Source organism: Plasmodium yoelii (genome assembly GCF_900002385.2).
Source record: "Plasmodium yoelii strain 17X genome assembly, chromosome: 8".
Classification (NCBI taxonomy): Eukaryota; Apicomplexa; class Aconoidasida; order Haemosporida; family Plasmodiidae; genus Plasmodium; species Plasmodium yoelii.
This window is the reverse complement of record NC_036180.2, coordinates 217,681-691,868: the sequence shown is the minus strand read 5'-3', so window position 1 is coordinate 691,868 and position 474,188 is coordinate 217,681. Positions and strand designations below refer to the sequence as shown.

Sequence of the window (474,188 nt, the reverse complement as noted above, 5' to 3'; positions counted from 1 at the left end):
ATGATATGTGTTTGAAATATTTAAAATATATTAATTAAAATTCTCAGTTATTCTTTACCTATTATTTTATTATCCTGTGGTATTTAAACATATATATAATTCAAACAAGTAGCTTGCGTTTTGTAGATTAAAAAAATATTTTTTTTTTATTTTTTTTATTTTTTTACCCCGAATAAAAATTCAACTTCTTTAATTGTATTTAAATAATTTTTTTAAATCAAAAAATGACATGTTTTAAGAAGAGAAAAGAACCTAGAAACATTAACTACATCATATATAATTTTAATTATGTTTGAATTATTTAAGTATCAAAATATGCTTATTAAATAATGTGTTTGTAATTACAATTTTATATGCATGAATATAGATAATTCCTAGTAATATTTTTGTTTCACTTTTGAGTATATTGGCTGTAATTGACATGAACAAAATATATAACAAAATATGGGAGAAGAAAAAGAATATATAGATTGTTCTAATCTTATTTACAGTAATGTAGAAGGTATGTTTTTCTCTTGACACTAAAGTGAACATATTGAGAGGAAAATAAAACAAAATGAGAAATTGTACATCGTTTTTGTGTATATATGCGAACAATTTTACGCATATATAAGCACTCATACATATATGTATATATAATAGTGGCATCTAATAAAATGTGCTATTTTTGTTCTTTCATATTTAGGCTTGGAAGAAAATGAAGAAATTAAAGTAGAAAATTTTTTATATGAAAAGCATATGTGCTCTCGAGAAATAGGAAATGAAAAATTAGATGTAGGAGTAAACCCTGAAAAAAGAATAACGATAGAAGAATGCGAAAAAAGAGGGTATTTAACAAACAAATTAGAGTTAAATCATATTATAATAATCATGGATTCTTTATTATTACAACAAATAAAGTTGCTTGAGGGAAGCCACCCTTTTTTATCGATCTTAAATTGCTACTATTTACACAACTCAAATATAATCCCTTGTAATAATGATCCCTATTTTTTTGAAAACTTTTTTTGGGAATGGATTAAGAATTTTTGTGCTGATAAAATATATACTGATATTTTTAAAACTGCAAACAATGATTTTATAATGTTTGTGGAGAATGGAAGAAAATCACCAATGGCACCAAAGGATGGTGAAGGAAATAAAGATGAAATTGATAATAAAAATAAGATATGTTATAATGGAAATAATGATGAAAAGGATATTAAAAATGGTAATGAAAGTTGGGGAAATGAAAAATATAAATCAATATGTAATGAAAATTATATAAAGGATAATATATTTATTTTTTTTCAACTTTTTTTAATTTGTTACTCCTCTAGTACTGAAATAATTGATAAAATTTTAGCAGACAATGAATTAATACATAGAGATGATTATAAAATTGGGTTATTTAAAATACGTGAGACATTAATATATATGTGCCGAAAAAAACGTTCATATATTTTGAAAAATATAGTTCTTATAAAACGATGCTTTAACAATTTTTTGATAAAATTTGATGAAACAAAAAATATGAAATTTTCTAAAAAAGGAAAAAGCTCAAAGAAAGGAAATGTCTCGATAGATGAAAATGATAAATTAATTTATATGATTTTAAAAAGAATTAAATTTATTATATATTTTGTTTCTATACTAAGCAAAATAGCATTTGAAACATCTGACACAAATTTTGAAACAGTAAAAGATGATTGCACCCAAATTTTAAAATGTATAAATGATATAAATAAAGACGCAAATTTTTTAAATGACATTTTTGCTGATAATCAAAATATTATTTACAAATATTTTAATAATTTTTTTTTAATGCATAAATTAAATAATATCTCAAAAAATGATACAAATATCTCTGTGAAAAGGGTTTATCCCTTTTATGAGCATATAACTATAGATATAGAATATATAGTAAAAAATTTCGAGTACATAAATTCTAAGTCGATTTTTTTAGATATTGTTAATATTATTCATTATATAAAATATTATTCGAACAGCAATAATATTTTAACAAAATCAATAGCAAGAATTGTTTTATATCAAATTATGGACATGTCAAAGACACGTTTTGATGGGGTGGAATATAAGTTATTAATGCACCAAATAAATAAAGGTGGAAATACTCAAGAAATGAATCAATTAATTGGAAATATGAACAAGGAAGAAAATCGAAATGAATGTAAGAATGATGATATTTTTGAAAAGAGAGAAGTTAATGACGAGATGGAATTAACTGAAGGGGTTTCGTCATATGGAGAGTGGAATAAAATAATGAAAGATGAAGGGAAAAAAGATGAAGTGAAAAAAGATGAAGTGAAAAAAGATGAAGGGAAAAAAGATGAAGGGAAAAAAGATGAAGTGAAAAAAGATGAAGGGAGAAAAGATGAAGGAATTATTAAGAATGATGTAGTCGACTTATCAAATGCTCCCTCTGGAAATCACACAGAACCATGTGTAGAAAAAGAACAAGATGAAAAAGTAGAGAATGAAGAAGGAGAAAACGAGAAAATGTTTGATATTCATGATCCTGAAGTTATTGAGAATTATTATAGGATGCTTTTAAATAAATATATAAAAGAAGAAAATAAATATCCATATTATAAAAATATGAATAAAGAATTAGAAAATAATATGAAAGATAATATATTTGTTAATTTTTTTCTAAATTTATATTTTAGTGATACATACGCAATATTAGAAACAATAGAGGAAACGAATTATTCAAAAAAGATAAACAATTCAAATTTTTATGTAAAAAATATAATTTTTAATGATTTACAATTTTTCGGATTTTCACCATCATTGATAATTCTATTTACAAATTTTGTTCATATCCATGAAATATTTTTTGTTAAAATTGGAGAAATTCTAAAAATAGACAAAATGTTGAATTATAAAGATTGTGATAAATATAATAATTTTTTAAAAGAAGTATTTAATGCTAAATGGTTAAAAATGTTTGAACTTAAATTGCGATATTATTTTCCTTATTTAATAAATTACATGGAAAAAGATATATCCTCTATAGAGTTACTAATTTTACTCGACGATTTTATTGATAATCTTGAAATGGGCCCATCAGAAAATTCATATGAGATAAATGAAAATAAGAACGATGTTAAAGTTGATAATTTGAATAAAGACAATACAATTACAATTAATGATAATACATATGATAAGGGTGTAGATATGAAAAGTGTAACAAAAAAACGACTAAAAATTTTGATAATGTGCAAAATATTTAATTTATTTTTTGATTATGCTCAAATAATTGTATCAAAAATATTAAATTATTCCTTTTTATTAGGATCTAGAGAGCATTCAAAATTAATTAACTTTCATAAAGATATACATATATTATATACCTTAATGAGAATAATAATTTGTTATTTTACGTTACATAATATGAAAAAGGAAGTGAGCAGTATAGAAAATTATTTTAATTCACTTGTTAATAATATATTAATTGATTATAATTGTTTAAGTATTTATATAAATTTACATTCAGATCAAGAATATGCTTTTGCATATTATGCTTTATCTATGTGTTACAAAGAATTATTAAATACCTTACAAAAACATAATATTTCAAAAAATAATTCTGAACAGATTAGTAAAATATCTGCTTATTCATTATATTATTATATATTATATTTATATTCTGATTTTTTGATGATATATTTTATTTACATTTCTTACACTAATAAAAATGTGGAACATATTGAACGTAATTCATATGATATGAAATATAAAAATTGGAATTTTTGCTGTCCAGATGTTTGCAAAATTGATTTTAATAATTTTCAAAAAAATAAATATCTACTTATTAATTCTATATTAAAAAAAGAATTAAATATTGAATACACCGATAAGAATGAAATTATTATAGGGGCTAAAAAAGGATTGAAGAATATTGAACAAGTCAAAAAAAATTACAGTCTTTCTGAAGAACTTATTAAAAAATATACAGAATTAATAAATATTAATAATCGTTTTATAAATTTTAAATTTAATATATTTAACACAAAATGTAAAGACATAGATATAACTGCATATTTTAAGCAATTTATTAATAACATAAATAAATGTATAAAGGAATATCTTTATAATCACAATAATAATAAATATAACTATATTAATATGTATTTAAATTCCTATTCTTCAAATATGAAGAAATCTTACAAAAATATCCCTTCCTTTTGTATCGAAAATATTTCTTCTTTTTTAAACCCCCAATACGAAGTGGTGAGCAATCATCCTTATTTTTTAAGTGTTCGTCAAAAAATTAAAAAATAAAAATGAGTGAAAAGGATACAATATAAAATTTTACTATTTTATAAATACGTGGATATTTGTGATTATATTTGAATAAATCTGTTTATTTCTCATTGTTGCAATTTATATACACAATTTGTTTGTCTTATTCATAATTTTTTATCATATTTTTATTTGCTCACATTAGTTTATGTAACCCAATTATATAGCTTTTTAATTTTTTCTCAATTTTTTTTCGTTTTACTGCTATCATCAATATAACGAAATTATTATGTATGGCTTTAAAGTATATTTATCACTTTATTATTATCGCTTTATTATTATCACTTTATTATTATCACTATTTTGTTCTTCATCAAATTAGAGGACTTTACCATGGAATTTCCCCCATGGTATGTCAAATTGCTTATTCTAGCCTTATATGCATAAGGTAAACAAATATATATACATATGAATAAATAAATGTAGAAATATATATTAACTTTTGTTTTTTTGTAATAAACCCACTATATACAAAACGATAAAATATAGTACACAAAAGAGTTACAGTTCATTAGCTATGTAACTATTCAAATAGTGAATATCACAAAAAAAGGTAAAAATGAAATATCTATGTATATGTATATGTATATGTATATGCATATAATTTGATGCGAATTTAAATTTCTTTTATGTTATACATATAAAATAAAACAGTTGAATACAAAATAGACACTTGGTGAAATTGCATAGAATAAAATGTAGCCAAATAACAAACATTCATAAATATGTATGCATATATATATTCATGTATTTTGCAACACTAAAGTAAAAAATATATCTTTTTTTATCTTTATTTTTGAGAAGAAAAAAAATATTATAAGACATATTACACAAATTAATTTTAATTTGGTTATAGTGTGAAATGCATATAAAATGAAAAGAATGAGAATAAAATGTTTGGGATCAAAATTTCCATAAATAATTAATAATATCATTATTTTTTTTTTCTAAATTAATTTCAAAAGAATAATAATTACTTAATGAAATGATTCCATTAATTATTCGTTTTCGAATTGGCTAGATTGGGATTGATTACTATCATCTTCTTTTAGATTAAGATATTCATGTTTTAATTGGTTCATTATTTTAGAAAGTTCTTTAAATTCTTTGTATAGTAAATGTATATTTTTTTTAATATTTTTTAAAATGACATTATTATCTTGATTATTTATTGGTGACTCATTATAATGAGGAATTTTTTTATATTTTTCTAACTTTTTATTTAACATTTTAAGTTTTTTCATTTCACGTTTTTTTGATAATAACTTATACAGTTTGAATAAGTAAAAATAAGATGGTAAATTTCGGAAATATTTTATCTTCAGTTCTATAAGTATGAAATAAAACGTGGATAAATGAATTCGGCTTTTTAATAAGTCATCGCTAAAAAAAGAAAACAATTTTTTCCGTTCCTCAGTTGAAACTGCATAAAAAAAAGAAAAATGTGTACATTAAGGGTTACTGAATGAAACATAAAATTTGTGATAGTCTTATGAAATAATAAAATAAAACAAAACATGAAAATGTAAAGATTTAAAAAAAAACAAAAATTGATGAAGTTATTTGTTTTTTTTTCTACAGAGTCCTCCATTCTGTTATGTTCATATTACTGTATAATTTTTTAGGTTCATCTTTTGCCTTTTTTTTTTTTTTTATAATTTGCTCTTTTTCAATATCTTCGCAAGAAAATGGGAATGAACAATCTGACAAATACGTTTCGCAATTAACTATATCACAATTAGACGGTGAATTTTTTATAAAATACATTTTATTTTTTTTTATTTGTTCAGTTTGATAATAATTGTCTTTTCGTTCAAGTGACCATTGGGTTATATTATTAATATCGATTTCTTGATTTAATGATTCAAATATTTTATCGTTTTTGTCTAGTTTATCAATAAATTTCCAAATATTAACTGAAATTTTAAAAATAAACTCAAAAAGGGTATCCGGAATATATGTAAAAGTTACATGCTTTAAAAATATGTCTAACAATTCTTTGTATATTTCTATTGCAAACATTCTATGTTCATTCTTTATTTTTCCGTAAATTGAAAGATTAGTATTTTTTAGTAAAAAGTTGGATAAATCTGTCTTTTGGTTTCTAAACATCATTTCATTGTAACAATTGTTATAGTTTTCTTCTTCTATATTTTCATAATTTCGCAACTTTACCATTTTTTTCTTTTCTTTATCTTCAGATTCATATGTGCACAGTGTTTGATTTTCGAATTTATTTAATTCAGAATACTGTAAAGAATTACTTCTTATAAATTTCTTGAAAAAATTTTGAACTATCGCATAAATATTTATTCGATTCCTTTCCATTGAAGCCTTATCTGGAAGTACGACGGCTAATTGACGTGAACATTTATCATAAAAAACTCGAGGTTCTTGTTTTTTTTTTGCTTCTGCAATCTGAATTAGCATTTGAACGCATGAATTAATAAAGGGAACTTTGCTAAGATGGAATGTTGCCCTAATATTACTAATACATTCATAAAATAAACAGATTAGTAATTTTATAAAAAAAATAGTATGAAGAAGAATTATGAAAAAAAAAACCACAAAATTAATAAATTCATTTAAATTCACATGCATTAAAACTGAAATAATCATAATAGTTGATACCCAAATATATAAACTAAAATTTTCTAGTTTGTTTAATATAAAAAAATTCCTTTTATCAAAAGGTTGAAAAATAAAATGTATACACAAAGAAAAAATCGCAACAAAAGTTATAATTAATAACTTATATATTTTTTCTTTATCCGAAGGGAAAACAATAACAGTAGTTACAAAAAGAATAGTTATTTTACGAATAAAAACAACAAATTCCCAATACCATCTATTAGGTAAATATCCATTATGTAAAAATCCATATTTTATGCGAATATTTTCATAAAATAAATTATGTCTATTATTATATAATACAAAAAAGGCCAAAAATGGTATGCCTAAAGCCCATAAAACAGTTCCAGATATACCTAATATAAAGAATTTTAAATAACCATTGGTTTTAAGATTACACTGAACGCTACTACTGTTATTTAGTATATACTTTGAAAATTTTTTTGTATATCGGATATAACTACAATCAAACAATTGAAGCATTCGCAAAGATGTTTTTGCATGAATTATAAATAAAAATGTAGCATAAATTGGTATCATATCCTCAAAAAACGTTAATATACGATCCGATATTGTGCTATCAGGAAGCTTTATATATCGTAGTATCATGATAAATCTTTCTTTTTTGTAATTTTCTTCCAAAGAATTAACCAAAAAACTAATATTTTCCTTTTTTGCCATTCCTAATAAATTTAATTTATTATTTATGCCCTCTTTTTGAATAATGGTATATATTTTTAATATCACAAATAATATGACAGTCAAGGTTAACATTAAAAATATAGGCATTAGAAAAAAAAATAGACTTGTATAAAAAAAGGAATCATTATATGTCAAATTAAAATAATATCTTAATAGGCAATCTATACTTATTATTTTTTTTTTTTGGTTTCCGCTAGTTAGTATATTGATCATTTTATTATATACATCATAAGCGTATGATGGCAACTTCAAATATGTGTCTTCTAAAATATTCACAATTAACATACTAGAAACATAGTTAACTGCAATCTTTATAATAATAGAATGAATAGATCTTCTGTAAAATCCAGAGGAAATATTTAAGTAGGAAATAATTATAATAATAAAGCAAAAAATTATATATATAAGAAGTAATAATATGATATTTGCAATATTGTTGGGGCATCTTATACATTTTGACTTTTTGAAACTATTGGTATAACCTTTTTTACATTCAATACATAAATAATTATCCATAGTATTATGACATTTATTTTTCCCTAAGCATGCACCACTTATTGGGCATTTTATAAATCTCCATTCACTTACATCTATAACATTTATCATACTTTCATCTAAATAATATCCTTCTTTAGATTCTGGTTTTACATGGTCATCTGGTCCTATTGTATTTACATTTTCTATATCTAATTTTATTTTTTTCATTGCATTTGGATATAATCCTCCATTGCATGTAGCACCTTCTAAACATTCTAAACACATATCTTTACTATAAAAAAAACCTGTTTTGCAAAAACAATGATTAGGATATATTGAGCCTTTAATACTCGTCGACTTAGGAGGACATGCAATACATTTTTTAACATCCCCATCATAATTTTTAAATGTACCTTCTGGGCATGGATTACATATTTTTATATTTTTTAAAACATTTTTATTTTCTAAATAATAACCTTTTTTACATTTACAATCATCAAAATTTTGAGATGAATCAACCCCTAATGGAATTACTGTATTCCGTTGGCAATTTATTAATATCTGATGTTTTATATATATTATGTTTTCCGAGTTTTTGTAAAAAAGGTTAGATAGTATGTTTGTATCGGCATCATTGTTTGGGTTTCCTTCACTTGATGGTGTCAATTTGGAATTAATATTCGCAATAATTTTGTTTCCTATACTTTTAGCTAATTCAATTTTTTTTATTTGTTTGTTCATTTTTGGCGTTTTCAATTTTATGTCTTTAGTTATTATATTCCTTAAACGATTGTAAATATTAAATGCATGTATTTTACTATCAGTTTTTTCTTTTCTTATGCTTTGAATATTGTTTCCAAAATGTTTGCTGCTCTGTTCCATCATACTAATATGATGAATTTCTGAAATCAGACCTTTATTAATATATTCATTAATAACTGTATTTATAAAACTTTTTTTGGTGGATATCTCACTTAAAAATCCGATAGATTTTTGAATAAGATTAATAATTTCATCGTAAATAACCGTTTCTATTTGATATATTTTTTCCCCTCCACAATATAATTTATTAAACCAACAAGGTTTACATTCTTTTTTATCTGTATAATATCCCATAGTACATAAGCAAAAAAATATATCAGAATTGTTGAAGTCTTTTAATGTTTTCGAGTTTTTGGGACATTCATGACATTGTTCATTTGATATTTGCGATTTGTAACTTGATTGGGGGCATTTAACGCACATTGAAGTTCTATTTTTTGTTTGAAGTTTTATTTTGTTTTTTGCACTATTGTGAGATTCTATGATGCCTGCAATGATGAAGAAAAAGTTATTTGTACACAAGATATTTTATATGAAGCATGAAGGGCAGGATGAAATGACATTTTTTAAACTCTAATTATGTAAATTTATATACTACATGATTTATTTCTCTTTCTCTCTATATATTATTTATTTGGTAGAACGCTTCACATTTGTTGATTCCTACCATTCGCACTGGAATGATCCACTATTACAGTTTTCACAGTATAGCCTGATTCGCACACGCAATGAGATATATTGTATGAACCCTTATAAATTGTGGTATAGTTTTGGGGGCATTTTATTGGGGGAGCTAATTTTTCTGTCATATCCTTTTCAGAGCAATAATACCCATGTGGGCATTCTACGCATGAATATGATATTGTATCATAAAAAAAACCCTTATCACATATACAGTTATATATTGAGGTTGCTCCAGTATGTAATGTTATACTATTAGGAGGGCAAGGAATAGCTAAATCATTTGATATTGTATCTTTATAAAAATTTAAAGGAGCTTTTTTACAATGATTATTTATATTATAAAAGTCTTGAAAATTTTTTTCATATCCTTCTATACATAAACAGTTTTTAAATGAAATGCTATTTTCATATGGTTGCAAGGTTACAGAATAATTTGGGCAAATAATTGCATCGCCAGCATATTTCGATATATTATTTTTATCATTTTTTTGTGATTTACCAACACAAAAATGATTTGGTAAGCATTTAGAGCAAACTTTATTTTTTTTTTTGTAATAACCTTTATAACACGAATTGCAATCTTGTATAGATATAGAACCAAATGTTGTAGTTGTTGATCTTCCTGGGCATTTAGTGCATTTATCAGAAGAGATATTATTTTTATAAAATCCTAAATTACATTCCATACATATATTATTGTTATTAACTATGTTTAATAAATCTGGATATTTTGTTATAAAAATATTATAATAATGATAATCTCTCGATTTGATATCTTTTATTTTTTTCATATTAATCGGTTCGTATCCTTCTTCACATAAACAGCTATTTATAGTCTCGAAATCAGTTCTGTTACGTTCTACTGTTTTATTATGTATTGGACACTTTTTATAATAATTGTCATTCTTAGGGCAATAATGATTACTTATGCATTTTATGCATATTTTATCATTATTGTTATCATAACGTAAATAATACCCCCCGTTACAAAAACATTGACTTGGCTGGATACCATTTTTATCTAATATAAAATATGAGGCATTTTCTGTGCATGCATTTCCTTTACACAGTTCATTTGAAATAATATCTTTGTATTCTCCATAAGAGCATGGTGAACATATAAATTGACGTGGGTTATTAGGATCTTTTATATATTCATATCCTAAGTTACATAAACAATTTTTTTCAAACTTTTCCCTTTTACCTAAAGTAGTTTTATTCTTCCCACAAGGTATGCACTTTTTATATTTTTCATTATTTTTTTTTATCTCATTTAAATTGTTGTAATATCCTTTTCCACAGGGATGACATTTATTACGTTTATGATAATGACCATCTTCACATGCAATACTAAACTCTATCTCAGTTCTATAAATATGAAATAGTCCATGCATAACAACTTCTATATTAACGATGTCTATTTTCGTATTAAGATTTTCATTACCATCTTCACTAAGAATGATTTCGATGATACCAGTTGTTTTATCAATAAACAATGCATCTTTCCTCGATTTATTTTGTTTATAGTGTATGCTAAAATATTTGATTTGAATTTTATCACCTTCAATCATGGGTATCATTGTTATTTTTTCATTGTAAATATACCAGGGTTTGTAATTATATTTAATTTTTGTAATAATTAAATTTTCATGAGCAAAAGAAGTTATTGCACTTGTTATATCTGTTGATTTAGTTATATGTGAATTAATAAAGGTTGTATCTTGAAAATTATAAGTAGATAAGGATATAATATTATAATTATATATATATTCATTTTTTATATATTTATAATAACTAATATTTTTTTTGTAACTATCTGTAAAATATATGTGCATTTTATTGGATTCTTTATTAGAAATATAAATGACATAATCGTTTGATTTTCCGGCAATAACCATATCGTTAGAAATATCAGATAATATTTCTGTGTTTTTTTCATAATATTTATATATATATTTTACTTCAATATTGTAGATTGTGCTTTTAATTTGATCTTCATTTTCATCATTTTCAAGAAAATTGCTTGCTCCTGTTCCTTGTTTATGTGTATCCTTTAAACTGGTTAAAATTGGATTAATTATATTGTTGCTTTCTTTTTTTATTATAGTTTGAGTCTTTTCTACTAAATTTTTAAAACTAAATAAAATATCAACCCAAAGAATTTTATGATATTTATATAAAATAAAACATGTCAATTTGTTATCACCTTGATCACATTTTATTTTAATAGGTTTTTTGGGGATGTATATATATAAATTTCTTTCAGAGATATGTACATTATCTAAATTGCTATTTAATATAGAGATACAATTATTTTTAAACAATAATAAAAAAAATGGTTCATTATTAAAGGTAAATGTAACCATATCAGATATATAAGCAATCCCTGGATAACGTATGCTTTTTACCATATCAAGGGTGAACAAATCCATTGTTTCATATTTATTAATCATTAGGGCATCTTCGCTGAATATATATAGACTTGCCAAGCTATTTATCTTTTTTTTTATTTGTGCGATATTTACGGTCTTTGAAATGGATGGAGAATCTATATTACCAAAAGTGGCAGCAGTCTTAAAATCACTAGTAGACGCATCCTTTTGATTTTTTAGATATATGAAAGAATATTTTGGAGAATATATACTATATTTAGTCAAAAAAAATGGCGTCAAACTTTGCGAGGAAATCAACCATAATGATACAAAATTGTCGTTTTTGTGAGACCATAAAGATAGTATTTTAGTTTTATGGCTTATAAAATCGATATTTTTTAAATCAAAATAACGATTCAGAATATCGAAATCTTTATCATTTTGTATATAGTTATTGTGAATGCTTGCTGGAATAGTATATATATAAAAGGGGTGTGCAAATTCTATATAATAAACCAAATGAAAAGAGGAATATACAAATAGACAATTCGGAATAAATTTTTCAATATGATTAACTTTTTGACATAAATAATTGACTGAATCCTTTTTTTTATTTAACGTGTTTTTAAGTGTAAAAAAAGAAAAATCTTTTTTTTTTTCAAAAAAATATATTAATATATGTTTATTATATTTGTAATAGATGTAATAAAAAGGGCGATTAATCATATTTTTAAATCTAGTATAGTACTGTTCGATGGTTAATTGGAGATCTTTTGCATTATTAAAATGTTCCTTGAATTGCGAGCAGGGTTCTGGGCTGATTGAAAATAAATCATTATGAATAGAGTAAAAAGAATTGTTGATGTATATTATATTTTCATATATGGAATTATCATTGCTATTACTATTTTTATTTCTTAAAATATATTTATCTCTTGAATTATATATACCAGTATATATTATTTTTCCTATATAGGAAAAATATTCCTGCTGATTATCATTATGCTTAATGCACATTATATTACTACCCTTTTGTAAATTTCTAATCTGCTGAATAGTTATGTCTTTAAGCATCTCATTTATTTTTACGTTAGCATTTTCATCATTATTTTCAATGCGTGTATTCATGAGTATGTTATATTTTTTAATTCCGTCTATAATATATTCTGGTTTGAATTTTTTCTCATTAAAATTAGTTATCCAACTTTTTAAATCATAAAATATATTACTATATTCGTAAATATACGAATTATTTTTGCCAGGATCTAAAGGGGGATTAATTTTTTGGGCCATATGATTTATACTTATATTTAATATATTTTCCGAAAGCACATCTATTTTGTTTTCTAAACATGATAGCCTATCACATTGATATGAATAATCTGCATTAATGATATATAACTCTTTATTTTGTATCCCATTCTTAAATATATCAATAAATACTGGGTTATTTTCATTTATGTATAAAATATTAGAGTATGTATTAGTAATTTTGTTCGTAAAATTTAATATTCCAATTTGTTTATAATATTTGTTATCATCACAGATTGAGATTTCTGGTTTATAATAATCATTAGAACATGCACAAATATATAAAATACCATTTTGTAAATGATTCATTACTCGGTAATATGGTTTTAGAAACACAATTGTCAAAGCTATTTCGTTATCAATTTCATGATATTTATAAATTTCATAGTTCTTTTCAGCATAAAAATTTAATCTATTATTATTACTTAATAGATTATTGCAATTATCATTAGAAAATCGTATATGAAAATCAGAAACATTTTTCATTGTTACATCAAAAAAAAAATTGTTCTGTTGTGAATATGTAATATTGTTATTAGTTAATATATTTTCTTTAACTTTACAAAATTCTCTGTAAATAAAATCTTTAAAACGAACAAAACAGTATATGGTTTCTTTTTTTTCAAAATTTCGACAAAAATTATGTTTTATATCTCTTCGTCCATTTATTTGTATTAAATTTATCGTTTTCCACGGCAAGCAAGTTTTTCCAGAAATAGAACGATTCTGACAACCTACATAGTCTGCACCATTGGAACTAATGTGTTCATTACATCTATTATGTATTGTATCGTCAAAATTTTCTTTATTAATGATTTTAAAATCTTCTATAAAAGATAAGTAGATATCTTTTATAAATCCGTTGCAACTTATTACAGTTCCAATATCACTTATACAATATTTGCCAATTATATCCATATCTATAGTATAATTTGGCATACAATAATATGTAGATTTATTAATTCTGAACATTTGATTTTTACCACACAAATTATTTAATTTTCTTTGAATACTTGAAACAACACAAGTTATTATTCTATTATTTAATATATAATCTTTAGGTATTTGTTTATGAGATTCTAATTTCAAAGGGCTTTTGCATGGTATAAAATTTCCACAATTGTCTAGGCATGTATAATTACTAATATTAATAAACATTTTCGAATCATTATAGCACCAACATGTTCCTGATTTACTATTACATCTAGCTATTTGTGGATAACAGTATTTTTTCAGTGAAATGTGTAATGAGGTATATAACTCTAAATTATTTGTATATGCTAAGAAATTCAACTTTTCTGCAAATTTAAACATAGTGATAGGATATTTAGCTTTCTTCGTATCCTTATGAATACTTCCATTTTTTATAGTAATTTTTTTTCCATGATTTATTTTTCTAGGATAATTTAACGTTTTTTTACTTTCATATTTATTTTCAATAAATTGGTTATTCTTAATCAAATCAGCTAATACCCTTTTTGAAAAGCATTTATATTGTTCATTTTTTGCATATGTTTTTTTAAATAGATTCTCCAATTTGATTATTTCATATTTTTTCCTGAAAGTAAATGCATCAAATAGCCAACTTATTATAATGATACTGGCATATTTCACCAGCATATTTTTTATATATTTTACTATTATATATATACAGTTATAAAAAAGGAAAATAAATTAATATCTTATAAAAATGCATACGTATGTATAATATACATTATTTTTTGTTTGTAGATGAAATATTTTCGATAAGAATGATAAGAGAAGGGAGAAATATATCAGATAAAAATTAATGATATTTATTATTTCATACATTTTTGGTATAATATTATTACTTAACCATGCTAGGTGTAACCATATGTTTAAGAAATAATACGAAAGAAATGAAAACTGTCTATATACCAAATATATGTACACAATATATATATGTGCATGTGTGCATTTAAAGGGCACAGTGAAATAATGATCAACAACTTTTGGTTTATTATATTAACATTATGTAAATAGAGGACCAAGCTATCATAATATTTTTTTATGATTGTAACATTCCTTTAATATATGCTTATATGTAGCGTTAAAAGTAGACCATTTGCTTAAATTTGTTCTATCTGCTAGTGCCTTTTAAAATATGTTTTTTTTTCGCATTTATTTTCTTTTTTTCAATAACATTTTATTCATAAAATAAACGTTATAGCATATCTACATTTATATTTCTAGATGATTATACGTATACACTCTAAGAAATGTGTATCGTCTTTTATTTTAGCATTTTTGTTATTAATAATGTTGATGGAATTATTGATAATTTTTTGTGAAAAATAAAAATGGAAAAATAAAAAAAATATTTAATATGTAACTGTTTATTATTTGTAACGCATGTTACAAATAAATATTATTGGCAAAGAATAAAGCAAATTATATTATATGTTATTTTTTCATATAAAATTAATGAAAATTAAAAAAAAACGGAAAGACAATAATAAGAATAAAAGCATTTTTGTTTGTCTTAATATTGGGAGTACTAATCATAATTATTATAATCGTCAATTTGGCACGTTACAATTTTTTATTTTATCTTTAAATTGTATGTATTAATAATTTTTATTTTTAATCTTTTTATGTATTTATCACAAATTGGTATTCTTAATTTATGAAGCTCTCGTTATTAAATTCATTCGTGTTTAAATCTTTGATTTCGTTATGTTCTACATTTTGTTTTTCACAATCATTATTGTTATTTTTATTTTCATTTTCTTCTTTACACACACTTAGTAAATTATTAATAAAATTTTCCGAAAGAGAAGAATAACTTTCTGGCTTTTGGAAAATAAGCTCATTATTATTTTTTGTAATTACAATATTTTGACTACATATATTATATATTTTTTGAATGTTTTCATTTTGTTTGTCCAATACATTAAATATATTTTGAACATACTCATATGCCTTATTTTCTTCATAAATAACTTTATTAAGCATTTGAATATATTTTTCTATTTCTTTTATATGCTCTTTAATATAATTTAATGTTTCAATTAAAATTACATTTGGCTTCCCAGATCTAAGGTGTACAATATCTTTTATTTTTTGTAATCTGCTATTTATATTAGTACATAATTCTTCACACCTTGATGAGCAATTAAGACTTATGTTTTTACTAGGACTTTCACTTTCCTTTTCATGTTTTTTTTCACTTTCGAATGTTTCATTGCATAATGTTTTTATATTTTCGTTTATAAATTTATGGCATATTTTTTCTGTCATATTTTTTAATATTTTTATTAATAATGTTCATAAATATAAAACATTTCTGTTCTGAAAAGGAGGTTTTTTGTTTTTTGGTATTCTTTTACGGATTGTTTGCTTGATATTTTTACTTTTTATTTTGTTTATTTCTTACAGCTTATCTTGTCCTTAAAAACATGATACATTCTATATTGTATGTATTTTACTTTTTTAAAGACCAAACATTAAGTGTTGGTATTTTTGTTTATATCATGTAACTTTGTATTATATTATTTACACACACATTCAAAACTAAATTAATATTATACCACTATTTAACTTAAGTGGTCACGCATATCAGCTTTATATATATTTTTTATTTATTTTATTTTTATTTATTTGGCTAGCGTTTAAACAAAAAATTGTGTCAAAAAATAAAACGCTAGAAATAATATAACAAATTAAAATGATAGTATAAATGTATAGCTATGCATGTTGAATAAAATTGTATTTTTAATTTTAGTTCAAAATTTTTTAATCATATTTGTATTCAAAATGCACAAATATGTGTATACACTTTTCGTTATATGTATATTATTTGATATCAATGTAAGGTATATATTTTTCTAAATTTCAAACAGCAAAATACGCTTGATAATTCGCCAAGTCAATTTTTTTTAAGTTAAATTGATAGCACATTAAATTAAAATGAAAAAAAAAAACAATTCTTTAATATATATATATTATATTTTTAACATTTAATATAACAGAAGTAAGCTTGTGTGAATTGCCGATTTTCATAAAAGGGGGAAATGCGCATCCTTCTGTATATTTATTTATTATTTTAGTTAATGCTTCGTAAAAAGCGGAATAAATTGTAGGATAGTAAAATATCATATAGTTTGATTGCATTTAATATATTCATGAAAATTGGTGATATTTAAAAATACCGATGCAAAGAACCGCTATAAAAATGAAGCAATGGTTTGGGTTTAAAAAAAGTAATGATAAAGACATGGTAACATTAGGTAGGGTTATGTCGACAAACAAATGAATATGCTAAAAGCACAGACACTTTTATGGTATTCCATTTTAAACCTGCTAAACATTTTTTTGATTCATTTTTTTCACAAGCTATATATTCTGATTCATTCTAAATATTGAATACTTTTTATTAACTCAACAAATTATCACAGGGAGAATTATCATAAAGTGTATATGTTAATTAATTTTACATAAAATGAATTAAATTGAAAAATGGCACATTTATTCAACATAATAAAAATGAATATCAAAAATCAAGCTAACTAATAAAATGGAATAATAAGGCCATAAAAAATCGTAAAGCTTTGAATGAGTTGAAATTTACATTAGATACAAAAAAATTCATCATAATACTATGCATATCTACAAAACATATACATTTATATATATAAATATGCATATGTACACCTCTTTGAAGTCTTGACAAACACACTTTATAATACAACAATAAAAAATATTGTTTCAAAAAAATTTATTTTTTATGAATATAGCATTATAATTCAAAAACGGAAAAGTATACAAAACAAAATAAAATATAAACGAAATAAATAAATTGAGAAATGAGGTTTTTTTTCCTACATATCTTACTTATTTTAAAATTAATTTAAAATTAACACATGAGTAAATGCGTTGGAAACGTATTTGAATTTGATAGTAAAAACAAATTAATTGTAACTAAAAATAGGAGAAACAAAAATAAATATTAATTTCTTATTTGAATTTTATGAAGGTTGTAAATATTATACTATGCCTTCGGGTTTGTTCTATATATGGCCTATTTTTACTCTATGCTCATATAGGAAAAAAGAGACAGAAAATTCAATTTTTATAGTTTCGTGAAACTATGCTTAAATAACATCATTGTTTTCATAACCATTATAACTTACTAAGCTTATAGAGTCTATTAATTTTGTATATTTATTTTTAAGGTATTTTTTAATTTGGTCGTCTAGCCATTGATAGAATTCTGGATTTGTGACTCGAATTTCTGAATACATAATGTGATGATTTTTACAAGCCTTGACAATATTTGCATACATATTTTTTACAATTTTTTTTATGAAAAAGGTAACCATTTTAATTGGGATATATTTATATTCATTTTCACAATGCACAAATAATTCAAGAATTGTAGATTTTCCATTGTTTAATGGGTATATTAAAAAGCACAAATCTGCAGATTTTTGTCTTTCTGATTTAGGAAATGGTTGTGGTAATTTAAAGGAAAAAAATGTTACTTCTTTTTTATTTTTTCTGAATTTGACAGGAATTTCTTTAACACTTAATATTTCACCATTGTTATTTATATTTAATTTCTTGCATAAATCGTCATAAAACGAAATTTCTGCGTCTAATTCTGGGGGAGTTTTAGAGCATAATATTATGCATCCGAGTTCTTCCAAGGAATTGGCTCCTAAAAAAAAATGATATTATGGATATGGGTATATATACTTATATGAATTTTATGTATAAGTATTTTTGGGGAATGCTCTTACCTAAATAATACGTTAAAGAATGTTTTTTTCCTATTACAGGATATTCGTATGTCTGTGAAATAATAGCACTAGAATTTGAAAGGGAGTGAATTTTTTTTGCTGATGTTAAAAAAGGAGCCCAATTAGTACTTAGTTCCATTTCATTCAATATGGACAATATTGTGGTAACGTCATATGGTAGTTTTCCCCTAATGTGGACCGATATATTATTTTCACTATCAATTCTATGCCATAAATCTAAATATTTATCGTTGTCTTTTATCCATCCTTCTTTATTTTGTTTAACTTTTTTAAAATTTTTAAATTTTCGTGAATATTTTTGTATTAGATTAACCATATTTCGACTGCTCTTTTTATTACGTATTTCCTTTTCATAAGCTGAATCATGTTTATTTATTGAAAATTTTCTACTATTCATCATACTTGTTGCATTATAAAATTGGTGATAATGTGTATCTAAAATAACACTGCTATTTTTTTTATTATCGTGGTTATCCTGTATTTTGCTACTATTCAAGCTGAATGGATTATTACTACAAGCATTATTATAAATAGAATCATATTCATTTCCCTCATTAATTTGACCCAATTTTGCATTAACAATATTATTTTGACTATTTTCATCATTTAAATAATTCACGTTTTTTAGAATCTCATTTACGGTTTTATCTTTATTACTACCTGAAAAATTAACGTTAGATGCTTGGTCACAGTTTTCATTTCCATGAACATTTATGGACAAATCGCATACTAAACCATCAAAGTCTGAGTTAACAAGAGATTGTATAGATTGTCTTGTAGCAGTCGAAATTATGTTATTATCAGAAATATCCATATTAAGATTTCCATTATTACTATTTGCTATACAACCAGTAGACAAATTGTATATAGGATCAACCGAAAAATAATAAGAATAATCATTTAATGCTGTATGAATTTCATTTAAACGGAAAAATTTAAAAAAATGATAAAGGATATTAACTTTTAACTTGTTGATATTATATTTAGTATTTTTATCCGTACAATTTTGATCATAATATTCTGTTAGTTTTGTAACCATATTTTCATCGTTAATTTTTTTAAAATAGTTGATATAATATTCTACATATTTTTTTATATGATCAATTAATTTCTGTGCTCTAAAAATTTTTTCATCAAAAATATCTTCATCAATTTTTTTAGAAAAATGTTCAAGTTGTAAAAGTACTATATCTTTATCAATTGGAATAATATTACCTTGTTCCATTGTTCCTTTATTTAAGCAATTTAAAGATTGAGAAATGTCTAAAGCTAAAAGGTTATTTTTTTTGAAGCCTGCTCCCTCAATTTCGTTCATGTTATTTTGATTAAAATTATCATCACATGTTTTGTTATTTGCACACACATTTTTTTCTGTCATAGACAATTGTTTTTCGCTTATATTATTATTTGTTTCAATGCGCGAAATGGATATAGATTTGGAAATTTCACTAGATTTTTCATAACATTTAATCGCATTATCATAAAAACTAGTTATATTCATAAAACCTGATAAATATTTATTACAATTTCCATTATTTGTTTCTTCGTTTAAAGTACTATCTTGTACTTCGCTATAAGTGTTGTGGTCCTCCTTTTTATCATTAATATTTTCCCATGAGCAAATACTATCATTTCCGTAGCTGTGACTTGATTTAGTAAATCCATCATTATTGTATTCATCAGATGTTGAGGTCATTTTCGAACAAAGTTGATTATTGTCAAATTTGCAAAAATAGCATGGATCAACAACAAGTTCGGAATTTTCGACGCCATCAGATTTTAAGTTATATGGTATTTGGGAACAATTAAAGTAATCACAAAAGTTTGAACATTTTTGATTCCCATTACAAAGCATTTTTTTATTTTCAATCATCGTGGAACTGGAAAGTAGGCTCTGTATATTCATTTTCTCGATTTGATTATCATCCCCCTCATTATTTACCAAATTGCCATTTTTATTATACTCACTATAACTCATATCCATTTTTTCTGAAAAAATGCTACATATTTTTAGTGTTTAATTTGCACTAATTCTAGTACAATGATATTTTATAATTTTTCTCTTTTTTATTTTTTTTTTTTTACTTTGTTTATTTACGTACGTTTTTATTTTTTTACAAATATATACACCCCTTTTTTTCATAAAAAAAATTATTACTAACATTTATTTTTCCTTTTTTTACAACCATTTTACGGTTTCAGTTTTTTTCAAAAAAATAATTATTTATAGCAATAACACACTGAAGTCTTAAGTTCAGATTTGTTCTATGCTATGATGTTGCATATTATTTACTTTAATTCCGATTTTATACATATATATATATTTTTTAAATAATTAATTAAGCATCACCTATTATTAAAAGAAACTAAGAATGACATAATTTGGAAAATTTCCAACATAATAATTTTTAATTTATTTTGATAATTTTAAGATCGGTTCATTAATTTTTTTTTTTTTATTAACAACCCTGATTTTATTAAGAAACACATTCACTATTTTTTAATCCGATAAAAATACTTTTATATATTTTTTTAACACAATTTTATGTTGTTTCTCGTTCTATGTGCTTATTTATGTAATGTGCAATTATATATATGGATACTTGTGTGAATATTTATAAGTTTAATTTTTCGCAGCTTCATGTTGGCATTTTTTTTAACGTATAATACATTACAACCCTTATTTAACACATGTGTTCACATTTTTCATAAAAGTTATATAAAAATATATTGTTAATCGTTGCATTGTAATTTTGGTTAATATTTTCTACCGTTATTAATTAATAAAAATAAGCAAAATATTATATTTTTTTGAAAACACAATTTATTTTATATATTATAAGGAAACGAAAGAAATTATTTTGTAATTTTTTTTTTACATGTTTTCTATTTTTTTATTACTTTTTTCCGATTCTCCTAAAAAATAAATATGAAAAATATTGATTAATAACAATTTTATTTATAATAGCAATTCGAATATTATATATAAACTTATAACTCTATGTTCGAAAGAACATTTACTTGCACACACCCCATGCACACACACATAAATATATATAATAAATAGTTATACTATTTTGTATTTATTGTGTTTCTCAAAATATAATTATATACGTATATAATATTTCTCATTTTTATCTTCTATAACTCTCATGAAGTTACTAAAAATTTCACCCTACATAAAAATGTTTTTTATATGTTTTTATATGAAGGTTTTGACACCACATTTTAGGTAGATCGATGTTGTGTATAGGTTTATATATATTACTATAGTGTAACCAAAAAATGAATGAAATTATAATAATTTATAAACATTAAATACTATAATTTTTTTTAAAGGATGCGCAATTATTACGAAAATTCTAATAAAATAACATATATGTATATAAAATGGCATTAAAACTAAAAAAAAAGAAAGAAAAAATATAAATCAATAATAACTGCGTTTACATAGAGAGGGAAACATTTAGTTAATTATTAGCTATTCTTAACATATTAATTTTTTGGTTGGATGAAGTGCAATTTTCTTTTTTGATTCAATGTGAAATGGTTTTCAGAATGAAAATTATAAGTATATTTTTACATATACACCATTTATATAACATGTACATAAATACACACATATGTATTCCTTTCCTTAATTTTTAATACATATAGACACTTTACACTAATGTATATCGAAAAGCTGAACGTTGCTTATCTTTTTCTGTTGCATTATTTTATATTAAAGCAATAGAACATTCCCTATCATAATGATCCTAAATATTTACGTTTTTACAAGCACATTTAAAAATTAAAAATAAATTACAAAGAAAGTTTTATTAAATAATAATTCAAATAAAAAATAATAAGAGATTTAAATTATACACGTTTAATATTTGTAACAATTTTCATAGTTTTACGCAATCGGAAAATGTGGATCAAGTTAAAAAAAAATAAAATGATAAAGAACATAAAAAACAAATATCGGAAAATTTAATATAACATTTTAATTATTATTAATCTGTGTTCTTTTGCACAAAAGGAGCACCAGATATATCCCAGGGTCCTTCTAATACCCTAAAAAATATCAATCCATAAAAAGTGTTAAAACAAAACGGCAAAATAATAATAATAATAATAATAATAATAATAATAATAATAAACATGTACATACAAATATATTCATGGATTTATGTATAAAATTAACTGAAGTTATTTCAACTGATGTTAACTTGTATTTTTTCTTTTTGTCTTTCGTTTTTCTTACGTTTTTGAATTATGCTTATTTACAAAAAGAGCAGGGATAACAAATAGGATGAAAGCGTGCCTAAAGAGAAAAAATAAATTGGATATTATTATTATTAAAACATGTTTGAAACTTATGATATATTTTGGAGTTGGAATATGAAAAGGGTGTAGACACCATACTATTTACATATAAAAAGTATTTATATATACTAGTGTGTGTGCTGAAAGTTACAGTTCATTATATTTGATCATATAAAGATGTGTAATATATATGTATTTAAATAAATGAACGAATGATCAATAAAATAAAGCCATAATACTATGTGAATAAAACACCTATAAAATTAAATTATTTAAAGGTATTAACATATTGTATATAAAGCTTACCCAAATAAATTAACATAGAATAAGGGAATTGATATACTTCTTATACATATGGATAGAATTATAAAAATAATTGGGAATAAGACATAGTTATAATAATTAATATTCTTTAACTGTTTAAAGGAGTGGAAAATATAAAAGCATAAATGTAATTTGGTTTCGTATTTATAATTTATGTTTTTTCTTACTATAATTCTATTATTTAATTTATTTTTTAAATTTTTATTCTTTTCAATTACTCACAACTATTGTCTGAACTATGAATGGGGTATAGAAAAAAAGTCTGAATATACAGAATTTAAAACAAAATATAATCTTTAATTTTTCTATATATTTTTTAAAATTTTGTCATAATCCATACAATATATATATAGTGTGTATCATTAGCTTAATGTATTTGGGGGTAAATTTACATTGATGAGCAAAATAGAAAGGAAAAAACCTGAATTAAAAATTCAAAAAATACAATATTCTATTAATGAAATAATATAATGCGTAAAAATGAAATAGTGATATATATAATATGAAAACTGTACCTGGATTATTGAGGGTAAACGAGATCCTAAAATTACACTTTCGACAACCACACAACTTAATGAAGTTGAATCAAATATATCTATATTTTCATTTTTTCTATGTTTTGGAATAAAAAAGGAAAAATATTTAAATAAGTAATAAAAATATGTATATATACACTTAAATAAGAACGCCTTATAATATTTCTTAAAAATTATATAGTCAGTTAAGATATGTAATATCACAAAATGCTTACTCATATATGAAGCCATAATTATGAAACATAAAGTGGATTGGTAGGAGTACTAACAAATTTACATAAAAAAATATATATATGGACGCGAATTTGGATATATTTTATATGTCTATCATATTAATCATTTAAAAAAAAAGTACAATATTGATTGGAATAATATAATGATTTTTACTGCATAAAGATACAAGGTAAACAGTGTCATCGCTGTGAGTTTGGGTTAAACTAATCATAACTGGAGACAATATCTTTTAAAACAATAAGGATATAATATATAAAATATGAGTTTATGTGCAGATGCATATTAATATTTACACAATATTAATATATAAAGCATAAATATAATAATGTAGGTACTGTAAAAATATTATATATATATATATATATATATATTCACCCATATAATTCCAATAATAATTATGGTGTCTAATATATTTTTAAAGGAATCTATAAAAATAATGGAATATATATTTATTTTTTAGCAAATAAATAATTAAGGTTCGTGATATTATTGTGTTGTGGTTGCGGTGTTTTCCCTTTTTTATGGGTACCATTGAGAGATTTATGGATATCATAAACTAACACTTCTTTTAATATTATAATAATTATATTAATTGTGTATAGAAATCTATTATGTAAAAAGAATAAAAAGTTTCATTATTATATTGTATCGTTTTATTTTCTATATGCACGAAATTTGTTTGAAAAAATTATACCTATGTGATATAATGTTATTACTTATGGAATAATATGCTAGTAGGTGAAAAAGTACAATCATAATTTGATGATTTATGCATAACATTCTATGTACAATATTTGAATATTTGTATTCTGTTCGAACTAATAAAATAACGATAAAAAAGTGACAATCTAAATAAGGGATTATTAATACGATATATAAACCTCACAATTCAAAATGCGTTATTCATTATTATTTTCATTGTTCTTTTATTTTTTAGTGTCTTATTTACAATTTGTTAGAAGATGACTTAGGAAATCCTTATCTACATAATTGTCTTCATATTCCTGGTCTTCATATAATATTTTTCTCCATCTTTTTTTCTTCCCAAAAAATAAAAAAATATTCACACACATATATAAATTATATACATATACTAAATGGATAAGCATGAGGATATTAACTGGAGAGAATAATATGTTTTACTATTAATTTATTATGTTCTTTTAAATGGTTTGCCCTACTTTTTCTTTTTTATTTGGTTTATTTAAACGAGAAGAGTTATTTACATCCTCTGTTTTAGAACTTTCATTCATTTTATGTTTTATTCATAAATTACATAAACCAGTTTTATATAATAATAGCTATATTTCATATAATTAGTAATATACTAATGTACGTATATTGAATATCAAATTTTGAATTTTTGAAAGTGTTAAAACCCTAGCGGAAAATTAATATGAGATTAACATTTAACTAAGTTGGATAATAAATATTTAGTGAGGAAAAAAGGTAAATAAAATAACACTTTTTAATTTCACGTAAATATGCATGAACAGAAATATTGTGTGATTTATTTGTTTTTATTATGTACACTTGAAAATGGAAAAAAAATATTATTATATATATGCTATATTCGTATATTCCAATTATTACGTTTGTTACATATTGTTATTGAATTTTTATTATGTATATAATTGTGTTAGTACTCTTGGACTGAATTTTACACAATTTTATCCTTTGTGTGTGTTAAAAATTATATAAAATTTAAAACAATAAATATGAAGGGAATATTAATGAAGAGTGGCAATCATTTGGAAATAGTTTATTCATACTAAGAGATAAGCATACATGAGATTAATAATTCTAGGCTATTATCCCATTCGCTTTTTGTTTAATATTGTGCAGATTTATTGTATAAGTATATAGATACAAGTGTGTATACGTACTTATGTTATATATTTGATTATACATTCATAAATATAAAAAAATATACTACGAAAAAACTCGTGACAATAATTTTGGGTGCTTCTTTAATTTTTTTTCGTCCTTTTTTCCATTTGTAATGATATATATCACAATTGTTTTGAAACAATAGTATGTATTTTATTCTTTAATTGGAATAAAATCAAAAAAAAACGCAAGCCACTTAAAAAATTGTTTTATAAATATAATAATGGTATAAGCACACACATATATATATATTATATTGATTTTATGATATATATATTTTTTTTTTTGTTTACAACTTATTTTAAATAATCCGTATTCTCAAAACGTTTCAATAATAAAATATTATTAGGCCTTTATAGACATTTAAAAAAAAAATTTGAATTTTTATGATATATTATAAAATCATGGACGTAAAATAAAAATAATGAAAAGGTTAATAAAATACATAAATACTCTCTTATTTGTATTTTCCAATATTTTCTCTTTTCACTTTTAAAACATTATATTTCTTTTCTTATCATTTTTGAAGATAAACTTAAATTATATAGAGCTATCATTTTATATTAAAGATGTATATAAAGAACGTATTCCTGCTTATGAGAAAGACCTGACAGGAATGCTTAAAAACTGTTATACATTTTTAAAGGTAAATTCCAAATTTAATTATGAGTGATATGAAAAAAACACCTTTAATTATAAATATTATATATTAATACATAGCTAAATATCAATATGCGTGTGTGAAAAAATAACACATTTATTTATAATTTTTCTTTTAATATTACAATAAAAAACGCGCGAAAGAGAAACAAAAAAGAATATTATAATTATTCGGAGCATAACATTTTGCAATAACTTCTTTTTATTCTCATGTTTTAGATATAAGTTATAAATTTTTTTGTTTGGATAAAAAATGTTAATTATATGAAAATTTTATTAAAATAAATAAACTTTTTCTAATTTTTCAATTTTATGTTATAAATATACTATAAGAAGTGCTAAAACCATCAAAATGTGTAGCAAGCATATCGTATATTTTTTCTTTTTTTGAATTAGATAGATGCTCGATTATTTTTAATTTAAAACATTACTCTTTTAATACTTTAAAGGATGAAGCATAGAAATATTCCTTTAAAAAATCATTACAATAATAGCATATATCAAATTTTGTAAAATAGATACACATATAAATACATATCCATGTGTGTATGTGAAAATTTAGCTTTAAAGTATCACTTGATGTATTAACCGTAAGTATATTTAAAATATCAAAGACTATCCGAAGGGGAAAATACAGTATAAAGAACATTACAAAATTCGAAAAATACAAAATGATAATACGAAAACGATCAATAAATGGCTCGATAGCCAACAAGGAAAAACTAAACGAAAAGAAACTCCAAAATATTACAATTAAAAATTATGAAATAAATGAAGATAAGAAGAAAACATTTTTTGATTATTATTCTTGTATATATCCTTTTAATATGCCTATAAGTTTATATAAATATCCTCCTATATTTGGTCATTGCAGTTTAAGCAATTTTCAAGAAATAGGAGCAAAACGGCTAGCTCTCTTGCAATTTTTCGATACGTATACAATTGGAGAAGAGAAAGATCACCATGATAGTAATAATATTAGTGGTGACGGTTATAAAAAAATAGATAAAAATAATTCTATGGAGAATAAAAATAAACAAATTAGACAAAAAATATATGAATATAAATTTGGTATTCAATCTATGAAAAACTATAGTAAAGAAGAAATGGAAAATATTATAATGACAGATTTATTATCTCATTATATATTAAGAATAGCATTTTCAAAAGATAAAGAAAAACAGAAATGGTTTTTAAAACAAGAATTAAAATTGTTTACATTTAGATTAAATGAACTAAAAAATATAAACGTTCTTAATCAAGACAATTTAGGTGAAAGCGAAAGAGGACTAATATATTTATTAAAACGGGAAAATTTAAATTATGATTTTATTTCAAAGCCTTCAGCGTCTTATATCAGTAGTGCTACTACAGACAGCAGTAATAATGATAAATGGAATAAATATACATCGTTTATTCAAAATAGAGATACTATAGAAAAATTATTTAAAGTTCCATTTTTTCCAGATGCATATTTTTTAGTTAAAGATCATAAAGTATGTGTTGAAAAAGGGATTGCATATGTCCCAGATATATACTTAGATGCAATATTAATTACTCAATTTAAAATAAATATTCAAGAATCTTTTAAATATTTAGAACAAAATGAAAAACTACTTTTAGATGTACAAAATGATAGTAGAATATCGTCCTTTTTGGCAGCATTACCAAAAGCTTATGTAGCAAAAGATTTTAGACAAAATTATGAACATACAGAAGATACAAGATTGATGCCACAAAATTTGTATAACATATATAAACAATCTTTTCCTCCATGTATGCGAAGAATATTTGTTAATTATATAAAAGACAAACATTTAAAACATTGGGGAAGACAACAGTTATGGTTATTTCTTAAAGGAGCAGGAATGACACTTGACGAAAATATTCAAACTAATAGATCAATATGGATGCAACCCGATAAATTTGATAAAGAGCATAGATATACTATACGTTATATGTATGGTAAAGAAGGGAAAAAAACAGATTTTACTCCATATAACTGCTCAAAAATAATTAATAATTTTCCTATTCCATCCAGTGGGGACACACATGGTTGCCCTTTTAAAAATTTTGATGAGCCTCATTTAAAAAGTCTCCTTTTTTTCTTTGGATTAAATGATGATCAAATTAAAGCTATAATGCCATTTAAAAAAAATAACGAATATCAATTAGCTTGTGTTAAATTTTTTACGGAAACTCACCCAAACTCTCCTGGAGATGGGGTAGGAAATCACCCAAATTCATTCTATGTCGAAAGCAGAAAGTAAGAAAAAAAAGAAAAAATATGTCAAAATTTAATATTTGTTTTAATTTAAATCTTTAGCCATTTATTTATATATATGGACAGTGGGTCATATCTTTTTATTTTTCCACGTATATACATTCCAATTTTTCTATTATCATTATCATAAACCTCTATTATTAATATTCATTTCATCCTTTTTTTAGGTATTACAAATCAAAAATGACACAAGTACCCCCAAAATAAAATTACCCATATGTTTTACTTGTGGGAGTTGGAATATGCTAAGTTTCACAAATCGAGATATATTCGAAATTTCAAGTACAAAAATAATAATTACATTATAAGAGCATTATGCGTGAGCTTGTGCACACACATGATGACATGTATGAGCCATCCAAAGCTCTATTTTTTTTTCATGTCTCAATATATTAAAAAATGGTTTATAATTAAAACTTTTTTGTACAAAAAAAATACTATAAAGTGGCATTTTTTTATAAACAATATACTAAATTAATATAATTAGCATTATTTTTCAAAATATAATGCGATTTAAAAAAAAAAGTAAATTTAAATTAAAAAAAAATAACGAAAACGAATATAGTATAATAAAATATAATGTAATATCTCATGTTATAGCATAACGTGTTTATATTCCACTTATTTTTCATCAACGATTGAAACAATATCACTTATAATTTTTTCGAGTACTTGAACTTTGGATAGATTTTCATTTTCTGTCATTATATTTTGTATTTCGTCCAATTGATTATTCTCACTTTTTTCATGAGCCAAATTATTTTTGTCATTTTGGTCAATATTATTAATAACAGTTTGATCGGTAATCAGTTGTTGATCTTCAATATGGTCAATTTGATTTGAATATTTTGTGTATAATTTTTGAGCTAAAAATTTGCATATTGAGAAAATCTCTTTAGATGAAGTACTATTTTTATTTATGTCACAACATCCTACTCCTTGTTGGCAAGCATCAATGAGATTTTGATCAAAAGTAACTTTTCCAGCATAATCTACATTCATATCAGAGCACATATTTTGAACAGTATAATTTGATACGAATATTGATTGAAACATATTTTCAATAACACCTAATATAGGAATATTCGTTTTTTTACAAAATTCTATTTCTTTTTTAACATCATATATTGACAAAATATGAGGTGTTGTAACAATTAAACATCCATCTAAATTATCCTTCAAATATGAACATATAGTTAAATGTTCATCGCTTGTTCCAGGTGGTGTATCAATAATTAAAAAGTCTAAATTTTTCCAATATACATCACATAAAAATTGTTTAATTAATCCATTTTTTTTGGGGCCTCTCCATATTACGGGATCATCAAAATTCGGTAATAAATATCCAACAGACATAATAGATAAATTATTTTTGTAAATTGGTATCCAGCCATTTATACTATAATTTACATCGTTGTCAATTGTTTTTGTTAGAACGGGTATAGATGGCCCACATATGTCAATATCTAATAAACCAACATCATAATTTAAATGTGATAATGCAAAAGCTAATTGGGATGCAATTGTTGATTTACCTACACCACCTTTCCCCGATAAAATAAGTATTTTATATTTAACATTTTTTAAATTTTCTTGAATTTCATTAAAAATTTGATTTTTTTCATTTTCTTTTTGTTTTTTTAACTCTGGGTCATTGCAAATTTTTCTATTTGGACAACCATCACATGCTTTGGACTTTCCAGCATTTTCACTATCTATACCTGGGCAATCGTTGGGAATATTATCATCTTCAGATTGTTTTCTCTTGTAATATTTTTTAAATTTTGATAATATTTTATCGGCATGTTGTTTTATAAATTCATCTACAGTTTCTCTATTATAAATATAATAATTTACTCCAAAACTTGCTAATGTCCCAATCAAAAAGGGAATAATAAGACTGTTGTTTTTATTACGTGAACTCATTTATGAATGTATATGCAATCTTACATATTTAATGACATATTATTTTATTTTAATGCTAGTTTTATATAAAAAAAGTACATAAATACGTTTTTTTAGCAGGGGATGGTTATTTTATTCTTAAACAAAATAATATCTATGAATATTTACTCATAAATTGATAAGAAAAGATAATGAACTTATGAAAAAATTAAATAAATTAAATTTAATTACATTAATAATAAATAGTAAAAAAAACAAAACAATAATTCATACAAATATATCACATACTTTCATCTTATTATATTTGTTTCAAAATATTAAAATTACCAAGAGTAAATACTCAAAAAGAATTAAGCATTTTAACACCAATTTTTACTCAAACCATATTATTAAAAAATATTATTATCAATAAATTAATTGACGTCTTTACTATGATAGTAGGCATTCGTTTTTTTCAAAAAAAAAATTGCAATGAAAAAAATACCACAAATCATCGCCCCCGAAAATGAACACCATTTCCTATATAGCCATTTAGTAATTACCAGTATATATATATAATAAAGAAATTGTGTATAAACAATAACGCATTCGCTTATAAACGTTTTATTTGGAATTATCTTTACATTAATAATTTATTTATAAAAATGGATAACTATAAAATTTAATATAAGCATTTGTAAGAATATTTTATGGATTTTCGAAAATAAAACTCATAGTTACATACCTTTGTATGAATATGCAAAATAGTGGCAATACAAAATTCTAGTTTAATTCAATTGCATTTACTTCTTATATGAAAAAAAAAAAAAAAATTAATACAATAACTTTCCTTGTAAACTCAATTTTTCGAGGATACTTTCCCCATATTCCTCGTAATCTTGTTTACTTATATTATATTTATAATAATCAAAAAATTCTAAAAAATAGTGCGATCCAACATATATGGAATATTTTTGTAAAAGTTTTCTTTTCAAAGCATGAACATTAATTACAGTTTTATTGTAAAATTCTTTACTATTAATAAATTCGTACAACTCATTTTCTAGTCTTTGTCTAAATCCGGGTATAATACTCGAACCACCTGTAAGATAAATATTATTAAATAATTCCTTTCTGAAATCTATAGGACATTTTTGTATTGTATTATAAATAGCTAAAGGTAAAGTTGTTTGTGTAAGAATTGGATTAAAATTAATGTCATATTTATGCAAATTATTATATGAGTCCGTTTTTAAATAATTATCTAAATAATATTGTGAAAAAAAAATTTCTGTTGAATTTACAGCGGATGCAAATATTTTGTTAAAATATAATTCATATGAATTTATAAAATAAGTTTTTGGATTTTTATTATAAAGTATAGATAAATATTCAGATTCATCTTTATTTTGGGGAGTAAATACTCTTTTTTCTTTTGCAATTTTTGCTATATTCATTGAAATTTCTTTTTGATGCATTTCATTTTTTTTCATTTCATCATAAATTTGATTATCTATATCATATCCTCCTATGTAATATATGCTAGTTAAGTCAGGTAATGGGATTCCATTAATAATAGGTGTGCATGTTGTTTTTGTACTTCCAATATTTACAAGAAGAGATGTAAAATTAAAAATATCTAATTCTCGCAGTTTTATCAAAGATTCATTTGGATGCTTTTCTTTTCCATTATTTTTTATGTCGTCTTTTTGACCATTTTTTTTATTTTGTTCATTAGACATTTGTTTTAGTTTCTTATTATTCTGATTTTCAGCGGAATCTAAATTGCATGAACTATTTTCAATCTGACTTGCCTCTTCTTCGTTATCTATGTTATCCTTGTTGAATAATTGATCATATTGATTTTCGTCATATACATCATGATTGTTACTATTATCGTTATAACATATAAATTCACATTCTTTATTTGTTTCTTCTCTATAAATTTGTATTCCTGATTTTTGTTTTTTTAATTCTTCTAATATAATTAAAGAGGATACAAATGAGGGTTCTTTAAATGCAAGATTTTTCACCTGAAATGAATTAAATAAAATATCACCAATAGCAGAAAAATCCTTCATATTATTTTTACTAGAAAGAGGAATAAATAAATCTTGATCTTTTAAATCCATTTTATATATATTACTAAAACAATGATAAATACATTCTTCTAATATATCATAATTTTTATATGGGGGATACATATATCCTAATTCTCTCCATGTTTCGATTATTTCCATTTGAGGTAATCTTAAACTTTGTAATGTATAATCATATTTATTTACTAACCCCACTTTAAAGGAATAATTGTTCAATGATAATAATAATATATTGTTTTTTACATCTAAATAATTATTTAGCTTTAATATATCACTACAAGTAGTATTTGAAAAACTACTAAAACTTATTCTACGATTTAATTTTTTCTTTTTTTCACTAGAAGGTAAAGAATTCTCTAAATATATATATGGCTCTATAGGGTTATTTAATTTTCCATACAAGTTTTTTTCTATTGGGCTATATAATGTGGGTATTTCATCCTTTTTATTCACACTCATTTTGTTTTACATTTATTATACTGCCTTTTTGGAGGGTTCATATATAAAGTGTCTAATAGGATATTCAGGATTAACACATATTCATATACATAAATATATCACGAATAAAACGACTTGGAGTTCTTTTCTTTCTTTGATAAGATTACTTTGTTATTATATGATCCTGAATATATACATTATTTTTTTTATATATGATTATGTATAATTCATTTCGTAGGTATTTTTTTTTATAAATTATTTCTATATTTTACTAAGTTCAGCACTTTTCGTGCCTTTATTTTAAGCTATGGTACCTTTAATACATTATCTATTTTGATGTCTTTTTATTTCTTTTATATTTTTTATATTTTTTTTATTGAGAAGTATATGGTTTAAAATAATAATTCATCCATTATATATACATTAAAAAAATGTTATAACAAAAAAGTAGTAATGAAAACGGAAATAGTGATATATAATATGCACATTATTATTTCTACTTCAAATATTATAATTAATGTAAGCGCTATTTTTAATTAAAATTTTAAAAAATTGAATAAAAACCTAATTGTGCGATAAAAAAAAATAAAATAAAAATAAAAAAAATAAGAATACATAATCGAATTATATTAATAAAAATCAAGTATGATAAGGGAAATATCACATAAACTGACAGCATTGTTTCCTTTTAAGTTTTTTGCTTTGTTTGAATAATTGTTTTGTTGTACCTATCAAAAAATAAATAAAATGAGAATAAAACATGATAGAAAAGCATAGACACATAGTTATAAAAGTAAAACAATTAAATGGTATACTATATATTGTATACATTCATTCATTAAAATGAACACAAACTAATCGTTTATAAACATTTGCATAAATTATTAAATTCATGTAAAGTAGAAATACTCGAAAGATCCTTGCTCTTGTCAACAAGCACGTCTAAATTTTCTCTATTCCTAATAAGGGCATCCATAGTTACTCTTACTTTTCCCTTTAATAATTAAAAAAAATAGTGATAAATAAAAATACAAAATTTGTAATATATCCAATCTTAATAATAAAAATTATAAAGAAAATTTATTTTTCACGTTTCTCTTTTATATATGTATCTACATGTCTGCTATACATTTTGTAACTATTAATATATTTTTTTTAAACTTACAACATTCTCGCTTATTTTCATATTTGTTTGAGTGATGGCATCGCATGCTAAAGGATCCTAAAAAAATGCAAAATATTTGAAAAATTAATAAATTCATATTTGCACACAACAATAATACAAAAATATAGACACCATTTAACACCAATACTTCTTCGTTAAGAAGATGTGCATATTTTCTAGAAATTATTCTCACTCTCAAAAAATACATACTTTATATTTTGATAAATAATGATTTAAATTAAATGATATTTTATTGTCTTCTTTTACTTCACTCCATACGTTTTTAGGTATTGTGCGTATGAAGTCCATGTATATTTCGTTAATCATATAAAATGCTATTCTAATTTTAGTAAAGAGAAATAAAAAATAAAAAATAAGTAAATAAATGCATAACATGCAATAAAATAAAAAGAGAAGCATGATCATTTTTTTATAAAAAATTAAAAAATACCTTTCAGGATAATCATCAGTTGCTATTACTACTGGGCAAATGTTATCGGAGTATTTAAATGCAAAAACAATATTGTTTTCATGAGTTATAATTTCCTTTACGTCATATTCGATCTGATTATGTTAAAAAATATAATAGAATACATAAGATATATGTATGCGCATATTATATACATTAAATTAAGATATGAATTAATTATAGTAGTAATAAATAAGTTTATATTTACTAACCCTTGGAGGAACTGTTCTAGCAACAAAAAATGCAGCTTCTTTAAATGCCTTTTTTTTAATAAAAGAATAGCTAAAAAGGGGAAATTAAATTAATATGTACACTCATATATATACACATCAATACATATTTCAGAGCCCAAGCATACGTGTATGTGTGCTGTGTTCTTTCATATACGAAATAAATTTAAACACTTATACATAAATTGCAAAGAAGTGCATGAATTATACGTTTCAATGATGATTAACTAAAAAAACGATAAAAATACAATATTATTATAGAAGTATAAATATTATTATTATTTTTACTTATTTAAATCTGTTGCTGTACAAAGGAATGTAGTATCATCTCCGTGTCTGGTTAAAATAATTGCTAATAAATTCATCTTTATTTCATAAAATATAAAAAATTAACAAACTCCGAAAAAATTAATTTTTATAAAAAAAATATTATGATATTTTTATGTATTTCAATTTTGGTGTATAAGTATGGAATTGAATATTAACGAATTTGATGGATGTCGTGTATATGCAGAAAACCAAGTGAGGGAAGTGAGAAATATAGAAACGTGCCCCACACAATTGTAATATTTATTTCAAGCTTAAATTAATGATTGATATGTGACTATATATATAAAATTAATAAATCAACATGAGCATAGTATTATAATAGCATTAACGGAACACTAAAATTCCATAGAACAAAAACAAAAATAAAATTAATGTAACTATTGAAAATTAAAAATGTGTATATATATATATGCATATATTGTATATGTGAGCAAATCGGAAAAACAAAATAAAATAGGGAATATACTGAAATATATTATTTGATATAGTGCAATTTAAGATAAAGACAGAATCTTATATTTATTTTTAATTTTCTATAAGGAAGAAAAACGAAAAAAAAATGCCGCCATGCTTTACCAATAGATTAAATAAATGGAAATTATATTAAAAACATATTGTGTATATGCATAATCACAAACATATATATTGCACTTGAAAAAATGCAACAATAATAATAATAATAGTTGTAGAAATTGTGGAAACGATAACTCTGTGTAGTATAACAAAACGAATATGCTTGATCGACTTCAAAAATAGAAAATTCATGAAACAATTTTTAAAAATATATTTAGAAAATATCAGAGTAAATGTACATTCGCTGTGAATCCTTTATTTATGATATTTATTTTATTATTATTATTTTTTATTATGTATAATATATAATTAATCATTTTGTTTCTTTTAATAATTATATTTTTTCAACGATATCATTTTATGTTAAATAATATAATTTAATATTGCAGAGTTTTTATTTTATACAAATTTTATTTATTTTTTTTTAATATATATGTGTACGCGTAGGTAACGTCCGAAGAAACGCAGAAAAATGAAATATACTCATATGGTAATCATATAAAATATTTTTATCAAATAAATATTATTTTTAAAAAATTTTTGTTAATTTTTTTTCCTATATACTTCCTTATCATATTTACCCATTTTAGTATACTTGGAAACGTTTTAAAATTTTAATTTTTTAATTTGAAAATAATTTATTTTATTATTTATTTTTTATGTATAGTATGGTGTATGGATATTTTGTTATGCTATCCAATAAATATTTATCTTATATTTTTTTTTAATAAAAAGAAAAAATATATTGATGATTTACTATATTTGTTCATTTATTCTGTCCAAATACTCGGAAAACATCATTGTATTTTCGCATATATATAAAAATAAAGGAATATATATATAGTATTGATCAAATTATGTCTGAATTATTGTTTCGTCTTTTTTCTCTATTTACGTATTTATTCGTATTTGAGATTTATAGTTTTTTTTTTTTGCTCTTCTCTTTATTTTGTTCATTATTTTTATTCGTAACTAACTTTTTTATCCCAATATTTTGGGTTACAGTTCATTTTTCGCATTTCTTCATTCTGGGTATATACTAATATATTACTTTCTATTTGTTCATGTTGATAAATATTTCAACAGTTATCACCTAAGATAGATTAAATTATTTGAGGTCAAGTTTTGTTAAATGATAAGTGGGAAAAATAAAATATTTCTATATATTATCACAAAAGTGTAATTCAAAAATAAAAGATAATTGTTAAAACAATATAAAATATATTTTTTTCTATGGCGTTAAAATCTTATACCAGATAACCAATGTTAAACAAATGTGTTATATATATGTATATTATTCATATGTGACGAAAAATGAGAGCATGTATTTCTTATAATAAATATATATATCTAATTTTATACAAATAATTTTTCATATTAATATACACATAAACAGATTTTTACATTTTATATTATTTTTCTTCTTCGAATTAATCTTTCTATTAATATATTACCCAAATTATTACTATTTAATAATAAAAGGTACGTGATATACTTATATGAGAAAGTAGTGAAAATTAAAAAAAAAAAAATTGTGTGCCTATATAAGCAATTTCACGAAAAAAACATAGCATATTGTCATATTTTATTCTACATGAATTTGATGTATCTTTCTATACATATGACGGTATCGAAATGCATTGAAAAAAAACGTGTTAAAAAGTAGTTATAAATAAAATTAAAACAAAATAAAAAGGTGTTTTAACTATTTATGTATTTTCCCATTTTCTTAAAACATGCTCTTAAAAAAATATTTAATTTTGTTCATTTTTTGAGATTTTGAATTTATTTTTACATTCTGGAATTTAGTATTAAATTTTTCCAATATATATTTTCCGACAATTGACATTTATTTATTTTGGAAGCATGTTAAAAAAAATAAAACCTAAAATAATAATAAATAATAGATATTAATTGAAGAAAATTTAGTCGAAATAATTCATACATAGTAATAGTATACCAAAGCAAAATTAATAATTTAACTAGAATATACACAATGTGGATATGTAAAAAAATAGATCCAGTTGTTGATATTGTTATAATTGGATTTGGGGTTCGGAGTAAAAGGTTTATCGAAATTTTTTTAGAAAGTAAGGAATTAAAAGGCGTAAATATAATATTAATTTCGAAGGATAGTTTTATATTTTTAAACAAGGATGTCCAAAATATAAATGCATGTAAAGAAAGTTATGTTGATTTATATAAATATTGCAAAGAAAGAAATATATTATTTATTAACGAAAAGATTGATCATATAGATTCAATAAATAAAACTATTCATTTTTATTCTGATCGAAATAATTTAAACTATGATTATTTATTATGTGATTTTGATTATAAAAGTTCGTATTTATTAAATAAGGATTTGTCTAATATGAATATATATCCTTATAAAAATATAAATTTATTTTTTTACTATATACACATTATATATTTGTCCTTAATTCAAGCATCGAAAGCAAATAATAACAATTTTATAAATAACTATTATAAATGGAAATCATATTTTACTGAGCATATAACAATTAAAAAATTTTACAATTTTTTCTCATATAATGATAAATATGTAGAAGATATTTTTTTAATGTATGATAAGGTTGTTTCTGGATTTAATTTTGATATCGAAAATGGGGATGTGACTCCTATTGACAATACTAGTAATGTTGGACAAGGAATAGTATTATCATCTGAAATAAAAAATATGCAAACAAATCAAAAAAACGAAAATGATAATTGTATTTCACTTTTGTTATTAAGCGATAATAATGATTTAGGGAAAATGATATATCTATCAATTATTGAAAATATAAAAGAAATAGCATCATATGTAAAAATAAAATATATTTACATAGAATCAGATACACATATAAATGATAAAAAAACAAAAATTGATTTTTGTGAAAATTATGAAATTATACGTTCTGTTGAAAGCATCAATAAAATTGACAATAATTATGTAATAAAATGTGTTTGTAATAAAAACGAAATAGTATTGTATAATTATAATGAATGTATAAATGTAACAAACATAAAATATCCATCTTATTTTTATAATTCAAAATATAATATATTAAATAGTGATACTATTAACACGTTTTGCCAATATAAAAACGACAATAATATATATTTTTTAAATCAAATAAATAATTATAATGATTATACAGTTTGTCGAACTATATATTTAAACATTTATAATAGTGTGTTTAAAAATGAGTACATTAGTATAGAAGAAGTAAAAAGGCAAGAAAACGAGAAAAATGAAAATATAAAAAGAGAGAATCCATCTTGTGATAACCAAATGAGTTCAACTTCCAATATTCTCGATACATGTGAAGCAAAAGATAAAAATAATTGTAGTGATATAAATAAAAATTTGAAGACCAAAACGAACAATGATTTGCCTGAATATATTTACGATTTTTATAAAAAAGAATATGAAAAAAGATTAATAGTAAGGAAAAATACGACCTATCAAATTTCAAACAAGGTAGAAGAGGATCCAAATGAAAATAATACCCCTAAAGGTAAATCTGGTAAATGGACAATAATTGTAAAAAACTCCAAAATTGAAAATAAACAAATAACTAATATAGAAAAAAGTGAAAAAATTGATTTATACATAAAAGAAAGTATAGATAAAATAATAAATAGGAATACATGTGGAGGATGTGGATCAAAAGTGCCATCAAATGTTTTATCAAACTCTTTAAAATCATTAAATATATATACATCACCTAATGTATATTTGGGTGTAGAAGGATGTGATGATTGCTGTATATTTGTTCATAGCAAATCAAAAAGAAGTGAAGAAAGTCCTGCACTTGTTCAGACAATAGATTTTTTTAAATCATTTATTGATGATGAATATATATTAGGAGAAGTAATTGCTATTCATTGTTTATCTGATATTTATAGCATGGGGGGAACAGGTATATGTGCTTTATGTGTATTAATAATAAAAGATAATATTGAAAAAAAATTACAACAAAGATTAGAAAATATATTAACTGGCTGTTGTCAAAAATTAAAAGAAGAAAAATGTGTCTTAAGTGGTGGGCATACTTGTGCAGGGACTGAAAATTATGTTGGTTTGGCTGTAACAGGGAAGATAAAAAAAAAAAAAAATAATAATAAAGATAAAGAAGAAATTAGGAAATCACAGAATAACGAGAGTGTATTAGATAAGACAAACCAAGTTGGGAACAATTCTATTAATAAAGTGAATGAATTAAATGAAGCATATCATTTTTTGCCCAAAGGGAGTATAGAGGTAAAACCGGGGGATGTAATAATTACAACAAAAGTCTTTGGATTTGGATTCATTATGGCTGCACATATATCTAAAAAAGCAAAAGCTAGATGGATTTATAATTGCCTTGATGAAATGCTAATATCAAATAGAAAAGGTGGATTATATTTTTTAAAAAATAATGCAAAGGCATGTACAGATGTTACCGGTTTTGGAATATTAGGACATTTAAATGAAATGATTAAATGTTCAAGAAGAGAATATTATATAAAATGTGTAAGTAATAATATTTCAAATAACGAAATAAATCAAAAAGGTAATGATAATAAATGTAATGAATTAGATAATATAAATTTTATTGGGGCAAAGATTAATCTGAATAAAATTAATATTGCAGAGGGAGTACAAGAATGCATACAAAATAATATATATTCATCTATGTATAAAAAAAATCATTATTTATGTAATAATATTATAAATTTAGATGAAGCTATATTAAATGATAAGTATGGAATCTTATTTGATCCTCAAACAAGTGGAGGATTAATGGCAATTGTAGAAAGAGAACATGCCAATACTATTTTATCAGATTTAAAAAATATGGGATATCAAAATTCATCAATTATTGGAGAAATAATAAATTTGCAATATGATAAGTATCAAAATGTATCCATAGACCAAATAACATTAAGCGATTATATTAATACTGAAAATTCTATATACATAGAATGTTGAGCAATTTTTTAATTTTACATTTTTCTTATATGTATATATGCATGTGCACATATATATACTTTTGTGATTTATTAAGTTTTTAAATCATTTATTTTATGTGTATAAGTTAGTGAATTAATATATGAAAAAAACATTTTGTAAAAAAATAATATCAAAACAATATAACATAAAAATGTAATAATAAATACGCACACACATATTATGCAATGCATAAATGTTCTTTTGTTTTATTATATATAACTGAAATTACGAATAATTAAATAGTGTTAACAATATGAATTGACTAAATATATACAGTAGAATGATATGTAACTAAAATAGCGCCACGATAATAACGGGGGAATGACGTAATAACAAAAAAACATGAATTAAATAAAGCTTCGATATGATTATCTTATCATATATTAGGAGAAGAAAAAAATGGCACATAAAATTTGAAATTCAAAGTAAGAGATATTTTTCTCCTAATAAATTGAAAATAGTATTAAAAAAAAGAAAGACATCGAGTTCAAGTTCATACACAACAAAAATAATATACATATGTGTATATAGGGGTTGTTAGTCCTTGAAAACGTTGTCTTATTCATCATATAATTTGATAAAAAATATATGACTGGTATTCGGACACTTAAGCTCATGTAGCTTATAAATTGTATTCATCGTAAAATGAATGCATACAAATAAATAGTTATGCGGATTTATGTCTTGTTTTTTTTTTTCGGAAGAAGAAAACTATGGATATTCGTACTGATTCAAATTTAATTCCTTTTGAAGCCTATCTTCAATTTCATCTTTTCTGTTTAATAATTTTAATTTTTGCATTTTTACCTTAAGGTTGTTAATTTTTAAGATGGCACATAAATAGGTTAGTGAAAAAATGAGTGGTATAAACACAATGATAAAAATAATTAAAAATATTATAATAATAGAATCTGTTAAGTTAATATAAAAATGTACATTTACGAGTTCTATTCCTTCAAAATCATTTTCGTCAGAATATAAACAAATTGCATAATTATCATTAATTTGTAAATCATTGTCTTTAATATATGGTATATAATAATTAATCAGTTTATTATCATTTGTAAAAAAGTATTGTATATGATTTTCTGTTATTACAGAATGTGGTTCTCTTTTTAATTTATTTATTGGGCCTGCACCTAATATAGCATAATTCCAAAACGGTGCACATTTTTTATCTTTATCTTTATTAAAATCATGAGGTATTTTAAAAAATGCTATTCTATTATATATCGTTAAATATTCTGCTTGAATAAAAATTGAATAATCCCAATTTGACGTTAAAAATGATTTAGTATAAATAGTATTATATTCATCAAGCTCATTTTTTATGCCTTTTGGATAAGAATTAAATATAACTTTTCCTAAAATGGAAACTGGCTCATCATTAGATTTATAACATACAAATAAATCTAGAATTGGTTTTTCATCCTTTACATTATTATTGTTAGTATAATTAACTTGTGTATTATCTATATTAACTATTACTGGTATATTAAATAATGAAAATAATTTTTTAAAATAACCCTGAGATAGTTCAAAATATAAAAATAAACTTTTTATAGAATAGTTATTTTCTTTATAACATACTTTATAAGAATCATTTGATGTAAAATCTGAGTCTGTACATAATTGTTGTTTATTTAGTTTTGTACCTTTTCTTTGTACAAATGCCAAACATATCATATTATATTTATGCTTTGGATATTTACTCCAATCTCCTACTATTTTTATATAACTTTTTTTTTTTGGTAAACTTATTACATCATGAGATAGATCATTTTTATCGATTTTTACGGTTACAATTAAATCTTGAAATAATGATTTTGCTACATGTTTATATAAATAACCCTTATCAATATGCTTAGGAGAATCATAATATTTTATTTTTGTCAAATCTTGATTATACTCAATTCTTTCAAATTCATCACTTAAATAAAAGTCAATTAAGTTAAAAAACCCAAACAGTGCAATCAAAAACCCGAAAGGAGAGACAAACATACTCAATAAAAGTTATGGTTTCATTAGATTTTACATTAATATATATCATGCAAAATAGGACTAATCCCCAAATATAAAGAATTGCAAAAAAAAATAAAATAAAACTAAACAAACTATATGTTTGAAATATATACACATATAATGAGGCTATAATGAGGGTATAATTACGGAAATTACTTTTCGTATTCTTGAAATATACAATTTAGCATCACAACCCCAGAAAGTTTAAAAAAAGGGCCAATTTGTTCGAAATGTATGTATATATGTAATATATAGTATTCGAATTTTCATATGTATACATTGCATGAATGAACTTACATAAATGGACTTACATAAATGTGCTTAAATGCACGCCCAAGTACTTATGAATGAATTAAAAATAAAAGCAACAACTCGATATAAAAGAAATTCATTATTTTTTAAAATATTTTAACAAATTAAAAAAATATAAATATAGCTTTACAAATATTTTACAATGAGTTAAAAACAATGACATCACTGGATTTTAATAAATAATCAATTTTATAATTACTTTTTTGTCGATTTTTATATTTTGTGTTTTCTATTTTTTAACCGTTGTATTATTTTCCGAAATATCACATGAAATAAAAATGTATAATGAAAAAGATTATACCATATCTGCTTATTTGAATATTATAAGTATGTTATTATATATGGATACTTAGTTAATGGATATTATAATTCCATTAGTCATTTTTCCATTTTGTATCTTATTTATTTTCACTGCATACAAAAGGAAATTACGCATTTACTTTTAAATACTAATTTATTTCGCCTATAGATTTTTATAAATAAGGCACATATTCTTTATTAAATATTTTATCATGACGTTTAAATTTTTCCTTTTTATTTTTTTAAAGTTTTTTATTACATGAAAAAAACAGTAAAACCCATATTTTTTAAAAATAAATTTCAAAAATGAAAAAAATATTATGATAATGCATACATGTATAATTATCTTCAAATTTATTACGTATGCATAGTAAAAATATATACCACGAAAAATTAGTCATATAACTTAAAAAATAAAAACAATATATAGAATAAAACAATTATGTATATCACCGGAGTATACATATATGAATTTCGTAATGTGAAAATTTTTTGGAAGCTTTTTTTGCTCACTATAAAATTACATATAACGTTTTTATACCATTTGTATACATACAAATACTATATGCATATCGATAAGTATGAAATATTGAGACAAAACACAAAAAAAATGAAGAATGAAATATATATAAAGGATTATTTAATGGAATAAAAAATGTCTTGGCAAATCGTTCACAAATAATTGGTGTATATAATTTATATTTTATTTTGTATATTTTTTTTTTTAATTTAAAGTTACATTGTATTTCATGACAATTTTTGGTATCATTATATGCACATATATAATAGCCTTATAATGTTAATATGCAGGGAACATATCTATTGGTTTTTTTTTTTCTCTCTACGTCTCCAGTATTTATGTATATAATATTTCAATATCATTCATTTAATTGGATGTTGATTAAGGCTTATATCTGATATTAAATGTTTTTTTATTATATGATTATGATTTGGTAATTATTTCAAATAATTTGCTACGCTCAATTTTAGTTCTTTCTCATACGTTTTAATTTGCAATATATAGCTTTCTATCTATATATAATTCATGCTATTTTTTATCAGCATATTTACATGTATGTTTTATATTATAGTTGTTACATGAGACATTCATTTTTCTATAATACCATTGAACTGTAGTATAACAGTATATAATTCCCAGGTCGCACAGGCGTAATAAATAATAATAACGATAATAGAGGCAATGATGGAAATTTGCATATATCTACATCGTTTTATTTTTATTATGACACAAATAAAACGTTACAAGGCAATTTTGTTTTCCTCTAAAAAGGACATAAAAATGCATTTTTGCTCATCTTTTGAATGCCTCAATATATATAAAATATTTTTATCATCCATAATATTTACATCGGGCATAAAAAGTTGAAACTCATGTAAAAACTCTCTTTCATGTGTTGTTAATCCAATGGATAAACAATCACATGTCTTACTTTGCATTTCTTTTTGTAATTTATATTCTTCAAGCTCCAATATACCATAGGAATTTTTATAATTTACTTTGTAATTACCAATAGCACTTATTTCATTTAATAAGAATTTATGATGTAATACTTCAGACAACAATTTGAAATCATCTTTGGTTAATTTTTTGTTTTTTTTTATTTTGGTTTTTATTATCTCTATTTTATCTTTTTTTGATTGGTCTAACATTTTATATTTTACATTATCTTCAATATCACAATAATCATGTGCATACTGATTATTTTCATTTACCATATCTTTTATAAATATATTTTTTCCGTTTATGTTTTTAAATATATTATTATCATTATTGAGTATATTTTTAATATCCAATTCTATATTCATATTTTCATGATTTATTGTATTGTTTTGATTAGCATCATTATGGTTATTATTATAACATATATTGTCATTACCTTTGAAATTTCCATTTTCAGTATTATTATTATTATAATTTTGTATATTTTTTATATCATTATTTTCTTCATTTTTATAATTCATTAAGCTAGCTTCATTTCTGTAGTTATTTAATTCATTCGTTTTTTCAAATTTATCCAAATTGTGTGCATATTCATTATTATAATCTTTATTTTCATTATTCATATTGCTATTTTCAGAATATTCAAGTTCATTTTCAGCTTTAATTTTTAAATCGTTCATCGTTTTATTTTGATTTTCTTGAAAATTATTTACAAATTCTTCCATTTTTCTTTTGTCTTTTTCTAAATTATCAATATTTATATCTATACTATTTTTAAATTCATCATTTTCTTCTTTTCTTTCTGTAATATTATCTTCTTTTTTAAATAGAATATTATTTCTATCAAATAATGATATATTTTGTTTGTTGATATCACTTTTCATTGTGTCTTCAATAACATTTTTTTGATCAATTATGTTTATACTGTATTTATCACAATCAGTATTATTTTCAGTTTTCAAAGCATGTTCTTGCTCAGTACTATTTTTTTTAGTTTGATCGCTATCATTAATTTTGTTATATGCTTCTATATTATCCATTTCTTCTATTATTGTTTTATTTTCTTCCTCTTCTTCGTCCTCTTCTTCATATTCTTCGTCTTCATCATCTTCTTCTTCATCATCATCATCGTCGTCATCATCAACTCCTTCATCCTCAAAAAGCATATAATTTGTTTCATTTTTGGTTATACCATATAAATTTGGTTGTATAGATAAATCTTTTAATTTATTTTTTTCAATTTCTATGTTATCTTCATTTAGTTCCCTTTTATATTCTCTAATATCTTCTATTTCATCTATTTCGTCTATTTCATCGATCTCATCTATTTCTCCTATTTTTGCATTTATATTTATTTTTTCTTCTAAAGAAAAATTATTTTCCTGATAATTTTCTTCATCTTTTTTTTTTTCTTTACTAGTTTGAACCATTTCAAATTCGTTTGCTTCTCCAAAATTTTGCACTATTGTTTCTTGATCCAATATATTTTTTTTTTCATCACCATAATTATTATTTTCTACCTTTTCTCCTTCGACATCGTCCCTATTTCGATCTATTTGAATTTTCTGTGTATCTTTAATTTCGACACAACCTACCTCATTTGTTTCGATTTGTTTATTTTGTTCAATATATATTTTATATTCGTCGAAGAAAGCTTGATCATTTTCATTTCGAGGCGTTTTCTTTTTTTCGTCTTCTTCTGTTTCTTTTTTATCCACTTCACAATTATCCTTCTTTTTATTTTCTTTATTTTTATTATCTTTGTTTTTATTATCTTTGTTAAATTTATAAAATTTTTCTATTATTAATCCTAATTGATAATTAAAATATTCTGATTTATTTTTACTATTATTGTTTTCATTTGTCTCGCGTTTATTTTCCATTTCTTCTTTTTTTTTTTCTTGATTAGCATTATTATTTTCTATGCCACAGTTTGCATCATTCTCGTCTCGTTTCTCTTCATCTTCATTTTTATCCAGCATTTCTGAGAAATCGACACTTGGATTTTTTGTATCCTCAGAACATGTATTTGATGGAAATGTACTAAAACTTTTTTCATTCAATTTATTGTTAACAAAAGTGTTGTAGTTATCTTCGAATATTTTGTCCGAATGCTGAAAAACGGGGGTCTTTTCCTCGCCATAAACTTGATTAATGTTCATATTTTTGTTTTCAGAATTATCATTATGAATTTCACTGTTATTATCCAATTTGGCACTCACACGAGAACTTTCTTTATTATTCTTTCGACCCTTATTTTTATTTTTAAATACTTGTACAAAATAAACATTTTTAGTATTTTTCTCAACAAAAAATTTTTGTATAAATTCTTTATTTTCAGGCGAATGCATTTTTTCATCTAGAAAATAATTTACACACATTTTTGTATTATAAATATTATAATTAGATTTATCTGAATATAATTCATAAATGCTTGGATTAATTTTATTTTTCAACTCTGTTTTGCTATCTATCTTATATTCAGTTTTATTTTCCTTTCGTAATGTGTCTATAATACAGTTAATTGTATATTTTCTTCTTTCCAATTCTAGTATATTATTAATTAAATTTTCGTTTTTATCTTCTAAATTTATTGTGCCAGCAAGGATATTATCAATTTTAATTCGATCAAATTCAATATTATTATATAACTCACTTTCATCATCATCATATGGTTCATTCAAACAATTGTTAGGATCATTATTTTTTTTTGATCTCATCTTTCTAGATATTATATTTTCAATTTGAGATATTTTTTCCAACTCATTTTTATTGCAAAGAGAACTATTATTATACTCATCGTCTTCATTGTCATCTGTATTATAATAATCATCATAATATTTATTATTATTTTCAACATTGTTATCTTCGTTATTATTATTCTCATTATTATTCCCAATACTAGCAATTTTATCGTCATTTTCTGAAATTTGTTTTATATTGTTGCCATTATATTCATCTTTAATATTGCAATTATAATTATTTGCTACTGGAAAACTATTTTTTTTTCGTCCCTTATTTTTATTTAAATTATATGTATTGTACATATAATATTGATTATTTTCTTCATGCATTTCTTCTAATTTATTTTTATTAAAATGGTGAACTAAATCCGAATGTATAATTCTCCTTTTTGGCAATACAAATGTTCTGTTGAACATATTGTGGTCTTGAAAATGTTCATTTTTATTTCTCTTTCTCATTCCTCCAATATAACTATCGTCAATATCATTTTCATATTCATTTTGCTCATCTTCTTCATTGCTTAAATCATAATTATAAAAATATTTTTCATTTCTTAGATTTGATATTAATTTCTCTTTCGACTCCAAATTATCTATTTTATTTTCATTCATAATATATCCATCAGGATGATTGTATCGATTTATTTCTGCTGGCATATTAAGTTCGTGCTTATTGAAAGCATTTTTATTAAAATTTTCGAGCATCATTTTATGTTTATCACACACATATTCTGGTCTTTTAAAATTAGCAATAAAATTAAAATATTTATCGCTATTTATTTTATTTATATTTTTTTTTAAATTAATGAATTGACTTTCGCCATTATTATCGTCACTACTAATGTTTTTGATATTATTTCGTCTATTATCGAGTGTATTCCTTTTATTTTCACATATATTTTTGTTTATGTGATTTCCAATACTATTATAATTATTATTAATAATATTATTATTGTTATTATTATTTATATTTAATAAATTTTGTTCTTTTAATTTTTTATTTTCATTTAATTTATTTAAATTAAACAACTTTAGATGATGCAAACAAAAATTATTATTTTTTTGCAAAAATGAATTGTTAAAATATTCAAAGTATTTATTTGGGACAATATTTGATAAATTGTGAATAACTTTTCGGTCGTTATTATTTTCATTTTTTTTGACAATTTCAATTTTTTTGCTTACACTTAATTTTTGTCTGTTTATCCAGCCATTCGGTAATGATAATGCAACCCCGGAAGGTAAGGACTCAAATGCCCTTGCTTTAGCGATTTCGTTCGAATAATTACGATTTTCAAGAGTATTTTTAAATTTTTTTTTTTCGGTATCTGAATTATTCATATAATAATCGTATACTTCCTCGTTTTTTTTATTTCTAATATTGTATATATTATTAATTGGCATCGAAATTAATTGATTTTCAATGCCCCTATTTGTTTTTTTTTCTTCTAATATTAATTGTAATTTTTTGTCAATATAATTATCCTTTGAGTGTGCGCCCAAATAATTTTTTATTAAATTATTTTCACCTCCCTCACTAGGATAATTATCCTCAAAATTATTGCTGCTAATATTATCATCACTATCATCTTCAATATTAATGCCATTGTTTTTTAAAATGTGCATACCCATATTTTGTAAAATGTTATTTTCATTTTTTTTTTTTTTTTGTTCAGAACTTTGTTCATCGTTTGAAAAGTTTGAACTTATATTATTATTGTCACTATAATTCGGATATATGTTATCACTGTTTTGATTGATTATATTATAACGGTGATGTTTGTGTGTATTATTCAAATTATGAAGGTTGGGGATTCTAATGGGTTTATTCCCCATGATTTTATTATTCATATTTTCATATTTTAAAAAAGGAAATGCCATGCTTTCGCTATTCATATGTGGTACTTTTCTATTAAGCATATTACTATTATGTAAATATTTATTATACCTACTTGAAATATGCATATTATTGTAATGGTCAATATCATTTTCATGTTCTTCGTCCATTTCATCCTCGCCTTGTTGAGGTTCGTCATCCTCTTCCTCCCATATTTTATATAGGGTGTTTTGGTTTTTTTTGATAATATTATCATCATCATCTCTACAGTATGAATACACATTTTCATTCGATTCATTATAATGTTTCATATTTATATCATAATTATGAGTTTTACTGTAATTTTTCAAAATATCATAGTGAGCGTCACAAATTTGACTGCTATTTGTTATATTTGTGTTGGGTGTTTGTATTTCGTGGTGTGGGTAATTGTCGGTATTATTTTGCCCATTTTTATTACGTATATGTGTTCTTAGAAAATAATTACTACTGATTTTATTATTAAGATTATTATTCACATTATTTTCGATAGCATTATCAATGTTACTATCTTTGATTGCACTGTTTATATCGGTATCAGAATTAACATTGTTAGAACTATTTCCAAACATGTAGTTGTAAAAATTCTCTGGTTGATTATTAATTATATTACGAGAATTATTATCACGATCTAATTTGTTATAAAACGAATTTATTTGTATATTTTTTGGAAAATTATTATCAATATCATTATTATCTTTTGTTATAAATTTATCGTTAATTGAACAATTTTCTGTGTCTATATTATTTTTTTTTGTTTTTAAAAGATAATAATTATTGCTATTATCATCACTATCTGATGTATACTGATTTTTATTTTTTGAAATATGCTGCATCATTGAATAATAATTTTCGACATTTTCTTTATTCCCAATTATTTCATTACTATTTGTTCTTATACTTAAACAATGATTATTATTACAAAAATTATTTATATCATTTGAATTGATATGTTTGTCACATATATAGCTATTTAACATTTTTTCATGTTTATTATAACAATTTTCTCCGTTTAAAATGTCTTCATTACTCATATTATTATTCAAATCATCGTTACTAGTATTATTTGTGTTTGTTCGGGTTTTAGAAATAGAAGTAGCACTACTTGGAGCGTGTACATAATTGGCTTTTTTAATATCATTGACATCATAATCAACACAAATGTCATCATTTATTTTATCAAAAGATTTCTTATACTCATAATAATTTTTAATATTAGTATATTCATTTTTATTATCATCTGAAAATTTTTGGGAATTATCCATTGGGTTTTTCGATGCACTATTGCAATCATCATTGTAGTTAGTGTAGTTATTATAATTGTCACGGATATTATTTTCATTATTACTACTATTACTATCTCCATTATTTTCTTCTTTGATAACATAGTAATTTTTGTTATATCTAGAATTACGGTTACCTACATTTTGTTTATAACTATTTTCAAAATCCTGTAAAGAGTTCAAATTTTTGTGAGAAGGGAATGCTTCTGAAATTTTTTCATTATTGTTATTTATGTTTTTTGAAGAAATAAAATTTGTTATGTCGTCATCATTTTCTTCATATACTTCTTCATGCTTATTATTCGATACAATTTTTGATATATTGGAAAATATATTATTTATTAAATATTTTTTATAGTAATAATTTTTATCGTTATATTCCAAATCATCATTGTCTTCGTTATATATATAATTTCCCCTTGTATCTTCTAATATACTTTTTTTTTTCGCAATAATTTCGTCATCTATAAATTTAGATTCATTACTATTGGGATTTTTCCAGCTTTCTTCAGCTATTTGATCATCTATAAAATCTTCATTTTTTCTACTTTTTGATTTATTTGGCTTTGTATTTTTTCTTCTCCTTCCTCTTTTTGTTTTTTTCGCTCTCTCTAATTCTTCATAATCTTCCTCTGTATAAATTTCTTCATTTTTCTCATTTTCAAATAAATTGATTTTTTTTAAAGGTGCTTGTGTTTTATTAATACCAAATAAGTCAAAACTACCATAGTCATTTCGATATTCTGCATCATTAAAAGATTTCAAAAAATTAGAAGAATTAATTAAATTATTATATTTAAGCATATCATCATCGTTTGTATTATTTTTATTAAGATTCTTCAAATAATCATTTTCCATGTAATCGTTATTTGTGATGGGTGTATTTTCATATCCTTTTTTCTTTTTTATTCCACTTTTTTCCTCACCATTTTCCATTGGGTCATTTAGACATTCCTTTAAATATTGCTTAAAATCCGGGATAGCCTTTTTTCCAATATTACTTATATATTCTTCGACTGGGAAGTTATCATAATTATCACCATTGTATTCATTTTTATTCAAAAATCCGAAATAACTATTTTCTATATTTTCTGCATTTTCTATACCTTCCTTATTTTTGTTAGAAAGATTATCATAAAAATTTTTCACGGAATTATAAAGATTGGGATTCGAATAATATCCATTTTCTGATTGTACATCACCATCACTAACATTATTTTTATCATCCCTTCCAAATCCATTATATTTTTTTATCGTGCTATTATCCGATAAATCCATACTACTATTTATATCATCGTTATTATTTTTATTCGCATTTTTTGAATAATATGATTCACAAAAATTTATATTATTAGTATTTATCCCAGTTTTAGAAAATAGATTCATATTTTTTGTATAATTTTGTAAAAAAAAAAATTACAACAATATATTGTATTCTAATACACGCAAACAAATATAAAAATACATGTTTTCACTGTCAAGCAATGCATATTTGAATCTTACATTTATATGTAATTACGCATAGACATTATTTATATACATATATATGTCACATGCATATATATGAAAACGAATATACATGTATATATATTATTAATAGTTTTTTTTAAATAAGTATATAACAATATCAGTAGACATGATTATATAAATATATATTGTGAATATTGTTATCTATACTTATCTTAAGTATGATATATATATATATATATAAAACAATGACCATGGAATAATTATATAACGAACAAATAAAGGCACAAAAGGCAATAAAATGCAGAAAGAACATATAAACGATGCTTCGCAGTATAACACAACATATGCATATATATATATATATATTTATATTTATTTATTAAAACAAGTATAAGATGTTGTATACAATCATACTTCACACATCGTATATAGCATTCTTTTGTGTCGTTTATTATTTTTAGGTTTATTTGGGGGATTTCCTTTTTGATTGTTTACTTGTATAAAGAAAAATGTATTAAAAAAAAAAAAATAAATGAAATGAAAAAAAAATTAAACATTTATAAAAGTAATAATGCCTTTGGTAATAATATTGAAAAGCAAACAATAATAGTAATTGTTTATAATTATAATTCTGACATTTTAACAACATAAAAAGTTAAACATATAAGGAATATTATATTTATATATTTATTTTTTTTTTGTGACTGAATAAAAAATAAAAATAATCCAAAATAAAAAAAAAAAAAAACATTTAAAATATTTTTTCTGATATATCATTCCATTTTGTATGTTAATGGATCTTTATTTATAGTTAAAAAACGATAACAATAACTTAAGTCTAACAGAACATAATATAAAAATACAATATTTCGAAATTATAAATCCCCAAGACATATATGTATAATGTTGTAATGGTCAATATATAGTATATATATATATATATGTAGAATATATCTTAATTTACAATAAAATGAATATAGATACATTCGAATAAATATATATATACGAAAAATATATATATTTAATAATATATATAAGTATGCATTTAATCTATAGCTCTATATATTTGTATTCATAATATAATATGTAAAAAATAACATTAGATTTAAAAAAATAATAAAATAAATAAATAGAATACAAATACTTTATTAAACAATTTTTAAATATTAAATATAAAAAAGATAAATCTTAAATTTTTTTTTTATATATTTCAAAAAAAAAAAAAAAAAAAATATGCCAGAGAAAGATATTTTTTACTTTATATACGTTGTATTATTATCTAATTAAAAAAAAAAAAATAATAATGTAGAGCCTCCTTGAACACATAATATATTATGCATACATGATCCTATAAAAATATAAGAAACAATTAATTTATAATCCTATATTTCAGTTATAATAATACATGCTATAATATTGCATTATATAGTATAATATTTTTACCGCTGTGGGTTTATATAATATTTTTTTTTTTTTTTTTTCGCTTTTTTTTTTTTTTTGATATATTTCAAAATATGTGATGAGAATATGAAAAAAATACATAGCTCATATAATATGTATGCACGTATTTCATTATACATAAAAAATATAAATATTTATATACTATATGCGTTCTATTTTGTAAAGATGTTTTTTTTTTCGTATCACTATTACCATACCCATATCATTTATTATTGACTATTACAAAATTAGTGCAATTTTTTATAATTGCTTATTTTTTTTTTTATACCTTTTACTATAATTTTTTATTACTTTTTTACTATATTATATTATTGTGTTATTCATAATTTCATATTTTCATTTCTAAATTTTTTATTTATCTATTGTTTTATTTATTTTTCATTCATAATTATCATGACATTATTTGCTTATTTTTTCTCCCTCTCTCCTTTTTTATAGCTTATTATTTTATTATTATTATTTTAATACTTACATTTTTTTATAAGCATGATAAAAAAACGTTATGAAACCATCCTACTAAAGCGCTTGTGCATATAACTTATATACATACGCATAATAATTTATAATATATATATATACACATATATATAATATATATATATTATATATATATATATCATAAAATACATAATTGGTATTTTAATTTTTATAATTAAATAATTTCCAATACCTTTATAATTTTTGAAAATAAAGCCTTTTAATTAAAATTAGCAATTTTTAATTAAAATATGTTTTTATGTAAGTGAAAGATTATAATGAGCAATGATAAATATAATGAAACAATGATAAGAAAAAAAGAAAAAGAAAATATGCATATATATACATACTAATAATATATTATATATAAATATGATAATTCTAAATTACATGGATAAAGCAGGCAATTATACAAAAGAAATAAAGGTTCCCTTACACAAATATTTGTGTAAGTATATTGATATATATCCATTTATATATGTATGCATATGCACATAAAATGGGATAAATGGAACAGCAATTGCATGAGGAACATTTTCAAAAAAGAAGTTCATATAAAAATATAAAATGCTTACAAATTTAAGTTATTGTGAAAATAAAAAAGTATACATACATATATATAAATTATTTACCTATATATATATGCATGTATATATATATATATGTATATATGTCCTTGTGTGTGTGCAGGGGTATAAATACTTATAAATATTCCTCTTGTGTATAACACATAATTAAGCATCTGCTTATTTTATTAAGACATATTCTGATATATCTTATTTAATAACTCTTTCTGTTTTACATTAATACATTTACCGTGCTTTTATTTATTATTTTATCATCACTATCATTATTATTACTATTGCTTTTTTATTTTTATTAAAAACAAGTACATCTCTATCTATATTTTATTGAAAATGAGTGAGGCGGAGTTGCAGCAGCTTCAAGTTCTTTGTGAAGCTATGTATTGGTAAGAAATAAAATAACAATAAAAAAAATATGAGGAATAGTTTTTTCTTTTATAAGTGCATTGTCCACCTCTAATTTATGAATTTTTACTTCATCTAAAAAATTGAAAATTGGCACACATATATTTATCCAAATTGAAGAACCTTATTAATGGTTTTATCGATTTGATATGCATAAATATATATTTTCATCCAAACAGTTACTTGTCTTTATGGTTATTATAATTTCTATAATACAATTTTTCGATTATTCTCACATAAATTGTGAATTTGTTATATTTACGAATATTTATCTAATATACAAATTCATACATATTTTTTATTTGATATATTTATTTTCAGTGGAAACAAAGAAGAACAAAATCAGGCACATACAATTTTACTACCATTAGTGAGCAATGTAGGAAATGTTAGCAAACTGAAAAATATATTGGGGAGCACAACACATGTACACACATTAATATTTACTACATCTGGTTTACTCCAGTTAATAACAAACGAATGGAATAAAATCGAAAATAATGAGAAAGAAGAATTAAAAGAATTTGTAATATCATATTTATATAATAAAGGGGTTGAGTTATTAAATTTGTCATCTAATATATTAGGCAATTTTGTTCGATTATATGTACGTATAGTTAAATTATCATGGTTAGAAAATACAAACTATGCATTAATAACAAAACAAGTAGAATATTTTTTAAATTCAGTAACAAGCCATTGGATTATAGGTTTATATATATATGCTGCTTTAATTGAAGATATGCATCCCCAATGTGGTGTAAATTCAGCAAAAAGTCGAAGATGTGCTATATCGTTTCGTGATTATGTATTAAAAGATATATTTAAAGTAGGTATAGAAACATTAGAAGAATTTGTAAAAGGAAGTATAAGAATAGAATTAAGAGTAGAAGAAAATCGATTACTTATGAAAGTACTTGAATTAATTTATAATAGTTTATCATTTGATTTTATGGGTACAATGATCAATGATGAAAGTTCCGATGAAAATATATCTCTTATGATACCTCAATCTTGGGACATATTTAATGAAAAAAATATTCCCAAATTATTTTTTGATATGTATGAAATATGTATGTCTGAAGTAGATGATATAAGAAATTGCTGTGGTAAATATTGTATTAGATCACTAATATTATTAGGAAGTTTAAGGAAAACTTTTTTTTCAAACGAAAAACAAAAGATACGTTATATGAATGAATTTTTAGGGGGCATCAATAAAATCATTGAAAAAAAAATAGGGTTACATGATGAAGATTGTTTCCATGAATTATGTAGACTGATTGGTAAAATAGATACAAGTATAAGATTACAAGAATTAAGTACATATTCTAATTTCCTTTCATGGTGTAATAATATATATTTATTTACAATGGATGGAATGAAAAATTGGAAATATTTATGTAATAGTAAACATTATTTATTAGGTATTTGGAGTAATATGCTAAATATTATCCCCCCAAAAATAATTAAAGAAATTAATAGTAAAACTGATGAAAAAGAATTATTAAATGATGTTATGAATAATAAAAACTTTTTTATAAAAAAAAATAATAGTATATCTAACAGTTTTAATACTAATAACGATATCGATAATAAATATTTAATTATTTGTGATTATATATATAACATTACGATTGTGTTTATAAATTCAAGATTAGAACTCGCTAAATATATTTGTGAAACAGGTGATAGTTGTGAAATGGAAAATCCATTATACAATGATGTACTAAGAAGTGAACAACTTGAATTAATATCTAATTTATGTAAATTACAATATAATTTTATAGGGGGCAAAATATTATCTATATTTTATGAATTAAAAAATAATCATGAAAATAATCTTATAAATAAATCAGTTTTTATAGAACAAACAACATGGCTAGTATTTATTATATCTTCTATAATTTCTACAAGTGCTATATCAAATATGAAATTTGCAAATTCTGATAATTTTAAAATTAATTCAGAACTATGTTTTTTAGTTTTTTCATTAATGGAACAAACAAATAAATCTTCAGAAGTTTTTGAATATCTTGAATTTGCATATCTAAATTGTTTAGAATTATTTAAAAAAGTATATATCAATGGAAAAAAAAATAATAATTTCTTGAAAGAAATGAGATCAATTGCTTCGAGAATAATATCTGCCTCAGGAAATAATAATTCCATTACAAATTCATCAAATAATAATGTTAATGCCAGTGGAAATAATTTCTCTGGATCATCCCTTATTTCGAGCAAAAATGACGAAGAAAATAATGACCCTTTAATAGACTTAATTATTAGCAAAATATTATTTAATTTGAATAACCGTCTTGAATATGATCAAATAATAAAAAGAAGTTTAGATTTATTTCATGATTTAGTATCTGGTATGAATATAGTATGTTTAGAAGACAAAACACCTAAGTTAATTGTCTTTGCTAGATTATTATTAAAAAACGAAAAAATTTTAAAATTATTACATAGTAGAGATACGAAATTTTTAGAAGTTTCAAAATATTATAAATATAGAACAAATTATTATTTAATATTAACCAAATTATTATTTATGGAACAAAATACTAATTCATTATCTTTTGAAGAATATATATCACCAATAAATAATTTACTTGAATGTATAAAAAGAGAAATAGATATAAATGGAAAAGATATTATATTAAAAAATAATGCAATAAAATTATCATTTATCGGTGCATTAAGAGATTTAAGAGGAATATGCATGGCATGTAATAATGTCGAAACATATAATATGTTTTTTAATTTTTTTATTAACAGTCATCCATTAGAAGATAATAAAATGAATATATTAACATCTTTAGTAGAAATCATATGGGATACATATGAAATTTGTGTTCCATTCCTTAAATTTATGTGCGAATTTGTATATAATAAATCACAAAGAATTACATTCCCAAAATCATCACCTAATGGAATATTATTATTTAAAGTCGTTTCGAATATACTCATTATTATATCAAATAATTTATTACAAAAAGATAAATTCTGTGATATATACAAAGAAAAATATAAAATAATATCACTTTTGTTAAACATGTTTAATAATTGTTTAAATGGAGATTTTGTTAATTTTGCTATATTTGATTTATATAACGATGATATATTAAACAATTCATTAAATCTAGCTTTAAACATGTGTTTAGTTATACCAACAAATGATTTATTATCATATATTAAGCACCTTAAACCTTATTTTTCATTTCTTGACTTAGTTACTAAAAATTTCTTCCAAAGAATATTAAATCTCGAATTTAGACTTATAGCTGATATTATCCATAATGTAAAGGAAGGTTTGTGTTCTTTTGATTATACTGTCTCTATGACATGTTGTTCTATTTTAGACAACATTGTTACGTATATATTTACAAACCGAAAAAGTTCAAGCGAGCAAGGCCAGGTAATAAACGATTTATTGAAATATATGTTCTATCATATCAATTTGATGATGCACAACATATTATATAAAATCTCTTCTTTTATATTGCTACACATTATTCCATATTAATGCTGTATTTTCCATTCCCTATTTTATAGATAATAAAAAACTTTTTGGAAAATCAACCCCAAGCTCTTAAGGAAGTCCTAAATCTAATGTTCCACTTGATATTAGGAGGTTCGAACAATAGAAAAAAAAATGTCTATTTAAAAAAATGCCTATTTAAAAAAATGCCTATTTAAAAAAATGCCTATTTAAAAAAATGCCTATTTAAAAAAATGTCTATTTAAAAAAATGCCTATTTAAAAAAATATATATTGAGCATGTTGACTTGTTGAAATAATGTATTTACCTATTTTTTATTTTTTTGTATCAATTTGATCACAATTTATTTCCACATTTATTCCATAATTATTTTAATTACAATAGGCAACTTTGGTAGCACGTGGAGTATGTCACAGCCACTCTTGGGTCTAATATTACTTGATGCTCAAGGTTATTTTAAGATACAAGAACAGCTTATATCTCAACAAAGCGAAGAAAAAAAGCAAAAGTAAGAATATTGAACAAAAAATCAATATAATTAAAAGAAGGAAAAAATATATCTAAAATTGTAAATATTTTTTTTTTTTCATTTTTAGTGAATATGTGCAATTAAATATACTGTCTCATTTATTCTTTTTTCTTTTTTTTTAATGTTTTCAGATTGAGACACAGCTTTTGCAAATTAATGGATCACATTGACTCAAATTTAGCCTCCAACAACAGGGTAAGTTATGCATTCAAATTTATATATAAGAATATATGCCCGTTGTCATATTCCTATATATATATGATATATATATTATGCATCCTTTAAAAACGTACAAAATGATGTTCATTGCAAATATAAATACCGTATTAACCTTTTATTTGTTTATAATAATTTAATATACTGTCTTTTAATATATTTTTTCATTTTATTATTTATTTTTCTATTCCTTTTTTGTAGGAAAATTTCACCCGAAATCTGTATACATTTGCTCAAGAAATACGAAATATTTTAATTTAAAAAAAAATAGGAATTTAAAATTCTTATAATGGCGATAAATATATATAGAATTTACCATTTTTACTTTATCATTTTAACGTAGAATTGCTATTATCATTTTATTTATTTTATCATATTTTTTTTTTTTTTTTAACTTTATTACCCCTTAACTTTTTATAGTAGTAAACGTATAATCTTATTTAAAATTATTATTTTTGTTTTACATCGACACATATTTACTATCTTAATAATTTCAATATATAAATTTAATTTCCTCGCTTAAATTATGGCGACAAATTTTCTCTTTGTTTTATATAAAATATAGCTGTTTAGCTACTGTTGATTATTACAATTAATAAAATATTTTTTTTTTAATATTTTTCTAATATCCCATTAATATTTCAGTGTCATATATTGTATTTATTATGTCGTAAAAAGTAAGCATAGAATTATAACGTGCACATATATTTTAACGTAAAGTAAGAAAATTTACGTGTTGAAATTTTTCTATAGTTTTAAAAAACATGAGAATACGGGAACGTCATAAAAATGCATATTATATGAATATATACTTGTGGTTCATGTGTCTATATGAATGCTAATGTTATCAGTCTTTCTGTGCGATAATAGAAGAAAGGAAAATTCTATTAGTTGTAGAAATTTCTACAAGCATGCATTCAAATATATATATATACATATATATATTTCATAATAGTACGTCAAAAGGAAATAATAAAAATTTGAAAAATGATTTAAGAAACTGTTCGCATTTGCACTGTTATAAAAAGCAGAGGTAAAATATTTTAGCACTTATAATGCATAATTAACCACATTAAATAATAAGGGTCAAAAAAATACCAAATAAAATAGAGCTACTATATAAGGATGAAATTGGTGTCTACATATATATATTTTTTTTTTACCAATTTTTCTTTCTATTTTTTTTAATTCTTTTGAGCTCCTAATTTTTCATTTTTCACTTAAGCCCATTGATTGTATAAAAAATATATATAACATAAAAAAATGTCTACATTAATTAAGATTTTAGAAAATGCGAGCGAAGTTGGTTTTTGTTCACGTGTAGTAAAATTACAAGGAGGAAAATATGAAAAAAAATCGGAAAAAAATGAGAGACAAAAAAATATAGCTAATCATCCTAGAAAATGGCTCGATTATTTCAATGATATAGTAAAAGATGAATTAAAAGATGTGAATTCTAACAAATATGATATAATAAATAATAATTCAGAAGTAATTATTCCTTTATTAAAAAATCATATTAAATGTGGATTGTTATTAAACAACCCTTTTGATTTTAAACTAAATGCAAAGAGTGCATGTTATGAAGAAGAAGAAAAAAAAACAATAAAAGAGCAACTAAAGAAAAATAGGTATTTAAATATGCAAAAATATGCATTTTTAAAAGGAAAAAGAATAAAAAATAATCAAGTAACTTTTGACGATTTAATATGGGATAGTAAATTAAAAAAGTATGTTAATATACGAGATCAGAAATGTCAAAAAGATGTAAATAATCTACAATATACAAAACAAACTTATAATGAATTAAATCATGAAAAAAAAAAAAACTATTTAAAAAAAATTAATAAAAATAATGTAATAGAATTTGAAGAACAAAAACAGAATGCCTTATTAGAAAGTCATATGGATTTTAAAAATATTTGTCCAAATAAATTAGATTACCAAAAAAGGGATGATAGAATACGAAATAACGGTTTTTGGTTATGTGGCTTTAATAGTTGTGATAGAAGAAATAAAAAAAGTAATAATAAAAAAGTTCAAATTGTTGATACACATACCTACATAGGTGATGATAAAAAAATAGAAGATAGTAGGGTCAATAAAAATAGTTGTGAACAAAATTATGTCCATTATTCTGATGGAAATATAATAAAAAAAGTGTTTGAACGAGATGTAAGCACAATAGGATATGAAATAGAAAATGAAATTATATTTCAATCAGAGTCTATTAAAAATGTATTAACAAAAGAGAAATATGATAATATTATAATGATACAAGACAAAGAATGTAACAAAATAAAATTAGTTGCTAATAAAAATATCGAAATCGGAGATGTTATATTTATCGAAGATAGTTTTTTAGAAACTTCAATTGACTTAAATGATTTATGGGAAACATTTAATTCTTTAGATAATGAACAGAAAATTCAATTAAACTATATTACAGAGTTTATTAATATAAATAAAAAGAATAAAAAAAAAAATATTGAAATATATCATCAAAATAAAAATAGTATATTAAAGAAACCGGATCAAAATGAAGATAAAAACCGTTATATATCATATCAAGACCGAGATAGAAGTAACTATGAAAGTGATTATATTATAGAAAAACCTTCTAATTTTGGAGAAATAAAAGAAGGAAATACTTATAAACGCAGTTTATCTAATATAGGTTTTTCTGAAGTCTATGTACCAAAAATAGATACTGAAAAAATAAATTACACAAAAATAGAATCTTCTAAAGCGGACTTTTTCAAAAGAGAAACAACAGACGATGAACAATATATTAATAATTTAATAAAATTTGAAGCCTTTACAGATATTTTAAAAAATTCTTTTATTTCACCAAAAAACAAAAATAATATACTTCTTTTTAAAACGGCATATTTTTTAAACCATAGTTGTTTTCCAAATAGTAGTTATTGTTTTATGGATAATAATAAAATATGTTTTATAGCGATGAGAAAAATAAATATGTACGATGAAATTAGTATTTCTTTTATTAATGAATTATATGCTTCTATTGAATATAGAAAAAAGAAATTAAATGATATTAAAAATATAATCTGTTCATGTAATAGATGTTTGCAAATTATAGATGAAAACAGAAATATATTATGTTCATTTTGCAAATATGTATATGTTACAAACAAAGTTGATGAACAATATAAAAAAGCAATGGAAACTAAAAATGAACTTTTATTAGAAAATGAAAAATATAAGTTGGGAGGTCAATTAGTTGGAAATTTTGAAGTTAATACGTTAGAACAAACTTCAAAAAAAACAAAACCAGTGGACAACGGAAATATGCAAAGCGAAGAACTAAATGATAATATTTCTATGAATAAAATAAATTATTCAAAATCGACTAATAAGAGAAGTAATATGTTTGACAATACGACAAATATAAACATAAACAATTGTGCATATCGAAGTGAATCACTTAAAGGGTGTAAAAAGGAAAATGAGGAAAATCAATATTATAAACATCAAACATATTGTGGTAATCTGGGTAAAATAACAAAATGTATAAAAAATGATTCAGATTCATTCCCCGAAAAAATTAATAATTATATCCCACTTTCAACACAAGGAAATAATAGAATATGTAATAAAGGAAAAAAATTTGAAAAAGATGATCATATTTTTCAAAAACCCAACCTTTTAAATTCGACCCTTTTGGATAATAATTCTGATGATACTAAAAAGAAAAATGAAATAGAACCAAATTATAAATTGTCCAAGGTTAGTAGCTTAGAAAATAATATAAATTTAGATAGCAATTTATTAGACATTTTAAATACAAAAAATGTAGAGGAAGAAATAGGATATTGTAAATTGCATAATAATAATACATGGAAATGTGATAAATGCATAGAAAATATTTCTGAATATTCAATACCATTATCAAGCGAAGCATTATTTATAAAAGAATATACAATTATAAAGGAGAAAATAAATAATGAGAAATGTGATATTGAATCTATTATAAGCAAAATAGAGAAATCCTTATTATATGTCATAGCAATATTAGGAAAAAAACATTGGCTATATGCAGCATTTAATTATTTAATAGCAGATTTATCTTTCTCTCTATATAATAATAACCATATTGATTATAGTGATTATAATAATTGTAGTTGTTATAAAGATCATAAGAAAAGTGATGTTCCAAGTCAAGCAATACTTTTAAAAGGTTTTAAATCATTTCATAGTTTTTTAGATTTTATTCAAATAAATTGTCCATATACAATTCATACCGATTTGGTGCCATTAGTTTTGAAATTTTTAATAATATTGATATATACATATAATTATGAGTCATTTTATGATTTTGCAAAATCGGGATTCTTAGAATTAATTAAGCAGAAATATGGTCCATGGGACATATCTTATATCTCTTTGTTATATTCATTCAAAATATGTTGTGAACAAATTAATAATTCAGGGCCCCAAAATATAAAAATACTTTTTTCATTAGCTGAATTAGCCAAAAGTAATATGAACACGAACCATTTTTATTGAAATTTATGAGTCTATGATTTATCATATTCGATCACATATACATATATTATTATGTATTGGCACCGATAACAACGTTTCAATTCGAAGTCTCAACGCAAATAATCGGTATATGTGACATAATATGATAAAACTATTACTCTTTATTTGCTGATTTGATAAATAAATAAACGTGAACAAATTAAGTTTTTCATGCGAATGATAGTAAATTTTATATGGAAATGTAAGAAATGAGTTCATATAACAAATAGTGGAAAAAAAAATAAAAATAAAAGCATGTAGGCACGTGCCAATTTTGAAGAGAAAAAAGACGTTACTGCAAATATAAGGACGTAGTAAACACAATGTCACGTCGTAAAAGAAGAGAAGCCTTTTCAGTCTTTTCCGCCAAATCGACATTTCCAAGATACAAGAAAGCGATTCTAACCTTTCTGCATAAGTTATCTAATCGCTGTATAGATCTAACAATCAAACCTTCTTCAAATTCTGATTGTTCTAATAACTCTGAAAATGATACACCAAGTGCCCATTTATATGCTATAAACATTAGTTTAAAATTACATAATTTCCAATGTTCTTCTGTGCTAATTTTAAGTCGTATAACTTTATAAAATTCTTCAAATTTACTATGAATATTTGTTAGAGCTAATTTAACATCTTGTAAATTTAGAGTAAGATCTGGTGATTCTTCTACCTTTTTTTCTGGTGAAACAAAACATGATAAAACAGCTGCAATTTCTGGTGGATTTAAATTGTTAAGAACATTTTCAAAAATAATTTGTGTTAATGTTATTTCATCTGTTAATGTAATATAACTAGCTATTTTCCCTTTTATTGTTAAATTATTGTCATCATCAATAAATGAAAAATGTTTTAAAACATTTAATTTTCCTTCTAAATCTTCATATAAATTTAATGATTTTGCATTTATATTTCTTTCAATGTTTTCAATATCATTTATACAATCGTTTTTTTTACAGACAAGTTCATAATGTTCATCTTTTAGACTACAGTTATAACAAAGAGATTTTTTTAAACTGTCTAAATAATCAGATTGATTAATAAGTACAGAATAAAATTCACACTTTAACGATTTTAACATTTTTGTTAAAGTAAACGGTTCAAATGTTTCTTTTTTTATTAATCTATCTAATTCCAATGTATATAATAATAAATTTTTAGGATTATTTAAAAGCGCATTTGTACTAACATTTGGTATTTTTATTATAGTATTTGTAATAAGAGATATATTTTCTATACCTACATTTGAACATACAACAAAATGTTTTTTATTCATATCATTACTATCGAATGTGGAGTGGTAAATAATATTTATATCCTTTTTATTGTTAGTACATGCAAATACATTTTTATAATTTTCGTACATATTTATATTTTCTGAAGTCAATTGAGTTTTTTCTGTATTTGTATTTTCATTAGAAACGGCTGTTGAATTATTCGTACCATTTTTGTTGACATTAGTAGAATCAGTATTATTTGTCAAATCACCATATCCGATAAAATCAGGTAAAATAAATAAAAAGAAAAATCGTTCCATTATTTCATTTTCTTCTTTATCATTTTGAAAAAAGAAAATACTATTTTGAGCAAAATTTACTTTATTATTTTTTTTTTTATTACTGCTTTTATCACATCCTAAATAAACAGCATAAACCGAACTACGAAATAGATCAATAGTATTTAGAAGCATAATTCTTCCAACAACAAAAGCATTACTATTTTTCATATCGAATAATTTTTTATGTAAATTTAATCCGATATTTTTTAATTTATGATCTATATATACATAATTTTCTATCGGTGCAATTTGGTTCAAATCACTTGTATATACACATTCAACTTGTTTAATATTTTGTAACATTTTTTTTTTTCTCTTTAAATCTTTTTTAAATAAAGGTATTTGTAATGCTCTACAACTTTCTAAAAATGAACTGAATAACATTTTTTCAATATTAATTTGTTTATTTATTAACAATTTTAATATCATATTATATGTAACTTTAAATTTACTTTTTAAGCTAACTGCTTTTTGCATCATCATTTCTGTTAATTGTACTTGATCAGGAATATTATCAGAGCAATAAATATAAACGTATCCATATGAATCAGATGATCTTCTTCCTGCCCTACCAGACATTTGTGTATATTCTGAAGATGTTAATATTCTTTTTTTTAAATGATCATGTTTATAAATCGAAGTAAAGATAACTGATTTAGCTGGCATATTAATACCCATAGCAAATGTTTCAGTTGCAAATAATACTTTTATTAAACCTTTTGAAAATAAAATTTCAACAATTTCTTTTAATATTGGTAACAAACCACTATGATGAACTCCTATACCATTCTCCAATAATTTTGATAATATTTTTATTTGATTTAATTCTCTATCTTGATCACATAATTTGGAAGCCGATTCTTTTATAAATAAATGTACTTTAGATTTTTTCTTATTATCTAAAAAGTTTAAATGTGGCATACTTTTTGCATATGTTTCACATTTTATTCTAGAAAAACAAAATAAAACAACTGGAAGTTTATTATCTTCATCTAATTTTTTAATAAGAGCTTGTAATTTTTGAATTTCAGTTTTCATGTTAGCTTCATTTTGAAACATTCTTTGCTTTTGTTTTTGCTTGCAATATTGATAATATCCTTTTACTGTGTCATTTTGTTTGTCTCCCAAGTTATTAGTAGTACCTGTTTTATTTTGTTTTTCCATTTGATTATCCTTATTATTTTTGGGATCAGAATAATACATTTTTTTTTTTCCTCCATGTGATGATCCCATTAGTTCTTTTCCCTTTTTCCCCGCTTCTTCCTTTTCTCTAATTTTAATATATATTTCTTTAAAAGCAGATGAGTAAAATTTATTTTTTTCATCCATAATTAAAAATAGAGAATCGTGAGCATATATATAATGCAACAATGGCACTGGTCTTTTTTTTGTCGAAATTGCAATAACTTCTTTTTGTTTTGTAAAACCAACCCAATCAGCAAATTGTAAATAATTAGGAACAGTAGCACTTAATAATACTATTTGGACATGTGGAGGGAGCATTATTATTGACTCTTCCCATATAACTCCTCTAAATTCATCATTTACATAATGTACTTCATCAAAAATTACACAATGTATATTATTAATAATATTATCATTTAAATATAATAAATTTCGTAATATTTCTGTAGTCATAATTAGACAATTTGCATTAACATTCATTTTTACATCACCGGTTATTATTCCAACATTTTTAAATATATTTTTAAATTCATAATATTTTTGATTACTTAAAGCTTTTATAGGGCTTGTATAAATTGCCTTTTTATTTAATTTTATTGATAATGCTATAGCATGTTCTGCTATTAATGTTTTACCTGCTGATGTATGTGCTGCAACAAATACATGTTTAAAATTATTTATATGTTTTACTGATCTTTTTTGAAAATCATCAAGTTCAAAATTATAACTTAGTAGTAAATCATTTTTAGAAAAGTTAGATACATCAGATTCATTGTCTTCAATCACCCATTTTTTTCTTATGTATTTTACATTTTGTTTTTCAGGTATTACCTCTAATTTTTTCATCGTTTCGTTGATTATTTCATTGCTTATTTTTTTTTCGTCTTCTTGCATACATTCTTCCTTCGCCATTTCGTTCGAAATTTCTTTTACAGAAATGTCTTTAATTTTATGATTAAGTTCGTCTTTATTTTGGATACACATATCTATAAAATTGTTTTCACCATTTTCGATACTTATTAAATCCATAGCATTTGATTCTTTATCTTTTGTAGATGTATAAGAAGATTTAATATTTGGGGGATTTATATAATCAAAATGACTATAACAATTAAAATTAAATTCCTCATTTAATGTTAGAGGCTCATTACAGGAACTTTCATTATTTATAGTTACACCCGCTTCACAATATTTTAATAGATTGTCATTATAAATAAAATTGTTTATATCATAATTTTGTAAAATACTAGAGATCGGTATATTATCAAATAATTCATTTCTAGAATCGTTCAATAAATCTGCTAAATCCAAAGCTGTTTCACCCCCCGTCACAGCATTGGTGTTCATATTTGAAGTAGCAGATGTGGGGGAACAATCATTGGTGTTGTGTATGTTCCAAGTATTTTGTAACTCTTCTTCATCTTCCCTTTTTTCAAATTCATTATTTTTATTATTTTCATTATTTTCATTATTATTTTTTTTTCTTTCTTCATTTATATAATTTTTATTTGTATCATCTTTATAATTATTTTCTGAATCCTCATCGAAATCTTCGTCAGTTCGCTCCCCATCTTCTTCATCATCACTCGTCCAAAAATCGGACAAATTCGAATATAAATATGCCATTAAAAAATATATAAAATATATATAGTAATAATAATAGTATTTTACATGCTATTTATTCATACGCAAAGTTATTTTGTTTATACAATAATAACAGGCGTATGAAAATATATATAGATATATGTAAATATATATGCATATAAACATATATTAAATGCTTGAGTAGTTTATAGCTATATTCGAGCATATTTGTATATACGTGGACTAGCCATTATTATAAAACACAAAAAAAATAAATCATATATAGTTGTTCATACGTATATTCATATGTATACTAATATAAAGTAAAAATATGATAATTATATTTCTCATATCTATGCAATATACACGTATTGTGATAAAAAGGACATGTAAAATAAAACAAAATGCAGCTTGAAAAAAAAAATACAAAAAAGTAAAAAAATATTTATAAAAGCATAGGGCTACTTTTCGTTTTTTTTTTTTTTTTTAATTTAAGAAACATATATAACATTATATTTTGTTCGTTACCTCATTTAAATTATTATAAATTAAAGCGGAAAGAAAAAATAAAATAAAAAAGAATAAAAAAACATACCAAAAGTAAATGTCACGATTTTATTTGAGAATTCCGCTTCCTATGCAATGTTATTTTTATGAAGAGAAAAAAAAAGTTATATAAAATATTTATATAAGCATATATTTCCATATCATTTTTTCCATTTATTTTGTATAATATATTATTGTTGTTATTATATTTATTTTTCTTAATTTTTTTGCGCAATACTACTTATTAATAATTTCCTGATTTTACCTGTTCGCTAATAATTTTTATTACAATCGCAAATGTGTAGTAAAATATGACAACATTGGTACATGAAAAATTTGGATGGCATTTAAAAAAATATTTAAATTTGTTAAAAAAATAATAAAATGTAATAGTATATACATCATAAATGATCTTATTTAAGTGTCAATTGATAAAAGCTCTTTAAATGCGACATTATATATGTATAATAATAATCAGTATTATATATAAAAATGAGTAAAACGACATATTTTCTATAGATATATGCTAATCTTATATGCATGCATAAATCATATTCTTTTATATTTTTTTTGTTATAAACATAAAATTTTAATAGTTAATGCGTTTTGTGAAAATAACTTCTTTTTTATGTAAAATAAAACACAGTTAAAAAAGGTATATAGTGATTTAAAAGAGTTAATAATAACATTGGCTTTAAAAAATAAATAAAAAAAAAAAAAAAAATAGTTTTCAATAAAATAATTTAAGAGATAAAATTAATTAGATTAATAATAACAATAGTCAATGGGTTATCTATGCCTTCAAGTCTTTACTTTTTGAAGCTATTCGAGCATGTGCTTCCATTGCTCTTCTAATAGTTGCAAAATTTGTCTTAGCCTTTGATTTATTTACTTTAAATATTGGGGCATATCTAAGCATATCTGGAAAAATCATAAATGAAACACTGCCTCCTCTTATATAAACTTGCTGTAAAAAGAAAAATGAAATAAATGATTTGTACATATGTACCAAGGATGCGAAAAATGTATTAATGATATGATAAATAGTTAAGCATATTGAAGTATAAAATTGAAAATTTCGTAATGATGGTAGAAAAACGAAACTATAAAGAACAATATGTATAATGGTAACTTCTTTTGTCCTTTTTTAGGTTTAACCCAATTTTATGCATTTTATTTTTTTACTGTTTTGTGATTTTTTTCGAATTTTCACATACCTCTAACAAAATTTGCTTTCCGTCTTGCTTAACAACTGTAACATTTGATAGCAAGCAATTCATATTATCTTCTGCGAATAACTAAAAATAAAAAAATAATGGATTCTTAAGATATTACTCATATATCTATGAATGTATATATACATATACACTTTTTAAAAAGTACAAAATTAACATAAAGGAACATAAATTGTACATGTCGTCAGTGAACATACCAATATTCCTCTATAAAGGATTCCGGATTTTGTTTCAACTGATATGGTATGGCCTATTCCTTCATGTATTAATTTAATGGGGGTTCCTACTGACATTTTTTCCAGACGTAAAAATGTATACAAATATAAAGGCAAATAAAACAGTATGTATATATGTATATCGTTTCACAAATAAGTCGAGCTTATATATATATATATTCTGTTATTTTGACAATATCAAATAGGCTTTCCTTTTCTTAATATATCATTATCAATTTAAAAAGAGGAGTTCCAATTGTTAAATATATATAAGGAATTGTTTCATTTACAAAAAATCACTTATAGTTCATAAAAAAAATTACAAAAAAGAGAAAATGATTTATTTATACAAACGGACTCTATTCCATTATTTACAACATATTAATTATCATACAATGATTATTATTTTACTCTTATATTTATTCATGTATGTATTTATATATATTTATATTTTGTATAGATAAATGAAAAAAATATAAATAATGTAGCTTCCTTTGGAATATTTAAAAAATTATGGGAAAATACGATACTAAAAAAGAAATGTATATATAATAAATATGTATACAAAAATGGAGATAATTGGAATAAGTAATATGCATATGTATTATATAGTATAAACAAATTCGGCTATTATTTTATTGTATTATTATTTTTTTAAATTTTAATATTTTAATGTTTTAATACTTTTTTTTGTTATATTTTTATTTAACAAATATGTATATTCTGTTATATTTGTTTTATATTTAAATAGTTTGAAAAAAATGCGAAAAAACATGTACATATATTATATGCTTCCTACAAATATTTACTACCTTTTAGTTATACTTATGTAAATGTGTTTTATTATTATAACATTTATTTATTTCAAGCAATTTAATTATTCACTTTTTTATGTTTTTTTTTTAATTTTATTTTATTCAAAAATTGTGAAAAATTATTATTTCTATTTATGTCCAAACACCAAATAATTGGGTCTAATATATATGCATATATATTTATTTATAAGTAACAATTATATAGTAATAAAATCATATATGAATTATACACTTAAGGAAATGTCCATGGAGATATACACTCAATATTGTATAAAAAATAGTGACACTAATGGGGGGTTATATTATTTTACCTTAACATGGAAAACTATAAACAAAATACGTAAAAATATATTTCGAAAAGTGGATATATAATATATATGAGGGTGTATATAGACAAAAATATTTTTTTCTATTTTTTGGGGCCATAAAATACTTAAAAAAATTTGTCTGCTTATACTTAATTTATTTTACATAGGAATATCGATAAAAGTACAACACTCCTACTGGAATTGAATTTTTTATCAAAAAAAAAAATAAATCACATGATTCAAATGTATACATATAATTATTTTATCATTATTTATAATTGTTCATTTTCTATAAATGTTCTACTTTATGAAAACGAAAACATGAGAAAATTTGTATACATATATAATATATATATATACACATAAAGGGATTATAGTTGCACTATATTTATGGATATTAAAACAAAACAATACATACAAAAAAAACAAATAATCATAATAAATAATGGCATGCAAATAAAGTCAGTGAAGATTCAACTAAGTGAACAAAAAAAAGAAAAAGAAAAAACGAAATAATTTTAATAGCAATTTTTTGAATTATTTCGATTCATAGCATTTTTGCTAGCTGAATTATTATTTTCATCATTTTTGAAATTATTCTGGTCGTTTATTTCGTTACTTTGAGTTATTGGCATATCATTGACTGTAGTATTATGAATACTTCCAGTGCTGTTAAGATTTATTCCAAGAGTTTTACTATTATTAGGTGAATTGTGAGGATGAGTTTGATTAACATCATTCTGATCACGATTTGCGTCACAATTTGGGTCACAATTTTCGTTACGATTTTCATTACGATTTTCGTTGGAATCTTGATGGTCGCCTTCGCTTGGATCATTTTCACTAGGATTATACACCAAATTATACTCAAAATTATTGTTGGAAATATTCAAACTATTATCTACAAGCAGCTTTGAAGAAAAGTTGTCCAAAGCACTAACATCATCATCCTTAGTTCTTGGAAGTTTTAAACAAACGGGCAAAAACATCCAATTTTTTCTTTTCATATATATATACATTACAGTTCTTCCAATTTGTAAGGCTATAAATTTACTTCTTCGAATATTAAAAAAAACAGGTCTTCTAATTTGGATTAATGTGCCAAATTTACTTTTACAATCTTCTATATAAAAATTTCCATTTAAAAATTTAATAAGTGCATGAAATCTCGAAACAGATATATCATTTACCCGAACATCACTATCATGCCCCCTTCCCATTCGAGCAGATTTTGCATTAGCTAAACTAACAATATAAAAACCTTTACTTTTATCATTTAATAATTCTATAATCATATATGGTAATTCAGGTTTGGGAATTTCATATAATTCTAAACATTTATTTTGTACAGATATATATGTTGGATATGGAAATTTACATAATTCACAATTTAATTGTTTCCAAAAAAAAGAAACAGTAGAGTCACCATCACTTCTTACATTTAATCTTCCTTTCATCCATGTACGTAAACAATTTAAATGTATATACTTCATTGAACCTTTACATTTGCAAGGTGATATTAAAGGGTTGTCTTCATTCTCATATTCACATAAACATATTCTACAATTATACAAACTTGGTATTCCACAATTCAATGTATTTATATTTAATGAATTATATGATGCACTTTTCATTCCTTCTTTCATTTTATCTATTGTATTATCGTATATATTATTAATATTATTATTGTTTGCATTTCCTTGCAAATCGCCTTTACACAAATTCACATCATTACCAGTTTCTCCATTTTTCATGTTACCATTTATGGAATTTTTGCTATTCACGTTATAATCGTAAATACTATAATCATCATCATTATCATATATACTATCATCAATTTCTTTTTCAAGCATATTAGAAGTATAGTTAACAAAATTTGATTTATCTGTTTCATCAGACATATTAACATGATTTATCATATTAATATTTGTATTTTTTTTATCCTCATTAAGTTTATTTCTATTATTTTCAAAGTTTTCATTTTGTTCGACATTACTAAATTTAACTGCTTTTGAATTTTCCTTTTCTTTATTATTTTCATTATTTCGATGAGGACATATTATATTGTCTTTTTTTTCACATACATTATTATTGCAATCACAATTATTATCCCCATTTTTTTGATCTTTTAAATGAATTGAATAATTTTTTTCATCATATTTTTTCAAAAATATACTGTTATTATCAAAATTATTACTTATATGACTCCCGTGTTCATTTTCTGAAGTTTTATTATTATCATTGTTTTTTACATTTGAGTAAAAATTGTTATATGAATAATCAGAATCTATTAATTTTGAAGGAATATTATTTTTTTCAGTTATTATATTTACTTTTTTTTGTATGCTATTTTTAGGGGACCCCACTGTATTGTTTATTTTGGCTCTCGTATTAATTGTTACTTCATTTGGTGTATTATTTTTAAGCATATAATTATGACCAGGTATATCTATGTTATCTTCTCTTTTATCATTTTCATCACGACGCAGAGAATAATTTTCTGAACGGATAATGCCATTGCTACTACTACTATTATTATTATTATTATCAAGCTCATTACCTTCAGAATCATTTATATAATTATATAAAGCATATGAATTGGAATCAAAATTATCACTTAATGTACCACATTTAATACAAACATCTTTATCGGGAGTATTATTATCACCAAATTGTATATTTTGATTAATAGTTCCACTTACAAAATGATTAGACATGATATTTACATCTGCCATTCCCCCTTCAAGTATTCCATCATTATTAATTCTTGCAAAATGCTCTAGCTCAGGTGCAGCTGTTTCGCATTCATCTTCATCAAATGGAGATAAAGATTTGTTATATTCTTTTTCTTGCTGAATATTAGTTATAATTTTTTTAACTTTTAATTTAACTCTTCCTAGTTTTATTATATCATTTTCATGTAATATTGATGTTTTATTTTTTAAATATTTAACAATAATCCAGAATTTATTTGCTTCATTCTGTTCATTTGATTCGTTTTCTTCAGAATTATTTTTATTATCATTTCTCTCATCGTATAAATTTTCAATACATGGAATTAACTGGTAATTATTATTTGTATATTTTATTTTACATATTACTTTTAAATTTGTATTATTTAACGATATTTTATTTATTTCTTCTTCATTTTTTACCTCCACATTTATATCATCTTTTAATATATAATAATAATTATATAAGCATTTTATTTTAAAGCATTTTTTATAAAAATTGTCACTTTCATAATCGAATAATCCATGGTTATTATTTATCCATGTATAGCAATTAACATTTATTACATAGTTTTTGGTTTTTATATTTTTATTTTTTCGACCATTTATCATTATTTATAAAATTTACTTGAGGGGTTAAAGAAATATCGAAATAAAAATATATCTAATCATACGTGAAAATAATATACAAAATGATGAATTATAATATGGATAAAACATTAAATATATGTGAAAATAGTTATATATTATGTCCACACATATCTATACGGTAAACATGTTAAAATATTTAATTTAAAATATAAATAAAGCAATATGTTATTAAAAAAATTAGTCTATACTTAGCATATACATATGGTAAATAAAATAAACAATAAATTCACTTTTTAATTCCTTTTATTTTTAGCTATTATATTTTCCAGGGGAAAGGGAATAATAACTATATATTATGTAATTCTCAAAAAGGGTTATTTATATATTAAGATAAATAACATCAAAAATGTTTAAAAGTTGTTATAGAGATACATAAATATATATATAACAATAAATTATACGTAGATACAGGTACAGTAAGTTGATGAAGCTCCAACTATCTGTCTATTTTTAACTCAGCCGAATTGCTACATACTGAATTTATACTATCTTTTTATATGTATTATATAAATGAATAAATATGCAAAAAACGCACACAGAGTTATTAATATATATATATACTTCAAATTTTTACTACATTAAAATAATTATTTATGAAATTTGCATTTAATAATTATTTGCACTCATAAATATATTTTATGTCAAAAGTGTGCGTTCGTGTAAATAACAATATCTATATTTTTTTCATTAATAATATAACTATTTTATTATATATAGAAAGGTATTTGCGAAAATGAAAATTTTTATAAAAAAACAATTATGAAATAAAATAGCACGGAAAATTATAAAAATTGTTAAAGCGTAAATATTAAACATAATTTATATTGCACTATATAAAATGATTTACAAAATTTACACAAATATGAAATGAACGAATTAAAGAGAAATGAAAAAGGGTATAATATAATATATTGTAATGTATATGTATATGTATATATATATATATTATATAAATAATAAAATATAAAAATGTAAAAAATTTGCAACGCACAATAAAATTATTAATATATAATATTGTTATGTATATGGTACTATTTATGAAAAAAAAGGAGTTGAATTTATTAAATTAAAAAAAATTGTCTACATATAATTCCCACTAAAATAATGTTGTACATGATGGGCCTACGAATAATACGGGCTTTCCATCAATGACTATAATTATACATAAGCTATATTATTAGTATTTGCAAAAGATCAATATATTTTGTATGTTTCCATATATTTAAATATGCATGCACAAAAAAGTGTGAAATCACTTGAAATAAATATACTTCGAATAAAATGTACGAAACATAAATAAAAGTAATGTATATATATATATATATATGAGTACATACCATATGTATATACGGATGTATATAAAATATATAAATTATTCAATAATGATAAAAATATATAAGTTATTCAATAATGATAAAATATATAAGTTATTCAATAGTGATAAAATATATAAGGATATATATGGTTTTCTTAAAAATGTTACCAAATTTTATATGGGTGAAATTAGCAAAAATCGCAAAATGGACAACTGGTTACAAAATATTAACATAATATATAGAAGGTATATATTTTTGCATTTAGTTAATACTCAGTTATCATAAATTCAAATATTTTATGTCCCCTATGTGTAATTTTCTCTTTAAATATATCAATAAAAAATTTTGATAAATAAAAATGATTACAAAATATATTTCTAAAAATACTTAATAAACGCATATATGTAATATGCTTGTATAAATATATAAAAGTAAATAATTTTTTATGTACAATTTATTATTATTATTATTATATATAAAAACAGCATACAAAAATGCTTAATTTATTTTATAAGGAACATATTTTTTTGAGCTATTTAAATTTAACTGAATTATATATTATTTTTTTTATGCCTTTAATCATTTAAAAATAACTAATAAAAAATGAAAAAGTTTGGAAAATGCTAAATTGTATATAAACTAGTTAGAATATTTTTTTAATGCATATATATACCATTATTAATTTATAGATTTAAATAAAAATAAATAAAAATGTGCTATACTATACCATGTATTGATATATTCCTGGTCAAAATTGAAGGGAGAAATTATTGCATAACTTATCACCATGATATTGCAAAAAAAAAAAAAAAATATATCATTATATGATCTGTTTTATTTATTTATTTTACAATTTTCTATGAAATTATAATAATTAGAGTCATACATATTAAGCTATTTATTTATAAGTTCTCAATATATATATATTTCAAAATGGGATAATTAAACATAAAGAATAGTGCTGTGGCGTTTAAAATAAAAATATTGCAAAGGTGAAAAAAATTACTAACTACGTAAACTTAAATTTCAACAGTATATATATAAAGGTTTAATAGTTAAAAAAAAATTGAGATTTATTTACAATGTTTAATTAACATATAGAATGTAAATTTAATCTCATATTGTTCGTAAACTTAAAAGTAGCTTATATAAATAAAATAACGATAAATATAAAATAGTAAAATTTAGGCTTTTGTCTTTCTCATTACGATATAATAAATATATATAATATGTGCTTATGATATTCACATAAAATTGTGGGATATTTATAGCTGAAGATTTGGTCTCATTACAGAATTTACCTTTCACTATTTTTAATCGTCTATAACGAATTTATGCCTAAACCAATATTATAAATTATATATTTTTATATATTGGAAAATGATGGAGAAAAAATATATCATAGACAAAAATCCCTCCAATATCAAAAAAAAAAAAAAAAAATTGAAATACTTTTCAATAAAATGTTTATTATGCATAATAAATTTCGAGGCTTCCATTATTGCTTAAGGTTAATATGTTTTTTTGTTCCTAAAAGTGTTAAAAATATAAATTATTTACTATTAAATTGCTTCATTATTTGGCTTATATATATATATACTTGCATATACTACTAAAGTACACACACAAAAAAATATTTCCAAGAAATTATATTATATTACAAATATATAATGCACAAAATAAAAAAATATATGAAAAATTACATATTTGGAAATTTTATTATCATTATTTTTTATTTTTTTTATGATATGAAAATCGTAATTAATTTTTATAAAATGTCATTAATTATTAACAAAAACGATTTTAAGTAATAAATGAGTTTATAATATCCATTCGGGTAATGTTAAAGTATGTATGGCGAAGTCTTGTACACACGCAAATATACAATCACTAAATTTTTCTTAAAATATGATAAGAGTAGCATCATTTTAGGTATATATAATTTTTTTACTACCCATTGATACCATTTCTCGTAATATTTTATATATACTTTCTGAAAATTTATATAAAATATGAATTTTTTTTTTATAAAAGAATAAATTATGTTGGTTCGAAAGATGTATAAAGATCTCCTGTTGTGCGTCTTCATAATATGCTCTTCCGTTTTTAATGAATCAAAAATAATTCAAGAAAATTTAGATATTCCAAATTATCAAAATGGTAAATTTAAAAAATGAAAGAAAATCCAAAGGGGGAAAAAAGAGAGTACATTGTTGTTTATTTCTTGATACAAGTTTATGCCCCCCAAAAATTAAATATTTGCAACACATTCTTGTTCCATCATTCATTTTGTTCATTTTGTTCATTTTGTTCATTTTTTTACTTTTCTAAGACAATAGATATATATTACTTGATAATAATAATATTAGTGATTTCATTCAAATAAAAGAAAACAGTTTCTTATTTAATGCCACCTGTAAAGTGTCAAATATTTTAAATGGCATCACGGATTCTTTTCCAAATATCAAATTACTCACAGGTATGTTTGTATATGTCTAAATAGTTAGATGGAGAGTTTATGTTTCATATTTTATCCACATTCAGAAAGGAGATATAATTTATTTGAATATATATTATCCATATTTTACATTTTAAAGAATATTTCGCCAATTAGAGATATGTAACTTTTTTTTTTCTTTTTCTTTTTTTGCAAACAAACAGGTTGGCTAAATAAGTTTGAATTTAATAATAATAATTCATATGATAAGGATGTTATTGAGAAAGTATTAGAACATACATGGGATTTAGAAAATAAGGAATTTATTGTCACAGCAAAAAATATTATTAAAAAATACATAGGGAATGATCCATTTATTTTACAAGTTGGATTAAATAGTATTGCACCATTAATTTTAGAAACACCAGAAAATGTTATACATATAGAAGAAGATTCCGAAACATGCAAAAATTTTTTTCTTTATAAAAAAAATAGATGTTTATTGAAATTAAAAGGAATTGAATTTTATTGTAAAGAAAATGATGACACCTCTATGGATAATAATAATAATAAAAAAAACAATATTAGTAGTGAACAAAATAAAGAAGATATATATGAAACATTAGACTTAATTACTAAAATATATCAGAATAAAAATAATAAAGTTATAGATATCTTAATTATAAGCAATAAATATCCAATTGCTTTGTTATATTATATATATCCATATTTAGATTCTTCAACACTTGTTATTTTAATGGACAATCTAAATCACAAAATGAAAAACGCTATTTTTCAATATTATAATTTCATAGGAGAAGCAGATTTTTCCAGAGTATTCGAACATAATATTTTTAATAATTACAAAAGTTCTAGTAAAAGAAAGAGGAAAACATCTAATATATATGAAAATGATGAACATGTATATATTTATAACAAAATGAAAAAATCTCCATTTTATATCATGGCATTAAGTCCCAAAATAAAGTTGAACCCATCAGAAGAAAAATATAAACTTTTTATTTCAAGCGAATATGCATCTTCCTATGAGAATGAAATTAGTCGTATGTTAAAAGAAATAAAAAATACACTAAAGATGAATAAAGAATTTTATGAAAAATATAAATTACTTTTAAATAATTATTTTTCTACTATTAATGAATTTGAATTTGATGATAATGATGAAATTAAAAAAAATGTAAATGATTCTTTGGGTTCAATTATAAAATCCTTTACAAACTCTAGAGATATAAATAGTGATAATTATAAATATACTTTAGATGTATTAAAAAATCTATTTAATACTATGTTATTTAATGAATATGAAAAATCAAAATTTAAATATTTATTTACACCACTTATAGATTTTTTTAAGTTATATTTAAATACAAATGATTCTAATTATATTATGTATGAATTCCTTCTTTATGGCTTAATTACAAATTCGCACGACATTTCATCATATGAATCAAAAGAATTATTATTTTTAGAAGTTTTAAGAGATGTTTCTAAACAAATAAATACTTTATCAATAAATGAAGTAATTGGAATTGTTACAAAATTAAACATTCTCCTTAAAAAACTTAGATCAAGAGATGATATAGAGCCTGTCGAAAAATTTATAAAGGAAAACTTTGGCTTTGATTATTCTAACCAGGAGTTATAGCTAATTTTGAAAGATGTTGTTCATAATGTTCATATTATTTGCCTCAGCATAGAAGGAAGAAGGGCACTTCCCTATGAAAATGGGGGGATAAAAAACACACCCATATATAAATGCTTTTTGACACACAAATTGGATCATATATGATAATATATGGTTTTACGAGAATTATCCTCAAAATACCAAATTATATTTAACGCACCAACAACTTAGCATGCGTCTATATGCACATAATAGTTACGTTCTTATGTTAGTACTTCTCTCAAAATAATAAAATGAAGGATAGTATATCCCGAAAGGGGTATATACCCATATTTACTTACGTATATGTGAACGCACAAATATGTATATATATATATATATATTCCTGCATAGTTTTACTTTTATATGGCAATGTTTGATTAATATTTTCACATGTTTTTATGTATTTAAAAAAATATATTCTTTGCTTATAACCAGTTTGTTTTTACATTTTTAAGGAGTATTCATTATGTATTCTCCTTTCACACGCATACCTTTCTGTTTGTTGCATATACATCGATCATATATACTCACGAACAATTTATTAATTTATTTCAACCCATATTTTATTTGTATGATATCTTTATAAACTGTTCCACAAACTTTTATGAATATGTGTAAGAAGATACGCTAAATATGTTTTATTTGTATCATTCCCTTTTTGATAAGTATGCATATAATATGCACAATTGGATATATATACTTGGAAAAAATATTAATAAAGTTTGTAAAAAAATAAAATGAAAAATAATCAAAACACAATTAAAGTGTATTATATAGAATAATAAGAAATAAAATATATGACCCATATCATTTTGTGGATGTAACACAACTTCACATTCTCATGACTTTCTATTTTAATTTATGCATAATTCATTCAATCGATTTCCTATCCATTATAACCAGCTTAGTTTGTATATTTATATGTGTATGTTTGCATCTGTGCATTCCTTAGCGTTCCCTTTTTTATTAATTTTCGATAACAATTATGTATATATATATATATATATAACGAGAAAAATAGAAGGAATAGTAAAATATTTATGCCTTTACTATTATACATATAGAGTTCTAAAATAGTGTAATGTTATAGATTAGACAGTAGCGATTTTAAAATATAAAAGGCAAAAATTTATTGCATAACAATTGTAAACAAAGGGAATTTTTTTTTAAAGAAAAACAATTTATTTTGACTAAAATTTTATGCATGCATATAAGAATATTTAACATAAATAGTTTAATTTGCCAGAATATGGTTACAGGCATATATGCATATATATTACTACATCTATGTACTCATACATCTCTGCACAAATAAGTAATGGATTTCATTGTAATTCTGCAATGGTATTATTATCTTGTTCATATATTTATTTTTTTTTTAATACCACGCTTTTGTTACATCATCCCAAAATATATGTTCAGATGGATAAGTAGGTGTAGGGTATTTAGGTAATAAATTTACCGGACAAATAGGAATAACTTTTCTTACGTATTCACTTCTATAGTTACTTTCTCCTTCAAAGGGTAATGTTCTATGAGGTTTATTTTCTATTCTTGGCTGTATTTCTGGCAATGGTTTAGGCCCAAATTCACTTCTATAGTTACTTTCTCCTTCAAAAGGTAATGTTTTATGAGGTTTATTTTCTACTCTTGGTTGCATTTCAGGTAAAGGTTTTGGTCCAAACTCGCTTCTATAATGGCTTTCTCCTTCAAAAGGCAACGATTTCACTAATTTGGTTTCAACTCTTGGTGGTAATTCAGGTAAGGGCTTTGGTCCAAATTCACTTCTATAGTTACTTTCTCCTTCAAAAGGTAATGTTCTATGAGGTTTATTTTCTACTCTTGGTTGTATTTCTGGTAATGGTTTAGGTCCAAATTCACTTCTATAGTTACTTTCTCCTTCAAAAGGTAACGTTTTATGAGGTTTATTTTCTACTCTTGGTTGTATTTCTGGTAATGGTTTTGGTCCAAATTCGCTTCGATAATAGCTTTCTCCTTCAAATGGTAACGATTTCACTAATTTTGTTACAATTCTTGGTGGTAACTCAGGTAATGGTTTGGGTCCAAACTCGCTTCGATAATAACTTTCTCCTTCAAAAGGCAACGATCTCACTAATTTGGTTTCAACTCTTGGTGGGAATTCAGGTAATGGTTTAGGGCCAAATTCACTTCTATAGTTACTTTCTCCTTCGAAGGGCAATGTTCTATGAGGTTTATTTTCTATTCTTGGCTGTATTTCTGGCAATGGTTTAGGTCCAAATTCACTTCTATAGTTACTTTCACCTTCGAAAGGTACAGGTTTTATTATTTTAGGACATCTATGAAAGCCACACGTGCAAATTTCATCTACACATAAACCTGGTTTTTTACTAGGTGATTCTTTCCTTCTATTTTCACTGTTTTTGTCTAAAAACATTCTTCTATTTGAATAAAAATAATCCTGATCTTCCCTTTTATCATAATTATTCTTACTCTCCAAATAATTTAAATTATCATTGTTTTGTGTTTCTTCATCAAAAAAATTAAAATTTACACTTGGTTTTGCGCCTATTATTTCCATTTTCAAAATACATATGATGTATAAACATATATATATATATATGTATGTATTTTTTGGCAAATAATTGAAAATATACCACACAATTCCAATAAAAGGAAAGTCGTATATTCTTTTCGTTTTATGTATATGTGTGTATTAAATTATTTCACTAAAAATTAATTTTTTTAGAAATAAGATTTAAAAAAATATAAGAAGATTATTCACAATGCTATACAACGTAAAAAAAAATATGTTGTTAAAATAGGATTGACATAGTAAATAAAAAAAATATATAACATAAAGTAATATTAATAAATATAAATAGAAAGGTACAAAACTAAACAAAGCCTAAAATAATAAAAATAAAACACAGTATTAAAAATTCGAATGTTTAGGACTATTTGTAAATTGCAAACGCAATAATATTTGCTGCATATTTATGTAAAATGTTATTATAAATAGCTAATGATATATATCTACAATTCAATGTTTATTTAATTTAGACAAACAATGTGCTTTAAAATAAACAGTCTATAATATATTTACACATTTATATAATCATATATTTATGCAAGTATATATTTTATAGGTATATATATTTTTTTTATATAGGTGTGCATTTTTTTATGTGTTGTGTGTACACGTTATTATAATACTAAACAAGAAATAACCAAAAAAAAGGGAAATACAAATAGAATTATTCCTTTTCTCTATTTTGTTCATAAAATTTGAAAAACATACAGGTTAAAATGTGTAGATACAGCAACTTTTTTTTTTTTTTTTTTTTTTGTTCATAAAAATATGGTTCATTAATATAGCTATATATATATATTTTTTTTTTTTTTTTTTTTTGTGTGTGTGTATCAAAATACTCTAATTAAATATGGCTATAAAGTAATAGAATTATTGTTGTTTTTATAGGTGATTAATATAGGAGTAGAACAAAATCATAATCTTATTTACTGCTAATTTATTTTTTTGTCCATACACTTTTTTTTTTATATAATAAAAATGTGCACACAATAGTATATGACTAATTTTTAAAGAAAATGTTTTAATATGCCTTAAAATTATATAAGAATAAAAAAGCTTATATATTTATTTATTACAAAATTTATTATTCCTTCCAATCCTATCAAATATATTTATAAAAGAGTTTATATTATTTATGGAAATAATTTTTACGTTTGAAATAGTCATCATTTGCTTTACGCATAACACCAAAATGTTGTTACAAGGAAATATACTATTTATTAGCACATTTTCAATGATTAACAATTATATTTAGATTTTTTCTCACAAAATAATATAAGGAAAATTTCCAAAGATTATTCTTATAGTGGGGGAAGCCTGTTCATATGAAGATACATACATTTTTTAATGACTTATTTATTTTCTTAATCCCATAGGGATATACATATAATCTCCAAAACTAACCTTTATTTATATGCACATATTTTAAGATTTTCTTTAATGAAGTGTATTCTATTACGAATATAAAATTATACGAAATAAAAAATTAAACACTACAAAAAAAAATGAAAAAAGGGAAGGAAAATGGAAAAAATAAATAAAATTAAAACGAATAAATATAAGACCACAATTTAAATAATTTATTATAGAATTAAAAATCTATGATTGCAATTAAACTCAAATGTAAACAACTAAGGAAATCATAGCTTCCACCAATGAAACAATAATTGCGTGTATAATTAAAAAAAATTGTGATCGAAAGAGAGCAAAAAAGAATGAGAAGGTATACCCTTCTTTAAACATTATTTAATGTTCCTTGTCTTTATATGGCATAGATCTGTTATAATAATGTGGTTTTTTAGGCTCCGTACGGGAATTTCCATCGTTATGTCTAAAGGAATTTCTTGCATGATGAGTTGCATCATTATTATAGTGGTTATAATTATTGTAATTATTTCCTCCAGAGTTATAATTGTTATTTTTATAATTACTATGATAATTACCACCCGAATTGTATAAATTGGTTGAAGGAGGTTTATCATTTCTATTTCTTCCGTAATTATTGTTATAATTTGGGTTATAAGAATTATTATATGATCCATCATGATGTGCTAAATCTTTATTGTAGGAATTTCTTTGCCCCCCATAATTATTGTGATAATTTCTGCCATTATTGTGATAATTGTGAGGATTTTGAATACTGCGGTTGCCATTGTGCATATTGTAGTCGCTGTCATTTTTATTATCGTGTGAATGGGTGTTGGTGCCATATAAGGGTGCATTTTTATTGTGCGATAATGGAGGGTAATTATTGTTGTAATTTGAGTGATTTTGAGTGTAGTGATATGCTTGATTTTTTTGTGAATTTGAATAAGGATCATAAGTACGAGAGTTATTAATGTAATTATAATCCTTAGGATTATAATTTCCATAATTTTGATTATTACCTGGCATGTGATCATTTGGATATCTATTTTGGTTATGATGATCTGGGTATAAATTTGAATTTTTCATATTTCTGTGTTTTGGATACGAATATATTTCTGGATGATTTGTACTTAAACTATTTAAGATCATTCTTTTAGCAGCGGGTGCATTAAATCTAAGCTTTCTTTCTTCGTTATTTATATCTAATACTGTCAATACTCTTTTTGGTATAATATGATTTGGTAATATTGTAGATTTATGTTTTTTATATTCCGGTTGAATAAAAAATGCACTATTACATGTGGTTGAAAAATTGGATGAAAATCGAAATATTTTTTTAAGAATATTTACATCACTATCTTCATGTTTGCAATTTAGATAACCAAATAAATTAATATTTTCATTATTATCTATTGGTATTTTTAGATTCATATTTTTAAAAAATAATTCATATATATTTTTTTTATCCTTTGATTCGACTGTACTTGTTCCATTTTCATCCTTTTTTTGTTCATTGGTTTCCCCATTTTCTGTTCCAATTTCTTCCACATTTTTTTCCTTGTCTTTTATTTCTTTTATGTATGTTCTCATTGAAGTAGTAATTTTTTTTGAAAGTGTATGTGTTGAACTCATATATATTTTATTTAACCCCCTTCGATTTCTTTTCTTTTCTTCATCGGTTAATGTATCATCTAAATTTCTTGCAAATCGAATAATTCTTTCCTTTTCAACAAATGGCAATAAAACAATCCATTGGTATTTAAATTTTTTACCATTTTCTTCTTCTTTAAATGTTTTAGGATAGAAATCAACAATTGGTGATTCATTTTTTAGCATAAGTTCTCTATACATTTTAGGTAAACAATGACTAGAATTTGATGGTAAAACACACAATAATTGTTCAAAAGGTAATAGTGGCTCATCTTTTTCAAAGGATATGTTTATATCTTTAATAAGTAAATCAGAAGATAAAGGAGCATAATAATAAGGGTAATACCAATGCCACATAGGACATTCTTGGAAATAATAACATAATACCCATGCCAAACCCTCAATATATTTATAAACAACTTCTTGAACAAATTCATCAACATTATCACTTTCATCTAAATGAAATTTAGATTTATAATATCTGGTTCTTAAATCATTTGGATCATCATCTGCTCCTAATTCGACATCTTCTTTTGGATTTTCACATTCATTTGCTTTTTTAACTGCTTCTTTTAATAATAAATTAAATTCAGTTATATCATTTAATTTTTTCATTTCGGGTGATTCTTCTTCAGATATTTTATCATCAGGATTTATATCTAAAGTTTCCTGAATCTGTGATTCTTTATTTTCATCATTATCTAAATTGTTATCAATATTATGTGTATTATTAATTTGATCGTCATCAAAATTGATATTGGAAATCTCTTGATTTATGATGGCACTATCATGAATATTATCTTCATCTTTGTCTTCATGTAATATTTTGTTGTTCTCTGAAATTGGGATATTATTGTTTACCTCAGTTTCTATAGTTGTTGAAGGTGTAGATCGAACAAGAAAATTGATACTTTTTTCTCCTTTTTTTTCTTTATATTTAAAATTTCGTATAGGTTGCATACTTTGAATTTTATTTTCATACATGGCTTTTTTTGACATGGTTGGATTTGTATTTAGATCATAAGATGGTAATCCATTTGGATTTGAAGTATTATTGTCATTATAATTATTAATTATACCATTATCTGTATCATTTTTTTTGGAAATTTGTTCATGTTGTTGTGATGTTCTATCATTTTTTTTTTCATCATCTTGACATTTTGGTCGTTTAAATGCATCCTTTTGTAATTCTCTTTTTTCTCTTTTTTTTTTAAAATCATATTGTGAAACAAATGTTTCCCTTTCTACTTCAGCAATAAATGATATAAATTTAATAAAAGACTGAAAATTCATAGAACCTTCATTAATAAGATAATCACCTAAAACTGGCAAAACTTTCTGATATAATAATAATAATTGATCTATACTTCCTGATGCTATAGATATCGAAGGTAAATGAGGTAAAAAATCATTTCCACATAAAAAACAAATAAATATAAAATCGTCAATACATCTTTCTAAGTTATATTTTGTATCGAAAAAAAAATCTTTATATAAATATTCTCTCAAGATACTTAAATCTAAAATTTGTAATTCATTCCAATTTTCATAATTAATTGAACAAGTAGAGCTAATATTTATATTGGCATAATTTCGATCGTCATATTTGTTACAATATTTTTTCTTTCCTTTATTATTATTTCCATCGATAGTAGTACTATTATTGTTTCTTAAAAATTTAGTGCAATATTGTAAATCTCCTTTTCCTTTAAATACCCCAACATATTTATCTTTAACCTGAGGTTTATTTTCTTCTTTTGGGTCTAAGTTAATTATTTCTCTTAAAATATAAAAATATGGTTCATGGCTAGCTAATGAAAGCATAATTAAATCAGCATCCATTCCATGTATTACATGTCTAGTATTAGGATCATATCCTTTTTGTGCTCTTTGAGATTTTATAAAATTATAAATTTTATGTTCTCCTTCACCACATACATTTGCGTCAGAAAATATAACAACTATTTTTTTCCATTTTTCATCATTTGTAATTTTATGTTCAATAAAATATTTTAAAGCAACAGATAATTCATGCATAAATTGGGTACCTGGTGTTATAATATTACTATCCCAATGATGAAATTCATCAGGAACATTTCTATTTTCTGATAAAAATTTATTTCGAAGTTCTATATATGCTCTTTTTTCAATCTCTGATGCTAATATAGATTTAAATCTTCTACTTCTTTGTTGATTCATTTTAGCTTTTGGAGCAACACCATCAATAGCCATATATAAAAGTTTTTGGGGCTCAATTATATCAAATAATCTTTCTATATATAAAAATATATTAAGAAATATTTCTTCATCTGTTTTTACTTTTTTACTACCATCACCATGTGAACATAAATGGATTATACCATTCATATCTAAATACATATTATCAAAATAACCATTTACATTATCTGAACAATGATTTTCATCTGTATTATTAACATATGCCCCCAAATCACACACTTTATAAAACTCTCCATTTTCATTTATTCTAGCTCTTCTTATATATACATCATTGTCCCGAGTTTCATATACCGCTTTTGCGATTTTTGGATACCTAGTTACTAGCCATTTGTAGAAGGTAGGTACCCCCATAATTTGTCTTTGTTTCCGTTATCCGTGTAAAAAAAAAAAAATATTTCTGGTCAAAAATTTTCGGGCATAAATCGTGGAAATAAATGTGTGTGCAAATAGCCGTATGGTATATTTATAAAGATTCGTATTTATAGTTGCCTTGTTTTATTTTGTTCCTTTTTATGAACTCAGTAAGCTGTTAAATAAATTGCATTTTGAAGTGAAGACTTATCAATTTTTTTTTTTGCCTCTTTAAATGTATGTAAAAAGGTAATGTTTAATTGGCAACAATTACGAAGCATAAAAATAGTGATTTATAAAATGAAAACAAACAAATATAATAAAAAAAGAGAAACATATAACTACACAAAACAATGCAAAAGTTAGTAATATATATATGACAATGTATGTATATATATATATAAATATGCATATATTTAAAAATGTATTAATGCATCATTGCTTTTTTCCTTATATATATTACTTATATAATATAGCGTATGACTAAAGAATAATGTATTTTATTATTGAGGAATAATTTGGTATTATTTTTATAAAACCGTATTTCCTTATTTTAAAAAAACAATTAAGATATTAAATTAAAATTTAATGAAACTTTCTTTTCAATATTTATTTGGTTTTAATTTACTGTTTTTGTTTGTTACTTTTGTTATTGTCATTATTATTATTATTATTTTTTTTTTTATTTTAATTTATATTTTTCGTTTTTTTACTATTTTATTTAACTAAATGCGTATTGATTCCCCATAAAGCTTAATTAGTTACATTTTAAGAAAAAAAAAATATATGCATATATATATTTTTTTTCGCTCTCAAAAATGCATACTGTATATATATTTATATACGTATAATACGTGCATATAATTATGGCTACATATTTTCTAAATAATGCGAAAAATACATATTCCCAAAATTTGACAATTTTTTACGAGTTTGTACCTCAATATATGTTTTTATTGGAAATATATTAATGCAAGTAGAAGGAACTTAAATGAAAAACTTAAAGGAATTGCAAAAATTGAATATATTAAAAATAGCTAAAAAAATAGAAAGGATAAAAAAATAATTAAACATATTTTATGAATTCGTTTTCTCATAATAATTTATAGAAAAGTATAACATTTTGTTTATATTAAACATGGTGTATATATATTAAGAATAAATAAAAATTGAATCATTTTATTTAATGTATATAATTGCAAATTAATAGCTATAATATAGAATTATGTATATCGCTTTATGTCGTCTTTGTTTTAAATATACTTACCAAATTAAATAAAAGATAAAAAATTTTACATAATTAAGAAAGAAATGATTTGTTCCCCATCAATTTTGGTGAAAAACTAGTTGCCATATGTTCCGTTGTTATTTATAATTAAATAACCAATAAATATTTTACATACATATACAATTCTACATCATAAGCCATCAAAATGAATATTGAAAAAGCTGAAGTGAACTCCAAATTATTAGAACTATCGAGGCAAAATATAGATAATGTAAAACTTTTAATATTCTCTTTAAATATGCTTATTAACAAACAAATGTATTATATTATGTCTATACCTATTTAATTAACAAAAAATATTTTTAAATTATTTTTACAGAAAGCAAAAAAGGATCTCGAACTTAAACAAAAGCAAGAGTATAACTAATATCTATTTGTACATATAGTTTTGAAACTCAATTTGATTTATACATATTTTATTACATGGAATTTTATACCACCATATAATATGTATTAACATTTTTTTATGAATAAATAGGGAACTATTGGAACAAAAGAGAATTATCTTAAAGTCGTTGCTAACACCGGATGCTCACGCTCGATGTATGAATTTTTTTAAAATAATAAACAAAATAATAAACAAAATAATAAACACACGAATGTTGTTAAAACTTTGCTACTACATTTCTTTACCATTCCAACAAATAATGTGCATTATAAAAAATATATATTTGAAATTTATCATTTAAATATGCATAATATTTTTTTTATAGTATCAAGGATAGCTATTGTTAAGGAGGAAAATGCCAGAAGAATAGAAGATATAATTATAAGAGTAAAATAAAAATATGTCGATTTTATTTTTTATTTATTCTACTTTTACAGTAGACACCAATTATAGTTCACTTTTCATATTATTAGATAAATTTACAGATTTTATTTTGTTTCAATTATTTAAAAATCTTTTATAATAATTAACCAATTTATTATTATTATTTATAGAATAGCCAAATGGGTTTATTGCACAAAAAAGTTGATGAAGATCAACTGATCAAACTTATAGAGGTTTGAATATTAACACAAATATATATAGTTGCACTTTTTTACATTTATAAATAAAATAACATAAAACAAGTTTTATTTCTGAAATTTAAATAGTTTATTTATTCCATATTATTATTTTTTTTATTAATTATAGCAAGTAAGTGGAAGAATGAACAAAAAGGAGCCCGTAGTTGAGGTAAATCTCTTAACATAAACTCAAAAATGTTTTAATATATATGTATGTATATATATATATATGTATGTATAATCACCAACTAATACAACATTGTATATGTTCACTTATAATTTTTAGATCAGAAGAAGAAAGCAGTTTGATGATGACGACGATTTTAATGAGGAAGATTATATGTAAAAAAAAAAACGTGGGAAATAAATTAAAAAAATATATATTTAGACTGAAAATAATTTAAATGGAAATAAAAAAAATAAAAAAAATAAAAAAAATAAACAAAATAAATGAATAAAATTAATGTGGATAAATGGAAGTCTGCAAATTAATTTTACATAAATCTTCTTGAAATATACGTAAATTATATACACATATATAGTATAGGCATCAATGATTAACTATGCTACTTTATAAATGTGGCAAGCATTGAATATATACAGGATGATAATAATTTTTTTTGTTAGTATAAATGAATTACTTTAAGAAAAAACATTATACATTGCTTATTTTGTGTAATTTTTGTTTTATTACTATCTTGTATTTATTACTTTTTTTTTGATATATTAAACAAATATATATAACTTTTGTTATTATTTTTAAAATTGCTTAGACTAAATTAGGAAAATATAATAAGAAATAAAAAGAATATTATAGGTTAATATTATTTCCATTTTCAAACATTACTCTTTTATTTTATTAATTTCGTTATTTTGAATACAAATTTGTCATAATGAAAAATATTATATATAATTTAATTTCATTTTCCTTATGTTCTTTAATAATTGTATTAACAGACGTATATGCAAAAACATCTTCCCTTATATGCAATAAAAATGATGTATACTTAAATGATAAATTTTATTTTTTAAAAAAAAAAAAATATCTATTATATGATGTAAATATCGGTGAAGGATTTAATGTATAGCTAAGGGAAAATAAAAAAAAAAATATTCAAGGATGCAATAAATTGTATAGTTTCATTTGTTATTTTATTTTTTTTGGCTGTCTAGCTCTATTTGTGTCTATATACTTACAACGGTAAACAAACCTGTACATATATATATATATATATATGCCACATTCTGATATTCTTTCTTTTTTCAGCTACAAAAAGAAGTATTATATAGAATGTCTTTAGTAATATACCAATTAAATAAACGAGATAAGGAATATATATATTATTTAGTTCTTCCCCCATGGTGCTACCTAAGCCACTGGACAAATAAAAGACATGATAATTTGGAATGGAATATTTTTTTGAATATAGATATAATTAAAAATGTAATACCTATAATTGAATTTAGTGATTATAAAAAATTATATGGAGACGTAACTGATTTTATTATTTCTTTTAAATATTTATTAGATTCGTATGGACAAAAAGGAAAATATTATCATGTTTTACCATTTGATAAATGCTATATAGAAAATTATAAATTTAAAATTATTTGTGAAAATTGCGATTATAAATATTCAGTAACATATTCAGGAAATTGCACACATATTAAAGGGAAAAATACTTTATGTTATGGTGATTATATTGTTACTAGCTATTTAGTAAATTTTGTTGTACATAAATTATTTTATATACATAATATAAATTCAATTTTAATTAAAAATAGTAGCGTTGTACTTGTACCATTTCCAACTGAACTATTTGAAAATAATATAGAAGACATATTATTATTTAATGAGAGATTAATATATAATGGAAATAATTACATTAAAGAAATATTAAAAAATAGTAATTATATTAGTTGCCATTTACGATATAGTGATTTTAAAAAAATTACTAGCTATGATATACCAAGTGTGCAGCTAGCCATTTTTAAATTATTATATATTATGTTTATGAACAACAAGGAAAAAATTTTTATTTCAACAGATGAAAAAAAAAATGTTCAATACATTATTAATAAGCATTTTAAACAGTTTAAACATTTTTTTCACTTTTATGAAAATAAAGATAATTATCATGAAGGACAAGTAGCAATAATTGAACAATGGATTTGTGCTAATTCAAGTATATTTGTGGGAAATATTTTTTCAAGATTTACTATGCATATAATATGGGAACGATATTTAATAACCAAAGGAAATGAAAATCAAAATTTAGATCTATGTGGTTATAGTATTAATAATAATGAGCAATTAAAAAACAGATATAAAAAAATTCAACATATATATGATCATCATGCGATCGAAAAGTTAAACGATATATATAATACTTATTCTGAAATAGATAAAAAGTATATAATCACATTGTGTTTTGGATTCCCCTCTCATCTTCCCAACAATCTTAGTATTTATAGAAAAAAATATATTCCTTTTGCAGAGTAGTTTCTAGAATGAGGAAAAACACACAATTAGGGAAGTGCAAATATGATCACTTTATATTATTACATTCTCTGAGTGTATCTATATATTCAAAGCAAAATTATATTTGGATTATTCGCTACGAATTATATTTTAGGAAGCTAAACATTTACATCTTATAAGACTATACAATTTCATAATCACACAATATATTGAAACTCTAGAATTTTATATAAATGTGTGTATTTTGTGCGAGTTTTTGAATAAAGCATCCTATTCAAAATAACATCATAGCCCATTTCAATATATGTGATATGAATAAAAAAATTGTTATATATATATATATATATATATATACTATTAGTATAAAATTGGAGCATAATAAAGCTAGCTGTTCGAAAAACATTTGATGCAACTAGACACCTCTTTCTCCTTTTCTCTTTCTTTTTGAAATATTTTATTAGTATCATCCAAAGATATTTCATTTAATTTAATGTGTACCCCACCATGTACAGTTTCATCATTTTTTATATTAGCTCGAAAATAATTTGTTACATCATTTGAATTGAAAATGTCTTTATCTATAACTTCATATTGTGGTGTGCTGTTATGAATATCATTATCAATATGTTTTGTTACTTTTTGGAATTTTTGAGAATATTTTTCTTTTTTGGGATTTTTATATTGTACAGACTTTTTTTTATTTTTATCAAAAATGGTTTTAATAATTTCTGAAAATATATACTTTTCATATATTTCATTCATAATATGTTCACAATAATATGTAGATTCATATTTACATTGCTTGTATATTTGGCGAAGGAAAAAATATGTAGTATTTAACTTATAAAGAAATAAAGAGTATAAAAAGAAAAAGAAATTAAGGAAAAATATAAATAAAATATAATAGATACCTCTATAATTTAATATATTGAAAATATGCAATTTTGATAATTCGTAAGGTGGGGCTAAAGGTATCATATTATTATAATAATAAACTGAAAATAATATATAAATAGTTGTGGATATATTAATAAATAGATTAATTATATATGGTATAAAATAAAATATAAATTGTATATAATTTATTTTTTCTTTACATTTACTGATTATTAATGAATGTATATAATTTTTTCTATGTCTCATGTATATATTTATGTCGTAAATGTTTGAATAAATAGAATTTCCAAATATGTTGTAAATACTTTTTTTATTTGTGTTACCATTGTTATAATAACTAGCCATTTGATCGTTACTCGATTCATTAATTAATTTTTTATAAACTTCTGAATTTTTTATATTTACCACTACATTGTGTTTTTTTTTTTTTTTTTTATCCTTATTTTTATATACACTATTTTGATCTGTTTCATTAGATGGTAAATTCTTCCATGAACTTGGGATGCTTTTCATTTCATCTAATTTTATAAATGTATCTTCATGATTGGAATATAAATTTTCATATTCATAATCCTTATTGCTTATGTATTTAAATATATTTGTAAATTTATTAAAAATATTATCAGTACGTAATAAGATAATATTAGGAAAATTTTTATCTAAATTGGTAAATATTCTTTTGCATCCTTCTATTAACATTTCAGTGTTTCTATATATTTCTTTATTCTTTTCCTTGATATATATATTATATAATGTCTGTATAATAATTATACACATAATGTTAATATGATAGAGTAACTCTTTGTATGTAAAAACAAATAAATACGCATTGAATACACAATAAGTTAGTACAAAAAATGTGAAAAATACATGGAAATTAATTTCATAAAAATAGTAGTAATTATACCAAAAAGGAAATTTAATCACAGTTTGTAAACGAAATAATAAACATATATTTAATAATAACAGAATCAAATAAATTAAATAAAAAACATATTTTTTCCTAGTTGAGTATACAGAAAAGAATTCTTTTGCGTTTTTCTTTCTTTCATATTTTACTATATATTTTAAGTTATTATAAATTTCATAAAAATGTATATAATTGGAAAAAGGACAATTGCCAAATAGATTATTTTTAATATTATGCAATTCATTCACAAGATGTTTTATTTTATTTGATTCTTCCTTATCTATCTCTGTCTTTTTAAAATCGTTATTTATATTATTATTTATTGGGCTATATATTATTTCTACACTTTGTTCATTTTTACTTAAATTGTCTTTATCATCGATATACACATTGGTATTCATTTTGGGTATAAGTACAGAATATGAAATTATTTTTATTATACCTCTTTTTATTTTGTTTTGTATATTTTTAAAAATATTTACTATGTTCTCACAATTTTAAATACCCCACACCGGCTCATGTTGTTTTAAAAAAAAAAATATGTTTTCACTATCAATACCCTCTTTTGCCATGTATTTTTTTTTTTAATTCGTTATTAATCCTGTCTAATATATGTATTTTTTTAAAAAGACAATATAAAACATATTGAAATTTCAAATTCTATTTTTGGACATTTTGAAAAAAATATATACTCATTTTATTTACAAAATCGGTAGATAATCAAAATAGTGTATATAACATAGAATATTATGTGCACGAGATTGTAAGAGCTGTATGCTTTTTTACTTTTTATTTTATGTTTTATGTTTTATATTTTACATTTTTTATTCGTTTATCGATGACAATCGTATTACGAGTTAAGACGTTAAATTAAAAAAAAAAAAAAAAACAAATAAATAAATAGTAAGGAAATAAATAAATAGTAATAAGGAAACATTTTCAGAAAGTAATCACCATTTTTTTTATTATATGAACCTTAACCCTTTAACCTTTGAAGTGTGCATATATGCATAAAAAATAAAATATTTATATAATATATAAATATATAAATATAGATTATATATACACATTTAACAACTGTGGAAATAAAATAATAATTGTGTGCAGCCTATATACTGTTTATAAAAACAAGTTAACAATTAAATGATTTAAAAAAAAAAAAAAAAGTTAAATTATATTATTTTTCATTGAAAATCAATAAGACTTAAAAATATTATTATAAAAAAAATGTGAAAATAATATAATTAAGCAAACATAAATTCAATGTTTCACATTATAGGAATATCCATATATTCCATCTTTTCTAATACTAGCTTTTTTATCAAGCGAAATAAATTTTAAAGATTAAAAAAAAAAATATATATGAATAGCTTTTTATTTTATTTTTTATAGCTACCTGAAAAAAAAAAATATATAGCTTGTAAAATAAGCTAAATCTTTGTCTTTTAATATAAATATAGCTTTAAAATAAAGAATAGTTCAATTTGAAGGCTTTATGTTATAAATTATGTAAAATAAAATAATATATTTTTTAATAATTATTTGCTCATTAATTATTTAGATTATAATATACATATATTTTTTTTGGGAAACCATAGGCATATAATAATGCAAAAATATAACTACGGTGATAGGATATATATCTATTATGTGAATTCACTCTATTTTTTTTTATAGGCATTTTATTATGAACAAGAAACAACCTTTTTACATACACTATTGCAATGTTATGGATTATATTCATTTTTAAAATTTATATACATATATTGCTTATTTATTTGTATATCTATATGGTAAATGTATGTATATAATGCAGAATATAAAACTCAACCCATCAATAAAGGGAAAGGAGCTAAGCACCTTGGAATCGAAGAAATAAAAATAATTGCATTATATATATATTTTTTTGAAAAGATTATTAGTCCTTAGTGTTATTCTTTTTGTGAATATATCATAAATAGCTACATTCTGCAACTGAATAAATTATAGATTTGTTTATTATTTCTCTATAATATATTTCATGGTAACAAAAATTAAAATTTATTGTGGGAATTTGAATATCAGACTAGAGTGATTTCTGCTTTAATTAAAGAAGAAAGAATAGTAAAAATTAAAAAGAAAAACATTTTAAACGCTAAAAATATGAAAAATATATCATATTGAAAATAAAGAAAGATATATAATGCTAAAATAAATATATATAATACAATGAATGATCATTGTAATTCTTTAAATGATAATTCCAAGAATAGTGGAATGGAAAGTAATTTTAGCAAAAAAGCTGTTTCGACAAATGGTGGCCAAAATGAAATAAATTCGAACGAAATAAGTTCGAATGAAATAAACTCGAATGAAATAAACTCGAATGAAATAAATAGTGATATTCTATATAATTTGGAAAATAATTATGAATCTCATAATAATAGTAATACCATAAACTATGGAATAGATATATGCAATAAAAATAGTATAAAAAGAGATATATACAACAATAGTTTGAATGAAAACATTATTGGTAATGTAGATAATGAAGGAAATGAAGAAATTATTAATAGTCCAGATAATTTTTTAACGATGTCAAAAAATGTGCACATATTCCACAGTGTTCAAATATTAATTCCTAAATTAAAAAAAGGAAAAAATAATGAAAAGGAGACATGTCAAAATAGAAACGAAACTCAAAACGATGAGGAAACGAAACAAGAAAATTCAGACAGCCCTATTTCGAAAAATAATGACAAAAAATTTAACATTTTAAATAATGTATATAAAAACTTTAAAATATACGAAAACGAAATTAACCAGATTGAAGAAAATAAAATAAATGACGAAGATAAGATAAATTTTGTTCCTAACAATTTAGTTAAACAAATTGATATAATTAAAATAAATAAAGATATGTCTGAATTTTATAATGATATATTAGAGGGTATAAACAATTTTAATCTTTGTAAAATTAGAAAATCTTATCATTGTATAAAAAATATATTTTTAAAGAAATATTATAATGAGAAAATGATAAAAACATTTATGGAAAATATATTGGTTAGTGAAATTTTATATAGATATAAAATAATTAAAAAAATAGAAATACTATTTAACACTACTGTAGAAGATTCACAAGAATGTATATTAAATTATTCTGTAATATCACAAAAAAAATATCAAAATTTTATATTGGATTATATGATTGATTTGCTCGATATAAATGGAAAAACATGTCCTTTGAAATTGGCAGTTCATGCAAATGATGACCATGATAGTTACAATTATAATACGGATAATGAAAACAAGAACGACAAATTACGTAGAACTTTTAATGCAAACAATCAAGAGTCAATTCTTGAGGAAGATCGTTTTAAGGATATTAAGAATTATGAAAACACAACCTTGATATACGAACAATTATTATGTGAAAATAGTAAAAAAAAAGAAATAGCAGAAATCGAACAAAATAAACATAGGCTAGAAAAAGAGGATAAAAAAAAGCATGCATCAAATAAACATATAAAAAACAGTTACATAAATTTTGATAATTTCCAATTAGCTTATGAGGATATAGATAATATCATTTATTATTTTGTAACACAAAACGAATTTAATGATATCGCAAAAAAAGCAAATAGTTTAAAAAAATATAATAATAATAACTCCAACAGTTCAATTATAAGAAATGAAAATAAACAAGGACATATAAATACGGTTATATATTTTTATTTGGATTTAACAATACCTTTTAATTTCTTATATGTGGTTGCAACAGTAACAGAAAGCGAAGTATTTAAATTATGGTTTCCATTTTATTCTTTCCCATTTAAGTAAGAAACAACATGATAAAATGGATGTATTTAAAACATGTTTTATTGGATTTGTTTTTTGTTCATCTTCTATATGTATCTACTTATGTAGTAGTTGTTACCTCGATGTGAGATCAACATTATGCTAAATTGGGAATATAATATTTATTTTTTAATATTTTATGGAAATTATTACAGGTTTGGTGTTAGCGACTGTAAAATAATAAAGAAAAGAGGATTTGGTGATAAAATTATTTATACAAGAATAGCAATGCCATGGATTATTAGCGATAGGTTATTAATGTGTTTGCCTCTACGCCTGTTAATGTGTTTGCCTCTACGCCTGTTAATGTGTTTGCCTCTACGCCTGTTAATGTGTTTGCCTCTACGCCTGTTAATGTGTTTGCCTCTACGCCTGTTAATGTGTTTGCCTCTACGCCTGTTAATGTGTTTGCCTCTACGCCTGTTAATGTGTTTGCCTCTATGGTATTAATTTGTTTTATTATTTTTTTCTATTTTTTAACAGGTATTTACTATTTGATACATGGATATGCGAAGACTTTGAATTTTCAAAAGGAATATATATATACACCTCTAGCGTCACAAATAGTTCAGGAAATGTAATATATTAAAAGGGTTTATAAATATATAATTTTTTTCCATGTTTTTTTTATTATTTTTTTATTTTTTTATTATTTTTTTATTTTTTTATTTTATTTTATTTTTTTTTCCACTAGATGAACCTCGGAGACGATATTAGCAAATGTGAAGAAATAAATATAACAATGTATGGATTGATATTGCCAAAAAATCAAGAGGAAACTAATATAAAATATTACATCGAAATATGTCCAAATATGCACGTCAATGAATATTTAATTTCCTTTTTAACAAAGTAATTGCATCAATTTGAAAAATTGAATCGTTGAAATTGGTGAAGTTGTTAAACATTTTTATATTCTGAATAATATGCGTATACTGGTGATGTTGTATTCACACACGCACATATATATATATATATATATATATATATATATATATATTATATTATATTATATTATATTATATATATACAACATTAATATTTTTTTTGATTTGTAGAGTTTTTGCAAAAAGATGCTTATCTCAGTTTATCACGGCATGTAAAAATTTCGAAACTAATAAAGAATATAATGATGAAATGAAAAAAAATAATGAATTTTATGACCAGTTAAGAAAAGTAGCAGAGGAGTGTAAAATATATAATTAACTCAGAAATTGTAATAATGATAATAATGATAAATAGAAGAAATAGAAGAAATAGACGAAATAGACGAAATAGACGAAATAGAAGAAATGAGTTAATTACAAATATTTTTATTTATATCACAATTTATGTATTTTAGTATTGTGTTTTATCTGGTATTATCTATGTAGATATATTTCTTTCTTTATTTTTTTTTGAAAAAAATTCATTTAAAAATATGAATGTCCCTTTAAAGTTTACGTATTAATTAAATTCGTTATGCAAGGACTAATAAATTATTTGTGTTTTTTTATTGTCTTATTTATTTTCATGTATGAATTGGTAGATTTTTTTTTTTTTTTTTGTAATTTATTTAATATTTTTTATTTTAAACATATGAAAGTAACAATTTTTATAGTATACTATATAGGATTAAAAAAAATAGTATAAATTTGGTAAATTTGGTATATTTGGTATATTGGTATATTCGGTATATTTGGTAAATTTGGTATATTTGGTAAATTTGGTATATTGGTATATTCGGTATATTTGGTGAGGTTAAATTATATTATTGTATTTGTGTAAGTATATTTATTTAAATAGAATAAAAAATTTTATTTATATTTATATAGTGAAAATAGTTAATTTTTTTGGATATATTGAAACAAAACCATGATAAAAATAGTTAAAAAAATATTTTAACGTTAAATAAAAATTGGCATTCTATTTTCTTCATATATATATACAAATATGCTATTTATAGAATAATTACATCACTCTTTAAATTTTCATTATATAGTATAAATAGCAGGATACAATCATAATAATATTTTGAACAATTTATATGTAATGTTTTGAACAATTTATATGTAATGTTTTATTTTTTACTTTCATTAATTAATAGTTTTATATTTAACAAGTTTATATTTTAAATGAAGGATGAGGGATATTTAATAAAATTTAGATTTGGAGAATTTATTTATATCATATAATGCTTATTATTAAGTGATATTAGAATTAAAGTAAAATGAAATAAGATGAAATGAAATAAACTTATAGTTGTTCGCTATGTGTGAATATTTAAATTTGTTATATTAAAATGGAGTATGAAAAAAATGTTGTTTTTTTTTAACAAAATCAAATATTTGAAAAATTCAAGTTAATAATTTATTTTTTCCGAGTTTCAAGGGACATATAAAATATATAGATTTACAATTTCTGAATTCAAAAAAAACAAAATTTTTTTAACTTTTTCTTGCATAATTTTGATATTTGAAAAAAAATATATTTGTTGTTTTAGTAAACCCTATAGTATGTTGTATTTTTTGTTTGTATGTGCAAAAATAAGGAATTGTAATACAATATGATGTTATTAAAATTAAAAGTTTGCCTATTTTATTTTAAACACAATTAAATGGAGTTAATATGCTTAAAGTATCTTCATATGCCCCATACATATATAAATGCGCCAATGTCAAAAATTTAAAACGATTTTATGATTACACACAAAATAAAAATTACTATGATGTAATTAATTTTTCAAAAGGGCTATATCAATATATGTGTAAATATCCCCACAAATTTGGTAAAACTTAAAAAACAAAAAAATAAAATAAATTCTTAACAAATGTGACATGACTTACAATATATAATGAAAGGAAATGGGAATATATAAACCTTGTTACTTAGAATTGTCCACCTCTCCATCTCTCTCTCTCTATATATATATATATATTATATAGATATGTGTGTGTGCATTCCCCATGTTTCATACGTAATAAATGTAATTAATAATTTTGTTATTTTATTTCTCCTATATTATTGTCTATTTTTTTAGATAGTTCATTCATAAGTTTTGCAAAAACACTATTTAATGATATTTCAAAAATAAAGATAGTGAATGAAGATAAAAGGGATATATGCCTTTTGATATTATTATATATAAAATGTAAAAAAAAATGTAAAACATTTATGATTGGTAAAAATGTAATTAAATATTTAAGCTGTGTTATTGAAGAGAATATTGAAAATTTTGATGAAGACGATCTTTCAACTGTTTTAACATTTTTAAGTTGCACAACAGATCATAAATTATATTCTGAAAATAATATAGGAAATAATATAAATAAGAATAAAATAAATGTTAAAATTACAAAAAAAATAATAGAAAGAAGTCAAAATTATTTATATAATTTTAAACAAATCAAAAATTTATGTATATTATATAGTTATTTATGTAGAGAAAATATAACTATAGAATTACATAATAATGTTCTTAAGCGAATATTTTCGGGTTTAAATAAATGTGAAGGTACTGATTTAACAAATATTATTTTTAATTTTTATCATATAAATAATTTTTTTTTCAACAATTTTTTAACAAAAATATCTGATTTTATTGCACACAACGAGGTGGAAAAAGGTGAAGAATTGGAAAAAAGTGGCGAATTGGGAAAAGGTGACGAATTGGGGAAAAATGGCGAGTTTGAAAAAAGTGGCGAATATGTAAAGAGGGCTTACAATTGCAATAACTCGATTTTAGACATTGGAGGGATAGAAAAAGGAATGAATGTAAGTAGTGAGAAAAATAATAATTATAATTTGAGTAATTTATTTAATATATACAATTGTAATATATATGTATACAATTTTATAAATAATTATAATAAAATATTTATGGAAATAAAAAAATTTAAGTTAATAGATCAATGCAATTTTATAGACAATATTTGGAAAAATTGTCGACTTTTATATGATTTTTATATACATTTTGAATATTATTTAAATAGAAATATAGATTATAAAAAGTGGTTAGAAAGATTGGAAAATATAATAAAACAAGATGGGTTAAAAATTAATATTTTGCAAACCCTATTATATGAAAACATATTTTGTAATCATAATTTAAAAGTACTTATATATTTATATAAAAATGGAATAACTTATCATAAGTATTATTTTAATCAACTTCGTGTTTTTTTGGAAAAATATATTTTAAGCATATTAGAAAGCAACCTTGAAAGGGTCGAGTTTGTAAAAAAAAGTGAAAAAAATGAAAAAAGTGAGCAAAATGAGCAAAATGAAAAAAGTGATGATGGTGATAGAAAAATTAATAACAAGCATATTTATATTTTACTAAATGTTCTATGTCAAATGAATGTACAAAATGATCGAATTTTAAATATAATAATTAATGATTTTAAAAAAAATGGTCAACATTATACTCTTAAGGAAAGTTTGTTACTATTACATTTTTGTTTTAATCATAAAAATGTTGAAATTTATAAATATATTTATACACATATTAATAATATAATGAAGGAAATAATAAATTATAAGAATATTATAATACCAAATAATTTTGGTTTTTTATTTTTTCCACCATGTCTTTATTTAGATAGTAATGAAGAAATTTATAAAATGTATATAAAAATATTTTTAAAATGTGGAAAATATTATTTAAATAAAAACAACGAAATTCAAAGATACAAATTAAATGATGAAATTTTTTTTTTGTGTTTAAGTTACAACATATTAATGTATAAAAGTGAAAATAAAAAATTATTAACAAAATTTAAATTAAAACAGTTAAAAATAATTTACGAATTTCTACACAAATTTGAAAATATAACAAAAAAAATTAAAGATAATAATTATTTGTGCTTAAAAGAAAAAACAAAAAAAAAAAACAAATTATATTTTTATAATTTTTTTTTTCAGAAAAATATCAAAATAAATAATATACTTAAATATGTTGAAATATCTATGAGCCAAAATGAAAATATATATATCAATTTTATTAATTTTTTTAACATACACAAAAAATTTTATTATGCTTATATAGGATATGAAAACTTATATTATATACCATCAATTGTGCCCTCAATAATAATCCAAAATTAAAGGAATTATTTTTGTCTCCTCTCTAATAGCTAAAACCTATTTGCGCACCGCATATGCAGCTATGCACCAAACCTATTTACGCAATGCATATGCACCTATGCACATAATACTGTATATATATACAGCTCTATACATATACATCTCTAACCACTTTTCAGCTTCCTCATTGCATATTCATATGAAAACCAGGTTATGGAAGTTGCTGGAATTGTTTTCAGTAAATTCACGTAAATTCCTAAGAAGGGGGAAAAATGAGGATACATAAGTATTAACATTTTTTTAAACTTTTTTTTCAACTTTTTCAATTTTTTCGAATTTTTCAATTTTTTCAATTTTCCAACTTTTTCCAACTTTTTCAACTTTTTCAATTTTCCAACTTTTCCAACTTTTCAGCTTATGTTTTGGTGTTACCTCGGTAGAGAGACTTGAAGCCGTAAACGCGAATGTTGTATAAAATAAAACTACATGACTTAATGTGTTTCCTTTCATTATTTAAATAATTTGTTGCAATTTCATTATTCATGGTTTGCATTCTTGTTCTTAAAACAAGAAAAGGGTAACTCACTATTTGAGCAATGAACGAACTTGTAATTCCAAAAAAAAGAAAAGATAAACAATTTACATTTTTTATACGATAATTGCAATATAAACAATGGGACTCTTGATTTATTTTTTCATGTCGATTTCTAAAATTTGTTGAATTATATGAAAATTTATTTAATTGATAAAAATTGGTACTATTTATATTTTCTTTGTTATTTTGTTCACAATTTTGTTTGTTCTTTTCACAATTTTGTTTGTTCTTTTCACAATTTTGTTTGTTCTTTTCAAAATTTTGTTTATTTTTTTCACCATTTTCCTTCATACAATAATTTGAATGAATATAATGCTTATAAAATTCAAAGAATTTATATTTTAAATAATCATATATACTCATATTACATCCTGAAAAAAAAATAACTCCATAAATATGCATACATAAGCCATTATAAAAATTCCTAAACCCTTCATATTTATAAATATTATAAAGGCATTTAATAATTCCATTATTTCCATCTTTGTTTGATACTATTAATCTAGTTTTAACAATTTCAAATGGGTATATAAATATGGCTGCTATAACACCACTTGAGCTTCCAATTAAAAATCGGATAAAAAACGGGATGTCTAAATTTTGCTCAATATTATCACCATCACTACTATCACTACTATCACTACTACTATTGTTATTATTTTTTTTTTTCCGATATTTATTATAATAATTATAAACATTAACTTTCATAAATTCATATGAATACATTTTTATAGATAGTTCAGGAATAATTTTAACAATGTTAACACAATTTCCTCTAAAAAATCCACAAAATGTTCCATCTTTTTTTATAATGTCAAATATTTCATAAATTGTTAAATTATTTGTTATTTGCATTATATATTTTATTCTATCTAAAGGGGCAGTAACAGTTCGAGATATTATTCCTGCATATGTTGAACTCAAAATGCTATTTATTGCATTTTCTTTATCTATTAATATGTTAAAGCTTTTTTTTATATCTTCATCTCTTTTATTACTACTTTTAACGTTATTATTTTTAACGTTATTATTTTTTGTATTATCACAATATGCTCTTATATTTTGGAATGTATTTAGGTTAGTGTTGGTTAAGATGTTTCCCCAAAAAGTATGGATATTTTCCCCACCATTTTTGCTTCCCTTTTGATAGTGATAATTTACAATTTCATGTTTTCTCAATAACTCATTTTGTAGATATAAATTTTGGATATTACATTTTTTAGAATTATTTTCATTCATTATATTTTCGCCTTTATTATTTATTAATTTTTTACAATCTATTTCATGCAAATATTCATTATATTTTTCCATCAATATATTTTTTATTACCTTGTTTAAACATTATTCCATATTTTGACGCTTTGATATTTTTTTCATTTATTTTTTTATTTTTCTAAAATAAGGCATGTATATATTATGGGCTAAGTTTTATACAGATCTATTTTAAAGCAATTTTTTATAATATAATTGGGTAAGAAAATGTAAAAAATGTAAGAAAATGCATAAAAAATGTAAGAAAATGTAAAAAATGTAAGAAAATGCATAAAAAATGTAAGAAAATGCATAAAAAAATATATGATTATTTTAATTCGACATAAAGTACAAAAGAATTCTAAACATTTCTGTATTATTTTATATGCTCACGTCGTTGTTCAAAACCTATACAAGGTTTATACTACTGATAATTATATATTTAATATTTTCTATTTTTTTTTTTTTTTTTTTTTTTTAATTCCATATATTTATATCAAGTGCATATGCCAAACATATATATATATACATACGTATCAATCATATAATATGCTAATTTTTGCAACTTATGCTGTTTTTGGGAATGTTATAAAAAAAATATATTTATAATACACAAATTTTAGTTATTTATGTATTATTTAATAATATATTTTTATATTTGTTTTCCTTATACGAATTATTTTTTTTATACATTTTTTTATACATTTTTTTTAATTTGTTTACCATTTATGTTTGACTTTTTTTTTTTTTTTTTTTTTTTTTTTTTCCTAATTATATAATATATTATATATGCCCAGTTGTAAAGCATACAATAATGCATACATACATACATACATATATATATTTATATTTATTTATTCACTTACTTATTTACTTACAATTTATTAGTCGAGTGTGTGTTTTGAATCTACATATGACATTATAGTAATTTGTTCATAGTTATGTAAATATTTTGTTTTCAAAAATTGCATTTTATATAATTATAATTATAAAAAAATGACTATATAGTTATTAATATATAATTGGATAAATTTACAAGATGAAAATAATGTAATAAAGATGGAAGAAAGCATTGATGGGACGCATAATTTTATAATATTTTTCTCATATATAGGAATAGGTTTCAATGTATAATAATAAAGAAAAAAAAGAAAAAAAAAAAAGAAAAAAAAAAAGTATATATTTATATTATAAATATGTGTGTGTGTATCATTATTTTGTATCTTAAATGGGTATTAATTTGGATAAATTATATATATATATATATATATATGTGTTTATACAAACATGTAAACTTAAGGTTAAAAATAATTTGAGTATAGGAATACATAGTCAACTGTCTTATTCTTTCTTTACTATATATCGAAATGTCTTATTATTTTATAATTGTATTAATATATCACATTTTGTAAAACCCACTTAAGAAATTATATAATTAAAAAAATATTTTTTTTTTTCTTATTTTAAAAAAAAAAAAAATAATTTAGGGATCAGCTTACCAAAAAGATAATAATAATACAGTAGAAAATAAACTGATAGAAAGATTACAACAATTAGACTTAATTTCAGATTCAAATTGGTAAAAAAAAAAAAATAATAACATCTTTTTTGCATCCTCCATATATTCATTTGGCTGATAAAATTTATAATATGCTGTTGCAAATTGCCAACTATGGTGTAAATAATTATTATTTTTTTTTAAATTTAATTTTCCATTTGGTTATAATTTATATGTTTTATATGTTTTATATTTAGTTCATTTTCCCGAGTCTCAAGAACAGATAAAGGTGTTTCTGCTCGGATGAATGCATTAACTATAAGATTAAAAATTAAATATCCACATTTATCTATATCAATAATCGAGAAAATATATCTTAAAGAGTTAAATAAAAAATTAAAAAATATACAAATTATTCATATTCAATGTGTTCCAAATAATTTTGATGCTCGGTAAGAAAAATCGCAGTTAACAATGTAAAAAAGTCACCTTTTTTTTTTTTTTTTTTCTTTCATTTTTTTCATTTTTTTTTTCGCTTTTTTTTTCGCTTTTTTTTTCGAAACCAGCTTAAACTGCATACAGAGAACTTATGTCTACTTTTTTATCAATAAAAATTATAACATTGCTAAGATGAATGAGGCCGCAAAAATATTTGTAAGGAAAATTGGAAAATAAATTTTTTTATCTGACTTGTTTACATGTATTATGGTCATATTAATATGGAGGATATGTCAATTATTCATTTCATCCATTTTTACACAATTTTATATAGTTAGGTGAACATGATTTTTCTAATTTTTGCAAAAAAAGAAAAAATAATACTTCCTTTATGTAAGAAAATAGACAAAATAAAATTTATTCAATACTAAAATAGTGTCACATATACATATTTTTTATTAACAAGTATTATTTTTACATTTTTGTAATTTTTTATTTTAAATAGAAGAACAATTCATAAATTTGAGATTAAAAACATTGATCAAAACTTTTACTATTTTAAAATAAAAGGAACATCATTTTTATACAACCAAGTAAATAATCTATAGACATTTTTAAAATATATGAAAATTATTATTTACTCAAATTATTTACAATATTATCTATTTATTTTTCTTTATCAGATTAGGCATATGGTTGCTGCATTATTTTTAGTTGGGAAAGGTCAGTTGGATGAACAAGATATAAAAACCATGTTGGAAAATAATTCTATCAAAAATAAAAAGTAAAAAAAAATACATTAAAAGTTAATATCTATTTCATATTTCTATGTTATCTATACGGACTTATGTATAGACAAAGGTCTCATAAAATGTTTCCCCATGCATTTTTTTCCCTATTTTTTTCCCTATTTTTTCTATTTTTTCTAATTTTTCCTATTTTTTCCTATTTTTTAGTTACAAAATAGCTGATGAATGCGGGCTGCTATTATACTCGTTCAAGTTTAGTGACATTAATTTTAATTTTAATGTTGATAATAAAATATTTTTAAATGTTATGAATAAATATATCCAAACAACAATACTTGTAGTTTCTCTTTGTTACCCATTAAAAATTAAAAAGCCAAGTGAAAATTTTTTTGAAAATATAAATGATGAGACTAAAGAAATTTTACAATAAATTTTTGAATAATAATATATTTGTTTAAATAAATTTTTGAAAAATAATATATTTGTTTAAATAAATTATTTTAATCTATATTTTATATTTTTTAAAATTAAAAAAAAAAAAAAAAAAAAAAAAAAAAAAAAATTATTTATGTTCATACAACAATTATATGGCTTAATGTTATATTTTTATTTCATTTAATTAACCATTTATAGTTTATTAAAATTTTGATTTTTTTTTAATACAAACTGTTTAATTATAAAAATTAAGAATAAAATGGGGTGTAGCCCAGCATATATATAATGTTCACATATATACAGTTCGTACGTATAACATTTTAAAGAAAAATTAGCATTCCTTATTTTGGGTACCGGATTAGTAGCATACATTTATTTATATATATATTTGAATTTTTTTTTTGTAAAAATATATATGGAAAAAATGCATCACTTTGAAAGTTATTTGTTTACTACGAATTATTATAATATTACCAATTTAAAGTTATATAAAAAATGAAATAACTTTGTATTCGTGTTAAGTTTGTCATTATATATGTAGTATATATATGTATGCATATATGTATATATATTCATTGTACGTTTTAATAGTAATATAAAATGGGAAAACTGAGCAAAGATCGTCGAGACATTTATTACAGGAAAGCAAAAGAAAATGGATATAGAGCTAGAAGCTCTTATAAATTAATACAAATAAATGATAAATTTGAGATATTTAAATTGTTTGATCCAAATAAATATAATAATAGTGATATTAGTGAAATTATAAAAAAATATAATGATGAATATTGTTATAATGTAGTTGATTTGTGTGCAGCCCCAGGGAGTTGGTCTCAAGTTCTTAAAAATGTTTGCTTATATAATTATTATAATATGTTATATTTTATAAATAAAAATAATAATAAAAATAGTAATATGAATAACGAACTAGATCATGATGATTTTGTGAAGAATTTTTCGTTATATATAAATTTTAATGATATTTTGGAAAAAAAAATTGATAAATTTTTAAAAAGTAATAATTATCCAATAAAAGAGCCTAAACTTGTTGCTGTCGATTTACAAGAAATAGGTAACATGAATTACATAAATATAATACAAGGTGATATTACAAAAATGTCTACAATAAATAAAATTTTAAAATGTATGAATGAAACTGAGAAATATATTGAATCTTCTGTTAATACTAAAAATATATATGATGAAGAAAATAACACATTAAATAAGGAAAATGATAAAATTGCATATGCACATGCAGTTGTAAGTGATGGGGCTCCAGATATAACAGGTATGAATGATATTGATGAATTTATTCAATCTCAATTAATTTTATCAAGTTTAAAAGTATGTTGTTCAGTTTTAAAAATTGGAGGTAATTTTATTAGTAAAATATTTCGAGGGGAATATACAGGATTATTAATATTTTATTTAAATAAATTTTTTGAAAAAATCTATGTTTGTAAACCTCAAAGTAGTCGAAATAAAAGTTTAGAATCTTTTCTTGTTTGTTTAAATTTCCATTTACCCAAATCGTCTATTACTTCATTATTCATAAATAGAAATGAGGTTTGTTATAATTCCCAAAATGAAAATGAACTTCGAAATATTCATTTAGAATTAATTAATGGAAAAGATCAAGATTTGCAAAATAATATAAATGATAAAACATGTTTTGATGATAAAATAGATAATAATTTAGTAAATAGTTCAGATAGCGAAAAGGAAAATAATTTAAATAATATGAAAAAAAAAAAAAAAAATTTAGATATTTTTAATTTTTATTGCTCAGATAGTGATGAAGATATAAAATATTTTAATTCTGATGAAGAAGAAAATTTTAATAATTATATTTCTTCAAATTTTTTATCAAATAATAAATTATTTTCTTTTATTGCAACACAAAATTATTATGATTCAGACAAATCTTATTTGTTACCTCAAAACTATATTAGACATGAACCTCAAATTATGCCATTACAACCTCCATATCTTTTATCATTACAAAATAGAAGGAAAGAAAATAAAAAGGTATGATTTTAAACTATTATTTTATGGAAACAAATAACATTCCACATATAAATATATTTTTTTTTTAATATTGAAAAATGGTGATATAAAAAATTAAAATAAAAGCTATTTAAATATGTACAAAATAGCTATATTTATTTTTTTGCATTTTCAAAATTTAAACATTGGTCTTATAGCCTAACTTTAAAAATGAAATTGCTTATGTATTTTGTTCTTTATAAAAATATGTGTGCATTTTTTTTATTTTTAAAAAATAATAAATTTAAACTGATATTAATTTTGATAATATACACAAATGTATATTTATTTGTTTTAAATGCGTTTGAATGATGAATAACTTAAATCGCTATATTTTAGTGACTTTTTTAAAAACTATTATAATGCATATAATATTAATTAAACAACGTTGAAATATTTTAAGAAATTATATCCACAAAATATGTTAATATAATTATATGAATAAATTAAATTATATAATGTCGAATATTATAATTATGGAAAAAATTATAAGACATAAAATATAGTATATATAATGAAAAGGACTAATCTATATATAATAATAGTTATATAGCTAGCATATTAAAAAAGGTGAGCTCTAGAGAGTTCACACACACACATATGCATACTACATGAATAGTACATGCATACTACATGAATACTACATACATACTACATGAACAGTACATGCATACACACACTTACTAGCTAGTCATTTATAAATACACACACTTATTAGTTAGCTATTTATAAATACGATAAAATTTGTTAATTTGGTCATATGGTATGTTACAACAAAAATAAACATTGATATTAATTAATATTATTTAACAACAACATTTGTTATAAACTGAAAAATTTACTATATATAATAAAAATATATTAATAACATTTATTTTCATTTATGGTATAGACATATGAATAATATAATTTTTGTTTTGTATTGAAATAAAGATACTTATAATTTTAGGTTTTTTTATTTTAAACATTTTAATAATTTTAAACACTTTAATCAGTTTAAACACTTTAAACATTTTAATCATTTTAAACACTTTTCGTGCTTTTAATTTTTTCATACATTTTTCATACATTTTTCATACATTTTTTCATTTTGATTTATTTGATTTATTTTTTGTGAAAGAGGTAGTAACGATTGGGGCTAGGAAAAAAAATCCACACATATAAACTTGTATATATAAGATTACAAAATAAAAAAAAATGATAAAAAATTTTAGTTCTCCTTTTCGTAATTAATTATATTTTTCTTTACCTTTTTTAATTATTTTTATTTTTTGTGTATGATATAAATGTAATTTTTCTATAATGCTGGAAAAAACAACAAATAAATAAATATATATATATATATATATATAATAAATTTTAAGCATCATAAATAGCTTATATTTTTATTGAAATATTATTCTTTTTATTTTCGTTGCGAATATTTTAAATTTATACTTCCTCTGTTTTCCCAATGAGTACAGGCATGTATTTAAACAAAAAAAATAAAATAATGTTTAGCCAAGCTAATCAAAAATGATATGAATGTACTATAGTTTCATTTTTCTATTTATGCATGGATATGTGTGTGTACTTTATATTTTTGCTATCTTTTACTTTATATTTCCTCTTTTTTAGGTGTTTATTTGCTAATTTTGTTAGTATATGTGTATGCATTTCTAAGTTACCGGATATATAAGCTTATAATTAGAAACAAAAGCATTTCATCTATTCCCTCCTCCAATTTGACGGGGGAGAAAACTCGATATTTTTTATTTTGTTTTTTGTTTTTTTGTCATATAAGTAATTTTAAAAAACACAAAAAATGGTACATGTATATTACGACAAGACATACAAGTATATACAACAAGAAAATGACTTTTTTTCCATCTTATTTGTTTTTCATTTTTGTGCAGCTCGAATTTTATCAACAACAATACTGACATATTTGGATATACGAGATGATGCAATAGATTACAACACATTATTATTATTCCCAAATTTTTATTTTCTTTTGATTTTACTTAAAACTATTCCAACATATTTTTTTTTATCATCCTTTACAATAATTATACTTTTTTGGTCTCAAGTATATTATTCGTCTATGCTTGTAACATCACAGCATTTAAAGTAAGTTCCTTTTTTTTGGCAATTTTGACAATTTTTTTGACAATTTTGACATTTTTTTTGACAATTTTTTTTTTTTTCACACACATTTCTATATATACATTATTCAGTTTTTTCAATATGCATATTTTTTTTTTGCCAAATCGTAGGTCTTACTATATATATATAAATTTCTCAGGATATATAATAAACTTATTATTCGCAATTATAGAATATTTATTGAGTTCTTTTAAGAATTATATATATTTCAATTTTATTTTTGAGTCATTAGTAGATTATTCAATAGCAATTTCGTTTTTGTATTATGGAGTAAAAGTAAATAAAAATGGCTAGCTATTGACTTTTGAAAAAAAAAAATAATAGTCTTATTTAATTTAATGTCTTTTTTGTTTAATTTTATGTCTGTTATTATTTTCTACATAGTATCCACGTTTTTTTTTTTGAAGGTTACTTCAAAGTTAAAGGAAAAAAATAAAGGAATATCTCAAAAAAGCAGAATTACACAACGGGTAAAAAAAAAACAAAAAAAAACATATATATAATACACTAATAAACAGCAAAAAATATTAACTATATTAATCACTCTTTTTTATACAGATATTGTCATTGGCAATTGTTATGTTTGTAATTTTATCTCTAAAAGGATTGTATTCATTTTGGTGTTTCACAAATGATGGGGAATTATATAAGGCACAGTATGATGTTCCAACATATGATGCATTGGTAATACTAATAACTTTTTTATTCCATTATACATTTTTTGTATCCTAGAATATGGTTATTATTTAATTTGCCTTATAGTTTTGCTATATACCTAAACAAACTCATTTCGTTTTTTTTTTTTTTTTTTTTTTTTTTTTAAATCCTTAGATATACTTTATTTCGGAATGTATTCCATCCATTTTCATAATTTATACCTTTCAGTCAAATAAAGACAAAAATGTAAGAACATAAAATAACATTTTTTTACAAAATAAATAAAATTTGACAAAATAAACATTTTAGTATTGTTTCATTTTATTTTTATTCTTATTCATTTTTTGACAGCCAATGAGTTTCGAATATGCAACTCCACTTTGTTCTCAAGTGTTCGATCCATATGACTATAAAATGAAGAAAAAAGCAAACAAGCCCCTAATTAAAAAAACGTAGCAAAAGCGTAGCAATAATTAATTTTACAAATGTGTTACCTATTTATATGGTTGTATTATATACATATGGTTAGTAGGCCCTTATTCTATGTTGTTTTCATCTTTCTATATATATACGAACGTTTGGAATGACATTTGTGTTTTTTTTCTCTATATATGTGCATGCACACAAATATATGCAGTTAATCTATTGATAATTTATTTTCGCTATTTTTTTTTTTTTTTAATTTAAATTAAATTTTCCGATATGATTACACACTTTAATAATATTTGAAAAAAACTAAAAAATGTAAAGATATAAAAAAAATTCAAATTATTGTCTTTCAATTTCTATATTTTTTGTATTAATAATAATTTTCAATTTTTAAAAATTATGTCTATTCAGAAAAAAAAATGAAAAAAAATGAGAAATAAAATTATAGGATTTATTTAATGCTTTATTTTTTCATAATTTCTGACAAAAAAAGCCAAGACAAAATATTAATGAAACAAAATGAAAAAAATATAATATATATCGTGTATCAAAAAAATGTTATTGTGAATTGTGTCAATTTAGGTTTCTTCAAAATCCTTGTAATATTAGGCACATATGGGGTTGGAAGTTCGCAATGATGGAATTCTTTATGGGGAACGATAAAAAAAAGAAAAAAAAAGAAAAAAAAATGTAACCAGAAAAAACAGTGTAAGGCTGTAAACTAGGCAGCATATTCGTTTTTTTTGTTTTTCTCTTTTTTCTCTTTTTTCTCGTTTTTCAAGTTGGGAAGGAACAAAGTGTGTGTACCATACATGTAAGCAGAAGCACGAAAGAGTATGTACATAAATAATAGACAGATATGTTTTTTATTTTGTCTTACATATAAAATTTGGATTTTAATATTGTATGAATCCGCATTTGGAAAATATGTTTCTAAGCTTGAGCAATTAAGAACTGGAAAAAAAAAGGAAATAAAGTGAAAAAAGAAGGAAAAAAAGTGATGTAAACATTACCAAGGTTATTCATTTTATCCATTTTATCCATTTTATTAGTTTTATTTGGCCATTTTCAGTAAGGTTTAGATAAGTGTTTACCTGACAAATTACTAATTTCTCTCATATCTTCCCCATTGTTTAGTATTTTTTTTTGTGAACCATCATATTTAACTTTAATGGATGTGATATTTAATTTTTTATCTTTTTCTGTGAATATATAAAACATATTCTTTGATATTACCTAAAAAATATGTAAACATGGAAAAAGGGGATATAAAATATTTTAAATAGTAAAATAAATGTCAAACAAAATTTTATTCATTTTTTTTATCTCAACTTACAATAATATTTAACAGACGTAGAGGATATAAATTAATATTAATAAACTCTCTTTGTATTAACATAAAAGTTTTGTTTGTTTGGATATATTTTTTAATGCTAATAAAAGAGTATGTATCACATGTACATATATAAAAGGGATATAATTTATTTTGGTTATTATATAATATGTCATCAAAATATGAATAATTGTTACAAGAATGATATTTTTCTTTATTTTTCGGAAGAGTAATAAAATGGAATTTATTTGGAGGTACATTTAAAATAGATAGATTATAAAGAATCGAAAAATTATTATTATTATTATTATTGTTTGAAAAAGATCTTAATATATTTATTAAACTGATTCTAAGCTGATTTAAAGCAATATAAAATTTATGAGCTTTGATACTATTAATGTGTAAATATTTATCTAGACAGCTAAAATTCATTTTATTATTTTTAAATATGTTATAACTATTTAATAAATCAACATATCTATAATTTGAAAATGTTTTTTTGTAATGTGGAAAATTCTCAAAATAAATATTTTTTGATATAAACACTAATAATTCAATAACTAAATAATATATATTTAAAGGTGTTTTTAATTTATAAAATGATTCAAATTTTTTTCGACAATATAATGCTGCATTATATAATTTGTTCATTTCTTTTTTACAATGACAATTATATTGAGTTACTAAACCCTTACAAACATTAATAATTTTAAATAGATTATTTAAATAATCGCTTATATTTTGAAGGAATGTTTTTTCAAAAAAATGTAAAATATATTGTAAATGAATTAAGTTATTTTCTAATTCTTTATCATTTATTTCTTGTAATAATAGTAAAATATTTATAGGACATTTTTTTTCTCTATACATTGTATATATATCTTTTATTAATGAACTATATATTTTTTTTTGAGCTATTTTTTTTTTTTTTTTTGGAATTTCATAATTTAATTCAAATTTTTCAAATGTGTGTAATAATATATTATTTTTTAATATATTTTCACAATCTTCACAAATAGTTTTATCATCTTTTATGATAAATTTTCTGTTTTTTAAAAAACATTTTTCTAATTCTTGTTCAGAAACAGACGAATATATTTCATCAGATTGATCTTCTTCACTACTTTTATCACTTTCATAAATTGTACTATTTCCAGAACTGAAACAACATGAGCTTATATCATCCACTGGGTTAAGTGCCAATACTGTATTTGTTGTTTGTTTTTCATTTTTATTAATTTTGTTTAATGCAAAGCGGTTATCTCTACCTACATCTGCGTCTGCATCTGTGGCCGCATCTGCATCTGTATCTGTATCTGCATCTATATATACGTCTTCACCTCCACGAGGTGGTATATTACTTGCCCGTTCGACTTTACCATTCCGAACCCAATTCGTATTTTTTTTTACTTGATCATTTTTCTCCTTGATTTCTAGAATAGGTTTTGATACATTTCTTTTTATTTCATTCTTATTTTTAATAGTAATATTATTTTTTGTCTCTGCTCTTGCACTGTTAATATTTTTTTGTTCACTATATCTTTTCATTATGCCATTAGACAAACAAGTTTTTTTGTTACAATTATTTTGTACGTTTTTCTCATCAATGTATTTACTAATATTTGCAAAAGAATTAGTATATCTATTTTCTTTATTTATTTTTATAATATTTTTAATATTTTCATGTATTTTATCCTGACCTTTATTCATTTTCGAAATAAAAGATTGTGTGTAACTAGAGTAATTTTTTATAGGACGAGAAATATTTATATTATTATCTTTATTTTGATAATTATTAAAATTAATTTTTATATTTGGTTTTGTTTTAAAATATTGAGAAGTTTCAATTGATTTAATTTCTGACTGTTCATATTTTTTTTTCTCTAAATATTTTTTCTTTGAACAAGAACAACAAACCGTATTTTCGTTTATCATTTTTTTAATAAGATAATAAAATTGATCAAAATCTTGTTTTTCTGATTTTTTAAAAAACATTTTATATAAATTTTCATCAAAATATTCTTTTCTATTTTTTATATATTTTGAGAAATATATAATTGATCTATCTTTATAATAATATTTTTTATAATTTTCATTTAAAGATAATATATATTCATAAATTGTATATAATTTTTTATATTCATCACATCTAGAATAAATATAAGACATTCTTTTATATATATTAAAAATATTTTGAAATATATCAAAACAGTATAATAAATATAATGCAAAATGTTCAATTGATTTATATTCTCTATCTATAGTATTTATTTTTTGTATTCCTAATACTCCCAATTTATGTTTATATGTAGGAAATTTAGCTAGTTTATTTTTGTTCATATATATTTTTACAAGATCTATCATCATTGAATTATCATTTTGTTCATCATAATTTTTGCTTCCACAACTACTAAAACTTTCACGACTTCTTTTCACATTAATTTTTTTTTCTTTGTTATCTTCTTTTTTATTTATTATTTTTTTGGCTGGATTTTTTTTTTTTCGAATTAACATGCCTATATTTAAACTTGAAAATTTAAGATATTTTTTCTTTATATTTATATAATAATTTATTAAAATATAATTTTGGTTACTTGATATATATGATTGATTCATTTCGATAATCATGTCATTAAATATTTTTTTAATTATATTTTCTTTTACATCTAAATAGTAAGAAGAATATTGTCCAATTCTATTTATATAAGACGGTCTATATAATTGTGTTAAGTTTTTATATCTATTAATTGAGGTATTTAAATTGTCTTGTATTTTTCTTTTATTCATAATTTTATTATGATCAGATTCAATACATGAATTATTGTTATAAATATCAAGTTTTGATTTTAAATATTTTATAAATGTATATTTCTTTTCTTCTTTGCATTTTTGTAAAAATTTTTTTTTAAATAAATATACTATATTATTTTTGAATTGGTTATTTGGACTTATATTTTTATAAAAATAGTTTAATATATTATATTTATAAATTATTATTTTTAAATTAATAGAACAAATTATATTAAAAGCTGCATCTAGACTATATATAATATGCAAATTATCATAAAAATTAGATTTGTTAAGATTATCATAACTATAAATACAATTATCAATTTCTATCAAATCTTTTTTATTTTCTTTTTCCATGCAAATCCAATATATATCAACTATTTCAATACCAATCCGTTTATATTCTTCATCAGAATTTTTTATTTCATTTTGACTATCTATTCCTAATTCATTATGAAAATATTCGGGTTCTTCAAAAATAAAATCTTCATTTGTTAATAATTTATCCTTTTTACAATCTTCTGTACAAACATAATTATTAAAATTTATTTTTTTCGAATCTTTATACTTTTCTAAGGTATTTGATTTTTCATTCAAATATTCATCCAAATATATTATTTCATTTACATCTTCATGCTCTTTTTTATTTTTAATATTTTCCATACCATAAAATTTATTAATATTATTATCTACATTTCTTTCGTAATAATTATCTTCTTTTTTTTTTTCAAAGTGTAGGTTTGTGTATCCTTCATTTTTTTCTGATTTATTAATATATGTTTTTGATTTTAGACTAAAATTTTGTTTTTCTTGATCTTTTTGAAAAAAATAATTATTATTGTTATACAATTCTTGTAAATTTTCAGATAGACTATTTTTATCATCATTAATAATAATATTATTCTCTGTAAATATTTTATCATTTTGTTGATTGTTTTTGTTATTATTAAGTGAAAATGTAACACTGTTTTTTCTTGATAGCTTGTTATATTTTATTTTTTTTTGTTTATTTTCATAAACCTCATTGTCTTTTTTTTGACTATTGACGGTGCTTCTTAAAATCTTTTTTCGTTTTCGTTTGGAGTAATCTGCAGAGAAAAAAAATGATAAAACAATGAAAATATGTGAAAAAAATGATAAAACAATGAAAATATAGTGAAAAAAATGATAAAATTATGAAAATATAGTGAAAAAAATGATAAAATTATGATAAACGATATATTTTTTTAATGACAAATTATATGAATATGCCTGATGAGGGTATAATAGAACAAATGCAATATGTGTATTTTGTATGCAGTAGCTTACAATAGTTAAAATGACTGTTTATACTTATTGGTTTTTGTTTTATATACTTTTTTCTGAATAAGCAATGTAATATTTCATTTTTGTACAAAAAAACACCTTTCATGTTCAGAATATAAATACTTCCATTTTGGCTAGTTACACAAATATATTTATTATTATAATTTATGTAGACTTTATTAATTGTATCTGGTATTTCCTTTCTAAATATTTTTTGCATTTTATTATTTGCATTGAACAACTCCACATTGTAATTATTTTCATAAAATGTGATAATACAGATATAATTACAGTCATTGCTTATGGTTGCAAAAACCATATTCTCTCTGTGTAGCCTTTTGCAGTTAATAACATTTTCCTTATTAGTCATTTAAAAAAAAAAAAAAAAAAAAAAAATTTAGAAATCGCTAGATCCAATGAAAAATAGCGAAATTAAATGAGAGCAAAAGGCAAAAAGCGATGAAACGAACATATATGGGATTCGAATACGATAATTGTGTGAATGTATAAACGAAATAAAAGTAACAAATTTAAAAGACGTACAAAAAATAAAATAAAATAAGATAAAATAAAAACGAATTGATAAATAGTTAAGCAATTATATATGTACTCACGTAAAATAAAACAACAAAATAAACAAATAAAAAATTTGAAACGCAAATATTGGTAAACAATATAGTTTAAACCAAGGTGTTGGCATTTTTCGTTTTGGTCATTCTTTTTTTCTTGGGTGTTTTGTTTTACATTTTAATAAAGTATGTAAAATGCGCACTTCATAACATATTTTAATTTATTGAGAAAAAAAAAACAATAAAAATTAAAATAAATAAAAATAATATTCAAAATGGTTATTTTATAAAAATATATGATAATATTATGATACATAAAAATTATAACATTAATAACGCACAAAAATAGAAACAATAATGATATATAATAATTCAATCGAAAAAAAAAAAAAAATATAAGTTAATCTAACTAAATAATAGAAACAACACTTACCGAGAAGCCTTACACTCTCAAAAAAAAAAATATATTTTTAAATATTGTTGGTTTGTTCGAAGTGTAAATATGCTATCTCAGGTTATTCTATAATTATTTTATGTTTTGTAAAAATATATAATCATTAATAAAATGGTATGGTTTTTAATAATTTGTTATACATATACATATACATATATATATTGAGTACACAAACTGATGTAAATATGTACGTATTTCATCTAACAACATATATATTATTTAAAAACATTTATTTTTGATAGATAAAACAAAATAATATGGTTTTTACACATATGATATGCACATTTTTAAGGAAAATTCTGTATGCATATACACACAAAATGAACAATATATAACTACGAATATGTAATATATAACAATATTATAATAACAAAATTTGATCGTTCGATTATTTCTGAAATATTTACAGTATATAGTTAGAATATATTATGTTCATATATGTATGTGTTTATTTTTTTGATATATTTATAATATAACCTTAAACCGATATATAATAAAACATATTTTTTTTTAAATAGACAACATATATAAAATGAAAATATTAATAATTTATACAAAAGAATGAACAAAATTCAGAAGGTTGCTCAATGAAATCAACTTTCAAAATTGTAACAAAAAAAATTAGAAAAAAAGAGAGTTTTATGAATATATTTTAATGTATCACATTCATATGCATATGAAAATAAATAAAATTAATAATCAATAGTAAACAAATAAGTAGTAATATAATGAAAAATGATATATTAAGGAAAATAAAAATAGGCTTATAAAAAAAAAAAAAAAAAAAAAAAAAAGGTTCTTGAACGTGCAAATTATGAACAAATCTTAGGTGTTTTAAAATATTATTAATATGGCATATGAATACATATGAGAAATATAAAAAATATAAAAAAATATAAAAAAATATAAAAAAATTCAAAATTGTATACGTATAAAATAATGATATAAAAAAATAAAATATATTACATATTTTTAATGCATATGAAATACATAAATGGGTTCAAGCACACGGCGTTGCATAACATTTTCGCTCTTTAAAAACAAATAAAATACAAAAATTGATAAGTAAAAAAATATTATCATTATTATAATAAAACAATAACAAGAGAAAAATAAAATATGACTTTTAATTGGAGGAATATTACTCTCAAAATTTGTATTTTCTTGAATAACTTGTATATATAATTTGGTAATAAAGGCATATACACACGCAATATACTTAAATGATAAGCTTTTTTTATTTTATTAATTTTTTAAACATATACTATTTATTTAAGGAAATAAGAAATTACATAATGATGGGGAAAAGCATAACCATGCACATATATAAAGAAAAACAAAACAATAAAAAAGAACAAAATAGTATAAGGATAAATTAAAACCTTTAGAATAAAATAAGTATATATGTATTCATAATCATTATTAGCTCTTGTTTTTTTCATTAACTATTTTTTGAATTTTTCACAAAGTTGTAATTGTGAAATTATTTATTAACAAAAATAATGAAAAAATATTGAAAAAAAAAAAATTTATTACGTCTATGGTAGTCTAAAGGGAATATTCATATATACAATATATTATGCTTAAAATATTGTGTCATATTTTCAATACATCATTCTTAAAAGGAAAATTAAATGCTAGAAAAATAAATAAAAAATGTAGATAAAAAAAAAAAAATAATAATAAATAAAATTATATTTTTATAAAATTTATGACTGTTCATATTTTATCAGATCAAATAGCTATTTTTGTATAGTTAACAGTTCAGTATATATTCTGTATAGTTGTATTTTTTTTTCTTGTATTTATAAATGAATCTTTACTTGGTTATTTTGATATTTTTCTATATTCTCACATTTGTTAAGGGTTTTTATTTTCCAATCTATATAATAACTCATAAATATGTCGAATAAAAATAGAATTTCGAAAGGCATACATAAAAATATAACAAATAAATCAATGGGGAAATGAAAAAAAACTATGTAATTTCATCGGTATGTTTCAAGTATGCACATATAACAATATTAATAAAAAGAAAAAAAAAAATACAAATTACAAGAATAAAAAATATATTGTTTGACACAAATATAGTTCTAACAAATTTTATTCTATTATTTTTTTTTAGCACCCCATTAAGTGATACACATAAATAAAAAATTTCGTAGAAATATATTTTTCATAATAAATATGTATAAAACGTTACAAACAGTTGTAGTAGTTACATAGTTTTACTAGTTATTATTTCATAACTATTTACACATGCTTATTTTCTATTATTAATTCATGAAACAAGTTGCATGAACACATATATATACAAAACGAAAAAGGTGTAAACTTTTTATGAACGTTCATAAAAATAAGAGGAAATTATTCAAAATAAAAAAATAGCGAAAAAATAGCGAAAAATAGCGAAAAAATAGAGAAAAAATACATGTATATATTGGAAGGAAATCAAAAAACAGGACAAGCATATTCTTTTTTTTTATCCTTTAGTAGGTTTAGCTTTGTTCTATTTTCAGAATAAAAAATAATACACGATGCACACAGTGTTGTAGTAAATAAATAAATAAATAGCTATTTTAAATAAAAACCATAAAATAAATTTATGAACGTGCATATACATATGCGCATATATGTGATATGGCAAGGATGCGCGCGGTTTTTCTGTTTGTAATTATCACAATATTTATTGGAGATATAATAGGAGAAAAATATAAAAATATAAAAAAGTACAAAATAGTAAGAAGTTATATATGCAACCAATATAATAGTGATAATAAATTTTACACAGAAAATGGGAAGAAAAAAATATTAAATAAATATAGAATAAAATATAATACAAAAATAAAAAGACTTAATGTATTATTAAATATAAAAGAAATAAATTTAATAAAAAATGTAAATTTTTTATCGTCTATAAATATGGTTACAAGCTTAAGTAGTATATTTATTTTTATGCATATACTAAATTATTTTAAATTAATAAATAATACACATAGAAATGCATTACTCGAAATTACAGATAAAATTTGTTCAAAAATTTTTTTGTTTAACACAATAAATGATATAATAAATACAAATTTCCAAAAAAATATTCCGAAATATTTTATTATTGGTCTTTTTTCAATTACACAATTTATATTTCACACACTTTTTTCAAATGTAATGGCTTGTCTGTTTTATTCGAGAGACCAACAAAATGGAGAAAAAATTATAGAAAAAAAAAATATAACAAAATGTGAAGATAATAATAAAGAGAATAACTATTTGTTGGAAAAAAGTTTAAGCAAATCTAATGAAGTATCAAATTATATAAAAACAAAAAATGAAGACATTTTAAATAAAAATTACCATAACGGTTCATTAAGAAACGATATAAATAATTCTAAACAAATCGAAACAAGCGAAATAGAAAGAAAAAATAATATGAATAATGTCAGTCTACTAAAACATTTGTGTACATTAAGTCATACAGGGCTTATACCTATGTATGTGTTTAATTATATGCTTAAAAAATTGAATTATAAAAATGATAATATAAATATAATGATTAATTTTTATAATTTATTTAATAGCATTCTTTCGAAGATATATGTTAATTATTTTATCAAAAATAGTAATATTGAAAATAGTGGCGACTCATCTAGCCCCGACAAAAAAATAAATAAATGGTGCACCCCATTAGCTCTACTTAATAGTATATTCAACAACTCATTTTCTTATTTTCTTTTAATTTCTATATTTTTAAAATTTATCGACAAAACAAATACAATATATGAAAATTCACTAAAAAAAGTCTTGTTAATGTTTAACAATATATTACCTCCATCTATACTTATAATAATATCAAATATACTATATGATGGGTTGAAAGAAAATTCTAAAATTCCTTTAAAAGATTTATTTTTTATATTAAATAATAAATATGTCTTAATTCCTTCCTTCTTTTTTGTTTTATCTCATCTTAATGATTACTTTAAAGTGTTCGAGGTAGCTTATTATTATCACCACCATCATGACATTATTATTATCATCATTTTTTTACATTTTTTATTCCATAAAGATATTAGTACTAATATATAGAATGCATATAAAATTATTCAATTTTTTTTTCATTTTTTTACAGATTTCCAAAAATTTGCACCTCTTTTTACTAATTCAAGCAATGACCCCTCCGAATTATAACATATATTTTTTAAGTGTAAGAAACAAATTATAAAAAAATAATGAAAAGACGCAAAGAATATTTTTTTTTTACAAAAAAAATTTTATGTATACATAATAAAACTATAAGATTACAACTAAATTATTTATTTGTAAACATATTTTTATTTTTTAGGAAAAAATTTCAAAATTACAAAATATAAAAAAGACACTATGTATGTCATATCCAATTTATTTAATCCCACTGTTTATTTATTCTTTTATATTATTTGAATATTTTAATAATAAATTGTAGAAATATTTCTCAAAATAATTTTATTATCAATATGAATCTATTATACATTGTATTTAATTAATGTCTTTCCATAACTATATCCTGTCATTATATTTGAAATTATTTTTATTAGTATACTATTATTTTTTTTTGTTTCTTTTTAAAAATTTATTTTTTATAAGAATAAACAATGCCTCAAAAAAATATACCCTTATATATTAATATTACAAATATTTAGTTTGAATTTTTTTTTAAAGTAACCTACCAAAATAATAAGTGCATGCTCTACAATTAACCAAAAAGAAGCATACACACAGGTATGTATGTATGTATTATGCATGTATGTATAGCATAGAAATGACGCGACAATTTATTGGATTATCATAGACTTATACAATAAATGAATGGTTGTATTTTTTATTTCTTTTAAATGCATATTTATATTTGTTCAGTCACTCTTTAAATTATTATATATACACAATGAACATATTACTACACAAAAATATAAAAATGAATGTTCTACAAAATATGTATAAGTACAATATTTTTTATTTTTATTTATATTGATATTTTTACTATAAATTGTTCATAATAATTTATATACAACCATTAACATGTGTATAAAAAAGTTTTATTTTTTTATTAAGTTTCAAATGTCTTATTATTTTCATTTGTATTAAAAATAAATCAACAATAAAATAGTTAAGAAATAAATACAATCATTATCACATATCTGTGATTTTTTTGGGGGCTATAAAGGAAATTAATTTTAGTAAAATATTTTTTTTTTTTCAAAAAAAATATTACTATTGACACATTTATTCTCGTATTTTTCATAAAATTAATTACGATATAAAAAATATAAAATAAAAAAAGAAAGTTATTTTACACAAAATTATAATACAGGATCTTTATGCTTAGTTCATATTTTTGTTCATGCTTTTGTTCATGCCTTTGTTCATGTTTTTATTCATGTTCATGCGTTTATTCGTGTTTTTATGTATGTTCATATTTTTGTTCACATTTTTGTTCATGTTTATGGGTAGCTATTTTCCATTTATTAATTCGTGTACGCTTGGCGTTTAAAAAAATAAAAACGCGACATAAACTTATGGGCATAATAAATAATTAATTACAAGAGTATAAAATAAAAAAAAATAAGTAAATAATAAGTAATTAACAAGTAAACAATAAGTAAATAAATATGTAAAATAAATAAGCAAACAAATAAGTAAAATAATAACTAAAATAATAACTAAAATAACTAAAATACCAAGTAAAATAATAACTAAAATAATAAGTAAAATAGTAACTAAAATACCAAGCAAAATAAATAAAAAAATAACCGAATAAAAGATAATTTTATTTGTTATATATGCATCAATTTGTTCGAGGGAAATACATTTAAAAAAAAAATCGAAGAGAACAAAAGTTATGAGAAGAAATGAATGAGTTGTACATATCAAGTTTCGTAAAAAAAGACGAAATATATTTATAATTATTTTAACAAATAACTGTTACTACTCTTTTGGTACTATTTTGGTACTATTTTGGTGCTATTTTTGTACTATTTTACTACTATTTTAATGTTATGCATAATTATTCCCACTAATCATTTTCAAGTCACCTCATAGCTTTCCTTTCTCTATTACGCATACACACACACACACATATATATATACACCAGGTATGTATATAAGTACATATATTAATTGTACAGGTATATAAATTCCACGTGAACGCATATACTCACATTTTTTTTTATCGAGCTAGCCTTTTGGCAGCTAGCCAAATGCATATTTAGATATATGTGCACACACACACAAAATAGTTAAAACTTTTTAGTCTGTAAAATGACTATAAATATAAGATGGAGTAGTAAAATATGGCATTTGATAACGATTTTTTTATTAATAATTACTATAAAAAATATTTTGATAAAATGTTTTAATCATGAAGGACATGAAGCAATAGGAATGGTGACTATGTCAGGATTAAAAAACAATCAATTATATGAATTAAAAAAAATATTAAATGGAAAAGATATTGTTGATATTGGAAAATGGAGTCATTTAGTTCATAATAAAATAAAAGGAGCAGAAAGTATGCATTATAATTTACAAAATAATGATTGTCAAAAAGCAATTTTTAAATGTGAAAATGAAAATGGATTATGTTTAATTAATTCAATAAGATATTTTTATAACAAATTAATGGAAACACCAAATTCTTCAAATTCTAGTAATAATGAAATTGAGAAAACAAAAGAAACAACAAATAAAATAACTTTTAAATATCCCAAAAATATTAATTTTACTGATTCAGATTCACTAAAATATTTAGTATCATTAATTGCTGATATGCATCAACCTTTGAGAATTTCATATAAATATGATAATGGAGGAAAAAATATAAAAATTTATTATCGTAATAATCAAGGTGCTAAAATAAAAAGTACTTTATTTGAATATATTGAAAATGATCTTATAAATAAAATGATCGAAAAGTATCAATCGTCATGGTATAGTGGATGGACACATATTAATAGAATTTATGATCAACATAAAAAAGATGAAATTTTATTTAAAGAGAAAGGTATTAATGCGATCGAAATTTGGGCAACAGAAATAGTCAATGATTTTTGTTATGATTTTTATCTTAATAATTATGTTTCTAGCTTTTTAACAAATGTAAAGAATGAATTACATTTTAATACAAATAAGGAAATAGATATACCAAAAGATTTAGAAGCACGATTTGAGAGATTAATTAAACTTAATATTTTAAAGGCTGGTTCACGAATTGCGATTATATTGAATCATATATTTGCTAACAAAACTTTTTCAAATTTTAGAAAAATTTCAGAGTTGGATAAAGGTAATATTAACTTTTACAATTACTATTATTATTATTATTATTAAAAATTTATGCTAAACCATGTCTTATTTATTCATTCTCATTATTTATTATAATCCTCAATGCATATATTCATTTTTCTGAGTTTTGTGTTAAAGAAAATAATGTTACATTGATCATGTAGAAATGTATGAAAAACAAAGCTAAACTAAAAAAAATAAGTTAATACAATTCCCCTTAAAAACTTGATTTTTTTTTTTTTTTTTTTTTTTTTAGGACAATATGATAAACTTGAGAGTTATACTTCTCCGTCTACATACAAAAGAAATGCATTACTCATAAACTTGGCAATACTTTTATCTATCTTGGTATTATCGAAAAAGGAAAAAAAAGAAAAAAAGAGAAAAAGAAAAAAAAAAGAAAAAAAAAAAGGAATATATATATTATTTTTCTTCGGGGCCTGAATTATGTGGCATCCCTTTTCTTGCCTTGATTGCACACAAGAATTAGTATACTCCTTGTTATGCATTTTTTTATTCGTATTTTTATTTGTATTTTTATTTGTGTTTTCTCATTTGCATTTTTTATAGGTAATAATACTATACTACAACTTCGTAATTAATAAGAAGCGCAAAACATTGTTACCGAATAAGATGGTGGAAGTTGAGCTAAAGAATAAATCCAATTAAGTTTGCTTTCAGAAATCTGAGAAAAGCATGCAAATAATGCAAATAGTATAAGTAACAATTTTATAATTATAGCAACTTTTTTTTTTTTTTTTTTTTTTTTTAATATTATCACATATATTATTTATGTTTTAAATAAATGCAAAAATAATATATGGATTATAATTTTCCATTAATTTTATGGAAAAAAAATATTTTTTAATTCCTTTTCTCAAACTTTTGAGAGAATTATACTTAATTATATTTACACATATTATACAATTTCTTTGGTGTTAATATGTCATCATATGATGTGTACGTGTTGTTATATATACTCTTTATATATTTTTTTAATGTTATTTAAGCATATATTTTATATGATAACCATATGCATATATTATATGACTATGCAATAATTTTTTTCCTGTTTCAGAATATGTTTTAGTTGTTTTATTTAATTGCATATTGTTATATTATTTTTTTTATCTGTTTTATATAAATTACTTGCTTTTTGGTAATAATACCAACATTTCTCAATTGTTCAATTACACTATTATAGTGTATATTTGTATATACAAATTGATAAGCCAAGATTTGGATTTTTTTTAATTTCACATATTATACCAGTATGTTTAATTTAGCTAGCTAAAAAAAAAAAAATAGCTAAATAAAATAAAAGCAAAAAAACATCACGAGGAAAAATATATGCCTCGATAAGTTTCCCTAACTTGGTTATCTTTATTTTATTTTATTATATTCTATTCTATTCTTTTTATTTTTATTATATTCTTTTTATTTTTATTATATTCTTTTTATTTTTATTATATTCTTTTTATTTTTTCGTCTCGCTTGCAATAACTATCGAACAATATTGAAATGTTTGCAAATTGATTTGGATATGGTGGTGGAATTCGTACAAGTTGAGAATAATTTTTATTTTAGAAAAATATAATTTATTTAGTTTTTTCCTTATTTTGGAAAAATTAATAAAAGCTATATACATGTATAAGCTAAGTTTGGATATCATACACTTATGAGGATGAAAAAAAAATTGAAGCTACTACTATAAGTAATGGGTTTATTAGAATATTGTTTCTTTATATTGGGTATATTATTTTATTGTTTGAAACCCTGTTCATCATTTTTGACGATAAAAAATGGAAACTGGTGTTTAAGAGATAATATATTAAGAGAGAAAAAAAGCAAGTTAAGGCTTCATTTACTTTCATCAAAAGTTAGTGAAAATGATTTGAAAATTGTGATTTATCCAAATTCCATTCTTCGCCAAAAAAGTGAAGAAGTTATTTATTTTGATGACAATTTAAAGGTAAACTCAAAGTGGACAATTCTATGCAATTCTACATTATGCATATGTATATATAGGTATGGATATATATATATACATATAGGTGTGAATATACTTTTTTTTTTTAGAACTTGATAAGACGAATGTTTAAGGCAATGTATGAAAACAAAGGAATTGGATTATCAGCTCCCCAAGTTAATATCAGTAAACGCATAATTGTTTGGAATGCTTTATATGAAAAAAGAGATGAAAAAAATGAACGTGTATTTATTAATCCGTTAATAGTACAAGAAAGTGCAGTAAAAAATAAATTAATAGAAGGATGTTTATCATTTCCAAATATCGAAGCTAAAGTAGAAAGACCAGCTATAGTTTCGATTAGTTATTATGACATAAATGGAAATAAACATTTGAAAATTTTAAAAGGAATACATGCTCGTGTTTTTCAACATGAATATGATCATCTTAATGGTGTTTTATTTATTGATAGAATTACTCAAACTGAAAAACAAAAAATTAAAGGAAAATTGAATGAACTAGTAAGGGAATATAGGGCTGAATTTACGGAGGAACCAGCTATTTAAGAAAAAAAAAAAAAAAAAAAAAAAAAAAAATACTTTATTATTACCTTTAGTAATTTGAAATAATTTTTTTAGGGTATATATAATAACACACTTATAAATAATTTTTAATTTTTGTCACATTAGCGTAAAATATACAGAGACAAATGTCGAAATAAATTTGATAGGGCCAATTAATATGTTTTATATTTTATAATTTTATTTGAATTTTTATATTTTATATTTTTAAGTTTTTATTTTTTAGTAGCAAAGTTGGTAAGATAAAAACAGAGGAATGTGATGAAGGGTGGGGTATTATCGTTTAAATAGTTAAAAAAAAATCAAAATAATGACAATAATAATGAAAATAATAATGAAAATAATAATGAAAATAATAATGAAAATAATAATAATGTGTGTGCAGCTAGCTAAAATATATATTTCATGAAAAACTGTTTAATGTTTAAGTTATCAAACAAATGTATAAGAATATATTTGTTATATAGGTGTGTAAGGCCGGAAACATATAAAATAAACAAATATATATAAAAAGAACAGAAAAAATAAAAATATGTTTAATATATAAAAATGTTTACAGATATATTGAAACATGTATTGTTACTTAAAAATTACACTTTTGTATTTTTTGACTATTTTATTCGAAGCTATAACTGTTTTTTTTCTTAGGGATGTTCTATTTGCTGATGTTCTTTTTCTAAGCATATGACTTCCACCACATTTTTTTCTTATTAATTTTCCATTTTTTGTTATTTTAAATCTTTTTGCAATCGATTTATTTGTTTTGGGTTTTACATTAGTGCATCCACGAACGAATAATACGAAAAAATTTGTATCCCAATTTTTGTATGTACATTTTTTAAAATTTAAAAAGGATATATTTTTTAAAAGCTTATTTTTGTTTAGCATGTTTTTGGAATTTACATACATGTCTTTATGTACAAATTCATATTTTTTTAATTGTAGACTTGAATGTGGGAAAATGTTTAAAATATTTTTTTTTTTTTTTTTTTTTATTAATATATTATTCTTATACAACGTAGTTAAACATAGCTTGGACTTATTTTTGTCGTTAAACCATGCCAAGCATTTTGAAAATTTTAACATAAAAACTAAAAATATAATATTGTAAAACCAAAACTTCATAATTATTTCGAAAGTTTTGTATCCAAATCATGACACTTTCTATTATCCCCCATATATATAACCTTGTAAAATGTGTAAATAAAATATGAACATGTCAATATTTTATGAACATGAACATGCCAATATTTTATGAACGTGTCAATATTTTATGAACGTGTCAATATTTTATGAACGTGTTAAGGTAATATAATATATCACCATTATTTGATATGTCTACTTTACTATAACTTGACATTTCATAGACACATATATAACATTCTGAAAAAAAAAAAACTTTTCATAATTACTAATTTTTCTTCAATTTGTTAATTTCATCATCATTATTATTATTATTATTATTATTATTGTTATTATTATTATTATTGTTATTATTGTTATTATTGTTATTGTTGGTATATCCTTATATTTGTGTGCAAATTTATTTCTTTATTTTAAAACTTTGAGTACATATAATTATTTATATCATTTTGTCCTTCTCGCTCTAAAGCTATCTTTTTGTATCAAATTAAAAATTATATGTGTTTCTATATATGAATATTTGAATATATTCACATGCTTGAACATAGGAATATTTATCTATATATGAAATTTGAATATACATGTATATATACAGTTAAACAAATACAAGGGCTTTCAATAAATATCAATATTTAAATATAGGAAATAAATATGGATATACAACTTTTATGTCCCAATTTTGTATTCTTAGTATGAGCAAATAAGGTAAAGATAATAATGTGGTGAGAAATATAATTAAAAAATATATGTAAAATAAAATAAATACTAAAACAAAGTGTTGTGTATATATGTATATTACATAATCATTATTTTTTATTTGCTCGCCTTTATAAAAAAAATATTTTGTTTTTGAAAAAAAATTATCATACCATAATTAAGAATCGAAAAAAAAACATACATGCATTAATTTATTAGTATGTTATTACATATATTATAGTGTATCAATAAATGGAACTTATTTATTCCAAAAAAATTTTAACTTTTATTTTTAACCTAATTTATTAAAATTATAAATAAATGGTATTCACATAATAATTTAATATAAGAAATATGTGCTGCAAATCAAAAAAAAAAAAAAAAAAAAAAAAAAAAAAGGGAAAAATATATTAAATTGAACCATTAAGCATTTTTTTTGGAAATATAAATTTAATATTATTTTAATAATTGCTATTACTATTATTATTATTATCGCTATAAACATCTTTGTAATTTTCTCTATCAATATCACATTTTATCAGTATTTTATCACTATTACTATCACTATTTTATCACTATTTTATCACTATTTTATCACTATTATTATCACTATTATTATTATTATTATTTTTTTTTTTTTTTTTTTTTTTTATCAAATTTGAGATTTTATTTTGATCTTTAGAAAATTACAATTTCGATTTTATGAAGTGAATTATTTTTTATTGGGACAAATAATTTTACTGAGTTTGACACAAATAATGATTTAGGGCTTAAAAAAAGGGGAAAATAAAAAAACAAAGAAGAATAGGGATAATAATATAAGCAAATCAGATTATTAACGTATAGATATACACACATATATACATCTGTATTCTGTTTTCATTACCACCAATATATATAACTATTGCTTAGGGCATTTATCAGATTCATCGTGCATCTATATAAGTGTGAAATGGAGAGCCTTATAAATAAAATTGATAAAATCGATCCATCAAGTCCTAAGATAAAGGAAGAATATAATAAATTTAAATGTGATATAACAAAACAAACTATAGAATCTCTAAAAGAAAGAATACCAGAAAGAATAATATTTTTTAATAATTTGGTAAATGTAAATTCTGAACCTGGAACAATATTAAATGTTAAAGATTTAGATAGTACATCTTATAAATATAAAATAGAACAATTTGAAGAAAATGCAAGAAAAAAAGCTAAAGTAAATAATTCAAATAGTAAAGAAAATAAATCAGATAAAAATAATAATGATACAAATATTAAAAATTTCCCAAATAATGAAGATAGTAAAATTATTATAAATGATCAATTAGTATATACTCATTATGTACCATCTCATAAACAAATATATGATGAATTAGAAAAAATAAAATCATATGCATCTGAACTTATTGAAATTATAGGAAATATAAAACTATGGATACAATTAAATGTACCCAGAATTGAAGATGGTAATAATTTTGGAGTTGGAATACAAGAAGAAGCTATTCAAGAATTAGCAAGAGTTGAAGAAAGTGCATTTAATTTATATGATGCTATTGTTAAATATTATATGGAAAGAGCAAAAATATCTACCAAAGTTATAAAATATCCAAATGTTTTAGATTATCAAGAAGCTATTAGAGAAATTGATGAGAAAGAATGGATTCACATTAAAATTACAATTATAGATATGAGAAATAATTATATTATGCTTTATGATTTGTTATGTAAAAATTGGGAAAAAGTAGTTAAACCCAAAAATGAGGATGCTCATAATAGGATGACTTTTTAATTGGCTAGCTAAATTCGAAATTGACCATAATATCAACACCTTTGAAGGTACACCTTTTGTTTGCACACACACATGCATGCATACATTTTACTTATTTATTTATTTACTTACTTACTTATTTATTTACTTACTTATGCACTATTATTTATCCGTATGTTTTATAATTTTTAAACTTTATGCATTCTAGCCATATTCAATTAAAAAATTTTTTTTTTTTCAATAATAATAAAAATGATTTGTTCATATGTTTAGCAAGCCATACATATATATATAATGTATTTTTTTTTTTTAAACACAATGTGAAAAATGGTAAAAATAATAAACAAAATAATTTCCATTATTCTTTTCGAATTATTATTTAACATTTAAGACAATATATTTTCGAGGTAAAAAATAATTAGTAATTAGAATTGTGTGAATTTGATTAACTACATTTCCTTGTACCAATACCTCCTCTTTTTGTGTTGAAGGTGAAATTACAATAGAACATGAACAAGCTAGCTGTTTTTGTATTTGTTCAGAAAATTTTTGAAGATCTACATAAAATAAATAAAGGTTAGTTATGTGTGTTACATATTTTTTTCCTTTCATTCGTGCAACGGAATAAATATGTATAGATGGACATACACCTTTTATTATTTTTATTGGGTCAATGTCAAAATTAGCATTTGGTTTAACTATAGCATAACAAGGTTGTTGTAAGGAAATAAATTTATTAACAGCAATATCATAAGGTAACATATTGTCACATTTTTCGGATGATAAAAATGCTTGTATATCATTATTTATTTTTATTAAACTTTTATCTTTATCTGATTGTAAATTATTTAAAGTAATATATGTGTGAAATATTTCTCTTAATTCTTTTATAGTAAAATATGTATTTTTTTCTGTTTTTTTATTTATATGTTTAAATATATTTAAAGTTTTTGTTGAAGGCATATAAAATTCTAATACTTGTGCTCCTTTACTATTTGATGTTGTGTTTTCATTTTTAACATTTTCATTATCACATTTTTTTTTTTCATTTATATCCATAAATTTGTATGAAGAAAATAAAGGATGTTCTTTATTTATATTTACAATTGAAACAATATTTCGATTTTCTTTAATTTTTATCAGTTTTATTTTTGAGCAATGTTGAATAAATTTTATTAATTTTTTATAACTAGATTTTTTGACATCTAATAATATATTTATTTCTTTTTTATTAATTTTATTTATTATTTCATAACATACATTATCATTTTCAAGGTCTTCTAAAAATACTTTATTTTTATGAATATATGAAAATTCTTTTGTCATTTTGCTATAAATTCCTGAAGCATCAATTGGTAAACTATCATCTGTAATATAATAAATTGATTCTAGAAACAAATATAATAAAAGTTTATCTTGTTGTTCAGTTTTTAATTCAAATATATTATTATAATTTTTGTTATTATGTATATCATATTTATTTGTTTTGTTTTCCCCTCCATTTTCATCATTACTAGAATATTGATCTTCATTATGTTCATGTTTGTCTTTTTTTTTTCCTACATTTTTATTTTTGGGGTTTCTTTGTTTTTTATTTTTCAAATTTTTATGACTCTCACCTTGCTCACTAATTATGTCTTTTTCTTCACTTACACAATTTTCACCTCCACTAAAAATATGACCTTCCCGTTCGGTTTTAAAACCCTCGTTTTCGGTTTCAGATAATGCAGAATTGTCATTATTATCGTCATCGTTATCGTCATCGTCATTATTATCGCCATTATTATCGCCATTATTATCGCCATTGTTATCTGCACTTGCTATTGATTCTTCAAGATTTTCCCAATTATCCTCTTTATTCATATAATTTTCTTTACTTAAATTTATACCATTGTTCATAGAATTAAGGTCATGTATATATTCCTTTTTATCACAATTATTATTACTAGCAATAATGGTTGTACCTGTATTAGAGTTTTTCAATTTTAATTCATCTTGGCTATTTTTCTCTTTATTTTTATTTTTCAATATTATGTCAAAATGTTTGTAAAAATTTGCTAAATATTTTTCGTTAGACGAACCCTTATATGTTTTTTCATTTTCTTTTTCCGCTACCTTTTCTGTATCACTTTTCTTAGCTTCAGATGTATCAGAATCAGAAGACCATCCAAATTTTCCCTTTTCATCTGTTTTTTCTTTCTTTTTTTCTTCTACTTTGATATTATTATTATTTTTTTTTTTTGCACCTTTGTTATTTTCTCCATATATTTTAAACTCACTAAAATCGTCAACTATATTTTCCACAGAATCTATAATTTTGTTTTTAAAACTAATATCTGGTATATCAAGGGATCCCAATTTCCACAATTCGTCAGTAAATGTATGAACTAATTTTAAGCATTTACCTTTTGAGGTATATAAATTTTTCATATTATTATTATTATTATATTCAACGCAACATTCTCCTACTGCAAAAATATATGGATTATTAAAAACCCTGACACCCCATATTGCACCAGGTTTAAGTTTATCCAAATCGTCTATGTTTTTGCATATTCCTGGAATCATTAAATCTGCTCCTCTTAGCAAGAATTCGGAAGCAGGTGGATATATGACAAAACAAGGAATCATACGTGGAAATTTCCATAGAGTATAAACTGTTGGAAATATTAAATTATTAATACTGACTAGAACGGGATTATTTTTAGAAAAATATATAGTAATTTTCTTCTTTTGTACTTTACAAATGCTTGCGTCTTCTTTGTCTAATAATTCATTAATTTCTTCATCATTTTCAATGTTAAATGTGCTTTTTAAAATTATCGCTAGTCTAAAAAAATAAATAAAAATAAATATTATTGGTAATAGTGAAAACATAATATTAACGGTTCATATTTTTTTGTCACAATAGCTATTTTGACAATTGGTGAGCTACTAATTAATATGAACATTCTTCAATTTCACCTGATTGGTCATAATTTTTTGCATATTTTCTAAATAACCATAATATATAAAGCATAAATACATTTGCACACACACATACAAGTATATAAATATATGTTTGTATTATGCAAATAATGTAAAATATATAAGGATAAAGAATAGGGAATTACTTTTTTCGATCTTTGTTGCCCAGGAAGTTTTTATTTGATAATGTTATTTTGTTTTTGAACATTTTTTCGTTAAAAATTATAATGGAATAATAACTTATACTATAATTAAAAATGATATCATATAATTTTGTAGTGTAACTGATTTTGTTTATCTATTTCACATTCTTCATTTATTTTGTTATTTCTTTTTTTCGTCTTTGCCTTTTTGTTACAAAATACATATTATTTTCTTGATTATCGAAGCATTGTAAAATAAATGCAAAAAAATATAAATACAACTAAAAAGGATAAAATTTACAATATACTACTAAAGCAACATACATGCAATATACATATGATATACTATTTTTGTTTTTTTCATAAAATTAAAGTTTATTTCATGATGATAATATTAAATGGTAAAGGGGTAAAATAATTCTATCAAATCTGTAAAAATAATCTTATACTGTAGTATTTATTTTTTATTTTTGGAAAATTGCAGAAAAAATACTAAATGTATTTTTTAATATATCTATAAAGGGCAAGTTATATAATTTTTTTTTTTTTGTATTTTTTATGCACATATATATTCTGTACGTTCAGAATAATAAAACTACAAAATTATAAAACTACAAAATTATGAGATTATAAAATTATAAAATATAATAATGGAAATATATTTTCCACAAAATTACATGAACTACTAATTATAAAAAAATAAACATTGAATATAAAATTTTTATGAGTTACAATATTTATCTATGAGCAAGTATTTAATTACACAAAAAAAAAAATACAACCATATATATAGAGAGAAAAAAAAAAAATAATATGCAATGAATTTTCTTAACAATAAAAGATATGAAAAAGTGAACAAATGATATAAATACTTTTTTAAAATAGATGGTATAATTAAAAGTTGTATATTTTGTAAAATAAAATTAGTAGGAAAGATATTAGAAATTATTTTTTTCGTATAAATTATTCATTTTATAGATAGATAACTATTAAAAAGGTTTGGAAAATAAACATATAAATTTATATGATGAATATAATTTGTTTTAGTTCATTTTCTTATTTCTTTCATGGTTGAATTTATTTTACATTTTTATTAAAAAAACAAAAATATATATAGAATGAATATGACCATTAATGAAGTATTATATATTTTTTTTTTATCATAATATTATGTATGAATTGTTCATATATGTGTAGATAAATAATATTATTAAGATAGTATTTAAGTTGAGAAAGGTCACCATAAATATTATAAAATATTAAAATGACAAAAATATATATGTATTATGTGTATATAGCTAGTGCTTAAAATGTTATTGTAGCATTATTTGGTTAGTTAATTTTTTATATACTTATTTATTTTCTTTTGAAATAAACAAAATTCCAATTGGACAATTTGTATGAATATTATAATAACTACAAGCATTATTTATTCAATTATTTTTTAGTATAATAAATATTATTTTTTAAATATGCTTTCTATTTTCTTGTCTTAACCATTTAAAAATATGTTCGCAGACATAATAGGAAAATTGTTTATTATGCTAGAAAAGTATAAATATGTTATTGCTTTATTGTGTTATTTTTATTTGTTGTTTTATTTTTATTTATTGTGTTATTTTTATTTATTGTGTTATTTTTATTTATTGTGTTATTTTTATTTATTGTTTTATTTTTATGTAGAAATAAGCGAGACACACATTACATAACCCTTACAACCAATTTTAAATTAAAAAAAAAAAAAAAAAAAAAAAAAAAAAAATAATAATAATAATAATAATGGCTAGTGGGGATGTTGTAATAATTTTTTATTACAAAATTTGCAAAATTTATAAGCTATATATATTTTTTATTTTTTATTTTTTATTTTTTATAAATGATGTGTTACCATAATGTTTGTATCTTTTACTTTGATTGTTAAAAGTGTTGAATATTTTTTAAATTATGATTTTATAGTACACACAAAAAATATATATGCATATGCATATGTGTATGTATATTACACCCTTCGAATTAAAATAAAAAGGTATATATATATATATATATATAAAGTCTTATCGTTTATTTCTATTCAATAAAATTTATGTCCATACACTTTTTATGCATACAATAAATTAGTTTCATTTTCCAAAAGGGTAAACTTATTAGTCTGTTTACAAAAGTATAGGGACATAATGTTATACAAAAATAAAATAAAAAAAATAAAAACAATAAAATAAAAATAAATAAATGGATGGATGGATGCCCACATTTTCCGAAGATATTATGACTCTCAACAAATTTGTACAAAATAATTTAAATATTTATATAATCATATATACATATAATTTATATAGATTATATATTTTTCACATTTTATAATATGATCGAATAGGTATATTATTCATGTATGTGTTTAAAAAATATTAAGATTTATTTAGTAGGGTTAATAATTTTTTTTTATTATTTTTGAATAAGAATAAAAATAAAAAAGTACAAGAATAATAATTTACGGACTTATTTTAAATCAAGTTTTTTAACTCTCTGTTTTTACAAACTATTTATTATTCCATGGTGTTAAATTAAGTACGTAGTTAATTTTGGATATTCTCAAATTGTTAATATATATAAATATATATATAATATATATAATATATAATAATGCACATACAAAAAAATGAAAAAAAATATATACAATTTATATTTATGTTATAAATAAACAAACATATTATTTTGTGTCATTAAAAAGATGAATAATATATAAATTATTTTCTTTTTTATAATTTTACAAGTTATAAGAGATATTATTTTTCGTATGATATACATACATTTGTAATAGTGTATACATATATATATATATATATATTTATATATGTATTATAATATATGAAATATTGTATATTCCCATCTGTTCTTCTTCCCTCCTTTATACATTTTATTGCCGTTTTTTTTATTTTTCACATCTCTTAAATTGTTAGAAATTTAGTATATTCATTTAGTTTATTCATTTAGTTTATTTATTCATTTAGTTTATTTATTCACTTGGTTTATTTTTTTTTTTTTTTTTTCATTTCTTACAATTTAAAGACTTGTTATAAAAAATAATGAAAAAACTTCATGTTGACAAATATATCAAGCTAATCAATTTTTTAAATAAAAAACAAAAATGTGTTTCTCTTAATTTCGGCAATGTAATAAATGGAACAACAAATAACGTAATAAATGGCGGAAAGTGTGGCGAAAAATGTGGCCAAAAAAATGACGGAATAAATGACGGAATAAATGGCGAAAAAAATGGCGAAAAAAATAATACTTTTTTTTCAAATGGGCAACAAGGAAGAAAGCATACTTCTTTATTATTAGACCGGAAATACAAAAATAACGATTTGGTGATTAAAATAAATTACAAAAAGCAAGAAGATGTGGCAAGGTTAAATAATAACGTAGAAGAGACCGAATTAAAACTTAAAAAAGCTACTATGCTTATGAATCCTAGTGGTCAAATTGATTCCGAGGTTTCCAAAAATGGAAAAAAACAAAGAAGTGGTTTTGGAAAATACAAACCAATGCACACAAATAATAACACTGGCAGTTACACAAATAAAATACAAAAAAACAAAGTTGACATATTTAATAATTTGGGAAATATAAAAAAATCACAAAATTATGAATATTTCGCAAGTAATGGTATGAACAAAAATAATTCTGAAGAAATTCCAAAAACAGAAAAAATAATAAATTGCATAAATAAAGAAATTGATGAAAATAAAATAAAATCAAATATTTTAAATGGAAATAATAATAAATATAATGAAACAAATTGTGAAGAGTTTGAAACTTGTGCTAAAGTAAAAATTACCAAAGAAAATATTATAAATGTGAGTGAAATAAAAAAAAATGAACATGACAAAAGTGAAAATAGTCTGAAAAATGAAGATGGCTTTAAAAATGAAGATGGCTTTAAAAATGAAGACAGTTTCAAAAATGAAGACAGTTTCAAAAATGAAGACAGTTTTAAAAATGGGGAAAGTGAAAAAAGAAAAAAAAAAAATAATAATAAATGTTTATATCCCCATGAGATAGTAGAATATTTAAATAAATATATAATAGGTCAATCTGAAGCAAAAAAAGTTGTAGCAAATGCATTAAGACAAAGATGGAGACGAACCCAACTTGATGAAGATATGAAAAAAGATGTAATTCCTAAAAACATATTAATGATAGGACCAACAGGTGTAGGAAAAACCGAAATTGCTAGAAGAATATCTATGTTTATAGATGCACCATTTATTAAAGTAGAAGCAACTAAATTTACAGAAGTAGGGTTTCATGGAAAAGATGTAGATCAAATAATTAAAGATCTAGTCGAAATTGCAGTAAAAAAACAAAAAAGTAAAATGGAAAATGAAATAAAAGAACAAGCAGAAGAAACTGTAGATAATATAATATTATATTCTCTTTTAGGAAATAGTGTAAAATGTGAAGAAAAAGAAATTTGGAAAAAATATTTAAAAGAAGGATTATTAGATGATAAAATTATAAATATAGATATACCAAGTTATATAAATAATAATAATAATATATTTACAAATGATTCTGTTGAAAATGCTGTAAAAGAAGCATTAAGTAATCATCAAAATATAAAAAGTGTTAAAATAATACATCAAAATATGAACAAACAAAATGATAAAAAAACAATGACAATAAAAGAAGCAAAACAAAAATTATTACAAATAGAAATAGATTCATCTATTAATCAAGATGTGATTCTAAAAACAGCAATCAATTCTGTTGAAGAAGAAGGAATTGTATTTATTGATGAAATTGATAAAATATGTTCAAAATCTTCATCATCTTATAATGGGCCAGATGCAAGTGCTGAAGGAGTTCAACGAGATCTTTTACCTCTAATTGAAGGATGTGTTATAAACACAAAATATGGAAATATAAATACAAATTATATTTTATTTATTGCATCAGGAGCTTTTCAAAGAGTTAAACCAAATGATATGTTAAATGAATTACAGGGTAGATTACCTGTACATGTAAATTTATCAAGTTTATCTATTCAAGATTTTATAGAGATATTAACTAAAACACATAATAATTTATTAAAACAAAATATAGCTTTATTAAAAACAGAAGGCATTGATCTTCATTTTACAGATGATGCAATTGAATCTATTGCAAATGCTGCACATGATATGAATGTATATATTGAAAATATCGGCGTTCGAAGATTACACACAATTATTGAAAAAATTATGGAAGAAATAAATTATGATGTTCATAAAAATGCTAATAAGTCAATAGTTATTGATAAAGAGGTTGTCAAAAAATCTTTAGAAGGTTTTATCAAACAGTTTGACTTGAAGAAATACATAATTTAGTTTGTGGCGATTTGCTACCATTTTGCTACCATTTTTCTACCTTTTTGCTACCTTTTTTGCTACCTTTTTTTCTACCTTTTTTTTGCTATTTTTTCCTATTTTTTTTCTATTTTTTTTCCATTTTTTTTCCATTTTTTTTCCATTTTTTTATACCTGTTCACCTTAACGCTTTGGCGACTTAAATTTGATTTAAACTTTTCTTTAAAACGTAAAACTGGAAAAGCATCTCTTTTCATTGACATGTTTGTTATTCTGTGTAAATTCCAGAGTGGGTATTGCACGGGCAGTATATTATCTCGCCATGCATCCGCAAGGTGGGTTCAACAAGGTGGGTTCAATAAGTTGGCATATATCTAGGCTCTGTTATTGTCACATTCCTATCTCAAATTCGTCAATAAGTGGAAATGTGGAAAAATATGAAAATGTTAAAAATGTGAAAATGTGAAAATGTTAAAAATGTGAAAATATGAAAAAATATGATAAAATTGAAAAAATGTGAACATGTTAAAAATGAACAAAATATGGTGCATACCCGAATAAGCGAAGCGATTCCCAATTCAACCAAAGTTAAATAATACATAGTAAAATAAAAAAAAAAAAAAAAAAAAAAAAAAAAAAGGAAATTAGTGAGGTATAAGAATAATTTTTTTTTGTAAAATAATTGAAATAAAAAGAGATAAGAATATAATAAAAAGTTATAAAACGTCAAAATGGCAAATCTTGAAAATTTAAAAGATGAAGATATAAAAAGTGGAACAGAAAGAATTATACTTAAACTAAAAAATGAAAAAATAAATGAAAATATATTAAAAAAAACAATAAAAGAATATGAAGAAACATTAGATGTTACATCTGTATTAACAAAAAAATTAAATTATAAAATTATGATCCCATTTTCTAAAATAGCATTTTTTGAAGGTCAAGTTAAATATACAAACAACATTTATCAAGATATAGGATGTAATACATTTTGTGAAAGAACATCAAAACAAGCACATAATTATTTAAAAAAAAAATTAGATTTTTATAAAGAAAAATATAAAATAGTTTCAAATTCTATCAATAAATTAACAAAAGAACTTGAATTATCTCTTGAACTAACACATGCAATCAAATTAGAAGATCAAGAGAATAAAAATAATTCTTTTATAAGACCAGATGGTTTTTTAGAAATACGAGAAGAATATAATGAAAGTGATGAATCTGATCAAAATTATTCACAAAATTTAAAAAATGAAACTAACAATTCTCCAAAAACATTAATTAATAATAAAAATAAATTAAATATAGATCAAATTAAAAATATAAATTGTGATTTAAAATGTTATGACCATGACCAAATAAAAAGAGAAGATATAAAAATTAATCCACAAAATTGTGAAAACAAAAATACACAAAATCAAAAAGAAACAAATCAAGATGTTAATACACTTATAAATCAAACAACTCCAAAAAGTTTGAATGTAAATAAACAAGGGCTTCTAAACATATCCGAGAGATACATTAGTAGTAGTGAAAGTAGTGAAGCGGAATAGACCGAAGCGGAAAACCCACCATTTCAGAAGCGTAGCATCTGCCCACCTTCCCCTATTATGCCATCACTTTGATCGCCATCACTTTTGATCGCCATAACTTTTTTACCATTTTTTTTTCTACTTTTTTCTACTTTTTTCTACCTTTTTCTACCTTTTTCCATTTTTAGCACGGTCATTACTTTGGCGGATTCGCGAAACTCTGACCGAATCTATGCTTGCTTTAAAAATGTTTCGAATTTAGAAAGGATTACATATGTTGATCATAATTAACACTTCTTTCTAACTAAAAATAAATTAACATCATAAGATGATATTGAATATGTAGATATATATGTATACAATTAAAGTATTGTTTGTTTTTCAAAATTCATCATTTAATTTGTAAATAAAAAAAAAAAAGAATGTAAAATAATTTGAAAATTTAAAAAAAAATATATAATTATTATATTGTTTTGACTAATTTTATATATTGTAAGAAAGTCGGAAAATTTGTGCATAATAAAAGATAAAAAATAAAAAAATAAAAAATAAATACAAAAACACAAAAACAGAATGTCTGGACGAAAGGAAATAAATACATGATAATATATTTTTTTTTTTTAAAACAAATTATATTAAAAAAAAAAAAAAAAAAAAAAAAAAACTAAAAAATGACCTAAATGCTATCGAACATTACACAATTTTTATGTTTAAATAAATAGATATGTATTAGTTACAAAATGATGATATATCTAAGATTTAATATTATTTTCGATATTTTCGATATTTTTTTTAATTTAAAAATATATCAATGGAAGGTATTATAAATTATTTAATGTTTAGTTGCTATCTTCAAATTTGTCTGTTTTGCCAATTCCCATACTATCTAATTCAAAATCCGAACTCTTTTTATTAAAATGGTAATATTTATTTATGGATGATACATCAAACCAACTATTATCTTTAGTATATGATTGAATTAGATTAAAAAAGCTTAACCCATTATCATCTGAATTGTTTTGTATTTTATTATCATCATTATTATTTATATATTCAGATATATTCAATATGCTTTCTTCTCTATTAATAACATCGGTATGTGGGAATTCTTCACTACTATCAATTATTTGTATTTGCTCATCATTTTGTTCTATATCTTTATCATTATATTTAAATTGTTTTTTTATTTTGTTAATTATATTATGTTGGCCACTTTTATGCTGGCCACTTTTATGCTGGCCACTTTTATGCTGGCCACTTTTGTTTTGACCGCCTCTATTTTGGCCGCCTTTGTTTTGGCCGCTTTTGCTTTCGTCGGAAAAGGAGTCAGTTTTATAATAGTAGGCATGCCTTTTGATATTTTCTGAATTTTTTTTTCTATCATTTTTACCATTTATCGAATTACACTTTGCAAAATTAATTTGTTTGGAATCTTTGTCCTCACACATGTTGGGATAAATGGTATGCTGACTACTCTCGCCATCGCCACCATTTCCATCGCCATCGCCACCATTTCCATCGCCATCGCCACCATTTCCATCGCCATCGCCACCATTTCCATCGCCATCGCCACCATTTCCATTTTCGCCTAATTCATACTTGTGGTTTTCTTTTATTTGGTCTTGCAAATCGTTACATTCGGAATGATTGCTATCTTGGTCATGCTTCGCAAATTCGGCAGTGTGCACATTTTTACCATTTTTACCATTTTGACCATTTTTACCATTTTGACCATTTTTACCATTTTGACCATTTTTACCATTTTGACCATTTTTACCACTTTTGGCATAAAATGAATCGTTGTCGCTTTCATTATCTGTCTGGTTTTTTTCATTACTGCGCAACATTTTATAATATATTTCATTTATATTAGTTTGGCTCTCCGTTTTTTCAAAATTTTTTAAATCATAATTGGCATTCTGTATAAGTTCCTTATCTTCTTCCTTAGTATTATTATAATTAGTTTTTGGCAAAATATTAGTAGAAAAAAAATTCAATAATGAAATTCCATCAAGATCTGAAAAGGTGTTACCATTTTCATTATCAGTTGACTTAACAATGTTGGTTCGATTTTCATCATTTTTAGAAGAATTTGACGTTACAGTTTTAAAATGAAAATTTGTGATATTATTTATAGAAAATTTGAATTTGACATCTAATGGGATATCTTCTCTTTCTATGTTTTCAAATATATATGCTAATCCTGTATTTAAAATAACAAATTCTGATTTTTTTATTAACAATTTAGCAATTAGTATATCATCATTACTTTCGTTATATTTCATTGATTTAAGAAGCTTAAGAATTTTTTCAAAATTATTTTTAATTAAATAATTTTTTAATATTTTTAATAAAGCAATAGATATAATTAATATCATTTTTATACTAGTACTAAATAAATAATCCCAAATAACAATAACACTTTTTATTGGCAAACTTGCAATAAACAAAGTTAAAAACCATTGATGTAAATAAACTGGAGGATGGACTTCTTCATTTTTAAAATGTTGATATAAATCTGGAATTTCAAATTTTAGTATTTTTTCAAAAACATATATAAATCTATTAAGTAAAGGAAATTTTTCTTTATAAAAATTTTTTAAATGATAATTATCCATTAATGTAACTAAAACACAAAATGTTTCAAGTTCGTTAAAATTACTAACAATTAATAATAATCCAACTATAAAATTCATCCCTTGACAATATCCAACTGATGATTCATAATTTGCATATGCATTTAAGATTCTATATAATTGATCTTGAGCATATTTATCAAAAATTAATAATTCTGGAAATGTTCTTGATATATCAATATATATTAAATTACTATAATTTGATGTTTTTTTATATAAATAATAATATTTTTTTTCAAATTTATTTATTAAACTTGTACTATTTGTTATATGCATCCAAACTTTCCATCTATATTTTTGTGGAATTCCTCTTTTCACTCTCCTAAGAAATGTAGTTTTATGTGCTTTTTTAAACCAATTTATATTTCTATCTATCATAGATGACCATTTTTCTAAAATTCGAGTATTATATTTTTCACCACATGATAATAATTCTTTAGCATAATGTTTTCGTAATCCTAATGTAGGGTCAAATATTCGTTTTCTAATAACTTCCCAATCTTCTATATATTCATTTTCTTCATCTATAGATCTGCAATATTGTTCTCCTAATTTTGGAGACATATCTTTATTTTTATTATCATCTATTTCTTCTTCGTTATTTATAGAAATATTTTTTTTTTTTTTTTTTTTTTCTTGATCTATACATACATTATTAATAGATATGTTCATTTCTGTTGAACTAATCGGATTTTTATTTGGGGTTTTATTTATTTCAATTTTTTTATTATCTGTATTTAAAATTAATTCAGATATATATTCTGCATCTTTTGGACAAATTCTAGATTCAATTTTATTTCCACTTTTTTTATTACATTCTAATTTTTTCTCATTTATATTTTTTGATGTATTTTCACAAGAAGTTGATAACTTATTCATTTTGAAATTAATTAAAAAAATCTTTTTCGAGATTTTTTTTTTTTTTTTTTATATCAAAAATTTTATATTTATTTTCATTTTTATTTATTATTATTCTTTTTAATTTGATTGTCTCGACATATTTGAGTTGTATTATATTTCACCAAAAATTTCCTAAATCTTAAATTTTATAGTTAACCATTTAAATAATGACTATGATCAAATTGAAGAAGTGTTATAGGGATGTGTATACTTGCTTTCTGATTTTTAACTAAGCTCAGTATGTTTGCATTCCTTTTTAAATAGAGGGTGTGCAGATAATAGGAGTAAGCTTGTTCACTTTTTCGCCTTATCACTTTTCAGCTTATCACTTGCTTACCTTTCCAGGTTAAATGAAACAAAATGAAAAATAAAAAAAAGCTATATATCTGTATGTTTGCTCACATAAGCATGTATTTGCGTGGGTGTTCCTATTCCCTGACTCAAGGATTTTTATAAAATAAATAAACAAAAGCGTTTAAATAAAACTATTTAAATAAAGCTATTTAAATAAAAGCATTTAAATAAAAGCATTTAAATAAAAGCATTAAATAAAAGCATTAAATAAAACTATTTAAATAAAACCATTTAAATAAAACCATTTAAATAAAACCATTTAAATAAAACCATTTAAATAAAAATATTTAAATTTATGACAAAAATTATTAAATTACACTCTGGGTTTTAAAAAATTAGAGCCATATGACTTGTATATAAAAATATGGAAATTACTTAAATTTGTAAATTAAATTTGGTAATTAAATTTGGAAATTATTTAAATATATATACATTATGTAGATATACAAGTATGTATTTAATTACGTTGTTTCATTTTTTCTTTTATCATACATTTTTTTTTTTTTTTTTTTTTTTCAATTTTTGTTATTTCTGTTATTCCTGTTATTCATTGATCAATACTCCCTATTTTCATTATTTCACGATTTTCAAATATTTTTTTTTTTTTATTTATTGCTAATTATATATATTATGCTATCACATCATTATTTGCATAAACTAATTTTATATATTATCGTTATAAAAAAATATATATATTTTTTTTAAATAAAATAAATAAGTGTATTAATTTTTCTATCTTCAATTTTTTTTTTTTTTTTAAATTTAAAATGTTACAAGTATATATAATTATTTATTGGGTATTCGTTTTTTTTTTTTAGTGCCCTTTTTAATAAGTAATTTTTATATTCCAACTAGCTATACATTTTTTTTTTTTTTTTTTTTTTTTTTAATTTTGTTCATTAGTGATATTTAAAGGGAATATACCTGTACAGTACATAATTAATATATATAGGAAAATTGCTCAGTAATAATTATAGAGGGTGTTATTTTTTAACGAATATAAATGCATACACTAATTTGTGTACTATTCTGTGTATATATACATGCCATGCATATTGTGTGGTATTCTTTTTGTGTATAATGTTTTGTTTCCAATTCGTATCGCTCTTTATAAAAAAAAATATATACATATATATATATATATACATATATGCATAATAGTACACAGTTAATTATGCAAATTTGGGTATATTATATAAGTTAGTTAAAAATAAAGCAATGTATATTTATTAATGGGGAGTTGTGAAGAAAAACATAAATATAGAATATAATAAAATTATTGGTATATATGTGTACCATATAGCTATGTGCATATTTTATTCAAAAAATAAATAAATAATTTCGTATAATTTAAAAAACGGGTATGTATAAAAATTTAATGCATATTCAAACTTTCTGTTTCTCTTAAATATCGTTAACAAAATTTAGTTCTCTTTTTTCTAGTCCTTTTAGTTAATAAGAATGTGTTTGATATTCCATTTTTTTTTATAGTCTTGGATATAGTTGAATTATATTTTTTTAATTTTCTTTATTTCTAACGGCTTATGAAATTATGATTAGCCAAAATGTAAATTTCCAAAAAAATGTAAAAAAAAAAAATATCACAAAAAAAGGTAGCAAATATTTTTTGGTTTGATATATATTATTCCTTATTTATGTAACAAAAAATGTATATAAAAATATAGCGAAAATAACCATCTACAGGTTTTAAAATATACGATCTTGAAATGAGCAAACAATATATATACACATACATATACATATATATACGTATGTGTGTGTGTATATATGATGGACGTTTGGTTGGTACATGCTTTAAAATGTGGAGGTAATGGAAATGATGGTGATTTGAAGAATGTGTTGAAGAAGTTTTATTTAAAGAATGCTCGAATAAGCTCTAAAATAATAAAATTAAAAAAATATAGGAAATATGATGAAGCTTTAGTAAATATTAATATGAACAAAATTGATTTAATTGATGAATGTTTCTTTGTTTTGTCGAATATTATTTATTCTATATTATTTGGGGTTTTAAAAATTGAGAATCTAAATAAGTTAGATCGTTACCAACTGATTTATGTGTGGTTTGAACCATTTCATCAAAAAAAAAATAAAAAAAATAAGCGAAATAAACGAAATAAACAAATAAGCAAATATTACATTCCTGATTATGAACAAAAATTAAATTATGAAAATAGTGAACTGTTTAATGGAATATATTATAGCGAATGGATAATAATATCACTTAGTAAAATTTTTAAAGAATTAAATGAACAAAGGAATAATAATAGTGATATTTTGAATAGTATATGTGTTGAAAATTGGGTAATTGTTTTTGATTTATTGAAATATGTATATGTTAATAAAAATATATTAGGAATATATTTACAAGAGAAAAGTTGTTCATATTTTATAGACAATGTTAATAATAAAATTAAAAAAGATACAATAAATTGCGATGAAAGTAATTTTGGTAAAACAATAATACAATACTATGAAAATGTTAATAAAATAATCAAGGATTATTTTTCTTTCCCCTTTATTTTATTTTCTTGTATAACAAAAAGATTAGGAGCAAATAATATAGAAAGGAAACTTCAAATTTATAATCATATTATACCAAAAAAATTAAGTGAAGATGGATTTTATAAAAATGCTATAAAAACATGTGTCTTATCATGGGTATATGATAAAAGAAAAGATAAAAAAAATTATGAACAAATTGTTCATGCAACTTCAAAAATTATGCGATTAAATTTGGCTGATTATTTTTGTCAGTTTTTTATTGAAATTCTTCTAAAATATAAAACAAACTGCAAAATGATGAAGAAAATTAAAATGTGCAAAAACTTAAATAAGGGTAGACAAATTAAATTAAGAAGAAATATATTTGGATGGAAAATAAGTAGACATAAATTAGTGAAACTTATATTTATGAACAAGCAAGAAAAAAAAAAATCTAGCGAAAATGTGAAGCTACTAAAAAAAAAAAAATACACACCACTTTTACATATAAATAATATTTTTGAAAACATTTTTTATCATTTCCATTTGTTTTGTAATACAGAATATGAAAGGAAAAAACTTTTAATCAGCTTATTGAATAATCTAATACCATTTATAAAAATTATAGAAGGTTTCATGAAAAAGGACAAAAAAAGAAAAAAAATAATACAAGAGAAAAAAAAATTATATTTATGTCTATTTAATAAAAATGTTAATATCGTATTAACAGCAATAATTAATGTGATACTATTATATGATTTAAATTTTTTTTTTATTGAAAATTTTTTCAATATTTTTTCTAAACATTGTTTTCCATTATCCTATGCTATTTGCATAGTTGATATAATTACAAATTTTATTAATTATAAAGTTTGTTCGAAGTTTTTATTTTTTCTCAAAGATTTTGAAAGAAAAAAAAAATTAATAAATGTTACACCAATTTTTAATGTACAAAAATTAAGAAAAATAGAGGGGGAGAAAAAATTAACTGTTGAAGAAGACATATTTCTTTCACAAAATTATGAAAACAATGTAGAAATAGTTTCAATACTTTTTTTAAAACAATTATTATTTTACTTATTAGATCAATTTTCCAATGATATACAAGATGAAGAAAAAAATATATTTATATCTATTGTATTGAGCAAAATATTATATGTATTTAGTTTATATATTAAAAGGGCTAATAAAAATGGCATGGGGAATGGCATAGAAAATGGGGATACTTTTGGTAAAATGCCAACCAATTTTTATATGTACAAAATGAATATTTGCAATTTAAAAATATTTGAAAGAGTTACTGAAATTGTTCAAAATTTGTTTAAAAGTGATAATGAAGTTTTATTATACTGTGGACAAATTGTGGCTAATTATTTTAAGAATTATGTGGATAGTCAGTTTTCTAAGGATACTTATAATAGTGTGAAAAAAAATGAAAAAAAAAAAAAAGAAAAAAAAAAAAAAAAAAAAAAAAAAAAAGAAAAAAAAAGTGATAACCTTTTTAATTTAAAACAATCTATAGAAAATTTACCTGAACAAATCAAATGTTTTAGCATAATCACACAGCATAAATTTTGTTATTTAAATAAGTTGCTATCAAAAAATAAAAAATATTTTAAACTCGATATAAACAAATCTTTTGAAAATGGAATAAATGATGATTCAAATATATTTTACAAAGACGGTTTGTCTGAAATGGATGATGAAAATGAAAATAATTTAGGAGATGAATTAATTTCAGTTAAAGAATTTCAAATAGTGAAAAAAGAAGAATTGTACGAAACAGATAAAGAAGATATAAATTTTGAAAAAAAAAAAAAAAAAATTAATATAATGATGATGATGGAAAATGCTGATAATTTTGTTGAAAACGACCTATACAGTTCAGATGAAAAAATGTTTATATTAAATTTTGAACAAGAAAATGAATTTTATTTAGATATTGAATATAATAAAAATATGTACATCGAACCAACAGATGATTTATTCGAATGTTTAGACAGATTAAAATATAAAACAAATTATATAGAAAGAAATGTAATAGGAAAAGAAAATAAGAATTATGAAAATTTAAAAAAAAATGATGAAGAAGAATTTTGTATAATACAAACAATTTTATCTTTGCCTAAATTAATTCATAAAAATGATGTATTAGAATATATATGCATAGAATTATATAGTATTCTTATTTCAATAAATAATAATTATTGTTATTTAAATAAATATTCATTTGGAGCGGTTAAATTATTTGACATTATATTATTAAATATTAATTTTCCTATACAAATATGCAAATTTATTTTTGAAAATATATATTCAAATATATATACTAACATTCAAAAAACGATAATGTTATTGTCATTACAAATTTCTTCTCTATTTTTATCAGATATCATAACATTAAATAAAGTTTTCGAATATGTACAAATTGTATCAATGAATTTGGATGGAGTTAAAACTGATGATATATATGGGAAAGATAGTCAGGAAAATTATTTTTTAAATATTTCAGAAAAATTAGATCATAATTTAGTTGGAAATAGCATAATACCACATGGTGATGGTAAAAATTGGCATAGTTTAGAAATGGATGATGATGGTAAAAATTGGCATAGTTTAGAAATGCATGGTGATGGCAATAAAAATTGGCATAGTTTAGACATACGTGGTGATGATAAATGTTCGATGGTAAAAGAAAAATATAAAAATAACTATAGTGAGTATGAAAAAAAAAAAAAAAAAAAAAAAATATTTTTTAATTTATGTAATTTTTTCTTTACACATATATATACAAAACTTTTAAGTCATAATTCACCAAAAGATATTATAAATTATAATGATAAATATGAAATAAAAAATAATTGTTCAAAAGATTCATTGATAACATTATTTTTAATTTCTTCTTATAATTTATTTTTTAATTATTCTTGTAATTCATATATATATATAGATGATGTTATAGATGATATATTTTGTATTGCCAATTTGTTTATTCGAGATTCACATATAAATATTAAAAAAATAATACTAAAATTATTACTTCAAGTAGTTAATTTAATTATTAGAAAAAAAAAGTTTTATTTATTAAATAATGAAAATTATAATAATATAATTAACTATCTTTCAAATCGTTTGGATATAGAACTCGATTGTTCAACATCGTTATTCATAAAACATGTTCTACATATTCACAAAGAAATACAAAGAGAAGTTTTGTCATGACATTCCAGTATACATATGTGTATATGCACATGTCTGGATGTACTATTAAACATGCTTTATAACAAATAAAATCGCTAAAAGATGCACACTACTTTAAATTGGTGTGTTTTATTTTTTTGTCTAGATATTGCTCCACGTTGAGCTTGTTAAAATGTTTGCATTTATTTGCCATTGCATTTATTTATCATTGCATTCGTTTGCCATTGATTTATTTACCATTGATTTATTATGTTTATTTTATACTTTTTTGTGCGCTGTCGCAACTTTCCACTTTAAACAAAAAATATTATGAACAATTCAGGAAAAATGAGACAAATTGTTCAGGTAAAAATTATGTTTGAACTTGTTTGAAAATATGAGTTTATAGGGATATCACATTTGGGTTTATTATTCTATATTTTTTCCCTCGTGGTTTTATTAATTTTTTATATTTTTTTTTTTTAAAATAAAAGAGCATAGCAATTCCAAATCATCAAGATTCATTTCTTTTAAGTAGGACTCATTAAATTCATGTAAAAATCTGAAAAGTAGAATATGGGCAATAAATATATTAAATAGGTTTATATGTATGTATATATATATTTGCTTTTTTTTTTTTTTTTTTTTTTTTTGGTATATATTAAAGTGTGTTGCATCCATTTGATTTTACAAACCTTTCTGCTTCCATTGTATCTGGGACATTTTCCTTCACATATTTTTTTAATAGTTCAGGAAATTTCTTTTCACTATTTTTATAATTTTTTAATTCTTGAATAAGAATATTTTTTTTTTCGTCACTATTATCACACATTTTCCATAAAATATATTATTGAATATATCATTAAATATATCATTAAATATGTATTTTGTTTTTTTTTATGTGATGGTTTATTAGTAATTGTTGAAATACAGAATAAAAAATAAATACAAATGAAAAATAAAATATGTTAATAAAAACAAAGTGCGATATATAATTTTTATTAATATTATTATATATATATGCAGTTATTTGTTTAAGTTATTTTTATTGTTTTATATAATTCACAGTTTGAAAAAGGGAAAATAAATAAATTCATTTTACAAATTTGAAATGAAAAAATGTATGCCATTAGTCGGTTGAAGGTTATTTTGCCGTTTTTTAAATTTATATTTAAATAAAAAAATAATATGTGAAAATGATATGTGAAAATGATATGTGAAAATGATATGTGAAAATGATGTGAAAATAAATGGGGCCGCCTTTTTAAAAAATAGGGTTGTTTCTAATTATTTATTTTAATTGTTTTAAGAACGGGAAATGGGTAGCTCATTCCACGATTGTTTGGGGGGAGAAAAAAAAGGAGAAAAAAAAGGAGAAAAAAAAGGAGAAAAAAAAAGGAGAAAAAAAAGAAGAAAAAAAAGGAGAAAAAAGGGTTTGCCAAAATAGCGGTATGATGAAATATAAAACAATATTATGTATGTTCACATTTATTTTAAACAAAGTGAAAATAAACAAGTTTGGGTAAAATATCACAAATTGAGATATGTTATGTTGTTAAAAAAAATATCAAAATTCATCAAAATTCATTATGTCAAAAGGGGGGAAATCTCCAACTTCAATTGAATTAATATTTCCTATATATCCATATTTGTCTCCTTTACATTCAAATATTTTTTTTTTTTGATAAAACCCGTCAGAATTTCCTAAAGGTTCATCTAAATCAACACCAACATAAATAACGTCATTATTTTTTAGATTCCCAACAAATTTTAGAGTTCCTCTTCTATCTCCTATTTTAATTCTACACCGACTTCCCACTTTATACAGCTCACCATTGCACAGGTTACTATTACACAACTCACCATTGCATATGTTTTTATTCGCATTTTCTTGATTTTCTTGATTTTCTTGATTTTCTTGATTTTCCGCCTTTTCCGCATTTTTTTGGCTCTGCCTAATTTTTTGGATAAATTTTCGAAAACTATCTGGTCTCTTATCATAATCCTCATCATTTATTTCATATTTTAAATGCTTTAGATTTTCCAATTTTTTATCATCATCTATATTATATATATCATCATTATGAAATGCTGGGTTAACTTCATGTATATATATTATATAACTATCTTTTACACCATAATCATTTAAAGATAGATTATCATCTTTTAAATAAATTTGTGTATTTTCGATATCCAATTCATTATAGGCATATAATTTCATATTGTTTGATAAAGTTCCTGTATGCCCATATATTTTTTTTTTAATATTATTTATTGTGTCAAATTTATTTAGTTTTATTTCTGCCCATTTTTTATTTTTATATAAATTATGTACTAGATCTACCTTTATATAATTATTCATCATGTATCACACATGTATGCATGTATATATGTGTATGTAGTGTGTATTATGTATGCATGTAGTGTGTATATAAACTCTGCTTATTTAAATGTTATTTGCTTTGTGTTAATAATGACACTAATTTATTTTCTATATTTTTAGTAATAAATATTTTAAATGAAATTGGGCAAAAAAAATTAAATATATTTTCAACACTTTCAAAATATTTTGTCTGTTCTTCTAAATTTTTATTTAACACTTCAAAACAATTGGAATGTAACTTAATTATAAGAATTAATATATTATCTTTATTATCATTAAGATTTAAAAATTTTGATTTTATATCTTCATTTATATTTATATGAATGGAAAAGGTATTATCATCAATGTGTATAAATTGGGTATAAAATTCTTTATATTCTTTTTTTATATTTTTTATTTCCTTTTTATGCATTTTATATTCTATATGTAATTATTTGAGGAAAAATCAAAAGCGAAATGCTTAATCACAAGACTTGTCCTCGAATTATACACTCACTTTGCATGTTTTATTTTTATGTTTTATTTTTATGTTTTATTGCTATGTTTTATTTTTATGTTTTATTTTTGTGTTTTATTTTTATGTTTTATTTTTATGTAGATAATACCACTATTTTATCTCAAAGTTAAAATTAAAAATGGCTCGCCAAATGTAGTTTTAACAATTCCCCCTTTGAGAGTACGCAATTATGAAAACAAAAAACGACAAAACGGTAAAACGGTAAAACGGTAAAACGGTAAAACGTGATAAAATAAGTGAAAGAGTGAAAGAGTGAAAGAGTGAAAGAGTGAAAGAGTGAAAGAGTGAAAGAGTGATGAAAAAAATATTTAAGCTAATAAATTGATACGCTCTAATTTGGTATTTTTTTGTAAAACTATTCGGTGTACTTATAAAATACGCTAATTTAAAATTTGGGTATTACAATAAAATGTCGCAAATAAAATGTCGTAAAATAAATGTCGTAAATAAAATGTCGTAAATTAAATTTCATAAAAAGTTGAGAGATAAAAAGAATGCAAAAAATGCAAAATTTTTTAAAACAATTTAAACCATGTGTGCAAAAAAAAATAACAAAATAATAACCAAAGTATGAAAAAATACCTTTTTAAAACTAAAAAAAAAAAAAAATGAAAACAAAGAGAAACGGGAAAAATGAGCAAGTATATTTCAAATACGTTCGTAAAAATGGATAAATAAATTTTTTATGATAATTGTGAATAAAAATATGTATAGTATGTATCGTATAGTTTAAACAAATTTAGTTTTTAAAATAAATTTATGTGCTATATTATCTGCTTATATTTTTTAAGGGAAACTTAATAAATGATGTAAATAAACACCGGCATATAGGACATTTTTCTTGCCTAAGAGATTTCATACATTCATAACAAAATGAAGAATGCCTACAAGGCATTAATAAAGTATCTTTATAAGATGCCATACAAATTAAGCATTCTTTATCATGTTCTTCATGACCATATATATCTAATATATCAATAAATTGTAATTTATTATTTTTTTTTTTTAATTTTTGTGTAGATAAAAATTGTTTATTTTCATTAACAATACAAATATCTTTTATTAAAACTGGTTTATATTTATCTTTATATTTTATAAAATCTACTAAAACAATTAATGTATTTGAATTAGAACCACTATGATCAAATTCATTACTTTCAATGGCAGAATTATAATTAGAATTTGTGTTGTCAAATTTATTTGTATTTACATTTTCAGCACTTATGTAGATACTATCATTACTATTTTCTTTTGCAGAATAAATTTCATTACTATTAAAACTCGAATTTAAATCAAAACTGTTAATATATCTTTCAATATTTTGTGGTACTTCTTGAATCACTACAATTAAAGGAATTCTTACATTATCTGTTTGGTTAAATAAGCTTTCAATATTGCCATTTCCAACATTGCCACCTTCAGCACTGCCATTTCCAGCATTGCCATTTCCAACATTGCCACTTCCAACATTGCCACTATTGTTATGATTATAATTTATTTCGTTGTTTGTATCACCTTCCATTGTAAGGTTATTTATTTGGCTCAAGTCAATTATATCTTCATTATTATTAATTAATTTTTTTTCTTTTTCAATTTTATGTAAAATTTCATTAATACAAAAATTTTCATCATATGGCATAGTATATGATATATTATCTCCATTTGTAAAAAAAGAATTCGATGTTTTATAATAGCAACTATTAAAAAATATATTATCTTCTTCTTTATTTTGATAGTGAAATTCATTTTGTGTTTTTTTATTTAAAAGGAATGTAGTTGCATCTGTTGATTTTTTTTTAGGCAATGTTTTATTAAACCCTTCTCTCAAAAATGTTTTTATATTTCCAATAGATATAATTGTATTTTGTTTATTTATCCCTTTTTTTTTTTTACTTTTTTTTGTTTTTTTATAAATAAAATCATTAACTTCTTTTAATAACACACCCCAATATAAAGTTACATGTGTACATTGTTTTGAAGAAAATGTAAATCCGATAGAATATTTATATAAATTATTTTCATTTGAATTTAAATAATTTTTAAATAACTGAATATTTTTATTTATACTTATATTTAAATTTATTCTGTCTACAACTTTTGGAGTGATTTTTTTTTTTATCCTTATTATATCATTAACGTGACTTCTACATAAAATTTTTATCTCATCAATATATTTGGACAAACTTTTCATGTATATCGCCTAAACAGGAAAAAAAAAAAAAAAAAAAATAATAAAATAAATAAAACCAAAGCAAAGCAAAGCAAAGAAAAGAGAAGAAATTTCCGACGTATTGACGTGGCTGAAAAGCGTATGCAATAATTTCCTAGCGCATGCATGAATTTCCCACCTTTCTATTTCTGAGAAACTTCACAATGCTGTATGATAAGTATATCCGAGATAAAACAGTCATAGTCCATAAAACAACTATGATAAATATAAAGAAACATATTGTATTTAAAAAGCTTGAAGAATTAAAAATACAGATAAGGTCGTCATTATTGCAACTATTTGACATAACAAGATTTTTGTACATGCTAAGATCATACTCATCTGTAATACTCATTTTGATTTAATTCATCAGTTATACTTTGATAATTTTTGGCGTTATTTTTGATATTTTTATGCTATTTTTTGCTATTTTTTATGCTATTTTGATAAGCTTAATAATTACAATTATGTCTGGTAAAAGAAAAAGATTATCCCATTTTACTTGCCTTGCTTTATTACTAGCAAAATCTTCAGTGTTACTATTATATGCTCATTTACAAAAAAATGAAAAAAAGTGTACACGATATTATATGACGTAGTCAGGAAATGTGAAGATTTTAAAATAACGTCAAACTAGTAAGTAAATAAATAGATAGATAAATAAATAGATAGATAAATAAATAAATAAATAAATAAATAAATAAATAAATAAATAAATAATAGATAAATAGGGATTATAAGAACAGTAATCAAAATAAAATGAATAATGAATGGTCACGGAAACACACAACAAAATGTTATAGGATAAAAAGTATATTCTTATAATGTATGACTTTATAAAGTTGAAAACAGCTAATGAATTAATATAAAAAAAAATTATGAACAAGTCAGGTATATTTATGATTTATTATATGCATATGATATATTTTTTTAAATGTAGTTTTGTAAAAATTATATATACTAATTACAATAAATACAATAAAACTGTATATGTATATATATATAGTACTATATACTAAATAATAATAAAACTATACATTATAAACACATTACATATTTGCAACTTAGTTATTTTCTTTTTATTTAATGAATAACATCAAAAAATGCGCTAAATATATTTTTTTAAATTAAAAAATAAAACAATAATAATAGGAAAGTTAGGATAATGTAAATAATAAAATATGCTATATCTGTTTATTCCATCATCAGTTGTATTAAAGTAGTAATTTTAATTTGTTCAAAAAAAATTATTTTTTTTTCTTTTACATTTTTATTCTTAAATATGTATATTTTTTTTTATATTAACATGTTCCACAAAAATTTATTGTAACATTAGCACAATTACCAAAATAATTTTAGAAAATTATTTGAATAAAATAAACATAAGATTTTATATAAATTTGGAAAAAATGTCAAAAAAAAAATATATATACAATATTATATATACAATATTATATATATATATATATACATATGTATAATACATATGCATGTAATATTTATATACATACATTTTTTACAAAGTACTATTGATATATGTAAAATAAAAAAACTGAAAGAGAGACAATATTAAAGAAAAATTATGGATAATATTTTCTATGAATTAATTGTGCATATGTTTATATTTATTGGAAACCTTTTTTTTTTATCAAAACAACAAATTTGTAGTTATTTATATACACCTGTAATAATTCCCACATTTATTTTTTGTTCTACATTATATAATTCTTATACTTAACATTTTATAATTTATTTGAGATTATAAAAATGGTTACTTAATGACACATACATCCATATTTTATTGTCATAAATCGCTTAAAAAGGAATTTGTACAAATATATAATAAAACAATAAAATAAAACGATAATGATAAATAAGGAGAAAAAGTGACAGACAATTTTAACGAAACATTTCATTGTCCTATTAATTTTTTTTTAAAATACCTTTTATCTTGATAATTTTTTTTTTTTAATTATATAATTTTTTAAAAAAATATGACTTGTTAATACTGTATATATATATACATATGTGTGTATATTAAAATAAGGAGCATAAAAAAAAAAAAAAAAATATATTGATAAATAAAAAAAGGTTAGTACATATATGTACCCATTTTTGTGTGCAAAATTACTCCTTATAATACACAAAAGTATTTTGTTAACTTTATTTAATAATAATGGATATACGACATTGTTTGTTCATATTGTAAAGGAATATATTTCGTCTTTTTTGAGGATATAGAAAAAAAAATGTTAAAATTATAATTTATTGATTAACTGATTCTACAGCAACTTTCAAAGCGTTATCTAAAATTTCCTGATCAATTGTTTGAGATTCAAATGATGATTCTTCACATATCCATGAAAAGTTTACCAAGTGTGAAATATTATCTTTATTTATATGATCATCACTACTTAAAATAAATTTATATATATCTACTAAGGCTTCTCTAACACTTATATGTTTATAATTTTTCTTTTCAATTTCTGTTTTAAATAATTCTTTATTTTTTCCGATTACTACTCCGTAATATTTGTAACATGCACCACTTGGCTCGATACAATATATTTCACCTGCACAAAATTGTAAAAAAAAAAAAATGTACATATATTTATTATGTACAGTCATATTATTTGTAAAATAAATAAAAATAGAAATAATATAAATAATATGAATAACATAGATATTATTAAATGTACCTTTTTCATTTTTATCATAAGATGATATAATTATTGAGGAAGCAAATGGTCTTAAATGCCAATATAATGTATAGGCATGTATATATAAAGATATTCTATTAGCTAAAATGTGTAATGGTATATTTGTATGAAAATTTAAAAAATAATTATTTGCTTCACTTTTTATTCTATCAATTATATTTCTTGCATCACCATCTAAACCAGCATATGTTATTATAATATTATTATTAACATAATATATTCTATTATAACTATTTTTTTTTATCATTTTATTTTTTTCCAATGATGTATTTATAGAACAGCTAATAACACCATCTTTGCATTCTAAAGATATAGAAGTGTTGTTATTATTTATTGCTTTATAAATATATTCAACTTGATAAAGTCTACCATCTGGTGAAAATGTCGATACAGATAAATCATACCCTGCACTTAATCCTGCCATTGTTTTTGCAAATTTTAAGAATTTACTTTTGTAATAAATATAAGTTATCTATGTATATTAACCTTCGTTTTATAATTGAAGCCCTGGTAAGGTGATAAAAAAATAAAAGATACACACATAAATAACTAAAAAGTTATGATTTTATAAAAAATATTTTATTTTTTGTTTATACGTAATTACACATTTTTACTAATTTCTACTTCTCCGACAAAATAAAAGTTTTTGTTATATATTACCTTTGAAATGGGAAAAAAATAGCTAACTAGCGATATTATTGAAAAAGTCAGGAAATAAAAATATTACATATTATTTATGACTTGTTCATGTAAAAGTATATGCAAACATGTTAAATCATATACCAATTTTTTTATCATAATATATTATATATGTTACTGTTTCGAAATCTATCGAACACGGGAAAAGTAAGAAATAAAGTAAATAAAAAACGCAATTATAATTTTTTATGTGTATCGAAAGTATTATATTCTAAAAAATTAAATAAAATAAATAATAAAGCATTTTCCACTGGTTTTATACGAGTAAAAAGTTGAGAGCCCCAAGAAAAAAAAAAAAAAAAATCGAAAATTAATAAATAAAAAGAGTGAGGGTAAAGCCCGAGGCAAACAAACAAATTAAGGGTAAAAATTAAAATAAAAAAATAATACGAACAAATAATTATTATACCTAAGGGATATAATTATATATATAGTGTATATAAATAACCGTGTTAAAAATTAAAACCCTAATAATATATTATTCCCTAAAATTTTATAGTATGCAAAATAGGTAATTTACCTTAACTATATATCATCACTATTTATGACAATTTTTTATTTTTAAAACTTAAACATAAAATTTGTTATCATTATTTGTTTATTTTTAAATATAGGATAAATTATTTACATTTTTTTTTATTTAAATTTCCACATGTATGTGCAGGTGAATTTTGTTAATATAAAAATATAGAGATATATAAGCTATAATTATTTATTTCACCTAAAATGTTTAAATTAAAATTTAGTATGTACTTATTTACTTTTTTTTTCATATTATTTTTTCGAAAAAAAGAAAAAAAAATATATATGTAACTATTTGTATGATAGGCTTATTCATGTTTTGAAGTAAAATAAATTGGATATGTTTTGGGAAATAAAATAATCATAGTTCAAAATAGTAACAAGCTGACTACAAATTCACAGACACGTCCACATATATTATTTATATAATTTTTAAGCATAAAAAAATAAAAAGCAATGAAAAAATGGAGATAAAATAAGCAAGCATAAATATGTACATGTACATGTATATTATTGTTGTATAGGCATTTGTTTGGTAATATTTTTATATGCACTTTTTCAAATTACTGTAATGATTTTTTTATTTAAAAATGCATCTCATAAAATTTGGTAAATATAAAAAAGGGAAAAAAAACTTTTGTATATTTTTGGAAATATTTTCATTTCACAATTAGGGGGTCATTAAAAATTATATTATAAAACTCTCTCCTTATTTTCAGCAATTTTAAAGCTGAATTATTTTTTTGGTGGTAGTTTCATAAAAAAATAAAAAAATAAATAATGAATAGTGAACGAAATTGTGAATGAATGTGAAACGGCGGTTTATAGAATAAATCTTTAGAAAATTAAAAAACTGCATGTATTCAAAGGTCTCTAAAATAATGGAAATAAATTAGATATTGTTTCTGTCTTTTGTGCATGTAATTATTTTTCACTTTTATTAATCATGGTTATTTTGGCAATAATAAAATATTCTCCAAATTGGTGGTTTTATATATTTGATATATACACATATCTATATATGAATATAAATAAATAATTTTCGGTAATTGCAAAAAGATTGTCTTTTTCTCAAATGTATATAAGCATTTTTTTTTTTTTTTTTTTTTTTTACAATTAACAATTTGGTTATATAAAATTTAACAAAGCATGCATAAATGGTTGCACATTTTTATTCTCTTTTTATTCGAAAAATATGAAAAAATATGAGATAAATGAGAAAAAGTTTGCTTATTTATTAAAAAAAAGGAAAAAAATACATATAATATATATTCAAAGTTATATTGGCCATTCTATATGCCAAAGGGTACACCAAAGTTTGGAGGCGGATCAAATCAAAAAATATCTTACGATTTTGCGACAGAATAAAAAAGCGAGGAAACAATTTCAGAACGTGGTTATGACTTGTTAGGGTATAAGTGATGTGTATGATTTTATTTTGAAATTATTATTTTTTTTTTCCAGAAATAATAAGTTACAAAAAAAATAAGACAAATTAATACTGTTAAATATCTAAATGAGAGAATCAGAAAAATATAAATGGAAAAATATAAATGGAAATCCGTTAAGTGTCTAGTATGGTTGATTGTGTTGTATCATATTTTATGGACAAATTTTTTATTGGGGTTAAATAAATTCAATCCGATTATTAAAGAAGAAGGATATTTATATTTAAAAGTAGCATATAATTGTGATTATAGTGGTTTAATAGAATTAGAAAATATTTATATATTACATTATTGTTTTTTTATTAATAATACAACAAACGGATTATTATTTACAACGTTTAACACCTTAAAATTAAAATGGGATGTAGCAAAAGAAGTTTTATTATTTAAGAATGACAATATAGAAAGATATTCTTTTATTACTGATTCTATAGCAAACAATTTAATATTAATTTATGATATAAATAATATAACAAAAGTAACTGTATTTAATAATTATATAGAACCATCTATTATATCAAATAAAATAACTACAAATTATAAAATGATACATAAATTTAATATAATTTCAAAAGTTACTTATTTTTATAAAAATAAAAAATCTTTATTTATGTGTGGAATGAATAATAATGGAAATATTGTTTGTTCATTTTCATTTGATTATGGTTTAACAATGAAAGATGAAAATTTAATTGAATTTATTTTAAAAGATTCTATTCCAATAATCCAATATAAAATAGATGTAAAATTTAATAAACATTATGTTTATTTTAATTTAAGAGAAGAAAAAAATGAAATAAGTTTTTATGAATTTAAATGTTTTCAAGATACAGAAAATACATATACTTGTGATCTTTTAAATATAATTTCAGCAAACTTGCAAAATATTAATTATAAATATATACTTCGTACAAAAGATTCACAAATTGTTTCATATCAAAAAGGGAATATATGTTATATTGGATGGTCTTTTAATTCATTAAATATAAATACAGAAATAGATAAACAAATTTCTGACACAGACTGTTTTAACGTTTCTATTCTTCAAAAGGATGAACATCTTTTAGTCACATTCAAAAAAAATATAAATCCAGATGACCCAACGGGGAAGGAGTACTACGCATTGTTCGAGGTAGCCATTTCGTCTGTTCATGCGTTTGTTTGATCTGTCTTTACATTTTCTGCCTTTTCTGTCTTTTCTGCCTTTACATTTTCTTCTTTTTCTTCCCACATTTTAAAGAAACTGAGCCCTAGGGAGAGTGGATGCGAACTGCGGCTAGATGCAGGAAGCCTGTATGTTACAAACATTTTTATGGAGAATACATGTAAATTATGGATAGAAGATTTAGATTCTAAAAGAGAAGATGATGATGAAGTAAGCTTTAGTGTTATAGTTCCTAAATCTTTTAATGTAATAAAACATAAATGTTTTGAAAATAACAATAATACAAATAGTCAAATTTATTATCTTAAACAATATGAAGAAGAAGAAGAAAATATAAAAACATATACATTCACACTTTATAAACATATATTAATACAAGAAATTGATCAAAGCAATAAATGTGCATTTGAAAATAATATAAATAAAGAAAAAATATATGTTGTATTAACTATGGAAAATTATTATAAAAATTATAGTTGTGATATTGCAGTTGAAAATTGTGACTTTTTTATTTATGAACAAAGCAAAATAACAATAAATTATAATAAAAATTGGATAATAGATGAACAAATAAAGCAATCGAACATACTTTATAATGGTGTATATGTATCTTTATATAATATAATAAGTCAAACTAATGCTAATAATTTAATAGAATTAAATAATAACAATATTGTAATAACTATTCCATCTTTCATACCTAGTATAAGAACAATAAAAATTTTATTTTTTAGAAGAACAGGTGGAAATGATGAAATAAACGAATATGATAATGATAATGATAATGATGATGATGATGATAATGATAATGAAAAAGGGAATCATGATATAATACAAAATAATGGAAAATATGGTAAAGGACCAAGTAATGAAACCCGATATGTTTATATACGATTACAAAAAACTTATAAACCTATAAAAAAAGTTTTGGGAGTAAATTTTTCAGATACTTTTGATATATATTATAAATATTATAAATTTGATCAAGAAAATGTTAAATTTTTAATAAATGATTTTTCAGAAACTAATTACATTGGTATGATATGTCAAATAAATAAAGAAACAGATGTAAAACCATGTAGTTTTACTTTTATAAGTGATCCGAATCAAAATACATCTATATCAAGTTCATCTCACATAAAAAAACCACCTTTTTTATCTTATTTTAATAAAAATAGAATACAAAATCAAAATAGTGTTGAATATGTAAGTGAGACACGTTTTATTTTTCCGAAAAATTTTAACGAAACTTTACAAGAAAAAGGAATCAAAGATATACATTTTAGATGTATTTGTTCTACTCAAAATGGGAAAAATAATGTTGATACTCATAATGAAATACAATATTTTATAACAACTGGAAATATATCAAATGATGATATGCTTGAAATTCCTACACATATTACAAATAACAATTTTTCTACACCTAATCTAGATTCAAAAACAAACAATAGAAATCATAAATTATCAAAAAGAAATCGTTATTTACCTAATAATATGAATGAAGAAAATACAAAATATCATTATAATACTGCTTCAGTTACTCAATGCAAATTTAATTTTTTTCAGGTTTTTATAGGTATAACTATATTCCATATTTTGATATCATTTTTATAGAAATTATAATAATATAAAACAATGTGAAATTTGAAAAAAAACAAATATAAATATATCTAGACATGAATAAAATGTTATTCCTTTCTCTAACAATTATGATACTAGTTTCTTATGTACACCCCTTACATTTTATAATCCTTTAATTATGTAAAAAATAAAACACTTTCAAAATAACAATGAGAATGCACACAATAATTCAATAAAATTATTTAATTCCGTTGATGCATTCGTTTTTTTTCAATCTTTGTCATTTTCTCTTAAATGCGACATTATTTGCATACAATATATGCATTCATTTTTTTTGTTATTATTTATGTATTTATTTATTTTATTATTAACAATTTTGATTAAAACAATAATTGATAAAAAAAATATAAGTATAATAAAATGGATACACAGATATATATATATATATATGTATATATATTGAGTAAATCTTGTGACATGTAAAAGTATGCATTGCGAATATGCGTATTCTGTTCTTCATGTTTACAAATAACACGATGTATGCAATCACAAGCGAAAAATTTTACATGAACATTAATAAAAAATAAATAAATGTATAATAAAAAAAATAATAAATGACTGATAAAATATGAACGAGTAAAACGAATGAATAATAATACAATAAACAAAGTAATGTATATATGAACATGCAAGGCAAAAGGTTGATACACAAAGTATAAATGGGCACCCAAACATATATTTATTATATGTGTGTGCGAGCTAGCTATTTTTTTCAACTAGCTATATATAACGTGAATGAAAAAAAAATTATGAACATGTAATAATAATTTTTTTATGAGATATAACGATTTTATAAATTAAAAATTTACATGTCGTCATAAAAATAAAGCTACATATATGTACGAAGAAGCGTATATTTATATATATTTCAAAATATATGTATATAATTACATACGTTCGCTATAGGTGTACATTCATTTGTATTTTATTCAAAATAAAAAACATGTATGCTCATTTTTTTTTCTTCTTTAAAAAGAAACAAATGCACCTATTTTAAAATGATTAAAACTATTTATATATTTTGTTTTTCCTTGTTCTTTCTGCTCCCCCCAAATTTTATCTTTGCATTGTCATATTTCTTTAACGTTGTTTAGTAATATTAAAAAAAAAAAAAAAAAAAACAGACAATAGAGAGAAAGAATAGTGGAAATAATTATCCAACTTTGGAAAAAAACATTTTTTTCCACCTTGGTGTGTGCTAACTGTTTTCCTTAAATTATTGTTTAGGAGGATTTGTTCTTGATTACACCAGGGGAAATGATCAATATATACATATACATATATGTTTGCACACATGTGTTTTATTTTAACTCGAGGTATATTTATTCCTCTATTACAAACGTTGTGGAAAATACGTATGTATATAATTTGTGTTATCAGTTTGCACATTTTGAGTAGCCTAAAAATAGTATGTTCCATTTCGCTTGTAATAATTGAGGAGATCCTCGTTCAGATATAAATGAACATCTTCGAACCATTCATGTTTCAAAGCTTCATTTGCTGTAATTCTATTTTTATAATCATAACTAAGAAATTGATCAATAAGATCAAGACCTTTATCATTCAAAATTCTTCTACCATATATATCGGTAAAAATAATTTCTAACATTTTAATTCGATCTACTTTAAATTTTGGCAATTCTCCAACAAGTTCCTTTTTTAATAAATTGTCAAAATTTTGATCTGGTATTCCTCTAAAAACCAATATTTTAAATAAGACAGAAGATTCAAATTTAGATGTAACAGGAACAAATCCTAATAAACATTCACACATAGTTATACCAATAGACCATATATCAACTGAATAATTATAAAGTGTACTATTGCATAAAATTTCAGGAGGTCTATATTGTAATGTAATAATATTACAATCTTTTGTTTCTGTTTTTAAAAAATGATCATATACACCTAAACCAAAATCTGCTATTTTAACTATCCATTCTTTAGAATCATTAAGACCATCAGATAAATATTGTATATTTTTTATGAGAGTATTAGCAGGTTTTATATCTCTGTGTATAATAAATTTTTTATGAAAATGATTAATTCCTTGTAACATTTGATATATTATAACTTTTGTTTGCATTTCTGTTAATGATGGCATATCAGGATAAAAGTATCGATTTTCTATTTTTTTTAATGGCAAATATACATATTTTACATAATTATGTAAATGATCATAAGAAAGGTCTATTCTTTCAGAAGGTAAACATTTGGTTGTATCTTTTTTTATATCTTGAATAAATGAAAAATGTTTTTTTTTTGCTTTATTTAATATATCATTTAAACTACAATCACATTTTTCTATAACCAAAAATAAATCCCAATTTTCAATATAATCATCATTTTTATTTTCAATTTTTTTTAATTTTTTAGAATGTTTTCGAAATTTTAGTTTATCTATACTTTTATTCATAACTTTTACTGCCTCATTACGTTTACCATTTTTATAATTTGATGTTTTCATTTTTTTTTTCAAAGGATAATATTGAAATAAATCACCACTTCGCTCTCTTTTTATATCTCTTTGGGTTTTTGATGATAAAAGATTACTTTTGTTATTATCTAAATTATTATTTTCTTCATCATAATTTAAAACTTTTGCACAATTATTATTGTTACTAAAAATAGTAGACATTTCATCAAGTTTGCCAGTATGAGTATTGTATAAATTTCCTTTATCTTGAATTGTGGTTTCCTTATCAAAACTGTTAAGAACCAAATTTTGTTCTAACTCTTCTATTGTTAAACAACTTTTAGATACTAAATTTCGATATTTATTATTTCTTTCAATAGTTTCTCTTGATGGTGAATATTGAACCTTTTCCATTCTTCTATGTCTTTGAAAACTAAAATCATATTCTGCTGATAATGTTTCACATCTGGTTTTCTGACCTCGATGGCTTTTTATTTTATTTTTTCGATAAGTATGAACTCTAAAACTATCTAATAAGCAAACAACATTAGGATGAAATAAAATACGCATTATATTAAATTCATTTATTGCAAATTCTTCGGAACCAAATTTATATTTAAAATTTGGCCAAAAATATCGTAATACTTTAACAGCAAAATTCAAATATGAATCTTCTAATGATTCTGCTTTAAACACCTTACCATATACACCTTCTCCTAATTTTTTAACAATTTTATATTTTTTCATAAAATCTCGAGGAAATAAATTTAATAATTTGTCTATTTTTATATCAGCATTTTTATGATTATAATGAATACGTGAAAATATTTTATCATTTTCAATCATCTCTTTTTCATATAAAGATTGTTTATCATATAAAAACCCATCAATTAAATCAAGACTGAAATTTTTAAGTTTTTCATCTGTTACATATTCTTTTAATATATGTTCTTCATCAATAGTTTCATTATATTTATTAAACATATTTTCAACTGTATAATTACCATCTACACCTCCAAAATTTATTATTTCTTTTAATTTTTCAACTTCTTCATTTGTTAATTCTATTGGATTTTTACAAATTTTACTAAAAAATTCCTTATGGCTAGTTAACCAAAAATCATTATTATTATTATTATTTTGTTCATCATCTTTATTATCAACATCATTATTTATAATTAATTTTTCTCTTTTATTTATTAACAAATCATGATGATTCATAAGTATCGTTGAAATGTTATCATTTTCGTTAGTTTGACCATTTGATATGTTGTCTATATTTTGTTTATCTACAACCGTATCCTTTGATTTCATTTTTGGTCTTTTAAATAATTTTTCACTTTCAAAATAATCATTTGATACATTAAAAAATGTATTAAATTTTAGCTTACCATAATCCTCATTACTATTTTTACTAAAATTGTCATTTTTTTTTCTCCTATTATTATTTACTAAAGCATCAAGATTTTCTCCATTTTCATACATATTACATATATTGTTTATTATATTATTATTTATATTTTTTTTTAATTTATAAGAAAAATAATTTTCAAAATTTAGTAAATTGTTCGAAAATAATTCTTCATCACATTCATTTAATAAATTCTTATTTGGAAGCGATCGAATTAGTAGATCTCTGTTCATATTATTTTCTCTATTAAATGGTACATTCATTAAATCTAAATATTCTTTATTTCTTTCTTTGTAATTATAAAGATGCTCATTTTGGCTACCTTTTGCAACTATTTCAAATCTATTTGTATTTGATTCAAAATTTTTTAATTGATTTTCTTCAACATTTGAATTTATTCCTAAATGTGATATAGACATTCTATCATTTCTTATAATTCCCATATTTGTGAGTTGACCAATATTTAAATGATTTTCATCTTCATTACTGTAACGTTGGTTATCTACAATGCCATGATACATTCCTCTAATCATAGAATTATTTACAGATTCTTTATTATCAGATTCACCAGTTTTGTATTTATATATTGAATTTTTGCTCTTTAACAATGATGTTTCACAATTTTTTGATGTATGCAAATCGCTTAATTTTAATCTACTTTTAGATAAATTATTATTACTGCTATTATTAATATCCATAATGCTAGCAATACTATTTTTCATATTTGGATGTATGTCATTATAATTATTTAATATATTCGTTTCTTTTATTTGGCTAATTTCATCATCATTAGTATATTCGTTGTTTCCATATAATTTGCTATTTACCATTTCTGCATTTTGTTCATCATTTTGCATATTATTAGATTTACATGAATCCATATTATAACTTTCAACATTTAAGCTGTCTAATTTGCATTTTTTATAATTCATCAAATTGTTTTCTATATTATTTTTCATTTGTAGGTAATTATTTTGATTCAATTCATAATCGAAAGTGTTTATTCTTTGATTAATTTGAATGTCTTTTCCATTTATTATTTCTGTGTCATGTTGGCTTTGCTGATCACTACTTGATCGAATGTTTCTGAGTTCGTTATCAGCTCTGTCATTATTATCATTGTCTTTATCATTTTCTTCATCTTCCTCACAATTAGTGCTATTACTATTGCTATTGTTATTGGTATTGCTATTATTATTATTACTATTACCTCTGAAATAGCTTAAAATTGTATATTTCAAACCTTTTGTATTGTTATTTTTATCGTTTGTTATGTAATTTTCCTCATTTTCAATAGGATTTGTATTATTTGATTTAATGGGAAGTGATTTCCTCACATTAGAATTTTTTTTTCCTTTATCAATTCCTTTGCAAGGCATGTTTTTTTTGTTATTTTCTCTACTTCGTGTGTTAATTAAATATGATGTTTCCAATTTGTCTTTTTCATTTTTAACTTTCCTAAGAGATGTCCTTTTAACTGTATTTTCACCCTTCGTTTCACTATTCACAGACAATTTTTTTTTTCCATTCATAGTTTCGTTTTTATTGCCTAAATCATGATTTTCACTTTCTAAACTTTGATCTATATTTAGTTCATTATTTTTAACTAATTTTGATAATATTCTATCCATTTAGTTTTTGTCGTTAAAAATGTATAAGTGTTGTATGTACATATATATATATACGTTTTTGTACTCAATGAGAAATAAAATACATAAATTATTTTTTTTCCCCCACTTTTTTTTTATTAATAATATATAATTCCTATGACTTGTTCATAATTTTTTAACAATTATTATAGTTTTTTTTTTTTTTTTGAAAGCATGAGCATATATAACTAGCGAATAAATGGGTAAGCTTAAAGTATATATATTAAATATACATGTATATATCATACATATATGTGCTTTTTTTTAGTTTAAAAAAAAAAAATCCTAATACAAATGCTAGATTTTTATTTTTTTATTACACAATTAAGAGAATTTTCATTCTTTAGTTGTGTGTAAATATATTTATGCATGTACGTTCATATATAATAAATTTGTACATAATAATATAGTATATATAAAAATATATAATTCTCAATTTTTGTATAAGCATTTCTCAATAATATATATACATGTATAAATATGTATATCTTTGTGTATATATATATATATATTATACTTTATGATATTTCCACTTAACTTTTTAAAACGGTAAACAGCTAATTCAAAAACGAAAATATGTACAATGTATATTTAAAATACTTTTCCTTGCATTTTTTCTTTATATTTGTAATAAAAAACATGTAAAATAATAAATATGCATAAGAAAAAAATAGTGTAAACATATAAAGGAAAATAAAGGAAAATAAGGGGGGGGGATATAATGAAAAGAAAAAAAAAAAGTTACAACTTGAAAAGATAATTGAATGTGTTTAACATGACATTAATTTCATCTTATATCTTTACAAATGTAATTATAATTTGTTTAATATATACACATTCATACACATATATATATATATATATATATATATATATATATAATATATATGGAAATGTAAATGACAAATTTAAATAGTTATAATTTGGAAAATTGATTATAAAAAAGTAGTAGGTAACAAAAGTAAATATAATTTTTACAACCTTATATTGGTTTTCTTTTTTGATGATTCATCCATATGATGATTTCAATTGGTTTTATTTTGTCACAATTGAATTAGTTACATTTTTATCTTGCATAATCTTTTTTATTCTTTTTTTTGTTGTATATGTAAAAACAGAAAAGAACATAAATGTATGAACAATAAAAAAATAAAAAATACATGTATCATAAAATAAATGGTGCTATTTATATTCATTTTATTATTATTTTTTTAATATATATATATATATATAATATTATTTTATTTTTTTTTTTGAAAACAATCTATTCAATGTGCAATTGAAATTGTATACGATTATAACTAATCAAAAAAATAGTTCAATAAAATTAAACAAAAAAAGGAAAAAAAAATAGGTGCATATACAAGCATACATGCATATTTTTTATATTTTTAATATATATCCATTAAATATATTTAAAATACACTAATACATATGTTATTTGATACAGATTGTTCTTTTGTATATAATAAATATTCCTTTAACACACTAATAATATAACACTTGTTTTATTATATACAAATATATAATATATATATATATATACATATATTTATATACATGTACATATGCATATACATATACATATACATGTGTATATTTAATTTTATTCCTCTTAACATATTTTTTAAAAGATATATAATTTGTATGTATAAAAATAAACATAAATAGTTTTATATATGTCAAAAATATTTGAAACAATTAAATGAATTATGTATGTGTAGAATATATGAAACAAAAAAAAAACAAATTTAATATTTTGATAGCTTGCTAAATAATATGTAGTGTTTGATATTCATTATTGTATGTTAAGTGAGTATAAAAAAGGGTATGAAATTTGTTAATATAAAGAACAACACTAATAAGAATGGACGTTTGTAAGGGAAAAAAATAAAAAGTAAAAAGTAAAAAGTAAAAAATAAAAAGTAAAAAATAAAAAATATATATATAACTATTCACATATAGCAAATCTTTGTTTACATTTTTTTTTGCTAAATATTTTTGGAAAATGATCATAATATATATAACCATATATTGATACGCTTTAAACAGTTTTATTCAAATGCATTATTTGTATTTATTTTTATCATATACATATTATTATATGCATAAAATAATGAATATAAAAAATGAGAGTGTATATAATATTGGTAAAAATACACACATATGTATTATATATTATATAAGATGATACAGGAAAATTAATATTTTTAATTTAAAGGTATAAACATTTGTACATATAGACAAATAAGTTGTTATAACATACAACAAATATATATAGTATGTAGAAAAATATGTTACAGTGTCTAAATGTATACAAATAATGTGTATCATATGGTTTTATATGCATATAATAGTAATATAAATGTTTATTAATAATTGATAGTTATTGATTAGGTTATTATTTTGGTTGGTGCATCATTTGTTATTAATTTTTGTGGAATATAAAAATATCGTTATAATATACTAAAATATAAAAATATATAGAATGATTTAAAAAAAAAAAAAAAAAAAAAAAAAAAAAATTATGTGTTTTACGATTTTTAAAAAAATAAAATATGTTTAATAAATATATAGAGAAAGAAAAAATGAAAAATAAATATTCACTAAATATGCACACAACATTATAATGAGTAAATGATTAAATATATATATTTTTTATAATAATGTCTTTTTTTTATTTTATAAATTATTAAAAGTATTATTCTATATATATGAGAGTATATTTTTTTTGATTATTTGTTCACCTAATGAACCACATTATTTTGTTAATTTTGTATTTTACTTTATTTTATTTTATTTTATTTTATTTATTATATATTTTGTGTTCTTATTTATTTTTATTTTATATTTTATTTATTTTTCAAAATCCACAAATAAATAACGTACGTGTTATGGCAAATGTGGTTATGTGACCACTGAGACGTGCGCTATGGAATAATCATGTTAAACATATTTTTTTAATTTGTTTTTTATTCATCTATATTTATTCATTTATTTTTTATTCATCTATATTTATTTATTTATTTATTTATTTATTTATTTATTCATTTATTTTTTATTTGATTGCTTTTAAGAGTTGCCCCGTATATACAACTCCAAAAGTGTACAAAAACACATTTGTATATGATATATATATTATAGGCATAATTTCAAACAATGCACGAAAAATATAAGAGTATTCGATAAGAGTGTGGTATTATATGTGTTTTTATGAAATTCTATTAATAAAAAATGAAAACAAACCTCAAAAGCTGTTATATATATATATATATATATACACTATTTTTATGCTTTATTATTTATTTTTTTAAATTGAATGTAATCAAATAAATTAATATAAACTTATAAGAAATAATGGGAATACATAATTTCACAATAGTTATGTTAAAATTCTCAATTTAAAAAATTTTTATTTTAGATATTTCATATATCTTTATTTATATATAATTAAAAAATGATGATGAAAATATTGAAGCATACATTTTCCATACTATATATAATATGTTCATTCTATTGTTTTATTTTTTCTCTTTTTTTATTATTCATTTTATCTATATTATAACTTCTTAATTTCTATAAAAAACAAATGTCATATAAAAATACAAAATAATAATAATACATATATTAAGATCAGATATATGAAGAAATGTAAAAAAAATATATAACTGAGAAATAATGTAATAATAGCCTGATGATAAATATTTTTCTCTATTTTTTTTATAAAAAAATAAAAATGTGTTATAAGTTTAAAATAATTATTTAGTTTTTATGTGTTATTAATAAATTCAAGTTTCAAAAAAAAATAAAAAATAAAATACCAATTCCACTAAATAATCACTAAAACAAAGTTTACACATACGTGCTATACATCATATCACATATACAAATGTGGATATGAGTATAGTGTGTGCACATTTTTGAAAGGGTTATAACTTGCCTTTAATGGCATCATTATTCAAAAAAATAATTAAAAAATGGATAAAATAAAAAATGAGATAAAATGAGATAAAAATGAGATAAAAATGAGCATAAAAATGAGATAAAAAAGATGTACACACATATGCATATTTGTTAATAATATTTTATAAAAATATAAATAAAATTCTTTTACAAATTTAAAACATATATATATATATATATATTTTTTTTTCAGTCTAAATAGACAATTTTTACTTCACTCATTGTATGTCTCATTTTGATCTTCATTGCCCCCATCGTTTTGTCCATCATCTTGCCCATCATCTGATGTTGCAATACTAATAACGGGATCTTTATTTTTATTTTTTTCATCTAAGAAATTGTTATCATCTTCATTTTCAACTTCGCTATCTTCTTCATTTTGATTTTCATTTATATTATCGATATCATCATAATCTATCATATCTTTATCTGCATCATCAGAATTGCTATCATCATCTATGCTACTATTTAATTCACCTTTTGAATCAAATTGATCATAATCTGCCTCATCCATTTCGCCATCATCTGCCTCATTCATTTCGCCATCATCCGCCTCATCCATTTCGCCATCATCCGCCTCATCCATTTCGCCATCATCTTCCTCTTCTTCGTATTCTTCATCATATTCGTCATCATTTTCGACATCATCATATTCATCATATTCATCTGCTTCATCCTGTTCATCCTCTTCATCCTCTTCATCCTCTTCATCTTCTTCATCCTCTTCATCCTCTTCGAAATCTTGAATTTGTCTATTATCATCATCAGATGATATGACATAACAACTATCACTTTCTTTTGCATTTTCATTTTGAGATTCTTTATCATTTTTCATCAAAAAGTTGTGTTCGTTTTTTTTCGCATAATTGTTTCCATCGCTAGTTGCATCTAAATTGTTGTTATTACATGCTTGATTTAGCTTGCTTATATTTTCCAATATTTCATATTTTTTTTTTTCATCATAATAGTTATCAAAAGATTCACTTGCATAATTCTCATCATCCTCGTTTTCATTATCGTCGCCATTTATATTTCCATTTATGTTTCCATTTAATTTTTCACTTAATTTTTCACTTAATTTTTCACTTAATTTTTGTGGAGTTGGACTTTCCACTGTCACATCTGATGTACCTCTGCTAGTAAACTTGTGCGAATTATTCATTTTTCTCATTTTTTTTTTTGTGTATTCTACTTTATTATTATTATTTTGTTTAACTATTTCTGTGTCGGAATGATATTTTCTTTTTTTCGATTCTTTGATTTTAAGATTATCATTTTTATCAAAAGAATTAAATTCACATTCTGACAAGTATGAGCGAGTAGAATCATTTACAAAAGTGTTATTCTGATTTTCGAGTTTATTACTAAAAGCAGATGGAGATATATTTTCTTCATTTTGTAGATTCGAAGTATTTGCATCTATATCTACATTTACAGCTACATCTGTTTTTATATTTTCATAATTTATGTGATTAACTGAATTATCACCTAAAAGTTTATTTTCTTCGCCAACTTCTGACACTATATTATTTCCATTATCGCCGTTATTGTCATCATTATTATCGTCATTATTATTGTCATCATTTTCAAATAAATTTGACTCAACATTTGATGTTAATAATTCCTTTTCACCCAAATTGTTTCCATTTTCTACTATCACATTCTCTTCATATCTTTGTAAAGTTTCATTTTCTTCACAATTGCTTTTATCACAATTGCTCTCATCATAGTTATTATCTATACTACTTTTTTCTTTATTCGAATAATTAAATTCATCTCCCTCTTTTTCTTCATCATTATCACTCACATCTACATATTCTTCTCTATTGCTGTTATACTCATTATATGATTCTATATTTGAGCTTTCTTTTTCTTTGCTATCGTTTAACATGTCCTCGTCATGTTCTCCAACCTCGCCATGTTTTCTATCTGTTTCAACCTCGGCCTGTTCTCCATCTATTTCAACTTCGCCATGTTTTCCATCTGTTTCAACCTCGGCCTGTTTTCCATCTATTTCAACCTCGGCATGCTCCTCGTTGAACCGATATTCCTCTTCTTCTGACCCATCATCTTCAACACTATACATTTGATCATCATTATATTCTTCATTTTTAAGCGCATCAATTTGATAATTTTCATTATTTACTTGTGTGTCTATTATGTTTTCATTTTTTGTATTTTCTTCTTCATTTTGTTTTTCTTGAGATATTTGAACCGTTTGAATTTGTGTATCTTTTTGAGGTTCGGTAGTATTTTCATTTAATTCTTTAAAAGTGGGTGCATTATTATATTTATTTGAACTTTGAAAATAAGAACTAATATTCGATAAGAAATTATTACTTTTTTCGTTTTGTTTTTCACTTAGGTTTTCATTTTGTTTTTCACTTAGGTTTTCACTTAGGTTTTCACTTAGGTTTTCATTTTGTTTTTCGTTTTGGTTTTCACTTTGTTTCTCATTTTGAGATGGCTGAATTTTACTATCAGCTAAAATAGAAAATTGTCCTCTTTCAATAATCAAATTAAATTTATTTGTAAATATTTGAATATGTTCATAATTTTCACAAGAAAAAGTAGATACTATATTTAATAAATTATTTTCAAAATTATTTAAATTCGATTTTTCTTTGTTCTCTAATTCTGAAATCATTATAGAATCATTGAGATAAAAATCTAGTTCTTTTCGAAGTTGTGTTAATTGATTAAATATTGAATTTTGTATAACCTTTTGTTTATTTATATTTTTAAAAATATGAAAAAATATATTTGATTGATATACTAAATTAATAATAAAACTTTTATATTTAATTAAATTTTGAATATTTGAATTATTCATTTCATCTTTTTGTTTTAAATTATCATTTAAATTATTTATACAATTTTCATTATTTTTTAAATTATTTTTTAATTCTACAATTTGTTCTTCATTATTTATTTTTATCATTTCATTATTCTTATGTTGATCTTTTAAATTATTTATAAATAAATTTAAACTTTGAATATTTTCCTCAAAAGAATGTATTTTATCTTTCAAAATTTTTATTTCTTTTAAGTTTCTATTAATAATATATAAATAACAAGATCCTAGTTTAAACATTTTCAAAATATTACATTTTATTAGTGTTATATGATCTGAATTTACAGAAAATTCTTGATTTTTAGATGAATTTAAATTATTATTATCATCATTTTCGACATTAGTTTGTGGTATTTTTTTTAATGTATTTATTACTTCTTCACATGATGTGTTCATAATTTCTTCCATTCCCATAATCTTTTCTTCAATTTCTTTTGAATTATTATTTTTCAAATTTATGTTATATTTAATTGGAGAATCAAAATCATCTTCATTAGCCCCATTTTTATTTGTATTGTTATTTTCTACTAAATTACAAAATTTTGTCGGACTATTATTATTATTGTTACCTTTTTGCTGTAACAAACTAATTATCTCATCTTTTTGTTTTATATATTCATTTAAATTTGTTTTATGTTTTTCCATCATATATATTGATTCTTTTAATTTATCATAGTTTGTTGATAAATTTATTACATCTTTATTAAGTTTGGCTATTTCTTTATTTTTATTTTTAATATCTTCTTTCATTTGCTCAATTACATCATTTTTATTTTCTAATTCTGCAGTTAGATCAATATTTTCATTAATATATTTATATATTTCAAGTGATAGTTGATTATTTTGTGATGTTTTGGAATTGTCTATATTCAATGTAGATGCTTCATCGGTTGGTCCATCCAATATCGGTGTCGTAGTTTCTATTCTATTCATACGTTCTTTCATTTCTTCTAGTTGATTATATAATTTTTTAATTTCAAAATTAAGATTAACAATTTGTTTATCCTTTTCATTTATTTTTGTTATATGTTCTTCTACTTGTTTTTTCAACACATCCCTTTCAATAATATTTATATCATTATTTTTAGTTGAATTAAAAAATTGTGAATCTCTTTTTAATTGTTCTATTTCTTTTTCATAACATTCTTTTCGCAATAATAATATTTTATTTTCTTCTGTAACCATTTCAACTTGTGTTTTTAATTTATTATAAGAAATTGAATCGGTGCTATTTTTATTAGCTAATTCAATTTGATATCTTTTTCTTTCTTTTTCTTCTTTAATTAATTTAGTTTCCAACATTTGAATTTTCATGTTACATTTTTTTTCATTTAAATTTCCCTTTTCAAGTTGATCACATAAATCTTTTAATTGCATTCTTGATGATTCAAGATTCATTTTTAAATTTGAAACATATTCATCTTTTTGACTAGCCATATTATTATCAATTAATTTTGTTCGAAGTTCAATAATACATTTTTGTTGTTGTAAATGTGTTTCTTTTTGTACTCTTATATTTTCTTTTAATTCGATTATTTTGAATTTCATTTTTTCAGTATTATTATAATTTTCTTGAACTTCTTTATAAAGATCTTTATTTATTTCTACTAATTGTTCTAATCTATTTTTAATGATTAAGTTATTATCACTAATTTCAACTTCTTTTTCTAAATTTTCTGATAAATATTTATTATCTTTTTTTAAAATATTAATTTGTTCATTTAAGACTTTTACTTGTTCTTTGTGTGTTGAAATAAGCAAATTAATATCATCTGTAAGTTTTTTATTTAAATTAATTTGTTCATTATATTTTTCAGATGTATTTTCAAATTTTTTTTCAACATTTTCTTTTTCTTTTTTTAACAATTCTATATATTCTTCTTCTTTTTTTTTCATATTCATTTCATCATTTTTACCATTATCAATAATTTGTGCCTTAAGTAATAATTTTTCATTTGTTAATTTTAATTTTTCAATCTCAAGAGTTTTTTCTTTTAATTCATTACTTACCGTTTCTAATTTATTTGTTAATTTTTCTTTTATATTATCTACATCTTTTTCATATTTATCTTTTTCACACATTAATAAATTTTTTACAAATTTTAGTTTATCTTCATTAGTTTTATTTATTAATATAAATTCTTTATGTTTTTCTATTTGTTCATTACACATTTTTTTTAAGTGTTTAATTTCGTCTTTACTATCGACACTAAAAGATCTCCAAGTTTCGATTGCTATTAATAATATTTCTTTTTCTCCTTTTAATTTTAATATCTCTGTGTTTAAATCAGTAATATTTTCTTCAAGTTTTTTTATCTTTTCTTCATATTCTATTTTGCATGCAGTTACATCTATATTTAAAAAATAATTACAATTTTGATCTACATCTATTAAGTAATCTCCATGAGTTATACGTTTTTTCTCAATCTTTCCAGATAAATCATCACTAATAGAACCATTATTAATACCACTATTTAATGTGTATCCAACTGTTGATGATATATCTTTATTATTTTTTTGAGAATTTATACTAGTTTTGAACATATTTATTTGTTTAATACGTTCAGAAAGTTCAACTTTAAGTAATTGATTTTTTGATTGCATTTCATTAATTTTGATTAATAAATTGCTATTTTCTTTTTTTAAAGAATTTACATTAAAATTTGATTTTTTATTATTTTCTTTTTCTTCCATCCATAAAGCATTTAAATTATTTAATCGAATATCATAATCATATTTCATACGTTCATTATTATTTAACAAAGTTTCCATTTTTTCTTTTAAATACATATTAACATCTTTTGATTCATGTAAAAGTGTTTGTAGACATGCTTTTTCTTTTTCATATAAATTTATGATTTCACAATTTTTTTCATTTAAGGTATTATTTTTTAACTCTTTTTTTGATAATTCTTGTTCTAAATTATAATTTTGATTTTTTATATTTTCATATTGTTCTAAAATTAAACTATTATTATTTTTATATTCATTATATTCCTTTTCTAATTGGAAATATTTTTCACTAATTTCTTTTACATTATTTTCTTTTTTTATAATCAATTTTTCGAGATATTCCTTTTCTTTTGTAATTAGTTCTACATTTGTTTGTAACCCTTGCTTATCATTATATAAATTTATTTGTGCATTATTTATATCTTGTATTTTTTTGTCTCTTTCTATAATTAAATTTTCATAAGTTTTTGACAATCTTAATATTTTATAAAACCTTTTTAATAATAAATCAAATGAAATTTCAACATTACTAAAATTTAAATTAAATAAATTAAAATATCTTTCATAAACATTTTTATGTTTTGTTTCAACATTAAATAAGTTTAAAGATATAAACTTGTTAAATATATTATTAATATTTACAAAATGATCATGATAAAATTTTCTATATTTTTCTAACAATTTGGTTTCTTCAAATAAATGAAGCAATTCTTCATCACTATAATTTTTTTTGCATTTTTCTAACTCTGTTATTATTATTCCGATTTTATTATCCTCACTTGGATATGAGCCAAGAAAAGTATTATCATCATCATTATTATTAACATTTTTACATGCTTTATCTATAATAAAACTATATTCTTCATCTTCAAGCAAATTTTCAATTTTATATGCATCATTATAATCAGATATCCGATTAAATATTTGCAAAGTTAGCATATAATCATCAATATAAGTAAGTAAATTACTATTTCGAAAATATGCTATTTGTGTATTTTCTATCTCTACAATAGCTTTTTCTAAATTTCCCATAATTTGTTCTATTGCATATGAAGAAGGTGAATAATAATATTCATCAATAAATGAACCATCCTCTTTATTACTATAATTTGTATTATCTACATTACTGTGTGTATGACCTTCTTCATTTCCATTATATGTTGTATTAGAAAAATCTTTTTTTTTCATTTTTCTTTCATGTATATTATTTATTACTAAATTTGACATTAAATTTTTTTGATTATATTCTTCAGTGTGACTTAATTTTATACCACCAGAATTATTACTAACACATGATGGGGTTTGTTGATTATAATCATCAATTACTGATGATGTTATCATATTATTATTATTATTACCCCTTTTTTGACGTTCATACTTTTGTACATATTCTATAACTGTGTGCTCAACAAATGCTTGAATAGAATAGTTTGCATTATTTTGATGTACTGTTGATATAAATTCTGGAGTAGCAGATATCACCTTAATAAGTGTATCTTTTTCTAATCGTAATCTCATGTTTGTTTCTACAGATTTTTCTATCAAACTTTCCTTTTCCTTTAATTTATTTTCTAAATTTTTTATATATTCAATTTTTTCTACTAACTTATTTTCAAAATGAACTTTTTCATTATATAAATTTGTCATATCAGAAGATAAATAATGTTTTTTATAAATGGATTCATCATCTTTATGTAAATTATTCTTACCACTGGAATATAATTTTTCATAATGTTCTTTTGTTTTTGTTAATGTAATTATTTTAATTTGTGCTTCATTAAGCATATAATTTAATGTTATATATTTTTTTTTTTTAATTTTAATATATTTATCATCATTTTCATTTATATCATATGTACCTGATTCAAATTCAGTCATTTCAGTTTCATCTATTTTAGAAGAGTTTTGTAAAAGAATCTCATAAATATATAATGCTGAAAAATCATTAATGCTTTGAAATATATTTTTATTAATTTTATACTTTTCAAAAACATCTTTAATTTCTGCATTTTTTCGTAAAATTATTATTTTACAATTTTTTTGATTAATAAATTCATGTGTAATTGCAAACATGTTATTATTTTTTTTTATGATTTCTTTATATTTATTTTCAAATATTTTTATGCAATTTTTTAAATTATCAATTTTTCCTTTTAAATCATTAATTGTATTTTGCAAATTCTCATTTTGTACTTTTAAATTATCTCTTTCTTTTTCCGCTTGAACTACTTGTTTGTAACTTTCCTCTGATTTTGCCAAAGATTGTGATAATATATCTTTAACTTTAGCAAAATTTTGGATAGAATTTTTTTTATTAATTTCTTCCTTATTCAGAATATTTTTTAAATTTTGTATTTCCTCTTTATATTTTTGTTCTATAGCATACGATTTTTTTTCAGCTTCGAGATATTTATTTATTAACAAATTTCCTTTAGATGTTAGTTTTTCATTTTCATCTCTTAACCTTTCTTCTTCTAATTTAAATTTTTCAATCTCCGTTTTTTTATTAATTTCATATTTTATTTTTTCATTTTTTAAGTTGGTTATTTCTTTATTTAATGATTCATTTTTTTTTAAAACTTCTTTATATTTATCTTCGCAAATTACAAGTTTATATTTTATTTCATCATATTCCTTTTTATAAAAAGAATGATTTTCAATATTTAAATTTGATTGACTATTTTTTCTTTCTAATTCTTTTTTTAATTCAAAACATTCCTTTTCAATTTTATTATTATTTGTTTGCAATTCTTTTATTTGATCAGTTTTTTTACTACATTCTTCTTTAGTTCTTATCAATGTATCCATAATTAAATTATAATCTTTTGTTTTAAACTTGAGTTTTTTTCTTAACATAGAAATTAATTCATCTTTGTCTGCGTAATTTCGATCACTAAATAGGTGATCATCTTCTTCACTTTTAAGTTCATTAATACAAAGAGATTCAATCATATTATCATCACCGGGGAAATTGGAGATACTACTATTTCCTACATCTATTGCTGTTCCATTTATGTTACTACCATTATTTATATTGTTATTGTTGCCTTCTAATATTTTTTTATAATTTTCATCATTTAATAAATCTAACTCTTTTTCCATATCTATAAAATCTATGTCCATTTGTATATCCCCATCTCTTATATTTGTGTTGGCAATAGAAAGGTTAGTATCCTTTCCTAATCCAAATACTCCATAATTACCAGTGGTTTTCAAATCGAGTAATTTACTAGCTTCACTTTCGAAGTTTAATTTATCATTTTCCATAACATTTTTATCGCTTGTTTGCATATTATTATTCATTTTTTTCACGAAAAAGTGAATATATGTGCAAAGGTTAGCGTATATAATGTGCTTATATATATATACCTATGCATACATATATATGTATATGTATATGCATGTATATTTCTAAGCACATCTTATCATATCACACACATATGCATGTGAATATTTGTATATAATTTTAGAGTAAATGTTTATACTAAAAAAAATTGCTTTCAAAATTTAAAGCATTTGCAAGTGCATTCGCTGTAAATTCAATTCCATTTTTCTTTCTCACAAAGGTATAATAATATATGCATAAATGAGTAAGCAAAAAACGGAAACGTGCAAACGAACGCGTATGGAAAGTATATGGACGCAATATGTATTACATATGATATATATATGTAATAATATACATATATATTATATATCGAATAAATGGAAATTCAAATTTTATATATTTATATATAATACATATATTTCTTATAAAGCATTCATTTGCTACAGCCAAATATAATATTGTTTTTAATAAAAAAAATTCCTCAAATAGTTTATTTCAACATTCATTTAAAAAAAAAAAAAAAAATCATAATAATGATATTAATAAGGTATAAAATACATATGTATATATAATATTAAAAAAATAAATATAAAATAAAAAGAAAAAAAAAGAATATAGTGTACCACAAATTTTCTGTAAAATATAATTTGTTCCAAATTATTTCATTTTCAATAAATTTAATTTATTTCCATTTTTATTTATTTAGTTCTGCATATATTAAAAATGCAATAATTGACTATATATATATATTACCTAATACGCATATAATATTGTATTTTTTTATATTAATATTTTACATATTTAAAAATAGTACAGATAAAAAAAAAAAAATATATATATATATATATAATATATATATATATATACATATAATATTACATATTATATATACTTGAATAAATTTATATGACTGTCCAGGTTATTTTTATTTTGTTCATATTTTTTTTCTTCTATTATTAGCATATTTTTGGAAAGCTGTTATAAATTATTTCATGTTCATATTTTTTTGTATAAAAAAAAATAACCCAAAATAAATAAAAAGGTAATAATATGTTAGTAAAATAATAAAACAAATCGATTAATTCATTATATAATAATTATTTTATATTGTTGTTTTCGCAACATTGTTATATAGTCAATACTATTAAAATAGGCGCCATTTACACTTTTGTCGTAACACTATTATTTTTTGGGGAATTAAATAGGGATAAAAATAAAAGGTAAAAAATATAAAATAAAAAATATAAAATATAAAATAGTTTTATTTTGTTTACTTTACTATTTTGGGACAATGTAATTTGAGGAAAATTATTTGTGTAGTATTATTACCATATTACGTAAGACGAAGGAAATGCTAACATTTTTTGTTTTTTTTTATTTCTATATATTATATATATATATTCCTTGCGCACATATAAATGCGCTAAGGGTAACATTTAAGGAACATATTTTTCCAAGTTAAAATTATATAATGAAAAAGAGAAAAAAAAAACTGAAAGTTATATCAATTTGTGAAAAGTCTTTTAAAAACGGTATTCTTTAACATTTTTTATTCCTCCTTTTGGGCAAAATAAACACACTATATTTAAATAAATGAATATATTTCTTCGCCATTAACACATTATATATAATAATGTGCAAATTTTTTTGTAAAGTCTTCAAAAAAATTAAAAAAAAATAAATACTATTATCAGTATGTGTATATTTATTTAATTCGTTTCAAAAAATGTCCAATTTTTTCATGTGTTCATTTATATTTTGTCTACATGTGTTCTTTCTTGTACTGTGTGCATATACAAAAATTATAAAACAGAAAAAAATGATGTTGTTTAGCTATTAAGTTTCAATAAAGCTTAGTGAAATTGTAAAAGGTTTTAAAATTGGGTAATGCACACAAAAAATATACGATAAAATTATTTAGAATAACTAATGCAATACTTTATTTTTTCGTCTTTGTAATGCTAATCAAAAATTTAAGTGTTGTTAAAGCTATTAAAAAGATATTTTTAAAAATGTTATCATTAAAAATATGTATTATACACACAGTGTATATATACATGAGCATACACATTAGTTTTATATAAATCAAAGTTAATGCATGCAAAAAAAAAAAAAAAAAAACAATAAAAGGATTAATTATACTATAAAAAAGAAAAATTATAAGCAAATGAAGCACAACATATAATGTGGAAAAAATATATAAAGATCTTTATATGATCAACAAAAGGATATACGAAAAAAATAAAAAAAATATAATAATAGTCGAGAGGCATGGTATAGAAGGTGATAGAAATAAATGTGAAAAAAAAGGGAATGATAAAATGTAAAGTCTTCTATATGCTATTCATATAGCAATAATAACTAGTGTTTATAAATTATGAAATATATAATAATTAAATACAACATAATCGTCTTAAACAATCCCTTTATACAAAAACAGAAATTATATAAAAGGATGTCGAATAAGTAATATTAAAAAAAATAGAGTTAAGCCCACCTAAATGAAAAATGTTTGTCTATACATAAGCACATATATGTGTGGCAAATGCATAAGTTTTTTCCTATTTTGAAAATTATCCTATGATAAAAAAAGAGAAACATTATTATTCTTACTTTTTCTAGCCGTAAATTTTCATGTATTATATGAGCTAAAAATGAACGGATCAAATAGATAATTTCGTACATCAAAATTATCATCTAAAGCATTCGAATTATTTTGTTTTTGGAAAAAAACTGATGCCAAATAGTTAACACAATAAGTTTCATAAATCTGAATATTATTTATTATTAAAATTTCTGAAAATATATTACAATTTTTAAACTTTGTCATAATTTTATGTATTCTTTTTTGTCTTATATCTTGTATTAGACCTACACACACACAAAAAAAAAAAAAAAAAAAAAAAAAAAAAAAATATGGATATTTATATGAACAATTCAGGTATATTGTAATATTTTTTTCTAGCTAATAAATAAATAAAATATTTTTATATTTTGGAATTTTATGTATGATGATATACTTAGAAATGGTCATACCTGCCACCTTAAGAATGTATTTGTAAGGAGCTCGTTGGCCAATGCTCTCAATAGGAGTAGAATTTTTAAAAGAATTATTTTCCAAAAACATGGAAGATATTTCAAAAAAAAAAGGGCTAGGAAGATCAGTAAGTTCATGCAAATCTTCAAATTCTTTTTTATAAATATTTTTTAAATTATCAAGATAAAACCAAAAAGGAAATTCAACAGTAGCTAATCCTTCTTTACTTAATTCTTTAGCAATATATAAAGGATACCATTGTCTTTGTCCAGATTTCATTTTTTTAAAATCAAAACCTTCAACTTCGGATAAGTCGAAATATGGAATATCAGCCAAAGCTTTAACAACTATTAATTCATCTAATGCTTTTTGCCAAATAATATGATTTATAGATTCTTCAAATAAATAATTGATAGAAATTTTATTTAATTCTAAAAAATGAGGATTAAATTTCATAGGAAGATATTCTATATATTCATTTTGAGGAACCATATTTTTATTAACAAAAGATGCTGTTGACAAAGGTTTGTCATTTATATATAATGTTTCACTTATTGTTTCAATATTATCTTGTTGTAATTCACTATTTTGTAAATGTGTATATATATTAATTATATTATCATATACATAATTTTTTTTAAATTGCTTTCCTTGTATAAATACGATATTACTTCTAAAACAATCATATGCATTTGACAGTTGTGGAAAAACATTTTTGATATTTTTAAAGCTAGTATATAGATTATATATTTTTTCATATACACTTGATAATACTTTTTTTTTAGAATAGATTTCATCAGTATTCATTTCATTTATAGCTGCATCTAATTTATCTAAAATAGTTTCTAATAAAATTAAATGTTCATTATTTATTGTTATATCTTTATTTCCAATTAAATATTGATCACGAATATAAAATATGTTATAGACATCTTCACATGATTCTATATTTTTGATTGGTAATTTAGGAAAATCTACTAACACAATATTAGATTCTTTATTATTTGTTTTATCATTATTTATATAATTATATTCACTTGCAGTATTGTTATTTATATTTTTATTATCATAATAATTTAAACTTGTATTATTTGATGCATATGCTTTTCTTCTTGATTTTTCATTCATAAAAATATTATTTTTTTTTATTTTTTTTGTATTAGACGGTTTTCTTAATTGTGTTCTTTTATTTGCTTTTTTCTTAAAAATAGAGAAAACATCTGTCATTTTCATTAAAAAAATTGTCGAAAATAAATACTGAAATATGTTTCCCTTTTTATCTTTCCCTCTCCAAACTATGTATTATATTATGTGTCTAACTTTTTTTTTTTTTTTTTTTTAATGCAAAGAAAAATGAAAATATAGAAAAAAAAAAAAAAAAGAAAAAGTATATACATGTATATATATATAATAAATATATTAGGGCATACTTCCCCCCTCCTTTCCACAATTAAACGACATTAGATGGTAATACGTGTGCTCCAGTAAAATAATTTCTAATTTCAATTTATCGTTTCATTAATTTGTGTATTAATTTTTTTAGAGACTTATCTGTAATTTATTTGAGCACATATTCGTGTGTTTTGCCAATGGTTGAATGTACGTATACATTCTCAAACTTTTAATTATTTATATGCAACATATCCTATTAGTTGTGTTAATTTTTTTTATAGTCCATACAATATAACTATCCTCAAATATTATTTATGATACGCCCCTTTTCCTATATACATACATGTACATATATTTATGTGAATACATAATTCTTTTTGATAAATTTGATTATACTATTCAAAATGCTATTTATTTTTTTTTTTTAATTTGTTATTTCTTTAAAAATATGTGACAATGTGTGCTCTCCATATATATACATATATTTTTCCTAATAAACAATATGAATAAAATAAAAATATAATATACATATAATATGCATATGTATGTGTTACTTATTATATTCGAAGATAATGGTTTTATGCCATAATTATTATCCTAAATTATAAAATAAATTTCTTTTTTTCTTTTTTTCTTTTTTTCTTTTTTTCTTTTATTATAAAATTTTAATCATTTTTTTTTTTTTTGTTTATATTTTACATACTACTTTTTGTATTCCCAATTTTGTATTTCTGTATTTGCGTTTACACAGTTTTGTGTTTTTTTTTTTTTTTTTTTTTTTTATTATTATTTATTTCGTGATATAATAAATGCAAAAATAAAATGGAAAAAAAAAATAAATAAATAATTATGATGAACAAATGTATGAATGATAATATTGGCCTATGGAAAGAAATTTAATTATTTTTTTTGTTTATTTTTATTTTTTTAAATGTGTGTAATATAATGTAATTAATGAATGTGGAAAAAAAAAAAAATACAAAAATCTTATCTAATAATAACTAATAAAAAAAAGTAATAAAATTCTTATTAACTGTAAAAAACGAATATAAAAATTTATCTTAAAAGAGATGTATCATGAGGAAAATAACAAAAACAAATTTACACATATATACATTTATGTGAAGTTTTAAACATTATTCTTTTATTTTATTTATTAGTCAACTATTTTGTTAATATATAATTCTTCTTTCTCTTTTTTAATTATCCACACCCAAACCAAACCCTGATCACAATGATAAAAGGGTGGTAAAAATGTGATAAAAATGTGATAAAAGGGTGATAAATATTTTGATAAATTAACATTTTTTTTTAACTTTTTACAATTTTCTGGCCTTAAAATATCCTAGTATAGTAACTCGATTGGATCTGCGTCGATTTCTTTACCTACCTTTTTACTTTCGAATTAAAAAAAAAAATATTTAAAATTATATCAATTTAGTGACAATACACACATTAATTTTAAATGGAATAGAATTTATGTAAATAATCATATATATATATATATATATATATATATATATATATATAACTAATTGCGAAAATAGTTAATAGGATTTGGAAAAAGATTGGGTTTTCGTATTCAATTATATTTATAAAATGTAGATAAATTTTTTTATGTCTAACATACATCACAATAAGGGTATATTTCCTGTCTGGGAATGCATATACATATATATATATATTTATTCATTTATTTATTCATTTATTTATTCATTTATTATTTCGCCATTTTGTAAATAAACAAATGAATAAACAAAATAAAACCATATGTTGATAATTTGAATTAATCACTCTCAAAATGTTTTAAAAGTGAAAAAAAAAAAATAGTTGTAAAAAAAAAAAAAATCGTTAAGCCAAAATAATTTTGTATATAAAGCAATTGTTAAATATATGAAATAAATTATAATATAATTTTTATTTTATTAATAAGCAAATAAGATAGAGATTATTTTATCTTTCAATGCTAAATCAAAAAAACAAAAATCAAATAAACGGACAAATTTAAAGAAACCGAAAAAAAGTTTTGAAAAGATGGGTAAATAAGTAAGTAAGTAAGTAAATAAATAAATAAGCAAGCAAGTGGTTATATGTAGCACTATAATAAAATGTTAAAAAAAAAATACATTATAAATTTTGAAAGATATACAAAAAGTAAAATGTTTAAGGAAAGGTCCTTTATTCTATATATAGATAAATTATTGCAAAATAAAATTCACAATGTAAAAAAATTTGATTATTATGTTTCATATTTTATTCAAATTGTTAATAAAAAAAAGGGAAATTATATAATTCACATGCATACATATATATAATATATACATATGTGTATGTGCGTGTGGCTATTCAAATGTGGTTATATAAAAAAAAAAATATATTTTTTTACTAAGTTTTTACTAAGTGGGATGCTTATCGAGGATCATTTAAATATTAATCTTCTAATTTTCGAAACGATTTTATGTTTTTATTTTTGTAGGAATCATCCTTAAAACGCTTAAGTAATGGTGAGTTTTTATTTGGTGCAAATTTTTCAGGGTTTATTTTTTCGCTGTTTAACTTTGCAATTTTAGTTGCCAACTTTATGCCATTATCATTGCTAATATCATTATTATTTCCACTCCGATTATTATTGTGCGTATTCAAATGAGCATGCACATTATCAGTAATTATATTTCTTTTTCTAGTTTGGTCTTTTAATAGTTTGATATTATTTTTTTCAATATCACCATCAGATTTAAGAGAGAAATCTTTGTCATTTATATTTCCATGTAATTTGTTTTGATTTTCTGTTTTAGTTTTTTCGTTATTTATTCCAATCGTTGTGTTAACCACGCTTGAATTGTGTAGTGTGGTTGTGCTAGGGTTTAATGAAGAAATGTCTTTATATTCCTTTGTAGTGGATCCGCTACTATTCATCCATATGTTGTATTCGCCACTCAATATTGCGCGTTTAAGAGATGTATTTTCTGTATTAATAAAATCAAAATTATCATTTATTTTTTCAAATAAAGATTTAAAATCAATATTTTTCAAATTAACTTCATTTTCTAATTCTTTTAGAGTATAATTTTTAATGACTAAATAATTATCAGCATTTTGATCATCTATATATTTTGTGTTAATCATATTTATATCATCAATAGTTGTAATTGTTTGGTTATTTTTAATTTTATTTCGTATATTTTTAATATTTTCATCTAGATTTTGAATTTCAAGTTTGTTTTCAATTATAGAATCTGGTAAGTTTGTTAAATTTTGAAAATGATTTTCTTTTATAATTTTATTTACAATTTGATTTATATTTTCTTCACAATTATTTAAATTTTGAAGGAATTCTTTATTATATGTTAAAATATGTTCATTACTATTTTTAATAAAAATATGATATTTTTTTAGAGCATTTTCAAAATATAATTTTTCCTGTAAAATTTTATTTGACACATTTTTATAATGTTGTTCTTTTCCAATTAAATATTTATTTGTATAATTATCAAAATAATCATTAATTTGATTAGCATGTTTATTATTATTATTTATGATGTGTTCATATATAGTAATAATATTTATTATATTTTTTTTAATTTTATTTTCATTATTTTTTAATTGTAAATTTATATCAGACATAACATTTTGAAACAATTCATTATATTGATTTATTTTATTATTAGATTTATTAATTAAATTATCATATTCTTTATCATAATTTTCATAATTTTTATTATAATTATTAAAAAATGATTCCATATATTTTACAGAATTTGTGTATAATTCTTTATGCTTATTAATATTAACCTGTTCTTGTAATTTATTATTAAGTTCTTCAATTTTATTATTTACTTTTTCATTTAAAACTGTAATATTTTTATTTATTACATTTTTTATTTCGTTTATAACATTTTGTTCAAAATTATTAACGTCTTCCTTTATTTTTTCTTTATAATTTTGTATAATTTGATTTTTTTTTTCATTAATTTTTATTTCATATGTATTATATTGTTCATAATATTTTTGAATTATTTCTTTTAATTTATTTTCTTCTTTTAAAAAAAATTCTTCTTTTTCTTTAATATTTTTTTTAAAAGATAAACTTGATGATTTTAAAAAAAGATGAAATAATTCACTTATATTTTTAATATATTCAACAATATTTTTAATATTACATTTTTCTTTGAACAAATCTTTTGATATTTTATTTACTAATTCGATGCCTTCTTCATTGAAAATGAGCTTTTCCAACATTTTTAAATCTTTTTGATAAATAGCAGACATGGTTTCATCATCATCATCATCATCATCACCATCATCATTGTTATTGTTATCATCATTATTATCATCATTTTTTTCATCATTTTTTTCATCATTTTTTTCATTATCACCCTCTTCTTTTGTACACACTTTTGTCTTTTTTTCTTCATTTTGTGAATTTTCTTTTTTAATTTGATTTTCACCTGGGTGATCAGAATCTAAGACAACGTTTTTGTTAATATAAAGAAAAAAATCATTAATAGTCATATTTTCATTTTTTAATAAATTTTGAGCAACTAATAAATGATCATAACAATTTTTATGACTTTTTGTTGTATTCGATTTTATTTTACATTCTAATAATTTATTTTTAACATTTTCAAAAATAGTTAAAGTGTTTTTATCCAACTTTTCAATAATATCTATACTTTGTAAAAAAAAATTAAAGATATCATTTTTTTTAGAATGTAAATCATTATTTAATTGCTCAAATTCTTTAATAGATTTAAAAAAAAAATTTTTATTATTTTCAATATTATTTTTTATTTGTAATAATATGTGTAATGAATTGTTACATGTGTTATTTAAAAATATATTATCATTATTTATTTGATTATTAATTTGATCAAAATTTTGAGTAACGATTTCAGAAATATGTTTATATTTTTCTTCAAATAAATAAATATTATCATAATAATAATTTTTAATAATATTAAATTGGTTAATTAAAAATTTATTAACATATTTTTCTTCAATAATTTTATTAATAAATATATCATATAATGATTGAATATTTTTATATTTTAAAAGAACATGTTTTAAAAATTGAATAACTTGATTTTGAATATCATCAGAATAATCCATTTTATTTAATAGCGTTTTTATTTTTTTACTTTTTTCAAATAATATTTTTTCTTTTTCTAAAATAACTTCTTTATTTTTTTTAAGAGAAATTTGAATATTATTATATTCTTCATTATCAAGATAGACACCTCTTTTTTCACGATTAAGATTTAGAGCATTTTTTAATTTTTCAATTTCATTATTTAGATCTTTTATTTTTAATTGCCTAGTTGTTTTAACATTTATTTCGGGACGATTTTTTATATTTTTAGCTCTAAAGACATAATCCAATGTACTTAATGTTTCATCAATACATAAAGAAGATGGAGAAATAGTAGCAACAATAAATGTTTTAGTTTTTCCACCTAAAGAATCTTGTAATAATCTTGTTAATTTTGAATCTCTATATGGTATATATGATGAATTTTCTATTAATGCATTTATAACTCGACCTAATGTAAGTAAAGATTGATTAATATTACAACATTCTTGTTGCCTTATTTTTATATTTCCATATGAACTTTTTAATGCATTTTCACTTCCTGCTAAATCAACTAAATTAAGTTTTCCAATTTTTGTAATACTTTCTCCTTCATTATTCAAATCTTTCATAATTAATGTAATTGTAAATATTGAATGACTTCTACTTGATTTTTTATTATAAGCTGTTTCCGCAGTTCGTCTTTTTTTTATTGCAGAACATATAATATAATATATTTCTTCAAATGAATTTATACATTTCTCTTCTAATTTATCTACATTTAAACCTTTATTTTTATTTGAGATATCTTCATATATTCTTAATTTATGATTAGTTTCAGAGGCTGGGCTTAATAAATCACATAATTCTTCATTATATATTTCTAAATAACTTACTTTTATACTAAAATCAAAACTACTTTTTTCACTACTATTACTATTGCTCATAATCATATCATTAATATTATTATAATTTTTATTTGCAGATTTATTTTCTTCTTCAATTATTTTATTTCTATTTGATAAGATAGGACTATTTGTATCTTTTCTTTTTTCTCTATCATATATATCTGTAATTTTTTCAAATCTTGTAATGTCAGATTGTTTAAGTTCTTTTTTTTTATTTTCAATATTTATATTATCATTTTGATCATTATAATTATAAGTTTCATATAATCCTCTTTCTCTTTTTATTGATTTTTCTTTTCTATTATTTAGTATGTCGAATATCCTTTTTGCTACCCTAAAAATTATTCCAGTATCATCATTATCACACAATTCGTAATAATAATTTATATCACTATTTATACTATCGTTTAAATCTACTTTTTTATTTTCATTATTTTTTAAGTGCTCTAGAATTTTTCCTTCCATGGTATATGTTTTTCCAGTTCCGGTTTGTCCGTAGCAAAATAATGTGCAGTTGAACCCTTCTACTACCTATAAAAAATAAAAAATAAAAAAATAAAAAAAATAAAAAAAAAAATAAAAACAAAATAATGCTAAGATTGAATATAATAGTTAGGCTATATTGAGATATTGTATGTATTACCTCATCAACGATTTGAAAAATGTAATTATTAAATAATGTCTTTTGATCAACATTTTTATCACAAGCATAATCAAAACTATATTTTTTTTCATAAATTTCGTTATTTCTATTAATTGTTAATATAACTTCATTATTATTAATTTTAACTACCTCTTCATTATTTATATCATTTTTTTCTTTCTCATTTAAAGGTCTGCACCGAACTATTACTTTAATATTAACGCAACTATTTTTATCATTTTGATAAGAGCTTCTAAGCATTGTATTTTATTTCACTTTATTTTTTATGCATTTATGTAAATGTGTGAGAGGGTATGTACATATATTTCTCATTGATAAGTACACATGTATATATATCACTTTTTTTATGTTTTTTTTGTGTGTATATGATCATATGCATTTTAATATACAAACTGTGAAAAGCTCATCTATTTATGCTTTTAATAGACGAGTCCTTAAAATGTATTATTATTTTTTTTTTTTTTTTTTTTTTTTAAATCAAACTTAAAAAAATTTCATAATTTTGATATTAAAAAATGTTTATTTGTGAAACAGGTAAATGAGCATAAAAAAGAAGAAAAAAAAACAAAAAAAAAAAAACAAAAAAAAAAAACAAAAAAAAAAACAAAAAAAATTAATAATTATTATTATGTGTATATTATAAATACAAATTAAGGGTTTTAGGAAATACCAAAAAATGAGGATATGTGAAAAATAAGCAATTTGTGTATTATGTATATAAAATATGTAAATATTATTTCATTTTTTTATTACACATATTTTGATTTACATACAAATGAAGAAATGAGAAATGAATAAATACTTAATCAAAATTGAAATTGCTAAAAATAAAAAAAATTCATAAAAATGTAAACATTTAATATTTTTTGTTAAGCAGTTATGTGTACAATTTTCATAATGAAAATATACTCAGGAAAATAATTCTTATAATTTTATCGGCATAGTTTTTTATTAATTTTTTTTTAAATAAATAAAAAAGCGAAATTATATATTTAAAAAAATAAATAAGAAAATTAAATTATATAAATATAATAAAAATACTTAAATATATGCAATGTTATATAAACAAAGCAAAATGTCTAATTTTAAATACATTTCAAAAAATTAAAATATAATATATTCGGGTGAAAAATATCATTATATCATTAAATGTTGTTGGTATAATGATTTAATGTAAATAATCATATAAAATTAAGGTTCCGCGTTTTTTTCTCATTTTTTTTTCTCATTTTTTTTTCTCATTTTTTTTTCTCATTTTTTTTCTCATTTTTTCTTTTCATTTTTTCTTTTAATTTTTTCTTTTCAAATAATCTTAACGAAATTAATACAAATTTATAATACATTTTAAAATCCGTATCCCAATAAAATACGGGAAAATATAAAAGAAAAAATATATATATTAAGCTCTTATAACGATCAAAATATGTAAATTGTAAATTTTTTTTTTTTTTTCTCTTAATTATAAGGAAAATAAAATAGCTACCTGTAATTTTCTATTTCTTAATATAGCTAGTTGCATATTTTTTTTTTTTTTACACATGGATATGGGCATATATATATTGCTATATAGTCAATACTGTATTTTCTTTCCTATAATTTCTTATACTTTCCTCAAATCATATTATAAAAAATGTATAATAATTAAATTTTCATCATTATGCTCATTTAATATGATATATAATGCATTTTTTATTACAAAAATATAAACTTATTTTGATTTTGTCTTAAAAAATAAAAGATATTAATGTTGCAAAATATGCTGTATATATTGAGGGAATATACAATCCTATTTGAGAAACATAAAATGTTAGCATTGCTCTATATGTAGCGTAAATACAAAATGATAGTTGGTACTGCTTATATATATATATATATATATATATATATATATATATATATATATATATATGTTTGTGTGCGTTACTAAATTAGTTGTATATAATGTTTTACAAAATAATTTTAAGTTAGAGAACAAATTTTACTACACATTATATTATTTTAAGATAGTAAAAACAACAATAACTGTTATTAACTAGGGTAAAAATGCCCAATAAATGAGATTTTTTATTTGTTTATTTGTTTATTTATTATTTGTTTATTTATTTTTATTTTATTTTTAACTTTGATAGTTATCCATTTTCTGCATATTTGTTGGCGATATGAATGGCTCATATATTTAAGAGAATTGTGCTATTATTAAAGCGAAGGGAAAATATATAACTTGTTTATAGTATATTGAGGAACCTTTTCCATTATATATATAAAAAATAATTATTATATTGTTATATTATTGTTTTATTAATTATGAATTTTTTTTTTTTAAATAAAATGATAGAAATAAAATATACTCATAAATTATATAGTATACAAATAAAAATATTTTATTATTATAGGGCTTATGAAAAAGCCCAGCAAAATTATAAAAAAAATAAAAAGTAAAAAATGTATATATATAAGAATATTTTATTATCATAAAATGGGAAATAATAATATATAGATAACCGGAATATTTTTATGTAGTTTAATATAATTATTATATTATACATATATTTCTTCTCATATTATATATATACATACATAGGTATTATAAATTAATGAATTATTTTATTATATATGACCTTGCTTATAATATTGAGCATCCTATCCATGAAATTGCCCATATAATAATGCTGTAGGAATATAATAAATGAAAATATGTATTGACCAGAATATAAATTATTAGCATATTTTTTTAGTACATATTATATATATACAAGAGATTAAGGGGTATACAAGGGCAAACATATGTTCATAATAAAATGGCATTAATTTTTATATATATAACGGGTAATTTTTAACAAAAAATATTATTATAAATATTTATTCTGCCCCTTTTCAATATTATTATTTATGCATATACAAAAGTGTACCCTTAAGGGATTTGTATATATGACAAAATATGTATGTATTGCCAATTTGTTATTTCTTATATAATTTTTTTTTTTTATATATAAAACCCTATGAAATAAATATAGTAATAATATAATTATACCTTAATTTTTTTTTTTATAAATATGAATATAATAATAACGTATTTAACTTAATACATAATGTATACATAAGCAAGTTATAAAATTTTTTTGGAATAATTTTTGCAAAAAATAAATTTTTTATGGAAATCAAATAATTATAATAGTAAAAAAAAATAATAATTTTGAAATATTACAAAAATTTGAAAATAAGCATTTTAACAGTTTAAATAATCTGATTATTATTTAAAGATATCAAATTGGAAAAAATGGCTACAGCATTAGATGTTCAGGTATAATTTACAAAAAAACTAAAAAACAAAAAAGCAAAAAAAACAAAAAAAACAAAAATGATGTTATTATAAATATATTATCTTAGTATAGAAAAATAACAAAACTATAAATTTCTATATATATAATATTTCTTAATTTAATCTTTACAAATAATATTGCTTGTTCATAAAATAAATAGATTAAATAGCTATTTTACAGCTAATTTGTATATATTGTATTTTTTGTTAATAAAAAATTATGTATGGCTATAAAAATATTTGCCTATACATGAAATTACACATATATATTTATTGGGATATTATTTTTATTATGATTATATTTATTTTTTTTATGTTTCTATAGCACGAGAGAGCTTACCAAAAGCAAGAAGGAGCAAGCTTTTTTAATTCAAAAAAATTAAAAAAAGGATCCAAAAGTTATACCAGATATTGGAAAAATGTAGGAATGGGATTTGCTGTTCCAAAGGAAGCCAAAGAAGGTGTTTATGTTGACAAAAAATGTCCATTCACTGGAAATGTATCAATTAGAGGAAGAATATTAAAGTAGGACAAATAGAAAAAATAAACATATTTATAAATTATAATTATTAAATAGTTTGCTCTTTCAATGTTATACATTTACCCACATATATATATGTATATTTTTCGGATATAAATATATGTATACATTTTAAAATACAATTTCCACCCTTTCATTTTATTTCCATTTCTATTTCTATTTCCATAACAGAGGTATGGTTATATCAAACAAAATGAAGAGAACCATTATTATTAGAAGAAACTATTTACATTATGTAAAAAAATATAATCGATTTGAAAAAAGACATAAAAACATTCCATGTCACTGTTCCCCATGTTTTGATGTAAAGGAAGGAGATATCGTTACAGTTGGTCAATGCAGGTAAAGCTTTATTATTTTCATCATTTATATATATGTATGTATTTTTATGTATATATTTTTATGTATATATTTTTATGTATATCATTATTAATATAATAATTTTGTTTTTTTATTATGATCAGGCCCTTATCCAAAACTGTCCGATTTAACGTACTACATGTAGAAAAACATCAAATTTTTGGAAGTGCAAGAAAACAATTTGTTTTATTTTAGATAAATAAATATATATAACTATGCTTGCGAAAATGTGCATAAATGTATATGCCCATAAGAAAATTAACTTTTTTTACTTTTATATTTGCAAGGAATAGACCATTTTATTAATAACGTATTGTAATTTTATAATTTTTTTAATATATATATTTATTAAATAAAAACTACAAACATAGCATGATAATAAATATTAAAAATTCCTAAAATTAAAATTTATATAAAAATTTATGTAAAATTTATGTAAAAAATTATGTAAAATTTATGTAAAATTTATGTAAAAAATTATGTAAAATTTATGTAAAATTTATGTAAAAAATTATGTAAAATTTATGTAAAATTTATGTAAAACTAAAATTACAGTTACAATGATTAAATTGTATATTCGCTAAGTATTATTGTCTGGTATATTCTTTATTTTAATAATTCACCAAAATGGTATCCAATTATAATTTGTGGATATATTTATAAAAAAGGGAATTAATTTCACAGTGTGTGCATGTATATATATATATATATATATATATTTATTTATTTGTACTACATTTGATGGAACATATTTAGCTTTTTTCATATAAAAAAAGAAAACTTATAGGTCTTATACATGGCTAAATGGTAATACTCTTTTTTTTTTTCACACATTCACATAAATAAAAAAGGAATAAAAATTAACAACTTAAAGGTGTAATTCCATAGAGAATAGTAATATAATATAAAATGATAAAGTTTGTCATAATAAAGGAAATAAAAAATGAAATATTTTGTAGAAAATAATATTATGTTATTGTTATTTTTTTAAGCACAGGGAAAATTTATACTAATATTGTGTGTTAGTATATAATTTTTTTTTTTTTTTTTGATAGTTAATTGGAATAAATAATTACTAAAATATTTTTAACACACAAAATATATTTTATTTGCAGATTGTATAACTTGTTCTATGAAATTTTATATTTAAATGAAGATATTTTTATTTTACAATTTTTATGCTATTACACCTATTGGTATATATATGATTTATTTTTAAGATAAATGTATAAATATACAATAGCAATAGTAATAAACTAGCAATAAAATAGTAATGGTAATAAACTAGTTGGGTAATCTTTATGTATGCATATACATTTCTTTGCTCTTATTTTATGTAAAACTAATGCAAAGTGTGAATAGAAAAGTAGCTACACATGGTCTTGATATGAAAAAGAAATTTTATTTTGGATATTTTCAAAAAAAATATTTCATATTACTATATGTAAGATTGAACCCTAACAAAGCAAAAAAAAAATATATATGTATATATATTTATTTATATTTATAACTTGATTTGTTCCTATATTAATCATAAGAAAGTTATTCCCAAATTATATGCATAGCAATATTTTATTATATATATATATACTACTCGTTAAGCCTTATGGGATGATGATATATGAATTTTTTTTTATTTTTTCCGTACAAATAACAAACTGTGTACATATATATATAAAGAGGAAAATTGAAACAATTTTTTTGTAATTTTGTAATTTTTAGATTTTTGTAATTTTTGTGATTTTTGTAATTTTTATAATTTTTATAATTTTATATTTTTATAATTTTTTATGTTTATCATTTCTTTTAATAGCTTTTTTATCCAAGTTCTACCATTCTCTAACAATATGTGCTTTAATAGATAGTCCTTATGTATGAAAGTGCAAATATATGTAATATAAATAAATAGCAAGATATACACAATATATTTTATAATTTTATTATTTGCACATTTAAAAAAAAAAAATATTATTAAATATATATGAAAACAACGTACAAATAAAAGCCAATTATTTTTATCACTTAAAAATAGAAGATATACAAAATTGAGAAAAAAAAAAAAAAGGTAACAGAAGTTGATTAAAAGTGTGTAATTGAAATAGTTAGTAATTTAATAAAATAACATAATAATAATAATAATACCATTTTAACATGACTAGTAGTGAACCAAATTAATGGAAAGGAATGTGAAATGTCTAAAAATAGAGAAAGAAATAATAGATCTAGGAATGGTCATCATAACATAGAAATAAAAATTATATTAAGGAATTATAAAAAAAAATTATTATTAAAAATAGATAAAAGGGGTGTTAATAATTTGGAGAGATATATAAATAAATTTCAAATAAAATTATAAAATGAGTGTCTATCATTTATATAATAATATAATACCTAGCAAATCCATACGAACAGCATTGTGTTCAAATATTAAAGGGAATCAAAAAAAATATTTAATATATGGTTGTAATAATTATATAAATATATGTAGTGTAGATAAAAATGGATGTACAGATGATTATTCTAATCATTCTGTTTTTTGTGAAATTTTAGAATTACGAGAATATATTCCAGAAAAATTAATTGATAAAGAAAGGGAAGAAAATGAAAAAAAAATAGAAAAACAAACAAAAAAAATAAAAAAAAAAGAAAAAGATAAATTACGAGATAAAGTAAAATCATACTTATTTGTATTAACAAAAAAATATAATTTATTATTATTAGAATATAATTTAAAAACTAAAAATTTTATTACATTAAATAGTATAAATTTATCAGAAGTAAATGGAATGAATATTGAAGAAGATATAACATTTTTAATAGATGAAAGACATCGAACTATATTATTTTATGGATATAAAAATATTTTAAAATATATATGTTTAGAATATGATGATTATTTAAATTTGTCAAATCTATATACATTGAGATTAGATGAGCGACTAATTATTGATATGGCTTTTTTAAAAAACGACTATAATAGAGTATACAATAATAATAATACAAATTTTAGTCTTAAAAATAATAAATCTGAATCTAAAAGAAGTGTAGATAATAATTCTTTTAATATTTATGGTGAAGAATATGAAAAAAAAAATTTGTATGCCCAAAATAGAACCGATAATAGTTTTAATAAAAAATCGAACCCGAATTTAGAAGATGTTTTAAAATCGGAGCTTAATACAAATTATCATCAAAATAAAAATCCAAAATATAGTAATAACAATATTAATGATAGCAGTTCTAGATGTAAATCAGCTGAATCGAAACAATGGGCTTTTGCTAAAAAGGAAGAAAGAGAAAATGGTAGAGGAAATGATTATAATAATGTTATAAAAAATAAATTGACTGATTCGGATGGTGAAAATATTTACTTTAATAAAATTATGAACAATGAAAAAAATGAAATCGATAAACATTCATCAGAATCTAAATGGAGAGACAAGAGAAATAATGTAGATGCAACAATTTGTATATTATATGATTCTAAAAATAAAGACTCATATATATACGAAAGATATATAAGATTAATTCCAATTAGCAACCGAAACGAAAATCGAATAAATTACGAGACACCTTGTAAATATCGAACTGGTGCAACCAACCACAATAGCAACAATCATAACAGCCACAGTAACAATATGGCGTCTACCCATTTTGTAGATAACGATAATATGAACAATACAAGTAGTAATGATATTTATCAAAAAAATAGTGAAAACGAAAATTTAATTTTACCTAACTATTATAAAGCTCTTATGGTAGATTCAAGTATTAATAAAATTGTTTGTTTGAAAAAAAATAGAATACTTTTAATAGGGTTTCAATTTATAAATCTTATAAATTTTGAAAGTAGTCAGGATAGAAATTTTTTTTTAAGTTCAGAATTAAGAACAATTAGATGTGTTGAAAAATTAGGAAAAAATAAATTTATACTTGCAGATGATTATGGTGATATTTTTATTTTATCTTGTTTATCTAAGTTAGATAATACATCACATATGCTTAAAAATTTCCAAAATAATAATAACAACTATAGCAATGACATAATGAATTGCAAAAATCTCATTGATAATAATATTTTAAAAGAAAAAAACAATTTTAATTTCAAACGTGGTAAAGAAAAACGTAATAGTATTGATGTGTGTACGAATTTAGGAAATTGGGGATATTCAGATGTAGAATCTATTCATCTTCAATTTATTGGAACCTGTTCTAGGTCAAATATTATAGTTTCTATTTATTCAGACATAATATTTTTAGGATCCCAAGTAAGTGACAGTTATTTATTACGAATGCACAACTATCCTGTAAATAGTAATATGGGTTCTAGTTTTGTTGGAAATGCATCTAATAATTTTGCATTAAATACTATTGATACAATTTTTCAAACAAATGAAAAATATTATGGTAATTTATATATAGATAATTTAAATAATGATAATATAAATACGATTCAAAATGAATTTAAAAATAAAACAGATGTAAATATAAAAGAAGAAAAAAAATTTTATATAGAAATCTTATCTTTTATACAAAATATGGGACCTATTTTAGATTTTTGTTTAATTGAAAATGCAAATAACGAAAAAGAAATAGTAACTTGTAATAGTTATGGAAGGACAGGTTGTATATCTATTATACGGAACGGATTAAAAACAAACATAATTTCCAAATTAAATTTTGATAAAATTACAGATATATTTTCAGTTAAATATATTATATGTTTAAAAAAAAGTGATTCAAATGTTGAAGATAAAGAAAATCATATGAACAAACAAGATAAATCATCGAAATCAAAAGAACCATTTCAATTTAAAGTATTTGCATCATTAAATAATAAAAAAAATGTTGAGATTAAAGATATTGATTTATCTTTTTTAAATAAATATTTTTTTGAAAATGAAAATGATATAAATGTTTTAAAATATTCAAATTTTATTTATTTTCATATTTTTATGATTTGTCTATCATATGGTTTTCACACAAAAATTATTGGCGTATGTATTGATAGAGAGCGTGAAAAAGATTCAAAGATGACCAATAGAAACGAATGCAGTTTTAATAAATTTTATCCAGATTTTGAAGAAGAAAATTATAAAAAAGAAATTCAAAATGATATATTATTATGTGAATATGAAAATACCGATATAGAATTAAATGTAAATACAATTTTTTTCAACATAATGAATAATTATCCATATATAATTCAAGCAACTAATGAATGTATAAATTTATTTTGTTGTTTATCAATGAAATTGATTTATAAATTAAAATTAAATTTTATTTGTAAATTTTTTTTGTATAAAGATTATTTTTATATATATTGTGATAATAGTATAAAAATATATACAATTTATGAAAAGAGTCTTATTTTTTTATATCAATATAAATTTGATAATCCAGTTACCTCTCTTCATATATATAAAGGAAATATATTATCATGTGTTTTTAGTAATAAAAAAGTTGTTTTATTTAATATATGTAACAAAGATTTGATTGAAATAAAAAATAAAATATTAAAAAATGTGGAAATTTCCCAAGCAGAAAATGTACAAACAATTAAAAAAATCAAAACCATTTTTACACCAGTATGTCATTATATTCCTGATCAAAATTTTTTTATATTTATCTCAGATATTCAAATAGTTGAATTTAATGATAACTTATATTTATTTATTGGATATAATAATGGTTATTTAGAATATTTTTTATTAAGAGCACATTATCAAGTTCGAAATATTAAAAAAATAAAAACAGAAAGAAAAAAAAAAATAAGGAAAATTAGACAATCAAATGATACTTTTAAAAATTATTTAATTCAAAATAAAAAAAAAAATTATGAAAAATTGATAATAAATTCTGACTGTTCAGGTAATAATCTTAGTAAAAGTAGTATATCTGAAGTAACAAGCCAAATTGATAAAGAAATAAATTTAGAAACTGATAAAATAGAAGAAAATGATAATGAATGTGATGAAAATAAAAGTAGTGAAAGTAGTTTGAGAAATAATAATTCAAGTTCAATGAAAAGATACTTCAAAATAAATAAAAAATATCAAGGAGATAAAAAAAAATATTTAAATATTTTAAAAATACATAAAGAATTTTTAAAAAAAAAAAAAGCATCATTAAAAAATATATATAAAAAAAGTGAAGATTTAAATTGTGGTATGAATTATAAAATGAATAAGAATCGAAATAAAATAATTAATGATATTGAAAAAGAAAAAAAATTAAAAAAATCAAAAATAAAAATGTTAAAATATTTATCAGAAAATTATATAAATATATTTAATTACTTTAATTTTTCAAAAGAACAATTTAAAAATATATATGATCTACATAAATTATGTGCACAAAATACTGATCAAATCAAAATAGAATCGAAACTATTTTACAATAAGGATGTTAGTTCTGAGAATTTTATTAACATTGATGATTTTTTTAAAATTAAATGTGCCAATATCAATTTAAATGGCGATAAAAATGGTGATAAAAATTGCGATAAAAATGGCGATAAAGATGTAGACAGCATCAAAGATCCAGTGTGTAATGATTACAGCAACTGTTATAGTATGAACAATCATAATTGTAAAAACCTAAATGAGTCTCCAAAATATGATATGAAAAATATTCATGATGATATAATAAGTGAGGATAGTTCAGGAACAATGATAAAAAAAACAAAGAATTATAATTTTTTTTCTAATACAAATTTATGGAATAAAGAAAGAAACAATATTAGTGATAAAGATTTATCATCAGATTATAAAAATCGTAAAATATCAAAAAGAAATAAAATAAAAGAAGATTCTAATTGGAGTAGTAGCGAAGATACTGTAAATGATAATGATAGAGAAAGGAATGAAAAAAAATCAAATCATATTATTCTAAATAAAAGACGAATGAATTATTTTTTCAATTTTGTTCAAGTTTATGGATTAGAATCAGATGATTCTACCAAAAATTTTTGCACTTTTAAAAGGAAAAAATTAAAAAAAAAAGAAAATTGTGAAAAAAAAAAAAAAAAAAAAAAAAAATCAAAAAATAGTCAAAATAGTCAAAATAATCTAAATAATCAAAATAATCAAAATAATCAAAATTTTAATAAAACAATTGATAGTGACACATATGGAGAAAAATATTTAGACATCGAAAATGAAATCATATATTATTCCTCTTTTAGTTTTTCATCAAGTGAAAATGAAAAAAATAATAAAAAAAAAAAACATCCTTTTCACATTTTAAACAAATCAAGAATGAGACATAATAATGATAACGAAAGTTGTACTGAATTGGAAAGCATATCATCATTCGTATGTACTAATAAAAAAAGCGAAACAGAAAATGAAATTTTAAAACATGCAATAAATATGTTAAGTTACAATAAGAAATGTCAAAATGGTAATAATAATGATGGTAATAATAATGATGGTAATAATAATGATGGTAGTAATAATGATAGTAGTAATAAACGGAAAAGAGAAATTTCAGTAAACAATTTAGACAATGAAAAAAATAATATTTACAAGTTTAGTGACACATACATAAAATCTGAGACATTCCCTAAAAAAGCTAATAAAATAAGTTTAGGGGTAGAAATTATTGAAAAGGTATTAGCTCTATGTTTAGAAAAAAATGAAGCAAATACGAAAGAAGATACAAAATATAAATCAAATAAAAGATTGAGCAATACATTAAAAAATGATATTTTTTATAATAATGATATAAAATGGGAAAATAAAAAGGATGGAGAAGATATTGCAGAGAGATTTATTTCAAGTGAAAGTTCATTATCTTGTTTGCAAAATTTAAATAACATTTTTTTTGATAAAAAAGTGTATTTAAAAAAATATATTATTAATAGTGATAATGTGTTACTAACAAATAGAAGAAAAATAAATGTGTGTAGATCTCCAATAAAATTTAAACAATTTAATAAAGTTTGTTCAGAAAAAAATAAAATTGATATAAATAATAATAATAATAATACATGTGTAAAAAAATCAAATTTTTTATTTATTTGTTCTGATAATCCTATAATAATTTATTCTGATATTAAAAAAAAAATATCCTTATCAAAAGTTTCTATAAAAAATATATTTTTAGTAGATATATTTAATGATTTTGATTATTTAAACCCATTTCATAATTTTAATAGTTTTAAAAAAAAAAATCAAAATAATTTATATTTTATTTTTTTTGATGGATTATCTTTATATATATCACATCTAAATGAAATTAATGAAACATATATTCAAAAAATACCATTTTATAGAACTGTTGAAAAAATTGCTTATCATAACGAAAGTGGTTTATTAATAACATCATGTCCTACTGAAGAAAAACATAAAACAAATAAAAATTTAAAACAAATTATATGTTTTTTTAATCCTCATCAAAATTCATTTAAATATTCTTATATTATTCCTTCAAAATATAATGTCTCAAGTATATGTATATATCAAATAAATAAAGATATATATCCAAATAAGAGTAATATCAATACATTAATATGTGTAGGTACAGCTAATATTAATGATAGAGTTTCAGAACCATCTTCTGGTCATATCTATATTTTTTTTGCAAAAAAAAAAGCTAACTTATTTGAAATTAAACATATATATACACATAATATTAACGTTGGTGGAATTACACACCTCAAACAATTTTATGATAAGTTAATTTCGACAATTAATAATACGGTAATTTATAAATGCGTTAATAAAAAGTTAATCGTTATAATTTTCTCATTTATATATGAGCATACTATCAAATTGTATTCGCTTCATTTTTATTGCTTTATTTTGGTTCGCTTCATTTTGATTCACTTCATTTTTGTTCGCTTCATTTTGATTCCCATAGGTGGTTATATTAGATATTAGCGATTTCCTCATTAATTTGGATAAATATGTGGATAACACTAACAAGCCAATTGTAAGTTTTATTTTTACCGATTATTTTTACCGATTATTTTACCGATTATTTTTACCGATTATTTTACCGATTATTCTCTGTGCCGATAATTTCCTTTTTTATTCATTTGCTTTCCTATATCTCGCCCTTTTATTTTTGTAGAAACTGGAAAATGATGGAACGATTGTAGATGTAGCATCCTTTACACCCAGTTCCTGGATCATGAGTCTTGATGTGATGTAATTAATAAATATTAAATTATTTTTTTTTATCTCTATTTATAAATATATTTTCACTAAAGTACAAACAAATATGATACTATACCCTTATACCTTTTTTTTCATTTTTTTCATTTTTTTTTTTTCTTTTTTTTTCAGAGAAAATTATATTGTGGTTGGAGACATAATGACATCTGTAACTATACTGTCCTATGATTTTAATAATGTAAATAATATTTATTCTGAAATGTTTGGGAACTTGTATTTCGATATGTATTCCTATATGTATTCCTTTATCTAATTTGTGTGTATTTTTTTTTTCATTTTTTAGTCAACTCTAACTGAAGTTTGTAGAGATTATTCCAACGTATGGTGCACGTAAGATAAAAAATAATCATCAAATAAATTCATACATGTTTATATATTGTTTTAAACTTTTTTATTATATTATATTTTCAACTTTTTTTTTTTTTTTTTTTTTTTTTTTACCAATTTTAGATTCGTTTGCGCATTGTCAAAAAGTCACTTTTTAGTCTCGGACATGGAATCCAATTTTCTTGTGTTTCAAAAGTGGGGCAGAAAAAATAAAAAAAATAAAAAATAAAAAGATTAAAAAAGCACTATCATACATATGATTGTGTATGTTTTGTCGGGACTGTATTTTCCGAATTTTCCGAATTTTCACATATTTTTATTTTTTACTTATTTTTTATTTGTCATTTTTTATTTGTTATTTTTTGTTTTTTTTTCAAAGGTCAAGCATAAGATATAACGATGAAGATTCATTTAAATTATCGGTGAGTCCATTCAAACTATTATATGAGAATATGTGTGGATATGCATAATAAAATTTCGATAAAATGCTCTCATTTATTTGTTTGTTTTATTATTTATTTTTTTTAATATAGAGAGTAGCACTATTCAACCATGGGCATGTTGTCAATAAGATGCTTCCCGTCTCATTATCCAGTCTAATAGAAGAGTTAAAAAATAAAAAATAAAACATAAAAAATAATATATAAAAAATATAAAAAATTTCCATAAGTGCCTATTTTTAATTTTTTTCAAATTAATTTAATTTTTTAGAGAAGAAGCACAAAATGAAATTTTGAGAAAAAAGGAAAGTATTTTGTGTGCATCAAGTGAAGGGTCAATTAGTTCGATAATACCATTTTCAAATTTAACAAATTTTAAAAAAGCTTTATGCATTGAAATAGCATTAAATGATAGTTTATCATTTATTGGAAATATAAATAACAATTCTAATAATACATATAAGATGAATTTGTCTGAAAAATCATCTAAAGGGGTTGTAGATGGGGAAGTATTTAAAATGTTTTTTTCTATGCCTTTTGAAAAGCAATTTAAAACATATATTTATGCAAAATGGTATGCTAAAAAAATTATGCATATTTCATAATATAAAATATAGATCATACATTTATATTGCCAATTATATGCATACACACATTTATACATATTTTTATTCACATATTTATTTTTTTATTTAGGATTGCAAAAAAATTAAATTGTAAATTTGGAACCTTTGAAAATTTTATGTTAGACATTGAAAATTTGTGTAGTTTTTTATGATAGTTGGATTTCCTCGTTTTACTTTTTTTTCGATTTTTTTTTTTTTTTTTTTGTGTTCCATTTATTTATTCAATTTTTTTCTCCGTTTTTTTAATTTCCTAACTTTATCATTTTGTTATTGGTGCTAAATGACATCCAATATATAAACCTGTAGATGTTTTATCAGGAAAAATGTTACAATGATATATAGCCTCTTGCCTTAATATTTTGAGTTGAATTTTTGAAGGGTTTTCTTTCATAAAATTTGATATTTTTTTAAATATATTATTTGTATTATCTATATCAGTATTATTTCCTTCTTTTTTTATATCTCCAAATTCGAAAATTTGATCATTAAGTTTTATGCCCGCTTTATGAGATGGGGAATTTTCCACAATTTCATCAACCAAAGCAAAAATATTATTTTTTGCAAATTCAATATCTTCTTTGTTAGTTATTGGTTTAATATCATTTAAATTTTCATTGCTATTTGAATAATTTACTTTATTCCTTTCTACTCTTATAGCTGGTTTTGAACTATGTATTTCATGTAAGTAATCTTCTATTTTTTTATTTATATTTAAATAGTCATTTTTTAGACATATTATTTTATTTCTAGCAATTCGAATTTTATATATATCTATATCATTACGTGGGAACCCTTCTGAATCTACTAATTTTCCATTCATTCCAATATTTTTATTTTCGGGGCTTTCTAAAAATTCGAGATTTTCTTTTATCTCATTTTCTATGCATTCACGCTCTTTTACAAGTTCATTGAATTCGTTTATCTCCATCAGAAATTGCCAATAATGTATCAAAATTGTGCAACCCTCAAAAATAGAAAATCGTCAAAATAGCCAAAATAGCCAAAATAGCCAAAATAGCCAAAATAGCCAAAATAGCCAAAATAGCCAAAATATGTAAAATTAAACTGTAATCAAAATATTTATGTGATGTTGACCAAGTCAAACACTAATTTATCCAAATTATCAATGTGATACTTTTTATCTATCACATTAAGTATCAATAGAAATAGAGAGTGTACCCTCATGTAGTATATTATACAATTGTTATCTCATTTATATATATATGCAAAAAAATGATATATATTTTTTCTATTTTTTCTATTTTTTCCCATTTATTTGGTACATATTTATCTGATTCTTTATTATTAACACAAAAATAAATGTCGAGAATACATCAATCAAAATATGTAACTTAAAAAAAAAAAAAAAAAAAAAAATTAATTAAAACTGTAGCAACGATAGCATCAAAATTAAGCCATATTCAACATAGTAAAAAAAAAAATATATGCGCTACTTCATTATACAGAAATAATGTTAAAATTGTAAACAATTTATTAGTTCAAAAAATATAAGGTAGTGTATTTCAAAAAAAAATAAATATTACACATTAAACGATAAAAACAGAGAAAAAAGGAAAATGTTAAAGTATGTAATAATAGTAGATAAAAAAAATAGAGAATTGTGATTTTTAAACTTGGAAGCCATTGGATGGCTTAGGGGATAAAATGAAAACTGAAGTTTTCTCGATTTCTCTTAAAGCCGCGAAAAATAATATTTTTCAAGTACAGAAGGTATGAATAAAAAAAATAATATATAAAATAAATGTATCATAAATATAATATCTATTTATATATATATTTAAGTTGGTACATGTCGATGTTGTGTATGTATATAAATCTTATATAGTGGAATAAAACTGCATTTAGATTTGAAATGTATTTTCTACAATCGTCTTTTAATACATTAAATTATATGACAATATTGTTGAGATTCATTTTTCCTATCAATTATGTGTTTATTATACAAGTTTATTGAATTTATTAACTAATATAATATTATAAATAAGGTGGATATATGCATATTTTTCTTTTTCTTATCATTTACAGCGATTTGCATATTACCGATTCCATAAGAGAGTAGGAAAAGGATCATGGTCACGATATATAGAAAGATATCAATTACCAAGAAGTATAGAAAATACACAACGTCTCATATTTAATTATGAAGCAACATTTTCTGAAAAAAAAACATCTAGTAGTTGGCAATGGATGCTACCTAAGAAATTAGCACAAGCCACTACTTCTGATGAAGTTTTAAATGTATGGGTATATTATAGACATAAAAGAAAAAAGGGATATCATTATATGAAAGTATTAAAACGGTTAGTAGATGTTGGTATGTGTTCAAGTAGTGATTGGAGATTTAAATTAATATCATCAAGAATAGAAAATAAAATTAATACATTTTTAAATTTACCTAGAATATGTTATTATTATGGTAAATTAAAAGCAACAGCGCAATTAGAAAATATGACAAAAATGTTAAATAATAGATTACATATTTATTTACCTTACCAATTAATATTAATATTAAGAAGTTTTGCGATATGTAAATTACAGGATAAATATCTATTTAACAAAATTAGAGACTTATTACGTTCACATATTAAAACTATAACATTTAGTCAATTAACACAAATAATTGAATGTTATGCTTCTTGTTTGATACATGACTATTTATTTTTTAATGAGTTAACACAAGAAATTTCACATCGTATTAGTTTATGCAATTCTGAAAATCATAATCAATTTGAAAATTTTGATAATCCATATTTTGACAAAAAAAATGATAAAAGTTATGAGAGTAATGATAAAAATAATGAGGGGACTGAACAGCTGATTATTAATGAAAATGATGATGATATAGACAATGATAGAGATAAAGCTTTATTACATGCATTAGCTTCTGAAAATAGCTTAATAAAATATAAGCAAGAACATTTAAATTATTATCCAAATATAAAAAATATAATTGATATAGCTTATTACTTTTCTGTTTTAAAATTTCAGAATTACCCCTTTTTTGATTATATCAGCATGTATGCAATACATATGCTAAAAAATAAAGAAAACTGCCTAAACCCTCATTTAATAGAAAAAATTGTTCAATCGTTTTATTCATTAAAAATTAATGATATAAAGCTTTTTGAGCACATATTAAAGCATATACAATTATATTTATATGACTATCCTCCTAGTGTATTATGTGCAATTGGTTATTATCTGTCTTTAATATTACCTTGCCAATATTCAGAAATATTTAAAATTTTTAAAAAAATGTTATTACATGTGGAAAGCCATATTAATATTCTTGATTTGGATTCCCTTACTAAATTATCTTCATTTGTGAATAAAACATTTACGAACAAAGAAATTACAAAAAGAATTTTGTTGAGTATAAATGAACAGATAAAGAAGATAGACCGCGATTATAATGCTCAAGGAGATTCCAGTGTTGAATTCAAGAGAAATAAAAGCGATTTTTATGATGTACCAAAACTTATAGAAGTTTTATCATTACATAATTGCATAGATGAAGGGTCATTTAACATTTTGTGTAAACATGTACATAACAATATAAAATATTTTGAACCATGCGATTTTAACAGAATAGCAAGAGCTTTGAATAATATAAAAAAAAAAATCAATTTATGTGATGAAAAGATTATAAATGCTATATCAAGACATGTTATAAAACAACATGATTTATTCAATGTTATTGATTATCATCAAACAGTTAATTCATTATTACAAATTGGTGGAATGAAAGATATATATAAAATATATTTAGTTAAACATCATAATAATATACCATTTTACGGATTTAATGAATTGACAATAAATTTTGAAATACCAAATGAGCCTAAAAAACCTATTTATAGATATAAAAATGGAACTATATTTTTTTCGAACAAAAAAATTAAGCAGCAATATCCGTTGTATAAATCAATAGATGACTAGCTTTTTTTGTATAGCTAGCTAAAATTAAGGCAAAAAAAAAAAAAAAACATACACACATTATTAAATTGCTTTATTATACAGCATTATATTGACAAAATTTTTTTTGTATATGTATTGTACATAAATATATGTGTATTTCACTTTCTTTTTTATTACCATTCATAAAATAATTACATTCTTTAGTTAATTGTGCTATATATTATTTTTCCATATATACATAATAAAGTATAAAAATTAATTTCACAAAATAATATATAATACAATGATTTAATGAAAAAAATACAAATTGGCACATTAAAAAATTTTAACTGTGCATATACCGCTTGTAATTGTTTAATAAATAACTAACCTTCCATCAAAAGATATTCCTGTCTAAGCCCTTATTTGGGGAAATAAAAAACGCGAACAAATTAAAAACCGTATATGCGTGTTGTGTATTTTGTTGCTACCCTTGTGAGTATAAATAAATGTTTATTTGTGATCGTACAAAGGGGGATTTGTTTTTCACGTTCTGTGAAATGTAAAATAATAAATTTTATTGTTTTATTTTTTTGTTTCTAATTTTAAAAGATAGTCAAGAAAATGAATTTATTTTTTTATTTTTTATTTTTGTATGCAACATTTTGGATGGGACGTTCAGAAAAATTATTTAGTGATATGTCAATAAAACCAATGCACTTAAGGAAAATAAAAAGTAAGAATGATATACATGAGGATAATTACTATGCTATAGATGATGTATATTATGTAGAGGATACCATACCCAAACTAGAAAACGATATAAACAATAGTGATAAAGAAGATAATATAATTGATCATAATGATCGTGTAAAAATAAATAATTTGAGCAAACTGAATAATACAAATATCTTTAAAAGTATGAACAAATTATTATATGAAAGTAAACCTAATGATAAATCCTTAAATAGACAGATAACAAAAATTTTAAGTATCATTTTAAATACACCAAAAAATGAAACGATAAATGTAAAGGATATTAATTCTTTGCTCAAAAAATGGAAGGATATCAATAAAATAAAGCAAAATAGAAACAAGTTAAATAATAATGTGAAGAAGAATTTAATAAATTTACACAACTTTAATAAAAATACCAAAGGAAGTGACAAATTTAATACTTTTGATGAATTAAATAACAAAGATAATATAAATGGAAATATTCCAAAAAGTGATTTTATAAATATTCATTATTTATTAGAATTAACACATTGATATATCTTAAACCCTATAAGACATAGTTGTGAAAGTGAATTATAATAATGTATTACCTATTTTAACATATGTTTATTCATTTGTTTTTTTTTCACTTTTTTTCATGGTGAAATATAAAAAACCTATTAAATATAGAAACTAAATTTGTAATGCTTAAACTGTTAATGCTAAAACATATGAATAGGAAAAATACATATATACTTATGTATATTAATTTTGTAAAATAGTACCAACTTTATTATTGTAATTGAGGGTTAATTATGATAATATTTTTTTCCTTTCATTTTTTTAGTATAAAAGTAGGCATACATAGATCCTACAACACATACATTCCATTTTTAGAAAGAAAATAAATATATAAAAAAAAACACAAAAATCAGTTCAAATGTGTAAATACCATATTTGTATAAAATAAAAATATATATATGCTCTTGTTGTATTATACCTTTATATATTACAGTAGAATTTTTTTATTTTGTTATATATACCTTTCTCTAAGATATCATATTTTCGTATAATATGATCGATTATATAAATGTGTAAAATTGGAGGGGAATGAATACTATATTATATTTGCCTTATATATGAAATATAATTTTTGTTGGTATTTTATAGGATAATTTTTTTAACAATTATTGTTGACACTAGATTAATTAGGCGTTTGAATTTTTTTAATATTATATATGTATTAAATATATATACTAGTTTCCTTTTATTTGTTTATAGCTAATATGAAATGAAAGCAAAAAAATTAAAACAACGAAAAAAATATTTTATAGGGAAAATTTATTTAACGACATTATTATTTTACATTAATAATAGCAATTTTTTTATCCATATATTTTTCTTTGCATTTTTTCTCATTATTTCTTATTTTTTTAATTTTTTCATATTTTTTTATATAAATAAATGATAATATGTAATAAATACATAGGCAAAGGCCATGCTTAAGGTTTAATAAAATACAAACATATATAATATATATATATATATATATATGAGTAAATTGTTTGTGTATAAATAGGTTCTATATGGATATGTATATTTACATACATAGGTTTTTATATATTTGATATATTTATTTTGATAATAAAAATATAAAAAGAAAATCGCCGTTTAATTCTTTGCAAAAAGAAAGTGGAACAATAGCCATTTTGCTTATAAAATTATGAACAAAACGAAAACTAGCAATAATAATAATAAACAAGCCAACATATAGTAATAAACACAGAATCAAAGAAGTAAGTGATCCATAACATAGTGATAAATAGAAATAATTTCCTAGGATCACAAGTAATAATAGAAAAAAACGTAACTATATTAATAAGAGATTCACAAATAGAACCACAAAAATATATGTATACGTATTTATGTATACTAATATTCGAATGTAAGAATATTGAATGTGCTTATATAGATATTGTACAAGAGTTTAATATAGTGTGAAGAAAAGAGATAATACATTATTGTAATATAAAATAAGAGAAAAGTATTATACATATATTTGAAATAAAAATAAATTATTTGTATATATAAATATATATATATATATACAGGATACATATATAGATACATGTTCGCATTTTTGATTCCAAAAAATGAATTCATTATGTGAAATATCATGGAAAAAGGGGGCTTTAGTTCATTGCAATAAAATATTATTACGTCATAATAATATAAGTAAGAATTGTACAAAATTGATAAGTCAAGTCAGAAACTTTTGTGATTATAATAAGAACATTAATATTAATATATTAAATGGACAAAAATATATAAGTCAAAAAAATCATAGAATAAGTATATTTTGTGAAAATAGATGTAATTATTATACAAGTAGTGATAATAAAAAAAATTATAAAAAAATATGGAGTAGTTTAGGATTTATAATAATACCACAACAAACAGCATATATAATTGAGAGGTTAGGAAAATATAAAAAAACACTTTTAGGGGGAATTCATTTTCTTTTACCTTTTATTGATAAAGTAGCTTATATATTTTCATTAAAAGAAGAAACTATTACTATACCAAATCAAACAGCTATAACAAAAGATAATGTCACACTAAATATTGATGGTGTATTATATATAAAATGTGATAACCCTTATAACGCTTCTTATGCTATAGATGATGCAATTTTTGCTGTTACCCAATTAGCACAAGTTACTATGAGAACAGAATTAGGCAAACTTACTTTAGATACAACATTTTTAGAACGAGATAATTTAAATGAAAAAATAGTTAAAGCTATTAATGAATCATCAAAAAATTGGGGTATTAAATGTATGAGATATGAGATTCGTGATATTATATTACCTGTTAATATAAAAAATGCAATGGAAAAACAAGCAGAAGCTGAAAGAAGAAAAAGAGCTGAAATATTACAAAGTGAAGGAGAGAGAGAAAGTGAAATAAATATAGCTATTGGAAAAAAAAAAAAATCAATTTTAATTGCAGAAGGACAAGCATTTGCTATAAAAGCAAAAGCAGATGCAACTGCAGAAGCTATAGATATTATTGCAAATAAAATTAAAAAATTAGATTCACACAATGCTATTTCATTACTTATAGCTGAACAATATATTGAAGCTTTTTCAAATATTTGTAAAAACAATAACACTGTAGTTATTCCTGCTGATTTAAATAATGTTGGTAGTTTAATATCTCAATCTTTGTCTATATATAACAATATTAAAAATTCACAAAAAAAAGAACCACATCAAATACAAAATAATGATTATTCAAGCGAAAATTTATTATTACAATCAGATGAAAAAAATAATAATGGTACTTAATTGTTTGGAATAGTACCCAGTTAATTTTTCTTGTTTTTTTCACTTTTTTTTTTGCTCTTTTTTTCAATATATTTTTCATTTATAACTATGATTTTGCGCGTTTATAATATATATATTTTGTTTGACACAATAAAAAAATTATATTTTTTTTCATATATTTTTGCACCTTTCTTATTCTACTTATGATTTTCATTTTTTTTATTGTCCATTACATTGAAACAAATTTGTTTTATCCAAAATTACATACCCCCTTTATAGGGAACCATTTGTATGTTTTACATTTGCTTATTAATTTTTATGCATATACACAATACACAGATGTGTACATATTTACATATATATGTGTTCCTATTTACATATATACTTATTATTTTTCACAAAAAAAATTGAAAACTTTTCCTATGCGTGTGGTTGTAATATTGCGCACATTTTTTAATTTTAATACTTTTTTTACTAATAATTATTAACAAAATTAGTTAGATACATTTGCAAATGTATAGGTTAATATTTATTATATGATTATTGTATGTCAAACCAAAAGGAAATGCAAGCCCCGTAGTTCTATACATACCTCTCTATAAAGATTATATATACACTAAGTAATAAGATAAAACTAAAGTGGAAATAAAAACATAGTATAATTTATATATCCTTTTACAATTATAATTTTTTTTTTTTTTTTTTTTTTCAAATTTAACTTGAACATTTTCAATGTATGACCTTGAATGTCAAAAGACGAATATGACTGTAAATATGCTTTACATACAATTTTAGCAATCTATTTTTCCGATTTTGGTAGTACATATATTAATATATATATATAATAACTATATATGACAGTTCCCTTTACATAGTCCTAATAGCACATATTCATATCATATACATGTTTATTTACATAATAATCTTTTATTTTATATGAGAAGAATGCATATATAAGGCATGAATTTATTTATAGGGTTTAAGCATACATATTATTTGCTGACTTTGTAAGTACTAATATTTCTTTATAATGTAAAAATATGTTCTTTGTTGATTGTATTTTAAATATTGTTTCTATATTTTTTTAACTAAAAAAAAATGTTGGGGAAGCATAAGATTCTACTATTACCAATTTTAGTTATAATATACATATTATTCCTTTATATGTGCAGAAAATATCACACGCTTTGCTTTTTTCCCACCTCAATTTTTTAATTTACATACTATTATAAAATTATTTTTGTTAACTAATAATATGATATTCTAATGTTGTAGCAATTTAAGCTGGTCACATTATTATATTTCTTTCTTTTTATTTATTTGTTTATTTGTTTATTTTTTTTTTATTTTTTTAAATATTATATAATTATATATATTATATATATATGCAAATTTTTTATGTCATGATGGTCACATACGCACAATATTTTGGCTGTTGGTAAAAATATTCCAGCAATTTATGCATAATATATATATAATAATAAAAATAAATATTTTTTTTTTTTTTTTTTTTATTGGTTAAATATTGTATGAATAAAATACATACATAGGTAGATAATACATTTTATTATTTATAGCAGTACGCTTTTATGTTAACCTTTAAAGAAGTATTTTCAATTTATGTAAATCATACATAATATATATATCTACATATTTATAGTAATTACTTTTTTTATAATTTTCCCTTTTTTGTAAACTTATGAAAATTATAAAAAATAAAAAGATGTAAAAATGAAGAATTACATATATTTATAGTATGTAAAAATTATACAACAATGATAGTGTTATATGGTATAATTTTATGGATTTATTTTTGTATACAAGTTTTATTATTTTTAAATATTAACAAAAATATATAATTGTATTATTATCTAAAGTAATAATAACAAAGGGGAAATTTTTTAAATTAAATATACCAAAAAATAACTACTGGTTTAGTTTTTATTGTATTATTATTTTTTATATTTATTTTAAATGAACTTAAAAATTATTATATAGCATACTAATATACATTTATTATATTCATTGGTTTGTTCATTCACACACTTTTTCTCTTTGTTCTTCATTTTTTTTTTTTTTTTTGTATAATGTTTCATGCTTTTTATTCGAAGTAGTGTAGTAAATAAATAATGTATACACTTGTATATGTATATAATATATATATACATATATGAATAGCCACTGATATCATTTTTGATTGTATTATAATATGAATAAAAGCCCATATAAATAAACAGATATACAATTTTAAAGCATAATATAAATAAGATTATCATTAAACTAAAGGGAGGAATGTGTTAAAAATAGAAATATAGCCATAATTTCATGTTGTATATTTATAAACAATTGTTCAGAAACAATATATATATATACATGTTAATCTCAAAATAAGAACAAAAATAATTTTCCATGAAGGGAAGTATTGCGTTTTATACTTATATATATATATTTCAAAGTGGGAATAAATAATAATGCCACATATTATAAAAAAAAAAGTTTTGAAAACTTAAGTTTATATATACATGCAAAAGTTTTGCATGCTTTTATTTATCTTGTTCTTCCACATAGAGGCAAGAAAATATCGAATTTTCTTTTCATAGAAAACGGAAGAATAGGAAATATAAGAAGACAATAATAAAAAAAAAAGTGAAAATTATAAAAAATGACAGTTGATTTAAATATTCCATATTCAGCATGTGAGTTAAAGAGAGTGAAAAGATTAGAACTAGGGGTATTAGACCCAGAAATAATAAAAAAAATAGGAGTATGTGAAATAGTTAATGTTGATATATATAAAGATGGGTTTCCAAGAGATGGAGGGTTAAATGATATAAGAATGGGAACGATAGATTATAAAGCTTTATGTGGTACTTGTAATATGAATGTTAAAAATTGTCCAGGTCATTTTGGATATATAGAATTAGCAAAACCAATGTATCATTACGGTTTTATGAATGTAGTATTGAATGTATTAAGATGTGTTTGTTATCATTGTGGTAGATTATTATGTGATATGAATAGTTCAAAAGTAAAATATATAGAAAAAATAAAAGTAAATAGTTTAAGATTAAAAAAATTGTCAGAATTATGTCAAGGAATAAAAGTATGTAATCATTCTTCTGTACAAGATGATAATATATATATAAATGATACATCTATAGATAATTTTTATAATAATGATTTAAGCAATTTAAATGTTAATCAACAAATGCTTTTAAATAGTAGTAATAATTATAGTAACCTTTTTGAAATGATAAGTAAAGAGGATGTAGATTGTGGTTGTGTTCAACCTAAATATACTAGAGAGGGCCCAAACATGTATATCCAATTTTTACATAATAATAATGAAGATGATATAGATGGTAGTAAAAGAAGGTTAAGTGCTGAAGAAGCATTAGATATATTAAAAAAAATAAGAAAAGAAGAAATGAGTATACTTGGATTTAATTCAGATAGATGTATACCACCATCTTTAATATTAACTTGTATGCCTATTCCTCCACCATGTGCAAGACCATATGTACAATATGGTAATCAACGAAGTGAAGATGATTTAACACTTAAACTTTTAGATATAGTAAAAACAAATATACAATTAAAAAGGCAAACAGATAGAGGTGCAAAATCTCATGTATTACAAGATTTATGTTCATTATTACAATTTCATATTACAACATTATTTGATAATGATATACCAGGTATGCCAATTGCAACAACTCGATCTAAAAAACCAATAAAAGCTATAAGAACAAGATTAAAAGGTAAAGAAGGTAGATTGAGAGGAAATCTAATGGGTAAAAGAGTTGATTTTTCAGCTAGAACTGTAATTACTGGTGATCCTAATTTAAATATAGATTATATAGGGGTACCTAAATCTGTTGCTATGACATTAACATTTTGTGAAACAGTTACTCCTCTTAATTATGATCATTTAAAAAAGCTAGTAGAAAGAGGTCCATATGAATGGCCAGGAGCTAAATATATTATAAGAGATAATGGATCAAAATATGATTTAAGGCATGTTCGAAAAAATTCAGAAAAAGAATTAGAATATGGATATAAAGTAGAAAGACATATGACTGATGAAGATTATATATTATTTAATCGACAACCATCATTACATAAAATGAGTATTATGGGGCATAAAGCTAAAATATTGCCTTATTCTACATTTCGTTTAAATTTAGCTGTAACTTCACCATATAATGCCGATTTTGATGGTGATGAAATGAACTTACATTTAGCTCAATCACATGAAACCAGATCTGAAATAAAACATTTAATGATTGTACAAAAACAAATAGTTTCTCCACAAGGTAATAAACCTGTTATGGGTATAGTACAAGATTCATTATTAGCTATTCGAAAATTTACTCGAAGAGATAATTTTTTAACAAAAGAAGAAGTTATGGGATTATTAATTTGGATACCATATTGGAATTATAAAGTTCCAACTCCTGCAATAATAAAACCAAAACCTTTATGGACAGGGAAACAAATATTTTCTATGTTATTACAATTTGATGATAAAGATATGAATAATAATTTTGATAATGATGATAGATTTAAATTTGGAAATAATATGGGAAGAGATAATGAAAATAATTTTGGGAAATTAAGTGGATCAAATAATCCAAATAGTCCATTATCTCTTATGGATAATATGCATATAGGTAATACACGAAATGAAATAAATAATAATGTTTCAAATATTTCTAACATGGGTAATGGTGGGGATAATGGATATGGTAAGAGATATAAAATGAAAATAAATTTAATTCGAGATTCTTCTACATCTTGTAAAGATGATAATCCTTATTGTTCAAATAATGATGGTAAAGTTATTATTAAAAATAATGAATTATTAAGTGGAATAATTTGTAAAAGGGTTGTTGGATCTTCTAGTGGTTCTTTGATTCATATATTATGGCATGAAATGGGACCAGATAAAACTAAAGATTTTATTTCAGCTTTACAAAAGGTAACAAATAATTGGCTAGAATATGTTGGGTTTACAGTTAGCTGCTCAGATATTATAGCTAGTAATAAAGTTTTAGATAAAGTTAAAGAGATATTAAATAAATCTAAAAATGAAGTTACAAAACTTGTAAAAAAAGCACAAAGAGGTGAATTAGAGTGTCAACCTGGAAAATCTTTATATGAATCTTTTGAAACTCGAGTCAATAATGAATTAAACTGTGCTAGAGAAATGGCAGGAAAAGTTGCATCTGAAAGTTTAGATGAAAAAAATAATATCTTTAGTATGGTGGCTAGTGGTTCTAAAGGTTCTATAATTAATATATCACAAATTATATCATGTGTGGGTCAACAAAATGTAGAAGGAAAAAGAATTCCATTCGGATTTAATCATAGATCATTACCACATTTTATCAAATTTGATTATGGCCCAGAAAGTAGAGGATTTGTATCAAATTCTTATTTAAGTGGGTTAACACCACAAGAAGTCTTTTTTCATGCTATGGGAGGTAGAGAAGGTATTATTGATACTGCTTGTAAAACATCAGAAACTGGTTATATACAAAGAAGATTAATTAAAGCTATGGAAGATGTAATGGTACAATATGATCGAACAGTAAGAAATTCGTATGGTGATATTATTCAATTTTTATATGGTGAAGATGGAATGGCAGGAGAATATATAGAAGACCAAATTATTGATTTAATGAAATTAGATAATAAAGAAATTAAAAAGTTATATAAATATAATTTTGATGATGATTCATATGGAAAGGATTATTATTTAGGTAAGGAAGGAAATACTTCAGAAAGATTAGAAACAGAAAATACAAATAGAGAAAGTGACATAAGAGCACTTGATACAGTATCCATAGAAGGTGAAGAAAATCCAGCCTATATTGATTACAATAAACAAAATATATTAAACCAAGAATTTGAAGAGTTGTATAGATGTAAAAATTATTTATGCAAAGAAATATTTTCTGATGGTGATATAAGACAACATTTACCTATTAATATGAATCGATTGATTGAACATGCCAAATCTCAATTTCCTTTTATTCCAGTAATTAGTAGTAAATCCAAAATCCAAACAAAGGTAAGCATGGATAGAGGAAATGATACAATGGGTATAGGTGGAAATAGAAAAAAAAAAAAAAAAAAAAGTAAAATAAAAAAAATGAACGAAAAATCAATACATGGTGAAAACAACATAAATGAATTAAATGATGAAGGAAATAAAGATCTTATGTTTGAAATTAAAAAAGAATATGAGAATAATGATTTATCTACTGTTATGAAAAATGATAAATCATTCATGGGATTTGAGACATATAATAAAGAAGACAGTGATAATTATGAAGATGAAGAAGGTAGTAGTGAAAGTGATGATGATGCAGATTATTTTTTTTCAGGAAAAAATGAAAATAATGATTTGATTGGAAATAAATTTGGAAGTTTGGTTCGAAACAGTTATGATGATAAACTAAATTCGATGGGTATTAATCCTGTAGAAATAGTACAAAAAGTAAATAAATTTTTAGATAAATTAGTAATAATTAAACAAATAAATAATAGTGATACATTATCGTTAGAAGCTCAAAATAATGCTACAATATTGTTAAAAGCACATTTAAGAACATATTTAAATTCAAAATTGTTAATACATACACATAAAATAAGTTTAAAAGGAATTGATTGGTTATTACAAGAAATTGAAAAAATATTTTATAAGTCATTATGTCATCCTGGAGAATGTGTAGGAGCATTAGCAGCTCAATCTATTGGAGAACCAGCAACACAAATGACATTAAATACATTTCATTTTGCTGGTGTGGGTTCAAAAAATGTAACATTAGGTGTACCAAGATTAAAAGAATTAATAAATATTGTTAAAAATGTTAAAACTCCATCTACTACTATTTATTTAGATGATATGATATCAAATGATCAACAAAAAGCGAAAGATATATTAACCAAATTGGAATATACAACATTAAAACAATTAACATCACATGCTCAAATTATTTATGATCCTAATACAACAAGTACTATATTAGAAGAAGATAAATTATGGGTTAATGAATTTTATGAATTTCCAGATGAAGATGATACCCAATATACATTAGGTGAATGGGTTCTTCGGGTTCAATTAACAAATATACATGTTAATGAAAAAAAACTAACTATGAAAGAAATTGTATATATAATATATTCTGTTTTTTCAAGTGATGAGTTAGATATTATATATACAGATGATAACTCAGAAGATTTAGTTTTAAGAATTAGAGTAAAATATTTAAATGGGGAATATAATTTTTTAAGTGGAAATGGAGATAATATTAATGATGATCAATATGAAGATGAAGATGATGATGAAAGAGAAATTACAGAAAATTATAATAATATAGCTAATACTTTTAAGGTAAAGAAAAGTGCAACATCTGATATGAATGAAAAAAATGAAGATAATGCAAGTATTAGTGGTAATAATATAGGAAATGTAGATCATATTGTAAATTCCTCAATAGATAATCTAGGACAAAATATAGATGGTACTAAAAGTATTAAAAAAGAAGGTGGTAGAAAGGGAATACATAAAAACGATAACACTGAAAACGACGAAGATGATGATGATGAAGAAGAAGTTTTTCTTTTTGGAAGTGATTCTAGAAACTTAGAAAATAAAGAAAATAGTAATAGTAGTCATAATATGAATAAAAGTCCATATGGAAATGATGAAAAAACATCTAATTTTTATGATGGAGAAAAGAAAAAGAATGAATTAAATGATGATCAACATATCAGTGGTAATAATGTCGGTATGGGTGGAAGTAACAAAACAATGGGAAAAGGAGGAGATGATGAAAACAATCAAAAAAATAGAAAGAAAAATTTGAATAATGAAAATAATACAATGATATCAAAAGAAGATACCGAAGATACATTTTTAAAAAAATTAATGGAAGAATGTTTATCTAGTTTAAAATTAAGAGGAGTTGAAAATATAACAAAAGTATATATGAGAGAAGAATCTAAAATTACTTATGATTCTGAAAATGGTAAATTTGTTCGAAGTTCTCATTGGGTATTAGATACAGATGGTTGTAATTTAGAAAGTATATTTTGTGCTCCATCAGTAGATTTTAAAAAAACTATATCAAATGATATTGTTGAAATATTTGAAGTTTTAGGTATAGAAGCAGTTAGAAGAGCATTATTAAAAGAATTAAGAACAGTTATATCATTTGATAGTTCATATGTAAATTATAGACATTTATCAATACTTTGTGATGTTATGACACAAAAAGGATATTTAATGTCTATAACTAGACATGGAATAAATAGAGTAGACAAAGGACCATTAATAAAATGTAGTTTTGAAGAAACTGTAGAAATATTATTAGAAGCAGCTGCATTTGCACAAGTAGATAATTTAAGAGGTATAACAGAAAATATAATGTTAGGACAATTATGTAAAATAGGTACAGGTGTATTTGATATAATTATCGATAATCAAAAATTAAATGATGCAAATCAGAATTTAGAAACTATACAAGATATAACTAGTGCTGGTTTTACGACACCAGATAGTAATGGTAGTAGTAGCAATCAAGGCATTATAACACCTGATGGTTTACAATCACCTTTAGGAATAAATACAATTAGCTCACCTTTACCTTTTTCTCCAACTTATAATTCAAATTTATTATCTCCTACCTTACCAATTGATAATGTTAATAATATATTATCACCACAATGTTTACAAAATTATTCAGATAATATTATGTCACCATCAAAAAATAACGATTTTAATAATTTAGACACTTTACAATTAGGAGGTAAATTTTCTCCAACACAATCTCCAAGAGCTCCTTTATCACCTACTTCACCAACTTCAGTTATTCATTCTCCATTTTCTCCATTTGATAATAGAAATAAACAACCACTTGATCCTTTATTATTATTTTCTCCAAAAAATAATGCATCTACAAATCCTGGCTTAAATAATTATAATGTTTTTTCACCTAAAGCAAATATGAATAATATACAATCACCTCTTATATATTCACCAAATCCTATGATCGATATATTTTCTCCAAAACCTCAGATGCAAAATAATATATATTCTCCATCTTATTCACCAACATCTCCTACATATAATGCAAATAATAATGCATATTATTCTCCTACATCCCCAAAAAATCAAGCAAGTGATGATATGGGGGGTAATAAAAAATATAATATTATGTCTCCTGTTTATTCAGTAACTTCTCCAAAATATTCACCCACTTCTCCACAATATTCGCCATCATCTCCAGTACCTAATAATCCTAGTAGCCCACAATATTCTCCATATTCAATTACTTCTCCAAAATTTTCACCAACATCTCCAGCTTATTCTATAAGCTCCCCTGTATATGATAAGAATGAAAACATGGCAGGAAAAAACCCTCTTTCTCCTGCATACATGTTGCAATCTCGTGTGCAAATAAGACAGAACGCTCAAGGTACGCAAGTTTTTTCTCCTATTCAACAAGGTGGTGCAAATGATGTACAAAATGATGATCCATTTTCACCCATTCCATATAACATGGATGAAGAGGAGATGCAGGAAGAATAACGTTCATAAGTTAGTAGAGAATATATTTTATGACAATAATCTATTTGTGGCTTTTTCTTTTTTTATTGGATTAATTGAGTATCCATTGGAAATTTGAGCCTGATGACTTGAAGCTCGATGCTTTGAGTATTTTATGCATATCTCGTATAGTTTGCCTTTTAATACACGTTTCATAATATGTACATATATGTATATTTTTTTTTTGTTTTACATCAAACCAAACAATAGCTACCTAGGCACTCACGCATATAAGAAACTATACATATGTATATATACACGCTGTGTGCATTGATCTGCCAAGGTTATTTCCTTTTTATGAAAAACTGAAACAAAAAAAATGAAAAAAACATGAAAAAAAATTATTATATCGAATACAACTCCAGAATCACCATAAGCCAGCTACATATCAACGGTGAAAAATTCGAAAATATTTTTAAAAACATTTTTTTTTAAAGCGTAGATAATAACATAAAATTAGCAATAGAACTTTCTGCATATTTGTGTATATATTACTTCATCTAAGAAATAAATATAGAGAAGAATATATACAAGCATCTATGTTAATTTAGCGATATATGCTCATATTTTTTCTATTTATAAATTATTTTATTAATAATATAATATTATTAAATGTAATGTATAATTTTATAGTTGACAAAAAAAAACGCTGTAGAATGGATGTGCATAAAATGTTGCTTTTAAAAAACACCATCCTTAATTAGACATATAAAATGGGAAAGACATTATATATTAGATTAAAACGGGAGAAACATAAAAAAAAAACAATGTTTAAAAAGTGAAGTAGTATGTAATACTATTGCAGTGGATAGAGATATTTTTAAGAAAACGATTTTTACTTTTATTTTCTATAAAAAACAATAACACAGGATAAATCATAGATATATGAAAATGTATTTCATATGTATGCATCAGCAGTTTTCATTTTTCAAACATATAATAATATATATGTAATTATCAATCAAATCAAACATATTATGTTGTGGTAAAATAACATTTAAAAAATCATTTCGTATATCACTAATAACATCCTTAATATCACTAGCAGATCGTTGATATATATTTCCCTTATGATAAACTGTTTCGATTCCATCATTTGAGATAATATAGGCATTAATATGTGAAAATGGTGATATTTTATATAGCATTTCTAGTTTTAATCTTTTTTTAATAGTACTATTTTCATCAGATGTTTCAATAACTATATATGCACTTTTATTTTTGACTTTATATTCTTTTAAGGTTATTAATGTTTCTAAAAAAAAAGACCTACCTGAATATATTATTTGTTTCGTATTTGTATCACGTAATACTTCTATTTTTATTATTGTTCTACAATTTGAAAATAAAGGAGTATATGGTAATTGTGGTAATTCCTTTTTACCATAATATATATATAATTTTAAAAATTCATTTTCTTCATATATAAAAGCTATTTTTTGTTGAATTAAAAATTCAAAAAAGTTAATGAATATTATTTCTGAATTTAAATGATTTTGAAACATTTCCATATATTTCTCATTATGGTTTTTTAAAAAATCGATTTCTTTACTTATTTCCCCGTTGGCTTTGTTATTTTCGTTAGTCTTATTTTCGCTAGTCTTATTTTCGCTAGTCTTATTTTCGTTAGCCTTATTATTTTCGTCGGCTTTATTATTTTCGTCGGCTTTATTATTTTCATCGTCTTTATTATTTTCATCATCTTCTTCTGCATTTTTAAAATTATTCATGAGATATGTAATCCCCAATTGATAAAGAGATTCACAATAGTTGAACGTTTTGTAAACTTTTATGATTTCTGGTAAAACCCCCAAATAGTGCAATGTTATACTGTTTGCATTTTCTATGTGTTTATATTTTTCTTGAATAGAATCTAAGTGTTTATTATTTAAATAACTTTCAAAGATATGGGATAATAAAGAATAAATATGTTTTCTATTCGCAACTTTAAACGATTTATGATAAGAAACATAATATGTATTTAAAAAATCACTGATGTTTTGCATATTTATAAAATTGTCATTTTCACTGGGAATTTTTTCACTTTGTTTTTTGAAGCATGATGCGTTAGATTTTCCTTTACTATTGTTTTTAGTAGAATCGTTTTGGTTATTTTCATCATCAAGATCCTCACTTGTAGATGTGGATTCAGACTGACATTTTTTAACATCTCTCAACTCAGTTTGATGTATCTGAAGAAATTTCTTTAATTCATTTTTCAATTTTAGATGCATTTTTATAACAAAGGTACTTCTATTTACATGATTAATTGAATTAATAATATCAGAACTACATGTAGCATCGTTGTTACATAAAATGTTAAATATTTCTTCGTATGCATAATATGACAAGAATTTTTTATAATATTGTTTTTTTGAATCAAAAAAAATATTTTTTTTCATAAAATAGTAAGTTTTTGAATTATTTTGTTGATTTGATTTTGTGTCTTTTTCTAATTCTGAATTATTATTTTGAATATTATCATTTTCCTTTGGTATTAAACTTTGATAAAACTCATTTTCAAAAATTGTAGTTGTATAATTTTCTTGATTTTGTTTTTTAATATTGAAAAGTATATTTTCCATTTTATTGGCATTTATATCGTTGGCATTTTTACTAGTAAAAATAGATTTAATATTTGGTACCATATCTAGATATATATTACTAGATAATATATTATATTTAACAATATAATTATCGATACATACTAAAATATATGTATAATTATTATTTTTTTTACCTTCTTTTTCCATTATTTTATTAGCATTTTTTATTATAACATCAATAATATGTAGATCGGGTATTACATAATAGTTATGGTATGATGATTCTATTTCTTTTATTAATGTTTCTTTTAAATATATATAAATATGAAAATTGGGTTTTTTATTATTAGTATAACTATTTTTTTTTTCTTTTATATAATTTGATAAGAAATTAAAGTACATAAAATTGGTTTTAAAAAAATAATTATTTTCATAATTTATTATATTTATTTTTTTATCATTTAATAAAAAATCATTTATTATATACCGTGAGAATGTGTCATATTTGCTATTTCCATGTAAGTATTGATATGCTTGATTTTCGATTTGTTGGATATTTTCTTCATTTGCTTTTTTTATATCTTCAAAATTTTCAACTATTACATCCCTAATATTTTTTTTTATATCCAGCAATTTGTTCTTAAAGATTTCTAAGTTTTGTGTGATATTCTTGATGTTTTTTTCTTTATCTTTGTCAATTTTCTGTAAATTTTGAAAGAGCGAACAAAAAGTTGTAAGACATGATACAAATCAAGGTAGAATAAAAAGTAAGACAAAATATGACATTATTTATAAAACTTACCTTTTTATTCATATCACTAATTAAATCAATTTTAGAAAGAATATTTTTATAAATAAAATGTGTATAATATTTATTTTCACTTTGAATATTTGTAACAATTTCATTAAATATATTAATTTTATCATCCTTTAGGGTTTTTAAATTTGTACTATATTTATTTAATATATTGTCATAATATGTGTATATTTGATTTAATACTTGCTCATTATGTTCAAAGGAATCATATAAAGCATTATCATGTTGTATTAAATATTCTAATTTTAAAAATAATTCTTTATTATAATCTATCACATAATTATTTACATTTTCTAGGTAGTATATTATTTCTGTTATATTTTCAATTAATGCATCAGTACTTTTAATTGTTTGAGAGTTACGTTTTTTTGAACTATCATTTGAATCAGTACATATTATCATAGGAATATCTATAAAAAAAAATGTGTAACAAAATATATGGTAATTTATAATGAGGAAAGATACAACGTAATTAGAGTTTTTTTTAATCCATATAATGACATGTATTTAAATATTCAAAATAAATATAAAAATGTAAAATATATGATAAAGTGGGTTATGTATATATTATTTCATTACTTATGTAGGAAAATAGGAAAATTTTCAAAGGTGTCTGGATTACAAAAGAAAAAATAACGTATATACCTAACCACATTATATTCATTTTTGCTTATTTTAATGTCATAATATTAAATACTAATTCTATGATAAAAAAATATATATTAGTTTTATTCTATTCCCATAATTATTACATATATCTTTTTTAATATTTTTTAAAATGCATCACCAAATTGGGAATTTTTTTTTATCTAGTAATTTTGTGTTTCATCTTTCTATACAATTGTGTTATTATTACATCCATGAAAATGAAAAGATGAAAAATGATCAATAGTTATACATTCAAGATATTTAGAAAAAAAGGTATATGAAATAGCAATGTGATGAAACGAAGAAATAAAATGAACAAAAAATGGGGGTGGACGGAAGCGTATTATAATATGTTTTTTATCGTCTCTACGCTCGATTCAATTCGCTTTAAAAGATTATCTACATATAAAAAGGAAAAAAAATATTCGTCAATATATATAGTACGGATTATGTGTATGAAAGAAATCAGATACTATTTGGAATAAGAATCGATCATAGAGATACATACATAATTTTCAAGCAGGTATCATATAATTAATAATTGTGAAATACCCCAACACAAAAAAATATCATAAAAAGTAAAGATATAACTTATATATTAAATAAAATGCAATTTTTTTTTTTTTTTTAAAACTGAACTTATATTAACAATTATATAATAAAAAATCGAATATAGTAAATGATAAATGTGCTAACAAATAAATGGAAATAGTAAAATTAAAAAAAAAAAAATAAACATAATATATTACACTCATTTGCAAATTCCAATAATTAATGTATCTATAATTATTAATGTAGTGTACATTTATTATTGCTTATTCTTATTTTTTTTAAATATATAAGGATTCGATTCATAGAATCACATAAGTATGGTCATATTTACAAATTTTCGAGATAAAGGCTTATATTTTTTCATTTCCATTTACTATGTTGCCATATAAATAAAAGGAAATAAAAAACTACCAAGCTCGGACAATAAACAAGTTAGTGATGATATATATTATCAATAATATAAATGAACAAATTAAAAAAGATTTAAAAAAGTATTTTTAATTAACTGTACCTGTATTGCTTAGCAATTTACTTTGTACGTGCATATATTTCTGATTAGACTGTTTTTTGTTTTTTTCATTATTGTCATCGTTAAGGTTTACATTGGACTGAACTTTTTTTTGTAAAATTCTTTAAAAGAGAAAAAAAATAATTGAAAACAAATTAAAATAATAAAAATAATAAAAATATATAATTCAGCTAACATTAATTATCATTAGCTTGTTCATTTTGGATTCATTAGCATGTGATAAAACTATTTCGATAAATAAAACACTATTATATTTTTCTATTTATTTATATAACCGTTCATTTCTTTCGTTTATCCTTTGCAACATTTCTTCGGATAAGATACTTTTTTGTCTTTTTTCTATTTTCTATTTAAATAAAAAGGTAATGTACAATATTATGCATATTAAACATATATGGTATTATGAATAAATATAATTACAGAAAGCGATAGTATAAACACAAGTATAAAATCTTATATATACGATAAGTGATTTGATACATTTTTTTTCATGTCCTCCTTTTTTTTGTTTAGTTCATTTTGTAATAACTCCTTTTTCTTCTTAATACTACAAAGACAAAATAAATATATAATTTTTTATATTATTACGTAAAATTTTCATAATTTATTTGATTTTTTTTCAATTCTTACTCGTCTCGTATTTTTCTTTGAATTTTCAATTCATCTTTCTTCATTTGCTGGACCTCCTTATTTTTAATTTCCGACTCATGTTCTGTATTACAACAATTTAAGTATATAAGTATCGTTAAAAATGTTAATAATGAAATCAAATAAAATATTTTTTGATAAAACATGTATCTTTTGTAATGGTTGTTTTTTTGTTCCTTACTTTTTTTATCTTTCCACAATTGTATCATCTGTTTTTTTTCTTGAATTTTCAAATTGCTTTTCTTTTGGTCCTGAATATGTTCGTATGTATTATTTATTATTTATAGGATGATAATAATAATAAGAAGAAGGAGAAGAACACAAATGAAGAAGCATAGAAAGGACCACAAATAGAGAATTTCTTCATTGTATATATAGCTAGCCATCAAATTATTTGCATATCTTTGAATGTATTACTATTAATATATAAGTGTTTTTTGTTTTTTTTTGTTTTTTTTTGTTTTTTTTTCGTTTTTTTTTGTTTTACGTTTGTATTAATAATGTTTATGCTATTTAGCCATTTATTCCTTAGGGTATTACGTGAGACAAATTTTCTATACCACTCTATGTGCTCAAGGATTTCATTCTCATTTTTGTTTAATCCATTTTTCAATATACCGCATATTATCTTCATAAAAAATAAAATTCCAAAATATATGATGTTGCACATTTTTTTTTCGAATAGACAATATATATAAGCATGTATTATATTTATGTATTCAAGAAGCAAGGAAAAATATAAATAATTTTATGAAATATTTTATAGTATAAAATTGCTTATTTAAAAGTACTTCATCCCCTAAATGTATATTATTTTCATAAACTTCCATAAAGTAGTTATTTTGATCGCTATCCCATGATCCCTATATTAAAACAGTAATATACACATAATTGTACGTTTATCGTTACAAAATACACATGACTACTTATGTATATATTACATTTTCGATATTTCTTTATATTTATTTTTTTCATTTTTTTATTACTGTTTCCCCTCCTATATCTTCAATATTTTTATTTATTTCATTAACTTTTTGTATAATATTATTTAATGTTTTATCTATTTAAAAAGACAAAAAATAAGACAAGTATATCAATTTTCTTCAATTGTATTATATATATATATGCGCGGTATTTGGTACCTTTATTTATTGTTTCATAACATTGTTCCAAATAATCCACTATATCATCATCGATTTGTATTTGGTGCTTTGTTATAAGCAAAAATAGGACATTGCTTATGTTAAGCTTTGAAAAATAAAAAATAAAAAATAAAAAAAACAATAGCAAAATAACTTAGTTTGTGATTTTTTTTCTTTTTCTTTATGTAATACTTCTTCTAGGTGGTTTCCCTTAAAGTCTTCATAAATATTTTTGGATAAAATAAAGTATTCTTTTTCATTTAATTCCGAGACTTTTATTAAGTACGAACAAAGTTAAAAATAAAAATTTAATATCAATTGAATTTGATATAAAAATTGTTTTTTAATCAATGTCTATATTCGTTTTTTATAAAAAAGTTGATTTACCTTGAGCTCCAATATTCTTTTTATACTCAGAGACGATTTTTTGTAAAACGCATAGCCACTTAATTATAAGAAGGTACAACCCGATATATGTATAGATAGATACGTACAATCGTATTAGTTGTGAGATAAAAATTCATATATTTAACAAACGGTTTTAAATATTTTACTACCTCTTTATATTCGTTATCTAAAAAATCTTTATGTTGCTTAAGACTTCTTCTCTGAAAAGATTTAAAATTTATGAATTTGTTTTTTTCTACTGTATATTTAATTATGTTTTGTGGTATTTTAAATCCTAACTGTTCCTAAATTAATGTTTTCACTGTTTATTATTTTATTTAATTTTTTTTCCATTCTTCGAAATCTGTTGTATATATAAATTTGAAGAGGATGATAAAATTAGTATATTAAAATTGTGTAATACATAAATTAAAACCCAAAGATATATGCCCATAAATACATATAGATTCATTTTTAGTTATTACGAAGATGTTAAATATCTGTGTTTTTCTTTCCATTCATTCAGGTCTATATCAAAATAAAAAATGATTACGATAAGGATTATATTGTCATTGATTTTAAGGGAATATTATTTTATATTATATTGAGCATTCTTATAATTAAATATATATTTTTTTTTGCATTTCAATTTTATAATAATTGTATATATATGTGTAATTTTTGTGCATAATTTTTACCTTTAATTTCCATGAAAAAGCATGAGTTTTTTTTTTCATTATCTTCTATCGATTCTAGATTATAGACACTTTCTTTAATGCATGATTGGAAATTAGTACTTTCATTATTAAATTCCATTAAATTGTCTATATCCAATTGTAAGTCATTTGTTTTATTTATTGTTTCTTTTGTTCCTGTATTATATAATTTGATTGGTAATATTTATTTTTTTATTATTCTTATATTTTTCATATTTTATAACTTTTTTTAATTTTCTTCATTTTTTTGTCCACTTTTACCTTGAATACTTTCCTCCTCATTTGTTTGGGTGCTGATATACTCTGACAAACTAATATCTTCTTTGTTTTTTTCATTATTTCCATCCTTTTCTAATATAATATCATTTATCATCTCCTGTTATACATATTTATTAAATGTATTAATAAATTTAATAGATAATATCAAAATGATGATATACATATGAATACATATATATAACTTCAAAAAAAGTATTAAATAGTTCTTACTGAATCTGAACAAATATCATTTCTATCGCTTTTATCGATTTGATCAATATTATTAGTGTCTTTATCTGATAAAGATTTATTTATTATACTACTTTCATTTAGTTTATCTATATCACTATTATTATGGACATTATCACAATTGTTATCATAAGTTCTAGTTTCCCAATCGCTATTTCCTAGTATTGAATTTTTTATATCATCATCAGATAATATAATATCATCATTACTATCTGGGTAATTGCTTCCCCCAGTTTGATTTATAGAATCATTGCTATTTAATTCATAATTATCGAATACATTTTCAGAGTCATTTTTCATTCCGTCTTCTACTATGCTCATATATTTTCTAATTATTTTATTTTTTTCATCATTATTATTAGATTTATTTTCACCATTTTCTGAACATTCTTTGTCAGAGTAATCATATATTCCTTTCATATTTTTTCCTTTGACTTAATTTATCAAAAAGCATGCATCTATATATATACATTTAGTAAAAAGTTTAATTGCGTTCCTAGTAGTAAGCACAGGGGTATGGCTAATTATGTATGGATTCAAAGAATTTATTATTTTATAAATCAATTTGTAGAATCAGTAAAATAATATACTCATGTTTTGTCAAGTTATATTCACAAAAAATATAATAGAAGAAATATATTTTTAATATTTGCACATTTAGAACAGCCCTGATATATATATTTTTCTCTTTTTCTTTTATTCGAAAATGTTTAAATTCAAAGCATATAATATATACATATGTTAACAAATGTGTCTATATATGCATATGGCTTACATATAGATAATAAAATGCTTATACATAGGATGGATTCCCTTATATAAATGCATATGAAGGTTTTAATAATTTACTTATTCCGTTTTTTTAGTTTAAGAAAACTAATAATAGATGCATGCCTTTAGAAATACTTTTTAAATATTTCAAATGGAATTTTACTATTTCAGTATTTTTTATTATTATTTTTGTAAATTCGCTAATGTATTTAGATAAATTTATTGATTTTTAAGGTGTTATAGAAGTTTGTTTTTTCTGGATAGACAGTATACTATATTGCGTAAATATATATATTTTTTAATACCTACATATTACATAAATAGTTGAAAAAAATAATTTTTGTACTTTAACAGATTTAATTGAGAAAATACAGATAATAAGACAGAGTTTAATTTCATTACATATTTTTTTATAAGATGCTTTTATCGATTTATCCATGATTATTTTTTCCGAGAGAAAAATATAAATTTATGATCAAAATTTTATTTCACGTAATAAATTTTTTTATGAAAATTATTATTATAAATAAAGAGAATACATTGTATTAGTTTTTTTTACATTAATATCGAAAGAGTGTAGGACTCATTTTAAGTATTTAAAATTATGTCAATTAAGTGCATATTTTAAAAATTGTCTATTTTTTTAAAAGAGATTAATAATATATATGTTATTTAGTTACAGTGATGTATGTTATTTATGTTATAAATGTGTATACAATGCATTATTTATTTTGTGATTTTTTTTTATATTATGTGCAAATCGGTAGCGCTTTACCAAGGAAAATGGGAATCTCCATTGAAATGGTATTGTATTATTCCCATTTTTTTAAATAGTGTCAAATATAAATGTTACAATTTCTATGATATTTAATTAATTTATAGTTTTAAGGTAGATCACATAGTTTAATGTCTACACATATATCATTTATAATTGAATAAGACACATATACACATATTATAAGCAAGTAAAATAAAGAAATTCATAAAGAATATATAAATCTTACTAATACAATCTAATTATGCTTGGTGAAAATATTGGGTATTATCCTTTTCTTTTTTGTATGGTATTTTATTTTTTAATACCGTTTGGCTAATTTGGCTGAATATAAGAATTGTGAATGAAGTAAATAAATAGGGGTGAAAATATTTAATATTCATGTTTGTTCTATTCACATTTTTCTTTAATAAATTCTTAAATATATTTTATTTTTTTCACTTATTTTATTTACATTTCTAAAAAAAATTTAAATAATAATTTTAATATGCCACTCATTTATGTGCATGCTCATATGTATACATTTGCAGTACACTTTTAACACAATGTTGAAAATTAAAAATATTTTTCCAAATTTTAATAAATATAATTTTATCACATAAAAATATGTTTTATCATTTTTTTGTACAATAAGAAGATAATGGAAACAAATTTTCCCCATAAAAAATTGCAAGAAAAATGTGGATGAATAATATATGAAAAAAATATATAAATATATATTTAAAATTTTGTTTATTTTGCTAATTTTTAAGTACTACAAAAAACATGTGTATGTATAATATATGCTTGTATTAACGAAAAAAATATACTGAATTTTCGTACAAAAATTTGAATGAATAATATTTTGTATTGAAAATTTATAAGGACAATTCAGCATACAATTTTTTGTTTGTTCTATTTATACATTTTTACTTATATATAATGCATATACACATAAGAAAAATAATTATATGCATGCTGTTGTTATTTGTAACTTTATCTTTAAGTATTGATGAAATTAAAGAAAATTGTGAAATATAATAAAACATAGTAATATTCCACTCATTTTGGTTATATACATATTAAATGTTTAGCATATAAGCTGTAAGCTTCGTTTGTGTATATTTATTTTATTTATTATATTTTTTCTCACACCAATTTATATTATTCGCTAGCTATACTGATTTTTTATTTTTTTAAGTTTTTTTAATTTTACACGTACACATAAATGCATGTATATTATTCATATATATATCAACCTTTATGTATATTTATTTCTTGGGTTTCAGCAGAATTAGCCCTATTGTAAATTGATGAATATAGAAATATGGATATCAAAACGTCATAAAACGTGTCTCCTCTTTTTGTAGTATATGTATATGTATGTATATGCTTACACTCGAATGGATGTTTACCGTTTGCAAACAAAAATATGAAATAGTGTGAGTTTCATATGAGTTATAGCATTTTTTTGTTATTTTAATTTATTTTGATAAATGCTACATGATTTTCATATTGTATGTAAAATTCAAGGCTTTAATCATGTGATCATGCATATATGGGAAAAAAAGAGACCGCAATATATGCATAAATAAAATAATATATATATGTGCCCATACATATCTTTAAACATTATTTACGTCATTTATGAAAAAACAAAATGAGAAAAAGAGGAAATATAAAAATTTTCGAACTGGAAGAAATAATTTTTATTTTGCTAAATTGCTTAGATCAAGACAAGAAATTGAACAAAGAAGTTGTGAACACTCTTAAGACTTATATTACTTATCATGAATGTGAAATTTTAAATTATGTATTTTCATTTTTACAAATCCAAAAAGTTAGTCATGAAAATCAGAAATATTTGTTATACTTAATATACGACATTATCTATTATAGTGTCTATAATAACTTTAGCAATATATTTGATGAATACTTTGAGAATGAAAAAAAGGAAGATGATAGCAAAAAAAATGAATATAAAAAAGATAATGAAAATAAAAATGAAAATGTAAAAAGAAGCAAAAATGAGAACAACAAACAGGGAAGAGTATCCATGGAGAATAATATTAACGATTATATTATAGATATAAATATATTTAATAACATTATAAAATACACATTTTTTGATGGAGACGAATATTGTTTTATATACAACAATGAGTTTGGGAACAATAATAATGGCCATGATAATAATTATGAACCTATGAAATTGAAAGACAAAATGATTAATGAAAATAGTAGCAATTATAGCGTTCGAAATATCCGTAATATGGATTCGTTAAACTTTTGTGATAATACAAATAGTTTGAACCTTTTTACACATAATAAAATATCCTTTTTGAAATGTGTAAAAAAGGAAATATATAAAATACTTTTAGTTAATAAAAAAAAATTAGCTAGCGATAAGCTAGTTATGTGTTGTACCGATAATATATATAATAAACATAATATAAAAAACTCCGAAATAAATAACATTATTAAAAATATAATTAATTTTATACTTAACGAAATGATATTTATAAAAAAGAATGACGAAAGACATGCCATAATGACCAAGTTATTAATTCTATGCATAATGAAAGAAGATTATTATTTAAAAAAAAAAATAATCGAAAAAATTAATTACTATATTTTGCCAAATAAAACTGAAACTATTGAAGATGATAAAGATAACGATAATGATAATAACAATAGCCTTAGTAACACACCAAAAAAAAAAAATAATAATGATAATAATAATAATAATAATAATAATAATAATTGTAGAATTAATTCCAATGTATATATATATCTAGATTTATATATAGACATATTTATGCAAGTACCTCACCTTTCTAAAAATGTTCTTATTGATATATTTAAAATTATAGCACATTTAATCCACAATAATAGTGATAATACTACTAATAATATCAGCAATAGTAGTAATAACAATAAAAAACATATAGATATGATGTATAAAATATTTTTAAAAATATTTTACAATCTTCATTTTCCTTCCATTTTATATAATATAATTAATATGGACGAAAAATATAAAAATCAGAATTTTATAATATTTCCAAATAAAAACAATGCAAATGTATATATTGAAAATAATGTAATACATTTGTCACTTGAAAATACAAGTGAAGATACTTGTACAACATATACAAGAAATTCTTCTGTGAATTCAAGGGCATGCAAGCAAGTTAGTAGCAGTTATATTTTTAACGATAACTTAAATTACAATCAATTATATCAAGGAAATATGAAAAATAAGGATAATAATATTAATAAAATGATTAGCAATAAGGTTAGTGATGAGGACGTGGTTGTTAAAAATAATGGAGAATGTATTGTGAATTCAATTGACATTGAAACAGAAAAAGAAGAAAGTAAAACAAAAAAAAAAAAAAAAATAAATGAACACTCTTCCTCAAAAGGGTCAGAAAACGAGAATAATATTTTAGCATATTCCAAAGAAAATAATAAGTTGATGTGTCAAAATAATAGTGAAACTTTGGATAAACATGTTAGTAGTCTAAACAGTGAATCGCTAAATGAATTGGACAATGGATTAAATAAATTTAGCGAATTGAAGAATGATGAAAATGAAAATTCATATGAAAAAAAAAATATGTATGAAAATTGTGATGCAATACAAAATTGTAAAATCATGAGAGGGATTAAAAGGAATGGATCATCAATTTCTCCGAGTAAATATAGTGAAATAATAAAATCAGAAAAGAAAGATATACATGATGTATGCATAAAAATATTAAATATATATTTAAATATAATTTTGGATATAAAATATAATAATGAAAATTATACAAGAATACTTTATATTATATCAAAATTATGTTTATATATAAATAATGATGATTCTATAAAAAATGTCTTAGAAATATTTATATTTTATTTCTTTTCATTTTTCAACGCTACTATTAATAATATATTAATACATGATATTTCGAGTATATATAATAATGATTCAAAAATACATATAAATTATATAGCATTGAAAGAGTTACCGAATTTTAATATAATAAAAAGTTTTAGAATAATTTTACAACATTCTTTATCAAAAATAGAACATATAGTAATGTTTACTAATCAAATATTAACACTAAATTATTATTTTTTATATATATTAATTAATCAGAATTATTCTATTAACAATCCAGGTGATATTATTAAAAAAATAACATCGAATTTATATAAGTGGACATATATAGAAATTGTTGAAATTTTTAATATCTTTATATCATGTATTTATACGAATAATTCTGTCTTTAATTTTTTGAATGAAAAATTAAAATTGGACAATAAAATAGATATAATAGCTTCCTTACTTATATTGAAACAATACATCATATTAATATCAAGCGATTTGAGTAATCATAATATAAGTTATATTTCGAATCAGAATATAAAAAAGGAATACGATGTATACAATGGGGATCAAGATGCTTGGAAATCTAACGATTGTTATCACAAGGAGTATAGAAAATGTTTTACAAATTTAAATAGCTTTATAAGTGATATACAAAATATTAATACAAATATAGAAATTATTATTCAAATAATTTCAACAGTATGTGAAAGATTTAATAAAGATTTAAACATTGTATATTTGGTGCTTGAAATTAGCTTACTTTTGTCATATAATGAATATTTCAATTATTATTCATATAACCCTAATGTGATATTTGGTTTGCTCCCAAATATTTATAGTCCTTTAACTGTTATGCGTATTAAAAATAAGAAAAAACAAAAGTTAATTATTGACCAAATAAAATCAAAATCTGTTTTCCAAATCAAGCAAAATGCCATTTCAAACAGTGAAAACTGTACCTTGAATAATATAAATTTTGATATAAACACAAAAAATGATGAGAACAATATTTACAATGAATTTTATAAACAAAAGAAAGATAATATAGATGAAAATACCGAACAAAATGAAAAGATTGGTGAACATATCGAGGAAAACAAAAATAATAAAGAAGAAAACAGTGTAAACGAAATAAAAACATGGGCTGTTGTACCAAACAAATATATAATCAATATATTTCAGCTCTTTATAAATATATTGTTAAACGAAGAAGAATGTTCTAAAATGAAGAATAGAAAATATGGGTACTCAGTTGATAAGGGTGATATAATATATATGAATCAAAATGAAAGTAACAATACTAGTAACAAATTTTATAAAAGTGATAATACTGTTGATAATAATTGTCTAACAAAAATAAATATCATTGCACATAATCAAATGTTTTATGATATGTACGATCACTTTTTTATTTATATGCACCCATCAGTAACTTATATAAAAAGACTAATTTCAGAGGCCTTTCAATATAACTTTTCTATATATTCAGCACGGGTTTTATATCCATTATTATTTGAATATTTAATGAATATAAAAATAAATTATAAAATAGTAATTATACTTTTAAAATGTTTAAACATTATATGCATATCGTTATATAATTATATGAGTATACAAAATTTAAGGATCCATTCAAATTTTCATTTTAATTTTTTAATTTTACCAAATATGAGCCAAATTATGTCAATTCTATTTATGTATTGCTATCACGAAAATTATGTTATATCGTTCTTAAGTTTACAATTAATTTCGATTTTAAGAATTTTTACACAAAATACAAGTATTAAGAATGTTCAATCACTTACCTATTTTGATTTAATGCTAAATATTTTAAAGTGGTGTTTCAAAATAAAAGACAAAGACAATATCAGGAAATTCGATAGTATATTTTCTGAAGAAAAATACAACAGTAATATATCGAAGGAGATAAATAAAAGTGGAGATAATAAGACCATTCAAAAGACAGAGAAAAAAAGGAAGTACTACAAAAGGTTGATAAAATTATGCTATATAAAAATAGCAAAGATTATAAGTAAGAAACTTTTAAATACATACCTTAAATCGTATTCTTTAAAATATGTTAAAAAAGGTACAAACAGAAAGATAAACAGAATAATATCCACATATTTTAATTTAGATGTGGAACAGATTGAAAATCTTATACAAATATATGATATTGATTATAACAATAATGTACCAAATATGAGTACGTCGAATTTGATGAATGTTAATGCTGAAGTAAAGGAAAATATTAACATAATTTTATTCGAAAATTTTGAGTATATAAATAAAAATATACACAAAATTATGAAACTAAGTAGTAAGCTTTTTAATAATTATGTAAAACTAGAAATAAATAGTATTTTTAATCCTCAAACGTATATAATAACATTTTTTTGCATATTAATAGAACAGTTAAAAATAGTTCAGAATAATTTAGAGTTTGAAAATAATATTTTGTTTTATATTAGCACATTAAATATGCTATGTATAATTTCAAAATATTTGCCAAAAAATTATACAAACATATTGATAACAATTTTTTTCAAACTAAATCCAGATGTCTCAATAAATGAAGATGAAAATTTTCTTTTATCACTGTATTATAATTTTTCTTATATTTATAAAACACATATTTTTAATTTGTATAAAGAAAAATGCACAACTTTACATACCAAAAATTGTATTGAGTCTATACATTTAATAAGAAAGGATATTAATAGTATGAATTTAAAAAAATCTAGTGATAACCAAATTGATTTTAATAATTTTATGCTTTTATCAAATACATATAATAGTGACATATCTAAACAAAAAAATATTGAAAGTGTTCTAAACTTTATTTACAAATATATAAAGGTTTATAACAGTAATATTAAGAGTGCTTTTGATTATTTTATAGAAGAGAAACAGAAAAATCAGATGAATAATGTTAACAAAAGAAAACCCAGTTTGCTATATGAGCTTAAAAATACGTTAGATAAAAAAAATCAGGTAATAGAAAAATTAGTAGACTTATTAGAAAGTAAATTAGGAATGTATATTGTTCAAAAAGATATAAATTATTCTATAGGAAATATATTTAAACAAGAGATAATGTCATATTATGTTGAAAGTGTAGTGAACAAAAAAAATGTTGTATGGACGTTATATTTATTAAATAATATATATTATTCCGACATTGCTAATAAAAAAGGTAGTGCATTTTCCTTATTCGGAAAATCAGCAAATGTTATACATTCTGAAAATATACGTAATACATTAATTTTAAGTATGGGAGTGTGTCTTGAAAAAATAACAAAAACTATAAAATTTGAAGATTTATATAAAATGAATCAAATATATGTGAATAATGAAATATTTGCTATTTATGTCAAATGTGTATATAATAACATATCAAAATATAGTTGCCATTTTAAAAATCATTTTTTCAATAAAAAGGAGCAATCCCAAATAAATTATGGTGCAATTGAAAAGGACATAATTCAAAATAGACAAAAATATGTAGAGAAAATGTTTAAAGACGAAATTAATCAACATATAAAAAATAAAAATGAGTTATTTGCATTTCTTAGCAAAGAAGAAAATGCCACTTATTTGAACGATTCTACCAAATTAAATTTCAAGGATGTTATCCAAAAATATGCTTGTAATGAAAATTATTCTTTTTTCATATTCCAACTTTTAGTGGATCCAATTATAATTGCTCTTTATCAAGAAAAGGAGCCATGTTTGCAAAAGACATTGATAAAATCATTGAAAAAAATAGCTAAACAGTTGAAAAAAATTAAATGCATCAACAATTTCAAGGAAAACTATAATAGCCAGGAGGATAATAGCCTCGAAGGGGAAGAAGAAAATGAAAGTATATCAGATTTGAAAAAGGAAAAAAAAACAGAGTTTGCTGATTTATCTCAAAAAATGAATAGAATACAGGATAAATATAATTATATTTCATTTTTGGATACAAAAAATAAGGAATGTATAGTTGATGATATATGTGAAAGTTATATAAAAGATAATAGCATAAATAGTGATAAATTTTATTCGTGTCTTTACTTATATAAATTTATTATAATATATTCTTCATTATGTTGTATATCAAATATTTCTAACAGTCCCATTCCAATATCTGGAGATATAAACATTTATAATGTGGATAAATTCGTCGTATTTTTTAAAAACAGCAATGATAATAATAAGAATAATAGTGGAAATACTTTTGAATTTTCAGATAAAAGTGAATACTATTTTAGAGAAGAAATTATTAAAAATAATAAAAGTGGAAGTCAAACGACCAAAAATGAAGATCTAAATGAGAAAAAAAATGATTCTTTTTATATTAGAGAAATAGATAAAGTGAATAAAAAAATAGAACAAGAATCATTCGATTATACACCATCTTTACAAACAAATAAACAAAATGAAGTACCTAGTGACAACAAATTATTTGATCGAAACATAAGCAATGATTCGTATACAATTCTTTTAAGCTCTCTGAAAACGATTTATTACTGTTTGTATATAAAACAGTATCCTCTGAACATGCAAACAATACTCATAATTTTTGATGTACTTGTAAATTTATTTTTAAAAATTGTATTGGATCAAAAAGATAAAATTCACAACAAACTGATGGAAAATAAAAATAAGGCAAATAAAAGTGACGACGATAAAAAGATAGCTAATGAAGGGAAAGCAAATAATTATGGCAAACAATTTGACACTGATAAAATAAAGAATAAAGAAATCAGTAATCAAATAAATAAACAAAGATCCAAAAAATGGGAGGAAACAAAACGTAAAAAAAAAAGTGATAAGAATACGATCAGTTTTATTGATGGCGCATATAGCATTGAGAAAAAAAATGTTCGTTCAAAAAACGTTGAAAGCGTATCAAATGCTGTTTATGGTGAAGAAATTTATGAAAATATAAACAAAAATAGAAAAAGAACAATAAGTAATGATAATAGCTATACTAAGAAACCTTATATGAATAGTTCAAATAACACGAACCATTCAAAGGATACTGAAGAAATCGAAAAAAAGACATCAGATGCACTTATAGATTCATCTATAAATGAAGTAAAGGGTGAACATAAAATAAATAATATAAATGAACAAATAAGTTATCCTTTTTCAAAACGAATTGTGGAGAATAATATGAATGGTTCGATAGATATATTCAAAGGGAAATATAGAAATCCAAATAGTTCTATAATAGTATATAATAATGAATATATAAAATGGAATAAATCAAAAGAAAATATACTAATAAATAATCGAGTGCGAAAATTGGAAAAAGAAAAATGGATTGGAAAAAATAATAAAATATTTTATAATTTTAGTAAATATGAAAAAGTATCTTTGCTGTGTTTAAATTACATTATTTGCATTCTTGTTAAAACTGTTTCAAATATGAACTATTTTCCCTTTATAATTAAACTAATAAAATATATGCACAATACATACATATCGACAAATATTGATGAAGTTAAGTTTGTAGTGTTCAGAATAATAACAGAAATAGTGATAAATTCCCCATTTTTATCTCAAAAAGGGAAAACTGAACCTGGAAAAAATCATAAAATAAAAGTGGAAAAAGAATCCAATGGATATAAAAGTGAAGAAGTTATGTTGGATGATTCAGATACTAAGGAATATAGAGAAGAAAATTACTTATTAAGAGATGAAGAAAAAAAAGAAAAATATAATAATGAGACTAGTAATGACAATAATAATAAAAATACGGAGGGAATTAAAAGTATACTATCTTATAATTCGTCTAATTTTGAAAAATATATTAACTTAGTTTTTTCTAATAGTAATAACAATATAATACCGAATGATAATTTACTCGATTTAAATAATTCAGATGAAAAAAGGGAAGAAATATTTTTAGAAACACAGCCAGAAAATATAAGAACAAATCCATCAGATGATGATAAAAATAATCAGAACCATTATAGTCACATAAGTGAAGATAATAATAAAAAACATGAAAAAGATAAATTAAATGAAACTACAAAAGATAAAGATACATTAGATAGTTGTGAAGGTGATATTTTTGACATAATTCCTGAAGTTGTAAAACAGGATATAATATTAGATAGCATTAATAATAACTCTCATAAAGGTGAGAAAACAAACTTGGATAAGTTAGAAAATATTAATTTGAAAAAAGATGAAAAGAAAAAATATAAATATGGACAACCAAATGGAAGAAATAACCAAAAAATATATTTATGTGAGTGTTTGGCCTTGCTAATCCCGTATATAAAAGATAATGAACATATAATTCGATATTTTAGTATTTATTCTATTTGTATATTAATAGGAAAATTAAAAGGGTTTAAAATTGTGAATAAAAATCATTTTATTTATTTTTTTTTAAACCCATTGGATATCATTATAAATATGTTATATAAATTGGATATGGTTAGTAACAGAAGAAAAGGAAAGAAATTCACTAGCATAGAAAAAAAGAAAACCTATATCAAGGGTAAAATTATAAAAAAAAAAACAAAGACAAATTTAAGTATATCCTTCGAAAGGATCATTGATAAAAATAAAAACTATCTAGATGACAATACAAATTACGACAAGGATGGAAAGTATAATTATGAACAAGAAATAAAAGGTTCAAAAATGTTAAATATCGAAAATATAAATGAAAAATGTTTCGACAGTGACAACAAAATTAATGAAGACTCTAAAAATATGTACTATAATGAAAAGCTTATCAAAAGATGTGCTATAGGTGAACAATCTAATAAAAATTTGAATACTATGTCTGATAAATTATTGAAATTATGTAAAAATAAAAAATATGATTACAAAAAAATAAACAATTTATATAACATTGAATTTTACAACAATTTTTGTAAGTCTATCGAAAAGAAAATGGAAGAAATATATAACGAGAAATACCAAACAAATATTACCAAGAAATTAAGAAAAATATTTGTAGATAATAAAAGAAACGAATTAGACATAATTAAAAATTACAAAAAAATTCCTAACATAATTAACTATATAATAAATGAATATTTTACAGAAAAAGAGAAGAAATCATATATAAATTCCCTTTTCAGTTGTATTCATAATAAAAATAAAAACGTATCAATTTACGGAATAAATTTGCTCATGTATAATATATCGAATAAGAAAATTGACAAAAATAGTATTGAAACAGTTATGAATAGAATATTCAGTGAGTTGTATTATTATACTAAGGAAAATGTATTAATAAATGTGAACAAGAATATAACAGGAATAAATAACGATATAAAAAATATAAATGAAAATGACAATAAGAATGACAACAATTCCAATAACCCGAAGGAACATACTAGTGAAAAAAAAGAATTAAATGAGACGTTAGAGGTGTATACAAATATATGTTTGGAAATAAAAAAGAAAGAGGAAAAAAAAAATATTTTAGAAAAATATTTATATATAATTTTATTAATGTGCAGAAAACATTTTTATGTTATTATAAATAAATTATGCACATTACAATCGAAATATAATTATGAACATATATATTTTATATATATGATATGCAATAATGAAATATTATTATATAAAACCTTAGATTATTTATTTTATATTTTGAATAATTTGAATATACTTAAGCTTAATAATAATCTAAGCAATATATTGTCTCTACTATTTCATATACTTAAATTTAGAAATAAATTTATAAAAAAATATTCACAGAAATATTATGTTGAATTATTTTTAATAGTCTTTTATGTTCTCGGTGTTAAACAATTATCTCACATAAACACTAGCCAAGAAATTGATAAAAGCGAACGAGTAGGAAATAACAAATATAATAGTAATTTCAATAGAAATGGTAGTATAATTTATAATAATTTGAATATAAAATCAGTATTTGAAAATTTCAGTCTAGACAAAACGAATGTCTTGGGCAATTATATAAAAATGGTGTCTTCTAGTGCTGAAAATGATAACAACTACGATGATGATAATAATAATGAAACATTCGGAAAACAAAACTTTTACGAAAATGAAAAGAAATATTATAATGCTATTGGAAGTGAAACAAATGATGATAAAGATGCACGGGAAGGAAATAATGAGAATATTGATTATATGAACAAGATTGAAGGAAAGATATCTTCAGAATATAATGAGGGTGACAATAATAATGATATAGAACGAATACAAATAGGTACTCAAAATAATGAATGTCCAAAAGACCCAATTTTTGAAGAGAAACTAACTAGTTCTCATTTTTTTATAAAACGAAATGGTGAATTTAAATTTACAAATATGAAAAAAATATCGAAAGAAGAGTACAATAAAAAGATATACAAAAATTATACTTGTAGTATAAGTGTAAATAATAGTTTGAATTGTTTAAATATAATAAAAGAAATCTTAAAATTAAATAAAAAGAAAAAAATATTAAATTATTACAAAAATAATAATCTCGAAAAATTATTATATTATAAACATTCGTTTGAAAGTGGATTAATAAAATATATATATGTATTTTTAAAAAATAATAATGATTGTTCAAAAACATTTAATTTTTTAAATTTTTTCATAAAAAGTAATAATATAAATTATATAATAATTTCCTTGATCATATTATCTCAGATTCCTTTGTGTATATTTGCACTGAAGGATAGAAGAGATGTTATTTCTGCCAATACTTCAGAAAATCCATCGACAGTTAGCAACTTGACAACAAATCTAAAAATAATAAAACCAATGATTTCAGTGTTGTATTATATTAGCTGTAAATATAAAAACAGCTATGTTACGAAATATTTGCACATATCGTTTAAGAACTTATTTATAATATTTAAAGACATAATTAATTATCAAAAAAATAATAACATGGAAATATTCTCTCTATGTATAAACGAAAAATATGCTTTAAACATATTGAACTCTTTATTTATTAATTTATTCAATAACGATAAAAATTGTATTAAAAATGCTTTAAAGGCTTTCAAAGAGGCGTGTAAGTATGAAAGCAAATGTTGGCCATCAAATGCCTGCGCTTCCTTTATAAATACCTTATGTAATCCGAATATTATTTTTATATATTTGAATAGTAATGAAACTATGGAAAAAATATATATATGCAAGATATTGTGTGAGGTTTTTAAAACAATGCGTCGCGAAAAGGAAAATATAATCAGAAAAAAAAATGAACAGCAAACTTTTGTTGAATTAAAATCTCATCATAACTCTATGTCCAATTTAAAAAAAAAACACATTTATGAAATTGCAACATATTTAATGATACATTTAGTGGATAAAAGAAAAAAAGTTTCCCTAAACGTTTGGTTAGCTCTAAAGGAATTGATAAAATTTAAATTCTCTGATCATGCAAAGCCTACTTTAAATTATTTTTATTATAAAATGTTTGTATCGGATGAAGAAAAACATGCTTTTGAGGAAAATCATAAATCTACTAAAAAAAAAAGAAAAAATATGAAAAACAAAAAGAACCAAAAAAGGGATCCTCCCATCAATATAAATAATAATACGAGTACAGATACATTTGTACAAAAACACCCCCATAATGTTGATGAGCAAATAAAGGATATGAATATGATATATTATGGCAAAAAAAAACACATATCTGGTCATAAGACACAAATAGGTGATACTATAAATAATCCGCCATGTGAAAATTTTTTAAAAAAAGAAAAAAGAAATAAAAAACTGAGCATAGGAAAACGAGCGTACAATTACACCGACCCACCCAATATAATAGTTGAGGAAGTATATCAAAGTGCCAATTTAAAAAATAAAAACTTATTTGTTTATAACACTGATAAAGGTAACAATACAAGTGAAAAAAAAATGCCTATAAATAATGATAAAACAAATAAAATTGAGAAAAATAAAACGAGAAAGATAACAAAAAAACGAATATACATCACTACAAGTAACAGTGATCATGATGGGATAAATAAAATGAATAAACAAATAGACAATAGTGAATCAGAAAATACGTACAATAATAAAACCCAAAAAATTAATATGTATTATTACAAATTATTCATTGAAATATTTATACCCCTTATAATATGCATAGATACAAAAATATCACATCGAAAAAATATGTTCATAAGTATATATAAATACTTGACTGATAAAAAATATGAAGAAAATCATGCTCAAAATAATTCATTGTTTCAAATTTGTGACCATACTGAATTATATAATATATTTTTTAGTGAAATAAAATTAAGCCTAAAAAATATAAACAGCATATATCGAGCTTATATAATTTTACTAAATAGTAGAAAATGCTTTCATAAAAAATTATGGAATATTAATATGCCCATAAGTGAAGATGTAATGAATATGATAAAGGAGTACAACTCAAAAAGCACCAAACATCGAGCCGAGTATGTATTATTTGGTGATTTAAAAAATTATATATATGCACAAAAAATGAAAAGTGAACAAAATGATAATAACAAAAATGAAGACAGTGGAAAAAGTAAAAATATAGTAGTAGCTAAAGATTTTACCACTTCTATCACAAATTCAATAATGAACACATTTTCTGAAACCTTTAATTATTCATATGATAGTTTTTTTGGGAACAATGATAATTTAAGTAAATCAAATAGCGGAGATATTTCTAAAAATAACAAAAAAATAACAGATAATAATCAGAGGGAACTCCAAAATTATTTAAGTCAAGGTGAAGATAATGCCTATGAATATAATAGTGAAAAGTCTGAATCAATTCATAATAACAATATAATAAATAATGAATCTAAAAACGATGAACTACATAATTATGAACAAACTGGAGACAGAGAAAAACAAATAGAACAAAAGTCACATACTTTAAAAAATAGTGAGGAAAAACAAAATTGTAACACAGATGAAAATTTAAATTCCACAAATAGAAAGAAGGAAACAAATCATAGTAATATTCGAAATAGTTACAGTAGTGAACAAAATAATGGTATCACTTTTGAATCACAACTTAAGGGAAATTTGAAAAAATATATTACATCCTTTAATAAAAATATCGGAAACAGAGAAAATTACTGTATTTATATATCTAGCAGTGATGAAGAGGATGAAATAGAAAAAAATATCCCGGTAAACTCTGAGACTACAAAAAGAGAAAATACTACAACAGTCGATGAAGATGATTCTAAAAGAAAGGAACGAACACCAATGAAAAAAAAAGATGTTTTAATAAGTTACTACGAAAATCAGAACTATTTAAAAAGGAAGTTTAACAAATTGGAACAACTAAATAAGCGTTATAATTTTATTAATCAATTTAAAAATATACAAAGCTTAAATATAAATGACAATTTATTGCACTGGATAGAAATATTAAAATTCTTAAAAGAAGATCCTCCCCAAGTTATATTATCAAAAGATAATAAATTTGTTGAAAATTTTGATTTTTTTGAATCATCACTTATTTGTTCTTTAACTGTTATAAAATTAGTGTCTTTAAAATTAAATATTAGAAAGTTGTATAAACTGGCTCGAAATAGTATGCTGATTGATTCGGAAACTTATCAGAAAAATACTGAGGATGAAAATACATATGAACATAAAATAATGAAAGAAATGTATTATATGCACTTATTATATATATCAACAAAACTAGAAGCTCTATCATCGACAATTACTAAACAGTTATCTACATATTTGCAAGGGGATAAAACGGACCTACATTTTCCTATAATTAAGTCATTGTCAATTCTTTCTATTTTGAAACCGTATTCCTAATCTCCATTAAATTTTGATTTGTGATATATTTTTTTTTTTTTTATCTTATTATAGTAACCACATCATTACCATAATAATATATAATTTTCCATTTCATATTATTTTTTTTTAACATTTTATATGCTTTAAAAAGGGTACCTATGGCACAAGTTTTAATAAGCTTGATCACAATAACAAAAAATTGTAAATAGCGAAATATCGAAATGACAAAAAAATAAACATATTATGTATATAATACGTATTCAACGCTTGTATATTTTTTAACTAAAACATTTTGAAAAATAATATATGCCCACGTTTATGAGACATTGTACTGTGTAGATGAAATGTATAAGCCTTAAAAATATAAAAGTTGAAATAGGTCATCAACATGAACATAAAAAAATTGGGTAACGGAAACAGAGAAACATAAAAATGATTATGGGTGTTTACATAAAGCATTAAAGCGCACAAATATGCATGCTTGTACATACCCACTTTGAATAGTATATGGAGTTTCATCAAATTTTCTTAGTATGGATAGCATATGCGGTTTGTATATTTGTATTTTCTGCTTATTTGGTGGTGTTTTTTCACAAATTTAGAAACTTTTTTAAGTGAGTTTCCGTTATTCTTCTTGAGCATACTTTATAACACAATTTATAAATTTCCTAACCACTGAAGATTTGGCATCATCAACATATGACCATTGCATTAGTAGGGAATTATTTCCATCATGAATTGCTCTTAATGAATGAAAGGACAAAAAGAAAAAACAATTTTGATGAATTTTAACATTTTTAACAATAATATGTTTTCCTAAAAAACATATACTATTTTTATTTTCAGTTTTTACAATTTCTTGAAAAAATGTAATAACGAAATTGTAGAAACATTGATAAGTTATATTAATTTCTTCTTTAAATCTTAAATTTATTAGAGGCAAATTTATATTTTCTTTATCCTTTATATATACATGCTGTTTTTTTTTATCACTATCATTATAAATATTTTCTATATTGAAACAGCAACTATTCCGAACATTTATGTTAGTTTCACTTTTTAAACACCCTTTTAACTCCCCTGTAATATTTTTCTCATTTTCATTAGAAAGGATACTAAAACTTTTAGAATCATAACAATCCATTTTTGAGTTCTTAATTTTGTTATTATCAGCTAAAAGTATATTATTAATAGGTTGTTTTATATGCTCATTTTCAAAATTTTCCTGATTTATATTATTATTATATTTTTCTCCATGTCCTGCGATTTTTAACACTTTTGAAGAATTTATAGAAAGATGTTCACACTGCTCTTCCGATAAAGTATTTGCTTCGTTAATTTCATTAAACTTTCTTTTTCGTGCTTCAATTGAAGATGATAAATCGTTAGTGTTATTTTTATCATTTTCCATAATGTTAATATCAGATTGTATATAATTATTAAACATAATAGATTTGTTTTTCAATAAAATATTATTATTATCAATATCGTTAGGATTGTCGTTTTCATTTTTTTGGTTACTATTCCCTTCTTTCGTTGCGTCGTATTGTTCAATTACAATATCGGTAACATTTTTTTCATTCATTTTGTTCATTTTTTTTTCTTTTTTTGTATCAAACATATAATCAAAGTCAAAGTGTTTGCCTTCACGCCAAATAATCATTGGAACATGTTTTTTCTTCAAATATTTGAATAAAAGAGATTCAGAAAGAAAAAAAAATAATGGCTTTTCTTTAATAGAACGATATAATATGTAAGCAGTAAAGGGAATTTTTATATTTCCATTGGGTGTTAAAATATTAACTTGAGCACCTTTAATTTGTCTAGCATTTTTATATAAACCTTTTGAATTTTTTTGCTTATTTAATTCAACTTGTTGAATAATATTATTATATATTTTTCTATCCAAATAAACATAATTTATATTATATTTACAAAAATTGAATTGACAATTTTGTCCCATATATGGACATATAGAATTAATATGATATTGATTAGATATATGTTTTGATAATTTTTCCATTCCATTTTTATCTCCATGTACAAATATAACATTTTTTGGCATAACGTGCTTTATTAATTGTTGTATGCCATTAGAGTCTGCATGTGCAGAAAAAGATAAATAAATTATTTTACAATTAACATATACATATGTGTTTCCATCTAATAATATTTTTTTCTCTCCCATAATTAATTTATGCCCAATAGTACCTTGCACACAATAACCAGGCAAAATTATTAAATTGTTAGGATTACTAGCCCATGCTTTAAAGGCTTTTAATGCTAAGCCAGTATGCAACATCCCTGGAGTAGCAAATAAAACCATAGGTCTATTTTCATTTAAATAATTATTTGAAAATTGTGAAATGTTTGAAAAATCAAATAAATTTTTTACTTCAGTTGATACACAATTATTACTAATCCATGAAGAATAAATCTTGTAATATTTATTTGCATTTTCTGTTAAACCACATCCAAAATATATAGGGCAATTTATTTTCATTTTTTCCCAATATTCTTCTAATAATATAGATAATTCTTGTGCTCTACCAATAGCAAATACAGGAATTAAAACTTTACCACCTTTATGTACACATTCATTTACTAAGTTGCATAATTCTAGCTCAGATGATTTTCTAGTTGGTCTGACATAAGAAGCATATGTAGATTCAGATATAAATATTTCAGGTGTTAAGACCGGGATTTTAGTACTACCTAAGTGTTTGTCAGGTATAGTATTATAGTCACCTGTATATATAACACTAATATTGTTTACTTCTAATCTGTACATACAAGCCCCTAAAACATGCCCCGCATAATATGGTGTAATAGATATATCACCTAATTCATAAGTTTCATTAACTTGCAAACCAACTACTTTATTTATGCAATTATATATATTTTCTTCGGTAATATTCCAAGGATCTTTTTTTATACAATTAATATTATAATTTAATAAATCATCCGATTTTTCATTAAGCATTTTTATTTGCTTTTCTAAATTTTTTTTTTCCCATTTTATATCACTTATTTTACAACCATCTAATAATAAAACTGGACTAAGAGCTTTTGTTGGATAACTCATAATTATTGTCCCTTTATATTGTAATATTTCTGTGAAAAATGGTAAAGCTCCTATATGATCCATATGAAAATGGCTTATTATTACACAATCAATTATTTCATTAATTTTTTTCAAGTTATTTATTAATTTTTCTTTATCAGATATGTTACTATTAACTATACTTATATTTACTTCGACATTCAAATTGTTCTCTTCATCAATTTTGGGAGCTCCTTCCATATTACTATTCCCAACCAATAAATTAAAGTTGGGATATTTTCTTTCATCTTTATATCCTACATGTGAACCACAATCAAACATAATTCGTCTGTTTTCGAGCTCTACTATCACACAGGATCTTCCCACAGTTTGCCCAGCCCCAAGAACTTTTATGTAAACAGTGGTTTGATTGTAATAGTTTGCCATATCTCATAAAATTATGCAATCCAAACGTATTTTGTTGTGGAAACTTAAGCAAAAAAGAGAAAAAAATGAACTCATAATTTATAAGCGCATGCCATGAACATATTTATTATTTTTGTTTTACTACAAGTAGCGAAAATAAAATAGCTAAATTGTATTACAGTATGTTATTTGATTTGATAAAATTTGTTGCGCAAGAATAAATCCATTTGCGCTTTAAAAAAAATATATTAAAAATTTATGATGACGATGTTGTTATTTACATTGATGAATTATAAACTTCATATTTGAGTAATTTTTGTTTTTTTATTTTTTTCACATTTTTTTATAATTCTTTTTACCTTTTTCAAACAAATAATTGTAAATTTAAATTTTTCATTAAACTAATTTAATGTAAAAAAATCAAGGGGCATTAAATAAGCATGTTACACTTTCGATTTTATTGTATGAGTTACAGTGCGCTTATATTTAGTATAATTTAAAGTAGGAAGCTAAGCAGCGCAAATAGCTGTGTCATATACATATATGCATATATATATATATATATATAATTAAGCAATTGGAATATTTTTTTATATTCGAAATATAGCACATATATTTTATTCAAAAAAGAGCAAATATAGGATATAGAATTATGTTTATGAAAATTAATATTCTCCATAAAAAACAAAAAATGGTGGAAAGTCCCTTAAATAGTTCTATATTTAAATGTAAAAAATATTTGAAAAGATTCAAGGGAAAAAATATAACATAAAATGCCCACAAATAGGTGTATATATATATAATACAAATGATATTACTTATAAAAGCAAAGGCGTAATATGTCTTATTATATTTCGTGAATATTATATATATTTACTTATTTATTTGTACAGATGTATTTAAAGTTATTGGGCATCCCTGTATGTGTGAATGTGCATTGATTTAGGACTATCCATCCTTTTTTTTTGTTTTTTCCCCTTTTTTTTCTTCTTACTATGTTAAAATTATTTTGGGGGATATGCATTTTTCTAATGACCATTGAATGCATGAAATATAATTATAAAAATTCAAATAACTTATTTAACAATCATAAAATAAACAAGAAACCATTTTTCATTAAATCAAGGTTACCACTAGATAAAATAAAAGATAATCACACATATGATATAAAAACATGGACAAAATTGGGAATAAAGCGCTATACCAATAAAAAAAATAATGAGGTATACTCATTTATAAATAACAAAAATATAAATTTAGAGACAGAAATTGGGAGGAAAAAAATTATCATAGCTAACTGGAAATGTTATTTGTTAAAAGAAAAAGCATATAAACTAATCGACAAATTAACACAAATTAAATTTTCAAATTATATTGATGTAATTGTATCCCCAAATTTATTATTTTTACCTTATCTTCATGAAAAAATAAAGAAAAACGATTCAAAAATATTTCCGTGTTCTCAAGATGTAAGCTTAGTAAATGGCTTAGGGGCTTTTACAGGGGAAACAACAGCAAGTTTGCTACGTGAATTTGGAATAAATTATACAATAATAGGACATAGTGAAAGAAAAAAGAGTTTTTTTAATGTTGGTGAAAACATTGAACAAACGGCATTGAAAGTATATAATGCAATTAATTCCAAGTTAAAAGTTATTTTATGTGTAGGAGAAAATTACACAAGTAGGGAATGCAGTTTCCCTTTTCAAAAATTTAGGGAATTGCTTTCTGTAAGATAATTAAATATTAAAAATAAAAGAAAATGTGTCATAATGTGATGCACACACAAAACATAATACATATATATCGATATTCATAGAATATAAATATAACTAGCGATTTAACATATTTTACTCATATTCTTTTATATTTTTTCACCTTTAGCTAATTAAGCAAAAAATCCCAAAAGAAGAAATTAAAAATATTATTATAGCCTTTGAGCCCAGATTTGCTGTAGGAACTGGGAATCCTGTATCATCGTCCAATCTAAATAATTGTTGTTTTGGTATTCTTAAAAAATCAAAATTTATAAAATATCATAAAGTGATGTAAATAAAAAAAAAAGTAAAATTCATAATATTTGTGCTACATCAAAGCGAACAAAATATTCAATTATACTTGTTCCTCACTATGATCATCTCGTTTTTTTTAATGAATAGATATAAGAAGAGCGATATTCGATGAACTTGATGAAAATACAAGCAAATGTATAAAAATAGTTTATGGCGGATCTATAACAAAATCTAACGTGCAGGTATATTCTTCTATACATGCTGAAACGTCGATACTTATTTATTTTATTATATATATGTTTTACTCATGTCATTATTATATTCCTACGAATTACCATTGTAATGCATTTTTTTTCTTTTCACTCCTTGTGTAGGATTATATAGAAAACACTTCAATTGATGGTTTTCTAATTGGAAAAAGTTCGATTGACGAAACATTTATCGACATAATAAAGCATGCTGATAATTCTCATCATGCATAACAAAAATAATTTGATATAAAAAAATATATCAAATATATATATACACATCACTTATATTTGTAGTTGGTAGTACCTTAATATACGATACATATTTTGATAAATTATAGGGTTATATAATAAACCCAAATTCATTTTTTTATTGTTAAATTTTTTATAGTATATAATTTTCCACATTGTTAATTTAAAAAAAAATTCGTTTTTTATTTTTAGTATATGAAATATGCAACGTAAAAAAAAAGACAATAAAATAAACAAATGAAAAAGTTAAATTAGATATATATAATAAATTAAATAACAAAACGAATAATATCATAGTTCTGTACATGTACTTATTACTTATTAAAAAATTATCAAAAGCATTTATAAAAAATAATGAAATATTAAGAATGCAAAGTATATTTTGTTAAATTAGACGAAAAATAAGGAATTATATATATATGTTATACAATGGGAATTTACATAAGGATGCGAATAAAATGGTCCCTCTTAATAAATATCCACAACATCGCGCCCAGGCGCTAAGGATTGAAATTAAGCTTATCCATCACAAATACAATGATATGTGATAAGTATATATATAGTACAGTAAAAAAATTATATTTTTATAATTTTAAATTTCTTCATTTTTTTCATATTTTTTTTTTGTTTTTTCTCTTCATACTTTCTTTGTTGCTCTGGTGACATTTTACTAAGTTTTTCATTTTCCTCCTGTAACTTTTTTGCTTTTTTTTTTTCTTGTAATTCTCTTAATTCTTGTTTTCTTCTTTCGTCTTCCTTTTCAACAATACTCCTTATTTTTTTTACATTATCTCGTGTTTTTTCTGATAGATCAATGCAATGACAAGCATCGATCATGTAAATAGAAAAGTTGATTAATGTGCGTAAATCTTCTGGATTTTTGGGGATAACAAAACTTAAAAATAAAAAGTTATGTTTTTCTATTTGCTTGTTATCTTCTTTTTTTTCAGGAATTCTATTTTCCACATCATATAATGGTATATCGGTGATACACATATAATTTATATATTTATCATAAGTATTTAAAAAGTTTAAAATTTTTCCACTTAGCACTAGATTGACTATCTCAGATGAGTCTGCTTTAATATCATATATTTTTTTTAATTCTGATTTATCCATTAATTTTGTATATTTATTTATATTTGGAAAACGGTAATCAATATTTTTTTTTTGATGTTTTTTATATACACATAAAACATTTTTATCGAGCTTATCAAAGTTGACAGCTATATACATAGTATCATGTTGGTTTACAAAATAATTTAAAAGATAATATCTCCAAATACATTGTCTTTTAATTAGGCTTAAGTTTACAAAATAATAATTACAATTTTTTCGACCAGTACATTGAAAATCATAATTATGATATGATCTTTCCAATAAAAATGATTTATCATCACCAATTTTTGCAAACTGTTGTAAAAATATATCTTTACAAGTTCGTAACCAATAAAGGGCGATCATTTTATTTGTCTTCCTTGATATGATTGCATTAGCAATAACAATAATTAAAATAAATATAAAAACTGCTATTTTCGCGTAAAATGCTTTCTTATCTCCTCTATACCATGAATATAAATACAAATCATGTAATCCATGCATATTATGCATATCATTTTGTATTCTATTACTTGTGCTATTCTGTATATTATCATGTAGTGGATTGTCCACGTTATCATTTATAGGACCTAAAAGAGTGAATTAAAATAAAAAAATAAATTATCATAAGAAAAATGTAATTAAATATAAGTAGATGTATATCCACGTATGAGGTGAGAATATATTTTGTTTATTTATTATTGTATAAACTTGTAATTAGTATTATTAGCACGTTAATAACAATTTCACATAATTCTCGAATTTCTTACCTTCATTTTCTATCGGATCACTATTCTTCCTATCGGAGTCATCGGAACTGTCCATAATAATTATATCATCATCTAATAAAAATAAAAGAATAAATATATATTCATACACGTATGAATTTGTACATATGTATGTAAACCAGTTTAAATAATGAAATTAAATTTGGAAGGTGTTTTCACAAACAGGTGGATATACATATAAGCCTATGCTGGTATATATACTAGAGATATTCATCAAAACAACTAATTTCACAAATATACATTATCATATGGAAATTTACCATTTTTCTTTGATTGGCCCAAAAAACAGGAGATATATACGATAAAAAATAAAACAAATATTCTAAACTTTTGCATTTCTGTTAAACGGTCAAAAATATGATAATTGAGTTTATCGGTATTATTTTATATATTATATTATTATTATTACTATTTTATTTTATGTTAATAACTAAATTGTATATTGATATTGTTTTCTTTTATATAAATATTAAATGATTCGTATTATTCATTTTCTGGAAGCTTGAATAGAATCTATAATTTGCTAAGGGAGTGTTACATAAGCATTATACTTGCATATGTATATATATATGTATCTTTCCCCAGAAATATCTTTATATATTCACACCCTCTTTTGTATATTATATAAAATATGTTTTTTTTTGATTCATTGCCTTCTTTTTGTTTTTTTCCTTTTCTTGGAATTATTCGAATTTTTCTGTTCTTCAAATGGATATAAGTATTATATTATTATATTATTTTTGTATTTTAAAAAATTATTTTTCTCTTTCAAACCTCTTTTATTTAATTATATTTTTAATTTTATAATAAAATATTATATATTATTAATTAGTCATTTTGTTATAATTTATATATTTTTAAATGAATAATATTTCCTTTTTTTTTCTGTTTTTTATATTATTTTATATACGTGTAACGGATATAATGGCACGGAAATATTCAAAGCGGATTAAATATTTCCATACAAATATTCATAACATATATATACGTGTAAGAAGTATTTTACACTCTTAGATTTTGACGACATAAATATCCTTATAAATTTAATGCTATTTATCATTCCGTAGACTAAAACGTGCATTATTTTTATATGCAAGCCATTATTTTGTGATGTCCTAAAATATTTATATTACTATCCCTATTTCCCCCATTTTTTAATACAAGTTTTCCAAAATGTAGGAAAACGAATTTTTTTCAGTAATTTGTTTTTTAAAATATATATAAATAAACCTTTAAATTTCTTAAACAATTTTTGTGTGAAACAATGCTGAGATCCATAATTTATTTTTTAGATCACTATATTTATAATTAAAAAAAGGAAAACACGCATAGATCTACATTTTATTTTTTGAATTACATTATCTATAACTAAAAAATAACGGAAACGTGCATATATCCACAATTTATTTTTTATTCATAATATTTATAATTAAAAAAAAAAGTAAAAACATACATAAATTAATAATATATATTTTTATACATTACACATGTGTATAGAAACACATATAACATACATAATTAGTCCATTTGGATAATTCTAATTTGCTTGCTTTTAATTATCAAAATAATTTTAGGAAAATTTTAAGAAATATGTATATATATTTATCTATATTTTTTTTACTTGGTCTATATTTTTTTATTTATTTTTTTTGTTCACTATATATATTAAATGTTAAACGTATATGCAATTTTAGTGATAAGTTTTTATTATGCTAATTCTTTAGATCATAACAATAGAATATTTTGGGCACATGTCTTATTAACAAAGAAATGTTTTTTGGTATGTCATGTGAAAATCTTAAGTCACAAATAGTAGGTATCTACAATAATAAAAGGGCAATGCTTATTATAAATTTTTTTTTTCGTTTTTTATTTGATCTGTTGTATCCACACACGTATATATAATAAAATAAGTCATAAGCACACATATATATATATACATATATATACGCGTATATTGTGTGCAAAAATTTTCTACCATGCTGAACGGACTACAAAAGTTATCAAAAAAGTTGATAGATTGGATATCAGTAAAAATAAAAGGGAAAAATAATGAGAACCGGATTTATTTAATCTCTAATTTTGAAATAAATAAAGAAGATCATGAGTTGTATTTAAAAAATGCCCAAAAAAAATTGGAAGAAGAACAATTAAATATTGATATAATACATGGAATAAAACATCGAAATGAGATCAGGACGGCTAAATATAAAATATACACTTTTTTACCTCTTATTGTTTTTTTCCAATTTTTAAGATTAGGTAATTTATATTTTTTATCGATATCGGCGTTACAACTAATACCTGAAATAACAGATTCAAAAGGAATGCCCACATATTTGATTCCATTAGTTTTTATAATAGTTGTATCTATGATTAAAGAATTTTTTGAAGATTGGCAAAGACATAAATCGGATAATGAAGAAAATTCTAAAAAAACAATGGTTTTTGAAAATGGAATTTTAAAAGAAAAAAAATGGGCAGACATAAAAGATGGTGATGTAGTTAAAATATTTGCATATGAATATTTCCCTGCTGATTTAATTCTATTAAATTGCTCAAATAAAAAAGGTATAGTTAATATTGAAACAAAAAATGTAGATGGGGAATCTAATGTGAAGCACAAATATTGCTTATCGGATATATCCAAATATTTTAATCATGATAAATATGCAGGATATTGCAGAGTTGAATTAATAAGTGAAAGACCCAATGATGATATTTTCGATTATAGTGGGCATATTATATTACCTCCATTACAGTTCAAAAATAAAAATGGGGATTTGGTTCGATTTTATGACAAGCAAAATAGTATCAATAGAGAAAATCAAAATGACGACATGGAAACCCAAAAAGAAAGCCCCAATACTAATGTTACAATGGAAAAAGGAGAATTTCATATAAATGATAAAATACAAAACGAAAAAAAATATGAAACAACTCACATGAAAGCGAAAAAGGAGAATAACAAAAATGGCGAACAAATTGAAGAAGGAGAAAAGGAGAACAAAAATATAATTAATATAAATATAGACAATTTAGTATTAAGAGGTACATCACTTGTAAACACAAAATGGATATACGGATTAGTTATAAACACTGGAAATAGAACAAAATTAATGAGAAATGCGTCAACTAAATCACGAGAAAAATGGTCACGGCTTGAATTTGTATATGGCAATCATGTAATTGTATTAATCATGTGTCAAATATTTATTTCTTTTATTGTAGCTATAGGGGGAGTTTTATGGATGCGAAAACAAGGATATAATTTATGGTATTTAAATTTATATTACAATTCTGATAGTTTAAAAACATTTTTTATTACAATAGGTTCTATGATTCTTTTGTTTGGGTCATTTATACCAGTTGATTTATTACTGATATGGGAAGTAGTAAGATTATTACAAGGATATTTAATTAATTGGGATAACGATATGTGTAGTAAAAAAACAGGAAGGTATGCATTAAGTAAAGCTGGACAATTGTTAGAAGAAATGGGTAATGTAACTCACATATATTCAGATAAAACAGGAACATTAACACAAAATGTTATGCAATTACAAAATATTGGCTTAGGGAATAAGGGGGTATATGGATTTTATGATTTTAGTGATATTAAAGAAACCATTGTTGATAAAAAAAAAAAAGAAATAGTAAAAATAAATGAAAACAGGAAAATAAATAGATACGATAATGCTGAACATATTGATTCCATTGGTTTTCAATCTGAAGACAGTTCTAACACAAGCAAAAGTGAAAATGGCGACATTAATGATTCACATGCAATTAATAACTATTGTGAAGATGATAATAATAATAATTACCTTGATAAGAAAAAAGTATATATAAAAGAGCTAGAAAAAGAGAAAGATGATGAAAATTGGGTAATATCAAAAAATAAAATAAAGGGAGATCCACCACATAATAAAAGTATGTCTTATATGGTGGATCCATTGAATTGGTCGAGAACATCTATAAACCCTCATAAAATTAAAAGGAAACATATACGTTTAAATAGTTTATCTCATAACGAAACTATTACAAATATATATTCAGAAAAAGATTTTGTGAGAGGAGAAAATGAATTTGTTTTTTTTAATCGAATATTATTTGTTAATAAAATATATAGCATAAGAAAAGAGACAGAGGATCAAATTTATTTTTTGTTACTGGTTCTGAGTTTATGTCATAGTGCCATGATAAGAAATGTAGATATCGATGACATGGATATTGAAAGCAGCGATGATGATATGAGTATTGATAATGATGATGAAGATATCGAAGATGTCGATAAGAATAAAAAAAAAAAAAAAAATAATAGAAATGAAAAAATGAAAATATACGATAAAGAAACAAAAATTAATTATACGTACCTAACACCAACGCAACCACAATATGATGCAAGTTCACCTGATGAGCTTGCGTTAATTAGCACATCATTATATCTAGGATGCGAATTTATAAATAGACCAAATTTAAGAACTATTGAAATTGAACTAACATCATCTTTTGCTCAAAGATTTATTTTAGGGGAAAAATGCTATAATAATTTTATGAAAAAAAAAAGTTATTATGAAGATAATTTTGACACATATTTCCCAAATGCATACATAAATAAAGAAGGAAAAAAGGAATCTAAACTTGGTGAAAATCTTATGAAAAAAAATAATAACAATAATAATACCAACGCAAAAGATATTAGTAACAGTTTTCATATGTCTATACCGATTAGAAACATGTTTATATCTAATAAGGCGAATACTAAAGAACCCATTAAAAGTGAAGAAGAAAGAGAAAAAATGCTATATAAAAAAATTGTTCCAATTTTATCTTTTGAAATATTAGATGTTTTTCCTTTTGATAATGTTAGAAAAAGAATGTCATTAATTGTAAAAAATGAGAAAGATGAAATATTTATGTTAATAAAAGGTGCTGATACAAGTGTATTAAAATTAGCTTCAAAAAACCAAAACCATATTGTTGATCATGTAGAATATCAATTAAATGCGTTTGCTACATCTGGGCTTAGAACTTTAGTGTTAGGATATAAGCATTTGACGAAAGAAGAATTTAAAATAATGTATAATGACCATATAGAAAATAGAAAACAATCCGAGTTATTAAAAGATGATACATATTTACAAAATTTTTATGATGAATATGAAAATAATTTACTAATTATTGGGTGTACTGGTATTGATGATAAATTACAAGACGATGTTCCTCAAGTTATACAAGATCTACGAGATGCAGGTATAACTATATGTGTTTTAACTGGGGATAAATTAGAAACAGCAATAAATATAGGACATTCAATTAATATATTAAATAAACATACATATAATGCTGTGTTTACAGAAACAGATAGTAATATTTTATTAGAACAAATGAACACACATGAAAAAAATACCAATGCTGCAAATTTATTAAATGCTGATCATAGCACAAAGTGGTGGAATAGTGTTAATTGGGAGAATTTAAATTTAGATCTAAGATCCGAAACAATTTTAAATTTTATGAAAACGAATTTTTTTAATTCCGAAAAAAAAAATATAATCCCACACCAAACTATGGTTGATTTGAAAAATGATAAGCACCATTCTTCATCAGTATTAGCAAAACAAGAAAAAGTTTATAGCTCCTTTTTGGAATCTCGTGAATCATTGGGAAACGTTAAGAGCAGTTCTGAAAGTGTACGAATGTATAGAAAAATGGGAAAGAGTAATGATCATGATCTTGATAGTGAGAATCATGAGCTTGATAGTGATAATCCCTGTAAGCTCAAAGACAGAATGCACTATTCGCAATTTTCTATAACAATCACAGGGGAATCTCTTGATGTAATAATGAAAAATAAAATATTAAAAATAAAATTTTATACCTTGGCAAGAAGTGCATCTACTCTTATAGCTTGTAGAGTAACCCCTAAACAAAAATCATTATTTGTTAAGGAAAATTCAGCATTTAATCCAAGAGGAACATCATTAGCTATTGGAGATGGGGCTAATGATGTAGGTATGATTTTAATGGCAAATGTTGGCGTAGGTATAGCCGGAAAAGAAGGTTTACAAGCTGCTAGATCTTCTGATTTTACTATTAGTGAATTTAAATACTTAAAAAAATTATTATTTGTGCATGGTAGAGAATCGTTACGAAGGAATTCCTTTTTGGTATATTTTTGTATTTTTCGCAATGTTAGCTTTTGCTTATGTTCTATGATTTTAATATTTTGGACGGGATATAGTGCTACTGATGCTTGGAATCCATGGACAAAACAAATTATTAATATAGCATTTACTTCTTTACCTGTTATATTTTTTGTAGCTTTAGATAAGCAATTACCACATAATATATTATTAAATAATCCACTATTATATGAAACATCCCCATCTACTTTATGGCCTCTTTATGCTAATAAAAAGATTTACTATTATACGAGAAAAATAAAAAATTATTGTAAAAAATTTACGAATTTTTTTTTATTACCATTTAAATATATACCATATTTTCAAAAATATCTTGAAAAAATTAAATCATGGATTGGGAAAAGATCAAAACCTGAAAAGTTTCGTTCTTACGGTACTCATTTTTTATTGATTTACTTATTATTTGCAATTTGGCTAGCTGCTGTTGAAACAATTATTATATTGCATTTTTCTACGGGACAAGACCATTCTATATTTCACAATGATCGCAGTGTAGATGTAGATTTTAGCACATTTTCACAGATGTTATATACTCATCATATTATTGCCGTTAATGCAGTAGTAGCTTTAATGATAAATACATGGTTTGTCATATCTCATGTTGTTTTATGGTTTGAAATAATTGTAACACTATTATTTTGGTTTGTAATAAGTAATATAAAAGTTTTTCTGGATATTGTTGGAGCAGACGAATTACATGGGACTTTTGAAAAAGCACATTCATCTAGTAATTATTATATGTCTACAATTATATCTTTATATACATCTATGTTACCATTATTAATATTAATGACATATCAATTTATGAAGAAACCAACAATGGAACAAATTGTTCTCGAACAAATAAATATGGGAAAGTTTGAAGGACTAAGAAAGTGCCAAATTAAAAAATTAGCATATATTGATAGTCAAAGTAGTTCAAATTATTTTACTCATAAAGGTTTTGCATTTGCAGTAGAGGCAAAAGGGGCTTTTTGGGGATTAGTACAAAAAGCAATTTACAAAATTAAGATACCCATATCAATGGATGAAAATTCATTTCTTATGTTGAAAAAGAAAACATAATTTATGGTTATAAATTACTTGAATATCTTTATTGTTTTTTTATTATTCTTTCTCTCATCATTTATAATTTCATATGAAAATTTATATACATTACCCAAAAAAGCAAAATATGGAGCGTATAACAAAATGTTAATTAAATTAAGAATGTTTTACCCTTAAAAATAATAAAAAAATGCATAAGGTTGTAGAAAATATCAATAAAACATTTTTTTTTAAGGGTAAAAAGTTTGATACTATATCATTTATGTAGTATGTTTTTCTCATACTTATGCAGTTACACTGTTTATTAAAATATGCTTTTATTTTATGATTTATTTCACATCATTCCATCTATTATATGTTTCATTGCCATTTGTTTTACCTTACCATTTATGCTATTATTTTACCAGTTTTTCTTCTGTTAATATTTTTGTAGCACATAAGCATGTTGCTTAAATGTGCGTAGATATATGCACTATGTATTTGTTTTATTTTATTTTATTTTATTTTATTTTTCCTATTATAATCCTTTATATAGACATATAATTTTCGTTTATACTCATCAATAATTCATAATTTTTGTTACACTTGTTTTAATATTGTGCTTTTTTAATTACAAATTTCAAAAAACATAAATAAAATATTTTAACACATGAAAAAATGTCATAAAATGCGAAAGGAAAGTAAAAATAAAAGAACTATGGGGTAAAAATACAACGGGGTGGATGACCAAAATACGTAGAATATTACATAAATAAATATATATACATATTAATGATAAATGCAATAATAAGAAATATTTTAAGTTGTTGCCTTTTGGAATTCCCAAGTAGTGTTATCTAAAGGGCAAACTTGTCTTGCTTTAATCCATCGTGATATGCAATGCAAATGAAAAGCATGATTACACACACCCCAAGCAACGGTACAATTTTCTTTGTCAATTTTTTTATCCTTATCATTTATATGGTCGTTTAATTTAGCTTGACATTCTATACATAAATCCATTATATGGTTTCTACATATAGCGCAATTGTCCACACTGATATCCCAAGACCATGCCGCTACTGCTGACCATTTGTGAATTTTGAATATTTCTTTGTCCTCAGATCGTATATTATTAATCATTATAATTACTCTTCTTTCTCTTATCAAACTTATGAATTTATTTCCTTATCAATTTAGGATTCCCCTTTAGTCAGGTTTTATCACCTTATTTTTTTTATTATTTATTTTGGCGTATTTGTTATTATTCTTTATTATTTCACGATAGCGCTGAAAAAGTACCAAACAGGAAATTCTCATTCGTGTATTATTTTCCGTGAATTTTATAAAAAATAAGGAAATGACAATTAAAAAAATATAACAATAAAATTAAAATCAAGTGGAAACATGAAAAATAAAAAGGGTAAAACGCTATGTTAATTTAACTATTTTTTCAATTTTTTATACGCATACCTAAACCCATGAGATAATATCAATGCGTATTGCCGAATATTTATCTAAAAATATTCATTTTTTCTTCATATATTTATATATATATAATAAATATTTTTTAAAAAGGTAAATAAACGTTTGAAGAAGGCGATAATATTATATTTTCTTTTTTTTCACAATTTTTACACTTTTGCTTAAAAATAAGTATTGAAAGTCTTCCAAAACGCAAAATAGTAATCTGTATGTCAATATTTATTTTTTATAGATTATTATTATTATTAAAAATTACCATTTACATTAAAGAAACTTCGAATTAAAATATTATTTAAAGTACGAAACAAAAAATAGGGATATCATTTATATGGCGCGGCAGCTATCATATAACCCTAATATGGAAAATTTATAACTATTTAAATAATAATTGTAATAAAATGGCATGTAAATTAATAAAAAGGGATATAGTTGTATAAACAGTGCGGTAGCATGTATATATATATGTGTGTGTGTATGTGGAAACATAGATATGCACACATATATAGAGAGACGCACGTAAAAGAGTTATGGTATCAAATGCCCATTAAATGGAATAACATTGTATATCTTATTAATATTAAAATGAGGAAAATGGTGATATTCTACAAAGTTGACTATCTTATTAGTATTATATCTCAAAATATATGTAATAAAAGCAAATGAAATTAGCACCAAAATAAAAAATATAATTCCATTTTATATAGTATGTAGTAATAAGCAATAATTTATGGAGAATACTACATATATGTATAAAAATTTAATGTATTTTTATAAATTAAAAAAAAATGCAATATATAGCATGTTTTTTTGTCAATTTATCAACTACAAAAAAAGGAAAATAAATAGCAACTAAAAAGCATATAATACACATGTATGATTAAATTTAAGTATATATATATGAATGGGGAAACTGTGTATAAATATGAATTAATTACTAATTTAATAGTGTAGAAAAAATATAATTTTGGAAGAAAATGTTATAGCTCTATCTCTGCAGCTATTGATAAATGGTCGCTCGGGTTGAAAGGAGATACTATTCCTTTATATTGATCAAAAATATCCTTATCCACCCCCTTTAATACTCTTTTTACTTTAAGTTCAGGTGACAAAAAAATATAATCTAAAACATCAATAAAATTATTATTCCAATTTGTATATGGAATATCTACTTTTTTATAAGCGGAATATAAAGGTAAAAATTTTTTTCTGTTTAAATATGGTCCGTTAATTTTTTGGTCATTTGAATTATTGTCAATATTAAATAGAGTAGGATATTTATTTAAATCATCATATTCCTTTTTAAATAATTTACCATTTTCCCATAATTTTGAATTTTCCATAACATCATTACCTTGCAAGAATGAGAAGACTTCTGATTCGAAATTTGTATTAAAATCGCCATTTAATATAACATATATTTCTTTGTTTTTGTATTTGTCTTTATACTTGTTTTTTATTTTTTCTAAAATATGTAACATACAATAAACTTGTATTACTCTAATATGCTGAGCTAGGCTATGAAAATATAAATGGGTATTTGCAATAATAAATATATTTTGACTATTATTATGCATAAATATACCTATCTGATATACTGTTTTTATTTCATTTATAATTTCATCAAGATCATCTGATATTTTTATAAATGTATCATATATATTTTTTAATTCGGGATTTCTTATGACTGTATTAAATTCGCAATTTTCATATTCTATAAGACTAAATTTTTTTTTATTAACAAATAAGGAGCACCCATCATTTCCATGTGGGCTTTTTGGTTTATATGAAGAATAATAATTTTCATATAAGTATACACAAAATAAATTTGTATGTAAATATTCGCTAACTTCTTGCAAACTTATTATATCAAAGTCATGATTTATCTCGCTAATCAGTAAATGTGATCGATAATTCGTTTTTAAATAACAAGGATTTATATTTCTGAACATATATTCTGTTGCATATTTTGTATTTGTATATATAGGCGCAAGTATGTTGTATGATAATATACGGATTGTGTTTTTAGCATTATTATTATTATTATCATATTGATTGGATTGAACAAGAAAATCAGAATATCTTTGTTCTTTAATTTTAAGCTGCTCTTCAAATGGGTGGTACTTTACTTCGATTTCTTCAGTGACATGAAAAAAAATTGGTGTGTTTTTGTCATATATAACAAGTTGGATTCTTTTTGATATATCTTCGTTAGTTGGTTTGTAAAAAATATCACAAGAGTTTAAAATAGTTTCATCATTGGTATCAACCCAATAATAAGTATAATCTTCCATTTTCCCCAATGGTAAATGGACTGGTATAATTTGATGATTGGCATACACATCCATAGATACATATATTTTTTTTAAATCATATAAATTTTTATATATAGATATTTTATATTCATCTATAACTAAATAATTTAATTTATCAATAATATCCTTCAAAATACCGTTTTCATCAATTATATTATTTTCCTTATCATAAAATTTAACTGTAGTTGCGTTTCCCTTCTCTTTTCCTGATTTTACATTGTCGTCAATTATTTTATTGGCATTTTTATTTTGTATAGAATTTAATTGCTTATTTTGTTTTTGGTATAATTTGTTCAAATTTAATATTAATCTATTTTTTAACGAACTTAATGGCTCATCTTTTTTTCTCAAAAGCTTTAACTCTTTATAGTCAAAATATAGTTCTATGCTAAATTCGTTATTTTCTCTATCATCTATTTTTACGTAATTGCTATTTTTTCGCATTTCTTCTAATTCTTTTAAGGTGAAAATGTTATTTTTTTTAAGATCATTATTACAACCATTTCCAGATATGTTTTGTTTTATTTCACTTCCATCACAATTTGTATGAGTTCTTTGAATTTTATTTTCCTTTTCGTCGTTAAAATCTGCGATAAAATTTGCTTTCTTTTTTAGAATACAACTTTGTATTTTATCGTTGTTTTCGTTTGTATCGTTTGTTTCTTCATTTGACATTTCATTATTTCGGTTAGATCTATGTTTATCTTCATAATTGTCCATTTTATTCAAAAAAATCGAATTAAATGATCTAGTGGCACCCGGATAATTTTGGGAACACAATTTAAGTTTACTAAAATTATGATCAAAAAGAAACAATCTATTTCTTTTGATGTTAGTATTATTGTTATTTAATTTTAAAATATGAAAAGGGATTTCTTGTTGTCTATTGACAAAGTGACCAAAATTTTTTGACAATAAAAACAGGAGTTTTTTTTTTTTTTTTTTGACGTTTTTTTTATTCGTATTAAAAACTATATTATAATTGTTTATATAAAAATGTTTCGCTTTTTCTTGTATATTATTTAGTTTTATATTTAATACATATTTTATAGCTTTATTGTTATTACATATCAAGCAAAACATATTTTTTGTTTTTTCGAGCATAAAAAATGTCGCCACGAAAAACTTTAATAAATTCATCCATATCATCTATAATGTTATTGGTCCTCGATATATAACTAAGACACCATACCAGTTCACCATCAATAAGTTCATATATTCATGGATTTATGATTCCTATGATTTTATATGTATATGCCTATATATCTATATTATGGTTTACAATCGTGCATGAATTGCTTTTTTTCTATGTATTGCATATGGTGTTATATATATGAATTACGATAAGTAATGATATGCCTTTTCTTTAATACAAAAATTTGATATTTCAAATAAAATAATTATTTTTCGTATTATATACTTTTGTATAACTGATTTGAATAATTATAAAAATAATTCAAAATCGCTTTTATTTTTAAATTTATTCTTTGTCATTTTAAATAATTATGCCTGCAATTTGGAAAAAAGCGACACCACAGTATTATAATATTTAAATTAAAAAAATATAGTATAATCGATATTGGAAATAAACAGAAAAGGGCTTATTAATGCTCAATTATATATATATAATTTATAGGGTAAAAAATAGTAGAAGTTCATTATGTATATATGAATGCAGCACTTTCATAAAAATACATACAATGAATAAAAAAAAGTTAAAAGATAAATTTATTATTTATTATTTATTATTCACAATTTGTATAAAACGACTCTAAAATAAGGAAAAAATAATATAATAACCCCTGTTGTTATATAAAATAAAATAATGGAATAAAATAAAATGATTAATAGTATACTCTAAATGAAAAATAAATAAGTATAATAATAAAAATTGTATTTTTTGATGGAGAGGTAATTATTGCATATAAATTATTTATTTGATTTACTATTTATATAATAACATCAAAAAAAAATAAAAATGTCAACATTTGCAAGAAGAAGAATTATTCAAGACCTGAACAAAATAAACAAGGAACAAAATAGAAGTTTTGAAGCAGCTCCTTTTTCTGATAACATAATGTGTTGTCATTCAATTATAAGAGGGCCAGAAGATACAATATGGGAGTGTGGAATTTTTCATTTAATTATTAATTTTTCAGAGGAATATCCAGTTAGCCCTCCTAAGGTAAAATTTTTATCAAAAATGTTTCACCCCAATATATATACCGATGGAAATATTTGTTTAGATATACTACAAAATCAATGGAGTCCTATTTATGATATTACTTCATTGTTGACATCAATTCAATCTTTGTTAAATGACCCCAATACTGCTTCACCAGCAAATCCAGAAGCAGCCAAAATTTTTATGACAGACAAAGTATTATACAATAAGAGAGTCTTGGTATGATTGAAAAAAATAGAGAAAAAAAACATAATTCATATAAGAACACATACTTATATATATTTTTTTATTATATGATAACTATTTTGAATTATCTACTGGTTATTTGGAACCTATTTTCTAATTATTTTCATTTATGTTTTTTCTACAGATGTGCGTTGAAGATAGCTGGGAAATCCCCAAATTTAACACTAATGATTTTAATTAAGTATTTTTTTTCTTTTTTTTGTAAATTTGTCTCAAACCCAGTTGCATAAACGCATCTATGATATTCAAAATTAATCATACAGAAAAAGACAAATAAAAAAAAACAATCTTATAACGACAATAAAAAAAAATATCCCGAATTATGAGAATACATAATTTGATGATGACCTCATATTTTTTTGGAAAATAAAAAATATCCTTATTTACACACACACAAAAAAAAAGTGTGAAATATAATTCAACATACAAACATTATTTCTCACATAAGAGAAGGAAGGACATATATCCTTCAATTTATAATTCAGAAAAAAAAAACCTAAGAGCAAAAAAATACAAAATAAAAAATGTATTAACATATTTACGATATCTTAGTTCATCATGCATGCATGACTTTTTTTTTGTGTATCCTTTTGTGTTAATCACAAAAATATGATAAAGTATTCATTTTTTTTTGTAGATATATATTTTTTTTATGATTATATGGTTATTAAATGTTTTGTATAAAGAAAATTTAATTTAAAGAAATAATAAAAAAAAACATTAAAATGAAATATTACATTTTAAAATGTTGAAAAAATAAAAAATAATATTAGCAAAATGATTAAAAATCTCTGTCTAGAATAAGTTATTAGCAGTTATACGAAATACGCTAGTGAAATGCATAACGAAAAGAAAATTTAGGAAAATAGTTAATTATAGTTATACACAGCTTTATTTATTATATTATTTATTAATTTTTGAATAATTTAGCAAATAAAAATTTCCCTAATTTTGTGTAGATTATATGGAGGCATATTAGTTATACAAGTGTGCATAATTAGAGTGTATTACACATTCCCATTTTGTGTTTCTCTATACATAATATGTATATATTTATTTATGTAATAAATTTGGTATTGAAGGTCATTTAAAAAAAATAATAAATTATATAATTAAAACGAGGAAATTATTACTAAAATATGTCTAAATTATGAGTGAGATAAAGGTGAATTTGTAATAAAATGCAAGGAAGCTATAAATATAAAACACGAATATAATATAAATAATAAGCATAAGCTAAATTATATTTCAAAGCAATTCATACCTTTTTAATGACTTTATAGAGTACATACATATATATGTTGAAACTTATGAAAATGTATAGTAAAAATAAAGAGAAGAATAGTTGAATCTAATTTTCTTCGTTATTTTTTCAGCATTTTCATTTTGTTGTATTGTGTCTAATACATATATTTATATATTTGCGAGTGATAAAAATGCTATATGGCTATATAATTACTAATATGCATCCCTAAGGTTATTCTCTTTTTTTAATTATATATTTAAATATATATATTACTATTTTTATTTTATTATTTTTTAATAATTCTATCATAGCACTATTCATATTTTCATATAGCATACATATGTAAAGAATATTTAAAAATTCTTATTAAAAAAAATTGCTAATATATTATCAAGGTGGTGACAAGACGAAAAAAAATATATAAATAAAAAGTAAAATGAATGGAAAATTTTCAAATGTTATAAAAAGGAATAATAATGACGAAAATAATAAAAAAGTAAATAAAGTTTATTTTTACAGTAAAAAAAATAAGAAATTTATCGAAAATAGTACGATTAGCTCAAGCAATACAAATAATACAAATAACACAAATAATACAAGCAACACGAGAAATACAAGCAACACAAGCAATAATTCGAATAAGAAAAATATATTATTTTTAAACACACAAAATGAAATAGAGGGAAAAACACAAAAAAATTTTTTTTTTTTGCATAATATTAAGGAACGAAAAAGTATATTAAAAAAAAAAAAAAAAATTAGCCATATGAAACGTCTTGAAAATGTAAATAATAATGGTATTGATCTTTCGAAGATTTCTTATATGGAAGAAAATAATTTCTATGATAATAACAATAAAAAAACTTTAAGAATACCTCCTGAATTTAGTAATACTAAGAAGGCCCCTAAAGTTACACACGGGAGCATTGATTCTGTTAAAAAAAAAAACTATGAAAATTTAAGTGATAATAAAAAGCATTTGGTTAATACTAGTGGGAAAACAAGTGATATTGGCAATACATTAGGAAATAATAACATTGGGAGAAGCAATATTCCGATTAAAAAGTTGGAAAATAAGAAATCGCCAATAATAATTTGGAAAGGCGATGAAAAAGAAATCATAAAAAAAAATTACAGCTCTAATAATAATACGAATAGGATAATAAATTATAATGATCAAACACTAAAAATATTTTGTAATTTAAATAAAGAGAATAATAAAAACGGTGTAAAAACAAATAAAATCAATAACTTTATATCAAATTCTAATGACAATAAAAATATCAAGAGAAAACTCATGGAAAATGAAGCTGCACACACAGATGTAAATATTACCACCATAGGAAATAGCTGTATGAGTACTGATCCCCAAAGCACATTATGCATAATTGGTGATGAAACGAAAAATAATGCATATGAAATGGATAAAAAAATTAACAAAAATATGTTATCCATAAATGATAATAAAAACTTTATGGGAAATATGAATGAATACCCAATTACCTCTAAAAATATATATGATAGTATATATATACCTCAAATAAATATTAAAAACATAAATAATTCTTATCCTAAAAATAATAATAATTTGGGAGCATATTCATATGGTGTAAACAATAATACTAAAGGTGGTGTTGGGAATAATTACAATGATATAGTTAACATTGGTAATAATAATAATAGTGCTATAAATATAAATGGGATAAAAAAATGTGATAGTTCCAATTTAATTAATACACTAAATGAATACTCAAATGTAAAAGTGGCAGTGCGTATTAGGCCTATTCCTGATGAGGAAGAAAAGATTGTTTCAATTTTTAATAAGAATTATGTACTTATTGAAAAAATGAATGAAAAAGAATCATATTTATTATCGCAAAAAAAGAAACAATCAACATATGTCTTTGATGTAGTTTTTGATGTGAATGCTAGTCAAGAAGAAGTATTTTATCATACATCTAAGCCCTTGATTCCTCATGTCTTCAAAGGGATAAATTGCACGGTTTTTGCATATGGAGCAACCGGCTCAGGAAAAACTTATACTATGTTAGATGATAAAAATCAGAACGGAATTGTTCAATTATCGCTTTTAGAATTATTTACAATTATAAAAAATAAAAAATGCAAAAATGTAAAAGTACTTATGAGTTTTTTAGAAGTCTATAATGAAACTATACGTGATTTATTAGGAAAGGAAAAAAATAAAACGTTAGAAGTACAAGAAGATGTAGCAGAAGTTAAAGTTAGCAATTTGTGCGAAATAGAAATACAATCATATGAACAAGCAATGTTATTAATTAATGAAGGAGTTCGAAACAGAAAAATGTCACCTACTAGAGCTAATAAAGTATCTAGTAGATCTCACGCAATTTTACAAATATATGTATTAAATGAAATGTTAGATAGTAATATGAATGTAATAAATTATAAAGCAAAACTATGTTTTGTTGATTTAGCTGGTTCTGAAAGAGCTAGTGCTACATCTAATAAAGGGGAACGATTTAAAGAGGGTTCATATATTAATCAATCATTATTAGCATTAGCTAATTGCATCAATTCATTGGCATCTAATAGAAATTTAGCAAAAGTAAGAGTCAAATACAGAGACAGTAAATTAACACATTTGTTAAAAAATTCATTAGAAGGAAATTGTTTAGTTGTTATGATAGCTAATATTAATCCTTCTAGAAAATGCTTCCAAGAATCCAATAATACACTAAAATATGCATTTAGAGCACGAAATATAAAATTATGTGCAACTGTGCAAACTAATGATAATAAAGAAACTGATATTGAAAAAATTTTAAAAAAAAATTATGTCTTACAAAAAGAATATGATTCATTATTAATAAAGCATAAATCTCTTAGAGAGTTTTATTTTCGATTAAAAAATTTATTCTGCTTATATAAAATTATACATTCATGTTATCAAAAAAAAGACAACACAATAGAAAATGTATCTATTTTAGGATTAAAGCAAGATATATCTATTTATGAACAATTAATAAAAATTAAGTTAGATGAAGTAAAAAATAAAATTGATTCTATGAATGATGATGATGACAAAAATTTTATAAATATATTTGATTCACATATCCATCGAAATCTTAATTATTTTATTCATAATACTAATTTTAGTAATTTAAATGAAGGAAATGAAAAAATGATGGATTTGGTTGACCGAGTTTTCTCGAGCCAAAATATAGAAAATGAAATTATGTCAAGTAGCAAGGAAACTGATATAAATATGCTCAATAATACTACCATAAATACTGTTTGCTCAAGTAATAATATAGTAGACAATATAGGCCCAAGTAATAGTACAGTAGATAATACCCATTATACTGATGGGACTTCCTACAATGTTGATTCATATAATATGAAAAATGATGCTCTTAGCGTTTCAAATGATCAAGACAAAAAAAATGGCAACTTGGAAGGAAACCAAATTGCAATATGTGATGCAAAAAATTCAGAATACTATCTAAAAGATAATCTTAAAAACAGTGAATTTAACATAAATAAAGATGGGGAATATTGTGAGAACAACTTAAACAATGAAGACATGTCTATAAAATGCAAAAACAATTTGGACGACAATGTTATTAAGTGTAATGAAATAAATACAAATATACAAGATGATAAAAATAATTTTCAAAAATTGATATTTCACGATAATTTTGGTGAAATAAATAATAAAAAAATTGTACCAAAAAAAAATTATCCTAAGAGAAATATAGTCAAACATGTAGAAAATTCAATGAGTAATAATATGGACGGTACTAAAAAAAATGTTAAAGGAGTTTCTAAAGAAATGACTAAGGGCTCTGTTAAGGGAAATGGTGTTGCTAATTCTAGAGGAAACGTTAACAAATTGTATGGAAAAACGATTACAAAAACAAACGAAAAAAGAGATGATGAAATGTTTGGTAAAAGTATTGACAAAATATATGATATAAACAATAAGGAAAAACCATACCTAAATTTTCCAAACAAAATTGCAGAAGAAGACCAACTACAAACACTTCATAACAATCTGACGGATATGCAAAATTCTATTTTTTTTAATACAATAAATAAAAAAATAGATGGATCCTCACATTTACCAATAATGCAAAATAATATGGCTCAACTATTGTTGCAAAATAACATACTTGCAAACAATTTTATTTTAGATGGAAAAACAAATATCAAAGATGTTTCAGTTGATATTATAAATAGTAATATTAATATAAGTAATAATAATATTCTAAGTAATCAAAATTTAAACAATAAGGAAATAACAATAAAAGATACAAATAATATTAATACGGAAACAACAAATAATTCACCAGAATTGAATCTAGATAATATATCTGATGAATTTCAGGATGTGCGTCCGTTGGCCACTATAGATGTAGACATGTTTAAAATGATGGAAAATAGTGAGAAAAAAATTAGCGAAAATGGCATCGATGGTAATAATAATAATGATTTGCTTAACTCATCTAATCATATTTTAGATTTCTATAAAAACTATACGGAACAAATAATGAAAAATAATATTGATTATAAGGAAAACAAAAGAGGATTTGCTTTGTTTGATGAAAACAATAAATATGAAAATACAGACGAAAATTTAATACTCAAAAAACAAAAAGTTAATAAATAGCACACAATAACGGTACTGTAATTTTGGAGTGTGAATTAATGTCTATGCCTTCAGAAAAAATAGAAACGATGAAAAGGGTATACCCGATTAATATACCCATGATGTGAAATAAAATAATACCAATAAGTTGGATTAAGTTAAGGAACTAGCACAAAGATAACTATGGAGGAGCATTTTTAACAAATAAAATCGTAACAAACAGTCCATCGGGTATTATAATTCTTGGGAAGAGGCGATAAAAAAGAGTCAAGTATTTTTTCATTGCACAAAATATATATATGAATGTGTGCAAATTTAGAGGGTTGCAATTTTTTTTTAAATTTCTAAGAGACTAATGTTACGTATTTTCGTCAGAAGAAGCTATGTATGTTACGAATAAAAAAAATACAAACACAAAATTTGATAGCCATAATATTGATAATAGAATTGCTTTGTTCAAGTTCAAGTAATAAACACATGCGTATATATCATATAACTATTTATATGGTGGCTGTGTTATACACTCACTACCAAGTTGATAAATTTTGATGTGCATACTCCCCTCAAATATCTTTTGTTATTTAAATGTGAAAATAAAATTTTCCACTTTTTTTTAAGAAGAAAGTAAAAATATGTTTATGTGAAAAATATATCCATTATTTAATATTGCCTTAATAAAATATTAATCTTTTAAAGAATACTTTTTATATGTAAAATCAATATTAAATAAATGGTCTATTTTAATTTAATGCTTATCTTTTTTCTTTTATCAATTTTATTATCATACTATATTATATATTCATCCATTTATTATTATTTTCTTAGTTTTTAATTCTTAAAGGAACAAAAACAAATAAGAAATGTGCATACATATGTATATATATATAGTCAGTAGTTTCATTGAATATTCATTATGTTGTATTTTCATGTATATTTATGCATATCCGCTTAATATTTTATTATTAAATGTAAAGGGGACATCTTCTTCGTTTTTTTTATAAACTTGTATATTTAAAGAAATAATTTATATGTAACTCATTTATTATTTTAAAATATTACAATTTTTAATTAATATAATTTTAATTTTTTTATTTCCTTAAAAAAATATATATGACACAAAAAACGATCGGTTATTATTTTCATCAATTATTTTTATTATATGAATGTTGATAAAAAAAATACAAAAAAGGGAATGAGGAAAATAGTAAAACAAATGTATACCAGTTTAATGGTAGTAAATAAAAGGCATTCCTTTTTAAGTTACATAAAAATATAAGGAATTAACACGATTTTATAAAAAACAAAAAAAACTAAAAATATATTTCGAATTTTCTTATTTATAAATGATAAGAAATTTTTTTAATTTCATAATTATGTAATGTTTGGCATTTTAAAATGCCTACATACAGATATATTACAATATTAACGTAAATTCTTCATTTTAAGCATATGCATAAAGGATTTAGTCTGTCTTATAACAAACAGTTATTTTGCAGCAATAGAGATCAGTTTCTACACATATGTGAACAAACATTAGTTATTTGATCATTAATAAGCGCCTTTATATATGCATATAATATACTGATGATTCTAAAGCATCATACATATTTTTTTAAATAATAAAAAAATAATAATACGCATACAAAAGAAAACATGGGTATATTTGATAAAATAAAAAGTATAGAAAAATTAAATGAAACAGAATTGAAAAATCTTGGTACAAATAGTGCCTCATGGCATGATCAATATAAGGAATCTAGTTATATTTACATAGGTACTACATAACTAAAAGATCGTAAAAACACTTTCGAAAAAAAAAAAATATATACATATGCTTTGTTAATATGAGAAAATTTAAACATAATACTTTTATTAATGTTTATATTCGATATATAGGTAACTTGGACACCCGATTAACTGAGGGGGATATCGTGATCGTATTTTCACAATTTGGAGAACCCATAGATGTTAATTTGGTTCGAGACAAAGAAACAGGTGTGCTAGCTAATTTAGCAGTGAAATGCTAAAAAAAGGGGACATATTTATAAATGCATATACTTATTTGTTTATAATTACTATCATTGTACATTTTAGTTGTTGAGAGTATTTCGATTTAGTACTATTTTTATTTACCACTTTTTTTTCATTTTAGGAAAATCAAAAGGATATTGTTTCTTGGCATATGAAGACCAGAGAAGCACGATATTAGCTGTAGATAATTTCAATGGATTCAAACTTTTAGATAAACCACTAGTAGTTGACCATATATCAAATTACAGGCTCCCACAAAAATATATGAACAATGATGTAATACATGCATGTGTAAATATACAGATATATAGCTATACATTTTTTCATTGTATTTAATTTGAAAAACTATACAATTTTTTAACTTTAATTATTTCACAGGAAATGGACAAATACAAGCCAACCGGTGCAGAAGGCCAAGGTATAGGAATATATAATGTAGTCGAAAGTGAAATAAAATTATCAAAAGCTTTTGAAAAACTCAATAGTAATCACAATAAATATAACCAACAAAAACTAATGGATGCAGACGAATTATGGTCAATGAATTTTGAAAAGTTAATAAAAGGAGATAAAGATAAAAAAAAAGATGACAATGACTCATATTCTTCAGATGGAAATCAAAGCCAAAAAAGTGAACATAAAAAAGTTAAAAGATCGTCAAAAACACATAGGAGTAAAAAAGAATACGACACTAAAGGGTATGATGAAAATGGTCGAGAAAGAAAAAGGGATAAAGATAGAGAAAGAAAAAGGGACAAAGATAGAGATAGAAAAAGGGACAAAGATAGAGATAGAAAAAGAGATAGAGAAGGAGATAGAAAAAGAGGCAGAGAAGGAGATAAAGAAAGAGATAGAGAAAGATATAGAGAAAGAGATAGAGAAAGAGATAGAGAAGGAGATAGAGAAAGAGATAGAAAAAGAGATAAAAAAAGAGATAGAAAAAGAGATAGTGGGACGGATAGAGAATAAACGCTAATTGTGTAGCATCTAGCTATGAATGGGCAAAGTATGATGCTGAAAACAGATAAATATGCATGTATATGAATACATATGTTTTTGATAATATATATTGTATGTAAAATTTATTATAAATGCATGTTAAGCGAAAATGAAAAAAATTCTTATTATACTACCCATAGTTTTTTTTAAACCTTTATCATTTATGTTTGTGTCAAAGCATGCCTATATATATATCGTTCCATGCACAATTTTAACTTTGAAAATTCACATCTATGTACGTTTGTTTTGTCTTTATTTTTCATTTATATTTTTTTGTGTAAAATAAACCATATTTTGTTTCCTTTTAAAATATTTTAGTTACATTCTTTATAAAATATCACTTTTTAAAAGATATAAAGTTTTTTCCCGCATTTTGGCACTTAATTTTATGTAAAATACCGAACCATTTATGTATGCCTAAAAATATACAACATATTATTTTTACACAGACCTTACTCTGTTTTTTCTAAATAATTTACATAAACAGAGATATCAATTAATTGGCTTATTTAATTAAATAATATTTCATTATATATTTTTTTTAATTATTTTAATGTTAAATATTTTCCGAGTTTATCTACAGTTAATTTTTTATATATTTTATTTTCTAAAAATAAATGGATAATATACTGTGCACCAAACACGAAATATGAAACATATAACAATATGCACACATAAGTATATAATAATATTTATAGGAACACAATTAATTATTTTTCCCTTTTTTCATTGATGTAATTTGGAGTTTTCATCCCCATATATCAATATATTTTGCAATTTAATATACTACAATAATATGCGCGGCATGCAACATAAGCATATATATATGTGCACAATTACATACATAATTATACACTTACATATACACGTGCATATGCATTTATGGATATATATAATGTGCTATAGGTATGCTGTTTCCTTTCTTTAAAGACAATCTTAAAGTGTACAATAAAGAGAAAAGCTATGCAAATATACTTTAGAAAATATACACACTTATGATATATATATTCTCTCTAAATTTAATTTGCTTAATCTACTTCTTCCATTTTTGAATCAGCACCTTCAATAGTTTCTTCAAGAGGTGGTAATTCGATATCGTTATTATCATCCTCATCAATTGATAAACCTAATTTAATCATTCTATGGATTCTTTTTGAGAATGTGGTTGGTTCTTCAAGAGCAAAACCGGATGTTAAAAGAGATGTATCGAATAATAACCAGATTAAATCTTTGACAGTTTTGTCGGATTTATCTGCATCTGCCTTTTGTTTTAAGGCTGTAATAATTGGGTGTCTTGCATTGATTTCCATAATTTTCTTTGATAACATATAGCTAGTCATAGAATTATCTCTCAATGCTTGTGCTTTCATAATTCTTTCCATATTTGCTGACCATCCAAATTCAGATGTAACTAAAACACATGGAGAATCTGTAATTCTTTGTCCAACAACAACTTTTTCTACTTTCTCGTGTAATACATCTTTAATTACTTTACATAATCCTTCATATTCTGCTTTTAAAGTTTCAAAGCTTTTCTTTTCTTCTTCAGAGTCTTCAATATCTAATCCTTCCTTAGTACAGCATTTCAATTTTTTACCATCGAAGTCTTTTAATTGTTGTACTGCATATTCATCAATTGGGTCAACCATATATATAACTTCAAAACCTCTCTTTGTTAATGCCTCTAAAAATGGAGAGTTGGATACTGCATTGATAGATTCTCCTGTAATATAATAAATGTCTTTTTGGTTGTCTTTCATTCTGTCAACATAATCTTTTAATCCAATCATTTCATCTCCGGATTTGGAGGTTTGGAATCTTAATAATTCAGTAATCTATAAAAGGAGGAAACAAAGTAAAAAAATATAAAATATGGTATTATTCCAATGGAAAAAAAATATAAATATGTCAAATAATATACAGACAAAAAAGTTCATGACAACAAGGGATAATTGAAATATTATGAAGGTATTGTCATTTTCATTCGTTTTTTTTCGAATCATAAAATAAAAATACCCTCTTTTATTTCTATGCCATAAAAATGTATAGTATATTTTTATTTCAATTATAATATATATTGGCAATGCATGAATATTTTGGATGTGCATATATGTGTATATATTGTTTCGCTTTTATGACTCAATGCATTTAATTATCATGGCCGTTCAAAAAAATTTAAACGTTTTTTGCCGTCTTATTCATTTAAATCGTAAAAACGAAAAAAATGAACAATAAATGCATGCCAAGGTAATAAGCGATTTTATAAAACATTAATGTTTAGTTAACTACTCAAAATATAACACTTTGAGTAATTACATTAATTGCTTTATAAATTTTATTATTCCAAACGTCTGGACACACATGCATTGAATTTTTAATATGTACATCACAAAGCGTGATATCCATATTATTTTTGCATATATGTAATTAAATTTGGAATCAAAGTGAAATTTGCCATATTTGTAAAGGTATGGGGGGTAAGGTAATGTATGTATACATTATCCCAAATGCTTCGTGAGGGGGATTATAAAACATACGCTGAAACCTCAACTAAGCAACCTTCCAAATATTGGCAAATTAAACTTTATAATAGTGAAAGATAGGCATATAAAGCCTTCTTTCATAATATATGATAAACTTTTACCACATTAAGTTTACAAAATGTGGTAGTGATGTATATATGCCAATCCCTTGCATGCACGCTTTATATATATGCCCATTATTGCTCATGAAAAATATAAGTATATAATTCATAATAGTATATGTAACACATATATAGTAGCAAATATAGCATAAATAGGACATATAGAAGATTATTCATTGCGAATAAATTACCTTTGCTCTGTTGGCATTGTCTTCGTGGATACCTAACTTCAAGTTTTTGCTAAATTGTTCATAAAATTTCTTATAGTTATCTTTGTTTTCTGCTAATTCTGCGAACATATCTAAGCATTTTTTGATAAGATTTTTTTTGATAACTTTTAATATTTTATTTTGTTGTAAAGATTCTCTTGATATGTTAAGTGGTAAGTCTTCTGAATCGACAACACCCTTAACAAAGTTAAGCCATTCTGGAATAATTTCTTCACAATCATCCATAATAAAAACTCTACGTACATATAATTTAATGTTATTTCTTTTTTTTCTATTTTCAAACATATCGAAAGGTGCTCTTTTTGGGATAAATAATAAAGCTTTAAATTCAAGTTGTCCTTCAACTGAGAAATGTTTAACAGCTAAGTGATCTTCCCAATCATTAGTTAAAGATTTGTAAAAGCTTGCATATTCTTCGTTAGTGACTTCTTCTGGTTTTCTCATCCATAATGGTTTTTGTTTATTTAATTCTTCCCATTCATGTTCAACAGTGTGGATTTTCTTTTTTTTCTTTTCTTTCTTCTTTTCTGCATTTTCTAATTCTTCAGTGACATCTTCAACTTTTGGTCTTTCTTCACCATCTTTTTGTTCTCCATCATCTTCTTTCTTTTCAGCATCTTCACCTTCTTTTTTTTCACCATCTTGTGCTTCTTCGTCTTCAGATGCTGTAATTTCTTTTTCATTTTGTCTTTCACAGTATAATTTAATTGGGAAAGAAATAAATTCAGAGTGTTTTTTTACTAAATCTTTAATTCTTTTTTCTTCTAAGTATTCTAATTGGTCTTCTTTTAAGTGTAATATAATTTTTGTACCTCTTCCAATTTTTTCATTGGTTTCATCTTTTGTTACAGTAAATGAGCCACCTGCTGCGGATTCCCATACGTATTGTTCATCATCATTATTTTTTGATATAACTACGACATGATCAGCAACAAGATAAGCAGAGTAAAAACCGACACCAAATTGACCAATCATAGATATATCTCCGCTTGCTTGGATAGCTTCCATAAAAGCTTTAGTACCAGATCTAGCAATAGTACCTAAATTATTTATTAAATCATTTTTTGTCATACCAATACCAGAATCTTCAATAGTTAAAGTGTTATTGGTTTTATCTGGAATGATTCTAATGAAAAATTCAGGTTCGGCTTGAAGTTTTTGGGTATCTGTAATTGATTCATATCTTATTTTGTCAAGAGCATCACTAGCATTGCTAATAAGTTCTCTTAAGAAAATTTCTTTGTTGCTGTAGAAAGTGTTGATGATTAAACTCATCAATTGCCTAATATCGGCATTAAATGCAAATGTTTCTTTTGACATTTTTGGATAATATTATTAAATAAAAAATTTAATTAAATTTTAATGTATGGAAAATATATACCCTATTGAATATAACAGTTTATATATGTAGAATAAATAACTGTGTTTAATTGTGAGGGTAAAAAATCGTACAAAATAAAAAATATATATATTTTATTTATTTGTATATGTTATTATGTTGGTGAAATATCGCCTTATATATTTATAAATATATAAATACTTTTTCAACAGCAAAATGACAACAAAAATTAAAATATATAAAAATTGTAGTATAAAATTGATATAATATATCTTTATGATAATTAATTAAAATAATTTCTTAATTCAAAGTGGGAAATTTTAATAAATTAAAATTGTATTTTTTATAATATACTGTAATAAATTTTTTTTATTTCAATTAATTTTTTAAATAGTATCTTATATATGTAGAAAAAAAATTAATATGCCCCTTTTTAATACAAAAATTTAAGTATTAATTTAATATAAGATGCTTTTTTACATAGCTTTTTTATATAATAATGTATATGAAGAATAAAAGTACTGCAATTATGATAACCAAAATACCACTATAATTTGTGACTATTAAATATACAAACCCCATTTAGCCCCTTACCACGGGGCCATTTTTTTCAATTTCAAGCGAAGTACATAGGAAAAAGTAATATGTATTTTATACGCATATTATAACACTAGCATATAATATCTATATAATCTTAATCAAAATGTTAATTATTAAAGGGTTATATATAATGCATAGTGATGAACCCGTCATTTATACAAATGAAATATGAATATCTACATTTCTTCCAATTCCCAGTGTACTTAAAAAAAAATTATTATATTTTTTTAGTGCATTACAAATTAAAAAAAATGCAGTTTTATAAGGGACATTAATTGTAAAATATATTACATATGGGATATCCGATTAATCTGCATTTTTATTTGTGTATTAAAAAAAATATAATATTTTTTATAAGGATAATATTTATTTTTATTACAAAATTTGAAGGGTATATGCGCGCGATTAATAGCTAAAGGTGTTCTCCCTATATGATAATTTTATGAATTTCTCCCTTATTTTTCATTCATATATATTTATACCAACACCCTATTTCGTTCATAACATTATATATTAAATTAATAGAAGCATGCCCTTGAATAGCTAATAAATCATATTCATTATATGTATAGGTGTACGTGCTTATAAATAAATATTTTATATACATTATATAAGTTCTTTACTGTTTTTTTAATTTTTTACTAGGTGTTAAATTTTTTTAGCTATAATATATAAATAGCTATTTATTCATTATAGAGAATATATATATATATGTGTATTATAATATATATTATTTATGAATGTATATGATGTGTGTTATTTAAGGTATTTAATTATGGGGGGAATTCAATAAAAAATGTCACATGCATATTTTTTTTTACTTTAAATATGTAATATTAAAATAAAATAATGGAATAATAAAATAATGGGATAACAATTAATGAAATAATAAATTATTCATTTTAATATAAAGCTATAGTTATTTTTTAACCTCAGTATTACGTAAAAATGCACATAATAGTTTTCTTATATAATAGCGTATTACTTCTTTCAAATTATGTGGGCAAAGATATTATTTGGAATTATATTCCAGAACATTTAAAACTGTTTTTGATGAAATGAAGTAACGTTAAGCCAAATTAAAAGAAAATCAAAATAATGATAAAAGGTTTAAAGGAAATTAAAAAAAAAACATGTATATATTTATTAGTTTTGTATGATATAAAAATGTGTCTTTACAATATAACAAAAAATTAATAAATAAAAATAAAATATCATTCATAATGATGAAAAATTTTACTTTTTTTGGTAATATAGTTCATATTTATTTGCATACAACGCTAAGTATATGCATATATAAAACACCTTAAAAAATATTTCGTGTAATGTAATTATTTATACCCACTAGCTTTATCCAACCATTGGTCTTTTTCGTCCTCTTTGCTTGACTGAAAAAAAAATAACAAATGAACACCCCCATTTAATGCAATATAAAAGAAATATTTATTATGTTTTATATTCATATTTATTCTTTTTAATTTATGCGCAAACCTGTTTCTAGCTTTTTGCTGATTAAATCAAAATTGTTCGATTGGGTTTCATATCCCAATAAAATGTCTTCTTCCTGTTTTTATTAAATTGAAATAGAGAAATGAAAAATGAAAAGGCCAAAATAAATAAGTATATCATATATAAAGGCTCACATAAATGTGTATGCAATCAAATATTTATATTGAATTTACCAATTTAGGAAATTCACTATGGAAACTTTTAATGGCTTTCAAGAGAACAAACAAATCCACAGCCTTATCCTACAAACATTAAGTTATATGAGTGCATATAAAGCTAACACCAATGTATATATATGCATGATATATCATGTTGGAACTTTCGTATTTTTTCTGATATTCGCTATTGTAACGAATTCCGTTTTTTTTTTAAATTAAGTATAATTTGTTCATTTGCAAGTTTTATTGTTTCTCTATTTTTCTTACCTCAACCGAAGCTGATAAAAAGGATAGACCAAAATCGATAACGCAAAGCTTTATCTCCGTGATATCATTCAATTCATAAGGGGCATTATTTAAATTATTAAAAATTTCATTTTCATTAATATATGAATATCTTAAAATTAAATTTGATGTAGTAAAATCTCCATGTATTACATTTCCATTATGTATTTTTGCTAATGTGATACCAATAAATTTAGGAATATTTGGTTGATATTGTGTGATACTTTTTAATATATTATTTATTGTACATCCATTGACGTATTCAAAATATAAGCTTTTTTCTTTTGTATCAACAAAATATAAATATGGTACGTCAATATTTAAACTGGCTAGTTTTTTAGTAAATTTGATTTCATTTGATATTCTTAATTTCCGGATTTTTGAATCGATTTTTTTGTGTCTATAATATTTTCTGTAAATTACTTTTTTAATTGCTTCCTTTCCTATGAAATCACATTTATATATTTTCTAAAAAAATAAACATGAAGAAATATACAAAAAGTTAAGCTATATATCTAAAAAAAGTACATTGATCAAGTTGACCAATAATCAAAATTTGCAAATAGAGCATTTTATTCGTGTAAAAAATGTTCTGCTACGACACCTATGAATAAATTTACATATGTATAATATGGGCATAATTTGTTATATGCCGCTTTATTGTCATTTTATATTTTTCATTATATATTTTTTATTTTACAGCATCGGATCCAGCCGATATCAAGGTATAGTTCATTGTGCACTGAATTTATTATAATTTTATGTTTTTCTTCAATTTGTCTTTCTTTCACTGTTTTATCATTATATGAACTCTTTATTTATGTGTGTTTATACGATATCTACATGTGGAAATATATTGAAAAGAATTAAAATATATCTATAGCATTAATACATTGATATATTCACGCGTATTAGTACGTCGTATTATTGTCTCCGTATATATAATCATCGTGAAAACACTATTTCTCGCTCATATACAAAAAAAAAATAGAAGATAATTGTCACTTTGCTTACTTTAAATAAAATATCAAGATAAAAAAAATTACTATATATATTTTTTCTTATTCTTCTTAAATTTTTACCCTAAAAAAATGACAAAATAACGTATAGGTTGTTTTGGGAATATAAAAACATTTTTATATGTATAATATATTGCAATGGTATTTCCCCCTATCCATTACTTTCGTATGAAAATTAGCGAATTGGGGAATATATATATAAGGGGGAATTGAAAAAAAAGTTAGATAAATAGTAATAAAGAAAAATTACGTCTAATATGCCGATTGATTATGCCTTTACCCAGTATGAATAATACCTATGTATATATATACATGTATATTCGTAGATGTTAAATTATTTGTTTAGATATTCGCTCACCAATTATTTTTACGCAAATTTGTATTTTGCAATTTTCTAATCTAATAAAACGTGACAACAAAGCTGTATTTTGTTTTTTTAAAAGGAGTGATAATATTTACATTGGCGCGAATACATGAATAGTTTTTTCTCTTTCATAAAAATTTATATTTATCTATTTGGAAATAAAGAGAAAAATTCTTCCAAGTATGATATTTTGTTATTCAATTAAATATCGTAAAAAAAAAAACGTATTTTTATTATATTAATATTTTACGTTTTTTTTTTCCTACGTCGGATTTTTTGCATCTTTTGCCCCATATCGAAATGAGCATCACAATAAAGGAAAGTTTAGAACATGTTTGCAACGTTTTAAATTATTTTGGTATAGAATATATAACCCCAGAAATATTAAGAAGAGGGAAAAATAACAAAAAAGTGCAAAGAAGAAAAGTGATAATAAAATACACATTTTTAATAAATGATTTATGCCTTTTATACTTTTTTGATTTTAAGAGAAAATTTAAACCTACATATAATGAATATATAAAAAATGAAATTTTAAAAGTTGAAAAATTATTTATAAAAAATAATAAACAAGCTGAAGATGAGTTAAATAAGAGGGAAGACGATGAATATGTTCATTATAATCATAGTGGTGGTGTTACATCTAGTTGTGATCATGATGCTATTAGTTGTGATGATGAAGACTATTTTTTTGAAGAATTAGGAGAAGATGTGCACTATTTTGACGATTTTTATTTAATATCACCAATTGTTGTACTTTTATTAGAATATTTTGAATATCCAAGATTATATCAATTGATTAAATGTAATTTTCAAATGGCAAAGGAATTATTATTATGCATTGGGTTTATGTTTGATTGTTTTGGTTTGTTTGAGCATTATGATAAGAAACAACCATTCTATGAGACATTCTTTCGAAAAGTATGCGATGGGGATTCTAATAGTAACATGCATAACTTGAACAAGATGAAAGGCAAAAACGCACTGTCCCAAAAAAATATTAAAAAAAATAATGATAATGATAACGACTCTGAGGATGACGAAGAATACAAATTTTACCATGTGATAAACGAAGCAATGCTTATGCTATCAAACAGGCCACATGAATTGGAAATATTTGGGTATAAACATTTTTACAATTTTTTGGAAAAATTAAAAAAAGAAAAAAAAAACAAACAAACAAGCAAAAGCAATAATGATGAAAGAATGCCCCGTTTGGGAACTACAGCTTATGATGATAAAAAAATTAAAAAAAAAAAACATGGTGATGGTGATGAATTAGTGACGTGTGAAAAGAAAAATGATTATATTAGAGAGCTATCAAAAGAAGAAAAGGGAATACAAGGAAATAACAAAAATTATGAGAACAATAGAAATACTGAATCGAATGTAAAAAGGAATGCAATAGAGGTAAATGAAGAAGAATACATCAACCTAAATAATACAAAAAAAGAATTACAATGTAACCTTTCCATTTCTGAATATGCAGAATATGACTATTCAAAATATCAAGAAGATTTTTTAAATAACTATAGCAATAATAATATGTATGATGATGATGATGATGAAAATAACTACTTATATTTTGATAACGATAACCGTAGTATATATATGAAGGAATTATTTAAACATATAAATAATAATTGCAATAAATTAATACAAATACAAAATAAAATATATTTTAATACAAATCAATTACAAAATTGTGATAAGAACAGATTAATATTATTCCATAAATTTCATACACTCATAAATTCATATACCGAAAAGCATAATATTGTAGTAAACTTTAATAGCAACATAAATAGTTTAGGGTGTTCCAAAAATAATAAGTTTGATTCTACCCAGATTAATAAGCAGAAGAAGATAGACTTAACGAACAATCTCTTGTTTACTGTCATTATAGATGCTGAAAGAGATAAAGATGAAATTGAAATGAAACTAAACAATTTAAGAAATGAAACAAATACAAATAATAATAATGATAGAAACAGAGTAAAACCCAATTCGATGAGTGTTGGGAAATCTCCTTCTACTTATGAAGAAGAAGAATATAATTCATTTTTTGGCCATACTGGAGATATAAACTATGATTTATTAAATGATAAAATAACAATAAACGAATTCAGAGTTTTAAACGATGTGCAATTATATAATAAAATTGTTAATGTTTATAAATATGGAACTGATTTTTTTTATTGTGAACATTTGAGAGCTGTTTTTTGGTTATGGCTACAATCTATATTTTCTGATAATTTAGATGAAAACGAAAATGATGAGCAAGAAAATGACGAACAAACACATATTGATCATAATCATGCAGATTTTTATGACATTAACAACAATCAATTTTTTTACGATAATATAATTTCATCTGAAAAGGAAGACAATATGTGCATCCATATTTTGAGCGTAATACATATAAATTTATTTTATTCCCATCCAAATATGATATATATTTGGATATTGTATTAGACAGTTTTATATCTACCTGTGCATAATTCATATTTATGTGCTTGAACATTTGTTTTATATATCTTTTTTATATTCCATTTTTATTTCCCCTTTTTTCTGGTCGTCTTAAACAGGATTTGAGCAACTTCGAAAGTAACTACAAACTTCTGAAGGGATATATTCAAGAAAAGGGATGCACATCAGGTTACAATAAAATAGGAAATGAGGATCCATTAAAAGATATTGTAAAATATATAAATAATTTGCATAAAGAATATGAAGCTTTTTATAATTATAAAAAAAGAGCTAAAAATCTGGACGAAGAAATGTTTGTAGTATTTTTAGAAGAAAAGAAAAAAAATATGATAATAAGTACAAATGTTGAAAAGGAAGATTATACACATTTAGCAAGTATTGTAAACAAATATTTAATTAATATTGACAAAATTTTAAAATATAACCCAATACTAAATTTTAGTAATATTATCGAAGGAATAAAAAAAGAAAACTTTATTAAGCCCACTATAGATATTAATAAAATTGAAAATGACGATTGGAATAACATTCATATGTATCACAAAAAAAATAAAACAACACTTATTAAAAATGTTAAAAATGGAGAAGGAAAAGAAGGGGCAACCACCGAAGCTAACAATGATAAAAGAAATACATACATAATTGATTTAGCCTCAAATTCTAGTTACAAAATTATGACTAAACCTATAACCTATGCTTCAACAATTTTTAATTATTCGGACCAATTAATATCGAGTAATGATATTTATACATTTTCGGACAACATTTATAAAATTACGGAAAACATTGATCAAATTGCAGAAATGAAGCAACATAAATGCATCCATAATTTTTATCATGCTCTTAGAAAAGTGGAAAAATATATGAACTGCGTAGCGTATAACTTATAAGATTAAATTAAGAAATCGAAAGTGCCAAAGGGACATCGTTTTCTTATTTTTTACTACAGAAAAAATGATTCCATATATAGTAATTTTTACAATTCCTTTTTCCTTTTATATATGTAAAGGAGGGATACATTGAAAGGATATTATGCATAGGTATGTCTACAAATATATATATATATATATATATATTATATACATAATTTGATAGGTAGGGAGGGTTTGCTATATGTTGTTCATATATATAGGTGCAATCTTGTGTGATCAGGATTATTTTTTTTTGGTGATTTTTTTACTAGTTCACACTCACTTATATTTCTCCCTCTTTTGAAAAAGTAAACTTATTTGAAATTTATGCCATTCATACCCCCGATTCAAAATGTTTATTTGTTCGATCAATTTAAAATTAATTACATATGTATATTATATAATATACAATTTTATCTTTTTTTTTATCTTTTTTTTATCTTTTTTTATCTTTTTTTTTTCTTTTTTTTATGTACTTTTTTTAAAACATTATAAACAATTTTTATGCTTCTTTTGTTTATATATATATGCCATTGAAACTACGCATATATCCATCATTTATTAATTTTCATGCCTATAGCGTATGTTTGTATAAATACGAAACGATAAAATTTTTGGTCATTTCAGCGCATGAAAAAAATTGCTAAATTTTTCAAAAATAAATTGTATATATATTTAAATAGAAATGGTTAATACAAAAAAAATTGTAAATATAATATACTATTGGATTAATCGTTAAATCATATATATTATTTGACATTGCAAAATTAAAAAGGTTTTTCGATATAAATATATTTATTATATAAATATAGGAAATAAAATAGCGCTTTCAAGGTTTTTCCGATTCCAGTGTTTATTTAAATAAAACTAATTATATTCTTTAATTTTTTATGATTTAAAATTTGTATATCTTGATTATTTTTTTTACTTTTTTAATTAAAGTATCGCAAAAAAAAATGATAATACCAGTTCGCTGCTTTACTTGTGGAAAATTAATTGGGAATCTTTGGAGCTTATATGAAAAAAAATTAGATGAAGGAATATCGAAATGTGACGCTTTAGACGAATTAAATTTATCAAGATATTGTTGTAGAAGAATGATGTTAACTCATGCAGATATGATGGATAAATTATTATGTTATAATATTTATGAGAGAAAGTTATAAATTACTTTATATATATAATACTTTAATTTGAAGTGTGTGAAAACAAAATAAATTAGTAAAATTGTACCATAAAAACGATTATCGAAAAAAAAATAATAAATAAAATAAATAGTAAATGGCTTATCAAATGAATGAATTATGGGGAATACATGAAAAGATAAATTTTATCATTCTGAAAGAATCACAAAATTTAGTATTCCATACAAACTTCTGTTACTATAACAACCTATTTTAGTAGGCTCGTAAAAATGTGGGTTTATATTTGAGGAAGAATTTGAATGTTGACGCCTTTTAATCCCTCAGTAAAAACAAAGGAAATATACAAAATTTGATGTGAAAAATACAACTAATGTATATATATGGAAGAATCCATATGTAGCAATTTGGAAGATGCATAAATATTCCTTTAATTTATTCTATAAAATTAACGTATATATCGATAGATTCTCTTTTTGCTTTAATTATATCAATTATGGATAATGGATCAATCATAATATTATTGTTATATAATAAATTAAATTTGTCATAGGGCTTTTGTAAGCTTTTAGATAACTTGAGTTTTAGATAACCCACTTCAATACTCAGATTTTCATATACAGTTTCGATATCACCATTGGGTAAGTGAAATAATATTTTAATTTGTTCTTCATTCTCAATATTTTTATTTTTTTTATCCTCTTCCATTGGTAATGAAATCGAACCTTTAAAAAAATGAGCCATTTTAATTTTTTCGTTATATGCATAAAGTTACCTATGTTGTGGTATATGTATATCTCTCTATATATATTTTTTTAGCACTATTAATATACTTGTATATATGAAAATTTATTTCTTCGATATACTTCCTTATATAAGGAAATGTGTTTTTTTATTTATTGTACTGAATATGCTATATGTGCACATACATGAGTATGTATATATCATGGACATGGACACTAAACGCATTCGTGCTATATGTTTTTGTTAAATGTACAAATGTTCCTAACTGAATAATCCTTTATATTTAAATTAACTAGTTAGTGTATTTTATAAAAAATAAAAAAAACTTAAATGGGTAAAATATTTACCAATTTATTTTTCTTTTACGCTAATTTTTTTTTGGTATTGGAAAATCAAGAAATTTGATTTTAAATGCCATTATGGTGAAAAAATTATGAAAAAAACGCAAAGCATGTAAAGGGTATTCAAACATGATGATATGCCTTTTATTCACACATGTTATATAATGTAAAATCAAATGACAAAAAAAATGCATATGTATTGTGGCAAATAATTCTCCAAATAAATTCCAAAATGGTAAATAAAAAGTGAAAAAAATCAAAAAAATAAAACAAAAAATATTTTTTGTTCATATTTAGGAGTGAAAATGCAATATAAATACATATACGTATAATAGAACAAGTGCATAAAAATACCGTAAATATGTATATGTGCATAGGAGTGAGCTTAACATAAATATATAGACAAATGGAATTATATTAATAATTTGATTGAAATAAAAAATACTACATAATTTATAATATTTATATGACCATAAAATACACACACAAAGGTTAACAATAAATATCAATCTTTCCAGTTTATTTTTATTATGTCATTATTGCTTTTTAGTTAATTTTGGTAAAAATTGTTAATCCTCGGTTTGTATTTTTATTTTTGAATTATCTTCAATTCCGTATGTATACAAACTGGAATTTGTATCGGTGATTTCTACACACAATGGGTTATTCTACAAAAAATAAAAGATAATAAGTGAAATAATAAAAATAAGTCAATCAGTATGCAATTTGAGGATGTAAAATAGAATTCGTTTGTGTGGTATCACAGTCAATTATATATACAAGTGGCTATACATATTTATAGATTTACATATTTATGCACTTTTTTGTTCAATTAACAATTCACCAACTACAAATACAAAATGATGCTATAATTCTTACCTCATCTGTGTAAAACATTTTTATTTTGGTAATCGGAATTGAGTATAGCCTTGAACACAAATATTTCAAGTCCTTTATGCTCATATTTTTGTTAACTTTTTTTTTTATAATATTAAATTTTTGAGAATTTATAAATTCGGGAATAATTTGTATATTAATTACGTTTCCTTGCATGGATTTGGATTTTTCGATGGTTCCTTGATCTGAAAAAAAAGTAAAAATAAATGAATAGTAGTATAAAAAGGAAGAGTCATCGTAAATAATTTTTAGTCCAAACACAAAGGGCTCTAAGAAATATATAGATGTATATATTCAAAAATAATAATCAGCAGGTGTTTATGTTTCCTTTTTTCCATTCTCTCTATAGCACATAATACACGAGTGTAATACATTATAAAATGTCTCATTAATTTTTACAGAAATAATAAAAAAAAATTATTTAACACAAGAAAATTTATGTCTACTTCATAAGATAATTTTTGGACAAAGATTGTCCCAAAAAATAATGTTTTTGTGTGGTATTATTGCTAGATTTATTTAAGAAATAAAAACTTCTATGTATGTGATTTCCTACCTTCTGTTGCCTTGTAATGCATTTTTTCTAGTCTATCGCTATGCTTTCTATTTAAAACTGGTTCATTAAAAATTTTTGCAATTGGATCCCTTTGGTACAAAGATATAAAAAAACGCTCTGAATTTATCCTTTCATTTTTATTTATGCAGCTATAATTTAAAACTTTTAAATTAGGCATAATAGATATTAATATATATCTTAAGCTTTTTTTTTTTTCCATAAATTTATAATTTTGTAATTTTAATATTTCTATGTTATATAATACATAAAATAAATCTCTGAATGTTTCATAATTATTTATTTCATTATTATCAAACAAAAATTCTTTGATATGACTAAAATTTTTATTTATAACATCGAATGTCGAATGGCCTATGCTTTGGGTATTTCCATTATTTACACTTATATCTTGGGGATTTTGTTTTTCCTTTTGTATGCACATATTATAAGCTATGTTTATTAAATTACTATTGTCGTTAAATTTATTATTATTTAAATATATAGATTCGATGTGCTTTATTTTATATATGAAATAAAATAATTCTTCATAACTATATAAATAATTATCATTTAGAACAATTTTTCGTAAGTTTTTTAATAAATCAATTTTAATATGCTCACATTCCCCTTCTTCATCGCTACTACTATTACTGGTATTTTCATTGCTAAAATTTATATCATATGAATTGTTTTTTGTAGTATCGTTAGTTTTATTGATATTTTCGCAGCACACAGTTTTCATTGATTTTTCGATATAATCATTTAAATTGGGGCCAACATCATCACTAGACCTATTAATCTCATTCAATTTTACTTCATTATAATGTGTATTAGTATTAGACACACTATTGAAGCCTGTAGAATAATCACCTGAACAATTTTTTTTTGAGTTTACTAAATCTGGATAAAATATACTAACATATTTATCATTGGTAATATATTTATATATTATTGAATTTTTTTTAATACTTAAATTATTAATTTTAATGTTTCTTATATAATTATTTTTTAAACTGAGAGTTTCCAAATTTGGAAAAACAAATGATAAAATTAAAACATCATCCCAATCTATTAGTGTATTATCAAGACAAAGTTCTTTTATGTTGTTAAAATAAATGAGATCAGAATTATTGTGATCTAAGTTTATGTTTTTTGCATTAGCCATGGGATTGGTATCATTATTATTATTATTATTATCACCCTGAATAGTCTCAATTTTCGTGATTTTTGTATCATCATATAAACTAGACAATAGTAAGCTTTCTAATGTCAATTTTGTAAATATGTTTTGTGACAAATTAAGATAAGATAATTTTTTTGCAATTTGAATTATTTTAAATATATCTATCCATTGACAAAAAAGATTATTAGATAAAGACAAACTTTCCAAATTATGAAAATATAAATTATTTATAAAACCTGTTGTGTATATTAAACATTTATTTAATGTAATATTATTTAAATTTTCAAAATTTTTAAAATAATTACAAACTTTTTCTTCCCCTGAAAATATAACTTTTTTTACTTTTTTTGTTTGGTAGTCTTCTATAGATAAATCTAAATCTGGAAAATAATTATATCTAAAATTTAAAGCTTGTATAAATGTTATTCCAACGTGTATATTATTAAGAGACATAAAAGAACATGGTTTTATTGCATGGTTAGCATTTTCGCATAAAAAACTTTTTACATACATTTTTAAATCATCTACATTTCTATGTATTAAATGTTTATCCTTATTATACTTATAATATATATTTGGATTATTTTTTTTAAGAAAATGCAAAGGAAAAAAATAAAATTCATTATCAAAACATCCTGCATTTTTCCCATCATATTCATTATCCCATTCAACACCATAATATGTTTGATATTTATTAGGATGATTTTTTAACTGCCCAATAAATCTAATTGTACCAATTTTTACTTTTATATTTTCATTAAATAAATACATTTTTAAATTTTTATCGGCATTTTCATCATCAGTGTTGTCTTCATTTATATTTGAATTGTTTACTCCATTTCCATTGACCATTTTTTTTTTTTTACTATCTATGTTTTCATCATTTTCGCTACTTGTTTTTTCTGAAGCTCTAAAATTACAGCTAAAAATTCTTGATCCAATGTTTAAATTTTTTGGATTGTTAAATATGTTTTCCATATTTTTAAATTAATGATAAGATGCACAGCGTGTATGTGTGGTAATAAAAAAATTATATATAGTTATTATATATTTGTTTAATATGACATAGAATATATGTTTTATAACTATGTTTTCCCCATAATAATGATTGAAAAACTAGTTTTGGACTAATTGATATGGCAAAGTAGGACTAAATAAATAAAAATTTGCATTCACTGCTACATTCTAACATATATCTATATATGTGTGTGTGCATATTATTCGATGATGACACATATTAATGAGAAAAACGATGACCTTGTCACACCATTATAAGTCATGTTTTTCGTTTAGCAAATAAAAGATACTATGGATGTTAGGGTCAACAGTAGAATGAGGTAATATGCACACCATACGTATATATGTTTGTATATATATATTTGGTGAAGTATGTTATGTAGATGTTTACTAAGAGGGAAATTATACTCGAGAGATAGCTATCTACATATTTGAAAAATAATTTTTAGCATGCAGAATTCAAGTATTTTTGGGAACATTTGAAATTTCCAAAAATAAAATAAAACTTACATATGCCTTCCTTTAGAGTAAAAGATATAAAATTAAGAAAATAAAGAAAATTATCTCTATAACTATTTTTTGCGGCAATAATAATGTTTTTTTTTCTTTTTTTAAATTATATTTCTGTTTATTTATTTCACATTCCGAACTAATTACTATAAGCATGTTTCATTTAAAAAAAACATTTTTTAGCTATATACGCATATAATAATGTGAATTTTTTTCACATAACTATTCAAATAAGTTTTAAAAATTATATTTGTTTAACTAATATTATTGTATAATTAGTGAATGAAAAAATTAAAAAAAAATAGAAAACAGTTCCATACATTATGTGTATATTATACATGCCCATATATATACACATGTAATTAATTATTATATTATGAATTATGGAAATTGTGATAAATATATAAAAAAATAAAAAAAGAAACACATATACGCAAATTTGCAAGAGGCTAAAAACATTTAATTAGTCATGTACGCGTAAAAGAAAATAAAAAAATGTGGATAATTAAATTGATATATATAAACATAATTATAGGTGTCCCAAATTCTACGCATGCACAAATATATACATGTATAGTATATATTTTGCTGCATACATACAAAAATAGTATATATTTAAACAAGTAATGTAGCGTTAATACATCCATCAAGCTCTGGATTATTTGTTACTTGCGCAAATTTTGCCCATATAACTTTCCCTGATTGAGTAACAAGACCCAAATCACTTACATTAACTTCTATTATTGTTCCCTTTGTTATAATTCCTAAATTTGTATATAAATTTGATTGAGGATTAACCTTAACACTTAATATATCTAAAGAAAGTGTTGTTTTTAATTCACTGTGATATACATTTGCTTTTTTAAATCTTAAACTACTAGGTCTAATATATCTTTCGAATTTTGGGTTTTTTCTTGTAAAATCATTGCCAACAAATGATATTTTATCTATTAATCTTTTCCATGTTTTTCTTCTTCTTTTACCTGATTTTACAACTCTTAGCATTTCACCTTCGTTTAATGCTTGGATTTTAGGCACAGGAAGTTCCCATTTTCCCGCTTTACTCTTTCTTTTTTGTTTAAGTAAATTTGTTAAAACTTTAGTTCGTTGTGTTTGATTTCTTTCTAATAAATATGCAGGCAATCCATTTTCGTCATGTATTTTACGAGAACTTTTTGCATCCTTAAGTTCATGTGATTTTATTGTTTTCTTAAGATTTACCTTTTCGGTATATTTCTTCTTATTGTATATTTTTGCTTTTATTCCTCTTAGTTTTTTAGCTTTTAATGATTCTTTATGAACTTTTCTTGCTTCCTTTTTTCTTGTTTTCTCAAAATAATCAAATCGATATCCATATCTTTTCCTGTGAAGCTCGATATAATCGTTCTGCGGCATTTTATTCGTATGTACAAAAAATAAATATATGATCAATATTTTTTATGTACCAATACAATTGTACTATTTATATGCTATTATATAATAAACTAGCGAATTCATATAGCCCCGCAGCCTTCGTCCAATAAAAAATATGTTATCAAACAAAAAAATTACGCTTTCTTAAAACAATTATTCATTTATTTTGATATCATAACTATGGTATTGTATCTTAGTTTTTGTCCCTTCCACTATTTTTTCCTTTTATAACAAAATTTCCTTTATGCTTTCATATATTTAACCTTATTATTGGGGAAAAATATATAATTTATATAATCTCAATTACGGTTAAAAGTAACAAAAAAAATATAAATAATAATGAATAAAAATTAAAACAAAAATAATCTGCAGTTTTGTATAAAAAAAAATAAATTAAACCTAATATACTTGAAAAATTCTGTAGTAAGTTCGAAGCCAATTTTTACTTGAAAATTTTTTAAAATATTAAAAAAAATTTCATCTTCGCATATATATAATATAGTTGCTTATTTATGAAATAATTTGATTGCTCTTTTTTTCTTTCTATATATTTTTTTACCGATTTCAATGTTATCGTATATGTTCTTATTAATTTCATGTTATGCTTTCAAAAAAAAAATATTTACTTAAGTTCTCCGTTATATGCTATAAATAATATAGTAATATGCATATTTATGCTATTTTTTTTGATTGGAAAAAATATTATAAGCGTCGTTCGCATTTTTTTTCCTCATTACAATAAGATAATATTCTACGTGGAGAATGAAAAAAAAAATATAATATTTAAATACTTAATTGAAAAGGTTAAGGAATATTCTTGGTTAAATAAATATAATATACATTTATGTGAAATTTTTTTAGTCATATAAAGTTTTTTGAAAATAAATTAAAAAGGATAATATCATATATAAAAGACTCGCACCTTTTTTATTTGTTATACCAAAATGAACAAAAAAAGGAGATGAATGATAAAATAAAAATAATTGTGAAAAAGCAAAAAAACAAATATGATAGTATACATTTATTTGCATAAACTCTTTAATTAAAATACGAAATAAAAAAAAGAGACCAATAAGTAAAAATTTTATACTTATGTAGACTATCATCTAAACTTAAAAAAAATAAGTAAATGGTGTATTAAAAAAAAGTATGAAAATATAGAAAAATTATAAAATTTTGTAAAGGTTTCAATATATTTTTTTATGAACTTTTAATTTCATTAAAGAATGACTTCAAATCCTCAGGAAGCATCTTTAAAATGTAATTTTCTTTTCGTGTTTTGGTAAACCTATAAATATGATAAGAATGAACAGAATTCAATGGCAAATGTATTTTTATCTTTACTACTCAGTTTTAAATAAATATAATAAAACGAATTGTTAACATCATATATCCATATATATATTCCATATATTAAAAGGGAATTCACATACTAAATGACAAAACCCATCAACAAAAAATGAAACTTGGCTATAAGTTAGCAAAATAAGAATTGTCCTTACCATGGTTTAACTTCCCAAAAGGGAAAAGAAATAACATGCCATCCTTCATTATTTAGTAATCTAAGAAAAGTAAAATAATAAATAAATTAGTGAATGAAAAAATCGTGTAGAGCATGAATAGAAAATTGTCCAATAAAGATAAGCATCTCGAGGTAACATCCTGTCCCTCTAGATGAATAAATTTGTCGTTCCCATTTATAAGAAATATGATTATTTAATAAGGTTCCCAAAATGGTCATATAAATATTGCACTAAGTTATGCTTTTTTAATGGTTGTATTTTTTGTCCTTACTTTCTTTTTAAAATGGTCTTCGTATTAAGTAATGGAAAATCCGAAGTTAATGATTTTGTTTTGTAGTGGAAAGGACCATTTATTTCAATAGCTATGTTTTTAAAAAAAGGAATATTTTTTTTCACTTTTTTAAGGTCTTCATATAGTATAGCAATATCTATGAGCAATCCATTTCCAGTTTGATATTCAACATGACATGGTATTTTAAAATCCTTTTTTATAATATCGGCTATTTCATAATGTAAAGAGGATGTACTGTATGATGATACTTTCATATTATTTAAATACGTGTTTTTAAATAGTTCTAAAACATCTTTGTTAAACACAAACAGATTTATTTGATCATTTTTTTCGAAAAGATCTTTAATAAGTTTATCATTTCTAAGTGTTATATTTTGAGTAGTATTATTTTCACTATTATTAGCATCAGTAGTGTATAATCCGCGATATGCAAGATAAGATTGATACAATTTGCAAATCATAATTTCGATAGGTGTATTTATGCTGTTATCTTTTGTATAGGCATAATATGATTGATTGAAATATATGTTATTTTTGTAATAATTTAATGTCTCTGTGTTTATATTTTTAAAAAAAGATAAATTATAAACAAAATTAAAAAGTTCTTTGTCGATATAGTCCATTGATGATAAATATCGAACAACATCTACTAATTCGATTGGTGAAAAATTATTTATATTTTTAAGAATAATTTTTGAAACGAAATAAATCATGAGAAATTTCACTGAGTGCATATTGATACTAGTATTATTTTTACTAGTGATTACACCACTTTTCATTTGCGAAATTTCTTCAGGTATTTGATTAAAATTTATATTTACGTCTTCTTTTACATTAACTAAATTGTTAATCGTATATAAGGCTTTTATTAATTTTAGTATAAGACCAGTATTTCTATAATTTAAGGATGGTAATTTTTTAAATATTAATACATACAAATAATTCAGTAATTTAAAAGAATCTAATTCTAAATTTGCTAAACTATAAAATGATATAATTAACTCGTCTATAGTTAATTGTTCAACAATTTTTGACAATTTAGAAGTAATAATTTTTAAAAGTTTGATATTTGTATAGGGAAACTTGGACAATGTATATAAGCAATAGACATAAAAGTTTATAGAGCGAGAGTTGCAATCATTGCTATTATCATTAACAGTGTTTTGATTTACTGATATTTCGTCTTTTACTGGATTCGAAACACTTTCATCAAAATTTCCACTTTGTAATATATTCATTTTATCACTTCTTTTATCTTGAGGACTGAACATTTTTAGGTCTTCAGATTTTTTTGTTTTTTCATTTGTTGACGTATCATTAATGGGGCTATTTAAATTTGAATAATTCCCAGAATGGTAAATAGAATAAGTAAAATTTTTTCCATTAAAAACTTCGAACATATCGGAGCAATTTTTATAATCTTTATTTAATTTTTTATCCTCTTTTTTTTTCCCCTTCTTTTTTAAAACATCAAGCATATTTTTATAAACATCTTCTACGTTAATTTCATCATATAATGATCGAACTTCATCTTCTTCATTTCGTATTATAGAATTCATTGTTTCGATTTCATTCGATGATGTACTATCTTTTACTATTTGTTTCTTTTCGTTATTATTGGAATCATTTGTCGTATTATCTATATGATCGACATTACTATTGCTCATTTGTATATGTGATGATATAACAGCTTCCTTTTCTTGAAGAGGATATGTTTGTGTAGCTAGCTGATTTGGGTGGATCTCATGTTGACTATTCTTTTCAAAGTATTGCAGTAAATATTTTGAAAAATTTTGGAAAAGTGGCTTAATGTAGACATTCTTGACAATACACATATGCACAGCCTCACATAAACTGTAGATATCAAACTTATCAATAAAAAAAATAATATAAAAATAAATATATTTATATATATTTGTATGATCATATTTTAATATAGAAAATGATTTTAGAATTATAATTATATCCTTAATATTTATATATGGTATATATGCATATATATTTTTATTTTTTTCATAAGTTGATAATTTATTATTAGTTGAAAATATTTTATAAATTATTTTTAAATGTTTATTAATAGATCCAATAATTCTCATAAAATTTCTGTTTCTTGTGATACTATATAATCTTTTTCTTTCATTTTTTATTTTTAAAATACTTGCATCATCATCAATGTCATTATGTGGAGTATCCATGGCTAGGAAATTGTTCATTGACTGTTTTCCATAATTATTTATGTTATCATTTGTATCACTATTTTTTGTTTCCAAATTATAAAAATTGTATTTTGTCCCATTCATATTATCAATTTTTTGTCTTTTTTCATTCAGATAATTTTTCGCAATTTTATACAAAGAAAATACACTCATGGTAACATTTAAATAACTAAAAGGATACGTATCAAAAGCAAAAAATATATCATCAACATTTTGTTTATCATATATATCATCATAAATCTTATCAACATTATTTTTTAATAATTCGTTATTTTTTTTTAAAATATAATTCCAATTAATTTTTTTATCAGTTCGTTTCCTGATCATTTTAATATTCTCTTTAGGACACACCCACACCCCTTCTTTTATTAATTCTTTTATACTTTTACTATTTTTTTTTAGCAATATATAATCATTTATTAAATCATAATTGCTTTCTTGTGGCTTTATCGTACCCCCACCATTCATGTTGAAATGGTTATCATGAGGTGACGCGCTCAAATTGTTTTCAGATATCTCGCTATCATCACTCTCGTCAATTTCTTCATTTATGCCGTCGTTTTCGTTAATCATATCATCAATATTTTTATCAACTATATGTTTATTTGTTTTTTTTATAAATATAGAATGTGTTTTTTTTAGTTGTTTCCTCCATAAGTCCTCCTTTCCCTTTTCTCTAAACAGAGAATAATCGATAAAACCTGATACATTATTCGGTTTTACAAACTGGTGATTTTTATTAAATGCACGAACAAAAGTGCCTACTCCTTCATTGTTATCCCCAATATAGTAATAGGAAGTACTCCGCCTCCTTTTTTGGCTTCTACTTGCCAAATTTAAACTTTTAGTTGGTATTTGTTTTACATTTAATTGATAGTTTGGCTTATTTATTATCGAATAAATATATCTCTTGTAATCATTTTTGCAGAATACTTTAGGCACAATATTTGCATTGCCATGTTGTGTAAATAAAAGTATAATAGCTATGGCATATATTAAATAAGTTACCAATAAATATGTATTAACGAAAAAAAACATTATATTTTATATTCACATTTTAAGTGAAGGTAAGAGAGGTACAATATATACACAAATAATGTGAATAAAATAAAGAATGTGAATGATTTACAGTCTGAAATGTTACATAAATATATTCACGCGTGTACCTACATACATGCGCTTATGAATATATAATTTCCTTCCTTGGTATTTTAGAGAATTGTATATATTAATATAATTTAACTCACTTTTTAATTTTATTAAGTAAAATTTTATTCATTTTTTTGTACTTTTCTATGCTTGTATTTTGAAGCAGTTACTATTTCTTTTTTAAATTCGTTAGCCTATTTTATTCATTCATACTATTTTTTTTTTCACGTTCTTATTTTTTTTATCACAAATTGTGATCTCATTTATAATACCGCTTTCTTTGGTTTATTTTTATTATTAACATTATTTATTATTTTTTTCCATTGCGTAACCCCAATAATTTCGATAAAGGTAATAATTTTGTTCCATCATTTTTTGTAATAGTTAAAAAAAATATAATAATAAATAAAAATTTTCAAGAGGGAACGCATAAAACGGGTTTTAAAAAAGGAATATAAAGAAATGAAGGAAATTTAAGGATAAGAGAAAGGAATGAGAAACATTGGGTGTTGACCCTTATATGTAAAGGGGACCTGGCCTACTGTAAAATGTAGCCTTTTAAATAAATGTTATATATTTTGAATAGTAAATATTATGTATATATAGTTTAAAACTTTTAAATTTATTTGCTTTTAAAACTTTAAAAAATTATTTAAAATAAATAAGCAACTTATAAATAATACGGGCATAGGTGAGAAAATATCAAAATGCGCAAACCGCCATAGACATATATACGCATATGCACATTTTTAAAAAACAAATGCCACATTTTAATTTCAGTTGTTTTAAAAACTACAAAATGATGAAAAAATGCGAACAAATAACATAATAATAAATGTATATAATAAAATAAATAAAGTGCTATAAATTAAAATATAAAAATATACACAAAGTAACACTGCGATGTCAATAAAGCAATGAAGCATAATAGGAATATATGGGAAAATTGGGAATGAATAATAAAAAAAAAATATTCCTAATGCTCAGGAAACTGCAGATGCTTATAAGCGTGTGATATATGCAAGCTAGCCATATATATATGTAACTTTGGCACATATATAATCAAGAAGAATAGTACAAATATATATGTGCTTGCTTGTGCATATGTTTTCTTTGATCATACATAATTATCGCGTGGTGTACCAACGGTAATGTATATTTATCAAAACGAATTTGAATAAAATAAAAAAAAAATGAAGAAAAAAAAGCGGGCTAAAAGAAGGATAATGCACAGGCCCAGGCCGCAAACGATCGAAAGAGTCAAGGGTCAACACTCTTATTCTTCAAAGGCCCAAGGGTTTGTCTTCAAAAAATTATCAGTTGCCTCTTTAATGGCATAATTAGGTATAACCTCTCGAATAGAAAACTGCTCTCTACTTACTGGATCAAATGAGCCATTGTGTTTTACATGTTCGTACAAAAAAATTTTATCATATGTCATACCACTCGGAGTAATAACAGGTTCATTCATTAAGCACATAGATATTTTACAACATAAATAATCTGGGATCTGTTTTTTTTGGAAGGTTCCTAATATTTCTTTAAATAAATCTTCTGTTTGTTCTGTTCTTAAAAATTTTTCTTCATTAGTTATGTACCCCATTTGGTTTAATAAATTAATTTTTTCAATAAAAAATGATTGTAATTCTGCATATTTTAATTGTTTAGTTTGTTCATCACGCAGATATATTAATTTTTTTGCCTGTAAAATATATCTATTGATTTCACTTTCGTTAGAATCTTTTAAGTAGCTAGATAATGTTTTTGCTTTTGTTAATTTTTTTAATCCTTCTTCTAAACTATTTAGATGTAATAAAGTCAATCCAAGTATAAAATGAGCCTTTACGGATTCTTCTTCTAAATTTAATGCTTGCCTTGCATCTATATTTGCTAATTTCCATAATTTTTGTTTTTTATAACATAATGCTCGATTAGTAAAATAAACATGATTTGTATTATCATATTGTATAGCTTTTGTATAATAGTCTATTGCGGATTCAAAATAACCTAATTTATAACTTTGGTTCCCTAATACTTTATATTTTTCGGCTTCTCTTTTTCTTTCTTCGGGGTTCAACATATCTAAATTTAGTGAATTATTATTTTTTTTTTCCACTTCATCATCCATGCTACTTTCCTTGCGACGATTTTTATTGTTCTTTCGGTTGGTATCCTCATCACTGTCTCCATCGCTATCTCCTTCTCTATTCCCTTGTCCATTATTATCACCACTTCCACCATCGCTATCCCCTCCTTCATTTCCTTGTCCATTATTTCCATTGCTCCTCTCTCCACGTTTCTCGTATCTATCACGTCTATCATATCTGTCATCCCCCCCTTCCTCTCGGCCACTATTTCCCTGTCTATCGGTGCTCATTCTCATGTAATTATTATTATTCTCACTATATGCATTATTATTACTAAATCGGGAATATTTTGTGTCGATTTCTTGGGAATATTGGTTTAAGCCTCTTCGGGAATCGGTAAAATTTTCACTATCACCTTTATTATTGTTATTACTATTATTATTATTATTGCTAAAAATGGAAGTCCTTTTATTTTCTGTATTAGTATTTACAGAACTGTAGTTTATGCTGTATCGAGCATCCTTGCAATTCCTTCTATAGTCATCATGACCTCCATAGCCACTATTACGGTTATTATTTAGGGTGGATTCATAATAATTTTGTCGTGTTTCAGAGCTTGTATTTGTACTCGAATTAGTATTTATACAATTCTGAGTAAAACCAGTTGTGGCATTCCGGTCATTAGATGTATAAGTTGATATATTTTTGTTTAATTCTGATCGATAAATATTATAGTTTTCTGTTTGTGCATTTTTACTAGCTTGTTCTTCTGAGAGAGTATTATTTTTTTCGTTTTTATTCCAATCAAAATGTGAATTTTCATGGCCATTATAAGTAAGATCGTTGCTATTATTATTTATATTATGGGATACGCTGCTATTCCTTTTATTAACGTTATTATCATTTGAGCCAATAATTCTCGATATTTTATGCTTCTTCTGATTAATTCTATCGATTTGAGAATAATTAAATGGTTGACCAGAATAAGCAGATGAAGGAATTGAAGAATTGGAAGATACCATAGAAGAAACAGAATAGGATCGATTATTTTTAAATGATATTTGGTCATTGTTATTAGAAGTATCATTATTTTTGTTTCCTTGATCGTTTAAATTTATTGTATTATTTTTGCATTCGCTATTATTAATAAGTCGATTTTTATTCATACAATATTCATTGTTTATATCATATTTATTTCTAGATTGAACATTGTTATTAGTACTTTCAGTATTTGAATTATTATGATATTTTGTGCTTTCAATTTTAATATTATTTTTACCATCAATTGTGCATTTATTATAGTTTATATTATATTGTGTATTCATTGTATCGGAATTATTATTATTATTACAATTATGCAAATTTTTATATACACGTTTATTATAGCTGTTGCTATTCTCCTTTATGGAATTCATATCGTTAAAGCTACTTTTGCTAAATGAGTTTTTATTATCTTCTACATTAGTTTCCACATTAGATGATATATTATTTTGATGAAAATTTTGAAAATTAATTTTATTGTATGTGTCAGAAAAATTCATATGTGTTTTCCCCCTATCATTAGTATGAATAAAATTTATAGAAGTATCATTACTATTGCTGTTGTAGTTATTATATTTATGATTTTTAATGCATGTATTGTTATTCCCATTTTCAGCAGTAGAATATCCTTTCCCATAATAATCAGGGCGAATATTTTTTATATTATTTATGTTTATATTACTCATTTCTCTAATGTTAGTTATGTGTATGTTATTATTCATTAAATTATAGTCATTCTTGCTAGTATTATCGACAGTACCACTACTAATGCCAGTTTTAATGGCGCTATTATTTTCGTTTTTATTATTGCTGTTACTTTTAATAAACTTGTTGAAATTATTCGACAAATAATTAATATTCCAGTTTTTCAAAAAACTTTTTTTTTTCACTTCCCTATTATTATCCATAACTTTTAATAAATTTTATAATATATTTTTTAGGAAAAAAAAGTATCTTTATATATTTAAATGTGTTTACATTACAGGTTTTTCCAAAATTTACTGAAATATTATTATTATATTATTATTATAACATACAAACAAAAAAAATATATATATATATATATTTTTTTTTGAAAATTCAAAAAAATGTTTGTGTTATTTATAAATATATTATTATTACAGTTGCTTTCCCATGGTTTTTTTATTATTTTTTTTGTTCATTTGTATTCATATTGCATATCATATGCTTGGGCCATTAAACCGTTTCCCTTCTTCCCGTTTTTATATAGCTATTCAATTTAACTTGTGCTTGTGTATTTTTGTTTATCTTATTTTAATTATTTATTTTTATTTTATTAAATTATTATTGTTTTTTTTTTTTGTAGAAAAATTTTCGAATAATTACAATAAAATGCCATAAAAAAAAAAAATATATATATATATACATATATAATATATATTTGTGCAATCAATATGCGTACAATATGAATAGTATAAAAATATTTCATCAGTATGATTATTTGTATGAATATAAAATATAACAATATTTATTTGTGTATAATAATGGAAAATATTTTCTTTAAACATGTAGTAAATCCGCATTTCCACATGTAAAATAAGCAGATATCATACATATATTATATCCATACTATCTTATACCATATACACATTTCCATCCCCATTATGCAACTATCTATATATGGTTATATGAACAATATGAAGATAACCATATTTTGGTGATATGTACGGATTGGTGATGAGTATTTATTATAGATGCTATTCCTCCTCACGTCATATTTATTGATTATGTTATATGCTTTATTTTTGGCTTTAAGTAATTTTATTAAAAACCTATAAGTAAAAAATTATATAGGCTGGATTTAATGTTAGTTATATTTATACGTGATACTAAATACTGAATTAAACGAGAGAGTTAATAGCAATTATTACAATAATATTGAGATCGCAAAATGATACTACTAATTTATATATAAGGACACAAAACAATTAGAGGATTATAAGTTTTCTATGTATGTATTTATGTACTATATATAATTATACTATTAATTAAAGAAAAGTATGATCAAAATATGTTCTCATAAAAAAGAAAAAGATGGAATATCACATGATAAATGATAATATATATAGTATATTTCTACAGTTTTGTTAGTGTACACATGCAATTAGGATTGCTGTATATTCTTTGTATATATATGGAGACAAACTATTAGAATTACAAACATATTGTAGGTGTTATAAATAGTTACTTGTCACCTAACATATATATTATATTTGCCATTATAATGAGCTATAATAAATGAACTCCTAAACTATTTTAGCAATATAAATATATACATCTCATTACTTAATAATTTTCTTTATTTTTTATTACAACGCTATTACTAATTTAAAGAAATATCCCACTTAAAATTTAAAATTTGCATCATTTTCCTTTTTTTTTAAATATTAATTATTGATACATTAAAAAAACATATATATTTATATTGATCAAGTTTATGTCTTTTTTATTTCCATATAGAATTCATGCAATATAATTGCACACAAAAAAATAAGGATAAGAAACAAATTGTGTATACATATGTTCATTTGTGCATACTCATGCCTAATTATTTAGTAAGCTTACTGCGACTGCTGTTGCAAACAAGCTTTGCTTAGTATTTTTTATCCATTTCCTCTAAAATACAAAGACATCAACGAGCATTTGTAACATATGCACATACATAGTTGTGTATATTCATGGACGCATTTACTTGCTATTCATTCGTTACCCGATATTCTTCTTGCTCATTTGATATTTCACCCTCATGGGGATCCTTTTCTTTAGTCATTGATTCGATATAATTTTGAGCAAGCTCTTTAGGTATGTGTACGTTTTTATAATAATTTTTATGTGAATCATCTAAAAATGACAATTTATCTTCGGAAACAGGGGAATAAATAGGCATAACGATTTGGTTAGAATCTTCGTTAAGAATTTTATGTTTCAACGTTGCGTTAAATGTGGAAATATTTTGTATTATATTTCTGTATTTGTCGTTATATTTCTTACATTCAACTAATAAATATTTATATATCCATACATCGGGACTCATGTAATTATCAACTGCTTTTATTAGGCCACTGGGAAATGTAACTTCATCAAGATTATTATTTTTGTCATTTATATAATTATTTATATTAATTAAACATTTTTCATATTTGTACATTTGTTTTATTAATTTTTTACAAACTTTTATTTGCTCATTATTATTTTCAATATTGTTCAAATTTGTATTTTTTTTATTTTCACATATACATGCTATTTTGGTTAACTTAGATATAATTGAAACTATCTTTTTTTCTAAATTTTTGTCTTTAAGTTTTTTGTCAGATGCGTTACTATTATTATCATCACCTTTAAAGTTTTCTTTACTTTGATTTGAATCACTGTAAACTGAACTCTTATTTTTTACTAAACTACTTTCAGTATTACTATTTTCATTTCCCAGATTTATTTTTAATTTTATTCTTCCTTTGTTTCCCTTCATTTTAGAATATATATAAAATCCCTTTTTATGTGTATATTATAAGAAGCATACTAAATATTGGGGGGCCTATAATTACTATTGTTTCTATTTTAATTGTTTGATTTTTGTTTTCCTTTTTCACATTTACTAAGTTACATCAGAGCATCCTGTGACTGATCGAATATGTTTGTGTGTATGGAGAAAAAATGGAATTTGTGGAAATACATACATGCTATATGCATATATATAAATATGATATACATCGGCTTATTTATTCACCTCCATTTTCATTAGGAGAATGTATGGGGTAATATCTCAGGAAAAAACGCAAAAATACCCGTTTTATTCAAATATTTTTTACAACAAAAATAAATATGATAAAATAGCAGCAATTAAATTCAGTTTCAAAAATTATTTTTTAGAAATTATTAAAATTATTTTTCATAAAATTGTAATTTTATTTTCATATAAAGGCTATTTTTATTTGGAAAACATTGCAGTGCATACCATATACCTACTGTTTGTTTTTAATTTTTATTTTTCATTTTTTTTAACGCAAATAGTTATATCGTTCTAAAAAAAAGTTATTATATATATTTTTTGCCCACCATTATATGACCTTATCTCATAATGTCATTGGGCCTATAAAAAGGAAAAAAAATGACGCAAAAAAAAAGCAAAAATGAATGTGACAACATCAACGCCCCTTCACATGCATATGAATATCATTTTTTTGAATCAATAATTATTTTTATTTTATACTTTTTTAAATAATGACAATAATAAATGTTAAATGTATAAATTATAGATATGAAGTAATTAAGTTGTTTTCAAACGACGAAAAAAATGCAAAATTGTTTATTTTAAATAGGTCTCAAAAAATTGATAACACACATATTTCATGCATATATATAAACAAATATGTAAAGGTAAAAAATACACAAGCAGCTTTATTCATGAAATGTCGTAAAAAATTAAAGCATCAAAAAAAACGACGGCAAAGTAAAAAACAGTAAATGTCAGCATAGCTTAATCAAATGTGCATTGGCAATACTCCCTATAAACGGACAAAATCGATTCCATTTGTTTTTTCCAATATCCCATTTTATTTATAGATTTCATGGATAAATCTATTAAACTTATTCGATAAAATATTTCTTTATTATCCCATGGAATATAAGCATTTATCATATGTTTTTTAAATTGTTTATATTCTTTTTTCATAAAATCACGTTTTTTTCTACTTAAATTTAGTATTATAAATGGATATTGATAAGAAGATGATTTATTTTTCCTAATATGTTTCTTCATGTGGCCCTTTTTAACATGATCATTTTTTTCTTCTTTATCGTTTTCTTCAGGTAAAACGATTTTAGATGAATCTTCCTCATTAAATTTTTGTTCATTTCTCAAATATTGACCATCTTTTTTATTACTATTTTTGCTTAGAATTAACGGTTTAAATCTGTTGTTCTCTAAAAATTTAACAATTTCGACATCATTAGTCTTGTTACAAGTTGGTATATATAAATTAAAAATAGTGCTATGATCACAAAAAGTTTTACTTATTAAATATCGGCAAACAAAATATATCATACTCTTAAAAATTAATAAAGCTTTTTTATATATATTATCATGATTATATACTATTTTTCTTCTATTAATATATTTATCCAAATTAATTAATCCAACTTTTTTGCGATAAATTTGTAATGCATTAGTTAAATATTCGAAGTGTTCATTTGTTATAAATGTTTCTTTTGATAAAAATTTATTAACTATATATTTTTTACTTTTTTTATGATCTCTTTTAAAATTGCTTTTATAATTACATGTATGCCTTTTCTCAAATTTTTTTACACTTTTATACAATCCGTAATATAATTTTCTTGTGTTAATTTTCATATCAGATTCTAGATAATCAAATTTATGTTTGCATAGTTTATTAATGATATCTAATGCCTCAATTAGGAGTTCATTTCCAAGCATAAAATGAGCGTTTTGTAAATAAATAAAATTTTTATATTTTATTTTATATCTATATTGTGTATTCGTTTTTTTCGTATTCCTACTATGATGTTTATATTTTAATTTGTTTAGCACATTTTCCTCGTTAAAAACATAATTTTCTATTCTCTTAATTTTTTTAATATCCACCAAATGACGCAAATGTTTGTTTACATTAAAATAGTGATTTTCCTTAGGCGTAAAAATATCTTTCATACTTGATTTGTAATACATAAAATTTGAAAAAATATGTTTTTTTTTTTTTAAATTAAATAATCTTCCAAAAATATCTATAAAATCCATCATAAAATAAACTAATTGTATCTGTCCTGCACTAAAAGAATGGAAGTACAATATTTTATAAAATATATTTTTTTCATGGCTTATAACGTTTGTTAAAATTAGTAAGTTTAAGGTATTTTTATTAATTTCGGTAACTTTTTTACATGCATTCAATAAATTATTATTATTTAGAACTTGTTTAAGCATATTTACAGAACCAACGTAAGTGTTATTATTATTCCACCCCCAAATGCTACCACTGAATAAGTAACGACAGCTACCTATCTCACATATATAAGCATTTTTTAACGCATAAAACAATCCATTAAAAATGTTACGAAATTTTGATACATGATCTTTTTCATTGGTTATACTTTCTTTTATGGTGTTAAGAATTTTTTCCACATTATATTGCAATTTTTCAAAATATCCTTTAATTGCTAAATTCATTTCATTTGTAATTAGGGTATTATAATAATAATTTGTTTTTATATGTGTATCATATATATATAGAATATTTTTTTTAATTTTTTCTTCATACATTTTATGCAATTCTTCTTTTTTTATGTCAAATTTTTGTTTCCATATTGGAAATTTGTTATTTTTTAATTTAATTAACTCATTTTTGTAAACATGGAAAAAATGTTCACACGATTTTTTTACATTTAAAAACATATCATTAAGAATTGTTACATTATCTTTTGTATTGGAAACCAAATTAGTCAATAAATCTGGGTCATTTAATAGTTCTTTATTTTGCATAAAAAATTGAAGAACCTCACTTTTGATTTTTCTGTAACTTAATTTAATATTTTTTTTTTTAATTTTTTTCTTATTCGAATATTCTTTAAATTCATACTGAGCCAATTCCTGATTCCATATAGTTTTTCCCTTTACTTTGTTTTTTTTCAAACCATTAGAGTGTAATTTATCGTCTAAATAATTTCCCAAAATTAAACGATATCGTGTTTCAAATAAATAACAAGTTTTTTTATAAAGAGATAGAAGATCTAAATAATAAATATCTTTATATAATTCACATATATCCAATAATTCATCTACACTACTTCTATAATTTTTTTTTTTTAATGAACATAACATTTTTCTAAGTTTGCAATCTGCACTTTTGTTCATTATATATTTTAAATAAAAATTATTGCTAAATATATAATTTTTATAAGCATATTTTACATGTTTTGGGACAAATAAATATCTTTGAGAATAATCTATTATATTTTGTTTATTCTTGGGCATTCCCCATGACATTTTCATTTGAATTTTATTTACCAAGTACAAAACTGTCTCATGAAAGACATTTGTATAGTTATCTTCACCAACATATATTTTTTCAAAGCTATCAGTTTCACCTGAGCATGTAGCCACATTTTCTTTATTAATGTTACTAGATATAATGAAATTATTAGCATTATTATTTTTTTCTTTTTTTTTTCCAACATAACATGCTATACTACTATATGAAGAAAAAACGGGATGCTTGAAGTTTTCCAAATTGAAAGTTGTTAAACTTTTTTTTCGTTCTTGTTTTCTCTTTAAATAGTCAAAATAAAATTGAATGGATTTATTTTTACTTTTTTTTTTCATTTCCCAAAATGTATTATTTTTTTCATTAATACTGTTATGTTTTTTATCATTTTTTCTATTTAAATAATTTGAAGAATAGCTAAACTTTGGAAGAACTGTGCTTTTCTCCTTTTTGTTATTTATATATATGTTCATATTGTTATTTTTAGACAAAAATATATAATTTAAATTTGTAAATATGTCCTTGAAATTAAGATTAAAAAACTCACTTGGCTCATATAAAGATAACTGTTGTATATTTTTATTATTATTTAATTTTATTATTTGGTGGATATTATATTTGTCTATCATATCATTATAATCTGGTATACCACATTTTAATTTTAATTCAACGCTAATATAATTATCGTGAAAATTCAAATATTTATTATCATGATTTTTTTCTTTATTTCCCTGATTACATTCTTGTGAAATTGGAAGAGATTCTTTCTCACTTCTTATTTGAGCTGTAGTAGATATCGAATCATCGTTATTTTGTTCAACTTTTCCACTATTTTCATCATTCTTAGTTTGATTATTAATTGAGGTTAACAATTGTAAATATGGGGGTATGAAGAATAAGTTTTCCTCTACATATCCAATGCTATATCTTTTTAAATTATTATACCAAACAAAATTATGAAAATTGTAAAGTTCCTTAAACATATATTGGTTTGTTGTTATGCGTTTTTTTTTTTCCTTTTCTTGATTTTCTTCGTATTCTTCTTTTATTTTTTTTAGCATATTTATATAATTATTATAGTGTTCCAATATACATTTCACGATATCATATTTAGTAAGGCTCATAAGATATATTTGTATATTTCGAATAATATCAGAAATTTGATTTTTATAAATATCGGATTTTTTAAATATTTCTATATAATTATAAATAAGTTCTAATAGTTGTTTCATTTTTTTTTTCAAGCGTTTGACAAACTTGTTCACATTTTCAACAATGTTTGGATTAGCTTTCTTTTGGTTTTTAATGATTAACTTTATTTGATTTTTTATATAAATTAATATTCTTTTAAAATTGTAATGACCTAATATATCTTTTATAAAATCAGTAAATTGGGAATTAAAAACAACAAAATTATTATCAACTAAATAATGGTCATCAAATATTTGCTTATTATTATATGTTAATTTTTTAACCCAATAATATTGTAGCATTACATTTAAATAATTTATATCATTGTCTTTTAAAATTTTTATAACTACATTTTTTATAAATATATCACTAAAATAATGTATGTATTTAAATATGTCAATATAAGAGTATAAAATATTTGTGCTTAATAATTTATACTCATAGTTAATCATATTAAATCTTTTATTTGTTAGTATTTTGGAGTAATAATTATAAACTATTTGTTTATATCCTTCTTCTTTTTTTTTAACCACAATCATTTTATTCCCCTCACCAACTATCTCTAGTGAGCTTTCCATTTTTTCAAATATTTATATCATAAATTAAGCGGTTGATGGTATATGTTGTTTCAACTATAATACAGTCAATTCTAATAAGTGGATTTAGTGTGCTCGTATGTTGTATTTGGAAATAAATAAATTTATGTAACAGTTGTGAGCAAATCTAATTTTGAGTAAAACGTGATATATGCAGATTGTATATTTGGTCTATTAAAAATAGCTCACAGAAATATATTTTAATCAATAAACACAAACTGAATTATTTCCTTTTTGTTTCGATAAACTTACCAAATATATAGCATTTTTTAAAAGATTTTTCATCGAAAATGCAAAAATTATAAACATTAACATAAACGTATAGGCAAACACATAAATGAATAAGTATATATATACATTACTAATTGCTTGATTACGAAGAAATTATGATAAAACAAGTAAAATTGACATGATAAAAAAAAGAAAAAAATAATAAAAATGAAAGAATGCATAAAAAACAAATGATATGATATGATATTCCGTCGTTATATGTAGAAACATTAGCGTATTAAATTTTATATAGGAAATTATAAGGGATGAAAAATATTTTTTCCTTAACAAAATAGTTTGGCCCCTTTTTTACTAATATTATTTTATTATTGAAATATTAAAGAACATAAAATAAAATATAAAATGAATGTAAAATATTAAAGCACAATTAAGCGTATAGGAAAATAATATATCTATTAAATAATGGGCACAGTACGAATTTTACCAATCGCTATAGGTTTTTAAAACATATAAAAAAAATACACACATAGTCTATTGAGTATGAAGTTTGTGGGAAATATGATAGCGAATGTAAGTATAAGTACAATATATGAACATATATACACTGTAAAGGCATATATACAACATATAACTGGGCGGACGAAGAAAGAAAAGTTACTCTTCAAAAAATTGAAAAATAAAACACGAAAACATTTAATATATGTTTATCACATACTTTAAATATTGCGTTTTCCATTTTTTTATTATTACCATTTTTGGCATAAAAAAATATATAACATATTATTATACTTTTTTATTTTTTCATCACAATTCGTAATGTATATATTTTTTAATTAACGATACGTAATTTTGTGTTTTTTTCCTTTTTTAAAAAACACTAAAATAAATTACATCGCTAAATGCAAAAAAAAAAAAAAAATAATAATAAATTGGTTACGATTAATAGGGCAATTAAGCCATATATAACATGAAAACAATTTTCCTTATTATATAATAGCAATATATATTTTTTTTTTTTGTATATTTTTTAATATTTCGTAGAAAAAAAAAACTTATAATTTCAGCGCCACTGTAACTCTACATAAATTATGTATCATATGCATACATACATAACGATTTTTTTTTTCTTGTGTCATATTTATTTTACAAGTATATTTTTTCTATATTTTATTATTTAATTTTTATTATGAAAATAATTTAATCCAATCATGGTTTTATTTTCTAGGTGTGGAAATAAAAATATTATATATACAATTAAAAAAAATATATATATGGCATTAGTTGGTGGGGAATATATTCGATTTTATTACATAAAATATTTTTCTAAAAAAATATGAATTTTAATCTATGTTATCCACATGTATTTAATATATATATAATAATATATTGACCAGTTTTACTCTATACCCTGCTATTTTATTTTGCCATGAAAAAAGAGAGAAATACAGAAAAGACTAAAAATATGCATACACATATCTTCCATGAATATATTTTATTAGTAGAAATTTGTTTTTTCTCTAAACGATATATACAACTTTAGTATGTGATAACGATTTCCCATTTAAAGCACCCTTTTCTGATTATATTATGATTTCAAAAAAAAATTAGTGTTGCTATAAGTGATATGCATATATATATGTTATTATTAGGCTTCTAAACATATGCATATTAAAATATTTTGGAGGGTGAAGCGAATCGATGGGTGGCAAATATGCATATGAGCATATCTGTGTATGCAATTTTTTTTTTCATTATAAAAGACATTTTTAAAGGGGATATATATGGTCGAAAAATAAAGTAATAATTTAATAAGCGTTTATAGGGTTTAAAAATTAAAAATTATAGAATAAATATAAAAATGTAAAATTGTAATAAGAATTAACAAGCATATGAGTTTTGTATGCACGCATAACAAATATAATTAAAGATAAATTAAGTCGCTTAAATATGTACCTATTAAGAGTCAGCCCCAAATATGTTCAATTATAGTTTAGCACTTTTTATTTTGGGGTTTATAAGCCTTATGTTATAAACTCGTGATTATATTCCTTTATTTTACACATAAAAAAGTAGGCTAACATGGTGACCAATAGGACTATTTTGTATGATAGGTGAAAATAAGTGGAAAATAAAAATTATATTGTAAAAAAATGAAATTGTAAATTATCGTAGCAAAAACAAACGAAACAAACAATGGAACTGACTCTTTACATAGGATATGGATTATAAAAATTTCTTCATTATGAGATTACTAACTGTTCATAGTCATTTTCTTTTCTTTTGAATAAGCTGCATTATGGGAATTACCTTTAGTTTCGGTGATTTTGTTATTTTTCTGATTATCTCGTTTCTCAGCACCTTTATTATTATCATCACCACTTTCATTAGTATTATGAACTGAATTAAACTTTAAATTATTTTCATTTTGTTTCGAATGCATTTGTTGCTTTTCACGTTGATCAACTGAATCAAAAGAATTGCTTAAATTCCATTGAACAATTAAGTCAATTAGTTCTTTTGTGACAACTTTTGAATTGCTACCAAAAACACAACTTTGTATATTAAAACAGAGTTTTGATATCTGTCTTCCTGATAAACCTATAAGTTTACTAGATAAGTCACTTAAATACTGATCGTCAATGTCTTTATCAATTATGATTTTATATTTTTTTAGTGGGAAAACATATTTATTAAAATATACTGAAACCATTTTTTTAATTTCATTAACTTTTGGTATATCAAAATTATATTGTTCATCAATTCTATCAATTACTGCTGCATCTAATACATCCTTGCAGTTAGTAGCTAAAATTATGGAGAATTTTTTTGATTCTGTTCCTGTATGATATAAAAAAGATGCTAATGCATTTCTTAAACTTTCTGAAAAATGATTTGATGATTCATTTCTTCCTTTTCTTAAAAATGCTTCTGCTTCGTCAATAAAAATTATACATTTTTTATTTTTCCTTTTTTTTATAAATTCAAAAATTTTATTTAATTCAACAGATGCATGAACCCCTAATGCGCTAACATCACCTCCATTTATTATTATATAGTCAAAATTACTATAATAAGATAAAGTTTTTGCAAAAAGGGTTTTACCAGTTCCTGGGGGGCCATGTAATAGTATATTTTTCAAATAAAGATCATATTTTTTTGAATTTTGCATACTATTAATAGACCAAGTTAATTTTTCTTGTAATTGTTCATTAAGAACAATTTGGTCAAATATATTTTCACTTCCCTTTTTCGAAGTAGGATTGGCTCGTTGAAATAATTTATTAATACGATGTATATTTTTTTTTAAATTGAATATATCAAAAAATTTATTTATATGCCACAAAGATGTTTCTCTAATTAATTTAGGCTTCCCTAATTTTGTTTCAGCATATGATCTAATAAATCTAGTTGTATGCTTAGTAGTATATATTCCTACAGCTGTTAAAGTAACAAGTGAGGCAAATCGATAAAGTTTTTCTTTATCGCTTAAGAATAAAAACATTGAATTATTAAATTGTTCAAAATATTTATTTATACTTTCTAATTTTGTTTTTCTTTCTTCATCTGCTTTAATTTTTAATGTTTTTAGATGTATATCTAAATTTTTTCTTTCTCTTTCTATTAATCCTTTATTTTCTTCATGAATTTTCGCTTTCATATTTTCTCTTTCTAATAATTTTTCTTCTTTTATTTGTTTCATTTTTAAATTTAATAATTCTAGTTCATTTCTTTTTCGAATATTTTCTTGTCTTAAATATTGTTCATGCTGAGTTTTTAACCAATCTTCATTTTGTTTTTGTTGATCTAATAATTTTTTTTGATATGCTTCAGCTTCTAATCTTGTTTTATATTCAGCTGTTATTCTTTCTTGTTCTTGCTGATAATTTATAGTTTTTCTCCTTTCTTCATTTTCTATTCTCGCTTTATTACTTAAATATTGAGCCTTTTGTAAGGCTATTTCTTCCATTTGCTTTTCAAATTCTTTCTGTTTTGTTAGCTCTTGTAATTTTATTACTTCAAATGCTTTTTTAGAATTCGATGATTGGTCCAGTTCTTTTAATGCCTTTGCTCCTCTTTCTAAAGCAGTTGGGTCAAAATTACCCGTGATATGATTTGCCTCTCCCTTATTATCTGTTACATTATATTTATCACTGATTGATGGTCCTGAAACCATCTTCTTAGAAATATTTGGGAAATTCATTTTTATGGAAATTATTAATTACACAAAAGGAAAAAGAGACCCAAATCGACTGTTTATATGATACTACTAATCAAATTATTCACAAAAGACGCTTTTGTTTGAAAAAAAAAAATATATATATATATACCCTTGTATATACAAACTTCTTTTCATAAACTTGATAAAATATTTTCCCTGTTACTGCTATAGTTCAAATAGTCAGAGAAAAACGTACATAATATGTATATTCATATGCTCACGATGTTGATATAAAGTAGTTTCTATTATATCGTTTAAAAAAATTATTTTTTAAAAAGACTAGTCCCTTCCATAGTATTTTAATTGTGATTCTTCGTGAAATTTTACCTTTTGTTATTTTTATTTTATTTTTTTATCATTCGTTTTTTCTTTTTTTAAATGCCACTTTCACAGGGAACTTCAAGCATTGAAGCACTGAAATTATTCTGATACCAAAAAGGATTTATTAAAATTTAACATTTTATATATAATTATTCTATTCGTCTTAAAAAATTAATGAATGGCAAATAAAACGTTGACCATCTATATATATTGAAGAGTAAAATAATATGCTATACACAATTTTTTTCTATTTATATTTTTATATTTTATTATTTTTTATGGTTATAAAATATGCATAGTTTTATATATATATATATGCTAACTACAAAAATAATTTTATATTTTTTACGTGATTTATAGCTTTAGAGGAAAATTAATTCTTTAAAAAAAAACAAATATCTGCATATAATATTTTATGCATATTCAATATATGTAATCGCTCAAAATTTTAATCTTTACATATCAACTTATGCTGCCATATTTTTTCCACCATCATTCTATATAAAAACGGATTTTTTTTTTAATTCAGCCAAATTATGGAGAAAGGGAGAATTTTTTATTTTTTTTTCGATTATTTCACCCTTGTGTTTATTTGCCATATTCGTTTTCCACAGACATACAATTTATTACTTGTTTTTTTTCTCCATTTTTTCAATATGATATATAACTCAAAAAAATATACCCATTGGTCAATGAACAATAATAATTTTTTTCACTTATAGTTTCCTAGTTTTGTTGGGAACAAATGTATATATACATATGCATATTTTTTATGAAAATATTTCAAAACTGATATAAATAATATATTTTAAGGGAATATTGTTCTCCATGTTTTATACGAAATTCTCAAATATAGAAGTATACTATGTGTTGTGAGCGTAATACGAAATATTTGTTTTTTCCTTTTTTTAAAAATATTGATTTTCTTATCATATATAATACGAAAAAAAAAACGTTGTTATCGGTTAGTCTATCTGCTCGTAAAATTCTCCCTTTTGAAAACTTTGAAATAATTTCATAGAAAATTGTGAAATAAATGGAAATTGCATATTTTCATATTCCCATTTTGTTAAACATGTGTATTTTTTTTAATATACATATAGTTATTAAAAAAATATTTTTAAAAACATATTAAACAAGAATAATATAAATTTCACAATTTGGGAAGTTTTTATTCAATAAAAACAAACAAACAAAACAAAAATGACATGCAATAATGTTTATATTTGCCGCAATTATATATATGGAAACTATATTTATATGATATTAATAATAATGTAAAAACAAAACACGGCAAAAAATGTATTTGCAACCGAAAGGAAACAAAATAAAACAAATGTAGAATTGCATATGCACATCATGTCTAAATAAAAAAATTAAAAAAGACTAAAAATGTATTAAAATTAGAAAAAAAAAATATTCATTCCATCACATTTTACTTTTTTTTCTTTTTTGCGTTTAATAATATACTTCGTCTTAAATTATTATATATGCAACAATGTGATAGAAATAAAATGGAAAAAAACAAAAGCAAAAAAACAAAAATAAAAGCATAATTCTGAAAACTTTATGATACGCATATGCATATGCTTTTACGCAGCATTGTATATATGTGTCTGCATACACATGTTAATGTAACGTTTTATATAAGTTCTTTATTTTATTTATATATAATGAAACTAGTATTTTTTTAATTCATTATATATATAAGTCCTAAAATAATAAGTGTAAGAGAGCTTAAGAAACTTATGGAACCAGAGTTAGGTTCATTCGAATCTGAAAAAGAGAAAAAAAAAATAAATACATAAGCATGTAATCATATTGTATACTTAGGGATGCTAAAGAATGCCAAATAAAAAAAAACGATCTAAAAAAGAAGATAAATGTAAATAGTTACCATCATCGCCATCATGATCTTCTGTTTCAGCAATTACAGGGGTATCTTCTTCTTAAAAAAAATAATCAGAAATATAGATATGTAGATATATAAAAAGACAGGAATTATGCATGTATGAATAATGAACTTATTTATTTTTTTGATCATTCTCATTTTCTTAGCATACCATTGTGACTTTCTAATTCCATAATATCGTCATTTGAAAGTTCCTGTTCTGCAAGGGAGAAAATGAAAAAAAATAAAACAAATAATACTCAAAATATAAGAACTATTTAGTAAAAAATATTAAATAAAGATGCATAAACAAAAACACGTTATTGTTTTTGTCATTAATATTATATGAATTATCATGATTATTACATAATTTTTTATTTTTTAACTTCATTTTTTGTCTTTCTGAAAATAATTTTTATATCAACTTACCATATTCTTCCAACATTTCGTCCATTTTTTTATTTTTTTTATAAACATCTGCGTGTATATGAGGGGATATGCTATTTTCTCCTTTTTTATAAGGAACATATTTTGGATCTTTAGTGGAACTATTATTTTTTAATTTGTATTTGGTAGATTCATTGTTTGATTTCTCTTTTTTATGTAATGTTGGTGCAAGAGCATCATAAGCTTCAGACATAATATCGGATGGTAATTCATCATTTGTGATTTCATATTCTTCTAAATTTATTTGACCCATGTTATTTTGGGTATTTTTATCTTTTTTATCTTTAAGGTTTGATTGTGCTCCATTTTTATTGGGGCTTCTTAGTGATTGTTTATTTGTTTCTGATTTAACACCTGAAAATTCATATTGGTTGTCTTCTTCATTGAATGAATTTTTATTCTTAAATTCGACGTTACTAGTTTTATTTAATTTTTTAATCATGTTTTTAGTACTATCATTTCTTGAACTTGTGTTTGAATTCTTATTTTTGCTTCCTTTTTTAACAGCATCTTTTATAGTTTCTTCACTATCAAAGAAATCATCGAAATATAGATCGTCCTTTTCAATAAAAGATTGAGCAGTTGTTGATGAATTAATATCATTTGCATAGTTATCTTCATCGGATTCAAAATCTATACAATAGAACAAAGAAAAAAATATATATATATGCCAATAAAAGGAAAGAGATGAAAAAGAGTATGAAAATTCAGTTTTCATTGCATGCATTTGTATACGCACAAAGGTAATCACATCTTTATTTCATAATATTACAATATACAATAAAAAATAATTTTTATTATTTTTTTTTCTCACCGTTGTTATCATTTTCATTGTCGGCTTCTTCATCATATTCATCAGTTTCTAAGAAGCTTTCTTCATGTTCATTATCATCATCATTTTCGTTGTCAGCTTCTTCATCATATTCATCAGTTTCTAAGAAGCTTTCTTCATGTTCATTATCATCATCATTTTCGTTGTCAGCTTCTTCATCATATTCATCAGTTTCTAAAAAGCTTTCTTCATTTTCATTATCATCATCCTTTTCATTATCAGCTTCTTCATCATATTCATCGGTTTCTAAGAAGCTTTCTTCATGTTCATTATCATCATCATTTTCGTTGTCTGCTTCTTCATATTCGTCAGTTTCTAAAAAGCTTTCTTCATGTTCATTATCATCATCATTTTCGTTGTCTGCTTCTTCATATTCGTCAGTTTCTAAAAAGCTTTCTTCATGTTCATTATCATCATCATTTTCGTTGTCTGCTTCTTCATATTCGTCAGTTTCTAAAAAGCTTTCTTCATGTTCATTATCATCATCATTTTCGTTGTCAGCTTCTTCATCATATTCATCAGTTTCTAAGAAGCTCTCTTCATGCTCATTATCATCATCATTTTCGTTGTCAGCTTCTTCTTCATATTCGTCAGTTTCTAAAAAGCTTTCTTCATGTTCATTATCATCATCATTTTCGTTGTCAGCTTCTTCATCATATTCATCGGTTTCTAAGAAGCTTTCTTCATATTCATTATCATCATCCTTTTCATTATCAGGTTCTTCATCATATTCATCAGTTTCTAAGAAGCTTGTTTCTCTGTCGTATTCGTTTGCATCATAATAATCCTTGTGGATATTAGAATCATAATAATATTTATTTGAATTGAAATTGTATTTAGCATTTTCTATATCGTCATTTAACTGTCTACGTAGCCTGCAAATTTATTTAAATTTTAAAGTATAATTTTTTATATGTTTATTAATTCATTGTTTTACTAATTATTTAATAAGTAGATAAATGGTGTATATAAATTAAGCATTTATGAGCCACAATTTTTAAATTATAGTTTTTCAAAAAAAATACCCATTTATGTTAATGCTACCAACGACGTTTTCACTGATATATTTAATTTCTCCTAAAAAAAATATAAATTATAAATTTTATGAATGAAAAATAAATAAATAGAAAGAATTTTCTAAATATTATAATAGTATCGTAAATACAATATCTCTTTTTATAGAAAAAAGAACACAATACATTACGCTAATTTGTAAAACAAGTCTATGTTGATGAAAATATTACATCTGCATATATGTATACAACGTAGACATATGAAAAAATGTATACAACCATAATAATACATATATATATATGTGCATTTGAATTTTCAGCACCTCCATTCCTTTCTATAATTCCAGAATTTTTAAAATTATCAAAATATGTCGTAATATTTTGAAAAACGAGTAAAGATAACAACAGGGTATTCATATTGATTACAAATTAAAAAACAAAAAAAAACGTACAGAATTACTCTTTATAATTTGTTGCCAATAAATATTTGTGTATTTATAGCTTTTCAATTAAACAAATAATAACACTAATAATGATAAATATATACTACTAAAATTTATTTAAAAATTAAAAATAAATTTTACTAAATATCATATACTATTTGTAATATTAAAAAAGTATATATAAATAAAAGGAGGATGTATAATTTTATTAATACATATTTAGACTATGTAAATACAACTTTCTATTATAATTTTTAATTAAATATATAATATGTTACTGAAGTGTTAACTTAAATGATACGTGTAATAATCATAGAACAAATACATCGGAAAATAAAGTATATGCATAAAAGTATAATTATATTAAATGAAAAAAATGCAAAAAAAAAAATTCAAGGAGAAAAAATAGCTATTTTCACTTATATTACTAATTAATATGTTTAAAGTAATTTTAACATTATTATTTTTTGTAGACAATATATTTGGAATTGTATTTCTATTGATAATATCACATTTATTTTGCTTCATTGCTATTTTTATAATTTTTTTTTCTGTCTTTTTTATAAATTTCCATTTTACTAATTTTTTTTGGACTATATCCGTTTACAAGAATAATAATTTGATTATGCATTTGAAGTGCCTACTATTTTTAATTATTTATATTGTAAAAAAAAAATAAAATATTTCTTAAGTTTATATATTATATTTGGTTATATAATTTATTGAATGTACATATTACTTTATAGTTGCACTGGGTAGCACATTCTATACCCGCTTTTTTTTTTAATAAATTGTTTGCTACCAATATTTTTATTTAATTCACCGTTATTATTTCACCCATTATATATTTTACATGCAAAATACTGGTATTCCATATGATATAATTATTTTATATAGAAACATTTCATATATTTAACATTTTCAGTGTATATGCATATGTATGGCGCTTTAAGGGAATGTACAAAATACATTGTTATTTTATAGATTTACATAACGATAACTAATTCTATTTTTAGGTAGTAATTACAAATGCACATACATCCGTAGTGCAAAAACATTTATATATATAATTGATAACCGAAAATAAGTGAGAGGAAAAAACCGTTAAATAATGTATCCTTATATATAATGTTACGCACATATCCTTAATATTGTGGGAAATAATTTTCAATTTATAGACATATTTTGCATGAATAAATTATTACGATAAAATTTTTTTGCCCCGTATTATGGTTATGTATATATTTTTTTAAGAAACGAATCAGTAGTTGTTAATGCATTACGTTTTTATTATTACGATTTAATTATTATATTTTTTGATGATGCATTTTTAAGGTTATTTTGCACTTTATGGTTTTAGAATATATGCATATTCGAATTGGAATAGAAATAAAGTTCTATTGAATCCGTAACTTTATAACGATAAAAGTTATGCTCAAAGGAAACGAAAAAAAGGATATTTCAAAATATTTGCATATTTTATAGGAAAAAAAATAATTATTTTATATTTTAATATTTTGTATTTTTTCCAAATATGGATATTCCATTATATAATGTGATAAATTATTAGTGAAATATTGTCAACTGTAATGATAATTAAATACACGTCCTAATCGTTCATATATACGTACGTTGTGTATGAAAATAATTAAATCTTTCGCTATATTCTGTAAATATCTAAAACTCAAATGAAACAAAAATTTAATATTATTTGAATTTTCTTAATTCAATTTATTATTAAAAAAATCACATAAGAGTATAAAAAATCGGAATTTAAGATTAGCATTTATGTATGAAATAAAATATACAAAGTGCTGAGGTAATATATACATTATTAACTGAGATATAAACATATACACTTGTGGAAGTGCGTATATTAGATATATATATATTATTCACATAATGATTAAAAATGATCAAATCTTAATAAAATTATGTTGGGGAGCTATATGAGGGGAAAATTAAAACACTTGTAGGTTTAACTTAATTTTTATTACGTATTTTTTCATAAAATTTCGCCATCATCTTAAAAAATGTAACATTTTTAATATCAATAAAAAATATATATACAATATATTAAGAAGTAATAGCATAATCAAAGACTCCTAGTAATTTAGTGCAAAACCGTCACAAACTTACTACGAATTATTAATAATATAGTGAAGATAATAATATTTGGAAGGGCGCGTAATAAAAATATAAGAAATAATAGCATATTAAAAGCTTTACAAAATATTTATGAGCAAACTAACGAATTATTTTATTATGAACAACATATACCTTGTTGTACACCTAGTTGGTATATGCAGGCTTTTTTAAATTTAACTGTTTCCGTATTTTTTCGGTGAAAGTTTTGTTGGCTTTTTCGCCATTCCCACGAACTTTTTAAAAAATAAAACGTGGCTGGCTTGTTCATTTTCTTGTTATGTTTTAAAATCGAAACTTACTTTTAATGGCTTACCATTTATTCAAGAAATTACAAAAAGTAAGCAGTAAAGAAAGCCGAATAAACAAAGAAAACGCAAATGATGGTATAGATAAATGGCTAAAAGATTTGAACGACATAGTTGATAAAACTATTGTTGATGATAGTGACGATGAGGGAAATAATCTTCCTGATAAAAATTATGTAGTAAATATTAAGGAATATTTAAAAACAGTAAATAAAATTTTAACACACAGTGAAAAGATAAAAAATAAAAAGGGTGAAGAATTCAAAAATGAGAAAATAAATATATCATATATTAAAGAGTTTTGTAAAATATTAACTACATGTAGTAGCTTATTAAACAAATTAAAAACTGAAAAAAAAAAAGAAAGTGAAATATTACAAAAAAATAATATATGGGATATGTTTGAAGAAATCATTTTGAATAGTTCAGAAGTTTTGAATAAAATAATTTGTTTGAATAAAGACATGTTTCATAAAAAAAATATAAGAATAGACTGTAATGAATTAAAAATATATATAAATTATTTAAATATATTATTTAAAGAAACCCATAACTGTGATATATTGTTTGATGTCTTTTATTTAGAGTTTGAAAATTCTATATTTATTAAATATGAAATTATATTATTGTTACAAAAATTATATATATATGACAATATAAATTTTTATTTTTATTTATATGAAAACATTGTTTATTCAGACAATATTAATTCATGTTATTATTATAATTTGTTTTGTGTAAAATTTTTTCAAATTTTATACAGTGATTATTATACAGAGGGTACTAGTAGTAATAGCAGTAATCATATTAACAAAATAAATAACAATATCAATTTAAATGATCAAAATAAAATTGTGACAAATTTGCATGAGCAATGTATGCTAATAATTAATAAGCTAAGGAAAGGAAAATATTATTACACTGATTATATTAATTATCCGTTTAATTATTCAAGCGATAAAATTATTTACAAAAATAAAAATGATAATTATTATATAAATGAAAATAAGGAATTCCATTCGATTCCTTTGAATAAAACATTTAAATCTTATATATTTAATCATGCTAATGATTTTGTAATTCAAAAAAAACTTAAAACGATAGATCATAAAAGTAGCTTATATGAATTGGCAACGGACTCGCATGATTTGAGCCGCTCCGGTTCCTCCTGTTCATATTCTGATGATATTAACACAAATTTAAAATCTGTAGAAAATGAGGGGGAAAATAAAACCAAAATTGGTAACAAAAATGATGCAGATATTTCTATTATTAGTGAAAATATAAGAAGACCATATCAAAATGAAAAACAAGAAAAGGGCAATTCGATCAAAGATTGTTCTAATATATCATCATTTAACATAAACAGTCAATCTGGTTCAAACAAGAACAATTTTAATGAAGGAGAGAAAAATAACATAGAAAATATCAATGTGAATAATGACAATGATCGAAGTAGTAACGATAACCCAAATGAGGACAGTTTGTACTACTTTAGTTCTGATGTTTCAAATGATATAATAAGTGTTAACGAAGAATTTGATGAAGAGAAAAAAAAAAAAAAAAAAATTGATTTTTGTGAGGAAAATATATTTTTAATTATGTTCCGAAATAATAAAATCCGTACTTTAAGAAATAGTATAGATAATTTAGTACTAAATAGAAACAATTTTGTTTGTGAACTGATAACATTAATGGGTTCAAATCAAAATGCCTACCTAATAAATGAAATTATTTTATTGTTATTATTAATATCAAAAAATAATAGCGAAATTAAAAATATTATAACTTATGAAAGAGTAATTGAATGTATATTAAAAACGATAAAAGAAGAACATATTTATTTATTTAACAATTTTGATGAATTATTTTTTTTACATAGTGATAATCATTTTGTTCAGATAAATGCAAAAATAAAGGTCCATTGTTTTATTGATGAAATATATGAAAATAGTGAAATTGAAAAAGAAAATATAAAGAGAAGTAATTCGAATGACTATATAAGTAAAAGTTTACAAAATATTGATGAAAATATCACTACTGATGGAAAATTATATGATTCTAATTTTATGGAAATAAAGAAAAAAAGCACAAATGTGGATGAAAAATATAATTCTATAGAATTGTATCTTGACAATATTTCAGTAAACATAGATATTAAAAGCAGTCTATTACTTCTTCACTGTTTAATAATAAATAGTGATTTTGTTTTGAAATATATTTATGAGCTAAATATATTAGACGAATTTATTAAATTAGTTCTTAATTTATATAATATAAATATATATGTATATAAAAATCTTTTCCACAAATTTTATATTAATTCTTTGTTTATTACTAGCACTTTTATTGATATTATATATAACATAGTAAAAGTGAGTAAGGAAAATAGGTCAGTAGATATTAGCTTAAAAAAATTATTACCAATATTCCAGCGTGGAAATTTTTTTGAAGGTTCAATTTTTTTCCTCTTTAAATTTGTGCTAATACATTTAACAAATATATCTAAATATACTTCTAAAAATAATAAAAGACTCATAGAGCCCCATGAATCTGTTAAATCCGACAATAATTTTGATAGTCCGAAAAGAGAATTTGCAACTAGTGATACTGGAAGCCATACAATTATGGGTTCGAATAAAAAGTGCGAAGTTGTGGAAGGAAATAACTTGGATGATAGCTGGAGTGGTTATGAAAAGGGAGCACCAAATTATAATAGCGGACTGAATAACATAAATAATGAAATGTTTAAAACGTTTATTCATACAAATGTTAGAAACATTTTGAGCATATGTTGTAAATTTTTGTACGAAGATGAAAAGTATTGTTCTGAATTTATTTTTAGTCACTTGAATGCTACTAAAAGTTCTAACAACAGTAGTGCATATGCAAAAATAAGTATGTCGAAAAGTGTTGAAGCCCTTGAATCAGATGCACACGAAGAAGAAACTAACTTTATTCTAAAAAATTATCGTCAAAACAAATATTTCTATTATGAGCATATGCTAATTTATTATATAAACAATTTGAATCGGATTAAATATGTTGATATGCTGTTGATAATTTTTTTTTTCGATAAAAAAAATGTAATCCAAAATTATATATACGAGTTTTTTATGTGTTTATGTGAAAAGCATAGTAATATATCTAAATATTTAAATTATGTTTTTTTTGTTCAAAAAAATTTATTCTATTATTATGTTTCTTACATAATGAATAAAATCAAGAAAAAATCGTTACAATTCAAAAAATTTATAACCAATTTGAACAAGCTAGTTGATAAAGGAGAAAATATTGATCCCACTAAAAAAAAACACATTGAAAACGAGGTAGAAAGAAAAAAAATATTTTTCTATAAATATATGAAAGACTTAGATTTGGTACATAAGATATGTAATCTTACTGTTAATGGCATTAATATAAAGGATGAAGAAAATGGTAACAAAGATGATAATAATAATAAGGTTTTAAACTACTTTAATATCAATTTTGAAGAGATTATGTATTATAACTGTATGTATGTGCATATGTATAATGGAAAAGAAAAGAAATATTTTAAAAAATTAAATAACAGCTTTAATAAAAACATATTAATATATAGAATATACAATTGTTTATGTCAAAACAACATTGGTATTAGTGAAAAGAGAGTAAAACTAATGATTTCCCTTTTAAGAAATAAGTTTGTAACAAAACGAGTAAACTGCTTAATATGCGTTTATATTAGCATATATTTATTTAAAGAACAAAATGATAAGGCAAAAAATAAAGTTATAAACATAATTATAGAAAAAAAAATGTTTAATAGCTTATATAGTTTTTTAAACGATTTTATAAAATATAAATTTGACAATAAATATTTTTTTTGTGCATTTACGCAAAAAAGTAAAATTGTTGAACAAGATATACAAAGTGTATTACACATTAAAAAAAATAAATACTTCCTGTTTTATTCATATCAAAAGGATCTTTATTTTATTCATTATATTTATTCCAATTTTATTCATCATAATATATTAACATACTTTTTTAATGAAAGTAAAAAGGAATCAGGGGAAAGAAATTGCTTGGATGAACTTGAAAAAAGAAGCCAAAGAAGACGAATAAGAAATGACTCTCAAAAGGCATCTAAGTATAAGGGTTGTTTAAATGATGTATCCAAGAAAAAATATAAATATTATGAAATGAACAATGCATTCTCAAATGGAGAAACGGGTTCAGAGAGTTCTTATGAAATTGAACAAAATTTTACAGATGAGAAAAATTATGAAAACAGTGATTTCGACAAAGAGTTGAATAAAACAGAAGATGATGAGAGTGGTGAATCGATTCAAAGTAGTCAAATTAGTAGAAAAACAAAATATCTTCCCAATAGTGGTGCAAATAGAGGAAATAAGTATAAAAAAGGGAAAAATAGAAGGAAAAAAAAATCGTCATCCTTAATCTACATGTATAATGATGAAAGAGATAGCAGTGATAGAAGTTCAAGCTCAAGTAATTATTATCTCAACGATGAAAAAAATAAAAGCAAAGGAAAAAGCAAGAGAGAAAAGCTAAAAAAAATGATGGATGATGTTAATAATATGAGGAAAAAACTACATGAAGACGAACTTAAATATATAGAAGAAAAACTATACTTAAATAAAATGATTGAAAAAAAAAATGACATAATAAATAATATTTTATACTCTTATTTATTGATTAAAGAAAAATCAGAAAAAATAGAAGAAGAGAATATTATGTTAAAAAATAAAAATTCTTTGCGAGAAAAGGAACATGAAATTCTTATGAACAACAATATGGATGAATTAAAAAGGGAACATATAAAAATATTGGATAATTACGAAAAAATAAATAATGAAAATAAAATATTACAAAATAAGGTTGAACAATTTTCTGACCTGTTAATATATCTATACAATAATGTTAAAGGATGTAGTAAGTACATGGAAAATATTGAAAACTTGAGTTTTTTTAACAACAAAAAGAAAACATACAACATAAATGACCAGGCAGATAAACCATCAGGAACTTACGATCAATTAGATGTAGCCCCGCAAGGAAAGTATTATGAGGAAATATATTCGAATTCATATATGGGAAATTACATTCATCCGACCCAAGAATCAAAAAGTTACGAGCATCCAGTTTCTAATATCCAAGCAGGGAGTTATGAACACCCAGTTCCTAATATTCAAGCAGGAAGTTACGAGCAATCCGTTCCTAATACACATGTAAGAAGTTATGAACACCCAGTTCCTAATATTCAAGCAGAAAGTTACGAGCAATCCGTTCCTAATACACATGTAAGAAGTTATGAACATCCAGTTTCTAATACGCATGTAAGAAGTTATGAACACCCAGTTTCTAACATTCAAGCAGGAAGTTATGAACAATCAGTTCCTAATATGCATGTACAAAATTATGAGAAACCTAATTCACAATATCCTATGAATAATTATGAACAATTTAATATGAACCCGCATATGAAAAATTATTTGCAAAATGATATGAACCAAAATATTGGCAATCAATTTTACATTAGCAGAAATGAAGATATGGATAAAGAATTATATATCAAAACAAATATAAACATGCAGAATAATACAAACCCAGATGAAAACGAACATAAATAATTTAAAAACTTTCCTTTTTTTTTATAATTGGAAAAATATTTTTTTTTAACCCTGATTTTGTTAAAAAATAAAAAAATCCCCACACGACTTTATGATATATCTACAATTATCATAAAATTATTTCGGTATTATGGGGATATATATCTCTTTTTTTTCTTCCTTTTTTTTAAGTGTAGATATATGTGTTTATTCGCTGGTTTAATTATGTATTCCCCCGCTCTAAGCGTATAAACTGAACATATAAAAATAAAGTATATTTGTCTTTATGTTACATTTTACTTATTTTTAATAACACAATCTTTATTAAGAATATTAATTTATATACTTTTTTTAACTTCATAATTTTAATTAAACTTTTTTAATCACTCTTTTAAAGAGTTAAAATGAATATCTTTTATGTAAACACAATTTAACAAATGACACAGTCATTATATAAATCTGCAATAATACATAGCTATTATCTATTATTTTATCAAACTTTTTAACAGTTTTTAAATTATTAGGAATTTTGATTAATTTACAAAATATGGAGAAAATCGTCAAAATATGAAAAATAAGAAATATATTTTTTTTCACAATTTAAAAGTGTTATTATAGTAATATTTTTTATAACATAAAAATTATTTTTTTTTTGGTAAAAATTATTAATTCATATTAATATCACAAATTATGAATTATTAATTTTTATTTTTTTTTTTGTTGCTATATTAATTATGCATACATTATTATTATACCATTTTACAGTTATATTATTACTCTTAATATTAATTCTTTATTTATACAAAAATATTTAATAAACGGAGCAATCAAAATATATCAATGTTTAAACTTTATCGAAAAAGAGAAAAAAAATAAAGAAATTAATTTATCGTAAGTAAGTAACATTAACTGCCTCTTTAGCTCAGTCGGTAGAGCGCCAGACTTTTAATCTGGTGGTCAGGGGTTCGAGTCCCCTAGGAGGCTAACAAAAACACAAAAACATAACTTTTTTTTTTAATAAAATTTTTTTTAAAAGACAATAAACTTGCAATATTATTAAATTTGTTAATTTTAATTTATTTAAATTATAAATTAAAAAATATATTAATTATATGTAAATACATTTTTTAATTTCATTAATTCCTTTTCGCATAAATTATATATTTTTATATGAAGAATTTACAGTGTATATTATTTTATCAATTTAATTTATTTTATTTATTATTTTTTACTATTATAATATTACAATTAAAAATATTATTATATTATAAGAATGCTTGTTTTAATTGTTTTTACAAATTTCAATATTTTCCAATAAAGGCAAATATAAAATAATGTTTTCTTTCACTATTATATGTGGAATGTTTATATTGTATGTTTATAAGAAATAACCAGTTTATTTTAGAACAACGTTGTATTCTTAAATGCTAAAAGTGTGTTCATACTTTATTAAAAACTAAGGAACAATATTATATAAAAATGTGATTAAAATAGTTTAAGCAGCAGTTGACATAACTGTTTTTATTGTTAGACTAGGAAAAATGCACATTCATTATAGTTAATAATGATATATTTATTTTTTTTCAATCTTTAAAAAACTAAAATTATATTATAGTTGTTTTCATTTTAATGATAAATTGAAGAGTAATGAATGGATGAAAATTAAAAAAAAAAAAATTAATCTTATTAGTAATAAATTATATATTATTGAACTTATTTTCCTCATGTGGAAATTATTTTTGTAATATATATAAAATTTATTGTTATATTTTTGCGCATAAAACAACTATAACACATAATATCAGATTCACTTATTTATTTTAAAATATTTTTCTCTCAATATCAAAATTATTTATAAACAAATGGAAAAGCTACCTAGGGGGCTCGAACCCCTGACCACCAGATTAAGAGTCTGGCGCTCTACCGACTGAGCTAAGGTAGCAATCACAATTTATTTTAATATGTATTTTATAAAAAATATAATGCAAATATATATTTTTTCAACATTTTAATATTATTCAAATAGTCAACTTTAAGTATATATAGAATTAAAATTATTGTGTTCCTATACTTTTGTTTTCAAAAAAATGTTATTTTATTATTATTTAAACAAAGTAAAATTATGATGCTATGACATATTTAAGATTTTAGAATATTAAAATGACACATAAAAAAAGAAACAATTAAAATATAAAATAAAATATAGTATTAGCAAAAAATAATCATTGTAAATTATTTATTTGTTTTTGAATTTATAAATAACTTTTGCATATTGGATATCAAATGTGATAGGGATACATAATATATCAAAATAAAAAATAATCATAAATAAATTAAATATATATATAAATTTTTCACAATTTAATATTTTATTGTTTTAATTATATCAATTTTTTTTCTTCTAAATTATGAAGTTATTTTCTTTGATAAAAAAATGTATTATAAATATAAAAATTAATTAATACATTAGCGTCCAAATCGTCTAGTGGTTAGGACTCCACACTGTGGATGTGGCAACGCAGGTTCGAATCCTGCTTTGGACATATTTTTCCTTTATTAATTATTTATTTTAAATATTATATATTATTTCTATTACATATAATAAATTTATGTATTCTTATAATAAAATTAAAATATTAAAATAGGCTTTTATAATTATTTATATTATACATTTAATATATAAATTTATTATAGGGAAGATTTATTGTTTTATATATGACTTTTGACGGAGCCTATATTCCTTACAATTATTTAATTTAAGCAAATATAAATTGTATACAAAAAATACCAAAAAAATAATTTTAGCATTATAATAAATTTTTTATTTTACCTAAGGGCAAAATTTAAGCAGCTTATATTTTTTATTATAGCTAATTATACTTAACATATTTTGTGTGTTATATAAATATAACTATTATTTTTGTATGTAATATAATAATTTCGTAAAAAAATACATTAAAATAAACATATATTTTTGAAAGTAATATTATAATGATGCTAATATTTATTATATTTATTTCTTAAATAAAAAGAGCCTACAACCGGAGTCGAACCGATGACCTTCCGCTTACTAGGCGGATGCTCTACCAACTAAGCTATGCAGGCATACGTAATTTTTATTTTTGTATATTCAATTTTAATATTTTTTTAAGTAACAAAATATTATTGTTTTTTGTAATATGATTATTAAAAATTATTAATAAATAATTGTACACAATAATTTATTCAAAATGTATATATTAATAGTAATTTTATTAAGTTTTAACGAATTTTTAAAATATTTGATTTTATAAAAATCTATAAAGTTCATCCTAGGTAAGCAGGAAAAAAGAAATGAAAACTTTAATTTGGGAAAGACTCATTTGATAATTTAAAAATTAATTATTTTTCCTGTTTTATAAAGCTATCTGTTAATTATATTCTTATTAGAATATAGTTACATATTTAAGGAAATGCAAAAATGAATTTGAAGCGTTTATATATGTGCACATTAAAAAATGAATAGTGTTGTTTATTTTCCTGACAAAGTCAAGAATATCTTCATTGGGAGTCTTTTTTTTTATCCAAATATTATCATTTATCAATTATGATAATAAAAAAGTGACATATTCACAGTAGATTGTTTATCTGCTTATTTGTGTACATATTTTTCAAATTTGAAAAAAATGATGTTCACATTCTTATTCTCACAAGGAATTAAAATTATCATTTTTAAATAATTCAACTAAGAAGCCTTTGTTTTTTTTAAAAAGTGAAATAAATTCTTGTTCATTATTTGCTTTGAATATCTCCTTTAAGTATGCCTCACATTTGTTATGCATTTCAGTTTTGGCTTTGTCATATTCAATTGAATTGTTATCATTGTTACTTTTAAGTTTGTTTTTAAAATAATGTTTATTTTCAATTGACTCTAATTCTTTTGATTTTTCAAATGATTTGTCAATAACTTTCTGAGGTAGTTTCGCTATTTGTGCTACATGTACCCCATAACTTTTATCTGCAAATCCCTTTTTAATTTCGTAAAGAAATGATATTTTTTTTTTTGCTTCATCAATTTTTGCGGACACATGATTATTTGAGACAGCTGCATGTTCATCCTCTAAATTTGATATTTCATGGAAATGAGTTGCAAATAAGCACAAGCATTTTATGTTATTTAATAAATAATTAGCAACCGACCAACTAATACCAAATCCTTCATATGTTGATGTTCCTCTTCCTAATTCATCAATAATAACTAAAGTATCACTATCAGCATTTTTTATAATTGCTGATACTTCAATCATTTCGGAAAAAAATGTGGATATCCCTTTTAATTGAATATCTGATGAACCTATTCTACACATAATTTGAGAAAAAATCGGTATTTTTGCATATGTGCTAGGAACAAAACAACCAATGTGTGCCATTAAGGATATTATAGCTATTTGTCTTATATATGTACTTTTTCCTCCCATATTTGGACCAGTAATAATATTTAATCTATTATTTTCTTTATCCATATGTATATCATTTGGTATAAAATTTTTTATTTGTAAATAATTTGCTTCAACTAAGGGATGCCTTGAATTTTTTATTTCAAGTACCTTTCCATTTTGTTCAACAATTGGTCTAACGTATGTAGATATACATTGTGATATTACATAAGCAAAAGAACAAAATATATCTATTTGAGAAATAATTTTTGATAATTTATTAAATGGTTCCCAATAGGAACTAGCTACTTCAATAGCTTTATTAGCTAAATGTTCTTGTGATGTATTATAACTATGCAATACATATTGATATTGTTTACATAAGTCTCTTAACTTATTTGTATTGAATAATATTTCATTTTTATTTACTCTAACCTGATTGTATGTTTTTTTTCTTTGCTGTATAAATATTATATCTTTTTTAACAGCTCTAAATAAAAATACATTAGTATTACAATCTATCAATTTGACATCTTCTTTCATCCCACTATTATTAGAACTAATATTTTTGTTATTTTTCGATTGTTTATCTCCTTTTTTTAGATAATTAATGTCTTCTTCTACTTCTGATCTATGATGTAATATCTGTTTATAAATTTCTTCTTTTTCTTTCGACAGAGCCATTAAGTTGTCATCAAAATTTGGAGAAATTAAAAATTGATTTTTTATTATTTGATCGAAGTCTACAGTTAATTCTATTAATTTTAGGAATGAAGTTAAGCTAATAATTATAGATTTTAATGGTATTATAAAATTCTCCTCCAATGTTTTTTTGGTATTTTTTTTCTGTGTACCATTATTATATTCATCTAATGCATGATATATATTTTTTGATGCTATAACTGTATCATACAATTTTACCAAATCTTCAATGGTGCATTTATTATTCGAATTTCCAAACGACCTATTTTGTTTAGCTCCGTGATTATCAGACATATTATTATTTTTTACAATATTGTTGGCAATTTTTAATTTTTTAATGATCAAATCTAAATCACAAACTTTTCTAAGATATTCTCCCTGAATCATGGATCGCAAAGCTTGATCATCATTCATTATTTCAACCATATCTAATCTTTGATTTATTTTTTTTTCATCCCTTATTGGATGCATTATCCATTTTAATAATTTCCTCTCCCCAATTTTTGTTTTACACTTATTTAAAAATTTATACAACGTCATAGTATTTCCACCATGGTTTTGTGAAAGCGTTTGTTGAGACCCACCTATACCATTTTTTTGTTCTTTTGATATATACGTATTTATATTTAATGAGCAAATAGCTGCTTTATCTAATTTTACATATTTACTAATATTATACCATTTTAATGTACATTTATTTATTGCACTATCTTCATTTAGTAAATTTAAATATTTTATAATACTAGATAATGCTTTGCATCCTAGTGTTAAATTTAAAAAAGATACATAATTTTTTACATCGTCATTTACGTTTATTAATTTTTCCAAATCTGTTTCAATAGACATAATTTGGAAAATGTCTTTATTTAATTCGCATAATTTTATTTCACATAAATTGCAAATTAAGTTTATTCTTTTATTATCTAATATATTATTACATGGTAAATATATTAGTGAATCCGGGTTTGTTTGGATTAATATTGATTCTAGAGTAGTAAAATGATCATTTTCTATATATTCAGATAGAGAAAATTCGTTCGTTGTGTTATTATAAATGCATATTCCTACATATCTAATGTTATTTCGAAATTCCGATATTAAACTAACCAACAATTTAGTGCCATCTTCCATTATCCCACGAATATTCACCTTTTCATATATATTATTTTTGTCAATCAGTTATCTACATATGATATATAAAGTATATAGGAATGGGCTTATTCGAGCAAACTTGCATATTATTATTTTCAATTTTCCCTTATACGTATAATGTGCATATGTATAGCTTTATTATAGACTAGAAATACTAAAATTTGTAAAATTTAAATACATTATCTTATTTTTGAGAAAAATAAATGATAGACTGTTATTACTTTTATGGGAAAACTGAAAAAAATCAAACTAATATTTGAATATGCGAAGTAAGGAAAGAAAAGCCATTTATTGAACAGCAAATTTTACTTTATTTTTGAGACGAAGAAATAAAGTAACCTTTAAGTCTATATATAATACATGTGTATTATGTGCAAAATTTATTATTACATATTATGCTAATGTGCCCGCGAATGTACATTTTATTGAAATTATAAAATTTTTTATTCTATTAATGCAATATTATTTATTTAAAACGCCACAATAGTGACGAGATTATAAACAAAAATTTTTATTCACAAATTTTTTTTTTTACAAATATGTAAATTGTTTACTAATTAATACGCTGTTTACGTATGAAAGTTCAGAAGGTACAAAAAAAATTATAATTTCACAATGCAAATGTAAGGGAATATAATATATACATATAACAAATGAGACGTTGTTTCATCATGTGTGCATTCTGTGTGTGTACATATTGTGGTGACAAGATGAAATGAATAGAAAGATAATACATGTCGGAAATGGGTCTTTTTTGAGTTACTTATTTACAATGAGAGCATCGATTGAAAAGAAAGTATGAGAATTTGTTACATAAAGAAGACACATATAATTGTGTGTATGTTTTTTCAAAATGTCCTGAACAATAAAAAGAATTTGCTTTTCTAACAAAGATTTTTTATTGTTAATAATTTTATGACTTTTATTATGCTTTGGATATATAAAAAGTTGATGATAAATTATTTTTAAAACATGGAGAGGAATACAATCGAGCATATTAAAAGTGTTTTTTATTAACAAATTTGTTATAAACATATTCATATTTCTATCTATATTTTTTTCTATATTATTCGATATATTTGAGATATTCAAATTTTTTTCTTCAAAAATGTCGAATTCATTAGTATTAACAAAATCAGCAGATTTATTTGATATATTTTTTCCCCTTAATTGTTTGTACACATATTGTAATAAATTTTTTTGTATTCCTGTTTCACTATATTTCATATTTTTGACAAAATCGGGAATAATGTTATTTATGATGTAAGTTAAAAGTAAAATTTTTTTAAAATAAGACACATTGAATAAATAGTTCAGGTTTTCGAAATTTATTAGAATAAAATTATTCTCATCACAATTATTATTGCTTACATTTATTATGTTTTTCTCATAACTACTTTTTGTAATATTTTTTGTATATTTAAAATATTTATAATAGCTGCAATTACATATCGATTTTAGCAACATCGAAGATATATATATCATTTTAACTATAGAGGATATATTTCTTTTAATATCTTTAACGAGATAAGAAGAAGACAAAAAAATTATAAAACTCATGATAAGGTTGTCATATATATTTTCTTCATCTTTTTTTAAAATTATATTATTCATGTTTATATCTGAAGTATAGGTAGTACTATATTTTTCTTTTTGCAATGAAAGGAGATGAATAAATATGTTATAATAATATTGATTAAAAAATATATCGTAATAATAATATGCATCACATTTTGATAAATAAAACAAAAGCTTACTAATATTTTGTATATTTAAAATTGGCTCGCACATATTGTATTCCATATCTATAGCATCATTAATATGATCATTCTTATTAGATTTGTTACTATATTCATATTTGTTTCCATTGTGTTTTCGAATTATTTCATCGGTGGAAGATAAGTTGGTATTCCTTTGAATTATTGTATTGTGCATACAAAAACTTTTTGTAGAGATGTTTAAATGCGTCGAGGAAAAAAGAGAATAAAGATATTTATTTAAAAAATTGAATGGTCGTATACTATTAGTACTAAAACATTTATACAGCTTTATTAGATATTTTAATTTTTGTAATTTTTCGCTGTGATTGTCCCTACTATTATTATTGTGGTTAAATGATATGATGTAGTTAATTGGATTGTAATATTTGTGAAAATTATATAATTTTATATTTTTATTCTCCTCTCTTTTTTTTTTTTCATTCGCAACATTGTAATCCGAGTCTAAATTAATTGGCCTACATAATCGGATCGATGAAATCAATAAAATGTTATGAACAAAATTATAATAGCCCGTCTGGAAGTTGCATTTGTATTTATAGATATTACAATTATATATATGATCTATTATAAATTCATTTTTTATTTTGAATATACTATATATTGAAGTATTATTAGCTTTGTTGCATATATAATATATTAAATTTTTGTGAATAAATAAATATTTGTTTTGTAAATAAAATAATTTAAAACAAGATTCGATTGATAAGTAAGTTCTATATTTATTGTAAATAAAATCATAATAAGGAATACAATTATAAAAGACGTTTTCTTTTTTTATTTTACTAAGTTTTTCTATTATTTTTTGTGTAATCAAGATATTTTCTTTTACCTTTGCTGAATTCATTCCCATTGTTATATAAAATGTTTTATCAACTTACTACTTTTTTTTCACCTCATTTTTGCAATCAAAAAAATACGATATGTGCATTTATTTGGTACATCAATAAGATATGAGCCCATGCTTCGTTTATTCAAACTATACATATATGTGATGGTGTGCGAATTTTTTTTTGTTTTTCCTATTTTCAGATGGTTAGTCCCTTTACTTTGTTTATACATAGATTTTCTACACGTAGTTATGCATTTATACTATTTGTACTGGAATTGATGATGATTAACCTACATTAGTATACCCGTTTTAATTCGCCAATTTTTATATTCAGTCATTTATTACACAAAATAATTAAAAAAAGTATAATGATGTTGTAGATATAGAAATAGCTAGCTAAATTAGCTAAATATAATTTCCCCCAAAAAATATATAGGCATAATTTGCAGTCATGCTTGATTAATTCCTTAATTTACAACATTCATAATTTTTTTCCATAAATTGTTCTAATCGCATAGATATATATTTATAAATCAATTTATTTATTTATAATGACGCATGAAATTTAAATAAAAATATTAAAAATTATTCCCTGTTGAATAGATGATATCATATGAAAATTTAATTTCATAGAGCACCACAACTATAATAGGGAGTTTATGTTTTTTAGGAAAATTCATACCATACATATTGTATATATATGTATGTGCATGTTTTTTTTCATCTTTTTTTAGTGAAAATATTTATAAATTTGTTGAATTATCTAATAAAATTATATTTTATGAAGAAGAAAAAAAAATTATTAAAAAAAAAATGTGTATATTATTATATTGAATGCCTTTTTCTTTCTTTTTAAAAGTCTTTGTTTTTTCTTAAAGACGAAAAAAACGCAATAAAAATTATTTTCTCTACATATGTGTATATCACTAATAATATATATAAGTATTTCAAAGAATTACATCTACCATAATTTATATACTAAATGCCTTTTTTCATTTCTCAGTATAATATAAAACAGTGATATCAATGTCTTTTTATTGTTAACTATTATTTAAGATATTTTGTTTTCGTTAATTTATTTTTATCTATAATTTATTAAACGCGTGTGAAAAGCTTAGTAACTTTCTCATGCATTAGAATATATAATAAATATGCAATGATATCTGTCCTTGTGCGAATAGTTAACTCAATAGTCACTATAAAAGTTTGTATTTCTACATACATGGTTTTATATTACCTCTTTATATGCCCCATTATTCAAAGAATGAAGAAAAATATAAGAATTAAATTATTTTATAGTAAAAGAAAAAAGAAGTAAACAATTGAATTAAATTGGCATTTGTGTATATTTATATTTATATCATCTATTTTTCGCATTCATAAAGATGGTCATATTTGTTCATACAAAATTTACAAAGTGCCCATGTCCTTTTAAGGATTGTCATTAAAGTTATATTTGTAGATATAGATATAATACGAACACATTTGCGTAATAATAATAATAAACATACATAGATATATTTAAATATTAAAGTTGTTTATTTGTGAAATATTTTTAAGGAAAACAGCGAGCGTTTTATATATATTTTTATGTGTTTAAATATCAAACTAATTTATCACATCATAGCTTTTTTTTGTTTAATGTAGTTTTGTATATTTCATATGTTTTACAATTGTATAGTTCATTTAAACAAACGAGAAAACAACAAACATAAATTGACAATTGATGGATTTTTTGTTAGAAATAATAATATAAAATAAGAGGTATATATGTTATATATCAATACAAATACACAAAAATGTTATTTCATTAAGTATTTATAAACTTATGTTATTTTTCCTTTTTTCCATTTTTTAGGTATTATTTTTCGAGGAATTTTAGTTAAAAAATAACTGTTTTATATTTTTTTATGAATTAATAAATTATATGCTACTGCATTATAATTATTGTACTAAAAATGAAAGATAACAGCTCTCTCTCTCTCTATATATATATATGTAATATATAGATATATAATTTATAAGTATTTATATAGTACACATGATATGCTTGCATAGAAAATAAAATAAACTAGTGTAAATATTGTATAGGATTATTTATTTGACTCGTACATGAATATCCATGTATTCATTTAAATATGCATAAATGCATGATATATATAAATATAGTACTGAAGGGTTATTAATTAGATTATATATTTTTTTAATTTATACAATAATTTCTTTCATTTTATACGTTTGATTGCATAGTATACTATAAATGCATAAACATATATATGTACATATTTTTAAATCCTTATTTGTTATTCAAACAAATGTATAAGTCTGTGTTTAAAAAAAAAAATGACATAATTTTTATAGATTTGTTTACCTATATATTATTGTAATAAATTAATTTAATTTTATTATATGAATATAATATATTCACGCGTATTTTATTTTATTATATTATATTATATTTTATTATATTTTATTTTATTTTTATTTTTTGTATATAATAATATATATGTAATATAAGTGTATAGTATTCATAAGTGTTATTATTTTTAAAAATATATGCAGTTCATATATATATAATGCATTACTTAAAAAATAATAAATAATGTTGTGTTATAAGCTATATTTCGTATTCGTAAAAAATAGTATACATATTAATATATAGTACATGTTACGAAAACGGGAAGGATATGAATGCTATTTTTTTCACATTTATATATTGAACTAAAAATATAAAATTAGTACATACATATTATATATATATATATAATTATATCACAAATGATGAATTGTTACTAGGGAAAGGGACGAATATTTTTTCTTTTGTATTATTTTTGTAATAAATAACATTGTTCTCTATTATATTTTATTATATATATATTATTATATATATTATTTATATTTTATTTTACATTTTATTTTATATTTTATTTTACATTTTATTTTATATTTATTTAAGATATATGCTTATATAATAATAAAGAATAAAATGGGTAATCAAACCAACAAATGAACAGTTGAATGTTCGAATAAGCAATATGTATTATTCATATATATACATATACATATAATATATTTACATCCTTATAGTTTATTTAAATTTCATATAGACTGATTTACTGAATATTTAGAAATATAAAAATAACATATATTTATATTTGAAAGTATATGTTTAGAGAGAGGTATTTATTTCTATAGACCTCCAACATATTAAATTTAAATATTTTAAGTACTTTCACAAAATATATATAATAATAAAAAAATAATAATAAAATAATAAAAAAAAAAATAAAAATAATATAATATTTATATAATAATTAAATAAAATATCTATATATATCTATATTTACCTACCTATCTATATATATATATATATATATGTATGTAGTGGTTCAACCAAAAGTAGTTACATGTAATTAATGCATAATTCTTTATTAACCGTTAAAAAAAAATTAAATACACATATTTATATATCTTAATATCCTTATAAATATAATTTAATATGATAATTGATCATATTAAATGATCGTAAGCAAACACATAGTGCATATATATATATACGTTTTCGTGAATGTATGCATATATATGTGTGTAGGCTCACAATTATATGCATATATGCCATATATATATTGTTAGGGATATGTATGTAATAAATCATTTATAAATGTATATATTAATTTCCAATATTACGTATATGTGCATACATATATAGTATAATAAGTGTACGCTATATACGTATATTCATTTTCACAATTAAATGCGTTAATTTGTATTCGTCTTTAGTTAAAAAATAATTTATTATTATTACCACTATTATTATTATTATATTATTATATTATTATTTATTTTTTTAAGTTAACGTTTATAATATAAAAAATGAGTACACACAAAGATAGTAAGGACAATAATGATAACAAAGAGAATAAGGAGAGTGGGAGTGGCACAAAAAAGGTTGTAAAGGGTAGCACTCCAAATAAAAACAGCAATTGGAAAATAAAAGAAAGTTCATGGGGAAATGAAGACAAAAACATAATTAAAAAGGGAAGTGATAATAATACTAAAGAAAAAAATGTTATAAAAAAAAATGAAAATAAAAAGGAGAATAAAAATAGTACCAACAACAACAACAGCAATGGGGATTGTTTAACTAACAGCAACAATGTTAACAGTATTGATAAATTAAAAAATGAAGAAAATAAAGAAGATGTAAATGATGAAATATGTGATGGAAATCAAAAAGATAATAAAGATGAAAAAAGAAAAAAGAAAAAAAATAAGGCAAATGCAAATACCGAGAATGGAGAAAATAATAGCGGAAAAGGTAAAGGAAAAGAAGAAATGAATACTGAAAATTATTTTGAAAAGGATAATGATAATAATACGATGAACATAAAAAATAATAACAATAAAAATTCAAGTACTCATGGTAAAACAGCCAAAGAAAATAAGCACACAATAAAAAACGAGAAAAATGAATATGGGCACTATAACAATTATAATGGAAACAACAATAATGATTGGAGAGCTAATAATAACTATGATGGAAATAATAAAAATAGTTCATATAATTATAAAAATAATAACAATGTAAGCAATGTGAATAGTAATACTAATAAGGATAAAACTAGTGAATATAACGATGCCGGTGCAAATAATAACACACTTATGAAAGATTTTAATAAAAAGAAAGTTTATAATAAGCATGAAAATAACAATACAAATGGAACTGTGAATAATTTTCCAAACAAAAATAGTTACAAATATGATTATAATAATAATTCCCCAAATAATAATACAAACAATAGTAGCAATAATAATAAAAATTACAATATTAAAGGAAACAAAAATTATAAAATGAACAATGTAGTAAATAATAATAACCCTATACCTTACATTGATTATCCTCATAATGAAAATGGAACAAATCCAGTAAACAACATGTTTGTCTATAATAACGGTAATATACTTAATCCTGCTAATAATAGTGTTATAAATGGAAGCATTAATAGTAGCAGTAATAATAACAATTATATAGGAAATGGTTATTTATATAATTATGCTTATAACTGTTTCTTTGATGAAAATGAAGGTAAAAATATGGATTTAGCCCCGAATTATTATTCTGCAAAATTCGGCGGAACAGGGCCAGATGGATATAATGCTAATAATACCCCTAACAATAATAATAGAAATAATAATAGCAATGGTAACGAAGCGAACGCTATAGATGCTCGATTTAATTATAATAAATTGATGGGGGATATATATAATTACTTACCTATGAATTATTATTATTACAATTTAAATAATATGTATTTCAATAATCCCAACCATAATAATTATAATAATTTTCATTCTATATATCATGATAATATGAAAAACCGAAAAAATAAAAAATTTTTATATGATAAAAATAAAAAAAAAAATTACAAGAATTTAAATACATCGAATATTTACAACGAAATGAAAAATAGAGTTATCGAAATTTTTAAAAGAGAAAATATTATGTCTGACGATTATTTGTTATATTATATGTATAATAATATCAAATTAAATATTGACGTAATTGCTAAGCACCCATATATAGCCCCTTTAGTTACCATAGGAGGAGGAGGAGCTCCCGCTACTTCTGCAAATAATGGTAATACAAATGCTACTGTTAGTGATAATAATAACAATAATAATATGGAAATATTGGCTAATGTTTTGAACGATTTAAAGTGTATTAATGTTGGTAAAAGAGATGATACCATTGATGATGAAACTAAGAAGGGTATTGCCGATTCTGGTAATAATGGTGCCATAGATGTAATCGAAGATTCAGATAATACCAATGCTTTGTTATCTGGTGAAGTTGGAAAGACTTCAGATAATAATATAAAAATTGGTACTTCAGAAGATGTTGTGGCATCACAACATACGGAAGATGGTGATAATGCTTTGAAAAATAAATCTGAAAATAATGTAGCCTCAGGGGAAGTTGAAAAAGGCGAAACTCCGGATAGTATTGAGAAATTGGGAAAGGAAAACGAAGCGTCAAAAGCAGGAATTTCCGACAAAGTTGAGGGTACAAAACGTGAAGATTTTGTAAGTGAAGATAAAGGTGAAGAAAAAAGTGGAGATAAAAATAACGAGAATGATGGTAAAGATAATAATGATAAACCACAAGAAAGTGATGAAAAAGATGAGAAATTAGAGGATTCAACCGATGGGGCTGGAAAAAATGGGGAAGACGAAGAAAAAAAAGAAAAGAATAAAATGACGAAAAAAAGTGAAGAAGAAAAAAATACAGAAAAATTATCATTTGAAGAAGATAATAAAAACTTTTTATTAAATTTGAACAATAAAAGAAATGTAATAATAATAAGAGATATAAACTCGCATTATATTAATGTAATAAAAAGCATAGTTTTAAGTACCCCTAATATTCAACCTAATGATGTATTAAACATTCGAAATGATGTTAATAATACTATATTTATTACTTTGAGAAATGAAAAAAAAACAGAAGCCTTAGCACAATATTTAAAAACCAAATCAGTAAATGACAAAAAATTAAATGTAAGAATTAAAACAACACAAAAAATTCAAAATATTATTGAAAATAATATTTTTAAAATATCAAATGTAGCTAATAATAATCCTCAAGAAAATAATAGTAATACTGGAAATGCAAATAATAATGTTGATAGTAGTAGTACTACTACTGTTGCAGGTAGTAGTATTAATCAGGGTACTTCAATAATCGGAGCAAATTCTCAAACCGTTATTGGAGGAATTCCAAATTCTTCTAACCCACCTGCAATGCCTATAGGGCCTCCAAAACATTTTTATAATTACAATAATTTATATTATATACCTAATGGGTTAAATGGTTATGATAATAATATGTATGGGCATCATGGAGGAAATAATCCCAACCCTCATTTTGATGCATATTTTAATTACTACAATTATAATGTTAATAATTCATCTCATAACTTATTTCCAAATATGAATATATATGATCCATATAATGCATATAATATGTATAACGATATGTATGGTCAAGGAAATGATATGAAAGGAAATAAGCATATGCATAATAATCATAAAGGTATGAAATATATAAGAGGAATGGATGGAACTAATAATAACATGGTACGAATGCCAGGAAATTATAATGGGTTAGATGGAGAAAACTATTATAATAATATGTATAATAATAATATTATGCCAGGGGGCGTAAATAGTGTAAGTTATACTAATGCTCATTTGGATAGTGGAAATAATAATAAGAAAAATGAGAAATATAATGATGATTCAAGAAAGTTTTATGGTGATAATGATAAAAATAATAATGTGGCGAGAGGATCGAAAAACGCAAAAGATACACCAAATGATGGTAATAATAGTGGAAGAAAAAATAACCGAAACAATAATAGTAATAATAATGCAAAAAATAATTCAAAAAATAACTCAAAAAATAATAGGAACAGAAGTAGAAGTAGTAGTAATTGCAATAATAACACAAATGGAAACAATAATAATAATAATAGTAATAATGGAAGTGGCAATAATGGAAATAGTGGTAATAGTGGAAATAGTGGAACTAATAATAATAGCGGAAATAACAATAACAATAGTAATAGTAATAATAATAGTGGTAATACTAATGGAAATGATAATAAGAACATGATGAAAGTAAATGATTATGGAAAAAATTTTAAGTCCAATAAAAATAATAAAAAAGAGCCACATGGTATGAAATATGAAAATGTGGGCACAAAAAATGATGGTAAAACATTTGAAAGAAAAAAAGGGAAAGGATATTTTAACAAAAAAAATATCAATGCCATTAGCAGCAATAATAATAAAGGTGTAGAAAAAAAAGCTTCGAACGGTGGAAACGGGGAAGGAGATGAAGAATTAGAGAAAAAAAAAAAAAAAAAAAATGAAATTAAAAAAAAAACTGATATCACTGAAAATGAAGATTCAAATGATTCAATAAAAACTGCTCATGAAAAAAAAAAAAAGCCATTAAAGAAAGATAATGATAAAAATAATAACCAAATAGATGGTGAGCAAAATGGTACCAATGAAGATGAGCATGATGAAGATAGAAAAGGTAATAAAAAGGAATGGAAAAACAAGGATAGCAATAATTCCAATTCATTGGGTACTGATTCAAAGGATCAGACAAAATATAATGGTAGAAATAATGCTAATCGAAAAATTTTCAATAATAAATATTTTTCATTCAAAGATAAGAATGGAGTTAACTATGACGAAAAAAAAACGGAGAAAAATAAAAACAAAAATGAAGATAGTAATAGTACTAACACAACTAACAATAATAATTCAGCTAATCAAGTTGTTGGATCAAACAATGTGGTTCCCGGAGTTAGCATCAGTCATAATAATGCTTATGGGAATCCACAATTTTTAAAAAAATATTCATATGCTGATATAATGGATTCATGTAAAAAACTAACAAACAAAGATGCACCTCCTGAATGTATTGACAAATTAATGAAAGAAAATGTTTCTCTTTTTAGAAAAGGGGACGATCAATTTTGTTGGAAGTTAAACGTTTTCTAAGTGTGATAAGGAACTTTTACTTGCTAATAGAAGTATATATATGTAGAGAGAAATAAATGAAAATAATTGTTGTAGCGTTTCCTCTTTTGTGTGATAATATGTATATATCTTATACTTTGAATTATTTTTATTTTATTTCACTATATGTTATTATAATTAATTTTTTTTGTTGTTGTTGTTGTTGTTGTGTGTGTGAGAGAGTGTGTGTGCATTGTTTGTACCATATTTTATCGTAGTAATGGTATTCATATATTTTTTTAATCTTTTTGAATTTTTTTTACATGTTTTCAAAACTATTTGCATAAACTAATTAATAACATACTTATTAAAAATATGAAATAAATACATGATATAGAATATCGCTTTTAATATGGCAAAGTAAAAATAGGGGTGCATAGCTTATATTCGAAGTAAACCCACATAAACACATTTATTTTACTTTTTTTGGCATACAAATGCGAACTATTAAATATCACATTTTATAACACAGTCAACAAAACTATGCTACATATAAATTAATAGAAATAAATATATCTTGTATTATATTTTTTTGTATGCTAATTTTCTTTCATATATAGGAACAAGCTGAAATTAAGGCGCTATTTGCATAGCTATATCGTATAGTACCGATAATATTCACAATATTGGGTTAAAATTTTATTTTTTTAATAAGAAATTTGGTGAGATATACTTAATAGTAGCAAAGCGTAGTACCACAAGTTTGCTAAAATATCATTTTTTTCTTTTCAAGAAACTTGAAAATAGTTTAACTATTAGAAAGACAAATATGTTTTATATAAGCATTGTAAAAAAAATTGAAATGCCAATTTTTAGTTTTATTAAGCATTTTTTGTTATAACTTAGTAAAAAGTTGCGAGGTTAATGATAGAAATACTCCCCCAACAAGATAAATACAAAATTGTTACATGTATTTTCTATTCCATATAAAGGTATAACCGATAATTTTGTTCGAATTTATTTTCCTTATTATTTTCCTATACGATGTTTGTTGTAATTTTTATATTCACAAAATTAAAGGGATAAAAGGGGATGATGGCATAGATTTTTTCCATTGTTTAGCTTTTAAGGCATTAAAATTAGGAAATTAAAAAAATCATTTTATTTAATATTTAAAGTGTTAACACTTTTTAAATTTTTGGAATTATTTTATTTATTTTTAATTGCTATTTATTTACTTGTTAATTTTAATTATATTTATATATTAACAATTGCTTCAATTTATTTTTATATAATATGGGGAGTGGTTTTTAATTAAAAATAATAATAATAATATAAAATATATGCATAGTATTAAATATATATGTATATAATCATTATCGTATGTATATACAATACCCCTATAATGACGACCCATAAGTCCCCCAAAAGTACTACATATATATTATCCATTTATTGGATACTATTTGTATAACTACAATACGATAGCACATACAAATAGGAAGCAGGAAGATTTATTATACATAAAATTTAGTTTTCCATTTTTTTTATTAAAAATATAAAAGTTAAGATTTCGTAAGGTTTATTTATTTTTATATTGTACTAAAATTGAAATAATACAATAGGGTATTTAAATATATATATACATACATACAAAAATAAGGTATTTTTTTTCTTCGACTTTTTTGCAATAAAAAATAGGGGCAAATCAAGTAATTTCTATAAAATAATTCATGCATATTATATAGCATTTTTTTACCCAATACATATGCAATAATTTTGTTATGCATTATATATTTAATAACCCTAATAATATAAAAACTTGTAGGAAGAGGTTAAACCAGCCGTTTCCGATAAAAAAAAATAAATATAATTATGTATATATTGAAAATAATGAAAACAAATAGGGAAGCACCATATATATAGATATTTACTGATATATAATAAATATGCTAATTTATTATGAATATAATGTAAAATATATTTTGTATAGGGCCATATTATGAGCTTATATCTATATGCATATAATATATTGCATATAAATAATGCATACTATAAAAAATATATACTTCACAAATATATTAATATAAATTAATAAAAATTTGCTGGAAATTGTTCAAAAAAATTATAATAAATATAACAATATTAATAAAATAAAAAATACTTACAATTACAAAATTACATAATTGGAAATGCAATATTAAGGAATAAAAAAAAAAAAAAAAAAACAATTAATTAACGATATAAAAAAAAATAATATTTATTTATATTATTAAAAAAAATATATATATAATTTTACTAATAAATATTAATTTATTTATATAATTTTATTATTTAAAATATAAAATGGGTAAAGCTGGAAAAGGTACAGGGTCATTTGGTAAGAGAAATGGAAAAAGTCATTTCCTTTGCTTAAGATGTGGAAAACGAAGTTATCATTTACAAAAAAAAAGATGTGCTTCATGCGGATATCCAGATGCTAAGAAAAGAAGATATAACTGGTCAGTAAAAGCAAAAAGAAGAAATACAATTGGTACTGGACGATGTAGATATATTAAAACTTTAAGAAGAAAACTAAAAAATAAATTTGCTGAGGGAAGTACCCCTAAACCCAAACAAAGATAATTGTTATGTAGATATACCCCATAAAAAAATTACCAAAATATACAATATTTGCATGTGACTTAATTTTGGGGGATTCGCGATTTAGGCAAAACAAGAACACGACGAAAGTTGATATACTTTTCTCATAATTATCCAAAAAAATAGTATTGCCACAAAATATTATACATGAATATATATATGTATACCCATGTGAGTATTCTGGAGCTATGCTATTAATAGGTTTTGTTATGAATGGTATTCACAGTAAAAAAAGGTGCTTACATTTTAAGATTCACTTAATCTTTATACATATTTCGTTCAGGACTACTTAAAAAGTGAAAATAATCTATACCAGTTTTAAATGAAAAAAAATAATATATATAAAAAAGATTAAGCTTTTAAAAAGAGAAATATCAAAAAAAAAATGCAATTATGTGTTGATAATAAAAAAATAAAATAAATATATATGCATATATATTTATGTTATGTTTTTTACTTTTTTCCCTTTATGTATATTCATTTTTTATGAAACATTATTTTGTTTACATACTATTTATGTTCTGCATTATTTATGACACATAATAAAAAACATTAAAATAAACTGTAATATTTTATATATAATACGAAAAAAACGTTATACTTGATAGATATAAAAATATGGATATATACATATATCTGTATTGTGTATATATGGGCATATTAACAGGAAACATGCATAGATATTATTCCCATGTTTCTTATTAATTTTAAAAACAATTATTCATCAAATGGGGAATGCTGAATAGTGTATATATGTGCTTATAGCGCCAGAGAATGCGTTAATCCATGTGCATGTTATGCTACCAAAAAAGTGCAGATTTATAATATTGCTAAATTATAAAAAATCGAAGAAGCATGAAATTGAAATTAAGTTGCCTTTTCGGTGTGCAAATTCGCGTTGTTATTATGGGTTGCTAGTTTATTATTTTCTTTTTATTTTTGTAAATATAGGTTAAAGAAAACGGTTGACATTGAAAAGTTTGGCGGCATTGTATTTTTTCACCGTTTTAGAAGGAAGTCGGATATTTGGCATCGCATTATCTATAAGATTTGGAATATGAAAAAGTAATAAAATTAATTGAAAAAAACGAAAAGGAAAAACGGAAAAGCACAAAATTTGGTAATGTTGTTCTAAATGTTGCTTCGAATATGAATAAGTAATACTATAATTGTGTGCTATTTTTTCTTTTTATTTACCTCTTTAGTGTTGTATTCCTTTCCAAAAAAATTGGCGATTTGATTATCCTTAGGGGTACGATTACCTTTTTTAGTGTTCATTTTATTATTTGTTTTACTATTGGATATACTAGTTTGAGGAATATCGATTGTGCTACTTCTGCTAACGTTAGTTGTACTACCTCTGCTAACGTTAATTGTACTAGTTCTACTAACGTTAAGTGTACTAGTTCTACTAGCGTTAAGTGTACTAGTTCTACTAGCGTTAAGTGTGCTATCTATACTAATATCCAAAATTTCTTTATTTACCGAATTTTCCATTTCCGTGGCATCGCTGATCACATTTTCATTTATAGTTATCTTTTTTTTAGGAACTTTTTTTTTAACATTTATTATAATTTTTTTTTTTCTTTTTTTTCTCTTTTTAATTTCCTTTTGGGTGTCATCGACTTGCACACTTTCATTTAATTCGACATCCATTTTTTTCTTTTTAACAATGATATTATTTAGCGTCTAAAAACGCATTTTTAAATACAAAAAAATATGAAAAAATAAAAATGACAATTTAGATAAACTCTTGGCTATTTTAGTTCAATGTATTTATATTTCTACACATAAAGAGACATGAATCTAGAAATAAATAAATGAATAAAACAAATATAAATGTAATGTAGACAAAATTAACAGATGCGATTGGTGAAAAAAATATATAGAAAAAATTGCTTATAAAATTTGTACATAATATTTTTTTTTAAATTACAAATTTATTTTTATTTTATTTTTCCAAACAGTTGTAAATAATACCACTATTTTGTTTGCAACACTTTTTAGCATTACACACATAAAAAAAATGGTATAATATTTTGACACATTACTATGAAAAGTGTCACAATAATAATATATTTTTTTTATTATTTCTTATTTATTTAATTAAAAAATTATTATAATTTTTCTAAATAAAAAAAAAGGAAAAAATAGAAACAAATCATATATAACTTGAAAAAAATATTATAAATTAAATTTTTCAAATGAATATTTATAAAACATTCTATGTTATATGGGTACAGGTGTACCATATAGAATTTCGAAATAATAATGGAATAAAAAAAAATATCTGTTAAAAAGGATTTTGATTAATTCATGAATTTTATTATATTCGGTTTGGTAATTCGTTGTTTTATTCTGTCTCGATTCAATCAATGGATCCAATTATTTTTTTTCCGTGTCAATGATATCATCCTTTTGATAGTAACAAAATCGAAACAATTTTAATTGATCTTGACATTTTCCCCAATTCCTGTGTGTAAGCATGTGAGAAAAAGTATTATCATGAAAAATAATATGGAAGATAAATTTGTCACACTATATATATACATATGTATACTTTAGATATTTATTATATATTTTCATAAAAAGTATTTTACTGATATATGTAAATATATTATATTAATGTTCAAAGAAACCTATCGAATTTTTCCAAACAATCAAGCAGTTCATTATACTCGGTTGCACATTTAGTATTTTCCATATTTATGTATGAATGTTTAATTAAAAAATAAACAATCTATGTGATAGCAAAAATGATACTGAATTAATAACAGTCGTTTATGAATAAGTAAAATTTATTTTACAATAAGTTAAAGTAGATAAAAAAAAAGACTATCTATAGAAAAATAATTCTAGATTTTGCATTTTTAGCTATTTAAATTACGCCTTCTATATTTTATACATTTTTTCAGTATTTTTTTGTTAAAATTAAAAAATTTCGTTTATTGCCTAAATATATGGATCTGTATAAATAAAGCATTTATCGTTCCCAATAATTTTGATTTGTATATATTCTTAATTCAAATGCGCATAAGCATGGGGCATAAGATAATACAAACATAAAATGTATATACTTTTATATATATGTATACAATGTATATTTATTATTACAAGGAAAATAAATATCAAAACATTTTTTAAAATCATAAAAAGTATGATATGAATTTCAGGGGAAAAAAAAATAATAATAATAATACAATTTTGTGAACAAAAAAAGAATAAAATATATGTAAAAAGGGAAAAGAAAAAATACACACACACGCACAAGGAAGATTTAAAAAAAAGTACCACACGAATATGGGTAAATTCAACATAATTTGATTAATTGTATATACATATATATATATATATATATAACCCTTAAAGTCAAATATAAAAATTTGGAAAATAGCATTTGTAAAAATAAAAGTAAAGCAATGGAGCAAATACAAGATTAAGTTCAGATCGATTGAATTAAACATAGGAAATAACATTGCATAGTACTAGAGTGTTTGTACGCATATTTTTGCTTATTCGTTTTTTTTTTCCAATTATTTGAAAGTTAGGTTTTATACGATATTACTACATAGTCGGTTATATAAAGTCTCCGTTACATCCATTTAAAGAGAACATTAAAAAAAAACATTTTATAAGAAATGTGTGACAAAAGAAAAAGGAAAAATAAAATAGGAGGATTGATTTTTATGAAAGTTATTTCATAGTGTTTGCTTCAAAAAAAATTAATGTACCGATTTATATTAACCTGAATAATGCGTTATTCTTATTTCATTTGGGCCTTATTACTAATTCTGTCAGAAAATGTATCAATTTTTGCTTTAAAATGTTATAATAGGAATCCTGTTAGAACATATATAGTGGTTAATTTAAAGGGGCAAAATAATAATTTGGTAGGGAAATTGTTAAAAAATGAAGCAACTCAAAAAAATAGACAAAAAGAATTATACCTTAAAAAAAACAAAAAAGTTATGTCCCTTTTACGCATAAAAGGTAATAAAGAAGATGATATTACATATGAAGAGATCGAAGAGTATTTAAAAAATGAGGATGTAAATAACTCAGACGAAGATGATGGGAAAAAAGAAATAATGAAATTAATCAATTATATTCCGACTTTGAAAAATGAAGAAGAATTTTTTTCAAAATATGGTTATAAAACTTTTAATAACAAAAGAGGAAACAAAAATACTATAGAATATTATTTAAACGAAATGAAAATTTTAAAAGAAAAAAAGGAAAAAAAAAATTATAATATCCTTAATTTGATTTTATCTTATTATCTAAAGCGCCCAAATGATGAAAATAACCTTCCTTATAATAAGTATTATCAAAATATACAGTCCTATTACTACTATATAAATAGTTTGATCAGTCGACAAGGTGGTTTCCTTTCCTCCTTTACAGGTTTGTTCTTCCGCATATTGTATATTTGTATGCATGGTTGTATGTTGTGTGATTCTAATAATTCCGAGATTAACAACAGGAGTATGATACAGTCTTTGTGAATTTTTCAGTGCATGCTATGAGTTTGCTTTATTCTTTCCAAACTATCTCATTGGTTCGAATCTTTATAAATTTCTTCAGATCGTTTGGATAAAAAGGAAAATATTTTTTATAGAACAGGACTTTGCAATTTCTTATCATTTTATCTGAAAAATGTGAATATACTAAAGTATGGATCTTTTTTTTGTCTAAGTGGTGTATTTGCATTTTTGTTGAAAGGGATAATAAGAAATATAAAATTTGAAGATATGTTTTTATTACAAAATTATTTTAAATTAATATATTCAATAAAAAGTTTATCAATATATAAAATAGGAATATTTTCAATATTATTTAATTCGTTATTTTTGAATAAATATAATCAATATTTTTCAATATCAAATGATTTATTTGGTATGTTATTTACAAATTATTTTTTTTATGAAGGTATAAATAATTTAACAAAAAAAAAAATTGAAAATTTTATGGATAAATATAATTGTACAAAAGAAGACATATTTAATTCTTTAAATGATTTATTTTCACAATTTTTAAATAAACAAATATATATAGAAAAAGAAATGGATGAAAAAATAATTTATAACATAAGTTCTTTTATTAAGTTGTATAAAAAATTATTTATTAATAATATAGACAATATTAAAAATATTACATTTTTAGTTTTGAATAAGTATAATGTGTATTATACGAGTGTAGATAATACTAATAAAACGAATAGTGAAGTACTTTCGCGAATATGTTACATATTTTATATAATTAACATTTTATTAAAATATAATATATCTTCTCTACAAAATTTTAACCTTATAAATAATAATGAATATAACATTCCTATGTTTAAGAGTAATAATAAGTTATCCAACTATTTTTTGTTAACCTCCATAAAGGATCATTTGATGGTAAGTACTATGGAGTATATACTCATTTTATATGTCCCTATGAATATTTGAATCATAATATTGTATAAATAATCACATTATGGATAAGGATAAAAAAAAATTTCATTTTATTTTTCTTTCTTTTTCAGATAAATGAAAATGTTATAAATGATTGCATACTCGATCGGATGAAGAAAAACTACGAAAAACATATATACTCACTTATCGAAAATAAAAACTTGTCTACAAATATTTTTGATGATATTAAAAAATTAGATTTTTTAATTCTTGACAAAAGTTTAATAAATGAAGTAAATTTATCTATTTTTAATAAACTAGTAAATGATATTTTGGAAAAAAAAAATTATGATACACCATATTTTAAGCATAACCAATTGGCTAGTAAAGAGAATGGTGATTTTAGTAATGTAAAAAGTAATATTATTGAGGATACAAGTTCAACTGGTCAATTGATGGGAAATAATGAAATAAATGGAGATGAACAATATTTAAATAATAATGTAATAAAAGACGACCAAAATTCAAAAGATGATGATGATGATATTGAAAAGTATTATAGTGAAAATACAAATTACGAAGAAGAAGAAACAGAAGATATTGAAGGGACAGACGCAGAAATATATGATGATAATGAAAATATAGATGAACGAATGTACAAATATATAGAAGATAGTGTTGATTATATAGTTGAGGGAAATGTAAAAAAGGATGAGCAGAATCAAGAAACCAAAAGTTCAAATGGAAAAGATAACAACAATAAAAGTGATGAAGGGGAAAAGAAAGAATTAGAAACAATGCTCAAAAAAATAAAAGATATTCATAGTTTTCGAAAATATTTATCAATTCCTAAAGAATTCGTAGACAATCAATTAGAAAAATACTTATTCCCATATATGAATAAAGAATATAAAATATTTCTTAATAATTTAATTTTTAAAAATTTTAAAAATAAAAATGAAAATTTATTCTTTTTGAAGAATGGAATAACATTAAGTTCTGAATGTACTGAAAATATTATAAAAAATATTATTCTCGATTTTGTTATTAAAACTAAGGAAAATATTAACATTTTTTTTAAACTAGATAATATGGACAAATGTTTAAAACTTGTTCTCAACTTATTTTATGTTTATAAAAAGTTGAAGAAAAAAAGAAAATATATTAAAACGAAAAATATGATTCTTAACTTGGAAAATATATTTTCTCATAATTCATTTAAAGGTCAAACTTTTGGAAAACAAACAATTTCCTCAGAGACAACCAAAGAAACTACAGTAACTGATTATACTGATGATACTTCCATATTAAACAAGATTAACGATACAAAGAAAAATAATGTGAATGAAAATATCGAAAAGGAAGATTATATTGATAGTGATATAAGCTTTCCTAATAAAAAAGATGAGTTTTTATGCAACGAAAACTTCGAAAGAAACATGCGAGAAGAGGAAGAAGGCGAAGAAATACTTTCAATAGATGAACGAAAGAGATTATATGAAATTTTTGTTTTAAAATATATGAAAAATAAATCAGAAAGAAATATATTCAAAAAGGTTTTCAAATTGGATAATGTAGAGATCGACAAAGAAGTTGAGGATAATATTATTAAAAATTTTTTAGAAAAAGTTGTAAAAAGTAATTTAGAAAATTTAAAAAAACTAGATAGTGATTTGGGAATAATAAATAATGAAAATTTATTTGATTATAAGAATTTGAACTTTATAGATAAATTAGAAAAAGTAAAAAAAAATAATAAACATGATAGCAATGTAAATATAAACAAATACATAATTAAAAAGGATGATATTTTTGAATACATAGATGATGAATCATTTGAAGAAATAAGTAAAAAAATGTACATAAATAAACTACTATTATTAAAAGACAATCTTTATAATAATCGAAAAGATTTATATTTATATGAAATTATATTAAACATAAATAATTCAGAAGGAATACATGATATATATTTAATTGATCAATATGAAAAAATGATAAATGACATTATTAAGACAAATTTATTAAACAAAAATTATACAAATATTAAAAATATGTATTTAAAAAAAATTATTAATTTTCTAAATATTTCTGAACAAAAAGCTACAGATGTAGAGTTAAGATGCATATATGATCATATATATTCTATATTTTTATCCATTAAGGAAAATTTCTATATATATAAAACTGATTCTGATTTTTTTAATAATATTAATGAAATACTAACTATATATAACAACTATGATCTTATCAAAAAAAATGGGGAAGGATATCTTCTTAAGTTTGCACTAATAGAAACGAATCACAACCTTCTCCAAAAACTAATTGAGCGATATGTTTTGTATGTAATTGATATTATAAATAATGAAAATAAATTGACCTACAAAGAAAATATATTTAAATTAGCAAAAATTTTGAACGTCAACAATACAATTATATCTGATATCGGCGCAAAAATATACAAGGTAAGTTAGTGCACCATTCGGGACAAATAAAATAGACGTATTCTTTCGATGCTCATGGAAGTTGTGCATATTTCATAATCGTTCTTTACACACACCTATATATATATATATTATGCATATCCTCAACACCTTTTTTTTTACTTCTCAGAAATATATAGAAAACCAGGAGCTTCACGCAATGAATAATATGGATGTATTTTTCAACTTTTTATTTAACATGGATAAAGGAAAACAAGGGGAAATAATATTAGATTATTTAAGACAAAAGGTGCAAAATCATTTAAACTCAAACGAGAGTTATCAAGAAAAGTTACAAAAGTTATATGATCTGTTAAATTTTATAAATAATAATTTAAAACTTAACAAAAATATGTTTGATTTTTATCATCAAAATGGAGAAATTATTTATGAATTTTTGATATCATGTATTGAAGATTATTTGGATAGGAAGAAATCGACTACCTTTATTTCTTCTCAAAGTATGTTTTTATATGTATATAATTGTTTATGTTTATTTCAGTTATTATAATTAGGTTATATTTTTCATGTTTTTTTACATGAATAGCTCATGCAATTATGAGCATAAGGGGACATATTTGACACAATGTTTATACACATATTCTTTTTGTTTTTAGGTGATTATATGATGCATTTTAACAATTTTTTGAGCAAAATTAAGATGCTAATAAAAGGCCCTGAAGAGAAATCTCATTTCACACACGTTCTAAACATTTTGTAAGATCATTAATTGATGAAACATTCATATATATATTTCTGTTTAGTTATTTAAAAAATAAAGTTATGGGCATTATATTTCTTTGTTTTCTTTTTTTTAATAGGAAAAAATCCATTATCAAAAAGGCAATTAGCTTTATGGAAAACTTTAAATATGACGTAATTTTATAAAATACGAAAAATGAGAAAAATGAGAAAAATAAGAAAAATAAGAAAAACGTTTGTATACATAACATGTGCTTAATTTTCAGAACCCACATTTATTTCCCCCCATTTTTTCAATTATACAGCTGTGTGTTGAGAAACTATACAACTTCATTAAACTCCAAATGATAGATAATACCTTTGTTTTATCTGATATAGATATCGAGCAAAGGAAAAAAATGGTATGCATATATATTATATAATTTTTTTTACACATTTATGTGTATATGATAGCATGATATCATTTTATGCGCAATCTAATGTTTGTCATATGGATAACAAAATGTATACGTAATACATATATATGTTTGTACTACATTTTTTCGCGTTTAGATTAATATATTTTCCTATCAAAACATTGATGATGAGAAAAAGCACTTATACATGGATATTCTCAATAAGTAAGCATACATACATATATCCGCATTTAAATAATATATATTTATATATGTAAATGAGAATATAGAGCAAGATTTTGTGACCCTAATTATCCTCTTTTCCCCTTTTTAGAGCCCTGCTGTAGCCTTTTATAAGGTTTAATTGGACATTTCGTGAAGAATTTGAACATTTTGTAATTTAAAATAAGTTATAAAAATGCAGAGCATTGGCGAAGCACACAAAGATGCATTCGCCGATTTTTTTACGCAGTTTTGATTTATTTATTAATTTGCTTATTCAGGATTTTTCTGAGCAAAATATACTGCATATATGGGTATATTTTTGCTTATCCATTTAGTTGCATAATTTGTTTGAATTTCTTTTTGAATAATATGAAGGAAAATGTTTTTTTAAGTAGCCACATGAGCTAGCCAAAAACGTAAACACAACTATTTCGTTAAATTTGTTAAAAAAAAATATTTCTATACATGCATATATATGCACATGCAAACATGGTTGTGAATTTAGTTACATTAATTGTTTAAAATATTTCGAATACCTGATTATTTTGATGTTTCCTGCATTTGTGCAGTTAAATCAGCATCAACAAGATACTTAATTTTTCCTAATATTTCTTGGTTACATAAATTTTCATATTTTTTATACAAATTAAAGGTTGCATCATATAAAGTTTTAAAAGGATTAATATCATCAAAAAAACCATTTCGATATTCATCGCTACTATAATCTGAACAATCGTCATAGTCATAATAATCATCATCGTCATCATCATCATCATCTTCATCATCTTCTTCTTCATTGTCAGGATTTTGATTAAAATTTCCTCCTAATTTATTTTGAGTTTGATTATCTCCTTGTATTTGTGCCAATTCATCAACATTTTCTATAACATGATCTTTAAGTTTAATTTTAAGATCATTTTTTTTTTCTAAAGCTTCAATAGTTTTAATTAATTTAAATGCTTTATCATTAGTAGCATCCTCATTTTCATCAATGTCAATTTCGCTATTTTCATCTCCTGATGAAGATTTTGAATCTATTGATTTTTCTGATGAGTCATTATTATTTCTATTTATATGGTAGTCGTTTGCAACATTTGCAATATTTATTATAAAAGAGTTGACTTCACTTATGTGCATACTTATATTAGGATTGTGTATATTTTCAAGTATTGCACTCATAGCTAATACGTACATTTTTCGTGTTGAATTAATTTTGACATCAGTCATATTTGATAAAAATAATAATATATAATTTGTTTTATTCATTTTGTTAAAAAAAATAAAGAATTTTTCAGCATCATAAATTATTATCGAATAAAATAATTTTTTAATATATTCAATACTCGTTTTGCTTAATATATCTTCATCATATTCACTACATAAGCTATCAGCCCCATCATTAGTTCCATTATTATCTACTCCCGATGGAGTATCTTTTGCTTTTTTCTGGCTTAATAATAATGCCTGAACTTGGTCATGTTTAAATAACTTTAATGAAAAAGCTGTTAAAATTGGTTCTATCAATTCATCGATTCCTCGAATTTTTACTGTAGCTTCAAATAAAATATAAAATAATTTGCAACTGCTTTTAATAATTCGTGAATGTAAAGCAAATATACCTAATCTGTATATCATATGTGTATATTTCATACAGTATCTTTCGCTATATATATTAACAAAGTATTGAGTTGCTTTCGAAATTATGTTGTCAAAAACGCCAAGAGAGAATGATAAGTCAAAAATAAAATCATAAAAATAAGCATCTGTATTTTTTTCATTTAATATCATATCTGTGGTTAAAGCAAGTTGTGGATTATTTCTAATCGTATTTAATTCTTGTAATTTTAAATTATCATCAGTATTAAAATAAAATATATCATATAATTTTTCAAAGCGCATATAAACTTGTTCATCTATATCTAAATAATATGTGATATTAGTAAGAAGTGATAATGCTTCTTCAAGGTAGTCAATAGATGGTGATTTAAATGTTTCATCAATAACGACATATAGATAAGATAAAGTGCTTCTATAAATTTGAGCTTTATTACTTTCATTAACGGAATCAAGCAAACTTAAAATTGCAGTTAAAATAGATAAAATAACGGAATTTAAATCTAACTCTTCATTTTCATTTTTTTTATCTTTTTTTTCATCTCCATTTATACCAAATTTTGTGTCTTTAAATAGTGAATTATTATTATCATCTGTTAAGGTATTATTCATTGTATTTCCAGTATTACCATTTCGTAAACTGTTTTCAAAAGAGTTAGAAGTTCTACCTCCTTTATTATTTTCTTCATCTGTTTCTTTCTTGTTTATTAGAAAAACAAAACTTGAGCATAGCGCTATAACAACGTCATTAACATATGGGGTTATATAGTCTTTATATGTATAAGCCAAATTATCTAGTGTCATAACAATATATTCACATTTAACTTCCTTAATGACATTCAATAATCGCTCGATTAAAATTGGTATGGTTTTTATAATGGCATCTTTTAATACATAATTTTTAATTTTAAAGAATTTTTTAATATAAGATGCACTAGCTACACGAATTAACAAGCTTGAGCTCTTCATGTGATTTAATATGATTTCATAATTACGTAAAAGTCCATTAATATCTTTAAATTGATCAATTTTTTTTATAAACGAGCAATATGTTACAATAGATTGGTAACATAATAAATAATTGGGGCTATTTAAATCATTTTCGATATATGTTTTTAAAAATTCTTCTATGTTCATATTTCGTTTTTTGTCACATAATCTGTTATATAAGCATTCTAATACTTTTAGTGCACCATATTTATATTTACAAAATTTATTTCGTAAAACTTGTTCAAGTTTTTCTGAATCTACCGAGTTGTTATCTGCCCCTTGGGTATTGGATGGTGAAATGATGCCAGTATTAAGGTCATTATATATCGAAGCATAATTTTGATTATATGCACTAATAACATTTTCGCAAAGAATAAAAAGTTCGGATGTGTGTTTCACGCCCCTATATCTAGTGAGATCTTTTATAAAAGAAGTGACACTAACTTTTTTGTCTTCAACAGAATATGTGTTAAATATATTCATTGTATAATCATACTCATCATATAATATTTTTTCTACATCATCATCATTATAGCATAATAATGGGAATATAATATTTTTAACCAAAAATTCGATATTATTTTTTATATAATTTTTATATATAACTGCATTTTCAACACCATATGATAAACCTTGTATTATATATATTAAACATTCATCAGTTAAGCTTTTTTTATTTCTATCATAAGTTTGCAAAATTATTATAAAATCGTCAAAAAATGGACATAACCATTTATTTAAAAAGTTTTGACAAAATTTTTCGCTTAAATCATTATTAAATTTATTGTAATTAGCATTGATATATCTCGATAATAATCTTGTGACAATGTCTAGAACTATTCTCTTGCATTTATATTGTGGTAAAGTTTTTAGATAATTTTCATCATTAATATAGTTCGGTATATTTATTTCATTCTTTAATATATGATCAAATAAACTAAAATAATTATCCATATACTCTAAAATTATAACCTCTTTAACTAAAAAACTATCATTAACATAGTAATAAATTTTGCATATAATACTTAATATCTCACTCACATCATTATTATTTATATCTAATGAGCTTAAATCATATAGGCAGTTTATTAGTGGATAGAAATATTTATTTAAAATTTCTGTGTATAATTCATAATTTTCTTTTTTTTTTATTTTTAATTTTTTAAATATTAATTTTAAGCAGTATAAACTAACATATAATTTCCTTACATCCTTTCTTTGATTTATATCATTTAATATATTTTCTAAAATAAAAAAATCTTCAGGGAAATTCTTATGAATTAATATTTTCATAATTTCAAATAATTGAACATATAATTGTTTATCTTTCATCTCTAAGTATAACAAGCTTTCATATATATCTTTTATCAATATGCATATTTCTTCTTTTTCTAAACTCTCATAATTATTTTTTATACTATTTTTTAAAAATATCGAAGCAGAAATTCTTATACTGTCATCTATTACGTTCACACTTTTGACTATATCCAATGTTGTATTGATATATCCCGGTATTTTGGGAACTTGTTTTAAATATTCTTCACATTGGATTCGTTTTCCCCTTGATGTACTTAGGGATCCTTCTAGCATTTCGCAAAACGTTCGCACATCCAATACATTTGCCATTTTAAGTGATGTGTGATTTATAAATTTGAACGTGCAAGAAGAGAAGAGAGGAGTACCTTTTCGATTTTATTGGCTAGCTCCAAGGATAATAATATATATATTATACGATAAAAACGTATACAAATATATGATAAAAATGTATAAAAATGTTATATAAATATGTTATTGAAACATATAAAATAAATAAAATGACTATATAAAATAATATACATATTCTTAAACATTTATATATATGGGTCGTATATACATAGATAAATAAATTGTTTTTATATTTATCTATATTTTGATTGCTATTATAATATTTAATTTTGTGCTATATTTATTTTTAAGTATATTCCTGAATTATTATTGTTATCAATGAAACTTGTTATATTTACCCATTTTTTTAACTATTTTTTTCCATGCATATAAATATGTAAGCGCATATTTTATATATTTGTTTTTAGCTAGTTCGATAAGCATTTAAATAAACCCTTTCGCGTTTAAATATGTTTATATTAATTTGCATGTTTTGCATAATTTGAATAATATGGTTAATAGGTTTGTTTTTTTTCATTTATTTCATTATTATATTTTTATGTTTTTTTATGTCAGAAATAAATAACGTATAAATTAAAATTTTGTAAAATTTTATGCGAACAACTGTAATAGAATATACATTATTGTGCATATTTATTTGGATATCGTTTTAAAGGTATGGAGGGCGAAAAAAAAAAAAAAAAACAATAAAGGTCGGTAGGAAAAAAACCAGGGCATAATACAGAATTCAGTAGTTATATATCATTAAGGATATATAAAAGAATAATAAATGAGTTTTTTTTAATTAGGAATATATATATATATAATATATATATAATGTTTTTATTTAATTTCTCTGTGTTTTATATATTTTTTGTTTTGCATATATTGTACAATATGCACATGTATTCAAGTGTGTTTAAAAATAAATTGCTAATTGAGATATGCATAAAATAACATATAATAGCTTTATATGGCAATACATAATACGGGTGTTCTTAAGTGTAGATATAAAAAATACAATTACTACTCGACACTCTTAAGAAAATGAAAGGAAAAAAAAACAATTACAAACAAGTGAGCATGAAACAATAAGCCAAAGTAAAAAAAATATATTGTTAGCGTTTTTTTATTACAATTATTATATTACGTATTTAATATTTTTATAAATAAATATTATGCTAAATTCCTTAAAAAAACTTTATACACCTATTGAAAATGATATAATTTGAACATAATATGGAAAAATTATTTTAAATAAATAAGGGGAAAACAATAAATATATGTACACAAAATAATACACATATAAAATAAGGATTATATAATTACTTAAAAATATTATTAATTGGCATAATCATTACAATTATCATTAAAGCATTTATTTTATTACATTGTGTGTTATTGTTACAATTATTCGTTATCTCTAATTTTTAAATAGTACAAATAAAAATGAATAGGTTTTTTTTTAATACGCTAAACTCTTCGGCCCTTTTTCAAAATTTTAAATTTAAGAGCTCATTTTTAAATACTGGATATTCAATAGCAAGTAGAAATGTAACAATCAACGCTGGAAATACCATTTCAAATAATGGCTTATACAAAAATTATAATTTTCTCAGATTTTACCACACCTCACCATTTATGTGTAAAACAATTAATACCCAAAACACCAATGCTATCCTCAAGGTAAATAAATAAATATATATATATACTTTTTAAATCAAAGTATATTCACACAACATAAAGAACAAATTCGTGTGTATTATATTCGGTGTACATAATAATGAATTGTTTATTTTTTTTAATATTATAGAAACTATTTATAGTTTTATTATTATATCTGTAGTCACACAAATTATATGTATTTATATGATCATGTTTATGTATTTACAATTAAGTGTGTAGTTTATGAATTTTATAATAATATGCCCTTTTATAAATACATAATGTTTTGATGGCACACATGTTGTATTAATTTGTGAATACATTTTTTTAGGACGAAAAGAATAGCATTAACACTAAATTAGGTGTTAGACATGATAGTGGTATAGCAAGTTTATCAGCAGCTATTGCATTGATGTCAGTTGGAGGGGTAATATAGAAATAAGTAAAACGTAAAATACGTATGTGAATATTATAGCAATAATACTACTATTTATTTGCACACACATTATTTGAGAAAATCATTTTTATTTTACATTATTTTTATTTAAAAATAAAACTATAGGTTGCTCAAGGTATTGGAAGTTTATTTTCAGCTTTGGTTTTGGGTACTAGTAGAAATCCATCTATAAAGGACGAATTATTTACTTATACTTTAATTGGGATGGGTTTTTTGGAATTTTTAGGTAATTTTTTTTCATATGATTTATCATTCATTTATTGTTTTTTTTCTACATATTTTATTATTATTTTTCTATATATTTTATTATTATTTTTCCATTTTTGCAGGTATTATTTGTGTCTTAATGAGCGCAGTTTTACTATATTCATAAAATAATAACATATGAATTTTTTGCTTTTTAATATGGTACAATTTTTTATTCCCGTAAATAATTAAACCCTAATCTTATATCAAAATAATAAGCTTAATGAAGAGCAGGGATGTTTTATATATTTAAGAGCATATACATATATGTTTTTTCATAGTTATAATATTAGCATTCACCCATAAAAATGCATGAAATATATATAGATATACTATCTATTTATTATTTTTATTTTTTTCCTCCATATAATTAATTGTTTTCTGAGAAAACTTTTAATTATATATAGTTTTGTTTAATATTATAGTATATATACTTATAGACAATTTTTTTTATGTTAAGAAAAAAAAGGACACCGAAACAAAATGAAAAGAAATAGCAATAATAATAACTATAATAGTTAGAGTAATAAAAATATGTAACGAAAGAAATCAAAGCTTAGACATAATTTAAATAATACTTTAAAAAAAAATTTTATAAATATGACGGTCTACTCATTTTGCTTTTTTTTTTCTTTTTTCCCAATGCCTTCATACAAATTCGAGGGCGATATGTTTTTAGAATTAATGTAAGATATATTACAAAAAATAAATAATATAATAAATAAGTGCACACAAATTATTATATATTTGTTGGCGCTAGGTTGTATACTTGTTTTCTTTAATATAAAGAAGGGTTCATATAAACCACAATACGTTAATAAAAAATCGCAGCACAAATACATTGTCCTTGTATTTCCACAAACCTTTAATGGTATATGCATATAAATTATAGCATATTATTATATAAGTATTCCTATGTTATAACACAATTTGCATAATACTATCGTATGAATATAAGTATATAAAGTCCGTTTACCTCTTTCGTTTATTTTTAACTAATGGGTATTTAAAAATAGAAATAAAAAAGGAAAATGTAATAATAAATAATAGAAAAGCTGATAGATTTTCTTAAAATAAAATTTTAATTTACACAAAAAAAAATAATTGGTGAACCCCTTTACTTGCTATGTTTCCAAATATAAATATATAATATATAATAAAATTAAATATGAAAAAATCAAAAATGTTTCTTTATTTCCTTTTTATATGTACAAAGTTGTATATTTGTTTTTATTAAAAATGTTGATTTGTTGGTTTCCTTTTTTTCAAGCATTTTTTTTATACGCATACAGCGATTGTATACTATTAATATCGTATATATGAAAACCGTATCATTTATAATTGTAGTTGAGATAATAATAAAAATTTAAAGAACAGTAAAATATAAATTGTGGAAAAGTATTAAAAAAATAATAATAATAATATATGAAGATAAATGAAAAAAATATAAAAACATATAATATTATTACAGTTTTAATGCTCCCTTTTATTCTTTGTGAACAAACGGAAATTTCAAATTTTAAATATATTTCCTATATTTTATGAAATAGTATATTGGCTTTAAAATATAGATAAATATATGCATTAATTTTAAGGTTTGGTTTTATAATATATGCATGAAAATTTGATAATACTCACAAAATCACTATGGAAAAAAAAAAGGGAAGCGCCATTTATAATACGTTGCAATAAGAGGATATTAAAATATTTCGCAATATGTATATAGCATTAATATATAACTTAAATATATAGTTTATATTTTTCGTTTATTTATTTGATGATTTATGTATATTATAATAATACAATACAATACGTGCATCATATCATTGCAGTTGGTTTATTACTTTAAAATAAAAATTTGGATATTAATATATAATATATTTATTATTATATTGCTTTTTTATGCAAAGCAAATTTAATTAAAAATGTACGAACATGAAATTTTATAATAATTAAAATTAAAAAAAAAAAAATTTTACATTTATTCTCATTAGAAAATAAATAAAATAGTTTACAAAATTATTAAATAAATATTATATATTGTTATAGTAGTTTTTTCGAAAACAAATTATTATATCTAAACTAACCTTTTTTTAATTGATACTTTTTACATTTTTTATAATAAACAATGGGTTGTATACAAAACGTTCACCCAAAAAAATACGGTCAAGGATCAAGGCAATGGTAATATAATATAATATAATTTACTGCTTGTTTAAAATTCAAGAATTACAAGCTCATTATATTTATTTATATTTTCATATATATATATATATATATATATTTAAATGTGGAAATAATGTACATGTTTTTAGTATGTGTTAAATAAGCGAACGGGAAAATATATAGAGAATGTATATTGGCCCATTTTAATATTAATACAAGTGCTATTTTACGTATATGCATTGGTTTGTGGATATATAAACATAGATATAATAATGCACAAATATAAGTATCTTTACATATATATAAGATTCTTTTATGGATATATACAAGTTTTCATATAATATAATAATGTTTTTATATATAATATTTTTTCCATCTATAAATATTGTATAAATGCATTCAATGAGGCATCATTATGCCTTTATATAAAATACATAATAACTTTTATATGTAAGTTAATGCATATATGTATAGTCATATATATATTTTTTTTTATTTCTTTTTTTTATTATAGCCGAGTATGCTCCAACAGGCACGCAATCATAAGAAAATATAACATCAATATATGTAGACAATGCTTTAGAGAAAGAGCTGATATAATTGGATTTAAAAAGGTTTGTACTTTTTTTATATTTTAAAATAATTTAATATTTTATTAAGTTCACACTGAAGATTATATATATTTTTTTTTTAATTATTCCCATTTACAGTATAGATAAAAGGACAAATCCTGACGACCATATTAATGAAACAACAATACTAATTAACCATATCTATCACTCGGTGCTGTTTTTTAATAATTAATACTTTAAATTAAAAAATGGAGAAAATATAAGGCGATTATTCTAAATTTTACAAAAAGAAAAGAAAAAATGAGGAAATAATTAAATACAAATATGATAATTTAAATTGTTGTTTCCTAGTACATATGTGTACAAATAGATATAGAGAACAAGTGGATATGCAAACTGAAAGATTTGAAAGAAATAAATTTTTGGAAATATTGTAATTAATTTTTTTTTATTCGAAAATTATGCATTAAAAAAAATATTTATATATATGCATGTATTATATATGTGTATTTTTGAAAACTGATACGAAGCTACATGATAAATAATTTTTTATCATATATGTTTTATTATTGCCTATATATTTGTTAAATGAACACAAACACATAAATACATATATTAATAAATACACTGTATATTATATATACCATTACAGTTTGTCCTCAAAGTATTTTTATAAAGTCCATTTTATTGTAAAAATGGGATAAAAGGTTTATTATTTTTTTTATAATATTAAATTGTGGGAAAAAATGGAAATAAAATATATCTTAAAATGGCAAATGTCTGGTAATAAGTTGGTATTATTTTTCTCGTTCATTCTTATTATGTTATATTAAATTTTGTCGAAAAATAAATAATTTACATAAATTGAGGGTATTATATATAGATAAATAAAACAAAATAAATACTAAAAAGCAACAAATATACAAACGGTAAAGGAAATAATATAATGGTTGGTAAATAATGTGTATATGGTAACATACGTAAAGCAACAGTAAATAGCTTTATCATGTTTTTCTTCTTTTTAAGCGATATTTTTATAAGATATAATTTTAGAATTATAAAAATTAATAAATTTTTTCATCAATCAAAGCTAAACGAATATAATATAAATTATAGAATAATTTTTTTTCTATATCGAAATATTACTATTTTTAATTTCTATATACATATGCAAGGTATAATTGCAAAAATATATGTACATATAAAGAGAAAAAAAATACTATTAATATTACCCCAAAATATTTAATTTTTTCTTGATAAAATACAACATACAAAGTAGAAAAAATAAAGAATATGAATTTGTATATATGTATATTTATATATATTTATATATATATGTGTGTTGTAAGCGAATTAGAATATAGGCATACATTATATTAAAAAATGTGTTTTTTTTAACTAAAACAGATATATAATATGGTTTAACTAAAAATATAGCCATTTTCAGTCATTTGAATTTTCTATTTATTTTTTTAATTTTTTCAAAATTTAAAAACACATAGCAATGAGTAGGTTGATATTTATGAAATTGTAGGGCTGATAAAATGATGACAAATTGGTACTTTAGGCAAATAATAAATCAGAAAAATGGAACATTTTGTAAAAATTTGAAATCAAGTCTTTTCAAAACAAAGGTATTAAGAAATATATCAATTACACGACGAGTACGAAAAAGAAATATCCAAACAAATATAAATGATGATGGAAATTTCGAAATAAATAAAGGAATGGGAGAACAAGACTCAATAAAAGGGAATATTAAAAATATAAACAAATCAATACTTAGGGAAAAGCGTGAAAAAATAAAAGATGAATTATATAAAAATAGTTTTTTAGATTATAATTTTAAAATAAATATATATTTAAAGCTTAATGAGTTAAAAATATATAACCCAACAGAAATTCAAAAAAATGTAATTCCGTTGTTGTTACAAGGAAAGGAAGAAAAAGAGCTTACGAAAAATAAAAATGAAATAGATATAATGTCTTCACAAAATTTATATAAGAACATTTTAAAAAATAGAGCATATATTAATAACTATTTAAAATCGAATTCATATATGGATACTGATTTTTATGATTTAGAAAAGTACAAATGTGTTGATACATATGAAGATGATAGACATGCAAATAGCAAATATAATAAATATGAAAATAACGAAATAAATACAACAAACAATAGTAAAAATGTAGCAAAATGCTTTAATGATATATATGTTATTGTTAGTCCAGATAATAGTGGTAAAACGCTGAGTTATTTTCTTCCTATTATTGACAATTTTTATAAGAATAATGAAAATATTATGACGAATTTGTCTAATTTTTATAACTTTTTAAATAAATATAATTACAAAAAATATCGAAATAAACTATTCCGTAAAAAAGAAAAATTAAGATACCTTAAAAATAAAGAAAATTTATTTTTTAATATATCCTATGAAAAATTTAAAGTAAAAAATAGATATATATATATGAGAAGATTTAACAATTTCAATGTCAGTAATAGTTATATTAGTAATAAAAAAAATAATAAGCTTAATAGTTTAAAACATAAAAAAAACGTTTATTTTCCATATGCCATTATATTGACAAATACTAGAGAGGCAGCTTGTGAACTTTTTTCATTTTTAAAATGTTTTGATATAAATATCGAGCTTTTGGCTGGTGGTTATGGAAATAAAAAAAAGTCCATCAAAAAATTTCATGTCCAATCTTTTCATTCTAACAAGAAAGATAAAATAAATTTTTGTGATAACGACGATATGTCCAATAAAAATCCAGACAATTGTTTCAACACAGAATCTCAATTTATTAGTAGCAATAATTTTTTGAAAAAAATAAAAAGTAATTCTAAAAAAAAAAATAATGTTATAAATTATAATATCGATGTTTTAATAGGAACACCTGATAAAATTTTTGAAAAATTAGATAATGCTAAAAATAAGCATTTGTATAATTTAAAATTTTTAAAATATTTAGTAGTAGAAGAATCTGAAACATTGTGTAATCCTTTTAATGAAAAAAAACTTCAACTTATATTTAACCACGTTAAAAATTACACAAATATGTATTATTTTAGGAGACCTGCATTATTAAATCAAGATGGGACTCATAATGATACTGAACATGAAGAGAAAAAAGAGACACAAAAATTGGAGGATGAAGAAAAGGCAGATAAAATTAATACTAGAAAGAGGAGTAATAATACTATTAAAGAATTGAACAAAAAATATACTAGTCTTTCTGAAGAAGCTAATGAAAATGATCAAGATTATGAATATTTAAAAGATGATGAATCAGAAATTAGGGATGAAAAAAATAATAATTCCACTATTAACAATGAAGATATAGACAATTCTTGTGATGAAACAAAACCTGTAAAGACAAAAAATAAAAATGAAAGCATCATCAAAAAAATTGAAAGTATTGAAAATGTAAAAAATACGATAAATTCAAATATTCCTATTACAATATTCGTATCGGCAACAAAAACATTTTGTATAAGTGAATTTTTGAGCAATAATATCAGAAGTAAATATGTGCAACAAATAATTAATTTGAATAGCCATGATATTCGTAGTGAAATAAAGCATGTTTTTATTAATAGCAAAAGTAAGGAAAAAGTTTCTTTACTTCTCGAAATTCTTAGCAATAAAGAGTTGAAAACAAAAGATGGAAATAATAATAGTCAAAGAAATGAAAAGAAAGGTGTAAAAGGTAATTCACATATGTTTTTAAACAAATATGTAATATTTTGTAATACTCGAAAAAGTGTAATGAATTTAAAAGATATATTATCAGAATTAAAATACAAAGTCAGTTGTATTCATAATGAAATGAATTATAAAGACAGAAGTCATAATTATAGGAATTTTAAAAAAAACAAAACAAATATATTAATATGTACAAACATACTAAGTAGAGGTGTACATTTTGAAAATTGTGAAATTATAAATTATGATATTAGTAATAACATAAATGACTATATTTATAAATCTAGCAAAGTCAACTTAAACAAATTTAATAACACAAGTAATTCATTAACATCTTTTTTTAATAAAAAAAATACAAGTCTAGTAAATGATATTATAGAAAAAACTGTTGATAAAAAACAAATAATTTTTCAAAATTTAAATAAAAAAGTTAGTAGAATGCTTAATATACATAATAAATATTATGATATTATAAAAAAAAAAAAAAAATATCAAAAGAGGGGTGGAAGAAAAGCATTAAATATGGCGCCTAGAAGAAATTGTCTCAGTAAAAAAAATAAAATTTTGTCAAAAAAATTATATTTTTATCATAAAATGGGTATTGAACGAAAGAGGCTCATTAAAAAAGGGATACTTAAGGGTCACGAAAAAATACCACGATATCCAAATAGAAAAGCAGAGATATATGATAGCAATGAATATAATACTGTAACCAAATTAGAAGATGGATCATTACAAATATTAAGGAAAAAGAGAAAATCGAAAAAACACACAAATGATGAACAAGGAAGCTATGATCAAGAAACTATCGTTTTGGACAATATGCCAACTTATGAGGATGAAACAAAAATAAAGGAAAAAAAACATCAAAAAAAAACATATTTTTAGCAATTTCAATTTTATAATACGAATATATATAACCTTTTTTGTTTAAAAATGATAAGGGGTGTATAACCAAATTTTGCATTTTTTAAATTTTAAACTTTTTTTTTTGGTAAATTATGAACCGTGCATCAGTTGTGGTGAATATAAAGGATATTTGTTTGGTTATTCCATATATTTGACACTCCACACTTTTGCTATTTTATTTATTTTTATCATGTATATATAAATAATTTACACAATTCATAATGTATTTATGCCTATTTTCCTAATTCCTTTGTTATTTTGAAAAAATTACGACTTTCATTTTATGGAAAAATATATAATATACACATATATTTAAATCACATTATTGCAATAGATAATTTGTAAGTTTCGTGTTAAAGTGTATTTATTACTTTAATCCTATTTTTCATTACAAACTTATGCATTAATTGTTTTATATATTTTTAATTATATTATTTTTAATTTGTTATCTACATAATAGTACAAATAAAACAGTGGTATAGAATGAGACTATGTCTTTCATCAAGTCACATGCATACATATATATGTATATATGCATTTTGAATATAAATGCAATTTTCTCAACTCATATCACATCTATAAAATATATTTTTTTAACATATGAATATTATTTCATCTGTGTGATAGAACACACTAAGACCATATGTATATGGGATATTCAAGGAATTCTAAAAAATAAAAAAGTATGGAATGCAAACTAAGAATATGATATTAAAAAGCAACAGATATATTTATGGTGCATATACTGTAAACAAAGTAAAACTGAGACCTCAAATGAATATGACTATCCAATAATATATACACATATTTTACATGTGTTTGCCTCTTTTACTACCTTTTTATTTGTATAAAAAAAAATAATGTAAAGAATAAAAAATAAATTCGACTTTTATACTACATAACCATGTGTTTGTATAATAGAGATGAAAATCAAAAAATATGGCCCAAAAGTAAAAATAGAAAATGAATGTGTTAATATCTTGGTATTATCAAAACTTTTATTATATGAAAATTAAAAATGAAATTTGTTTATTTTAAATAGGATTTTTTTATTTTAAGAAAAAAAATAAAAAATAAATACTATAGCTTAAATGGTGAAATTATATATGCATCAACTTAAAAAATAAAAGTGATAAATATATGAGAAAACATGTACAAAATAAATCACATTATATTATATGCGTATTTAAATTGTAGCTATTTTTTTTTCGTCTTGCATTGAGATCTATTGAATAATATGCAAAAAAAATATATATACAAACAAAATTATAATAATAAAACAAAAACAAAATATATGAAAAACAATAGTACTAACAAAATGAAAGTTATTTTTTATTTCCACAAAAAACAAATAAATATGCAAATATAAAGTCAATATTATTATATTTTTTAACAATTGTTTTTAATATATATTAAATTTTGTTATTATTATAGCTTTTGAATTTTCTTATGAATATAACAATTTTTGATGATTTTTTTTTATTTATTAATTATATACCATTTATTATACAAAAATATATGTATATCTTAATGTGATTATATAATATATATATGGTTATTCCTTTGCTTGCGTTTCTCATACGTATGCAGTACTCCTATGAAATTTATATATTGCAAACGATAGAGAATTTGAGCATAAGATAAAAATAGTATTTATATATTTGTTATACTAAAATATTTAAATGTGCAATATTTCTATATATATAACAGAAAATAAATGACATATACCTATAGTATATAATATATATGTATATATATATATGTGTGTACATAAATAGTTACTTGTATAAGGTATACATTTATTTACCCCCTAAATTAACACAAATTCACATTTATATATGTATTTATATATATGATTTTTTAATCGATAAAATTAAAGAAGGAGATGAATTTGTCATAACTTTATATCTGAAATATAATATTCTACTGACAACAAAAAAAACAAAAATTGAAAAAAATCCACAATTAGTGTTAATCGATAAAAGGAGATTTAAACCTGGTTAAATGTGGTTAAAATGATTCAAAAAAAGTGCAAAACGAGAGAAAAAAATATGATCGTGTCTGATTCATTATTTTAATTTTTTTTTAATTTTTATATATGGGGTAAGTTATCCACTGCTATATATATATATGTGTACATATGTATGATTGTGTGTGTAATAATTTATATGGCGTAAATACGTTAGCAAATTTCCTTTTCTGAAAAACATTATGCGATACATATACACAAAAAATATATTTTGTTTATATGAACACATGATCATATAATTATATGTGCAAATACATGATAATTTTTTAAAGACGACAAAAAAGTGAATACAGTGATAATATTGTGCATTTTATTGTTATTATACTGCTACTACATTATAATTTTTAGTCACAAAATATACTTATTTATGTATTGTATGGCCATGTAAAATAGGAATAAAAAAAAAAAAAAAAATTGGTAATATTATCTCTGGAAGATCGACCTATTTGTGCATTCTGCATAGGTATATGTTTCCTTGACTATTAGGAATCCTGCTCGAAGTGGCCTTATTTTTATTTTATTGTATTTTTTTTATTTGTTTTTTTTTTTTCAAGTCATTTGTTCTTATATAAACAAGTTCAATACTGATGAATACAAATAATACAGAAGGAAGATATTTGTTAATAATATATGAAAAAGTATTTAAAATAATTTATATAAAGCATTTAAAAGACAATAAAGATGATGTCTCTAAAACCCCATGTTTGTTTATTTACCGAGAGACTGGGAAGTGCTCCGAAAAGTTAATATATAAAGATAATATTCGAAAAAAAAGTAAAAAATTTGGAATGCTATTAAATGAGTTAATAATTGATAGTATAATAGGTACAGTAGAAGCACATGACGAGTTATTTTTATTTGTTTGTGAAAAATGGAAATTGTTATGTAAATTTTTTTATTTAAATAAATATAGAAATATATATAAAATTGAAAGGGTGCAATATATACCATATAATAGAAATCTTTTCCCTATAAATACGACAATAAATAATTTCCTTAATATTGATGATAATTCAACAAGTTTTTTTATTAACAATTCAAAAAATAATGAAGACATAAATAAAAAGTTTGAAGTTGTAAACTCAGACCAGGCAAAGGATATATATGCTAACATTAAAGATTTGGATAAAAATCAAAAGCTTTTACAAAATAAAAGAGAAGATACTAATACTGATGAAAAATACGAAAACGGTTCATTAAATACTTCAAATAGAATAAATAATAATGAAATAAAAATAGGGAAATTTGAAAATAGCGGAATTATAATTGCAAATGAAGAACCGAGTAACCCTTATCGTTTTAGTAATGATATATATAAAATAGACGATCAAAATATATGTAATAAATATTTTATAAATAAAATAAATAAATGTGATTATGATGATCCAAATAATAAGAATAAAAAAGAATGTATTGAAAATTTAGAAATTGTAGAAAACATTACTGAACGAAAATTTTATGGCAATAATAATGAAGACAATCAAAATAATTTTAATAAAAAAGAAGAAAAAAATAAAAAGCTGCTAAACTTTAATACAGCAAAAAAATGGTTAACAAATCAATTTAATAATAAAAATATACTGAACATAATTTCAGATATAACAAATTATGATAGTAAAAATATGAATGGAACTGAAAAACCTTCCTTAAAAGTTCAGGGAGGTAATAATGAAAAATATCCTAATACCAAAGAAATAAATTCACAAAAAATGAGCACAAATACACATATCCTTGATGACAATGCAATGTTACTTGATCTTATGAATGACAAGAATGAATATAATCTAGTAAATGCAAATACGGGGAATAATAATATGGGAATAGAATCAAATAATTCCCATTTCAAATGTTTTGATATGAATGATTATGAATATGTATATAATAGTAATAATAAAAATGAAATTAAAAAAACAGATTTAATTCCAAATATAAACAGTGGGAATCCCAATGAAAATATTGAACTACAAGAAAGGAAAGATAATTACATTTCTGAAACAAAAAATGAAAATAATAATATTAACATACCAACAAATTTTGATTTTTTTAATGAAGAAAATAAAAATGAAATAATTCCAGATTATCTAATTGATGAAAAGAAAAAATGTTTAGGTTATGAAATAAAAAATGCCAAAAAAAAAAATGATGAGTCGAACATATTGATCGACCTAGATGATGATAAGACCAATGAAACTTGTTTTAACGAAAATAAATGTGATGAACAAGATCATAAAAATTTTATACCCTCTTTTAATGATGGAGAAAAAAAAGAAAATGTAATTGACAAGCCTTACGATAATAATAACAATAATAATATTGAGGATAGCCAAAAAGGTAGTGACAAACAAAACAAATGCAAAGATGTCGAAAGTGTCAAAACTATTAATGGGGATATTAAAGATTTGATAAACAACTATTATTTTAATGGTAGTAATTATGAAGATACTGAAAAAAGGGATTCTTATTTTATGGGTATTAAAAATGAAAATACAGAACATATAAAAAATGAAGATAAATTAATTTTAAAAATGGATATTCAAAAGATATTAAAAATGATTCAAAAAATATTATGTACACATATGTATTATTCATACGATTTTGATCTAACTCAATGTATTCAAAAAAAAAGAAGAAAAAATATTGAAGAGAAAGAGAAGGCGCCTTTATTACATCATTATTCCTCCTTAAATAAAAGAAAAAGTTTTTTAAAAATGTGTGAGAAAAAGTTTATGTGGAATTATCAAATGATTAAAAAAATGAAAAACAGATGTAAAATCGATGATAATTGGTTTTGTCCCATTATCCAAGGTTATATATCTTATACATCTATCGAAATGAATAAAAAACGTATAGAACTATTTTTAGTAAGTCGAAGATCTTCTATATTAGGAGGTACAAGATTTAATAAAAGAGGTATAAATGATGATGGGTATGTAGCTAATTTTGTTGAATCAGAACAAATTATTAGAATTGATAATAGAGATAATATATTTTATAAAAGCAGATTCGATAAGGTAGATGTAGATAGTTATGTTAAAAAAATTGACGTGTCTAAAGATAAAGAAAATGGTGAAATAAAAATGAAGAAGAGCTTGTACGGAATGGAAGGGAAAGTAATGAAAAATAAGGTACCTAGTACAAAGGAAATAGATGAAAACAAATATGAAGGAAAAGAAATTGAAATGAAATGTTTTAATAAATTATTAGTTGATAATAATAGCAATCAAGAAATAATCAGCAAAAGTGATGCAAGCGAAAAAGAAATGAAACCCACAAAAATGAACATATATAGAAATATTATAAATAAGCATATATACAAAAGAACAAATGAACTAAATAGAAATAAATGTCTAAACAATCTTTTAAATTTTGAAAATCGGATTATTTCGTTAGTTCAAATAAGAGGTTCAGTACCATTATTTTGGAAACAACATTCTATGTCATCACATGTGAATATTCAAAGATCATCGTTACTAAGTATTAAAGCATTTAAAGAGCATAACAAAAAATTAATACATAATTATGGTAATAATATATATTATATAAATTTGTTAAGTCAAAATAAAAATAATGAAAAAAAATTAACAAAAAAATTAATTGAATTAATAAATTGTGTTAAAAAAGATGATACTTATAAAGAAAAAGATTTTCTAAATTATATAGAATATGATTTTCATATTTCAGTTAAAAATAAAAGTTTTGATGATGCAATGGATAGTTTTATAAATAATGTTTTATTAAAACAAATAAAAAATGTTTCATTTTTTGTTGAACCAATAAATAATGAAAATAATAGGCATCGAAAAAGACCACATATTCGTAGTAAGCATAATGAATCATATATTTTTCAAGATGGTGTTTTTCGAACAAATTGTTTAGATTGTTTAGATAGAACAAATGTTTTTCAATATTACTATTCTTTGTTTTTTATTTTATACATTTTAAATGTTTCGAAAAATGATAATTTCTTAAATCCTGTTAAAAAATCTAATATTAATTTTCCAAAAAATGCAAGTAACATATTTAGCAATAATGAATTAGTAACTATATTAAGTTCAATGGAGATGGATAATTATTTACTTGAACCAACAGATAGAGTACAATCAGATAAATTATATGAGTATAATAATAATGTGTATTCTTCAGGACATGGCTCAAATCAATTAAGCACTAATAATAATTTAAATTTAAGTAATAATAGTGGTAATGGTATAAATAAAAAAAAAAAAAGTAATGAAAGTAGTAGCCATAGTGCTGTCAGTTTTTTATTAGAAGGATTTAACTATATTAGCACAGGGGGATTAAATAATGAAAATTCCAATAAAAAAAATGAAGAAAATAAAAATTCCAAAAATTCGAATTTAAATGTTGCAAATATGAATGATGGATATAATGTAACAAATATAATTGATAAAGGATATAGACCAGAACATAATGATGAATATGTATATGTATTAAAACATTTATTTAAAAAGATGTGGGTAGAAAATGGTGATATTATAAGTACACATTATACAGGTACAGGTAGTGTTTTTTCTTCCCAAATAAATGTTGGTCGATCATCAATTAGTACTAATATTGATCATGCTATTAAATCGATTGAAAGATTTTATCAAAATAATTTTGAAGATAATTTTAGACAAGAATGTATAGATATTATTTTATGTGCAGGTAAATATAGTAATAAAAATAAAAGACGAAATTATTTAATTGGAGGCGATTTTAATTATTTATTAAATTATAATAATTTGATAAATATGGATAATTTTATCAAATTATGCAATAAAAATCCATATTTTTCTATTCCTCATTTTTATCAAAACATGAATAATAGTAAAGATAAAACTCAAATTAATGGAATAACTGAGAATTCAAATAAGTCCATTAATAGTGATGCTTATTTAACTTTAAATACAAAAAAAGAAGATCTTTTAAAAAACAAACTTGATAAAAGTAAGAAAAAACGAAGATTTAGAATTCGATTATCAGAACGATTAAGAAGAAAATATTATTCACCAACAGTTAAATCTATTCAGAATATGAATCAAGACGAAATTGATAGCAATTCTAAAAACAATGAAAATTATTTAATAAAAAATAATATACCTCACGCTAATGAACTGGGAAAAATAAATGAGTTTAATGAAAAAACAGATGATAATGTTTTAATAACATGTGGAAAGAAAAAGGGACATAAAAAAAGTACATCAAGTAGTGGTACTAATATTATTAAAAAAGAAAATGAAGAATATGATTATGAAAAATTAACTCACATCGTTGCTAAAAAAAGTAATGGAAGTATTGATAATGTAAAGAAAAGTGAAAAACGTAAGAAACATTTAAATTATAGTAATAACAATATTGGTGGTAATAATAATAATAATAAAAAAACAGGAAAGGAAAGAAAAAAATACAAAAGCAATTTAATATATGTAAAAAATTTATATAAAAAAAGAAATTATATATATGGTTTACGAAGTAAAAATAAATTTGGAGATTTACTAAGTTATGATTTGATAAATCAATATTATATGAATAATGAAGATTTCAAATTTACACAAAATTATATAAAAAGTAAAAGTAAAAATTACAACTATGAAGAAAAAATAATTAAATTATGGACAGGAACATGGAATTTATGTGGAAGTGATATATATGAATTAAATGATATATCTTCATGGTTAAATGAAAATAATGAATATGTTGATATTTATGTATTTTGTTTTCAAGAAGTTGTTGAATTAACTGGATTTAGAATTTTAATGAACATGAAAGATAAATTTAAGGAAAAAAAAATAGAACAAAAAATTACACAAACATTGGCAGAAATTTCACAGAGACAAAAAGAAATGTATTTAAAAAGTCAAAATAATAATAATGAAAGTTATTTTATAGATAAAAATATTTCAAGAAATGAAGACAATACAGAATCAAACAAAGAATATTTTTACGATAGCTATATAAAAGATGATAAAAAAAATGATGATAATTTAGATATTCTCGATATATCTAAAAGTGCATTTTTAAATAATTGTTTTAATAATTTAAATAAGGAATATAACGAAGGAAATGACAATGATAATACTTCATATCCATATAATATGAAAAATAATAACAATTATGAATTTCAACATGATTATAATTATGTCGATAACGATTTGATTTCTAAAGAAAATAAAAGTGATCATATTGATTCCCTTATAGATAGTAATAATATTAGAAAGGAATGTGTTGATAGTGGAAATTATATTTTTAGTGAAGATGGTAATAATTTGAAAGAGAATAGTAATAATTTTCTTAAAAATGATGAAAATAATAAATTTTTAACGACACCTAAATTAAAAAGAAATGGTACGAGATTTAGTTGTAGTGTAACTGAAATATTTGAGGATAATTCCTCAGTAAGTTTGGGCAAAGATATAAATATTTTAAACTCTGGTAAGAATGATAGTAAATTTGTTAATAATAATGAAAATATAGAAAATTATAAGGGTTCTAAAAATAGTAATATATATACTAATGTACAAGACGGATTTGGAACACATAATAATAGACTTGATAAGGAAATGGATGTATTTAAAAGTTGTAATCAAAATGATGAAACTAAACAAAATGAAAACATAATAAAACCAAGTGCTAATAGTAGCTTTGTAAATACCAACCACAATTTTGGTGATAATAAAAGAATGTATATAAACAGAAATATAAATACCTATGATAATTTCACCAATATAAAAAGTACTTGTAGTGAAAAGAATTCGAATCGAATGGGAAAAAAAAATGATATGAAAAAAGATAGTAGCACAAGTAATAATAGCAGAAAAAGGAATGATATGAAATATGATAAGTTTTTAAAAAATGACCAAAATTATAATAGTAACAATAATAATAAATACTTTTTAAATTTAAAAAAATTTAAATACGTAAAATTAAAATCAGTATCCATGATAGGATTATTTATCATAATTTTTATCGACGAAGGTTTAGTTGATCATATAAGAGAACTTGATGTTTGCAAAGTAAAAGTTGGGTTAAAGGGAAATACAGGTAATAAAGGAAGTGTATCTGTTAAATTTAGATTGGGTTTTAATTCATTTTGCTTTAACAATATTCATTTGGCATCAGGACAAACAAACATTTTCGAAAGGAATAGTCAAATGCAAAGTATATTAAATAATAGTTTTCAAAGCCAAGAATTAAATAATTTATTTAATTTTGACTATTTTTTTGCTTGTGGAGATTTTAATTTTAGAATTAATAAAAATCATGAAGAAGTTTTTAAACTCATTTCAAATAAAAATATTACCCAATTGTTGAATTATGACCAATTTATATATAATAAACTTTATAATATTTTGCCCTTTTGTTTATTTTATGAAAATCCAATTACATTTAACCCGACTTACAAATACAAAAAAAATTCAAACATATATGATGTTCGAAGAACCCCAGCATGGTATGATTTATTTGCATACACAATTGAGCAATTATTTTATTTTTTTATTTGTAAATTTTTTTTTACACTTATATATTTTCTTCTTTTTTTTTTAGGTGTGACCGAATACTGCTTAGTGGAAAATTAATACAGTTATCTGAATTGGAGAAAAAAAGAAAAGAATTTATGGATCGTGAAATGAAATCTGAAAAGGATAAACCAGATAATAGTATATGTAACGGTATATGTAACAATGTAGAGAATATTATTAGCGAAAATGTGACTAATAAGGAAACGAATAATGATAACGAAGATAACGATTTTTATTATAACGATAGAATATATTTCAAACATATGAATTATAAGACACATAATAATTTTTTTTCAAGTGATCATAAGCCTGTTAGTGCAATTATAGAATTAAAAGTTTTTTTTGATAAAAAGGATATTGAATATAAATCGAATAATTCGTATAGCATTATAGAAAATGATGAATTCAATAATTTCACCAAAAATTCTAGTAACACAAGTAATAGCAGTAATAATAAAAATAATAATTTGTTAGATTATTTTTTTCCAAATAATTATGGCATAAGTAAATATACTACTTATCCAATATCACAAATTTTAAATTATTCTCAAAATATTAATAACAAATTAAAAAATGGGGTCAATGAAAATAATTTTCAACAAACTCCCATTTCCAAAACCGACCAAATTGACGAATATAGAATTTTCAAATGACAATAATGATATATAGTCTGCCGAAAAAAAATCAACTAAACAAATAAAATATAACAAAATAAATAACTATTATATATTTAATGAATGTCTGTAATATACAATATATATGCAGAACAGTAATCTGGGACATGTACATACCGCAAATGCATAATTATGTATGCATGTGCACACAAAACTTATTCATATACATTTCTTCTCTCTTTTTTTTCATTAATTTTTTTTTATGTAAAATTAATTTGTATCATTTCTCGTTTTCTTATTTTTTCCCAATATGTTCACGCTTAATTTGTTAATTGTATATTTGCGTGATTGAATTTTTATTGCATTATTATGTTTTCATACACATGTATATGATGAGAGTTTTTTTTTGTATATATATATTAATTTACATACATACCGCAAAAAAAAGAGAAAAATAGTTAAACATGCTTAATGAATAATTAATTTATTATATTTTTTATATAAAGATATAAGCATTCGATTTATTTCTTAAATATTAGATTTTTATGTTATGAATGTATGCTTAATAGTTATGTGTATAATATGCTTATATCTCCTCATTAACTTTAATATTTTTTTGTTGTAAAAACAAAAAATGTATTTTCAAAATAAATTAAGAGAAAAAAAAAATATATATATATATATATATATATATATATATATATAATTAAAAAATAACAGGTTTGTTAGCAAATTTGTCGAAAGAGAATTAAGTTTGTTTTGCTTCATCCACATTCAGAAAGTGGGTAAGTAAATGTGTGTGTGTACATATAAGCATTGGGAATACTTGAAGGCTATGCTAAATATGTCCATGCTATTTATAAATTCAATGTGTAAATATAAAATTAACAAATTGTTATAAATAAAATTAATGTAAAAATTCGTGGGAAAATATGTTTTTAGTTGTATGGGGTTGTTTTAAATAAGGCTTTTATTTTTATATAAGCACAAAGTACTAAATAAATATTTATTTATACTTATGTTAAAGTGGCTTATATTTTTTTAGCACATTTTTAATACACAAAATTATGCATAAGTGTTATTTTATATATATATGGAAAATTATAATTATATTTCAGTTGATATTATTATTCATTAAAGTTTTCAAAAGAATAAGAATTGAAAAATATAAGAATTTTTTTAAAATTAAAGAAATAAATAAATATGTGTATATAATTACGGAGATATTTTTTAAAAATTTATATTAATATATTAGTGCTAAGTACACCCTTAACCCCTTTTGTAATTCGTAAATATAAAAAAAGAGAAAAAAATACTTGTATCATCAAAGATTTTCATTTTTTAAGGACCCAAAGATTTTTTTTAATGTTTCTTTATTCTTGTAAACTATATCTATACATAAATATACACATCGTGCTTATAATTTATAGGGATCATAGGTATACATTATAATTCACATTTAAAATTTTTCCCCTAGTTTAAAAAAAAAAATTTGTATAATAAAAATATATATGATATGTGTATATATTATAAGTATTCTTTTAATGCATATGTCTACTTAAAGGCTTATATTTTATTTATATTTTTTTAACCCCTAAAAGTGTATATTATATAAGATGATAATCCCGTGTTTTAAAAGATATTTTATGCAATAAAGTATTATTTTTATCACTATTATTTTTATCACTATTATTTTATTAATTTTTATGGCCCGAATTGAAATGTGTCTATTATAAATCTCCATTTTGAAGTATTAATATTTTTACCTAATATCTTATTTCATATTTTCTCTGCTTTTCAGCGATTTCTCAAAAAAATTACGCAAATATATATTTTAATTGTATATTTTTTATTGAAACGTATTTTAAAATATGCCACTATAAAAAATTAATTCCCTTTAAATATTTTTATTGGAATTGAGAGGTTATTAAAAACAAATTTATCAGAGCATGCATTTTTTATTCTTTCATTTTATTCCGTTCTTTATTTTGCTAATTTAGTTCGTGCTTTATGTATTTCTTTTGTTTAGTTTAATTTCATATTTTTAAGTTCGTCGCATAATTCATTAATTTTTTTTTCACCTATGCAATTATATTATGATATTTTAAGGCGCAAATTTGTGAAAAAAAAATGAATTAACTACTTATTGATTTTTTCACACACCTTTTGTTTCGTGTATTAAATATTGTAGTTTTATTTTCACGTTTAATGCTAGATTGTGTATGGATGTAATATTCATGTGTGTATTTTTTTTTTTTTTTTTTTTGCAAACATATATGTATAGATAAGTTGAGTATTAGAAAGTGCATGTAACAATAGTTAATTAATTTTATTTATTTTTCATACTCCTTTTTTTTTTTCCTCTCTTATTTGCATACTCTCAATTTAATTATTTCGTTTTATTTTATCAAAAAGGGGGGTCAAAGATATGGGGGAAAAGGGATTGGATATTAGGACGTTTGTAGATGATAACCACACAAAATATCTGGATGCAGTTAAAAATTATAGTTCACATATTGATGAATTAGTAAAATTTTTTGATACTTTTGAAGACCCATCAATTAATCATATAAATTGGGGTAAACTAAAATATAAAGGTTATTTGCAAAAAATATACAACCATGATACTGAAATATTACCAATATATTTAGACGATTTAAGAGAACATTTTTGCAAAGAAAATAAAGATGCTGACTATTCAGTTTATAATGGTATTATGACAAATACCCATAGATATGTTGAACTATTATATACAGCTGCCGATAAATGTTTATCTGATGAATGCTATAAAAGATTTATTAAAGAATATGGTGAAGAAGATGAAACTGAAAAAACGAAACGTAAAAATTTAAGACGAATAAATAATGAAGATGTTAGTGGATATTCAACAGATGAAAGTGAAAAAGAAGCATTTAATAATTTATTTAGAGATATGATTAAACCTATTGAAGAAATTAGGGAAGAACGAATGAAAGAATATAAATTACCTGCATATTTAAGAGTCAATTTTGAAATAATATTAATTCCAAGTTCTCGAGATTTAATTAGAAAAATGAGAATAGTAAATGCTGACTGTATTGGTTCATTAAGTACATTTGAATGTGAAGTTATAAGAGCTACTCAATTAAAACCAAGAATTCAAGTTGCTACATATGAATGTGATAGATGTCATGTTTTTGCTTATAAGGCTGTAGATGGACCATTTTTTATGCCACTTTTTGATTGTCCAGGATGTACTAATGTACATGGGATTAGAGGATCATTAAAATTTCAAGCAAAATTAAGTAAATTTGTAAAATATCAAGAAATAAAAGTTCAAGAGTTAGCTAGCCAACTCCCTGAAGGTGATATACCTAGAAGTATGAATTGTATAATACATGGTGCATCTACTACATCTGTTCAACCAGGTATGCATGTCACACTAACGGGGGTTCTAATGCCTGTAACAAAAAGTGGGTTCCAAGCATTAAAAGGTGGACTAATTGCAGAAAAGGTTTTCCATATTTATTATGTTCAAAATAATAAAGAAAATTTTAATGAACATATAGATAATTATGATAAAATTATGGAAGAAGTTCAAAAATTAAAAAGTAGTCCTAATCTTTATGAAAGATTAGCATATAATATTGGACCTGAAATATATGGTCATGAAGATGTTAAAAAGGCATTATTATTACAACTAATAGGAGGATGTACAAAAAAAAAAAAAGATGGTGGTTTAATAAGAGGTGACATACATATATTATTAATGGGAGATCCTGGAGTAGCAAAAAGTCAACTTATGAAAAAAGTTTGTTTAATAGCTTCAAGATCTATTTATACTACTGGAAAGGGTAGTAGTTCGGTTGGTTTAACTGCTGCTGTATTAAAAGATCCAAATACCGGTGAAACGACCCTAGAAGGTGGTGCATTAGTATTAGCAGATAAAGGAATATGTTGTATTGACGAATTTGATAAAATGGACGAATTTGATAGGTCAGCTATTTATGAAGTTATGGAACAACAAACAGTTTCAATAGCAAAAGCTGGACATTGCAGTAATATGCCTGCACGATCATCTGTTTTAGCAGCTGCTAACCCAATTAATGGAAGATATGATTGTAAAAAATCTGTAATGCTTAATATGAATTTACCTGCAGCCTTGCTGACAAGATTCGATTTACAATTTTTGCTTCTTGATATATCAGATCGAGATAAGGATAAAAGATTAGCAGAACATGTATTAAATATATTGAAATGCGTAGATTCAACTGATGATAAGAAAAAAAAAAGAAAAAAAAAAAAAACAGGTTTAAACAATAAAGATGATAATGATGATGATGGATATGAAGAAATTGACAAAACTGTTTTAAGAGCATTCATACAATTAGCAAAAAGAAAACAACCAACAATTTCCCCTGAACTAATACCAAAAATTACACAATGGTATGTTTCATCAAGACAATTAGAATCACAACAAGAAAGATATAATGATACCCGTATTAATTATACAACTCCTAGAGCTTTACTTGCTATTTTACGAATATCACAAGCATTGGCAAGGGTAAGAGATAGTGATATTATTGAAACTCCTGATTTCGAAGAAGCTATTCGTTTAACAGAGCAATCAAAAGCAAGTGTATCATTACAAACAGAAAAACGAAGAAGAAAAGACTCTTCAACAGAAATTATGAATATTATAAAAACAATTAAAGAAAAAATTATGGAAAAGAAAAAAAAATGGAATGGTTGGATACCAATTGAAGAAATAGAAAGAGAATCATTAACAAAGGGATTTACAAAGGCACATGTTTTTAGCACTATAGATAGATATGTAGAATTGACTGTTTTTACAATAAATGAAGAAAACACGGCTATTGCTTTCCCAAATGATATATATGCAACTGGTGATGATGAAGAAAATGATTTTTAATTTCAAATAAAATCAAAATACAAAAATGTGTAATGAATTAAATGTCAGAAGAACAAGTAACTGGTGTATTATGAAAACTTCATGGTGGTCTTATATGCACATATTTACATTAATATGGTGCTTTTTTTTTTTTCTTTATATTTTTATCAATATATAATGAGTATAATATGCTTTTCTAATTGCACATACTCATAATATACTTTGTTTCATAACAACGAATTTTTTTTTTCCATCATTTATTAATATTTTTATCGTATATTACAAAACACGAAAACTTTTCGGATACATTTTTTTTAAATTGCTCTTTTAAGTATTATAATTTTGTAAATCGAATAAACACGATAGTTATGTGATTATTTTTTTCTTTTGTTCACGATTTCATTGTTGGAAAAATTGATTTTTCGTATTATGAAAAAGGGACTTTTGCTTTAAAAAATTTTTATCATAAAATATGACACTAATGAGGTTTCTAGAGATTGTGATATGAGAGGAGTTAAATGAATTGAGGCCATTATATTAGCCTCGTTGCAAGACAGAAAAAATGTAAAGTAATAAATATAAAATAAAGCACCAAATGAATCAAAATTTAAAAGCACATCAAATTGAATAAGCAATGTAAGAAAGCCATGGAAATGAGACTTTCTGCTATGGAGAAAGAAATTGACTCTCAAATCCATCAAATAAAATGGTATAACATTATTGTAATGTATCAACAATTCGTTTGAGCTCATCGTTATCCACATTAATTTTTAGGAATGTGTTTCCCTCTTTAAGTCTAGTTTCAGTTATAACATTGTGTGAAACAAATTCAACAAGAAGTGAATTAATTCTTATGCTAGATGCACCTACAGTAAATAGCCGTTTATCTTGCAATAATAATTCTTTTTCGACTCCAAATATCCCTTTTTCTAAATTTTCTAATTGCATAGATGCAATGATTTTAAACAATCTTTTATGGTTAATACTTAATGCACTAAGAATAGTTTCAATATTTTTTTTTACATCTATATGTTCACATTTTTTATTAAAAACCCATTCAGGTAAAAATTTATTCCACTGTCTTAAAATTTCATGTCTATAATCTATCCAGGTGTGACATTTCATATAATGAAAATTAATGGAACTTACATTTTTAAAATTAATATTTAGCTCAAATGAAACATCATCAATAGTACATATAAAATAGATATTATTGTATTGGCTTAAAAAAGAAAAGCAATCATAATATGGGTATAATTTAGCATTATCTAAATTGTGTATAACAAAATAAAGTGGAATATTTGATTCGTTAACTTTTTCTGTTAATTCATACAATAATTCAAATGATTTTAATTTTTTTGTTGTTTTGTATTTATAATGATATTCTAATATACGTATAATAATTTCTTCTAAATTTATTTCTTCTTCAAATCCTAATATAATGCATTTATTTGCATCATTTAAACAAACATCAGAAAAAAAATTTAATAAATGATATTTTGAGCCTATACCATATAAACATATATTTATATTATTTAATAAATAAACTTTCCATTTAATGAATTGTTTAATATTATAATGATATAGTGATCTTTTTTCTTTAATATGAGTATGAGGTAAATTATTTATTAAATATTTTAATTTTTTGATTTGATCATAATTATCTAAATTTTCATCTGTTGGAATAAATGCAGATAAAGATTTTATTTTATCACTTGGTTTTATTATTTCTTTTATATTTAAACTTGAATAATAATCATATGATATTAATTTTTGAATAGAACTATCTACAATATCTTCAATATTTTCGTTTTTTTTTGATTTTCCTTTTTTTGTAATTGTATTGGAATTTTCATTTGTTTCATCACCTTCTTCATCATAATTATTAGAGTTTTTATTTTTTTGTTGTTTTTTACTTTTTTTATTTTTTAAATTTGTATTATTTGATTGATCATTTGCTGTATTTTCTTCATCTTGTGAATTGTCTAATTCACTTTTCATTCCTTCAGAATAATCACTACTACCTTCAATACCATATTTTGTTGGATCATTATAAATATTTATATCAAGTTCTTTATCAGATTCATCCATATAGTTATCATAATTTTCACTTTCACTTTCTCCTTCTTCTTCGTCATAATCATTTGTTTCTGAGTCTGTTTCTTTTTTTTTCGTATTTTCTTTCAAATTTTCAGTTTCTTCTTTTTTTAAATTGATATTTTTTTTTTTTTTTTTTTTCAACCTAGTTTCTTTATTCATATTTTTTTTATTAACTTTTTCATTTTTTTTCTTTTCCATCATAATTTTTCTCTGTTGTTCAAGTTGTAATTTCATTTTTTCTCTTTTTTTTTTTTGTTCCTGATCAAACATATTAGTAAGAAAATATGGAATAATATTTTTTTCATTAATTTTATCATAGTCAATATTAATAATATCATTTATTTTCATTTCATCACAAATATTATGTTTTTTATTTTTTAAAAAATGTTCTAATTCATTTTTTGTATGTTCTCTTAAAAATTCTATACTATCATTACATGCATTTGCTTCGTATTTTTCCACATAATTATTTTTAAAATCTTTTAAGAGAAATTCATTTATCTCATCATTATCACAATTATTTTCACTATTTATAATATTAGCAGTATTGTCAATATATGTCTCATTTTTTAATTCCACATTTTTAATTAAATTGCTACCAATAGTTGAAGAGCCAAAACTAATGTTTGTATCAGATGGATATGTGAGATCAACTTTTGGGTCAATAGTTGAATAGGAATCTTCATGAAATGTAAATGGAGATGAATCAACTTTAAATGAACTTAATCCATTATTTAAGTTATCAGTAGGTAATGAAATATTTTTATCATATTTTATTTTTATTTCTTCTTTACTTAAAAATTTATTTATATTACTTGGTATTCTTATAATAAGACTAGGCATATTTTTATTATTTCCTGCCAAGTCTGTTATTAAATATTCTTCTTTTTCATTTTCTTTTTTGATTTCTTCATCTCCATCATCTGGCTTAACAATTTTTTTTGGGGAATGAACTTCAATACTCTTCAGCATTATTTCCTACTGGGATGTTTATAATATGGGGTATAAAAAAAAAAAAAACTTTAGTCACAATTTTGTCATTAAAAAAAATGTGAACAAATATAAAAATTTTCCTAAATAAATTGTGCATATAATTAATATACAATTTTAATAGCAATAGTATTAATATATATATAGTCTTTGTTTAACATACTGCACATTCAAAGATATGTCCAAATTTTCATACTGAAAATATGCCACTTTTTTTTTATTTTTTATTCCTTGATATAATATGGAGATACATATCAATCTTATGAATAAACACACATAAATAAATAATATGTAAAAAACCTTCACTTTTTAATGTCATATAAATAAATATAATTATGAATGTTATATTTAACAAAAAAAATGTGAATAAATATATTAAAGCATTTTATTTATTTATTTAATATATATTTTATCACCCCATGAGTATTTATGAATTATTCTAGATTTTTTAATTTATTTCCAAAATTGCCTATATATTTTTCCTTTATCAAGCATACATTTATTTTTATATATTAAAATATATGAAATGGTCTTATGTATTACATCCCACTTTTTCTATTTGTGTATGTATAAAAATATCGACAAAAAATAATAAGTGGAATTAAAAAAAAAAAAAATGGGATATAACAATCATTTCATCTTTTTTATTTTATAAAAAATTATATTTTTAATAAATATAAAATTTTTGTTTATGTATAATGCAAAATTATTTTATATTTGTGTATGCCCTTTTCTTATTTCCTGGAAATTATGCTAAATTATTGCACTTTTTTTTAAGCATATTTTTATTAATATAATGAATAAAATGGTATTAAGAGTCATTTTTTATCATTATTTTTTTTTCTTTTTTGATAAAATTCAAACTTTTATTTTGCTTTAGCATAATTATTTTTCTGTGTGTATATTTTTTTTTTTTTTTTTCCATCCACTACACATTATTTATTCATACATTTTTTATGTTTATTCATTGTCACGTAATAATTTTTCGTCTATTTTTTCTTTTTCTCCCCTTTTAATGAGGAAATATATTTAAGAGAAAATTTTTAATTACAAAGGTATAAAATGGTTACAAAATTATAGCAAAAAATAATTAATAAAATAAAATGAAACGTATGTATAGCAAATGCAAAGCAAATAGTATAATGATGTTGATGATGTTAAAAAAATGTGTATATATAGAGATATGGAAAAATGACATGGAAAGGTATCATTTATAATTCGCTACAAATATATTATAGAATATTTTTTTTTTCTTCTATTTTTTAATCAATATAGTATCATAATTGTAATTGTTTAAAAAACTGTTCATAAGGTTAAATGATACCATATATGAATTTATATTTTCGTTAGAATTAAAAATAATTTGAACAGCTAAATATTTTTCTTCTTTTGTTTGGATAATCATAGGTATTATATAATTAAAAAATATTGTATTTATATATATGTTTGTTATTTGATAATTGCTAAATTTATTAATAATAGGACTATTATATAAAATTTCATAACTTTGATCATTAATATCATCATTATTCAAAATTTTGATATTATTTTTTTTTAAATAATTGTAAAATGCATTATTTTTATAATTTTGTGTTTTTCCTTCTTGCACACATATGTGTTGGAAAAATTTAATAATTTGTATATATTCATTAATGTCTATTTTATTTTTTTCGCTAGTATTGTAACTGTTGTTATTATTTTGACACAAATTTTTGCAATTTAAAATATAATTTGTTCTTAAAGAATTTGCTTTTTTCATATTATATATTATGGATAATATTATATTTCTATAAATATATGAATATTTATAATTATAATATAAATTTTTGAATTTTTTTACAAAAAAATGTTGCATTTTCATATTCTCTATAAAATTTTTGTCTTGTACAATAAAATTTATATTATGTTTAAAAATAAATAAAAAATAATTTATTAACAAAGAAAAGTTTTGTTTACTTAATATGTTATATTTATTTTCTATATTTTTTTCAGTGGAACATGATATGTTTGAAAGGGTTTCAGTTTGTTTGTCTTCACTTATAATATTGTTTACAGATAAGCTCATATTTATTTCCCCAGTAGTATTGTCACATTTTTTAGTATCATATGGATACAAATTTTGTTTTTTTATTCCATCAATCTGATTATAATCATAATAAAGATTATTTAACTCATCAGTTTGGAAATTTTCATATTCTTTGATATTTAAAACATCCATAAAATTAGTTTTCAAGTGTAATATAATTTTATTAAAATTATTCAACATATTTTTATAATAATTTTGTTCATAAATTTCTCCATGTATGTAATAATAATTAAAGTTGTCATGAAATAAATTTGAATGTGTAAAGATATAAATAAAAATAAATCTGATAAGTAAAAACTCGTAATTATCATCTTCATTTTTTTTTTTAAATAATAAATTATAATTTTTATTTCTAATAGAAATGTTTTGTAATTTGTTCTTATTTATATAACTTGAATTTTGTTGATTTGTTTTATTTGATACATATATATGTTTCTTTTCATCCAAATAATTTTTTATAAAATCATAATTTTTATCATTTTTTTTTTTTAACTCTTTTAACGAGGATGCTAATGTTTTGTCTATATCCCCATCTTCATTAGTATTGATATTATTTTTATTAATTCCATATTTTTTCTTTATATAATTTAATAGTAAAAATATAATTATAGATACATTTTCTTTTTTTTCTTCTCTTAAAATAAAATGTTGTATTAAAATCAAAATTGAATTTATATTTATTTTGTCTATATTTATAAGTATATGTTTTTCGAATATGTCAAGATCAATGATATCTCGTATATTTAATTCTGAGAAAGATAGCAATATGTTACACATGGAAGAAAATATATATGTTTCCTTTTCAATATTATCATTGGAAATAATGTTTTTTTTTACAATTTCTATAAAATTTAACAAATATAAATTTATAGAATTTCTTTGTATATTTAATTGTGTATAAGAAAATAAAATTTTGTCAATATCAAAAATATTGATATTGTATTTCCACACATTTTTGTCAAAAAAATTAAATAAATAGTCACTAAACTTTTGATCGTAACTATTATTTTTAAGCAATAATAATATGTCCAATATGTGCATAAAATAACTTTTATTTTTTATATTTATTATAGTTATGTCATTTTTATTTTGTTCTTCTAGTTTCGTTATTATATCATTTTTATTTATTTTTTTTTTTTCAATGTTGCTTTTATCTTCTATTAATTTGTCATTCCCCAACTTATTATTATAACTTTCATTTTCTGTATTATTAATAATTTGTACAGGCATAATGTTACACATGTTTGAATTAAAATTTGTATAGTGATGTATGTTACTACCGTTTTTCAAATCTACATCATTGTTATATAAATAAATTCGTTGTATTTTTTTGTAAATACATAAAAAAAAAATGTTATCATCAATAGGTAGATATTCCATATCATTGGTTCCAGTGTTTATAAAGAATTTGGTTGTATTTTTATACAAATTGTTTTTTCTAAAATATTGTTCATTTTTTAAATTAGAATAATATATAAAATTTAAAAATATTACATATTCATATGGAGTTAATAAATGAGAATAATTATTAAACAAATAAAATATATACAAATAAAATTCTTCATTAATGTGTAAATTGTTTCGAATTATATACAATGCCAAAGAAAAGGTACTAATAAATTTTATATTTAAATAAATATTTGTTTTTTCATTTTTATTTTCAAATTTATAATGATAGCTATTTATTTCATCTTGATTTATTACATGTCTAGACATTTCTCGACTATATAATTGCATTTTATAAATAAGCTCAACATATTTTTCATATATTTCATTAAAATAAAAATTTGAATAATCATAATGTAGTAACATCAAAGAAAATAATTCAACATTTTGTATAAATTCAAAAGAATTTACTTCAGATTTTAATAATGTATTAATAAGATAAATATTAAAAGAGCTATTATTATATATTACATTATTTTTTAGTTGATAAAAAAATAAATAATTTATATCCTTCAATGTAAATGGTGTTTTAGTAATTATATCTACAGAATTTTTCTGATCATATTTATTAATATCTTCATTTTTTCTATATTTTTGGTTATTAAAAATTAAAAAAAAAAAAAAAGGATCATATTGAGTCTTTTCAAATTTATTTATTTGTAATAATAAGCATATATTTTTAATTGATAATGGATATATATTTTTTTTTAAAATTATAAATAAATAATCGTAAAATAAATTAAAAAAATATACATTTAAATTATTCTGTCCCATTATTAATATGTTTAAAAGATTATTTAAGTCTTTCTCATTTTTTATTTGATTTTTGTTATTATTTTCATGGATATTATAAATTTCATTTTTTAAAAATACACATAAATATGTAATTATATAGCTAATGTCAATATTTAAATTTCCTTTATTATTTTTGTTAAGAGTTTTTTTTTGTCCCATACACATTTTATAATAGTTTATAGAATATGTTAATTTATATAAATCGAATATCGTTACATTAATTTTTTTTTTTTTTTCTCTTAATAATTTTATAAATTTGTAAAGAAATATTTGTACATAATCTATGCTCTTTTGTTTAACATTATTTTGTTGCATTAATTTAGGAGGTTTATCTAACTTTGTATTTATTACATTGTTAAGCATATTGTGAGTATTATCATTTTGTTCTTTTTCAAATGTATTATCTTCAAGAATATCCGAATTTTTTATATCGGAATAAATTATGTTTTCTTGATTTATTTCATTTCTTTGCGTTATTATATGATCTGATATATCATCAACAGTAACACTGTTTAATGCATCACTTTGATGTGTAAGATTATTATAATAGTTATTTGTTGCCACCCCATAATTTACATTATTATCATCATCAATGTTTCTTAAAAATTGATATTTTTTATATTTTACAGCCAAATAGACGATATTAATGATTTCGAAATCTAAGAGACAATCGATATTTTTATAAAATATAAAAAAATATCTATTCAAATATATTTGCTCATAATTTATTAATTTATTTTTTACTAATGATAATACTTTTCTTGTTTTTTTTAGCCTCGATTTATCCAAAATATTTTCATATAATTGGAGTTTTTTTTCGTCTTTTTTATTTTCATCAACATTTTGAGGCAAATGATTTGTTGTAATAGTAGGGGATGTCTCTTTTATCTTTTTTAAATTTTCGACATTTTCAAAATTAAAGATAAAAAATTCTGAATATAATTTCTTCGATATTTTTATACCTCTGGTGTGAATTATTACATTCTTAACATTGCTTATTTTTCTACTGATATGCAAAAAAAAAAAAGCATTATACAATTTATACATGCGAAATAAGGAAACTAAAAAATTAAAGCATTGTTACGGAAAAATAACAAAGGGTTAGAAAAAATATATATCTTCTACAATATTTTATTAAAATTATCATAATTTAATTATATCATGACATTTATTTTTTAAAAAAAAATGTAGTAATTTTCAATTTTAAAGCTAAATTTTTTTGTTAAGGAATATATGCATATGTATGCCTATATGCTTATAAAATATTTTGTATATTTTTTTGTAAAAATAGGATATTTTAAAAAATAAAAAAACGTCTTTTAATGACAAAATTTTAATTGAGTTAATAAATATATGAAAAAATATGATATAATTTTATTCATTATTTTAATATAAAATCGCAAAAAAAAAAAATATATATATATATCCAAACACACAAAACACCGTGTTGTTAAGTTCACACGTTGTATAGTAAATAAGAGAAAACAAAACAAAAAAATCACAGAAAAATATAGTAAAATAAAAAAATTATAATGAGTCATATATAATGTATAAATTTTAATTGCTTTTGTTACACATTTATTTTGTAAAATAATTTCAAATAATGATCATAATAAAAATATAGTAATACAAACACTGAATATTGTTACTTGGATTTGAAACAAAAACATTTATATGGGGGCATACCGTATATGCCTACGCATGTATGTAAGTATGCATGTATATATACGCCATTCGGAAAATTAATAAAACATATTTCTTGTCACAAATGATAAAATAATAATTTTTTATTAAAAAAAAGTATTAATGATACAATAGTATATTTGTGACAAATTATGGATGTGTGTACATGATGGAAAAGTGAATCTTAATAAAAGCAAATTATATACATGCAAAATATATATAATACTCCTATTTTTTTTTCTTTCTTTTTTGGGCTAAATCTGTTGTAACATTATACATACATTCCCACCTTAGATAATTTATGTTTCCATTTTTTTTGATAATATTGAATAGAAGTAGATATATTTTTATTAATATAATTAACTGGTTTAAATATCATTATTTCTTCAGTTTGTGAGGAATCGGAACAGCTACTCATGGTTAAACATGAATCATCATTAACATATGAATAGGGATTTATTTTTTCGATAACATTTTCGTTTTCTGATTTGGTAGTGGTTAATAATATATTTTTTCGATCTTTAGATAAACTATCAAAGTTGATATTATTTGTATAATTTAATGAAATAGTTTCTTTTTGTTTTTTACAATCATCTATTGCATTTTTTATATTATTTATTATTTCTTTATATGTTATAAATACATCTTTTTGAGTTGTATCAACATTTTTGTCACTTAACACAAATTGTATATATAATAATGTAGTATGAATACAATTCTCTAAAATTTTAAGGATATCATTTTTTACATTATAATTTATATTATTTTTTTCTGTATGATCATCTTGTTTGGATAATATACAACATTCACTGTTTTCATTTTTTTTATCGAAAATATCTTTTTTTATTAGAACCGTATTTGTGCTATATTGATTTTTTATTTGTTCTGCAAAAAATTCATTTTTTTTTAGAATTTTTTTTTTCATATGATGTAAAATAAATTCAGCTTGTTCTATAAAATTGTCTAAATTATTATTTAATATATTTTCTAGTTTTTTTAATATAAATATGTCAAATAAATTTTCATCCTCATAAATTGAGTCTATTTCGTCCCTTTTATCATTATTAACATCTGGATCGTTATAATTACAAATATCATTAGATTCATTCTTATCATGTAACATATGTGATTCATCTATTTCTTTCTGAACCTCTGTCAACACATCAGTAGTATTTTTTGATCCATTTAATGATTGTGTGATAGAATCAGTTATTTTGTTTTCTAAACAAGTAGATACATTGTTAATATTATTGCTTAAATCTTCATCCCCATCTCCATTTCCATCTCCATTTCCATCCCCATCTTTATCTCCATCTCCATTTCCATCCCCATCTTTATCTCCATCTCCATTTCCATCCCCATCTTTATCTCCATCTCCATTTCCATCCCCATCTTTATCTCCATCTCCATCCCCATCAAATATATTGTGTATACAAGAAATATGATAATCCTCTTTTGTTTCTTCTTTTTGTGTGATGTTTATAGGGGAATTATTTTGTTTTATAGGTATTTTATTATTTTGAGCACAATACATTTTATGATGTTTTTCCAAAAAAAATTTGGTTTTATTTGTTGATATATTATTTTTACTTTTAATTATAAAATTATTTATTTTATTATCCAAAGGTTTTAAATTCAATTTGGGTTTCGGTTTTATTGTTGTATTTTTTTTTAACAAATTTAACTTTTCTATATTTTGATCTTCATCTAAAATTATTCTACTTAAGAAGTTTTCTGAAAATGCTTTTTTAATTGCGCCATCACTATGATAATTACAAATTGAGTTGTCATCCAGATTTGTTTTTTTTGAATTTAAATAATTTGATGGTATTTTTAGGCGAGGATTATGATTATTCAAGTTTTGGAGCGACTTATGTTTTTTAATATTTTTATTTAAAATAAATTTTTTAGAATATGTTGCCTCATTTAAAGAGGAATTTTCGTCCACATGCTCGTCCATCCTTCCTTCTACATTTTCGTCCATCCTTCCTTCTACATTTTCGTCCATCCTTCTTTCTACATTTTTGTCTAAATTTTCGTCTATACTTCCTTCTACATTTTCGTCTAAATTTTCGTCTATACTTCCTTCTACATTTTCGTCTAAATTTTCGTCTATACTTCCTTCTACATTTTCGTCTAAATTTTCGTCTATACTTCCTTCTACATTTTCGTCTACGTTTTCGTCTTGGCCAATTTGTTTTATATGATTACCAAAATTACTATCATTCGTTTTGATATTGGTGCTTTCACATTTTTCATCAGCATTATCTATGCCAGCACTTTGATAACTTATTTGTTTAACATCCTTTTGATCTACATCTTTTTTATCTACAATCTGTGTGGGTATACTATGACAATTTAAGGTGGTTGTCTTCTCTTTTGGTGGTGCATTATCATTTAAGGTGGTCGCCTTCTCTTTTGGTGGTGCATTACCATTTAAGGTCGTCTTCTCTTTTGGTGTTATCCTAAAGGTTGCTGGACAACTGTGTGTTACAGTAAAATGTTTTAACAAATCTTTATTTTGGGTATTTTGTATACTATTCGATTTATTTGTGAAAACAGATTTTAATAAAATTTGTTCAATTTTTTTACATATATAAAGAAGTTGTTCATCATAATTTATTTGGTTATTTATAAAATATGAATTTTTCGTAATTTGATATGAGACATTATTATTATATACAGTCCATTTAATTTGATTTGCCAAAATTAATATAAAATATCCAAAAATATATTTATTATTATTTTTATCATAACATAACATATAACTTTTTTTTTTATAAAATTTTTCACTAAAATCTATTAAATTTAACTCCAAAAATCCGAATGATAATATTTTATATTTATCATCTTTAAGATATTTTATATATATTTTTATTATATTTTTTTCATCTTTTATAAACGGTTCAGTAATTAAAAAACATAAATATAAGTTGGTTATTTCAGGGTCTGTTACTTGTATATTTTTACTTGTACATTTGCTATCTTTATATTTTAAGTATATAACTATATTTTTATCTTTTAATTTTCCAAATATTCTTTTATTTAATTTTAATTTTTTAAAATATAACACATTTACATAAGAATGGCAATTTTCATGTATATTTATTATCTCATCTTTGATACTTCCATTATAATTATAAATATGTTCTTCACTACAATTATCATTTTGTATATCCCTTAAATTAAAATCATCATTTTTATTGTTATCAATATTTTCTATGTCACACATTGTATTATTTTGTGATTGTATTTATATTATTTTTAATTTTATATATGTAGAATTTGTAATTACAACTAGTTCATATTGTTTCATCCTCATCATTTGTTTTGAGAATGTTATACAATTTTATGACCTTAAATATTATTAAATAGGTATATTATTTTAATGCATTTTTCACTAATTTATTGTTAACTTTTTTTCTTTTTTTTTTTTTATTATTACTGTGTATACACATTAATATGGATATGTATATTTCTATATGTGCATACGAGTGTATACATATGTATTCCAAAAAATTTGATACAAATAAAGAAAATTTTAATTAAAAATGTTAAATATGGCCAAATTAAAAATGAAATATTTTTATTTTATATATGGGAATAATATTTACTACTATACCATGTTTTGCATATATATAATATTTATTATGGTTGTAGTTTTAACAGAGTTGTTTCCTTTTTCCGACGTTTTTATATATTTATAATTTTTTAGATTATGACTAAATAAAAAACTTTCATTTTATTGTTTTAAATTAATTTAAATATACACACGTATATGCATAAATGTGTATGCATATATGTACGTTAATTAAATGGATAGTGTAAAAAATATATATATATATATATATATATAATTATGCATAAATGAATAACATATCAAATTATGCTTATGGTTTTAAAAATATTATAAATTATATAAAATAATACCTAACTATATATATAAGGAAAATTGTATATATATATATATATATATATATATATATATATATATACATACATATGTATGCACTTTTGTGTAAATGTATGCCTAATTAAAATGTGTATATATGACTCTCTACATTGATAGAAATGTATAGGGAAATAAATAATATGACTGTTTATTTGTATTTTTATAACTTTTTTGTTAATCTTCCATTTTTTTTTATTAAATACGAAGAAATAATGCTTAGTATATTTTTAATGTAGAATAAGAATTATATTATATATGTTAGTATATTCTCTATATAAGTATGTATATATTATATATATATACTTATGCATATAATTTATCGCGCATTATTTCTGTGCATTAATAATTTTTTTTTGCCAATATTTACATACAAATGTCTCAAATTAAAACGTTTTTCTCTTTTTCTCGATTTTTTTTTTTAATATATTTTTTAATTCTTATGATTTTTAACAAAAATTATACAATAACTTTTAGAATTAGCGAAAATAAAACTATTTAAAAGAAAAAAAAATTCTCTATATTTTTCATGAAATATAATTACGTATATAAGGAAAATGTATAAACAATATATGAATGAGGAACAAAACAATTCAATAAATATATATACATAATTATTATCACAATAAATTCCAAAAAATTGTAAAAAAAAAAGAAAGGAACATATAATGTAGGTTACATAAAGATATATTTTTTTTCTAACCAATGATTTAAAAAAGGAAAATAAATATATATATAACTTGTTTATGATGTATGTATGCATATTTTAGTATATTTATTAAAAATCGTATATATGTTTATACTTTTAGTATTATTTCTTATGTAATATATATTAATATTTGAGTATATAAAGGGCCAATAAGCCTTTTTTTTTTTTTTTTTTTGGAGGGGGGCATAATAATGAAAAGTGATAATATTAAAGAATTAGAAAAACTGGAAAATTTAAATGGAAATGAACATAATAACAATTATATAAATGAAGAAGATGGGGATACAGGAAATGTCAACTATAACTCTTTTGGAAAAATAAAAAATGATCAAAATGATAATGAAACTGTAATAGAAGGAATACAAAAATCAAATAATGAAAATTTTAATTCAATTAATAATGATTATGAGAAAAATGTAATAAAAAAAAATGAAAACATAACACACAGTGACAATAATGAAAAAGGATATGTTAATAATGAAGGAAATAAAAAAGTGGATGAAAAATTATGTATAAATAAAAATAATTTATTTCATGAAATAAATTTATTAATAAAAAAAAAACTAAAAATTAATGATATTATTAAATTAAATTTATTTTATAAAGACAATTGTACAAAAATAAAGCCATATACAATATTTGATAATTATAAAAATGTAAATATGGAAAGTAAAATAAATATAGAAATTATAAATTTTTTAAAAAATTGTTTTAAAAATAATATTCGATTTATTGATATTTATAGTAGTGTTGTAGAATTACGTGGAAATTTTAATGACGAATTAATAAACTTGCCTATAATTAATCAAATTATTTTGCAAAAAATAAATAACAATAGTTATAAATGTAATTTTAATATAGACAACTCTGTTCTTAATTATATATATGTAGACCTTTTGAAAATAAATAAAAGTAAATCTAAATTTAAAATACTGAAAAAGATATATGAAATAGAGGAATGGTATTATTATCCTGATGAGAAAAATGAAAATAATAAAAAATCGGCGAAAAAAAAAAAAAAAAAAAAACCAAAGTGAAGAAAAAAGTGAAAACGATGATACAACATCAAGTGATTATTATGAAAGTGATTCTCTTATACATTTATATAATGAAGAGAAAAAAAAAAATGAAAAAAATGAACAAGAGTTACTAAATATTAATGATACAAATGATAGTATAAAAAAAAAAAAAAAAAAAAAAAAAAATAGATAAGGACAAGTTATATATTCAAAAATTAAAAAAATTAGTAGAAGAAGATAGTGATGAAGAATCTATTGCATCATCAGAAAATGAAAGTTCAAGTAACTTAGATGATTTACTATGTAGTAATAAAAATCATATTTTATATAAAAGAAAAATATTATATACTAAAGATGATAATGATGATAATAAAACAGTAATTAAAATATATAAAGAAATAAATAATGAGATGATATGTGTCTATTATCCAAATAGTTCATATAATCAGTGTATAAGTTTAAGTACTTTGAAACAGATACAATGTAATAGTATAAATGATAATGAAGTTTCTGATAAAAATATATATGATATTTATGTACGAGATTCGAAAAAAAATTTGACCCAAAATATAAAAAATGATATTTTAGACTGTTTAAATGAGGAAAATGTTAAAGTAAAAAAAAGATATATCAAAGATGTTTCTGTATATAATTTTTGCAGTGATGATAAGTATAAAGGCTGCAATTTATATTTACACATATCAAAAAATAAAAAATGTAAAAATGTAAAAATTGATTATAACATCGATTATGCACATTTTGACAACAATTGCGATATAATTAAAATGTACGAAGTAAAGGAGGGCATCGACATCTCAAATGGTGAAAATGGCGAAAATGAAAAAAATGGAAAAACGCCAGTTGGCACACTATTCGATATTGACAAGGACTGGAAAGTCAATATTGATATGCATATGGATATAGAGAAAGCAGTAAATGAGTTTAAAAAAAAAATTAATGGAAAAACCGATGAAGGTATGTTTGATGAAAATAATTACAACGAAGGGGAGCATCTTGAAACAAACAAACTGGATTATTTAATTTACAATTTTTATAAAAATTTTGAATGTTTAATTAATTTGATAAATAAATTAAAAAATAGTTCAGTAAAATATGATTATTTTTACCCTAAAATGATAGGAGATGTAAATGAAGAAATTCGAAAACATTATGATAAAAAAAAAGTAATTTTATTAAAAAAATCGAATATTAAATATATCAGAATATTTAATAATGAAGTAAAAAGAATAATGATATTATTTTTTGTTTCCTATAACTCAAAAATATTAGATCTTGCATGTGGACATGGGCAAGATATGCTTAAATATAATTCAGTGAAAAATAAAATATATATTGGATTAGATATTTCAAAAAAAGAAATTGAATTAGCTAAAGAACGATTGAATCAAAATGGTATAAAAGGTTTATGTGATAATGATAGTTTTATTTTTTTGCAAGGAGATATATTAAATAATAAATTTTATAGAAAATGGAAAAATAAAAATATTACTTTTGATATTATATCAATTAATTTAGCATTACATTATATAATATATAATGAAAAAATGTCTAAAAAGTTTTTTAAAATTTTAGATAATTTTTTAGAAAATGAAGGATTATTATTGGCAACAACAATTTCGACTATAACTTTAACCGATTTTTTGATGAACCGATCGATTTTGGCTATTTCTAATGGTAAAATAAAAATTAAAAACATATTAATAAATAATTTTAGCATGATTATGTTTTATAATTCTTTATGAAAATTTTTATATCATTTCTGTATTTGATGATGTGTACACAATTGTTACATTATTTTTTTTTTTTTTTTTTTTTCAATAATATTTATAGACACGATATCTATAAAGCTAGAAAACGATCTATTCACTATAAAATTTGATCAAGAGAATTTGTTGAAAATTTTCAAAAACAAAAACTGTTTAGATGATTTTATAGAATATATTAATAATGCAGATTCAGATAATAAAATAAAATATGAATATTTTTACAATATAATAAAAAATGCATTAGAAAATACTATAGGAATAAAATATTATTTTTATTTATATGATACAATAGATGCGAGTGAATTTGTTATACCTCAAAATTATTTAAAGAAAAAACTTCAAGAAATAAATATGGTTGAACTTTTTAATAATACAGCTATTATGTTTCTTCATTATATAACTAATAATTTAGAAACTTATGAAAAATATAAAAATATAAAATTTTTTAATTTAATTAATAAAACTATTGATCATAATATTTTTGAAAGTATTAAATTAAGAATTAACAAAATTCATGGTTATGATAAAGACTCACAAATATATTATGATATATGTTCTTTATATCATGTATATGTTTACAAAAAAAATTTTGATGCATCCATATTGGGGATTGTTTAACTTTGGCTTTTAAAGTTTGTTGCAAAATTTGTATCAAATAAAAATCAACTCAAACTAAAGTTTTATAATCTGTCGTATTTATACCACTAAATCAAAAATTACGATGGAAAATAAGTTACCATATTAAAGAAATAAAAAATTACGATAATAAACATATAAATAATAAAATGGAAAAATTACTAATCAATCAACAACATGCCCTGCCAAGATTAAGAATTTTTTTTTTTTTTTTCACTTTGTGATACTTATTTTTTGTGTATTTTAAAACATAGAATATGAATATATTATATATATATATGTGATACACGCATGGTGCGAGTTTTTGTTTTTTTTATCCAGTTGGATTTTTTTAATAGGTTTTTATTTTTAATTTAATTCCACTATAAACACTTTTTACATTCACCTTTTTTATCTTGTTCATATTCATATTCATTTTCCTATTTGTAATTGTTTTTTATTTACTTTCCGAATTCTTTTAAAAAGAGAGAAAATAACTTTAAATTTAAAGCAATCCACATTATTGTAAAAAAAAAAAAAAAAAAAAGTTATAGAATATATTTTTATGCTAATTTTAGTTAATTTTTTTAATAAATATATTTTATATGGTAATAATGATATATATCACATTTAAGCTAGCATTGTTTTTTAATTTATAGCTAGTATATACCTTACTCACATGCTGGTACCTTTATGTACATACATATGTATATATATATAATATATATTATAAACAATTTATATTTTTTAACAATTTTGGGTATTATATGTGTCAAGGTGATTTAAAAATAAATTGTTGAATGAGGATTAAAGGAAGGTACCATTTGCAAAATATTTCACAAAAATTATATTTTATTAAAAAAGTTGGCAAAGTTGGAAAAGTTGAAAAATCGACAAAATTGAAGAATTGACAGAATTGACAAAATTGAGTGGAAACTAATGGAAAATTATGAACATATAAAATAAAACAAAATGGAATTTTAGAGCAAGGACAATAGTTCGTATATATAAATAATAATATCGTATATTAAGAAGAGAAAAGAAAAAACGCTGTGTAATATATAGGAAAACACGTATAGCATATATAGAAAAACACGTGTAACATATAGAAAAAGCATTTTTTTTCTCAACTTAAATATGTCTCCTATCTGCAAGGGTATCAAAATGAGGTATGTCATTGTAAAAAGAGAAGAATGGTATAAATTATGAAATCAGCTAGCTTTTTATTAATTTTTATATTTTTCTTAAGTATGCCAATTTCTTGCAAAAATATAAAAATTTATAAAAATGCGTTTTTTTTATGTAAAGGTGTAAAAAATGTAAAAAAGAATTATTTAAGCTCATATATAAGGAAAGATGCCGAAAATTATTCTAAATATTTTAAAAATTCATGTTCCTTAATTTTATCGTCAGGAACAGGTGGGACAGAGGCATGTGATTTTTGCAACATGTTATATAATATGTATATGAAATATTTAGGTAAAATTAAAAATAAAAAAAATATAAAATATGAAGTTATAGATATAAGTAAAAATGAAATTGGCATAAAAAAGGTAGAAATAAAAGTTGACGGAGAATATAGCTTTTATAATTTAATATCAGAAAAAGGAATACATAGATTAGTACGAAACTCACCATTTAATTCACAAAATAAAAAAATGACATCTTTTGTAAAAGTCGATGTAATACCAAGTTTAAGTTATAATGATACAAATATAGTAAATTTTTTAAATATTAATGAAAATGATAATATTTCATTAAAAAAAAATAATAATATGCGTAATATGAATGAAATGTTAGTTAATAAAAGTGATTTAGTTATACAAACTATGAGATCAGGTGGTAAAGGAGGACAAAATGTTAATAAAGTTGAAACAGCAGTTAGAATTATACATAAGCCTACTAATATATCTGTAAAGGTGTCTAGTGAAAGATCTCAAATTTTAAATAAAAGAATAGCATTAAAAATGATTTATGAAAAACTTTTATATTTACAAATAGAAGCTTTGAAAAATGTAAAATATGAATTGTCTAATAAAAGTTTAACTCATTTTGGTGAACAAATCAGAAATTATATTCTTTATGGAAATAAAATGATTAAGGACACACGAACTAATGTTTTTTCAACTGAAATTGATAAAATTTTATCTCAAGGGGAAATTGATATATTTGTTGAAGCTTATCAAAAATGTTTATAAAACCAAACAAATTAACACAAGTTTTATTATTATTTTTTTTTTTTAACTATTTTAGTATCTACAAAAAATGAAAGAAAATAAATTTTCATTGTGAAAACGGCTAGTCAATATATAAGTCTCCTATTTTATATAACAAGTTTTGCACACATAAATATATTCTGTATATGTGTGTGTATTTATCTTCCCTTAAAATGCACATTTTACAGTTTCATAAATGAACTGGTTTGTCATTGCTTAGAGATTAATTTAATTTTTTTTAATAAAACTTCTTCTCTTTTTAATTAAAAAAAAAATGATATAATTTTTTTATGTTCTTAAACATATTTACATATATTTATATCGAACCATATTATATTTAGAAGAAAATATGTAAAGATCTAACTTTAATGGAAATAAGGGGGAATATATATATTTCTTATGTAAGTGTACATATATACCACAAATATATAAACAGTGTAAAATCTTTCTAGGAAATAAAAATGGAAAATAACGATAATTAAATTTGTTATTTTTTTTGGATTTATACATTTGGTTTTTACAATTTTGACAAATGTAATTATTATTTTTATGTTTAAGGAAATTATCACTTTATTAAAATGGAATTTAAAGTACACATGTGTATGTATATATGTATATAATTTTTTATTCTATATTTTTACGAATATTTCATGAATTATTATAGCAAAAAATTCACTGCTTTGAGGTGTAATTTTTTCATAAAAAAAAATATATATATATACATCCCTTTCTACACAATTTTTTTAATTTTATCTCTCTTATAGATTAACATAATGTTTTTAGTCAATATTTAATGCATAGATAGTGCTTATCAAATTGTCCTATTTTCCTATTCTTATTTTACAAATATACATAAAAAATATATTTATTAATTATATAATAACAACTATAACAATTATATTGTCATATATATGTGTACACCCCTTGTGTAGGAAATTTGATAGTGTTAATTTTATTGCATTTATAAAATTTTCAAAATAAAAAAATAGTGTACAAATAAAAAGGGTTAAAATGAATAACATTTCTCTAAAATTTATAAGTGTTACATTTTTACAAATTTTTGATTAAAACATTTAATTGTTTTGTTTTTATTGTTGAGAATACTTCATAGTAGTATAAATTGGAAATCAACGTGTACATAAAATGGATATATGAAAATTTTTCCGTTTTTTTTTTTTACACTTTTTAAGTACACATTAATCTATACTTTAATTAATTTATTAATTTATTTACTATTATTTATCTTATTTACCTTATTATTACTTGATTAATTTGTTTACTTATTTTTTTTTGTTATTTTTCGATTTATATTTTGTTTATGTTATTATAGCTGATTATTATACACATGTATATGTATATATAATATATATATATATATATTTTTTTTTTTAGCACAAACTAAGGCATTTGTTTTGTGTAATAAAATGAAAATATAAATATGGAAAGTTTTTTAAATAAATGTTTACATATTGATACATTAAGTTGTAGTGTAGACGATGAGGAAACAATTTTTCAAATGTGTAATTCGTTGGTGTGTTTAAAAAAAGGGAGTAAAAATGAAGGAAATTGTGTAAAATGGGATGAACCGGGTGTAATGGAAAAAAGCTTTTTGTGTGATTTTGATAAATATGTAAAAAATAGTTGTATGAAAATAATAGAAGATGATTGTGAAACAAATAAAAAAAATGAATATATAAATTTAAATGAATATTGTGAAAATTCTTTTAATAAATTATTTAATATAGAATATGTAGACCTACCTTTAATATTTTATAAAACAATATATGCTAATTTTTTTAGTTCTTTTAATATATTGGAAAATAAACAAACGGAAAAATTGATAGAAGAGTATATATATATGATGAACATATTTTATAAAATAACAAAAAAACAAAAATATATTTTATTGCACAAAGCTAATAGTGCCCCTAATGAAAAAAAATATATTAATGGTAATTATAAAAATGGTGATGCATTATTATATAGTGATCATATTATAGCAATAGCTGATGGCGTTTCGTCTATAAAAAATAGCGGAATTAATGTTAGCAATTTTTCTAATGATCTTTTAAAAAAATGTCTAAATTTATATTTTTATCAAAACATATATAATGGATTATTTGAAGAGCAAAACAAAGAGATATTCAAAAAGTATAATATGACATATAATGCTGATCAAATATTAAAACCTATTATATGTCGAAGTGCTTGTTCTTCTAATTTTTTTGGAGCATCGACACTTTTATTTTCATCTTTAAACAAAGATAAGTTACATATTTGTAGTATTGGAGATTGCCAAATGTTAATTGTTAGGCTAAAAAAAGATTTTATAAATAATACAATTTTTGAAAAAATAAAAATAAGACATACGGAATCGGGGCATTTGGAAAATAGTGGAGAGTATGAGATAGGTAGTGATAAAAGTGGCGAAAATGGAAATAGAAATGAAAATGAAAATGAAAATGAAAATAGAAATGGAAATATAAATGAAAATGAAAATGGAAATGGAAATGGAAATGGAAATGAAAATGACACAACGGAAAACAAACTAATGAGCAATGAAAGTTTTGAAAAATGTGAAATACCTGCAGTTGATGAAAATGTTACCCCTTCTAATAATGTATACGAAGATATTTCTCAAAAAAATAATTTTCCAATAATCAAACAATTATCTCAAATATCTTCAAAATATGAATGTGAAAATATATATACAAATTCTTTGGAAAATATAAAATCAAGTTTAATGAATATATATTCGAACAACAAAAAAATGATAGAAAACGATCTTTTTAATGGGGTGGATGATAAAAAAAAATTTGAAAAAAAAAAACAAAACGAAGATATTATTTTATATATTGAAGAAGAATTTGATGAATGTATGTTCCAATATTTTGATGAAATTTTATCTGATAATAATTATAAAATAGGAAATTTATCATTTACAATAAAAGACAAAGAATTAGATGTTTATTCAAATATAAGATCAAACACATTAATTTCTCAATACATTTCAACTAAAACAGAAAGTGAAATATCTTATGATAATGATGATAAAACTGTTTTAGATAAAAATACATTAGATGATACTGGGTATAAAAATTTAATGAAATTTTTTACTTTGGATAGAACTCACATTTTAAACAATAACCAGGAATATGAAGAAGTAGATATTTTGCAATATGAAAATATGATGAAAAACCAACTAATCAATAAAACAGAAAATAATTTAGAAAGAAATGAAATAGAGAACAATGATAATAATGTGTTTTCTAAAGATATTTTAAAAAAATCAAAAAATAAGAAAAATTGTAATTTTAATAATTACCGATTTAGATATAATAAAGAAAATATTTATGAATTTGATATAATTTATAAATCTAAAATTCAACAACATTATTTTAATTGCCCATATCAGATTACTTTTATGCCATCAAATATAAAAAAGGGTTTAAATATTAATACAAATAATATGGCATTAAAAGTAGATTTAAAAATGAATAAATATAGTGATATTATTGAAAAATGTTTAAGATATTCTGATTATTCTATTGTTGATATAAAAACTAACGATATAATTATAAGTGGAAGTGATGGTTTATTTGACAATTTATATGATGATGATATAATAAAAGTTCTATATAATAATTTTTATATAATAAATTTTAATAAATTTATAAAATTAAAGCATTTCATAAACTTTTATGAAGAATATAAAAAAACAATCAATAATATTAATAAATTAATATTAAATAATATAAAAAATAGTAGCAAGACAAATATAAATTTATCACAACCAATATACAATTCTTTTTATAAATATGATGAACATAATTGTAATAGCAAAACAAAATTTGATGGAAAATATAATTCTAACCTAAGTAATACTCAAATATCAGATGATGATAAACATTTTGATATAATACAATGTAAACACACGAAAGGAGACGAATATTATACTATAGACAATACTTTTAATGATAAAGAATATGAAAATTCTTTAAAAGATTGTATAAATAAAAGAGAATCTAATAATACTATTAATAAAAATAATAATATGAAGAATATAATAAAATATAGTAAGGATAAATTTACATTTCCTTCCAAAATTAAGAATATGTTTTTTAATAAAGGAAAAAATGATAATATACAACAAACTCACGATAGTGATTATAAAAAAAAAATGAATGATAATAGCTCAACTATTTTAAAAAATCAAAAAACAAAAGAAATAAATACTGAAAATTATTTAACGTCATTAAATAAAGAAAATGAAGAAAATGAAGAAAATGATAATAAACAGTTAATTGAGCAAAATACTTTAATTGACCCACCAAATGAATATGTTAACAAAAATCAATTTGATATAAATTATGATCAAAATAGCTATAATATAAATGATTTTATACATTTAAACAAAACAAATAAAAAAAAAATTTTTATTGCAGAGAAAAAAATACCTGACGATGCATGTTTATACGATTCTTCTGATTTAATTTTATTTGACAAAAAAAATAATATATACTTAAATATTAAAAAGGCTTGTGATGAAATTATGGAATTGTCAAATATTTTAGCTAACCAACAACTAAATAACAGGTTGCTAAAAAAAAGAATAAAAATAGACAAAGAAAAGAAAAAAAATATGAACAGTCAAAAAAAAAAAAAATGTTCTGAGAAAATAATCTCGTGTGAGCAAACTGAAAAAACTACAAAAGAAAGTAATGAAAGTACTAATATATTTCCAAATTTTTCTGAAGAACATATGGAAATATTTGATAAAATCAATTATGACGATATTCAATCGAATAGATCCAAAGACAAAATTATATTAACACCTATATCGGAATATATATATGACAAATACAAAAAATATTTTAACATGGGGAAGCCCGATGATACTACTGTCATAATTTCTATTATAAAAAAAAACAAATATATTTGAAATAAGCTAGTTATATATATAATATTTCCCGTTTTGGGATTCTCTCTTTTTGGTACATATTCCATTTGGCCGTATGGTGTGTGCGTTTGATTTATGTACACTTTTTCATTTTGTTCATTTTTTCTCATTTTATTTATTTATTTATTTATTTATTTATTTATTTATTTATTATTATTTTTTTTTTATGTATGCGTTACAAAGCATATAAATTATGATATTTGCTAATACAAATTCAAAAACATAACTAGCTATTTTTAAATGTTAAAAATAGAGTAATTTTATTATTTCTTTTTTAAATTTTCAAAATGACTAATGAAAAATATTAAAAAGAATACAAAAAAAACTTAACAAAAAAAAAAACATAACATGTGTATGTAGACATCAAAACACATAAAGTATGGCTCTAACTAATAAAAATATATTTATTAATTATAAACTATATAACATAAAATTCAAATAAAATGTTGCCATATTAACAAAGGGGATAATAAAAAAAAGACATAATATGGAGGAATAATATACTGAATATAAATTATATATGCTTAAAAATAAATGTAACAAATTAAAAAAAATTAGAATAAATTTAAATGCAAATAATTTAATGCAGCGAAATAGGGGTAATAATAATTTTCATATGTTAATATATGTTGAAAAATTATATTGTAAAATGATAAAACATTATAATTGCTCGTATCTTTCATATTTTCCAATTTTATATAAAATGGTGTGTTTTTAAAGTTAGTATTATTTTTTTTAAAGTTGTATATTTTCTCAAAATCTATATTATAATCATTTAATGGTGATAAATTCATATGCATATATTTATGAATAATGGAATATTTTTTTTGATATTGAATAAATGGATAAAACGGATCATAATAATTTTTTTGTCGCAACCTCCATTGTCTTTTAATATAACTATTTATAATCATTTCAATATGTGTTTCAAAATGTATCAAAAAAATAAACACAAAGTCGTTTATATTCATATTGTGGATATTTTGTTTTGTTTTATTTTCTTCATTTATCAAATAATTTAAGAAGTAAAAGGAAAAAAATGAAATAAAATAATTGTCTATAAATTTGTATATTAATATTTTTCGAAAAAACATTATTTTATCATTATTATTTATATTTATCTTAATAAAATAATTAAATCTTTCACTATAAATATTGCCTAATAATGTATTTTTTGTAACATAGTTAATAATATCATTTTCGCTTAATTTATTTTGATCATTTAACTTTTCTCCATTTTCTCTAATTTTTATTGTATACAAGTTATTTATAATTTGTATATCTTTTTTATTTGAGTAATCAAAATTAAAATTGTGTGCAAAATTTTTTTTTTTTTTTTTTATATTATCACTATTAACATCATTTACTAATTTATTATTGTTACTTGTATTATTTTTGACATTTGAATATAAACTATTTCCTTTTTTTTGTATACCCTTTTTTACACATTTGCAATATTGATAAGGAAGCATGTTATAATTTTTATTTTTGTATTTTCTCATTAATGTATAATTACACATTGTATATGGTGTTATAATTGAACTTCGATAAAATGTTTTTTTGGTTTTGAAATAGTTTGAAAAATATAAATTAAAATAATATTTTTTAAAATTAGATCGTTCATCTTCCAAAATGTTGTAATGATCATTTTTTTCAGTGTTTTTGTTTTTTTTTTTGGAATCGTAAAGTATATCCTTGTCATTTTTTATATTTTGCTTTATTTGGTAACAAGGTAAATGTTTTTTTTTTTTCAACATTTCCAAATCGCACACTTTTTGCAAATTTGTCATATTTTTTGACGAATTAAAATTTGGAAACAAATCAAAATGAAACATTTTGCATATAATTGAAGTAGACAAAATCATGAGTATAAGTATAAGAATTTGGTTAACAATTTCTTCCATAATAGTTTCTTTCATATTACTGATATAAATTCTAAATATGTCTTCATAATTTGCATCAAATAAACAATTTGTTTGTTTTATACTTTTATTGTTAATTATAAAATTTTGATTTATAAACTGTTCTTTTTTTTTTATTATTTTCAAAAGTATGTTATTATAAAAAAAGAAAGAAATAATAATGGATATTTTTATAAAAAATTGAATTTTATTTTGTGTATAATACTTTTTTGAAAAATGATTTATAAAAAAAGAAATCAAAACAAATAGGTGTCTGAAAAAATCATTAACAATGAAATTATCATTTTTTTTATTTTGATAAAAATTTTTTCCTTTAACATTTTTATTAATTCCGTTTTTATTAGAACTATTTTTTTTTCTCCTACAAAAATAACTTTTAATTGTATTCAAATAAAGTTTTTTGAAATTTTTCTTTCCATTTTTTTTTAAAAAAATGTCAACATGCATTTGTATGAGAAAATGATCTATATTAAAGTATAAGCATGCTTCAATAAAATATTTTAAATATTTGGAAAATTTTCCTTTTCTATATATACTATTTTCCATTCTAATTAATGTCGAACTCATTTTTTCTCTATTAGATATATTTATTGTATCAAAAATATTTAAGCATGTTTTTATTTTTTCGTCATCGCTTCCTTTATCTCTATTATTATTATTATTGTCTGTCGCGATCGGAAGATTGTGTTCGATTTGTTCGCTCTTAATAAGACTTGTTTTATTTTTTTGAAATAACAACTTTCTTCTTTGAACAATATTATACCCATTAACTTCTGATTCTTTTGACATGGTCAAACAAAACATATCTCGAATATCAAGGGCAAATGAAAATGGATCATGTATTCTTTTTAAAACTATAATTTTTTTTTCACTTTTATTTTGATTGTAATTAATATGGAATTTTAAATAATTCAAAATTTTTTTCTTATATTTATTTGAACAAAGAATTTTGTTTCCCCTCCAATTTTCATTCTGATATAATTTTTCTATATTTGTTTTTATTAAAGATTGGTATTTTTTTTTTAACAAATTAGTAGTATATTTTGACATAAAAAATGTATTTTTTTTTTGATTGTATTTATTACAATTTTTGTAATAACTATCACTTATATATTTTCTGTATTTGTCTCGATATAATTCTGATATTTCTTCAAATTTATTTTTGTTATTTTTCATTGCAATTTGATATAAAATGGTGTGTGAATTTTTAATTTTTATAAAAGGTATTACACTATCAAAATTATAAAAAATAAATTGTATATTATAAGCATTTGATATTAAGAATAATATATCATATATATGAAAAATTCTTAATTTTAAATCATCAATTTCTTCACAGTATTTTTTTTTATAAATATTTTTATTATTATATAATCCAATATAAAAAAATTTATTGGTTAACAAAATTGAATAAAATAAAAGAAGTGTATGTCCCATATGTATTTTATCAAAAGTTCCTGCAAATAATCCTATATCATTTTTATTTAAATTTTTGTATACAGTTTTTTGAATTTTATACTTTTCAATTTTTATGTCAGTTTGTTTTTTATATTTATTTCTACACCGACCTTTCTCTATTTTCACACATTTTAAAATATGTCTTGTTTTTTTATTTATTTTAATATATGAATCATTTATATTTTCTTCTTGTTTTAATTCTTTGCAGTTGTTCATATTTTGTGTATTACTGTTTTCACAAAATTTAAGAAACTTATTTGTATTATTGGGAGTATTATTATTTTTTTTATCGTTTTTAGCATTAATAATATTGTGGATAGTTATTTTTTTATTTTTATTTTTTTTCGATTTACATTTTTCCTCATTCAAAGTGATAAAATCAAGGCCATATATTTTTTCATATACCTGTGTAACATTTTTGCTATGTTTATTTAGTATGATAAATAATCCATAATACATTTTAAGTTCATTTAAAATAGTTTTTGATAATATATGTTCATAATAATTAGTAATTAGAAAATTTTGAAAATATATATACGAGTATAATTTATGTAAATCTGATATTGGTAAAACAACACGAACTATTTTCTCTAGTTTTTTTTGATATATTTGCTCAATTATATATTTTAAATAATAAAATGTGGACATTTTTAGAATACATTTTGAACTAACAAATTTTATAAACAAGTAGACATTTTCGACTTTGTTTTTTAGTTTAATAATTGATTTAATTATGAGTTTAACATTTTTCACTATTTTTTCATAAAATTTATTTTCCACAATTAATTTTAAAATTTTGCTTTTATTTATAAAACTAACATTATAATTCTTCAATATTTTATATAAATATGTTCCAATATTGAAGTTATTAAATTTTTTATTTTTTCCATACCAAGATATTTTCTTTCCATTAGTTTTTGTATATGTAATAAAATTATAATCTTCGACAATTAAAAATCCATTTTCGTAAATCCCCCTATTCTTCATTTTTCCTACTATTTTACACTTTCGCTAATACGATAATAAAATAAATGCAATCATACCTGTATACATATATATATGTACAAAGTACAAATAAGTGAATAAATATGAAAAGGATTGCATATGTGTTTAGTTGTTGGGTTATTTCAAATATATTAAATATAAAAGAAAAGAAACAAATACGATTTCATCATAAGTTTGTGTTTATGCTAAACTAAATATGTTACCTTAAAGTTGTGTATTTTTTTGGGGAAATTTTGTAGTTTTAATAATATGTATTTTATTATATATATTTTTTTATTTATGACAATTTTTATTTTAATTATGTTCATTTTATTTATATATGTTTTGTAACACATTTGTTTTTAATTATATTTTTTTTTTTTTTTTTTTTTTTTTTTTTTCACGGTTCATTGTGGGTATGTAAAAAAAATTAAAATAACAATAAATAAAATGTAATGAATTAAAAATTTTAAGAGATATATCATTAAATAACATTAGTAAAATGTAATACAAAAAAATAAACAAATTAAAATTGAAAAGCTTATTGATATATAATTCTTTTTTATTGAGAATATTATCATTCCATAGTATTAATAAAATATATACATAAATATTATCATTTATACCTTATTTATAAAATTTATTTTTTTTATCCATATACATTTATAAAAAATATAAAAAAAACAATCTTTCAATATGGCATAGCAACTATCTACATAATATTAAGTTGTATAAAAAATGAATTAAACTAAATATTGTTATTTTAAAAAATAAGACGCCCACAGCATGTATATGTACCTACTTAGAGGGTATCCTATTTCATTTGCTTTGTAAAACAAATCTTTTGGAGAAATATAAAACTTTATTCTTAATTAGTTCGATTTCCCTTTTTATTACAATTTATTGATTATCAGTTTATCCTTAACATACATAATAACAAGTTTGATATATGTAATATAAATTATACGATATTTATTCACGCATATATAAGTTAATATTAATACCCCCAAAAAAAAAAAACGAAATTGTATATACTTTTATAATTGCCTAATTTTAATATAATTCATTTTGTTTATTTATAAAATATAACATTAATTTTTAAAGAGTAACAATTAGCTTTTCCCCTTAAATAGAAAATACATACCAAGTTAATATTCATCATTGGTATTCTTAAAAAGGTATATATATAGGTATTAAGCATTTTTATTAAACATTTTATGAAACATTTTATTAAACATTTTATGAAACATTTTATGAAACATTTTATGAAACATTTTATGAAACATTTTATGAAACATTTTTATCTTAATTGCATAAAATAATAATTTATGTATATACAACTGTTTTTAAGGATGGTAGACAAAATTACTTATATATATAAGTGTATAATTGTTTGTAAAATGTATGGGAAAATATTATGTGTATATATGCACACATATATATCTACATATATTTTAATCGATTAAAAATAGAAAATGAAAATCTTTCATTGCTTAAGAATTAATCTAATTTAATATATTTTAAAATATGTTCAAAGAGTTAAATATAAAAATAAGTATTGAGATGATAATATTTATTAAATATCACATATTATCGTAAAACTTAAATATGTTTTTGTTATGTGTATACATATTAAGCTGGTAAATAAAAGCATATTTAAAAAAAAATAATAATGCCACTAAGATTATTTATAGTATGTATCACCAAAAAAAACTGTTAATTGATTTTATAACAATATATAAAATAAAAAACACAAAATATGGAATATTTATCGAAACAATGATATTGGTCCTTATATAGACTTAAATATTTATGCCTATTTGAAAGGTTTATATATATATTGTTTATTAAATTGGCACATTTATCATTTTATATTTTTTGAAACAAATTGTTTTTATTAAAGTATTTTTATAGAACAGTTATAGGTGTGTGCACATACGCATATATATACATAAGGTTTATGCAAAATACGCGCAATACATATATATGAATATTTCATATATAGTTTATTTCACTGTTTTTTTTTTTTATTGTATAATATTTCAGATTTATACCTTATAGGAACGGTGTATATTTTATATATAAGTTGGTCATAAAATTTTCCAAGTATATATATGCACAAATATATACGCATATAAATTATTTATAATAAATGCTACACGCATTTTTGTTGCATATTTATGTTCCTTTAAAAAAAAAAATCAATCTAAGCTATTACATAAAAATTACACAAAAAAAAAAGCTAAAAGAAATATGATAAAACAGAAAGGGTATAGTGTGGGTGAAAAAAAGAACAACTTGTAAATTTATATTTTATCCTACTTTCATCATTTTTTGTTATTAAGAATATATGTTATATATACATTATATGCACGTATAATATTTATAAATATGTGAAGTTGTTTTATAACATAAAAATTAAAGAATAAAAGCTTTCTCTTATAATCTCCATTTTCCCTTTGTTTAAAAATAATGATCAATATATCAATTTTTTGTAGGAGATTTATTTCTACACTTCAGCCATTACTGAATCTTGCATATATATGTAAATAAATAAATATATATATATATATATGTATTTATTTATTTAATTAATTATTAACTTTTTACGTATTATGAAATAATATATATAATTCCCCTTTTTTCCTTATATATAAAATTGTTATATGATATGCTTGATCGGCTTATAAATAATGGTAATAATAACAATAGCAGTACAAAAAAAATACACATAAAAGGTAATTAACATTAATATAATTTTCAAATGTAGAATCAAAATATTATAATTTTTAATTGTACATATATATTTTTGTTTTTACGATAAAATATTTATTTATATATGTTATGCAAGACTTTTTTATATCGCAATATTTTTTTTTGCATTTTTTTTTTCGTGTTTTTTGATTTCATATCACGTTTATTTTTATTTATATTTTTTGCATTGCATGTATAATATTTTTTTTTTAAAGATATTTTTGTATATATTATTTTATTTATTTTAATTCTTATTATTAGTTATTTTTATCATATATTTATATTACATATATATTTATTAATAGGATTTTACCTTGAAATATAATATGATATATATAATATGATTTAAATAATCATAATGAAAAAATATATGATTTTTGAGAACTCACAATATTCATATATAATAAATACTATAAAACATGGAAACGAATCCGAGAAGGTAGGCCTATTGCTATATTAGCTTTCTGAATTTTATACATATACATATACATATGCTTGTGTTTATATTTCTGTAAAATAGTTTGTTTTGTTTTCTTTTGTTTTGTATTTTTAAGAAAAATTAAATTTTTCTTATATGCTCTATTCTTGTTATTACTATAATTTTTGTACACACATGATGTTTTAAAACAAACAAAAATTAGATCTATATATGATTTATCGTTTTTTTGGAGTGTTGTATATATGTTACATATATAAGCTTATACACATGTTCATATTTGTTTCCTTCTTTGCCCTTTTATAGCTAGCTGCGCTGAACGATTTTTATGAACAGCTAAACTTATCTGTGGATGGAGGAATAAGTAATTCACATTTGGAAGAATATATTAACGTGTTAATTCATGTAATTAATAAACCCCATGCAACGTATGATGATTCATACAAAAATAGTGGAAATAAAAAAACATCTAAAGGATGGGGAAATGATAAAAAATCAAATAATGATAAAATAAATGATGTAGTAGGAAATGGGTTAAATAATTTCTTCAAAATAATACAAGAGCATATAGGTGTTTATGCTACAAGTTTTGATGATATGGATGATTTTGATTATAGTGACAATAACAATGAGAAAGCTCGAGGGAAAAAAAAAAATAATAAGGGAAAAGGTGATGATGAAAATAACAATAGTGATAATAATAAAAAGGGAAATAAAAAATTATTAGAAAATTTGAACATGAATAAAGAAGAAAAAATAGATAAAGCAGACAAGAAGGAAGAGAAAGGAAAAGATAAAATAAGTGAAGAAGAAGAAGAAGAAGATGATGATGATGATGATGAAGAAAATGATGAAGAAGAGAGTAACGAACATAATAAAAATAAATATAGTAGTGAATTTGATTCAGAATTTGAAAGTTCAAATAATTGTTCAAGCATTACAAGCGAATGCAGTAATGAATTTGATAATGAGAAAATGTTTATGGATGAGGCATGTGCAATCGATGTAAAATATATTAATATGATATATACTGCTACATGTTGTATATATACTATTTTAGATATATACCCTAATTCAATAAAATATGTAATTAATAATAGAGATTGTGTAAATATATTAAATAAAAAATTAAATGATATAGAATATATTGATGTTGCTGAAGTAATATTAAAAATTTTTGAGAAGCTAGTAGAAAAAGATCCTATGCTTATATTGAAAAAAAAAAGTATTAAATATATGTTAATGCATATAGATTTTTATAATGTAAATATTCAGAAAAAAATATTTTTTTGCATTATTCAGATGATTAATAATATTAAGAAATATAAACATATTAAAAAATATATCATGCCTTATTGTAATACATATGTCAATTTTTTTCACTTCAATTATATTCATATATTAAATATTATATGTACTTTATGGAGATCATTACTTGATAAAATAATTACTATACAATTAGATAATGATAATAAAATTAGAAGAAGAGCCAATTTATTATTATTAGGTGAAGATAGAATTTCTAATTCTCGAAAAAGTAAAAATAAGAGCACAAATGAAGTATCATCTTACTTAAGCAAATTAATGGAAAAAAAAAAAAAAACAAAAAAGAAAAAAAAAAAAAAAAAACAAGGATGTAATGATTCAAATGACAACGAAGATAAAACTACAATGAAAAATATGCACACTAAAGAAGAAAATGATAAAAGTTATAATGTTATAGAAATATCAGATGATGAAAATAAAAGTATTGATATATCCAGTGATATTAGTAGTAATAGCAAAAGTAAGAAAAAGAAAAATTCACAAAAAAAAATAGCTAGTTCAATTAGTAAAAACAAAAAATCAAAATGTTCCGAAAATGATATGGATGACGATCACGGGTGTGATAAGAAAAAGAAGAAAAAAAAAAATATATTTAATAAAAAAGAGAAGATTGATAAAGAATCTGCAAAAGAAGATAATGTTAATGATATAGATTCAAATTCCAGCTGTTGTCAAAATAAAAACGAAAAAAGAAAAAAAACGAAAAAAAAAAAAGAAAAGGAGGATGTATATAATTTAGATGAAAATGATAAAGGTATAAATAAAAACGAACAAGATAATAAAAAATTATTCCCAACACTTTTAAAAAATGTTAATGAATCTACTAATGTAGCCAATGAATCACATGTCGAAGTAAAGGGTGAAGAAAAAAACAAAACAAATTACATTAACAATCAAAATAATCTTTTACAAAATATAATTCATTTAAATAATAATGAAAATATAAATAATAAATTATGTGCAGAAATAGAAAGCGTATATAATACGAATATTAGAGATAATATTGTCAAATTATTAATAGAATGTAAAATAGAGGATAATTTATATGCCTTTATTGAAACATTTTATATCATATCTATACTAGTTAATTATAGTAATAATATATTAAAAGATTTTTGTAATAGCGATTTTTTAGAAAAATTTAATGAATTATTTGATAATAAAAAATTTAAAAACAATAATATATTGATTATTTATATTTTATTTACTTTATATTCTTTTCTTCCAATATGTAAAATTGATGGATCTTTAATACATAAATATGAAACAGAACATTTGTTAGGAAAAAAAAATAAAGAAGAATCATTAAAAGTTAGCATACAAGAAAATGATATTTTTAGTAATGGGGAATTTTGTTCAACTAAGTGTGCATCTTTGAATTTTCCAGTGGATGTTAAAAAAGAAAAACTTGATTTTTATAAAAATAATTTGAAATATTTAATGACAGTTATAAAAATAATTATACCAAATATATATACCATATTTGAAGAAACATTACATTATGATACAAAATATTTATGTACATCCATATTATTATCGCTATTTATTTCTCTTTATAAAATATCATTTACATCCTTTAACGATCCAGAATTTGTTCAATGCTTAAATTATATATTTAGTTATAATACAGAGTTATATTCTTTTATAAGATTTTGTATTTTAAATAATTTATCTGACACATCAGTTATTAGTGGTATTATTATATGCAAAATTGTAGAGTCGTTTGTAAATCTAATATCAACTAATTTAATATATAAAGAATTGAAAGAAAAATTAAATATAAAAAATGAAACTACAACTGATGAGTCATATATTAATTTTACTATGAATAATAAAATATATAAAAATATCAACATTCAAGAAAGTGATATAACAAATTTCACTTTTAACGATAATAAAATTGTTTTTTTACATGTACTAATAAATATTATAAAAAATATATTACTAAAAAAGAAAAAAGAAATAGGTACCCAAAACAGCAACATTTTATGCAATAGTAATAAACAAATTTATAACATTATATTTTTGTATTTTTATGATTTATATAATTCTGATTGTTCAGGCAAAAATATAATAAATAATAATAGCTATTTAATTCCCCATAAAATTTTATGTAATAATCTCGAACAAAATGATGTTGATACAACGACTAAAAATGGAAAATTATTATTTTTTAATTACGAAAGAGAATCTAAAAATGTTAATTTAGAATTTGGAACAATATTTTTATGTTATGAGAATGTAAAAAAATGCAAAAATAATGATGGGTCAAACATATTTTTAAAAGATTTAATTATTGATGAAATAAGCTGTTATAATAATGTTGTTTTATCTTACTATTATTTAATAAATTTGTTTTGTAATTTATATTATATGCGTGAAGATGGATCAATTTATTTTTATAAATACAATATTGCAAAAAGATTATATTTTTTTTTATTTCAAAAGTTGTTTTATGGCAATACAAGGAAAAAGTATACACAAAATGTAGACAATTGGCAAGAAAGGAATGGAAAATATGTTTTAAAAAATAATACTATTATTAGCAATGAAGAATTTATATATAAGGAAAAACAGAAAAAGAAAATCTTGAAATTATTAAAAAATATAGATAGAAATTTAAGATTGTATATATTTTTATATGCATTATTGTTTATTAACAATGAAAAAAAAGAGGATATAGTACATGGATTATTTTTAAATAGCATTAAAAAGCTATATAATATTTTAGGAATTGTAAAAAACATTGAAGAAATGAACAAATCCGAATTTAATAATTTAAAATCCTCAGTTTTAAAAATTTTTGATGTTTATCATTATAATTTAATTACAAATAATGTATCTTTTTATCATTTTTCCAATTTGATTAAATTAACAAAAGATTGTTTAAATATGTTTGATAACTTGCCTATGCATTTTTTCCAGGAAAATTTAAATAGTGCAAATAATTGCCTGCACACAAATATAAATGAGTTATATACAAATATTAATAATAAAAATAATAGTAACAATAATAATAAAGCGATATGGTCGTCAAATTCTGATGATTTCCCATCGTTGCATCATGATAACTATTGTGGTAATAATATGTTGGGTTCAAAAAACAGAAAAGTTAGTGATAATAATTTGTCAAAAGGTTTGAAACAAAAAAAGAAAAATAATAAAGAGGATCCAAATTTCGATGAAGCTGTGGATAATAGTGAAGCAAATAAACAAATAGAAGATGATGAGTTAGGTACTAATATTAATGAAAAGAAACTAGATACTTCTATATTTATCGAAGAAATTGATGAAGAAAAAAAAAAACAAAAAAAAACCGAAGAAAATGAACCTTCAACATTTTATAATTTAAAAGAGTCAAATAAAGAAATCGAAATTAATAGAAAAAACGAAATCGAAAAGGATGTTAGTTCAACAAATGCACGTCATAATAGTTTTCCTATTAAAGATAAAAAAAAATCAAAGGGAAACAATTTTATTGACGAAAAAGATATGAATAATGTCAAAAATGATGATAATAATAATAATAATGTATATAGCTACTTAAATAAAAAAAATTACAATAATGTTTATTATGTTTCTAAGGGTTCATTTTATGATGCCTTAGCCAAAAATAATAATATCAATAGTAATAATATAAATACAAAATATAATGACAAAAAAGGAAAATGCATGTATAATAATTACAATTGTCATTTCCCAATCCATTTAAGAAGAAATGGATTATATGTTGATAATGTGGCAATTTTTAATTCTTTGAATAAGGGTATACAACTATCAATGGTACATGATAATACTGACGAATTTTCAAATAATAGAATATATGAAGATTTTAGTAAAAATGTAAATAATGTAGCTTATGATTGTACAAAAGTGGAAGGTGAAGAAGAAAATAATAGTTGTAACTTGTCATATAAAAATAAAGAAAAAGATGATAAAAATAATAAAAGTGTAAATTTATCACAAAAAAATTCAAAAGATTTAAAGATTAACAAAATGACATATTCAAAAGATATAACAAATAGATTTTTATATTTTTCCAAAAATGATTTTGATAAATCTAAAAATTTACAAGGATCTTTTAACATATTTGAATCATTTAATAAAGTTGAAAATTATATAAGAAAAAATGTTAATAAAAATAATAAAAATTATAATTCAAAATATTATGGAAAAAATGACGATTTTATTGTTCTATCAATTAATGGAATAAATGTGCATAAAGATTCATGTATTTCTGAATACTTAGTAAAATTAAGTGATTTATATTATTTAAATAAAAATGAATCATATATTAATGAAGAAAATATATATTGTAATTTTGAAAACTTTTATGTTTATAATGATGTAGTAGAACATTGTATAACTAATTATAATTATATTAAAAATAATATTAAATATTTATGGAACAATAATAATAATCAGGGTATTTATAGTACCATTAGTATAGCCAATAATAAAAATAATAACAATATGCACATTATAAATTACAAAATTATTAAAAAACGAAAACATTCTGAACAAACATATGAACAAGCTTTATTTGATGATTATGATGATGATGAACTTATGAACATAAATAATGACTTAAATATTATTACAAAAAAAAAAAGCAAAAAAAAAAGAGATAATAATTATGACAATATTGATGAAAATATACAAAAAAGTGAGCATAACACATTTTACAAAAATGATATATATTCCTATGTCAGCCCAAGTACTTATAAAAAAATTAAGAGTAGCATAAATACACCATTTTCTTGTAAAATTATAAATCAAAAATATAATTATTATAATATATCTTTTGATTTAGTTAAACATTTGCATACTAATGTTGATGAACATATTGATACGAGTCATACAAAGTTAAACGATATTGATGTTAAAACAAGTGGAGATACAGAAAATGTTATGGTAAATAATTTCTTTACTATTTTAAAAACAAAAGCACAAAAAGAAGCTTATGAAAAAAACAAAAATTTATATCACGAAATGGGAACAATTAAAGATGCTTATGATTCTAGATCTTTAAAACATGTAAGTGGAAAAGAATATTATAACGAATTGGGAAGTGAAAAAATAGAAAATGAAAAAAAAACATCATCATTTTTACTTGACCATTTAAAAAATTGTTATATAAATAACCAAATGGATTTTGACTTATTAGAAAATAATTATGTAGAAAATGATTCAATCTATTTATCTACATATCTTAAAAACGAAATGACAAAAGTAATAGAACTTATTCTTTTAGATAATCATTATATTAATAAAGATATAATGCTTAGTACACATTATCACAATTTCAATGTTGTTTTAAATAATGAAAAAAATAAAAATGATAATAAAAGAAGTACTATTGAAAATATTGAAATGGGAAGAATGTGGGAAAATAATTTGTATAAGAAATATTATGAAAAAAAAAAAAAAAAAGAGAATAAGGAAACACATCAAGATCCTTTACTTCAATATGAAAATATGACTAAACCAGCTTTTGAAGAAGAAGACGAATTTTATATGCTATTTAATTATATGCCTATGTATAGTGAAATTATTAAAAAAGGAATAATGATGAAAAGAGAAAATGATACAGAATGGGAGTATGATCAAAGATGTTTCAATTCAAACAATGTTAAAAATTGTTTATGTAATAATAAAAAAGAAAAAAAAATGGATAGAGATATATTTATTGAAAATATGTACAACTTTTTGTTATATAAAATATTATTTTTACTTTTTAAGCATTTTAAAATTTCCAATACCCAACCACTTTTTAACTTTTATATGAATAATGAAGTCGAAGATAAATTGATTTTAGATGAAAATAAAATTGAATCAATGAAATTATTAAATGATATTACAAAAGATGAAATGAATTTTGTGAAATGTGTTTATTTATGCAAAAATAATAAAGAAAAAAATTTTGAAGAACCAAACAAATTATTACTCGAAATAAATGAAATAGAAAAAAAAGAGTTTATATTAAATAGTTTAAATAATAAAATAATGTATTATTTGAATAATCCATTATTTATGTTTAGTGAAAAATTACCATCATGGATATACAAAATATTTTATTTATTTAATTTTGTAATAAATATTGATATTCGATCTTTTTTTTTTGAAATAGCATATTTTGGAAATTATAGAGGTTTATACAATTATAAACAAAGAATAAAAGAATTAGTTGATAAGTTTAATGAAAAAGTAACTACTAAAAATGGTGCATTAATGGAAGAACATTTATTATCAGTGTGTGCAAATTATACATATAATTCTGAAAAAAAAAAAATATTTAATTTTTTACAAGATAATACTACTTTATCATTACCTCGAACTAAAATTAAATTACATAGAAATAAAATCATAGATTCTTCTTTCCGAATATTTAATCATATACATTATATTAATTCAAATTATATTACTCCATCATATTTGGATATAGAATTTTTTAATGAAGAGGGAACAGGGTTAGGTCCTTCGTTAGAATTTTATAATGAAGTTATTGAAGAGTTAAAAAAAGAGAAATTGAAATTGTTTAAAATTGAAAATAATTATCTTTTCCCTATATCTTATAAAATAGATTTGAATAATTTTGATTTCAATTTATTAAAAAAGCCTAAACATTCTGAACTTACAAATATGACAAATAATAGTGCTACTGATTTAGGAGCAGCTTTTTCTGGAAATCTACACAATTTTAATAATCATCGATCATTTGTTTCTAATAATCATAATACATATAACTCTTCTTCTATTAATAAAAGAATTAATGATATTAGTGATGGGCTAAATACAAATAGCTATCATTCAGTTAACAGTTTCATAAATCACTTTTTATATTCTATGAATTCAAATATATTTAATAAGAATAATAGAAATTTAGATATTTATGACGATATATCAAAAATCGGAATTTTAGATAAAAAATCGAAGAATAAAAAGAATAAAAAAAGTGGAAAAAAAAGCGGAAGTAGTAAAGTTAAAAATAGTTCCATTACAGATATTAACAATGATAATGTAGAAAGTGATATTAAAAAAAAAGTGAAAAAAAAAAAAAAAAAAAATGATGCCCAAGAAGAGGATGAAATTGATGATGTTGATGATGTTGAAGAAATTATGGGCGACGAACAAATTAAAAATTGTTTGAAAAAAATAAATAAAAAAGAAAAAATAAACCAAGAATCAATTAATGAAAAACCAAAAGATAAAAAGGGAACAACCAACCAGGATAGTTGTATAGATAACTATTCCGAAAATGATATAAATGATGTGGATGATAATATTAATAGTGAGCATATAAATAAGCCCATTGATATCTCTGATAAAACATCATCATATAAAAAAAATAATGGTTTTGATATAAAAGATGAGAATGCAAAAATATATGAAGAGAAACATATAAACACAGAAATAAATAAAAAGAAAAGAGTTAGAAGTTATGATGGTGAAAATGAAGATGAAAATAATAAAAGTGTAGATGAGGAAGATAATATTAGTGTAAAAGAAAAAATGAATGATCAAAGTTTTGGTGAAGAAGATGAATATGGTTACGAAATTGACGAATATGATGATGAGGATTATTATGATGAATATAGTGAATATGAAAAAGGCGAAAAAATAAAATTTTCGTTTGAAGGAAAAAAAAACAATCTTAAAAAGAAGAAAAAAGAAAAGAACTTAAATAATAAAGGAATAAAAAATAGCCAAACTAATGAAATATCTGAAAATAACGAAAAAATGAAAAAATCCAAGAATGATGAATTAGTACTAGAAAAAAAAATAAAAGAAGAAATAAAAAATGAATATATCATAGATGACAATAAAAGAAAACAAACTGAAAAAGGTGAAAAGGAAAGTAAAAATTCAAATATTAAAAAATATAAGTTATTTACAAAAGATTTTGAAGAACATTTCTTGAAGGAAGATAATGTAGAAATAGGAAAAAAAAATGAAAGTTCTACAAAAAAAAATAGTGATTCAAATAAAGGTTTTAATTTGGTAAAATCCGAAACTCAGGATATTATTAATTTGCTTTTTAGTGAAATGAATAATAAAACGCCTTTGGATATGGAATATAATATTAGTGTCAATAAAAATACGAATATTTCAGAAAAAGAAAATGAACGAAAAAAAGAAGAAATAGAATCTACACCGAAAAAAACTAACGAAACAATAAATAAAAAGGGAAATTCAAAAAGTAGAAAAGGTACAAGTACAGATCAAGATACGTTAGAGAATAGGTTATTTAAATATTTCAAATTGTTAGGCCAATTATGTGCAAAAATATTAACAGATAATCGAAATGTCGATATTAATTTGCATCCACTATTCTGGTATCTTGTAATGAATAACTCAGGCTATGTTAACATGTCCAAGTTGCATCACTATCAATCGGTAAGGCGCGAAAAAAATACGTGCACGTTTTATAATAACAAATAAAAAGGACGAAAGATAAAAAGTGAAAAATGAAAGATGTTTACAATTTCATCACCATCCATGCCCTGTGCATAAATATTTAAGGCTGTGGCGTTTTACTGCACTTATTTTACTGCACATATTTTACCGCACATATTTTACTTTGTTTTTTATGTTTTTCTTAGGTTGACGCAGTGAACATGAATAGCATAAACAAACTATTAGAATACAGAAAAAGTGGGAAAAATGTTGAAGATTTACACCTTGATTTTACACTATTAGGTAATAATACTATATAACATAATTTTTGTGCATAATTATAAATTGCTTAAGAGAGGCATTCAAAAAATGTTTGATACTTGCACTATTTGAAATTCTGTTAAAATATTTAATCATATATATATTACTAGTGTAAAAAAAAAAGCATAGATAAACTTATTTGTATATATATAACATTCTTTTTCCCCTTAATAATAACAGGAACTACACCACCAATTGAACTAATACCTAACGGTTCGGACATATCCGTAACCAATGAAAATTTAGATTTGTTTATAAATAAAACAATTCAATATTCTTTATATGAGGGAATAAAATTTCAGGTAACAAATTTATGAACATTTTATTTGATATCATTATTTATTGTGTATAAATATATTATAAATTGAGAGCAAGTTTAAAGTGGTATATACAGTTGGAATATAAAACAATTGAAATATTAAATACTTAATCTTTTTTATAATAGGTGTGGGCGTTTCGTTTCGGTTTTAGTACTATAGCTCCATTAATATGCACAAACATTTTTGACGAAGAAGAAATATGTGAATATTTATTTGGAAATAGTATTAATAATGATGAATATTGGACAAAAGCTCATTTATCAACTTATATCAAACCTGATCATGGGTAAGCATAACAAATTTACAATTATAATAGAAAGAATCGAAACAAATATATTTTAAAGTACCGTTTGTTTTTATTTATATTTATTGACATGTATGCAAACACACTTACACAAATATATGTATAACTTATTTTTATGAAGGTACACAAACGACTCAATTACATTCATCACTCTAATCGAGATATTGTCCGAATTTGATTGCAATGAAAGGAAAATGTTTCTTAAATTTTGTACCGGAACATCTACTTTACCTAATAATGGATTTTCAGCCTTAAAGTAAGAAGATATACATACTTATATAATATATATATTGATACAAGGGCGATATTTATTATTTTTTTTTCGTGTATATGTTTTGGAAATTAAAGCTTATATTGATTTTGCATTGATTTTGCATTGGTTTTGCATTGGTTTTACATTGATTTTATATTGGTTTTATATTGGTTTTATATTGGTTTTATATTTATTTTATATATTTAGGCCATTAATGAAAGTTGTTAAGAAAGAAGATAATAATGATTTACCAAGTGTTATGACATGTACAAATTATTTAAAAATTCCAGACTACAAAAACAAAGAAAAATTACGAAATCGATTAATGTATGCCATCAATGAAGGTAAAAAAAATATATATATTTTCCAGTTTTTATATTATGGTGCATTATATTTTTTAATTATATATATAAGTATTTAACTATTACAGTTTATAAAAACGTGTGTGCATATAATTCTCATATTGTGTGTGTGATATTTTTTTGATAGGCCAAAAGAATTTTTCTTTATCATAGTTGTATACAACAAGGATACAAATTAATTTTTTCAACATGAACAGTTTGGAATTTTAGTTATAAGACTGTAATAAACTATGTTTTTTTACATTTGATTTCATTTTAAATAGCTTTTTCGTTTTTATACATATTATTTTTTTTTTTTAAAGAATTTAAATTTTAAATAAAATAGTTAGAATTCGTTAAAACTTTTGAAAAAATCTAAAGATATTTAAAATAAAATGTATAATACTTTAATATGTACACATAAAATTAAAGTGTTACATATTTTTAATTGTTGCATGCACAATGCTTATATAATATGTAACATGTGTAATCTTTAACAAGTATTACATATTTTTAAGAAAAAAATAATAAAATACATTTTCAAGTTTATTAATAAGCTATTTTAATAGCAGTAAAGAACGAAAAATAATACATATTATATGTTTTAGTAAATTCTATTCATTAGTTTAGGTGCATAATCCTAAATATAAATTAAACAGGAGAGTGTGTGTTATTATGAATTATAGATAAGGGGGGAATAAATTCCATAATAATATGTGTACATATATAAAAATAAATAATAGTATTTTATGTTTATTTTACGTATGTATTATAATTATATATTATATTTTTCATGTGTTATTATTATATTTTAGTGTATTACATATTATATATATATTATATGCATATAATTATTTTTATTTATGTTATTCCAGACAACTTATTTTTGTTACATTAGTAATTTATACAAAAATATTAAAGGTGAAAAAATCGTAGATTATAATATATTATTTTTTTAATAATTAAATATTATCACTTAAAATAAAAATAAAATAATAAAAATAGAAAAATAAAATAGAAATATAAAAATATATAATATATATTATATTTTTTATTTATAGGAATACTAAATTGTGATAATATTTTAAAAGACACATTATTTTGTTATGTATATTATATATTTCTATTTTATTTTAAAATTATTATATTTTGTTATATTTAAAAATTATTTATAAATGTCGAAATACAATATATGAAGATACAACTAATTTTGTTGCTATATACTATATGACTATATACCCATAATAACTACCTACCATAATATGTATGTATATATATATATATTTATTTATTTATATATTTACATTTCCGTATAACTTTATATTTTGTTAATCATATGCAATAAAAACGCGTTTGATTAAAATAGTTGATAAACGATATTAATAATCGAATTTTAGTTTTGGTACATTCATTGATTTTGTTATTATTATTATTGTTGCTATTGTTATTATTATGATTTTTTTTTGTGTAACATATTTGTTTTAGATTTTTAATTTTCAAAAATCTGCTTTGTCAACTAAATGAGTCATAAATTTATGATGAAGAAAATTTATATTGTGCATTTTATGAATCGAATAGACGTTATGAAATAAAAAAAATATTCATTGTAAAATGCATCAATGTTTTTTTTGCAATTACTTTTTCAAATTTGTAAAACGAAAAAAAAAAAAAAAAAAAAAAAAAAAATAAATAATCAAAAGATATTAGATGAAAGAGATACTACTGATATAGAAGATATATGTGATATTATTAATGTGGAAAATGGGACATATTGTAGTGCATTATATCAAGGCACCGATACTACAAATATACCAAAAGATGAAGATATCGAAGATAAGTATCAAGACATGGATACGTGTCAAAAGATGGATACGAATCAAATTACAAGAGACCAAAATGATAATACTGTAACATATCAATACAATAATAATGAAAATAAAGATGATAGTAACAGCAGTACTACATGTACATATAATAATGATAAGAATAATATGAAAGAAATAGAAATATTTAATGGTTATGTTGATAAAATATGTAATAGTGACAAACATAAAAAAAATTATAATTCTATACTTCTTAGTGTATATAACAATAAAGGGAAAAAAACACATTTCAATCGAAACTTATTAAGAAGAATAAGAAATAACAAACATTGGAACTATTCTGTAGATAGACAATATTTAAAATTTATAAATTATTATAGAATAAAAAAAATTAAAAAAGAAATAATACGATTAACTCGTTTTATCAATTTGTATTTATCATTACATTATTGTAAAAGAGCAATTAATTCGTTAATTTGCATCAAAAAATATTCGAATGAAGATATTATGAATAATTTGATAAGAATAAAAAAAGGAAGAAAGACAATGAGAAAAAAAAATAATATAAAGAATATTTTTTTTGAAAATATAAATTATAGTGAAATAAATGATACATATAATAATATACATATGAGTCATAATTTTAATGGTGAAAATATTTTTTCATATTTTAAAAAGTCATCAAAATTTATATCAGCATTTAATAATTTATATATGTTATTTATTAGTGAAATGTGTAAAATAGAACATACAAAAAAATATTTTTACACTAATTCAAGAATAGACAATAATAAAAATAAATTGGCTTATTTATACATAAATTTTTTAAAAAATTGTATTAAAATAATAACCAATTTAGAAATTAAAAAAATAAAAAATCGAAGACAAATACAGATTGAAAAAAATGTTAGTAGTCATTATAGTAATATAAATAAATATATGAAAAAAGAAATTTTAAAAAGTAAATACATAAAAAGTGTTATTTATATTTGTAATACATATTTACAAAATATAGAAAATACACATTTTTATAATATAACCAAACTAAAAGAATATTATAGCTTTATTAAAAAGTGTGATATAAATATCAATAAAAATAATTGCAAAGTTCAATGTAATAAACCATTTAACGAAAGATTATATATAAATAATTATAGAAATAATAAAAAAGAATATTCTAATTCGGATAGAATAATTTATTTATATATTAATGGTGGTGTAATTAATATCAAAAAAACTCATTTAAAAAAATGTGGTTTGAATTGTTTTATAAAATTAAAGGGTAATAAATTTGCCCATCTTTTTTTAGAAAAAGAGAAGAATAATGAAATAAAATATAATAAGGAAAAAACGAAAGATTGTAAAGAAATGGAAAAACTTAACGATATATATTATATGACAGATGGTTTGGAAATACAACATGATGAAAATGTTGATAAAATTAATGAAAATATGACTTCTTTTGGAAACATTTTTCGAGTTAATCGAAAAGATACTCATAAAACAACCTATATATCTTTAAGCATTCAAAGGGATGAACAAATTAGTAATATTAAAAAAATAAAAGAGGACAAATATATATATAAACAGAGAAAATATTGTAATATATCAGGAAAAAATAATAACAAAAATTATAGTTATATTGAAAATGGAAAAAGTAGAAAAGATAAAATATGTAAAAGAATATTATTAACAAAAAGTACTAAGAAATATACATGTATAAAAAATAAAGATAATAATACAACCCGGGTAAAACAAATAATAAAATCATATAGTAAAATTTATACCCCCAAAAAAGAAAATGATAAAATTAATAAAAGTGAACAAACTATTAATACGTTAAATGATAGAGAACAATTTTGTAGTATTAATATAAATTTAAAAAATGTTTCTAAAATTGAAGAAAATTTTAAAGGATGGAATAATCAAAACTCTGTTATAACAAACGAAAGAAGTTGTAAGGAGACTATTAATAGTTTGAATTGGGACGAATTTAATGAATTTGAAAAAAATGAAAAATCTCAAATATTCGGAAATGAAGATAATTTTAACAATTTGAATAATGAATATAATCGATATACAAACAAAAATAATTATGAAAATAATACTATTAATATATTTATAGATTGTTTGGAAAAATGTGAATATATAAAAAATAATTTTAAATTTATAGAATTAATTAAAGATAATACAATTAATTTTTTATATAAATGTTATGATATAAAAAATAATAAAAATGTTGTTATAAAATGTGTAAATAAAGAAAAACAACTATCTATTATGAGTTATAACACATATACAAATATATACAAAATTATAAAAAAAATTGATAATGAAAATATAATAAAAATTTATGATGTTTTAGAAAATCAATCGCATTTTTTTATTATTATGGAATTATGTGAAGGTACAGATTTAGTCGATTATGTATCAAATGAAAATATATCTTTTGAAAAAATTAAAGATATAATTTTTCAATTATTAAGTGGAATTAGTGCACTACATGATAATTTTATTATTCACCGAGATATTAAATTAGACAATTTAATGTTTAAAGATAAAAATTTTGAAAAGTTAGTTATTATTGATTTTGATATGAGTATATATATTTGTGCTAAAGATCAAATTTATCCTTGTAAGGCCGATTGTATTTATACTAGTGAAACAAATGATACCATTTATGATAACAAATTTGATAAAAATTATATGAATGTATATAACCCTGATCAAATATTTGGAAACAAAATTGGAATTTCGGATAATCTCAATACAGAATTTTCAGAAAAAAGTCAGAATAATATTTGTAAAGAAGAACATAATGCAGCTACTTCTAATACATTTACAGATTATGCAAATCATGGAAAACATGAAAATGAAAATAAAATGGAAAATCATGATTCGGTAAATATTAAAAATTCATGTTTATATAAAAATGAACCAAATATGAATACTATAGACTCAAATAATATATATACAAATAAAGTTACAGAGAATGATAAAAAATGTAACAATTTTAATTCATGGCATTTTTCAAATTCTTATGATTATATTAAAAATAAAACACATAATAAGAAAAGTACATCACTAGATTATAATTATATACGTAAAATTGAGAATAATTTTTTATCCACAAATACAAGAGATATTGAAAAGCCATTTATTAATAATGAAGACAAAATTATATATAACGATTTGATAATTGGGACTAAAGAATATATGTCTCCACATTGCCTAAAGGGGATGTATAGTATTAAAACAGATATATATAGTGTTGGAGTAACTATTTTTTTAATAATTTTTAAAAGTTTTCCATATTTATTTGAAGAAATTTCGATAGATAAATGGGAAGATGAAATAATTAATAAAAATAAGGAAATAGTTATACCATTTTCCTTTTTATTTCACAATGTTAATTGTACTTATTTTATAAAATTGATGGATTTGCATTTAATAAATAATAATATATATTTTTGTAATGATAGTTGCTTATTAGATGATAATTTAAAAGAAATAGCCAAAATACAGGGTATTAAATTCGATTTTGATAAAATTAAGATAAACCAAAAAAATATTTATCTTGTTGAAATATTAAGGAAGACATTATCCCTTGATGTTTGTGATCAGTATAATAATGTGTCTCAAATTATGGAAAGCTCTTTATTTAATTAGATTTTTTTTTTATAGTCATAATTAATCATATGTATATATATATATATATATAGCAGTAGTTGATGCATCTTATTATAAAGTTAAGAGGTACGGTGAAGTTATTTCTTCCATTTCTTTCATTCCTTTCATTTTATTATTATTTTTTTTGTACAATGTTACCGAATATACTGGAGAAATAATATATGTAAATATTTATTATAGAGCATAAATATTCCTATCCAGATTTTATCTTAATATAATGTACACTGGCTCATTTCGCTTACATACATTTATGTATATGTGTGTAGGACCTACTTAGGCATGCCATTGATAACATTATTTCCTTTTTTTAAGTTTTTAAAATTGGAAAGAGAAATATAATTTTCATTCTTTCCTTTTTTATATTTTTATCACATACTACATCATGTATATTTTTTGTTCATGTTTATACCACTCCTACAAATTAGTAGATTAAATACTTCCGATCTTTGGATATAGTTATGAAATTCATATATATTTTTTTTGTATTTGACTTTTTTGTAAATTTTTTTCATACAATTTATTTATAAAATTTTTGTATAAACATTTAGAAACATATATATATACACCATTTTAAAAGAAAAAAAATAAACTTTAATTTACTTAATATTTTTTATGTATATATTACGTATATATATAAATGTATTATTTCATACATTATTGTCGATTGGATTCGGGTTTGTGTATGTATATATATTTTCCCTTATAGTAATTGGGAAAAAAAAAAAATAAAAGAGTGTAAAAAAATCAATAAAATGAAACACACATACTAAAAAAAAAAATAAAATGAAGTTATCTAAAAGCTGAAATTAAATCATCGTCATCATCACTGACATAAACTATATTTTTTTTTAAATTATAAGATTCGTCATTTTCATTTATATTGGGCATAAGATGAGTCGAATCAGTGTTATTTAACTGTATATTGTTTTTAATTGGGGAATCATTAGTATTGTAATTATAGCTCTTTATTGTTGTAGGGTTAGAGTTGTGTGGGATGTTATCTTTAAGATTGATATTTTGGTCAAAAGTTGGAAGATCAGTATTACGATCATATTCCATACTATTACGATTGTATTCCATACTATTACGATTGTATTCCATATTATTATGATCGTATTCCATACTATTACGGTCATACTGATTTGGATACATATTATAATTTTTTATTTCATTTTCTGGGGGTATATAATTATATGAAGAAGAGTCATTTTGTGGAATAGATTTTATATTGTTCATTTTTGAAGAATTATTTATATCTTTATTATAGTAATAGTCAGTAAATCCTTGTTTATCATAACTATCTCTACTATTGCTAAAATTTGTTTTTTCATTTTTATTCGTAATTACGCAAATATCCAAATTAGTAACATCTGAAGTTAATTCATTTAACGAATTTGTATTTTGTTCATAAAAAATATTACTTTGAGATGATTTCATAATATTTTCTTTTGTTGACACATTATAATTGACAAAATTTTTTTTATAATTCGATGTATCAAATACATTATATTCATGTTTTTTATTTGTTTCTTCTAAAAGATTATCAATTGATCTTGAATCGCTTTGGGTACTACAATAACCACAATTACTATTATTATCACTTTCATCAAAATGAAATTGATTTTGTTCAAACTTATCATTTTTTTTATTTTTATCATATTCTCGATAATTTTCTTGTGTATATTTTGTTTTATAATTTTTTTGTGGTTTCCATATTTCAAAATTATCTATGTCATTTTTCCAAATTTTTAAATTTCCGCTATTTCCTCCTGATAGTAATAATTCTGAACTGTACATAAATTTTAAAAAGTAAACTCCATTTGAATGTGCATGAAATGAAGAAATTATCAATCCAGTTGTTATTGACCAAATAACAATTGCATCTTCATATCCTGCATATAATATTTTTTTATCTTTATTTACACTTAAAGATAAAACATTATTATCGTATAATAATGGGGGTATATATTGTGCACACATATTATTGTCAATAACTAGTTTTGTAATCTTTTTAGGTTCACTTATATTATGATTATTCATAGGATATGTATCGTTGCGTTTATTTTCCATAACAATATTACCTTTATTTTCATTCCCCGTTTTCTGTTCATTACATATCTCGACACTATTTATAGATTTAACTTCATTAACATATTGATAATTGTAACAAGCAATTATATTATCATAACCAATAAATATGTATTTTTCAGTATTAGTAAAACACTTAATATTACATCCATTTTTTAACTTTTTTGTATCTAAATAAATAGGAGGATTAAAACTCATATTATATATAAAAAATAAGGAATTATTTGTACCAATAACAAGATTATTATATTGAAATAAATGACAAGTAGTTATTTTATCATTATCTAATCTTTTATTACATCTTCCACCACTTAATATTTTATACTCACATAAATCGATTATTCTAAAAGCATTATCATATCCACATGTACAAAAAAAGTTATCATTTATTGAACACATTTTTAAAATAGTATCATTATGACAAGGAATACTTTTAATATATGTTAAAATTAATAACTCTAAATTTATTTGATATATATGTATTTTTCCATCATCTCCAGAAATTATAACTTCATTATTTTTTTCTGACCATATAATATTTCCTGCTTTATATATAGTTTGTTCTTTATATGTTTCAACAAATGTTGAAGTAAGATCATTATTATATGTAAACACTTTTATTTCTCCAACCATATCAGGTTCTATTATTGACCATAGTTTTCCTAATTTACTAAAATTACTCTTGTCTTCATATACACATATTATAAAATTATGTTTTTCATTAATATATAAATCACTCAATGAATATTTTTGGGGACCTACACTATTTAATAATTTGGTTTTAACAATATCTATTGATAAATTTATTTTGTCATAAAATAAAATAAAATTTAAAAATTTTGCACAACATCTTATATCTGCTCTAACAAATAAATCTTGGATATAATTATTTAATATTCTTTTTCTATAATTTATATATTCATGATTATTATAAGACACTAATTTTTTTTTGGGTAAAATTGGTAAAGCTGAGTACCCCAAATGTATCAATTCACAATGCAAATTTTCAAATTCACTGTATCTTCGGCTTACTTCATATTTAAGATCTTTGTAGTTAACTAAAATTATGTAATAAATTTTTTCATCTTTGCTATCTACTCTGTTTATGCAAATACTAAAATGCTCCAATTCCATATTTTCGAAAGACAAAGATAAAAGAAGAATAGGATATATATTTATATTTTATACCTTTTCAGTATGTTATTTATTATTGTGCTATATGATTTTGTTATTATTTAATGTTAACTGATTTTAGTGTTATATTTATTTGTTTATTTGTTTATTTGTTTATTTGTTTAATTTGTTTAATTTGTTTAATTTTTATTTTTTTTATTTTTCCCGTCCTGCATTTAATATATATCATCAAATATCAGTAAGTTAGAACAAAAACAATAAAAAGCTTTTCATCATATTTAGTTAATAGCAGCCATTTGAAAATATAATTCGAACGGCATAGCTGTTACAAAAAGGAAAATATTTTACAAATAAAATTATAATAATATTAAAACGAAAAAAATATAGAAATATGTAAAAGGAAAAACAAAATAAAATAACGAAATTGTAATCATAAAAAATGCATTTTTATAGTGATACGAAGAATATTTGATTAAAAAAAAATGGTGTAACTATTTTTTTATTAATTATAAAAATATTTATTAAAAATATAATTTATTCTCAAGAGTATGCATTGGAAGAGTAATAATAAAAAAAATAAAAAAATAATATATTAAAATATATAACACGAATAATATTATATACAAATATAAATGTATATATTTCCTATTCATTAATATTTCATGTGTTTTTATTGATTAACATTATATGACATTTTAATATAATAATAAAATTAAGGGTGGAAAAAATATAACACAAAATTAAATAGATTATATTCTTTGGTACACAAAATAAAAAAGTATGCATTGTGTATTATTAAAACAAATAAAATGATGAGGATAATAAGTATTTTCAAACTATTATATAGATATAAATATTTAATTACTAAAATACTATACACAAAATTCATAAATGGATATAAAAATAACTTTGTTTTTTATTCATTTAGCATATTTTGGAAAAAATTGGTATAAACTTTACCATTATAAAATTAAAATTCTGATTATGTATTAATAAATTATCACAATATATATTTTATTTTCTGTTCTAATATACATATGTGTAAGTATTTATGTATAAAAGTGTAGAAAAATACATGTAATATACCGCAAAAAAAAGTATACTTAAAAATTGTGTGCAAATAAAATTTCCTTCACCTTTTATATATAATTATAAAAATAGTCTGGTTAGTGGGTTGTTTGATATGCTCACTTTTATTTTCATGTAGGTTTTGAAAATATATATAAAATTTAAAGATATGCAAAGCTCAAAAATAAAATTTATTTGTGCAAGTTTCACACGAATTATAATACTATAATTATGATTGCTATTTATGTTACCCATTCATTATATATAACTTTAAGAAAATATTAAAATGTTCATTTTTGGTAATAATAAAAAATTGACAAAATGAATTACGTAAAAGTTTTATAGAACGATGAAATACCTGCGTTGTAATAATTACGATCGAGTAAATTTATTATTTTTTTGTTTTTTAAAATAAAAAAATCATTAATAATAATATATATTAGTTATTTACATAAAAAAAAATTATTACGACAGTATATATACATATATATATTGATGTTAAGAAAGTGAAATGGTTTCCATAATAATAAATATAAATATAAGACAATGAAATAAGAGCAATACAATATACATACTCTTAATTATTATAATTTGTATTTAAATAGTATCCCCAAAAAAATATATAGTATATAAAACAAACAAATGAATCAATAAAATAGGGATAATAATGTACAGTGTAAAAAAAAAAAGTTCTTATCAACGCAAATAACATATGATCATAGATTTTAAAATACATTTACAATGTGGTTATTGAATTATGTTTTGTTTATAATATTAATATTGTTTCAAGAATTTATATACACACATAAATATATTTTAATCGTTTTATAATGATCATAACAATTACTGCAATTTTACAATGTTCATTTTCATCGATTTTTGAACTTTTTGAACGTATTCATATATTCTATATATATATGTTTTTTTTTGCTTATATTTTATTTTTTCGTTTTTTTTTTTTATTTTTATTGTTTTTATAATTTTTTGTGTTTGATGCATATGAACTTCTTCCTTCACTGATTAAGGTTTCTGTTTTTTCAAAATTGGTGTCTTGTGGGTTTTCATTATTTTTGTTTTCAGATTCAATATTATCAACAAATATATCACCTGATAGTTCATTTATTTCACTTTTTTCCTTATCTTCTTTGAATTCTATATGTTCCAATGGATCCTTTATATTATCAATTACGCTACTTAGGGTAAACTCTTTTTCTTCACTCATCTTTTCATTTTTTACTAAAATGTCAGATTCATCCTTATTGTTTGAATTTGGTGAAGATATATTTAACAAACCATTACTATTTTCTTCATTTTTATTACTTGATAAAATCTTGCCAATTAATCCTGTATAAATTTCAATATTTGCATTTGTTTTTTTTTCATCATCTGTAATATCATCTCTTTTAAAAGTTTGATTTATTTTATTCGAGTCATTTATCTTTAAACTAAGAAAAGAAGAATTAGATAGAGGTTCTACAATTTTTCCAATATTAGAAATAGTGTTATTTGTTTCATTATCATATGAATCTAATGTTGGCTCTTTTTCTGTCAGAATATTTTCTCCCTCAGTTTTTTCAAAACCTTTATTCATAGGTTTTTTGATGTCATTTATTTCGCTACTTTTTGCATCTTGGTGTTTTGTTTTGACATCATTCAATTTAATTAAACTCGTCAAATCTTTATCATTATTATTATCATTATTATTATCATTATTATTATCATTATTATTATCATTATTATTATTTGTTTTTTCAATAGTTTCAACATTATTTGTATCTTCATTTTTACTAGATTCAGTCGAACCATTAAAGGTTGGCTTCTTTTTTTGATTCAAATTTCCTAAGAAAAATGGAAATGATATTTTATCCGTTGATGCATTGTCATCTTCCTTTTTATCGGTTGTTACATTTGTATTCTTTTCATTTTCATTTGGATTAGGATTTATAATATCTAAATTTGTATCTTTTTTCGGTAACTCTGCAACTTCGCTTATTTTTATATCAATGTTATTATTGTTATTAAATTCCTGATTGTAATTTTTATCATTTTCTATATCATTATTACTAGATATATTTGCATCCTTTTCTTCAACGGTTTTAGAAAATGTATTAAAAGTAGGTTCATCAATTTGTGACGTTAATTCTATTGTGTTTTCATTATTTTTTTGAGTCAAACTTGATTCAATAATATAATTATTTAATGTCATTTTATTTACATCTATAACATCAGACTCATTAGTTAAATTGTTTTTGTTTTTTTCGATTTTTGTAGTTTCAGAAGTATCAAATTTGGTAAAGAATGGTGTTAATTTTTTAGAGACATCAGATGATGGAAATGTGTCTGTGTTTTTTAAATCGGATTTTTTGTCTCCTTCGACTTGCTTATTATCATGTTTAATGTTGGTATTTATATCATTAGTTTCCTTGTCATTATTTTTAATTTTATCATTTTTCATGTAATAATTATCATATATATTTGTTTTTAAAATTGTTAAATGTGTGTCTTCTGCGTTGTGTGATGTTAATTTATTGTCATTCTTAATGACATCAGAACTTATTTTTTTATTTGAAGAATCATTTGAACCGTTTTTAGATACATTAAATAAAATATTAGAATTATTTATTTCTAGTAAATTTTTATTATTTTTTTTATTCAACATATTTAATTCGTTATTATTTTCTGGTTTATTTTTATTATTGTTTAATAATTTATCTTTTTTAAGATTTTCAAAAAAGGATTTTCTTTGTTTAAATAGTGAATTTGAATTTGGAGATTCACTTGAATTTACAGAATTAACATTAGAAGCTTCATTATTTGAATTTTCATTGTTAAAGGTAAGCCATTTATTAATTCGACTTTTATCCCTACTACTGATCTTAATCTTTGCATTATTATTGTTATTACTAGTCTTTTTATTAGCTAAGAAATTCGAAGCATCAGTACAATCATTAGATCGTGATGTTCCTAATAATGTATTACAGTTTTTGATATTAAGAGAATTGCTGTTAAATTCATTTGAGCTATCACATACATCATCATAAGGCTTAATATATTGTTCTGTATTATTATTATCAAAATAATTACTTACTGATAAACTACCTAAATTACTAGAAGATATGGGTTCATTTTTATTACTTTCATTGCTATATAATAAAAAATTATATGCATTTTGAGAAACCTTATTTGGATTATTTTCAGATTTAAAATCTTCAACATGATCGCTATTCAAATTTGAATTTATAACATTATTACTATTTTCTATAATTTTTAAATTGTTTAAGCATGTCTTACTTTCTAATTTTTTTTTATAATTATTTGATTCATGTTTTTTGAAGGAGAAACTATTATTATTTTCATCACTATTTTTATCTCCTTCACTTTGTGTGACCACATGTTTCTGGTTGTTCTTATCACTTACGATAGGATCGTTTAATATGGAACTTTTAAAAAAAATGTTGTGAAGAATATCATTGCTTTTGTTAAATTGGGTTTTATTTTTGTCTGATGAGTATTCATCGTTTTTCATTTCCAATTTAATGATCTTTATTTCGTCTTTTATTTCTTCACTTATATTTTTATCCTCTGTTTCTAACATCTTTTTGTCTTCAATTATTTCTTCGTTCTTCCCTTTTTGATCAATCTTATCATTATGGTTTCCTTCCTTAATTTCCTTCGTTTCGTTCTCTCCTGCCTGCTTTATTTGAGGCTCAGTGAGTTTGTCTTCTTTCACTTCTTCACCTTTTTCTACCTTTTCCACTTCTTTTATTTCTTCATTTTTTTCTACTTCTTCAATTTCTTTCACTTTTTCCATTTCTTTTATTTCTTCACCTTTTTCCACTTCTTTCACCTTTTCAATCTCTTTCACTTCTTCACTGTTTTCTACTTTTTCCACTTCTTTTATTTCTACAATCTCTTTCACTTCTTCAACCTTTTCTACCTTTTTCACTTCTTTCACTTCGTCAACCTCTTTCGCCTCTTCACTTTTTTCTACTTTTTCAACTTCTTCAACTTTTTCTACCTTTTTCACTTCTTTTATTTCTTCACTTTTTTCTACTTTTTCAACCTCTTTCACTTCTTCAGTTTCTTTCACCTTTTCAATCTCTTTCAATTCTCCACCTTTTTCTACTTCAACCTCTTTCACTTCTCCACCTTTTTCTACTTCAACCTCTTTCACTTCTTCAGTTTCTTTCACCCTTTCAATCTCTTTCGTTTCTTCATTTGTTTCTACTTCTTCAACTTCTTTCACTTTTTCCATTTCTTTTATTTCTTCACCTTTTTCTATTTTTTCCACTTCTTTTATTTCTTCATTTTTTTCTACCTTTTCCACTTTTTTCACTTCTTCACTGTTTTCTACTTTTCCAACCTCTTTCACATTTTCCACTTCTTTTATTTCTTCACTTTTTTCTACTTCTTCAACCTCTTTCGTTTCTTCACCTTTTTCTACTTTTCCAACCTCTTTCACATTTTCCACTTCTTTTATTTCTTCACTTTTTTCTACTTCTTCAACCTCTTTCGTTTCTTCACCTTTTTCTACTTTTCCAACCTCTTTCACATTTTCCACTTCTTTTATTTCTTTACCTTTTTTTACATTTCCCACTTCTTCCACTTCTCCACTTTTTTCCGTTCCTATTTTTTCGCCCCCCTTTTGGATGTGGTTCTGATGCGAAGAATTAATTATATTACTAGAATTGTCTGTATATGGTAAACTATCACCAACAGATAAATTTTTATTCGTTACACATGAATTATTTATCGTTGAATCTTCAACAGAATTTATGTCTTTTGATTGGGACGATGTTTTAGCATCATTTTCACTTATTTTATTTGAATTATTTTCACTAATTAATTTAGTTTCATTTTTATTCAAAATGGTAAATGGATCTATTTTTTTATTTTTTATCAATGTCTTATTTTGTTCCTTTAAAACATTTTCACATTCTTTGTTATTTTTTTCTTTATTTATTTTCATTTCCTTTTTCATATGATTACTAGTACTTCTTTTTTTTTCATGGTGCTTTGAATTTTCAGAGGTTTTTTTTTCAGATAAATTTTTTACATTTAATATATTTTTTTCTTCATCATTATTAATTTTTCCCTCCTTTTCCTTTGTAAAATTTATATCAACATTATTTTTTTTTAAGGTATTAATATTAGTAACTAGCTTCGTTTTATTAACTATGGGTTTTGTTCGGTCAATTGTATTTGAGCTTTCCTTTACTGGGCCACAATCATTTATAACATTTTTATTGTGATTCATAATTTGGTGCATATTATTAATAGTAGTATTAATAATTGGTAGGGAAGTAACATTTAGTGATGTGTTATTAACTTTTAAAATTGTTTTTGATTGTTTCATTTTTTCATCCTTTAAGAAATCATTTACTAATAATTCATTTTTCTGTTTTTCTTCCAAAGATATACAATTATTAATATCTTTCTTTGATTTTTTTATGGATGTAAAATAATCAGGGGTTATATTTCTAATTTTATTTTGATCGCATGTTTCATTTTGTTTATTATTATTTTCACCAATATTAATCATTGTATCTTCTTGTTTCTTTACCAAAACAGAAGTATTTAATTCCAATGTTGATCCTGTATTTTTGTTATTTTTTTTTTTTTTTTCAATTTTTTTAATTTTATTTTCCCCTTCATTTTGTATAAAGTTACTTGATGATGTTCTAGATCTTTCCTTGTGTGTTAAATTTTTGTTTGATGAGACTTTTGTTTTATTATTTTTTTTAACTTCGAGTTGGTTATTTTGGTTAATTTCTTTATGATTGTTTTTTTCTTCAGATAATGTTTGAATTTCTTTTACTGTCTCTATATATGAATCTTCATTTATTTCCTGTGATTCTTCGTTTTTTTTAATAAATTTATCGATTATTACATTTTCTTCTTCCTTGTTATTTACTTCTTTAGAGTCTTTTTTATTTGAATGATTTTCTAAATCATTTTTATTATCCTCATTTTTGATAGATATATTTTCATGCTCAGAAAGCATCAATGGTTTTGTTATCAATTTTTTATAAGTATCAACAATAGTAATTTCTTTGGAATCTAAATAAGATTTATTGTTATTTGAACTTTTTCGAAGATTTTCTGTATCCTTGTTTTCACTAATTTCTTCATTTTTAATACATGATAACGAACTCAAATATTTTGAAGTCTCAGAATTTTGGTCGTTTGATATATTTACATTGGACATGTCTTTTTTTTCACATAAATTATTTAATATGATTTTATTTTCACATTTATCCTGCACATGTGATATATTTTGAAAGCTGATAGAACTTTCTTGTGTATTTTGTTCTAATTCAAAATTATAAGTCAAATTATATTTATCTATTTCTTCAGTTTTATCATTTTCATTTGATATGTTTTTTTTATCTACTTTAGCTTCTTTATTTTGGCTTTTTTTTTTATTTTTCTTATTATTGGATCCATGTTTTTTTTCATATTTTTTAATTCCAGAATGAACAAAACTCAAATCTTCACTTATATTATCATATGATATAGGAGTAATTTTTGTTACATTTTTATTTTTTCGGTGATCAACATCTTCAAAACTTAATAAATATTGATTACTATCATCTTCATCAGTAGAATAATCTGTTTTTTTTTCTATACATATATATTTTTTATTTTTATAATGAGTTAAATAATATTTATAATTTTTGTCATATGTGCTTAGTTGGTTATTCTCCAAATCTATTTGTAAAAATAAAAGGTTTTCTTGATATTCTTTATTTTTATTTTCATCAATTATTATTTTTAACGCTCTTAATCGTCTTTCTATATATCCTTTTTTCCTTTTTTTAATACATGTGTAAATAATAGAAGAAAATAATTCTAATACAAATAATGGAACGAGAGAATAAAATAGAGAAAATATAAAATCATCATAAAAAATATTAAATATATAATCAATGTGTACTATTCCTAAAGATGATAACCCTATTGAAGATAATATAGAAAATAATACTACTATATATAATATCAAGCTTGTAAATGTATTAATCACTAATGCATATAACGATATTGTTGTTGATATGAAAAATATAAAAAATAGTACTATTTGATGATATAAAAATAATAATATACAAAAGAGTGTTTTTATCCCAAGTACAAATACTAAAAATGTGAAATTTATTCTTGCCCAATTTTTTTTTTTCGAAAAAGAAAATCGGTTGCCTTCGATATCTTTGCTTTTCGTCATTTTTATTTCAATATGTGATTAATTATTATCTTTAAACAAATTATATATACTTTCAAAAAAAGGATACATAAATGAATGCATATATATGGACATACAAATATGTTATACGAAAATATACATGCATGGACATACATACACACACTACAAAAAATAACAACCAAATAGATACATATATATACTGCAACATAAAATGCCACAAAAATACAAAAATACAAAAAATACAAAAAAAAACAAAAAAAACAAAAAAAAATATAGCAATAATAAGCAGTATTACTATTTAAAAATGTATTGCTTTGCTAATTGTATTTCTTTACATATATTTCACAAACAATGTAAATATATATGTGGATATTTTACAAATAAAATATAAAACTAATTATTTTTTTACAACTAAACAAAATGAAAAAGAATTATCATTTATATTGAATATTCCATTGTTATAATATATTAACATAAAATTGAAAATATAAAAATACGAAAAAATATTGCGAATGAAGAAACATTATAAAGAGGAAAAAAATACTACAAAGTGGCAAGTGTGTACAAACAAAATAATAATATAAATAAAATTAAATGAGACATACAATATATGTAAAATAAAGCAAAATAAAATGAGGTATACTAAACATTTGGAAATATATTTGAACTAAAAATTATATAAATATTTTTTTATGGGTATTATGTATTTTTGCCTCCAATATATATACAACTCATATATATATTTTTTTACAAAAAAATAAGAATATGTGTCTAAGATAGTAGTCGATCTAAATTCTAAATATAAAACAATTTCAGACTTAATAGTTCTGTTACATTATATATAATAATATATACATATTATGTGTATACTTTATTATTTATTATTTTTTTTTGGTTGCATTAATTTTACGGATATGTTCAAAAATACCCATTTATCATATTTTCTTTTCTTTATTTTTCTCTTGACAATTTTAATATATTTTATAATTAACAAATTAGTAATTGTTGAATTTGCTATTATTTTATTATTATGTGACAATACTCTTTATTTTGTTTATATATTTGCATTTTTATTGTTTATTAAAAAAAAACAAGTAAACTAATAAAACAAATATTTTAATTTTATAATTATTTATGCATGTGCATTATCGTTGTGCAATTACACTTGTAACGAAATAGCACTTAATTTTTTTTATGTTAAACTAGGAACAGTGCTACAGAATAATACTGCTATTATTTATTTCTCTCCTTTATTTAATCGTATACCTATTCAATAATTTACTTAATCATTGGTTTTTTATCATTATTTTATTTTGTGTTAATATAACTTATTTAGCATTTTGCAATCACGATTTTACGTTTAAAGGTTTTTTTTTATCATGAATGGAAATATAAGTTATATGCATAAGGTTTTAATAACATTCAAAAAAGAAAACACTACGAAAAAATATATTAGAAATTATGTACAAATGCCCAAGTATAAATATATTGAAATATTTATATTTTCCACAATAAACTAAAAAGTAAAAATAAATTTATTTAAATCCTTATTGTAGATATAAATTATTTTCTTATGTCTCTTCTGTTTGCATAATAAATTAGACAATATCTATAATACATTGGTTGGCTAAAAAGTTGTTAAACTGTTTTCTTCAAAGAATTGAAATGGTACCTTAAAACTTAAACTATAATTTGTATACATTCACATATATGTGGAATGTATAAAACGAACAATGGTTTATTAAATCAATAATATATTTTATTCTATATTCATAATATTATATACCTCTTTATATATTATTCATTAAAATGTTAAGTATAATATAAAGAACCTACATTTTCCATAAAAAATGGTGCATATTATATATATGTAATACCATCCAAATTATTAATTTTTATTATTTTTATGTAAATATGAACAACCAAGTTATATAACATATTGTACGAATTTTTTACTAAAAAAAGTTAAAACACCAATATTATATATATTTTTATATTCTATTTCATATTATCAATGGTGTATACAACAAATACTATGATATTTCTGACTTTAGGATTTTGTTTTTTTATTTAAAAAAATATAATAGTAATCCTTAGTGAAATGCTATTTTCCATTAACGAAATAAAAATTTAATACATTTTTAAATCCTATAATATTTTGCATAATTTTTTATATAAAATAAGTAATTTAATAAAAATCAATAAACAAAATATACAACAAATATCTATAAGAATAAAAGGTGCAATCTTCATGTGGCTATGAGGTAATGGGATAATAATATTTTTTTTAATACTCATAGGTTTTTTCGGCGACAATATATATATAACATGTTATATATTTTTTTAAACTGATTATGCATATTTTCTTGAATATAAATAAATATTTTTTTTTTTTGTTTATTTATATAATATGTTGAAATGATGTTTTTGAAAATTGTAAAAAATTGAATAAGTTTATGTAAATTTTGAAAAGAGAACAAATAAGAAAAATATTTTATTATAAATAAAAAGATTATATATATATGCGAGAAATTGAATACTAACTTAACGATATAGTGATACATTTGTGTTAAGTCAGAAACAACTGTAAAATTTAATTTTTTATAAAACGTTATATATATGTATATATATAATTTGAAAGCTATATAAAAAAGATGGAAGAAGAAAGAAGAAATGATGTAACCTATTATAACAGTAATAATATTCTTGAAAAAAATGATAAATTTTTTAATTATTACATAGGCCAGAATATAATTAACGAAAATGAGATTGATGAATTTATGGAAATAATAAATAAAGAATTGCCCATTACTTTTAGGGTTTTAAAGAATAATAAATTTAACAATTTTATTCATGAAAATATAAAAAAAAAGTTAGAAGGCATATGTAAAAATAATTACTCTATAACACAATTAAATGAAGATGACCAGATTTATGAAATTTATTTAACAAGATCACAAATAAAGAAAGATGAAAATTATAAAAATTTATATAATTACTTAATAAATTTAAATGAAAGTGGGTATATATTCAGACAGGAACTAGTAAGTATGTTACCTGTTCTATTTTTGAAATTGCAAGAAAACTTTTTTGTTTTAGACATGTGTGCTGCTCCTGGATCAAAAACAGCGCAAATAGTTGATTATATGCATTTAATAGCTAATAAAAAAAGTAAAAATTATTTAATAAATAAATTTATTCAAAATAACCACGGCAAATTGTATAAACAGATTGGGAAGGGTGATGGCGAAAGTGGTGAAAGTGGTGAAGGTAGTGAACTCAGTGAAAATAAAAATGACGAAAATAAAAATGACGAAAATAAAAATGAAGAAAATAAAAATGAAGAAAATAAAAATGACGAAAATAATGCCTTTTCAGTGCTAAACGATAGCATTGATACTTTCCATAGTGCAATGGAAAATCCAAAGAAAGAAATTGACGTTCAAGATCCAATAAATGAAGAAAATATATACAAAACTTACTATAATATATTAGAAAACAATTTGTATGATGATGAATTTTTTAAGTATATTTTAAATGCTGATCATAATTTATATAATGAATATAAAAATTTAATATCAAATAATAACCCTACAGGAGTTGTTGTTGCAAATGATGCAAATTTTAAAAGATGTTGTATGTTATTTCATCGTTTGAAAAATATACATAGTAATTGTTTAATTGTAACAAATAACAATGCAGTTAGTTTTCCATATTTATATTTGAAAAATAAAGTAGATGATAGTTTCGAGAAAATATATTTTGATTCAGTTTTATGTGATGTACCATGTAGTGGTGATGGGACATTACGAAAAGATCGAAATATATGGATAAACTGGAATCCGTTAAATGCTTATAATTTATTTCAATTACAAGTTAATATTTTAAAAAGGTCAATTGAGTTAGTAAAAGAGGGAGGATATGTTATATATAGTACTTGCTCATTAAATCCTATTGAAAATGAAGCAGTTATATGCGAAGTATTTAATTTGTTACATAATAGTGAATCTTTAAAATTAATTAACTTTGAAAATGAATTAGTTAAAAAACTAAATTATAGAGAAGGCTTAACAGAATGGAAACTATTAATAGATGACAAATGGTTTAATACTTATGATGAATTTATTGATTATTTAAAAAACATTCAACCTGAAAAATTTAAAAAAATATATGAAAAAATTAAAAATGGCATGTTTACACCTAATAAAGAGTTTATGGAAAATATTAATTTAAAATATGTTAAAAGATTTTTTCCACATCATTATAATGCTGGCGGGTTTTTTATCGCTTTAATTGAAAAACGTGGACAAGTCCAATGGAAAGAAAGAAGTAAACATGATGTGATAAAACATATTATAAAGGCAAAAGGGGCCGATTTAAATGAATTGGAAAAAGAGGCAACCATTCGTAGGTATAAAAATAAAAAATCAAAAAAAAAAAAAAACAAAAAAAAAAAGCAAAATGAAAAGCAAGATGAAAAACAAAATGAAAAACAAAATGAAAAACAAAATGAAAAACATGGAATAAACAAAAATATGGATACTTCTGCCAATGATAAAATTAATAATATACACCATTCTGATGAAATTTCTGAAGCTATCGAAAAAGAACATAATGATATAATACCCCACGATAACCATGTACAAACAGAAAAACAAATTATAGGAAATGATGAAATAACTAAAAGTTATAATATGGTAGGTAGTGATGAATTTATGAATGATTATAATATGGTAAATAATTTTGATATAATAAAAAATAACAAAAATGGAGAAATGGATGAAATAACTGATAGTTATAATGTAGTAGGAAGTAGCAACATATTAAGGAAAAACCTTCTGATTCAAAACTCAAGTTCATCAGGATATGATATCATAGAATTGATAAATAAAAAGAGTGAAGAAAAATTGAACGATTACATAGGCAATAATGTTGCCAATGAAAATGTAAATGAAACAAGTTTTGAAGAAATGGAAAAACAGAAAGAAGAATACGAAGAGGAAGAAAAGAAAGAAGAAAGCGACGAGGAAGAAAAGAAAGAAGAAAGCGAAGAGGAAGAATGGGAAGAAGTTGGAAAAATGGAAGACATAGAAAAGGTTGAAGAAGAGAAAGTCATAATGGTAAACATTGATAAAGAACGGTATACAAATTACGAATATAAAGACGAATTCAATTTGTGTGTTGGTTCTGAACGATTGAAAAAACAACAAGAATATATACCTCTAAATTACTACGAAAGTTTATTAAAATCAAATGATTTATTAAATAAAATAAAAACGTATTTTAATTTAAATGATGAGTTTTTATCAATAAAAGATAATTTATATATTCATTTGAAAGATGATAATAATTCTAGTAAGTTAGGAATTAATGACAGAATAAATTCGAGTATTAAAAAAATAAATTTTGTTAGTAATAATACTAAAAATGTTTTGGAAAGTTATACCAAAATAAAATTAAAAATTATCAGTGCTGGAATAACAGTAATTCAAGTGGATAAAAATAAAAAAAATAATGTAGAAAATTATTATAGGATTAATTATAGTGGATGCATAAATTTTATGAATTTTTTTAAAAATATAGATGATTTTTTATTAAATACAAAATATAGGCAAGATATTATTAAAAATTTTTTTTCTACTGTTTATGAAAATAAGGAAAGAGTATTTGATTTTGATTCATATATGAATAAATTAATAGGAGAAAGAAAAAGCGTGATGCAAAAAAGTAGTTCAAATAAAAATGGAAAAGAAACAAAAGATGAATTAGATGAAAACGTATTATGTAAAAAAGAAACTGAAAATGTTACTCCTATTTCTAAGGATGATAAAAATGAAACAAGTCATAACAATATTGGTCAAGAAAATAATAGCACACTTGGTGATACAAACATTATATGGGTCAAAAGTGATGTCATATTGGATCTAATAAAAGTAGATAAATCAAAAATAAATAGCATAACTAATGAGACAATAAAACAAACTGAGCAACTAAATAAATATTCACCTAATGTATTATTGACATTGAATAAAAATAAACAAATTTTAGCTATTCCATCGAACAAAGGAAATATTTACGTGGATATTACAATTGATAAAAATTCCATTATGATGCTTCCTTACGTATTAAACTAAAATTCGAGGGATGTATCCACTGGCATATGCATACATTTTATACATGGAGATATTCTCACATGTATCCTCATGACATATTTATATAAATTTACACATATAGTTTTTTTACAATAAAACTGTCATATTTTAAAAGAAAAATATGTTCGCTAATATGGCTAACATAAATATTATAATTTTTTTTTTTTAAATTGTTTTTGTTTTATAAATTTTTCAAAAAATGTTGAATATAATTCACAAATAGAAAGAAAACCGAACAATATTTTTAATATTTAATTTTTTAATTATAATTTTTTTTTATCTTATTCAACTTATATAATTACATGAATCCTATATTTTATTATTCCATAAAAAGAATGAAAGGAAAAAGCCTTTACGTAAATAGTATTAAAACAATTTAATCATATATGTGATTATTAATGTTACTATATTTTTATTATAATTTATCACGATTAAATATAAAAAATAACTATAAAAGTTTAATACATAAAAATATAGATCTGACAATGGAAAACAAATGATCCATGTCACATGAACAAAAAAAAAAAAACATACAATGTAAAAGTATAATTTGTATGCATTGTTAAGTACATAAAACAGTACTTTTATTTTGTTTATTATTATGTCTTGGAAAGGATATGCAATTCGTAGAATTAATCATCAAGGGGTATTATATATACAGACTTATTTTGAACCCATATTTACGAACATGTTTTGATCTACATCGTCATCACTGTTAATAATATTGCAAAAATTATTCGCTGAATAGGGAATTTTCCCAATATCCTGTAATTTTGGCACATGATTTATTTTTTTTTCAATTGATTCACTGTTTATCTTTCGAATGTTTTCATTTTTTTTTTTTTTATAATCTTTCAAATTTGAATTATAGTGTGTATCTTTTTTAGAATCTATATTATTGTATTTTTTATTTTCTTTACTTATTTTTATACTATTAGTTGATTTTATATTTTTTTTTTCGAGTAGTTTTTTTTTGAGTTCTTCTATAAACATTTTTTTGCGATCGTTTTGAGTGTCAGTTACTATAGTATTATTTTTTCTTTTTGTAGAATTTAGGTTTTTTTCATGTGTATTTAGAATTTGCATTTTTTGTGTCTCTTTTTTTTCTGATTTATATTTATTATTTAAATTATATGTTTTGGTATTTTGGGGTTCTTGATATATATCAATACTGCTACGTCTACTATTACTAATATTACTATAGTTATTTTTATTGCTATTATTAATTTGATTAATTGGTAATTGTTTCGTTAAATTCTTTTTAGTTTTTAAATTGCTTTTCTGTATACTTTCACTTGGTGTATTTTCATGACTATTAAATACATTTTCAATATATTTTGATTCGAACAAAATGTTGGGATTTACATTAACGTTTTGAACAACTATATCATTTTTTTCAAACTCATTAAATGGAATATTAGATAAACTGTTATTTTTATATACGTTATACGAATTAATATTACTTACAAGATTTTTTGGCAACTTATATATATTCATTGAATTTATGCCAATATTAGAACTTTTTAGTTCATCTGATTTATTAGAATAAAATGATGAATCATTTTGATCATGATAACAAATTGGATTTATTTTATCCTTTTTTTGTGTATCATTTATGTTGCTATTTTGATATGAAGAATTATATGAAGCTGATTTCAACTCATTTAAATTGGTAATTTTATATTCCTTATTTTTCACATGTTTGTTTTTTATATAATTTTTATTTATTTCTTGATTAACTTCATTATTTACTTCATCCCAGTTTTGATTATTATATTCATCATTAATTCCATCATCTGTAAATACCTGTATATCATATTTACTAATATTATTTTGTGGTGTATTAAGAAATATGTCTTGTTTTTTATTTTTTTTAGATATATAACTTAGTGTGCTACTATTTAATACATGCTTAGATGTATTTGAATATGTTTCCGAATTAAATATATCCAATTTATTTTTATATTGATTATAAATTTGGTCATTTGATGAATGTTTATTATTTTCCTCATTATTTTCTTCATTATTTTCTTCATCATTTTCCTCATTATTTTCATTTGTGGTTGAGTTAATTTTAATACTAGGAAAAATACTACCTTGTTTGATTAATTCTATAAAAGATTCATTTGTATTTATTTCGACATGTTTAATAGCATCTTCATATTCGCTGATTTGATTATTTTCTATTTTTTTTTCATTTTTTAGTAAATTTTGCAAACTTTTTTGTGATTCCCATTTTGTTAAACTTCTATTTTCAAAATATTCAGATGCATTTGATGACATGCTTGAATTGGAATCTTGATGTATCACATCTTTGACAAAATTACTTGTATCTGATATATCACTATCTTCAGTACTGCCTGTATCCATATATATATTATCTTTTTTTAATGAATATTCATTTTTTTCTAAATCAATACTATTAGGGCACCATGAATATGTACTAATTATGTTATTAAAATGTTGGATATAATATGAATTATTGAATGAATTAATTATACGTTTATTAACATTTTTTTCATTGTTTATTATACGGCATTTATTATAATATCTATTTTTAATTTTCATTTTTTCTTCTTTTTCATTTTCTTCACTTGAAAAATTATATCTGTTTTTCTTTAAAAAACCTGATAGCATCATTTCATTACTTTTGTATGTATTTTTTTCTGAAGTATCACTATGTTTTAATTGCTTTTGTTTATTATTAGATGTTTTTTTTTTCCCCATATTACCAAATGCATTTCCACTATCATTACTGTTACTTTCACTTTTGCTTTGATTTTTGCTGGCACTACTTTTATTACTATTATTGTCGCTCTTACTACTACTATCACTTTTGCTGCTATCATTGGAATTAGTATTTTTTTTTGTTGCATTTTTTAGTTGATTACCAATTTTATTGGGGCTATTTAATTCGTTTAATATTTCATCTATTTGTTTGTCTAATGTTTCATCATTTTCTTTAATCAAATTTATAGTTTGTCCATTTTTTATTTCAAAATCATTAGAATATTTATGCGTATTAAATTTTTTGAAAAAATTGTGCGAAATTTTTCTTTCTGAGTCTGGATAATTTTTATTTTCAAAAGAATTGTTATTTTCAAAAGAATTATTATTTTTCACAAAAAAAGAATTAGTTGATGTGCTTCTATTTCTACTGTTTGATTTTTCGTTATACATATTTTGATGGGTTAGGTAATATTTTCCGTTTAATGAAAGTATGGAAGTATTATTTAATTTTTCTGAATTTTTATTTCCTTTTGTAATTTCTTTTTCTTTATTTTGTTGAATATTTATATTATTTTTTGCATCTGGTGATTGAACAATATTCGAATTGTCCTTAATTTCATAACTTATAAAATTATTATTATTATCATTTACATTATTAAATGTAAATTTTTTTTTTTCATTTTCTTCGTTATTATATAATTCGAAATGTGTATATTTTTTTAAATAATCAATATTTTCATCACTTTTATATTTAAAAGATTCGTAAAACATATCACTACCAACTAACAGTTCGGTTAAATCATTTTCTGTTGATGAGTTTGTTTCTGATATTTTATTTCGAAATCCATAAACATCATTAAATATATTTTTATTAGGTTGATAAATTTTTATTTTATTTTTATTATCAAGTATATCAATTTTGTCTATATTTATGGTTTTGCTATCGTTGAGAATGTTTGATATTTTTTGGGTTGGTTGGTGACCAAGATTATGAATAGAATTTGGACTATTGCTTATTATTAAATTTATATTTGGTTTTTTTATAATTTCTTGGCTCATTTGATTTTTCTGAAATTCTTGTGAATGGTTTTCATTTTTTATTAATTCAAAACCTGAATTTTCAATGTTGTTATTTTTATTTGAGTTTTCTAAATTATATATACTATTATATATATCATCATTTCCGCTAGTAATGTTCTTAAAATTTTGTTTATGTTTAATAGTATTTTCGTCTTTCTCATTGATGCTAAATAAATTATTAGAAGCTTTTTTATCTTTGGAGAAAAATAAAGAATTGTTTTTCTCATTTATATTGTAATATAAATTTTCATATTTATTACTTAACGAATCAGTACATGAAACAGGGTTATTCATTTTTGTTTTAGATATATTTTTTTCTAAATTTGTATGGTTTTCGTTTTTTTTTAAGTTTGTTAATTTAATTGGGATATAATTCATTATGTCTTCTTTTATCTTTTCTAAAGTATTTAATTTTTTAACATTATATATGTTAGATATATCACGTTTTTCTTCGTTAGTTTTTACATTAAGATTAATAAGTTTTGTATTATAACTCCAGTTTTTTAAAACATCAGTTTTGTTTAAAAAATTATTATCACAACTATTACTGTTGCTATAATTGCTTTTCAACATGCTCATATTAAGAAAATTTGTTGAGTTATTGTTATATAAATTTGAGAAGAATGTATTTTCTTTATTTCTTTTTTTGTCTAATTCTTTAAATAATTTGCTTCCATCATATGTATCATAATATTTTGAAAAATTATTTTTTTCATTGAAACTACTAAATAAGTCAATTTTTTTCAGAAACGTATTGTTTTTTTTTATATATTGTTTATCATTATTATTCTGTTTTAATTTGTGTATGAATTCTGATGTATTATAAGCATGTTTTATTTTGTCTACTTCTGTTTCTTTGGTATTTTCCCTTTTATTATTATTCCTATTAATGACTACTTCATTATATATATTTATATTATATGAATTATTATTTTCTAAATATTTATTAATATAATCTAATAGGAAGGTATCATTAAATTCATTGTCATCTATACCTATATTGCTAGAAGAGGATAAATATTTTTTTAAATTTTTTATAAGATCATAATTATCAATATTAAAGTTATTACTATTACTTATATTATCATTTGATATATTCTTAGTTGAATAATTTTTTTCTTCAATTCGTTTTATATATTCTGAATTATATCCATACTCCTTTTCATAATTATCATCGTCATATTGATCTATTATTATTTGTTTATGTTCATCATATTTTCCTTGTGTTTTTTTCTTTGAGTCATAGTTTATATTATTGCTATATATACAAAAGTTTTCAACAAAATTATTTTCTTTTTTATCATTTTTTTTGTGATGTTTATGACTACTACTACTGTAACAGTTGCTATGGCTTCTTTCACTACTTTTATTTTTGTTTACATTTGTCTTTTTCATGAATTTAGTATCCTTTAATTTTTCTAAGTCTTTTATAGAATTGTACAAATTTTCGATTTCATCAGTTTCTTCACTTTCGTTTTCCTTCAATTTATTTTTATCTTCTTCATCCTTTACATTACTATAACTACTTAGAATATCCTCATTGTTATGCTTTGTTTCCTTTATGTTGGGTGATAGATTAAAACAGGATTCAACTAACAAATTATTATTACTGGTTTGACTTTTTTCGGAAATTGGATCGTTATCAATATATTCCTTTAAAGAATTATAGGGTAACTCACTAAGCTCTTTAATGTTTTTGATTTCTTTTTTAAGGCATTCAATACTATCTTTAGTTTTTGTCTTTGGTATAGTAATTTCATCAAGTTTTGATGGAGATGTTAAAATTTCTCTAATATTTAATTTTTTTACATCAGTTAATTCTTTAGTGGTATACATTCCTTTGTTTGGCGTATTTGATTCTGAAATAATATTGTCTAATATATCGGTACATTTTTTATTTTTTGTCATAGAATCACTCTTGTTAGTTTGAAGTGTTTGCATATTTAGACTTTGATGAAATTGCTCATTATTATTCGAATTGTCAATTATATTTGAAATATTTTCTTTATATGCACTCTTTCTAGTGTTTGAATAAGTTGGTACTTCATCATTTTGTTTATTATCCATAATATTCGAAGAAGCAAGTGAATTAACTTTTTCAGTTTTAACATTTTTAATAAAATTACTTAAAATTTCATCAAAATTATTAATAAGTTCAATTTCCGATTCGTAATATAAATTACTAGATAAGGCGTCTGCAAAACTTTCCTTCATGAATTCATTTCCCGTGTTTTGAATAATTAATGTTTCTGCATATTTTAATAAATCATTGAAATTTATATTTTCACCATTATTTTTGTATTTGTCTTGTATTAAAGTACCATCTGCATCTTGTAAACTAAAACCATTAAATTTAATATTGCTATTTTTTAAAATATTTATATCATCAATTTTATTATATTTCCAATTTTCTATAATAGCATCTATATTATTGATGTTATAACTTTTTATATTGTTATTTTTGTTTTTATAATCATATGAATTATTTAATAAAATTGAATTCTCCTTATTTTCTTCTAAAACGTGTGCCCTTTTTTTTTCTAAATCATTATAAGTATAATCATTAAATAAAAATGTTGCATGATCATTTATTTTGTTATTATATTGATAATAACTATTAGTATTTTTTTTGTTTTCTTGAGTATATTCATCTATTTCTTTTATAAGACTTTGTAAAATATCGGAAGAATTTATTGCAATGTGGTTATTTAATAATTCGTGTGTGCTATGATTTGGAGCTAAAGATGATAAAAATAAGTTTATATTATTATTATTATCCTCAATAAAGGATTGCATATTAGATATATCAAAATAACAGATATCATCCCCATCGATATTTATATCCTCTAAAAAGTTATTTATTATTCCATTTAATGAATTTCCATTATTATTATTAGGTAATAAATCACCACTTAAAAGTGATGAGGATTTTAAGGGGGAATAAGGTTGTACAATTTTGTTTATAATATTTATATTGTTACTTAAAACTTGTGTAATGTCAAATAGTTTGATGTCACCTTGTTTTTCAATACTATTACTTTGATAAAAATATTTTTGTATTTCATTTGAATTTTTAAGCAAATGATAAAAATCGTTGTTAAACTTCTTACAATCTAAATTTTTACATGTCAACCATTCATTATATACTCTATCAATAATACCAGGATAATAATACCAAAAATAGTTTTCGTTCGTTTTATTACATTTATCTGGAGAAACGTTTGGAGATGCTGAATAAATAGGTATGTTAAAATATTCATTAGTACAGTTTGTAAATATTGAATTTGATTTATTAACATTCTTTTTTTTATTTATCCAATAAAAAGATGAATCATTTGTTTTTTCTAATGTACCCATCAAATTTTGATTACTTAGATTATTACTATCAAATTCACTTTTATATGATGGGGTAATATCATAGATGGATTTACTTATATTATGCATATCATTCATTTGAGGATTTGATTTTGTTTCATTTTTCTTTATATTACTACAATTACTTATGATTTCATCATTTAGTATATTTGTATCTATTTTCAACTCACTTGACATAGACAATTCATTGAATTTGTTTTTTCCTAAATTATTAAAACCTTCATCATTTATTTTGGAATCTGTATTGTTGATTTCTGATTCTGACTCAATTAATTTAGTAAGTATTTTCTTTTTATTCAAATAATATATTAAATCGTCATAATTTTTTACTAACACCCCAATTATATGTGAATATTTGCTATAGAACAATGAATTTGAATCACTATTCGAATATTCGCAATTTGTTAGATAATAGTAATTATTTAGGGTTTTATTACCCTTACGTTTATTTTTATTTAGTTTTTCATCTTGAATATTTGTTACCTTTTTAAGTAATAATCGAGAATTTTTCTTTATAATATTTTTGTAACTATTAGTATTATTATTATTATTATTATTATCATCAAAACTTGATACATTTTTATTTGTTATTGTTTCTGGTTCACCAGCAATGCTTAGAGAATTACTGGACATATCAGATGATGTATCAATTACATCTAATACTACATCTCCTTTTCCATTATTATTGTATTTGGATGTTTTATTTTTGAATTTTTTTTGTTTCTGATAATTTGAATGGTGATTATTATTTCCTTCATTAGCATTATGTTTTATTGCATAATTTATATCTTCATTTGTTAAATCGTTAGAGTCTATAATTGTATTTAATAAAAGTTGTTTATATAAATGAAATTCGTTATACATATATTTGCGTATGTCTACCTCTACATCTTTACTGTTTTGTTTATAAGCGTACAATATTTGGTCATTATCACCCAAACATAATAAATATTTATCCTGCTTAAAATGTATTTCGCCATTAACACATTCATTAAAACTTTTGGTGGAATAAGGAAAGACATTTGAAAAATATATCTTTCTTTGAGCAAACAATTTAGATAAAAAATTTTTATTTGAAAAGAAAACATAAAATGTATATAATAAATTAAGTGCCAAAAAAAATATTAAATATGTCATATAAAATAAATAAATATTGTTAAGTAATTTGTTCGTTCCTTGTGCTTGCATATTTACTATTATTTTATTATTTATTGGATTATTTATGGGTAAAGACGTAGATACTATAATAAGATTTGTTATTATTAAACTCGTCTGAACGATTAGCATTAAAATATTACTAAATGACCGCAAAGTATATGTTAAAAAACTGCTTACAAATAATATTATAGAAAAAATTGTAAGTAAATTACTTTCTAAAGCTATAAATATAAAGAAAAATGCTAATACTCCAAATGAAAAAATAAGGCATACGTCAAGAAAATTAAAAAGAGTGATTACATTATGATATATCCAAATATGTTTTTGTCTGTATTTTTTTATACCCTTCAATGAAATCATATATGTAAATAAAATTAATGCATATAAAAGACAAAGGCATGTTTCTAGCATTAGCAAATTTCTGTTTGCATTTATATTTATATTATCATTTAATCCTACAACAATATTGACTATCCCATTTTTATTAATATTCGCATATGAAAAAGCTGTAGCTATGGATATTAAAATAATTGCGATAATCGAATTCAACAATGCCATATTAGAAAGAGCATATTTTAATTGCATTGATATCATAAATAATAATATTGATAATAGAATTCCCATCCATTCATTCATAAAAGAAAATATTATTAACAATGTAAAAAACATACAACTAAATATACAATTTATGTCTCTAAACTGAAGTAATCTTGAAATATATTGCTTTTTATATGATTCGTTATACGATTTTAATACATTTTTCATTATATTATTTATTTTTACTTTTACTTTTTCTAATTTTTCTGGAATATTTTCTTTTGACAAATGAAGTTTGTAACGATTCGTATTTGTATCTTGATTATGTTTGGTGCTATTAATTTGTATGTCATCACTTTGGCTATCATTAATTTCGTTCTTTTCATAATGTTCATTATATTGATAAAGATTTGTATTCGAATTATTATTACTCCTTTTTTCTATATTTATGTTTGATGTTTCGAAATTTTCTCTTTCTTCTATGGTTTCATTGATTTTTATTTCTTCTGATTCTGTATTATTATCAACATCATGAGATAATAATTTGCTATAACTCATAATTTTATTGTATTCTGTATCATTAACATCTAAGCTTTTGTTAAAAATATCTATGATTTTATTTTCTTCCTCAATCCTTTTTTCTAGAATATCAATTTTATCAAAATATTCACTTGTGCCCAGACTAATATCGTCTGGTTTTTCTCCATCTTCTTCTTCTATCATTTCAGATAAATTGTCATGGAAATTTATTGCATTTTCTATATCCCTTGAATTTATATTACTTAATTTATACATATTTTATGTTTTGTTTTACGTATATTGAAGCTTGTTCGTTTTGGTTTTCTTTCGGATTTCCAATGTGGAATATAACATATACACTATTTTATATAAAATAATGAATATTAAATATCCAATTTATGTTTTTTTTTATTTTATTATTTTGTCTTTTTTTTCAAATAAAACATTCTCTTGATGATAGCAATATATTCAGTGTGAATTATAATAAATATTTGAACCATGTAATATTAATAAAACAAAAAATTACAAATAATGCATATGATGCATAGTAATGATGTGAAAAATCAAGAGAGTATTAACAAAACAAATGAAGCGAAAGGATCACAAAAAAAATATTAATATGAATAAAAAATTTATAAATAAAAATAGAACAGTTCTACTCTTATTAAACAGTATTCTCATATCCTGAAAACAAATAAATATATATATATAGTTTTCCTTTTTATATGCACAATCATAAATGGATATACATAAATAAAAATTTAAAAAGTTAATATTATTTTAGTATTTCTCTCCAATCTTTATATGTCAAAAAACTTTCATTTTATATTAAATATAAAAAAATATGTGACAATAATAA

General features: G+C 22.2%; 109 protein-coding genes and 5 non-coding genes across 114 annotated transcripts; 52 read left to right on the top strand and 62 right to left on the bottom strand.

Moving 5' to 3' along the window:
* Nucleotides 1–444: 444 nt before the first annotated feature.
* Nucleotides 445–4,287, top strand: PY17X_0815800 (conserved Plasmodium protein, unknown function; the record flags this gene model as incomplete). Its single annotated transcript, XM_022955699.1, has 2 exons — nt 445–502; nt 686–4,287. The coding sequence occupies 2 exons, from the start codon at nt 445–447 to the stop codon at nt 4,285–4,287; spliced, it is 3,660 nt and encodes a 1,219-aa protein (XP_022811941.1).
* A 1,019-nt stretch (nt 4,288–5,306) lies between these two features.
* PY17X_0815700 (cysteine repeat modular protein 1, putative) lies at nt 5,307–14,927 on the bottom strand (the record flags this gene model as incomplete). Its single annotated transcript, XM_726225.2, has 3 exons — nt 5,307–5,731; nt 5,919–9,428; nt 9,608–14,927. 3 exons carry the CDS (start codon nt 14,925–14,927, stop codon nt 5,307–5,309), a joined length of 9,255 nt encoding a protein of 3,084 aa, XP_731318.2.
* Nucleotides 14,928–15,947: 1,020 nt separating this feature from the next.
* PY17X_0815600 (conserved Plasmodium protein, unknown function) lies at nt 15,948–16,568 on the bottom strand (the record flags this gene model as incomplete). The annotated part of the gene is made up of 1 exon (XM_726224.2): nt 15,948–16,568. The coding sequence occupies one exon, from the start codon at nt 16,566–16,568 to the stop codon at nt 15,948–15,950; it is 621 nt and encodes a 206-aa protein (XP_731317.2).
* Nucleotides 16,569–18,421: 1,853 nt separating this feature from the next.
* On the bottom strand, nt 18,422–21,074 carry PY17X_0815500 (conserved protein, unknown function; the record flags this gene model as incomplete). The annotated part of the gene is made up of 2 exons (XM_726223.1): nt 18,422–18,987; nt 19,070–21,074. The coding sequence occupies 2 exons, from the start codon at nt 21,072–21,074 to the stop codon at nt 18,422–18,424; spliced, it is 2,571 nt and encodes an 856-aa protein (XP_731316.1).
* A 2,014-nt stretch (nt 21,075–23,088) lies between these two features.
* Nucleotides 23,089–25,748, bottom strand: PY17X_0815400 (phosphatidylinositol N-acetylglucosaminyltransferase, putative; the record flags this gene model as incomplete). Its single annotated transcript, XM_022955696.1, has 13 exons — nt 23,089–23,149; nt 23,340–23,399; nt 23,708–23,817; nt 23,948–23,987; nt 24,118–24,146; nt 24,241–24,337; nt 24,477–24,525; nt 24,649–24,721; nt 24,871–24,920; nt 25,025–25,101; nt 25,190–25,313; nt 25,445–25,535; nt 25,677–25,748. 13 exons carry the CDS (start codon nt 25,746–25,748, stop codon nt 23,089–23,091), a joined length of 933 nt encoding a protein of 310 aa, XP_022811940.1.
* A 1,968-nt stretch (nt 25,749–27,716) lies between these two features.
* Nucleotides 27,717–29,536, top strand: PY17X_0815300 (DNA primase large subunit, putative; the record flags this gene model as incomplete). Its single annotated transcript, XM_022955695.1, has 2 exons — nt 27,717–29,311; nt 29,497–29,536. The coding sequence occupies 2 exons, from the start codon at nt 27,717–27,719 to the stop codon at nt 29,534–29,536; spliced, it is 1,635 nt and encodes a 544-aa protein (XP_022811939.1).
* A 414-nt stretch (nt 29,537–29,950) lies between these two features.
* Nucleotides 29,951–31,255, bottom strand: PY17X_0815200 (uncharacterized protein; the record flags this gene model as incomplete). Its single annotated transcript, XM_722294.1, has 1 exon — nt 29,951–31,255. The coding sequence occupies one exon, from the start codon at nt 31,253–31,255 to the stop codon at nt 29,951–29,953; it is 1,305 nt and encodes a 434-aa protein (XP_727387.1).
* Nucleotides 31,256–32,046: 791 nt separating this feature from the next.
* Nucleotides 32,047–33,771, bottom strand: PY17X_0815100 (actin-like protein, putative; the record flags this gene model as incomplete). Its single annotated transcript, XM_722296.2, has 1 exon — nt 32,047–33,771. The coding sequence occupies one exon, from the start codon at nt 33,769–33,771 to the stop codon at nt 32,047–32,049; it is 1,725 nt and encodes a 574-aa protein (XP_727389.2).
* Nucleotides 33,772–34,410: 639 nt separating this feature from the next.
* PY17X_0815000 (SNARE protein, putative) lies at nt 34,411–35,979 on the bottom strand (the record flags this gene model as incomplete). The annotated part of the gene is made up of 7 exons (XM_022955694.1): nt 34,411–34,478; nt 34,660–34,744; nt 34,916–34,972; nt 35,126–35,255; nt 35,367–35,479; nt 35,597–35,666; nt 35,903–35,979. 7 exons carry the CDS (start codon nt 35,977–35,979, stop codon nt 34,411–34,413), a joined length of 600 nt encoding a protein of 199 aa, XP_022811938.1.
* Nucleotides 35,980–38,513: 2,534 nt separating this feature from the next.
* Nucleotides 38,514–41,501, top strand: PY17X_0814900 (selenide water dikinase, putative; the record flags this gene model as incomplete). Its single annotated transcript, XM_022955693.1, has 1 exon — nt 38,514–41,501. One exon carries the CDS (start codon nt 38,514–38,516, stop codon nt 41,499–41,501), a length of 2,988 nt encoding a protein of 995 aa, XP_022811937.1.
* A 732-nt stretch (nt 41,502–42,233) lies between these two features.
* Nucleotides 42,234–43,523, bottom strand: PY17X_0814800 (conserved protein, unknown function; the record flags this gene model as incomplete). Its single annotated transcript, XM_720906.2, has 1 exon — nt 42,234–43,523. One exon carries the CDS (start codon nt 43,521–43,523, stop codon nt 42,234–42,236), a length of 1,290 nt encoding a protein of 429 aa, XP_725999.2.
* Nucleotides 43,524–45,416: 1,893 nt separating this feature from the next.
* On the bottom strand, nt 45,417–52,907 carry PY17X_0814700 (conserved Plasmodium protein, unknown function; the record flags this gene model as incomplete). Its single annotated transcript, XM_719437.2, has 1 exon — nt 45,417–52,907. The coding sequence occupies one exon, from the start codon at nt 52,905–52,907 to the stop codon at nt 45,417–45,419; it is 7,491 nt and encodes a 2,496-aa protein (XP_724530.2).
* A 2,939-nt stretch (nt 52,908–55,846) lies between these two features.
* PY17X_0814600 (exportin-7, putative) lies at nt 55,847–60,429 on the top strand (the record flags this gene model as incomplete). Its single annotated transcript, XM_022955692.1, has 6 exons — nt 55,847–55,899; nt 56,240–59,339; nt 59,477–59,555; nt 59,808–59,931; nt 60,084–60,147; nt 60,370–60,429. The coding sequence occupies 6 exons, from the start codon at nt 55,847–55,849 to the stop codon at nt 60,427–60,429; spliced, it is 3,480 nt and encodes a 1,159-aa protein (XP_022811936.1).
* Nucleotides 60,430–61,431: 1,002 nt separating this feature from the next.
* PY17X_0814500 (SET domain protein, putative) lies at nt 61,432–64,698 on the top strand (the record flags this gene model as incomplete). Its single annotated transcript, XM_718564.2, has 1 exon — nt 61,432–64,698. The coding sequence occupies one exon, from the start codon at nt 61,432–61,434 to the stop codon at nt 64,696–64,698; it is 3,267 nt and encodes a 1,088-aa protein (XP_723657.2).
* A 310-nt stretch (nt 64,699–65,008) lies between these two features.
* PY17X_0814400 (helicase SKI2W, putative) lies at nt 65,009–69,085 on the bottom strand (the record flags this gene model as incomplete). The annotated part of the gene is made up of 1 exon (XM_718563.1): nt 65,009–69,085. One exon carries the CDS (start codon nt 69,083–69,085, stop codon nt 65,009–65,011), a length of 4,077 nt encoding a protein of 1,358 aa, XP_723656.1.
* A 1,297-nt stretch (nt 69,086–70,382) lies between these two features.
* PY17X_0814300 (small nuclear ribonucleoprotein Sm D3, putative) lies at nt 70,383–71,117 on the bottom strand (the record flags this gene model as incomplete). The annotated part of the gene is made up of 3 exons (XM_022955691.1): nt 70,383–70,556; nt 70,807–70,887; nt 71,022–71,117. 3 exons carry the CDS (start codon nt 71,115–71,117, stop codon nt 70,383–70,385), a joined length of 351 nt encoding a protein of 116 aa, XP_022811935.1.
* A 1,563-nt stretch (nt 71,118–72,680) lies between these two features.
* On the bottom strand, nt 72,681–75,506 carry PY17X_0814200 (seroreactive antigen BMN1-9B; the record flags this gene model as incomplete). Its single annotated transcript, XM_718561.1, has 1 exon — nt 72,681–75,506. The coding sequence occupies one exon, from the start codon at nt 75,504–75,506 to the stop codon at nt 72,681–72,683; it is 2,826 nt and encodes a 941-aa protein (XP_723654.1).
* A 3,412-nt stretch (nt 75,507–78,918) lies between these two features.
* On the top strand, nt 78,919–80,964 carry PY17X_0814100 (conserved protein, unknown function; the record flags this gene model as incomplete). Its single annotated transcript, XM_022955690.1, has 3 exons — nt 78,919–79,021; nt 79,194–79,340; nt 79,523–80,964. The coding sequence occupies 3 exons, from the start codon at nt 78,919–78,921 to the stop codon at nt 80,962–80,964; spliced, it is 1,692 nt and encodes a 563-aa protein (XP_022811934.1).
* Nucleotides 80,965–82,363: 1,399 nt separating this feature from the next.
* PY17X_0814000 (uncharacterized protein) lies at nt 82,364–83,545 on the bottom strand (the record flags this gene model as incomplete). Its single annotated transcript, XM_726004.1, has 1 exon — nt 82,364–83,545. The coding sequence occupies one exon, from the start codon at nt 83,543–83,545 to the stop codon at nt 82,364–82,366; it is 1,182 nt and encodes a 393-aa protein (XP_731097.1).
* Nucleotides 83,546–85,303: 1,758 nt separating this feature from the next.
* On the bottom strand, nt 85,304–89,164 carry PY17X_0813900 (uncharacterized protein; the record flags this gene model as incomplete). The annotated part of the gene is made up of 1 exon (XM_726005.1): nt 85,304–89,164. The coding sequence occupies one exon, from the start codon at nt 89,162–89,164 to the stop codon at nt 85,304–85,306; it is 3,861 nt and encodes a 1,286-aa protein (XP_731098.1).
* A 1,433-nt stretch (nt 89,165–90,597) lies between these two features.
* Nucleotides 90,598–91,809, top strand: PY17X_0813800 (uncharacterized protein; the record flags this gene model as incomplete). Its single annotated transcript, XM_726006.2, has 7 exons — nt 90,598–90,663; nt 90,772–90,809; nt 90,931–90,995; nt 91,166–91,227; nt 91,395–91,457; nt 91,591–91,632; nt 91,750–91,809. The coding sequence occupies 7 exons, from the start codon at nt 90,598–90,600 to the stop codon at nt 91,807–91,809; spliced, it is 396 nt and encodes a 131-aa protein (XP_731099.2).
* Nucleotides 91,810–92,356: 547 nt separating this feature from the next.
* On the top strand, nt 92,357–93,966 carry PY17X_0813700 (uncharacterized protein; the record flags this gene model as incomplete). The annotated part of the gene is made up of 2 exons (XM_726007.1): nt 92,357–92,545; nt 92,731–93,966. 2 exons carry the CDS (start codon nt 92,357–92,359, stop codon nt 93,964–93,966), a joined length of 1,425 nt encoding a protein of 474 aa, XP_731100.1.
* A 363-nt stretch (nt 93,967–94,329) lies between these two features.
* PY17X_0813600 (conserved Plasmodium protein, unknown function) lies at nt 94,330–96,153 on the bottom strand (the record flags this gene model as incomplete). Its single annotated transcript, XM_022955689.1, has 1 exon — nt 94,330–96,153. One exon carries the CDS (start codon nt 96,151–96,153, stop codon nt 94,330–94,332), a length of 1,824 nt encoding a protein of 607 aa, XP_022811933.1.
* A 1,855-nt stretch (nt 96,154–98,008) lies between these two features.
* PY17X_0813500 (conserved Plasmodium protein, unknown function) lies at nt 98,009–100,798 on the top strand (the record flags this gene model as incomplete). The annotated part of the gene is made up of 5 exons (XM_022955687.1): nt 98,009–99,570; nt 99,748–99,843; nt 100,076–100,169; nt 100,287–100,444; nt 100,651–100,798. 5 exons carry the CDS (start codon nt 98,009–98,011, stop codon nt 100,796–100,798), a joined length of 2,058 nt encoding a protein of 685 aa, XP_022811932.1.
* A 1,401-nt stretch (nt 100,799–102,199) lies between these two features.
* Nucleotides 102,200–104,677, top strand: PY17X_0813400 (conserved Plasmodium protein, unknown function; the record flags this gene model as incomplete). The annotated part of the gene is made up of 2 exons (XM_022955686.1): nt 102,200–102,359; nt 102,612–104,677. 2 exons carry the CDS (start codon nt 102,200–102,202, stop codon nt 104,675–104,677), a joined length of 2,226 nt encoding a protein of 741 aa, XP_022811931.1.
* Nucleotides 104,678–104,820: 143 nt separating this feature from the next.
* Nucleotides 104,821–106,562, bottom strand: PY17X_0813300 (mitochondrial carrier protein, putative; the record flags this gene model as incomplete). The annotated part of the gene is made up of 2 exons (XM_022955685.1): nt 104,821–104,912; nt 105,089–106,562. 2 exons carry the CDS (start codon nt 106,560–106,562, stop codon nt 104,821–104,823), a joined length of 1,566 nt encoding a protein of 521 aa, XP_022811930.1.
* Nucleotides 106,563–107,561: 999 nt separating this feature from the next.
* Nucleotides 107,562–109,617, top strand: PY17X_0813200 (tRNA pseudouridine synthase, putative; the record flags this gene model as incomplete). The annotated part of the gene is made up of 8 exons (XM_022955684.1): nt 107,562–107,630; nt 107,990–108,081; nt 108,258–108,452; nt 108,567–108,654; nt 108,773–108,831; nt 108,944–109,031; nt 109,122–109,222; nt 109,395–109,617. The coding sequence occupies 8 exons, from the start codon at nt 107,562–107,564 to the stop codon at nt 109,615–109,617; spliced, it is 915 nt and encodes a 304-aa protein (XP_022811929.1).
* Nucleotides 109,618–110,222: 605 nt separating this feature from the next.
* PY17X_0813100 (ribosomal RNA methyltransferase, putative) lies at nt 110,223–111,656 on the top strand (the record flags this gene model as incomplete). Its single annotated transcript, XM_022955683.1, has 1 exon — nt 110,223–111,656. The coding sequence occupies one exon, from the start codon at nt 110,223–110,225 to the stop codon at nt 111,654–111,656; it is 1,434 nt and encodes a 477-aa protein (XP_022811928.1).
* A 1,465-nt stretch (nt 111,657–113,121) lies between these two features.
* Nucleotides 113,122–114,926, top strand: PY17X_0813000 (conserved protein, unknown function; the record flags this gene model as incomplete). The annotated part of the gene is made up of 8 exons (XM_022955682.1): nt 113,122–113,131; nt 113,286–113,450; nt 113,564–113,777; nt 113,924–114,089; nt 114,221–114,283; nt 114,372–114,497; nt 114,645–114,716; nt 114,822–114,926. 8 exons carry the CDS (start codon nt 113,122–113,124, stop codon nt 114,924–114,926), a joined length of 921 nt encoding a protein of 306 aa, XP_022811927.1.
* Nucleotides 114,927–115,487: 561 nt separating this feature from the next.
* On the bottom strand, nt 115,488–120,697 carry PY17X_0812900 (conserved Plasmodium protein, unknown function; the record flags this gene model as incomplete). The annotated part of the gene is made up of 5 exons (XM_022955681.1): nt 115,488–115,544; nt 115,780–115,853; nt 115,994–116,135; nt 116,236–120,110; nt 120,331–120,697. The coding sequence occupies 5 exons, from the start codon at nt 120,695–120,697 to the stop codon at nt 115,488–115,490; spliced, it is 4,515 nt and encodes a 1,504-aa protein (XP_022811926.1).
* A 3,293-nt stretch (nt 120,698–123,990) lies between these two features.
* PY17X_0812800 (apicoplast integral membrane protein, putative) lies at nt 123,991–125,809 on the top strand (the record flags this gene model as incomplete). The annotated part of the gene is made up of 3 exons (XM_022955680.1): nt 123,991–125,340; nt 125,477–125,551; nt 125,690–125,809. 3 exons carry the CDS (start codon nt 123,991–123,993, stop codon nt 125,807–125,809), a joined length of 1,545 nt encoding a protein of 514 aa, XP_022811925.1.
* A 1,832-nt stretch (nt 125,810–127,641) lies between these two features.
* Nucleotides 127,642–129,333, top strand: PY17X_0812700 (plasma membrane protein 1, putative; the record flags this gene model as incomplete). Its single annotated transcript, XM_022955679.1, has 3 exons — nt 127,642–128,665; nt 128,921–129,012; nt 129,235–129,333. 3 exons carry the CDS (start codon nt 127,642–127,644, stop codon nt 129,331–129,333), a joined length of 1,215 nt encoding a protein of 404 aa, XP_022811924.1.
* Nucleotides 129,334–130,381: 1,048 nt separating this feature from the next.
* PY17X_0812600 (peptide deformylase, putative) lies at nt 130,382–131,199 on the top strand (the record flags this gene model as incomplete). Its single annotated transcript, XM_724446.1, has 2 exons — nt 130,382–130,636; nt 130,744–131,199. 2 exons carry the CDS (start codon nt 130,382–130,384, stop codon nt 131,197–131,199), a joined length of 711 nt encoding a protein of 236 aa, XP_729539.1.
* A 594-nt stretch (nt 131,200–131,793) lies between these two features.
* On the bottom strand, nt 131,794–132,339 carry PY17X_0812500 (ribosomal protein L35, apicoplast, putative; the record flags this gene model as incomplete). Its single annotated transcript, XM_724445.2, has 1 exon — nt 131,794–132,339. The coding sequence occupies one exon, from the start codon at nt 132,337–132,339 to the stop codon at nt 131,794–131,796; it is 546 nt and encodes a 181-aa protein (XP_729538.2).
* A 1,666-nt stretch (nt 132,340–134,005) lies between these two features.
* On the top strand, nt 134,006–134,842 carry PY17X_0812400 (proteasome activator pa28 subunit beta; the record flags this gene model as incomplete). The annotated part of the gene is made up of 1 exon (XM_719277.1): nt 134,006–134,842. One exon carries the CDS (start codon nt 134,006–134,008, stop codon nt 134,840–134,842), a length of 837 nt encoding a protein of 278 aa, XP_724370.1.
* Nucleotides 134,843–135,196: 354 nt separating this feature from the next.
* Nucleotides 135,197–137,996, bottom strand: PY17X_0812300 (translation initiation factor SUI1, putative; the record flags this gene model as incomplete). The annotated part of the gene is made up of 2 exons (XM_719276.1): nt 135,197–137,651; nt 137,935–137,996. The coding sequence occupies 2 exons, from the start codon at nt 137,994–137,996 to the stop codon at nt 135,197–135,199; spliced, it is 2,517 nt and encodes an 838-aa protein (XP_724369.1).
* A 3,018-nt stretch (nt 137,997–141,014) lies between these two features.
* On the top strand, nt 141,015–143,300 carry PY17X_0812200 (heat shock protein ATPase subunit HslU; the record flags this gene model as incomplete). Its single annotated transcript, XM_724698.1, has 1 exon — nt 141,015–143,300. The coding sequence occupies one exon, from the start codon at nt 141,015–141,017 to the stop codon at nt 143,298–143,300; it is 2,286 nt and encodes a 761-aa protein (XP_729791.1).
* Nucleotides 143,301–144,010: 710 nt separating this feature from the next.
* On the top strand, nt 144,011–144,835 carry PY17X_0812100 (uncharacterized protein; the record flags this gene model as incomplete). The annotated part of the gene is made up of 1 exon (XM_724699.1): nt 144,011–144,835. One exon carries the CDS (start codon nt 144,011–144,013, stop codon nt 144,833–144,835), a length of 825 nt encoding a protein of 274 aa, XP_729792.1.
* Nucleotides 144,836–145,653: 818 nt separating this feature from the next.
* On the bottom strand, nt 145,654–148,329 carry PY17X_0812000 (uncharacterized protein; the record flags this gene model as incomplete). The annotated part of the gene is made up of 1 exon (XM_724700.2): nt 145,654–148,329. The coding sequence occupies one exon, from the start codon at nt 148,327–148,329 to the stop codon at nt 145,654–145,656; it is 2,676 nt and encodes an 891-aa protein (XP_729793.2).
* A 2,163-nt stretch (nt 148,330–150,492) lies between these two features.
* Nucleotides 150,493–154,431, top strand: PY17X_0811900 (conserved Plasmodium protein, unknown function; the record flags this gene model as incomplete). The annotated part of the gene is made up of 1 exon (XM_022955677.2): nt 150,493–154,431. The coding sequence occupies one exon, from the start codon at nt 150,493–150,495 to the stop codon at nt 154,429–154,431; it is 3,939 nt and encodes a 1,312-aa protein (XP_022811923.2).
* A 417-nt stretch (nt 154,432–154,848) lies between these two features.
* On the bottom strand, nt 154,849–155,221 carry PY17X_0811800 (conserved Plasmodium protein, unknown function; the record flags this gene model as incomplete). Its single annotated transcript, XM_022955676.1, has 2 exons — nt 154,849–154,951; nt 155,085–155,221. 2 exons carry the CDS (start codon nt 155,219–155,221, stop codon nt 154,849–154,851), a joined length of 240 nt encoding a protein of 79 aa, XP_022811922.1.
* Nucleotides 155,222–155,956: 735 nt separating this feature from the next.
* On the bottom strand, nt 155,957–156,751 carry PY17X_0811700 (tubulin-specific chaperone, putative; the record flags this gene model as incomplete). Its single annotated transcript, XM_720470.1, has 1 exon — nt 155,957–156,751. The coding sequence occupies one exon, from the start codon at nt 156,749–156,751 to the stop codon at nt 155,957–155,959; it is 795 nt and encodes a 264-aa protein (XP_725563.1).
* A 91-nt stretch (nt 156,752–156,842) lies between these two features.
* On the bottom strand, nt 156,843–157,184 carry PY17X_0811600 (conserved Plasmodium protein, unknown function; the record flags this gene model as incomplete). The annotated part of the gene is made up of 1 exon (XM_022955675.1): nt 156,843–157,184. The coding sequence occupies one exon, from the start codon at nt 157,182–157,184 to the stop codon at nt 156,843–156,845; it is 342 nt and encodes a 113-aa protein (XP_022811921.1).
* Nucleotides 157,185–158,058: 874 nt separating this feature from the next.
* PY17X_0811500 (uncharacterized protein) lies at nt 158,059–159,853 on the bottom strand (the record flags this gene model as incomplete). Its single annotated transcript, XM_720469.1, has 2 exons — nt 158,059–159,489; nt 159,638–159,853. The coding sequence occupies 2 exons, from the start codon at nt 159,851–159,853 to the stop codon at nt 158,059–158,061; spliced, it is 1,647 nt and encodes a 548-aa protein (XP_725562.1).
* Nucleotides 159,854–161,763: 1,910 nt separating this feature from the next.
* Nucleotides 161,764–162,642, bottom strand: PY17X_0811400 (proteasome subunit alpha type-3, putative; the record flags this gene model as incomplete). Its single annotated transcript, XM_022955674.1, has 2 exons — nt 161,764–162,071; nt 162,198–162,642. The coding sequence occupies 2 exons, from the start codon at nt 162,640–162,642 to the stop codon at nt 161,764–161,766; spliced, it is 753 nt and encodes a 250-aa protein (XP_022811920.1).
* A 2,336-nt stretch (nt 162,643–164,978) lies between these two features.
* On the top strand, nt 164,979–167,669 carry PY17X_0811300 (6-cysteine protein; the record flags this gene model as incomplete). Its single annotated transcript, XM_022955673.1, has 2 exons — nt 164,979–166,019; nt 166,128–167,669. The coding sequence occupies 2 exons, from the start codon at nt 164,979–164,981 to the stop codon at nt 167,667–167,669; spliced, it is 2,583 nt and encodes an 860-aa protein (XP_022811919.1).
* A 1,426-nt stretch (nt 167,670–169,095) lies between these two features.
* Nucleotides 169,096–173,154, bottom strand: PY17X_0811200 (cdc2-related protein kinase 4, putative; the record flags this gene model as incomplete). The annotated part of the gene is made up of 1 exon (XM_022955672.1): nt 169,096–173,154. The coding sequence occupies one exon, from the start codon at nt 173,152–173,154 to the stop codon at nt 169,096–169,098; it is 4,059 nt and encodes a 1,352-aa protein (XP_022811918.1).
* Nucleotides 173,155–177,349: 4,195 nt separating this feature from the next.
* PY17X_0811100 (conserved Plasmodium protein, unknown function) lies at nt 177,350–186,025 on the bottom strand (the record flags this gene model as incomplete). Its single annotated transcript, XM_721173.2, has 1 exon — nt 177,350–186,025. One exon carries the CDS (start codon nt 186,023–186,025, stop codon nt 177,350–177,352), a length of 8,676 nt encoding a protein of 2,891 aa, XP_726266.2.
* A 2,512-nt stretch (nt 186,026–188,537) lies between these two features.
* PY17X_0811000 (DNA replication complex GINS protein, putative) lies at nt 188,538–190,314 on the bottom strand (the record flags this gene model as incomplete). Its single annotated transcript, XM_022955671.1, has 2 exons — nt 188,538–188,698; nt 189,087–190,314. The coding sequence occupies 2 exons, from the start codon at nt 190,312–190,314 to the stop codon at nt 188,538–188,540; spliced, it is 1,389 nt and encodes a 462-aa protein (XP_022811917.1).
* Nucleotides 190,315–192,909: 2,595 nt separating this feature from the next.
* Nucleotides 192,910–197,359, bottom strand: PY17X_0810900 (kinesin-5, putative; the record flags this gene model as incomplete). The annotated part of the gene is made up of 2 exons (XM_022955670.1): nt 192,910–196,986; nt 197,099–197,359. 2 exons carry the CDS (start codon nt 197,357–197,359, stop codon nt 192,910–192,912), a joined length of 4,338 nt encoding a protein of 1,445 aa, XP_022811916.1.
* Nucleotides 197,360–200,396: 3,037 nt separating this feature from the next.
* Nucleotides 200,397–201,534, top strand: PY17X_0810800 (40S ribosomal protein S11, putative; the record flags this gene model as incomplete). Its single annotated transcript, XM_722301.1, has 4 exons — nt 200,397–200,420; nt 200,764–200,963; nt 201,151–201,321; nt 201,444–201,534. The coding sequence occupies 4 exons, from the start codon at nt 200,397–200,399 to the stop codon at nt 201,532–201,534; spliced, it is 486 nt and encodes a 161-aa protein (XP_727394.1).
* Nucleotides 201,535–203,696: 2,162 nt separating this feature from the next.
* Nucleotides 203,697–212,066, top strand: PY17X_0810700 (conserved Plasmodium protein, unknown function; the record flags this gene model as incomplete). The annotated part of the gene is made up of 10 exons (XM_022955669.1): nt 203,697–210,044; nt 210,205–210,276; nt 210,418–210,494; nt 210,633–210,699; nt 210,805–210,851; nt 210,972–211,043; nt 211,228–211,270; nt 211,382–211,455; nt 211,560–211,862; nt 211,985–212,066. The coding sequence occupies 10 exons, from the start codon at nt 203,697–203,699 to the stop codon at nt 212,064–212,066; spliced, it is 7,185 nt and encodes a 2,394-aa protein (XP_022811915.1).
* Nucleotides 212,067–212,173: 107 nt separating this feature from the next.
* Nucleotides 212,174–212,842, bottom strand: PY17X_0810600 (uncharacterized protein; the record flags this gene model as incomplete). Its single annotated transcript, XM_725468.1, has 1 exon — nt 212,174–212,842. The coding sequence occupies one exon, from the start codon at nt 212,840–212,842 to the stop codon at nt 212,174–212,176; it is 669 nt and encodes a 222-aa protein (XP_730561.1).
* A 737-nt stretch (nt 212,843–213,579) lies between these two features.
* On the top strand, nt 213,580–215,874 carry PY17X_0810500 (conserved protein, unknown function; the record flags this gene model as incomplete). The annotated part of the gene is made up of 2 exons (XM_725469.1): nt 213,580–213,645; nt 213,961–215,874. 2 exons carry the CDS (start codon nt 213,580–213,582, stop codon nt 215,872–215,874), a joined length of 1,980 nt encoding a protein of 659 aa, XP_730562.1.
* Nucleotides 215,875–216,456: 582 nt separating this feature from the next.
* PY17X_0810400 (conserved Plasmodium protein, unknown function) lies at nt 216,457–217,104 on the top strand (the record flags this gene model as incomplete). Its single annotated transcript, XM_725470.2, has 1 exon — nt 216,457–217,104. One exon carries the CDS (start codon nt 216,457–216,459, stop codon nt 217,102–217,104), a length of 648 nt encoding a protein of 215 aa, XP_730563.2.
* Nucleotides 217,105–218,702: 1,598 nt separating this feature from the next.
* On the top strand, nt 218,703–219,899 carry PY17X_0810300 (uncharacterized protein; the record flags this gene model as incomplete). The annotated part of the gene is made up of 1 exon (XM_726076.1): nt 218,703–219,899. One exon carries the CDS (start codon nt 218,703–218,705, stop codon nt 219,897–219,899), a length of 1,197 nt encoding a protein of 398 aa, XP_731169.1.
* Nucleotides 219,900–222,540: 2,641 nt separating this feature from the next.
* On the top strand, nt 222,541–229,479 carry PY17X_0810200 (DNA-directed RNA polymerase II subunit RPB1, putative; the record flags this gene model as incomplete). The annotated part of the gene is made up of 1 exon (XM_726075.1): nt 222,541–229,479. The coding sequence occupies one exon, from the start codon at nt 222,541–222,543 to the stop codon at nt 229,477–229,479; it is 6,939 nt and encodes a 2,312-aa protein (XP_731168.1).
* Nucleotides 229,480–230,408: 929 nt separating this feature from the next.
* Nucleotides 230,409–233,524, bottom strand: PY17X_0810100 (conserved Plasmodium protein, unknown function; the record flags this gene model as incomplete). The annotated part of the gene is made up of 3 exons (XM_022955667.2): nt 230,409–232,745; nt 232,846–233,270; nt 233,440–233,524. The coding sequence occupies 3 exons, from the start codon at nt 233,522–233,524 to the stop codon at nt 230,409–230,411; spliced, it is 2,847 nt and encodes a 948-aa protein (XP_022811914.2).
* A 1,033-nt stretch (nt 233,525–234,557) lies between these two features.
* Nucleotides 234,558–238,409, bottom strand: PY17X_0810000 (conserved Plasmodium protein, unknown function; the record flags this gene model as incomplete). The annotated part of the gene is made up of 17 exons (XM_022955666.1): nt 234,558–234,690; nt 234,865–234,935; nt 235,070–235,136; nt 235,220–235,301; nt 235,419–235,488; nt 235,725–235,865; nt 236,029–236,100; nt 236,224–236,297; nt 236,380–236,485; nt 236,572–236,651; nt 236,767–236,824; nt 236,937–236,987; nt 237,067–237,130; nt 237,252–237,294; nt 237,465–237,638; nt 237,744–237,858; nt 237,972–238,409. The coding sequence occupies 17 exons, from the start codon at nt 238,407–238,409 to the stop codon at nt 234,558–234,560; spliced, it is 1,839 nt and encodes a 612-aa protein (XP_022811913.1).
* Nucleotides 238,410–241,174: 2,765 nt separating this feature from the next.
* On the top strand, nt 241,175–255,160 carry PY17X_0809900 (conserved Plasmodium protein, unknown function; the record flags this gene model as incomplete). The annotated part of the gene is made up of 1 exon (XM_022955665.2): nt 241,175–255,160. The coding sequence occupies one exon, from the start codon at nt 241,175–241,177 to the stop codon at nt 255,158–255,160; it is 13,986 nt and encodes a 4,661-aa protein (XP_022811912.2).
* Nucleotides 255,161–255,767: 607 nt separating this feature from the next.
* PY17X_0809800 (cleavage and polyadenylation specificity factor, putative) lies at nt 255,768–258,632 on the bottom strand (the record flags this gene model as incomplete). Its single annotated transcript, XM_721611.1, has 1 exon — nt 255,768–258,632. The coding sequence occupies one exon, from the start codon at nt 258,630–258,632 to the stop codon at nt 255,768–255,770; it is 2,865 nt and encodes a 954-aa protein (XP_726704.1).
* Nucleotides 258,633–259,606: 974 nt separating this feature from the next.
* PY17X_0809700 (triosephosphate isomerase, putative) lies at nt 259,607–261,105 on the top strand (the record flags this gene model as incomplete). Its single annotated transcript, XM_022955664.1, has 4 exons — nt 259,607–260,341; nt 260,496–260,616; nt 260,771–260,865; nt 260,998–261,105. The coding sequence occupies 4 exons, from the start codon at nt 259,607–259,609 to the stop codon at nt 261,103–261,105; spliced, it is 1,059 nt and encodes a 352-aa protein (XP_022811911.1).
* A 594-nt stretch (nt 261,106–261,699) lies between these two features.
* On the bottom strand, nt 261,700–263,345 carry PY17X_0809600 (conserved protein, unknown function; the record flags this gene model as incomplete). Its single annotated transcript, XM_721609.1, has 3 exons — nt 261,700–262,811; nt 262,992–263,063; nt 263,270–263,345. The coding sequence occupies 3 exons, from the start codon at nt 263,343–263,345 to the stop codon at nt 261,700–261,702; spliced, it is 1,260 nt and encodes a 419-aa protein (XP_726702.1).
* A 1,643-nt stretch (nt 263,346–264,988) lies between these two features.
* Nucleotides 264,989–270,283, top strand: PY17X_0809500 (P-type ATPase; the record flags this gene model as incomplete). The annotated part of the gene is made up of 1 exon (XM_722974.1): nt 264,989–270,283. One exon carries the CDS (start codon nt 264,989–264,991, stop codon nt 270,281–270,283), a length of 5,295 nt encoding a protein of 1,764 aa, XP_728067.1.
* Nucleotides 270,284–271,063: 780 nt separating this feature from the next.
* Nucleotides 271,064–271,387, bottom strand: PY17X_0809400 (uncharacterized protein; the record flags this gene model as incomplete). Its single annotated transcript, XM_722975.1, has 1 exon — nt 271,064–271,387. The coding sequence occupies one exon, from the start codon at nt 271,385–271,387 to the stop codon at nt 271,064–271,066; it is 324 nt and encodes a 107-aa protein (XP_728068.1).
* Nucleotides 271,388–272,706: 1,319 nt separating this feature from the next.
* Nucleotides 272,707–275,190, bottom strand: PY17X_0809300 (endonuclease/exonuclease/phosphatase; the record flags this gene model as incomplete). The annotated part of the gene is made up of 1 exon (XM_722976.1): nt 272,707–275,190. The coding sequence occupies one exon, from the start codon at nt 275,188–275,190 to the stop codon at nt 272,707–272,709; it is 2,484 nt and encodes an 827-aa protein (XP_728069.1).
* An 829-nt stretch (nt 275,191–276,019) lies between these two features.
* Nucleotides 276,020–276,653, top strand: PY17X_0809200 (ubiquitin-conjugating enzyme E2, putative; the record flags this gene model as incomplete). The annotated part of the gene is made up of 2 exons (XM_722977.1): nt 276,020–276,445; nt 276,597–276,653. 2 exons carry the CDS (start codon nt 276,020–276,022, stop codon nt 276,651–276,653), a joined length of 483 nt encoding a protein of 160 aa, XP_728070.1.
* Nucleotides 276,654–278,154: 1,501 nt separating this feature from the next.
* Nucleotides 278,155–282,369, top strand: PY17X_0809100 (kinesin protein; the record flags this gene model as incomplete). The annotated part of the gene is made up of 1 exon (XM_722978.2): nt 278,155–282,369. The coding sequence occupies one exon, from the start codon at nt 278,155–278,157 to the stop codon at nt 282,367–282,369; it is 4,215 nt and encodes a 1,404-aa protein (XP_728071.2).
* A 1,632-nt stretch (nt 282,370–284,001) lies between these two features.
* Nucleotides 284,002–285,348, top strand: PY17X_0809000 (RNA-binding protein, putative; the record flags this gene model as incomplete). Its single annotated transcript, XM_022955662.1, has 4 exons — nt 284,002–284,122; nt 284,245–284,343; nt 284,501–284,655; nt 284,758–285,348. The coding sequence occupies 4 exons, from the start codon at nt 284,002–284,004 to the stop codon at nt 285,346–285,348; spliced, it is 966 nt and encodes a 321-aa protein (XP_022811910.1).
* Nucleotides 285,349–286,406: 1,058 nt separating this feature from the next.
* PY17X_0808800 (heat shock protein 90, putative) lies at nt 286,407–289,572 on the bottom strand (the record flags this gene model as incomplete). The annotated part of the gene is made up of 2 exons (XM_022955661.1): nt 286,407–287,213; nt 288,214–289,572. The coding sequence occupies 2 exons, from the start codon at nt 289,570–289,572 to the stop codon at nt 286,407–286,409; spliced, it is 2,166 nt and encodes a 721-aa protein (XP_022811909.1).
* On the bottom strand, nt 287,498–287,818 carry PY17X_0808900. Its single transcript, XR_002696561.1, has one exon. It is a non-coding gene; the product is annotated as a nucleolar RNA snoR36 (small nucleolar RNA).
* Nucleotides 289,573–291,541: 1,969 nt separating the features above from the next.
* PY17X_0808700 (EKC/KEOPS complex subunit BUD32, putative) lies at nt 291,542–292,879 on the bottom strand (the record flags this gene model as incomplete). Its single annotated transcript, XM_022955660.1, has 5 exons — nt 291,542–291,579; nt 291,683–291,755; nt 291,874–291,942; nt 292,126–292,611; nt 292,844–292,879. 5 exons carry the CDS (start codon nt 292,877–292,879, stop codon nt 291,542–291,544), a joined length of 702 nt encoding a protein of 233 aa, XP_022811908.1.
* A 947-nt stretch (nt 292,880–293,826) lies between these two features.
* Nucleotides 293,827–296,906, top strand: PY17X_0808600 (conserved Plasmodium protein, unknown function; the record flags this gene model as incomplete). Its single annotated transcript, XM_724066.2, has 2 exons — nt 293,827–295,938; nt 296,115–296,906. 2 exons carry the CDS (start codon nt 293,827–293,829, stop codon nt 296,904–296,906), a joined length of 2,904 nt encoding a protein of 967 aa, XP_729159.2.
* Nucleotides 296,907–297,883: 977 nt separating this feature from the next.
* On the top strand, nt 297,884–298,093 carry PY17X_0808500 (DNA-directed RNA polymerases I, II, and III subunit RPABC5, putative; the record flags this gene model as incomplete). The annotated part of the gene is made up of 1 exon (XM_724067.1): nt 297,884–298,093. One exon carries the CDS (start codon nt 297,884–297,886, stop codon nt 298,091–298,093), a length of 210 nt encoding a protein of 69 aa, XP_729160.1.
* Nucleotides 298,094–298,504: 411 nt separating this feature from the next.
* Nucleotides 298,505–298,813, bottom strand: PY17X_0808400 (conserved Plasmodium protein, unknown function; the record flags this gene model as incomplete). Its single annotated transcript, XM_724068.1, has 1 exon — nt 298,505–298,813. One exon carries the CDS (start codon nt 298,811–298,813, stop codon nt 298,505–298,507), a length of 309 nt encoding a protein of 102 aa, XP_729161.1.
* A 910-nt stretch (nt 298,814–299,723) lies between these two features.
* Nucleotides 299,724–302,768, bottom strand: PY17X_0808300 (cytoskeleton associated protein, putative; the record flags this gene model as incomplete). Its single annotated transcript, XM_022955658.1, has 3 exons — nt 299,724–299,822; nt 300,034–300,236; nt 300,608–302,768. The coding sequence occupies 3 exons, from the start codon at nt 302,766–302,768 to the stop codon at nt 299,724–299,726; spliced, it is 2,463 nt and encodes an 820-aa protein (XP_022811907.1).
* Nucleotides 302,769–303,932: 1,164 nt separating this feature from the next.
* PY17X_0808200 (ribosomal protein S8e, putative) lies at nt 303,933–304,712 on the bottom strand (the record flags this gene model as incomplete). The annotated part of the gene is made up of 1 exon (XM_724070.1): nt 303,933–304,712. One exon carries the CDS (start codon nt 304,710–304,712, stop codon nt 303,933–303,935), a length of 780 nt encoding a protein of 259 aa, XP_729163.1.
* A 1,218-nt stretch (nt 304,713–305,930) lies between these two features.
* Nucleotides 305,931–309,799, bottom strand: PY17X_0808100 (RAP protein, putative; the record flags this gene model as incomplete). Its single annotated transcript, XM_022955657.1, has 3 exons — nt 305,931–306,018; nt 306,233–306,292; nt 306,525–309,799. 3 exons carry the CDS (start codon nt 309,797–309,799, stop codon nt 305,931–305,933), a joined length of 3,423 nt encoding a protein of 1,140 aa, XP_022811906.1.
* Nucleotides 309,800–311,186: 1,387 nt separating this feature from the next.
* On the bottom strand, nt 311,187–313,946 carry PY17X_0808000 (erythrocyte membrane protein; the record flags this gene model as incomplete). Its single annotated transcript, XM_724072.1, has 1 exon — nt 311,187–313,946. The coding sequence occupies one exon, from the start codon at nt 313,944–313,946 to the stop codon at nt 311,187–311,189; it is 2,760 nt and encodes a 919-aa protein (XP_729165.1).
* A 1,808-nt stretch (nt 313,947–315,754) lies between these two features.
* On the bottom strand, nt 315,755–316,528 carry PY17X_0807900 (mediator of RNA polymerase II transcription subunit 10, putative; the record flags this gene model as incomplete). Its single annotated transcript, XM_724073.1, has 1 exon — nt 315,755–316,528. The coding sequence occupies one exon, from the start codon at nt 316,526–316,528 to the stop codon at nt 315,755–315,757; it is 774 nt and encodes a 257-aa protein (XP_729166.1).
* Nucleotides 316,529–317,536: 1,008 nt separating this feature from the next.
* Nucleotides 317,537–321,829, bottom strand: PY17X_0807800 (uncharacterized protein; the record flags this gene model as incomplete). Its single annotated transcript, XM_724074.1, has 1 exon — nt 317,537–321,829. One exon carries the CDS (start codon nt 321,827–321,829, stop codon nt 317,537–317,539), a length of 4,293 nt encoding a protein of 1,430 aa, XP_729167.1.
* A 2,500-nt stretch (nt 321,830–324,329) lies between these two features.
* PY17X_0807700 (AAA family ATPase, putative) lies at nt 324,330–326,279 on the bottom strand (the record flags this gene model as incomplete). The annotated part of the gene is made up of 1 exon (XM_724075.1): nt 324,330–326,279. The coding sequence occupies one exon, from the start codon at nt 326,277–326,279 to the stop codon at nt 324,330–324,332; it is 1,950 nt and encodes a 649-aa protein (XP_729168.1).
* Nucleotides 326,280–328,308: 2,029 nt separating this feature from the next.
* Nucleotides 328,309–331,218, bottom strand: PY17X_0807600 (rhoptry-associated membrane antigen, putative; the record flags this gene model as incomplete). The annotated part of the gene is made up of 7 exons (XM_022955656.2): nt 328,309–328,394; nt 328,516–328,566; nt 328,682–328,729; nt 328,939–329,589; nt 329,771–330,663; nt 330,814–330,865; nt 331,125–331,218. The coding sequence occupies 7 exons, from the start codon at nt 331,216–331,218 to the stop codon at nt 328,309–328,311; spliced, it is 1,875 nt and encodes a 624-aa protein (XP_022811905.2).
* A 2,478-nt stretch (nt 331,219–333,696) lies between these two features.
* Nucleotides 333,697–339,333, top strand: PY17X_0807500 (conserved Plasmodium protein, unknown function; the record flags this gene model as incomplete). The annotated part of the gene is made up of 1 exon (XM_022955655.1): nt 333,697–339,333. The coding sequence occupies one exon, from the start codon at nt 333,697–333,699 to the stop codon at nt 339,331–339,333; it is 5,637 nt and encodes a 1,878-aa protein (XP_022811904.1).
* An 890-nt stretch (nt 339,334–340,223) lies between these two features.
* Nucleotides 340,224–340,296, top strand: PY17X_0807400. The gene has a single exon. It is a non-coding gene; the product is annotated as a tRNA-Lys (tRNA).
* Nucleotides 340,297–341,181: 885 nt separating this feature from the next.
* Nucleotides 341,182–341,254, bottom strand: PY17X_0807300. The gene has a single exon. It is a non-coding gene; the product is annotated as a tRNA-Lys (tRNA).
* Nucleotides 341,255–341,783: 529 nt separating this feature from the next.
* On the top strand, nt 341,784–341,855 carry PY17X_0807200. Its single transcript has one exon. It is a non-coding gene; the product is annotated as a tRNA-His (tRNA).
* Nucleotides 341,856–342,344: 489 nt separating this feature from the next.
* Nucleotides 342,345–342,417, bottom strand: PY17X_0807100. Its single transcript has one exon. It is a non-coding gene; the product is annotated as a tRNA-Thr (tRNA).
* Nucleotides 342,418–342,998: 581 nt separating this feature from the next.
* On the bottom strand, nt 342,999–345,560 carry PY17X_0807000 (uncharacterized protein; the record flags this gene model as incomplete). Its single annotated transcript, XM_723579.1, has 1 exon — nt 342,999–345,560. The coding sequence occupies one exon, from the start codon at nt 345,558–345,560 to the stop codon at nt 342,999–343,001; it is 2,562 nt and encodes an 853-aa protein (XP_728672.1).
* A 780-nt stretch (nt 345,561–346,340) lies between these two features.
* On the bottom strand, nt 346,341–348,212 carry PY17X_0806900 (uncharacterized protein; the record flags this gene model as incomplete). The annotated part of the gene is made up of 1 exon (XM_723578.2): nt 346,341–348,212. One exon carries the CDS (start codon nt 348,210–348,212, stop codon nt 346,341–346,343), a length of 1,872 nt encoding a protein of 623 aa, XP_728671.2.
* Nucleotides 348,213–352,064: 3,852 nt separating this feature from the next.
* PY17X_0806800 (erythrocyte membrane protein) lies at nt 352,065–356,768 on the top strand (the record flags this gene model as incomplete). The annotated part of the gene is made up of 1 exon (XM_721579.1): nt 352,065–356,768. The coding sequence occupies one exon, from the start codon at nt 352,065–352,067 to the stop codon at nt 356,766–356,768; it is 4,704 nt and encodes a 1,567-aa protein (XP_726672.1).
* A 2,304-nt stretch (nt 356,769–359,072) lies between these two features.
* On the top strand, nt 359,073–359,351 carry PY17X_0806700 (ribosomal protein L37e; the record flags this gene model as incomplete). Its single annotated transcript, XM_725631.1, has 1 exon — nt 359,073–359,351. One exon carries the CDS (start codon nt 359,073–359,075, stop codon nt 359,349–359,351), a length of 279 nt encoding a protein of 92 aa, XP_730724.1.
* Nucleotides 359,352–360,368: 1,017 nt separating this feature from the next.
* PY17X_0806600 (conserved Plasmodium protein, unknown function) lies at nt 360,369–361,025 on the bottom strand (the record flags this gene model as incomplete). The annotated part of the gene is made up of 2 exons (XM_725630.2): nt 360,369–360,410; nt 360,567–361,025. 2 exons carry the CDS (start codon nt 361,023–361,025, stop codon nt 360,369–360,371), a joined length of 501 nt encoding a protein of 166 aa, XP_730723.2.
* Nucleotides 361,026–361,754: 729 nt separating this feature from the next.
* On the bottom strand, nt 361,755–362,073 carry PY17X_0806500 (conserved protein, unknown function; the record flags this gene model as incomplete). Its single annotated transcript, XM_022955653.1, has 2 exons — nt 361,755–361,842; nt 362,009–362,073. The coding sequence occupies 2 exons, from the start codon at nt 362,071–362,073 to the stop codon at nt 361,755–361,757; spliced, it is 153 nt and encodes a 50-aa protein (XP_022811903.1).
* A 1,048-nt stretch (nt 362,074–363,121) lies between these two features.
* PY17X_0806400 (conserved Plasmodium protein, unknown function) lies at nt 363,122–368,695 on the top strand (the record flags this gene model as incomplete). The annotated part of the gene is made up of 9 exons (XM_022955652.1): nt 363,122–363,773; nt 363,954–364,771; nt 364,900–367,233; nt 367,382–367,712; nt 367,869–367,968; nt 368,073–368,127; nt 368,259–368,354; nt 368,506–368,573; nt 368,683–368,695. 9 exons carry the CDS (start codon nt 363,122–363,124, stop codon nt 368,693–368,695), a joined length of 4,467 nt encoding a protein of 1,488 aa, XP_022811902.1.
* A 418-nt stretch (nt 368,696–369,113) lies between these two features.
* PY17X_0806300 (uncharacterized protein) lies at nt 369,114–372,803 on the bottom strand (the record flags this gene model as incomplete). Its single annotated transcript, XM_718927.1, has 1 exon — nt 369,114–372,803. The coding sequence occupies one exon, from the start codon at nt 372,801–372,803 to the stop codon at nt 369,114–369,116; it is 3,690 nt and encodes a 1,229-aa protein (XP_724020.1).
* Nucleotides 372,804–374,270: 1,467 nt separating this feature from the next.
* Nucleotides 374,271–375,316, top strand: PY17X_0806200 (ATP synthase subunit C, putative; the record flags this gene model as incomplete). The annotated part of the gene is made up of 4 exons (XM_718926.2): nt 374,271–374,507; nt 374,818–374,913; nt 375,049–375,169; nt 375,273–375,316. 4 exons carry the CDS (start codon nt 374,271–374,273, stop codon nt 375,314–375,316), a joined length of 498 nt encoding a protein of 165 aa, XP_724019.2.
* A 2,001-nt stretch (nt 375,317–377,317) lies between these two features.
* On the top strand, nt 377,318–378,074 carry PY17X_0806100 (40S ribosomal protein S29, putative; the record flags this gene model as incomplete). The annotated part of the gene is made up of 3 exons (XM_022955651.1): nt 377,318–377,373; nt 377,870–377,969; nt 378,066–378,074. 3 exons carry the CDS (start codon nt 377,318–377,320, stop codon nt 378,072–378,074), a joined length of 165 nt encoding a protein of 54 aa, XP_022811901.1.
* Nucleotides 378,075–379,471: 1,397 nt separating this feature from the next.
* On the top strand, nt 379,472–382,528 carry PY17X_0806000 (helicase; the record flags this gene model as incomplete). The annotated part of the gene is made up of 1 exon (XM_725264.2): nt 379,472–382,528. The coding sequence occupies one exon, from the start codon at nt 379,472–379,474 to the stop codon at nt 382,526–382,528; it is 3,057 nt and encodes a 1,018-aa protein (XP_730357.2).
* Nucleotides 382,529–385,165: 2,637 nt separating this feature from the next.
* Nucleotides 385,166–392,754, top strand: PY17X_0805900 (uncharacterized protein; the record flags this gene model as incomplete). Its single annotated transcript, XM_726136.1, has 2 exons — nt 385,166–392,031; nt 392,127–392,754. The coding sequence occupies 2 exons, from the start codon at nt 385,166–385,168 to the stop codon at nt 392,752–392,754; spliced, it is 7,494 nt and encodes a 2,497-aa protein (XP_731229.1).
* Nucleotides 392,755–395,143: 2,389 nt separating this feature from the next.
* PY17X_0805800 (DNA replication licensing factor Mcm7) lies at nt 395,144–397,627 on the top strand (the record flags this gene model as incomplete). Its single annotated transcript, XM_726135.2, has 1 exon — nt 395,144–397,627. One exon carries the CDS (start codon nt 395,144–395,146, stop codon nt 397,625–397,627), a length of 2,484 nt encoding a protein of 827 aa, XP_731228.2.
* Nucleotides 397,628–398,323: 696 nt separating this feature from the next.
* On the bottom strand, nt 398,324–400,678 carry PY17X_0805700 (origin recognition complex subunit 2, putative; the record flags this gene model as incomplete). The annotated part of the gene is made up of 1 exon (XM_726134.2): nt 398,324–400,678. The coding sequence occupies one exon, from the start codon at nt 400,676–400,678 to the stop codon at nt 398,324–398,326; it is 2,355 nt and encodes a 784-aa protein (XP_731227.2).
* A 1,273-nt stretch (nt 400,679–401,951) lies between these two features.
* PY17X_0805600 (conserved Plasmodium protein, unknown function) lies at nt 401,952–406,070 on the bottom strand (the record flags this gene model as incomplete). The annotated part of the gene is made up of 1 exon (XM_022955650.1): nt 401,952–406,070. The coding sequence occupies one exon, from the start codon at nt 406,068–406,070 to the stop codon at nt 401,952–401,954; it is 4,119 nt and encodes a 1,372-aa protein (XP_022811900.1).
* A 907-nt stretch (nt 406,071–406,977) lies between these two features.
* On the bottom strand, nt 406,978–409,938 carry PY17X_0805500 (conserved Plasmodium protein, unknown function; the record flags this gene model as incomplete). Its single annotated transcript, XM_022955649.2, has 1 exon — nt 406,978–409,938. The coding sequence occupies one exon, from the start codon at nt 409,936–409,938 to the stop codon at nt 406,978–406,980; it is 2,961 nt and encodes a 986-aa protein (XP_022811899.2).
* Nucleotides 409,939–411,555: 1,617 nt separating this feature from the next.
* PY17X_0805400 (mRNA cap guanine-N7 methyltransferase, putative) lies at nt 411,556–414,788 on the top strand (the record flags this gene model as incomplete). The annotated part of the gene is given in 4 exon segments (XM_034637494.1): nt 411,556–412,373; nt 412,387–412,549; nt 412,566–414,078; nt 414,235–414,788. The coding sequence occupies 4 exon segments, from the start codon at nt 411,556–411,558 to the stop codon at nt 414,786–414,788; spliced, it is 3,048 nt and encodes a 1,015-aa protein (XP_034493462.1).
* Nucleotides 414,789–415,990: 1,202 nt separating this feature from the next.
* On the top strand, nt 415,991–416,983 carry PY17X_0805300 (uncharacterized protein; the record flags this gene model as incomplete). Its single annotated transcript, XM_719306.1, has 1 exon — nt 415,991–416,983. The coding sequence occupies one exon, from the start codon at nt 415,991–415,993 to the stop codon at nt 416,981–416,983; it is 993 nt and encodes a 330-aa protein (XP_724399.1).
* A 1,456-nt stretch (nt 416,984–418,439) lies between these two features.
* PY17X_0805200 (protein phosphatase PPM12, putative) lies at nt 418,440–421,943 on the top strand (the record flags this gene model as incomplete). Its single annotated transcript, XM_721511.2, has 1 exon — nt 418,440–421,943. One exon carries the CDS (start codon nt 418,440–418,442, stop codon nt 421,941–421,943), a length of 3,504 nt encoding a protein of 1,167 aa, XP_726604.2.
* A 572-nt stretch (nt 421,944–422,515) lies between these two features.
* Nucleotides 422,516–426,328, bottom strand: PY17X_0805100 (phosphopantetheine adenylyltransferase; the record flags this gene model as incomplete). Its single annotated transcript, XM_721510.2, has 1 exon — nt 422,516–426,328. The coding sequence occupies one exon, from the start codon at nt 426,326–426,328 to the stop codon at nt 422,516–422,518; it is 3,813 nt and encodes a 1,270-aa protein (XP_726603.2).
* Nucleotides 426,329–429,449: 3,121 nt separating this feature from the next.
* On the top strand, nt 429,450–440,951 carry PY17X_0805000 (E3 ubiquitin-protein ligase, putative; the record flags this gene model as incomplete). Its single annotated transcript, XM_022955645.2, has 8 exons — nt 429,450–429,518; nt 429,822–439,238; nt 439,445–439,541; nt 439,740–439,861; nt 440,005–440,165; nt 440,305–440,439; nt 440,644–440,780; nt 440,926–440,951. 8 exons carry the CDS (start codon nt 429,450–429,452, stop codon nt 440,949–440,951), a joined length of 10,164 nt encoding a protein of 3,387 aa, XP_022811897.2.
* A 1,445-nt stretch (nt 440,952–442,396) lies between these two features.
* Nucleotides 442,397–446,269, top strand: PY17X_0804900 (serine/threonine protein kinase, putative; the record flags this gene model as incomplete). The annotated part of the gene is made up of 1 exon (XM_724692.2): nt 442,397–446,269. One exon carries the CDS (start codon nt 442,397–442,399, stop codon nt 446,267–446,269), a length of 3,873 nt encoding a protein of 1,290 aa, XP_729785.2.
* Nucleotides 446,270–447,079: 810 nt separating this feature from the next.
* PY17X_0804800 (uncharacterized protein) lies at nt 447,080–449,512 on the bottom strand (the record flags this gene model as incomplete). The annotated part of the gene is made up of 1 exon (XM_724693.2): nt 447,080–449,512. The coding sequence occupies one exon, from the start codon at nt 449,510–449,512 to the stop codon at nt 447,080–447,082; it is 2,433 nt and encodes an 810-aa protein (XP_729786.2).
* A 1,999-nt stretch (nt 449,513–451,511) lies between these two features.
* PY17X_0804700 (conserved Plasmodium protein, unknown function) lies at nt 451,512–457,799 on the bottom strand (the record flags this gene model as incomplete). The annotated part of the gene is made up of 1 exon (XM_724694.3): nt 451,512–457,799. The coding sequence occupies one exon, from the start codon at nt 457,797–457,799 to the stop codon at nt 451,512–451,514; it is 6,288 nt and encodes a 2,095-aa protein (XP_729787.3).
* Nucleotides 457,800–460,432: 2,633 nt separating this feature from the next.
* On the top strand, nt 460,433–463,912 carry PY17X_0804600 (methyltransferase, putative; the record flags this gene model as incomplete). The annotated part of the gene is made up of 1 exon (XM_022955644.1): nt 460,433–463,912. One exon carries the CDS (start codon nt 460,433–460,435, stop codon nt 463,910–463,912), a length of 3,480 nt encoding a protein of 1,159 aa, XP_022811896.1.
* Nucleotides 463,913–464,593: 681 nt separating this feature from the next.
* On the bottom strand, nt 464,594–473,605 carry PY17X_0804500 (conserved Plasmodium protein, unknown function; the record flags this gene model as incomplete). The annotated part of the gene is made up of 1 exon (XM_022955643.1): nt 464,594–473,605. The coding sequence occupies one exon, from the start codon at nt 473,603–473,605 to the stop codon at nt 464,594–464,596; it is 9,012 nt and encodes a 3,003-aa protein (XP_022811895.1).
* Nucleotides 473,606–474,188: the final 583 nt, after the last annotated feature.